The sequence below is a fragment of the Carettochelys insculpta genome, chromosome 2 (genome assembly GCF_033958435.1).
Source record: "Carettochelys insculpta isolate YL-2023 chromosome 2, ASM3395843v1, whole genome shotgun sequence".
NCBI classification, from domain to species: domain Eukaryota; kingdom Metazoa; phylum Chordata; order Testudines; family Carettochelyidae; genus Carettochelys; species Carettochelys insculpta.
The window spans coordinates 189,025,869-189,602,584 of record NC_134138.1 but is presented as its reverse complement, the minus strand read 5'-3'; the positions used below and the strand labels follow the sequence as shown (position 1 = coordinate 189,602,584).

General features: G+C 44.0%; 3 protein-coding genes across 8 annotated transcripts; 2 read left to right on the top strand and 1 right to left on the bottom strand.

Moving 5' to 3' along the window:
• Nucleotides 1-2,568: 2,568 nt before the first annotated feature.
• Nucleotides 2,569-67,584, top strand: ITPRID1 (ITPR interacting domain containing 1). Its single transcript, XM_074986064.1, has 14 exons — nt 2,569-2,737; nt 4,930-4,978; nt 6,422-6,465; nt 9,470-9,521; nt 10,352-10,438; nt 11,991-12,193; nt 20,475-21,064; nt 23,064-23,118; nt 47,230-47,312; nt 49,419-50,885; nt 56,897-57,024; nt 58,578-58,689; nt 64,891-65,229; nt 67,537-67,584. The coding sequence occupies exons 1-14, from the start codon at nt 2,584-2,586 to the stop codon at nt 67,582-67,584; spliced, it is 3,411 nt and encodes a 1,136-aa protein (XP_074842165.1). The 5' UTR covers nt 2,569-2,583.
• Nucleotides 67,585-107,083: 39,499 nt separating this feature from the next.
• PPP1R17 (protein phosphatase 1 regulatory subunit 17) lies at nt 107,084-128,924 on the top strand. Its single transcript, XM_074986063.1, has 6 exons — nt 107,084-107,233; nt 107,503-107,650; nt 115,852-115,954; nt 117,839-117,991; nt 118,445-118,606; nt 128,803-128,924. The coding sequence occupies exons 3-6, from the start codon at nt 115,873-115,875 to the stop codon at nt 128,880-128,882; spliced, it is 477 nt and encodes a 158-aa protein (XP_074842164.1). The 5' UTR covers nt 107,084-107,233; nt 107,503-107,650; nt 115,852-115,872; the 3' UTR covers nt 128,883-128,924.
• A 14,946-nt stretch (nt 128,925-143,870) lies between these two features.
• PDE1C (phosphodiesterase 1C) lies at nt 143,871-473,127 on the bottom strand. Of its 6 annotated transcripts, XM_074988155.1 has the most exons (19): nt 472,910-473,127; nt 472,502-472,604; nt 444,509-444,535; nt 277,327-277,440; nt 276,522-276,704; nt 269,508-269,574; nt 265,027-265,143; nt 256,392-256,532; nt 236,289-236,389; nt 234,924-235,052; nt 226,451-226,552; nt 224,780-224,900; nt 220,919-221,000; nt 209,226-209,346; nt 206,791-206,966; nt 201,658-201,951; nt 191,005-191,082; nt 157,890-157,955; nt 143,871-145,680 (listed from the first exon to the last, which is right to left on the bottom strand). In XM_074988155.1, the coding sequence occupies exons 2-19, from the start codon at nt 472,600-472,602 to the stop codon at nt 145,511-145,513; spliced, it is 2,190 nt and encodes a 729-aa protein (XP_074844256.1). In that variant the 5' UTR covers nt 472,603-472,604; nt 472,910-473,127; the 3' UTR covers nt 143,871-145,510. The 6 variants fall into 6 exon arrangements, 5 of the variants coding, with proteins under 5 accessions (XP_074844256.1, XP_074844255.1, XP_074844259.1 ...); XM_074988154.1 differs by lacking the exon at nt 472,910-473,127 and having other exon boundaries at nt 472,502-472,903; XR_012644546.1 differs by lacking the exons at nt 157,890-157,955; nt 472,910-473,127 and adding an exon at nt 164,000-164,521 and having other exon boundaries at nt 145,665-145,680; nt 472,502-472,902.
• Between the last annotated feature and the right edge of the window lie 103,589 nt (nt 473,128-576,716).

The following is a 576,716-nucleotide window of genomic DNA, read 5'->3' as shown; positions in this document are numbered from 1 at the left end:
GTTGGCTGACAGGTTTGTGAATCAGGAGTGTTTTTATGTCTGTTTTATGACCATTAATTCTTTGTCTAAGAGAGTTTGAAGTCTGTCCAATATACAACGCACCTGGGCATTTTTGGCACATGATGGCATATATGATGTTAGTTGAGGAACTTGAGAATGTGCCCGTGATTCTGTGAATAACATGGTTAGGTCTGGTGATGGAATCTCCAGAATAGATATGTGGACAAAGTTGGCAATGGGCCTCGTTTCAAGGAAAAGTTCCAGGATTGGTGTTCCTGAGGTATAGACTGTGATTGCTGGTGAGAATCCTCATAAGGTTGGGAGGTTGTCTGTAGGAGAGAACAGGCCAGTCACCTAGGGCCTTCTGGAGTGTGGCATCTTGATTAAGGATAGGCAACCTTGATTACTATTTTTGGTTCTCTGTGCCTTAAATATTGAGTCTGTTCTGGTATGGGTATGGGCTGAAGAAGTGGGTCTGTCCCACGAAAGCCCATCACCTAATAAATTGTTTTGTTAGTCTTTAAAGTGAAACTGGTGGACTGCTTTTCTGTTTTTACAGCATTGTTTTTCTGTCAGACATAGGATTCCATTTCCTTGAGGGCAGTGCTTCCTGTAGTCCCACATTTTCACTGTGAGCTCAGTAGAGAGGGAGGCTGTGCACTTAGCTTGAGTGTAAGGAGAAGTTAGATCTCCTCACCTTGTACACTAGCATCGCCTCTACAGATATTGGGCCTGTAGGCACAGGACAGAGGGGGCACTGTATGTGTTGCCTCCCACACCCCAAGCAGGCAAGCAGAGATAGAAAGGCATAGCTGTCTCCTTCACTCTTGTCTTCCTGCATTGTATTGGTCAAGACTACTCACACAGAGAAGACTTCACACGTAGTCCCCCAGACACTGCTATGTGTCCAAGGAAAGAGAGGGAGATCATTCTGTAAACATTTTTGCCGTGAGGAATTTTTGATTTTATTCCATTCCAGAGTGCCAAGGCTAGGGTGTGTGTGTGTGGGAGATATGCTTCCTTTGTTCTCTTCTTCTCTCTCTACATTCCTTACCCCTCCCACCACCAACACGACCACCACACACTGTGTCCTTCCCCATTACCATAATCTGGAGAAAAGGCATTTAAAGGAACTAGACTCCCTCCAAGAAAATGTTGGAGGTCACTGGCAGCACAGCATGGAGAAGCTCATGCTGGCATTATCTGTGCTATGACTGTTCTCTGCATGAGTAGAGGACTTTGCACTCTAGTTACTTTGAAAGCACCAGCTCACCTCAGAGAGGAAAGCAGAACTCAATAGGTAGAATAGGTTGTATGAGCCAAAGTGCCACAGATAAGGTACATCCAACAAGAAGTGTTTTCAACAGATGCTGAGAATCCCAGATGATTTACTTTGAGAATATCCATAACAAACAAATTACAGAGAGATTTTCTATTACATCCCCGTTACAGACAGTATTTATCTTGGTAGGCTCCTGCCTTTTCAGTTTGGTTCTGTTCCAGGCCGATTAACTTCTTAGCTGCAACAGAACAAACTTTGAAAGGGATCTTTGAGCTTTGAAACTGCTAGCCTCGCTAACCCACCCCACTGTTTCCTAGAATGCCACTTGATGACAGATTCTCTGCACCAAAAGCAGTTGGATTCCACGGGGGATACTGTAGGTAGAAACGACATGCCTTAGTAAAGTGAGGCAGGGAGACTTTCCCAATGCTTGTTCAACAGCATTTGTCAAGTCTGTTGTCGTTGATGAAGAAAAGAAAAGCTCTAAATGAATTTAAAAAATGAGAGAGAGAGAGAGAGAGAGAGCCTACCCCAGAGTCCCCTTCCTCTCCTTTTCTGTCACTTTTGATAAAGAAAAGCTCTTAAAAGCTGCTCTTATGGGGCTTAATGCTCTCTCCCCTTGTAAAATCTTTGATGCAGTCTGGCCTCCATCTGTCATTGCACTCACACCGAAAAAACAGTCTTGTTGAAAATGTGATTCATGACTGCAGTGATCTTGGTTAGAATGTTGCCTCACAGCTTTATTGGAGCGCCGTGGGCAGGTGGGATGGCAGCACTCAAAAGGTCCAGCCAGTGACATGAGGTCGTGGCACTTATTTATTGCAGGCATAATGGGCGAATTGCTAGACTGACATGGGGGAAATTAGTAACTGGTAGAGAGTGAGATATGCCTGCAATGCCCATGGGAGAGAGACTTAAAATTTATATCACAGTAGCACCCTACATGACCAGTTTAGACGAGAGACACACTGTGCTGGACACCGTACCAACACGTAGTAAGGAACAGTTCAAACATATGCACCTTACAGATAAGGAGCTGAGGATGCAGAGAGGTGAAGTGACTTGCTCAAGGTCATATAGGAAGTGGCAGAGCCAGGAATTGAAGTCAGGTATCCTGTGTTTCACTCCAGTGCCTTAGTCCTGAAACCGTTCTGTGTAGAAATGCAGACCTCTCCCACTTGAGCTATAGGATGATTTCCATCCATAGATTGCTATCATGTGAAACAGCCAGGATTTATAAAATGTATTAAACATGGTATGCTTTGTATCTGTTTTCTTAGCTCACAAATTTGCGCTGTGGGATGGCTTCTGAGTCTTACTGTCATGGGACCAGCAGTAGCATTGGAATGAACAAGAGAGAGATCTTGTTATCTGCCAAAGCATCATGGGCTCACCTGGATGAAGATTCTCTGACTCCAGCTGGAGTAGACAGCCCTCTTCCTGATTCACAGCTTGGTTGGTGAGACCTGGGAATGGCATTCCTGGGATTCTTAAAAGCCTATTATGGCAGATAATAATGGCATTTTTACTTGCACGGTAGCAACTGCTCTAATGACACAAGTACTAAGGCACAGACTACGCTAGACATAAGATCAGGCTTATATTCACTTGGCTACCTTGAAATGATCGTGTAATTTTGCAATAATTTTTACAATAATAATTACAGTAATTACATACAATAATTGCAATAGTTCCTTGGTAGACAATATGCACACTCCAGTGGAAACAATTACATGGTAATAAGCATTAATACTATGTGTTGTCTCCTAATAACTCCAGTGATACAAGCTATAAACAAGAATGTCATATAATTTTTTCAGTACCAAAGACCCTTATGTGTGGAGTATATAAAGGTACAATAAAAGCATTAATTTTACACTTGTGGAGTTTGCCAGACTGATGTATCTGCCAGGTGCTCCCATTAGGTCACTCTCCAGTTTTGTCCCTTCTCATTTCTATATTTCACCTCTATTTATGTTAAGGTTTTATTGGTTTCACACTGGCACCAATCACCATAGGGTATGAACCCTTTTCCCATAGAACTGAGAGCAATAGCAAAGTCCATAGGGGATTGCATGGTGTCTCTGTCCCTTTTCCTTTTTCAGTGTGTAAACTCTACTTGCAGTAGACTTTTGTTTTGTGGCATTTTAGATTTTATTAGTTTGCTTTCTAAGGCTGATTTTGTTTCAGGTTATAGCTGGTTGATTGGTTGGTTGATGCTTATTGGCTAAATGGGGTATCAGTGTTTTGTCTACAACTTTCAACATATGTTAACTCCAAATATATTGTGGAAGTGCAGACCTCTTCCACTTGAGCTCATGGTTGAGCTCTGTCTATAGGTTATTATATTCTAAAACAACCAGGATTTGTAAGATGCATAAAACACTAGTTTCTTTGTGTCTGTTTTTTGTATTGTTTTTCATTTTAGACCCTAATCCACTAATGTGCCTGCGTAGTGGAAAAAGTTGAAAAAACAGACCAAGGCCTCCTTTATTTTCAGAAGTTGTACTGATTGATTTGAATAGGCTTTAAACCTGTCCAGTCTGCATTGGGAAATTGGGTTCAGTATAACTATTTGCTCAGGGGAGTGAAAAGTTCACATTTCAAAGGTTGTTTTTGTCAAAGTTGTACTATTTTTGCATTTTTCTGACTATCGTTCATATTTATATTTTGGTGAATGTGGTGTCTAACATCAGACAGAGCACACAGTTCCAGAGCATACCATTCCTATGAACTTTCACCTGAATACCCTAAGTCAGTGTTTCCCAAACTTAAATCATTCGCATACCCCTTTTAGGACTTCAGCCTTATCGACATAACCCCATGCCCAGTGCCATCCCAGTGCTTATCTCCTGCACTTTGGGAAACACTACCCTTATTAATTAAAGACTCAGTGGTGATTGCAAGGCCATAGATTCATAGACTCATAAAATACTAGAACAGGAAGGGACCTTAAAATGTCATCAAGTCCAGTCCCTTGTCCTCACAGCAGGATCAAGCACCATCTATATCATGCCTGTTAGACATTTATCCAACCTGTTCTTAAATATCTCCAATGATGGAGATTCTACAACCATGTTAGGCAATTCATTCCAGTACTTAAAATCTTTTCAAACAAAGATTTATCTGAACATCAAGAAGCAAAAAAGCATAACTACATATCAGAATCACTCTCACTTTTTAATGACTGATTAAATAATTTTGAATTTTTCGGTGAGAGGGGATCTTCTTTAACCTTATGGCTGACGACTGTCATTCAGGAAATCTTAATTCCATTCATGACCCTGCAACAGACTTCCTGTGTGTGCAATGTTTCTGTGTGCTCTAGCTTTTACAAATGGGGATAATAATCCTTCTTTTCTCCAACCTTTTATCCATGTTCACTATATAGATTGTACCATCTTTGGGGCAGGAACTGCCTAGCACAATTGAATTTTGTTTAGAAAGAATTCTAGTTATTGAAATGCAATTACTGTCTGTCTTTCCTCATAGGTTGCTTTTGTTGTTGGTGTGGCTTTTTTATTTCCTCTTTCAATTTCTGGGATTAACGGTACTGGGAAATGAAGCAATTCAGTCATGTGATAAATTGCAATAAATTGATCAGTAGCTATAGCCAGTGATCCTAGTTCTATTTTTATTATTTGTAGAAGATTCTAAAGAAGAAAATATTCGGCACTGGCTGGATTCTGGGGTCTTGTAAGTATTGTTCATGTTATTGAATATGTATTTGCTGCATTATCAAATTATTCCTATACACTTACTATTATCAACAGTAGAGCTGGTCTGGACTTTTCCATTGGATGTTTTCCTGATGGACAATACAGTTTCTGGAAAACTGAAATTTTTTGAAATTTTCCACAGGAAAAATCAAATCTAAATATTTCATTTTGGGTGTGTTCAAAATGTTTTTGTTGAGTCAGTTCAACATTAAACTATATTTCCCTGTTATTGTGCATTGTCCTATATTCCTTCATATGGGTTGGGGGGCACACTGCCACTAATGCAGTATGGATAACCTTGGACCAAGCTCTGTGATGCATCATGGTAGTCCCATGATTTAGGTGGATCACGGGGAAATGTTCTCAGTGGAGGGAGTCTGGCTTATAAAATAGAATAGGTGCATCATATTCTATAATTACATCTCTCATGGAACAATGCATCACAATGGGTACAATGCTAAATTGTCTTAAATTGAAGCTCTTAGATGAGTTCAACAATTCCAAACTCAACATTTCAGTTTCAGAATTTCTCAGCGTATTTCATTCTGTGTGGGGAAACAAATAAAATTTCAATCTGTGATAAAAACAAATATTAGAATTTCCCATCAGATAGAAATGCTGAGTTTTGCTCACTTGTAGCCAATAGCACTGTGCAGACAGTGCTTCAATAACTAGAACTAAATTCTATTTCATAGGCAGCATTGCACCATGGAGGAGGAGGAGTGGCACAGCCTTAGCGATATGTCTCTAGTGCCGAGTATAAAAGGATGTAAGAAGCATTCATCCTGTGCGGACATGCCAGCACCTTCTCGGCTGAGGGTGGATGGGACCATCACCCTGTACCACCCAGCCATACCCCACTTGGTCAGCTGGTATTGCTAGCTAGTGACCATCCCACCACACACATTGGACCTAGTGGAGCCAGATTATGTCTGCCACCTATGTGAGTGTGCTAAAAAGAGCAAGATTTCTTTCAACTCCTTGCATCACTAGTGCCGGTGAACAGAAGAAGCTTGCTACGGACAAAGCTTCTGTTTATGTCCATGAAAATTTTGCTTGAATAAAGGCTGCAGTTTAGATATAGGGCAATAAACTGCAGCCTTTACTCAAGCAAAATTTTCATGCGCATAAGCAGAAGCTTTGTCTGTAGCAAGGATTTTGCAAGACTGGCCACCGAAGTGCTCAGTTAAGGTGTGTGGTGGAAAGGAGGTGGCATGTACTGGTAGGTATTAAGTTGGGCATGGGAAGTATTTTCCTCAACAACAAACATACGTAGCATTGAATGCCTAGTGCTATGCTTTTCCATGAAATGACATCCCCCTGACTTATCTATTTAATGAAAGAACAATTGAATGTCATGTTTTTATAATGATTCAATTCCTTCTTTTAAAAAAAAAAACACGACATCTTATATTTACAGCTTATCTATAAGTGAAGATTTACAACACGACAGAGAAAAAGCAGGTAAGAGAGAAAAAGCAGGTAAAACAATGAAAACTGTAAGGTATCTGCTTTCTGGGCAAAAGATTAACATTTATTAGTTACGGTAGCTATTGCAAGCATATCAGACAGCACGTCTCCAATTTATAAATAATCAGTAGACATTTCACCATTTATCTTTTTCCTCTGAAGCCTTGTCTATTTGTACAATACTAAAAGGCACAGTTCTCCATTTTTCTTTTCATCTGCTGTGTAGAGCTTTTTAATCCATAGGTAAACTCTCTGTTTCTTCTCCCACTTGAGTCTCAATCAGTACTCAGCAGAGACCTGTTTAATCTCCAGATGCTCTGCAGATATAAATTAGTATGTCTGCACTCCAGTCAGTAGAGCTACCTATGCCGATGTCTACCAGTGTCTGATTTGAATTGCTTCAATTCTTGCTTTGATTGTGACATTGCTCCTAATGTACTTGTTGACTGAAGGTAACAAATCCCAGAGTTATGTCAGTGATGGGGTGGGATATCAGAGGGAGCCAAAAAAATCCAATGCCTTGTTCCCTGTCAGATATGCAAGTCTGACAAAGCTTGAGTTTATGCTGTGGATCCAGATTAGTTTACCATGTTCACTTTCTAACAGGTATTCTCAGCTCCCTATTTTTTCAAATTTAAGAGGTATAGAACTGCAAAATGAAATTTCTTCTTATCTTCTCTTAATATTGAACCATCTTCTGTACTGCTACAATTTCCAGAACCTCCCAAGTATCAAAAACTACATTTAACCTTACCAAATATGTTCTTTCTTGCACATATGTAAGTATATCTTTGCCTGTGAACAAGTGCCAATTAGCACTGTTTTTGGCTTAGAAAATCAATTTTGTTTTTTGTTGTCATAAGCTTTTTCGACTGATTTTTAAAGGGTGTTATTTCCCCAAAAGTGTATTCCAGCTCAGTAATCAGATTAAAAATTTATTCAGAGTTTAGAATAAACACATTTTTAGAGATCAGAAAGTGTAGCTACTTAACTGTAACACTACTTTTACGGCCTCTTAGTTTGTGTATATATTTTCTTTTCATGTACCTCCTAAAAACACACTGCTTGCAGTTTGAGGATCTTCTGATTAAGGCTCAAGACAGGAAAGGAAGTAGAGAGTTTACCTGTCTACTTCACAGATATCCTCAAGTGCAAAGATAAATTCTTCTATGGTGTGGCTATGCCTGTTGCTGACAGATGAATTATATGCCAGGTATACTCACGACACTGAAAGCTACAATCATTTCAAATTAGCACACAGGAACAACTTCCACAGTGTTGTATTTTTGCTTCGGTGAAGCATGTGTTCATTTCAATCCCGGAAACACACACTACTGAGGAGTAACAGAGAGAAAGCCGTGCTAGCTACTGAGGAGTTTACTATAACTGTAAATTTCTGTTGGCAGGGCATCAAGTTCTTTTAGAAGGAAATGTTGGCAAGCTCAATCAAGGAAGAATTCTAATAACTTCCCACATTTTTTTTCTTTTGCCTTTGACAGGCCCCCAGCATTTTTATAAGCATCTAGAGCTTTTGATTTCATGAAGCCGGAAGAGTATACACTGTGTCATGAGACAAGTAGCAGATTCTTGTGCAAATTATGCACAGAGCTTGCTATAAAGGTTCTGTTTTTTGTTACCATAGCAATTACAGAATGCCAACATCCTTTATGTTCATAATTTAGATGGTTGTCCTTTAAGTAAGTAAACCACAAGAATTTGTGTCGGGATTTATGAGCTGGAAAGTAATCTAAAAGAGAACAAGAAAAGATGCTTTTTCCAAACTTTGTAGACAAAGTTTTGTTAATAGAAAGCAAATTCCACCTCTCAAATATAGTACTCTCTCATCTGGCAACATTCTTCCAGACCACAGATGTTCCAGAACCACAGAGTCATGTGGCTGGGGATAACCGGCAAGTGCGGGTCCATGGGGCAGCTTGGCTGGAGCTGGAGCCGGAGCCAAAGCCCCTGCCTGATCTGCAGCAGACCCTGAAGGTGCAGGATGGGACTGGCACCTCAGGGCAGCCCCAGGAAGCCTGAGGCCAGTGTCCCTAGAGCAGTGCAAGGCTGGGGCTGGGGCAGCCCCTGGAAAACACAGGCTGCCTGGGGGCAGAAGCCCTGTACCTCTCTTGGGCCATCAAATTCTCTTGTTAGGGCCCTGTTAGGTCCTGACCATGTTGGGCTAGGGAGGTGCAACTGGTATTTAAAAGTGACACAAAAGAAAGCTTCTGTTAATCTCACAAAAATATTCTGCCCCAGTGTCCAAGCAGCGAGCAAGATTTGGAATCCACAAATGCTATTGTTGAGAGGAACAATAAATTGTACTGATGCAGCATATTGTATCCTAATCTGACTTTATTTACAGCAGTGAGCAAATTTATTAATGACATAAGCAAAACATAGCTCATAGCTCTAGCCTTCCTGGATCTCTAGTAGTCAATATACAATGCTTCTGGCTACTAGTCAAACTGTTTCTCAAACAATAACTATTTCAGATGCTGTGAATGTATTAACTCCTCCCCAAACACAGGAAAGATTGGATCCAAAACCTAGTGGAGTCGATGGAAAGACTTCCATTGACTTCACAGGGCACTGGATTTGACTTTAAAAGTTTTATCCGAACTGGAAAGTTATACCAGTACAAAATAACAGGTGAATTTAAACTAATGTGATTATACTATTATAACCCCCTGTGGTACTCTTACTCTTAAGAAGAATTAGCCCTGCCGATTTAGGTGACAGTCAAAACTACTACAAAGCATGGTGCTCAGAAATCTCAGTTAACTGTCAGCTGGGACAGCTGTGCCTTTGGAATGAGTTTGCTGTTGATAGTTCATCACCTCCAAAACCATCTATTTTCACCTCTTTACTGCTTTTATTTTTTGCTAAAATAATATGGTAGTGCAATAAAATAAACTTTATGTATGTTCAAATTTGACAACATTTCTGTCCTGAGAGGCATAAGGAAGCATAAATATAGGTATATTTTTCTTATTTGCAGTTTCCTTGGCTCACCCAGGAATGGTGCAAATGACTGTGCAAGATTATATGAGGTAGGCTTCAGACAATGCATAGCTATGTTAGATATTCATTTTTATAAAGGAATTAATTTTATATTTAATATGTTGAAAAAGCAGCAAAGCTCTTTTTGCCTGTGGATATCTCTTTTGCTTTTTAAACATTAGTTCCTTCATTCAGGACCTAAGCACTACGTAAGTCTTTTGTTTCAGCTGTATCTTGTGCTGCATCTTGGAAAGGGAGCAAATAGATCGCCTTTTTATCCATAACTTTATTAATGCCCCTAACCTTCTCAGTTAAATGTGGGTAAAGCGAAGTCCATCTATTACAGAAGCATGAAATTTGTATGCTAGAAAAAGGCTACCAGATTACAGAATGTTCATTCTGCAATGAATAAACCCTTAAAACCAGTCATTGTTGTTCAGATTTATTCCGAATACAGTCAGAAATCTTAACTATGTAAAGAACTGAGATGAAATGTAGCTCTTGCTGTTGCTACTTAGTGAGCCTATTCTTTGTTAACAGTAATTATATCCTTCAGAAGTAGGTGGCTAGAGAAACTGTGCTCCCTAAAGATTCCCCAGAGATTCACCATCTGTCAGAAGCGAGACATTCTGCCACCTTTATAATTAGCATTTACTGGTACCTCACACCTACATTCTAACACCTACTGTAACATACTGTTCTTGAGAATAAGTTGTACTGCCACAGTATCATATATGCTCTTCTTCTTTGGCCTTGATATTATGTATCATTATAAACTAAGAATAAATGCAAATGTTTACTCTGGAATAAAGTCATTATGACATCCCGCAGGACCACAAAAGTAAACACACTTCATTGTTGCTTTTTCAAACTCCTGTAGATCTTTGCATCGGTTTTCAGAAACTCCTGTTATGTCAAGGTGGAACAGTTTCAACTCATCCCATTCTCTTGCTAGTGCACCAAAAAGGTTAGTAGTTTCTAGATATTTTAAATTCTTTGTGGTAGCACTTAGTCCTCTTTAGAGACTGACAAATACCTGAGAGTTAAAAATCCAATACATTGATAGCAACGAAGGGTCCTGTGGCACCTTATAGACTAACAGAAAAGTTTTGAGCATGAGCTTTCGTGCTCTGATGCATGCATCTGATGAAGTGAGTCTGTGCTCACGAAAGCTCATGCTCAAAACTTTTCTGTTAGTCTATAAGGTGCCACAGGACCCTTCATTGCTGTTACAGATCCAGACTAACATGGCTACCCCTCCGTTACTTAATACATTGACAGTAAAGGATAAAGATACCAGGACACTCAGTCCTGCTCCCAGTGAAGTTCATGAGAATTTTTTCATTCACTTCAATGAGAACAAAATGGCCCTCTGCTGATGTATAAGGACCTGAAACAATGCTCACAGATAAGCTTTCCATTTCCATCAGAGGGCTGTGGGTCAGTCCCCGGTGAGTATTGAGGCATGTTTATGAGGCACTCTGTGAAAGGCTAAATTGCTGTAGCACATGCCTTGTCTAGAATGTGGGCGGAAATCCTTTATCTTTTTTATAACTTTTTTATATGTTCTCTTTTACTAAGTACTCTACATCTCCCTTATCTTTTTAGTGTAATGCATCCCTGAGAGAAAAAATCATGTGCCTCTGTACTGCAAACATGTACCTGTCACTAAGGCTACGTCTACACGTGCACGCTACATCGAAATAGCTTATTTCGATGTAGCAACATCGAAATAGTCTATTTCGATGAATAACGTCTACACGTCTTCCAGGGCTGGCAACGTCGACATTCAACTTCGACGTTGGGCAGCACCACATTGAAATAGGTGCTGCAAGGGAACGTCTACACGCCAAAGTAGCACACATCGAAATAAGGGTGCCAGGAACAGCTGCAGACAGGGTCACAGGACGGACTCAACAGCAAGCTGCTCACTTAAAGGGCCCCTCCCAGACACAGTTGCACTAAACAACACAAGATCCACAGAGCCGACAACTGGTTGCAGACCGTGTGCATGCAGCATGGATCCCCAGCTGCAGCAGCAGCAGCCAGAAGCCCTGGGCTAAGGGCTGCTGCACACGGTGACCATAGAGCCCCTCAGGGGCTGGAGAGAGAGCGTCTCTCAACCCCTCAGCTGATGGCTGCCGTGGTGGACCCCGCTATTTCGATGTTGCGGGACGCGGATCGTCTACACGTGCCCTACTTCGACGTTCAACTTCGAAGTAGGGCGCTATTCCCATCCCCTCATGGGGTTAGCGGCTTCGACATCTCACCACCTAACGTCGATTTCAACTTCGAAATAGCGCCCAACACGTGTAGCCGTGACGGGCGCTATTTCGAAGTTGGCGCCGCTACTTCGAAGTAGCGTGCACGTGTAGACGCGGCCTAAGAGATCAGTGTTGGGAGAGTGAGATGGATGAAGGAAACAGAATTTTTGAACAAAAGCAAAACCATGTAATAGCTAACCCAAAAGAAGAGTGATGCTGGGACAGTGATATGCATTGCGTTTGTTTTCTCCACAGTATCACTGAATGGCTGCAGTTCTGGGAAGAGGATCCAGTTGAGATTCTACTAGATTTGGGGTTTGGGACAGAAGAACCTGATATTTGCAGTAAAATCCCTTCTCGATTCATCAGTAATGCATCTGTAGCAAAAGGAATCAACATCCGAGTCTTTCTGGATGCTCAAAAGCAGCGTATGGACATTGAGAATCCCAATTTATATGGTAAGTAGGGAAGCATTTCATCAGGGAAAATAAAGGGGGGTGGGTGCTGTGCGGATAGGGAGAGAAGGACCCGGCAAGGAAAATTAATAGGGTCCAGGGCCATATTCAGGAAACATAAACACAGTTCTGCAACCTTACAACATAACTGCTTCCTGCCATTATAAATACATTTATGACCTTTTAACTGTATCCATAACCAGGTTGTCAAACGTAACTGTTTTTAAAGGGTAAACAAACCCTAAGATGTTTTAAGATGTAACCAAGCTCAAATTTTTGCTGTCTGTGTTATTACTTTAAAAATTACATTTATTACTTACCAGAAGATTTACACAGTAGTGCTTAGGTTCTTAACTCAAATAATATTTGGGTATTTTTCATGTAAATTATTGCTCTGGGGTGGTGCTGGAGATGAGGGATTCAGTCTGTAGACTCCCCCAAGGAGAGAGGACAACACTAGCCCTCTCTCACCAAATCACCTTGGGGCCAGGTGAAAGGCACCTGCCCATGACAGATCTGGCTAGGGTGCATGCCTGGGGGACAGACAGACGCACAAACTATCTGAAATATATAGTAGATAGCTGTCCCTTTCTTCAGCTGTGCCTCCCACTGCCCCAATGGAATTATAGTTATCCTGGCCCCTTGTTGCTCCCTGTGTTCATTATCCAGTATAACTGTCCCTTTCCATTTTATAAGAAACAGTTGCATTTCAGGCATAACCCATTGTCCTGGCAGAACCAAACGCTTACCTTGCTGTAAGCTATGGTAAAAGGAAGGTGCATACCAAATTTGGTGATCCTAGTTCTTAACATTTAGGAGGAGTGCTTGCACAAGCAGACAGATGGACAGACAGACTCACAGACAACTCTGCCAAATATATAGTAGATATAGAAACTAAAAATGCACCATGCACTTCATAGGTAATGTTTCTATGCTAAAGGAAAAACATGATACAGGCATACTAGAGTTCTTGTTTTTAAGCACAAGTCTGGGAGACATATGGTTGGATAATCAGTTTTGTAGCATATTTGCTCCTAGAGTTGTTCCATGTTCCAAAGTAACAGAGAGGTAGCCGTGTTAGCCGTCTGTACTCCAACAAAAAAGCAGCAGAAATGTAGCATTTTAAAGACTAACAAAATGATTTCTTTGGTGATGAGCTTTCATGGGACTCACCCACTTCTTCAGATCAAGAGAGCTCATCACCAAAGAAATCATTTTGTTAGTCTTAAAAGTACTACATTTCTGCTGCTATGTTTCAAAGATATTGAAAATGTGAAAGGATTCAGAAAAAAACATTAAGACTAATTTGAGGACTGGAAAACCTGGTTGACAGTGTTAAAATCAATCCACACTAATCAAAGAACAAGCCAAGAAGTGACTTGATCACAGTCTAAAGGCACATATGTGGAAATGAGATGTTATCAATCTACCTACCAATGTGGTATTCTGAAAACTTTAAATTAAGATTGAAGACCTTTCTAAAAGATATGTTCTAGATTTACATGAAGTTATGGTCTTGATGTAATTCACAGCCTTTCAAATTATTTGGTGAAATTCACATGCTTGTGTTTTGCAGGAGGTCCTCTTCTGTCTTTATAATCTGCTGATCATCAGTGTAGACAAGATTTTAGGATTATGGCCATGCTTTATAACCTCTAGGTCTGATTTCTAATTCAAATTATTAAAATTCACCTACATTTATACTGAAGACTACCTAACTAGGGTTACCATATTTGAACTTTCAAAAAAAGACAGCCCGGAAAGGGCATGTATCTGTATCATGATCTACCAATGCACACTGTATTAATGTACTAGATATACTATAATGTATCAATACAATGTGAGTTGGTAATACTCAGAAAGATACACTCCTTCTCAGGGGTGTCCTTTTTATTATATGATGATCTTAACCTAACTCAGCTCATAGTCCTGCTAAAACTAATGGATCTATGTATGAAGAAGTGTTGAAGTATCTAACATGAGTAAAACTACCAAAATCTGGACCCCAGGCTTTTTAGTATAGACCAAGTAACTGTGGTGTCTTGTGCCTCATAAGTACCAAATGTAGGTAGATCACCTCACTACATCACCTATCTTTACTCATGCCTGTCTTGTTGCCTCCTGTCATGCAATTGGGTGCTCCCTATGATGTCAAAGTGGTACAATCCATCTTCCAGTGTCTTTCCAGTCTCGGCACTACTCCAAGCCACCAGCAAAGCAATGAGAATCTGTTCCTCAGTCTCAGAATTACAGCTGGTTGACTCATTTTTTTTAAATTACAGATTTTGACTTTTCCAAAGGAAAAGGGATTTTTTTTTTCAGAGGCCTCCTTTTTCTACTGTCTTTGTTCAGTCCATATTGCCACACACTGCCCCCTTCCTTCTCCTGTTGGTCAGACATCCCTTCCATTTTTTTATTTATTTTTTTTTTTAATCTGGACTTTTGAAATTTGTCTGACTAGGCAGATTGGTCTCCATGGGGTGGGAGGGAGTTGTTGTTTTTTAAATCTCCCAGCTATTAATTTCTGGAGGCACTCAGACCTCAAACTCCCTTAGACAAAGAATTAATAGGCACAAAACAGACATAAAACACTCCAGATCCACAAACTGGTTAGTCAACATTTTAATGAGGTGGGCCATTCTGTTAATGACTTAAAAGTCTGCATGTTACTGATGAAAAAATTTCACAGCACTCTTGAAAGTGAGACTGACGAACTGTCTTTTATATTCAAATTCGGCACATTAAGGTGTGGTTTGAACCAGGATGGGAATTTTCTGAGTCACTGTAGGGGCTCGTTTGCATACTCGGCTTAATCTAATTCTTGACCTTCCCCCCTTCTATCCCTCTGCTCTCTGATTTGCTCACCTTGATCACATTTTCCCACAAAAGCTCACCTTATAAATTATTTTGTTAGCTTTTAAAGTGCTACTTGACTGCTTCTTTTCTATTTGGGTTTGCTGGTTGGGTGACTGCAGTTGGAGAATAAACTGTGGTTTTGGCTTCCACAGTAAGGCCAGATTTATTATTTTCCTGGGTTTCTAGAGCTGTTTAATTGCTGGTCTGACCTTTTCAAATGCATTTGCTGCTTGTTGGTGTATTATTTGTTGGTGCTTCTGTTTGATTGGTGGTAATTGATTCCTCTGTATAGTTACTGAGCCAGATTCTCAAAAGAGCTCAGCATCCACAACTGAAGCCAGATTTTTCAAGAGCTCAGCTGTCCTTTGGGCACCTAAATAAAAACCAGAGGTGAAATCCTGGCTCCATCTAAATCAATGGCCAAACTCCCATTTGTTTCAATAGAGCCAAGGTTTCAGCTCTGATTTTTCATAAGTGCTCAGCAGCCAGCAGCTCCCTTTGTGACACAGATGGCCAGATTTTTGTGAGCTAAGCACCCCAAAGGCTGAGCTCTTTTGAAAATCTAGTCATTTACTGTGTTGTCTAAATGGGAGCAGAACTCCGTAGAAAATCTAGCCAGTTCAAGTCATCCTCAGGTTGGAAAGGAGTTTGCTGGGAATAAATGGCCAGAAAATACCAGCCTTGAGAAGAAGAAAACATTTGTCAGTCTCCATTTTCACTCACTCTCTTCCCCTTCTGTCTTCCTCCTCTTTGATTTTCTGTGCATGTCTGATTTCAGAAACTTTATTGTTGATATTCCTGGCTCTTCAGTGTGGAGGTTCCCCCAAATGTTCTGTATCTACATGCATTAAATGTTGCATTCTGAATCTCTTTTACATATTTCTGAAAGATAACAATGTTTTGACTATAAAATCCAGAGTGCTATATTTATTGTGTGACTCACTGGAAGGAAGATTGCTTAAAGAGAAAGAAGGTGTATGTTTGAAGATCCATAATTAGTTCCCATTTTGTGTTAAATTCCTAGAGCTGTTCAAATATTAGAACTTCTGTCCCATGGCGATACATTGTGTCAAAATATGCTAATGTTGAAATTTTTGAGGTGGTACAGTCAAAAATTGATTTCACATGGGTCAAAACTTTTCATTTCAACATAATTGCTCCAAAGAAAACATTTAAAAATTCCCTAATCTAAAACATTTCCTTTCATTATGTGGTTCCTATGTTGTCTCCCTGAACTTCTCTGGTGCCTCATGGGAGTTGCAGTTTGGGTGCCTCATGCACCCATTCTTGTTTTTAAGTTCTCAGCCAGGTGACATTTCTAATGACGCACTATTGTCTTATGATGTCCATGGCCCATCACAGAAGTTCATTCAGAGGATAGGCTGCAGCACATCATTCTTCAGCTGCTCTGAAATGCAGTATTTCAGGACCACAGACCAAGATGACGAGAACCAAAATTAATCATTTCATTTTGGTTTCTCTCAGTGGCAAATTTAAAATAAGCAAAATTTAAATTTTTGATGCAAATATGTTTACAAAAACTGCATTTTCCAGTTAAAAACATTTTGTGGGAAAATTTCCAGTCACCACTCAAAGGATGTCCACTTATCAGATTCTAAATCTTTATAGCACAGTCTTCTAGACAATTTAGCATGGAACTTAGGTAAAGAAAAACCAAAATGAGTTGCTTTTTTTGTTCAGGTATTGAAGACCGGACCTTACAAAACCATAGACACTAACCAAAGTATATATGGTATATAACTGAGTCATATACAGAGCATTACACATGTGATAGAACTAAGCCACTGATCAAATTACACATGCTATATAACTGTAAAAAGGCTTATTTACAAAGTTGTTATCCTGAGACAATTACCACACAACTGCAAATTCTAGTGTCTCAACTCTATTCCTTAAGACAGAGGTAGTCCATCATTTTTTGTCAAGCTTCAAATTTCTTGGTCAAAATATAGTCAAAGTCCAGATTCTGGAAAAAATAATAATTAAAAATAACAACAATGATAATAAGTAGTAAATACAAATATTTTGGAGTTCATTGAAAAATGGCTGGTGGGCTGGATTTGGCCCAGGATCTGCCTAATGACTACCTTGCCCTTAAAGCCTCATCTTCACCACAAATTTCAGCTGTGGTGTAAATGGCTGTGTGGATAACTGTACTGTAATCAGGGTCTTGCAGTTGTAATATGAAAAGACCTTGATGCATAAGAGTAGTTTAATTGAATTCAGTGAGATTTCCTGCATGGGCAAGTATTTGTTAGAGTGAGTAAAGATTTGGACAGATGGCTCCTTAGTATGTAGAAAAACAACTAGAAGTTCTGTAAGTAATGTGGGCTAAATTCAGACCTGCTCATCTTACTCGTGTGTAAACATTACTGATGGGACAGCTCCACTGAAATCAGTGGGACTACCCACATAGGGAGCAATATTGATTGAAGCAATGTTAGCCTGATGTGGTTATTCCAGTGATGTAACTGAAATCACTGTAGTTACACAAGGCATGAATCTGGCCTGGTGCATCAATTACACGCACAATTAGTGAATTATTGTTTGCATCTTTTTCCTCCTCATTTGACTCATTCATTAGCTGTCATAAACTGAGGGAGTAGTTTTTGACATTTTGCTCTGCTTTTGCCATCTACTTCAAACTATAAAAAGGTAAGGACAATGTACGTCAGAAATGTTCAACAATTCTGTCATTAATAATTCAACAGAGATTAGTAGCTGGCCTTTTAACATCCTGATATTGTAATAGCCTTTTAATGTGTAATACTGAAGATGTATCTTGTAGTCAGGAAATATGTTACAGCATCACTGATATGCAAAATCGTAAGTGAGTCAGGCCATCATCCCAAACTCAAGTCAATAAAAACTTTACTTCACAAAACACCACTGTGTACTCTGTATGCTGGTTGATCCAACGACTAGTTTTTAACCATAACTAGTGAGAGCTTTGTCATTGTCCATAAAGACTTTAGGGTGGCAAAATCCTACTCTGAAGTTAAAAATCAGGCAGTGCTTGGAAAAAATGTAAGTCTCCAAGAGAAATGGTAACAATCAATATTATGATAGTGGTCCCTGATGCTTAGGGTCACCATCCATCCCATACTGGGTGGGACGGTCCCGTATTTGGAACGCCAAAAAGGTGTCGTCCCAACTTATTTTTAAAAGTGGACTAATTGTCCTGTACTCAGGTGTTCCCCCTGCTGACCTTCTCTGCCAGCAGCTGTGCAGGCATAGCTGCTGGTGGGAGTCACTTCCCCGAGCCTCAGGGAAGCAGGGGGAGCATGGGCAGCTGCCACGTCCCTGCTGCTTCCATGGGGTTCCCCAGGTTTCCTGAGGAGGTCTGGTGGCTGCCGCTTCCCTGGGGCTTCTGGGGTTTGCGGGCGGCTTCCACTTCCCCAGGGCTTCCAGGGAGTGCCCAGCTCTGCCACTTCCCCTGGGCTCCCCGGGAGCTTTGGTGGCTGCCGCCTCCTTCTCAGCTCCCTGGGGCTTGAGGGAGCTGGGAGAAGCCGCCCCTCCCGCACATATCTCCCTGTCCTGTATTTGGGACGGGGAGATATGGTCACCCTACTAATGCCCAGACCCAGCTCAGATCCATGTTAAATAGTCCCAGGTTTTCTAATCATCAGTGAAGTGGCTTTCAGCATCTGCATGTCAGTACGTGCAATAAATTTGGCTGCTCACTATGAGGAATGGAAGCCAAGAAGATTAGAACTTTTCCATCTATTCTCCTCAGTGAATTTCTCAAGGAATCTGGAGCCCTTTTAACATAATCATTGCCGCAGGAAGGGAGCAGGACACAATGCGCAGCCACTGTGTTTCAGCAATTTTTGCCAAGAGCCTGGCAACATTTCACACTGATGGAAATCTCCAAAATTCTTTAGTTAATTATTTATTTTTTTATGAAACAGATGAAAAATTAAATAATTTCCTGTTAGCTCTTATGCTGTGAAATAATATTTGCCAACAAAATACAGAGACTTGATAACTTATGCTGTGGGAACCATGTGAAACTTCTAAAACAACAAGAAGTCCTGTGGCACCTTATAGACTAACAGATATTTTGGAACATGAGCTTTCGTGGGCAAAGACCCGCTTCATCAGATGGGTCTTTGCCCATGAAAGCTTATGCTCCGAAATATCTGTTAGTCAAAAAGGTGCCACAGGACTTCTTGCTGTTTTTGAAGATACAGACTAACTTGGCTACCCGTCTGATACATGTGAAACTTGTGTGTGTGCAAATTCTGCCGTGGTCTGTGTAGGACAATATACTTAGGATCCTAAAATCCTAGGGCTTGAAGAACCTTTGGAGGTCATCGATTCCAGTCCCCTGCCTAAAGCTTTCCTGCTTTCTGTTTTTCTGAAAACAAAAATGGGGCCTTTGGGGTTGTAGTGAACTATGTATTGAAATAAATTACAGTACTTAATTGCTATCAGGTAAAGGATTTATGCGTTTTACAGGGGGTTTCAATGACAGACAGCAGTACATATTTGAGATCTGATTCTGACACCTTTATTCACAGTGAAGAGCACTTTGAACAAACCTATTGAGTTCAGTGGGTTGACACATAATATGAGTCACTACGTTGTTAATACTGGAATCGGATCTCTCTTATTGTATTTGAGAACTTGAAGCTTGTTTCTGCAGCCATAACTTATGTTGAGTAATATTAAAACAAGTGGATCTAATGAGCTCAGTGCAACTTTTTGTTAAGACTACCTGATTTAAGAGTAACGCAATCATGCTGTTATAAGCCTGACCCAAAACCCTTTTGAAGTCAATGGAAAGACTCCAGATGACTTCATTGAACTTCTGATCAGGCCCTTAATGTGTTTATTAACCATGAAAGTTTTTTAAATTAATTTAACAAAGCACTTAAGCATGTGATTATCTTTAAGCACCCAAATCCACCCCTATTTACTAAAACATTTAGGGAGTGATTCTGATTTACACTAAGAGCCCTTTAAGTCCCATTTTAACTGCCAGCATGGTGTCTAGGGCCCAGAGTGTAGCTGAGAAAAACACTCTTAGGAATGAAGCTTAAGCAGAAGTTTAAATTCTTTGCAGAAACTTTGATTTCTAAAGTAAGCTCCTAAATCCATATTCCTGAACCATTGTACTTATGCCCTGCAGGTTTTGGTTGCAGAACACTGAAAAACACTCTTCAAAAACACTTTAAAATATGGATAAAAAAAGAATCCATAATAAAGAGATCTGTAGAAGCCCTAGCATTCCTTTCCCAAAGCAGCCCATTATTTGAATAACTCACAGTCTCTCTGAAGAAATGCAGAGGGGCTGAACCACCTTGACAATGTGTGTAACCTGAAGGTATTATTTTAGGTCATGGACACATTATTCTCTCCTGTTTTAAGAATTTACCATTTCATTCTTTCCTTCCAACTTAAGGGCGTTTTCGACAACTGGAAGTATTGGATCACGTGACTAGTGCCCTGTCCTCTTTGCTGAATGGCATTAACACCCAGCAACAGAAACCAGAGGAGAATCACGGGGAACAAAAGAGCGTGATGAACATTCAGAGGGACAAAACTGAGGCTGCACAAGGCAGACAGAGAAGGCTGTGTCAGTTCCTGAGAAAAGCTTCTAAGCAGGCAACAGTACTGCAAAGGAGCCCTCAGGCTTCTGGAATCTCAGAGTCATTCAAGAACAGAGGAGAGCAGTCCCTCACTTCTGCTGAGATAGACCAGCATGTAGCAATCAGGACACGCTGTTCAGAAAAGAATACTTCGGTGAGTCTGACCCAGGAACAGTTTTCCACTGAGGATGGTGCACAAACATTATCTCAGCTGCCACAGACTCCCCTAGGGAAACCTCACATTTTGTCACATGGAGTTGTAAAGCAGCCACAGTTTTCTTCTGCCTCAGAGATGACCATCAAAGACAAATCAAGGAAGGAGTCCAATTTGCTCTTAACCAACACACTCAGAAGAGTGTCAGGTTTAAAGAGGAAGTCTCCAGATTCATTTGAAATGGAAGAGGTAAGGCAGATTACAAAGTGCTGCACAGGGGCAATGTGCATGGACAAATGGTAAATACAAGCATGGATCCGGCTTCTTTTTTTCTAAGATGAAAATAGAATATTTCAAATGTCACATCCTTGCCCCATGGAGAGAAACAAGAGCCCTTTGGCCATTTAAGGTTTTCAATTTAGTTTAAACTGCTGTCAGAAAATTTGGCACAAGGGTTACTCGAAAAGCACGATTATACCAACAAGTGCATGATGCAGAAGTTGTTTTTTTAAGCTCTGTGTCTTCAACCAAGATCATTCAGAGCGATAACTTGTCTTTCGATCCACATTCCATTGAGTGGCTCTAGTTCCCCATCTGCTGACAGTGCCTGTTAGGAACAGTGCAAAACTGATAGGTTCAGTGTGGTGCAGCCCAGCCTGGAGTGTTTCTTAGTCCTAATCTTACATAAAAATTGCAATTGTAACACTGGGATCAACTGGAGTGTGTCTGGTCCCATTGCTGCAGAAAGAAGCTCAGTAAGACTATTGCCCCCACACTGGTAGTTCTTATGGGATGCCCAGAGGAGCAGGCTTATCTCGCCAGGCACCCAAAGACTGAAGGTAGGGAGGGAGGCCAATATTTGGGGTCTTCTGGAAGAACCAAGAGAACAGGGAGAGGGAATACCTGCTATGGACATTTGGAACTTGAGAGGGAAGTGGCATGTCTCCTCCCTAGAAGATGGCAGCAGATTAAGAAGTCTTTCCACTTTAAAGAGATGTTTAAAAAAGGTCATTATAGTGAGGCAGGATCCTGGACCCATGGAGAGGAGACTGGTCCTGGTCATCTAAGTCTTATTTCAAGTTTTTATTTTGCTACGACAATTTTTTATCCCAGCCAACATCCACCTATGTGCCCTGCAGAAGCTAAGAAAAATCCTAAGCTCTGGCTGCAAGGTTGGGGTAATGGCTCCACCCACTCACCCCCACGCTTCCACACATCCCAGCTCACAGAGAAGCATACGAAACACTCTCTGAGGCATAAGCTTTCGTGGGCAAAGTCCCGCTTCATCAGAGGCATCTGATGAAGTGGGTCTTTGCCCACAAAAGCTTATGCTCCAAAATATCTGTTAGTCTATAAGGTGCCCCAGGACTTCTTGTTGTTCTTGAAGATACAGACTAACACGGCTACCTCTCTGATACTTGTCTCTGAGGCAGTGTGTCTCAGCACAGTGGATTAGAAGGGCCAAATGAGGTGTGTACATATTGAAGAGCACCTCGCATAATAGGGGCACTGATCCATATATGGGAGGTTTTGAGTGCTTCTCTAAATACAAATTATGAATAATAATAATAATAGCTAGAGGTTCAACTGAAAGAGTAGCTATGGTTGTTTGGTTATCTCATTGACTAGAGTTTCTTTGAAGGACTAGTACATGGTTTTATCAGATTGCACAATTCTTGGTTCAGGCACTGTCTCTGTTCTACGTTTGCACAGTGGGGCACTGATCTATGATTGTTGTCCATAGCCACTATCTCAATGTAAGTAATAATATGCTGGGGACATAGTAAGCTACCATAGACAACAATTTTTTTTTCAAATAATGGTTTCTAAAGAAACCATTAGAATACCCTAGCAGAATATCTCCCTTGTTACCTTGGAAAAGAAACATGACCCAGCATTCTCTGAGCAATATCCTGCCCTTTCTTACGCATCATTGCAAGGATTTGGCCCCAAAGGTCAGATTTATACTACTATAGTCACATTTTTGAAGGGCATTTGTTTAAGCCAGTTCAGTGTCAGGAGCTTGAATATATAGTAGCAGGGTAGGAGTCATTTTGCATTGACAGTTAAATGTGGGAGTCAGAGAGTGACCAGGACTAGAACCTGCCTTAAAAGGCTAAAAAGCAATACAAACGGGATCCATGGGAAGATTTGACAGAATTTCTGTTGAAATTTCTCAATTCTAAAAGGGGAAATAGACTTACAATAATAAATAAGCTGTTTTTGTTTTGTTTATTTTCTGTCTCAGATCCAAAGCTTTGAGGATGAAATTCCATGGGGAAATCCTCATGACAGCACTTCAGGTGGGTATTGACAAATAAAATGCAACTTTAAAAAAATCCCAAATTTTTTGGCTGTGTCTACACTAAGACAAAACTTCGAAATAGCCACACTAACGACCATATCGAAGAATACTAATGAGGTGCTGAATTGAATATTCAGTGCCTCATTAGCATTAGGATGCTTCCGGCCACAGCCTGCCCAATGCTCTTCTAGATGAGGGACAGAAGCCCAAACCCTGGCGAGGACAAGCAGAACCCATACCGTGTACCCATATCTTGTGTGGGACTGTGAACTGAACAAAAGTCTGGGGCTCAGGAGTGGGACTGACCTTGTCACACCATCTATTGCACAATGCCTTCTCTAAGTACTCTTACCTTCTATGCAGTTTGGATGCACAACTATGAATGTGCCAACCAAATGAGCATTCTGCATAGTAAAATGATGTGGCTTTCATGTATGCCCACAAGGTAAAAGGAGCTCTGTCTGTGTGCCTGGAAGTCTGCTCACATGCCATTCACTGCCAGGCTGGAGCCTGTGTTAAGTGCTTAAAGGGTTAATGCACAAATGACTGGACTGACAGTAAAGTGGCAGTGTGCCTTATATCAGGTAGGTGGACCTGCATTTGGGTGCTGAGTTCTTTGTGCTAGAAAAATGGATGAGAAATGTTGGAGCAGCAGGCTTCTCAGCCTCCTGAACAGGGCATGTCTGGCAGAGTTCTCGAGTTCCTCTCTCTAACTGAGGGTGAGCAATAATTTTTGATGAGAGGATACACCAAGATTTTGCTAAGTGGTCAAGGGACGCACTTTTCTATGGCGGTTGGGTGCAGAAGGGATAGGGGACTGGGGTACAGGAGAGGGTGTGGGAGTTGAGAGTGAGTTTGAGCAAAGGAGGGGGTTGTGACCCGGGGCAGGGTATTGAGGTGCAGGGCCTGGGTGGGGGTGTGGATGCAGGACAGGATTCTGGCCTAGGAGAGGTGTGTAGGAGGGGGTGGCGTGCCAGAGGTGGACTATGGCTGGGAGGCACTTATCTAAGCAGCTCCCAATCAGCTGCCTGAGCATGCTGGCTTCCCTGCCTGCCAGCAGACCCAGATTCAAAGCCAGGAGCTGTTCCATGTTGCTCTCTGTGATGGGTGAGAAGGCTTGGTGCACTGCCCCTGCCCCTCAGCAAAATCTTAGTGCCTATTGTCTGTAAACTAACCAACAGCAGCTGAGATATTGCTTGGTGCAGGGCAACATGCGAACACTCCCCCACCCGCAGTGCAGAGAACCACAGAGAGCAGCCAGTTGGCAGGCTGGATCTTGCCTGCCCCAGATCTAGCTAGAACTCAGAGCAGCCATGAGAAATTCCCGAGCTGGGGTGTATCATTTTGTCATTAAACCTGAGATTGGTAGGGAACAGGCAGTAAGGGATAAAGGGAGAAACCCTGGTGAGCCTTACCATATCCTAATGATATGATGTTAATATTTTAAAATGCACAGCACGCTCCTGAAATAACTAGCCAAAATCCATACTTAGTCACATAAATAAGTGGTCTGATATCCATTGATCCTAATCATCCATATACTCCATTGACTTAAACAAGACTTGACATCTCCCAAGGTGACATTATGGTGGCAGCATAGCCAATAGGACAAGTTGCATTGATTGCAGTAAGGCCAGGAATTTACCCTGGTGCATGTGTTTCACTTAGTAAATGCTAGAACTGATCAAGCTATTTGCAGTGAACAATTTATCCAGCAGCCTTTCCTTTGGTTTCCAAACGATCAGTGAGCAGGTGTTTGTTTTTAATGATTGTGGTAGTTTATATGTAATCATTCAGTAAATGGATCGATGTGATTGTTCATTTTGGTCACGACTTTGGCTAGTCACTATGGGCCTGATCCAAAGTCCATTGATATTACTGGAAAGAATGTTTACACTGCAAAAAAGCACCTGTGATGACCCAAGTCAGCTGACAAGAGCTTGTGGGGTTATAAATTGCCAGGCAATGTTGAAGCTCAGGATGGAGCCTGGACTCTGGCACTCTTAGGCTCAGGCTGGCTACTGGAATGTCCACCCAACAACTAAACAACCCCACAGGCCAAGGCCTATGATCCCTAGCCGGCTGCCACAGCCCAGTCATGTGTATGCTACTGCAGTATAGTCATAACCTCATTAACTTTACTGGGCTTGGAATCAGGTCCTCTTTTTTCTGGGGTAGGTAATAATTTTGATGGAGGATGAGGGAGTGTCACTCCAATAATTTAGTAAGTGGTCAAGAACCACAACCTTAGTGATACTAATGGAGGCCATATGGGGTCTGGGATGGAGGTTGAGTGCAGAAGAGAACTTATGGTGGGGGAGTGGGGTGCAGGAGGCAGATATGGGGTCTGGGGCTTGGGTGAAGGAGGTGGTTGTGACCTGAGGCAATGGATTAGGGTTCAGGGTCTGGGAAGGGTGTGGGGGAGAATTCTGACCTAGAAGGTTGGTGCAGGGGTTTGGATTGTGATCTGAACAGTGATTAGGGTGCAGGGTTTGGGTGTGGGTCTGGGTACAGGAGTGTGGGTGCAGGAAAGTTAGAATTGCGATCTGGGGCAGAGTGCAGGGGGGGACAGAGAAGGGCTGGCGTACCAGGTACAGGCTTTGTCTGGGAGGGGCTCCCAGACAGCAGCCCAGCATGTCTCTCAGGCAGGCTCCCTGCCTTCTCCACTGCTGTGCATGACTCAAAGCAGCCAGCTGCCAGGGCCATGTACTTCTCAGAGCAGTGCAAACTCAATGGGGTATGCAGGGAAGAGGCTTTTCATGCTGTCATCCAATAAGAGCAGCGAGATTGTGCTGGGGATGGGGTCAGCATGGAAAGCCTCTTCCAACCCACCTAGGCTCATAGCAGCACTCAGAGAAGCACATGACCCCCACATCCCACTGCTTTAAACAGCATGTTGGGGATGTCTGAGGCTCCTGCTGGGCTGCAGGCCAGATCTAGTGGCTTGGTGGGCTTTATCCAACCCGTGGGCCCCATTTTGCCCACCTCTGTTCTATTTGCTATTCATGGTGTGTTAGTCACCTCACTTACATAATATTGTTGTCTCTGCTTCCTGAATGACAGCTGAATCTTTATAAATAGACACCGGTTCCAACACCCCTGTGCTAATTTTCATATTCGAACAATCATTCCCCATCATGTGTGTGAAGAAAACCGCAGTGTTTGTACTTAGTTGCTGCATGTTACATAATTATATTGTTCTCAGTATAAGTAAAGGAAAAACTAGGTGTCCTGCATTCTAGTGCAAAACACAGAAATAAATGTATGCTCAGTTGTAATTGCATGGTAGAGTATGTAGAATGTGATTAATTTGCTTCTACTGATGGCAATGCTTTGCCATCCAATTAAATGGACAACCCATATCATATAAATAAATAGCGTGTGTATTATATTAATGTCTATGACATAAGAGCTGCGTCTACACGTGCACGCTACTTCGAAGTAGCGGCAGTAACTTCGAAATAGCGCCCGTCACGTCTACACGTGTTGGGCGCTATTTCGAAGTTGAAATCGACGTTAGGCGGCAAGACGTCGAAGTCGCTAACCCCATGAGGGGATGGGAATAGCGCCCTACTTCGACGTTCAACATCGAAGTAGGGACGTGTAGACGATCCGCGTCCCGCAACATCGAAATAGTGGGGTCCTCCATGGCGGCCATCAGCTGGGGGGTTGAGAGATACTCTCTCTCCAGCCCTTGCGGGGCTCTGTGGTCACCGTGGGCAGCAGCCCTTAGCCCAGGGCTTCTGGCTGCTGCTGCTGCAGCTGGGGGTCCGTGCTGCATATACAGGGTCTGCAACTAGTTGTTGGCTCTGCATATCTTGCACTGTTTAATGAAAGTGTGTCTGGGAGGGGCCCTTTAAGGGAGCGACTTGCTGTTGAGTCCGCCCCGTGACCCTGTCTGCAGCTGTGCCTGGCTCCCTTATTTCGATGTGTGCTACTTTGGCGTGTAGACGTTCCCTCGCTGTGCCTATTTCGATGTTGGGCTGAGCAACGTCGAAGTTGAACATTGACGTTGCCAGCCCTGGAGGACGTGTAGACGTTATTCATCGAAATAGTCTATTTCGATGTCGCAACATCGAAATAAGCTATTTCGAAGTTGGGTGCACGTGTAGACGTAGCCAAGGTGTGGCTCCAAAGTGTTATTCCTGCATGTGATTTAAATTGGGATCTCTTTCTCTGACTAGTGACATTTGTGTTATTGATACTTTTCGTGATTTCAAAGAAGATAAGGTAGGGCCAGATCTTCTAATGTATTTTAGGCAGGGCGGTGCTTAGGAATAACGGGGCCCTATACAGTACTATTAAAGTAGTGCCCCTATGTCCAATAGGGGAAATAATGATTTTTTTTAAGAGAAGTGTTTTTTATAATCTTCAGCAACCCATTTTAAAACAAATTTTAAGCCAAGGTCCTGTGGACAACACAGTAAGTTCAGAAACTGGCAGTACATATCTGGGGCTGGCAGATGCCTGTAAATGGCTTCATTGCCATTTGAATGGCTATTTCACATGTTCAGTGTTCTGCTAATACTTCTGGCTGGCATTTTCACTTTGAAGTTAACTAGATCATCTCCAGGGGAAACAGAGCCACAGAACAGGGCTAGGAAGAGGTGGATGGGTGGACATTAAGACCCAGAGGTGCTCTGAATTTTCTGGTGCCCTGTGTAGCTGCATATAGGTAAAGACAGCTCAGTATTTAGATACCTGACTCAGAACTGTGGATTCCACTGAGGGCAAGATACTTAAACACTGTATCACTAAGTCTAAAGCCCCCTTGTGGATCCAGGTGTTAGGACACAATTAATCAAATCATTTAAGCATGTGCTTGACTTAAATTGAATAGTAATGGACTTACACACATATTTAAAATTAAGTCCTTAAATGAGTTCCAGGACAGGGGTATATTTATGCACATGGTTAATGCCACATGTTGAAACGCTTTGCCAAAAATGACCACAATTGTGGCAGCTCAAAAAATTCATGGTACCGTTCCTGTTCTTGATCACAATGGACTGGATTATGAGCAGGACAACACAGAGCCATCAATAGAGCATTCAGTGACCACTTTTCAAACATCTAGAGGGCATTGATTTTGCTGACGATGTCGCCCTTCTTTCACTCCGGCATGGAAGCATGGAGGAAAAGTTTGCAGCCCAAGACAAAACTGCCTCAATGGCTGGACTGAACGTTAACAAGGGAAAGACCAAGACAATGAGGATCAACCAGTTCAACAACAACACCATGACACTGGGAGGGGATGACCTGGAAGATGTGGAGCAGTTCACCTACCTGGGGAGTATTATGGGCAGAGATGGAGGAACAGACAAGGATATCAGTCTAGGATAGGGTAAGCAACAGCTGCATTCCAGACTGTTCATCCCATATGGAGCTCACAAATAATATCTGCAAAGATGAAATTGTGTATCTTCAACAGAAATGTGAAGAGTGTGCTCTTGTATGGATGTGACACCTGAGCTGTGTCTACACGTGCACGCTACTTCGAAGTAGCGGCACTAACTTCGAAATAGCGCCCATCGCGGCTACACGCGTCGGGCGCTATTTCGAAGTTAACTTCGACGTTAGGCAGCGAGACGTCGAAGTCGCTAACCTCATGAGGGGATCGGAATAGCGCCCTACTTCGACGTTCAACGTCGAAGTAGGGACCATGTAGACGATCCGCGTCCCGCAACGTCGAAATTGCTGGGTCCTCCATGGCGGCCATCAGCTGCGGGGTTGAGAGATGCTCTCTCTCCAGCCCCTGCGGGGTTCTATGGTCACCGTGGGCAGCAGCCCTTAGCCCAGGGCTTCTGGCTGCTTCTGCGGCAGCTGGGGATCCATGCTGCAGGCACAGGGTCTGCAACCAGTTGTCAGCTCTGTGTATCTTGTGTTGTTTAGTGCAACTGTGTCTGGGAGGGGCCCTTTAAGGGAGCGGCTTGCTGTTGAGTCCGCCCTGTGACCCTGTCTGCAGCTGTGCCTGGCACCCTTATTTCGATGTGTGCTACTTTGGCGTGTAGACGTACCCTCGCAGCACCTATTTCGATGTGGTGCCGTGCAACGTCGAAGTTGAACATCGACGTTGCCAGCCCTGGAGGACGTGTAGACGTTATACATCGAAATAAGCTATTTCGATGTTGGCTTCACGTGTAGACGTAGCCCTGGTGTACTAAAGTCTTCATATCACAAGCTACTCATATTCATAAACAGATGCCTGAGGTGCGTCCTTCACATCAAATGGCAAGACTTTCAAATAGAGCAGGACAAGAACCACTTGACGTTCAAATCCAGAGAAGAAAATGGGGATGGCTAGGCCACACTGTCAGAAAACCATCATCCAGCATAGTCTGTCTAGCTCTCAAATGGTACTTGCAAGGAAAACACAAAAGAGGAAGACCTCAGACAACATGGAGAAGATCTATTGAGACTGAAGGACAACAATTGGGGTACTCCTGGAGTCAGTTAGAAATTTTGTCCCCAGACAGAGTGAAGTGGAGGAGACTTGTAGATGACCTATGATCCATTTGGAGTACAAGGGCTTAAGAAGAAAATAACCAAACAAAATATAAATTGTAATCTCTTTGGAGGGCAGGGAGTGTCAGTCATATTCATCCAGCAACTAGAACAATGAGATCCTTTTTCAGCCATCAAGAAGTATTGTAAGAAACATGAGTTACAAGCATCAGAAACTGGGGATGGAATGGAAGCTGTTCTGCACTGTTATCTCTAGGTGTAGTGGTAGGTGCTGAAGAAGCAGGCTAAATAGCAACAGAGTGTTTTGCATAAACAGAGCATATTAGAAATGGGTGACTTATTGATGTATTTGCCCTAATGGTCTTTTCCCTTGGCTCTGTAGCCTGGCCTAAATTTTAGTCCAATTGCTTAATTTCCTACACTCCCCATGGAAGCCAATTCCCTGTCTGCTGTATCTCTTCTTTATATTTCTCCATAATGTAGATTTTTGGCTGTTTAAATGCAGCTGGCTTTATGATAAAGCTTTCTTCTTCCTCTTCTTCTTCTTTTTTTTTTCTTTTTGGCAGAATGCTGAGGCTTAATTTTAAAATACACTCAAACCCCCCAAACATCCCTGAGTGACTTACATGAAAAGCAGTGTTTTCAAGCTCTATTTTTAAAAAAATTACAGTTTTTATTAGGCAATTTTATCATTGTTATAAATAAGTAATTGTACTGGGGAGAAGGGATAATCCTTATTTAATTAAATTCATCTATACTCCCAGGTTGGCAGCAACCAGACATATGTGAGACTAATACCCACAGCCTGCCTGTATGCATGTGCAATTAAAAATTCGCTCTACAGTAGCACTGGCAGTTTAGTGTTGCTTTTGGCATTTACAAATTCTTTTATTTTGTGACTTTTTTTTTTTACCATACACATATGCTGGAGCAGATGTTGCTTATTTGTTGTTTATTCAAATCTGTAGGCTCTGGCAGCTAACTCCATTGTTCTGTAATGAAGCTTTATTCACTGTCCTGTATTAGGACCCAGCAAATGCATGACAGGCAGAGTTAGCTCCCAGCAGGAAGCTATAGTTATTGCTCTTACTTATTGGCTGTTTATATTCTAAAGCTCACAGTTGAGAGAGCTGGCTGGGCAGGGCAAGGGACCAGTGCTATTGTGTTCTAAGGGAAATAACTCCACTGTATCTTTCCCCGGATGAGACGCAGGCTTGCATGTAAACTCATCTGTTGCAGGGATTTCATATTCGATACTTGGAAACAGAGCTGTTCTCCCTCTCCACACACCCCCCCTCATTCCTTCCATTTTCAATTAGCATTTGTAACGTACTGAGTTTAACTATGGAATGTTTCCTTGCTGTTCATGTCTGTTAACTCAGCACGTGCCTGAAGATTCATTTGCAGCAACATCTATTAGGGATGCAAGGGAACCGATGTTTATTTTTGTACAAAATTGTATTCATTCACTCCCACTACTTTCTTCTTTACTTGTCAATGTCTTTCCCCATTAGGAGAGCAACACTATTGAGATACAAGGTTACAATGTGGTATTGACCAAAGAAGGACCTGCTGATCCCTAAAGGTTGCGTGCCAACGTAAAGGCATTAGCCTGCTGGAAAACCTCTTTGTGGCACAAGAGGCAATCAATCAGAGAAGTAACCACCTCCATCTGGCACTCTGTGACATGGAAACTCACTATTAGAGCATTTGTGATTTATCTTGTCCCAACTAATGGTGCCAGGGATCAAACTACACTCCATCTTCACAGCAGCTGGGAACATTCTAGCTTCCCTGCGTGCTAAGCTAACACATTAGCTCCTGTGACTTATGAAGTAGCAATTCTTTTAATTATCACACCTTTGCTCCTCCTATCCACCAATTCCGCATATAGCCATGGCACAATGGGAATATTTCCAGAATGCAGTCAGTATTTTTCTTAATTGGCTGTGTTCCAACAGTGTGAATCCTGTTTATTCTCCATTGCAATGTGAATGGTATTGAGTACTCCATGCCACCACAACTATGGCAAAGCAATCCACATGTGTTTCCATGTTTCAGCTAGCAACATGATATTCCTGTTGCTTCTCATTATTTTTAATATTTAGCAAAAAAGTAACAACTAGGGTAAGCTACCATAAGAAAGATTCCTTCTCACTAGTGTAAGGATGGAAAAAGGTAACTCATAGCACTGATTACCACTGGAACTGTCACATTTTGACTATCTTTTACTCTCCCCATTTTCTGAACAGTCCTGATGCATCAGCATGGTGTTATAATGGTCTCCATCAGATGGGGCGAGAGAGAAGGAAATTAGAACATTTCTGGTGGAAATTCAGTGATGGATAATGCTGGTAACATAAAGGAGGCTGATTTTCCACTTTTACATAGGTTTTACATTGGTCTGGCTCCCTTAAATTCAATAAACTTGGCCTGATGGAGTAAATCAGGCCAAAATGCTTTCTATATTACTGTTACTTTGCAGTCGCTGTTGTGGGAGATAGGTGGGCTTTCCTGTCTACTGGGGAAATGCTGAAAAGTGGAACTCTTCTGAGTGGCTTCTTTTTGCTCTGATGAACTTAAGTTCTTCACAGACAATTTCTGTGAAATTCACAATAACCTTTACTAGTTACTGAGTCAAGGAGCAAGGGTTTGCTGTGCTACACCCTCACCCCATGAGTGTTGTGCAGTATTCTGATAAGAGGTTTCTAAGATATTGTGATTTAGATCTCAGCCTGAGAGAGGGCAAGTTGCTGGGAAGTTTCAAACAACTTGTGGTCAAACATTCTAAAAAAAAAAAAAAGTCACAGATACTGTTACTTATAGCTAGTGTAGTAATGCCTATGAACCCCTCTGTATCTTAGGACCTCTTTGTGCTAAGCATCATACAAACAGGACAAAACATGTGTCCGAGCCCCAAAAGAATTAACATAACTTTTGTCCACTGTGGGCTGATACTGAACCTTTTTTTTCTGGCTGAGGTCATTAAGAAGGCCATGATGGGTCTAATCCAACATCTGATATTTTGAAATCCTTAACTCCCTGTCCAGTCAGGCTTCTGGCTGGCCATCAGCATGGAAACAGCTGAATCTTCACCTCAAGACCTTTCAGAGATTTTTAATACCATTAGCAGAGAGGGTTACTAGACCTGGTAGAGGAGGAGGGAATTTTTGTGCATTCTTGTTTGGGGTGATTCTGTAAGATGGTATTGAGTGGCTCCTCATTCATGAAGGTTTTTTAATCCAACAGGAGTTCAGTCCTGTCATTTCTTTTCATTGGTGTCTCTATGCAGTTGCCACTTAGGGAGATTGTGAAAAAAATATGAACTGCAATGTCATCCGTATGCTGATGACACTTAGCTCTACATCTCATTTTCATCAGAACCAGACATAGCCATCACCAGGCTCTCCCAAAGTTTGGCAGGGATTGGAAGCTGGCTTAAAGACAATTGGCAGAAGCTCAATCACTAATAAGATGAAGATGATGCTGGCTGGCAAAGAAAAATATTGGGAGGACATGGCAAAGTCTGAAGCTGTTCCATCAATTGAAGGAGGATAAAAGACCATTGTCAAAGTGGTCTGTAATTCTAGGGTATGGCTAGATTAATCACTTGTCTTAGAGTCCTTAATTGTATGGGTAGCTAGAAATAATTCTGATCATGTATAACTGGCTAAAATATTATGTCCTTGTCTTAAATAGGCAGAGCACAGATTGCCTATTCTCACCTCTATTTCTATTCTTGCCAATGCAATCTGTTTATGACTAAGCAAGAAAGCCACTGAGAAGCTAACTGGAAAACAGCTGCCTGTCCTCTGAGTGAGGTGGGTTGTGAGAGAAAATCACACCTGTGGCCTGTACTGTTTCCAGGGAAAATGTGAGAAATTCAAAGTGTTGGGTAGTACAATCAAGCCTCAGATGACAGCCAACCCCAGATACCTTAAAGAAAATATTCTCTCATGTTAACTCTGACCCAGTTGTCCTCAGGGTGTGGTTGTTGGAGCCAAAGATAGGAAACTGCAGCCTCTGGAGTTCTCAGAACTCACTTCTGGCTATTTCTAATGAATTGTAACATTTTATTCACTAGACAATGTTTGGGAAGTATTTTTCCTCATCATTTTTTTCCATATTCTGCTAATTTTTTCCTCTATAAGTCTGAGGTCTTGGAAAACACACACAGCAATATATTCACTGGTGTTCTAAAGAAAAAAAGGACTTTCTTCATGAAAAAAATGTTCTAGAGAAATTTTTCAATCTGTTCTTCTCCTCATCCAGGCTTCCTACTAGCTGTGAGTTATGAAAGCATGTGCTCATAAAGAGAGTGTGTGTCCTAGCCATTTCACTATTTTCTAAAACAAAGGGCTCATGAGGAATATGATTCAAAGCTATTAACTTCTCAGGTGTTTTGGGTGGGAATAGGTTGAAGACTGAGGGCTATGGTGATGTTAATTATTATGGAGCTTATTATGTCATTTATGTGGTTAGTCTAGAAGATATTTTACATAGTTTATATTTATTCTGTAAGATTTAATCTTGTGAAATAATTAGAGTGTGGGATAATCACCTTTAAATCAAAATAAGGAACAAAATTTATTTATTTATGTGTGGACTATATAGTCCTTTATCCAGTTATGCAAAGTGTGACCCTATACCACAATGATGCATGACTTATGAAAAAGTGATTTTACATTATATATATATATATATATATATATATATATATATATATATAGTGTAAGGCAGAAAACACAAGAAAAAATTGCACAATTGTGTGTAATATAAGCCTCATAGTACTGAAAATTTACATGACATCTTATCTGTATCAGTGTTATCTGTGATTACAGAAAGAAAAACAGATCATGCTGTTCAAGGGGGAACGTAAGCATTGTTCAGTTCGGTAGTAAAATTAGAATAATTATATAGCAAAATCTCTCGGGGTCCTGGATGCCTTAAAGTTTCCTGGTTTTGTTATTAGTTCTTTGGGGCAGAAACTATCTTTTTGCTCTGTGTTTGTACAGCACCTATCTCAACAACATTTTTGCCCAGGACTGAGATTCCTATGTATTACTAAAATGTAAAGTTGTGTTTAGTACAGAATTTTGTATTTTACCGATAATATGTGGTGGAGCACACCTTCAATATGATTTAGCAATATGAAGAAGTTGCAAAAAAAGAAAATACAATTTTAAATTGCATTACCTTGTATAAGATACAAGTCCCAAGAAGTGACAGTACCATTCTGTGTAGAGCTAGGTAGGCTTGAGCCGGAGTACTGGGTCCAATTTTGGTCATCAAGGTATAAAAAGAATATAGAGAAAATGGAAAGGATCCACAGGTGAGTGACAGAGATGATCAGAGGGATGGCATGTGAGCCAGATGAGCAAACACTGAAGGAACGGAGTATGTTTTGCTTGGAAAAGAGATTGGCATAACATTATTCACATACTTGAAAATCTGCAATAAGAAAGATGGAAAAGAGTTCTTTATTGCCACAGAGGGCAGGACAAGAGGTACTAGATTCAAACCAAGCGTAGCAAATTTAGATTAAATCTCAAGCATAATGTCCTAAATGGAACACCAGTAGGACAATGGAACAGACTGCCTAGGGAGGTTCTCGAGGCACCTACATTGGGGGTTTTCAGAAGGAGGCTGGATGGCCATCTGTCTTGGGTACTACAAATACTACATCTTGGCAAGGAATTAGACTAAATGACCCTTGTGGCCCCCTTTAATCCTCTGGTTCTGTAATATCATATGTGCTGATTTAAAAAATCCAACAATTCCAGGTGGAACAGAAGACATGGATTTTATTTAGCTAACCTAAATTTTGAAAAAAATGTAACTGATGCATTGTGGGGCACATGTTACCTTTCCTATCATGGAGGTTTCAGATAAGAGGATTTATCTAACTTCTACTATAGTTTCATTTAAAATGAAGATCAGTGGAAGGTCATGAATGGAAGCTGCAGTTTATTCCAGCACTGGTAACTGAAGTGATAGTTTGTCTGCTGCTGCCACCTGGTGAGCATTCTGCTATGCTACTGGGCAGCACTTAGTCCAATGAGAAATTCCATTAAAATGACAACAAGAAGTCCTGTGGCACCTTATAGGCTAACAGATATTTTGGAGCATAAGCTTTCGTGGCAAAGACCTGCTTCCTCAGATGCATTAAAATGGGCACTTCTAGGAGGTGGTAGACTATAAGCATGAGAGAGGGTTGTAGTTATTGGGCCTCATACTGTCTCTGTTGAAAAAGTTAGTGTAAACAAAGATGTGTTAGTACAATCAAGTCAGCAAATTTTTATTTTAGAGGTGAGAAAATAAAGTTTTAAAATGCTTCAGAAAATATGTATGATTAATAAACTTGCTGTTTTGTATTTCAGTGACACTGAGTGTGTAGGGCATGAGTATTGGTTGTCAGCAGCAGTCTGAAAGAGAAAAACAACCCTTAGTACAGAGTAGGCAATAATGTTTGATGGGGGGCCCCACTGTGAGTGGTCAAGGGCTACATTCTTCCATAACACTTCATGGAGGATGTGTGAGGTCTGCGATGAAGGCTGAGTGCAGAAGGGAGCTTGGGGTAGGGGAATGGGGATACAGGAGGTGGGTGTGGGATGTGGGAGGGACTTTGGGTGGACTTTGGGTGAAAGAGGGCATTGTTACCTAGAACAGGGTTTGAGGTTCAGGGTCCAGAAGAAGATTCTGACATGGCAAAGGATGAAGCAAAGAGTTCAGGGTCTGGGAGGGCGTTGTGACCTGGGGCAGGGGTGGATGAGGTGGGGCAGGGGTTTGGGTTGTGACTCAGGGCAGGGGCCTGGAAGTTCAGGGTCTGCGAGAGGTATGGGTGCAGGAGAGAATTCTGACCTGGAAGAGAGGTGCAGGAAGGAATGCAGGCTCTGGGCGGGGGTTGTGACCGAAGGCAGGAATGCAGGAGAGGGTGCAGGGATTTGGGATTTTGGGTTGTGATTGGAGGTAGGGGACCAGGGTGCAAGGCCAGGGAGGGGCATGGGGTTGTGACCTGGAGGAGGGGGGTACAGGGTCTGGGAAGGGGGCATGGGTACAGGAGCAGGGAGGCAGAGGGTTTCAGGGAGAGGGATAGTTCAGTGATTTGTTCATTGGCCTGATAAACCCAAGGTAGTAAGTTCAATTCTCAAGGGGGCCATTTAGGGATCAGGGCAAATAGCTGTCAGGGATGGTGCTTGGTCCTGCCAAGAGAGCAGGGGACTGGACTAGCTGACCTCCTGAGGTCCCTTCCAGCTCTATGAGATATGATGTGTATTACCTAGGGTAGGGGGGCAGAGGGTGGAAGGCACTGGAGTACCAGAGGTAGGCTATGGCTGGGAGGCAGGTACCTGGGTGGATCTTAGCCACGGTCCCTGCCTTCCACATGCTCAGAGCAGCAGCGGGGGCCTTGTGTACTGTTCTGAACTGAACACTGGGAGTCAAGGGAGAAGGGTAGTTCAAATGTTGCCTTTCCTGCATCAGGCAGCTCCTATCAGCTGGAAACCAGCTAATGGGAGCTGCAAGGTTTTGCTGAGTGTGAGAAGCCTCTGCCTCCACCCCCTGGACTTGCAGTGTTCACAGACCCCTTCAGCCAGCTTTTCTGGGCACCACAGGGGGGCGGGGCAGGTGGGGAGCTGGTTAGCTTGGCAGACCAGGTCTAGCCCGTGGGCTGTCTTTTGCTCAGCCCAGCATTAGGCTAAAGGGCATAATGTGCAACTGTGGCAGTCTTGCACTCTCCCATTTTGACAGTGAAGTGGAGCTGCCGTGCAGATGTGCAGCACAGCTTAGAACAAGATGTTTTTGACTCAGACCTGAGGACCTATATGGTCATTTGTAAGCTGTTTATACTTGTTTTACATCCATATGCTTATGTGAATTTTCTTTTAGTGTGCAAAAACCCAATGGACTGGAAAGAGTTCTTGGTTCAAAGTATTGTTGTAAGAACTCTGCATATCTGAGCATGGAATAATTTCACTAGATTTGATGGGCAAGTTGTAGCAGTTTGATACTCCACATACTTCTGTTCGCCAGTCAGTCCAGATAACAGATGATTCTTTATTCTCATTCTAGTTACTTGAACTGTCTCTGAATGAAGTGCGGACAACATTTAGGTAGAAATGTTCTGAACTTCTGGCCTATCATCCTGAGCAATATTATCCCCTAGTTTCCTTGAGGTTCCCTGTGTGTGTCCATCTGTTATATCTTATCTCATACTTCCATTGTAAAGTCTTTGGGGCAGGAACTGTCTTTTTGTTCTGTGTATGGTGCTTAGCGCCTGGCCTTTGACTTGGGGCTCCTAGGCACTATGGCAAAGCAAATGACTAACAGGAATAATTAGATCTTACTCAGCCCTGATTTAGCAAATTGGTTCAGAGATAATGGAAGATAATTGGATAGGAATTTCCTGTTGATTCATGCTGTAGATAAGGTTATGCTGTTGAGAAAATGTGACAGAACACAGATGAGGAGACACACCATCAGAAACTGCAATGCCTGATGTTGCAGATAAGGTTGCGGGGCATAAGTGAGGCATACTTAGCACCTGTTCCAAAATTAATACAGCTCTAAACAGAAACCTGAATTTTAAGTGCCACCATGTTGTGGCTTCATGTCATGACACGCATTCCAGCAGATAAAAGTTAAGACTGACATTTTCGAACTTTGCATGTTGAATAGTAACAGAGAGGAAGCCGTGCTAGTCTATACACTAGCAAAACAAAAAGCAGTCAAATAGCACTTTAAAGACGAGCAAAATAGTTTATTAGGTGAGCTTTCGTGGGACAGACCCACTTCTTCAGACCATAGCCAGGCCAGAACAGACTCAATATTTAAGGCACAGAGAACCAAAAACAGTAAGCAAGGAGGACAAATCAGAAAAAGATAATCACCTTGATTAAAAATTATCTTTTTCTGATTTGTCCTCCTTGCTTACTGTTTTTGGTTCTCTGTGCCTTAAATATTGAGTCTGTTCTGGCCTGGCTATGGTCTGAAGAAGTGGGTCTGTCCCACGAAAGCTCACCTAATAAACTATTTTGCTAGTCTTTAAAGTGCTACTTGACTGCTTTTTATTTTCAAACTTTGTGCCTCAAGTCAGAAACCTTAAGGCTCCATCTACACAACATTCCTCTCGCAAGATAGGAATGCAAATGAGGGAACGCAACATAGCAAATGAAGCGCTGATTTACAAATCTCGTGCTTCATTTGCATAATCTCACACAGTCATGCTGTTGGAAGAGATTTTGGTGGGAAATAAAACAGCTGTGTAGGTGGGGTTCTGTCAGCGAATCCCCCCTTTGTCGACAGACCCTTATACCTCACTATTTTCAGGGATAAAGGTCTATTGATGAAGGGGGTTTTCACTGACAGAACCCCATCTACAGAGCTGTTTGTTTGTTTTTCCAGAACCTCTCCCAACAGCGCAGTCACACAAGGATTATGCAAATGAAGAGTAAGATTTATAAATCAGCGCTTCATTTGCAATGTCTGTTTCCCTCATTTGCATTCCACTCTCACAAGAGGAATGACATGTAGACATAGCCAAAGTGTCTTGCTTTAAGGAAAATGGGGGAAGGAGGGTTACTAAATGTGTATGGATCTCCAAAGGTGCCAAACTATCAGAGTTGTTATGTTTGGCATTTTTTTGAAGAAAGGACACTTTTATATGGATGCCTATATATGGATTTAAGGTCTACCAAGTTTAAAAGCAGAGCTCTAAATTAGTATAAATCATTCTCATGTGTTTGCCTGCTTCTTTGGTTTGTTACATATAGCTTTTTAGAAGTAAGAACATTCAATCTATAATCAAATGTTGCCCTTCAGGATCTACCACCGTCATGTAATAGCTGCAAGATGCCTGACTCTCAGCACATTGTCATCTTACCAGAGTCATTCTGGGACTACTCACTGCTTAGACTTAAGCATATATAGGATTAAGTATCCTGCTCAGTTGGACCTAGAAGAGGAGAAGATCATGATTTATAATTATGCTAATACTTTTGTGTGAAAGACTGAAAAGTGCCTTATAAATACATCTAATGTGTGTAATTCAGAACGACTCTTTTAGCCTACTCCTTACAAAATATGCATGATCTCTGATTCTTTGAGTTTATTATTCACATATATGTCCTGGATATATTTTAGAGAAATGTATGCTGTTGATTACAGATATTTAAAATGTGAGCCACATGGCTTACTTGTGGTTGGGCAGATAAATTGCATTATTTTCTGTGATTGGACGAGTTGGCAAGCACTTTGGTGTGCTTTTTTAATTGTGAAAATTTAAAATTCAGTTTCTGCACCTCATCATTTGTCCAACTTTGAAAATTCTGAATATTAGTGCCAACAAATCTTAAGTACTTAAATGCTCCTCAAGGACAAAGTGTGATTGCAGGCCAAGAAAATATATTTTAAAATTCATGTGAATATTATTAAATATTTTTGCTGCATATCTCCAGCAATATTTACATTATTACACCCAACACCTTCTGAGGTAATTAAATATTAATTCAATGATTTCAGATTAGAAAACAGGCCACAAAGAGATTAACTGTCTTGCACAAGGTCAACAGAAAACAAGTGGCAGAACTTGCAGTAGAATTCAGACCTGGAGCCCAAGTGTATATTTGAACTGCAAAGCAGTACCCTATGAGGAGTAAACACACAGGTGCCAGAATTTCAAGCTCTCTATTTGCCCTAATTTTATGATCTGGAGATTGCTGCAATTGGAGGACACTATATCCACTACACCCAAAAAATGGGGAGATCACAAGCCTTTTTATAAAACTATGGGACTGAATGAAACTGATTAAGAAGGCTCTGAGCGGCTAGTGAGCTTTGGGACCTGGAAAGCACAGTCTTTCTTGGGAAGACCAAATAGTTGCAGAGGAGTCACAGGATTAATAAATTATCCTAATCTACTTTTATTTACAACTCATGCAGAACAGCAGTGGGATTTAATAGCAAAACCCGCCCAATCCAAGCTAGCACAGCAAGGCTGAGAGCCAAAGCTTTCTTCACTAACATCTCTGGGGAAATTCTCACAGTTCTTCTTTCTGGCCTGGCCAGATGTGTTCTCTGCACAATTCCCCAAGTTGTAATTGTTAACTCATAGCTTAGAAAAGGTCTGAATCTAAAGCTCCTCTGCAAACACGCATTAGATCCCCTGTATGCTATGCTCTGCATACATGATGAAAATCTCTGCAGGTTTGGGAGCCTCCATATGCTAGGAGAATGACCTATTGCAGACAGCAACTTGTGCCCCTTTGAGTGACTTCCAGTGCTGAGCATAGCTGAGCTATTACTGTGGAGAGGGCCACCCTCTCTTGAATACTGTCCATATGTTTGACTGAAACCTGGTATACTGAGTTAAGGAGCTATCAGAGATTTATTATGGAAACCCATTTTTGCCAATGCCCTAGTGTAGCCCAACATTATTATGCAGCACAGAGGGGAATTTACTGAAATGCTCACTACGTGTTTAGAGTGATAATCATTAAATACTTCACCATTATCACTGGTAAGAAACAGAGGGGTAGCCATGTTAGTCTGTAAAGGTTGAACTTTTCTAAATTGGGACTCTCTGAGCTGGTGACAGGATGGCTGTTGGCTGGGAGCCCTGCTGGGGCTGTGATCCCAGGTGAGCCAGTGGCAAAGGGTCAGCAGTGCTGGCCGGCAACAGCAGGGCTAGTGGCTCTGGAGGGGCCAGGAGCCCTGTCAACCTGGCATCACCAGAGCCAGCATCTAGAAACCCACCTAGGCTGGCAGCATGGCAGGGCTGGGAACAATCTCTTCTAGTCCAATTAACTCCCTTGTTTGGGACCAGTCAGCCTGAAGAGTGAGGGACCAGGGTGATTCAACCTGTATCTGCAAAACCAATGAGGAATCTTGTGGTTCCTTAAAGCCTAACAAATTTATTTGGGCATAAGCTTTCATGGATAAAAAAACACCTCGTCAGATGCATGCAATGAAGTGTTTTTTACCCACAAAAGCTTATTCCCAAATAAATCTCTTAGGCTATGTCTACACTAGCCAAAAACTTCGAAATGGCCATGCAAATGGCCATTTCGAAGTTTACTAATGAAGCGCTGAAATACATATTCAGCACCTCATTAGCATGCAGGTGGCCACGGCACTTCAAAATTGATGCGGCTTCCCACCGCGCGGCTCGTCCAGACGGGGCTCCTTTTCGAAAGGACCCCGGCTACTTCGAAGTCCCCTTATTCCCATTTGCTCGTAGGAATAAGGGGACTTTGAAGTAGGTGGGGTCCTTTCGAAAAGGAGCCCTGTCTGGACGAGCCACACGGCGGCGAGCCGTGTCTATTTCAAAGTGCCGTGGCCACCCGCATGCTAATGAGGCGCTAAATATGTATTTCAGCGCTTCATTAGTAAACTTCAAAATGGCCATTTGCATGGCCATTTCAAAGTTTTTGGCTAGTGTAGACACAGCCTTAGGGGAGGTGTACACAACAAAGCTGTTTTGAAATAACAGATGTTATTCTGAAATAACTTTACTAGCATCTAGGCAAATCAATTGCTATTTTGAAATAACTTTGAGATAGAGATTGGCATATTTTGAAATAGATTAATAGATTTTTTGAAAGAAGGGGGCTCTTTCGAAAGAGCCCATGGAGCGTCTACACACAAAAAGCGTTCTTTCAAAAGTTAATCAAAAGAATGTGGTTTTCCTTTCAAAATCACTCTTTGTTTCCCATTTCAGGAAGAATTTCGTCTCTCAAAAGAAAATGCGTGTAGACGCTCTGCAGGGCCCTTCTTTCAAAAGAACAGTCTTCATTTTTGATCCCTGGTCTGTTCTTTCAAAAGAGTGGGGGGCCGTGTGGATGCTCTTTCAAAAGAGCAGATCACTCTTTTGATCTGCTTTTGTGTGTCTGGAGGCACTCTTTCGAAAGAAGCTCTTTTGGAAGAGATCATCTGGAAGAGCTTCTTTTGAAAGATCTCTGTAGTGTAGACATAGCCTTCCAGAATAGCTTACTTTGAAATAGGCTGCAGTATAAACAAAGCTGTACTCTTTAAGATGCCATACAGCTGTTCATTGTATTGACAAGAAATTTAGTTACCATAGTATTTATAGGACATGAAATACACTGCTGTTCACAGGGCCAGCATGAGACATATCTTCATTTTAGGGCTCATTATCAGCCGTCTTTTGAAGGTTGAAGAGGAATTGAAGTGGTGCATAGACCTAGAGCGAGCAAATGGCACGGGAACCACCCCAGCTGTTCTGGCAATTGAAAAGATTTACGGTTAAGTGGTGAGTGCTGTTTCAAATGGAGTCATCTTATATTAGTTACATAAAAGCAAAGCAATTTTAGGTTGCTGTAGGCTTAGCATTGAAGGCATTGGAGGTGATAGTACTGTTTGTTCTTCTTGCTGCTGGTTACAACATGAGCAAATGTAACGCTGACAGACCCTCCCTCCTCCAGTTGTCTGGGGGCAGAACTGAATCTTGGCTCTTTGGAGCTTAGTGCATAAGCCTATAGCACATGTCCTAAAAGCCAGCTGGCTGTTAGTTAAGGCTGTGGAGAAAACTCATTATTCTCTCTGTTAATAGTCTTGGTACCATTAGATGGGATAGTGCACCATGCCCAGAAGGTATATAGGTTACACAAAGGAAAACGGAAGTGAGTAGGCTTAGTTTGGAAAAGAGACTAAGGAAGACATGATGGCAGTCTTCAAATACTTGAAAGGCTGCCAAAATAATGATGGAGAAAAGTTGTTCTCTCTTGACGCAGAGGGTAGGACAAGAGACAATGGGTTCAAACTACAACATAGCATATTTAGATTAAATCTCAGGAAAACTTCCTCACTGTAAGTATAGTAGGACAATGTAAGGCATGCCATGAATGTTCCTTCACTGATTTCAGATGGAGGTCAAATAGTCATCTATGCTGGAAGGTTTTTAGATACAACAAATCCTTCATCTTAATGGGGGCGGGGGTGTAAGACTAAATGAGCCTTATAGTCCCTTCTAAGCCTCTGACTTTACAGTTCTTCCTTTTTTCCTCTAGTTTTGGCAAGCCACAGACTGCAAAGCAACCCCCTCTTCCCCAAAATAAAAATGTGTCCCTGTTCTTCCAAATGCATGATGTTAAAAGTAAAATTGTCAGGAGATGGGCCAGGAATAACTTTAAAAATCCTTGAGCCCACACCCTGAGTTTAATATTCAGATGTTACATTGTCTTATAGGCAGACTCCCACTGAAGACAAAGAGATTTTGGCTTGAATAAAAACAAAGGACAAAGCTGAGAAGCTGACCAACAAGCGAGAAAGTTTCATCATTGCAAAACGATCTGTTTTTTGTTGTAGGACTTCTGCAATAAGTCTCTCATTTCAATAAGTGGATATATCTTGATCTGAAGATGCAGTTCTTTTCTGCTTGCTTTCAAACTGCAATCCTAAAGGGTTTTTATTTAAATAAATTATGAAAGAGTAGCAGATTGAATTTGGACATGACATGGACATTATGACCCAGCGTATATCACAGTTTGCAACCAATTAATGATGTGATTGGTTCTGCCTCCACCTCCAAAATGATTAATAGCTCTAAGTCATAGCAACTAGGTGTAACCCTTGCTTACAGTCTAGGCAGTTACATGGTAGTCTTCCCATAGCTAGGTTGTAATACTGTATGTGCTTTGATCTGTGGACAGCTCAGTCAGTCTTTTATCCTCCTTCTGTGCATTAAGGTTACTTACTGTACAATGCGTTGCTTCATGTCTGGATGGTATGTCTTGTATGTAAACCTTTTAGGGAGTCGTTGATTTTTGATGGATACAAACAAGGGTAGTAAGGGCTGACATGCAAATATGATTTTTGATGACTTTACTGTGGGAAAAGGTTCTGTGTGGGTGCAACTCAATCCAATTTGTAGTAAATTGGATCATACCAGATTGTTATGATAAATTTGGTGGGTGTAGGGCTAAAATGTCTAGTCTTCTATTAATATTTGGAAGATTTCTCTATGTAATTACCAATAGTGTTAATGTGCTTTGCCTATGAACTCTTCATCAAACAGCAGGAGACTAATTCTCTTAATCTCTTCCATGCCCAAACAAAAGAGAAGAGCAACAAAAATGATTAAAAGTCTGATAACAGGACCAATGAAGGAACTTTGAAATATGCAGGTTTTGTTAGTCTGGAAAAGAAAGACTGAGTGGGAATGACAATAGCTTTCAAGTTCCTAGAAAGAGAAGGGAGAAAAATATTCCCTTTGCTTCTGATGGTAGGACAAGAAGCAGCAACAGAGATTTCGGTCGGACATTAGGAGAAATGTCCTAACTCTCAGGGTGGGTAAGCACTGGAATAAATTGCCTAGCGAGACTGTGGAATTTTCATCATTGCTCTTCAGAATTTCCAGATTAGACAAATTTCTGTCAGGGATGGTCTAGATGGTGCTTGGTGTTGTCATGAGTGCAGGGCATTGGACTTGATAACCTCTATAGTTTTATGATTCTATGAATCACAGGTAGCGTGAAATGGTGTTCTTCTAACAGCAGGGTGAATTTCCAGATTTACAGTGGAATGACCCTATCTGGGATGGACTTTTTTTCATATAGGGCATAAGTTTGAGTCTAATGCAGATGGGAATACCTCAACTGAAAAAAATGACATTTAAAATGATGCTTTGCTTTTGTTTATTCATAAATGTGAATGCATATAGGACAGGATGATACATTATCAACTGCAGCTAGTTAAGGTGAAAAAGGTAACTGAAACATCATGTTAAAAAGTTGAGAAGTAGTGGAATATTTTTCTCATGGGAGAAGCTGGCCTGTGATTTGGAGACCACCCATAAAACAAGGTTTGCAGCAGGCTTGATGCAAATTGTGATTGTGCAGGATACAAGCTGGTAATTCCCATGTGAAATGATGCAACGCCTACTAAATCGATGGTTTATCTGCTGGTGATAAGAAGATGGATACCTCAGTTTATGAATATTTACCTAATAGTGTGGTCTTGATTTTACAATTGCCTTCATTTACAAATGATTTCCACTCTATTAGTTCATACATCAAAATGGAATATATTTAATGCATTTCATTGTAGTCTACTGGGTGAAATCATCTTTTTGTAATGCTGCTTTTCATGTATCTTAGTGTACCCAAAAGAGTGTTGACTATTCATATCCTGGAATTAGTGGTGTTTGGGAGGGTGAGTTACCCCTCAGATAACTAGCTGCATGTGGATTCAGGATGAAAATGGTTGATTGCCACAGGTTGTGGGAAATGTGTTAAACAGAAGTGAAGAGTTTATAGTGGCTGGGAGCTTGGGCGGCATCAGAAGTCCAGAAGGACTCCACCCCTTGGGAATGCCATTCTGCCCTGATATGCAATCCTACTCTGACGTCCCTCCATTATGGTGGTTTCGTGACTGCTCTCTCAGTCAGGAGCCAGTCAGGAAGAAGGCTGCATCAGGACAGGAGCTGAGATTAGGATAGTGATGAATCGAAAGGGCAAACAGAACTGCTTCTTGCAGAGAAGTGGCACAGGACCTGCAGTGGAAAATGTGTAGCTCTCCCCATCCTACTGGGCATCTATCAGCACTTTTCATTGGAAGAAAGGGTAACAGGGGTTAACATCTTCTTCTACCTGACAAGGAAGTGTTTCCAAGGAAGTGAGGGAGTGAAAACAGGGTGAGTAAGGGCTTCTGCCCTTTTGGAGAAGAGTGCTTCTGCCCAAGTAAGGATAGCAAAAAACTTAGAAAATCATTGTCCTTTAGTCCCTTAATTTTCAAAAGTAGCCACTCATTTTGATTGCGTCCGTTTTTTTAGTGCCTGCATTGGCACATATAAGATGAGTCACTCAGAAGTGATGAACCCAAATCACTTTTAAAAATTTGGCCTCACACTGTATGCATCAAAAAGAAAACTATATGGTGCTTTAATCTCCTCCTGATTCATGGGAGAGGGAAATTGTGCTGGTAAGGCAACAAGTAACATGTTCTAAGGTATCTCAGTCTCAACTTATGTAACTTACAGTTTTAAATGCCAACTCCCATGCACCTTAACCTCGCAAGTTGTCCCTTGGAATTAATGGACTGCTTATGTGAGTAGAATGAATAGGATTTGACCCATGGTGCCTTGCCTATAGTGATCAAGAAACAGTCAAAAGTCATCAAATTCAGCAAACGAAATGACAGTCAGCAGGTCCTCAGGTGGAAGGGGCAGAGTGTTGCCCCCCCAGGCCTCAGTTCTGTCTGGAGCACACAGCACAGTGCTCTGACAGTGATTTATAGGGCCTTGGGGCAGCTGCCACCCCTGCCTCTGACCCCCGGTCAGTGGGCCTGAATGAAGTAGAAGGACAGGTGGTTTATTGACTATTTACATTTGTTTATGTTGAGTGTTCCAATCTTTGTTTTCCAAATATGTAAAAGGGAACTGCAGTTGGTGATCAGACCCGTTGCTAAACCAATGCCTGCCCAGCTATGATGGGCATACTTTGTAGTGAATTCTGGTTGTAGAGATGTGACCATTTCAGAGTAATGCTGCTAGGACCAGGAATTTACTTGGTACAGGAAAGAACATTTAAAGTGCACTAACACTGTAGGCTCTAATGAAAAGCATCTCCTCATTTTTATCCTGACTTGTTGTTTGACTCTTTCTTCTCTTCCCCCATTTTTCTTCCTGCAGAAATGCTAGTGACAAGAATGAACAGCTGCCAGTCTGACAGCAGTGGATTTCTGGAGGAACCACCAGAACCATTACCTTTACAAGTAAAGAACTGTTGGTAATCTTGAATGGGATTAGTGTGAGGAAAACTAATGCCCAGAAGTGATCAGGTTTATGAAAAATCAAAGTAATACAGGATGATAGATAGTGACAGAGAGAGAGGCATGTTAGCCTGTATTCTATCAAAACAAAAAAGCAGTCACGTAGCACTTTAAAGACTAACAAAATAATTTATTTGGTGATGAGCTTTCGTGGGACAGACCCACTTCTTGACAGGGTGATAGAATCTTTCTGAGATTTCCTGTGGGTAAAATAGAGAAATTTTCATAGGCCAAAAGATATCTATTTCTATTGCAGTGGAATACTGTGCAAGGCCCAAAATCTTACCTTGTCAAACTATTCCACCTTGGCCACCTATATCCTATCTTACAGTATGACATTCTTGCCCTGTTGGCTCAAGTGGGCAGCCAACATTTTAGGGCTTTGCTGAGCTGAATGTGTTAGGAAGAGGTGTTGTGAGTCAGGCATATTCTTTTGGTGTCATCTAACTTACTTACAAAAGAGCTACAGAAAGTTAGATCAACTGCTGGTAGTAAGCCTCACCCTTGCTGACGGAGCTAACCTTGTTATCCCCACCCTTGCTCTGGCTTATTTATACCTGGCCCTGCAGATTTCCAAGACCAGCATCTGATGAAGTGAGTCTGTGCTCACGAAAGCTCATGCTCAAAACTTTTCTGTTAGTCTATAAGGTGCCACAGGATCCTTTGTTGCTGTTACAGAAAGTTTAGTTTCCCTGAACACAGTAGAAACAGCAGGCCCCTCTCCTTGCCCAGAAACAGCTCAGTGTGAAACCCCACCAAGCTCTGAGCCCCAAAGCTTCGTCTCTCTGCAGCCGGTTAGGGCCATATTTGCAACAGCTGCTCTTGCTCTCTGCCACCAACCTAGACTCAGCTGCAGTCAATATTCCAGCTCCTCTGTTTGTATCCAAGAAAGCCTCACTATACATACAACTTAGCTCTGACCTGCCACCTGGCCTAGTGCATGGGACAATAGCACCCACTCCTTGCAGATAAAGGAGCTATTGAGCCTGAAAACAAGTGCTTGGCACACCTGTTAGCTTTCACAAGTTTGTCTTTGGATCAAAGAGCTCCTTAATGGCAGCAATTAGCATCTTTCCACATAACATTACCTAGGCAGTAGCATGGTCTTCCTTTTCCAAATCCCTCCTATTCAGATATTTGCAGGAAAATACAACTAGAGAGGATTCAAAGTAGAGGGCTGGAATGTGACAATACTGTTGGAGCCAAAGCTCAGTGAGGTCAACAAGAGTCTTTTTATTTACTTCAAAGAGCTGTGAATCAGGCCCATAAAGTGCAGACCTGAGTAGTTGTGAGGTGCAAGGGTTGAAAGCCTGATTGGCCCAGTTGGCCTTGTCTTCACAATGAAGTGTCTAGTCTTTTGATCTCCCTGCTAACTCATACATAAACTACAGACTGCCTTTTTTTCATGAGAATATTTACTTGAACTCTGAGCACTCCTTTTCCTCACAGTGGAAATAAGGCCTTTGTGTAGAATTAGTGCAAAATTCAGATGGAGAAACTCATTCTGTTCTCCTGACACATCGGCTATGTCTACACTAGCCCCATACTTCGAAATGGCCATGGAAATGGCCATTTCGAAGTTTACTAGTGAAGCGCTGAAATACATGTTCAGCCCCTCATTAGCATGTGAGCAGATGAGAATAAGGGGACTTCGAAGTAGGCAAGGTCCTTTTGAAAAGGAGCCCTGTCGGGACGAGCCGCGCGGCAGCAAGCCGCATCAATTTCGAAGTGCCGCGGCCGCCCGCATGCTAATAAGGCGCTGAATATGTATTAGTATATGCATATGTATATATTAGTATAGTATATGTATTAGTAAACTTCGAAATGGCCATTTACATGGCCATTTTGAAGTTTGGGGCTAGTGTAGACATGGCCAGTGTGTCTACCCAGTGACCAAATTCCCACAATTGGCCCTTAACAACATGCCCAGCAGTAGAATTCCTTTTATATTTAAAAACTGTTCAAGATCAAGTCCCATAATCCATCTCATCAAACTAGTTAATGGCTTCACCATATTTTATTCTTAGCGTCATCTCATTTTCCTTGCAGGATCCACCTTTTCCAGGAAACCTGAGCCTTAGCTTGGATACCCCTGACCTAAAAGCAGCTCTGCCACGTAGAACAGCTTTTATATCACACCAAGATTTTCATCAAAAAACAAAGGGCCTTGTTGCTAAGGCTTCCACTGCAGATTGCGAGAAAAGTTCAAGGATATCTACTCTAGACAGAGGACACAAGGACCAGCGGGAAGAGACCATCCTCCCACTACCTGTGGAAGATGGTCCACATCAAGCCATCAGTGATCAATCAGAAGGTGTCATCAAAGAAATTGCGTATTATGCAAGTAATAAGCAGGAGATTAAAAGTGAAAAAGATCAATTAGAAAAAGAGAAGATCTGCACTCAACAGCATACCCCATGCTTTCAGGCTGATGATCAGGATGTGGGACATATTATCACCCCTGAGCTTGACTGTCATTTATACTTGAGTTCAATACCTGAAAGTCCAGATCCAGCTCACACTGAACATCACAGCACAACTCCGATTGACTTTGCTGACCATGGAGGCTGGGTCAAACAAGTGGAAAGTGAAGGATCTTCGACTGATGAGGAAACTAGGAGGGTACTTATGGATAATATCCAGAAGGGTGTTACAGAATGTGTAAGAAGAAAGCGATGGGATATGGAGACTTTCAGTAAAGTTGATACCCTGATTCCAGTCACCAAGGCCGCAAGTGTTCAACAGTTTTGCAAATTTGATATTGATATCAACGGTATAAGCCACTCCTGTGAAACAGGGACCCCAGAAATCCAGTGTCAGGGCTCACAGGTTGAAAATGAAAGCAAGATTGTTTTGAGCCATTATTTACAAGCATCTAACCTTGCTGCTCACTGCTCAGAGGACAGATCTGAAGGTAGTTCCCAGGAAAGCACAGAGACTTGTTGTTTGGGTAAAATAACAGGAGATACCAAATTAGAAAAGAATGACTGTGCCCAAAACACTGAAATAAAAGCCAATGCCTCTAAATCTGTTACTGTTCAGATGTCTTCAAGGCTGGTGTCCACTGTGCAGAAAGTTTCCCTGAGTAAAGGCCTTGAAAAAGACCGGTTTTTAGAAATCAAATCCCGAATGTCTCAGCGTTCAGAGGGTGAGCCAGTAATTACTTCAGAAGTGGGTATTTTGATGAAAGGTCCAAAGAAGACAAAAGAAGCTTCCATGCAAACTGATACAATTGAAATGGAAACAAGAATTGGGAGGCCGGACCCAAACTTTCTCCCTCCATTCTATAGACATGGTCTTCTCACAAAATCAGTTTCCCTAGACACAGGGCTTTATGAGAAATACAGCTCATCCTACTGTGAAACTCTCAGTGCCTGGTCTGCGCAGTGTGGTCACAGCTGTCACTGTTTCTGCTGCCATCATTGCTGCCACTGTTCAAAGCACGGCGCCATGAAGTTACAGCTTTTGAAAATGTTACAGCTCCTCCACGATACAGCAGTGAGGAACATTTTTCCAGTAAGTATAGTTTAGAAAGAACAATATGTAGAATGTGGATTATGGAGAGTAAACTCAGGAAGAGCTGGTTATTTCAAGCTCCATTCTTTATTTAAGAGAAAGTGTCAAGAATGTAGCTTAGGAAACAGATGGGAAGACAGGGCAGTTTGCCCTGAACCAATTGGGGGAATGTCAGAAAACTACTTTTACCCCAATTAAGTTGTGTTAGACTACATCCCTTTAACACTGAGAGTGCTGAAATGGTAACTGCTACTTTAACAACTGATCAAAGTGAGCTGGAGCTGAGATCAAATTCTTAGATGAACCTGAGCTGTGATTTGCTGCTGTTTCCACTCTCTTCATGGTATAAATTCTACTAATCTGGGATTCCTTGGAGCATCTCTACTGACAAAATAAGTACTGCTTTTAATAGCGTAAACCAGGAGTCAGCAACCAAGAGTGGCACATGAATTGATTTTCATTGGCATGTGAGGCAGGAGCTCAGCCCCACCTTGCCTTCTCCCATGCAGCTGGGCACATGCTCAAAGCCATGCCGCCCACAGATTAACAAAAGACCAGCTAATGCTACCAACCATCACCAAAATGGTAAAGCTCTGCATCTTTATTTATTTATTAATGAAGCTGTGGTAAGTGGAACTATCAGTGACTTTATAAAGTATCACCAGCAGTCGGACCATACATAGAGGTCAAACGGTCAAAGTTTGGCACGCGGCCTTGGAAAGGTTACTGACCCCCAGTTTAAAGCAGTATGTCTCCCCCTCCCCAGTATGGCTGCATTTGTACAGAGCTTACGTTGATAGAGCTTATTCTCAAAAAGGCAGGGGAATAAACTGTACTGGTAAAAGGTACTAATGTAAGGTTATGTCTAGACTGCACGCTTCTGTTGGGAGACTGGAGGTCTCTTGTCAGAAGTCTGCCGCTTTGGGAGCTTTCTGCCAACATCCCTGTATTCCTCGTTCTCCGAGGCAGAAGGGATGTCTCGGCAGAGATGGTGTTCCCAACATTTGAGCCAAATATCAGGAAAGTCTCTCCCGACAGAACTGTTCGCAAGAGATACACAAATGTGGTGTGCAATTTGTGTATTTTTTGCCAACATTTCTCAGCATTCTAGACACAGTGTAAGTGATCCATGCTAAGTGCTATTCTAGTATAAGGTTTTCAGTTTAAAAAGCCTAGCCCCTACAAGAAAGTGTTTGTACCAGTAAAAACCTGCCAATCAGGCTGTAAATGCTCTGACACTCCATCAACCTTGCTTACTCACACTTACCAGTATGCAAATTACATCCTCTTTCGCATCACTCTGAATTTAGCCAAATGAGTTTTGTCCAAAAAAAGTGCTTCAGTTGTAACTTCTATCCTGGAGGGACCAGCACCTGGAGGAAATTACACTTGTTCAAACTCACCTTACTTTGGCCCTATACCTTTGTTTTATCAGAGGCCTCATTGCTGGTGCACCAAAAACAAACAAACAAACAAAAAAAAACTACTGCTCGTAGAAATGGCTATAAATCTAAAAAGAGGGAAAGAATTGTGGGGCAAAATAAGTCAGACGTATTTGGTGATACAAGGTCGTCCAGTATTTTGAAACCAAAGGGGAACTTTGTGGTTTTCTATGAATGTATGCTATTTAACCACTTTCTGTCTGATGCAGAATGCCCTCCTGTTGGTCTTTATCCATGCTGCTATATAGTGAATAAATAAGGGTGAAATCACATGCAACCCAGTCTTCCCATGAATAGACTCATTGATTTCAATAAAATTGATATGATGCTTTGGAGCCCTGGTTTTCAGAAGACCCGAGCAGGCAAAACGCCCACTAAAGTCCACAGATGAATGATCAATACCTCAGCAAATCTGACCTAGGTAGATAAGGGAACATTTCAGGGTATGTCTAAACTATAAGTAAACATCTGCAGGTGGCCCAGGTCTGCTGAGTCAGAGTCCCAGAGCCTGGGTCTGAACATCTATAGCATTTTTAGCAGCCCAAGCCCCATGAACCCATCACCTGATGTGGCCAGCAGCAGGTATAGAGATACCCTTAGCCAACCTAAGGCTGTGCTCACCACCAGAACCACATGAAATGCTTTGACTTTGTTATAAACTCAGAATTCAGCATGCAGTGTCACCCGGGGGCTTGAGGGAGCTCACCTGTGTAAGAGGCACCCTGAACCAATGGAACAACATGATGGGAGGCAGCTAAGACAAACTGTAGGGCATGTCATTGCAACCTGACACACAGGGTCACAGCTCTGCGTAGGTTTGGCCCAGCTGCCCTGGGCCATGACAGAGGATGAGGGACAGCAGGTGAAAACTGAGTGAATGTTGCTAAGACATCGTGCACAGTGTCACAGAATCTCTATGGCTAAAGCAGCCCCTGCATGCAATGTGCCACATGCCAGGCCCTCTCCTGCTGGCTATCAAAACCATGTCTAGCTTGTTCAGCAGTGGAGACTGGCAGGGAAGCAGGTTGAACCCATCACCGGCAGGCAAGACTCAACAATTTAGAAGGTTAAGGTAAAGAGTGGGGTCAGGGAGATGGCAGGAAAGCGCTCTTGAGGGGTCAGACTCCTGGGAGAGGGGCGAGTGTGTGTGTGTGTGGCTTTTTAGAAAACCAGAGGGGTCTCCATTTCAGATTTTGTACTAGGTCTCCATAAGCCGGCCCTGCCAGTATTATTGAAAAGTTCAAAAGATTTGGAGGATACCTGTGCTGATGGATATTTCTGCACCATGAGAAATGTGAGTTTCTCCTAGTTTTGTATTAAAGCAATACAAACGTGGAGGTTTCAAATGAGTTTCTTTCTTTCTTTGTTTAGTGTATTTGAACCTGAAACTCAAAGTGAAACTTGGGATACTGTAAGCACAAGTGCATCAGATGGGGAAAAAACAGGTTATGTGAAACTCATGAATTTCATGTCCCTGTCAATAGCAATTCTGCCCTGGCTTTTCTTTGTTCTGTTTGCTGGAGTGCTACGAATGTTGTGAGATGACTCTCAAGTGCCACAAGATGTCAGTGTTTCAGTGCATTACAGCTGAGTTTATACTATTAGTTTATCACTCTTGTGATGAGAGTAAAGGATTAACAGTGATGCTTTTTCAACAATTTGACGCTGCAGGCCCTGACTGCACACTACGACATTGGTATTCAAGCTCTGTTCTTTGAGCAAAGATGTGTCTGATGTAAACTATATGGTGACGTGTGTTGGCCAAAAGGAAATGCCATGGAGGGAGTCAGTGAACACTCCCGTTTATGAACAGTGGAACTCTATAGCCATCTCAAGTAGGAAGCCTTAGTATGCGGGTGTGCAGTCAGTGGATCTGCCACTCTACTGGCCTAAAAGCTTGGGGAGGTTCAAAAGGAGCAGCAGCAGGTTGCAACTGCTGCTGCGTTCTGTGACTTAGACTTGTGGCTGTGCTTCACTCCACCGCATGAGGAGCCTGACCAGTCAAAGCTGAAGACTCTGTTCCTCACCTTTTCATATGAAGCAAAACCTGTGTACAGGGGCTTTGTTCCACGTTTATAGGATCTAGTTCATCATCTTTAGAGTTCGGAAGTAATCGTAGATTGCCAAGGGATTTTAGCATCACGGGATTCAGGCTGGCAGCTTGTGAGGCTCAGGCTGGTGGGAAGGGAGCTGGCCCCAGCAGTGTGGGGCTCAGGCAGGTGGCTCAGGTGGCTGGCCCATGGCTCAGGAAGGCGTCTGGGGCATCTGGTGGGCGGGCGTCTGGCCCTGGCAGTGTGGCGCCCCAGCGTCTGGTGGGTGGGTGGGCAGGAGTTTGAACCCAGCAGTGTGGGGCTTGGTCGGCTCGGGCAGATGGCTCTGGAAGCTCAGGGATTGGGTGGGCGGGTGGGGAGAGAGCTGGCGCAGGCAGGTCCGGTGGCTGGCACAAGGCTCAGGCAGCTGGCCAGCTGTGGTTACACCAGTCACCCACAAGGGACCAAGAAAAATTATTTGTGCTTATCTTTAATTTTAAATTATATCAATTTATCAATTAAAATATATCAATTAATCAATTAAAATATATCAATTATATCAATTAAATTTTAATTTTAATTTTTATATCAAGTTTTTGTGTTTTATTTTAAATTACAAATTTAAACATGAACCTCCTGCCCAAGCCCCTCCCATCCCCCAAAGCCAGGCAATCTCAGACTCCCACTCTTACCCTATCCTTTCTCTTACTGCATGGTGAAAGTTAGTCACTAGGGCTATGTCTACAGGGCAGGTGCTATTTGGGCATACAAAGGTACCCCGAAATATCTGCCCATGTCTATGCAACAGGTCTGTTGTCTCAAAACAGTTTTCAAGGGAACGGGCATGCTATTCTGGCGCCCCGTAAGTCTTATTGCATGAGGAGTACAGGGATGCCTCAAAATGGCACTTTATTTCGGCATATGACACTGTTTAGACAGTGCCACATCCTAAAATAGCCTATTTTGAAATCTACTCAAAATAAGCCACGCAAATTGCATACCTTATTTCGGGTCAGGGAGCCATCTATACATAGCCTAACTGACAGAAGTCAGAAATTTCTATGGGCAGATTATTCCATAATCTCCCACTATATGTTCACTCTTGCACAAGGTATTGCTCTGAATGAACTGGCTTTATCCAGTAGGGCAATTCCTATGTTTATATCCTTGACAATTAAAAAGAAAAAAAGGAAAAAAAGCCTACATTTTTTCATGTCTACAACGTACATGCACTGATCGTTGATTGTTATTAGGAACTAGTGCAGTTACAGTTGCTATTTTTATGCTCATCGATATCTGATCCTCTTCAAATTTACTAATTTCCATCCTATAGTGATATTAAAATCAGCTAAACTGAATGTCTACAAATGGTGGGTCAACAAAGCATGATGATGGCTCCAAAGTTACAGTGCTCAAACTGTCTTTCAAATCAGAAACATGAAGCAAACTTCTTCACTGGGGCTACGTCTCCACGTGCACGCTACATCGAAATAGCTTATTTCGATGTAGCGACATCGAAATAAGCTATTTCGATGAATAGTGTCTACACGTCCTCCAGGGCTGGCAACGTCGACATTCAACATCAACATTGGGCAGCACCACATCGAAATAGGCGCTGTGAGGGAACGTCTACATGCCAAAGTAGCACACATCGAAATAAGGGTGCCAGGAACAGCTGCGGACAGGGTCACAGGGCGGACTCAACAGCAAGCCGCTCCCATAAAGGGCCCCTCCCAGACACACTTGCACTAAACAACACAAGATCCACAGAGCCAACAACTAGTTGCAGACCCTGTGCATGCAGCATGGATCCCCAGCTGCAACAGCAGCAGCCAGAAGCCCTGGGCTAAGGGCTGCTGCACACGGTGACCCTAGAGCCCCGCAGGGGCTGGAGAGAGAGCGTCTCTCAACCCCTCAGCTGATGGCCGCCATGGAGGACCCCGCTATTTCAATGTTGCTGGACGCGGATTGTCTACACGTTCCCTACTTCGACGTTGAACGTCGAAGTAGGGCGCTATTCCCATCCCCTCATAGGGTTAGCGACTTCAACGTCTCGCCGCCTAACGCCGAAGTTAACTTCGAAATAGCGCCCAACACGTGTAGCTGTGACGGGCGCTATTTCGAAGTTGGCGCCGCTACTTCGAAGTAGCGTGCACGTGTAGACGTGGCTTGGGTGATGCAGATGTAAATCTGGGGCAACTCTGTTCCATGCTAATGAGTTCACTACATGTAAATAAGCTCACAGTTTTACACTTTGTAACAAAACTATGGGCAAAATCCCCTCTCCCCTGAAAACAAGAGCAAAATTCCCATTGAGTTCCAGGGGAGGACTTTGTGACTTAAGAGCTGATTGCTAAATAGGCTATTTATGTTGTTAAGAAGTCATCTCACTTGTTACCTGGGAGCTTATTTCTATAAAAGTCTGACAAGCCTGCTCATGATGTTCTGTTCTGTGGATTAGAGTAGCGACTGCTGCCTTCTGGGCTGTCAGCCTGACAAAAATTAAAGGGGAAGTAACTCTTCTTGTTCTTCTCTACAGTGCACAATCCAGGACATTGAAGCTATGAAAAGTTCCTGCCAGAGTTTCCGAGAGAAGCTAGATGAGCTTGAGCAGTACCTCGCAGAGCAACAGGATCTTTTTCCCAGCACTATGTCAGAGGAAGGAAGGTAATTACTTCACTAGAGAAACAGACCTTGAATGGCCATTAAAAAAACATTTAGGACCAGCTAAATCTTCAGGATGTTTGCAGAGCGTCTTGATGTATGTGCAAACACTCAGACTTCACATTTTTACTGTATACACAGAAATCAGTGTTCATCACTTTATTACTATCCATTTATCCAAACAATATTTTCTTGTTTATATAGACTTGATTATATATCTAGAAGATAAGATAATAAACAGCAATCAGCATGGATTTGTAAAGAACAAATCATGATAAACCAACCTGATAGCTTTCTTTCATAGGATAACAGGCCTTGTGGATAAACCTGTATATGTGATATGCCTAGACTTTAATAAAGCCTTTGATACAGTTGTGGCAAGACTTTCTCATTCATAAACTAGGGAAATGCAATCTAGACAGGGCTATTGGTATAAATTACCTGAGGAGGTTGTAGAATCTCCATCACTGGAGATTTTTAAGACCAGGTTAGACTAACACCTGTCCAGGATGGTTTAGTTGGTGTCAGAGCCTGGACATGATGACCTCATGAGGTTTCTTCCACTTCTAAGATTCTATGTCAATGTATGTTATAAGAAGTTTGTTGCATTTAGGTTATGTATACATCAGTGATTTATAATACGTGCCAACAAACATACACTGTTTCTGATACACCTCAGACTCAGTTCCTGGGATTCACGAGTATGATATCCCCAATCAGAAAGTTGCTGTCATGAGTACTGTGTATTTATTATAACCATTCTGCAAGTAAAAAGGATTTTTGAGTCCATAGAAAAGTAGGATGCATCTCCATTAATTTCAAAGTTCAGTATCATTAGAAGTTTTTTTAAAAAGTCACATTTAGAACTATGGTCCATTTTAGTTTTACATTACTTATTTTATTTTACATTACTTAAAATAGAATGGAAATACAGGCCTAATTTGGAATAGAGCTCATTTACATCAACTTCAGCTTTACAGATGAAGATATGTGAGGTTTTGTGGGGAGTGGGGGTTGGTGTTATACAGATGAAGCCATAATCAACGGCTTAACCCCATCATTAAGATTGTAAAACAGCCACCATTTATGCACCTAATTTTAAATAATAAATCTTTCCTCTATTGAAACTTGTTTCTGGCTAAAATTTTTCATATGCAGTCCCTTGGCAGTGGAGAGTAGTTTGGGAAAAGTAGGCAGTTAGTCAAATGAGGAGTTTTTTCACTTTTTTCATTGTTTTGAAGTGTCTTTGTTTTATTGTAAGATCGTAATTCAAAATGGCTGTCTCCGAAGTTATTTAGTTGGGTTGTCCGCAGTACGAATGAATGCCCATGATTTCTTTGTATGACACACACATGAATTCACAGTCCTGTGTCCTTCATAGTGCAAAGCAGCAAAAGAATGGCATGGTGCTTGTACTGTTAGGTTAATAATTAGACTGTAGAGCACAGTGTGGTAGAGCATATGAAACAACGTGGCTGACTGGCCTGAGTGAGAAATGAATGCTTTGCTAAATGTCACTATTCACATAATCGTTGTTTTTTTGCTTTCTACTATAGGGAGGAAGAAAGACAACTGCAGGTCTTACGTCAAGCGGTTCGTCATGAGGTTTCTGAACTGGAACATCAGCTGAATGATCGCTCTCGCCAGGTTAGGGAGGGAATTCTAATGGTAAGTTGGGCAAGCAGCTATTCTTGTGAAACTTGAGGGAAAAGGAATCTAATATAAAGACTTTTTTATTCTATTGCCTTTACCAGTGCAATGTCATAGAGAATGGTGCATGGTGCCAGGTGTGGTTTTCACATAAATTTGCTGAGTTTAACATATGACCAAACCTACACGGTTAAATTGTGTCCTCTGATTCAGGCTTGGGACAAAATTTTCAAAAAGTGACTAGGGATACTGGGTACTTCAGTTTTTGGGGTGCTCAGACGCTAACTGCTTAAAGGTCTTTGCTTTCAGAAAGTGCAGCTGTCCAGCCTTCTGAAAATCAACCCCCACAAGGTGTTTCAAACCCCCAGGCTCTCAAAATCACTGGTCATGTTGGCTACGCAACTACTGTTTCAAAATCTAAAAAGTTTTAAATTCAGCAGTGATTTTATTAATAATCTGCTATCAGATGCAGAGCAAATGTTTTCTTTTTGGAAGAGAGGATTTTATATGTTGTCAGATCGACAAATGATTACTAGTTTCTTTCTATTTTTGATTTTTACACCCAAAAATGTCATTGCCTTGCCTCCAACTCAATCACCGTAGTTTTCGAATTCATGTGTGACTTGCAGTCATGCAAGAATATGCTCAAAACAATCATTTCTATAGGAATGTCACAGTGCAGAAATTTTCTATCACTGAAGGCTGATAAGAGCCTGCAAAAAATGAATACGCCTGGTAGGTGCAGTTAGGATTCACTTGGCATTGATACACATCAGCTGTGTCTACACGTGCACGCTACTTCGAAGTAGCGGCACTAACTTCGAAATAGTGCCCGTCGCGGCTACACGCGTCGGGCGCTATTTTGCAGTTAACTTCGACGTTAGGCGGCGAGACGTCGAAGTCGCTAACCTCATGAGGGGATCGGAATAGCGCCCTACTTCGACGTTCAACGTCGAAGTAGGGACCGTGTAGACGATCCGCGTCCCGCACCGTCGAAATTGCCGGGTCCTCCATGGCGGCCATCAGCTGGGGGGTTGAGAGATGCTCTCTCTCCAGCCCCTGCAGGGCTCTATGGTCACCGTGGGCAGCAGCCCTTAGCCCAGGGCTTCTGGCTGCTGCTGCGGCAGCTGGGGATCCATGCTGCAGGCACAGGGTCTGCAACCAGTTGTCGGCTCTGTGTATCTTGTGTTGTTTAGTGCAACTGTGTCTGGGAGGGGCCCTTTAAGGGAGCGGCTTGCTGTTGAGTCCGCCCTGTGACCCTGTCTGCAGCTGTGCCTGGCACCCTTATTTCGATGTGTGCTACTTTGGCGTGTAGACGTACCCTCGCAGCGCCTATTTCGATGTGGTGCCGCGCAACGTCAAAGTTGAACATCGACGTTGCCAGCCCTGGAGGATGTGTAGACGTTATTCATCGAAATAGCCTATTTCGATGTTGCTACATCGAAATAAGCTATTTCGATGTTGGCTTCACGTGTAGACGTAGCCATCATCTGCAGCTACTATGAAGAAAATAAAACAGCCATGACCAGTCAGTAATGAAAGTGTTGATGTACACAGAAAATGCTTCATAGGTATGAAGCCACTGAAAGCTGTTGTTTGAGCAATAGAGCCAGCATGAGATTAAAACCAACCCAAGATTTAAGTGTTCGGTTATTTGAAGAGTATTCCCATTAAGCATAATTCATAAATCCCCAGTAAACAACAGCTGCTGTTTTGAAGCATTGACTCAACCAACCTCCCTTTCTCTGGGCAGGGCACAGGTACCGGTAGAGGTCCAAAGGTAGCACGTCTGCAACTTTTTCTCTTCAAGTTGGGTGTAGACTTGTTTTGCTTATGTGGCTCTGGACGGCCTTGGAACAAAAACACCCAATGGCACACAGAGTTCTGAGACCATTTAATTAAGCCAGGGGAGAGTCCAAAAGAGGGTGAGGGACTGAAGGATTTCAACAACAGTGCACTACTAGCACCACTCATTCCCCCACTTCTGCAGGGACAACACAACCTCGACCCTATACCCATGCACTCAAGCCCTTAACTCCTACCAGGCTGTCCATAAAGCTGGGATGCACTAGCCTGAAGACGTCTCTGCTCCATCCGGGCCTCTGGCCTGGTGGAATTTTCTGCTTCTTGGCTACTTCGCTTTCACCTACCCCAGGATAGGCGCATCCCTAAGTCTCCAGTGCTCACCACCAGTCTCAGTCTAGCCACTCCCACTGCCCTGTCCCTGGGCTCACTCTCACCTGCACCCCAGGGCAACATTACCCTTCTTCCTTCCCCAGAATCCCCCACGTCCTCAACTCCCTCCACTGTCATAGAATTCTCCCACTTCTTGTCCTTCTAGGTCATTGATTCATGACTAAGCTGTTCATACATGAGTACCGTCTACTGGCTTATTACATTACCCCTCCTAAAATGATGTGCTTCCGTGTCCTGCTGAAGATAACTTTAAATAGTCCTTAAGCCAGTCTGTGCATGCACTGCAGCCTGATTCTTGCTCCCCTGCTGAGCCCTGTCACTATCTTGAGTGTTTGCTCACCCCCAGGAATCCCCATCTTCCTCGCACCAGGGTACCCATTTGAGCTTTGGTGACTCAGGAACGTTCCTTGTATGTAGGAAGGGGAAGGAATCTGTAATACAGGACTCCTGGGAGTATCTTGGCCGAGGGTGGCTGGTCACCCAGAGCTCCTGTGTTGGCTCGGTGTCCCAGCCCTGAATTCAGAGAGGGCTTCGACCAGTTGTAATGAACCACAAAGGTTTGTCCACCATGGACAGCTTATGGAACATTCCCGTTTCCTGATAACTATAAAAGGGACTTTCTGAAGCTTTCTGAATCATTTTGGACCCTGCCCCTTCCTTCAAGTCTCATATCTACACCAACTTTCTTAGCTCATCTACTCCTCTGGTGATCCAGACATCATAATACAGTAAAATTCCTTTAATCCAGCCTCTGATGGTCTGGAAATCCTGATGGTCCAGCATCCCCTGAGATACACATACCTCAAAATTTGCATAAGTTGAGGGTCTTTGGTGGTGGGTTGAGGCCGTGGGAGGGGGCAAGGGGGTTAAGCCTGGGATGGGTTAGGGCTGCAGGGGGGCTCAGGGGGTAGAGTTGAGCTGGGGCATGAGGGGGATGGAGCCGAGGCACGTGGGGGAGGTGAAGCTGCAGGAGTGCGGGGGTGTAGAAGCTGGGGATGTTGGGGGCTGATGGAGAAGCTGCAGGAGTGGTGAATCTGGAGATGCACGGGGCGTGGTGGAGAAGCTGCAGGAGCACGGGGTAGAGAAGAAGCTGGGACACACAGGAGTCATGAGCTACAGCTGGGCATGGGGGTGGTGAGCCACGACAGGGGATTTGAACTAGAGCGTGCAGGGGTATGGTGACATCCAATAGTCTGGAAAATTTGGTAATCCTGCACCTGTCCGGTCCCAGACATGTCGGGTTAACGGAATTTTACTGTATTACTTCTTTGTGTGGTCGTAGCCTGAGTCCTTTTATCAGCCTGACTCATCACCCTGCTAGTCATGTGACATACTCAGAAGCATTGCTAAGCTTGTGGCTCATTTTCTAAAAACTTCAGGATAATGTGCAGCAGTGGTCACAAGGGCTAACAAGGTTAAGAACTATTAGGCAAGAGGTAGAAAATATGACAGAAAATATCATAATACCACATACAAATCCATGGTGCTTCCACACCCTGTGTTCAGTTCCAGTATCCTCATCTCAGAAAGAATATAGTGGGACTGGAAAAGAAAGGCCACAAAAGCAGTCAAGGGTATGGAACAGCTGCTGTACAAGGAAAGATTAAAAAGATTAGAACCGTTCAACTTAGAAAAGATATGACTAAGGAGAGGAATGACTGGCATCTATACAGCCATATGGGAAAATTGAATAGAAACAATACAAAAACCCTTTCCAGCAATACAAAAACAAGCAATCACCTGGTCACTTTAGCAACCAGAAAATTTAATACAAACAAAAAGATTTTTTTTTACACAATGCACAGTTAACATGTGGAAGTCATTGCTGTGGGATGTTGTGAAGGCCAAAAGTAGGAACTAGATAGGACATGGAGGATAGGTCCATCAATATTAGCCAAGATGGTGATGACTGTAACACCATATTTGAGGTGACCCAAAACTTCTACCTGCCAAAAGTCAGGAAGGGAACCCAAGTAGATCTCCCCTGTTCTGTACACGCCCCCTGATTCTTGGAGACAGGACACTGGGCTATGTAGACCATTGGTCTGACCTAGAATACCAGTTCTTTATGTTCTAACACTTCCGGCACACTTACACCAGATATATGTTCAACTGGCATGCAGATCTTCCACCAAATAATACTTTCTAAAGTATATATCCTGTAGATGACTGGACAGTGCTTCACAAGGCCAATCCAACATAATGTACAACCTCCTCCCACTCTTTGCGAGTTTGACTCAGAGAGGGCACCAGGGGTTGAATCACTGAACCAACCTTTCAGAGTGGGGATGTAGTTCATTTTTGTGAATCTTTCAAAGGTCACACACCTCTTGAAACCATGGGAATTCAACATTTCTTCCCTGTTCAGTATGCAGGGGGTGAGCAGTGTCTTCCTTGGTAGCACACATATATCTTAACAAATGCTACTGCCTGAGCTTCCTGATTAGGACAGGAGTATGATTCTACCCATCTTGAAAAATAGACAGCCACTGCGAGCACATCTTTATTGCCTTGGGGTGTAACAGGGAAAAACCCCAAAAATATCCAACACCATCCTTTCAACGGGGGCCCTGCCTGACCCTTCAATCCCAGGATTTACTTCCTGTTTCTTTTCAAGCCCTACTCACTCTACACGACCCATACCAATCTCTCAGCCTTCTTCCACCCCAACCAGTAACACTAGCCCTAGAATTTGAGTGACTTTTTTCCATACCTAAATGTCTCCCTGTATTTGCATCATGAAGGGACCTCACAATCTCCACCACTTTTTTCTTTGGCACTACTCCTTGAATAAGTTTAGACGTTTTCCAGATCCTGGCCATTTCTGCACCAGCATTTCCAGTCTAACCCTCTGCTCGGGCCATGAAGTCCAACAACTCTTCAGGCGTGGATGCTGAACTTCGTCTGGGAATGTCCCATGACCATCTCTCTTTCTGCCTTTATTGGAAAACTGAGGCACAGAGGCTGGGGATAAAATTCACAGAAGTACCAGGCATCTAATGCTCAGTGACTTCAGTGGACGTTAGCACTTAAATACGTTGGGTCTGGCTCTTATGCAATTTACCCAAGGTAACACAAGAAGCCTAGCAGATGTGAAAACTCCCAAGTCTGCAGGTAGTGCCCCAGCCACTGAAGCATCCTTCCTTCTTACCTTATGCTGCCTCTCTAAGCATTCGCCTCTGCAGGGAAATTGGTTGGCATACCAAGAGCCCAGTAATGATAAAAGTGACTTTATTTTGGAATATTTCTTCTGACAGTCACTTTCATTCTGGAGCGCAGTATTCACACAGGGACTTACTCAGGCTGCAGCACAGCTGTAGTGGTTTGCTTATTGTGCTTCAGCTGTCCTTGTTGTTTTCCCCTGCAAGGTGAAGCCCTGAGAAAAAAAACTCAAATGGGGCTTCCTTCTCCCCTGTCCCAGATCTCCATTTGGTGCAGAGCAGGGAGATGGCTACCAGGGTTCTCTTCTTCCTAGCACTGCTCTGCCTGGCATGAGAGTTACCCACAGCCCCTGAGGGAGAACAGCTGCATTGACAAAGTAGTGCTCTGCTCCTGCCCCAACATCGCCAACAGCTTTCTCTTCCACAACAGGGGCTCACCATTTCCATATTGACTCCCTTCCCTTTTGCAGTGCCTGCCTGACACACAATGCCTAAAACACAGTGATGAATTGAGGGCAGTACATTTTTAGGGGACCCCATTTTCAATCCAGGACTCCCACACACATCCACAGAGGTCTCTTTGCGAGATTGTACTAAGCCTTACTAAGGCAAACTAGGGCAAACTTGTCAACCACACTAAAATGGGATTGAAATATATGTTACTGAAACCTGAAAATGGGATTGAAATGTGTTACTGAAATCCTTTTCACAGCAGCATCTCAACTGCCAAATTATACTTCTCTTCTCTGAACCAAGACTAAGAAGTGGGCATGCTTCATAACCTCATGTGTATCACTGCCTGATATATTTTATCATTTTTTTTATTATTACAGTATGCATGTCTTCCATATTTTCTCTGCAGCAGCTGGACCAGTTACTAGGAGAACAAGCCCATCTGTTTTCTGAGCTTGGACTCCCTGATTGGGGGGAAGAAAGAGCTGCCCAGAATAAACAAGTTGTTCCAGATGCAGCTGACGCTACAAATCCTAGAGTGGGGAGCTTGAAAATGGTACTTCCAAGACTCCTGAGGAGAAATGAAATGTTCCCATCAACTCCATCAGCTTCAGAGCCAGGAATACCTGAGAGGCAGTCTCTTTCTATGGTAACAGTGGAGCCAGACCCACAGGAAAGCCTCATCAGTAAAGAAGAAATAAAAGATCCTCTCCAGCCAAAAGTTAACCTAAAGGCTTTGCTACAGAGTGTAAGAATTCATTCTATTCTGGTTGCTTGAGTATTCTAATGTCAGAACATGCTGACATGAGATTACTATTGCATTTATTACAGTAGTGGCTAGAGGCCTAACCGAGGGTAGGGCCCCTTTGTACTAGATGTACATACTCCTAGCCAACTGTAGTCTGTGCTCTAAAGAGCTTACCATGTAAGCAGACAGGACAAAGGGTGGGAATGGCATTCCCAAAGTTAACAGCAGTGTTTGCTCATGGTAAGGAACACCGTACAGGTTGAACCTCACTAGTCTGGCACCCTCAGGACCTGACTGGTGATGAATGAGATAATTTTGCTGAATGATGGGAGGTCAATATTATCTAGCGGCATTACCGACACTTCCACTGCTTACTGGGCTCTTAGAAGTCATTTAGGGGTAAGTTACAGCTAAATAACAGCACAGAACACTTGGAGCCAGGACTGGTGGCTGTAAATAAACTTTATGGAACTCAGGGAAACTTGACCATACCCATGATAAGTGGTCATCTGGCTAACTAAAGTCATGCTGGACTATGGGGCTGCGTCTACACGTGCACGCTACTTCGAAGTAGCGGCACCAACTTCGAAATAGCGCCCGTCACGTCTACACGCGTCGGGCGCTATTTCGAAGTTAACTTCGACGTTAGGCGGCAAGACGTCGAAGTCGCTAACCTCATGAGGAGATAGGAATAGCGCCCTACTTCGACGTTCAACGTCGAAGTAGGGACAGTGTAGACGATCCGCGTCCCGCAACGTCGAAATTGCTGGGTCCTCCATGGCGGCCATCAGCTGGGGGGTTGAGAGATGCTCTCTCTCCAGCCCCTGCGGGGCTCTATGGTCACTGTGGGCAGCAGCCCTTAGCCCAGGGCTTCTGGCTGCTTCTGTGGCAGCTGGGGATCTATGCTGCAGGCACAGGGTCTGCAACCAGTTGTCAGCTCTGTGTATCTTGTGTTGTTTAGTGCAACTGTGTCTGGGAGGGGCCCTTTAAGGGAGCGGCTTGCTGTTGAGTCCGCCCTGTGACCCTGTCTGCAGCTGTGCCTGGCATCCCTATTTCGATGTGTGCTACTTTGACGTGTAGACGTTCCCTCGCTGTGCCTATTTCGATGTTGGGCTGAGCAACGTCGAAGTTGAACATCGACGTTGCCGGCCCTGGAGGACGTGTAGACGTTATTCATCGAAATAGCCTATTTCGATGTCGCAACATCGAAATAAGCTATTTCGATGTTGGCTGCACGTGTAGACGTAGCCTGGATGTTGCAGGATTAGAGAGGTTCAAACTGTATTACTATGTGGCCGGTGGTATCAGCAATGCCTTGCCATTCTAGAACGCAGAATGTGATTGGCTGAGATCTATACCAACCCATGTGAAATTAGCAAGTAGCAATAGATTGAAAAACAACTTGAGCTATTTTACATGGGCAGCAAAGGTAAGTGAATTTAGTGCTTCACTGTTTTATGTAAAAGTGAAAAAAATCACTTTTTTACTGATCTCCTCTTACTGACTCACCATCACTGAGACAGTGTTTTTCTTTATTGTTCAAGGCTTAGTAAAAGAGATTAACTAGAAAGTGGTTTAGCTAAAAGAGTCAGATGGGTAATCATCATGGTCTTTCACTTTCCGACTTAAGTGTGTGCAACCAAATTGTTGGGGTTAGACTTTCTCTTAAGCAAACAGCTAGAGCTAAATTCTGCACTACCTTCATGTACGACTCATTCAAGTCAGCCGATTTCTTTCTGTCACACCAGTTTAGCAAACGGAAGTTACCCTGATCTATAGTAATAAAGCAGACTCACAAGATCATTTCTGAGAATGAAATCACAGGCCATGTCTGCACTAGCCCAAATTCGAAGTTTACTAATGAAGTGCTGAAATACATATTCAGCGCCTCATTAGAATGCCGGCAGCTGCAGCACTTCGAAATTGACGTGGCTCGCCGCCATGCAGCTCGTCCAGAAGGGACTCCTTTTCGAAAGGACCCAGGCAAGTTCGAAATCCCTTTATTTATAGGATAGAGAGATAGCCGTGTTAGTCTGTATTCTATCAAACCAAAAAAGCAGTCATGTAGTACTTTAAAGACTAACAAAATAACAAAATAAAACATCTAATCCTGACAATTATGTTGTTAGTCTTTTTTTGGTTTGAAAGAATGAAGTCCCTAGCTTACAAAACCAAGCAAGCAATTGAAGATTTCATTTAATGTATTGTTTTTCTTTATAGCAGATGTGTAAAGACAAAGACTGTTTAGTTATTTAGAAGCTAGATTTTGATTATTTGAAGACTAAGGCATATTTTTCTTTTTGCCAGCTAAAGAAATATTTCCGAAACTCTTTCAGTAATGACACAACGGAATGAAAAGTTTGACAGAAGAAAGACAACTTGTGGATTTCTTTTATAGTTGTAATTTCTCCCTCCAACAAACATTTTAAAGCACATGAGGCTTTACAGAGATAGAATGAAACAGCTGCCACTTGCATTAAATATTCTTGCAGTGCGTGGACTGCCCTGAAACGTAAGCCATTTAAGGGGTGAAGTAGATGAGGATATCATATATCATGCTGTTCTGTGGTCATAGGATTTATCACAGGCCTTTTGCCCTTCATTTGGCAAAGTATTAGACTCTACATAGTAAACTGACATTTCAAAAATCAGTTGAACCCTCATAGTTGTAAAGAAAAACTTGGAAACATGAACCAAGTCAACTGATGCTATGGAGTCTTTTTGCACCATGCCCAAAAAATATTTCAGAAAGGTATTAATTGTGCCAAGACTCAACTTTGTAATGGAAGGATCCAGCTAACATTAATCATCAGCTACAAACTGCCTCCTACCCTTTCCATAACCAGCCACTAAAATCTCCAGCTTCCCCCTGACCACATCAATGATGGATATATCTGTCGTCACTATAGAAATGAGCTGCACATTTACAATGTGTGGACAGCATATAATATAGATGAAATTGAATTCCAAAATATGTAATACTGGGAATATTATACTGATTGTATTTGTCACTTTAATATTTAATTCCTGTAAATCTAAGTTTAAAATAATATAAAGGAAACCACAGCAAGAATCCTGCAGAACCCAAGAAGGTTGTATTGTATTGTCCATAATCTCGTTCATGTTGGTGTGGATTACACAAGAGCATTGGTTTAGACTGAACATCTATGGGCTTTGAGAGCATGTATAACCTCCCAGGCAGCTCTGGTTCTACCAGCTGTGTATGGGATGGCAATACACAAAATGGTCAGTAGAAGAGACAGAGTATTGTGTATGGACCAATGAGCCGCAGCCCCTTTTTTAGGGTGGGGGGGTGGAGACAAGCAGCAAACTCCTCCAGGTGCTGTTACCATTCAGTACAACTGTATGTAAAAACCCACACACAGCTAAGTTGCATGAATGGTCCCAGAGCCACGCATGAATCACACAGAGCAAGGCACCAGACAAATCCCCACCCCAGCTCCCAGCCTTATACTGCTAGAGTATACCATCTTGCCCTTCGCAAATCCCTTTGAGGAATGCAGATTTATTCATTGGTTCACCACTTTGTCAGTGGAAAACGGACATGCATCAGTCGTTGGAAGTGAGCAGATCTACCAAGCATGTCAGTCAAACTCACCGGTAAGGACAACCATTAGAATAAGTTTGACTGTGAAAGATGGACTTAAAGGTGTTATAAGTGATGGGCCAAAGTCAGCATAGTTACCAAAGGAAAATAAAAGATAAGCAGACAGTTTAATTTGCAACCTTATCAAACTAGGCACTCTCTGGGCTAAGCAGTTTTTCTCACACCATTGGATGCTGCAGTTTGGGTGCAATCTTTCATATCTGGCTCTTCCTGTTAGTCTTCTCAGCGCCAGCATTTTCATTGCCTTCAGTGTGGTCAGAGAAGAACTGGGCAGACTATCTAGTTTCTGTTGTCTGTATTATATCCTCATTCCACCTGCTTGGGAAACAAGTCCAGGCATGTCTGGTGGGTGCTGATGAGTCACCTGCAGGACTGCCGATGAGAGAGGGGCAAGGGGCCAACAGCAAAGTGTAGTACCCAGAGGCACTGAGACCTCATACTAGGGTGAGTGAAGTCTCTGCTCTGCAACCTTGGCTGAGAGCCAGCTGGCCTTTACCTCATGTGCTAGAGCACAGGGCTTTAGCCCCTATCATTGCCAGTTCAGTCCCTGGTGCTGGCAACCTGGGATTGAACCTGCAATTATAAGGGCTAAAGCCCTGTGTGATACGCATGAGCTATAAGCCAGCTGGCTCTCAGCCCAGGCTGGAGAACAGAGACTTCACTCACCCTAGTATGAGGTCTCAGTGCCTCTGGGTACCCCAAAAGCATCACTCCACCACGCCACACTCCTGCTGAGGGTTGGGTGTGGGGGAACGACAGTGTTCCAGACAGCGCTAAGAGCTGACTGTCCCCAGCTCCTCCCCTTCCACATGAGGCTCCGACTCTTCTGGGGGTGTGAAGACAGAGTGTTAGCCCCGCTGGTCACCAGGCAAGGTTGAGCAATTCCCAGGGTGTGGCTTTGGGTATGGGATTTATTGAATTATAATTCCCTTGCTGGACAATGGCTGTTGATAGTGCAACATGTGCCCAGGCATTTGTTAGCTCCCTTGTTGTCACTCTGGATAGCTCATATGTGGGCAGTTCCCCAAATCACAACCTATTTGTGTGATAATCATTTAACACAATCATTCTATAACTAGAAGGACCTCAAGAGGTTATCAAGTCCAGTCCCCTTTCCTCATAGCAGGACCAAGCATCATCTAGATCATGGGTCTGCAACCTGTGGCTCAGGAGCCACATGTGGCTCTTTTAAGGACTTCTTTGTGGCTCTTTATGCTATAATTGCAAAGTAAGAAAACATCTCTGCTTCTTATTTTCAATAAACTGTGAATGTCTAAAAGCCCAACAATGAACAACTCACATCTAAATAGCAATCGCTATGTGATTTCAAAACTTTGGATAAGTCGTCCTTTACTAAGTGCAGTGCATTGTGGGACATGATACTGTATCTGTGTTTTGATCTTGCTGATGATAAAGTCTTGATTTTGAAAAGGAAAAGGAAACGTATGGCATTCCTGCTGTAAAGGCAACATGTACTTTAAGAAAGAAAACTGAAATTAAACATGAAGTAAAATTGGCATAATTAAAGTGGGGCTGAAATGACTTCTAAAAAAAGAGGAAACTCAGAGAAGAAAACAGAATTTTTAAACTGAATGGACCCATTTGCAATGAGAAATTTGCCAACAACAACAAAAAATTCAACCTCCAGACACATTTTCTCAAAAAACTCATTATTTCTGCTGAACAGTATCCAGTTGGAGATGCATGAAAAAAAAGTCTTGGAGGCACTGCTCTACAAAGCAGAGCAATGTAAGAACACATTCACTAACTGGGTGATATCATGAAGTAGCAGAACTGTGGCTAGTGTTCTGGAAATGCAAAAGATCTTGAAACGAGGAAAGCCTTTGTGGGGTGATTTCAGGACTTTAGAAAGGAAAAGGCAACTTTGTCATTTCTGTTGGAACCTCTTGAAACTGATACCTCTGCACTCAACTTTTCAACATTTACAGGAGTGGACCCAGCAGAACTGGAATTGACTGATTTGCAGAACAAGGACATGTGGACTTCTAAATTCAAAGGCTTGGTGACTGAACTCAAAGATCTAGAAAGGCGGAAATCCACTCTGGCTCTTCAGCACATACGGACTGAAATAAAAAGGCCAAGTCATGCTTGAAATTTGGAATTTTTTAACCAGATGACTATAATAACATGAAGAGATACGCATTTGGTACCTTGTCCATATTTGGCTCTACTTACCAGTGCGAGCAAGTGTTTTCAAATGCAAATTTCATAAAAAAGCATAATGAGAAGCCAACTGAATGATGAAAGTATACAGTTCTGCTTGAAAATGAAAACAACAGCCTACTCTCCAAACATTCAACATTCAAAGAAACTCAGCAGCAGAAATTAGTAACCTGAAAACTGTAGCGGTATACTTAGGATGCTAAAAATAATTAAATGTCCCTTTTCATTGACATGAATTCCCATTAACAGTGTATTTGTCTGAAACAACATTAAGTGTTGTCTTTATACACTAACGGTATTTGACAGGCAGCAGTAGATGACACCTAGTATCCTCCAGAGAGGGAGTTGGTTCTGGATTGAAATTAGGAAGACAGTGGTACAAACACACAAATCTAAAGTGTGAGGAAATAGAATATGTAAAAGTTTGTGAACACCTTGCAGTGAACATGTATGACATTACAAATCATTGTGTGCGCACTGTTCTTAAAATAGAGGTTACAAAAAGTATAGTTTAATGTTAATTATTTAGGAAGGACTGTCCCCTATTCATGTGCATTACAGCTTTGGAATTATTGAGGTTTTTACTGAATTCAAAAAAAAATGGCTCTTCTTGCTGTTTTGATTGCCAACCTCTGATCTAGATCATCCCCTCATATACATTAAGGATATATTTAGAGAGAACAATGACTTTATACAGATCAGATCAGTGGCCATGCATTCTTTGTATGAAATATCACCACTATATAAAAAAGTATAAATACAGGGGTTGCAGGGTACTCCCCCCATGTTATACAGTGTCACACAGGCTGATCTATGAACGAATACATGGCATAAACATTAGGTCATATAAATATCTGGTATAAATCCTCTGACATGAAGGGTGAGTTTAGCTCAGCATTCCTCTAGGCTCCCAATGCAAGAGTGAATGAAAGAACAGTTGCAATAAGACTGAAGGCTGTACACATAGGTATTATGCCACTGTGTATAGCGGAAGCATATGCAAAATGGATAAGAAGCATAACTGATGCCTGTCTGGACCACAGAAAGAGCCATTAGCTTTGCAAAATGCCTTTATCTAGCATGTGCAAAGGCTGTGGACCAGGGTTCCCTCTATTTTTTCCAGCCATGTGTGGAATGCATTTTGTTGTGTGCACCAGGGCATGTGTGCATGTGCATCACCAATAGAAACTCATGGGGCCCGCGGTGGGTGCTCTGCTAATCAGCTGCGCAGCACCTAAATCTCTCCTGGGCAGCTGGAGACCCTGCTGTGGACCCTCCCACAGAACTGTAAATGGCTCCTGTTCAGCAGAAGGGAAAATTAATTCAATAGAAGAGGCAAGATCCATGGCAACTTCTATACTGTGTTACTAAGCTACAGCCAAATCTCCAGGGGTTGAATAAGGACCTCCAGCTTTGGCGCAAAAGATGAAATTTACCCGCTGATGAAAGAGACCACACATGACCTGTGCGCCATTTACATTCCACCACTTAAATCCTAATCTAATGGTGAATTTCATTGCTAGTCAGTACACACTGTCATTTTAACCGTCTTTGAATTTTAGGGCCAGTGCATGGTGCGAAACACTATTCAACATTTTAATTTAACAGGGGACTATAATGAAAAGTGGTTTGCTTTCTCACATGATGCTTATAATTCCCAACAGTAATAAATATCACCCTGAACTTGTACAGAACTTTCGTGCATTTAGGGCAATTCCACTAACTCGATTATTTTAATAGTAAAAATGATTGTTTTAGTAATAAAAGCATCTTCAGCAACAAGAATCAGAATCAGTTGTCTTCACTTTCTTATGTACAATAATAATAATACTTTGTTCTACACTGCAACTCAGAGCATTGTGGCAGACCACAGCCTGCAGGCTGAAAGAGCCTAATAAAAGGCAGGCACACAGGGAACTGGCTCAATGTATTCCTGTTCCCTAACTAGGCTCACAGATGAGGCTGATTAAGGACCAGCCTGCGGCACTAGGTCAATCAGGCACCTGCTGCCGAGGTAAGCCTGCTGGCTCACTATAAAAGGCTTCCCCTCCAGGCAAGAGGGGGAAGGAGTTGGGGTAGGCACAAGGAGGTGAGGTGAGGTGAGGTGAGGTGAGGTGAGGTGAGGTGAGGTGAGGTGAGGTGAACCGGACCGGACCGGACCGGACCGGACCAGGGAGAAATTGCCAAGTTAAATCAGGGGTAAGAGCCCCACTAGTTCCTTCTGGCTATGTCTACATGGGGATGCTACATCAAAATAACTTATTTTGATGTAGTGAAATCGAAATAAGCTATTTCAATGAATAGCGTCTACATGTCCTCCAGGGCTCGTGCCATCGACGTTCAACATCGACGTTGGGCAGCACTACATCAAAGTGGGCGCTGCAAGGGAGCGTCTACACACCACAGCGGCCCAAATCGAAATAAGGGTGCCAGGAACAGCTGCAGACAGGGTCACAGGGCAGACTAGCACTTCCGGGGCAACAGGTAGCCGCTCCCTTAAAGGGCCCCTCCCAGACACACTGAGCCTGCACAGCACGCGGTCTGCAGAGCCACAGGCACACACACCCCGTGGAAGCAGCATGGACCCCCAGCAGCAGCAGCAGCAGCAGCAGCAGCCAGAGGTCCACACACCTGCCCCTGGAGGAGCAGTGGTTGCCCTGCTCAGTGCCATGCAGGAGGCAGCAGACCATCTTTTATTTGAGGAAGATGAGCTGCTCCCAGGGGAGGAGGAAGCAGCCCCAGACCTTGCTGCCCTCCCAGCCCCACCCCCCGGCCGCACATGCTGCTGGCTGTGGAGCTGCCCCATGAGCACGGACTGGTGGGAGCAGCTGGTGCTCAGCGAGTGGGACAACAACCGCTGGCTCCGGAATTTCTGGATGAGCTGGCAGACATTCCTGGAGCTCTGCCAGTGGCTCACCCCCGCACTGAGGCACCAGGACACCTCCATGCGACGTGCCCTCACCGTCAAGAAATGGGTCGGCATCGCTGTCTGGAAGCTGGCCACTCCAGACAGCTACCGAGCCGTAGGGCAGCAGTTCGGCGTGGGCAAGGCCACCGTCAGGGCTGTCCTCATGGAGGTAAGAGGACCCGGGGAAGCCTGGGGGGGAGTCTGGGGGGGGAGCCCAAGGGGGGAGCCCAAGGGGTGGAGGGCCAGACACACCCTGCACACCCCTCACTGGTGCTCTCTCATGTCCTTCCCCTGCAGGTTGTCCACGCAATCAATGCCCTGCTCCTCCACAGGCTCATGCGGCTTGGGGACCTGGATGCTGCCATCGCGGGGTTTGCCAGCCTGGGCTTCCCAAATTGCTTTGGGGCTCTGGATGGGACCCATATCCCCATCCGTGCCCCGGAGCACAGCGGAGGACGCTTCCTCAATAGGAAGGGATACCACTCCGTGGTCCTCCAGGCCTTGGTGGACAGCCGGGGCCACTTCCAGGACATTTATGTTGGCTGGCCTGGCAGCACCCATGACGCCCAGGTCTTCAGAAATTTGGGCCTGTGCCGCTGGCTGGAGGCGGGGACCTACATCCCCCAGCAGGAGATCCCTGTGGGGGACACCACCATGCCCCTCTGTGTAGTCGCAGACATGGCATATCTCCTCCGGCCCTAGCTCATGCACCCTTACACAGGCCATGTCACAGCCAGCCAGGAGCGGTTCAACACACGCTTGAACCATGCGCGCCAGGTGGTCGAGCGCACCTTCAGCCGCCACAAAGGGCGCTGGAGGTGTCTCCTCACCTGCCTGGATGCAGGCCTCACCAACATCCCCCAGGTTGTGGGCGTGTGCAGCGCACTCCACAACCTGGTGGAGAGCAAGGGAGAGGCCTTCTTCCAGGGCTGGGCTGTGGAGGCTGGCAGGGCCGACGTCCAGCCACCCGCTGCCCCCAGTCGCCAGGTTGACCCTGAGGGGATCTGGGTCCAGGAGGCCCTGCGGGCCCATTTTGACCAGGCTGCGGGGTGAACGCAGGCAGGGCCAGCTGCAGGTGAGCCACCCACTGCACCCCCCCCATCCCCCACAACACTCCCTGCCCCCATGCCCACACCAGAGAGAAACCGAGAGCACACCCCCCGACCCACTTTTCTTTGAAATAAATGGAAATGTTGTTTCAAACAAAACAGTTTAACCATATTATTATAACAGAAGAAAAGGGGGGAACTATTTACATGGGGGGGCAGCTACTAAAACAGGGGTCCAACAAAAACTATTTACAACATGGGGGAATATGTACAAAGGACGGGGCGGCCACGTCCTTGGCCCCGCACCCTAATGTCCAGCGTCTGGTGTTGGTGGCCGCGACCCACGCTTCGGCTGGAGCCCTGGTCGAGGCTGGGTGGGGGACGGGAGAACCAGCAAATACGGCTGGCCGGTGTCCGCAGGCCCATGGTCCCCCTTGGCAGCAGGCCCCAGGGTGGCAGACGGTGGAGAGATGGTAGGTGGAGCGGCGGGTGGCGCAGTGGGCAGAGCGGCAGGCGGTGCGGCAAGGGGGGGGGGGGCCAGGTGCTGCACAATGTGCTCAAAAGTGCGCATGAAGGCCCCCCAAGCCTCCTGGCGCCAGGCCAGTGCTCGCTCCTGGACCTCTAGCCGCTGCTCCTCCACCCGCAGGCACCACTCTGACACCTCCAACTGATGCCAGAGGGTCGCGAGCAGCTGGGGGTCCGTGGCCGTCCCCGGGTGGCTCCTCCGTCGGCCTCGTCCTGGGGCTGGTTGGTGCTCCACCGAGGGGCTGGCCTGCTGGGATGGCCCCAGTGGGCTCTCCGGGACCATGGACACCTCGCTGGCACTCTCTGGGCCCTCCGATGGTGCAGCTGCAGAACACAGGGGGGAAGAAGAGTGGAGACAGCCGTTAGTGTGGCCCCTGACCCATGGCCCTTGTCCCCCCACCCCTCTGCTGCTGGTTCCCCATCCCCTTCCCCCAGAGATGCTGCTGCTGATTATGGGTGTGTCCCCCCCCGGGGAACCCTAGGTTCCGCTCCCCCCATCCCCAGGGATGGGGCATGGCGCTGCCCTTCAGGGGGGCAGGGGCTGATGCACTCTTCTGAGGGACGTGCCACTGCTGTCCTTGGGGCCAGGGTCATCTGGGCGTGTGGAGGGCCCTGGTCATGTCTCTTGTCCCCGCCCCTTAACCCCGGGGGTGTGCACCAGGTGGGGTACATACCTGATGCTCCGCTCCCACATTCGGGGGACACACATTAGGCGGATGCCCTGCTGGAGCTGCAGGACGGGAGGGTGATGCGGAGCTCCCCCGTCGCTGGAGGAACCCCCATCTTCCTCCTCCGGTGTCCCAGGGGTGGGCTCCTGGGGGGGCCCCTGGGGTGCAGGGCTTGCCTCTGGGGCGGACTCCATCTCTGGGGCCTGCTGGGGCTCGTTGGCCAAGGTGTCAAGACTGGCCAGGGGGGAGGAGGAGGTGCACCGGGGGCCCAGGATTGCCCTGAGCTCCCTGTAAAAGCGGCAAGTGGCGGGGGCGGCCCCAGATCGGCTGGCCGCGTCCCGGGCCCGGGCGTAACCCTGCCGCAGCTCCTTGACTTTACTCCTGACATGGTCAGGAGTGCGGGCAGGGTGACCCTGGGCAGCCAGGCCCTCGGCCAGCTGAGTGAACGCATCCACGTTCTGCCTCTTGCTCCCCATTACCTGGAGCACCTCCTCCTCGCCCCAGAGCCCCAGCTGGTCCTGGATCTCGGCCTCCATCCAGGAGAGGCCGCACTGCCTCTTCCCCGGGTGGCTGCCAGCCTCGGAGCCCTGGGTCCCTTGAGGGGGGGTGCCCTGTGGGCGCTTGGGGGGCTGGCTGGCTGCCATGGTGTGCAGGGTTTGGCCTTCGGGCTGCAGAGGTCCGTGCAGGCTCTACACGTGGCAGTGCTGCTGCCTGCATGGGCTCTCAGCTTCCTGCACAGGAAATAAGGGAGCGGGGAGCTTTAAGGGGCTGCTGCACGTGGCCACCTTAGAGCTCAGGGGCTGGAGGGAGCGTCTCTCAACCCCTCAGCTGATGGCCGCCATGGAGGAGCCCGCTATTTCGATGTTGTGGGACACGGATCACCTACACGTGCCCTACTTCAACGTTCAACGTCGAAGTAGGGTGCTATTCCCATCTCCTGATGGGGATAGCGACTTCAATGTCTCGCTGCCTTATGTTGATTTCAACTTCGAAATAGCGCTCGCCACGTATAGACGCGGCAGGCGCTATTTCGAAGTTGGCACGGCTACTTCGAAGTAGCCGGCTTGTGTAGATGCGGCTTCTGTGTCCTAGGGATCCTGGGCTCGAATCCAGTGTAGTTGGTGGGTCTGGACTCCCCCACCCTTCCCTTGGAGGTTTGCCCTGCTGGGTAAACAGGGGGAACCTGAACCCTGCCATGGGATTCTGCTCCTGCTCACTGCAGACTTGCCTGTGATGCGAGTGACTCAGTAAGCAGAGACCATTGCCCTTGGAGGGATTCCGGCAGCTCAGGACACTGTGAGTCTCTGAGGCACACACAAAACCACTGAGAAGTGCAGAAACCCCTAGAAGACTGATAGGAACCTTATTATAGCATTTATAACTATCATCAACAGCTACAAACTCAGGCGCTCACTTGGGTATTGGAGCTGGGTCAAACAACCTATCAGTTATACAACAAATTAAATTATTGCATTCAAATTAACAGTAGAGTGAACCTGATTGATTGTTACCTTTCCTATCACAGCGATAGGATTCTGGGTATGGTATATATACACTCCTTGCTGTGCTGTAACACTGGGATAACTCTAATTCAAAAGGGCTAAAAATTGAACAGTTTATGAATCCCAGATCCGATAGAACCTAATGATAATCTAAACATAAAGTGCTCTCAGCCATACTGGTGGTTGTGTTTGTGGCTTCAGGTTCATGGTTACGTGAAGTCAGTGAAACATCACATGTTAATAGATCTAATCTAGCTACCGTACGCCATCTCTTCAGGCCCATTGATCGGGGGTGGGAAGGCAATGCCCTAGGCCCTCCCCTTCCACCCTTGACTCCTCCCCTTTCAGGGCAGGGAGCTGTGTCCCCCACATCACACCATACCCTAGGGCCCAGCATGGCTGTTCCTCCTGATTCATAGCTTGCAGCAGGAGCCATGGTGAATTGTTATATAGATGCTATGGTACCATGCTAGGGTCTCCCACTGGTGGCTCCTCCAAGTGTCTATTTGGTATGCCCCACAGAGTAATGGATGAAAAAACATCTGTGCTTCTATGTATATACTGTGTGACTGCAAGTGTCTCCTACAGAATCCAAAGGCAAGGAAGCTTGGAATTAATCCGACTTCCACTGAGGTCAATGATGGTTTTGTCATTGATTTGAAGAGTCGGAGAATACTTGGACTTAAAGTGGTGTTGTTGGAATTAACACTTGACTAATGACACTTTACCCCAGAGTTACTGGCATGAAGTGGCTATAAAGAAGCTTGATGATTTTCAGGGAACAGCTGTACACAGGAGTTTCCCTAGGAAGTACAGAGCTGACAGAGCATGTTCCATTCCCTTCCTCCCTCCTCCACCTAACTCCCCCACCACCCACATGTAGCCGGGCAGATGGAATAACCTGGCTAAGCCCCTAACACGCCTTCTACTCCCTGGCAACAAAATAAACTATGTGTGATTGCAGCAGAGTGCAATTTTGAACAAAGAAGAACCACACTGACGAAAGGTTAGAAATATTATTGAACTACTGTGTGTGTGATAAAGACTACAATACCTTCCCCCAAGGTCACCAAGCATTCTGCACACTTGAGTGAATTGCATCTCATAACACTCGTCAGAAAGGCTATGTCTATGCTAGAGAGTTTTGTTGACAAAACCTGCAGAGGGTCCGCATTCCCCAGGCGTTCCATTGACAGTAAATTGACAGAACATGGCTCTTTTGTTGACAGCATTCTGCAACTCCTCCTTGAGGCAAAATGCCTCTGTCAACAAAGCCAGTCTGGATGTTCTAGGGGGGACCTTCTGTCAACAGACAGAGATTCTACGACTCCAGGAAACCCTGTCTGCTTTGCTTCTGGTTGGCCACTCTCTGTCGACAAAGCAGATTGCTCTTTCTATCCGCTTTACAGTCTGGCTGCAATCTGTCAACAGAAGCTTGGTTAGAAGATATCTTCGGACAATAACTTCCGTCAGCGATCACTCTTCTGTAGACATAGCCAAAGACAAGATAGGTGAGATCAAAACTTTTATCGGAACTATTTGACGTATCATATGTGGGCAAATACTTTTCACAAAACAGTCACTGCACTGCAGACCTGTGTGTCCTCATATTCAAATGAACCCAACATAACACTTTCAAAAGATGAGCCAGGAAACTTAAATTCATACCTTTGCTAAATACTAAGCATCATGGACCCAGTAAAGACTCTGGATTATATCTTATTATAATAATCTGTGACTCATTAGCTCTCCTTCCTCCTACAACTGCAAAGGTGTTAACCATTCATTTCACCTTCAATGCTCTCTTGCAACATGTGGCAACTCCTTTTGCTGAACAACTGGTTTCACTTTATGTTTAGCTGTAACATTCAACCCTTTCCACATCTGAAGAAGGGCTCTGGGTAAGCTCAAAAGCTTGTCTCTCACCAACGGAAGGCTCTTGAGCTGTCTAATATCATGGTCCACAATGGTTACAAAAATTGCTGCAAACATTCTGCTGGGGATAAAACTTATCTACCTTTTATTATATATAAGGAACAGTGGGCTGGAGTGCTGAAGCAGCGTAAGCAAATTTACACACAAGATCTGTGGCACAGCAAGGTATGTGACCTTCCTGAGTCCTGACTATCAAGTTGTACCTTAGCCAATAGTTTGTATTCTCACATGAGGATCAGTTGCCACAAGAGAGAAATCTCACATGCATTTGCAGCAGGAGATTTGCCCTGCAAATACCAGGTATTTTTCAGTGGGTGTCACCATAAAAACCAAATTCTCTGGTGGTGTAAATGGCTGCAATAGCTAAATGGCTAAATATCACTTTGACAGGTCAAGCAAAACCTCAAGGGCATGCATAGTAGCAAGTAAAATTCTGGCCTCACAGCCATACAGAAGCATTTGCCCCCACCGCTGGCAATTTATACTGCTAGACCAGCCCAAAGTCACCTAAAAGGGTTTAGCATCTGATTCCCCTCAACAACCTCTCTACATCCCACACCACAGATGCAAGGAGAAGCATGTCAAGAGAGGAGGAAGTAGATAAGACGGAGGTCTCCACTGATCCCTGGCAAGTTAGAGCAGGCCTGTTTCAGTGGGAATAAAGGTCAACTGGACATTATGCCCTGAATGAATTAGATTTGAGATGTATCTACCATCTTCCTGAGCTGACATGAATATGCCTGCATTGACAAAGGGTAGATAGTGTATTTTCCAGTTCTAATTTCTACTATTACTTTTTGTGTAATGGCTGGGATCAGAGCTTAAATGGCCAGCTTTCTCATGCGCTGTTTTTCACCCTCCTCTTTTCATATCTCTAGCCAATTATTGTAGCAGTGCTCTCCCATCACCCTATAATTACTTTTAGGTGGAAAACCTGAGCTGAGCTAAGGATTTTAGGAAGTTAGACACTATGGCTGTGTCTACACTACATAGAAATCTCGAAAGGGGGGAACATCAAAAATCCATATCGAAACAAGAGATTTCAACACAGCACATCCACACACACAAAGCAGGTCTCTGTACTGGTCCACTACTTCAAAAAAGGCCCCCAGTCTTTTGGAAGGGAACGGCCACACAGCAATGCAAGTCCTTTTGATAGAACAAGCTAGGAAACACCACGCATGGGGTCACATGGCCAAAAAGCCCTTCCGTGTACCGCAACCAGCCATTCCCTTAAAGGTCCCCTCCCAAACACACCCACCCTGCACACACACCGCACTGCAGAGCAGCAGACAGCACTGCAGACACTGTGCTCTGAGGAAAGGCCACAGCGCGTGGGGGACCAGCAGCTGCCCAAGGCTGTCACCCCCACCGACACCGGGATCCAGATCGCCGTGGTCATCCTGGCCATGGTGGAAGCCGTGCACCCCACAACATCCTCCCCCCGCAACACACACACACTCCACCGAGGTCCTGCAGGCCCTGGCCACGGGGCAACCCCCACTCCCTGTTCCCTGTCACCTACGGCATATCTGGAGCCACGGCCGCAGCAGGGAGTGGTGGGAGAGGCTGGTACTGGCCCAGTGGGACAACGAAAGGTGGCTCCAGAACTTTAGGATGACAAAGCAGACATTCATGGAGCTGTGTCAGTGGCTCACACCCGCCCTGCAGCACATGGACACCCACATGCGGCCTGCACTCCCAGTCGAGAAACGCATGGGGAGTGCACTGTGGAAGCTGGCCACCTTGGACAGCCACCGGTTGGTGGGACACCAATTTGGGGCGGGCAAGGCCACCGTTGGAGCCAGCCTCCTGGAGGTAAGCCAGGCCGGGGCCCCACAGCCACCCCAGGAATGGGGGAGGGGGGTGGGAGGGCCTGCAGGGGGTGGGGGCCCCACAGGGCAGGGGCATCAGGGGGCCATATTGCTCCCCAATGTGCAGGCCCACATGTCAATGCCCCCTTCAGCCATGTGCTCCTGTGAAGGGCTGTCTGCCTCAGGGACCTGGGCGATGCCACAGTAGGATTCACATCCATCGGGTTCCCCAACTGCTTTCGAGCCCTCAGTGGCACCCACATAGCGATCTGTGCCCCAGACTACAGCTCGGGCTGCTACATAAACTGCAAGAGGTACCACTCAGTGGTGCTGCAAGCCCTCATCAACGCCCAGGGACAGTTCAGCAACATCTGTGTGGGATGGTCCAGGTGAGCCCATGACACCCAGGTATTCAGGAATTCCTGGCTGGGGCACCGCATGGATGTGGGCACATACGTCCCTGCCTGGAAGCTCCCCGTGGGGACACCATGATGCCACCATGCAGCCATGGCTGATGCACCCCTACACAGGGCACACCACCGCCAGCCAGGACGTTTTTAATCACTGCCTCAACCATGCCCGCAATACTGTGGAGTGGGCCTTTGGACACCTGAAGGGGTGCTTCCGATGCCTCACTGAGGAGCTGGACATCAGCCTGACCAATGCTCCTGGGGTGGTCACAGCCTGTTGTGCTCTGTACAACATCATGGAGGGCAAGCACGAGCATTTCATGCAGGGGTGGGCTGTGGATCGCGGCCCCGTGAACGAGCAGCCACTCAGGGCTCCATGCCACCAGAGGCATAGGGATGGAGTTAGGGTCTGAGAAGCACTCCAGGAGGCCTTCAACTGGGAGCCTCACTGACCATCCCCCTGGCACCCCCTGGCCCACCTGCACCCACCCTGCATAACAGCCCCCCACACACACATACCACGCACCACAGCCTGTCATGCACACACAGGGGACACTGGGGTGCACGACAGAACGATTTACTGCACTGAACAGAAACAACACGTAAATAAACTGTACATTAGAAGAAAACTCGTGTGGGGATTGTTGCAACTGGGAAATGGATACGGGGCGAATGGGGAAGAACTATGTACAAAGGGGAGAGGGCATGCCCTGTAGATGGGGGCCACAGACACGGGAGGGCCTAGTCCTCCACAGGGGTGGAGGGGCAGGATCCTCAGTGGATGTGGGGGCCCCTGCCCCTGCAGGTGCAGGCTGAGATGGGGCCGGGCAATGGGGAGGTAGGCGTGGGCGGGGGCAGCAGGCACCACCCCAGCAGGGGGCCAGGTGGGCTGAGGGGAGCAGAGGGTGCTGGGGTGCTGGGGGGTTGATGAGGTGCTAGGAGGGGCGGGGAGGCAGGCTCCCCCTGACCCACACTGGCAATGAGCCAGCAGCCCAGTGGAAGCCGGGCGCATGGGGTGAGGATGGCCGGGATAAGGGTGGTGAGTTCAGGGGCAGCAGGGGTGTGGACAGGGCTGGATGGGGTAGCAGAGGGTGGGGCAGCAGGTGGAGCAGCAGGGGGTATGTCAGAGGGGCTGGGCAGGAGAACAAGATGCTGGAGGGCCGTGGATGCCTCGCTCCAGACCTCCCTCCGCCAGGCCCTGTAATCCTGCCCGGAGGCCCTGCCGGAAAGGTATATCAAGTGGGGTTCTGTAGGGGGTCTGTGTTGGGACCGGTTCTGTTCAATGTCTTCATCAATGATTTAAATATTGGCATAGACAGTACGCTTATTATGTTTGCAGATGATACCAAGCTAGGAGGGGTTGCAACTGCTTTGATGGATCGGGTCAAAATTCCAAATGATCTGGATAAATTGGAGAAATGGTCTGAATTAAATAGGATGAAGTTTAATAAAGAAAATGCAAAGTGCTCCACCTAGGAAGGAACAATCAAGTTCACACATACAGAATGAGAAGCAACTGTCTAGGAAGGAGTACGGCGGAAAGGGATCTAGGGATTATAGTGGATCACAAGCTAAATATGAGTCAACAGTGTGATGCTGTTGCAAAAAAAGCAAACATGATTCTGGGATGCATTAACATGTATGTTGTGAACAAGACATGAGGTCATTCTTCTACTCTGCGCTGGTTAGGCCTCAATTGGAGTATTGTGTTCAGTTCTGGGAGCCGCCTTTCAAGAAAGATGTGGCGATATTGGAAAGTGTCCAGAAAAAAGCAACAACAATCATAGAATCATAGAACACTAGGACTGGAAGGGACCTCGAGAGGCTATCAAGTCCAGCCCCCTGCCCCAATGGCAGGACCAAGTACTGTCTAAACCATCCCTGATAGACAGATATCTATCTAACCTGCTCTTAAATATCTTCAGCGATGGAGATTCCACAACCTCCCTAGGCAATTTATTCCACTGTTTGACTACCCTGACAGTAAGGAACTTTTTCCTAATATCCAACCTAAACCTCCCTCGCTGCAGTTTAAGTCCATTGCCTCTTGTTCTATACTCAGAGGCCAAGAATAACAAGTTTTCTCCCTCCTCCTTACGACACCCTTTTAGATACCTGAAAACCGCTATCATGTCTTCCTTCAATCTTCTCTTTTCCAAACTAAACAAGCCCATTTCTTTCAGCCTTTCTTCATAGGTCACATTCTCTAGACCTTTAATCATTCTTGTCACTTTTTTGGACCGTCTCTAATTTCTCCACATCTTTCTTGAACTGCAGTGCCCAGAACTGGACACAATACTCCAGCTGAGGCCTAACCAGCACAGAGTAGAGTGGAAGACACTTCTCATGTCTTGTTCACAACACACCTGTTAATGCATCCCAGAATCATGTTTGCTTTTTTTGCAACAGCATCACACTGTTGACTCATATTTAGCTTGTGGTCCACTATAACCCCTAGATCCCTTTCTGCTGTAGTTGTTCCTAGACACTCGCTCCCCATTCTGTATGTGTGAAACTGATTGTTCCTTCCCAAGTGGAGCACTTTGCATATGTCCTTATTAAACTTCATCCTGTTTACCTCAGACCATTTCTCCACTATATCCAGATCATTTTGAATTATGACGCTATCCTCCAAACCAGTTGCAACCACTCCCAACTTGGTATCATCTGCAAACTTAATAAGCGTACTTTCTATGCCAATAGCTAAATCATTGATGAAGATATTGAACAGAACGGCCCTAACACAGAGCCCTGCGGAATCCCACTTGTTATACTTTTCCAGAAGGATTGATACCCATTAAGAACTACTCTGAGTACGGCTATCCAGCCAGTTATGCACCCACCTTATCGTAGCCTCATCTAAATTGTATTTGCCTAGTTTTTTTATAAGAATATCATGCAAGACCGTATCAAATGCTTTAATAAAGTCTAGGTATACCACATCTACCGCTTCTCCCCTAGCCACAAGGCTCATTATCCTATCAAAGAAAGCTATCAGATTAGCTTGACATGCTGGCTGTTTTCTATCACCTTACCACCTTCCAAGTGCTTGCAGATGATTTCTTTAATTACCTGCTCCATTATCTTTCCTGGCACTGAAGTTAAGCTGACTGGCCTGTAGTCTCCTGGGTTATTCTTATTCCCCTTTTTATAGATGGGCACTATATTTGCCCTTTTCCAGTCTTCTGGAATCTCTCCTGTCTCCCATGATTTTCCAGAGATGATAGATAAAGGCTCAGATACGTCCTCTATCAGCTCCTTGAGTATTCTAGGGTGCATTTCATCAGGCCCTGGTGACTTGCAGACATCTAATTTTCCTAAGTGATTTTTAACTTGTTCTTTTTTTAGTTCAACTTCTAACCCTACCCCTTTCCCACTAGCATTCACTCTGTTGGGCATTCCTTCATCAGACTTCTCAGTGAAGACCAAAACAAAGAAGTCATTAAGCATCTCTGCCATTTCCAAGTTCCCTGTTACTGTTTCTCCCTCCTCACTGAGCAGTTGCCCTACCCTGTCCCTGGTCTTCCTCTTGTTTCTAATATACTTATAAAAAGTGTTCTTGTTTCCCTTTATGCCTGTAGCTAGTTTGAGCTCATTTTGTGCCTTAGCCCTTCCAACCTTGCTCCTGCATTCTTGTGTGGAATGATCAAAGAGCTAGAGAATGTGACCTATGAAGAAAGACTGAAAGAACTGGGCTTGTTTAGTTTGGAAAAAAGAAGATTAAGGGGGGACGTGATAGCGGTTTTCAGATATCTAAAAGGATATCATAAGGAGGAGGGAGAAAACTTGTTCTTCTTAGCCTCTGAGGATAGAACAAGAAGCAATGGGCTTAAACTGCAGCAAAGGTGGTTTAGGTTGGACATTAGGAAAAAGTTCCTAACGCTCAGGGTGGTCAAACACTGGAATAAATTGCCTAGGGAGGTTGTGGAATCTCCATCTCTGGAGATATTTAAGAACAGGCTAGATAAGTGTCTATCAGGGATGGTCTAGACAGTACTTGGTCTTGCCATGAGGGCAGGGGGCTGGACACAATGACCTCTCAAGGTCCCTTCCAGTCCTAACATTCTATGATTCTATGACCCCCGCAATTCCCTGACCATCCCCCAATGCGGCATCTGCTTGCCCAACCCCCCCAGGGGGTCCCGATTAGGTGCTGTGGCCACATCCATGGGGCACGTGCTGGCTGAGATCTGGCCCCCACATCCCTTCCCACTTGGTGGCAGGTTGGGGTGCTGTCCATGGCTGTGCCTGGGTCTGGGATGCGGTTGGGGGGATGCAGGATGAGGTGCCCAGCCCCCCAGGGCTGCCCGATCAACCTTTTACCTACCTGGGACTCTGGAGAACAGATCGGAAGACACCACTGTCGAGGGGTCCTGGCTGGAGGTGCCAAAGCTGACAGTGATGACAAGGGGGACTTCCTTCTCTGAGCCACTGCCTAGCTCCACTGCTCTGGGCTGGACTGATGGTCCCAGCTGGTCTTGAGGGTCTGCGTCCATGTAGGTCCTGGGCTGGCTGTGTCAACCACCGCTACTAGCTCGGGGGCATCCTTTGGGCTGAGGAGCTGTTCCAGTGTCCAGTAATGTGGGCACATCAGGGAGGCCCCTGATCGCCTGCAGGCATCCCTGGCCCGGCTATAGGCCTGCCTCAGCGTGTTCATCTTCGATTGGACCTGATCGGCTGTATGTTGGGGGTGGCCCCGCTTCCGCAGCTCCATTGACAGCCATTCGAATGCTGCTGCATTACAGGGCCACCTGGTCCTGTGCAGCAGCACCTCCTCCTCTGCCCAGAGGCTGAGGAGATCTTTAACCTCGGCCTCTGTCCGGGAGGGACTCCTTCTCTTCTGGCCCTGGCTTTCCTCTGGTGACCTCTTGGGCTGGGAGGTGGGAGCCTCCTGGGGGTTCCTGGGGTGCGGGGAGCTCACCATCCATCTGGTGGCTATGTGGCACCTCTGTCTGGGCTGCTGGGACATTTGCTGGGCAGAGCTTGTGCTCCTGAGGCTCTGGGCACGCTCTCAGCTTCCTGCATGGGGTTTCCGGGGCTGTGTGGCTTTAAGAGGCTGGTCCCGGGAACCATAGAGCCCCACTGGGGCTTGCTAGGGCCTCTCCACGCTCCTTGAGGCCATTGCCATGGCAGACCCACTATTTCAAATAGTGGCCCCACAGAGTCTACACATGCCCTATATCAAAATTTGATTTTGAAAGGGGCAGCTCTTCCTGAAATCAGATCGGAAGAGCGGTTTTGAAATTCGTGCCCCTTTCCACCAAAAGCTATTCTGAAAGAGGCTGTCGTGCGTGTGGATGTTCCGTGGCCTCTTTCGAAATTGGACCTCCTTTTGAAATTGATTTCGAAACACGGGGCTAGTGTAGATGATAGATGTGTTCACTCCATCAACAGGAATATTCTTACAAATGGGCCCCAACTGGGAAAAGACTGCATGCACATCCAAAGGCAAGACAGACAGCGATAGACCACAACCAAGGAAATTCTAACATCTGTTCCCACAATGTCAACACCTTTGTGGTAGAGCAGAGCATCTATTTAGCAGTATATAACAATACAGTCAGCCTAGAATTTAGCACACCATGTTAGGCTAAGAACACAGTGGGAGAAATTGTGCCTGAGTGCCTGGGATGGACCACACTGAGACTGTCACATGCAATGCAGCCTGCAAGAAACAGGGTAGAACATTCCCCAGAACTGGTGGTTTGTTCTATAATGAAATTAATCAAGCCAGTAACAAAAAGTGCTTTGCAGTACTGCAGTAGTTAAACAGAAGCCAAACACAGTCCACTTTAGGCCTGCCAACTCCTGACTCCCATCCAGACAAATAAATCTAGTATATTGAGAGGTTATTGAAAACTCAATTAGACATATGTGAGGTTTTGCCAATTCCAAAGAATGAGACACTTACTTCAGGGTCAATATGTCAGCATTCTAGTGACACCCTTATAGACAGAGGTCTATTATCATTCATCCTGGAAGCCATCTGTCCATTAATCTTTTTTCCTTCCCTGTAGCTGACTTCAGAGGTTTTGAAAGTGAGTGGCATGAACATCTCTCATACTTTCAAAGGGTAAATTTAATATTTTCAGCTTGTATTTTAATAGTGTCATGTTTTGATTAGGCAATTTAAAAACATGGTATGCATGAGAAGGGCTAACTTTAAATATTGTTTTATCTTTGTTATGCTGACAATGTTTGGGTTCAGAAAATGGAGACAGGAGTGTGACAGTTGATTCAGTTAAACATTGTAGGAAATGAAATGCGCATGCTGATCAATACCTATTTTCAGGGAGCAATATTGAAAGCACCAATTAAGTGCTTGGAAATCAATAACCGTAAAACGCTATTCTCTATCACCAATGATACGAAGTATAGAACATAAAATTCACCCTCACGTTGCATCCTGACACTATTTATTCCCCACTGAGATGAAATGTACACATTTTCCTTACTAAAACTTACTATAATTTTATATGGGAGCCAACAACTGGAGTTTACCAGGTTGGTGTGAACACACAAACTCTGTTATCAGGTTGAAGAAGTGAAAATAAGCAAAATGTGCTCTACAGGACCCTCCGGAATTAAAAATAATGGTTTGTGCTGGTTCAGCACTCCTCTCAGATTAAGGCTAGTAGATTCCAAAAATTTACCAGGATGGAATATTTTTCAGGATGATGAATTAAAACCTCACCACCTTCCATACATCTGTAATCTGAAATGAAGGCCTCTAAGTGGAATAATTGGTGGTCAGCATCTTTCTCACTTCTTTAGACCAGAAGTGGGTCTGTCCCACGCAAGCTCACCTAATAAACTATTTTGCTAGTCTTTAAAGTGCTACTTGACTGCTTTTTGTTTTGCTAGTGTATTGGCTAGCACGGCTTCCTCTCTATAACCTACACCGTGCCTACACTTCCAGAAGATTGCATCTACATGTAAAAAGCAGTCTGAAAGAGCCAGCCGCTCTTCTGGAAGAGTGTGTCCACACAGCCATGGGCACTCTTTCAAAAGAAAGGGCAAGGAAACACTGTGGATGGGGCCACACGGCTGGAAAGCCCTTTTGGGAGCCCTGGCCACGATCTGCCAAACAGCCGCCTCCCTGCACATGCTGCTGAGATCTGCCAAGCTGTTTACAGTGAAGTTGAGCCTGTGCCCAGTGCTGACCCTGACCTTTGAGAGGCACGGACCCACAGCAGCTGTGGACCTGCAGGATCACCCTGGGATGCCTGCTGGCTACCATCCTGGTAGTCCTCTCCTGCGTCCTGCAGTGCTGGAGACCCAGCGCCATGGGCCCCAACCCTTCAAGGCCCCTGCTGCAATCTCCCAGTGCCATCCAGCAGGTCTGGGCCCACCCTGCCAGCACCAACTGGTGGGACCAGGTGGTCCTGACAGTGTGGGCTGACGTGCTGGATGCAGAACTTCAGGATGAGGACGACACCTTCATGGAACTCTGCAGCTGGCTTGCCCCCGTCCTCCAACGCTAGGACATCGGGATGCTGCCACCCATCTCTGTGGAGGTGCATGCGGCCATCACCTGTGGAAGTTTGCCACCCTGGACAGCTCCATTGGGCAGCAGTTCGGGGTGGGCAAATCCATTGCTGGAGCTGTCGTCCTCCAGATATGGCATGCTCTGCCCTCTGGCCCAGCATGGGGAGGGGGTGCTGGACAATGGGGGCCAAAAGGGGGGCCAAGGGTGCGAGGAGTGGTGCTGAGGGAAGGGGAGACCCAGCCCCAGGGGAACCATGATGACCCACCCTCACATTGGCCCCCTGCCAGAGGAGCAGCCCTGCAGGGAGTGTGCCCAGAGGCCCCAGGATGGAGGAGGTAGGTGGAGTGGGAAGGGGCAGGTGGAGAGGGCCAGGGGATAGGGCAGGGGGAAGGGCACGCTTGTTCGCACCCATCAGCCTGCCTGCTTTCTGTTCCCTGCAGATTGTCTGAGCCATTAACCGCATGCTACTCCGGAGACTCATACATGTGGGAGACCTGGATGTGACTGTTGCGGGGTTCACCAACCTTGGCTTTCCCCACTGCTTCAGAGCGATTGATAGGCCCCATATCATCCTCTGTGCCCCAGCCCACAGCAGCAGCTGCCATGGCAACAGAAAGGAGTACCACTCTTTTGTGTTCCAGGCACTGGTGGACCATCGCAGCTGCCTCATGGACATTTATGTGGGCTGGCTGGTATGGGCGCATGATGTGCACGTCTAACACAACTCCGCCCACTCCCAGATGATGGAGGTCAGGGCCTAGATGCCACAGTGGGCACGTGCCTTCAGGGACATCACCATGACCCTCTGCATACTGGGCAACCTGGCATACCCTCTGCTGCTGTGGCTCATGCAGCCCTACACAAGCCACCTCACCCTGTCCCAGGATGCCTTCAATGACCAGCTTGCACGGTCACACTACCCCGTCCAGCCTGAAGTCTACACCACAATTCAATAGCTCCTTAGCCTGACTCCTGTGAACATGCGTCAGCTTCCAAGAGCAGCTGTAGGGATTTATTTCCAATGTACACAGCAGGGCCTATTGGGTGGTGGGGTTGGGACACAGGTGCTGTTTGGCCTGGGCACCAGGAGTTAACGGGGCCTCAAATTTTAACATTTCTCTACCAAGTACCAAGTAGCTGTTTAATTGTGGTGTAGACTCCAGGCTTGATCTGGAGCCAGGGCTTCCAAGAGCTGCCATGGGCCCTAGGATTAGGTGGGAATGGAGCCCAGCTCTGCATCCCAGAAGGGGCAGGGCCAATGGTGGAAGAAGTGGGGCCAAGGACATTTGGCCCTCAGTGCCACTGGGAGCACAGTGCTTCCCCTGCCCCCTCCCAATCACATGCAGCCAGAGCAGAGCTGCTGCAGCTACTTAGAGAAGCCAAGAGTTTCAGCCAGCACCACTGCTACTTTGGGAGCTCTGAGTCCCTTTGACTGGCTGGTCCTGAGAGTAACCGCACTCCGCCTGCCCCGCCCCCAGCCCCAGGCCCCACTGGTGGACCTGGCTGGAGGGTCACGGTATTTTTATAGTAGAGCAAAAGAAAAATTCCGGTAGGTCATTGTTTCATAGTTAAAATTAAATTGGAGTAAACATTCGCAAACGTATTTTACATAGTCTGGATAAACTTTGTATTTCTGTAACAAAATGAACGAACCTTTATCATTTATGCATATAAAAAGGATGATAATTTTCCTTATTCATCACGTAAAAAAAATTACGGAGCCTCACTTGCTTTCCTGTGAGAACGCAAGGTTCTCTGGGTACATATTCAAAGTCCTTTCTGTGAAAATTATAAATTCATTTTGTATGGTATAAAGCATCTTACATTTGACATGGCTTAGGGCCTCAGACTGTCAAAACCCAACCCTGCCTGCATTTTGACAACTTCAGTTTGAATCAGCATGAAAGCACATGGGACACATGCTGTATACCATTGGCAAAACTCCCACATTTTTTTACACGAGTAAGTCAAACAGGATTGGGCATTGTGACTACATTCGCAGCATGTATATTTTCTTCTGATTTAAAAGAGTTTCCTTCCATCGTGGTTCTTGAAACAGAAGGGTGAGACTAAATAAAACTTGTGTGGCTTTGCTAGATTATAAATTATGTAATGCAAACAGAATTCTATTCAACTCATTTCTCAATAGCCACTTGCCAGAGGGGCTGAATTGCATTTTCTTATCTTTGATGTTAATTTCATGGCACTGAAGGATAAAAAGGGAACTCTACAGTCTTTGGGGTGTTCAATATTACAAAAGAAAGGTTGCTTTCACATGTATCTGCAAAACTTCCAGGTATTAACATTCATTGTTCTGCAGTTTCATTATTGATGGGCAGAAAATATAGCAATGAATGGACATTTAATTAATCTGCAGGGAAAGAAGGAGCTATTTCATGCAGCCACGCTTGTTAGGAGATTGCTTGGAATGGAGCAGCCATTGTCATGGAAATTCAATAGGAATTTATCATTGAATTTCAGGTTCACAAGTACTTTTTTCCCTCTGTACATTTTATCCTTGCATTGTTCATGTCACATGCCTTAAGCCATAACCTTTGTCTGTATGGCTGTAACTGTAACAGGAGACATTTCCCTACAAAGGGCACAATTATTTAACAAAAAGCAGTTGTGTAACCCTCTTAGATAACATCTGAATCACTGCTATTCAGGCTTTACCCTGTAGATGTCTTTTTTGACCCCTCGTGGTATGGTAGGTAGTCCATTGTGTCCGATAATGACGTCAATGTGCAAAGAACCTGTGCGGGAGAATGTTTAAAGTGGAAATCAGCCTCAGAAGCAGCGTGGTTCCAGTGGTACGAAAAGTCATCAGGGCTGGGACTTCCTAGGCTGCAATGGATGGCCGTGCCTTCTTTGGTGCCGTGTCATGCCCTTCGCTCTCCACAGAGCGTTGCAAAACCGCTTTGCTGGTAGTTGGATCTTCCTGTTGATCTCATCCACCCAGTCCACCGGGGCCGACTTTGCATGCTGGGATAGGCTATTCCCTATCTCACCGCAGGTTTCAGGCCTGCCAGCTACCCTCACCTGGTTCAGCCCGTCTGTCAAAGCGGTTTATTGAGGTGTGACCGCTGTATGCTACAGCTTCTTGGAGCCACAGGTGAGAGCTGGGTGCCAGGTGGGGACCAAAGGTGCACGAACTGTCCCAAAGAGACACAACAGGTCCCTCCACGAGAGGTGCTACCCCTCCCTGGAACCCTTCACACGCACCTGAAATGTGAAGAGATAGCATTAGTTATATTGAGCATGAGCCAGTTGTGTACTCGGGCAAAGTTCTCGTTCTAATAAATCAAGTATCCGAGGGGCAGCCGTGTGAGTCTGGATCTGTAACAGCAACGAAGGGTCCTGTGGCACCTTATAGACGAACAGAAAAGTTTTGAGCATGAGCTTTCGTGAGCACAGACTCACTCCACCAGATGCTTCATCAGCATCTGATGAAGTGAGTCTGTGCTCACGAAAGCTCACGCTCAAAACTTTTCTGTTGGTCTATAAGGTGCCACAGGACCCTTCGTTGCTATTCTAATAAATGACACTTCTGCAGACATGCTGTCCTAGCAGAGCTGCTTGAAATGATTTTACCTAGGCAGGATACCCACAGCAAAGCCAATATATGCTGAATGGGAATTTTGTCTTTGGCTTCAGCGTGAGAAAGATTTCACCTACAGTGACATCTCACCAATAGAGGGCTGTGCCATTCCTGTCCTGGGGTGCTTGGCAATGCCTTGCTGCTGTAGCCTCCAAACTGGACTGCTAACAAATGGCTACCAGCAAACAAGTTACTCCCAGATGTGTTTGTGTAACTGCAGCTGCCAGTTGCACTCAGGCTCTTACCATCCTTGGTTATACTGCAGAGGGACCCCAGCTATTTTTTAATCCACTTCTGATTGATCTTCTCTTCTTCCAGAACCATCTGCTCAACTGCCTCTTCTATTACAGTGTCTATCCCTTTCACTCTCTCTAGGTGCTTCTCTGTGCCCGCATTCCTGATCTTCTCTTCGAGCACTGCTCTGTACATATTCCCTATTTCTACCTCGACTAGCCTCACCACATCTCTTCTTTTCTTAAACTGTGTCTTATACTTTCTCTTGAGTTTCATCTCGATGTTCATGACCACTAGACTGTGGTCCTAGCCTATATGCACTCCTTGCAAAGTTCAGCACTGCTGTACTGATGTTACCCATCACCTTATCAAGATCATATCTATTACTTTCTGCGACTTCCTGTCATCCAATCACCATGTTCACTTCCTATGGTCATTTTGTTGGAATCTTATGTTGCAGATCACCATCTCATGCTCTGTAACAAGCTCTCGTAACTTCTCGTTTCTTTCTCCATATCCAAACCTTCCCATGTCTCTCTCCCAGTCTTCGTTTTCTGTTCCGACATTTGTGGTCCAATCTCCTCCAATGATGGTTTGTACTCTAACAATGCTCCTTAGCTCTTTTGCTAAGAAGGAATATGACTCCTGCCTCAAGTGAAATGCCTGAACTCTGTGGGCAAGTGGAAAGGCCGAACTGCTTTGAAAGGAGATGGAGAGATGATGATGCTACATACATGGACTGGTGGAGGTGCATTCAATGTAATTTGTTAAATTAGGCATTTGTAAGTGTGTTTTTCTTTATTTTTCTTGTAGCCATTTTTGATGGACTCCTCCATGAAGCCTGGATGAAGGAGGAGTTCTGGTCAGATGAGTGAAAATGTGCTGATCATAAAACAATACAAATGAATTCTGATGCCAGTACAATTAACTGGACATCGACCAGATAAACAAGGTACACAATACCAATTGAGCAATTGGGGCTGGGCCGATAAGTTTGTTACTGAAAGAAGATTACAACACATATACTATCAGTTGGAATGTGAAATGCCTGAACTCTGTGGGCAAGTGGAAAGGCAGAACTGCTTTGAACGGAGATGGAGAGATAATGATGCTATATACATGGACTGGTGGAGGTGCATTCAATGGCATTGGGAGAGATGTGTGGTTGCAAAGTCATTTGGTCAGGGAATGAAACAAAGCATGTGTTTGTATTGTTAACAAATTACATTAGAGTCGAACAAAATTTCTCAACGCATTTCCAGAAAGTTGACTGCCAAACTGTTCACATCAGGACTCCCCTCCCCTGTGTCCAATGGTGGTTTCCTTTTGTCTTCTTACGTGCAGAGAATGCAATAAGCAGAGAGAGTAAGACAGGTATCTTGGGGTGTTTGCACCTCTTTTATATAGATTCAGTCCCCTTACTGAAGAACATTTCCAGATGAGAATAAGGAAATAGAGAGTCTGTGAGGAAGGATGTCCCACAGATGTTTTCTTTTTTTTCACCTATTTGAGCTTCCTTTCTATGGGATGACTGGTTTGCTTCTTATTGAGCAAATACAGACAAGCACACATTCTTGTGCTTAGGACAGACCTGTTTGCCAACTTTAGCCTGGTCAGGGCTGTAGAATTTGGAACATGTGTTACTATCATCATACAGGGGGTTCTTATAATTTCATATACAGTGTCATCACACCTAGTTTATTAGGACAATACATATCAGTAGATTTTCAAATGATAACTTACAAGCTATGCCTTGTATAAAATTATTATAATAGTGTGTAGGATGTGTCTACATACGCATATTTTGTCACAATTGCTACACAATAACTATAATGGAAACCACAGCATGTCCATTGTACTTCTCTGCCACTACTGATAATGAGGTCGGCAGCTCAGTGAGTGTAAGACCCTGTGAAAATCTTTTCATTGGTTCTTCAGCCACATATTTGTTGTGTAGCAAAGTATTGAATAATATAGAGAGGGATTATAATAAACTGCAATGTGCTTGCACTGGGACAGGTGTCTAATGGGTTACCTTCAAACTGGACAGAACTGTACTGAAATGAGTCTAAAGATGATAAGACTGGGTAAAAAATGAAGAAAGGAGCAGCTCTGTTGTAAGGCAGTGTGGGAAGAATTTTCAAAGTTATTCAGCTTTTTGCCTCACCACGCCCACTGAAATGAGCATTTTACTATTGACTTCAGTGGGACCAGCAATACATCAGGGTTCATTGCTCTTGAGAAAGCTGACCCCATAGATTATCTTTGAACCTTCTTATGCCATGTTGTTTTTCTAAGGCCTCTATACAGCCAGAAGTGATGGAGAGGTGGCCTCCAGAGGCATTCCGGTTTCTGAGCCTATTCCCAGCAAACAGAGCAGGAATTATGCAAGAGCTATTGCAACAGCTCCTCCTCCAGTCAAATGTCCCTTCAGCTCACACATAGAGCAGACCTGTGGAAATCATCAGCTCTGAGGAGAATAGAACTAGTGAGACTGTGAGGTTAAAAACTGTGCAGAAATTAGCACACGGCACCTACTGGCCATTGTTTGCCTTTTGGCAGCATGAGACCTCATTGCAAATGCCTTCAAATATTGTATTTCATCTAAAATAATGTAAGGCCCAATATGAAGATCGGCCACAAAGAGTGCAACAGTTGGAACTTGGTATCATCTGGCATGTGGCATCTGTTCCTCTGAGGGAGTTCTCAGACAGAGGTTGTTTATTTTATGTTTGTGGTAAATCTTGACATGGCTATTAACTTGACAACATTTCCCTTCCAGGCTCCCCACCCCATTCCCCATGTTCCATACTCCATGGTTTCGTCTCATGACTTTTAAAATTTCTGGAATTCCATTTAAAGTCTGTGGGTAAGTTTTTGTGTTGCACCTCCCGGTAGCTGCACAGAAAGAGAGACATGCCAAGGAGCAAGAGGGCGTAGGTGCTCTTCTACCATCTTTGCAGCCTCCACATTCTGGGCCAGACAAAGGTATTGCTCAGACCCTGCCACACTTTAAAGCTCCTTAGGGTGCAATGTTCTGCAGTATCACAAAATAGAGCAAGTGAGCCCAATCCAGCCAGTTACAGAGAGCTGGGCTGTACCTGAGCTTATAAAGGGCTGCTAGCTAGCCTATGGGAGTATAGGTGATTCATTATAGCACTTTGGAGGAGCACCCCTCATATGCTCTCCAAAAATTTAATTGCCAAATGCGTGTCCTCACATGCCCCCTTCCTCCTGCAGGCAGAGCTAGCTGGGAGGGTGCTTGAGACAGGCTGTGCCTTGGGAAGGAAAGACACAAACGAGAGTGGAGCTAGTTTTAGATGGGGGAGAGTTGCTGAAGCAAAGGGCTCAGAGACACAGCCCTGTGGCTGTTGCTCTGAGGAGAGTGCTGACCAGACTGAGAGTGGAAAGCTGCCAGAAGTTGGAGTACCAGAGACTCCAGGGAGAGGTGGCCTTGAGGCCTGGTCAGAGGATTGATTTAAGATGGTGTTCTGTTTGTTTGCCAACCTCTGTTAAAGAAGTAAGCCTCTGCGCAAAAGACTGAGCATGGCAGTGCATCCTTTGGTGCTGGGGTGGGCAGAGGGCAGCTGGTGACAGTGCAGCTATACTGAACCTACTTTGAGGCTATGTCTTCACCACCTGGAAGATCAACACGGTCAGGTCAATTTTCTGGGTTCGATTTCATGTATCTAGTGGGGACATGTGAAACTGAGCTATCGGGGTTGACGGTTGGTCTCTGTACTCATCAATCTCACAAGGAGAAAAGGAGGTGGATGGGATAGTTTCCCCTGTCAACCTCACTCAGTGAGGATGGGCAGGTAAGTGGATTGTCGGTAACTCGATTCCAGATACGCAAGTGCCATCCGCAATTACCATCTAATTGTGTACCTACAATTGATTTTGAGGTCTCATGTAGATCTGGCCTGAGACTGCCCCTTCCACTTGTAGACAGATGCCTAGCATGCCCCATGCCACAGGCTAGTGAAGTGTGGCCCTACCAATCCTACTCTGAGCAGGCTTTTCCCCAAGAGTCGCTCCAAATAACAGTGCTTTTCAGGGCTACCAATGGGCTGCGTTGCACCCACGGGCAGTAGGGCAGCGTGCTCCTGCAATATCCCTCTCCTCTCATGCCCTCTGAGATACTCTTACACCAGAGGCTGTGGAGGGGAGCAACGCAGCCTTCTTTGCCAGCCTTCCAACAACAAATGAATCCCTTTCCTCAACAGGTAGCTCCAGAGGGCCACTCTGCTCCCTTCATGGCACCTTTTCTCAGCCAGGGAAATATAAGTCCACAGGCGAGGACAGAATTATGCCTTTACTTCCCAAGGACCATTCAGCAATCAGTGCAGAAACTCAAGCGAACATGCATATCCCATTCATTAAAACATGCTGAGGGAAGGTGTCTGACTTGATTATGATATATAAGTCAGCATATTTTAGGTCTATTTTTCACCTTTCTTATACCTACTTAAGTATTTAAAATGCCTCAGTTAAAGATCCCCAGTGCTAACAAATTAATATTCACCTACAGTTTTAAATTAGCAATGACCATATGGCTTGCACTTCTGCTATACTGCCCTGCCAGATGTCCAGTTTAAAGAAACTAGGACTTGGTACTAGTAGAGGCGCTAAAACCAGCATGACTAAAGAGAAAATAATAATAGCATAGCGGGGAGGGGGAAGCTTTCACTAAGAATTTAGACACAGCAGAATAGAAACTATGGCCCAAACCCCCCTCCTATTGAAGTCAATAGCAACATTGACAATTGCTTAACCACTAGGTCAGGCAAGGTGGAAACCAGAAGTAAAAATGGCAATGAAATAACTTGGAGTAAATAGCCAAAGGTCTCATGAAGAACAGTGCAATTATTCAAACTATCATACACTGCTATTATAACTGAGCCAAGAAACCTGTGTTTGCAATGTGCAAAAACCTTATAATCCAGATTTGCTAAACTAGAACCAGAGGTAAGTTGGTTCAAGATTCCTCTAGGTTTTTTTCCCCCATAACCACCAACGGTACTGGAGAGGGAATGAAAAATGTGCTTTTGCCCCATCTTTAATTCCCATTTTTATATTTTTCTACAGCACCACAGGGAGGCATCACACTCTGCATCGATATTTATTCGTGATGTAACTACATTAGCATCAGTGGAATAGCATGACTCTGGTCTGAGCTCATTAGCCTCATGAGCTTACAGCCTAAGGCTCCAAGTGAGAAAGCTGCTCCCCCATTAATGGACACTCCCCTAGGCTCACCTCCCACTTAAGCCATTGGTGCTCTTTCCACATTGCCCTGCAGACCAGCTCACAGATCAATGTTAGTGAATAGGGACAGCAGAAGAAATAGCACAAAGATGGCATGTGTGACTGCATGTTTGCTAGATCAGTGCATCTCAGACATTTCCAGGCTCCATTAACCTATTGCGGTTTCTTACCATAACCTAATTAACTTTGTGGGATAGTTCCTGACTTGTTCAGGCTCCTTGAAACCCCCAGAACTTGTGTTCCTTTGCAAAATCAAAGGCAGCTGGGTTTTTGTCTCCGTCATTTCTTGTGTTATGCAAAATTAAGACTCTCACCTCTCCCTCCAGAAAGGATGCGGGATCTGGACGGCAACTGACCAGGGACTCAGGACATTGGGGTTCAATGCCCAGCTAGACTGCACATGATATCATTTGACCTTAGGCAAATCAATCTCTCTGTGGGTATGTCTACACATGGACAAGCAAGCTATAGGTGGTTCAGGTCAGCTGATTCAGACACATAAAGCCTGGGCTCCAGGATGGAAAACTGCAGTGTAGACCTTTGGCCTCAGGCTGGTGCACAAGCTTCAGGACCCTTCCCCTGCTTTATAGCATCCCAGAAGTCAGGTTTCAGGCTGAGCCCAAAATGTCTGCACAGCAATTTTCCATCATAGCATTTCAACTTTACAGCCTGAGTCAGCTGACTTGGGCCAGCTGTGGCCTCTTTTTCACTGTGTAAATGTAACCATTGCCTCAGTTTCCCACCCATAAAATGGGTATAACATTTTTTCTTGTCTGTTTAGATTGAACATTCTTTAGCACTGAGTTGATCTCTTGCTAGATGCTTGTGCAATGACGAGCACCAGGGGGCACTGAGTTCAATGGGAGCCTTTGAATACTACCACAATATGAAGCCTAAGCAAAAAAAACTGAAAAAAAGTCCCATTCAGTCTTAGCGGAATTTAGTTTGTAATTTCCTGCCTTAGGCTGCTTTGAAAATCTCATCCTCTTCCTATCTGTTTCATGCCTCATTAGTTTATGGTCCAGTGTCAGTCCATTCGGGGTTCGCTAATATTTCCAGCATTATATTCTCTCCGTAACACATATATTCAAGTACTCTTTGATGAGATTCTCCACAGATGCATGGGCTACAGCCACTCCCTCTCCTTTTTATTGTCTTGGTCATAGGCAAAGGGAAACCCAGGAAAAAGCTGGAGCGTGTAAGGAAGCTTTGACTCTAGTCTGAAAGAGAAGCATATTTGGTATTCAGAGCAGTTTCCCACTTTCATGTGTGTAAGTTTATTCGGTAAGCACTACACTTCCTAGGCTTGCCCGCCAGTGAAACAAAGCAGACCAGATATTAGAATACATCAGAGTTCTGTAAATATGTTGAATGAGAAATGAATAAAGTCTATAAATGTATTTAGAAATATAGCACTCAGTGACTGGAACCAGAAAACCTTGCAATAAATCTTAACTGGAATGTGTTACAAAAAGAACCCAGCATACCATAATAAAACAACTCTGTGCCTAATACCATCATGGTAACTTTTTTAGGGAGAGGGAGCAAAAAGGAAAAGAGGAGGTGAAGATAAAAAAAGAAAAAGAAAGGCTCTCAGGGAAACTGCACCAGGAAGAGAAAGAAAGGGGAAGGAGGGAAACCAGAATTGTGAATATAACCACTTCAAAGGGAGCTGTGGGTGGGAAGGGGCTCCAGATAAAAAGATGGGGAAGGTAGCAAAATGGGCCTAGACCAGATTAGAACTCCCCTTTGACTCTGTGTCATACAGATCTCTGCATTTGAGGTAGAATATACCCTGCAGGGGCCAGAGGGCTTTTGCTTCGGCTTTTTAAAGAGCCATTATCTCAATCTCTCTGGAGAACAGATTTCCATTACCATCTGCTGTTTAGTGGATTTTGACATCTGTCCTCCCCTAAGTGTAGGCAGAATAAAAACTGACCCATGGAAATATAAATGGGGATGGAAGGAAATCGTAGCCTTCAAGGCTTTCTGAATCCCCAAGCTCATTTGAGAATCTTTTCCTGTAAATTTGGAGTCATGTATTTTCAAGGGTGATTGCTCCAGGAGTTAAAGGGAAGCCTGTGTTTTGTGTCAGGGACAGGAGAATCCCCTCAAAATGTGAGGCTGGTACAAAATCATGGCTAGGACACAAAATATATCCTGGGCAAAATCCTCCTTGGTGACGTTTTTCTGTCCCCATTCATGATGAGTGGGATACCTGGGTGTAAAACAGGAGACTTTCGCCCTCTCTGTCTACATTTTCCTTCGCCCTAGATGTGGCTTCTAAAAGCAGCATGACTCAAAAACATTCCTCTCAGACACAATTCCCTCCCTGCTTTTGCTTTGTTCTGGGAGGCAGGAGGAAATGATGCATTTGAGGCTGGCCTCACAGCATCCACTGTAATGGTCCACACTACGGAGCTCGGTCAACAGAAAGCAGGTTACCTGACTCCGTAAGCATCTATGCTAAAGCAACTTGCCCATTACACTGATGCACCTCCACCACCTTGAGAGGCATAGCACACCCGGGCCGCGTCTACACGTTCACGCTACTTTGAAGTAGCGGCGCCAACTTCGAAATAGCACCCGTCACGGCTACACGTGTTGGGCGCTATTTCGAAGTTGAAATTGACGTTAGGCGGCGAGACGTCGAAGTCGCTAACCCCATGAGGGGATGGGAATAGCGCCCTACTTCGAAGTTGAACGTCAAAGTAGGGCATGCGTAGACGATCCGAGTCCCGCAACATCGAAATAGCGGGGTCCTCCATGGCGGCCATCAGCTGAGGGGTTGAGAGACGCTCTCTCTCCAGCCCCTGCGGGGCTCTATGGTCACCGTGGGCAGCAGCCCTTAGCCCAGGGCTTCTGGCTGCTGCTGCCGCAGCTGGGGATCCATGCTGCATGCACAGGGTCTGCAACCAGTTGTCGGCTCTGTGGATCTTGTGTTGTTTAGTGCAACTGTGTCTGGGAGGGGCCCTTTAAGGGAGCGGCTTGCTGTTGAGTCTGCCCTGTGACCCTGTCTGCAGCTGTTCCTGGCACCCTTATTTCGATGTGTGCTACTTTGGCGTGTAGACATTCCCTCGCAGAGCCTATTTCAATGTGGTGCTGCCCAACGTCGAAGTTGAACGTCGACGTTGCCAGCCCTGGAGGATGTGTAGTCGTTATTCATCGAAATAGACTATTTCGATGTAGCGTGCACGTGTAGATGTAGCCAAGATGATGTAGTTAGATTGACACAGGGTGAATGTAAACCCTACGTCTATCATCTGCCATACTGGGCCTCACAGGGTATGTCTACTCTGCAGTCAAACCCCCATTGCTGGTCCGGGCCAGCTAGGGTTATCCTATTCAAACTTTCAAGTATAGACACACTGTAACACATTAATACAACGTGAGCTGGAAAATACAGATATAGATACACTCAATCTCAGCAGTGTCCTCTTTCTTATATGTATCAGAGAGGTAGCCGTGTTAGTCTGTATGGTCGAGAACAACAAGAAGTCTTGTGGCATGTTATAGACTAACAGATTTTTTGGAGCATAAGCTTTCATGGGCAAAGACCCTCTTCATCAGATGCATGAGTCATCCTAGTGCCAGCTGACTTGGTAGGGTTGCCAGGTGTCTGGTATTGAACCAGACAGACCAGTATTTGAGCTCTCTTGCCATATAAAAAAAAAAAAGAGTACCGGACACTAAATGTCTGGTATTTTTGTGGAAGACACCTGGCAACCCTAGCGGCTTGGGCCCCGGTGTACAGCACGGCATGGCTCCTCCACCGGCCGCCACCACCACTACTGCTGCTGCTACATCCCGTACCCGCCTGCTCTGGGACACCACCCAAAACCAGCCAGTGGCATCCTCCCACCTCTAGTGATGGTCTCCAAGCAGCACCGGTCAGGCACCTCCACAGCAGGGCATGCTACACAGCCATTAAACAGTCCCTTAGCCCGAGCCTCACTAGCCCGAGTCAGCTGCTATGGGCCAGCGGTGGGATTTTAATCGCAAAGTAAACATACCCAGAAACTACTCCAGCCTCAGTGGTTTCACTCAGCATTACAACAGACACAGATGGTCTGTCTGCTGGACAAGTGCATTTTGTTTCAGAACATGGCAGAGATTTGCCTGAAGTCAGGCTCCGATTTTTGAAAATCTGTATGTATATGCCTTGCTTCACTGACAAAGTCAATTCACGGTCTTACCAAAACGCGAAGAAAAATGGAGGAGAAAAATCATAATTTCTGTGAAAGTTAGATGTATCAGGCATGGCATTTAGTCTATCACATCCCGAATGTAGATGAATTACAAAGAAGCTATGACGTTTAAAACAAAATAGAAACAAAACACATCACTTCTATCTGATGAAAGGCCTCGCTCTATTCATTAATGTAGCTGGTGCTAATTGTCTTTTAATACCACGTCAAACCATACCGACAGTAGTGACCTAAACTATAAGATGAATCATACATTATTACCTAGAGGTAAGTGCCCAAGTGGCTTAGAAACCTAAGTTTCACTAAAGTCAATGGATTTACGCTTCTCAATACCCAAGTCACTCCTAAGTCCCATAGGCACTGTTGAAAATGTTCCTCCCCATGCTCTTAATCAATAAAGTTTCTGTCTGCAATTAAACTTGTTCTACCATGGCCTCTGATCCTATTTCAGCAGAGTGTCACTCTGTGGATGGAAGACCATGATGGGAAACATTGTGTCTGAAGTTAAAGTGTTTGGTTTTATTTTACATAAACTCATGGGTCCACACTCAGAATAAAATGAAAGACAACTCTCTTGTCACCACTCACATTCCGAGCTCACCTCTCTGCTTAATACTGTCGTGCTGCCTAGAAAAGCTCACAACGATGAGTGCCTACCTCAGGGCAGACTGTCAAAAACAGAGCAGACACCGCAGACTGGTGGTGCATTCTAGAATTAGTTTTCACCAAGTCAAACAAACCTAAAGTCGTGGATAGTCCCCTTAGGCTCTCCAGTCTATGATGTCACCCAGACAAAGTGGACTGGATGATAAGTGGTCACTTGTACCCAAAATCACACAATATTCAGGTTGCTTCCACTCCCAAGAGATCACTCACCTCAGATCAGTCGGTGCCATGGATCGTACAGCAAAGACAACCCCAGTAGCCTATCTAAAGGTTTATTGACTGGAAAGAAAGAAGCGAGTTATTTAAAAGTTAAAGCAAACATACGTAGCCAAATGAGTTAGCATCTAAATTTGAACAGTGACAGAGTTGTCTGATCTGTCAATTCAAAGCGCCCTTCAGGACAGCCCCAGTAAAATCTCTGATTTCAATCTAGAGTCTCTGAGCCTGTCAGAATTCAAACTTCATAGAGAGATGGAAAATTGTCCTGTGGCTTTGTTTTATTTCCTACATTTGGCCTCCAAGTCCACAGGACGAGTTTCCTCACACGCAGCATTTCCCAGATGTGATAGGACCATTAACCAATTTGTCTTATTGGGATATTTTCCTTGATGACTCACCTGATTTTGGTGGGGGGTGGAGGGGAGAGATTCCTGTGCTGGTTCCACAAATTCACAGTAAACATTTTCCAAGTTATAAAGCAAAACTTATTTTCTTATGGCAGGGAATATCCACCTCACAAGTGAGATTAATGCTTGCAGCAATTTACAAGCGTTCTGTGGTGTCTAAACACAACATACATTTAAGGCCATCTGTGGGGCCCAGGTCAACCCCCACGCTGCCACAGGCCATGCCCCTTCCTTGCCTCCTCCCCCCTCTGCTCTGTCCCCACTCTGCTCCCACTTCACCCCTTCCCCTGAACCCCACTCTGCTCCACCCTGACCCACCTCTTTCCAGCTCTGCTCTGCCCTTACTTGCCCTCGTTGCAGTCTTTGCCTGAAGCCCACTTCCAAGAGACATGAGCCTAGGGATTAGCAGGAGCCCTGACTTGGGGTGGGAGCAGGAGCAGGACCCCCCCCCACACACACACTCACTGCAGCAGCAGTAGCCACAGGAAGTGGAGCAGCCCAACAGCCTGCTCTACTCTGCTCCCATCTTCCAGCTGGGTCGCTCTGCTTCATTGCGATGGTAGGAAGTGGAGTGACCTGGTGCCAGCCTGCTGCACTCCACTCTCCCTGCCTAATACCAGACTAATAACTGTTCTGAGCAAAACTACCATAAGGGTGAGCTAGTCTATAAGTCCAGCTATAAGTTTGTCTGTCCTTAGCTCATGCCTTCAGCCTAGGCAAGAGCTGCCATTTGGCCTGCCAACATCATAAGTGCCACCCCTCTCCTCCTACTATCTGAACGCTTACTCAAACCAGCAAACTATCGGGCCAAACAGACATAGTGTATTGAAACATTTTGCTTCCTTTTTTTTCCAGGAATTATGGGGTAACTGCTGAAATATTACTTTAAAAATGGATCTATTTTGTGCATCATGGCAGCTATGCTCTCAATTATCCTCATCTCTTTGGAGACGACATTCCACAATAATGATTTCTATGGACACATACACCATGCCCTGAAACTTATCTTTAACTCTCCATAAGGTATTGCCCCCTCATGCCCATGCACGTCACCTTGTTCCTTCCCCCCAATAGACTGCTCCTGATGTTTCCTGTGCATGCTGTCCTCTCAACGATGCTCATATTCACTGTCCTTTCCTCCCAAGCAAGCACCATAGCCACCTATGGATTCATAACATTCTTTCCAGACCACCAGGTCAATAAAAGAGATGTCATATTTAAAACATGAACTTGCACAGCAATCCAGGCTCAGCAAAATTATTTCAGGAATTAATTTGTGACCCATGGAGAATAAGAAAACAGGGACCACCCCATTTTACAAGGCCTCCCGGAATCTGAGGTTTTTCGCTGCCCTCATAAGCTATGTCTAGCATTTGCAGGACCCCTCATCTCGAGGTTAAACTGAATCTTTCTTACTTGCTAATCTGAAGCGTTCCCCTCCCCCCACACCCTAGATGTAATTCAGTTTAATGTAAGGGTAACTCTAGCCAAAAACAAGCATAATTTTCCCTGTATACACTCCTTCCCATATATATTCATTCTACCACAGACGCTACAGTGGCAAATATATGGGTACCATATGTATCACATGCATTAGCTGGCACAAACTCTATCATTCACAACAGCACAATCGCATTTAAATCAAGTGTGATTGCACATTTTGAATCACATTTCTGGTTTTTTTTCAATACAAGTATTCTTTCTTCTCCACATTCTCCTGATTTCTTTATCCCCAACCTCTCCTTAGCAAACATGAGGCTACAAGCCTTTAAGAAGCAGCTTTTTGTTCCACTCGTACATATCCAGTGGCTTCAGAGGAGTTTCTCCGGATTAGCACTGGTGTCAATGAGATCAGAATCTCACCCTGAGCTGGAGCAGATTCAAAAGTAAGCAAAATGCATTCATTGCAAACAAAGTTATAGTCAAGAAAGTTATTACAATGTTTCACTATCAGTGGCAATAGATTTAATATGCATGTATGACAGACCTGTCTGACAGAGAGCTGTAGCTACATTACAGAGTGCATAGCTACTAAGACAACAAACTTCTACTGGCACCAGGATGCCTCTATAAATCAGCCTATGTATTACTGTTTGGTTTTGGCAACAGTTGCAGGACATCAGTATTCCTTTAGAAAGGAGATTTATTTCCTAGGACATAGGGCAAGTAGGTGTCCGATTCCTTTGGAAGTAAATAGGAGTCAGAATCCTAACTACCCTTCATGTGTTAGAAAATATCACCTTTAATTTCAAGTCAAGCTGAAACCCAATAGCAAATGTACTACAGATATTTATTATACACAGGGGATCCAACAGTTTCACCATGCCCCTGGACAAGGTGTCAGGAGCGCAGTCTACCTAAGACATTATGCCCCATTTTCATAAGTGACTTGGGCATTTCCATTCCATTAACTTTCAGTCAAACTTAAGCTCCCAAGTGCCTAAGCCACTTCAGAAAATGGGACTCAGAGTCCTAAGTCACTTAAGTATTTTTTTAAAATGTTCAGCCTTCGTCCTAGGATAAAAGCCCTTCTCCCCAACTGAAGTCACTAGGCAATCTCATTTCAATAACTGCAGAAAAGAGTCCCTTAGGGAATTAAAAGTGTTCAACACCTTACAAGACTGGACCAAATTTCACAGCTGAGTGTGGTCAGCTCATCGCAGGACTGGGGGCAAGCTTTAACTTTTGGGTCCTTGGCACACATTCTCCCTACTGTATGAAAGAAAACAAGACTAAGTTAAGCAATGTGTTGCAATGTGATAGTGACAGCCTGGGAATGGCAATCTGAATGTGACTACCCAACTGTCAGAAGTCATGGGTTTACAAAACGTTTTACTGTAAGGACCCAGGAGAAGAAGAGATTTTCATATGAGGATGAATACTAAAATAGGTGTGATTCATAACAACATCAACTGAACAGAGTGCTTCATCTTGATTTTGCAAAGATCTAGCATGTTTATACATTTTTCCCCCTTCCAAATAGCAGTCCTGTCTAAAGCAATAGGCTAAAATAGCAGAGACCATACACTGCTGGCAAGAATACAGCAGCCACAGAAGACTCCCAGGCTGGCTCCATAAATGACATCAGTGTGCCAAGCTTGTGTAATGAGTCAAGGCCACATACACACACATACAAACACCGCAGTCCTCAGTTAAACCTTGCTGCTGGAGACTTGTAAAGTTTGTGGGCCTGCCTCCTTGCACTGTTTTTCATCTGCTGCCTCTTTCACCCCAAAACAACCTCGCGCTCTCGTGTCTGGTTCCTTATTGATGCTTGGCCATAGCAGCTGTATGTCTGATTTTTGTCTCCAGTTGGCTCACTTTAAGATTTACCATCCGCTGTTTAATTCCTTTCATTCCTCCATCAAAATGTTTGGATCATTGTCTTTGCTCTCCAGTATAAGAGGTTGTTTAACCCTTTTTTTCCTCACCAGAAAAAAAAAAATCTATAGAATTTATTTCCTTAATTCCAATAAAAACAGTAGGAATCAGCACTTCATCAAAAATCTATTAAGTATGCAGGCTAAAGGTTATTCTTTTTCTTTTTTTCCTCCCCAGAGTACTTTTGAAACAAAGCATTACCATAGTAACCGCTACAGCGGCTCCCTTGATAAGGAGTGCAGAAGGACACAGCAGCAGCAAAGAAAGTTCAGGCTTCAGTGAACGCTGACCCTATCACACCCTGCCAAGAACCTTTCAGCAGTCGGTAAGTACATCTGCACACATGCACTTTACCTTTGCTTAACATTTTTTTTTATTTTGTAGTCACCAGGACCAAGTTGTTTACAGTTATCTGATGATTTCTAGTTGCCTGTCTATTGACAGTATTATCTAGATCATGCTGAGCATGTAGTAAAGTTCGGGACTCAAAGTACTCCACAAGATGAAATTAGACATAGTAAATGTATGGTACCATATGGTGAAATTTGGAGGTGGACTGAGCTGTGAATGGGAAAGATGGGATGGAGGATGAAGTGGTATAGAGACAAATATGTCAATTTATTTTAATTGCAGCCTTATTTCATGAACAAATTGTGCAACTTGACAGAATATGAAAGATTATTAGGATTTTAGCCAACTAAAAGGAGAGACATGTGAATGTTTTTCTCAGAGGGGAATTAATTAGGCAAGGTTTTGCATATTTAGTCATCTCCAAGTACAGCAACTTTTTTTTGGTCAGAAACTCAGAAATTTTATTCTGCTTTTGACCCATTGATTCAAGTTGAGCTGCTGCTGCTATAGGGTCTGATTCAAATCCCACTGAAGTCAGTGGGAATTTCTCCATAGACTTGGAAGACTGTTCAAAATCAGTTTTGTGGGATAGATGCGAGACAGGGAGTTGGTACTGGTCAGAGGTTTGGGTGGACAAAGAAAGCAGTCAGGATTTTAAACACATGCACTATTATGTATCAGAGAGAGGATACAGTTTAAGTCAAACTATGTTGGTGGAAATTTCTGGAAACAAAAATTGAATGTTAAAATGAAACTTCAAATTCTGGAATATAAACTTTGTATAACGTTATCAGGGCTCAAGTATAGGTGAGTTCCTTTGATGAGGTGGTATAATATCGAAGTGGTAAAACTGCCCACAAAGAATTTCACTTTGAACCCTCTTGTAAAGAAAAGTCAGTTTCCTTGTGTATGGCACACATTTCCTAATCTAAATGTGTTTAATTCTAACAATTACCTGAGGATGTATTTGTGCAGGGGCAGAATATAATTAGGGTGCGGGAAATAAGAGCATATACTCTAGTAACAAAAATCAAACACTGATGTCTGATCACAAGTGAATGGGCCATTTTCCATGGGCTTTCTCCTGAAATAGTCCTTTCCGTTGCCCTGTGTGAGTGTGTAGTACCCATACAGCAGTGATACCATTTTAAACCCACTGTGCACAGAGGTAAATGGCCACATGTGGTGCAGGGCAGGGATGAACTGAGCTTCAGGCTTTCTTTTGGGATTCAATCATAAGGCCTCTTGCTTTCTCACAGAGAGAACTAAGGCAATTCCCCACTCTCCCTTGTGGGTTATCCATATTGCAAGAGCCTCCAAAGGACGGGGTGGCAGTGGGGAGAAGCTGCCAACAGGCAAGCAGGGCTTGGAAGTCTGCCTCCCCCTTCCCTTCATACAGATGCCAGCATCCCGGTGTTGAAAGAGAGAGGGAAGTGCTAGCAAAAAGGCTGGCATGGCTTATTTCCCTCTTGGTGTGAAGAAGTACCAGATTGTGATGCTCGAAGTCACAGGCCAGATCTACACTACTGACATATATCAGTATGTACTTCATTTGGGGTGTGAAAAAGTGTGAAAATCCCCCCAGCAACACAGTTATATGGCTCTATCCTCCACCCCACCCCATGCAGACTGCGGGAAGGGTTTTCCTGTTGGCATAGCCACTGCCTCTCTGGGAGATGGAGTAAGGGTTTGCATGCACCAACACTTCATACAGTACAACTTAAGATGCTTAGGGGTGTGAAAAAAGTGATGTAAATTACACCCCCCATGTGCCAGTATGGATTGTACTGCGTTCACAGGGATGTAGAATAAATTATACTGGCAGGCAAGCCTGCCGACAGGGCTTGGTGATTTAAAACGGCCTGGGCTCCCAGCTGCTGCCCCAGGAGCAAAAGTAGCATGTAGAGCCCCAGGGCCTTTAAATTGCTGCCAGAGCTGCAGGCGGTGCTGAAAGGCTAGCTGCAGGAGCCTAGGCCCACCGGTCTCCCTTATGCATAAGGACCGCCCTTTCCAGGCTCTGGGAAACAGCTCCCCCCCTCCCCAAACACACACACCTTGTGCAGGGCCTGGTGGAGTCTGTTGGCTGCCTACTGACAAGAGAACTTTCTCCCACAACCGTAGACTGTCTGCACTGGCAGTACTGCAGCAGCATAGCTACGTTGGTACAGCTGCGCCAGTGTAGACTTTCTAGCATAGACCAGCCCTCAGCTCACCAGAGGGAGAAGCTCTCCCATCAGCGTAAGAGCACCGTCACTGATGCGGTACAGTGCAGCTGCGCTGAGGCAGCGTTTTTAAGTGGAGACTTGCCCATGGTCTGATTCAGCCCTCCCACAGGGGCAGTGCAGCCCCTTCACTTGTGTGTCTACGGGGCCACAAACCATCAAATATTCATAGTCACCATTTGCAGCTCCATTGCACATCAGTGGCTGAGAAGCAAGCACTGCTCACTCACACGCATGTAAATACATTCTCGAGCACTTACAAGCCAACCTCTAAACATAAGGCCCTAGCTGGCAGCCCTCACTCACACATACAGTCTGGTCAAAATAAGGGGAGCTGATTCTGCTCTCAAGGAAGCCAGTGAAGATTTCCTCTTGCTTTAGTGGAAGCGGGATTAAATCCAAGGGAACAATTCCCCCAACAAGGGGTAAGGCCTTTCATCTCGCTTACTAGGCTTTTGTTTTCATCAAAATTTGATTGGCAGTAAGGGAAAAGAAACAAGAAAATCATACACACACAGTTTTCTCAAGAAGCAGCCCCCGTCTTCGCCTCAGATAAAACCAGAAGAAAAATATTTTGGTTTATTATCAACAGCATTTTCTTTCTAAAACACTATTCAAAAGTTTACAGCAATTATTGCCAAGTCTATATTTTTAATTAAGTGCATGCGATCCAGGGGAAATGTAAGCACCTTGCATTGTAGCTGTTTCTATGGTAACTTTTTTATTAACTAGCAGAATAAATATTCATATTAAACCTGAATAACTTATCACCATATAACAAAAGCGTCTTCTCGACAGCTGTTATTTATGCACCGTGCATGATAATGCTTCCAAGGTCATCTTAGGCTATGTCTAGACTAGAGGGATTTGTCGACTAAATGGGTGTTTTGTGGACAAAACCTGCAGAGCGTCCAGATTCCCAAGGGTGTTCTGTCAACAGTAAGTCGACAGACCACAACGCTTTTGTCAACAGCTGTATCCAGCTCGCCAAGAGCAAGAATGCCCGCCGTCGACAGAGATCTGTTGACAAAACACCAGTCTGGATGTTCCAGGGGCCTTCTATCAACAGAAAAGTATTCCGGGGCACCACACAACCCTGTCTGCGGTGCTTCCGGTTGGCCATTTTACCAATAGAGTGGGCAAGCAGTCCAGCCACTCTCTGTTGACAGAGCAGATCACTCTTTCAATCTGCTTTTGCCTTCTGGCTGCAATTCGTCGAGAGATGTTTTTTCGCAAGATATCTTCCAACGCAAACTTCTGCCAACAAATCCCTGCAATCTAAACATAACCTTAATGATTATTCATGTAATGCATGCTGTAGTGTTGCTCTTATTTTTCTTGGCGACCACATTGCTTTATGGGATCAGGTAATCCCCTGGATGAACAGAACACCCAGGTGCTTTTGTGTGGAGAAGTGCATTACACCAAACCGTGAGACGGAACACCTTTGAAGAATCCTTCAACTGTGCAATATATATTTTATAAAACTGTACTATTCAGGGAAAACTTGCAATAAAAATTATAATAACTCATCTCCTCAGTGCAAAACACTAATGCCTATTCTCAACTACAATTTCAGCAGGAGTTACAAAATTAGCCTCTGTTAATATTAATAGGCATTGCAACTGCAATCTGATAGCTAAGAATACATCTCTTGGTGTATCATCTGGCACATAATCATTTATTTATTATCTATGCAACTTCTTAATCTTCATGCAGTCAAAGTAAAAGAAAGTTTCAACCATTTTCAGGCATATAGAATTTAGATAGAACTTAAGGGCACGATTTTCAAAGATGAGTCTGTGCAATTAAGCGTAAAAATAGGAGAATTCAGCATGCAAAATGGCCACTTTAGATGGGCAACTTGGTGCACAAACATTTTATATGTACAGCCCGGGAGATGGGTAAAGCCACTGGGCACAAGCAGTCATACATGACACATGTTAAAACTAGGTGCCACATGACCTAGTTACACTTGTTTTGCAAGACAAAAAAAGCCATCTTGTCGCACTTTAAAGACAAGACCGCTTTTTTTGATTTGTGAACATACAGACTAACATGCCTTTCGCTCTGTGATTATTCTGCAATGTTACTGCTGTTACCGTGCCTTGGTCTCAGTTACTGATGAAGTCATGCGGGTGTGCTTTTTGCTTTCTTTATGTGGTGGCACTAATAACGTTCGTAAAAGCAGCAATAGGCTAGTCATAACATCTCGACTCCCCAAACCTTCCCATTTCATTTGACAAGCCATTCATTTTTCTCGCTGTGTCTCACACACTCACTCTCTCTCTCTCTCTCTTCATGACTCCAAAGCTAAAGTTTTAGTCTGACTTCAGAATCAAAACATGACCAAGGCCTATTTTTTTCAATTTTGTTTCAAATATCACAAAAAGAGCTCTTTCTCATAAGATTTAGCCCAGGATCATTAAACTTTCACAGTATCAGTTGATTTCACAATATTTGCATCATTTTGGACAGACGTCGTCAACCTAACCCTAAACCATAGCCTTTGAATGATCACAAATTAACACCTAAGCTAAACCAATTCAGTTTTATAAACTGCTTTCTCTTTGCCCATGTACAATAGGGTCCAGTTTAACCGAAGAGTGGATTAAACTGCCTTCCATGGAAGGTGATTTTCAATATAGCATTAAAATCTGTCAACCTTAGCAATTAAGGTAATCATTTACTGCCAGGAGAGTGAAGGGGTTTATGTATACTGTGTAGATGTTTGCTTTGTGGTAAAAAGATGCATCTGGAACATCTGTGCATATACTTGAAGGAGTTTTAATGAAGTAGTCCAGTGAGCTCTCCATATGCTTCTCCTGCTCTTGTTCATATGAAGGCGCAAAGCGCTCTTAACTGTCACATGACCATGACTGAGCACGTAAGCTGATCCTAAGAGGAAACAGATGACTTTTACTGAGCTTCTCAAAGTCATTGATTTTTTTTCCATCCATCCTTGCATTACCCATTCTTCCCTATCCACAAGGACAGCCATTAAAATGCTATGCCATGATCTTTCCCATTTGGCAACAACCAGCCAACCTGCTCTTTACCAGCTAAAAAAGAGCATTTGTAAACCTTCTGCTCAACCCCAGCCAGTCTCAGTACATCTACGTTAGCCAGGAGACTGACCCAGTCAGGGTTGAGCTTCTGGGGTTTGATTTCACACTTCCAGTGGGGACGTGTGAAAAATCTAACTATCAGGGGTCAACGGTTATCCCCATACTCCTTATTCTCACAAGAAACAAGGGAAGTCAGTGGTTGAATTTCTCTCATTGACCTCCCTCAGTGAGGGGCAGCTAGACAAGTTTACTGTAGATACATTGATTCCAGCTACACAATTGCCATGGCTGGAAATGTATCTACAATCAATTTTGATACCTAGTGTGGATCTGGTCTCAGCTTTTGCCGGTCCAAGAAGTGTGAAGCTAGACAATCCTTCCAGCCCAAAAGAGGCAATCTAAACTCTGGTACAATCCTAATTCTGATGCAAACATTTGCATTCATTAAGAAAATGTCTCACACTGGTCTAAATTAATCTCACCTACAACCCTGCTGTAATCACTGGAATTGCACATAGGATGAAAATGATCCATTATCTCTACATGCTTATCTATCACAAGCCTTCATGGACAACAATTTCCTTAAAAGGTGATAGATTTTGACCAGAGACTCTAGAACGTCTCAGCACATAGTCCAGCTGAAAAGTAGTTCCATTTAAGGTACTACAATATGGGCTCAAGAAAGTATATGCTTCTATTTCAAAGAGGAAACTAATGATTCATATTAATCATCTTCATAGTTTTGTCTTCTAGAATGTTTGAAGATTTCCTTGGGTAATTCACTTCCTGGATATCAGGATTTTATTTCATTGCTTTATGAAAGCATGCTTAGTATGGAAAGTCATGCACAGTTTATCTGCGTGCATCTGAAGAATTCCGAATCTCTTTGCACAAAGATGCTTTAAAATATAACTATACTGTTAGACGAACCTATTCATCTGGGATGCCACAAAATAACCCACAAAGGTATCGCAGCTTCCTAAATTTGAGACTGTCAGTGAGCAAGCTTCAAAGGCTACAGGGTCAACGTAAGAACATAAGAATGGCAATACTGGGCAAGACCAAAGCCCATCTAGCCCAGTATCCTGTTTTCTGACAGTGGCCAAAGTCAGATGTCCCGAAGGAATGAACAGAACAGATAATCTGCAAGTGATCCCCTCCCAGTCACCCTTGTCCGGCTTTTGACAGAGGCTGGGGACACCATTCTTACCCATCCTAGCTAATAGCCATTGATGCACCTAACCTCCATGAATTTATCTAGGTTTTTTTAAAACCCTATTAAAGTCCTGGTCCTTCAGAACATCCTCTGGCAAAAAGCTCCACACATTGACTGTGAGTTGCATGAAGAAATATTCGTTTTGTTTTAAATCTGCTACCTATTAATTTAATTTGGTGACTCTCAGTTCTTATGTTACGTGAACAAGTAGATAACTTTTCTTTATTTACCTTCTCAACATCAGTCATGATTTTCGAGATCTCTATCATTCTCCCACCAACCCCTGTTTCCTCTTTTGTAAACTGAAAAATCCCAGTGCCATTTTTTTGAACTTTTTCCAATGCCAAAGATATCTCTTTTGAGATGAGGCCACCACATCTGTATTCAAGAATTGGGCATATCATGGATTTAAGCAGAGGCAGTCAGATATTCTCTGTCTTATTCTCTATCCATTTTTTAATGATCCCTAACATTGCTGGGTTTTTTGACTGCCACTGCACGTTGAGAATAGCAGAACCTCATCACTAGCAGCCACGCAACCCTTATCAAGATATCATCAAAAGTATCACAGGGACTTTCCAGGAAGCGTGAAGTTTGCCTAGCTCATACTTGGCATTTTTGGTTTCCAATTTTTTAATGATGTCTTAGAAAAAGTTAATGGCTCACCATTGATTTGATAAAGTTACACTTATTTCTCCATTTTATTGCTGTTACAAGCAACACCTTAGATGATTATAGCAGAAAGGGAACAGAGAAGAAAAAAATATTCTTTATTTTTCCAGTGTGCTTTATGGTGCATTTGATCACAGAGACTAGCTTTTATTGTCCCGGGGGGTGTCCCCTTCCTGCTCTGTCCCAAAGGCCTGCCCCCACTCTACTCCTCCCTCAAGGTCTCTGCCCAACCCCTAAACATTCATCTCTGTCCTCCCCCAAACATCTCCTCCAGCTACAAAACAGCTGATCAGAGATACTGCTGAACAACTGTGGTAGGTAGATGCTCAGCACCCACTATTTTTTCCCATGAATGCCTGAGCCACAAATCACCTATACTGTCTGCCTATGTATTTGCAAGTGCTTCCTGTACGGTCACTTTCACTGGTTCCCCTGTGCAGGCCATTTGTTAGTTTTCCCTGTCAGTGTGGACCTGTTGCAACAAAGTGAATGAAACCAATGTCTTGTAAAAATGGGAAAATGTTATTGTAAAACCACCAAAACCCCTTCCCTTAAAAACAATGTGTATTTACTGTGCCCAGCAAAGTGGGGCTTGGATCCTTAAGCGAGAGCGCTAAATGAATCGCACTAACAGCATAACACATGGCACAAGGCCTCAGAGCCTGGAACTACTTTTAGTGTACTTTAGATTTTCAGTGTAGTGTGTCCCTTTAAATAGGTTCCTTCTGTACTAATGGTTACAACCCCTTCCATCTGGCCTGCTGTTCTCTAGGTGGGCAGATTTTTCTTAGAATCTGCAGTTTTGCATTCTTCAGTGGAAGGGGCGGGTCAGAGGGCAATAAGCCCATACAGTTCACAAGCACTCAAGATCAGCCAGACTATCAGTGGTTGTATGGCAAAAAATCATTCTGAAAACAGGAATGGCCCAGGGCTGGCTGGGTGAAGACCATTGGTACAGACTATCTGTTTCATGGGACGCTTCTTTTTGCTATTACAGCTTCAAGAGCAAACCTTTCCAATGATGTCAACAGACTGCGTGCAGCCACTTGATATCCCAGAAGACAGATTGGACAAGCGAGACTCACACTGCAGCCGCTTAGGTTAGTGTTGTTATGGTGATGTCAGTGGCTGGTAATTAGAGAGATGTCTTCGTTACATCAAGTACTGTCCATTGGTAGTTCGTTCATAAGAAGTACAACTGAGCCCTCATGAAACCCGATAGACTATGCCTTCTGCTAACACATCTGATGCCAGATGGACAGGAAAAGGGTGTTTTTCTTGCACAAACATGCTGGCTGAAGCTTTTTAAAGAAAGGAAAGGGGAAAGAATCATTGTTCTTTTCCCTGATAAAGAGAAGCTCTTTCATTGATTATACGCTAATAGAATAAATCTATTATATAGAAACTAAAATATATCTGAGACTTCCTTACATCCACTTTCTATGTACTATTTCAGTAAATGATTTCAAATATTCCTTGTGCTTATATTTCCTCTTTATTGTCAATCCATGCCCTTCTTAGAGCTGACTTTTTACATAACTTTTCTGCTTGGCATACTAGAGGTACGGCTCTGCTCAGACACACTTCTAAATATGAGGCTTTCAAGACTTTGATAGGGTGCCTTTTGCATAGTCACATTCCTTGCCTCTGGTTCACATTATTACTTCACTCCAACCTTCTAAATTTGTCAGGAAGATTTGCTAACCCAGGCACGCAAATCTACTTGCCTACCCTTACACTGGTGATCACAATGAAATACAAATATTTTATTTGGCCCAAGCAAGGAGAATTTTGCAAACCTGCTTTGCTCACACACAGTCAAGATATCTGTGTCCCAAGTGTGAATTCACACTGGCATTATCTGAGTTCCCAGACAACGTCAAGGTTCTTTTATGCTGGGACTGTATAAACACAAAATAAAAAATGTCGCTCTTCTGACAAATTTACATTCCAGGTAGACAAGACCAACAAAAGATGGGAGAAAGGAAGCGCCATTATCCCCATTTACAGGTGTGGAACTGAGGCATACAGGAATAAATTATTTTACCCAAGCCAAGGCTATGTCTACGTTAGGGAAAGTAAGCCAATTACAGACATGCAATTCTATCTATGGCAATTGCGTAGCTAGAATTGAAGTATCTGCAATCAGTTTACCTAGTCGTCCTCACTGAAGAGTGTCAATGGGAGAAATTCTCCCATCAACCTCCCTTACTTTTTGCATATAACAAGGAGTACAGGGGTCAATGCTGACCCAATAGGTTGATTTTGTATGTCTCTACCAGACGCACGAAATCAAGCCGCAAAGATCAATCCTTCACAGGTCAATCTTCCAGGCTAGTGTAGCCTCAGACTGTAAGCCTGTGGCACAGTTGTGCCATGGAAGTATGATGGTATGAAATCTAGGAACAGAAAAGAAAAGTTAACAAATTTAAAAACCATAACTCTGCATTATATATGACTTGTAATGGGTCAGTCTCAAAAGACTCAACTTGCTCAGGTTGGCCAAGCATCCAGAAATTTGGATAATTGCCTAACATATATGCAGGCTATCTGAGGTGTCAAGCCAGAATAACCCCACCAAAATAAATGGGAGATGGGGGTACTGACGGACTCTTAAAATTAATCTTATTAATTTAGGTATCTAAATATGGCATGTGAGGTTGAAATTATTAGCTTTAGCATCTGTGTCACTGTAGCTGTAAAATGGGCACATTTTCTTCTTCTTCACAGAAACTGTGAGGTTTAATTTTCTGAGGCCAGCACAAGCCATTTAAGTCTCGCTTATCTCCTATTTCAGTGGTATTAAGGCCCTTGTGATGAGCTCCTGTCCAGAGGTCAATTTGCATAATCTTTTGAGCAACTAGGGTGGAAATGCAATTATTAAAGTGAGCCCTTTTCTGAGTTCTGTAATTCATTATTTTCCCTCAGCATTAACTTTTTTCTTTATTGTTTTCATTTTTTTATTCTCTATTTTTTCCATGCAGATGATCTTTCAGAACAGCTGATTAAGAATTGTGATCTCAAAAAGAAATCAAGAATGGGCAAAAATATCCAGGCTTCCCAGAACGATGAACTGGAGCAGAAAAAACCAAGGAGAAAAGATACTCCTGCCTTACACACCCCACCGCCTATACCAGGTAATGGAACATAATAGTAGAGAAATCTGCCAAACTTCTGATGATTCATGGTTTACTTGTATTCCCTGGGAATTAAATAAAAGTATTTCTCTTCTAAATTCTTCTAAATCTCTGTTTGCCTTATGGCAAGGTGGGAGAACATGATTCTCAGAAGCACTCAGTGTTCAAAGGTTAAAAAAAAATCACATCCCTGACACACGTAGTTAAGTCTCCTAAGGCCCCATGTAGACACTGCTAGGTTGACAGAAGAATTTGTCCATCAACGTAACGATCGCATCTTCAGGAGGTGCATTAACGACATTGATGGAAAACTCTCTCCCTCACTGTGCCACTACCAGCTCCAAGACTCTAGTTGTGCCACTACAGTGTAAGCATACCTTGAGTATATTAAATTCAAAGGGTGCAATTTTTATCAGTGTAGATGAGGTTTTCATTGTGTGTTGTTCCCTGCAGGCCTCCTCTCGGACTTTTCAGAACATTTCGTCAAAAGCCATGACATTGCAGAAAAAACACAGAAGAGTAAAGTAACGTCAGTCTCTCAGATCACTGGGCAGGAACAGAAAAAACCCAGGAGAAAGGATACACCTGCAATACACATCCCACCCCTTATCCCAGGTAAGAGCATTAACACAGCTTTGAAAGGACGAAAAATAAAGTCAAGTAAGGTAGAAGTGTAAGGGATGCCCACGCCATTTAACTCATCCTTTCCTACCTACTTTGAGCTACGGATTTTTCTTATTCCCAATTGGCATTTTTATTTGTACTGGAGGAGTGACCAAAACGTGTTAGGTTCTATACAAATATAGGGTTCAGTCCCTGTTCTGAAGAACTTACAGCCTGAAAGAAATGGGGTAAAGAAGCTTTCTTTTGGCCTTATCCCTACTGTGAACTTGGCATGAGTTCAGCGGTCCCAAATCTTTGCCCAAAATTTGACTTGAATTTGTTTAAAATTTCAGATTTGGGCCATGACCCTGCAGGTCAGTCAACACCTGATTTTAATGGGGTTGTACAGACGCTATGGTCTGGTTGTGCAGAGCAATTTGAAGGACATTGGTGGATATTCTCCCTACACCACAAAGGTGTTGTTAGCTTCATAGCGCTCATGGTTGCACAGTGTTCTGAAGAAGAAACGTGCCATATCTGAGTCAAATATTACTACTGTGTAGGGAGGAATGAGCTACTGCCGCTTAGAAGACTCAGTGCAGCAGCTGTTTCCAAACCACTGGGGAGGGAAGGACAGCTCCAAATCTAGTGTTAAATGGTTCATAAAGTAAGATACCACTGGAGAGGAACACTTGTTAGATTGGCTGCTTCTGTTCTGTTGCTCCTTACTAAGAACCTGATTCAGCAAAGCATTTAAGCACACGCTTACATTTAGGAATAATTAGCAGGGAGAGAGGGAGGGAGACAGAAAAAAGCCAATGGAAGAAAATTAGAGAGGGGAAGAATGATAAGAATTACGCTCAGCAGACTGAGTGGGGATCCCACCCCCACCCCCCTGCCACCACCAAGTCTTTGGGGCAGATTTTCAATGGTATCCAAAGTTGCAGTTAGGCACTTACTGGAATTTACAGGATTGCCCAAACAGGTTAGGCACCTAAACCTGTGGTGCTTGCCAGGAGCACCCAAGTTTGTAAGACACCTGGCCACTCACAAGGTCTTTGGGTGAGGAAAGACACAGTCTTGTCTGAGCCTGTGTGAGTCAGCTCCCTGAGACTACCAGGCTTGGGCAGCACAGATGCTGCTTTCCAGGCCTCTGCAGAAGTCACTTTCTCTATAGGCAGTGGCGCTGAGGGGCACTGCCGGCCCAGGGGCAAGGTGGGAGGGGGTCCCAGCTCTTTGCCCTGGGAGAAGCCGGACCAAGGGGGAAGAGGCAAGGCTTGGGGCACTCAGCCTGGTCCTCTCATGCTCCCTCTGAGCTGCCTGCGGAGCAGCACACAGCTCCGCGTGGCATTTCAAAGGGCCCAGAGTTTTGACCACAGTAGCGGCCATAGCTCTGGGACCCTTTGAAATGCCAGGCCTGTGGGCAATTGCCCCTTTTGCCCCCCAGCCCATCGGCAGGTCTTTCCACAGGCAGGGAAAGGAACACACCAATCCCTGAGATTTCCAAGCATCCCTCTAGGGCTCTGAGCCCCCATTCCTTTGGACACGCACAGAACTAGATCTGCTGTTCCCAAAGGGAGAGCACACCTCATCTTGTAGCATCATCCCCAAGTCCCTGCTTTGCCTAACACACAGAATTTAGACAGACTAACAGGAACAACAATAATTTTATTATCAAAGACCAGAGATTCAAGAGATAGAGGATGGGAAACAAATGGCTTAACAAATTCTTTCTCTGTCTCCTAAAGACAGTTTACTCCAGGTTCTTTCCCCAGCTTTTTCTTCACTTTCGCCAAGACTTCTTCTCATCCATTGAACCCCCTGGCATGCTGTGATTACAGACTGGAGGTGTATAGCTCAGCATCCTTTTGTTATATCCCCAACATTTAGTTGACCATACTTGGAAACAGGGCTCTCCCCTGCTAGTTCCCTTCTTGGTGTAAATTTCCTCTTTCTGAAAATTTTTCAATCTTTCATAGCATTCAGCTCAGACTATAAATGGGGACCCATTGTGTACCATACAATACATTATTTACATTTACACAGATAAACATTTCTTTCCTGAAAGAAAACATGGTTGTCTCCCTTTCTGGTAACCAGTCCTTAGTCACATACCTTAATAAAGTAATTTTGAGTATAATACACGTAACTGTTTACTCGTTATCCAAATGTATGTATGATTAAGATGACCATTGTGATAAAAGCTTTCATAGAAACCTTGAATGACATTTTTTTGGTAAACCCAGGGAATCCCTGTGCCCCTATATGCCCCAGTATGCTCTTCTAGTTCCCATCTAGATCAGTGTTTCTCAACCTTTTTCTAAGAAGTACTCCATCAAAAAATTATAAGTACTCCTAGATTTCTTTTGCCTACCCATAAGGCAGTGGTTCCCAACCTTTTCAGTAACATGGCACACTTCAGTGAGACAAGCAATTCCATGGCACACCCACTTTTTTCAGCTGAATCCATTGCTCATAAATGTCACATTTACTTATATTTACTATGGTTACATTTCATAAGAGAGGTTTGCAACATAGTAGTGTGTACAACCAGCTAAACAAGGATCAGATGCATTAACGTTTCAAATCCACCACAGAATACACTGTCTTAGACAGCGAGTACAGACCCATTTTCAAAATCTGCTCAGTGCCGGGCTTGGGATGTTGAGTAAACGTGTAACCACTGACATCAGGCTCCTCTCCCTGCCAGCTCTTTGAAGCCAAGATATGGCATTTAAATCATGCCCCAGCTCCAACAGGCTCTGCCCCCCACTCCATGGGGGGCAGGCTCCCTTCAGCTTATTCAGGCCTGGAAGGAGCATATCAGCGGCCTCCCAATGCAAACATGGTCCTGCAGGGTGGTCATTTCCCTTCACAGTGGCTCTGCGAAGTTGACAAAATTTCATGGCATACGTGGACAGTTCTCATGGTACACTAGTTGAAACCCACTGCCTTAAGGGTACGAGTACCAACAGTTGAGAAACATGGTCCTCAGGTAATCTGAGGTCTTGAAACAAGTGCCATTCAACCTTTCCAGATAACTGTACCCTTTTCAGGAGTCGGATTTGTTTTGCATACCAACAAGTTGCACCTCACTTAAAAAATACTTATTTGCAAAAACACCACAGAAGACTGCTCCTGAAAACTTGCTGACTTTCTACCATCTTATTTTCAAATAAATGAATTGGAATAGAAATACTGTATTTACATTTTAGCATAAGGCATATGAAGCAGTAGAAACAAGTCATTGTCTGAATGACCTTTTAGATCATACTGAGTTCACTAACATTTTTTTTTATGTAGCCTGTTGTAAAACTAGGCAAATACCTAGATGCGCTGATGTACCCCCTGGAAGACCTCAGTATACCCACACCTCTGGTTGAAAAACACACTGTTCTAGATGTTCTTGGGTCACAAATGAATGGGGCTTATGTTACTTTTGAACATCCATCTAGGCAAATGCCTGCCTCTTTAAGTACCTAAGTAAATCTTTGTAAATCTGTCTCTCTTGGAGGCCCAGATCTTACAAACATTTACGTACGCAGATGGCTTGACTCCTGTAAGCGTCCCTGGTAAATGAATGCATCTGGTCCTGTGGGTAGGGTTGAGTATGGGTATGTTTGGAGGCTCAGGTCAGAGTTGGGCAATTATTGGAAAAAACTAACCGATCAATATCCTACAAATTACTCTGGACATTCAAACTCAGGCCCACCAGTGTAGGGAGTGCAAAAGGGAGAGTTGTCCCAGGACCCCTCTAAATCGCTAGAGAAGTGCAGCTCTGGCTGTTCGTGGCTGGAAGGGACCGGGGAGAGGGAGTAGTGCCATGGTCCCGGTGGTACCCTTCCGTCATTGGCCCTGCCTCTTCCAAGGTGCAGAATTGGGCCCCCATCGCACCTTGTCCCACGTCCCACTGAAGCTCTCAACAAAGGTGATCAGACTTTAGCACCTGCGCAACCCTATGAAAATCACACATTAACCAACTTGCAGGCTCAAGACCTAAACTTGAATTTTTAAACCATTCTGCTTATACTGGGTCTGCAAGCACTGCTGTGTTCCTTTCATTCAAATATTTTAGTAAACATCCCCGGCAGGGGGAAATGAAACCAAGCTTAAGAAATCATTAGAAGACAGGCACCTAAATATCTTGGAGAATCTGGGCCCAGGTAATATATCTCTAATTGCAGCTGCTTTGTTTGCAAATGTTGACTATCAAACACTTGTAATGAGCTATTCATAGGCAACAGGTACAGACCAAGAATTACTGGGACAAATTATTTAGCCAAAAATGTCATACAAATAATAAGCTGGAGAAAAGCTATCTATTTGCAGTTAATTAGGGAGCAGAAAGAGAGGCACAGTTTGTCAAATCATTTGTAATAAATTACTAACGTGTCACTATCCTAGTTTGAAAATACAGCATCTCACACTGTTCCGTGCTTTCAGCTCTACCCTCTCTGCCATGCCTTGGAAGAGGGTTGTACGTGTAAAGCCAACACACCCAGGTCAGTGGTAGGAGGAAAGGAACCTGTGACATTAGTGGCTAAAGCCCTCAGGCTTTATCATATGAGCTAAGCACCTCTCAGCCAAGGCTGTAGAACAGAGACTTCACTCTCTTCTGTCAGCAGTCTCAGTGCCTCTTGGGTTACGTATGGAACCAATTTTGCCAGCTCCATACTGTTCCAATGCCAGGGAATTCTCCCCTGACCACTTGCCGAAACTTTGAAAATCCTTTATGTTTCTGGGACCGCATAGGGAGACCATGCTGTGTGGGGCAGCAAAAATCAACCCCATACGTTGTTATTTAAGTAGCAGGTATTTGGTGGTGTCATAATATCCACAGAGCCTGGCACAATGAAGGTGTTAAAGTGAAACTGAATATATTTTGTTTTTGTTTCTAGTAAACAAGAATGTATTTCTTTGTAGGAGCATTATATTCAATATAATCTCTGGTATGTCGCAGGGGTGCAGCTAGGCCTGATTTATGGTTTGTCATCCAAATTCATTCTGGATCAGTTTTGTTTGTTTAACCTTTACCTCTTTAGTGAGCATTTAAGTCAGAAATAGAGCCCCTAGTGCAGGTTTAAAGATCTTTACCCATCTCTACCTCTAGAAGACTACCTTTTCCTTCTGCTAAAATGCACAAATGATAGCACAGGCTAATGAAGGTTACATAGTAGTAGAGACATTTCATTATAATGTCCAGAGGATTTGCCTGACAAGAAATATAAACAGGGATGAAGGGAAAAGAAAAATGCAGTGATTTTCACATGCATAAGCAGAAGCAGCATATGCATTCAACTTCTGCAGCATGTGGCAGTTGATAGAAAATTAAACCCGCCCTAGGCTCCATTTATCACTGCAGTCACTAAAGTGTTATGCTAGCATGACTCATCTGATTTTCATTTCATTACATTGGACTAACCAAGTGGTGAATGAGGAAGTCACTTTGTCCCCCTCTGAATTCACTCTCACAGCCTGCCCCTTACTGCCTTCTCTTCGCTTACAGCAACAGTGCCAGCTGCCTTTCCATGGGCTTAGTTCTCCTGGCCGTGTCTACACGTGCCCCAAACTTCGAAATGGCCACGCAAATGGCCATTTCGAAGTTTACTAATGAAGCGCTGAAATGCATATTCAGCGCTTCCTTAGCATGCGGGCGGCAGCGGCGCTTCGAAATTGACGCGGCTTGCCGCCGCGCATCTCGTCCAGACGGGGCTCCCAGCTCATGGGAATAAGGGGACTTCGAAGTAGGCGGGGTCCTTTCGAAAAGGAGCCCCGTCTGGACGAGATGCGCGGCGGCAAGCCGCGTCAATTTCGAAGCGCCGCTGCTGCCCGCATGCTAATGAAGCGCTGAATATGCATTTCAGCACTTCATTAGTAAACTTCGAAATGGCCATTTGCATGGCCATTTCGAAGTTTGGGGCATGTGTAGACATAGCCCTGCAGAGCACATCTCCCATCTAATGATCCCCAGGGCATATTCTGTGCTTGTGACACAGGTAGTGTGCCTTGTGTTCCCAGGTTTGAATCCCTCGTGTTTTGAAGCAGCCTATCTTCTTTTCAGGTTGGATATGAGAGTACAGAAAGCAGATAGTTAGACACAAAGTGCCACGCTGCATGCCTCGCAGTGAAAGGGTAACTCACAGCAGCTGTGGATAAGTCTAGTACGTAAAACTTATTTACTTGTAGGGTTAGCCAGTAAGGCAGCAAGGAGAGACGATATAAAATGAGGTTTTGTGGACCAGCTGTGCAAAACAAAATCTCAATTATAGACTCAAACCCCAGATGCCCTAGCAGGGTTACTCGCAAAACAAACAAACATGAAAGGGCCTTTCTGTCCCTAGTCCTCTATTATTACTGTTGTTGGATGTGCGGCTTCCATAGCGCACACAGTGCCCAGTGCTCTCTCAATAACTTGCACTGTTGAGCGTTCCAGGTTGAGTTTTTATTTTTCTCCCCACTTGCTGCTAAAGGCCAAACACTCCAAGCATTACCAAAAGTACAAACTAAAACTACCTATTTTAACAGCTGCCGTCACAAACATTTCTCCCGTACACAGAACTAAAAATCATGCTGCTTCCCTGTCCCTTCCATTTTTGATTAATGTCCTTGATTACTTGATATTAGTCCTTTCCACTTTTGGATGGACGGAGACTCTCTGGGGACTGGCTCTGTCCCACACTGTCTGAAATCAGTAGGGCTGCTTATGGAATAAAGGGCACAGAATCAAGCCCATGCTACTTTACATCTTCCAAACACTGAACACACATGTACTGTGTGTTTTTAGAACACCCCATAAGACACATAAGTATTTAAAGATAGAAACTGAGGCACACAGAGGTTAAGTGTCTTACCTGAGGTTACAGCGAGTCCCCGAAAGAGAACAGGACTCCTGGCTGGCTCTCTAATGCTCAGTCTAGAGAAAAACTATCAGTGCCAGCAAGCTATGTAAAAACATAATAATGTCCAGAATTGTAATTTCTAATTCACCTAAACATCCCAGTGAAGATCAGGGTCCCATCCTCCTAGGTTCCATGCTTACACATAAGAGAGAGTCCCTGCCTCAAAGAGTTTTCAAGTAACATGAACAAAACAAGTAAATGTGAAGGGAAGGGTGTTGGGGGGGGGGAAGGAAATATTATTACCTCCGCATTACAGATGAGTAATTTGAATCAGACAAAGAGATTAAATGACTCACCCAAGGTCACATATGAAATAAGTGGCAGAGCGGAGAATTCAACTCAGGTCTCTATCTCATGCTTGAAGAATAAGCCCATCCTTCCTCTCCTGAGCAGGAGATACATTAAAATGAATTCTGAGTTCTGATAAATTTGCTCTTCCTTCTCATTTTACCTTAGTCTTGTAGCTAGAGATATACCTACAACCAATCTCTTCACAAATAGGGGGGCTGTATGTGTTGCAGTAAGCAGCCCAAAGTATTTGATAAATTACTGTGGCATTCAAGTTGCAAATCTTGCTGGAGCAATGCATTCATTTAACATCACTATTTTCCCTAGTGTACTAGGGATACATGTAAGTTCATCATTAGTAAGTGACATTAAAATAACTAACAGGTTAAAAACAGGCCACATTAGGGTTGTTTTTTTTTTAATGAGAGCATGTGACAGATATAAAAATGAATCACTCTGGAAAAATGAAAGCTATTTGAATGCCAAGTAAATTAAATCAGCCCACATCTTGGGCTTCTGATGGAGGGTAAATGGCCTTGATCTCTGTCAACGAGCGTTTGGCACGTCAATACTTTTAAGGATTCGGGCCAATGTCACCACAAATCTAATGAGGCTTCCCCACCCACACCCTCCCACATGGCCATAAATGATTTGCATCAGATCTGAAACACTTTTTATTGCTATCTTCACTTAGCAGCATAGTCAATTCAAGCAAGTATTTCTGAAGAATCTCTGCAAAGGTAGTTTTTGACAAGAATGTAAATATTCATGTGAACATGGCAAAGCTATGCCTGACTAATAGATAGTTGAGATCATTATAAAAGCCGCACTCTTCCCCTTTGCTGCACTGCTTTGTAAAGCCAATTTTACTGACTCCCTCAGGATTGCCCTGACAAGGAGCCGGTCCCTGCATGCTGTACTACCACTAGAGCAGCTGTATGACATCTCCTCACTGGCCACAGTTTAGGGGACATGGCTGAAGCTCCTGAATGCTCTAGCAGTGTCCAGTCGACAGGAATTGTTCCATGACTGATAGACAGTCAGATATAAATGAGAATCAACCAGAGGAAGCTCTACAAGGCACCAGGGACCAGACAAGTACCTGATGCTCTACCTCCACTCGCTAACTCTATTACCACAGCTCTCGCATGAACCTTAGAGCCTCAAGCCAGATAGTCTGATGTTGGGCCACAGATTTCTCATCAGTACCCGGTTCCACTGTAAACTACTACTTCATATTTATTTATACGCTGCTTTATAATTCAAAGCGGCTGGCAGACATCAATGTTGTTTAATGTATTAATCCTTAAAATATCTCTATGAAATGATATGGAATGTTATTATGCCAATTTTGCAGATGGGAAAGCTGAGGCCGAGAGGCTCAGTGACCACCCAGGCACTAAATCAGTAAACAGAGTCAGGACTGGTACATAGGTATTGACAAATCCCACCACGCTATCCTTAAACTCCTCGCCTCTTGAAGAGGATCCAGACTTGAAGATAGCCTTCCTGTGTGGCAAAGCTTCCTTCGTTCTATTTTCAGACTTCATGATGAGAGGGCTTACAACACAGAAAGCAAGAAAGGGGGTTGGTTTGACAGAATAAGTTGGCAGGTTGGCATGCACTGACAGTAAACAGTAGGAAACTGGCTCAAAGCATTTTGGTTGGCTTCATGTCCTGGTTTCCCTCACCCTGTTTATACAATATTTTAGCCACCATACCAAAGCAACAGAAATAAAAGATACTGTGGAGGCTATTCATTGGGTTGAGTGTTTTTTTTTTTTTAAATAGGAATAGGCAAAACAAACCAGTTCAGCTAAAATAAGGATGCAGTAGAACCTTTGCCTGCTGGATCCCATGGGATGTGGTGACCATACCGTTTTAGGGACACCATTTTTAATGCTCTGTATCACTGTAGTGCATAGAGGCCCCCGTCAGTAGCAGGGCCTCATTGTTCTAGGCGTTAGGTACTTACATTCTATATACAGCAGACAAATAAAAGATAAGGGCTCACAAGCAGAGACAAAGATATATTAAATGATAGGTGACATAGGACCTCACTCAGCCGCCAAACTTCTATCTCTTGAATTAGTCCTATGCTTTAATCACAAGACCATTGTTCTTTATATTATGCTGTACAATTTTCCAATGCCGTAGTGACAGGCATGTGGTTTTCAGTAATTATCCTTATTATTCATTTACAGGTAGGTCTTCTTTGATGCTTGTTGAATTCACTGCGCTCAGTGTTGCCCGTAGTGGTACAATGTCTCTAATAATGCATGTGAGCCTGTTCAGCATTGCTCTGAGTTCATATTTTGTTTACCACTGCAACACATTGCCATTAGATGAGTTCCAGTGGGGTGATACTGGATATGGGGGATATGAAGTCTTACCATGTTTGCCTATTTTCAGGAATAAGCATTTGCAAAATCTAAGCAAAAGAGAGAGAGAGAGAGAGAGAGCACTTGCGCACATGCATGCTTATAACATTAATTTGCTAGTACTGTAGAGTACTGTATGGACTGTTAGTAAACTGAAGAGTTGACACTGTTTTACCAATTAAATCTTTTACAAACAGTCCAGTAGACTTCGGAGAGTAAACCACAACGTGCTAGTTATTTAGTTATCACGAGTGTGTGAGAATGCCCAATAGTTGAATTACAAAGGGCACAGTTACACATGAGTTTCAGGTTTACTACTGGTCCTACTAATAACAGGTAACGTCCTTTTTTTCTTTTTCTTTTTTGTTTTGGCTGCTATATATACCCTGGTCTCTGTAGTTTTCACTCTAACCCATTTAAAGAAGAGGATTTTTGCCCATGAGAGCTCATGACCTAAAAATCTGTTAGTCTCTAAGGTGCTACAGGACTCCTTATTACTAGGGACATAATTAGACACATCTCATCAGAATCAGCAGCGCTATAGCAGTAGTATCAAACGACTGGAAGGGATAGGAAAATTGGACCCCCTTAAAGCAAAAGTGTTAACCCAAGTGTTTTTTTTTTTCCTTTGAATTTTAAGGTACTCACCTGCTGAAAGAAGAAAAGCAGACAGTGATTGTGGAAGATGATGAAAAGGATGGCGAAAAAGCTCTTATTTAAGATTGTGATATCTCCAAATTACTGTAAATAATTCCAGAGCTTTCAAAATCATAGCCTATAACAAAGCCCTTCTCTTTTTATAAATATTTTTTGTAAGCATGGGCTACATTTAAACTAGTATCAAATGCTTATATGTAACTCATGGGCTGTATCTACACTGGCACAAATCTTCAAATATTCGGCACCTCATTAGCATTAGGACACTTCTGGCCGTGCCGCTTTGAAAGCACCGCTTTCGAACGCCCATGGCTCGGCATAGCTACACGGGAGTCCTTTTCGAAAGGACCCCGCACATTTTGAAATCCCCTTATTCCCCTCAGCTGAATGCCTCATTAGTAATCTTTGAAATGGTAATTCACATGGCTATTTCAAAGGTTTATGCCAGTGTAGACACAGCAAGTTCATGGCTAGCATAGGAAAAAGAGGAAAGTAAATAGAGTCGTGGTTAGGGTTGAAAGAAATATCTTGTATTATCTAGACCTATCACGCAGAATTTGCTACAGTGATTCCTTCTGAAGTCAAACTTTTTTTTTTGCACATATCTAATAGCAGGAGCCACAAGAGGTGCCAGCTACTCATTACAGTTAGCAAACCAGTGCTGACTTCAGATGGCTCAGCGTGGGATTCCCACTAAGCGTACATCTACACTTACCTGGAGATTGACTTGCTTGGGGTTGATCCAGGGTTCGATTTTGCGTGCCTAGTGGGAACCTGTGAAATCACACAGCTAATCCCAGTACTCCTTATTATCAGGAGTAGTAAGGGAGGTCAATGGGAGAGTTTCTCCTGTCAACCTCCCTCAGTCAGCATGATCAGATAAGTCAGTCCTAGATAACTTGATTCCAGCTACACAGTTGTTGTCACTGGAATTGCATATCTGTGATCAACTAGAAGGTCTAGTGTAGACCTGCTCTTAGTAGTAGGCTTCTTTATTGAAGAGAGCTATTAAAAGTCTATCCCACAAAAGGACACACTGGGCAGAAGCAGGCCAGCTCCTGCTCCAGCCCCATTTACAGTGACAGTGAAATTTTGGCTAAAGATTTAGTATGTATTTGCATTCTGATTCTGTGCTTCACCACACCAGCTTTAATCTGATGGAATACCATTGATTGAGATGAAGTTACATTAGCCTAAGAGTGAACAATCAAATCCACAGGTCCTAACATTGAGCCCAGATGTATCTTGGATGTGCAGCTTAAGTTCAGTGTTCATAGTTGTAATTTTCTCCTGTGTTATAACCTGTGCGTTTGCTGTAATACCAAAAATTAGAACCTCGCAGGAGCCATCAACTCTGAGATCTTAAACATTAAAAAGCACAGGGCTGTCAGAAGAGAAGCTTCCTAGAAGTGCAACATTTGTAATTTACACTAGTACATATTACTGAATTGTTAATGTCAAAGTTCTTTTGCCAAAATTTATGAAATATGAACTAGTTGGGTAGCTGATCTTCTTTTAAGCTATACATTTTCTTTGGCAAGTGCTTTTAATTCAACCCTTGCCTGTTAGGAGATTTGTATAAAATTAAAAATCCTTGGAGAATTCAGAGCTGAATTAACCACAATACATTAAATAATGTTTTCACTATATTTGTGGCAACATAGTGATTTACAACTTGTTTGTGCAGCTTAATTCATGCAAAATGTCTCAGTGAGTCACAAGCAATTATGATCGATATAGTTCAAACAAATACCCAAAACAGATGGCCTGTATATAAAAACCTGGGTGTTCTCATGGCTGTTCAGACTTCTCAGGTATCCACCCCTGTGTACAAAGTCCAGTGCTATTAACATCAATCTGTTCTTTATTCAATCCTTGGCAGCAGAGAGGCCAAAGACTGTCTAGTCTGGAAGATTGAATTCAATTATCCTTTTAATGCCCAGCATGCTCACCTCTTTAAGACATCTGAAAAATAAATACTGGTTGTAAGGAATGTTTCCAGAGCTATTAGTCCAGAATCATTCACAAGCATTAATATGTAAATGCAATATAGATATGGTACAGTAAATCAACTTGAATACCCTAAAGCTCACACAGCAAAACTTGGACCGCGAACCTGAAATGAATTAGCTATTTCCCATTTTTTTACTGAATGTTAATTTATAGAGATGATGAAATATTAACAGAAACCAACAACAATGAGCTGTGAATATGTTATAGGTTATGCTGTGCAGTTCAAGTTACAATCAACTTCCTGTTATGTTCTATCTACACAGCTAATGCATTATTGTTTTTAAGCTATTGTTATATAGGGCATGGCTGAGGGTCTGCTGAAGGAGCAGGTGGAGGAAGGGTGCAACTGCCTCAAGGCCTGATGATTCAAAGGTGTGGGGGGTTCCTGTCTGCTGCCACTGATTCTGCAGCAGTGGTGGCTGGAGTCTCAGATCCTTTAAATTGGCTCTAGAGCCCCATGCAGGCCTCTACAGTGCTCCAAGTGGCATTGTCTGGGCAGTGCTGAGGGCTCTTTGCATTGGCCGCGCTCCTTCTGAGCAAGGCCCTGCCCCTTCCAGGAGCACGGAGCTGGATCTCCCACCTTGCCAAGGGCCCAGTGAGTCTCTTAGGTTGTACGGATGTTTCTTTATTCACATAGTTTCCTTTTAACTAGTGATGGCCAGCAACTTTTAGTCCCCATCTGTACTTATGTCTTCATGTTACAGGCCCGTTCCACTGAAAGAATTTCCCACACCCTTACTCAGTTGTCACAGGCAGTGGGGAAATTGTGTATTCAATTCTAGAACATGAGCAGTTCAAGCCACTCGAGCAGTGCATGTGAATGAGTTGTCATGGCCTACTGGGTAGGTCACAGGACTTGGACCATGTTCTATTCCTGGCTTTGCCATTATCCTGCTGGGTGACCCTTAGGCAAGTCACTTCACCTCCCTGCGAATCAGTTTCCCCATCTGTAAAATGGTCATAGCAATACCTCCTCTGTAAAGCACCTGGAGATCTACTGAGGGAAGCATGAGATAAGAGTTAGGTATTATCAGAAGCAGGAGGAAGAAATTCTCCCTATGACAAGGAATGGAAGCACAGCTACTCAGTGACTAGCTCTGGCAGTTCAAGTCTAGACAGAGGGATTTATGTGATGAATCAAGATGGATGGATAGCCACAAAGAAGGCCCTTTCCTCTTCTCTTCCTCCACCACCACCACGAGGGCCATGAGCTCCAGTAAGATGCATGGTCTGGTAAGCCATTCCTGCAGGGTATTTATGGCCAACAAGGCACACCAGAAAGACACAGGAGGAGCATAACATGGGGCTGCTGGGCACCAGCCCTTCCAGGCTGGATCTCTTCTGCCTCTACTGTAGAGCAGCCCCACCAAAGGACAGAGGCGGCACAGCCACATTGGGGGAGCTGCCGGGGGGGGTGGGGCCCATGTTGACTGTCCCGGAAACAGCAGTGGAGAAAAGAGCAGAGTGGCAGCAGCCCCTCCAGCATGGCTGTGCTGCCCCAGCGCCGCACTGTCCTCCTGTGGGACAGCTCTTCAGAACCCACAAGCAGCTGGGTGGGAGGGTTAGGGCAGCAGAGCTGCTGGCATTCCAATCCTTTCCCCACCATGGTTCCAAAGTCGCTGGCCCAGCAGGAAGAGAGCAGAGCCTCCCTCCACTGGAAGGCAATGCAGAGAGCAGAGAGGCCCTAGACTGGGCTCTGGGGCAAAGAGGCCCAGGGTCCCAGGAGTGCCACAGAGCTCTGAGGCATAGGCGCCAAGTGGGTGTTGAGCACCCACTGGCAGGCCCCTCCCCACCCAACACCTCCTGACAATGGTGCCCTCCTCCCCCCGCCTCCCCAGCAGTGGCAAGCCCCAGGCATCATATTGTCCCTGTCTTCCCCAATGCCTCCAGTCTCCGCCGTTCTTAAAAGGCAAGTGGAACAGGCTTTGTAACTAAACATTTAAGATCCTAACTAGAGTAATACGTTCTGCAGCCAAGCCATAAAGCTGTAAACACCTTCACACAACACGAGTCACATCTGGGAACATGGCCTGTGTGAAAGTCTATTTCGCTTGTCCCCATTTATACAAAGCAACTCTAGAAACCCCTTTTTATCCCCCCTGCCTGAGCCAACAATTATGTCAGCAGGTAAATGGTCCTGGTATTGTGGGGCCTTTTCCTGGCTTCTAGGCCCCCTGTGGAAATGGGCTAGTGAAAGGATCTGAGTTGCTTCCACTTCCTTTACCCAGAGGGAGGAAACTGGAAAGGAAAACATAGCCCTGCTCTGTGGCAGGGACAAGGAAAACAGCCGGCTCTGAAAAGTAAGGGCAGTTCCCAGTCTGGTTTTCATGTGTCCCAGGCCTCCTCCGGCAGCGGCTGTGCTGCAGGTCAGAGACTTGCTCTGGTAGTGGCTGTGCACCTTCAGGTTCTACTTAGCAGGGCCCTTCTTCCCAGCCTCAGCCCCTACCCCTGTTGGGGTTATGTCTCCCCCTCCCATGTCCAGCCTGCAACACCTCCTGGGTGGTGGCATCTCTCTCCACTAGGCCCTCTACATAGCGGCCCCCGTCTGTCTTTCCAGCTGCTCATCACACCCAGCTTCAGCCTGTTCCAGCCCCAGCTCTGCTCTACCTCAGTACTGATGCTGCTCCACCTCCAGCTCCCTGGACTGCTTCACTGGCTTTGCTTGCTGCAGTACTCTTCCCAGCACAGCATCTCAGCAGCTACTTCCTGGGCTGTGTCTCTGGCTGGCAGTCTTTGCTCCCCAGCTCAGCTTGGGCTCCTGCTTTCTCCTTAGCCAGGCCCCACGTTGTCTGACCCAAGCAATTCCAGCTCACATAGAGGACAAGACCCACCCTCACCTCCTGACTCCCTTATTCACCTGCTTGCAGTGAGCTGGAGGCTGGCCTGGACCATTGGCCTCTCCCCATTGCTCCTGGAGATTGTCAGTCTCAGAGTCCTGATTTCTCATCAACTCTTCCCCTTCCCTTTGGTATGGGGAGCTAACCAACCAAAACCCCCCACTGATTTCAGTGGAGGTCCCAGAGGCTTGGAAAACGGAACATGTAGCACCCACCTTCAAACAGGGAAAGAGGAGGATATGGGGGAACCAATTCCTACAGATGCTGCCTGTTTGCAGTTCCCCTTCAGTCACGCTCAGGCAGTGAGAGGACAGTGCACAGCATGGGTCACTCACTCACTCACGCTGCCCCCCCCACCACTGGCTGGGAGGGCCGGGAATGCAGGTGAGCTGAGTGCTTTCCTCTCCCTCCCTGAGAGTGCTGGAAGTGGAACAGCAAGCAACAAGTAGCGCTGGTAAGAGTTGCGGGGGGCGGGGCTTCATCCCCCCCACTCCTTCTTTAAAAGGTGCCCGGGGGTGGGGGGGCTGAGGCAATCCTGGATTGTTGGGGGAGCATGCCCCCCCCCACCAGCCCCTTTATACCCTTCTTCTGCTCAGCACCACCGCCCAGCAGCCTGGCTCGGAGCACGCCATGCCACCTCCTGCAGCAGAGCACCCAAGCCGGCTCTGACCAGATTGGGTGGGTGCTGGAAGGCTATTGAGCAGGGCTGAAAGAAGTGCAGAGAGCCACCAATGTCCCACAGAGGAGCTCTGCTTCCACACTGACGTGGGCACTGATAAGGAGGAGGCCAAGTCAGCCCATGGCCAGGCCACAGGAACCTCAGTGCATTAGTATGGTGAATGCAAATGCCACCAGGAATAGCACTGCCCAAGATTTGCTGCTCCTCCTGCTGCCAGTCAGGCGTATTTCCTGGCCTGAGAGCACTTCAGAACAGCCTCAGGGCCAGCCCCTGATGGAAGGAAACATCTAGGCCTGCAGTGTCCAAGACGTTCAACACCTGTGGCAAATAGGACTCTGCCTTGCGGCGCATGCTGGCATAGCTAATGGGGGAGGCCAACCTGTGGCTCTTGAGCCGCATGCTGCTCATGGAGCCTTTAAATGCAGCTCCTCCTGAGAGCCATATGCGGGGTGCATCGTCCGCCCGCTCTGTGCGTGCGCCCCACTGCTTGGTCTCTGCAGGAGGGCATTTATTTAGCTACCAATATTCATAATCAATATTCTCATTGGTAGCTAAATAAATGCTCCCCCCCAAGAATCAGGCACCCCCAGCCCCAGCCACTTGTTCTAAGTGAGTGCCCTCCCCCATAGTCAGGCACACCCAGCTCCGCCCCGCTCATTCTAATTCAATGCTGACAACTCACCAAAGCTGCTGCAGCCACGTGCTTCTTCCATCAAGTGGTGGGGCACGTGCATGGGGCGGGCAGACGGCACTGCCTGCATTCGTATGTTGTTTAATAAAGTTCTGTGTAATGTAATGTGGCGAACATGGAACAACGACAACCACAAGCCTGGCGAGCTTTGACTTCCTATTGGACACCTCTGCTCTAGGCATTCACCATGAAAAATATTTCTTCCCATCAGCTGCTGAATGCCACATGGCAATTGTTGGACACACCAGGGCTGACCCTTCTGTACTTGATCCTGTCAATTTTCCATCATGAGTCTGAAGAGCTGCTTAGCAGCCTCGGGGTAACACAGAAGTGCTGTCTCAACCCTCAGCGGTGTCACTGAAGACCTGACCCCTTGTCTCCAGGAAAGTGAAAGCTCCAATACCATTGCTGAACCCCAACGTGTTAAGTTCAGTGGTCGCCATGTGGACCCCAAGGAACCTCATCGGACCGAGAACAAACCTGCTTCAACGGCATCAACTCTGCAGTGAAACAGCCTTTCAGTGAGACTCAAACCAGACTCTCCTGTTCAATGCTGGAGGAACATTTTCAACGTTGTGGCCTTTTCTGAGTGTGGTGTGTGCCTTCAGGGAGGTGTCCTTGTGTAACCGCAATGGAGCAGCCATGGAGAAGAGGAAGATATAGGCAATTAGAGGGGTAACCCAACACCTCAGAGCAGCAGGGCAAATGGGAACAAACTGGCTTCTGAAGGGAATCTTGGTTCCAAAAGCTTGGAAGTGTTGACCTGGTTTGTCAGTCAAGCACTGTACATTGTTTAAGCAGTAACTGTATCGCCAGTGATACCTCTTGCTGCATCACATCTAAATTTATCAGCCGTGCATGGGTCAATGCAAAAGCCAGCAATAAAAATACCCCCAAACAAACTGGTAGGTGTAATTCATTTTTAAAAAGGTGCAGCTTCGTAACTTGTCAAATGTGTATTTACTATTTTCCACATATTTTCTACCTGGGGCACTGGAACGTTGTACTCCAGTTGGGCAATCAGTAAACAGTAGGTTTTTGCTATGTTCATGGGCAGAACCAATATGTAGTTAACCTTTTTGACAGGTGGTGTCAGTAGCAACATGGGCCAGGTTCAATATTGAGGGGACTGGCTTGAGCCCTCTCTCTATAATTAAGGAAAATTAACCACCAACCCTGGGCTTCTCAGAGAGGCTCTGCTTCCCCCTATTGCAAGCACTGAGTCTGCACAACAAAAGAAAAGGAACGAGAAAGCAGCATTAGTTTGGGAAGACACCACAACCAAGATTCAAAAGCTTGTAACCATAAACACCCATGCCACTGTACATCAGGCAGTGCCCTTTGCCTCAGTTTCCCACTTGTAATGAGCAAACGTGCCTTTAACACACCACCCACTTGCCCCTTCACTGTACGCAACTCGCAGTCGGCTATCCTTGGTCAGCAAACACATGGAAATCAGCTCTGCCTTCACCTACGTGCAACTTGTACCTTTGAAAATGTGGGGTGGTGTCAAGTAAACAGCAGCTGAAGCATCTCTCTGCCCACGTTTGGCTCTATCATTGGCCATGGGCAGTGTTCCCTCTAATTTTCCATCCTTGAGCAGAATAATTTTTGTTACGTGCACCCAGGTGTGTGTGAATGGGCACCACCAGTAGATACACATGATGCCCAGGGTGGGTGCTCTGCTAATCGGCAGGGTGGCATCTCTCCTGGGTGGCCACCCAACTGCTCAGCTTACTGGGAACAATGGCCATGGGCATGCTGCTTTCTCTGCCATCGCTGGCCACTCACTACCATGTCTGTTATGCGGCATTCTCAGGTTCCACGAATTACCCACATCTTAGTGCTTTCAGCCCCTAGAGATTTCACTAGGCAAAGGGGAACACAACACGGTTCAGACCAGTTGTGTTGACTTTTCCTGCAACACTGCCTCCACACTAGGTGTAAGGTTTCGCCCCAAAGCCAGCTCATCAGCAATTTTAGCTCTGGTAACCACTGAACAGAAACAAGGCCTCTCAATTAAGTCTAATCAACTCAGTCTTTAAACACTGGGGGTGGAGCTGCGAGGGGTTGTCAAAAGACCTCTAGGATTCTAAAATCAGAGTTCTCACCCTCAGGTCAGAATGCCTGTCCTCTCACAGTCTGGTGTTTCTCACAGGAAGTCGGCACCCCTGCTCAGTAAGCGAGGGTGGGTTCAGGCTGACCCCTCAAGGAGGGCATGCTAAGTACAGTCCTTCTGCCATTCACTCATACAATAAGGATAATGCCCTGGCACTGAGTAATGAAGTGACTTGTAGCCCCAAACCAGCCACAACTGAACATTTTGACAAAAGCAGGTCTGTCTGCTGAAGGCTTTGGAAGGGTAGGTGTAGCTAGACCACTCCTTTCCGCTCCTGATGTTTTTCCCTGTGGTTCGTCACTAGGTATCACAGGAAAGCTCATGCAGATCTGCTTAATTTCTCCCTGTGTTCGACTGCTCCGCTACATGACTTCAATATGATTTCCTTTGCGCATATGTACAAGGGAAAATCAGCGGTGAACATCAGGTCAAGGTCCTTTAGAAACTGTGGCTTGGTTAACTGCATCCAAGTTGTATTCAACCAGGACTTTCATTCTACTCCCCAAAACTCAGACTGTTTTCAGTAATGTCAAGCCCACCAGCACACATGAGATTTTGGAAATGTAAGGTTTCTAGTCAAATGAATGCAAGGAGTGAAACCTACTAGCCTGCTGGATTTTTACTCTCTGTAAATATTTCCTTGACCTTAATTTTCCAGCAGCGGAATTGGGGTCCCGCCCTCATTTTGTTAGTCTGCTAAACTGAGGAAGCGCAGCAAGCCATCAAGGAATCTTGCACCGCAAGTCTTACTGGAACAGACAACAGGACAAGAATGGAAGAGAAGCAGAGGGAAGAAAATGAGAAAACTGGGCACCTCTGGGGATGTAAATATTCTAACAATGGGTTGTATTGTCCATGTCTGTTCTTTCAGGTGCAATAAGCAAGAGACTAGCCCAGGCTGACTAACTGCTGTACCAAGAAGTTAAAACTAGACTGTATGGCCACCATGGACAGACCCTGTCACAAGCTCTAGAACCCATCAAGCCGCCCATTCATTTGTGTCTTGGAAACCACTTCAGGACCTTTAGGGCCTGGTCCAAAATCAACAGGGGTTGATGGAAAGAGTTCTAGCATCTGCAGTAGGCTGTGGATCAGGTCCCTAATGTATTTAAAAAAAAGTCATTTAGTATTGCATTCTTCTCAGTATTATCTGGGTTTCCTCTTCTCTCGCTGTGTTCCTTATTGGAATTCTCTGTTCTGGGAACCAATCTTGTCTCTCCAGCACAGTAGATTTCCAACTGTTCAAAAGTCTCCTCTACCTTTTTCCCTGTCTTGCAATCTTATTTTACAAGACAATGGACAGAGCGACTAGTAAGAGTTAAATGGAAGAGTGTGGCCAGAACTTTTCTTCCAGGTGTTGCCAGCTTCTCCCAGATAGTGGAGAAATCTGGGACTGGGGCCCCAGTCAGTGTAAATCTGCATAATTTCATTGAGTGCAGTGTGCCAACACTAAATTACACCTACATCGGGCAACTATCCTAAGTTTAGCAGAGCATAGTTGTGGTCCTATGGTTAGTAGACTTGTTACACCTTGACTCTCAGGCTGGAAGCTTGCCGGGTCTGTGGGAGGCTAGGGGAAGAGCAATGGCTGGAGGGATAAATAAAGGCCTATGGTGAGATTCAGTGGGACCAGCCTGGAGGCAAAATAGCAAGCTGGCTGCTCAGCTGAGCAGCAGGTCTTGGGAAAGAGGTTGAGGGAGTGGACCCAGAGAGACAGGTTGTGCAGGGACTGAAGAACAAGGCTCTTCACTGCCTAGTTAACCTTACCAGCTCTACTGCTTCCCCTGTCTCACTGCATACTCACACCCTCATCCCATGGACTGTGAGAGCTCCATCTCTGCTACTCTCTCTCTCTCTCTCTCTTTCTCTCACTCTCTCTCTCTCTCTCTCCTGCTGAGGAGTCAACTTCCTAGGGGATACAGAAGTCACGCAAGCTGTTTCATGGATACACACCTATAAAGTGTGGAAAGAAAACTTAAAGAACACCCCCTGCCCCCGGGTATAGCTAAGAAGTCATAATGGATGCAATATTTTGACGTTTAATGAACAGATCCTTAACATGCATTGCCTTGCCAGAAGTAATGCATCTAGTGGTTAGAAGAATGGATGTTTTCACAAATGAACCACAAAGTGAAGAAAATTTTACGTGTACAATGGAGAGTTGCAACAAACAATTCAGGCACCACTGAATGGTACCAAGCTTGCTGTCTCCAAACCCCTGAGTGTTATGTTATCCAGACTCCCACTACTTGAGGATCTAAGCAAAACTTTCCTTACAATGCTAGGTATCCCTTAAACAGCATATGCTGCTCTTAAAAATCATTGCTTGGAAAACTTCTATAGGTCCGCTAGATGGCAGTGTTGTCCTGCTAGGGTTTCGACACATGCAGCCCTGTAGAGTTGAACGGAGCTGAATTATTTCATTCTCGTATGTTCTCCCCACCCCTTCTGTCCAGGAATGATTTGCTCCAGTGCCCAGTATGTGCATGGTAGAGTCCACAGAAGCCTAAGAAGTTTTTAGAGGGATAATAACAGTACATCAATATATAAAGTCCAAGAATCACAGCAATAGAAGGTGACTCTTCTACATCTAAGTTACATGAAGAGACAAAACGAGTGAGGTAATCTCTTTTATTGGACCAAAATTTGTGGGTAAAATAGGCCGATTTTGAAGGTGCAGAGCTCTTCAGAATAGCAGATTTCTTTCAACAACAGAAGTTGGGCCAAAAAACAAAACAAAAACACAACCTTATAGCCTCATCTGCCTCATCTGTTTACTATCCTGGAACCAGTACAGCTACGATAATGCAAGCAATGTAGTGTTAAATGGGGCATTTGGTGACATCACTCACTCTTAGCCAAAAGCAGCATTCTCCAGGGGATACAACACTGGGCTGGGACTTGTATGATGTAGAATCTCTTTCCCTGGCCTTCTGGGTAACCCTAGGAAAGTCATGTGGGCTGTGTGCCCCTCACCAGTAAAATGGGGATAGTTACACTCACCTCAAAGTATAAAATGCTTTTAGACTTTTGGATGAAAGACTGTACAAGAGCTGATTTTTAGTTAAGTTGACAGGGCTCTCAACCAAGAGTTTACAGTGGGTATTAAGAATCTCTATTCCTAGACTTAGGACAGAGGTCAAATTAATGACTTTTATTTTTTTTCAATACACACACACTAATGGTTCAATATAAAATATATAGTTTGTGATCAACTTCTTGGTTTTTATTTATGCAGATTTGGTCACAATGTTTTCCCTGAGTGCTACGTACATCCCAGCAGTTATTAAAAAACAAAAGCAAATAATTTAAATCAGGCCCATACTGACAGATTACAATAAAGGGAGAGAATCTGCTATAGCTTTTTGACCTCCACCCCCCAAAAATATCCTAGCCCAGCCTCTGTCTACTTCCCCATGCCCAGAAAAAAAGCTTGGGAGACTAAACTCTCTGCAGAGGTGCGGGGGGATAGGGTTTGAGGGGGAGGAGCCCCAAAGGAAATTGCCCTGAGATGGTGTATCAGTTGCTGGGTAGCACCTCTTTCTGCCACCAGCTCTGCCCAGTTCAGAGCCCTTTCTCCTCGTCTACTCTTGCATGCTTGTTCCACTCACAAAGTCACAGTCCAGTGACTTTGTGATGTGACCCACTAGCCAGTCCAGATTGCGATTTCCCCTGCTGGTTGAAATCTTTCAACAGCATCAGCATCAGGCAAGTCTCATGCCCATTGCTCTGGCTATGGGAATCCCACAGTATGTCACAAAAGCTTCCCAGGCACTGCTCCTAGCAATGCCATGCTGCAATGGAACTCGGGGCCCTGGGCTCCCCATAGCAAGCAAGCAGTTCAGATCCCCTGGCTACTCGCCGAGGCAGCATCTACACTACAAGATACATTTGATTTTAAGGCAGTTTGCTCGATAGTACCATGTGACTGTCTTCACTGTGAATACCATTAGCTCCATTTAGGGAGCACTAATATTGAGATCACAAAACTGCAGTTACCTAATGGGTGTAGCATCAAGCTCGAATTCAGAAGTTCGATTAAAGGCCAGTGTGGAAGCGCCACATCTTCAAATGGAATTCCTTAGCCTCCAGAGGTGTCATGTGTGCAACCCACAATGCTCCTCAGTGCTCTGCTCTGGCTGCTGCTCTGCAGCAACAGGAAGACTGTGAATTTCAAAGCAGGACCAGGAAGCCTGTGGCTATGGGCTCCTGTTTGTATGAGAGCCTGAGAAATGTCTGTCTGTCTTTGCTATTAGCGCTGTGAGCGCATCTACCCATTACAAATCGTCCCTGCAGGGAGTTCATGGTTCTGTCTCTACACTTGGTATTTTTTCCTTTGCTGCCTGGCACCAGCTGCCGCCCTCCCGCACCACAGCTGTTCTGGGGGTTGTGGCTGCATAAGAGGCCAAGAAACTTCTTCTCAGCAGTTTACATTTGTGTGCAACCCCCCTTTCCCTCCCCCACAGGTGCCACACAGTCGGGGTCTTTCCCACACTCAGCCACATCACGGGGGTAGCCCCCAACCCAATAAAAGGACGTGCCTGCCGTTCGGTGCTGACCACACTGCCGGGCAGCACCATGTCATAGATTGCACACGTTTAGGGCTCCAAGGGCAAGAACAGTATTTGGGGGCTTGCAGCCACCATGGGGCCGTCTCCCCCAGTGGCTCGCATACTGGAGGTTTTGCTGCCACCGGGGCAAAGTCACCCCTAGCAGCTAAGATAGCCGGGTAACTACTTCAGCAGCCACAGACCACAGCATCCCCCCACACATCCCGCTCAAAATATTTCCGGGAGGTTGCTGTCCATTGCAGATGCCTGCAGGTTTATATTTCGGTTATAAAATCTTCTTGCTAATATCTGCTATCTGTCTTCATGCGTTGACCCCCTCAGAAACCTGGTGGCAGGGGGAGGGTAGGTCTAGTTGAAATTCCTGTTTGCGTTATAGGTTCCGTGTATAACATTTCGCTGCCCCCCACCCAGGCTGGCAATATCCGTGCAGTGTAGGGAAAGTCACAAATTCTTTTTTCCTAGACTTTTCTTTCCTCTTCTTTCTAACTTGAGAGTACAGTCGGGGCCCCTACATTATTTTCAGGGATCACTTGCAATGATGGGAGGTGGGACACTCAGTGGGTGGCCAGTTGAGAACACAGTCATTGCACAGAAGCCTTATAGTGCACCAGAAAGCCAAAGACTCTCCCCAAAGCAGCGTAAAGAATGGGAAAACCAACAATTCTTTTGTCTCGCACTTTTGTATCTTCTTCCTTCTAAGTTTAGAATACAGTCTGGGTCCCTGGATTATTTTCAGGGATCGGAAGTGATCATGGGAGGGGGGGCCACTCAGTGGATGGCCAGTTGAGAATTCAGCTACAGAATAGAGACATTTCTGTAAACTTTTTTGCCACCTGTGTGGATGCCCTAATTTTCCTTCCTTTCAATGGGGACGATGGATGTTTACTGAGCACAGGAGGGGAATGAGGAAAATGCAATGTGGGAAGATGATGTCAAAGACCAGCGAGCATACCCAGAATGCTACAGGGATGAGGGAACTGTGGGATAGCTTCCCACAATGCACTGCTGCAATTGTAAATGTTTTCCAACTTGCGTGTGGCAGCAATGAGTCGATTTTGTGAGGAGCACGTAGGAAGTGAGGATGGTCAAATTTGAACTTATACATTACAGAATTACAAAATTGTTATTAATAGATTTGAATTGATCTCCTAGTGTAGATGCAGCCTGAGATACTTACTATCCCCAGCCATCAGTATCCTCTCACAAAAAGCTTCCATTCTCTCCCGCTTCTCTTTGCCTTAGAGGCAGAAATGGTGAGCTTCTAGCAGTGCTGCCAGCCTCCTGGCTTTATTGAAGCCTTTTTCCTCACAGGTGAACTATTTTTTCATTTGTAATTAGAAGGCTTCCTGCAGCTTAAATCTCCCCCTTGCTGCTTAATTGGCTGATTGGGCCCACCTGGCCTAACTCAGCTCTCTCAGGACAAATGTGGTGGAGCACATCCTGCACCGGGGGCAGGGAGGGGAGCCAACAAGGCTTGAAAAGAGGCTGGTGCTGGCTGGGAAATGGCCTGGGTAGGTGGAAGATAATATACTAACTCACCACATCAGCCTACAAAAGCCAGGCTCCTAGAGAACACTCAACAGATTTTAGAGCAGTCCCTGTCAGCCATAAATGCCAAGGGAGGTCAAGAAGCTTCACTACACTGTTTTCTCTTGAGGTAAATTGCCTTTCATCAGAAGGAGCCAGGCTGGACAAAGAATATCTTGTGATAAAGATGATGGATTGGATCTTGACAGAACCAGGTTCAATTATTGGCTTTCCCATTTACCTCCTGTGTGACTGCAAGCCAATCATTTGGTTTCCCTGTGCCTAGTTGCCCATCTGTAACAATAAGATGTCAATACTCTTCTACATGGCAGGAGGAGGAGACGTTGTGAGGCTATCACCACTCTGCTTGTGAAGTGCACAGACTCTATGGTGATGCAATGTAAATAACAAAAAGGAAGTGTATATTAAACTAAATCCAGGGAGCAGGAAGGTGAATCTGGCTCCGTAAGGCTAAACCGGTACTATTTGATTCCAAGGATGTAGACAGAAAGGGGAAAAGGTCGAAAAAAAAATCTGTGGCAAATCAAAGGCTGTTTGCAAGAAAGAAATGACACAGAAAATCCATTTTAAAGAACAATATATTGCATTTCTATACAACCCAGTCATGTAAAACATTTCAGGGAACTTTACAAGCAATATAGAGTCAAAATATATGGTCTTCATCATTCTGAGAATTCCCAGATATAAATCAGGTTTTCAACATTTCAGTAACAGAAGACTTTTTAAATAGCTACTATATTTTATTGCACTTATGTAGCTGGGAAGCACAGTAACCAAAGACTGTAGAGATACAAATTGTGATAGTGTTTGGGGAAAATGGAACATAGAAACCAAATGCATAGAGAGGTGACAGAGCCAATAGGCTGGGATTAATTAACTGGCAGTGACATTAGTGGTGCTGCCTATGTGCTACTTAAGAGGAAGACTATTAAGAAACTAAAAGTAGGAGCAATATGCTGAGGACACCTATTTTACGGTGCTCACTGACAGCAGTTGTCTGTGAAATGCTACACGACCTGTGCTAGTGTTCAAAGCACCAAAAGGTAATTTCCAATGAAGAACTGCAGTGCCTATAACATTCCCCAATTTTTTCCTGTGCAATGCTCAGCCTTTATTATACTATCAATGTGGCACGACAGTGTTAGCACTTGAAATGTAGCCCTTCTCTTCACTGCAGTCTATAGCCAAATGAAACAAGGCATTGGATGGGTAACACTGCTATCCTACCCTGCACGCCTGTGGGACCAAACAGACCTGTCACCGTGTGAAGTTGACCCTTGAACTTCACTACTTCATGTATTATTGAAATGGGGCTAATTAATAGGGACAATGTCACAGCTTCAACCCATGAGTTTTCATTACCTAACATCATTTGTAGCAATGCCTTTCAGAGACAGCATTTCCAGGAAATGCTAAAGAAGAGTGTGGACCTGTTTGGTGCTCTTTACTGAGAGACTGAATTTGAGTGCATGCGTGATGAGCCTGCAGCCCTTTCTTCTTCTTCTTACCACCTTACTCCTGTATTAGGTATTTATTTAATACCAGCTTATCTAAATCTATGGTTCCTTCTTCTCTAGAAAGTTTGGAGGGACATGGCTCAAAGACTTGGATTCCAGACTTTGTATCGACCAATGGGCCAAAGGTCAGACACATACACTAATAGCTGAACACAGCTAAATAAGCCTCATGCATTTTAATGTGGTGTTATGCCTTTTTTTTCTGTGTGTATGTGAAATTAGGTGGGAGGTGTTCATCTCACATTCCCTCTAGTTATGTGATTCTCATGGTCAAGTCTCCTCACAACATGATCAGTTTAAAGGTAGCTTAGGCACACGATATTGGGTTCAATGCAGAAATTACTGCGTTAAATCCTATATACCCTGTGTTATATAGAAGATTAAACTAGATGGTCATAATGGTCTCTTACAGTCCAAGAATCTATACTCTTCTTGGTTTGATAGTATCTCTATGTATGCAGATTTACTTTGGAAAATTAAAAGTAACAGCTCAATATTTTAGTTTAAGGAGGAAAATATGCCAGTAATGAGGAAGACTATTGAGAATGGGTCTACTGAAAGCTTCCATGGGATTATTTGGCTAAATCATACACTTGTTTGCATCCTGGATTCTTCCCACTTGGCGCAGCATTAAAATGGTCCATGTGATCATTACAGAATGTCCTTCACCATCCTGTAAATACCAGTGTGAAGAAAAGGCGCTTTTCTCTCTTCTCCTATTTCCTGGTCCAGTTCTGAGAAATGTGTTGAATCTTTTTCATCCTGCCCCTCTGGTCAAGCAGCTTGTATTTCACCAACTGGTCCTCGGATTTCTTGTGAAAGGGTGGGAAGTCGGCTCCTGAGTGGGAACTGGGTCTCTTGGAATGGCACAGTTGAGGTTTGATTGCTAGAGGTTATAAAATAAAACAGAAAACAAAGGTCACTCATTTACAAATCTACTGTCAGAATATTGGAAACCATTCCTTGGATTTATTTGCACTCCAGTCCACCTCAACCGTTATGCCTGTCTATACAGAGGGAAGGAAAAACATATTGTCTGATTAGTGAAAGATGGCCTAAACTTAAAGATCAGGTCTGTAATTATCTAATTAGGTATCTGCGTACCACGTCTTCTTTCTAAATATACAATAGCTACTGTATCACAGAAACAGGGATGAGTTTCCAGCTCTATTCTGGGGAAATACAGATCTGAAGAACAAGCATCCAGGGATGGTTGGATCTGGGACTTTGTATTTCCCATTAATGAGATAGTTTGGTTAGCTGTGAAATTCATGCATGGATCCATACTTGGCTCTGAATCTTCTCAATGTTCAAATTGTGGGTGTTTGGAGTCAAGATTTGCTTTGGGATCATTTTATACACCCCAGGAGAAATGCAAGAGATAACCAGCAGAGGGTGTGATTGAGATTTGGTTATCAAATGTAAATGAAGTCACCAGAATAGTAGCAGCAGTAGCAGCAGCAGCAGCTGAGTATTCTATAGAAAATGTCACCTTTAGCATCAAAGAAACTAAAGAGCTGTCTAAATGTGAGCTACTTAACAATAGTTTTGGATGTACACTTCACTCTCTCATGTTGATAAATCCCAGAAAAAAAATGTACAGGTTGAACCTCTCTAGTCCGGCACCCTTTGGACCTGACTGGTGCCAAATGAGAGTATTTGCTGGATCACAGGAGGTCAATACTGTCAAGCAGCATTACCAATATTTCCAGTCCTTACTTGGCTCTTAGAAGACATTTAGGGTAAATAGTGCTACATAACACCACAGAATACTAAGAGTCAGGACTGGTGGCTGTAAACAAACTTTATGGGACCACGAGACACTTGGCCACACCCATGATAACTGGTCACCTGGCTAACTGAAGTTAAGTTAATTGGAGATACACACAACTCACGCTGGAACATGGATGTTGCCAGATGAGAGTGTGCCAGATTAGAGAAGTTCAACCTGTACTATAAAACATTCTATTAAACAAAATACTTTATTCCTCCCATCCCCAATAACATCCATTCTGATTCTTCCCTGTTTTCAAGGAGACTAGTGTCAGAGAGGTTGCCATGTTAGTCTGTAGCTTCAGGAACAACAAGAAGGCTTGTGGCATGTTATAGACTAACAGATATTTTGGAGCATTAGCTTTCGTGAACAAAGACCTGCTTCGTCAGATGCATCTGATGAAGTGAGTCTTTGCCAACAAAAGCTTATGCTCTAAAATATCGGTTAGTCTATAAGGTGCCACAAGGCTTCTTGTTGTTCAAGGAGACTGTCATTCAAGCATGTAGAATTAAACTGTGTCCATTAGATGATTTATAGCTTGTCAAGAGCATTCACTCTTCATCTTCACTCCCTTTTCATTACTCAGCATGGACTCAGCCAAACTTTTGTTGGATTTCTCCCTGCTCGGCTGGGAGAAAAGTTTATTGCTAACTGGAATTCTACCAGAGTACCTGCAAACGAAGATGAGTTGGCTGATAAGGATAAGGGGTATTGCCAGAATAGTGACAGGTCATTTCTCATCCTAATTCAATAGCTAAGCATAGGAAAACACAATACATTCAATTTCCTTAATCATTATTGGCTCCTGCTATGTGTATGGGGGATGGCTATAAAAAAAGACTGGGCATTAGGATTTCCAGCTTCCATTCCTGACTGTGACACTGTGTGACCTGGAGGAAGCTGCTTACTTCTGTGCTTTAGTGCCCCCATCTGTAAAACAGGGATACTTATAATTATTCAACGCAGCATTTCCGAGAGGCCTAGATAATTATTGTTGTCAAGGACATTAGATGAATGAGTATCATCACTGCTGTCTAGGCTTCGTGCTTGTGAGAGCTGATCTTACAGCCCTGGTGGGAAGTGGGGAATTAGAAGGATGTCTAAGACAATATTGCATGGCACCCTGTTCCTGCGTTGGGATGTACAGTCATCATTAATGAGAGGGACTTGAGGACAGCCAGTGCTGCTGTTTTGAAGCCCCCTTTTGGACTGTGTGCATGTGCGTTATATAGTGTGGTATAAACTAGAAAATGTTCTACATGGATTCTTCATCTGACAGATCAAAAGCCACTGTGCAAAATATAAAACTGAGCACAGTGCAGAGAATCAGGGTGCAAACAACATTGATTTATTTTGTTCTTTTTCTGAGAAGGGCAATGCCTCAAGTGGACCAGAAGGTAGAACTTCCACTGACAAAGCTTCCATGTTGGGGAGCACAATGGCCACAATACACTGGGTGGGGCAGGGAATTGCCAATTGAGAATAGAGCTGAGTAGCCCTAAGTCTGCTCTAATGTATGCTGAGAGTCACACCAGCTCCTGGCTGGCCCAAGGAAGAATGAGTTGAAAACGGACTGTCTCACCCTGAGTTGCACTGCATGGATGATGGACACAGCAGAGACTTGAAATCCTAATGTACATCTGTGGGGTGGGTGTCACATTACAATACAGGCAAATGAATGCAAAGGAGGTGATGAAGGCTGAATAAAAATGACTGAAGTTGACAATGGAAACAGTGTTACCATTCTTGTGTTCTCAGCTCTGCCCAGGGCTGTAATAACTAAAAATGTCAAATCTGTGCACCAGAGAGATGAAAGCAAGGCTGGGGACATATTTTTAAAAAAATTAACCCTGAGGCCTGGTGAGTAAAACTTGAGTACGATTATAAATTCTCCCAATGACTGATATCAATATTTTTTGAAAAAAGAAAGTCATTCCCTGAACCTGTAAGCATATTGTGTGTTTTTCAGCTTTGCTACTCTTGTAACTCATGTAACTTGTAGTCATATAACTACTCATAACAGGTATTCAGCAGAGCTGAAAAAGTACAGAAGGAAAAAAAAAACTATTCATGGAAAACCATTTGATTAAAGCTGTGAATTTGAGACCTTTTGTTCACTTCCTTACATTTGTGAGGGACATTTGGTTCACAGGAGAGCGTACTGTGAACATGCCTCTGAATATGAAAAGATTCGTGCAGCCATCTGGAAATGGAAATATGCTTTAGGTTGATCAAAGATAAAAAGTATTATTTATTTGAATTGAAGTGGCATTCAGAAGCCCAAGAGGAGATCAGGGTTCCATTGTGCTAAACACTCTGCATAAAAACACAGAGAGACTCTTCTTTGAAGAGCATGTAATCTAGGCAGATAGACAAAGAGTTGGAAAATATGAGGTATTTGTAATCTCCATTCTACACTGATAGAAGGATGGCACAGGGAGTCTAAGGTCACAGACAGTCATGAGCACAGCAGCGTATCAAACTTAGATTTTCAAGGTCTTAGTTGACTGCCTTAACCTTCCTCTCTCAGTAGCTGACAGCTCACGTGTACCCACTCAAACAACTCAAAGCAATAGCTGCAGGAAACAGTTTGGCTACATCTACACTACAGTCATCTGTTGCATAAGTTACTGTTGGAAGATATCTTCCCACAAAACTTCTGTCAACAGATTGCAGCCACACACGAAGGCGGATCACTCTGCCAATCTGCTCTGTTGAGGGAGCAGCCGGACTGCCCAGCTGCTCTCTTGATAAATGTCCAACCAGAAGCACAGCAGACAGGGCTGTCCGGTGACCCAGAAGCCCTGTCTGTTGACAGAGGCCTCCCTGGAGCATCTACACAGATGTTTTCTCGACAGATTCTGTTGAGAAATATTCTCCCTTATGGGGGGAGAGGCAGAAGGCGGTTGACAAAAGTGAGGCATTCTGCGATTTACTGTTGACAGAATGCATTTTTAGTGTGGGAGCTCCACAGGTTTTGCCAACAAAACTCTATAGTGCAGATGTAGCTTTAGTGGACAATCTCTAAACTGGGATGGTTTTCTATCTTCATTTCTTGAATAATTTTGAAGGAACGAGTTGGTTTGGGGTGTGGGCTACTAGGAAATAATTTATAAAAACCTAATTTCATCAAACAAATTGTTTGCTGTGACCAATTGCACAGATCTGGCATGCAAGTTCTGTTTTCAGCACCTCAGAGCCATGGATAAGTCTCCTTCTTCTACCTGGTTTTCTTTTGGACTAGATCTAAGAGTTCAGATGCTTATCTTTGTTCCTATCAAACAAGAACAGAGTATCTGTTGTGCATCTTTTTACTTACCTGTACTTGCTTCTAAGATTTTGATACAAAACCTGAAATTTTCATCAGGTCCAACTAAGTTTTAACCAAGATGCCTGAATTTTGAGCAAACCTGGGGAACAGACTTTGAGAATACCTGTATAGCATCCTTGTCAAATTTACAGACAACCAGGCTTGAGATGGAAACTGTGTGAAATGTGATCACACAAATAAAGAACTCAGAAAAAAATACAGTTGCAAACTCACCACAATAAAATGAAGGGGGGGAAGCAAATAAAAATGTAAAAAAAAAAGTAAAAAGTAAATGTAAAAAAAGTAAAAAAAAGCAAATAAAAAAATTTCATCTAGCCATGTCCTGCCAAACACATTCAACTGCAGATAGCTCTAGTAAAGAGGCATATGCTGAGACAAAAACTCTAACTCCTAACTCTAACTAAAGAGTCTTGCACGAACTGGCAACAGATTTCAGAACACTTGCCTTTCCCACCAAATATAACTTAACTCCTGTCTAGTTGATCTTAATCTCTTCAGTGTCATCTAAATAAAAGTGAAGACATTTCTAAATATTCAGCATGGCCGCTTGACAACCTGAGGTTTTGATAGTTAATGTTCTGTAGGTCCTGATGTGATCAAAGATCAACTGCATGGGATGAAATTCTCTCCCTGGTACATGTGTGTAAGTTTTATTAGCACTCAACAGGAGAGGGGAAAAAAAAGAGGTGCATTGATGGTAATTGTGTGACATGAAAGTGATGAGGTAAAATAGCACAGTAGCTCTGGGAAATGTGTCCTTATAGAAATAATATAATCAACAGCAGGTGCTAGACCCAATGTTGATGGGTGTGGCATAAAAACAGAACCAAACAGTTTAATTTAAAAAAAAACCCTTTGCTAAATGTGTTTGGTTATAGGAATAAGGGGATTTTGACATCTGTGGGGTCGTTTCGAAAAGGACCCTGTGTAGATGATCTGCGCGTGATCGAAAGCAGCACTTTCAAAGTGCCGCGGTCACCATTATGCTAATCAGGTGCTGCATATTCATTGCAGTGCCTCATTAGCATATCATGATGTGTCTCAGCATCCCCCTTTCGACGGGGGGGTTACTAGTGTAGACATAGCCTTTGTGTGTTTAATGTAAAAAAGTAATACTCCGCTTTTGCAGCCTACCACAGGCAGTATCCTCCACCCAATGTTTTCATACCTTGGGATAGGGGTACACTGGTACCAGGGCCTCTGGGCTGAAACAGCTTATGCAGGGCTGACTTTCACCCTTGACAGAAGTACTTTTTCATCTCCTCTACAGAGAGGCAGCACACAATAGGATACAACATGCTGAGTGTACTTTTCAGGCATGCACTGCAGCTCTCTGCCTGTGTGCACTAGGGTCAACCACATGTGACCACGTCTCCCTCGCGATGCCATGCCTGAGTGAACCATCCATGACATATACACTTCCAGCACTCACGGATCCCGTGATGGAGGACAACTTCAGCAAGCCTCTATGTGTATGTGATGGCTTTTGCCTATGCTGTGTAGTAGTTGAAAGCACACAGGGCTCTCAAAACTGGGCTTCATGAAGGATGCAAGAATCACACCTTGAGAGAGTAGTATAAGGTTATATCATTACAAAGATACATGCAATGAACTGAAAACAGATTATGTGCCATAAGGAAAAACCTTCATAGCCCATTTTCATGGGTGGCTACTTGGGAAAATTGCTGTCATTTTCTAAGCTGGGATTTAACTGTTAAATGAAGTGAGAGATTTCAGCAGTGTTTCTTCTTTGCCTTCCTTTGCCACTGAAGAGGTCTCACACAGTAATTTAGAGCAGCCCTCTCAAGAAGAGTGGAGGAGGAGAATCAAGATTGTTCAGTCATTAAGAATATTGCCACACTCAAGAAATGTTCTAAGCCTGGGGGTTGGGAACTAGTCTCCAAGCAGGTTTTAAAACATCTGTCAGCCTGTACAAAACTCAGTGTCCCCAGCTGCGTCTTTCAATGGAAAAACTCGCAGGGAGGCTAGAGAAAAAGAGTGCCCCCATACACAAATAGTTCCCCCAGCACAGCATGAGGACCTAGCTGCTGTGAGGTTGGTCATCCAGGATACAAACTGCTGTGGGCCTCAGTTGCTAGCTATGAAATTCCTCCATCCTGGTAAAATATACAGTTCCATGGCTAGTGTGTTATATTACTCTCTGCACTTAATCACACGCTATTAGCTTGACAGCCTGGCTCTTAAGCTCACACTGTGGTGGCAGGGACTTTCAGCTCAGGATTTCACCAGTTGCAACAGCCAGTATGGTGGACCTCACACTTGCAACCTGCACCCCTTGGAAACCAGGTGTGTGCAACCCTGGCCATCTCCCAAACCACACAATTTGAGGTGCTGGGCATTACCACCACAGTCCTCTTGCATTCCACAGGTGGGTTGTGACTGCCAGCTCAGCAGAGGAGCTTGTGGGAAGCAGGAATGGCTCATAAATCTTTCCTTCTCAAAGAAGTAGCCACAGTTTGGCCCAATATTTGTAAAGTGGAAATGGACAAAACTACTTGGAAAAGCTGTTTTGTTGCCAAGCTTCTGAACCTGTATTACAGTAATGAAACTAGAAATATCACAGAGAATTATCCATCTCTCTCCCTTTCCCTTGTGTGCCCATCTAGCCAGCCAGACATTTCTAAGGTTCTTACATTCCGTGGGGTGAAGGATCAGATTGTACAGCTATTTAGGGGATGAAATGCATAGCTGACTTAAGGACCCAGGTTTCTTGTTGAAAAGATATAAGCCCATGGCTGTGTTTACACTACCACCCTCCTTTGAAGGAAGGATGGTACGTAGGGTGTTGGGAGTTCACTAATGAAGTGCTGCAGTGCATATGCAGCAATTCATTAAGCAAATTTCCCTCCCGCCCCACCCCCTGCGGCAACTTCAAGGTTTTAAACTTCGAAGTACTGGCACGCGTCTAGCCGCAGCTCACCCACCGGTACTTTGAAGTGCCGGGGCAACTTCAAAGTCCCTTTACTCCTCCAAATTACTCCACATTTTTGAGGAGTAAGAGAACTTTGAAGTTGCCTCGGCACTTCGAAATACCAGCGGGTGCACTGCGACTAGACGCCTGCTGGTACTTCGAAGTTTAAAACCTTGAAGTTGCTGTGGGGGGTGGAATTTGCTTAATGAAGTGCTGTATACAGCACAGCACTTCATTAGTAAACTCCCAACACCCTACTTACCATCCTTACTTCGAAGGAGGGTGGTAGTGTAGACAAGCCCCAAATATCTTTAAAAATCTGTGCCTAAGCATCAAAAGTTATAGCTAAGCTACAAAAACAAAACTCCCCAAAGCATAAAACTTCATATTCTCTTCAGTGCTGTAAAACTAGAAAGAAATAACATTGACAAGTCAGTCTTCTATTAGAAAGTTACACAGAATAACCACCAACTCATGTGCCTACCTTTCCCTTGAAGCTTCTGTGATACATCAAATTTTAATGGACTTTTCTCCATCTCTGTAGCAACATGCATGCATCAAAGAGGCAATTAACAATTATTTTCTTTTGCCTGGGTTTTGCCTCTATCATAAACATATTTTTAAAATCTACAGTCCTGGAGAAGATTGCCATCTGAAGAAGTGGGTTTTACCCATGGAAGCTCATGACCTCATAAATTTGTTAGTGCCTTAAGTGCTAAAGGACTGCTTGTTATTTGTGAAGTTACAGACTAACATGGTTACCCCTCCCACCTCCCGTGACTGTATTCCAAATAAAATTCTGTTTGGGGAGGTTTGTAGGGAAGAGGGGGATAATGTCAACCTTCAAATAGCTATTTAGTATCCTGTATGCATCACCTTTTGCTCTGGCACAGAAGCAGAAGAAATGTCCCTTCAACAAAGGGTGAATTGTACTCAAATAACACACCTAATTATTACCATTATTATCCTTGCTGCTATATACAGAATCTATGTAGGTTTAGATATGCTTGACCTCCCCTGGGAAGTTCACAAACTATGTCCCATCAGTAGAAGCGATAACACAACCTTTTGGCTCCACCATTGGATTTATGCTTTCTGTCTATTTAAATTGTTTTCATGACGGATCTTATCCGGCCCCAAGTAGGTTGCTGGCACTTAATAAAAACAATAATAATAAAGCCAGCCATCTTTTTATTTTGATTGGTCTCTTGTTGATTGACAACTGATTCAAACCTTTGCCAAACATTTCAGTGCAACTTTTTGGGCAGTTCAAAGGGTCCAGTTAATGTCTTTAAGTTATTTTTCATTTTTACTCACCTTTGCATTTCTGGTTCTGATTCAGACCAAAGGCATAAATGCAATAATTTCACGAGAAAGACTGTAAATAGCATAAAAACACTGTAGCTGGAAGCAGGAAATACCAGAAATCTATCACAAGAAACCATTTTTTCATGACCCAAAGTCATCCAGAAAGACCAGACAAGATTTGGATAGTAACCCAGAGTGTTCATCTGGACTGAATATCCAGAGTGTTCAAAATTCACCTGTATCTTTTTTGTATAGGTTTGCATACCATGTGCTCTGCAACAGTGGAATGCTGGGAATAGAATCGGTAAAGAACCTTGGGATTCTTCCAAGAGAATGGTGCTGTGGTGTCTGTAGCTTTGTAATTTAAGATTGCATTTTCTGAAAACTACCATCTTTAAATTTCAATGAGTCTCCTCTTTGCTGAAAACGCCTGGCATTGTGCGGAGGCTTTTGGAAAACACTCAGCACTGATGAAACTCTACTCTGACTGAAGTCAACGAAAGTTTTATCATTGACTTCACTGGGAACAGAAATAGGGGTCAGTGCTGAGCATTACTGACAACCACGGCCTTCAAGTTCAGTTCACATGCATCCTGCCACTGATGCTCTCTGATGGAGACTTCACTTTTGTTCTTTTTCATTTCACTGCTTCACCTTAACCTACAATAAACATCACTTGAAATCAAAGGGGATAATTGCTCTTTATGTATCAAAAAAAAAAGCGCTGATGAGAATTGTGCAATGAAAAAATAGCTCAGAGAAAGTGAGGCAGTCTCCTAGCTAAATAGGGCAAACAACAAAACCAAAGTTCTCCGCTAGAGAACACAATGCGTGTGTGGAGATGGGGGTCCCCTTCTGTTTCTTAATGGAGCACAGCCGCCTCCAGCAAAGAGCAGACGCCTAATAACTTAATGGCTGAGGACATCAACAACAAATCAGTATTGTTACCAAGCTATAAGCCCCATAGGGTTATACATATTACACTTAATGTTTCCTGTCAATAGATCATAAGTCTGTGGGCATGAATAACTGATTCATGCCCTGTACCAAGCTAAATATTTCTGTGTGACCTACAAGGGAGTGTACAGGTACAGTGGTACATTATTACACATGCACATACAGAAAAATCTATTCAGTCAATTGCCAAAACGTACACTGATGTGGGAAAGCTTTAATAAACACAACAAGTTATGTAGGTAGGTGCCATTCAGTGTGTTTCTTTGGGCAATTCACTTAGAGATGATTATCAATATACAGCCTGAAATACCAAAGACTGAATAGGCACCAGCTTTACACTGTAGTGATCAGCAAAACAGTAAGGCAGACTGGGGTGGTCTCCGGGAGTTCTGGTGTGAGGTACATAGAGCCACGGCTGCCCTTGCTCCTTAAGGGGAAATGCTCAAGATTGCTGACATTCATGTCAGGTGACCTAACAATAGTAAAAACAATGTAAGTGTGTGTTAGTAAGGACACTCAAAATAACCATGCAATTTTCTCAATAAGCACAGGGGTAGGCAGAGGAGGGGGAAGATAGATTACTGTTGCAATAGACACATTTTTGCTGTTATGTGTACTATCTGCACCAACAGTATAAGAGATAAATACAGCAATATACGCTGTGCTGAAGGCATACTAAAGTATCCCCTCAAGTGTTTGTGTGTTTGAATTCCGTCACTGCTGTTTAACATAGCACCTTTCACCAAGAGCTTGAAAAGCATTTAACTTTGAGTAAGCATCCTTATCCTCCTCTGTACGCAGGAGGAAACTGAGGCATGAGGCATGGAGTGGTGACGTGATTTGCCCATGGGCACCAGAGAGATGATCGCAGTGAAAGGAACAGCAATTCTATCGCATGTAACACACTCCGGAGCCCTATTCTCTGCACAACTTGTAACTCCTCTATTGTAATTAGCTATATTCTGAGAGCAGAGATTACAAGCAAGTAGGTAAGCACTACTGGCAAGGGCTCAGTCGCATGAACAACATGGATGAAAGTCAGTTGGTAAGTGCTGCTTGTTTAAAAAAGTGTAGTATCAGGGAAGGAGTGCAACAGTGCAAATAACATATTAAAATCTAGGGTCAGCCTTCCTGTGCTGTCCATGAATGTTTAATTTATACATTAACTCACCCATTTTTAAAAAAAAGTTACTAGCCTTTCTAAAAAATGTCTCCATGTACCAGATCTAATAGGTATTATGATAGTCCTCTTCAAGGGAGTCCTATCCACAGTCCTTTGAAACAGGATTAGAGATGTATAACAATGTCAATATAAATGTACGCATGTGAACAAAATTATAGCCATAGAGGCAAGGGTGTTAAAGAAATGGTAGCAGGATAAAATCTACAACTAATGCTACAAAACATATTAAGTACTTCAGTCAATAATGAGACATTCAGTACATTAAGAGAATGATCAGATGGTGTTTACAATACTGTACCTTCTATTCAGGGCTTCCTTTGAGCAATGTACATGACAGAGGTCCACAGACGAGTGATGTGACCAATTTCTTACATTCTACTTTCACTGATGGTCTATATTTACTAGAGGACACAGTTGTGAATGAGGCCTCAAAGACTATGCTGCTTCATCTGGGAAAAGTAACATTTTCAAGTACCTCTTCACCGTTTTACTTAGTTCCAGCCAGTGATCCAGACTGCTTATACTGGGTTGTACCTTGAAGAACAGTCTGCCGAATCTCTTATTAACATGTGAATTTATGGCATGCCAGGCCCAGCATGAAGGTGTCAGTCATACAGTGATGTGCCGTTTCATGGTGATGTCCACATGCAGCACTGTATTGTACCTTGAATACCTGCATTTCCACAATGAGATGGCTTCAAATATGAATTTTTAGTGCCTTTCCAAATTGGAAGTGAACTGTTTCCCATTTCCTTTTTTTAATTTTCTTTCTTTTTTTTTTTTTGAGCCAAACCTTCCAGGTGTTTTGATAGGAACTTACCCTTGCATGCACCCAATGTCATTCAAAGACGTATGTCCTTACTATCCCTGCAGGATGACTCATTCTGAGCCACCCTTTCATATTGCTTTCCCTTATTGACTTCCCTCCTCTTGTAGGGAAAGATAGAGATAAAGGGCCTCTGGAGGATGATATTGCTGACATATCAAAGGGATTTGGAGGCAGACCCACTGACGGGGTGGAGAAGGAGATAACTGCATAGGGGTCCAGTGTTTCAGAGGGTCCTGGAGCTCCTGGCCACTGCAGCAATGGCCAAGAATTCCAGGCCCCTTTGCAACACTATGAAAGCATCACTCCACTACTCTGTGTGGTTTCCGAGGGCTGGGGGAGGGGCCCAGTGGTACTAAAGGCTGGCTACCCTTGGCCATATCCCTTCTACCTAAGGCTCTGCCCCCCATACATTGGCCCCGAGCCCCTGATGGCTGTTGGCCGCAATGGTCAGGGAGGTGGGAGAACTGAGAAACAGCTCCCCTGCAATTCAGAGAACATTACTTCTACTCCTGTGTGTGTGGGCAACAAGAACCAAGCTTGTTTTTCTTACCACATTCAGCTGACTAAAATAATTTGTGCAAAACCATCCACCACATATAAGCTTTTCTTTTACAGTCAACACATAGTCCACCCAATCCAAGCCCCAAAACAGGAGTGGGTTTTTGATCTAATTATGGCCCCAGTGGGGAGAATTATGGTTTGAAAAGATAAGCACTCTGCTGATTACCCGATTGTGTGGCAGTGCATACAAAGACATTCCAACACGGAGATACCTACTGACCTGGCAATGTAAGGCGGCTTGTCACGGAACCCGAGTCTGGGGCCTCATTTGAATGCTGCTTTGAACCTTTAAAAAGAAAGAATGGTTTCAGCAGTGATGGGTGAGCTGCAGTCCTACCTCTGCACAAATGCTTTTTATAGCACCAACATTTTGGTGGGTTCTGCAGGATTCTGATGTGCTGTTTCTGGTGTAGGTCTCTTTGTGGATTGTTATTGACATAATCTGTCCAGACAGATTACCCCGAGATGGGGTTTTGTGTGTTCAAATGCAATACAATTTAATACAACCAGTGCAGAGGTAACACAACGTGTGCAAATGTTTTAACAAGATCTCACCAACGCTTCCCCTTAGTCTTCAGTAAACCTCATGCATAACAGATACATCTGCTTACATTGAGGAGAGCGAATGACTGTGGGTTTTATTCCTTTATCTTCCCATTTAAACATAGACTAGTTGTTATTAGGTTGCCAATGTTCTAACTGTACAACATCAAACACCCGTGCCCCAACCTTGCGCTTTTCTGAGGCCCTGCCCTGTCTCACTCCGTCCCCCTTCCATCCATTGCTTGCTCTCCCATGCCTTCGTTCACTTTCACTGGGCTGGAGTAGCGGAGTGAGATGAGTCAGGAGTGAGGGCTCCAACTGGGTCTGCAGGCTCTGAGATGGGACCAGAAATGAGGGGTTCAGAGTGCTGGTGGAAGCTCTGGCCTGGAGCAGTAGTTGAAGTGTGGGAGGGGGATGAGGGCTCAGCCTGGAACCCCCAGAAGTGACTGGAATGTCCAGCAATGGGCACTTTGACACTGGCACTTGGGAAGGAAGCAGAGCAAAGAGCTCCCCAGGCCAACCCTTGAGCCAAAGAGTTGGACATGCCAGCAGCTTCTGGAAGTCATGTGGAGCCAGGGCAGGAAGGAAGTCTGCCTTAGCCTGCTGTGCTGCCGGTTGGACGTTTAGCAGCTTGGTCAATGGTGCTGACTGGAAACATCTGGGTCCCCTTTCAAATGGGCATGCCAAGCCACAACCAAACACTTGGCAACCCTACATGTAACCCAGGATGACGACAGTCCATGACTATCACTTAGTGACCAGAATGGTTATTTGACACAAAAGGATGTGTTATGGAAAAGCAAACATAAGTAGAGAAAATGGCAGGAAGGTGTGTGGGAAACCTTGGATATAAATCTGGATTTCCCTTGAGCCTGCTTTTGTGGATTAAGCCCAGTCATAAAATTTTGCTTGGGGTTGTGATCCAAATGTCTCAAAAATTGAGGGAGGCCAACTGTGATAATCCAGAGTTCAGGCCCATCTCTAATATAGTGTATATTACATAAACACAATACATAGGTGGACATACAAATCCATAGTTCTGAGGTTTAGTCATAAAATATTGTTTAAAAATGTCGAGAAATACCCACACCCCCATTTCTGAAAGACGGTATTGCCTGATGGAATGGGAGGGATTTAGCTGTCTAAAAGTCCTAAATTCTAATTCCAAATCTGACACCATCTCCCCTACGTGGCCTTCGCAGATATGGTGACATTCTGTCTCAGTTTCTTAAGCTGTAAAATGGGGCCCTGCTACCTACACGCTTTTCTCAGAGGGGTTCTGATGCATAATTAATGTCCATACAGTGCTTTCAGCATAAACAGCAGTATCCCAATATTGATTTTTGTTATTTTGCAAAGAGACAGGCAGTACAGAACTTCATGTTTGCAACAAATATAAAAAATGACTCAACAAACCAACCCTTCCCCCATTCAAATTCAAATGGAGTGGAGACCTCATTGACTTTATTTGGTAATAGAATGGACATACATGTATTCATTTACAGAAAAAAACTGGAATGCTGGAAAAGTATTTTGTACATTTAGAGACTACAAGCCTCTTCTTTCAAATAAGGAACATTCTCATAAATACATATTTTTTTAATTCTTCTCAGCAGAGTTGAGAACACTTGCCATTACATGGGCACAATTCGTTTCAGTTTTTTGCTAAGTCTGAACAAAGCAAAGAGGTTTTTCTCCAATAAATTTGTGTTTAATTTTTGCTTTTAAATGGATTTTGATTTGTTTTCTAATTGCCTGATGCACAATATACACAGTAACCTGGCTCGTGCCTGCTTGAAAAAGGCTGTGGATTACCAGTATATTCTACTTATATTACTTCTGTTCAACAAGACATCTCCATTACAATTTCTGCTAATACAAAGATAGTCTAAAAGTGTATGTTCAACTTTATATATAGAACTCCCTGCACAATGTCAGCTGAGAAAAGATTTTACAATCTTGAATCCTTGCATTTTGGTACATGTTGCCTTTTCCCCGCTTTGAAACAGGTTGAATGTTCTCTAGATTAATCAGGACCCATTGCTACAAGTGTAACTTGAGAGCAGTGAAATCTAGTGTCTCAGGTAAGCAGGTAATTTATAGATGCCCTTCTTGCTGAAGGTACTCGGTGTGCTATTTTTGTGCCTTCGCTGTAGCTTCCTATTGATCTAAGCTGCTGCACAAGTAACATCATAGGAACAATGACTACATTTTTTTCATTATTATTTAAATCCATTGCAGAGGAAGCAACTCCCACCACACTGAAGGAGAACATCACTACTATTGTATATGGGGGCTTCAGACTGAATCACTCAATGTTTAGTGTGCTGTATACATGTTCCATTTACACTTTGATGCCCGTTCCCAATGGGGATGATAGTGAAACCAAACGGCACTTGTGTGCAACTTCAGTCAGTTTCAGAGCAACTGATGACATGGTTGGGCCGAAGGTTTTTATCTTTTGCTCTAAGCTGATGTTGCAAATGCAATGGCTTTTGTCTGGGGGATCAGGGGGTGGGAGGTAATAAGAGTGAAAAATCTTAGTGGGAGAATCTGGGCCTGCAGACAACCAGATGTTCTGGTAAAACCCAATCAGAATCCTACAAATAAAAATAGCAAATATTTAAAAAAATTGTATATAAAATTGTATAAAAATATCATCAGCCTGAAGAAAAGGAAAATGCTCACGCTGCCACTAGGATTTATCACTACACAACACCTATGGCCATAAATTGATTGTGTTTCATATACACACTCCTACAATCACCCAGCAAAGATAAGATTACATATATACTTCCTCCTACCACAGGATGGCTTCTAGAACTGAGCATAGGGTGAGTACACAACAGGCCTTCTACATACACGTTGACAAAATAAAAGGAATACAGAATATCAAGTGTGTTGTGGAGCCTGTACATGTGTACTCGCATGTGTTTGTGTGCCTGTGTGTGAGACAGAGGATTGAGAGAGACTCACAGCTCTGCTTGGTTGTCAGTGAGAAATCTCACACTGTATTTGCTCAGAAAAAGAAAAAAAAACATGCAGGAAAGGAAGAGTCAAAAATCTGAGGAACTAGAAACAAAGTGCCCACTTTCCTGTTTTAATGGCATATAATGGGACCATCCGTAGTCAAATGATTTGCTTGCAGACATGAGCAGAGTGATCTCCGATGGACAAGACCTATCTGATCACCAAACCTACCTCCTTGTGAGATCAGGATAAGCATCCCCTGAGAGAAGATATATCTGATGTTAGATTGACACTGTGCATGGTTTGAGCCCATGATTGTTAATTTTAATTGAAATAAAAAAATACCATTGGCATCAAGGGAAGCAGGCTTGGAGCATTAGAAGACTAAAATGTGAAAATATTTTAAATTCTAATATACTGCTGTGGTGTATTCATAGATTATAAGGCCAGATGGGATCATGAGATCATCTCGTTTATCGCAGGTCATTCAATTTCACCCAGTTATCTATATATTCAGCACAGTAACTTGTGTATGAGAAAAGCAAATCTTTCAGAAAGGAATCCAGGTTTATCTCAACATCCCAGGAGATACAGAATACTTCACTCACACCCTTAAACCTCCAGACTGATTTGCACCAAATTGCTAGGGCACGAAAACAAAGAAATGGTTGACTATAGTCTCGTTTTTCTTTTGACAACACACTCCGCTTGGATGGTGAATCACAAATATCATATGCACTAGCTCAGACTGTGTCCAAGTTAAATCCAAGAGGCAGTAAGGACTGGGTGAGCAATGCAGTATTATTTATATTTTCTCAATGTCCCTTTAAAGAATTTGATAATGACAAAGACTCAGTTACACAAAAGAATTTAGGCTGCTCACGTCCATTGATTTTAACAAAAATTAGGAGCTTTAGTGCCTTTGTGGATCTTGGTCTAATGGCCAAATTCTAGAGCTGCTCTATGTGTGGAACTGCCGTTGACGCCGATGGGGGTTCTAAGCGTGGAGCAGCTACAGAGCAGTTCTGAGGAATTAGAATAGTGTGTGTTCCTTTAATTTCCGTAAAGGAACCAAGATAGAGAAGACAGCTGGAGAATTTACAATAAACTCGATAACAACAGCAGCAATTATTTTTATATTTTACTAAGTATGAGATGACCTCCAGCTGAATCCCTTGATCTGAACAAATTCAAACTTTGGTGTCTGAAGTAAAACTTAGACACAAATTGGAATTGTTCAGAGTGGGATGAACCATAACCCTGGGATACAAACCTTCCTGAGCTGGGGAACAAAAATGAACTTGGATTAGCCCCATTGCTGCTAGTGTTAGCTGAGGGTGATACAAACATGGCAATATTTCCTACTGCCACCTTAAACATGCTCATCCCTGCTCATATGCATTTTGAACAGGAACTGTGGGGCTTCTATCTAATATAGGCTGGCGGTAGAACAAAGTTTTGTGCTTTGAACATGGAAATGGAATACGTATTGTGTGTATTGTCCTCCTGAGGCCAAGGTTTTCCAGATTCTCTAAAGTAGCATGAAAGCAGCCTGACTCACAGACTATACCTAGATTACAATGATTACAGACATAGCCATACTGAAAATATATGTGAACAGGGAAAAACTACACATTGAGTAAAATGAAATATGAAAAAACAACTGCGTGGATGTCAGATTTTATAGACTGTAGGACCATGGCTACATTCGCTCCCACCTTTCGAAAGGGGTATGCTAATGAGCCATTTCGGCAAATGCTAATGAGGCCTCCATGAATATACAGTGCCTCATTAGCAGAATAGCAGCCATGTGAGTTTCAAAAGTGCTGCTTTCAAAACACACGCTGCTTGTGTAGACAGGGGCCTTTTGGAAGGACCCACGGACTTCAAAAGCCCCTTCTTCCCATTTGGTTTTTGGAACAAGGGGCTTTCGAAATCCAGGGGGTCCTTTCGAAAAGCCCCTGTCCACAATGGCAGCATGTGTTTCGAAAGCGGCACTTTGAAAAACGCGTGGCTGCCATTATGCTAATGAGGCACTGCATACTCATAGCATTACAATTACCTCATTACCATTTGCTGAAGTGGCTCATTAGTATACCCCTTTTGAAAGGCAGGGGCTAGTGTAGCCACGGCCTAGGTGAAACCAAGATATATTGAACTAGATCCATTGTGAGGTTCTACTCCAGGATAGCATTCAATCACACGTTTAATGCTTTCATGAACAGCAACACTTTGCAAAACCAAGGCCTGAGTTAGTTAATTTTGCACATTTCAACTTTACATTTTATGAGCCAAATTCTCTGCTGGTGTCAATATATACTAGTCCACTCCAGTGGTGTACCTAGACCACAGTGGTTTTTTTTTCTCCTCCATCTTTCTTTAACTGCCTATATTTTGCCAACTATCTCTCCTTTTATCCATCCATTCAATTGATGATAAAAGAAATGTCACACTAAGATGAAAGGAAGAATTGATCCATCTGACTTCCTAATGCTCTCCTTCCCTCAGTACTTCTGGGCCAGGTAAAGAAACAGATGTGAGAAACAGATCATTATTGGAAATGACTAGTTATGGAAAACAACGTAAAACATATGTTCCTCAGAGTTTGAACGGACAACTGCCCTGAAAAAACACCCTATTTGTGAGTCATTACTCAAACAAAATAAGAAAAGTGCACAACATTAATCAAGGACCAAATGAATTTGCTTACAAGATAAATTTAAAAAGAAACAAACAAAAATCATTATCATAGAATGCTGGAAAGCTGTGTAACAGCACTAAATCCTAGCAAGAAATTTACAAATTTAACAAACCAACCTTCATAAACAAATTCCTCTGAATTGATGGTATCTAGTTCTCTGCCTAGCAGGTGGCAACAATAGTACAAATGTCGTAATTTCAAGCCCCTTCCTGTACATTCCAATTTTTTAATTTACCACCTTAGCATGTTTTTCACTAGCTAGGGCTTCAATGGCTTCAGAAGAAGATCCTCACTTATTTGCCCATCCAGAAAGTGGAATTATTTTGTTAACAAGACCAACAAAAACAAAAAAGCAAAAAGCAAAAAGCAAAAAGCAAAAAGCGGAGACTTTTCTAAAAGAAACCACACACACAGAGTGGGGGGAAGTGAAAAAAATAACACTCAAACCCCAGAGTCATGAACTGTGAAGTAGCCAGTGGGAGGAGGGTTGTTTTGAAAGCTGTGTAACGCCTTCCCCAGATACTGGTCTTTGCGGAAGAAGGAGGAGGAGGAGGAGAGGAATGAAGAAGCTCAGCTAAAATGATGAAAGAAATTTTGCAGTCTCTTTTTTTTAAATTATTTTTTTTACTCTTCTGCATCTGGAAAAGAAAAAGACAAAGAAAAGCGTCAATGCTGCCTTTCCCCCCCACCCCACCCCACCCCACCCCACCCCACAGTATCAAGAGGATGGGAAAGCTGGGAAAGGAGGGAAAAAGAGGTATCAGTTTAGACATCCCAGTGCCTTCAAGTATCAGCACTTTGATTAATGTCACAAAGATCATAACATGAACAACTTTAAGCGAAATTCTCCCGCTTGTTTGTTTTGGAAGTAACACTCTTACACAAGCTGACCCATTTGTCTTCCTTCTGAACCCATGGAAGTTTAAACAGTGATTTCGACGGGATCAGCTCAAGAACTCAGTTTGGACACAGAGGTCATATTAGTCTTTTTAGTAAAGGGGATTCCACTCACCCTTGCTTCCCAGCCATTTCAGCATCTCTAACACTAAAATGGGGCAATACCATACTTGTATTTTCAGTAAAGAAAAAAAAAAGAAATCATTCCCCAAACTAAAACCAGATCCTCTCTTCTAAACGGCTCTGTCACAAAGAAACAATGGGTGGTAGTGAGGCAGCTCAGTGTACAACCACACAAAGTTCTTCTGAATTCACACAAAATAGAAAGCCATTCTGACACAGTGGATTTAAAATACTAGCTTAGATCAGATCACAGGTGAGAGTGAGTTTGGTGGTCATGATCAAATCTCTAGGTGATATTTGCTGACAGCACCACACAATACAGTATATTCACAGTCTCTGATCAAGATACACAGACCAGGAAAAACAATGCTGAGGCATATAAAGATTATTGGATGTTGGCAGAATTGGGTGGTTAAGCTTGTTTGATCTCGTTATAATGTGAGTGAGGACAAACCAGAGTGTACCAGCATGACATTTATGCCTAAATTAAGGTAAACCTAAAGGAGATGTGTTACTGAAATCAATTTGCAGATGGAAGAGAAATGAAATCTTCCAGTACCAAGATCCAGTTAACATTGAGTTCATTTGTGACAACAGCAGTGGCACCTACTGTGCAGTGAACTTGTGGTAAGCAAAACACATACAAACCAGTCCTTTAAGCCTTATTTTTCAAGGCAAAGATAGAACATGTATTCGTACATCAGGGTGTTTTGCTATAAGCAAAGAGTCATTTAAAATTTGAATTGTATATTTGTCTTCAATAGTAATATCTCTAGCTGTGCGTGTTCTTGCGAGCTCTAAGGTGACCATCCATCCCATATTTGGCAGGAGGGTCCCGTATTTGGGATGCCAAAAAGGTATCCCTACTTATTTTTTAAAAGTGACTCATTGTCCCGTATTTGGACCCTCCCTGCCGCTAAACTTTTCCACCAGCAGCTGCAGGGGCACAACTGCTGGCTGGAGAGCACATAGGTAACTTCCCTGAGCCTAGGGGAAGTGGGGGAGCATGGGCAGCTGCCATGTCCCTGCTGCTTCCCCGGGGCTCCTGGGGATGGCTGGTGGCTGCTGCTTCCCAGGGACTTGCCGAGCACTGGGGGTTGTCATTTCCCTGCTGCTCCTGGAGAATGCTGGCAGCTGCTGCCTCCTTGTCAGCTCCCCAGGTTTGATGGAGCCAGGACGAACCACCACTCCCCCACCATATTTCCCTGTCCCGTATTTGGGACAGGGAAATATGGTCACCCTAGCGATCTCAGGGATCCCAGATCATCAGTTAAAAGTAACAGAATAGCTAGCTCGGCAAACAACTACCTCCACGTTTTAAAACTAAAATGTATTGGACTACATTCATCCTGGACATCGTAACTCCATTGACTTCACTACATCCGCAGACAAATCTGCACACCAAAAATATCTCCATGAGGAAGAACCATTACTAGATCATGAGGTATTTTTTTCTCTTTCCAGGACAAAGAAAACACTGTATCCAGAGCCAACAATCCCTACTCACAATTCTCTTGAAAAACTAGCAAACTTGATAAGAGGGGGACCAAACCAGTTCTGAAACAGGCTCCTGTGAATATCTTTGGCACCTGTGTTTAACCACCTGTGCTCTAGCACCTACCCATATCAACTAGCCACAATTAAGGAGTTGGATATGCAAGAAAACCCATCTGAAGTAGCATCTGATTTATGCCTCAGAAGTGACTTTAGATCACAAATCACTTTCTGCCATTTTCCAAAACCAATCTGATTTGTCTCTATAAAGAAGAGAGCTTTCATTTGGGTAAGGAGAATGGGGTTTGCCGACTTCAAGCATAGGTATGTTTTCTAAAGTATATCTAAGCTGAGTAGCAATTGCAGAATACATAAAACACAGCAGTGATTGCACAGCTATTTGCTCACAGATTTGCCTCATTCTTTTTTTATTGTACACTCAGCGAGGGATTTTTCATTATATGATGTTCATCTATAAATCACTGCAACGATTCCAAAAATATTGAACGTGGTATCCTATCTACCAAAATAATTATAACATTGGAGTGCTGGACTCCTCGGATTTTTCTGGTTTTATTTTAATTTTAATACATTCTCAGCTCCAATGAGAACAAAATCTAACATCAAGAATTTTACACTCCCTTTATTCTTCCATCTAAGCTCCTCCTGATTTGCTAACATTCACATAATACTAGCCCAATTAGTCCAAGAGGGGATACTGAATCACAAGGAGTTAATGATATCCTTTTGCAGAAATGCTGAGCACTCATAATTGCAAGTAAATGACAGTTTTGGGTACTCAACACGACAATAAAATATTAGGCCCCATATGAGTTGGCTACGGTCATACAGTGAGTTCTGTAACATAGCTGGATGTAAAGCCAAGTGTTCCATCTCTCATTCTGATGCCATACCTTAATCACAAAAGCATCCTTCCTTTCCTGATAATGGCAAATAAAGGAATAGATTTCTCCTGGACTTTAAAAGGCCTCAGTGAGCAAATGGAGCACAGATTGGTTTTCACTCTCATCCATCACATTACCAGCTGCGCCAACAAGAAAATTCTAGCTCTGTACTTGCTTAAAATGAAGTTAAAAACCTCTAATTGTTCAATTGTTTTGCTTTCAGATGGATGATCTTTGGTGCAGGAAAAAGTGTTTTCTTTTTAGCTGGATTTTTCTTTGGGTACAAAAAGGTTCCATACCATAATATGGACATTTTAATACCCCTTTTGCCCTGCGTATGATTAAGACTCATTTTCATTTTACTGCAATATTCCAAAACTGTCTTTGACGTAGAACATACACATATTAACGGAAATAATTTTAAAAGAAAGGTATACTACTATAAAACTTTAAGTATTATCTAGACAAGTATTTAATTTAATGTACTCAAATAAATATATTTATATGCGTATCCTTCCAGTGTTGTCATGTTTATATTTTGTTATGTCCAACATTAGACTTGCCTAGGGATCATTACTACAAATATTCAAATACATGGCTCCTAACAATGACTCCTGTTGTACTCCATTTTATAACGGTACCCACTTGGCAATTTTAGATTGCAAATTGGTCCAGAATATGTAATTATTAACCATTTATACTATGGTATTTTCAATGCCAGGTTGAACTCCTCTAATCTGGAATTATCTCATCCAACAAATCTGTAAACTGGCATGATTTTAGTTAGCTGGATGACCACTTATCATGGGTGTGGCCAAGTTTCCCACGGTCACATAAAGTTTGTTTCCAGCCACTGGCCCTGGCTCTCAGCATTCTGTGCTGTTCCTTAGCTCTCATTTACCCCTAAATGACTTCTAAGAGCCCAGTAAGGAGTGGCGGTTGGTAATGCAGCTAGACAATATTGACCTCCCCGGTGGTCTGGCAAATTCTCTCGTCTGGCACTGGTCAAGTCCCTGTAATGCCAGATTAGAGAGGTTCCACCTCTAGTGTTCACTCAGTGGGTTATTCAGAAGTTTATTATGGAACTATTTTGGATACCTTATTGAAATCCACATATACTGTGATACATCAATACTAGTGTGCACTCTATGGCTATGGCTACACTTGCATTCCTCTTTCGAAAGAGGAATGCAAATGAGGGAAATCAAAATGCAAATGATGCCCTGATTTACATATCTTGCACTTCATTTGCATAATCTCTTTTTGTAAGAGATTCTTTCGAAAGGAAAAAACACTGTAGACAGAGTTCTGTCAAAAAGAAACCCCATCTTTGAAAGTACCCTTCTTCCTGAAACAAAATAGGAGGAACGATTCTTTTGAAGATGGGGCTTATTTTCGAAAGAGCTCCATCCACACTGCTTTTTTACTTCCGAAAGAGGAACGCAAGTGTAGACAGGGCCTATATATCTACACCACTGTAGGACTGGCTGCTGGTCACAGAAAACCAGTGATTAGTCTTCCCTATTTGCCTACTTCTTTCTGACTAAACAAGTGTATTTAAGTTCTTGAACTCACAAGAATTAGAATGTGTAATTAGCAGTTGGTAGTAATTATGCCCGTCTAATTCAAACTTTAGCAATCTGCCACCCAGTAGGACACAGGAACAGAATCTCAGAGTCATTCAGAGTTGGGGGGAGAGTTTAAACTGATTTAAAAAATAAGTGCTATGTGTGACTCACTGAGTCAGGCCCTGAGTGGGGGGTAGCACAAATGAAGTCACTGGAGCTATGCAGATTTATACCATTTGAGGATCTGACCCACAGTAATTAATGTCTGTGAAGATCTGACAGCTCTGCCTTTCTCTGTACCAGCTGGGTGGCTGCTCCCCAGAACGTTGGAAGATATTATGCTTGTCCATGAACAGCGTCTCCCAGAGAGACTACTGGGTTGATGCAATTCCGCACTTCCTCCAAAGCAGTGCTGTGTCTTCATGACACAGTGGGGCCTGACACTTTAAAAACTCTCTAAAATATCCCCCACCTCCCTACAAATACAGAATACATGGCAGATCAGTGTGGAACAGATGCTTTGTTGGCAGCGTTACAGGGCACATTCAGCTCTTGTGAGCGCCATATTGGCCAAGTGCATATGCCTGCATCATCTCCCTCTGCGGTGTGTCTTTGGTGATTCAGCCCTCCTGCCAAGTCACACACAATTTGTGTGGTGAAAGAAAAGCAAAACCTCTTCTGGTGCACACTTTCAACAGGGATCTCAGTCAGAATCCCGTGTAAAGTCTCTCTCAAGTTATGCTGCTCTAAGATAGAGCAGTGCCCCACGGTTCCTTCTCTAGTGACAAAGTTTTCTTACTCTTAGGCTTTTCCGGCCATAACTACCCTGCTGGGCCACTGCAGTCCTCACTCTGGGGCATCTTGCTGCCCAGGCCATTTCCCACAGTGCTTAATGGGGAGGTGAGGTTGATCTGGGCCCTTCCGCTACTATGGATCCCAGTCCAGGGAGCCTGTAGATAGTAGCTATCTGCTGTGTCCCTCTGAGTCACACTGCTGCTCTAAATCCCTAGGCCACTGTTCCACAGCCACGCGCAGCAGGTGTAAGAGGCAAAAGCAGGCAATGCCTCTTCTGGGTCTTAGTGCTCCACCTCCCCATTCTTCCTATGCTTATTCTGACCCTTTCTGAAGGCTCCCACTGCAGGCTTTTGAAGTTTGCAGATGCAAGACCCTGCCCCCAAAGTGGATTTGTTAATTTAAAAGTGAAAAGGTTTTCATCTTGTCAGACCTATTAACATAACCTACAACCTGTGAAAGAGCCATTAACTGGGTAATGAAACTGTTTAATAAGCATTGGAGGGGTAGCCGTGTTAGTCTGGAGCTGTAACAGCAACGAAGGCTCCTGTAGCACCTTACAGACTAACAGAAAAGTTTTGAGCATGAGCTTTCGTGAGCACAGACTCTGATGAAGTGAGTCTGTGCTCACGAAAGCTCATGCTCAAAACTTTTCTGTTAGTCTATAAGGTGCCACAGGACCCTTCGTTGCTGTTTAACAAGCATGTATCATCCCTGAATTTACTGACAAAAACAGCTGTGTATTACTGGGCTTGCCTACACTGTGGTGGTGGTGTTTTTGTTTGCTTGCTTGCTTGTTTTGGAAAAAATCCTTTAAAACACACACTCACAAAGCATCCACACAGCCAAGCAGGATAATTTGAGATAGGAGGGCTTTTCCCTGAACATAATTACTCCAGTTCTCTGAACAACTTTTGTTGACCTTTTCAAAGTCAAAAAGGAATGCGTGTGAACAAAGTCCAGCTATTATCTTCACATGTGAAGGCTCCTTTTGCAATGCTGTGGCTGTGAACTCTGGCTGTAAGTGAGAAAGCTCCATTTTGCACTGCTGTAGCTGTGCGAAGGCAATTTTCCAACATTACTTATTTAGACATTAGAACATCGAAATAAGTAACATGGAAATAAACCTTCAATGTAGCCATAATCACTTTGCCTACAGAACCTTAGTTTAAAATTTGCTTTAAATAATTCAGCATTTTGTGGCTGAAGCTTATAAAATTACATCTCTAAATAATCCTTGCACAGATATTTAGATCCACAATATAAGTACTCAGCCTTAAAACCTTGGATCTGCAGACAGTTTTTTTTTTTAAATAAATTCTTTAAAAGACCATACTGATCTAAAATAAATATTTTTAATTTTAATTACTACAGTACAAAAACTTTCTTCCAAAGTCTTCCTGTCCTTTCCATACAACCTTCCTGCCCTTTGACCCTCCCTGTTGAAGAGAGCCCTGGGACAGACAAAATTCCTTTTCTTCCAGAGAGCTGGAAAAATTAGTTTCTTTTTTACTTCTATTTGATGAAATAGTTTGAAGAGAAGCCTCCACCAAAATCAGTCTTACTAAAATTAAAAAAACTCCATGGATGTGCCTAAAATCTTCGGAAACATATTTTAACAAACATATAGTGAAATGTCCTGTACATGTCTTGTAAGGAAAATCACACAAAATTAACAGTTTCCATTTTCTAAAAGCAATGAACTTTGTTATGAACACACTAAATTGCTCTGACTGATGAATTTAAATAACGTCTTTCTTTCAGTGAGTTTAAATATGTAATAATCTGAAATGATTTCTTTATAATGAATTTAAGAACATATTTAAAATACAAAATCAGCTTAGAATTACTGATGAAGAAAATGTAAAACAGAAGGGCTGCATCATGTATTCCATAATATTTAATACAGGTTGAAGCTCTTTAGTCCGGCTCCCTCGGGACCTGACTGGTGCTGAATCAGAGAATTTGCCAGACCACAGGAAGTCAATATAGTCTAGCAGCATGACCAACACTTCCTCTGCTTACTGGGTTCTTAGAAGACAGCAGAGGTAAATTACAGTTGAACAACAGCACATAACACTGAGAGCCAGGATTGGTGGTTGTAAACAAACTTTACGGAACTACGAGAAACTTGGCCAGACCTCTGATAAGAGGTTCTCCAACGAGCTAAAATCATGCCAGATTACGGATGTTGCCAGACAAGAGAATGCCGGACTAGAAGTTCAACCTGTATTGTATTCAGCTGGACTTGCCCTTAGTACAGAGCCTTTGCACATAAATCTTAGACTAACTCCCGGCTCTATGAAAAAAACCTGTGACTGACTTTTGTATTCCCAAATTTAGTGCTTTAATTAACTATCTTCTGCATGATCAGTTTTCACAATCTGTCATGCAGTAGAAAACATGCTTCATTTTCTTCAGAAAAAAAATTAGAAGAGTTTTTATTTTTTTTCTAAACACCATTTCCTACATTTGGGTTCAGGGGTTTGGCTGGAATGGGTGAGCAGAGAGAATAGGGAGACAGTGGGAAGGGGTGAAGAAAGGGCGGGGTCTGGACAGCCCAGGGGTGGAGTATGGGCAGGGCCACAGGCTAGGAAGCTTGCCTCTCTAAGCAGCAGTTTCACCCACTGCCCATGCCCACAGCCCTGCACCATCTTCACCCTTACCTCTGGGCCTTGTTCTCACAACCAGCATAAGGGTCCTTCTCACTCTCCCTAGCATCTGGCAACACTTCTTCATCTGAGGTCCTGCAGCTCCCTCAGCCAACTACACATCATCCATCCTTCTCCAGTTCTAGAAAGGAACTGGAATTTACCCTGGCCCTGGAGCTCTTCATATACTGATCTGCTGGCCACTGACTTGCTGTATCCTATAAAGCCATTCTAGGCAGCTTGGGGGATCCCCTCTGCTGCCCTTTTCTAGGGTTGGGTGGAGTGGCAGGGTTATGAGGCCTCCAGCACTGGGCATCAGAGGGTCTTGTACCCCATCACAGGCAATTTTTGAGGTGAACTGCTTTGCTGTTTTGGAGGAACAATCTGACTATTTCTTTTGATAAAATCAATATATGATATATTCCAACATGTGTTCTTCACTTTCTCTGTGATTTTGCATATAAATCACATTCCATCTATTTGATAATTGTCACTCCTAAGCCGTGTCTACACGTGCACGCTACTTCGAAGTAGCAGCACTAACTTCGAAATAGCGCCCGTCACGGCTACACGTTTTAGGCACTATTTCGATGTTAACATCGACGTTAGGCAGCGAGACGTTGAAGCCGCTAACCCCATGAGGGGATGGGAATAGCGCCCTACTTCGAAGTTGAACATCGAAGTAGGGCACGTGTAGACCATCCACGTCCCGCAACATCAAAATAGCGGGGTCCGCCATGGTGGCCATCAGCTGAGGGGTTGAGAGACGCGCTCTCTCCAGCCCCTGCAGGGCTCTATGGTCACCATGTGCAGCAGCCCTTAGCCCAGGGCTTCTGGCTGCTGCTGCCGCAGCTGGGGATCCATGCTGCATGCACAGGGTCTGCAACCAGTTGTCGGCTCTGTGGATCTTGTGTTGTTTAGTGCAAGTGTGTCTGGGAGGGGCCCTTTAAGGGAGCGGCTTGCTGTTGAGTCCGCCCTGTGACCCTGTCTGCAGCTGTGCCTGGCACCCTTATTTCGATGTGTGCTACTTTGGCGTGTAGACGTTCCCTCGCAGCGCCTATTTCGATGTTGAACGTCGACGTTGCCAGCCCTGGAGGATGTGTAGACATTATTCATCGAAATAGCCTATTTCGATGTTGCTACATCAAAATAAGCTACTTTGATGTAGGCTTCACGTGTAGATGTAGCTCTAGACTTTTTAGTAATTATGAGAAACACAGAGGGACTCTGTGGTGGGTTACTCCAAGATTTTCCTTTCAAAGTGACTCTGGCAGTCTTTTAGTTCAGTTCTGGAAAATATTACATACAATGTAAAAATATTATCCCCTCACTCTCATGCCATAAAATGCTTCTGAGGAGCATTATGTCACCACGACAGAGAGAAGCATTTGCTATGCTATCAATCTAATATTTCGTGTCACGACAAGGAAGTTATTACTATCTTGCATTTCAGCTATTAATATACGTCCAACATATCCTTCATTCACTCTCTCAGTTATGATGTAAGTGTACCTGGAGCACCAAAAGTCCTCCTCTCTTGACATATCCTTTTTCTCGCTCCTGTCTCCCTAAGTACGCATATCATAGAAACCCTTGCTACAGCAGTATACCCATGGCTCTCTCCAGGGCACTCAATGCCTTTTCTTATGCCAGCCAGGCGCTGAGGATGCTAGGGAATAATGCTAAACATCCACAGCTCCTCTGGCAACACACACCATGACAAACCACTTAAGCAAACAAGTTCTGAATAACCTTTAATCTGAAAATTCTTCATCAAAAACATGTTGGGACTATTTACACCCAGTGGAAACATTTGCAATTAACAGGACTGGTTGGTAAATGACTCACAACATCCCTCCTCCACAAAAGCCCTCAGGTTTGGTGAATTTTTCATGTGATAGATACTGTTTGACCAGCTCTAGTAATGTGCTACCACTATCCAAAGGGATCAAAGAGAACTTGGAGTCAAAGGCTGGGTCTACACTTGGCCCCAACTTCGAAGGGGGCATGGTAATCAGGTCCATGGGAGATTACTAATGAAGTGCTGTGGTGAATACATAGCACTTCATTAGGTTAATTTTCCCCTGCGGCAACTTCAAAGCCTCAAACTTTGAAGTGCCAGCTTGCGTGAGGAGTAAAGGGCCTTCAAAGTAGCGCGGGCACTGAGAAGTGCCCATGGCTTCACACAAACCGACACTTTGAAGTTTGACACTTCAAAGTTGCCGTGGGGGAAAATTAGCTTAATGAAGTACTGTGTGTTCACCACAGCACTTCATTAACAACCTCCCATGGCCCTGATTACCATGTCCCCTTCGAAGCTGGGGCCAAGTGGAGATAAGCCCATAGAGATGCAGCAGAGGAAAAGGAAGCAGCTGGAGAGAAAGTTGGCCTTTTGATTCTTTAGGTGGGGATGAAATTAAATGCCTCAAAAGCAGCTTAGAAACTGTACAGCACTGTTTCTAAACCAGGGATTGTTCTATTTAAGGAGTTTTCATGTCCTGACTTCCCTTGGACACTTCAGTGTCAGGCTGGCATGATCTGGAGCTGTAGCATTTGCAATATATCTGAAGGGAGTAAATATCAAGGAAAACAAGTTCAGAGGATGTAATTTGTATTAAGGGGATGATATGACAAATAGATCATTTAGGCTGTTTTTCAGAAAAATTTCCTGATCTGTTAGGTTGTGGAATTGTCTACCTGGGGAAGTCTTATTGTGCGGACATTTAAAATTATACTGGGGACAATACAACTAAGGGAAAGTGATGGGTTACATGGCTTACTTAGACTTTCTCTTGTCTTTCATTTCTGTTATTTTGGAACATCATTTACTTTTTCTACTGTGTTAGCAATTTGAGTTTTATTCCATTATTTGAATGAAATATTTGTGTGTTTCATATATACTGGTGTGATCCTTATCTGATGCACAGATGTCAGCTGAAGGCTGCGTCTACACGTGCACGCTACTTCGAAGTAGCGGCAGTAACTTCGAAATAGCGCCCGTCACGTCTACACGTGTTGGGCGCTATTTCGAAGTTGAAATCGACGTTAGGCGGCGAGACGTCGAAGTCGCTAACCCCATGAGCGGATGGGAATAGCGCCCTACTTCGACGTTCAACATCGAAGTAGGGACGTGTAGACGATCCGCGTCCCGCAACATCGAAATAGTGGGGTCCTCCATGGCGGCCATCAGCTGGGGGGTTGAGAGATACTCTCTCTCCAGCCCTTGCGGGGTCCGTGCTGCATATACAGGGTCTGCAACTAGTTGTTGGCTTTGTGTATCTTGCACTGTTTAATGAAAGTGTGTCTGGGAGGGGCCCTTTAAGGGAGCGACTTGCTGTTGAGTCCGCCCCGTGACCCTGTCTGCAGCTGTGCCTGGCTCCCTTATTTCGATGTGTGCTACTTTGGCGTGTAGACGTTCCCTCGCTGTGCCTATTTCGATGTTGGGCTGAGCAACGTCGAAGTTGAACATCGACGTTGCCAGCCCTGGAGGACGTGTAGACGTTATTCATCGAAATAGCCTATTTCGATGTCGCAACATCGAAATAAGCTATTTCGAAGTTGGGTGCACGTGTAGACGTAGCCGAACTAGCCGCATGGTTACAGTTAAGCACATATTTAACTCTTCTATCTAAGCAGAGTAAAACTGTTCAACATCTTAAAGACTAACAAAATAAATCTGATCTGAAAAAGTGGGTCTGTCCCATGAAAGCTCACCACCAAATAATGTATTGTTTTGTTAGTCTTTAAAGTGCTACTGGACTGCTTTTTTTGTTTTGATAGTATATAGCCTAGCACGGCTATCTCCCTGTTACTGTTCAACATCTTGCAGGACTGAGTCCCTAAATGAGTGGCCTCATTTTAAAAGGTACAGAAGTACCTCTTCCCATTGGGTGCCTAAACATACAGTTACACATGGGGCCAAACTTTAGGCATGAAAATTTGAGCTAAATTTAGGTGGTCAAAGTTTCATAGCTGGGACTAAAACTCACAGATCCTGAGCCCCAGTGACCAACTTCAACCACTAAATGACACTGAAGTTTTAACATTCAGATTTCATTTGACAGCTTTAGTTGCAATAGAAAAACTTTTTAAAGAACATTTAGACCATGAATGAATAAGTCCCATATTTGCATGTCTCTCTTGTTTCTGTTGTGTCAGAAGAGAGAGTAAGGGAGAGGCCTGAGAGATACCACTCAGTAAATCAAACAGAAAACGAGGAACTGCAACACAATATATTATCTCCATTAGCTATTTAAAAAGGATCAGAAATTTCAGAGTGAAAATTCTTGCAAGAGGAAACAGAACATAACTTCAAGATGACAGAGTCCTGTTAAGCTGGAAAAAAAGAATAAACCCTGAGGAAAAGAAAATCTGTAATACTTTTTCGGTATGTTGTTTTAATATCACTTTGATTTAGCTGATGACTGGAGTCTTTAACGTTGATTTCACTAAGGGGAAAAACGAAATTAGAACAGAAAAGATTCTGAATTTCTGGCTTTGGCACATAATTATCCCTAAGTGGTTTATGGGTTCAAATAATTTCATGTCCTGTTCACAATGATCTTAAGATTTGTATTTGTGTCACAGCTTCTATAACATTTGACCTAAAATCACTTAGTATGTAGAGGAAAAAGAGATTAGTTTATACATATATATGTTCATGATTACAAACACATTTTGGAAATGCAAAGCACAGGATAAAAATAAGGAGTATGTTAGCAGTGTCTGACATTGCAATGGATAGTGAATGCACCATACTTGTTCCTAACCTCCTTAGATTTGCTTGGCAATCTACCAAAACCAGTGCAGAAACATTTCCATAATCAAATAACTTATAGGAATATGCTGTTGTTAATAAAGACGTAATAAAGTGCATCTCAAGTGTTGCTCTTCACAGGTGGGCATCAGAACACTGGTGATGTCTGTGCAAAAGAAGGATGAATAATCATTTGGTATCTAACTACTCGCAGCATCAGTTTGACGCACTGGTACAGTCAAAGCGAAGCAAATGTCAACATAAGATTCTGGAGCTGGATCCCTTGAATAGGAAATGGCACATTACAGTCTTGTAAGCCTATAAAGTGACTTTATAGTCTGTGCTGACTATGGGATAGCAAATAGCTGCAGCACTCTAATAGACACTCCGGTCAGCTCCTCCCCTACTTTCCCCATGCAACGGGGATGCAACAAGAACTTCCCTTCTAAATGCAGTACTAAAGCACCAGGCACAGAAAGCTAACTTGTAGAAGTGCATTTATTTGAAACGCTTAGCTGCCTATCTCCTATTTATTTACTAAGTGGAAGCCAGTCTTAGTGCGAACAAGACAAATAAGTTAAAACATCTTGGTGGTTGCCCACAAGAGCAAAGACATCTGGTAGCACAGCAGATGATGCCATGAGTGTGCATGTGAAAACAAAGCAAAACACAACTGACGGTCTGGATAGTGTCACTTAAAACTGTATTACAGCATGCTTCCCGGTTACAGTGTTTCTTCTCTCTAGGTTTCACGTTTTCACATAGCCATTTCAGCTCTGCAGCACCAGAAGCCCAGATACTAGTCAGGCCCCTAACTCCAAATGAAAACAATGGGAATTAGGTGCAAATCACCTTTGAAGTTTGGGAGCCAAAGGCAGACCGCCCTGCACAGGACAGCCCACTGAATCTCACCCAGCCACTACAGTAAGGCTGTGTCTACACTACAAAAAAAAAAAACAACTTCAAAGTTGCTTACTTTGAAGTACAACTTCTAAGTAAGAAATTTCAAAGCTGAGCATCTACACACACCCTGTTTTGAAGTTAAACTTCGAAGTAGGGCACTACTCCATTCCCAGGAATGGAGGAAGGAATTTGAAATTGGGCTCCCTACTTCTAAGTTAACTTTGAAGAAAGGGAAAAATGTGTGTAGACTCTCTGCTGGCTACTTTGATGTAGTGCCTAACTTCGAAGTTAACTTTGTTCCTAGTGTAGACACATAAGAGAACTATAACCTCTAGCTGAGTTACTGAAGTCTTGAAATCACAATCAAAAGTCTTCAAGTTACAGATAATTCACTGTTTACTATACAGTAGATCCTCAACTTATGTGAAGGTTGCATTCCTGGCAACCCCACTTAAGTTCAATTTTCAGGTAACTTGGGGAGTTTCCTGAGTCCCACTAGCAAAGGGGAGCCAGGCTGCCACCTGGTTCCCAGCTCTGTGTTGCTCCCAGGGACTGGGAAACTGTTCCTGTCAGGGACAGCAGCCAAGAGTCTGCATCTTCCATAATTTCCTGGCTCCTGTCAGGGATAGCAGCCTCACTCTGAGCAGACAGGCTTCTAAGCATGCATCGGACAAACCGGGTCTCTGCCCACGAAAGCTTATGCTCCAAAATATCTGTTAGTCTAAAAAGGTCCACAGGACTTCTTGTTGTTCTCGAGGCTTCTAAGCAGTTTCCCCACTCCTGTCGGGACAGCAGTTACGTTAACCTGAGACACACGCAACTCAGTTGCATGTATCTCGGGAGTTTACTGTAGTTTAAACCAGCAAGTGACCTGAGCCCCAAGTTGCAACCTCCTCCCCCTCACACATCCCTTGGTCACTGCCTAGCTGACCTAGTGGGAAAGTTCTTCCCAATTCCAAATATAGTGCAATTTAGATCCTGAGCATGTGGGCAAGACATATCAGCTAGGCACTGGGGAAAGAAAGCTCTGTAGTAACTCAAGCCGTGTCTACATGTGCACGCTACTTCGAAGTAGCGGCACTAACTTCGAAATAGAGCCCATCACGGCTACATGTCTTGGGCGCTATTTCGATGTTAACATCGACGTTAGGCGGCGAGATGTCGAAGCTGCTAACCCCATGAGGGGATGGGAATAGCGCCCTACTTCGAAGTTGAACATCGAAGTAGGGCACGTGTAGCCGATTCGCGTCCCGCAACATCGAAATAGCGGGGTCCGCCATGGCGGCCATCAGCTGAGGGGTTGAGAGACGCTCTCTCTCCAGCCCCTGCGGGGCTCTATGGTCACCATGTGCAGCAGCCCTTAGCCCAGGGCTTCTGGCTGCTGCTGCCGCAGCTGGGGATCCATGCTGCATGCACAGGGTCTGCAACCAGTTGTCGGCTCTGTGGATCTTGTGTTGTTAAGTGCAACTGTGTCTGGGAGGGGCCCTTTAAGGGAGCGGCTTGCTGTTGAGTCCGCCCTGTGACCCTGTCTGCAGCTGTGCCTGGCACCCTTATTTCGATGTGTGCTACTTTGTCATGTAGACGTTCCCTTGCAGCGCCTATTTCGATGTGGTGCTGCGCAACGTCGATGTTGAACGTCGACGTTGCCAGCCCTGGAGGACGTGTAGACGTTATTCATCGAAATAGCCTATTTCGATGTCGCTACATCGAAATAAGCTACTTCGATGTAGGCTTCATGTGTAGACGTAGCCTCAGTGTCCTCCACATCTTGTGACTCATCATCAGCCATTGGAGACACTTACAGTTAGCAGTTGCAGATTAGTGGCGTGTTGTTGTAGGCCATCACATCATACTGTCACTTACATAAATTTATTAAGATCCGTCTTGAAACAATTTAGATATTTTGCCCTCACAGCTCCCCTGGGACAGCTGTTACAGAACTTTCCTGCTCTGATGGTTAGAAACAGTCCTCTAATTTCAAATATTAACTTGTTGATGGCCAGTTTATATCCATTTGTTCTTATGTCAGCATAAGCATTTAATATAAATAACTACTCTCACTCCCTCCCTCCCTCCCGTGTATTTATCCCTCTGATGTACTTGGAGAGAGCAATCATATTTCCCCTTAGCTCATTTTGGCTAAAAAACCAAAGCTGCTTAAAGTCTACTTTTGAAGGGTAGGTTTTCCATTCCTCGGATCATCTTAGAAGCTTGTCTCTGCATCTGTTCCAGTTTGAATTCATCTTTCTTAGACATGGGAGACCAGAAAGCATACAGAATTCCATGTGAAAACAAAAAGCAGTCAAGTAGCACTTTAAAGACTAGCAAAATAGTTTATTAGACTATCTTGCTAGTCTTTAAAGTGCTACTTGACTGCTTTTTGTTTTGATAGTGTATAGACTAGCACGGCTTCCTCTCTGCTGGAATTCCATGTGGTGCCTCACTAGTGCCTTCTATAATAGCAATAACACTATCCTATCACTACTGGAAATACTCATGAGATATATCCTATGACTGCATTAGGTTTTTTTTTTTTTTTCATGGCCGCATCATGTTGGCAGTCACAGTCATCTTCTGATCCTCCATAGCTTTCAAAATAGCCAGGATCTGAGGGGTAGTGCAAACTTGAGACAGACTACTCACAGAGAAAGGCAGACAAGATGTGTGGCTACTCATTATTAATATCTCTCCAGGAAATATCCAATATTCTTCCTTCTCTCTTGAGAAGCTTTTCTGTATGCTTTATATTCAGTAATTTACCTCATCTGTGATCAGGTTTCTCTCAAAAAAGCACAATCTTGCTTGGGAATATGATTGTTTGGGCATGTCAGAGTAGGCCTGATTGTCCCTGGACTTAGTGTAGGCAAGATGCAAGGAGCAATTTCCCTTCACAGTGAAAAGAAGGAAGTACTCCATAGATGCATCTCGTGGGGTACAAACTGTCTTAAAAGGAGTAGACTATAAGTGGGACCATGGCCCTCTCTTTCCAACCAGTGTGCAAAGTTGGATACCTGTGTTGGGAGTAGGAGGAACTGTCACAAGGGATTTTGCAGTTTCACACCTCTATGTTTCAAGGATTAGGGAAAAAAGCTTTTTGTGTCTCCTGAGCTCTTCTTTGTGTATTTCAGATCAGCATCACTTCCAAAGCAGAACTTTGGCCAAATGCCAACATCTAGACTGAGTATGCAGCTTGTAAAAACTCCACACATAAACATTGACAGCTAATTTGTCAAGACATGCAACTGGGATAAGTGAACCAGTTAACGTACAATAACAACTGCACTATATCTTCACTCAAAGCTGAAATCAAAACATGCTGCACTTGATAATTCCAGGGTTTGTACTCCATCTTCAACTGAGTTGGAAGTAAAAATAACTAAATATCATAAAAAAGACTGTGCTTCCTGTTCTTCCAGAAGGGATTCCTGGAAACTGGGCATAAGATACCTGCATTCCATCAAAAAGAAGAATGAAAAATTATGATAGGTTTTTAACTCCTATCCAAATTTAAATTTCCAAACTTATTTGTTTTCTTGTCATCTAAGACAGTGTTCCTCAACCAGGGGTATGTGTACCCTTGGTGGTGCACTGAGGTTTTCCAGGGTGTACATCATCTCATCTAGATATTTGCCTACTTTTACAACAGGCTACATAAAAAAACACAAGTGAAGTCAGTACAGTCTAAAAGTTCATTCAGACAGTGACTTGTTTCAACTGTTTCATATACCTTATGCTGAAATGTAAATACAATTTTTCTATTCCAGTTCATTAATTGAATAAGATAGTAGAAATCAGCTAGCTTTCAGTAGCAGTCTTCCAAGATATTTGTGCATGTTTTTGTAACTAAGTAGTTTTTCAGTGAGGTATAACTTGGTGGCATGTAAAACAAATCTGACTCCTGAAAAGGGTACAGTAGTCTAGAAGGTAGAGTGGCACTTGTTTCAATACCTCAGGTTGAGAAACACTGATCTAAGTTGTGGCACAATTAAATGATATGCCCAAGATCAGGATTGAACATGAAGGTTGGGTTCCTCTAACTGACTTTAGTGATCATATTTATATTTTGCTTATTATCTATTTGATATGAAAGTAGAATTATAAACAGAGTACAGATCTTTGTCTATCCAAATAACCTGCCTTCGGTGTCGCATTTTATTAATTAGCCACGGCTATGTTCCAGTCCAGACTATTGAATAATAACTACTTATGTGCATAGTTATGTAGCTAGTGAGCTATTATTTGATATTGGTACAGAAATTATCCATCCATGTAGTAACAAGCAAAGGTGTGTTTGGACAGCAAAATGCTAGCATGTCTTCAAGGGAGCTTTTTGGGTCATGGCTTGTCTTCTTGTAACATATGCATAGAGCCTAGCATTCTGAGCACCATTTCCTAGACTGGGACTGCTAAGTGCTACTGAAATGAATGGAAGGAAGGAAGGAAGGAAGGAAGGAAGGAACTTGAACTCAGCCAATCTTTACCCAGTTTTGCTTTGAAGTTGGGTGTGATGTGTACCATGTAGTATAGAAACTGTGAGGATCAGAGGAAAGGAGATAGCTTTGTATCTGCCTCATGAATTTTGCTGAGAATAGAATAGAATTATGTTTCTATCAATAAAGAAGAACTCAACCTAATTTTTGGAGCTTGGAGCACCTCTTTTTATATTGGCTCAAATTTACCCTCTTTACAATTGCCATGCTCCTAGGAAGTAAGCTCAAATCTTGCTCATTTACACACTTGAATGGTCTCATTGAGAAGTCTACTCATGTGAGTAAGGTGAGCAGGATTTTGCCCAGGATAGAGATTTCTTACTACAATGGCTCACTCCATCGTTGGATGTGGGTTTTGGCTGGATAGATATATAACTGTACAACAACACTGAAAATCGTGCTAGCGCTCACTCTAGTAAGAGGCTTCAAAGATATCTGTACCTTATAATTCAGTGACATGTTTTAACAAAAGCTCCACTGCTCACAGTGACACCAGGAAAAGACATTTGATAACACAGTTTGCCCTACAAAAACATGACACCATTGGCATGAACTGATGCATTCTACTGGAAATTCAAGTCAGCACACTAATTAATTTGCCACCACAGGTATTTTAACCCCTCCTGAAGGATATTTGGGAACGTTTAAAAAATTAAAAACTTTGGCCCATGGCTACTGTATATTTGTGGACTAGGTATATTTTAATGATTGCCAAATAGAATCAGAAGCAAATGACAGCAAGTAGTGCTTGTAAGTACAACATACATAACACATCTGAACAGGCGGTGTAACAATATTAACCTGCTCATGTCATAAAACCAACTAACACCCTGAGTTTTTTTTAAGTCTGGTGTGCACAAAAACGTAAATTTGGTTTCTAAAACAATAAAACATATCTCTATGCTCTCTGCATTCTAAGATAAACATTTTGAATAGGAGGTATGTGGTATATTTGACATTTCTACCGCTAAAACATGTTGGCTACGTCTACACGTGCCCCAAACTTCGAAATGGCCACACAAATGGCCATTTTGAAGTTTACTAATGAAGCGCTGAAATGCATATTCAGCGCTTCATTAGCATGCGGGCGGCAGCAGCGCTTCGAAATTGACGCGACTTGCCGCCGCGCGGCGCATCCAGACGGGGCTCCTTTTCGAAAGGGCCCCGCCTATTTCAAAGTCCCCTTATTCCCATGAGCTCATGGGAATAAGGGGACTTCGAAGTAGGTGGCTTCCTTTCAAAAAGGAGCCCCGTCTGGACGCACCGCGCGGCGGCAAGGCGCGTCAATTTCGAAGCGCTGCTGCCGCCCGCATGCTAATGAAGCGCTGAATATGCATTTCAGCGCTTCATTAGTAAACTTCAAAATGGCTATTTGCATGGCCATTTCGAAGTTTGGGGCACATGTAGACATGGCCGTTACCTGTTAAAACAATGCCCAGATGCTTTATATATTTGACAGACTTCAAACTCTCTTAGACAAAGAGTTAATGGGCACAAAACAGACATAAAAACACTCCTGATTCACAAACCGGTCAGCCAACATTTTAATGGAGTGGGCCATTCTGTTAATGACTTAAAAGTTTGCATCTTACTGAAGAGGAATTTTCACAATAGTCTTGGAAGAGAGGCTGCTGAACTCTCTTTTATATCCAAATTCAATACATTAACACGTGGTTTGAACCGGGATGCGAATTTTCTGGGTCATTATAGGGACTCTTTTGCATACTTGGCTTAATGTAATTCTTGACTCCCCCCTCCCCCACCCCTCTACTCTCTGATTTGCTCACCTTGATAATTTTTTTTCTAATTTGTCAACCTTGATTACTATTTTTGGTTCTCTGTGCCTTAAATATCGAGTCTGTTCTGGTATGGCTATGGTCTGAAGAAGTGGGTCTATCCCACGAAAGCTCACCCAATAAATTATTTTGTTAGTCGTCTTTAAAGTGCTACTTTACTGCTTTTTTGTTCTGTTAAAACAAAGGTTTACAATTTATCCACTAGGTGGGAGCATTGCTTACAAAATGCTTATCCTTTCCATGTTTTCCTCTTTCTGAGTGGCAGTTTTTTTCCAGCTAAGAATGCACATAGATCACAGTGTTGATGCCTATGATTAGATGCATAATATAATGCTTCTAATTGTCTGTTGTTCCTATCTTAATAGAAATCAGAACAAAATGTGCTTCAATCCCAAGAGCAACAAATTTCAGTAACAAGAAAACTAACAATGCAGACTCCCCAGAAATTAGTGGAAATATGAACATGGATCCTCTCCCTACCTGCTCTACTTCCTATTTTTTTGTATCTTTGGGAATGCAATTATTGTTTTGTATCCTTGGGAATGCAATTATTCAATGGGTAAAAATATGCTTTCCAACCTTGTCTAATAATATTCTACCCAAATGGGACCATTTGACACACTATTTGAGCTGGTGCTGTTTCTGATGAGTCTATGCTCTGCCAAAAAAAATACACTCTGCTGCTATGCTATACTTTTTTTCTCAGTCCTGAAGATAAGGTATACATTACTGAATAGGGTTCCCCATCCAAAAGCAAGGATAGTCACAAATCAACTACTGACTAAAACCAACCACAATATATTAAACAGCATGAAGAGAGTGGAAAGATTATCCACCATGCTAACTTAGGATGCAGGAGAGAGAGGTTCATATCTTTGCTCCACCACAGACTACGTGTGTGATCTTGGATGAATTAGTTAGCCCCTGTGTGTGGTACGACCCCATCTGTAAAACAGGGATAATATTTCCCTATCTCACATGCTGTTACGCCATTAAAGATTTCAAGACACTCAGATACTATAGTAACGGGGATTACAGAAATACCTAATTTCTGCTTGTAAATCATGCTCTTCTATCACATTCTCAGCTTCTTTGAAGTCAACTGGAATTATTCTTGAATAAAGGCCTCAGGACCTGACCTCTGACACACAGGAACTGTGGTCTGTATAACACACACAACACAGAGCTTCTAAATAGTTGGCTCCTACTCTGCTACTTCAAAGTTCCTATTTTATGGAGAAGGGGAAAACTGTGCAAAGTCTCTTAGACTCTCTAGCCGTGTCTACACATGCACGCTACTTCGAAGTAGCGGCACTAACTTCGAAATAGCGCCCATCACGGCTACACGTGTTGGGCGCTATTTCAATGTTAACATCGACGTTAGGCGGCGAGACGTTGAAGCTGCTAACCCCATGAGGGGATGGGAATAGCGCCCTACTTCGAAGTTGAACGTCGAAGTAGGGACCATGTAGATGATCTGCGTCCCGCAACATTGAAATAGCGGGGTCCGCCATGGCGGCCATCAGCTGAGGGGCTGAGAGACGTGCTCTCTCCAGCCCCTGCAGGGCTCTATGGTCATCGTGTGCAGCAGCCCTTAGCCCAGGGCTTCTGGCTGCTGCTGCCGCAGCTGGGGATCCATGCTGCATACACAGGGTCGGCAACCAGTTGTCAGCTCTGTGGATCTTGTGTTGTTTAGTGCAACTGTGTCTGGGAGGGGCCCTTTAAGTGAGCAGCTTGCTGTTGAGTCCGTCCTGTGACCCTGTCTGCAGCTGTTCCTGGCACCCTTATTTCGATGTGTGCTACTTTGGCGTGTAGACGTTCCCTTGCAGCACCTATTTCAATGTGGTGCTGCCTAACGTCGAAGTTGAACGTCGACATTGCCAGCCCTGGAGGACGTGTAGACGTTATTCATCGAAATAAGCTATTTCAATGTAGCGTGCACATGTAGACGTAGCCTCTGTGTGCAAATACCATATTCTGGAAGGGTAGACTTACACAGTAAAGTTATTTCTGGCAATCCCACCTCAACTATCCTAGTGTCTACACAATGCAACTGCTATTTTGAAATAATTTTGAAAGAGCAGTGGCTTATTTCAAAATTGATAAATCTCATTATACAAGGAATAGCACCTATTTTAAAATAGCTGTTTCAAAATAGGGGTTGTGTAGAAATAAGCCAATGGAGCTGTTTCAAAATAGGCCCTATATGTATAAATGCTGTATTTCAAAATAGCCAAGTACTATTTCAAAATGCATTTTTCTGTGTAGCAGCATTATTTTGAAATAAAATATTTCCGAATAGCTCTTCCAGAATAGCTTATTACAGAATAAGGCTGCTTTGTAGACATACCTTAAGGCCGCATCTACACTAGCCCCCTCCAACTGGAAGGGGCATGGTAATGACGGATTTCGGCCAATGCTAATGAGTCACTGCCACGAATATGCAGCACCTCATTAGCATAATGGTGGCCACATGTAATTCAAAAGTGCTGCTTTCAAAACACACACCGCCTGTGTAGATGGGGGCCTTTTGAAAGGACACTCTGATTTCGAATGCCCTTCTTCCCAAAATCAAATGGGAAGAAAGGGCTTTCAAAATCAGGGTGTCCTTTCAAAAGGCCCCTTCTACACAGGTGGTGTGCATTTCAAAAGCAGCACTTTCGAATCGCGCATGGCCACCATTATGCTAATAAGGTGCTGCATATTCATGGCAGTGCCTCATTAGCATCAGCTGAAATCCCTTATTACCATGCCCCTTCCGAAGGGAGGGGGTTAGTGTAGACACAGCCTAAGCAGCTTAGTCCTTGCTCTATGCTTAACTTCATACATTGTGAGTTCATTCGGAGGACTCCTGATAGTGGAGGACATGAAGCACAGGAAAGCTTTTGCAAGACCGGGGTCTTGTACTCTATTTTGGATGACCATACCTCACATTTAGGCTGGGACAGATCCTTTCTTAAGCCTTGTCCTGGCCAACCTGACTTGGAAAGTTGGCAAGAGCAAACCGGACAAACAACAACTTTTGTAAACAAAATAGGGTGAAGTGCAGAGGAACATACTGGGGGAAAAATTGGGAAAGCCAGTCCCACACTTGTCTGGTGGCAAGACTCCGGGGTGCAAGCAAGGTTTGAGCAGCCAGTGGTAGCCTCATCTGGGGTGTAGCCCAGGGTCAGGTGAGCAGGGACTCCAGCCTCACACAGGGAGTGGAGGTAGGAGGCAGGACTTGGGTGAGCAACTCGGGCCAGCCTTGCTGAGGAAAAGAGAGCTGTCTTGGGCCAATGTCCTGTTTTCTGTGCGAGAAATATCACCAACTCTGTTTCATGCTGGTGTGACTCTGTCTCCTTACAGTCTCTGGCTATACCACAGCCCAAACTGACACTCTGAGATAGAGCCATTGGTGGCTGATTCGCTGTGTCTAGTTAACACCCACCAAATTGACTCTTCCACCACCCTGTTACTCTACACTGGACAAGCAGCATAAGGGAAGTTGGTGGGAGACTCATCATTTAACTCCCTGTGATGTAGACTCCACAATAACTCAAGTTAAGGTATCTCATCTCTAGCTACAAACAAGGAATCCAGTGGCACCTTAAAGACTAACAAATATATTTGGGCATAAGCTTTCATAAGATACAATTCAGTTCCTCAGACTCTTGAAGTGAAGGAAAGGCAGGAATGCTTGAAGCAAAGGAAAAGCAGGAATACAGAAGGGGGATGTAAAATCTGTGCTACTTAAATCAGGGTAGATGAAGCTGAATCTCCAACAGTGTTGAGAAGGTAAGACTATCTGAAGGGGAAATTCCATGCTTCTATTCAGGCCACTATCATATCACAGAGCCAGAAGGGACCTTGAGAGGTCATGGAGTCTAGTTCCCCACCCTCACAGCAGGACCTACCACCATCCCTGACAGATTTTTTTTTAAACCTAACCTGCCCCAGGCCCTTGAAAAGTCCCCTCAGGAACTAAACTCACAGCCCTGAGTTTACAAAGCTAATGCTCTAACCACTGAGCTATTGCTTCCCTAGGCCCCATGTGACACTGTTAAGTTCACACATGAATTCCAGCTCAGCAGTTTTTGATTTTGGGGTTTTTTTGTTTTGTTTTATTTTGCTTTGCTTAAGAATGGCAACTTGCAAGTCAGTAACAGTGCATCCAGAGAGATTAAATTGCTCCCAAGCTGGTTTCTGTATGTTGCCATTCTTGATGTCTGATTTGTGTCCATTTATTCTTTTGCATAGATATAGTCCAGTTTGTCCAATGTACATGGCACAGGAGCATTGCTGGCACATGATGGCATATATCACATTAGTATTGTGCAGGTGAACAAGCCTTTGATAATATAGTTGATATGGTTAGGTCCTTTGATGGTGTCACGAGGGGGAAATGTGGCCAGAGCTGGCAACAGGATTTGTTGCAGGGATTGGTTCCTGAGTTAGTGTTACAGTTGTGGGGTGTGAAGTTGGCAGTGAGTATTTGTTTCAGGTTAGGGAGCTGATGGATTGTCATCTAGGATAGGTTGTAGATCCCTGAGCATGCATAGGAGAGGTTTTAGCTGTGGACTGTAAGTAATGGCTAGTGGCATTCGGCTGATTTCTTCATTGGGTCTGTCCTGTAGTAGGTGACATCTGGCTTTGCTAATCTGTTTCTTCGCTTCCCCAGGTGGGTGTTGAAAAGTTTTAAGAATACTTGACATGAGTTCTCTCTCACAAAAGTTTATGCCCTAATACATGTTTAGCCTTTAAGGTGCCACTAGCCTCTTTGTTGGTTTTGCTGAAACAGACTAAAATGGCTACCTCACTGAAACCTCTGACTCTAGCTATATTATTCACATAGCTATAGTAGTGTAGCTTAAATCAACTTTCTGTTGTAGGGTAGATGTAGCCTTTCTCTCCTTTTCCCTCCAGCTTACATGCAGTTGCCTGTGTAAATATTTCATTCTTCTGCATGTAATGATGTGTGTCAAATTAGTATTTCTTTTTCTGATCCCCACTCTGATAGTAAAAGCCTTTGTTCCACAGCTGGTAGCAGCTAGCGCTGACTGAGAAGTATTTGTCAAAACAAGGGTATCACATACACATCTTTTCTTTGTTTTGCAAATCGTTCACAAACTTTTTCTGATTTCTGCCAAGGAGGTGAGAGCTGTCTGAAGTGTCTGAATGAATAATATTCAGCCTCAGGATTGCTCGTGAATTGCTTCATTTGCTGTTTACTATATGACTGATCATCTGCTCCCTGAATGGATCTCTAACACTTTAACAGGGAGAGTCGCAAATGTTTACACTTAACAGTGCATAACAAGTAGCACATAATGAAAAGCAAATAACATTTATGAAGATTTTGGGATTTGCAAATTCTTTCATGACCACACAGTGGTCATCTGAATATTCTTGATTAATTAAAAGCATGGCTTTGCAAAGAGAAGTGAAATGAGCCTAATCATTTATTCCTTAATATCACTGCCTTCCAGTTCTTTTAATTATTTGACCATAGGGTTTTTGCTGGTCGATATTTATCTCAAGTGTTTAAAGAATATAGCTTTTTAACAAAATAAGCATATCCGAACTGACATTCTTTCTTTAAAAGACCATTTTATAGAAAACATATTATTTCTGGGAGAATTAATATATTGTCCTGTGTTATATTCTTCATATTGTTAGTCACCTTTTTAATTATAAAATTATCAAGGCAATGCTTCTTGAATAATTAATTTACACATATCCAATGAAGGGGAGATATTTTATTTCAATGAATTAGAAGATGTAATTATTGCCGTTCTCAACTTTTGCTGCAATAGTTACAATAGTATCAAAACCCACCACTCTGTTGTGAAATGGTGAAAACTGTATCTTCTCAGTGGAGTTAACTGAGACATATTCAGATGAGTAAAAGGTAAGAGTGAGTTATGTATCCATTTATAAATGTTACTTAACTTCTATTAAACCATTCACATTAGCAATAGACTCCAATCCTCAACTATATCACAGCTCTTTTGGTACACCTGAGGAGAGAGAGAAGAGTAAAAATAGACTATATTTGGTTTTACACTTCCATGATTCCTGGGGATGCTGGAAAACCACCTGACTTCCAGCATAATTTAGACCAGCCTCAGAGCTGCTCTAAAATGTTTCCATTTGCAGTGACTCCCAACAGGCTGTTTCACAGCTGAGTTGTTGGAGTACATCAGTATTCCAGCCATTTCCCTTCTCTAGGATGTCCTTAATGCATATCCTACACTGGATGGGGAAGGAGATAGCATGAGGTCATCTGTGCCTGCTGTATCTCACATAGGATTCCAATAGTCCAGAGGACTTCCCACATAATCACTTAAACTAGGAAAATCTTACTTCTGAATTGGCACACAGCAATATACATTATAGATAAAATTTTGCAAATCCCGAAGTCAATGGAGTTAATCTGCATTTACAGTAATGTAACTCAGTGCAATGTTTGACTAAATAAAAGTAAAACAGATGGGACTAAATGTAACCACCTAATCTTTTAAGAAGTTTAAGTGTTTGAAGATTTTTCTTACAAAAATGTTGCAACTTGATGTGCAAGGAACTTGGTATACCCACACAACAATTAAGTGCTATGAAGCACTATTTGGGAAAGGGATGATTTTATTTGAAGATACCCTGAAGAGTTTCACCAAATGCTGCAGAGTACTTTCTTATACTGTAATTTTAGGACAAACTATTGCACTGCATACTTTTGTGGAAAAAAGTGATAGAAATTAGCTCCTTACCATCTGTTTTCTTTGATTCATTTCCCACACTAGACTGATCTTTCTTGTCTGACTTGTTATTGTCGTTCTTTAACTCACCTGGAAATAAGAAGTGAAACATAGTATAAGCATTTTTAGTATAGGGTGTAGCTGAACACTGTCTCTAACCCAATCATATTAAATTGCTTGAGAAAGATGTCTCTTCATGGGAAACAGCACACATAGGCTGGGTCTACACTTGCCCCCACCTTCGAAGGGGACATGTTAATCAGGATGACAGGAGATTACTAATGAAGTGATGCAGCAAATATGCAGCACTTCATTAGGCTAATTCTCCCCCGCAGCAACTTTGACATTTGACACTTTGAAGTTCCTGCGGGGGGGGAGAATTAGCCTAATGAAGTGCTGCTTATTTACCGCAGCCCTTCATTAGCAATCTCCTGTCACCCAGGTTAACATGCCCCCTTTGAAGTTGGGGGCAAGTGTAAACAAATTCAAATTAACCATCATGATGAATCACCAGACAAGATTTACACAACTCTAAGGCAATGTCTAGACTACAGGATTTGGTCAACAAATAGCCCCTTTGTTGACAAAACCTGTGGAGCATCCAGATTCCCAGGGGTGTTCTGTCAACAGTAAATTGACTGAGTGCAACTCTTTTGTCGACAGCTGCACCCTGCTCGCCAGGAAGAAGATCGCCTCTGTTGACAAAAAGCTGGTCTGGATATTCCAGGGGCCCTTCTGTTGACAAAAAGGGCTTCTGGGACACTGGGCAACCATGTCTGCTGTGCTTCTGGTTGGCTGTTTTGCTGATAGAGCTGCCAGGAAGTTTGGCCACTGTCTGTCAACAAAGTGGATTGCTCTTTCGATCCGCTTTGCTCTCTCGACGTGATCACAAATTATCTTCCAACAAAAACTTCTGTCAACAAATCCCTCTAATCTAGACATAGCCTCAGAGAAAATGCAAACCTTACAAATAGCCTGCCTATTTTAACTAATTGATGGTGTCTGTTTATGTACAGAAAGGAAGTACAAATGCGAATCTATATGCATAACTCCTTCTGGCAATAACAGCTGTGTCTCACCATAAAATGTAGCATTGTCCTTGTTCCAAACTCAAGACCTTTGATATTTTCACTTTCAAAAGGGCAGTAGTTTGAGAATGGTCACAGGACATGGTTTATACATGACAATCTCCCACAGGCAAAACCCTGTCTAACGGCACCACCTTAAAATATACCGAAGTATCCAATACAATTTTATTTGACTTTTAGTTGCTAGCCATGTCATCTTCACCATTTTTTCTCCTCTGGATGATGCACGGCAGTGAGTGGCTGGGTCCCTGAAATAGCTCCATTCCTGGACTCTCTCAAACAACCCAAGAAAGCAAGGGCTTAGATGATATAGAATAAAAATAGCATTTGGTCCTCAGAAGTGCACTCCTACTCTATGAAGCCTAGGAATGTACACTGGGACCATCCTCAGTCTTCACTGCCAATTATCAGTTACTTTAATTACAAAGGTTATGTCTACACATGCCCCTCCCTTTCATAAGCACTAATATGACTAGTAAGCACCTCATTTGCACAATGGCAGCCACACAGAGCATCAAAAGTGCTGCTTTCAGATTGGAAACTAGCTGTATAGATGGGGTTATTTCAAATCCCAGTTTTCAAAGCACTCTTCTTCCTAATTTTTTTTGGCACTTTCAAAATCAGAGTTTCCTTTCGAAGGAAGCCCGTCTACATTCATATTGGCTTCTCTATACTCGCTCCAATAAGACTAAGTTGAACTCTGCAAGCCTATAGTACATTAACATAACAAGAGTTGGTACATACTGATATAGATACACTCCCTCTCAGGGGTGTCCTCTTTTTTGAAATTTCAAATATGAGTACCCTAAAAAAACAGAGATTCCAACTTCTGGCAGCTGAAAGCACTGTGGCTGAGCCCAGACAAGCCTGGGAGGAAGACATTTTTGGGTCAGGAAGCAGGCTAAAAAAGTATGTTCCTAGTGCAGTTAAAAAAGAAGTTGTTTCGTGCTATTTGATTCTGTCTGCATTCAGAGACAGAACTTTGTATATTTTTCTAAATAAATAAAACTGCATCAAAGAAATACCTGACTATCGCCAATGTATACTCCCAGCTAGAGCATCCCCTGGGCTCTAAATCTGGCTGCTACTCAGGTTGGAGAGTGGAAACAAAGTTTTGCCACTCCACATTTGCCTGACTAAGGTTACGCCTTTTGGACCTGTTTGAGTGGCTTGTAGTTACTGGGAAGCTGATGCACTATGCCCCTTTGTGTTGGGGGAAGTAAGGTGTGATTTCCCCCCATTTTGTCTATGAACGTACTGCCTCACTGGGCAACTAGGCAGATAGATTTCTGTTCATTGCTGTTTTGACATTGGAGCTGAACAAGCCCTGGTAAAGTCTGACTCTTTTTAAATATTGATTTTCTGCAGAGTTCAACAACGAACATAGTCTAGTTTGGACAGAAGGAGGAGGAATTTAGTCTGGGTAGTTCTGCCACGCTCTCCAATTTGGCTACGTCTACATGTGACCCTCCCTTTTGGAAGGGGCATGTAAATGAAGTGGGTCAAAAATGCTAAAGAGGCACTGATATGGATATTCAGCTCCTCACTTGCATAATGGTGGCCACCCAGCATGTCAAAAGTGACTTAAATGGTGATATGATCAGGTGGTCAATTTACAGAAAGAAGTGGACCACTGGAGGACCAAAACAGCCTTTGGAAGGGGATGCCAGATGGGAATACAGTTGCTATGACACCAGGATATAGGGAGGTGTGAGGCCAGCCTTCTACATGATGACACAATTAACTACTATGTATACATGAAGAGGATATTGACAGTATCTACTGTACACTGTACTAATGAATAGGAAGGCATTACTGCTTTGGGCAATGTAGAAGTGGAAAGTGGAAAAAAATTCTCCAATACTTCTGAAAATCATGCTTCTCAGCTCAGAAACTCCCAATAATATGAGGCCAATTCCTGAAAGATGTTAACCATCCTTACAAGATCCCAATGACTGAAGGCTCAGGACCATAATTCTTTATTTCAGGTTATCGCTGCCCCCCAAAAAAAGTATCAAATTTGATTTCTTAGTTCATAGCATTCTTGAACATGATCCTTTTAACCAACAACCCTTTAATCTTTATCTCTTCACATCTTTAGGACCTCGGTTCAACAAAGCATTTAAGCAAGTGCTCAAGTCCATCCCTATTCAGCAAAGCACGGGAACACATGCTTGCTTCTTTAAAATGAATGGACCTAAGCTCATCCCTAAAGTTGAATGTTTTCATTAAGAGGGTTGGACTGCTGAACTGACACCCCAGAGATGAAACTTTACAACTTTTACAAACATTACCCATAGGGGTGAAGCAGGGTGGCGATGAGGAGAGAGACTAGAATGTGGGAATTGGGTTTGGAATGTGGAAGTCAAACACCGGCTCAGCTATGTTAAGCATGATACAATTTATAGTCTTTACAGCAAGCGCCACATGGGCATAAGGGTCTGCCTATGTGAAGCTCAGTGAAGGGCTGGGATCTTCTCAGTGCAAGACTAGAACCTGTCGTCAAAGAACTCCCAGGTTCAATGTATATGCGCCCCTCCCTCACAAAAATGGCGTGAAAATTTACTGGCCAAAACACAAATGTCTGTTCACTTGCCTTTAATCATGGTGGTTAATAATGAGAAACTAATGATACTTTACTTGCCCACTGAAAACTAAAAATGACTTGCCCCAGCTGTGCGTACACAAGGATGATGAATGCACACATTAATATTCTTTCATAATGCACTTAGTGCTCCCTCTGAGAAGCCACCAAGGATCTGACGGAGACAGATTTCAAACTAATGTGAGGAGACAATTTTTGAACTTTTGCTGAATATAATTTATTACGACAAGGAGAAGTTATGAATATTATATTAGCTGGTCTACCAGACTCGGGAAGAATGGTAAGGATAATGATCATCTTCAAGGACATTACAAAACAACTGAGAATCAGGAGAATATTTTACAATAAGGTATTACCTTATAGACATAGCATAAAGGAAGCAATATTGAACGCAAAGAGGTGAATGTTTGTTTCCTGAGTCTGAAAACAAGAAGAAGTCCTGTGGCACTTTATAGATTAACAGATGTTTTGAAGCATAAGTATTTGTGGGCAAAGACCTGCTTCATCAGATACATGAGTGAATGGTTCCAGAGGAGGGTTTAAATACATGGGCTTATGAGAAGGAGTGAGTCCCAGTCAAGGGGATGGCCAGAGTTGAGGAGGTCTGTTCAGTCACAGAGGATGTGGCCCATTATCAGTGGTTAATATGGAGTTGTAAACATTAAGAGAAGAGAAATCAGGTCAATTGAGTCAGGGAGGATGTGGCCCATTATCAGTAGCTAATGTGGAGGCATGAACATCAAGAACGAAAGAACTGCTTTTGTAATTGACCAGCCACTCCCTGTCTCTGTCCAATCCTTGGTTGATGGTGTCAAATTTGCAAATGAATTGCAGCTCTGCAGCTTCTCTTTGGAGTTTGTCTTTAAAAAATTTTTGTTGCAGGATGGCTACTTTTAAATCTGCTACTGAATGTCCACGGAGACTGAAGTGTTCTACAGGCTTTTGTATGTATGAATCAGGAATGGTAACAGAGGTGGGAGAAGGAGGAAAACATCACTAGTTATCCCCTGAAGTCCTATTTGCATTCTGTCCTGGCAAATTGAGATCTGCTGGGTTACCTGAGCTGGCAGTCCCTAGGTTTGTACGCCTTATGCTGGGCTTTCTCAATGGAAAGCCCTTAGCTAGAATTTGTTTGCTTACCCTGCCCTGAGTTTTGATTCCATGGCACACTGCAAGCCTATCTATTCACACAGGGCATGTTGACACTGCATCTGCAAATATGCATCTCGGCTTAGGCACACAGATACACACTAGCTTTGCCTGAGCAAGTGTGCTAAAAATAGCCGTGTGCAGTGCCAACAATGTGGGCTAGCCACCTGCGTTCAGATGCAGGCTTGCTCCCAGCTGAAATGTGAATGTACCCTGGGGCTTTTCTTGAGAGGGTTGTTGAGCATGATTTGTGAGTCCCTAGATATCTGACACTGGTGGGATGCAGCTTTATTGTCTTTTTTGTTATTTCTGTATATAAAATGAAAAAGTAATATGCTTAGAACACTTTTAAGATCTCCTCCCATTTCACAAACTACATTTTGGGTTACAGCAATTCAGGGATTTGTTTGCCCCTTACTTCAAACTAACTTGCTGAATATGTCTTCTCATGTCCATGCTAAAGCCTTGGTCCCATCTGAAATTCTCACGCTGGTCCTTTAAGAGAAATGGCAATTGAAAATAGCTTTATGTAGGTAATATGTGGCTATATGTAGATAATAATTTCAAAAATGCACAAAGCAATGGGATGTAATTTTCACAAAAGCTTTCTTATCTTATCTTTCTTATCTTATTGTTCATCAATGATCTAGAAAATGAGGTAAGCAGTGAGGTGGCAAAGTTTGCAGATGACACCAAGTTGTTCAGGACAGTCAAAACCAAAAGGGTTGTGAAGAACTACAAAAAGATCTCAGCAAACTGAGTGATTGGGCAGCAAAATGGCAAATGAAATTTAATGTGGGTAAGTGTAAGGTAATGCACATTGGAAAAAATAACCCAAATTACACGTACAACATGATGGGGTCAAATTTAGCTACAACAGATCAGGAAAGGGATCTTGGAGTTATAGTGGATAGTTCTCTGAAGACATCCATGCAGTGTGCAGCGGCAGTTAGTAAAGCAAATAGGATGTTAGGAATTATTAAAAAAGGGATAGATAATAAGACAAAAGATATCATACTTCCCCTATATAAAACTATGGTACGCCCACATCTTGAGTACTGTGTGCAGATGTGGTCTCTTCACCTCAAAAAAGATATATTGGCATTAGAAAAGGTACAGAAAAGGGCGACTAAGATGATTAGGGGTTTGGAACGGGTCCCATATGGGGAGAGGCTAGTGAGACTGGGACTTTTCAGTCTGGAAAAGAGGCGATTGAGGGGTGATATGATAGAGGCATATAAAATCATGAATGGTGTGGAGAAAGTGAACATAGATAAATTTTTTACCTTTTCCCATAATACAAGAACTAGGGGACACCAAATGAAATTGATGGGTAGTAGGTTCAAAACTAATAAAAGGAAATTTTTCTTCACACAGCGCACAGTCAACCTGTGGAACTCCTTGCCGGAGGAGGCTGTGAAGGCCAGGACTCTATTAGGGTTTAAAAAAGAGCTCGATAAATTTTTGCAGGTTAGGTCCATAAATGGCTATTAGCCAGGGGTAAAGTATGGTGCCCTAGCCTTAAGTACAAGGGCAGGAGATGGATGGCAGGAGATAAATCACTTGATCATTGTCTTCTGTTCTCCTTTTCTGGGGCACCTGGCATTGGCCACTGTTGGCAGACGGGATACTGGGCTGGATGGACCTTTGGTCTGACCCAGTATGGCCATTCTTATGTTCTTATGTTCTTATGTTCTTAGTGGGAAGTGGGGAAAGGAAGGTTTCAAAATTGTATTTTTTTTACCAGGTGTGTAGCTGGTTTACAAAAATGTTATGGAACACAGCCACAAAAAGTAATATTTTTAAAAACGCAATTGAAGTTTTCTTCCAAAAAATGCTGCCAAAAGATTGAATTTCAGAGAATTTTGACTAGCTCTAGCTGTTATTATGATGTTATGCTCCTTTTCTTTTCCCTGTTCTTTCTATACTTGTCTTCCTAGGTTGTAAGTTCTGGAGCAGGGACCATGCCTTCCTTTCTGTTTGTACAGGGCCTAGGACTGAACCAATGATAGGATACGCACCCTAGACTTCAGGAAATACAAAAAATACCCTGGACTTCAGAAAAGCAGACTTTGACTCCCTCATAGAACTGACAGGAAGCATCCCCTGGGATGCTAACATGATGGGGAAAGGAGTCCAGGAGAGCTGGCTGTCTTTTAACGAAACTATTGAAGGCGCAGGAACAAAGCATCCCAATGAGCAGTAAGAAAAGCAAATATGGTGGGAGACTGACTTGAGGCAGTGAGGACCTTGGTGAGCTTAAACACAAGAGGGAAGCGTACGTGAAATGGAAACTTGGACACATGACTAAGGAGGAATATAAATATATTACCTGAGAATGCAGGGTTGCAATCAGGAAGGCCAAAGCACAACTGGAATTGCAGCTAGCAAGGAATGTGAAGGGTAACAAGAAAGGCTTCTACAGGCATGTTGGAAATAAAAGGGTGATCAGGAAGGGTGTGGGCCCCTTACTGGATGAGGGACACAGTGCTTTTTTTGTGCCAGTTCTGATTACCAACACCTCAGCAATCTCCTGCCATGGGATTGGCACAGGGCGGGGGGGTGGGGGGAGTGGGGGTGGAGCAGGGAGCCAGCTGAGTACCAGATCCTCTATTTTTTTTACAAAAAAGGCACTGGAGGAAGGTAACCTAGTGACGGATGATATGGGAAAAGCTGAAAAACTCAAAGCTTTTTTCCCCTCTGTCTTCATGGACAAGGTCAGCTCCCAGACTACTGCACTAGGCAATGCAGTACGGTAAGGAGGTGGGCAGCCCTCTGTGGAGAATGAACAAGTTAAGATCTATTTAAAAAAGCTGGACATACACAAATCCATGGGACCAAATGTAGTGCATCGAAGGGTACTGAGGGAATTGGCAGATGGCATTGCAAAACCTTTGGCCGTTATCTCTGAAAACTTGTGGGCATTAGGGGAAGTTGTTGGTGATTGGAGAAAGGCAAATATAGTGCCCATTTTTTTAAAGGGAAGGAGGACAATCCAGGGAATGACAGACCAATCAGCCTTACCTCAGGTCCCCAGAAAAATCATGGACAGGATCCTCACGGAATTCATTTTGAACCACTTGGGAGAAAGGAAAGTGATCGGGAAAAGTCAACATGGATTCACCAAAGGCAAGTCATGCCTGACCAACCTGATTGCCTTCTATAACAAGGTAAATGGCTCTGTGGTCATAGGGAAATCAGTGGATGTGATATAACTTGACTTTAGCAAAGTTTTTGATATAGTCTCCCACATAATTCTTGTCAGCAAGTTAAGGAAGTGTGGTTTGGATAAATGGACTGTCAGGTGGACAGACAGATGGCCACATGGTCAGGCTCAAAGGGTAGTGATAAACAGTTCAAAGTCTGTTTGGTGGTTCTTTACAAGCAGAGTGCTCCAAGGATTGGTTCTAAGGCCAGTTTTGTTCAACATCTTTTTTAATGACCTGGATGAGGGGATGGACTGCACCCTCAGCAAGTCTGTGTATGACAGTAAGCTGGGAAGAGAGATAGACATGTTGGAAGGTAGGGATAGGGTCCAGAGAGTCCCAGACAAATTGGAGGACTGGGCCAAAAGAAATTTGATGAGGTTCAACAAGGAGAAGTGCAGAGTCCTGTTTTTGGGACAGAAGAAACCCAAGCACTGTTACAGACTGTGGACCAACAGGCTAAGCAGCAGCTCAGCAGAAAAGGACCTAGGGATTATAGAGGATGAGTCAACAATGCGCCCTTGTAGACAAGAAAATTACTGGTATGTCAGGGTGCATCAGGAGATGCAGCGGATCTAGAGAAATGATTATTCCCATTTATTTGGCACTGATGAAGCCACATCCGGAGCACTGCATCCAGTTCTGGGCCATCCCACTGCAAAAAGGGTGTGGATGTGTTGGAGAGAGTCCAGCGGAGGACAACAAAAATGATAGGGGATTGGGGCACATGACTTACGAGGAGGGGCTGAGCAAACTGGACATATGTAGTCTGCAGAGGAGAAGATGAGGGGGGATTTCATAGCAGTCTTCAGTTACCTGAAGAAGGGTTCAAAGAGGATGGAGCTAAGCTATGCCCAGTGTTGGCAGATGACAGAACAAGAAGCAAAGGTCTCAGGTTGCAGTGGGGGAGGGCTAGGCTGGATGTTAGGAAAAACTATTTCACTAGGAGCGTGGTGAAGCACTGGAATGTGTTACCTAGGAAGGTGGTAGAATTTAAATCCCTAGAGACTTTTACGTTCTGGCTTGACAAAGTTCTGGCTGGGATGATTTAGTTAGGGTTAGTCCTGCTTTGGGCAGGGGGATGGATTTGATGACCTTCTGAGGTCTTTATGATAAAGGAAACAAGGCCTGTATGGCTACGTCTACACGTGAAGCCTACATCGAAGTAGCCTATTTCAATGTGGCGACATTGAAATAGGCTATTTCGATGAATAACGTCTACACGTGCTCTAGGGCTGGCAACGTCGATGTTGAACATCGACGTTGCGCAGCACCACATCGAAATAGGCGCAGCGAGGGAACGTCTACACGCCACAGTAGCACACATCGAAATAAGGGTGCCAGGCACAGCTGCAGACAGGGTCACAGGGCGGACTCAACAGCCAGCCGCTCCCTTAAAGGGCCCCTCCCAGACACACTTGCACTAAACAGCACAAGATACACAGAGCCGACAACGAGTTGCAGACCCTGTGCATGCAGCATGAATCCCCCGCTGCAGCAGCAGCAGCCAGAAACCCTGGGCTAAGGGCTGCTGCACACGGTGACCATAGAGCCCCGCACGGGCTGGAGAGACAGCGTCTCTCAACCCCCCAGCTGATGGCTGCCATGGAGGACCCCACAATTTCAACGTTGCGGGACGCGGATCGTCTACACGGTCCCTACTTCGACGTTGAATGTCGAAGTAGGGCGCTATTCCGATCCCCTCATGAGGTTAGCGACTTCGACGTCTCGCCGCCTGACATCGAAGTTAACTTCGAAATAGCGCCCGACGCGTGTAGCCGCAACGGGCGCTATTTCGATGTTAGTGCCGCTACTTCGAAGTAGCGTGCACGTGTAGACACAGCTTATATGTCATAAGAAGCAGCATAAAAAGGGACAAAAGAGGCATGTATAAATTAAAAACTCATAAAGATCCTCTGGTTCTTTTGAAATCTGTCTGAATCACCGAAGCAGTGGAAAAGGATTTTAAGCCCGCTCTAAAGCAGCTCATGAGCTCTCTTTCTTCCCCTCTTCCTTGGTGCAATAAACATGTACTCCGTGAAGCTGAGGGTTCCGTCCAGGCCAACTATTTCAGCTTCCAGTGTGCACAGTGTACCTAATAGTTACATTTTGATGTGGAGGCAAACTCACCTTTTTATCCACAGGTGCCAGGAAGTGAAGGTAGAGTAGAGGCTCTCAACCTTTTATTTCTGAGGCCTCTTAACATGCTATATAAAAAGTCCCTGGCCCACCTGTGCCACACTCAATATAAAAGCCATGGCTTGCATGAGGGGGTAGCAAGCAGGGCACTTGCCTGTGGCCCCATGCCAATGAGACCCCCAGGAAACTAATGGCCCTGGACCACTGGTTGAGAACCACTGAGTTAGAGCATACATGGGACTGGATAATCTTTGATGCAGGACCTTACAGAATCCAGCTCCACAGAGTTCCAAGAATGCTTCACAAGTGGGACATTATGTAGGCCGGCAGAGGCTACTTCAACTGCTAAACTGGAGTAGTCTGCTTGGAAACGCTCCAGAACCCTTTTCCATCCTTCACAGGTCTCCCAAATACCTAACTGAGATCTCTGGATTTGGGACTTGATTTAACCCTGAAATGAACCAATGAAAGGACTTACCATTTTGCTGCTTCTCCTCTCCTGTCGCTTGGTGAGACTCAGTGCCCTTGTCTGCTCTAGACTGGTTTTTCCCTTGAGAGGTTTCCAGTTTGTTCACACCACTTTTCCGAGTCCCATGTACACGGCTCTTCCTAGGTTCTGTGCTCTTATTTTCCCCGGGATTTGGTTCTTTGCTGTTTTCTGACTTGGCTGTTGTGATATCCTCAGCTGGCTTTTTCTCTTCTTTTTCTTCTGTTCTCTTTTCATCTGTTCCCTGATGAGCATTTTCCTCTGCTTCTCTCTTAGCTTTTTCTTCTGCATCCTCAGGAAAGGGGAAAACAAAATGAAGGCAGGGTCGGGGGGAAGGAAATCAACACCATCAGCAGATTTGCCAGAGCAATACCATACACACACTTTAAATCCAATTTCAGCCATGTCCTCTCAAATGATACTAACTTAGGCTATCTCTAGACTACAGGGATTTGTCGGCAGACGTTTGTGCCAGTAGATATCTTGCGACAAAACTTCTGTCAACAGATCACATCCAGATGGTAAGGCAGGTAGAGAGAGCAATCCGCTCTGTCGACAGAGAGCGACCAGACTGCAAAACGGCCAACCGGAATCACAGCAGACAGGGTTGCACAGCATCCTGGAGGCCTCCTCTGTTGTCTGAATGCCGCCTGGAACATCAGACCTGAATTTCATTGACAGATCTCTGTCAACAGCAGTGTTCTTCCTCATGGCCAGTGCAGCACAGATGTCGACAAAAGTGCTGCATTCTGTCCACTTCTTGTTGACAGAACGCACTTTCCATTCTGGATGCTCTGTGGGTTTTGTCAACAAAACAGCTGTTCTGTTAACAAAGCCCTGTAGTCTAGACATAGCCTTAGATAAATGTGGGAAATTAACATGACAAGAAAAAGATACCAAAAGCAATAAAGCATTTAGGGTGAGATCTTCAAAGTGCTCAGCACTGGCCTGGCTGTATTCGCGTTAAAGTCAATTATTTGTGGTCATTTTTGAAAATCCCCCACTAACATAATTGCAAATATGGAGCCCAAACATTTTATACTAACGTGTTTTAAAAAGCAAATTAAGGGGAGAACAGTTCAACATCTGTGTAAAATTGAAGGGGAGGGCCTCATTTCACCCCTGGCATATGCATGTGAAAAATCAATCAAATTCAATTCGTTTCACATTATATCCAAACCCAGCCCCATCTGGAAAAGTGTGGCCCTTGGAACAGTTCAGCATTCTTCCTCAATTTCAGTCTGTCTCTGCTGGCTTCCTACTCCCTTTCTTTCCTCTCACTCTTCCCTAAATTTTCTTTCCTTCCTTCTGGTCTCATGCTTTGGCTATGGATGTTTAGAAGTATGCAGTGACCTTCTATCACAAATGATCCAAAAGAGCTTCACAAAAGTGCAATGACACACAGTCTACACAAGTACCACAGTCTTGCAGCTGCTTGTGGGGTGGAATTTGTGTCGGAACACCATAGGTCAGTCAGAAAGAGAACAGCTGATGCAACTGGAAGTGAAAGGCAGGTAAATTCAACCCCTTTATGCCTCTTCTCTCAATCTGTCTTTTGGGGAGTGTCACATCAGAAACATGGCTGGACTCTTCGCACCAAGTCACTAGTGGTATTTTATTTCCCAGGGACAGGAGGCCTGTCAGCAGAACTGAGTACCCCTATCATTGGGCCACCTGTCTATGAGTTGTAAATCAATGGAAGCACAAGAAGGGCAGCTAAGCATGGAAACAATCAGCCCTTAGAAATAAGAACATTTCAAATTTCATACAAGAAAATTAATAAAGAACAGTAACTTCCCTCTTTAAAAGTAATCTATTTGCATGTCCAGCAATCTGAACATGGGTTCTGCTGAGACAGCAGACACTTAGAACCAATGATTTAATTCTTCCTGTCTCTTAGGACTTTCTCAACTTAACTGTGACTTGTACCACTAAAATACAGTTTTTTGGCTCCTGAGGGCCCAATCATTTGGACTGCTGAACAACATCTACCAAGTGCTGAGCACCCTCAATTTAAATCCAAATGGAGTCAAAGGAAGTTGACAATTTTCTACATCTCTGATAACAGTACTCTATATCTTGCAGGATCAGGCCCCCACGCAAGGGAGTAAGAAGTGTTTACTAAACATCTCCTCACATGCAGCCAAAAATTTTTGATAACTGAATCAGAGCAATTTTCTTCAGAAAATTGACCAAAAAATGGAAGAAAACAGAAGGGGGAAGGGAAATGTCGTTGTATAAGAAGCATCAATCTGTATTTCCTTGCCAGCAGCTGACAAAAGTTAATTAATTTTTAAATTAATAAATTATGGATCACATGAAAATATAATTAAATTAGATATGAGCCTCCCACACTTTATTAATCATTTCTGAAATAATCTGTTTCCATAGATGGCTCAGTATGCACATAGATCTTATCCTTACCAGCAATGATGCAGTGAAAGCTTTCCAGAGCCCTCCCTTCATTTTGAACTCTTTGAAAAAATTTGCTAACATTTTGCAACCCTAATCACGAGAAATAGCTGAATCTCATGAAAAAACTGCAGGAAACATTAATCTACACAGAGATTTAGATAGAAAGTTGCCTGTTATTAAAATTAGTGTCACAACATGGTTACTCTGTACAGTGCTTTTATACCTTGGGGCAGATGTTTATTCTAGTTCTTAATTTATAAATATTTAGTAATGATCTTTTAAGCAGTAGAAGATGAGCAGCAAGCCCACTTATTTTGCCTGTATAGTCCAAGACATTTTCCAAGAATAGCATACTCAATATAAAAACAAATTTTTATTCCTAATATCCTCACTAAAGATACTACTGTATTCTATGGAAATAGTATAAGTCATTGCTTCTGGTCCTAAATTGTTGGGCTATACAGCTATGCACTAATAAATAGCTGCACACTCTCCTATTAATGATGATGATGTATTTGGAGTGTACTTGTGCCTGTATAACGGAGATTATAGTTCCATTGTGCTAGGCCCTCTGCAAACACACTGAGCAATGGTCTCCATCCAAAGAGCTTGTAAGACAAACAGGTAAAGCAGATAAAGTGGCAGGAAACAGGCACTTAGAGGTGAAATGATGTGTCCAAGGTCTCAAAACAGGCCAATGGCAGAACTAGGAATAGAACCCAGATCTCCTAAATTCTAGACTCCATTGCTCAGCCAATCCAGCAACAAGTCCTGAATTTATAAAGATCTTTAGAATGAAAAGTTTTGTATAAACATGTCTATTAATGAACACACCCAGAAACGTACAAAGATTTAAAAACTGACAAGTAGAGGCAAACCAGAATCTAACAAATGTTATACATGTCCATTTCAATCATGTGACTTCTGATGCCTATTTTAACAAAAATCCTTATTCAGAGCACTCACTGCAGATGGGTAGAAGACAAATTTAAATACACAGGCCCCATTAACATCTGACTTAGGCATTTGTCTGTAGGCAATCAGTAAAGTATGTATTCAGTTCCCTGATGGCCTCTTCTGCATACAGGATTTAGATAGTGCAGGTGTGCACTTTAGACAAATAAACAGTATTCGCTGTCATGAAAACCTTATGAATAGCAATGATATGTTAAAGTACAATAGATTGGCCACATACATTCAACTGTTATATACTAAAAACCATCTGGCCATGTTGATGACTATAGTCATTTGGTAAACTTTAATTTGTTTTCATCAGATCTTTTTGATCCAAAAAGAACAGATGAAACGAATAAATACAATTTTAAAAAGTAAGAGCAAGCTGAAATCAATTGGCTAATTAACTGACTTCTATTTTTTGTCAGGAGAAGAAGCATAAAAAGGGTTGTTACTTCGTAAGGTGTGTTTTAACCTCAAGGAAAATTTTATTTGGTTAATAAACTTTTCCCCCTTTGTCATCCAAAGAGGTTTTATAATTGAGAATGAGCAATCTGCTTCAGTTAATACAAAAATGGAACCAAGTCTTCCACTATGCCTTAAGCCAAGTCCAGATCAGTTTGGTTAAAAAACTTTCACCTTTGCCTTTCACCTTCCTTTCTCGTTTCCACAAAAGTATTACAGGTTGAAATTCTCTAGTCCAACACTCTCTCCTCCATCAACATGTGTAATCCAGCATGATTTTAGTTAGCCAGAAAACCACTTATCATAGCTGTGACCAAGTTTCTTATGGCTCCATAAAGTTTGTTTACAGCCACCAGTCCTGGCTCTCAATGGTCTGTGCTGTTATTTAGCTGTAATTTACCCCTACATGTCTTCCAAGAGTCCAGTAAGCAGTAGAAGTATTGGCCATACTGCTAGACAATATTGACCTTCCGTGGGCTGGCAAATTCTCTCATTTGACACCTGTCAGGTCCTGCAAGAGCTGGACTAGAGAAGTTCAATCTGCACAATTACTAATAATGAACATCAATGTAGCTCCTACAGGTCACAATCAGGATTCAGGCTTCATTTTGCTGGGCACTATTCAGACATACAGAAGAAATCGTCCCTGCCACAGAGAAAAGTATCTCACCCTATAGCAAGGTAGAGTTTGATCCTGCAAATATTTACTGAATGGGTTTATGTTGGTTACTGGGTGTATGAATAGGTCTGAATGGGAGTGTTTATAGTATTAAGTCCCATGGCTATCAATTATTTGTAGGATAAGGCCCATAGGTAGAACTGTACAATGTTACCACCATACAATAAAAACAGTATTAAAATCAAACTGTCCAAGTCAAACTATTTAAATATATTGACTCAGTTAATCGAAGATCTGAGCAACAGGAATCCCACTCTGAGGAGATTTCACAAGCAGTCATAAAGACAGCTCCAGCTTTTCATGTGGGTATACTCCAAAGCCCACTGACTTCCCTTTACATTTTCTTTCTATCACCTTTTCTACTTCTGTCTTCACCACCCTCAACTGAAATACTCATCCCAACCCTCATGCACACAGTATATAAAAAGTATAAGGCTTTCAGCTGAGTTACATGGCACTCCTGACTTAAACTGTGGTGAGTACTGCTGGTCACTGGAGCAGATGGTTTCAAAAGTCACAGCTTACTTCAGAGCTAAGCGGGTGGGGAAAAAGACTGAAGGGAAGGAGGAAAAAAGAGCTTTCAGCCTTTCATTGTGAAGCTTGTCTGTTACCTTTGGTTGCTTTTGCTTTCCACTTCTCCCGGTTCTGCTGCACCACCTCCATCCAGGTGGCTTTAAAACACTTGAAGTCCACAGTGAGTATGGAACAGTTGAGTGAGGCACTTCCTTCTGACCCAGTGCTTTTGACACTTGATCTTTTAACTTCTGAGGGGCTAATGCTATTCAAACTAGGAGACAGAAGGTCAAACAGTGTAAAAGGAATTAGCACTCCATACACTTATATACAGCTAAGGGTGAAACAGACCACAGCCTTAAAATACCATACAGTCAGCCAACAAAAGTTACTATCCAAAACTTAAATTTCCTCTCTCTGTTCCCAAGCATGTGTTGGAAGAACTATTTCATGAGCTCATTCAGGATCTAATTTAGAATTCATGACACAATCTGGACCATTATAAGGAGCAGTGAGTCTAATTCCAATATAATTTCCGCTAGTGCAATTGTGTCAACACACAGTGATCTTGTTCCCAATTCACACCAGCGTGAGATGGAAAGTTTGCTGTAATTCCTTAGATATCTTAACCCTCTTATAGTGTGAACTTCAAGGAGGTCAGCACTTTTAATGCACATCTATGTTGCATAACGCTAGTAAAGTTGTGTGAAAGTTTCCATTCTCACTTTGCAGATTTTTCATTATTAAAATGTGTGTGAAACTGCACACCAAAACTTTCTTGCATAATTAAATTCCAGTCACTAAAAATGTAACTCAAACACATTTTGCCTTTGCATAAATAGGAAATAGTGTCCTGCAACTCTTTTTCCTTTCGAAATAGATGCAAACACTATTCAAGACAGTACTTTATAACTTTTTTGTGTCAACACCTGAAAAATTACTAAATGTCTCCTGAAACTTCCCTGAAGTGCATCAGGCACTATTCATGCCCTATCTCACGTTTCTATAGGTTCCTGACTCAGAAATGGGCTAATGGATTGTCCACATCATGATCTCTGGACATCGATCTCTACTAGCTCTTAGTTCTATGGCACTGAACTACAACCTCATTTAGATTTTAGCACTACCAGCAGCTTCAGTGAATTTTACATGTGCTTAAAATCAAGTTCAGATGCAGACAAATTTGAAAGGAATCCAAAAAGCAACAAAATAATAACCAATCTAGAAGATCTAATGATGTAGAAAACTCAAGTGCCTATACAATTGTTGACAACAGTGACTAAGGGCTGAGGGTAGAAGAAAGATGACTGACTGGTACAAGGCGTTTTTAGCTTGTCTGCTGCAAAATTTAAGTTTCAATTCCAACCCTCTTCCTTGAAGTTCAAGGGCTTTTAGGACTCAGGGTCTGATGGTTTAGGTTATGGAAACAGAGCATCATGGGATCCAGTTTCAGATTCTGAACTGCCCCAGGTGTCAGAGACAGACGGATATTGAATTTTGGTTACAACCAATGTCTGTCTCTAAATATCTGCTGAGTATAAGCATCAAAGGTGGAAACAAACTATTTAGTGTGCTATAAAGGGTGACAAATAGAAGGAAAGGAAGATAATGAAAATTCAGTTTGATAACTAGGAAATACTCCTTTGCAGTGAGACTAGTAGACTTCTGAATCATTCCTTAAGGGAAGAGATTTAAGCTCCATTGGAGAAGACATGTACAAGTCAATGGAGAATATACAGTGTCTGGAACACTGGCAAAGGGACTGGCTAAATGACCAAATAATTCTTTTTTCTCTCTCAAATTTCTACTTCAGATTGAAACTATCTAATACGTCACTCTCTCATCCAGCAACATCCGTAATCTGGCATGATTTTAGTTAGCCAGATGACTACTCATCATAAGTCTGAACGAGTTTCACGTGGTCCCATAAAGTTTGTTTACAGCCACCAGTCCTAGCTTTCAGTGTCCTCTGCTATTGTTTAGCTGTAATTTACCCTTAAATGTCTTCTAACAGTCAGTAAGCAGTGGAAGTGTTGGTATTGCTGCTAGACAATATTGACCTCCCAGGGTCCAGCAAATTCTCTCATTCAGCACCAGGGAGGTCCTGAGGGTGCCAGAAGAGAGAAGCTGTATTCTGACTAATCAGATAAAGGTGAATAGCATATGAATTATCACATTAGTCTCCCATTCAAGGCTTTTGAATACTCACCCTGTAATGGTGGGCCAGCACAGGAGAAACCCTATACTTCAAGATGGTAACATCATAGCACTTATGACAGACGATCAGATTAAATTAAAATGAGACTCTACATTCAATTCCAATGACTTCTGATCTTGGATAGATGTATAAATTAAGCAATAATCAACCATTTCCGATTATCCTTCATGGTCTCTCCATTTCTACTGCACTCCCTAACCCTATTTTGCTTCTGGTAGAAATCAATACAGAACAAATGGGAGGTCTGCACTTATACCCAACCAGTCCTAAGAGCACAGGCAGTGCTCGTGTACCAAAGCAAACATAGGTACTCACCTGGAACGTCTAAATCCAGTCATGCCAGAGCGGGAGGCTTCATCAATGAGCGGTGTTACAATCTTCTCTGTCATGTCTGTCAGCACAGTAAAAGTGGGCTCCACAATGAAATCAATAAAACCTGAACCAAAACAGAATGAGGATATACACAGAAGGGGTCAATATTTATGTTTTGCCATTGCCTGGCAATTATTTATTGTAATAGCACAGTGGATGAAAAGAATTACATGTTGAAAGAGGAACTGAAAAAGGACAAGGAAAAATGATACCGTGTATCAATCCCTACCATTAACTGATATTTTTGGTGCAATAATAGCTTCTTACATGTTGGAAAGAAAGTGTAAAAATTCAGAATATAAACAGATGCAATGGAACTTGTTTTGCACGAGTTTTTTGTTTGTTTGTTTTGAGTACCAAAGCCAAATTCTTGGAAGAAAGCAAATTTGGAGAAAGAAATTTCTAGAATCAGAAAAATAAAAGAATAGCAATAATGACAGTCTTCTTTGAATATCTAGTCAAAGTTTTGGGAAGTTAAACAAACAATCCCACTATGAAATATCAGTGGGGTTTTGTGAATATGCTGATCTGAAAGTTTGAACAGCTTGTAGTCATCAAGGGTCAAACATAATTCAGATTCTACTACATTAATTTTTAACAAATTAATATTTTATTTTTAATTCAGTAGGAGAGAGAAAAACACAGACCTAAATCTTTCCTCTATGGGCTCATGCACAAGGCTGTAGGGCTGAGAGGAAAGAACATAGGAAGTCTTCCTGCAAGTCAGCTTTTTATGCAAGCAGTAGGAATGGATTTATCCCAAGTTCAAAAAAGCACTAAGTTTTGGCCCATCTGAGGTGTTTACTTATACACCAGCCTTCAACCTCCTGTAGCTGTGCCCTGTACTGACATCATACAAAAACCATATAAGTATCAGAGGGGTAGCTGTGTTAGTCTGTCTGCAACAACAACAAGAAGTCCCGTGGCACCTTACAGACTAATGGATTTATAATCATATGGTAAGTAGAGCACTTTGGAGTTCGTGGTCACTAGATATGCTAATTAGATAAACTAATTTTTAAGACACAGATTTTTCAATTTTATTTTTCCCGCATGGTACCACTGTTGGGCACAGTTAGGTTATTTGGAGCCTTTGCTGTACATTCCCATACTGTAACACATCTGAATTTATTTTAAAATTTAACCTGAACTGTGGATTTCTTGGGTTTATAATGCCCTGTTTAGAGATACTTTACAACATCCTATAATGTATTTTACTCTAAATTATTGATATATATACTCCACCTTAACATAGCTTTTGTCTGGTATCTTATGCCTTGTCTTTACACTTTGAGATGGTGGTCCCAAGGCCAACTGCCTAGAGCAGTAGTTTTCAACCTATGGTCTTTGGGCCCCTGGTGGTCTGCTGATTATATACGAGAGGACCACAATAGGTTCTCATTACCAGAGTACAAAGGTTATCAACCTTTGGTCCACATAATATATCTAAGATTTCCAAAGAGGTCTACATCTCCTATTTGAAATTTTTAGGGATCTATAATTGAAAAAAGTCAAAAACTACTGGCCTAGAGCTTATTTTCATTCCATGTTAAAAAGGACACCAAGGTGATGCTAGTTAGGGAAAAATTTCTTGAGAGATGGCCATTCAGCAGCAACACTGTTTGATCATCAGCTTCAGGGGCCATAATTTTCTTTGCAGCCAGCCAAAGGACAAAAATAAAAGGATGTTGCTACATTAATCAGCTGTAAGAAACAGCGATGACAAGAAAGGCTGATTTTTAGTCAAAAGCAAAGCTTCCCTCTGCCTTGACTAAAAAGAAAGAGGCTTTAAATAGTTTAATTCTCCTGTTGAGAAACAAAAATGTCGGCCTAGTAATTCTTTGCAATTGACTGAGTTCTGCCTCTCACTGTCCTCCTCCCCTTCCCAGACTGTACCTTTGACCAAAGGTCTCACTAAGTATGTTAATTGCCTCTGATTAGACTTGTTCTCGGCATTTTCTTTACAAAACAAACTGGAAGGTGAAAGAATGTGTCATTTTTTTCCTTCCTTTTAAACACATTTTCTTGTTAAATTGCTTAATTTCTGTAGAAATGATATATGCTAAGAAACACTCTCTTTGTTGCTCTCAGCAAGCCATGCTCATCTGCCTTGGGTCTTTGAACCCACAATGACTAGAGCATGCTGAAAACAATTCTGGCAAAGCATTTTTTCATTGGACACCGCCAATTTGTTGAAATTAAATCATTTCATGGTGATTTTTACAATGTCTGGTGGAATCCTACCTGGTTTCCACCCATCTGGATCATCAGCAGACTACCACCACCAGAATTAGGGACCTCAGGGCTTATGGAGTCTGTGGTTGTCTGTAAATTAGGGCTTCATTCCTTTTCGCAGCAGATTTTAATATTTTTGCATTTCATTCTGAATTGCAACAAACCTAGATATCTGCCCAGCTCTGACAATGACGTTTCATAAAGCTGCAAAATATAACACAGTCTTAATTCCAATGAGGCGGGAACCTCTAGAGGTGATTTAGTACAGTCTCCTCTGATCTATAAACAAGCTGCTGAGATAGCCCAGAAATTCCAGGTCACCAACAAGAAAGTGGTCTGGGAACCTAAACTTATCTCATAAAGGGCATTTCCTTTTCTCTCTTGAGTCGAGGGCTACACAGCTGTAGGCAGCAGAAGAATTTGGAATTCATGACGAAATTAACTTCTGCAAAGTTGCAGAGGGATAGCCACATTAGTCTGTAGCTTCACAAACAACAAGCAGTCCTGTAGCACCTTAAAGACTGACAAATTGATTAGGTTATGAGCTTTCGTGGGTAAGATCCAATTCTTCCTCGAGTGCCCCCATAGGTGCTCCACGATAGGTGTCGGGCTTGCCCCAGCACCGCAGATCGGATCTTTCCAGCAGTTTCTGCCGGACCGCGCATGCGCCGGCGCACACCGCTCCCTTGCACGCTCCCAGCCACGTGTGCGATCCAGTCCCCGCCAGTTCCTTCTTAACCGCCATCGGCTGCAGATGGAATCCGCTCAGGCTGCGGCCAGAGTCAGCGTATTTAGAGTTTTTAGAGTTGTTAGAGTTTCAGAGGTCTTAGTTAGATTGTTTGATTCTTTATTGCAAAAAAAAATAAATAAATAAAGATATATGTAGAAAGTTCTTAGTCAGAGAGAAGGAGGAGCGGAGGCAACACGGGGACGTGAAGGCCAGTAGGCCTCCTGCCGCGGCAGGCTGTGGTCCATGGGAGGGGAACAGGCACAGAGAAGGTGCTAAGTACCCTATTAACACCTCAAAGACTCACCGCGATGTCCTCTTCAGGATTCAAAAAGTGTGAGTCGTGCCGCGAAGCTATGCCGGCCTCTGATGGGCATAGTCAATGCATTAGGTGCCTGGGGGAATCACACGTTACCCAGAAATGCTCCTTTTGTGCAAAGCTCACAGCTAGAGCCAGAAAGGATAGAGAAATGCGGCTGAAAATGCTGCTGTTTGATAAGGCCCTCCAGCCAGACGTGCCAGAAAGGCCTCAATTAGAGGGACCTACAGGGCTCCATAAAAGGAAGGCGGCATCCCTCACCCCCTCGGTGCAGAAACAGAGGAAGCTCTCTCCAGCCCGATCCCTGCCGGCGGCCACAGCGAGTGGGACGGGCGTAGCACACAGCCCCCAGCTGCAGTCACAAACAAGCAGCAGCGCGGCCGCGCACATGGCACAGGCTGAGCCTCCAATTACCAAGCAGCCGGCACGCACAGCCTTCAGAGAGGCAGCCAGGCAAGCACCAGAACCAGCGGCACCGCCGCAAGCGGCACAAACCCCCGCGGCGCCAACGGTGCAGGGCCAACAGGCACGCAGCCTGCAGGCACCAGAGGAGGCCATCCGCGTGGCACCGCAGATAAGCATGCCGAGCGCGGCGCCGAGATCCCTGGCACGTGAAGGGGCGGAGCCAGCCCCGCAGGGGAGGGGAAAGGCAGCAGCAAAAACCTGGCACCGCAGCCCTTCTCTGGGCAGGGCTGCAGGGCTGCTCTCAACAAGCCCTCCCCTTATGCTGCAAACACCAACCAGGAGACATGGGTCTCCCCCAGCCTACCCAGAGCCTCCTTCTCCATTCCTCCAACCAGCGTCACCATGGCTCGGGCCACCCTCGCCCTTTCTGGGATTTGACCCCCTGGAGTACTATCACAAACCAGTTTCACCATTGTCTCAGTCATCCAGACGATCTCGCTCTCCCAGACATTGGGGGTATGCACCTCGAGAGTGGTCCAGGTCTCCATCCCAGGAACCGTGCCCGTGCTGCCACGGTCGTCCTTATCACGCTGGGCATAGACACCACAGGCATACACCCAGGGGCAGGTCCCCCTCGACCGTCCAGTATCCCCACGGACACTCACGGACGGGGACAGAAACACAGTTGTCTCAGGGGGAGTTGATTTTGGAACCCCGAGATTTTCCCTCGCAAGCCTCCAGTGAGAGGGGGTACCACCGACAGCAGGACCCTGAGAGTTCAAGGGAGGCCTACCCTAGTAGTTCCCCCTTGTCCTCCCCCGACGAGGCTACGGCCCCCGGGGATGTTGCCCCCCCGGACGACCTCAAACAGTTTCAGGAGCTATTTAAAAGGGTGGCTTTCACGCAAGGCATCCAAACAGCAGAGGTGCAGGAGAAGCACCACAAGCTCCTCAAAAACCTGAGGCCCCCGGCCTCGTCCAAAATCACTATCCCGCTCGACGAAGCAATCATGGAGTCTGCTACCACCATATGGCAGACCCCGGCTTCCGCTCCACCTATAAACAAGAGAGCGGATAAGAAATACTTTATCCCAGAGAAGGGCATGGAGTTCCTGTTTAGTCACCCACAACCATATTCACTGGTGGTAGAATCGTCTCAGCAGAGATCGAAGACTTCCCAGTACAAAGCGGGGGGAACAGACAGAGATGCCAAGAAGCTAGAGCTATTCGGCAGAAAGGCATACTCCTCCTCCACCCTGCTGCTGAGAATGGCAAATTATGCAGCACATCTAGCAAACCACAATTTCGACAATTACTCCAGGCTTACTTCTCTCATGGATTCACTTCCAGAAGATAAGAAGCCGGTGCTGAAGGCCATCGTGCAAGAGGGCTATGCAGCTTCGAGGATAGGAGTCCAGATCGCCCTGGACGTAGCGGACACGGCGGCACGCTCAATGGCTACGGCAGTGGTCATGCGCAGGGAATCCTGGCTTCAGACATCGGGTATCCCGAGGGATCTGCAGGCAAAAATTGTTGATCTCCCTTTCGACACACAGAAGTTGTTTGCAGAGTCAACTGATTCTGTCCTTCATTCCAGTAAAGACTCAAGAGCTACACTCAGAACCCTCGGTATTTATACCCCTCCATACAGAAAGAAAATGTATTACCCTCAACAAAGGCGATATCCGCACCAACCTCAGCGTGCTCAGTACCAACAGGGCTACGACCAAGGGCGGCATCAACAGCAACAACAGTATAGAACTCCTAGGCGACGTTCCCAACAGAGCCGTGCATCCTCGGGGCAGGCCCAAAGGCAACAAGTTTGACGGACAGGTCGAGGGCTGCACTATTACTACCATCGCGCAATGTCATCCACAATTAATGTTCCATCATCACCTCCGATCGTTCTACTGACAATGGCAAAAGATCACCACAGACAAATGGGTACTGGAGATCATAGCCACGGGTTACGTGATCCCCTTTCAGTCGCTCCCACCGCCAAGACCTCCGCCCAGGCCTCATCTCAGGGATGCCTCCCACGAGGCGAAACTCAAGCACGAGGTGGACCACCTTATGCTCATAGGGGCAGTGGAAAGAGTGCCGGAGCGACTCCAGGGGAAAGGGTTTTATTCACGATACTTCCTCACAGAGAAGAAAACAGGAGGCTGGAGGCCCATCTTAGATCTTCGAGGCCTCAACCAGTACTTGCGCAAACAACGTTTTCGGATGATCACAGTTGCGTCTATACTCCCGGCACTGGACGATGGAGATTCGTTTGCAGCCCTCGACTTACAAGATGCGTATTTTCATATAATGATCCACCCGGCACACAGATGTTTTCTCCGGTTTATGGTTGGCAAAGAACATTTCCGATACAAGGTTCTGCCGTTCGGCCTCTCCTCGGCCCCCAGAGTCTTTACCAAGACCCTGGCAGTGGTGTCAGCCTACCTGCACAGACAGGGGGTATTTATATTCCCATATCTGGACGACTGCCTACTGAAAGGGGCCTCGAAGGCAGAGGTACTACGCATGATACGCGTAACAGCAAACACGTTTTCTTCGCTGGGCCTGGTCATCAACCTTGCGAAGTCAAAGATCGACCCCACACAAGACATAGAGTTCATAGGGGCACGCATAAACTCTATCACAGCAAGGGTTTATCTACCTGATGCTCGCTTTCGCGCCATCGGCTCCCTAGTGCAAGTCATTACATACAGCCCCACGGTGCCGGTTTTAATGTGCTTGCAGCTGCTAGGCCACATGGCAGCGGCAACGTTCGTGGTACAGAACGCCAGATTGCATATGCGCAACCTGCAACATTGGCTGGCGAGCGTCTACAAGCCGGCACCCCACACTGTCCACAGGGTGGTGTCGCTCACGACAGAGGTGTGCAGATCCCTACAATGGTGGGTAAACCCCAAGAACATGCTAACAGGGGTACCCTTTCACCAACCACAAATCTCTATTTTTCTCACTACCGACGCCTCCCACATAGGGTGGGGAGCACACATTGGCGAAAAAGTGATGCAAGGACTGTGGTCCCCTACGGAACAGTCACTGCATATAAATATACTGGAGCTCAGAGCAGTGTTCAATGTCTGCAAACACTTTCGAGACCACATACAAGGCAAAGTAGTCGGGATCAATACAGACAATACCTCCACCACGTTTTATATAAATCGACAAGGAGGAGCTCGATCCCGTGCCTTATGTGCGGAAGCAGTCCGGCTGTGGAACTGGTGTAGCACCAACAATATAACGTTGAAAGCCTCGTACTTTCCAGGCGCTCACAACGTGAAGGCAGACCAGCTGAGCAGGCGCTTCACACTCACACACGAGTGGCAGATCCGCTCCGATCTGCTACGACCGATCTTTCATGCATGGGAGTTTCCCCAGATAGATCTGTTTGCCACTCAACACAACAAGAAGTGCCCCCAATACCGCTCCAGGGCAGGACTGGGGCGGAGCTCCTTGGGGGACGCATTCGCGATTTCGTGGAAGGGCCCCCTGCTTTACGTGTTTTCCCCCACAGTGCTCATCCACAAGGTCTTGCAGAAAGCCAGGAGGGAGAGAGCCCGCATGCTCCTAGTAGTCCCAACATGGGATCGACAGCAATGGTTCCCCTTGCTTCTGTGCATGTCGGACCACCCACCGCTTCCCCTTCCGGTGGTGCTGGACCTACTCACGCAGGCCCAGGGGTCCATAGTGCACCCACACCCCCGAGGCCTGCGCCTGCAAGCATGGTTAATCCATGGCTCAGCTTCCTAGAGAGTACATGTACGGAGGGAGTACAACAAGTCCTGGAGAGTAGCCGAAGGACCTCCACCAGGAAGACCTACAAGCAGAAATGGACTCAATTCACTGCATGGTGTTCTACCAAGCAATTAGCTCCCCTCGATGTGCCTATACCTGTAATACTAGAATACTTACTGGACCTCAAGAGAGGAGGGCTCTCCCTATCCTCGTTGAAGGTCCACCTCGCCGCTATATCGGCTTTTCAGCATGAAGAGGAAGGGCCCACGGTGTTTGCCCATCCTATTGTTACCAGGTTCCTGAAGGGGCTGGTAAACCTGTATCCCCCTTGGAAACCGCTTCCACCATCGTGTAGCTTGGACCTGGTGCTCAGCATGCTAACGGGACCACCGTTTGAACCCTTAGCCACAGTTTCCCTCCGTCTCCTTACGATAAAGACAACCTTCCTTCTTGCAATCATGTCAGCTCGCAGGGTGAGTGAGCTCGCAGCAGTTATGGCAACGCCGCCCTGCACAGTATTCTCAAAGAAGGCGGTAACCTTACAGCTGCACCCAGCCTTCGTTCCGAAAGTTTCTTCAGAGTTCCACCTTAATGAGCCTATAGTTTTACCCTTGTTTTACCCGAAGCCTCACAGCTCCAGCAAGAAGGCACGCCTGCATCTCCTGGACATGAGGAGGGCGTTGGCCTTCTACATAGACAGGACTAAGTCCTTCCGGAAAACGGACAGACTCCTAGTCTCTCTCGCTCCCAGGTCAAAAGGAGAGGGTCTCTCTTCACAGAGAATCTCGAAGCACATTGTGTCCTGCATAAAGATGTGCTACGAATTTCGGAAAACCCCTTTACTGGCCCCGCTTAGGGCTCACTCCACCAGGGCGGTGGCGGCATCAACAGCCTTTTTCAAGGGCATCGCGCTAAAAGACATCTGCAGAGCGGCGATCTGGTCATCCTATGACACCTTCGCCAAGCATTATGCCCTACACCGGGTATTCCAAGAAGATACCCGCCTCTCGACAGCGGTCCTTTCGGGGCAAGCTGCACATAACCCGATTACCCACCTCCTTTCTTGGGTTACTGCTGGGTAGTCACCTATCGTGGAGCACCCACGGGGACACTCGAGGAAGAAAGAGAAGTTACTCACCATAGTAACGATGGTTCTTCGAGATGTGTCCCCGTGGGTGCTCCACCACCTGCCCATCCTCCCCGCTTCGGATCTCTGTTTAGTGTTTTTCAGGAGCATCTGAGGCGGTTGGTCAATGAACTGGCGGGGACCGGATCGCGCACGTGGCCGGGAGCGCACAAGGGAGCGGCGCGCGCCGGCACATGCGCAGTCCGGCAGAAACTGCTGGAAAGATCCAATCTGCGGCGCCGGGGCGAGCCCGACACCTATCGTGGAGCACCCACAGGGACACATCTCGAAGAACCATCATTACTACGGAGAGTAACGTCTCTTTCCTTAAATGACTGGCTGAGGAAGTGGATCTTACCCATGAAAGCTCAAGACCTAAAAAATTTCTTAGTCTTAAAGGTGCTACAGGAGTGCTTGTTACTTCTACATAGAAACTCAGTAATTACCATTCAGTGGAACTATTTGTTAAAATCTATAAAAGTGGATAAACAAATGAATAGGAGCTGAATATTTCTCTGAGAATGCACCCCTGCACATTGAGAGGAGTCTTAACTCAATATACATTGGTTACAAAGGTAGGAGCTTTTCATTTACTGAGGGAAACAGTAAAGACATCGGGCTATCACCTACGTGTTGAGCAGACTGCAATGAAAATTTAACAATGTTAGAGGGCAAGCTTTCTAGATAAAATGTGCCTCATAATGCCATTTGGATGCAATTAAGTGCACACATTAAATATAATGTAAACAGCACAGAACTAAATAAATCTTTCTTTGTTATCGATTAAGTGCCTATTTCTGAAGTGGTAATTGTTCGGTCAACAGCTTAATTCACCATTAATTTTGCAATGATTTGCACACTGGAAGCGATCATAAGGGTCTTTTTATTTAGAGCCAAATTCTGGCTCGTCTGTGCATCGAATACAAAGAGGAGAAAAGTACACGCAGCTTCTCCACTCATTCTGTGCCCTGCACAGGAGTAGGGAAGAATTCCATGGAGTGGAAAGTCTGAAGAAGCAAAGGGCCTGAAATGGGGCGTGCCACAGGCCAGGCCTTAGCACCACTCTTCCCTCCACACCAGCCAGTAAAGCTCGTGGAAATGGGGAATTATGTCGTACTGTCTTCTAGAACAGTACAGTAGACATGGACTGCCTGGGAGTCCCCAGCAAAGATTCTAGTCAAGCTGCACTTTCCCTGTGTTTTCCAGTCCCTGTATAGTCCCCATCCAGCATGTCTGAGGTGCCTATGCAGCAATGTTGCTCTTGCATTATAGTATTTACTGCATGTAGCTACTTTCCCCAGGTAAAACTCTGTGTTGCAGGTAGGGAGAGCTGAATAGTAAAAGTTTAGGTAACCAGATATGACTCAAATATGAGCTTATTGGTACAAATAGTTAACTGAACCAGCTGAACATCTGGAAACTGTAAAAACAGGAATGGAAGCACTCTGAGATTTCTGGCTCTGCAACTCTGTGTGACAATCTGAAAGGGAATGTAAGAAAACATCTGAACTAGGGATGGATGTGAATCACAGATATGGATCTGAACTTCTCCAAAGTTCAGGAATGTTTGGATCTAGGTTTCCATTCATCCCAGGACAATGCTGGGGGCAGCTGTGAAATTTCATCCTTTTACATTTCTTCAGCTTTATTATAAAATGTTTGCAGGGAAAACATAACTGTTGCAGCCCTTTTCCCCTCCCCTCATATTTTCCCCTCCCCTCCTCTGTCACATTTTTAGTGTCAATGGGTGTGTCTATGGTGGAGCTCAAGTTAGCAGACCTGGGTTTGTCAGCCCAGGGCTTCAGTGTCTACACTCTCCTGTAACCCAAGGCTAGAAAATGTTGAACTCTGACTCCCACTGCATTATGCAGGCCACACTCCAACCACCCATATACCAGACTTTTTACCTTCCCCAGATGTGGCCATTATAGCTCTTTTTTGTGGTGCAATGAGGGAAAACGGGACTGTTTTCTTAACTTGGCTGTCCAGAGATCAAAGAAGGTCAGGCCATGGAATTGTGCGGTACATTTGGTAACTTCCCAGAGCAGAATACCAGTGGTGTTGCATCTACATCAGCAAATCCATCAGGCTTGACTCCTGGGTCCAGCTTGACTTAGGCTTGGGATCCTCTACCCCCGTGGACTTGTGGGATTCTAGATCCAAGCCCAGCATTAGCATGATTTGCATGTAGATGGAACTGGGGTTAGGCTAGAGTCTGAGTTCAAACCAGGGCTCACAACACAATGTAAACATACTCAGTGTTTCCCCAGTTACTCCTGCAGTCCAATTCCACACACCAGTCCCTCTCTCATTCCATTTCTCCTGCCCCTTGTTCATTTACCTCCTTAATTTCCTCATGTAGCCCCAGGAGCCCATCTACACAACTTCTGGTAGCTTCTCTTGCCCCTAAATTCCAGCGCACCTCTAAGATTATGCTTCCCTCTTCCTTGCCCCTCCATAGTTACAGATTTATTGGCCCTTCCCTGTTTCCATGCCCCTTGACAACCTCGGGTCTCCACTGCCTGCCTGTTGAACATTCTCCCTAGACACCATTCACAGTTCCTCTTGCATGAGTGCAAGTGGAGAAGGAAGCACCATTTTGGTTCAGTGCAGGCTCCCCCCTACCCTACTGAAGTAGGGAGATAGGGGCAAGAAGCTCTCTGTACCTAGGGGTGTTGCTTGTTGAATGGGGAAATCAGAACACTGCTGGATTAGAAGGTAAGGAAATCAATTAAATGAGCAAAACAAGATCCTCAGACATAGTGCAGGTGTCTTCTGTGGTGCTCAGAAATGAAGGGACAGACACCATGCAGCCATGCATAGAGGTTGGTCCAGCAATAGCATTTGTGTTAACTCACTTCCCCTTTAATAGAACTTTTGTAAATCAACTTTACGTGATGGGGTTCAGCTAAGAATCATCCATTTAGGGGCAACAACACTATGGGAATTTCTTTTGTTCTTTCGATTTCAAAGTGATGAGAGCTCAGAGTGATCTTGCTCCTGTTGGGGGAAAATTTGTTTCCCTTACACTCCTGCTTTCAGTCCTAAGTGGAGTACATTGAAATGACATACCTATCTGAGACTGAGGAACCATAGTAGACTTGCGGTCACACAGTGGGGAGAAAGGAAGCCCTAGTTCTGCTTCTTTGTCACCCTGGAGAAACAAAGTTGAGAGCAGATTAGAATACAGCAAGAGTTGCTTAATATTTGTAATAGCTCTGGGCACTGGCAGGGCCCTCCTCCCTTTTTATTTTTTTAATTGAAGCTCATGTTACGCCCTTAATTGATAGATTCAGATGTTTAAAGAAGAACTTGGTTTATTCTGGGCACTCAAACCGTATTCTTTACAAGCTTCTTTTAGACATCTACAACCTCGCAGTCCAACTACTGGCCAACCTCCTCTTGCAGCAATAGCATCCACTCTGTTCTGCACTCTCTCTCATTCTATTCTGAATAGGACAGCTTTCATTTTTCTTACACAATTTACAGCACTATTAAATACAAACAAATACACTGAACATAAACAAGATAGACCTATTCTTAAACATCCATTCTGAGGACATCACACATTCATATTTTAACAGATAAATCAATTTGAAGGAGATCTAGAGATTGAAGCCATCAGAGATTGAATCCCAGCATTTGCTTGTGTTTCCTATGCTTACAAATATATCCTGATTGAAAGCACTCTTTGCCTATTGGGTTTTAATATGGAGTACCCTGAAAATAAAAGAGGGTTCTTTACAGTACTTCTCACGTGAAACCAACAGCTAATGGAACTTTATTATTAGAGTAAGGCCCCCAAGATAACATGTCCCCGTCAGGACTTCTCCAGGCTTTGATTCTATTTGTATTTTTTACTATGCATTTGTAGCTCTATAAAGTGGCTCACACCTGCTTCAGAATTTTCTCTGAGCAAAATACTGAAACCCTCAGTGTGCTATAGCTGGTAGAGCTGTTGCCCAAAAGAAATGCTGATGCTCAGAAGCCTGGACACATTTTCCAGGACCAGAATTGCATGCCCTCCTCTGTCATGACACTTATGCAAAAGATCAAGTGTTAAAATCCCTTCTGGGCCAACCCATTTCACTTGTCAGAATGCCCTTTAATTTGTTTCACTCTGACACAGAAAACAATGAGCAGAGAGGACAATAATTTACATGAACTAACATATATGACCACTCAGATTTAAAATAGCTTGTGAAATATGCCAGTATCAACACACTAAATAAACAGCCCACTCCAACTTCATTGAACACGGTGACAGTGTTCCACATGGTTGTGACTGGGAGCCAAAATAAACTGCAACAATTTTAAATTATTACAGAAATCAACTGTCGGCGTGAGAAGTCCTGGAAGTTTCTTTTCTGTGTTTGTTCACACCCAAGTAATTGCTGCGACCTGACCTGGTGTCCAACAAGCTAAAAGCTGACTGACCTGGCTCCCAACAAGCAAAACAAACTAAAAAAAAAAAAACAAAAACAAAACTCACTGACTTGCCTCCCAATAAGCTTGGGCCTTACCTCCCCAGTAGCAGTGCAAGGCAGCACTCGCTGTCTAACCATGCAGGGAGAGGGGGAAGGTGCTGATGCCTGCAGACTTACCACAAAGTCATAGGGTGAGTGCTGGCTCACCCTGCTGCATTGGGAAGCCCCAAGCTTCACCGTCGGCTGGATCAAAGTCAGGGGCTGGATTTGGCCCATGATCCACAAGTTCCCCCTCTCTGCCTTACTGTATTCCTTTGGGTCCTATGTATTTTTGGGCTTGCATAGTCATCAGTTTTTCAGTGATCTAATGTCTACTTAATAGGTGACTATTCTGCAAAGTGTACTGTCCTTCTGACTTGGAAAAGCGTAATGATGTTTGTATGGTGAGATTTTTACTAGCATATACAGATCACCATCTCTTGAAAAGTAAATGACTTTAATGCTTCCAGTCGAAGGCTGGTAGTGTCTTTGTTAAATCAGGATTACTGCAGTATCTTTACATTTCAGGATTTTTATACAACTGACTGAAAAGAGCTACAAAGGGATCTCACTGAAGAGGGTGACTGAGCAACAAAATGGGAGATGAAATTTAGCACTGATAAGTGCATACTAATACACCTTGGAAAAATAATCACAACTATACAGACATTGTGCCTAAATTTGCAGTTACCACTCGAGAAGGAGATGTTGGACTTGTTGCGGATAGCTCTCTGAAACCATCCCCCAGTGTGCACTGAGCAGTCAAAAATCTAATAGACTGTTAGGAACCACTAGAATATGTATAGAAAATAAAATAAAGTATCACAATGCTGCTATATAAATCTATGGTACACCCACATCTTGAACAATGTGTAGCATTCTTTTGCCCCATCTCATATATAAATACATAAAAAATGAAAAACGTGTAGAGAAGGGCAACAAAAATGATTAGGAACATAAGACAGTTCCACATGAGGACAGATTTACAGGACTGGAATGTTTCATCTTAGAAAAGAGAGGACCAAGTGGGAACACGATAGTGATCCATAAAATTTGAATGGAGAGGAGAAAGTGAATAGGCAATATTTATCCCTTCACATAACACAAGAACCAGGGGGCTTTCAATGAAATTAATAAGCAGAAAATGTAAAAATAAACTAAAGGAAGCCTGTTGTCACGCAGTGCACAGTCTGTAGAAATCATTGCAAGGGGACTTTGTGATGTCCCATATTATAAGTGGGTTCAAAAAAGAATTAGATAAGTTCATATAGATTGGTCCCTCAATAGCCATAAGCCAAGCTGGTCAGGGACACAACCCCATGCTGGAGTGCGGAGGATGTCCCTAAACCTTCAACTTTCAGAAACATCTGACACTGGACACTGTCAGAAGACAACATACTAGGCTATATGGACCATTAGTTTGACCCAGTATGGACATTCCTATAGTCTTGTGGTAGAAAAATTTTGAATTTCTAAATATTGTCTGTATTTTGAAAACAAAATAAATAAACTGAATAATAATATGAATGTTATTAACAATTTTAATAATAAACTTCACTGCAGTTTTCACTGCCTCTTCCCCCTATGTTTCAACTATCTGTGGAGCTTGTCAACATTTCTTTATTTTGGAAATAATACAAAATTTTGAAGTTGGAGAGTGAAAAAGATCAATAAAATTGTTCTGATTTTTTTGACCAGCACTACTTTTTTCACTATTAAACAGCAATTTTTGAAAAAAAATTACTTTTACTGTACCTAAAGAGAAAAAACCCTAAGGTCTGAGTTTGATGATTGTATGGGTATCACACAGGAATCAATCATGTGTCTGAATTGTGGTTCTGGTAACAGGGAGCCCTGCAAGATCTAAAGGTTAGACCACAAGTCAACAGAAAGGGTAACAACATTTTGATTATATATGTCCACTTCTGTAATCTACAATGTATTGGGTTTTATTAGTTTTCAAGACTTCATAGGAAAGTAGAAATCAAGTAGAGTTTAAACTGGCATAAAACTGGCAGCAGAATCAGGCCAGAGAGAAATAGGAGGAGCCTCGTCATTGAAGGAAATGACAGTCTGGATCTAATGCTGAGTGTTCCCCCTGAGTTGCACTCAGTTCCTGAAGGTCTTAAATGGTTGACAAGCTGGGTACTCAGACATTTTGCCTTTTGGTGTTTAGAAATATGCATTCCTAAACTGGCCACAGTTCTGCTGGATGTCTGAAAGACTGAGAATTTCAAATATGTTAATAAAGGCAGCATACAAGACGCTAACAGTCAGAAATAGCAATACAGTTTCAATGAAGTCAGATGAAAAAAGGTATCTACTTTGCTGCTATAAGAGGTACTTTTGCTATGAAAAATGTACGTGAAAGAAGATGTTGACCTATAGGATTAATTCTCCCTTTCCCATTCCATCCCTCATTCTGTCAGCAAAACTACAAAATAATGTTGTAAAATCCCCAGGTTACCTGTCTGAAGAACTCCTCTAGCAAGGACATGGTCCAGCGATGATGAAGCTCCCAGGCCTTGGCTGGATGACTGATGTCTGCTGTATGCAACAACAGTGATAAGGCTTTCGGCTTGTCGATTCTGCAAACCCAAATGACAGAACAAATTAATTGTCTGCACCAGTATGGAAACAGAAAGAACAAAAACCCAGCTAAGCAAGTAAATGAGGCCACCGTAACCTTTGACTGGGCTACTTAGAGATTGATTTGTGCATTTACGAAATTGACAACTCTGAAAGATTAATCTAGCTTTCCAAAATAAACCTTTCCTTTGCTAATGAAGTCATTCAGAAGTGTAAAAGGAAACAGGGAGCATTAGCTTCCCTTATTTTCTTTAAAGCATTTTTGTGTGTGCATGAGTGAGCTTTGCACATTGACACTATTCTCAGGATGGGCTGGGTTACATTTTATGAAACTCCAGTCAGTAAACAGTTCCAGATTATTTTAGTTTGTTGACTTGCTGAAACAATTAGGGCTTGATTCTGATCTCACAGTGATAAGCATCAACAATAATTCCATTTAAACCAAGTGAATTCCACCAGTAAAAAGCTGGTGCATGTAAGAGATCAGAGAAGAAACTCTTTGGAGATTGTAAGAGGCTGAAATTTTCTTAAAACCACGCTACTGACAGGACAGCCCAGGAGCCTAGTGAATTATGATCTAAACTAGGGCTATCTTATTTGATCTTTCAAAAAAGAGGACACCCCTGAGGGAGCGTGTATCTGTATCAGTATCCATCAACTCACATTGTATTAATGTACCTTATACACTGTAACACATTAATATAATGTCAGTCGGTAGATACTGATGCAGACATACCATATCTCAGGGGTGCCCTCTTTTTTGAAAGTTCAAATGTGGTAACCCTAATCTATATCCCCAGGCACTAATCCCAATCTCTTATTCTCCCAGACTGGCAGGAGTGCTGCAGAAGCAATACAACTAGCACCTCAGAGGAAAGAGCAGCCAGCTAGTGTCAGCCTTGTCTGATGTAGGTACAGATTTGCCAGGATCTGGGAAGCCATGCACCAAGCCCTTCTAGGGTGGAAGGATACTATCCACAATGCAGAGGTTTGAGGGTGTGGATAATTGGTGTGCGAGTTGGGAGGGGTAAGTAGGGGAGGAGTGAAGAGACCTGGGGCTCTAAGTTGCTCACAGAATACCTTGGGAGAGGAAAAGCCCTTCTTCCAATTATTCTGCCTCCTCCGTAGCACACACGTGCCCTCTGTGGCTTTCCGATTGTCTCAAACTTCAGAGCTGGCTCCCCGCAGTGGAGGCACAAGCTGCACTCTGTAGAACATTGCTGCAGGCAGTGTTGCCCTCAAGGCCTCTGACTTTCAGTCATACTCCCCATCTGGATGACACGGGCTCTTTAGCCCGTATTGTTACAAAACAGAAAAAGATTGGGAAAGTTCATCCCAAAGCTTTGCTGTTTAGAAGTTGTGATCCTCCACGGTATCATATGGCATGCGCCTGAGGGCTCACATGTGAATTCATTCAAAAATCCAACAAATGAAACAGACGGGTGTGGACATCAGAGGGTCCTCTGGAGACTTCAGAAGTTTAATACAATGGCAAAGGACCAGCTGAAGTGCAGCCCTTCACTGCACACAGTGTCAGGAGGTGACTCACCCTTCTGGCTGTTGCAAAGCATTCTTCATGGCTTTGATTTGCTGGAAGTGACAGGACATATCAGTGGCCAACACCATCTCTACCACAAGAGCCCTGAATTCCCTTTGGGGGCAGATATTGAGCCAAGAGAAAAGAGGAAAGAGAAAGAGAACAAGTTTAAAGAAGCTGTTTCTTTTGTTGGGTAGCTGCAAATCACTCCTGATATTTCCCCCACTTAAACTCTTCATGTTATCAGGAGAAGAGAGGAAGAGGAATCTCATGTTGTACATTCCAACCAGAGAGTGAGCAATTTAGTCAGACAATTACCTCTGACTAAAAGAATTCCCAGCGGTTTCTGACAAGTCCATTACAGTCCACTGTTTCCAATTAAACACAAAGCTCCCAAATCAATTTCTTCTATAGGAGCCTCTTAAAAGGAAGCAAGCAGGCTGTTCAAATAGTGTGCATGCCCTGGGTAGGAGTGAGTGAACTTTGGAAAACAACTGTATATTGACTTACCTCCTGAGCCAGTTTTTTAAATAGATTTCTTAGAAAAACTAAGTGGCTAGTGTCCATGTCTTAGTACTCGTCTGAAAAGTTCATATATTTTAACTTCATAGCTTGTGCAAACTGAACTTATTGCACCCGCCAGCCTCTTTGCACCTCTCCCCCCAGCTTCCTCCACAGGGTCTCTGTGCACCCGCCGCAATTCACCCATCCTAATTTTAGGCCCTTTCACTCTCCCCTCCAAACAGTAACACCGTGCATCGCCATTCCCACTTCTCCCATACTTTTTATTTTCCTCCATGGCAAGGGCCGCTATTCCTCCCCAAGGCAGGGGCTCTGCGCACCTCCTATTTCCATGCTCCCTGCTATGGGGTCTCTGATTCTCCCCACTCCCACGGGTTCTGTGTGCTCCTGCTCCCTACACCCATGCCAGGGGGCTGGTGTGAATCCTCACTGCCTTTCCTTAATTCCCATGCTCGGGTTCTGTGTGCTCCCCTTCCTACTCCTCCACTCTCCCCACTCCAAGGGATCCCATGATTCCCCTTCTCCCCACCTCTATACCCTTATGCCCTTTTCTTTCTGTCTGGGGGATAAGTCATTCTGAGAGTCAACATGTTAAATTCCATAGGCAGGATGAGCAGAAAAACTGCCATACTGTGCCACCCTTACTTCTGCAATGCTGCTGGTAACAGCAGTGCCTTCAGAGCTAGGCATCCAGCCAGCAGCTGCCACTCTCTGGCTGTCCAACTTGAGCCATGGAACCTCCTTCATTACAAATGAAGCACCATTGGATTTAGACAGGATAGCAGAGATGCTTTCGCCTGTGGCTATACTAAAGAGCTGGAAGTGGCAGGGGGTGCTCCCCTTTTAGTTTCAGATTTGTCAGCCCAAATCAATATGGTTTTGGCCCTTTGATGCTGCGCTCATTCTTCAAAATTCCGGGAATGGTGCAGAGTTATCATGTTAGACAGACAGAGAAGTGTCATTAAGTTGTGGTTGTTCACTCCTACCTAGTCCATAGCACTTTTTTTCAAAACTACTTTCCTGTTCAAGTGTGTAACATTTTCTTTCTGATATTGCTAATTCAAAATACTTCACAACTAATAAATGAATGGTTTTAAAATGATATATCCCTATGATCTTCATAAAAGGGATGTGGTTCTGTCATGAATTCTAATCTAATCTTTACTTTGGGGGACCTATTCATCCTGTTGCACTTTGCAAAACCTCCTTCTCCTCCACGGAGTTGTTAGGGGTCTGTATTCCAGAGGAGGGCACATAGTACTTGCATCAATGCTCTTGTTGGAAAAAGCAGCTCTAACAGGGAGCTGGCTTTCTACGGGAGTCCCACCAACAGACCTTGTGTACATACTGTATTAGCACATCTCATGTGTGCCCTGCCCACACAGTCTGCCCACTTTTCTAGCTGCTGTGGTAGGCATTTGAAGATGCCTCCCAGCATCTTCAGATGGATTTCCCAGCAGCAGGAGATTACATTTGCACTTTCTGGTGTCATCAACTAGGGCGTAACTAAAGCAATGGGATAAAAATCCTATATATATTGTAAGTGATACAGTAATACTTCTATGGTATCTTTATCACTGTTTATGGCAGACTTGAAATAATTAATTATGCATGCTTGAGTCACAGGCGTGCATTGTCGTTACATCACTAGGCTGTTCTTTGACCTCTGGTCTGATTTAATTTACACACATAAATTCTTTCAACTCTCATTAGTCCATCTGGAACCCACAATAACATGCTCATTAGGACAACTGCCCTGAGGACGTTCACTTCATGAAATGTTTCATAATATTTTCTGATGTTGTGGTCCATGTGGTTTTTCTCCTTAACTCCATCCAATTTATCCTGCGGTCTATTGAAAAAAATTATGTCTACGTAAAGTCACAGACACTGGAGAAGAAAAGGCCTATTGAGCTCATCTATCCGTGTCCTGGGGCCCACAAGCAGGATTGTTGGCGCTTTGTCCATTCCACTTCAGTCAAATTCATGCATTTTTGTGCATGGCAGAAAATCATGTATATCTGTGTACTGTGGGGTTCACATTTTTTATTCTCATGGAAAATAATAATAGAACAACAATGCCTTAAGGGCAATATTTTGAGAGGCTGATATCTAAGTGATGTGCATACACACACACTCCACACATAGAAATACCAGATTTGGACAAGAACAATATAGAATTGCTTGTGCAAATGTCTCTCTGTTATATGTACAAATGAGGATTATGGGCAGGTAAATTTTTCAACCTGAATATTTGTAAATGCATCTCTAAAAGTTTCAAACATCCTACAAAAGGCATAATTGACCTGCAATACCAACACATCAGTAACACACACACACAGCATGATATGGTATGAGAGATCACATACCCAACTGTTGGATCACGACTTCAAGTCTGTAAACAATGGTTTTTGAAACCTTTCATTAGACACTATTTCCTGAGTTGTACACTGACAGGAGCTCAAGAGTCAATATTTTCTAGATCCTTTTTTACTTCTGTACTTGTCAGTAAGGGCTTGTACTAAACATACTCTTATTTCAAAAAACTTCATCGTATTTTTTAGCAGAGGAATACAGTGCCATAAAAGATCCATAACTGTACCTCGGAAAGCATCTGTTTTCTTTGCAATTTATTTTCTTAATTCAGTCTGATTTATTTTAGTTTCAGTTTTATAATGTATTTGTTAACTGCTTCAGAAATGAGGTTTGTCAGATGAAGTAACCTATCAAATTTTCTTATAGTTCACAAGTAGCAGGGTCCTTTAATATGAAAGGAAAAAAGGTGCAGAAAATTAAACTAAGGACTGAGCTCTTTTCTCCATGATTTCTCCCCACGCCCCCTCAGTAGACCTCTTGTAGGCTCCGCTGCTCTCCCTGCACACGCAAAAGTCACAAGATCTGCTGTACTGATTGGATAGCAGAACCTTCCCTGAAAACATTATGGCTGTGGCCACACTAGCCCCTCCTTTTGGAGGGACTATGGTAATGTTGCGCTTTGGCAGTTGCTAATGAGGCACTGCCCAGAATATGCAGCGCCTCAGAAGCATAATGGTGGCTGCACGCATTTGGAAAGTGCTGCTTTCAAAACGCACACCGACGATGTAGCCAGGAGCCTTTTGAAAAGACCCCCTGATTTCGAAAGCCCCTTATTCCCATTTGGTTTTGGGAAGAAGGGGGTTTTGAAATCAGAGGGTCGCTTCGAAAGGCTCCCAGCTACAGAGGCAGCGTACATTTCAAAAACAGCACCTTCAAAACACATGCGGCCACCGTTATGCTAATGAGGTGCTGCATATTCATGGCAGCACCTCATTAGCATCTGCCAAAGTGTCACATTACCATAGCCCTCCAAAAGGAGGAGCTAGTGTGGCCACACCCTACTAGACTAGAAAGACTAAACACCCAAATTATGTTTACACTGGGTCATTGTTTTGAAATAATTTATGCAATTTGCAGAAAGCAAACTGCGTAAATTATTTCAAAATACCTTATTCTGAAATTGCTGCTGTCCAAATGTTACCGAAGTTTGGAATAAGCAGGTCTTCCAAAAATCCCTTTACTCCTCCCACGATGAGGGGTAGCAGAACTGGAATAGCCCACCAAAAAAGCAGAGCTATTTTGGCCTCTGCAAATGAAGTACTGCATGGACTTCAAAAAGAAATTAACAGGATGAGAAAAAGTGTTTTGGAAAGGGGAAAAAAGAAAATCCCATCTGGGAATGTTTATTAAATGTTTGCTTCACTATATTTGGGTGGAAAATATGACACCCAGACACTTTCCACAAAGGAAGTAAAAGGACAGCAATTTTGAATTATGAAAAAGAGGTCTTAGGCTTGGTGGAACATACTAGAGAGAAATGTGGGTGTAATTATTTTCTTTCAACAGGAGGTTAATCTGTTACTCAAGTTTACTCTCTAGATTCTTATAATTTTGTTTTATATGTAACCATTTCCAGTATTCTTACTCACTCCAGTGTACTTTAATTCGTTTGTTCACCATAAACACATCAGTGCTGTTGGTTTAAACAAAGTGAAGGTCCTGAGCTGACTCTTACAAGTTTAGGGGTGCGTCTACACTAGCCCCCTTCTTTGAATGGGGCATGCTAAGCAGGCAGGTCAGAGGAGGCTAATGAGGTGCTAAGATGCATATACAGCACCTCATTAGCATAATTGCTGCTATGGGAACTCTAACATTTCTAACTTGGAAGCACTGACAGGCAAAGTAGCTGCGGATATTTCAAAGTGTACGCCGAACTCTGATGTTCCCTTACTCCCTTTGGGAGTTTGGCACGTACTTCAAAGTGCCCGCAGCTGCACTGCCTGTCAGGGCTTCCAAGTTAGTAGCTTTCAAGTTCCCGCAGTGGCCGTTATGCTCATGAGGTGCTGCATATGCATCACAACCCCTCATTAGCCTCCTCTGACATGCCTGTTAGTACGAATGGGGCTAGTGTATATGCATCCTATGTGTACTGATCCTTTGGGCACAGCAGGAATGGTAACTCAGTGAAGAAGGGGTTGGACACTTCAAGAAATGCTCCAAGGATTCGGGAGTGGATACATGTTTTTTGGCACCTACAGAGAGCATGAGGCCTACACACCTGCCTGCAAGGTGAGGCCTGTGCTACCAGAGGCTTTTATTTTCAGGGATGTGATGCACAGTAAGCTTGGATAAGACTCCTTCATGCTAAAGACAAGTGGCAGTGAGGTGTCCCATAATACTGGACACCCTTTGGAAGCATCATGCTGGGACAAACAAAACATGTTTGACCTGAAATATTTTACTTTCAGGGACTTTTTAAATCCTTGATTCACAAAGCAGGAGGTTTAGGTGACTCTTGATAGCACTCGGGAGGTGCACTGGCCCCCTGTACCTCATGCCAAAATGTTAACTATCAACTGCGGTTCCCTTACATGCCCGCTGCCTGCCCCTCTGAATGGTCCTCTCTACACCCCATCCTTCCGCTGGCACCAGTTGCCCCTGGAAGGAGGTGCTGGTGGTATCTCTCTTACAACTTTTAGCCCAGTGCTCAGGCTGTGATAGGTGCTAATTTTTGCAGCAGGGAGGCCACTGGATGAATTTTGGTAAGTCATTGCTAGCTGCACATTTCTAAAATATTAATGGAGAATGAATAGGCTCTGGGAGAGCGCTTGGGTGCAGGAAGAAGCTACAGGCTGTTGCAGAGCATTGGGGTGCAGTAGAGGGTGATAGGTGTGTGCCTTGGGATGGTGCTCCATGCTGGGGCAGGGTATTGGATGTGGCAGGGGGCAGGAATTTGGGTGCAGGGGGGGGACTCTGATCTAGACCAGGGGGCTGAGATACAGGAGGGAGTGTGAAGTGCAGATTCTGACCTGGAAACATTAGCACAGAGGGATCAGAGCTAGTGGCACAACAGGGCTCAGGCAGGTTCCTTCACAGCAGTGACCTCAAGCCACCCCTGGAAGTAGCTGTCTGCTGGCATGTCTCTGTGCGCTTCTTGCAGCAAGGGAGGCAGCAGGACTCTGTGCGCTGCCTGTGCCCACAAACACTGTCAACTCCCCACCACCACTACTGGAGCTACAGGCCAATGGGAGCTGTGAGGACAGTGCTGGAGATGGGGCAATGCTTGGATATGCATTTTCCCCTCTGCCAGGGGCATGCAAAGACTTGTCAGCCCTAACTGCTTCTGTGAGCCATGGAGGCACAGGCAGCTTGCCTGAGCGCCCCACTATGCTGTAGGAATTTTAATGGCCCAGAGATCATGAGGAGGCAGCCAAAGAGCTGCTCTGCTAAAGATCATGCTGGGCAGACAGACATGTTAGATGGGCTGTATTCAGCTCTCAGGACATATTTTGCACCTCCCACTGCAGGGTTAGGTGAATTTCTGCCAAAGTGTGAATAATTTCAGGCCAACCAAATAGTTTCATTTTTCCTGGCGAATAAACTGTTTGCTTAATTTTTTTTGCCCAGTTCTAATTGTGACCGGGGGCTGCAGCCGGGGGTGGAGGGGATTGTGCTCAGTCTCCTAAGAATATGGCCAAAAGCAGCTTCTAACAATGTACTTGGTAGCCAATGACATGCATTCGTACTGCAGCTCAGAATGAATTATTGTTTTTCATTGAACGGACAAAGCAATGCACCCCCCATCCAAGTTAAGTGCGCAGAGGGTGGTGGCTGGCACATCACAGTGTTTTGATTTAGTTTTCTTGGTCAATTTTTTATTTATTCATTTTCACAAAGAGTTTAGAGACCAAATTATTTCCCAGGGTTGACTCATCTTTCTAAGACAGATAAACCCAGTTTCCATGTTTTTTATACTGTTGTGGCCTTTCCATGATACTCCACTTACGACAAAACTACCTCACTCACAAGTGCAGAACCATACAATTTGCCGTTTGTGTGGTTAGCTGAAGGCTCCCATGTAAGAGGTTATAGCATTTCAACACCTACATGTTATGAACTGTGTTGGGATGAAAGACGTTATTCCTAAAATGATATTATAAGGAAGAAGCGAGGTGGGAATTAAGATGCTAAGAGAAAGAGGAAAGTGGAAGAAATGAAAGAGAATCAAGGAAGCTGTCAAGTACCATTGGCCCACATTTAAATTTGTGGACAATGTAGTTACAGTAGGGATGAATTTGTCCCATTGTGCTTTGTATATCCCTCACTCAACTTTTTGGGGGTGGAAGTGGGAGATTTAAGACAAAATTGAAATTTTGGCCCCAATCTGATCAGACTACTTCCTCTATTTTCCCAACATTTTCTTTTCCACCTTCATCATTAACTTTCAACAAGATACTTAAGCATCTGCTTAATTCTGAATACCGAGCAATCCCACTAACTTCAGTGTAGATATGTTGCTGAACTAGAACTGTAATTTCTCTTTTGCTCAAAATATCATCATAGGTGTAGAAATTCTGTGTCAAATTACTTCACAACCAGCATGAATCCAAGATGGCTACCCTGCTATGACCACTTGGGATGTGCCAAAGAAAAATTAGGTGGTTCTGGAATTTAGGCTGGCTGCTCAGGTAGGGTTACCTTGTTACGATCCCTGGTTCCACCTGTCATAAGAGTTTCTGTGCTGGGAAGACTGGGTGAATATGGACCACAGACTCAATGGAGAAGGAAAAGGGTGAGCCGTCCTTTCCCTTTCTCCTCCCTGACCCAGCTTACCAGGCCCTGGAGAAGTATGGCTGAGTGGCCTCCATTTCCATTGAACTCAATAAGCACTGTGTGCGCTCAAGAGTTTGTTCAGTTTGAATGCATACATGAGCCAGTATATGTTTGTCTGGAATAACCTGATCGGATGCTTTCTCTCCAGTGAGAAAGAATACTGACCAATTTATTACAATTAATTTAAGATTCTTCCTGTCTGGTCCCGGTAACTCTATATGTTTTATGCATAATTGTTATTTCGAAGGCATCAGTTATTTCAAGTTAAAAAAAGAGGTACAATTTTTCTTCCAGTTTAAATAATCTTCTATTTAAAAAGTATTGATTTTTGGAAATAAATCATTTCCATCATGAATGTCTGTTTTAAATTACACCTTTTGAGTTCTTGGCAAGTCTATTACACCCATTTATAGTCTCTGGGCCTGACTCTCATTTACACTACATCTTATTTATAATGTTCTGGCAGTATAAAGCGCTCTCAGAATGGGCATAAATGTTATTTATGTCTTAGTGTAAATGAAAGTCAGGCCACCAGTAGATTCACCTACATAATGTTAAGTGGATGCAGGGAGATCTATGAGAGATTAATGAACAGATTCTATTATAAAAGCTAAATAACTTCACACATCACTTCTGAATTTAGTCCTAAGAGTACAAGAGATAAAAGTGAGAGGGGAAAAACAAGATTTTAAGCATCATTTTTCTTGGTGTTACAAAATATAGATGTTGATGGATATGGTTACTCAAAGAACTGTAGTAAATGAAAATGGCCCAGTTATAACTTCCCCATATGGCCTTGCAAACTGGTTCTTACCTCCAATCATCCTTTGAGAGGTTAGCTAAAATGTTCATCTCCTCGTCATCTTGCAAAAGGCGATAGGCTGCACTAACATGGTGATTTTCAAGAACAGATCGGTCATTGTACAGAATTGCTGAATCTGACCTAGTTGTTAAACGAATGTAGAAAAGTTATGCTTCCTTCTATTGTGTGTCAGTCTCACATTCAAATAATACTACTATGATTCACAATTACAGACTATATGTTGGCATCTTTACAGTGAGTGTAATGCTGTAGTCTCTACTGTGTTCAGAAAACATTAAGATCAATAGTTGAAATTCACCTCAGGGATAAAACCTTGTGCAAACCCCTGTTCATGGCTTAAGACCCACCCAAACTCTGAGTTAAAGATTTAAAAGGATTGCTATGAGATACCTGGCTGCTAGCTACCACATAGATATCAGTCATTGGGTGAAACAATGAGGCTTTTGCTCAATTCTTACTTAGGTAAAACTTTTACTTTGTGTGAGTTAGGGATTGCAAGGTTGGTTCCGTATTATTATCTGAACTAATTTTTTATACAAGGAATTCATGGTGCAACCATTGCCACCAGTGGGCCTCCTGCTGAGAGTAGCTGCCCTTTGACCTAAAGGGTACATTTCCAAAAGCACAATGAGAAGTTAGGTGCCCAACTGTCACTGAAAGTCAACAGAAGTTAGTTTGGTCACTTGAAAAATCTCCTTCAAAAGAGCTGGGTACATCCAAAATGTCACTGGTCTAGTCAAGTTCTTGCCCACCTAATAGTTCTGAAGTGCTCTCCAGTGTTTTCAAATATGGCTGCCACAACTGCTGAAGCACTGTAAACACATTTTATTGCTTCAGGCACAGCATTTGGTAGGAAGATGCACTGGTAAAAGCTGATGATATGTACTTTCTAGTTCTTTCTGATGTATTGATGAATATCTGTTTTCTGTTTCAGTCTTTCAATGAAATGGTGTCTTCTTCAAGTTGAAACAAACAACCAGAAGAAGAAGAAACATAACCAGAACAACCCCCAAATTATTCCAGCATGGCTCACCATTTGTTTAGAAACTATCAGCTTTATGAAGTAAGAATTATTGGCCCAAATTCTCTCCTCAATGGCAACTGAGGTTAATTATTTGAAACCATTGGAGTTACTCCGTTACTGATGTAACAGTGGAATTTTTTTCCCAATGAATGGGAGACATTCAGGATCACCAAATATAGTCTGTCTCAAATTTTACCATTTACAATTCTTTAACCCTTCTATCCACGTAGAGAGTAGCAGAAAACACAAAACAAAAGAATCCCAGAAGAGCCAGGTATAGATAAAATAAGCATTCTACCCTTCCTTCCCTAAATAACTTACAAAGACCTCACCGTGTCTGAATGTGAAAGTTGTTGGTGGTTCCTGTGTGTTCATAGTCATGGACGGCAGCTGCAAAGATCATAGCAAAGATCTCCAGCTCTGTCAGCCAGTGCTGAAAAAGAGATTAGAGAGCAATCAGATAAGCTGTTGTTTCTCAGGAATTAAGGCTTTTGTCTGTTAAGACCAACTCTCTCTTTCTGACAATACACATTGCACTTAACTGAACGTTTCCCTACAGCCTGTCAGCTGTTCCACAGAAAATGTCTCCAGCTCATATGTGAAAGTGAAACGACTGTTTTTCTCGAATGGGAATCTAAATAAATTAAACCCTGGCAAAATATTTTTTTTTTAAATTTTGACACTAAAAAAGCTGAAGCAAGAGGAAGAACAGATAAACATTCTTTAAAAGGAATATGACAAAAAAGCAAGTCCAGGAAAGGAACAGTTTGCTTTTCCAATAGAAATATACAACCTATTGGCACATGTGTAATATACTCACGGTATAAAATGTACATGCAATCAGCTATGCATGCCTTGAATAGTGATGTTACAAGCCTCAGACATACTAGAACTTCATTAATTCCCAATAACTCAAAGACCGTTCATGAATTACTGAATTGTGTGTACCGTATTGACAAAACAGCAAACACATGTAATATTAAATAAGAATACAGCCTCTCAAAAATGTAATTCTAATTGTGTTTTTATAATTTAATGAAAAATATTCAGAAAGTCATGGAGCAACATTTTCAAAAAGCACCTGATTGACATAGAAGCCCAACTCCCCTTCTCATAAATGCTTAAATCAATTAACCATTCTGTGTCTCAGTTTCCCCATCTATAAAATGCACCTATCTTCAGGGTTGCCATTAGGATTAAAGTAATTAATGTTTGCGTAGTATACTGAGAACAAAGCACTAGATACTATCACTGTTAGTGGTCATGTCACCCTTCTATTTGTGAGCCTGTTGATGGTTGATCAGCCTGATTCTGGAGCAGATGATCTTAACTCAGAAGGTGCAGGTGTTGGTAGCTGTTGGAGTGGTGAGGGAAGATTCTGACGTTCTTTTCTTCTTCTCCACCTCTCCTTGTCTGCACCGCAGCGGGACTTCTCAAACTGCTCCACCCCCTCACAGATTACCATTCTCCACTGGGGAGGGACTCGGGCAAAGTTCTCCCAAGTGTTAACAATGATGCTGCACTTTTTCATGTGTGCCTTCAGCGTGTCCTTATGTCACTCCTCTGGCCCCCAGTGCTCCTCTGTCCTTCCTCCAACTTGGAAAACAGAATCTGTTTTGGGAGGCACTGATCAGACATCCAAACCAAGTGACCACTCCAACTAAGTTGTTGATTAATGATAATGGCTTCAATGCTGGTCATGTTTGACTCTTCCAGGGTGCTAGTGTTTGTGCACCTATCCTCCCAATAGATATTTAGGACTCTCCTAAGGCAGCATTGATGATATTGTTCAAGTGCCTTCAGATGCCGATTGTATGTTGTCGAGGTTTCACATGCATACAGTAGCATGGGAACAACCACTGAATGGTACACAAGGACCTTGTCTTGGGATAAACACACCAGTTCTCGAAGACACTTTATCTCAGGCAAGTGAAAGTAGAGCTTGCATGGCTCAGATTATGCTGGACTTCTGCATCAACATTGACTTTAGAGGAAAGATGACTTCCAAGGTATGGGAAGTGCTCCACATTTTCCAGCATTTCTCCATTGATTTCAATAGAAGGTACATAAGATTGCCCCATCGGCAAGGGTTGGAGGAGGCACCTGGGTCTTTTTGATGTTCGGTGTGAGGCCAAGATTCTCATATGCTTCAGCAAAGGCACTTAAGATGGTCTGAAGGGCTGCTGGAGAAACAGCAGGAACCATATTGTTGTCCAGATACTGGAACTCCATGATTGAGATCGTGAAGGTCTTGCTTTTAGCCTTCAGTCTCCTGAGACTGAAAAGCTTCCCCTTCATTTTACAGATAATCTTCACACCATCTGGAAGCTTGCCATCAATGAGGTGAAAAGTCATGGTGATGAAGATGCAGAACAGTGATGGGACAAGGATGCAGCCTTGTTTGACTCCCGTTTTGACCTCAAAGGTGTCACTTTGGGATCCACTGTTGCTCAATATTTTGGCAGTCATGTTGTCATGAAGCAGCCACAAGATGCTAATGATTTTTTTGGGACAGATGACCTTTGAGAGGATGGTTCACAAGGTGCTACAATTGACTGAGTCAAATCCTTTGATCAGGTCAATGAAACTCATATATGGAGGGCGTCGTTCGCCGGCAGAACCATGTTTACACAGCTTCTTTTGTGCTGGTGAGTAAATATGCAAACGAGCGGTCGTTTGCATTTTTGAGACCATCCATTTGCATACTGCTGCTGGCCATTCACATCAGTGTCACCATAGACTTCAGGAACAGGGAAAACACTGTCAGCAGAACAGCTGACTTCTGTTGACAAACACTCAACAGAGCAATTTAGCTGTGTAGATGCTCTGGAGTTTTGTCGACAGAAGCCCTATTCTGTCGACAGACCTTGCCCGTGTAGACACAAGCTGCATCGACACGTAAGCACCCTTTCGAAAGGGCAAAAATCGAAGTTCGGCTTTCAAAAAAGCAGCCATCAAAAGAGAGCCCCCACCGCCATTTTTCAGATCGGCGTTCCGATCCGCTCTTTCCAAGTGCCGCCCTGGTCTTTCGAAAGAGAGAGTCCACAGAGCTCCAAGCTCTTTGGAAAGAAGGGAGGCAGGAAACACCGTGGACAGGGTCCCATGTCCGACAAGCCCTTCTGGGGCCGCAGCCAGCCGCCTCCTTCAAAGGGCCTCTCCCTCCGCCCTCCCCTCTGCATGAGCCGAGTGCTGCCCAGGCTGTTCGTGCCCAGCAGACCCACTCGTGCCCATGGAAGCCCAGCGACAGCTCCTGCAGGCAGATGCCATCATTATGGACGCCTTCCTGGCAGTGCTGTGCACACTCGCCGCAGCTGCACCCGAGCTCATCGGGTGGATATAAGGTTCCCCGAGGGCCATGGGGCTCCCCGCCCGGGTGCCCCAATGCCTCTGGAGCCACCCCAGCAGCACTGACTGGTGGGAGCGCGTGGTGCTGGGGGAGTGGGGCGAGGAAAGGCGGCTGCGGAACTTCTGCATGTCGAAGCAGAACTTTGAGTAGATCTGCCACTGGCCCACCCCCGCACTCCGGCACCAGGACACCTGCATGAGGCCAGCCCTCACCCTGGAGAAAAGGGTCACAGTCGCCATCTGGAAGCTGCCCACCCCGGACTCCTATTGCTCTGTGGCACAGCAGTTCGGGGTGGGCAAGGCCACCATCGGGGTTGTCCTTATGGCGGTAAAAGAGGGCCTGGGGGCGGGGGGGGCTGGGGCAAGGGGAACCCTCCCCTGCAAGGGGCTGGATGGGGCAGGGGTTGGACAGGAGGGGGCAGAATGGGCCCGAGGTGGAGGGCCACGGCTGCCACACCCACATTAGAACACGTGTCCCCCTCCCCCTCTGCAGGTCATCAGGGCCATCAACGTGATGCTGCTCCATAGGGTCATCTGCCTGGGGGATGTGGACAACACCGTCGCTGGCTTCCAGGACCTGGGCTTCTCAAACTGCATCAGCGCTTTGGACAGCATGCACATCCCCATCTGTGCCCCACCACACAGCGCTGGCCAGTACATCAACCGGAAGAGCTACCATTTGGTGGTGCTGCAGGCCCTAGTGGACATAAGGGGCTGGTTCACTGACCTCTACGTGGGCTGGGCCAGCTGCACCCACGATGCCCGGGTCTTCCAGAACTCCGGCCTCTGCCGCTGCATGTGGGCCAGCACCTTCGTCCCCCAGAGGGAGATCCCCATGGCAGAAGACATCACCATGCTGCTCTGCATGGTGGCAGATGCGGTGTACCCCCTGCAGCCATGGCTCATGAGGCCCTACACGGGACACCTTGACCCCACCTGGGAGGCGTTCAATGAGTGCCTTGACCACACCTGCAATGTGGTGGAGCGGGCCTTCGGGCATCTAAAGGAGCACTGGAGGTGTCTCCTCACCCGGCTGGAGGTCGGGGTCCCCAGTGTGCCCCAGGTGGTGGGCACCTGTTGTGTCCTCCACAACATTGTGGAGGGAAAGGGGAACACCTATGTCCCCAGTGGGGACCCTCCGGCTGGCGCTGTCTATGAGCAGCCAGGCGCTGCCCTCATCTGCCAGGCCCACCGGGATGGCCACCATATCCAGGAGGCCCTCAGACAGGCCTTTGCTGATGGCCACCTCTGACCCGCACGCATGCCCACATCCCCTGCACATCCATCACCCACCATTCCTGCCACCACCACCCCCACCACCACCAGCACCACACCCATACATCCACCATCCACCATCCACCAAGGAGAACAGCACAGAGTGGTGAATAATAAAGAAATGTTTATATAACTTAGGTGTTTGGAATAATATGTGCAGGGGGAAACCTAACTTGGAGAGGGGCGGGGGGAATCTAACTCGGAGGGGAGTGGGGAGAACCAACTTGGAGGAGGGCGGAGGGAACCAACTTGGAGGGGGGCAAAGTGCTCATTGCGGGGCAGGGGTGGTGGGCCATGAACCCCATCGGCCCCTGGAGCCCCTGCCCACCCCGATGTGGGGTCCCCGGTGGGTGGGGGAGGGTGCCAGTACCATCGGCAAATATTGCTGGTGGGTGGGCCTGGTGGGGGCAGGCTTGGTGTGGGTGGTGGGGGCAGGCTCAGTGGGGGTGGCGGAGGCAGGGCCAGCAGGAGGAGTCTCCAGGGGGGCCAGGAGGCGGGCCATCGTGGCTGTGTGCTCCCGCACAACCTGGCCAATGCCCTGGCGTGTGTCCAGCAGACTGTCCCAGGCTGCCCTCCTCCACTCCATATCCGCCTGGGCGAGCTGGATGTGCTCCTCAGCCACCTTGGCCTGATGCTGGCTGGCCTGGTCTTCCTCGGCCCGGCGTAGGGCCCTCCGGCCACAGCCCCGATGGCACCCTGCCTGGGGTGGCATCCAGATGGCTGCAGCTGGTGGGCTCTCCAGCACAAGGGATGGTGCGGGGCTCTCCCAGCCCCTGGATGGTGTGGCTGTGTGGAGAGGAGAGCATGTCAGTAGTGTGCCCTGGACGGAGGGGACCCGGCTGTGGCCTACCCACTTGAGCCCACCCTATGGGGCTCCCGCCCCCACAAGGGACACTGACGCCCCAGGGAGCACCAACCCGCTCTCCATCCCCGGGACCGGGCCTCCCAGCCTGGGTGTGATTCCAGGGGTCTCGCCCGCAGGTGGCCCTTCCCAGACTGTGGTATGCGGGCGCCATCTGGCACCAAGCAGCCACCACCCCTGCACGGCTTATGGCTCTGTCCACTGAGGGCAGGTGCTGGGTGTCGCATCCCATGTGGTGGCTGGCCTGTGTACGGTCCAGGACCACTGGTCCCATGTGCGGGCGCCTATCCGTTGCATCGCCCCCACCCTTGGAGTAGGTGTGTGCCCCTCCCTGTACGTACCAGAGGGTCCCTCGGTGATGTCTGGGGATGGCTGGCCCTCGGTCGCCCGGCTGGAGGAGCGGGAGGGGATGAGGATGGTCAGCTCCCCCTCCTTGCTTGACCAGTCCGTGGTCCCCTCGCCCTCCTGGGTCCCCAGTGTGGGCTGCTCCTCCACCTCCTCCACCTGCAGCTCCTCCCCCGAGGTGTCCAGGAAGGCCACGTGGGGGGAGGGAGCTCTCCTGGGGCTCCAGGAGGCTCTGGAGCTCCCAGTAGAAGGGGCAGGTCGCTGGACCTGCCCTGGAGTGTCCAGCCTGGTCCCTGGCCTAGGCATATCCGTGCCGCAGCTCCTTCACCTTGAAGCGTACCTGGTCTGGGGTGGCCCCTGCTGCAGAGGCCTGTTGCCAGGTGGCCAAAGGCTGCAGCATTCCGCCGCTTGACCCCTATGTGGCGGAGGACCTCCTCGTCCTGCCAAAGGCTGAGGAGGTCCTGGAGCTCCCGCTCCATCCAGGAGGGGGCTCATTTTTTTTTCTCCCCCTGAGAGCCCTGGGAGGCTGGAGAGGGCTCGGGGGGGGCATGGGGCTCACGGGGGGTCTGGCTGCTGGCCATGGATGGAGCGTGCAGCTGGAGCTCGTGCGCACACTGCTCATTGCATGCTCTCAGCTTTCTGCCACCAGTTTTCCATGTGCGTGCGGCTTTAAGGCAGTCGAATGCAGGGACCATAGAGTCCCGCTGCTGCCAGCTGGAGTGGCCCCATGCTCCAGCTGATCAGCACCATGGCGGACCTGTATTTTGAAAGAGTGGGCTGTGGAGCGTATACACGTGTATTCTTTTGATTTATTATTTCGAAAGGGAGAGATCTTACTGATATGGGATCGGGGTTCGGATTTCGATTTCCAAGCCCTGTACTTTTGATTTTCTTTCAAAAGACGGGTTTATGCGTGTAGATGCTCCTCCCGCTCTTTCGAAAAAGGGCCTCTTGTTTTGAAGTTTTTGCACATGTTGATGCACCTACAGCCTCAATGGCTATTCACCAGGGTGGGCCAGGATGGTGTCTCTAGCCTCTGTTTGCCAGAAGCTGGCAATGGACAACAGAATCATAGTATCATAGGGCTAGAAGGGATCTCAAGAGGTCATCTAGTCCAGCCCCCTGCTTCAAGCAGGTCTTCTAGTCCAACCTCATCTAAGTCATCCCAGCCAGGATATTGTCAAACCAGGACTTAAAAACCTCTGTGGATGGAGAATCCACCAACTCTCTAGGCAACACATTACATTGCTTCACCATCCTCCTGGTAAAGTAGTTTTTCCTAATATCCAACCTACTTCTCTCATTCTGTAACTTCAGAGCATTGCTCCTTGTTCTGCTATCTGACACCGAGAATGATTTCTCTCCATCCTCTTTAAAGCACTCCTTCCGGAAGTTGAAGGCTGCTCTTAAGTCACCCCTAAGTCTTCTCTTCTGTAAATTAAATAAGGCCAAATCCCTAAGCCTCTCCTCACAGGTCATGTGCTCCAGCCCCTTAATCATTTTTGTTGCCTTCCACTGAACCTGCTGCAGTACATCCACATTCTTTTTATAGTGGGGGGCCCAAAACAGGACACAATATTCCAGATGTGCTCTCACCAATGCCAAATAAAGGGGAATAACCACTTCTCTAGATCTGCTCTCAATGCTCCTCATAATGCACCCTAATATGCCGTTAGTCTTCTTGGCTACAAGGGCACACTCTTTACTCATATCCAGCCTTTCATCCACCATAACACTTAGGCCCCTTTCCACTGTTCTGCTGCTAAGCCAGTTGGTCCCCAGCCTTTAACAACGCTTGGGATTCTTCCATCCCAAGTGCAGGACTCTACACACTTCTCCTTGTTGAAATGCATCAGATTTCTTTTGGCTCAGTCCTCCAATTTATCCAGGTCACTCTGGATCCTTTCTCTACCCTCCAACGTATCCAACTCTCCCCTAAGCTTAGTGGCATCTGCAAACTTGCTGAGGGTGCAATCCAGTCCTTCATCCAGGTCATTAATAAAGATGTTGAACAACACCAGCCCCAGAACTGAGCCTTGGGGCACTCCGCTTGAAACCAGCTGCCAGATATTGAGCCATTGACCACTACCCCTTGGGCCCAACCATTAAGCCAGCTTTCTATCCATCTCATAGTCCATGGATCCAATCCATACTTCCTCAACTTATGGGCAAGAATGTTGTGGCAGACTGTATCAAAAGCTTTGCTGAAGTCAAGGTATATCACATCCATTGACTTCCCCATGTCCACAAAGCCTGTTACCTAGTCATAGGGGATGGTTCACTTGATGACTAGTTTTTCTGTGGCACTTGGCATTGGCCACTCTTGGAAGACAGGATACTGGGCTACCTGGACTCTTCAACTGACCCAGTATGGCCAATATGATTATTCTTAACAACGTTCTGAGAATGGGAAGCTAGATCATGGATTACCACGCTGCTGGTTCTTTGGGAATTGGCATGCAATAGACCCCACTCCAATTCTCATAGATCAGAGACCATCCCTGATAAACATTTATCTGACCTGTTCATAAATATCTCCACAGATGGAGATTCCACAACCTCCCCAGGCAATTTATTCCAGTGTTTGACCACCCTGACAGTTAGGAACTTTTTCCTAATGTACATCCTAAACCTCCCTTGCTGCAGTTTAAGCACATTGCTTCTTGTTGTCCTCAGAGGCCAAGAAGAACAAGTTTTCTATCTCCTCCTTATGACACCCTTTTAGATACCTGAAAACCACTATCATGTCCCCCCCTCAATATTCTCTTTTCCAAACTAAACAAGCCCATTTATTTCAGACTTCCATCATAGGTCACATTCTCTAGACCTTTGATCATTCTTGTTGCTCCTTTCTGGACCCTCTCCAATTTCTCCACATCTTCCTTGAACTGCGGTGCCCAGAACGGGACACAATACTCCAGCTGAGGCCTAACCAGCGCAGAGTAGAGCAGAAGAATGACTTCGTGTGTCTTGTTGACAACACACCTGTTAATGCATCCCAGAATCATGTTTGCTTTTTTTTGCAACAGCATCACACTGTTTACTAGTATTTAGCTTGTGGTCCGCTATAACTCCTAGATCCTTTTCTGCCATACTCTCTCCTAGACAGTCGCTTCCCACTCTGTATGTGCCAAACTGATTGTTCCTTCCTAAGTGGAGCACTTTCACTTGTCTTTATTAAACTTCATCCTGTTTATCTTAGACCATTTCTCCAATTTGTCCAGATCATTTTGAATCTTGACCCTTTCCTCCAAAGCAGTTGCAACCCTTCCTAGCTTGGTGTAATCTGCAAACTTAATAAGTGTACTTTCTATGCCAATATCTAAATCGTTGATGAAGATATTGAGCACAACCAGTCCCAAAACAGACCCCTGAGGAACCCCACTTGTTATACCTTTCCAGCAAGATTGAGAACCATTAATAATCACTACCCTAACCAGGTCTTTCATTTCTCAAATGGAGGCAGTGTGCTCAGCTCCTGGAGTTCCTTCTCTCAGCTGTGTGACTGCTGTGATACAGCTGGAGACCCATTAAACAGGCTTGAAGTCCCATCAAGGCATCCAGGGTCAAATAACGTCAGTGCAATGAAGTGTCTTGAAATGAAGAGGAAGGCGACTGAGGAATAAAAGGTCTTTTATTGAGAACACCACAGGAAACCCAGACTAGGGTTACTGGAGAAGAAGAGTGGATAACAAATACTATTCAGTGTAAATAATGCATAGTTAAAATAGCTCTGAGAAAAGAGGAAAAATGAAACCTCTGGTAAATCATCAGAAGTCCCACTTCACCTAGAACCATCATAAAGAAAATAAAGAAAATACTAGGCCGCCTGCACTAAACAGATGCAATCTCCATGCAAGTGGGGATATTACTTTTTACTAGGCTGTGATGGAGTTCGTCTCGCAGAATGAGGTTAGCTTTAGAGAACAAAGCCCTTAAGAATGATTGAGAAAGAAGCTCTCTTATGGCAGGTGGAGGAGTGGGAGGAAAGTAAGAGCAAGGAAATGTGATTTTTTTTTCATTTTTGGGATGACAAAAATGATCCTTTTGCACTTTCAAGACCACTAAACCTAACCCAGAACAAACTCTTCAAGGACGACTGAAAGCCAGATATGAATCAAAGAATGAACATTGGATCAACAAAGAAAAGGGAATGAGGCATGGCTGTTGTGCACAAAGGCATAATAAACATGAAGAATTAATGACTAAGAAGAGCCACTAGAGGCTAAACAAAAGACTCACTGTGTGTGCATAGGGAGTAAGAACAGGAAACAACTAGATGAGTTTCCCAATGCAAATTGAGTGGAATGCATTGCCAGTAAACACAGGAAAATAGCACGAAGAACGAGATGGAGATAATTAACTTATTCCTTTTCTTAGGGTTTATGTTCATTCATTTCAAAGAAGTCAGTTTCAGATCTCGTATAATCATGATGAGCTGCTTACTACCCATAAAAGACAGCAGGGTTTTCCCTCCATTTAGTTCAAACACAAGTGTCTGAGAAATCCTATGCTTCAGCAGTTTTACAGCTCTGCTCTATGAAATGTGCCATTATCATGAATTATGCTACAGAAAGCACTCTCGTCATTCACAGATAGCACGTAAGAGATCACACAGTAATTCCCAATAATTATCAAGATTAAACAGATAATATTCATACAAGAGAAAAAACAAATTCAGTCACATTTGAACAACAATCAAAGAAAGAAAGGGGAGAGAAAAATGTCTCACGGATATCTTTGCAATGCAACTCTTACAAAGGATTCTAAGTTGTGTGATTGACTATTTATTCACCAGAAATACAAAAATAAAAAATTCCAGTACATCAAATGTAGGATAATACTGAAAATGTTGTAGTGTCATTATATATTATATCTATATACAGTATCTATATAGAGCTATGGCACCTCTTCTCTTGTAATACTGTAATAAACAGTAATGAACTGTGTTCATTTCTGGCTACCCTATGGGCTGTGGCAGGTTGGAGCCAGAGGGCTCCAGCAGAGTGGGGAAAAAAGACCTGCTAAACACCAGCAGAGGGCAGCAGGGCAATTACAAGCAGCTGGAAGGGAGGCGGCTCGGGCGGATAGAGGCCAGCTGACTCCACTGCTGGCTTGATGAAGGCCTTGCAAACCCTCCACAGTTGGACGGTGGGAGGGAGAGTGAGTGGGTGGGAGGAGAGGTGTAGGAGAGACAGAGAGCAAGTAGAGCCAAGGGACAGAAGCCTGAGAGGGAGTCAGAGCAACTACAGCTCAGAAATAGCAAGGAAGGGAGTCCCAGGAGGAGTGGCTGGGCTCCTTACCCCAGAGCCACTTTGCAAAACCCCTGCCCCCCGGGGAAAGGAGTGAGAGAGTGATAGAGCAGTGGCTTGGCACACTACCTAAGACCTGTAAAAGTTCTACTGCAGGACCAGGAAAACAATTACAAGTAGGAAAAGATTTTTGTCTGTGGGGAGATGGAAGAGTGGGGACTTCATAGTTTAAAGCAAAAATAAATGAGGGGGAGAACATGATGAATGTCTATGAAATAGTGAATGTGATGGAGAAGATGAGTCAAGAGCTCTCTTTGTACTCCCCCCACCATAATGTCAGAACAAGAAGCCACCAGATGTAAACAAAGGCTCACATTTAAAACTGATAATACTTTTTATGCAATGAATGCTAATTCCTCAGGCTATTACTAAGGCAAAGACCTTAGTCAGATCCAAAAAAAAAAAAAAAAAGGTTTAGATACTAATGTGAACAACAAGAATATTCTCAGTCAGAGGCAACCGGTGCAGGGATTGCAGTGGGGGACACATGCAGGGGGGCACCAGCCATGTACCTTTGCCCCATCCCCTCTCTGCCCCTCCCATGACCCACACTGCCTCTTCCTTCACCCATGTCCCTCCCCTTCCAGCCCCTGCTTGCCTATGCCTCACCCACCACCCACTGTTACCAGTGCATGCAGGGCAATCCCCCTATTCCCCTGGAATGGCACAGCATAGAAGTAGCACTGCAAACTTCCTAGCTTGTGCTCTCATGCCGTACCACCCTGGGGGAGGCCCTCACGCTCATCAGGGTTGGTGCGACACTGATGGTGAGTGTGGAGGAGGAGAGGGGGAGGTGACACCAGGGGATGCATGTGGATCACTGTGTAGTTCCCCAGGCATCACCTATGTTCTCAGTAGAACTACTCAGGATAAACATTAAGGGATGTAACCCTTCACACCAAGCATTAAGCATCTGGTTGAAGCACAAGCTTCCACTTTGCTTATGCTTAATTCTTTACCACAGAAACTCCCATATTCCTCTTTAGCAACTGGTGCTCACCTCTTGCGGAGACAGGAAACTAGACTAGATGGACTATTGATCTACCCAGCATGGCAGTTCCTATGACCCTACCATTTTATCTGGATTACATTAGTGAAGAATCAGTCCTTACTCACTAGGAACAAGCCTGACCTTGTACTCTTTGCATGTCAGAAAGCCCTACACACTTTGCTTGGAGTTCCTTGGTGTGTACAAAATTGAGAATTGGGCCCACTGGCACTCAGACACGTTCAGCCCAGAGTATTGCACATTTCAGTAAGTAAACGTACTGGTTAGTTTTCTCAGACATGAATAGCTCGGAAAACAAATTAACAATCAACTTTACCCAAAGGAGCCAGATTACCTAAAAGAGGCCTTCCGTCAACAAAACTAGGGAGCATTCACACTACAAATGTGTTCTGTCTAGAATCTGCTGAGAGAACACAGCAGTTTTGTCGGCAGAGCTCTGTCTTGAAATTTGGAGGCAGAGCACCTCTGTAGACAGATTCTGTCAAAAGAATAGTAGTGTAGATGCTCTTCTGTCAACAGAGGGCTCCTCTGTGGCACGGGCCATCTGGGGCCAGGAGACGCTCTATCCACCGCAAACAGAGCTCTATGCTCTGCTCCTCCAGCCAGCCTTAAAGAGATATAAAAACGTAGTGTTGAAAGAGAAATTAAGAGGTTATCCAGTATAGGTCCCTATGCTGGGCAGGACCAAGTAAACCTAGACCCTAGACCAAACCAGAGAGGTGTCTATCTAGCCTGTCCTTACATACAGCCAATGACAGGGATTATAAAACCTCTACTGGAATCCTATTCCCCTTCTTAATTATACTTATGATTAGAAAGCTTTTCCTGATGTCTATCCTAAATCTCCCTTGCTGCAGACTAAGCCTATTATTTCTTGCTTTACCTTCAGTAGATATGGAAAACAATCAATCACTATCATCGTTCTAACAGCCCTTGATAAATTTGAAGACTTATTAGGTTCCCCTCCACAGACTTCTTTTCTCAAGGTGAAACATGTCCAATTTTTTAACCTGTGCTCAGATGGCAGGTTTTCTAGAACTTTTATCATTTTGGTATTTGTCATCTGAAATGCTATCTAGTTTGTCCACAGCTTCCCTAGAGTGTGGGACCTAGAACTGGGGACACTACACCAGTTGAGGCCTCACCAGGGCAGACTGAAGTGGAACAATTATCTTCCATAGTTTACAAATAACTCATATTAAAACACTCCAGAATTGATATTAGACTTCTTTGCAGCTCTATCACTTTGTTATGTCATATTCATTTTGTGATCCACTATGACCCAGATACTTTTCACTAGGAGGAAATGAGAAGTAATTATCTAGAAAGTAATAGCTGTGCATCTGATTTTTCCTTCCGAAGTGTAGCACTCTGCACTTGTCTTTAGTGAATCTGATCTTGTTGACTGCATGCCAGATTTCCATTTCTTTTGGTCACTTTGATGTATAATCCTATCCTCCAAAGCACATGCAACTACTCCCAACCTGCTGTCATCTACAAATGTTATAAATACACTCTACACTCCATTATCCAGGTCATTAAAATATTGATTAGTAATTATCCTAATCCACACCCCTGTAGGAACCCTCTGATAGGTCCTTACTGTTTGACAGGGAACCATTATTAAGAGCTCTTTGTGCGTAGTCTTCAACAAGTTGTGCACCCACCCTATAGTAAGTTCTTCTACACCATGTTCCCTTAGTTTGCTTACGAGAATGTCAATTTGCCCTCTGTCAAAGGCCTAATGAAAAAGCAAGAGAGCTCATATCTACAGCTTTCCCCTTAATCACCAGAGAAAGAATCCTTCAGGAGAAAGAAATTAGATTGGTTTGACATGATTTGTTCATGATAAATTCACACTAGCTATTACCCTATTGTCGTCTAGGTGCTTACCAAATGGTTGTTTAATAATTTGTTCCCGCATTTTTCCAGTTATCCAAGTTTTTGTTCCTTTTCTCAAGATAGGTAAAAGTTGAACCTCTCTAGTTCAACACCCTCGGGACCTGCTGACTAGTTCCAAATGAGAGGATCTGCTGCACCACGGGAAGCCAATGTTGTCTAGCCAAGAGAATTTGGCTAACAACAAAAAACTGAACAAAAGTTGGCTGGATTTGGCACTGCTACATATTGTTAGCAGCCATCAGAATAAATAATGCCAAATTCTGCCCTTGGGTGCCCACATCGGACTCCCATTGAAACGAACAATGTCAGCATTTGGCACTAATGTGTTATCATCCTAATTTGTAATCACTAACGCTCTCTCAAAAATTATTGTTTAGATTTTGAGCAGGATGCTATCATGGGGAAGGAAACAGATCCTATATATATTTTATTGGGTCATTTATAGATCCTGTACAGATATTAGTGGGTCATCTGTTTTGTATGTCTCTTGCCCTTCAGCCTGCCCCCAGAGGACTGCCTTGCAACTTTACAATTACTCAAAGGCAATGAACAACCTTAGAGATGTTGAATATGCTCAGGCAAAAAATTTCAAATCATCTGGACATTGAAAAATCACCTGTAAAACAAACACACAAAAATCTGTAAACCAAAAACAAAGGCACCAAAATATTGAAATTAAATTCAGGAGTTCAATATAAATCTCCACAAATAAGGTGAAGATGTTGTCATGGGTTTTTTTGGTTTTTTTTTTAGTAAAAATCACAGACTGGTCATGGACAATAATCAAAAATTCATGGGAGCCAGCAAGATGTCCCCCAACTTTTATTAAAAATACCATGGGTGGAAACAAAGAGTGGAACAAAGGGAACACTGCTGGGGTTTGCAACTGCTCCAGCCGCACCGCTGCTCCTGTGGCAGGGCTGACCCAACTGTAGATGCTCCTCCCCAGCTGTTCCAGCAGCCTTGGGGACCGGCAACCAGCCAGGCAGCTGTTCCAGCTGCCCCAGGACTGGCTAGTAGGTGATCAGCTGTTCCAGCAGCCACTGCTCCAGCAGTCCTAGGACTGACAGCTGCTCCAATCCTGTCCCTGAGGTAGTCATAAAGATCCTGGAAAGTTTCTGGCATGTCAGAATTGCAGCCTTACATATTCACCATTAATTTAATAGCAGACACCGCAAATTCATTCTCTGTCCCTCTAAGTAGCACAAGAATTTCCTCTGAAAACAAAAGATGACTAGGAGAGTCAGCAAACAATGCTGAAGTTAACAGACTATATCAGGTGCTGATAAAAATCAATCAAACAAAATCTATTTACTGACTAATGACCTACTCTCAGTAGAGCAAAAACTGTAAGGCCTGATCTTAATTCCATCAAAGTCTATGGAAGTTTTCCCACTAATGCCCCTGAAGCAAAATCAAGCCATAATTTAATATTTGAGAGAATAGATTTTTAACTTAGCAGTATCAATAATAAACTGTTAAAGTGGAATTATGCTCTGAAAACTGCTTCTGGAAAAATGTCATTGTGGGTTTTTTCCCCCCTCAGTAGACTTCACATCCAATTTGTTCAGTTCAAAAATAAAAAGATACTTTTTTCCTCATCCTGGGAATTGAAATCCAAGTTGTGTTGTATCTCACTCCTGTAGTAACCTTAGTAGTACAGATGCTAAAGGCCAGATTCTATAGTTGCACCATTTCTTTCAAATTCTGCCTTTTGCCACACCTGCTTAGCACTGCAATCTTTAACGAGGTCAAACAGCTATAACAGAGAGAAGAATATGGAATTTACAAAGTTCTGCTAATGATCCATGAACTACAAATGAATGCATCTCCCTCTCCTACAACTGTAGTGGTAAGGCACTGCTAACATGCCAGAAAGAGTAAAGTAACATATATGACCCTGAAAACACACAGGCAGGTCTGTTGACTAAGTGGGAGCCATTTGTACACAGTCACTTTTCAGAACAGAACTGCACCATAGGAAGCAGGAAGAATGCCATGTTTATGCTGTCTGAGGTAAGGAAAGGAAAGGAACCAGTTTGTTCATCCTCATAACACAATGTACATTATACATGGCTTTAATAACGTTCATAATTATGACCTTCAGTGGGTTTTTTTTACCTAAATTCTAACGATTTACTGCAAAGAGTTAAGAATATTAGATTGGTTTCTTGTCTAATAGATGCTGTAGATCTGAACCTTACCTTCCTTAAGTGAAATCAGAAGTATTTCACGGGAGTGAGACTGGAATCAGGAATATCTTTACTGAAACTTCTATTGCAAGTCAGTCAGCCCAAGACAGTTGTACTTCTTTAGGTCTCTCTGGTGCAGTCTCAGGGTATGTCTACACAGCAGCCTTATTTTGAAATAAGCTATTCTGGAAGGGCTATTCCAAAATAGCTTATTTTGAAATAACACTGCTACACACAAAATTGTATTTTGAAATAGCGCTTAGCTATTTTGAAATACAGTGTCTATATGCATAGGTTATGTCTACACTTGCATTCCTCTTTCGAAAGAGGAATGTAAATGAGGGAAATCAAAATGCAAATGAAGTACTGATTTACATATCTCAAACTTCATTTACATAATCTTTCAAAAAGAGATTCTTTTGAAATAAAAAAAGTAGTGTAGATGGGGCTCTTTCAAAAATAAACCCTGTTTTCAAAAGGACCCTTCTTCCTGAAAGAACAAGGTTTGTTTAGTTTAGAAAAGAGATGACTTAGAGGGGACATGATGGCGGTTTTCAAGTACTTCAAAGAGGGTCACAAGGAGGAGAGAGAAAAATTGTTCTGCTTGGCTTCTGAGGACAGGACAAGAAACAGTGAGCTTAAACTGCAGCAAGGGAGGTTTAGGTTGAACATTAGGAAAAACTTCTTAACTGTCAGGGCAATTAAACACTGGAGTAAATTACGTAGGGAGGTTGTGGACTCTCCATCACTGGAAATATTCAAGAACAGGTTACAAAGACACCTATCAGAGATGGTCTAGATGGTGCTTAGACCTGCTGAGAGGGCAGGAAACTGGACTCATTGACCTCTGGATGTGCCTTCCAGTTCTAGTGTTCTATGAAGATGTGTTCTGCTAATCCACTGCCATGGAGCATAAGGGCAGCATATATTTTATACTTCTCCCCCCCGCAGATGATAAATATGAGACTGTACTCACTGCCTTAAAGAACTTTTTTGTGCCAAAAGTGAATGTAGTAGCTAATCATATTCATGGCAGCGCCTCATCAGCAGCTTTTGAACCTGCTCGTTAACATGCCCCTTCCGAAAGGAAGGGGCTCGTGTAGACCCAGCCCTTACTGAGCCCAAAATCCACTTGGTGCGCTATTTGAAAAACCAAATTCCAGTACATGGCTGCCTGCCAGCAACAGTGACTTTTGGTGACTTCTGTGTAACTGCAGAGTTCTATAGTGTCCATAAAGGTACTCCTATCCTTGGCAGAAGATTTATTTGCTGCTTTAAACCTCATGGTATTTAATGGACAAAATGATCTTCCTCAGCAAAGCCCTCTTGCAGTATACACTCCAGTTTCAGCTGGGAACCAAGACCACGTGGAGGAGAAACTTGGCTGTGCTTATGGGTTTGGACACAAAGTTAAAATGTGACATAATGTGATGCCTGTATGACAGAAGTTATGGTGCTTACCATTTTCAGTGAGGGAAGCTGTTTCAGAGGAACTGAACAAACTTGTACAAAAGGACATTATTGAAGAGACTGACTCATCTGAATGGGTTTCACCTATAATGGTGACTTAGAAGGACAGAGGCATTCACCTTTGTGTGGATTTAAGGGAGCCAAATAAAGCTATTGTGATTGACAGCCACCCGCTGCCTCACATACAAGAAGTATTTGCAGAACTGCATGGAGAAAAGACATTTTCTGCTCTTGATTTGCAGAGCACCTATCAGCAGGCTATGTTGCATGAAGACAGAAGAGACCTCACAGCATTTATTACACCTGATGGACCATTTTGTTTTAAATGTGTTCCATACGGTCTTGCATCTGCCCCAAGTGACTTCCAAAAATGATGCCATTGATTCTGAGGAATCAACATGGAGCTCAGTGCTATTGCGATGATAATACTGTGTTTGGAAGCATTTCTGAGGAACATGAAAATAACCTGCAGTTTGTACTAAACTGCATCAGTGCAGCAGGCCTCAAGCTCAACTTGTCTAAATGCAGATTTAGACAAACAGAACTCTCCTTTCTGTGGCAAACAATTTCTCTGGCTGGACTAACACCTGATACAGATCATTTCCTGGAAATTTCAAAGGCTCGTCCTCCACATGTGCACCATTGTAGGCCATTCCCTACAACAGTCCATTGAAAGAAGACCTTTTGGAAGATCTCTTTCAAAAAATTTCTTTAGAAAGGTCATGCTCATGCTCAAAAAAGCTCCTTTGAAAGAACAGGACAAGAAACTCCATGGATCAAAACATCCAGTGCCACGGAGGACTGCTTATTCAAAACCAGGGCCCCCTGGGCATCTACACACTTTTTTTTTTCCAGAAAGAATCTTTCAGAAAAAGGCACTCTTCCCTCATCCGGGAGCAGAAGAGGACTGCTGGAAAAAGTGGCGCTTTCTTTTGATTTAGTATTGAAAGAACACATTTTGTGTGCAGATGCTCTCAGGGATTTTTCAAAAGAGCTCTAGCTTTTTTGAAAAAACTCACTAGTTTAGATGTAGCCAGAGAGTTTAAAACCAGAGAAGTACATCATGATTGCTTAGTCTGACCTTCTGTGTATTGCAGGTCATAGAATCTCATTCACCAATTCCTGTAATAGCCCCTACCTCATGCTCAGGTACTGAAATCATTTTCCCTCAGATTCCTGCCTTTCTTCTCGCTGGTATGAAAGTCAAAGACAACTACATTCCCTGCACTTAAAGAAATTCATCCATCAGAAAGGACCATTATAATCACCTAGTCTGATCTCCTACATAATACGAAGCATGGAATTTTGCGAAGCCCCTAAGTTCTGGTTGAGCTAGAGCAGCTCTTTTAGAAAGATTTCCATTATTTATTTAATCATACCAAGCAATGGAGAATTCACCATGCACATTACTAAGCACATTATTCCAATGGTTATTTACCTTCACTTTTGCACACTTGAACTTTATTTCTAATTTGAATTTGTTTTGCTTTAATTTCCAGTCACTTAATTTTGTTATGAATTTGTCTAGTACTTGAAAAAGCCCAGAGGTCTGCAACCTGTGGCTCTTTAAGGACTTCTTTGTGGCTCCCAATGCTACAGTTGCAGAGTTTAAAGAAAGAAAGAAAGAAAGAAAAACCCTCCTGATTATTTTTGATAAACAGTGAATGTCTAAAAGCCCAAAAAATTAACTCCTATCTAAATAGCAAATGGTATGTGATCTTAAAACATTGGATAACTCCCACTAGTGTCCTCCAAAGAAAGAGAGAAGGTTCGGGAGTGAAAGTCAGGAAGACAGTGGTACAAACACACATAAAGCATGAGGAAATAGGACATGTAAAAGGTTTGTAAACATCCTGCAGTAAACATGTATTTCATTACAAATAATTGTGGGCATGCTATTCTTAACATAGAGGTTTTTGTAAGTATGGTTTCATGTTATTTATTAAGGACAGTCTCATATTCAAATGCATCGTGGCTCGTCAATTATTTTTATCAAATTGGAAAAAATGGCTCCTCTTCCTATTTTAGTTGCCAACCCCTGGCCATGAGCAAATCACTTTTTAGCCTTTCCTTTGTTAATTTAAACAGATTCTTTAGTTTCTCTAACTATAGATTCTCCTGACTTCAAATAATTGTTAAATGCAAGATCTGTACCCTGACCAGGTACGCCAGGGGCATGAATCCCCTCAAAGGAGGAATGGTCAGCATTCACTCTATTCAGGAGGGACTGTGCCATTCTACTTCACTAGTGTTTCAGCATAACCAATCTATCATAGATACTTGTACTATCACATTACCATCTGAACATCTCACAGTCTTTAATGTATTTATATTCATGGCACTGAATTATTCCCATTTTAAAGAAGGAAAACTGAGACACAGTGAAATTAACTGACTTGCCCAATGTCACACAGTGGGCCTGTCACTGAGCAAGGTATTGACTGCAGGTCTCCCAAGATTAGACCCCACCTCCAGCCGTAAGACCCTCCTTCCATTCCAAGATCATTATAAACAGATTTTTACTATACCCTAGATCACTATAAAAGGAATTTAAATACACCCGAGTTCTCCACTAATATTGAGCACCTATAGAACACTTTTCATTTTCATACCACTTTAGAAACACCAAATTCCGTGTACATTAGGAATATGTTCCACATTATACAATCGCTTTAATCAGAAAAAATACTTCAGCCTCATTGTTCTCGTATTCGCATACTTACCGCTACACCTGTCTTAAAGAGGAGATAATGTACAGTCTGTGTAACATCTGCTGCATGCATTAGATTGTGATAAGGATTTTTATGTTTGCTGTATCCAACTTCCAGTGCTTCCACAAAGGAGACAAGAGCTGAAATGGGAATCTAAAAAAGAGCAGCATGAAGTTAAATGCTCTGAGGACACAATTATCTTTAATTATTTTCTTTTTTAGGGGTAACTTTCATTTAGTCTCCAGTAATATGGTTTATGTTTCATAAATAAGTAATAGCCTAAAATGCCTTAGCAAATACTTCAGAAACTGTTAGTGAATCAAGATGTTTACCATTCTTAATCACATCAGGGCTGAATCACACACACATATACATAAACAAGACAGTTCAGTACTACGTGCCTGTTTGAAGACATAATGAGAATGAAAAATAACAGACAGCCTTTCATTGATTGCCCCCATGGAAATGTTTCAATCTAGATCACAAAAGCTGCGTCTACACGTGCACGCTACTTCGAAGTAGCGGCACCAACTTCGAAATAGCGCCCGTCACGTCTACACGCGTCGGGCGCTATTTCGAAGTTGAAATCGACGTTAGGCGGCGAGACGTCGAAGTCGCTAACCCCATGAGCGGATGGGAATAGCGCCCTACTTCGACGTTCAACGTCGAAGTAGGGACAGTGTAGACGATCCGCGTCCCGCAACGTCGAAATTGACGGGTCCTCCATGGCGCCCATCAGCTGGGGGGTTGAGAGACGCTCTCTCCAGCCCCGCAGCTCACTGGTGGCCGCGTGGAGCGGCCCCTTAAAGGGCCCCTCCCCTGCCCTGACTGCAGGAGGCTGAGGGAACGTGCAGGCTCCTGTCTGCACACGCGGTGCAGAGCCTGCCCAGCCCTCAGCCCCTGCAGCAGCCATGGCTGCCCAGCAGCCCCCCCAGCGCCCCCAGGGGACCCCCCCCAAGGGCAGCCAGGGCAGCCAGCAGAGCCAGAGGACCAAGCAGTCTGGGAAGCGGCAGCGGGGCCCCTCCTGGACGGAGGCCGAGCTGCGGGACCTGCTGGGGCTCTGGAGCGAGGAGGAGGTGCTCCAGGTAGTGGGGAGCAAGAGACGGAACGCGGATGCGTTCGCTCGGCTGGCCGAGGGCCTGGCTGCCCGGGGTCACCCTGCCCGCACTCCTGACCATGTCCGCAGCAAGGTGAAGGAGCTGCGGCAGGGTTACTCCCGGGCCCGGGATGCGGCCAGCCGATCTGGGGCCGCCCCAGTCACTTGCCCCTTTTACAGGGAGCTCAGGGACATCCTGGGCTCCCGGCACACCTCCCCCCCTCTGGCCACCCTTGACACTTCGGCTGACGAGCCCCAGCAGGCCCTGCAGCCGGGCTCCAGCCCGGAGGTAAGCCCCGCACCCCGGGGGTCCCCCCCGGAGGCCATCCCCGGGACATCACGGCAGGGGGAGGAGGAGGAGGAGGAGGGGGGCTCCTCCTCCACTGATTCCAGCCTGCAGATCCTCCTCCTGCCATCCCGGAGCAGCAGCAGGGCCTCCGACCCCCGGGGATCTCCGGACCATGGGAGCGGACCCACAGGTAGGTACCCCTCTCTGGTGGATACCCCGGGGCTGGAGGGGCGGGGGGAACAGAGATGTGTCCAGGGCCCCCCACACGCTCACATGGCCATGGCCCCAAGGACACCAGGGACAGGGCCCTCACAGCACTGCAGCCAGCAGCCCCTGCCCCCCGCCACCCTGCATGACAGTGCCTTGCCCCATCCCCAGGCCAGGGGGGAGCGGAACCTCGAGGGGCCCCCGGGCGGAGGGGGTGGGACACCCCGCAGCACCAGCAGGCGATGGAGTGGGGGGAGTGCCAAAGGGAGACCCAGGCTACAGATGAGCCACCCGAGCCGAGGAGCTCCCAGGGCCAAAGGAGGATCCTGGCGCTACAGCTGGCAGGTGACACCTGTGCCCTGAACAAACAGGAGGGAGGAGCCGAGCTGGCTTGGAATTGGGGGGCGAGGGCGGGGGCCACAGGTAGAGGCTAGGGGAAGGGAGAGCTGGTAGGCAGCCAGCCAGAGGAGGGGGAAAGCTGCATCGCAGAGGGGCCCCCCCTTGGGGTCTTCTCCCCACGACGAGTTGGAAGGACTGTCTCTTCCGACAGCTGGTGCTGTCACTCCTGCCAGAAACTGGCCAGCTGTGGCCTAAGAAACCTCTCCTGCTCTCAGACCCTGCGGGCTGAAGTGAGAGTCGCTCCCACCAGGGGACGGGCTGCAGGGCAGGGGGACCCCTGAACCCCATCCATCACAGCAGCATCTCCCGGGGACGGGGATGGGGAACCTGCAGCACAGGGCGGGGGGGGACAAAGGCCACGGCTCGGGGACGACACTAACGCCTGTCTCCATTCTTCTTTCCCCCCTCCTCTCCTGTGTCCTGCACCTGCACCGGCACCATCCGAAGGACCGGAAGAGAGCGCCGGCGAGGCGTCGGTCGTCCCGGAGAGTCCTCCGGGACCCTCGCTCCAGGGAAGCCCCCCGGCCGAGGAACCACCGGCCCCGCGGAGGGCAAGACGGCGGACCCCGCGCCTACTGCCGGCGGTGGCCACAGACCCCCAGCTGCTGGCCATCCATCGCCAGCAGCTGGAGGTGTCGGAGCGGCAGCTGGAGGTGTCGGAGCGGCAGCTGGAGGTGTCGCAGCAGTACATCCGGCTGCAGGAGCAGGCGCTGGCCTGGCGCCGCGAGTCATGGGGGGCCCTGGTGGACACTGTCAACCGCCTGGTTGATTTCCTGGCCCCCCATGCCGCGCCAGCCGCGCCACCACCCGCCATGGCCGCTCCTGCAGCCCCACCACCAGCTGCTGCAGCCGCCGCCGGCCCATCCGCCGTCGCCCCACCACCTCCCCGCGAGGGCCACCGCACCGAGGGACCCCTGGAGCCACCCGAGACTCGCCGGCGCCGATATCTTCTGGTGGAGCCCGCTCCCACCCAGCCGCGGACCAGACTGCAGGCCCGCCGGAGCTCCCGGCCGGGAACGCCCACTGGGGGCCTGTAGGGGGTGAGGGGCCCGGGACGTGGCCCCCCCCCCCCGATGGACAGACTTTGGGGACTGGGTGGGTGGGTGCTGCCCCTGCTTGCCCCGTCCCCCCTGTAAATAGTTCTCCCCGTTCTCCTCCCTGCTTTTTGGTTTCCTTTTGTGGATGGCGCACCCTGCTTGGAGTTTATTGTTGTACATAGTTTTATTTGTGCCCATCTTGCTTTTGTTACATGTTTGTCCCTCCTTTTTGCTTTCCCTTTCACATGTGTATATTTTTCTATTTCAAAAAAAAAAAAGGTTCAGCCAAAGAAAACATTTACGTTCACCCACAAGTTCGATCTGTCGTTTCTCCTGGACAAGGCGGGGGGGCGGTGGGGTGCCCCATGGTGGTGTGGGCGTTGAGGCAGGAGTGTGGGGGAGGAAGGGGCGGGCAGTCGGGGGCCTGGGCAGAGTTCACCCCGCGGCCTGGTTGTCGAAGTGGGCCCGCAGGGCCTCCCGGACCCGGGTCCCCTCTGGGTCCACCTGCCGACTGGGGGCAGCAGGTGGCTGGAGGTGTGCCCTGCCGGCCTCGGCGGCCCAGCCCTGAAGGAAGGTCTCCCCCTTGCTCTCGACAAGGTTGTGCAGGGCGCAGCAGGCACCCACAATCTGGGGGATGTTGTTGGGGCTGGCATCCAGGCGGGTGAGGAGACATCTCCATCGTCCCTTGAGGCGGCCGAAGGAGCGCTCCACCACCTGGCGCGCACGGTTCAGGCGCGCGTTGAAGCGCTCCTGGCTGGCGGAGAGGTGGCCCGTGTAGGGGCGCATAAGCCACGGCCGGAGGGGGTAGGCCGCATCCGCAATCATGCAGAAGGGCATGGTGGTGTCCCCCAGAGGGATCTCCCGCTGGGGGATGTAGGTCCCCGCCTCCAGCCGGCGGCACAGGCCCGAGTTGCGGAAAACCCGGGCGTCGTGGGTGCTGCCAGGCCAGCCCACGTAAATGTCCTGGAACCGTCCCCGGCTGTCCACCAAGGCCTGCAGGACGACTGAATGGTAGCCCTTCCGGTTCACGTATCGGCCTCCGCTGTGGTCCGGGGCGCGGATGGGGATGTGGGTCCCATCCAGAGCCCCGAAGCAGTTGGGGAAGCCCAGGGTGGCAAAGGCGGCAATGGTGGCATCTGGGTCCCCCAGCCTCACGAGTCTGTGCAGGAGCATGGAGTTGATGGCACGCATGACCTGCAGGGAAAGCACATGGGACAGCCCCAATGAGGGGTGAGCAGGGTGTGCATGGCCCTGCCCTGGCCCCCCTGGCCCCCCTGGCCTGCCCTGCTCTGCCCTGGCCCCCCTGCTCTGCCTTGGCCCCCCTGGCCTGCCCTGCTCTGCCCTGGCCCCCCTGGCCTGCCCTGCTCTGCCCTGGCTCCCCTGCTCTGCCCTGCTCTGCCCTGGCCCCCCTGGCCCCCCTGCTCTGCCCTGGCCCCCCTGGCCTGCCCTGCTCTGCCCTGGCCCCCCTGCTCTGCCCTGGCCTCCCCCTGTGGGTTCTCTTACCTCCATGAAGACGGCCCCGACAGTGGCCTTTCCGACGCCAAACTGCTGCCCCACGGATCGGTAGCTGTCCGGAGTGGCCAGCTTCCAGACAGCGATGCCGACCCGTTTCTCCACGCTGAGGGCACGCCGCATGGCAGTGTCCCGGTGCCAGAGTGCGGGGCTGAGCCACTGGCACAGCTCCAGGAATGTCTGTCGGGTCATCCTGAAGTTGCGGACCCAGTGCTCGTCGTCCCACTCCCCAAGCACCAGGCGCTCCCACCAGTCGGTGCTGGTGGGGTGGCTCCACAGCCGCCGGCGTGTGAGGCGGGGGGTGGGGCGGGGTGCTGCAGGGGTAGGGGCTAAGCCCTGCTGCCCCGGGGGCATCTCCTCCCCTGGGGCAGGAAGGTGCTCAGCTGCCCCCAACATGACAAGAGCCAGGGCAAGCCCTGCTCCTGCCAGGAGGGCTGGCTGGACCTCTAGCTGCTGCTGCTGCGGCTGCTGCTGCTGCTGCTGCTGCTGGGGGTCCATAACTGCGGCGCTCGGGGTCTGTGTGCCTATCTGGCTCGTCAGACCGCGTGCTGTGCAGGCTGAGTGTATGTGGGAGGGGCCCTTTAAGGGAGCGGCTAGCTGTTGCCCCGGAAGCGCTAGTCCGCCCTGTGACCCTGTGTGCAGCTGTGCCTGGCATCCCTATTTCAATGTGTGGTACTTTGACGTGTAGACGTTCCCTCGCTGCGCCTATTTCGATGTCGGGCTGCGCAACGTCGAAGTTGAACATCGACGTTGCCGGCCCTGGAGGACGTGTAGACGTTATTCGTCGAAATAGCCTATTTCGATGTCGCAACATCGAAATAAGCTATTTCGAAGTAGCGTGCACGTGTAGACGTAGCCAAAGTGTGCCTGTTCTGTCATGACCCATTCATATACATCGTTGCTTCACATTCATGGCCACGATTTGTAATGTCCACATATTACAGCTAGACTGAAACATTCTGTAAGAGAAGCATTATTTACCCAAGTCTCTGCTTAGTACCTGTTCACCAGATTCTGCTGTCAGATGCAGTACGTCTGCAACATTCACTCACTGCAGTAGAAGTACTATGCATATATGTGAGGGTAGAATTTAGTGGTTTCCAGGAAAGGAGAGTTTCAAGTAGTCCAACCACAAATTCATGGGAATGGAAACATCTCCTCAGTGCTCGTACTACATGCACAAACTACACTTTTGGAAGTTCTTGTGTGGCAGCTATACTTTTAGTGGCATTACTAAACAGAAGCAAACTGTTCACCACTCTCTTCTTCCCTGTTCATGCCAAGGAGGAAGACAGAACCTAGTCAATTACCACCCCAGGAACAGCCTCTTTAGATATAGAACAGTGCCTAAAGAAGCAGCAGAACAAAGCCTGGGAGACAGTTGCCAGCAGGCACGGATCAGAGAATAATTTGGCCAAGACAAATTGATGAAAATCTCATGAAAATGTTTTTTTTCTTTTGAGATTTCTACCTTTTTTGTTCAGGTCTCCAAATTAATTTAGGGTACATCAAGGTTGATCTGCTGGGGTTTGATTTAGTGCGCCTAGTGGGGATGTGCTAAATAGAACCAACAGGGCTCAACAGTTGACCCTGTACACCTCATTCTTGCGAGGAGTTTCTCCTGTCAACCTCCCTATGAGAGGATAGTCTGACAAGTCAATCTTAGATACACTATTGTTGTAGCTGGAATTGCGTATTTAAGATTAACTTTCAGGTCTAGTGTAGACCTGCCCTGAGAAGACTATCCAAGATTGGAGTATAAAACCTAGGTTTGGCAGCATGTGGACCTGGACAACAATAGGCCATCAATCTAATTTTCTTTTACAGCTGAGTGTTTCATTACTTTCCCAAGCTTTGAAGCTCAAGACTCTGGAGAATGATGTCAGTGGTAACATTCAGCATGAATGATGCACTGGAAGGGTCAGGTCTTTTCAGAAGTATGAGACACAATAAGGGTGTGTGAATTTAGAAATATTTCCAGTGGTGCGTCTACTACTTCCGTCATTGCTAGGGCCTTCAGACCTCAACACATCTGAAGTCTTGAAATGATTCTTGCCCTACATACAGCAGAGAATTAATGTAAAGCTTGAGTTTCTGCAGGATAAAGAAGGTAAGAAAGACGAGGGCAAAGTATCTGCCTGCATGAAAAACGCCAGAAAACTTGGTAAGTGGACCTCCATATGTGCAGTATATTTCTATTACTATCTTGTAATGTCCCTGGTCAGTAGTCTCTGGTCAATAGTACACTACTGTGCAGAAATGGGATTTGAACAGCACAGATCTGAAAGGCTAAACTACACTGGTAGTTGGCTCTGGCTACATCTATACTACAGAGATGTTTCAAAAGAAGCCCTTCCAGAAGATCTCTTCCACAAGAACTTCTTTTGAAAGAGTGTGTCCACACACAAAAGTGGATCAAAAGAGTGACCTGCTTTTTTGAAAGAGAGTGTCCACACAGGCCCCGCTCTTTCGAAAGACTGGGCTAAGGATTGAAAAAATCAGGCCCTATGAGGACTGCTCTTGAAAAAAGGGCCTACCGAGTGTCAACACATTTTCTTTCTAAGGAAGCTTCCAAAAGGGGGCGCTCTTCCTGAAATGGAATAGGAACAGTGATTTTGAAAGGAGTGCCACAGTGTTTCGATTTACTTTCAAAAGCATAATTTTTGTGTGTAGATGCTCCACTGGATCTTTCGAAAGAGCCCCCTTCTTTCAAAAAATCTTTCGAAAGAGCTTGCTAGTGTAGACACAACTTCTATGAATGAAATTTATACGGTGAAAGTGAATTATGTGCTAGTGCAGGGACTTGATCACAGTGCTTTCCAAACTAGAGTTTGGGAAAAGACTAATCCTTAATAGAGCTTCTTTCTGAAAAGTACATACTCTAATCAGAACTGCTGTATCATGACAAACAAAAAAGAAGTCATGTAGCACTTTAAAGACTAAATTATTTTGTTAGTCTTTAAAGTGCTACATGGCTTCTTTTTTGTTTTGCTAGGATACAGACTAGCACGGTTACCTCTCTGATGTATCGTGAGCATGGCATGCTTGATTGGAAGACAGAGAAATATTAATATTGAATTTTGAGGTAAGACAAGAAGGACCCAGAGTTACTATTTAGACTGTCAGAAAACAAGCAGTCCTTTTGCACCTTAAAGACTAACAATTTTATTTTTAGGTCATCAACTCTCGTGGGTAAGACCCACTTCATGAAGGGGGCCTTACCCTCAAAAGTTCATGACCTAATACATTTGTTAATCTCTAAGATGCCACTGGATGGCTAATCATTTTGTGAAGTTACAGACTAACATGGCTACCCCTCTGAGACTGTTTAGATTGTGGAAGCCTCCATACTGAAGATGAGACAGTCCCAGCTGCGAAGAGTGTCCAGGATCAAATGTATCCTGAGATTTTAAATGCCCTGCACCTCCCCACCACTGAAAAAAACCTTTAAAATGCTTTCACTTTAGGATGCATCAGTATTTTAATATCACTAAACATGAACAACTTGCACTGGCTGCATATTCGTTGAACTCTCAGTAGAACACCACTAATGCTTGTTTGCACAGTGTCTAAGCCTGCAGCTTTCACAGCACACAGATGTAGAGTTGGGCATTCTTTATATCCCAAATACTGTTTAGACAGCATCTCTCTTTAAAATTATGGTTATTTAATGATGGACATATCTACTCCGTAATTTCTACAATGACAAGGGACTCAAGCACAATGTGCCAATCTCCTGAAATGGAGAAAACACAGTTAATTCCTGAAGTGTAAAATGTGACTGAATTATATTCCAGGACTGTGATGCAAAAAGTCTGAAGGCTTGAACCAGGTCTCAATGAAGTCTACTGAATTTTTCTTGTTGACTCTGAAAGGAATAGATTTCGGCCCCAATGTACCATAGGATTGTAATGCAATTAAATGCACAATAACAACAGACATTTTCTGCAGACAGAGAAGTCTTCTAACCATGCCATAACCATTGCTCCAAACAGGTCCTCCAATGCATTAAGAGTTACAGTGTGGATGAAACATAAAATTGAATGAAGTTTGAATCTATTTCTTTCAACTTCTGTGGATTTGCAAAGAAAACTCCATTTTACTAACCTTGAAACGGCTAATCAGATCATAACGCGTGAGAAGTTCATAGAAAATGAATTTCAGTGCATGATCCCCGCTAGCATCATTTAGTGCAAATACATCAAAGGACCACTTGTCTACATTCTGCAAGGTATGGAAAAAAATTGTTAATACAGTCATTTCTTTTATAATTATGACACAATTGCTAACACTCTCAATCCATACAAATCTGAAAAAAACATCACTTTGAGGGATATGACAACAATCCATCACTGCTTCTATATTATTCTAATTTCATGTAATGTTCTATTTGCACTACAGTGGGTTATGATGATGGCAGATCTGGCAGGAGTTTGACAATGAATATACATTCACAAGTATTTTAATTATGATCACTCAAGATATCTACATACAATCAGCAAAGTCTGACTGTCAAAAGATATAGAAACATGATTTTGAGAAGCTAATGTTGAGATGCCTGTAAAAATCTATGGCTGGCACTGTTAACATATTTACTGTCAGTTGAATTAGTTGATGTCCTGTAGTCTAGGAAAATATTGTGGGTGCTGGACCAACATACAATAGTGGGTACTGGACTAACATAGAGTAGTGGGTGTTGAGATTTTGAAGGCACCTCTTCTGTCTGAACTTCCTCAGCTTGCAGCTCTCTGCAGTTCTCTGCAGTTCTCACAAGAAGAGACTCTGTCATGAGACGTGTTCCATGCTTCAGTCAGAAACACAACAAGAGCAGTCTCTTTTGTGACAAAATAATGGTTAAGATGCCTGATGCCTGAAGTCCAATTTCTACTAGCTGTGACTCAGTTTTTGCTAATTCATTAGGAAAATGCTCACTGGAGGATTTAACCAGTGAATCCAAGTGAAAATTGAGATTTCAAACTAGATAGATTCCAAATTTCCAAACAGCCATCACATAGGGCCAGTTATGCGCCCCCCCTCCCCCGCCCGATGATATGAAGGCATTCCTGGAAGATGAACCATTACATTTCCAATTTTTGAGGGAGGGAATGGATACAGAGGTGACCTTAGAATCATCATATCTGTAAAACTGTAAAATGTGAGTGAAAATCCATAAAATGTCATAATATATATGTCAAACAAATGGGAAAAGATGCAAAATGAAGACACAAAGAATGAATTAGCCCAAAAATCAACTGTATTACAACAGTGTTAAGGTCATGTCTAATTAAAAAAACGCAAAAGAACAAAACGAGAGAGAGAGAGAGACAGAGAGAGAGAGAGAGAAGTGTAGGATCAAAAATCAATGGACTGAAACTGGTGTGCCAGAAATTAATCCTAACTGATTAACAAATTTATGAGGAGACAGTCATTCCATCCATTTCTCCTTTTTAGTACTCTCTAAAAGAAAAATACTTTGTTGGGGCAAATTAGAAGAAAAACCTGATTATAAAAAACCAGAGAAAGCAGAACAGGCTGCCTCCCCACAACTGCGTCTTGTGACCCTGAATGTACCACAACACTACTGGTTCTCCATCATTTGCATCCTGAGAGATATCTTGACAGACAGGCCTGAGCAGGATCTAGATGATCCATCAACTCAATCCCATCTGGGATGTAAGACTGACTCTCTCTCCCAAACTCACACCTGTATCTTTAATGAGAGGTTACATGGACTTTTAATGGCATGTCTGACAAGGAATTAAGCAGGCAGAGGTCTCTCTATATCAAACCACAAACCTTGGTGAAAATCATTTAATATTGGAAAGCAATTATGTCACATTAATGCTGTTGGCTCTTTGGATCCATGTATTCCATCTAAATTAATACAGCAAACCAAGTCCAATAAGCACCCCAACTGTTTACTGACAAATGTGTATATATTCATTAGGTATAATACTCAAATACACCTGGAGTGTTAAGATGTATGTGGATCTTTAAGCAATATGTAGCCCTGCAACATCTCCAAAATCATCTCTCCCCTGCCTGGTATTTTACACTGTCCTATTACCAAAGCTAATTTCAAATGCAGCAGGGATGGAATCTGCAGCACAGAGGTCTCCACCTCAACACAAAAGTATCTGAACAGTATCAAAAGTCAAATACTCAAATTTGTTACCTGTATATTTAATGATATGTGTCTCACTAAACTAAGTGATTGGGCAACAAAGTGTCAAACGACTTTTAATACTAATAAATGCAAAGTAATGTACACTGGAAAAAATAATCACAACTATACATACAAAGGATGAGAGCTAATTTAGCCTTAACCACTCAAGAGAGATCTTGGCGTCACTGTGGATAGTGCTCTGAAAACATCCACTCACTGTGCTGCAGCACTCAAAAAGGCACACAGAATGTTAGGAATAATTTAAAAAAGGATAGAGAATAAGACAAAGAGTATCTTATTTCTGCTATATAAATCCATGGCAGGCCAACATCTTAAATATGCCATACTTTTCATCATAGAAAAGAGGAAGTTAAGAGGGGATATGATAGAGGTCTATAAAATAATGACAGGTATAGAGAAAGTAAATAAAGAAAAGTTATTTACTTATTCCCATAATATAAGAAGAAGGTGTCACCAAATAAAATTAATTGGCAGCAGGTTTTAAATAAACAAAAGGATGTTATTCTTCACACAGTGCACAGTCAACCTGTGGAGCTCCTTACCAGAGGATGTTGTGAGGATCAGGACTTTATCAGAGTTCAGAAAAGAACTAGATAAATTCATGGAAGTTCAGCCTATCAATACTTACTTGCTAGGATGGGTATGAATGGTGTCCCTGGCCTCTCTTTGTCAGAGGCTGGAAACACATGACAAGAGAGGGATCACTCAATGATTATCTCTTCTATTAATTCACTCTTCAACACCTGACATTGGTCACTGTCAGGGGATAGGATACTGCGCTAGATGGACCTTTGGCCTTACTCAGTATGGCCATTCTTATGCTGAATGCCTATCATTTTGCTCATCCAATTTTAATGTCAGGGAGCCTACAGCTTCTTAAAGGGGGGGGGGAGTTTTATTTCAACTGCAATTTTAATACATAAAATAAATGCAAAAATATAAAGACGTAAGAAATAGCAGAGAAACAATCAGACCACCTCTCCACACAGTAATGGTGGAAACCAGAGCAAAGCAGTGTTCAGTTCATGCTTGTTTTATTATCACTGCTATTTCAGACCTGTTCTTGACTAGCCAAGAAATAGCATGACCCTAATTTTCTTCAGCTTCTTTTCCACTAAATGTATACCCTCAGGCTCTTCACAAAACTACAGAAGAGCAGAAAAAAATCACAGTAGTGTTACCAACACCAGTAAGAGGAGTAAATACTCCCATTCAGTTGGGAGCATTTTCCCCTGTGCCTTCTGTTGAATTATAAAATGTTTAGCAAAGCTGAAGGTGTAGAGATGGTGGCATACACAGTGGTCTACACTGTGCACCACTGTCATGTTTGAAGTCAGGGGGAACTGAGAGCTCTCAGCCCCTTGTGGGACAGAGTCTATTTTTGTGCAAGAGTAAGATATTTTTGAAATGTCACGTGCCTGTTCCTCCTCTCCTTAGCAAACTGAAAAAAGGTGCAACAGGAATTATAGCTGGTAGAATGATACACAGATCGGCAGTGCTGCCATGTACGGCTTGGGACCAGCATTCCAGATTTCTGAGAACTTTGTGGTGCAGCCAATATGAGCGTATTGATACATAACTGAATTACATTCCTTTAACTGCACTTAAAAATTTACATCTTTAAATTGGAAGCTATTCTCCATACTCAAACTCTGTTGCAGATTGGCTCCCAATTCTCCAAGGCACTTTAACTGAAAAAAAAAGATGATTGCATTTTATTTATGCATGCATACAAATGGGTTTGGCGCCACGTCCCAGGGACGAGGAAAAGAATCAGCTAGACATAACATTATAATGAGTGTTGTTAAACAACAGACAGTGCGTGGCATAGTCCTTCACTTTTAGCAAGACTCAAATTTCTTTGGAAATTGCATTTGTAGCTAATGGCGCAAGGATGAACAACCAAGGATAAGGAGTGGGCTGCATGACTGGCTCTCTATCTCAGTGGGCCACAGCAGCCTGTGGCCTTCTGAGATTCTACCTTTGGCCAAATCTGCCGGATTGAAACAGGAAAAAAGCATGCTCCATATTTCATCACCACCTAGAGATAACTGGAAAATCTTTGACGCATTCTTGAAGAAAAAACGTTTTGTTTCAATCATCTGTGTTATCCTGAGCCAGACAATCAGATTCACATTCTCAAAAAAAATTTTTTTACAAATACAAACTGCATTTCATCAGAGTACCTGGTTGCTAAATGGATCTATTTTACTCAGAGCCAACACAATTAGTTAATATATTTGTTATTGATTATATGTCTTATTTTGGCTGGATTAATTATGTTTGCATCCATTAAATAAACATTCCCAGCACGTTTGTGAGAGGGAGAGTACAATGACCCACAGCAAAATATCCCAGTGCTTTACCAACATTTGTTATATGACACTTTCATCAGCATTACCTTCAGCACTCCAATCACAGCTGGTGGGTAGCTCAGGCCAACCATATTTGATGTCCGTCTGTACATTCTACCAGGATAAATGAACAGAGAACAAAACAGAAAAAAATTATTATTCAGAGTTCTTCCAACAAGAAATTATTTATTCAAGAAAAAACAGATTGAAATTCTTTAATCTTTCTCTTCACATACCCTCCCTATCTTTATTAGAGTACTTAGGATTAGAGTAAACGCGCAAGATACATGCAATCAACTTGAGCAAGTCTCAGGTTAACGCTGCTGGCCCTGGCAGGAGTGGGAAACCAGGGGCAGCCTGGCTCCCAGCCCGTCTCTGCTTGCAGAGCTGAGAAACTGACCCGGGCACCAGCCTTGGTCAGTTTCCTGGCTCCAAGGAGTGGAGGGGAGCCAGGAGCCAGGCTGTCCCAGTTCCCAGCTCCCATCCACTGGCTGGAGCCAGGAAACTGACCCAGGCTGCTGTCCAGGTCAGTTTCCCAGGTCCCACAACTGGTGGGGATATGGGAACCAGTTTGCCCCCTGGTTCCTGGCTCCCCTGCCACTCTGGGCTGCCCCCATGGCTCCTGCAAGCAGCAGCTGGTTCCCATCTCCCCTCGACTTGCATGAAAATTTGTGTTACACAAGAGTGGCAAGAATGCAACCCCCGTGTAACTCAAGTATCAGAGGGGTAGCCGTGTTAGTCTGGATCTGCAAAAGCAACGAGGGGTCCTGTGGCACCTTATAGACTAACAGAAATGTCTGAGCATAAGCTTTCGTGGGCAAAGATCCACTTCTTCAGATGCAGGTCTGCAGGTGAAGAAGTGGATCTTTGCCCATGAAAGCTTATGTTCAGACATTTCTGTTAGTCTATAAGGTGCCACAGGACCCCTCGTTGCTTTTGCGTGTAACTCAAGGGTTTATTGTACCTCAATTTTCCTCATTTTACAACCTTCTCACTCCACGACACATATTAGGGCCACAGTCCTCCTGGATAAAACAAACAAACAATCATGCAGTCCTATAAAGACTAAAAGAATAATTTATTCAGTGATGAGCTTTTTGTGGAACAGACCCACTTCTTCAGATCCCAGGAAAGCTCATCACCTAATAAATCATTTTTGTTAGTCTTTAAAATGCTACATGACTGCTTGTTTGTTTTATTAGAATACGGAGTAACACAGCTACCTTCCTGGATACTAAAGACTAGATGGGATTTCCCTCGGGCATCTGCCAATGCTTCATCTAGATTAAGCAGAGGGACTGCTCTTCAGCTATGCAAGAGTTTTCTGTTCTTCCATAGCAACTGACCATACTGCATTTCTCAGTCCTTTCTGACCCAGGGTAGAATGAATTTCAAAACAGAGCTTCAGTAAATATATCAAGTCTGTTGACTGGACTTACTCAGCCCCTGTCTGATACAGCTTTTCCTGACGATTACTTATTTTTTACAACAGCTCCCTACAGTCTTGTGTTGTTTGTGTGTATAGGTGTGTGCAATGGGTTTAATCAGAAAAGCCGGGTAAATAATAGATTTTTGGGGTGGGAGAGGTTACTGTCAATCTAAAACTGCTGTGTCCAATATGGTCTCCACTCACCACATGTGGCACACAGGAGACTATATTGTGACAAATGGGGCCCCTTCCAGAGCATGGCACTGGGACCGGAATCCAAGCCCCCTGCTGTGGGGCCCCTGCAGGCAGCCCAAGCTCTTGCCAAGGGGTCCCCCAGAGAGCAGGGCTGGAGCCTGAACCTCTGCCACAGGGCTGCCGTCAGAATGCAGCACCAGGGGCCAGAGCCCAAACTCCTGCCACGGGGCCCCATTGGGCTGCCGGGGCCAGGGTAGAAGCCCCCTCCTGGTAATGGTGGATGCAGGGCAGAGGGGTGGGGAGGCTTACGCAGGCACTCTGCTTCAGAAAGATTGCTGAGCCCTGGGCTAGGGGGTGCCTGGCTCTGGGGGAGGGACAGGCCATTTATTGGGGGAGGGGGCACAAATGTGGTAATATTTAAACAACTTGGTGAAACTAACACCAATTCATAATACATTTCAGTGTTTTTAAAGCTACATTTTTCACTGAAAAAAAATTAGGACAAAGATTTTGCCCAGCTCTAGTAATTAGCACTTATAATGTGATTCAGCAAAGCACTTGAGTATGAAACTGAAGCATATGTTTGAGTCCCATTGACTCTAATAGGTTCATACATATGCTAAAAGTTAGACACATGCTTAAATGTTTTCCTGAACAAGATATGGGGGCTGAAAGCACCATTTTCTACATGCTAACAATATAAGACTACTGGAGATACATTTATACAATTATTATCAGTGACAGGATTTCCCAGGTCTTTGGTAAATTAAATATTTCAATATCCAGTATTACTTTAACACAAACTTTAAAAAAGTAATTGGAAAAAAAATCACAAAGTGTTGAAAAAAACAAATGAGTTAGTTTTAGGACCTTTGAAATTAAAACAACTTTGAAATTTTGATTTTTCCCTCACAAATGTAGATTTTAATTGTTCAACCATCTCTGACCATGTGATTTAGGTAACTACCTATGAATTCTGCACAACAGATGGTAGAACATGCAATAATCCACTGACTATTTTTATGAGCTGTTCAAGAACAACACACGGACTCAAATATGTTCATAAAAATTACTGAACAATTTCAAATACTGAATAAATCTGTAAAAAGATAATTCGAAAACAGAAGAAAATGCCAAATGAATTGAATAAATGGTTTTCAACAAATATCTGATTGGCGTACATAGCAGAGCTTGTTGAAATGTTGTCCAAACTAAAGCAATTACTAGTGCACCCACATATCTCATGGACATCTGCTAGTGCTCTTAACACATATGCAACACATTTCTGAATATTCAGATACACTGACAGAAAACATGCTACAAATATGCATGAAGAAACTATTATGCTTCTATGTGGCCAGTGGCATAATGGCTACCAAAGCTGTCTAGCGGACTTCTTAAGACTGTGAAGCTGGATAGACCATCAGTGAAATTCTGATAAACACTACTACTAATGTGACTGAAGTGAACAATTTCTACTAAAATGTATTACATAAAACAAAATATCATGAAATATTACAGTGTTCAGCTAAAAGTACCTCTTCAATACACTGAAAGCTCAATTCTGCACTAGCATAAGCGTGTTTAATATCATTGCAGATAAATAGATATGCTTGCTTATGCCATGTCTAAATCTGGCCCTGAATATATATTTCATAGGCATTACTACATATTCTGTTTTGAAGAAACAGAATGTCAGGGAAGGGAGATTCCCCACTAAAGACAGGTGCAATACTGAAGGCTGGATACAGGGCTATTTTAATTCGAACGGCAAAAAGTTTTCAAACTTTCAGATGTTTGAACTTGGGTTTGATCCAGCTCTAAATGCATGAATTGGTTCAAACTGCAAGAATCAGCAATGGAGAAGATCGAGGCTATGTCTACACTACAAAACAAAGTCAAATTTATTAAAGTCAAATTTGTAACACTGGGTTTTATTAAGTCAAAGCTGCGTTTCCCCATCTCCCCATAAAGTCAACTTAGAACATCCCCTCTAAGTAGTCAAAGTTCGACTATTACAGCAGTGCATTGAGGGAACCTATCCCATAGTTCCCTCAGCTGCATAGCATTCTGGGTTTTTTTGCTGGTGCATTATGGGAAAAAAATGCCCTGCAAGTGGTTGTGGGACTCTAACATCATCTTCCCCCACTGCATTGACCTCATTTCTCTCCTGCCAAAAACAAACGGCCATTTTTCAGAAGTCTCTTTCCCCAATGAGAGAAATTGTTTGAGTCGTCCGCATTACAGACTTTTTAACAAAATGTGCCCTGAGAACACCCAGCTGACTAAACCATGTCAACAAGTTGCTCAACTAGTTTTTCCCTGGTGAAAGAACACCAAACAGTGGAAGAATTTGGATCCATGTGAATAGGGGAAGACAATATTATTCACAAAGAAGAAAAGTAAGGAATCCCAAGAGAAAGAAAGTCAAATAGGTGGTAGGCTTCAGAAGCTGAAGCACCCAGCTGACTGTGCCATGTCAACAGGTTCCTCAACTAGTTTTCCGCTGATGAAAGAACACCTTTCATTTTAAGGCAGCCTGTTTGGGAAGTGTCAATCCCATGTACTACAATGTTGTTTATAATAACAGTGGGTTAAAACCAGATCACATGCAGAAAAGTAGGGAGGCAATCACAAGGTGAAGCATCCAAACAAGCAGTGGGAGCACCCAACTCACTGCACCATGTACACATGATGCCAAGTGGAACGAAATGGCTCCATGCGACTAGGAAAAGAGCTGTGGGAGCACCCACCTGACTGTGCTGTGTCAGTGGGTCACTCAACTCATCCCTAAGTAAAGAAAAACAGTGACTTCTAAAAATAACTTTAGGGAGCGCCCAGCTGCTTGTGCCACGTACATGATGCCCATACAACTTGGGAAAGACTTCATGTAATTCTCAAGCAAAGCAGGAAAGAAGGAAAAGCAGGGAATCCCAGGGAAAAGTAAAGCAGTCACTTTGAAAATTAAGGGAGCACCCAACTGACGGTGCCATGTCAACAGGTTGCTTGGCTACTTTTCCCCCAGTAAAAATACGGCAAGCAAGCCACTGCAGATACTGTGGCTGCCCTGAGCCACCCACTTTGGGAAGGGAGAGTACTGGCGCAGGGCCTGCGGGACCGGCCCCACAACGATACTCTGGCAGGGGCCAGCTGAGGAACCAGTTGACGTGGTGTGGTCAGCAGGTTTCTTGGACAGTGGAGGAAGGAGGCATAGCCCAGAAAATAGGTGCCACCAGGGGGAGTCACCACCCTCCACACACAGAGCATCTGTTGCCTCTCAGGAGCCAGCCAGCCCCTGAAAACATTTGCTGCCAGGGAGGCCAGCCCCCTGGCACTTAGTGAGACCCTGGAAAATGTGAAGCACAGAAACCCTCACCCGGCACAGGCCAGGACATGCTGCTGTCTGGAAGCATGGTCCGCACTGCTCAGCCAGCGTGTAGTGTGGTGGGGCTGGGGCTAGCCCGCCAGCCGCATGGTGCCTGGGGGAAGGACGGACTGCCCCATAAAAATGTGAAGGGCAGAAAAGAAGTTTCTCCGCCTCTCCTGCTAAATCCTGTGCAGGGAGGAAGCCTTCACCCCATGCAGGGCAGGACATGCCGCTGTCTGATGTGCTGTTGTCCGGTTCCCACAGCAGAGGCACCACATGGTGTGGTGGATCGGGGGCTAGCTCAGCAACCAAAATGAGATCCCTGGCTGATGGCTGAATGCTGAGCCTCTCTTTCATGGCTAGATGCAATTGCCACGCTGAGGACTGAGAAATTAATTCTAATTGTTGGGATTCCTGTTTTCTACTTCCTGCACACCTGAGCTGCGTCTACACGTGCACGCTACTTCGAAGTAGCGGCACCAACTTCGACGTTAGGCGGCGAGACGTTGAAGTCGCTAACCTCATGAGAAGATAGGAATAGCGCCCTACTTCGACGTTCAACGTCGAAGTAGGGACCGTGTAGATGATCCGCGTCCCGCAACGTCGAAATTGCTGGGTCCTCCATGGCGGCCATCAGCTGGGGGGTTGAGAGATGCTCTCTCTCCAGCCCCTGCGGGGCTCTATGGTCACCGTGGGCAGCAGCCCTTAGCCCAGGGCTTCTGGCTGCTGCTGCGGCAGCTGGGGATCTATGCTGCAGGCACAGGGTCTGCAACCAGTTGTCAGCTCTGTGGATCTTGTGTTGTTTAGTGCAACTGTGTCTGGGAGGGGCCCTTTAAGGGAGCGGCTGGCTGTTGAGTCCGCCCTGTGACCCTGTCTGCAGCTGTGCCTGGCATCCCTATTTCGATGTGTGCTACTTTGACGTGTAGACGTTCCCTCGCTGCGCCTATTTCGATGTTGGGCTGAGCAACGTCGAAGTTGAACATCGACGTTGCTGGCCCTGGAGGACGTGTAGACGTTATTCATCGAAATAGACTATTTCGATGTTGGCTGCACGTGTAGACGTAGCCCTGGAGAGCAGCAGAGATGAAAGCAGCCAGAATGTACACATTCTGGGCATTGTGGGATACCTCTGGAGGCCAATAAAATTGATTTAAAGAAATGCTGTTTCCGTGCTAGTGTTAATTTAACCATTTAAATTTGAACTTGGCGGTACACTGCATCATATGGTTGATGCAAGTATGTCAGACTTAGTGTGTCTTAAAATCAACCGAGTGATATTCGCAATGAAGACAGTCACATTGTAAACACTGAGCTAACTGCTTTAATATCAGCTTTATGCTGTAGAGTAGACATAGCCTGAGAGAGTTCCTGTGCAGGGAGGAAGCCTTTACTCCACGTAGGGCAGGACATGCCACTGTCTGCAAGCATGAACTCACATAGCCTACCTGCCACGTGTTGTAGTGGGGTGGAGGCTGTCCCACCAGCTGCCTGGTACCTGGGGGCGGCTAGCCACATAGTCCAGTGGGGTCTAGACCGCTGATCACATGGCGCTTCCGGGGTGAGGAGTGAGGGGAGCTGCTCTGTACAAAAGTGAAGTGCAGAAAAGAAGTCCACTGGTTTAGTGGACTCCTCTGAGATCTGAATCTTTAAGATGACTGTAGTGCAGATCTTCTCAGTGACTCATGTAATTCAAGTTGGGGATGATGAGATGTATGTTCGGTTCAGCTTACATCAGTTAAATGTTCAACCTTTGTAAGTGTTACTGGACCACAAAAATACGGGTACACCAGAAACTGAATTGGCAGATATTGCTTAACCTCTTATTCCTACCATGAAAATATTTGAAGCTATAGTCTTCCCTTTGGCCCCTAAAGAGGAGATCGGTAGCACCCTAATAATGAATAAATACATGAAGATTCCTTTCATGATCATTTAGCCCCAGTTTTCCAGTCCTTGCTCACCTCCAAATAATACTAAAAGCAAAATAAAAATTGTCTTCATCTAATATCAAAAATACAATCTCTGGTGCTTGCCCAGCCACTGGATCAGAATAATGAAATCTTCCTTTACCTCTCCACGAATATCCCAGCTTGCACTGCATGGACAATGCTCCTGAACCGGGGCTTTTCCTCACTCCTTTTAAGCATCATCCCCATCTGCCGTGTGAAGGTGGAGGCCAACCAGTCTCGGACTTCAGAGGGCACAGAGTCTGACTGAATATCACTGAGTTCATCTTCTGTGTCCAATAAACGCCTGGAGAGGAGTAGAAAAATTGGTAAAGAGAGGGCTCTTAATGCAGCTCCATAACAGCTCAGAAACACTCTAATTAAAGCCAATGTGAGAAATTCCTTTTTTGTAAACCTACAGGAGCACGTTTTTGACAATACATAACAGCTTATTTATTTTCATGAATAGCCACATGCCAGATTGGGAAGCTCACTCCCAGGCAGATAAACATTAGTCTTCCATGATTTCTCATCTTCTATCTTTGCAATGTTCATGATCCTCATTTTTTCACACATTTTAACCGATAGAGAGTCATAACATTTCTAAATGAGAATCCTACTAAGTTTTGGAAATTTTTGCCCAAGATGATTCTGTTCAGGTAAATTTAATGCTGGTGAAATGGGTTGGCATGATCGCATTGGCAGAAGTCACCTATGTATGCATGTCAATGGATAGAACCAGTTTGCTTCAATCCTCACGTGGATGGCTATCTTAAGAAGATAGTTCAGATCTTGGGATCTCATATGAGAATGACAGCAACTATGCCTATCATGGAAGCCATTAGACTTCCAGCTTCCCACCTGATATGTAAATTACCAACTTCATTTGAATGGAACAACGTACCAATACACACGAGTAGTTAACTCACCTAGTTTCATCGATGTACACTGATTCAAGTACAGTAGCTGCATATTCCAAATTCTTTTTTAGATCTACAACTGAAGCCTCTCCTCTCTCTAGCTGCTTTACCAAAGACCGCAACCTAAGAGGAAAACAAGAACCAGATTAGCACTGAGATAAATGGGTTTGAGCTTGAATAGCGGTTCATAATACAAACCAAGATAAAGCATATAACCTACATATAACCTACATATAGACTACAGTGACAGCAAAGCTCCTGGTACTATGTTCACGAGAAAACAAATAAATGTTTGGGAGAGTCCTGAGGACAACTGTCCATATTCAGGTGACAAAATACCTTCTTTCTTGAGAAACCTGTCATCTACTCTGAAAGTTCAGATCAAGAAAGCCATAGAGTGAGGGATGTGAGTGCCATTAGAGATGCTCACATAAACTCCTAGCATAAATTCAGCTCGGCCAACAGAAGACTGCTTCTATCAAGTGAGGTGATGTTCGACAGGGACGGAAGAACACCCTCTGTGGCATCTGGCTGCATCTGCACGATAGAGTTATGCCCGAATACTTAATGCTACCATAGTTACATCACTACAAACCTTGTAAGATAGACTTAGCCTAAGGCACAAAGGCCTAAATCTGTAAGATACCAGCAATCTCCAACCCACATTGAAATCAATAGCATACTCAGCACCTCCCACTAGCATCCAAGATCAAGAAGTTTCACATTTTTCACAGAAAGGGCACTGACTGAATCTATTGACAAACACTGTCATTTTGCTGAGGAACAGTGTAGTATTAAGGAGTATGTATCTTGGAAATATCATGTAACAGAGTAGTTTAAGATTTCCAAACATATATAATGGTCTTATTAGAACAGAAACTTATCCCCAGTTTACATACTCAGCATTAAATGTAGCCAACTCAAATTTTTCAAATGAAAAACACTACACTGAAAAATGGCTTTTTTCAAAAATAAGCTTTGTAAAGTTTTTACATTTTCAATTTTTCATTCAACACAAAACCAAAAATATTTTAATGCTATATTTCAGTTTTTCCCTGTCTCCTTTGTCCTCTTTCATTCTTTTCAGGGCAAAAATGGAAAAATATTTTAAAAGGGAGGGGTAGAGAAGATAGAAAATAAATTTAAATAAGAGTGAGAAATGGGAAGGGGGATATGGAAAAAAATTTAATGTCAAAACTTTTCAGTAAAAGAATTCAAGTTTCAAACAACTGACAAACTATTCTTTTTCAAAACTTGCGAGAAAATATTTAAATTACTTTGTAAAAAGTATGTATTCATTTTAAACAAGCTCCAACATTAAAATATTACAGTTTAACAGTCTAAGGCTAGATCATGAGTTATAATCTAGCTGGGCAAGTTATGAAGCTATTTAGAAACCTATGTATCCCTCCTGGTTTTTCCAATACTCTGTGGAAGGGAGTCAACTCAACTCACCCTGTATTGATTGTCAGGTCTCAGAAACAGACAGTACAAGTGTATATACCCTACTGTACATCTCTAGAGCTCCTGCATGGTTCTCCAGAATCTCAAATTTCATTTCAAACACATTCGGAAAGCCTCTAGATTTTTATGGTTGAAAAGTAAACCTCTAGATGAATGCAAAACATAACCGATGTGGAGATGTCCAAGTAAACGTGTAGCAAGCTTGGAACAGTAATAGCTCTGAGAACTGTGAACTCAGGAGACATGTAATTCAGCTGCCCAGAGGTTATTTAAATGTCAGCTTTGTTTAATATTTCACTCCTCATATAAGAAGGAAGCTAAAGGATCATTCAGTTTCCCAACCCCCCAGGATTCTCCGGGAGTCTTCAGGAATTAAAGATAAATATTTAATTAAACATCGTGCTACATGATGAAGCCCTCAGGAATACATCCAACCAAAAACGGCAACCTAAAAGGGTCATTAATCTGCACAATTCACTGTCAGTGCTGGTAACAGAAGTGGGCAGTATTTTTGGGTGCACAAATCCTCCGGTTCCCCCTTAATTAGGAAGGTACCTTTAGCTCTCTTCAGCTAAAGGGAAAAGGAAAAAACCCAAGCTGTTCACATGAAAACCTTACTTAATTAATACTTTGCGTTCCAAATGCTTTAGCTGTTATGCTTTCCTTCCTGCATCTGTAGCAGATGATTACAAGATTTTTAATGATGTCTTTGCCACAGAGGTATTAAGCAGGCTGAGGTCTCCACACCAGAAAATGAACCTTGTTAAAACTATTTAATATTGGACAGTCGCAGGGTTATATTAATGCCTTGACTCTTTGGGACCATTAGTCCATCTAAATTAATGCAACAGCCAAACAGTGCCCACAGCCCCACTGAAGAAGAACAAAGTTTAAGGAGCGAGCACCCCACAGGATTACATTTTGAACAGCTGTGAACACCACAGCTGACAGCCACCATGGACCCCAGGGCAAGGTGGGAGGAAGGGCCCGGTTCTGAGTCCTGGAAGTGGTGGGGCCAAAGACAGAAGGGGTGTGGCGTAGACTAGTCAGCTCTTAGCACTGCTCAGACCACGGCGCTGCCCCTACCCCCACCCCTCCAGAGCCATGTGGAATGGAGGAGCAGTGCTACCACAGTATTTCAAAAGGGCCCAGAGCTCCAGCTGATGTAGCAGCAGACCAGAGCTCAAGGCCCCTTTGAAACAGTAGGGCCCTGTGCAACTGCCCTCCTTGCCCCACCCCCATTGGCAGGCCTGTGAATGTCAGCTCATGTGAGCAGAGCTTGGAAGAGTGTCACCACCTCTTCCACTCCCCCCCACCCCCCACTGATTCATCTCCTGTCTAGAGCAATGCATATTTCCCAATGCACCTGCACAGCTACACGGATCAATGTAATGGGTGTGGAGACCAGGCAAAGCATCCCCTAAATTCCTCATTAGTTCCTGCCCCTTCTTGTTTACTAAAGGAAGTGAGGAGAAATGTTTCAATATATGATTCCCTTCTCAGGATGTTCAGGAGGTCTCTCACAGGTCTCAGTTTCCAGACTAGGCAGACTGCCTGTCTGGAAGGGAGATGAGCTAATACTGAAAAACATTTGTGTTTGTCCTTGCAGGTCTTGCCAGGTCAAAGCCTTACCATCTGTTTATTCTCTTGGAACCAGTACTATGACCAGAGAGAGCAATACTATCCCCATTCTGGGCCCAGATGCCTTTTACAACATAAGCTCAGAAATCAGAATATTTGCTGTGTAGTGAAAATAGTTCAGTTACATGAGTTGTCTCCCTGTTCGCCTGGTCACCCATAAAAATAACGGAAAATACATGAAAGCAATGCTTTTTTCTTCTTTTTTTTTTTTTTTGTGGTACTGGGTACCGGCACCTTTGCAGCCCCAGCCAGTGGCTTGGATGAGGGCAGAGAGTGGGGGAAGGAGGATGTGAGTACCGGCTTCTCTTTTTCTAAAAAACACCACTGTGTAAAAGAGAGGCTACTTTGGACCTAAATGAAACAGTGTACTCCTACTATTTTTAATCAGATTTAATGTTTCAGGGGTGAGCAAACTCTTATATGTTGGGCCCCAGTTTTTGTCGCTGCAGTTAGCAGGTGCCCCACCCAACCTGTCTAACGCAATCCAAACCATTGGAAATTTTGGTTACGTTCATATGAAAGAAAACCCTTTTGGCATGTGTAAGAAAGTAAGTTTGTAGAATGTAAAAGCTTCATCAATCAGCATATAAATGTGAATACACATACATAAAAACAGTCACATATTTCAACATTTTTAAGGATATGGATGAGCCTGAGACCCCTCAGTCGATCGTTCTGCACCCCCCATAAGAAATTTCACACCCACTGGAGGGCGCCTGCCCACACTTTGTGAACCTGTGCACCCCTTATCTATTTCATGTTAAGGATGTTGACTGTCAAGGTGTAGGGAGGGATAAACGTGTTGCTAATTTGTTTTTTAAGGTGTTTATATTTTTGCAGTAGCACCAATGTATTTTATTGTATTGTAATTGCCTGTAGTTAAGAATCTATATTAATGAACTAAACTACAGCTTCCCTTCCCATACATTATCTTGCCTCCTTGTGTCAGCTTGGTCAATGTGGCTCTTAACTTGTGATCAGAAGTAACACCTACATGTAGGGTAGATCATTGAACCTTGCAACGGGGACATGAAGTATGCATTTATTGATTCTTATTTCATTGGCTGAAGCACACAGCAAGTCTAATCCATGGGACCTTCAAAATGTGTACTCAGTCCTAGTACAATGAGTAGCTATTAGTTTATGGCATCCACATCCATCATACAAGAAAATTAGAGTACGCTGTGCCTTAATCATCTAGCAAACCACAAGTAAAGTTGCTATAATGGAATGGTGTCACACAATCCATTTTTCTTGAGTGCAAAAAATTACATTGTCTTGCCTCACCATTCGTTATATATAAATACCTCTGACTTATCAAGCACCCATTGCTGCTGCCTGTTACCTATATTAAAGAAGTCCAGTGGCATTATACTTAGTGTGTTACATATATCTATATTTGGTTGAAACTGTTTGGAATAATTCATAAATTAGGGCCAGAATGAACTACCCTCACTCCCACTGAATGACATCTGACACCACCACAGTCCCACAGAAGTCACTTTGGGTGCGTCTACACTAGTTGGTTACTTCGAAGTAGCTGGCACACACGCCGTGAGCTATTTCGATGTTGAAATGAACGATAGGCGGCGAGACGTCGAAATCACTATTCCTATATGAAGATGGGAATAGCGCCCTACTTTGATGTTCAACATCGAAGTAGGGTGTGTGTAGATGATCCGCGTCCTGCTATGTCGAAATAGCGGGATCCTCCATGGTGGCCTTCAGCTGAGGGGTTGAGAGACGCTCTGCTCAGCCCCTGTGGGGCTCTATGGTTGCCACATGCAGCAGCCCTTATCCCAGGGCTTCTGGCTGCTGCTGCTGCTGCTGCTGCTGCAGCAGCAGGGGGTCCATGCTGCGTGCATGGGGTCTGCAACCGGTTGTCAGCTCTGTGGATTTCGTGCTGTGCAGGGCAAGTGTGTCTGGGAGGGGCCCTTTAAGGGAGCATCTTGGGGCTTTGCTGGCCCCTTATTTCGACGGGGAGCGCTTGTGTGGGCAGATGCTCCACATTTCCTTCCAGGGCAGCTCCTTTCGATGTTCCCCGTTGCTACATCAACGTTGAATGTTGACGGCACCAGCCCTGGAGGACATGTAGATGATACGCGTTGAAGTAGCCTATTTCGATGTCCTTACTTCGAAACAGGCTACTTCGACGTAGTGTGCTAGTGTAGACGCAGCCTTTGTGGAAGATGGTTCTATCTGTTGTTAGAAAGGTGATCAGATGTGACCAGTGGGTAATGACAATTGTAACTGCATTTCATCAAAGGATCATGTCACACACCATTTCTGACATCATAACTGTGAAGCTAGATTGTAGCTCTGAGTAAGGCTGTCCGTGGAGCACTTGGTGGTGATCTGCAGAGAGCTGGCTGGTAACATGATACAGTACAATCTTTCATATCTGGCATCTCTGGGACCAGGAGGTTACCAGATATTTAAATATTCTAGATAATAGAGAGACGTACCTAGCAATGAATAACACTAAAGAAAAGCAAGAAGATTAGATATTAAGGAAGAAACAAAAATGTATGCAGAGTACTTTATTTACCAACAACAGGAATATTGTACACTGTAAACATACTGTATTTGCTGTATTTATTTGTATTTACTTTCACTATACGGTACTTATGGAAAATGTAACTAAGATTTGCTTATGGTTACAATGCCGGTTTTTTCAGAGTTCTGGATAATAGAGTGACCAGCTATGAAAGAGTTTACTGTACCAGCTCCTCTTCCTTATTCCACCTGCTAAATTGCATTAAATGATAGCTAAAACACATGCAATAATTTGCTAACACTTTTCTGTTGTTAAAAAAAAGCAAACCAAAAAACACCATGAAGGGGTTGGCAATTTGTCTGTTGGGAAATGTTTGCTAACCCCTCTTCTAAATGGCTTATTACCACACAAGGGCCGTGTCTACACATGCCCCAAACTTTGAAATGGCCACGCAAATGGACATTTTGAAGTTTACTAATGAAGCGCTGAAATGCATATTCAGCGCTTCATTAGCATGCGGGCCGCCGCGGCGCTTCGAAATTGACGCGCCTTGCCGCTGCGCGGCGCGTCCAGACGGGGCTCCTTTTCGAAAGGACCCCTCCTACTTCGAAGTCCCCTTATTCCCATGAGCAGATGGCCATTTGCGTGGCCATTTCAAAGTTTGGGGCATGTGTAGACGTAGCCAAGGTCTCTGTCTAGATTAGCCCCCCAACTTCAAAGGGGGCATGGTAATTAGGGTGTTGGGAGATTACTAATGAAGTGCTGAGTGCATATGCAGCACTTCATTAGGCTAAATCTCCCCCGCGGCAACTTCAAAGTGCTGGCCTGCGTGTAGCTGCGGGTCAGCCACGGGTACTTCAAAGTGCCTGCGCTACTCCAAAGTCCCTTTACTTCTCAAAAGCTGACCCGCAGCTACACACAAGCTGGCACTTCAAAGTTTCATGCTTTAAAGTTGCCACGGGGGAGATTTAGCCTAATGAAGTGCTGCACATGCACCACAGCACTTCATTAATACTCTCCCAACACCCTAATTACCATGCCCCCTTCGAAGTTGGGGGCTAGTCTAGACACAGCCAAAGGGTTATTTCACCTTTCAGACCAAAGACTAATAAAATAAAACATACAAAGAGCCCGGTCCAATGCAGTGCTGAGCACTCTCGACTCCCACTGAGTGCACCAGTAGCTAAAGCTTTGCAGAAGATGCTCAGCAACTTGCAGGATCAGACCCCCCATTACTTCCAATACGAAGAAAGAATATCCATGATCTAACCACTTCTACAGAGCTATGGATCAAAATGGGAATAGTGCTATTCCATAAGACCACTGGCCAGTATAAAGTCTGCAGGATTTGGTGCTTTGGGAAAGTCAGATGTCACCAAAAATCTCACACAGGCTCTAAAGCATCATTATCATGCTGGTCTCCATTTCATTAGCATGTTGTCTTGGAGATTAAAACTTCTGGACAAAAGCTAAATTCATCATGGAAGTGACACAACTTAACAAACAAATCTAATCTGCCCATTTACACAAAGTGAAGGTGTTACTATTTATGTACAACAATATTCCAAGCATTCTCTCCTCCTGTTGTCATAAAGTGATAGCTATATAAAATATTTATATCCTTAGCTAGAAGGCCTGCTTTTGTGGTGGTAGGGTTTTGTATTTTTTTTAAATCATTACATGTCACTGGAGAACAGACAAATATTGCCGAAATGTGGATAACCGTCAACTGTAATTACAGCGCAAAGCGCAAGCACTGCCTCAATACACAGACCAGGCTCTTCAGATGGTGTAAATCTGCTTAGCTCTATTTCTGATCCTCAGTTTTAGCTTAAATGCAACATCTCTGATTAACCACATTTCCAGGCATATAATGCCACATCTCCATCTGAAATTCAGAATGGGTCTGTTTTGGTAGTTGGGATGTTCCTTCTGGCAAACACTTTGATCACGTCTACATGAAGCCCTTCTTCAGTGCTGCTGCCGGTAGTGCTATGCTAAGCTTTTGCATTTGCATAATCACATGGCTAATTAGCATAGCGACACAAAATATCCCTGCCAGCAGAGGCTGCTGCCGGCAGTAAAGAGGCTGTGTATACATGCCTCTGCCAGCAAAAAAACCCCTTTGTCACTAGCCCCTTATCCCTGAAAAAAATCCGCTATTTTGAATTTACACCATCATACGCAAGCTCAGAATCTGGCTCCTTACCATTTAAACACAACATTAATATGCTGATTCACTAACCATTCATGCAACCACATGGAAATACAAAAGGCTCTTCTGGACCTTACTTTTATTGAGAACACAACAGATCTTCAGTAATTCTCATTTTGCTAATTCATATGAAAAAACTTGTGTGGTTTCAACCCTCTTCTCAGCAAAGGCTTAGCCATGGTGGGCAGGTCATACATTATCTCTGTTTTCCTGTTTATAAAATAAAGTAAGTGTTATGCCTAGATGCTTCTCATTCAAAGGTCTCAATGTGTTTTACAAAGGAGGAGGGTATTACTATCTCCATTATACAAATGGGGAAACTGAGGCACAGAGTTGTGCTACGACTTGCCCAAGGTCACCCAACAGGCCAATTCAAAGGCAAGAAAAAAATGAAAACTCTTAACTCCCAGTCCAGTGCTCTGCCATGTATGCCACGTTGCATCTCATGGAGAAATGAAGAAATCTACTTTGTGATTCACCATCATTGATATTTTTATTATTTGATTCTTGGACTATATTCAGAATTGTGTTTAGTCATTAAGTATTCTTTCCCAGAGATGTGCATTGCACTTTCCAAATCATAGTCCCTAATTCAAAGCGCTAGTACTGTACTGTAAGATTAAATGTTCTGCTAACAATGACAAATCACCAGTAACACAACTGGACCAGCCAATGGCGTCTTTCTACACACAATTAAGCATAACAGATATGCATTATGTCCACCCTTTATTGCAAATAAGCATTTTGCTGGATAATAAAACAAATGCATAAAACATTTCAGCCCCATGTAGTAGCTCTTTAGCAAATAAACCTGAGTGAACCGGACTGAGGACTAGTCGGGTTAGTCTATAGCTTCACAAACAACAAGCAGTCACGTACACCTTAAAGACTAACCAATTTATTTACTAGGTAATAAGCTTCCGTAGGTAAGACCCACTTCCTCAGATCTTGTGGATCTTACCCACGAGACCTCATTACCTAATAAATAAATTTGTTAGTCACACATGTGTACACACAGCGGCTGTCTCATTCAATTGTTTTGAATGTGACAGCAGTAGCAGTACAGAAGTAGCGCACTGTTAACAAGCCCTGAGCTGTATCTTGATTCAACCTGGAATGTGCATTGTAGCATCCCAAGCATAATACTCTTAGTTAAAAAAAAAAAAAAAAGGAGGGGAGTTCTTAGAAGTTGAAACTACACAGCTAGGACTAATGGAATAAGGCAGCTCCCATCCTATTTGCTTTCAAACTCTTGCAATTTTATCATGAGATTTGGTATTTTTCTTATGGCCCCAGCTCCTGAGGCCCTACTACAGTATTGGAATTTCAGCGTTCCCTTAAAAATGTTTCTACCATTGCAGAGAAAAACCTGAAAACAGGACCTCTGCAGGTTCAAAACCCAGAAAGCAAACAACAAGAAAACTAGTATTTTTAAAATCTCGTGCTATTTTGGGGACTGACTCATGACTTATGACCCATTAAGGAAAGCAATAGTTCTTTCATGTTCCAAAAGATGATAACTGTTGGAGAGTCGAAGTGTTACACTCTGGCTTTGCTAAGCACACCTATCTGTGCTGATGTAATCTATCAAGTAATCATCAACAGGAATCTAAGGCAACATTTTGCTTCCCTTAACCACAGTAATTTCTCAGGCAGGTATGACTGAAGGGTAACAGTAATGAGATACAGTAAAAGCTTGATTATCCGACATAATAGTGATTGACCAATGGTCGGATAAATTAAAATACTGGATAATTGGGAGTAGGGCAGAGGGTCATGGAGAGAGAAGTTGGAGGGGGCAGTGCCTGGGTACCTTCTGCAGTGCCAGCACCCAGCTTCCCTGGGGTGGCCTGCAGGCTGCAGGGCTGCTTCTGAGCTGCCAGCTGCTGTGGAGCCAGCCTGCCTGAATGAGCAGATGCTTCCGGCCCTGGAGGGGCTGCCACCTGCCTGGGGAGATTATCCAATCCCCCAGTTATCCAACCTTCCATTTCATCCCACACTGCCTCAGGCGGGGTCAGATGTATCTCATAGAATTTGAAAGAAACTTGAGAGGTCATCGAGTCCAGTTCCCTGCACTCACAGCAGGACCTACCACCATCCCTGACTGATTTTGCTTTTTAAATCTAACCTGTCCCTGCACCCTTGAAAGATCTCCTCAAGGACTGAGCTCACAACCCAGGGTTTACAATGTCAATGCGCTAACCACTGAGCTATCACAAATAAACCAGAGGGTTGGATAACCGGGGGTCAGATAACCAGGGTTTTACTGTAGTCCCAAACTGGATTTCATGTTCCTATTCCAAACTTCTTTAGTTCACACAATTATTATTCCAATGATTCTAAATATCACCAATGAGATTGTGGAAAGATCTTTATGATTGTACCTGTTTCTCGTTACCCACAGCAAATCTGATCCAGTAAATCAATTACATTTTTCTCATCTGCTGACATATGTCTGCATTATTTTCCTGCTCCCCACAATTTTAAACATTACAGATTTTTTTTGAGAAAAAACAACAGAATTGAAACAGACTATATCTTCAGCCTAGAACCAAAACATGCACTACTATGCAGAAAATGTAAAAAGCATAGTGGAGATGGGCACTGGTACCCAATGAGATCATGAAATCAATGAGACCACATATAGAATTTAGTGGGTCCCCGAACCAAAATTAAGGTTCTACACCAGTATTTCCCAGATGGCGTTCCACAGGACCCTGGGGGTTCCACGAAGTGAAAAGAAGGGTTCCACAAGAAAATTCTTCAGCTCCCTGCCCTCCTTCTGCTGAATCAAAAGAACTCAAGTTAACTGGTTCATTGGCCAGCAGGGTGCTGGGAGGGATCCAGCTATTAAACCAACTGAATTTAGTTCTGCTATTTCAGCAGTGGCATGGCAGGGAGCCACAGAGAGCCCCTCACTTGCCCCACTACTCAAGTGGCCACCCTCTCTGGTGGGTGTGGTTTGGCTCACCACTGCCAGCGGAACACCTCCACACTAGCCTGCCTTCTGCTGGGGGCACACGGCCACCCAGTGTAGGCTCTGCAGCCAGCACTACAGACGGGTCAGTCCTGGGGACTAGTTTGGGGCTGAGAGAAGTTAAGCCAAGGGCTGATGGAGGGAAGGTTTGTGGGATGCGGGGAGGGTAAAGCTTGGGGGTGGAATGGCAGATTTGGGGGCTGAGGCAGGTAAAGCCTGGAAGGATGAGCATTCCTAGTTGTAGAAGATAATACACTTTAGGAATTACAGTTTCCAGATCTTACAAGGAAGTGTTTGAGAAAGAATAAGTTTCCTCCTGGTGAGGCTGGTACTGAAGACAAATGTCAGAGTGCAAATTGGGATGTTAGTGTTACTTAATTGATTTAAGTTCCACTGAGGACAAAAACTTATTTTTAGAGTAGGGAGCCTGATTCCCAGGGTATGGTGACAGAATTTAGAGAATGGCCCAGAGCAGATACAGTGGCTGACTCTACGACAGTGAAAAGCGAAGGCCCACTCCAGAGGCCTTATCCTGTTTGATCAATTGAAAGCTTTTGAATTTCTGGATAAAAGGGGTGGGGGCAGGTATGGCTGCTAATTGCACTAAACATGGTTGGGAGGAGAGCACATGCTCTCAGGGAGGCTGGCGGAAGTTGGGTGAAATCAGACAGCAGCTGGAACTATGGGAGTGGCACTCCATACCTTTTGCTTTGAAGCAGGTTCCAGTACTTGCTAAGAGATACCAAAGTTCTGTAACAATAAGGGCTAATTGGTTCTTCATCCTGTAAAGGATTTCCTGATGCCTGATTTCTCCAGCTTCCATTCCACTCATCAAATCTTTGGTCAGAGTCCTTTCCTGCACCTGGTGTCCCAAGCCCTTCGCAAATACACCAGGTCTATCTGCTGCTGTTGTTTTGATATAGTAACAGACAGAGGCTATGTTTACACTGTGCCTGTAACTCGAAATAGGATATGCAATTTGCATTATGAATTTAATTGTTATTGAATTTCAAAATGGGCTATTTCAGCATTTGGTGCTGTCCACACAGTGCCAAATGTCAAAATATTGCACTATTTTGAGGCATCTCTTACTCCTCCTGCAACAAGGCCTTTGCTAGTTCTGCATCTTCCCAGTCCCCACCCATTGTTCCTGCTCTCTCTGCTGTTATTGAGGTGCTGCAGATCTAGGATGGTCTCTGTACTCTGCTGCCTTCGCTGTGGACCTTCTACACCATGGATGGGTGAAAGGAGAAGGCCTGAGCTACAACTAAGCTCCCATGTGTCCCTGCCCTGTGAGGGCATCACCAGCACCTGTGGCTGGCTTGAGAGCCAACAAGCCGGTGGTAGTGGCAGCCACAGCATCTGGGCTCAGGGTTCTGCTTCTGGGGAAGTGAAGGCAGGACAGTGAAAGCTTCTCAGTTACTGAGAGTTGGGGCAGAATTGGTGCCTCAAGGGAGGCAGGAGTGGAGAAGCTGCCTCAGAATGGTGTTTATTCTGCCTCAAATTTGCCCCTTCCCTCCCCAGCTTGACAGTCCTGTGGTTGCTGTGAAACCTTCTCCTGCTTAGTACCTAGCCAGAACTGCACGCATAAGAATCAGCAGCTTTGTCTGGCTCTAAGGCAACAAGGCAATGAGCTGACGAGGACAAGGCAGAGGAGGTGGCAGCTTTCAGCTGCACTGAGATGTTCAGAGGTGAAAGCATGGCCTCCTCTCATTTGCTATTTCATACTTCCATGGCAATGTTTTGAATGTCCTGGTTTTTATGCCTTGGAGGTGGCACCCCTATTTACAAGGAGCAATCACAGAAAACACTGTGTTGCTACACTGACATTCATTCCTCAACAGAAATGAGAAGCATCCTTTCATCTCCTTGCATCCTGAAACTTATTTGGAAATACAACAATAAAAACTGTGATGAACTCAGTGGCCCTGGCATAGTGGAGTTTGGTTTTCTATGGACCCAACTGAACCTCAGATCTTGTATGCAAATCTCAGCTGAAGTCTCTATCCCACAGTTTGCATCTTCCAGGTCACAGTAATAAGTCCCTTGCTGACACCTGCAGGAAGGGATGGGCTATGCCTGAAATTATTAATAAACTTTGGTGGAATGCGGTGTTTATAATAGGGCAAGCAAGTCCTAATTGTTTTTGTATTGTGAAATGTATGCACAGGTCTCAGTGGAAATCAATTTCTGAACTATAACGACTATTTTGGTCTTAACTGCATATGTACCCTCTGGTGCCACCGAGAATGACAATAAAATACCACAGGATACATCCTTCCTCCACACGTGTGCAAGCAGACACTCATGTTTCCTTTAGTTACACAGGAACAAACACAAGGAACCAAACAAGCAAAGGCTTAGCTCTATTAAATGCATGGAAAATTACCACGTAATAGAGAGACAAACATCTTTTGCTAAGCATTTACAGCTGCTGTCCATGGGCCCTTTTCAATTTATATTGAAGGCAATAGGAGACATTTCTCTGACTTCATGGGTGTGGGGTGAGAACAAGGTTTTGTTGCAGGAAAGGGAGACACCATCAAGATAACAGCGTGCAATTGCTAGTCAAACGCAATCACTCACTTTGGTTGGCTCAAATTATAGGGCTCTAGCTGAGCTTCTCTGGGCTCAGCATCTCCCCCCACACCCCAGTTGGAACAGACAAGGATTGTGATTTCAAAAGCTAGCTGGGAATATTTCAACAAAATGTTTGTTGGGAAAATGCCAATTCATCAGGAAGCTTTTAGGGGAAGGGGTGGAAGGCACATGCATGCATGTGTCAATAGCCTTGTAGCTGGAGCACTCAGCTGGGATGTAGCAGAACCTTGCTTCTCCCCATTCCAGGCAAGTGACCTAGCCACTGGGCCTGTTGCCCATCTGGGGAGAGACTTGGTTGCTCTACCTCTGTGTCCAAAATTTAATAGGGTTCATATTCTTGTTTTTCAGCCAGCCGTGCCCAGAATCTCTGAAAAATAAGCCCAAAATGCTTCAATCTGGGAAACCCAAAATGGAGGTACCCCAACTAAATAGCCCCTCTGCTGCTTCAGTTTAGATTAAAAGGGTAACACTGATTCCAGGACAGGATGGCCATTGCCAGTGATTTCACAGATGAGTGGCTAAAAGTAGGCACTGACAGGTAAGCCTCTAAACCCATTTTATTCTCTCATAATTGAGATTTTTGGCTTCAGTCCCATTTGGAAATTAGCACATATTTACTCAGGTGAGTGTTGGTGTATCAGAGAAAGTTAAACCTTTTGTTCTGTAAAGACTGATTTTATTTCTTTGGATCCATAATTATCACATTTCTGAGCCCTTCAGTAAGATCACTCATCCGCACGATTCCAGCAGATTGCTTAGTGCAGCTCTGAAAGTCAGGGCTATGTACGGGCTCTTCATTTAACGCTCGCTGCAAAGATCAGGGAGAAGTCAAACACAATTGTAAAGAAAAAAAAACACTGTAACCTTAGTTCCCTCCCCCATCTGTTACTGTTTAAATTTCCGCTGGCAGAAAGTCTGCAATTATCTTCTCCTTTCTAGCTTCTAAAATCAATTACTTTCCAGACCAGCTTTTTGGAACCCACAGGCTGTTTAGGTAAATGCAACTGTGCGTACACACAAAGTGTGAAATTCAAACAAGAACATTTTTCCTGCTGGGACCCAAATTCCTGCTCCCAAGCAAATTTCTGCCCCCAAGCACCAGAGATTGAGTGTTCCCCAAATCTCATTCTTCACAGGTGGCCCTCCAATCCAATGTAACTTGAGGCCATGGCTCCTTGTTCTGCCATCCATCGGTGCTGAGAACAGCCTCTCTCCATCCTCTTTAGAAACCTCCCCCCCTGCACCTTTCAGGAAGTTGAAGACTACTATCAAATCCCCCCTCGCTCTTCTATTATGCAAACTAAATAAGACAAAATCCCTCAGCCTCAGTCTTTCCTTGTAGGTCATGTACTCCAACCCCCTAATCATTTTCATTGCCTTCCACTGGACCTTCTTTAATGCATCCACATCCTTTCTCTACTGAGGGGCCAGGGGCAGAACTGGATGCAATACTCCAGATGGAGCCCCACCAGTGCCGAATAAAAGGGAACAATCACCTCCTAGATCTGCTGAAAATGCTTCTCCTAATGCATCCCAATATGCCATCAGCCTTCTTGGCTACAAGGGCATACTGACTCAAATCCACTTCCACTGTAATACGCAGGTCCTTTTCTGCTGCAATGGAGCTGGGCTGATTTATCCCAACTGAGTATGAGGCTCTAGACTTAAAAGTTTTATATTTTCTTATCATGCAGATTTAAATGGTAGATGACTGGTGGTGGATGATGGAGGCAGCTTTTGCTTTACTCAGCCACTCTACTCCCAGATTGGAGGTCAAAAGATTCAACCACTTTCCTGAAATGTAATTGCATGTTCCACTACCTGATAAAGATTTTGGAGGTGATCGATATTGTCTTGTATTTCGTAGAGCTTACGTATCTTAGTACCCGACAACAAAAGGGCCAAAGTATTCCTCTGGATACAAACAGGCAATGAGCTTAGTAGGAGTTGTTCGTATTATAACAAACTTCTGTGATAAATAAACTCTTCTTGGTTTTGTTCGCTATTTGTTTCATATCAACAAATGAGAGCTAGAAAAGTAAGAGTCATCCAATGAGTTTTATGCATTCTGTTTCTGATTGCCCTCATTATGGTAATGCATTTTAGATAGCTTTATAGCTTTTTAATGTTTGTTGCCTTGAAAAGTTGTCTGATATTTATTTATGTGCTTTGAAACAAAGCTGAGGGGCATAGACTATCAAAAAGAAAAAAACAGATATAAAGGCAGGCATCTTCAAGAAAAATCTCAGACATCACGGATTCAGCTTCTGAAAGTTTTGTGGTATACTTAAAGATTTCTTGCCGAACTGGACAATCACACTCTACAAACCTCTAGAAATTACCAGCCCCTGGAGGCAGATCTTTGGCTGAAGTAAACTGTTAGAGCTCTCTTCACTTTAATGCAGCTATGATAACGTACACTAACTGAAGAGCTGCTGCTCCCTGATTTCTATTCCTGGCTTTCATTCCCTTACAGTAGTGTTTCCCAAAGTGTTGTACACCAGTTTCAAGGGGCACGTGGCAGAAAATAATTTACTAAAAATCAGTAGATAAGCAGTGGGACAGCACTGGGCGTGGGGGTATGCTGATACGGCCAAAGTCCCAAAAGGGGTACGCAAATGTTTTAAATTTGGGAAACACTGCCTTAACGCCTTGGTTGGAGTATTTACACCTACACTGTCAAAAGCATCCACTAGCTTTGGGACCCTGAGTGCCCACCCCAAGACACTTCAGACCTGATTTCAGAGCGACAACTGCAATGGAAGTAAGTGGAAGCTACAGCTACTAAGTGTATTTGAAAGGGAAGATGAGTCTCTTGTAGGGCTCTCAAAAAATTGGAGCAGTCACATTAGTGGATCTGCTTAAAATTAGGTCTTACTTGCTGAGCTTCAGTTTTCCAATGTACGTAACAATGGCCTATACCTCAGAAATGTTCTGAGAGTAATTAAGCAGTAATAATAAAACATTTGGAAAATAAGTTAACTATATCGATGTCCAATCTGGTAATATAGTTTAAGCTTTGCTGAGCACCTTTTAGAGACTGACAAACAACTCCCAGCTGTTCACATGTGTTCACTACACTTACCTGTTAACCTCAGCAGCAGCACTTGATAGCTAAGGCACTTGTGGACCACTTTTCAATATATGATTTTAATTTCCCTCTCATTAGTAATATGTATACAATCCTATTTCTATACAACCTCTCCCTGCAATCTGCAGACTTGGTGCTATCATTCAATAGCATTAAATTCCCAAAGTGGGCTTGTGACTTGGCCAATTGGTGTTTCTCCAAAACAAACCCACTGGCTGTGGCCTTAATCTTTATTTTCAAGGGATACATTCTAAAAATCACCAGCAGATATTCTACCTTCAGTCACTATGGACTGGAAATCAAAGTGCTATCTATGTCTCAAATGCATACACTGCAGACATAGAAATCACATGTTTGCTGTTAAGTCATCACAGGAGGAATTTCTGACCACCTAGACAACTAGCACCAGAATCATACGCTCAGAAAAGCAACAGCAACAATAGGCAATTTAAAAAAAAAGCATGATGGGAATTGCCAAGGCATAAAATGGCAACAAATACACTTTGATTACAGCTTTAATAATCTTTGTAGACTGCAAATGAAACAAATTTACAAAAATTTTTGTTCATCCAGTGGTGTGGGCATTCATACTGGCTGGTGTTTTGCTCTCAATGCCTGATTACTAAGACGTGAACTGTCATTGGCCACTAACCATTCAAACTTACAGGCTATGATGTATGCAGGAATTGGAGCTGTTCCAAACCCAACCTCTGGACCCAGCCCATGCTCCACTCATGATGACAGCAAGTTCAGTTGAAAGTGGGCTGGTTGGCAGTGGCTGAAACAGCCAGTTTGTCTGACTCTGCAAAGCCCTCCTTTGGCCCAATACGCTGTACTTTCTCTCCGACTTTTGCTTTCATTCCAGAAGTAAATATAATGAGGCAGGAACAATAGAAGTCCCTGAACTACTGTGTACCATTCTCTTCCCTGTGAAGTCAATAGGACTAAACATGTCAGCAAAAAAGCAAGGATTTTCAGAGTTTGAAACTTGTAAAACTGCCTGGAAAGCATAAGAAACCCTGGATTTCTGATGTTACAAATGGGTGGCTGTACACAGGCCCATATCTATGATTCTTTAGTCAGTTTCAATCTGTCTCATAGAACTGGAAGGAAACTTGAAAGGTCATTGAGTCCAATCCCCTGCCCTCACAGCAGGACCTGTCACAATCCCTGACAGAATTTTTTTTTAACTTTTAAAATCTATTTGCCCTGACTGGCCCCCTCAAAGATTGAGCTCACAACCCTGAGTTTAGCAGACCAATATTCAAACCACTGAGCTGTCCCTCCCCACAAAGGTGCTTCTTCAGTGTCCCATTGAATCTAGCAGAGGGTCTGCCTGAGTAAACTCTGAGTGAAGGCCTCAGATTTGAGCCTACAGTAAGAAAAGCCTCTTGCACTTACATAGTCCTTTAACTCATAGGATCTCACAACACTTCACATATATTAATTAAGAGAAATAACATTACACCCATTTTACAGATAGGAAACTGAGGCATGGAGAGATCAAATGAATTGTCCAAGAACATACAGCAATTCAGACCATTAGCAGAGGCCTAACTCCCAGTTCTTTGCTTTAATTAGAAAACCAATCTCTTTCCCATTTGCCCCACAATAAACCTACTGGGGTCAGATTATCAATCAAAACTGGTATGGAAAAACAACAATTCTAAGGCATTTTACTCTCAAATATTCATTGGGCTCAAAACTAGATCTGAGCTAATCAATACTGGAATGTATGTTTTAAAATACCTTTTCTGGGGGGAAAGAAGCTGTTGAAATTAATAGGAACTATGAGGTACCTATATTACAAGTCATTAGCACAGAACAAAGCCAATAAGGCTCTAGTTATACAACAAGCAGAGAAAGAATATTTCTATCCAACTGAAAGGTAAGTTACAGGAGAGACTTTTCATTTCTAGTTGTTTACACAAGAAAAAAAGATTGCCTGTGATTTCCAACACACTCAGTGCAATACAAACAAGACACTTCAAAAACATCTGTTTGAAATAACCCACAGTTAAACAGAGGAGCAACACTAGAAGTGTTACTGAATAGGGGTAATCAGAAAAAGATATGACAAGACAAAGAGAGAAAACTTGTAAAGATTATTTATGAAAATAAACCTCTCTTGACACAGTCTATTATTTTGTTTACCTACAGATATATCTCCCCTTTCCCTTCTCTGCACACACAATTAGATTCTAAATGCCATTCAGTAGTATCATCAGTTGCAGACATTTGTAAACCAATTATAAATTACTGTTTCTGTTACTTAGATAAATGCTTCACTAGCAGTGCAACACTATAAATGTTAACTCCCAGGTGACCCTTTTATAAATTAATGTTTTCATAGCCTCCTGGTTTTGTTTTCATTCCTGAAACACATACTACCAGGACAGCACAATAAGAATCACTGAAAGACTCTGGCCTGTTCTCCTGTTTGCTTGAAATTCTGGCACCAGCACCATTCCCCTTCCTCTTCCAGTGCCTGGCTGCAATTTTGTTAGCAGAATCTCATACATTTACTTTGCTTGACCTCACTGGCTACGTCTACACGTGCCCCAAACTTCGAAATGGCCACGCACATGGCCATTTCGAAGTTACCAATGAAACGTGGAAATGCATATTCAGCGCTTCATTAGCATGCGGGCGGCAGCGGCGCTTCGAAATTGATGCTCCTTGCTGCCGCGTGGCGTGTCCAGACGGGGCTCCTTTTCGAAAGGACCCCGCCTACTTCGAAGTCCCCTTATTCCCATGAGCTGATGCGAATAAGGGGACTTCGAAGTAGGTGGGGTCCTTTCGAAAAGGAGCCCCGTTTGGACGTGCCGCGCGGCGGCAAGGAGCATCAATTTCGAAGTGCCGCTGCCGCCCGCATGCTAATGAAGCGCTGAATATGCATTTCAGCGCTTCATTAGTAAACTTCGAAATGGCCACTTGCATGGCCATTTCGAAGTTTGGGGCACGTGTAGACATGGCCACTATGGCCTAGTTTCTCTGTCGTGTCAATAATATTGCATAACAGCATCACTAATGCAAAACAGAGAGCAAATGCACACAGTAGCCAAGATAGGGGCATTTTTTCCAGCTTCCTCCTCCCCAAATAAAGATTATATGGAAACATAGAAATAGTGTGGCTAAACAAACCAAATCAAACTAAAACCTTTTGAGACTCCCACACCCAGTAACAGAAAGTGGAGACATTACTTTCCACTCATACATATTCTCCAAATGGAAATAGATTAGATAGAATGCATGTGGTAGAACAGGGATGAGCAATTTTTCACATCAGGCTCCATTTTTCATCCCTGCAATTAGCAGGGCCTGCCAACTTGTCTAATATAATCGAAACTGATGGAAATTTTGGTTATGTTCATCTGAAAAAAAAATTGTGTGTGTTAGAAAATAAGTCTGTAGAATGTAAAAACTTTATTAAACGGTACATAAATGTCCCACATGGATAAAAACGGTAACATATTTCGACACGTTAGTGAGATGAATAAGTTTGAGACCCAGCAGCCAATCATTCTGTGCTCCCCCCTTATAAAATATCGTGCCCCCCTGAAAAACCACACTCCACTCCACCCCACTTTGTACACTCCTGTGGTAGAAGAATAGTAAGGGGATAAAGTTAAAAGAGGCAGCAACTGACAAGCCCATGAACAGACTTACAACAAACACAGAATTTGTATGGTTATTGAATTAACAGGGTCAGTTTAATTTTTCACCTAACTCAGCAAAACTTTTCACAACACATATACACACAGTTCCGAACTCTACCAAAATGGTAACAAGCAACACACCATCCAAAGCTCTTATGAAACCTTGTGAGACGTTGAAAAGAAAAAATTCCATTAAAGTGATTGCCTTTGAGAGTTCACCATTGTTGCCAGTTGCCACAGAGTGGCTTATGATTCAACATGGTTCCCTATATTTAAAGCAGAATAGGACATAACTATCATTTTTTAATGCACATCACTGTAACCAGTCTAGTCCTGCTCAGTTAACTTTTTCTTCCTTGTGTAGACTTCTGACTTTCCTGATTTGAGCTGGAACCAAAAGTATCAAAATGCTGCAAGGAAGATTGTTATTGTGAGCTTTGAATAAGTTTTAAATGAGCATCTGAAATAAAACGTGTATGTGTAACAGGATTTAGCCACTGAACGTCTAGATGTCCTGAGAGGGTGTGTTGTGTTGTAAAGAGCACAAAGCTAGAACTCACAGTTGGTCTGTGCTTGTATTTCACAATTATTTCATGTAATAAATGCTTCCTGTTTAAGATGAACAGAGACTCCACATGTTGCCTGAATTCTGGGTGCTTATCTGAACTAAATCTCAATAAATCCTAATTAATTACCAGGTTACCTCAGTAAAGAAAATTATTTATTATTCCAACCCTAAGCAAATGAAAGAATGTTAGTTCCTGTCACTTCTAGATCACCCAAGAATGCATAAATTATTTTAAACTGTCGGAACAATTAAAAATTGCATGGGAGTGGATAGTAGGTCCTGGATAGCCAAGAGAGAAACATTTTTACCTACCCAAATTAAAGGTTCAATTCTGTTCACTTTTCTATGAGTAGAACTACAGTAGTGTCACAAGTTACACAACACTTCTATTCACACTCACCCTGGTGTAACTTGAATTTCGCATAAGTCAGGGGTGGCTTTCTTCCCTAGCAGAATGCATGTTCCGAAGCAGAGGAAGCAGCAGGAGCACCTGGAGCTCCCTTTGAAAGGTAAGTCCTGGGTTGGGGGCGTAGTTGGGGAGAGTTTAGCCTGGTGGTGGGTTGGGGCCGTGGAATGGAGACAGGGGGTGAAGTTAAGCCAGAGCCTTGCGGGGCGGGAAGGTGGTTGAATCAGGGCAAGGGGGTTGAGCTAGAGCCACGTGTGGGGGTGGTGAGCCAGGCCACAGGGGATTTGAACCAGGGCCGGGCACGGGGATTGGGGGGGTGAGCCACAGCCACATGTGGCTCGTGAGCAGGGCTGGGTGGGGTGGTTCAAGCGGGTCTGTGTGGGGCTGGCGAGAGTGAACCAGTGCCGGGGGAAATGAGATTTTGAGTTGCTCTTGACTCACATTAACGCAAGTTGAGCATAACTCGAGATCACGCATTTCAAGGGTTTACCATAGATAGAATTAATTACAACAACAGTGAAGTGGAAAAGGATATAAACTCACATTTAGGTCTATACTCTGAGCTACACAGGCCATCTAAGCAAAGCTACTCTAAATTCTGGACAAGAAATATATGTGAACAATAGTGATACATTTTTCTGGTTTCAAATGTACAAAAAGGGAACTCAAAAGACAACAAGAAAGGATTCCCAAGTAATGGATTCATTTCTGAATTTCTATAGCAAAATCACATTAATTTCCAAGTAGTTTTGCATTTTACTGAGTACTTTTCGCATGAGTTTAGCAGTAATAGAAAAAAGGTGTTCCAGAAAGTAGGGGTAGTAATAGAGTAAGGAGAACATGAAGATCTTTGTCAGGAACAAGCAGACAGAGCAGTGTAGTGCACAACAACGAAACTCTGGTCTGTCTAAGGGGACTGCACAGTTCCCCTTGAAACATAAATTACAGTAATCTAGGCTTTGGCATATGAAATACTGTAAAAATAAAGGCTATGTCATTTGTAATAACTGAAGGAAGTCCTGATTCTCTTCTTGGCCTCAGCCAGAAATACACAGACATAATACACTTCGGATCTGATTTTATTTGTATGACAGTCAGATGTAATGGAGTAAAAATAGTTTTAGATTTGGGAGTTCAACTCTGGCAGAGAGTAAAGGGAAAAATTCCACTGGTTTCTACTAGTATGTGATGGTTTCTACTGAAGGACCCGTAGCCCAGGGGAGCCAATAATTCAGAACAGCCACTGCTTTGTTTCAAAACCAAAGGGAAGATTTTCAAAGGAACAATTGCCATGTAGTGACAGCAAGGAATCTAACTCTTCCTGCCCTTTGCCAGCTGCATCCAACTGAAAATGTGCCATTAACAGGGGGAGTTATAGCAAAAGTCAAAAGCACTAGGCCTTTCCTGGAAGATTCACAAAGACCACGGGAGTTCAAACCTCATTGGATCATAAGCCCATCCTGACAACCAAAGCTACTATAGGAGGGGCACTGAAGCGTACGCTTGCCCAAGTCTAGTTGTCTGGGGTGGGGTGCAGTGCCAACAATATTCTTGTAATTCCCTCTCTGTCATTAATTGGTTTTTGGGTGACATTTGCATACAGCTGACTTTTCTACCCTTGAAAGGGAGGTGGTGGTTCTTCTAATCAAAGAGAGGTCTTACCACAACACTGATTCTACAACAGTGCATGCCTTTCCACACACCATTTGTAAGGGGATTTTATTTACACCTTACTACAATGATTCTATAGATATGTCTGCACTTCCCATAAGATCAACCCATTCAGGGAGATCTTCCTGAGTTTGATTTTGCACGTCTGTTAAGGGTGCACAAAATCAATCTCTGTGGGTTCTGCAGTTGACCCCTGTATTCCTCCTCTTGTGAGGAGCAAGGGTGGTCAATGGGAGAAATGTTTCCATCAACCTCCCTCAGTGAGCACAGACCTTACAGTCAACTGTAGGTATGTTGATTCTAGCTACACAATTGTCATAGATAGAATTGTGTATCTGCAGTCGTCTGTAACGTTCAGTGTCGACCGAGTCTAAGGCATCAAAATGCTTAACAAACATAAAGCAAAGAAGACAGGCCAGCTGATTCCCTAACGGCGGGTTGGGAGTAGTGATCATTTTGGGAGTGTACTAGTTTTAGGTCTGTCAACTAAGACACATACTTTTTTTAGAGCAACGAAGGGTCCTGTGGCACCTTATAGACTAACAGAAAAGTTTAGAGCATGAGCTTTCATGAGTTAACTCACTTCTTCAGATGTCCAGCATCTGAAGAAGTGAGTTAACTCATGAAAGCTCATGCTCTAAACTTTTCTGTTAGTCTATAAGGTGCCACAGGACCCTTCGTTGCTCTACAGATCCAGACTAACACGGCTACCCCTCTGATACTTTTTTTAATGAGTGTGACGTATTGATGTACAGGGCTAAAGATGGGATAAGCCCTGTACAAACCCCAGGGTAAAGTTGGAAGCTATAGGGCATACAAGGGCACTTGAGGTGATTCAGAAATACTCCTTTTGTGAGGTGCACTGTGAATGAAGGGATAGCCCAGACAAGAAGAGACTCCAAGTAAAGCTGAAGATTCTGCTTAGTTAGTCTAGGTGGCAGGGGTTCTAAAGCCAGCCATTGACCCACACTATAACCCCTGTATTCGCTGGAATCCATTTCAAGCCAGAGCTAGGCTCACTGATGAGGGGAGGGGAGAGCAACTGCCCAAGGACCAGGGCAACTTAAAAGGGCCCAGGGGCCTTTGGCCATCACCACCAGCAATGCAGTGGGGTTAATGCAGACTTTCTCCAGGCCCTTGCTCTGCACCACTCCTGGAAGTGGTTGACATTGTGCCTGGGGTCCATGGGGGGGGTCCCCATGCAATGTCCACACCCCAATCACTGACTCAGCAACTCCCATTGGCAAGAAACTGTGGTCAATGGGAGCTGTGAGGCAGGTATTTGCAGGCCCCCCCCATCTAGAAGCTGCTGCCAGAAGGGTGTGTCAGCTGCTTTTGGAATCTGCCTGACATAACCAAACCCCACCAACCCCTTGACTTCCTCCTGTACCCCAACTCCCTGCCCCAGCGTAGAGCCTACACCCCAACTCCCCCCCAAAGCTTGCATCCTGTGCCCCATCACATACCCAGAATCTGACCTCTCCCACCCAGAATCTGACCCGAGTCCCCTCCTACATCGAATGCCCTGCCCCAGCCTGGTGAGAGTGAGTGAGGGTGGGGGACAGTGAGCGATGGAGGGAGGAGAGGTGACATGAATGGGGGTGGGCCTTAGAGAAGGGGTGAGATGGGGGAATGGTTACCAGGAAGGGGTGGAGCAGAACAAGTGTCTTTGGATTTGCACAATTAGACAGTTGGCAGTCCTACTGGGAGGGCATGTAAAAACCCAGCCAGTGCTGGATAAGCATGATGAGCCATACCGCTGGCAGTTTTCTGGGCACCAGCTTGCACAGATACAACCCTGCCCAAATGTCAGGTGGACCATTTCCACACGGGTGAAGCTTGTGCCTGAGTGGGGACCCCTTGATTGTTCTGCCCTGGGACCTGGAATGGCAATTGGGAGGTCGGCCAGGGGGTGCCTCAGTACACCTGCATCCCTAGGTCCAGTAGCTCTGCGAGGTAGTAGTGACGAGGAAATTCTAATGCCCAAGGAAATATAAACCCATTCCCTTTTTCTACCTTAGATCAAATGAGCCTCTGAGGAACTTCTGGTAAACAAGAGAACTACACTCTAAACCGAAAAAGATGTTGGGCTTTATGTCTTTTGTCACACACAAGTCTAACATTCAGGCTCTAGCAGGTTGAGAGGCGCATTTCTCAAAATTCTGCCATACAACTGCACTCAAGCATATCGGTGATGAACACGGTATAAAAATCTATGCAGAATAAAACACAGTCAACAAGAACCCAGTTGAGAAAACATTCACTTTAAAAACCCTCACATACTGTAGAAATAAATAAATCTTTCCTTAAATGGGGATCCACTGAAGACATTCATTCAGTGTGATATTGCTGTAGCAGAATCCAAAGATAAAGATCGGGCACTATGAAGTTTAAAATTCAGCCACCACCAAAAAATAAAAAGACGCTTATTTAACAGGCTGTAGACATAAGTGGCTTCCTTTACAACACAGTTTAAGTAGCAGCAGTAGAGATGGCCAATGAAATTTTTACATTTTACAAAAGTGTAATTAGTCTTGCTTTTTTTTTAATTTCCAAAAAGAAATGTATATGAATAAAAACTTACATTGATCTAGTCTTGCTATGTTAACTTTTAGTGCTACTCTGCTCTATGACTATGCAATATAATTGCTAGAATATGCAATGTGATTGATTAGATAACTATTTCAGAAATAAAGAAAAGATTTGGTATATTTTTCCCTCTCTTTATATGGAAAATGTAATAATGCCTGAAAAACCTCCTCCTCTGACAATCAGTGAATGTATTTTACAACAAGAAGCTGATAAAGCATAACTTTCTCTAGTGACTAGGTGTTGGAGCCAGGGACATGTTTAAGGTCCCTGAACATTTTCTGTAACGCTCATTAAGCAATATAGTGTTCACAGATCAACTGGTACACTCTGCAAAGTGAGTGCCAGAAACTTATGTAAATATAGTAAAGAGATCCAGCAGCGAGAGAACAGTCGAACTCTCAATCTATCAAGTGGCTGTGTCTTCAAAGGGGGTGTGGTAATCGGTCCAAATGTGGAATAGCAATGAGGCAATGCATATGCAGCACCTGATCAGGCTAATTCTCACCACCGGCAGTTCAAAGTTAGCAGTGAGCAGCTTCAAAGCACCGGCAAGCCATGTAGCCGTGGGCACTTCAAAGTACCCACACAACTTTTGGGAGTACTTTTGGGAGTAAGCGCACTTCGAAGTCGTGCACGTACTTCAATGGGCCCACAGCTACATGATTTGCCAATGCTTCAAATTTGCTAACTTGGAAGTGCCTGCGGCGAGAATGAGCCTAATAAGGTGCTACACATGCATCGCAGCACCTCATTGCTACTCCCCGCTCGGACAGCTTACCATGCCCCCTTCAAAGAAAGGAGCTAGGGTAGACACAGCCTTGGGTTTAGCTGCATACACTATGCTGTGCCTAAGAAAGTGAAAGACTTGATTTACCATATTCAGTATGACAAGTAGGTGCCTCCATCTGAAAATCTTCCTGATAAATTATTTTCTGATTTTAAACAGACTCCTCTGTTACTGTCAACTGGAAACTTTACTCAAAGATTCTAAATGTTTCAAGCTTGCAACATTGCCAATTTTCTTGGGAGATGAAAGAGAGAGAATAGGGAAATATGAAGGACAGAAGTCGAGACTTAGACTCAATAAAGAGGTTTGTGTCTGCAGGAGAGAGGGAGATATCAAAATTAGATGCACAACTGGACTTTGGGACAAAGAAGGTTCCATAGAAATTATAGCAATTGATCAAGTAGAGATTTTGACAGCACAATATTTTCCAATGAAAGCGTTCTAATTGTAACTAACTCAGACTTCAGAAAGACAAACTCATTGACTAGCTGGAATACACAGAATGTAAGGATATATCTAGGCAAGAGAAAAGGGTCATGGTTATCCAAAAAAGAGTTTAACCAAACTCTATCTTTTACTAGGGAATATCTTTTAAATCAATTTAACTGTTCAAGTTAATCTCTAATGGGGAAACCAGGCTTCAATTCCACTTGCTTAGCATGTGCTAAAGTCTACATTGCCTGTCTATACTAAAGTTTTAGAATGTGTTCATTAGAAGGTGCTAGTTAACATACAAGACCACAGAGCTTCCTCTGAGTGCTGAAGATGACAACCTTTAGACTTCACCATCTGTCTCAAAGACCCCGTGTAGTGGGAACTATGCCCAAAGCAATAGACCATAGGGATATTCAGAGGATGATGTGAGGCACTTGTTCCCCCTTGCCTTCTGGGTAAGACTGTACTATTTTTACAGTGCTTGCAGCCTTTGCTGGCTGGGGAGCTAGACTGCACTTCCACTAGTTTACTCTGGCAACTTGGGTTTGAATCCCAGAGAGCAACAGTGTTCTCCATTGTGCCATACAATTCCCAGATCTCATCCAGCACCCTTCTGATGAGGGAGCTGTGGCCCTGTATGGTACAATGCATGCATTTGATAGAGATTAGTAACAGAGAGAAAGCTGTCCTACTCTATATACTATCAAAACAAAAAAGCAGTCCAGTAGCACTTTAAAGACTAACAAAATAATGTATTAGGTTATGAGCTTTTGTGGGACAGAACCACTTCTTCAGACAATAGCCATACCAGAACAGACTCAATATTTAAGGCACAGAGAACCAAAAATAGCAATCAAGGTTGACAAATCAGAAAAATATTATCAAGGTGAGCAAATCAGAGAGTAGAGGGGCAAAAGGGAGGGGTTGTCAAGAATTAGATTAAGCCAAGTAGGCAAAAGAGCCCCAATAATGACCTAAAAAATTCCCATCCTGGTTCAAACCACATATTAATGTGTCGAATTTGAATATAAAAGAGAGTTCAGCAGCCTCCCTTTCCAAAGTGTTGTGAAAATTCCTCTTCAGTAAGACACAAACTTTCAGGTCATTAACAGAATGGCCCACTCCATTAATGGGGTGACTGACCAGTTTGTGAATCAGGAGTGTTTTGGGGCCCTTAGGTCAAGGTGATACAAAAACATACACAGCCAACAGACAGAATTTACCAGGAGTTTTAGGGCAAATATCCTTCCAAAGTTTAAGTAATAACTGTGTTGGTGTAATTTTCAAACTATTGTCAAAATGTGGATTTAAGTAGTTTACTCGGAATATTAAAAAAAGACTCCACAGACAACAAATTAAATCCAACATTTTTAAAAGCAGTGAATAAATAGACATTTGACCAATTACAGGGGTTTGTTCTCTAATAGTCCTAGAAGGGGAGAGTCTTGTGATGCTTTGTGTACAATAAGAATACATAGCAGTCCCAGTGAGCTTTTACCTTGAGAATGAAATACTAATAGGATGGATATATAGTTTCATTAACTTTTGTGGAAGTTTGCAGGCAGTATTCATTAAGGAAAGGATAAATGTGCCCTTCAGTTATTGAACAAAAGCAAAACCAGCTCATATCTGCTGTTTATATACTTTCTCCATTGCCCCCTTCCTTTATCTTTAGATGACAAGTCCTTTCTAAAGGGAAACAGAACAAAGACCACACTCAGCTTTGACCACACCTCTTCTACATACTGACTTAGCACCTGCCTATTTCAAATCCTAAATCATTATGAAAATTAGAAACACGCAGTATCGTTTGTGCCTAATTTCTCCCTATGCTTAATTGTGCAAACAATGACTGCTGAAATATTTTCATGGAAGGACTTGCTTCTTTACTTTTATTATTTTAAAGAAGTGAGTGAGAGAAGCTGTCTAAGCTGCTTGGGGATTTGTATTATCACCAGAATCTTTCTACTTCTTGTTTTACTCCCTTCACAACAATGGCAAAATGTTACTTTGAAGTCTAACTGCATCATTTCATGCTGGGCTTCACATCTCAAGCGCTGGGGTCCTCAACTCATGCTGATTTTTTTTTTTAATTGGGAGTTGAAAGAGCTCAGCATCTCAGGGCTGACAAGGATCCTGAGTGGGAGGAAAAGGAAGTGAGGGAAGAAAGGACAATTGTACTATGGCTCTGATATAAAGGGCCCTTAAACGATCTGTAATGTCTGTATAAATATAGTGAAATGGGAGTCAATAGGATCCCGAAAAAGCAATGGCCCAGAGCCCCAAATTTCACTCCACAGGCCTGCACCTCATATATAAAGTCCATTGAAAACAAAAACCTCACGCATCTTATTATGAATGAATTGTGCTTACAGAAAAATTGTTTAGGCTGTAAATGGGGAACTACCTTAATCAATGATATTTTAAATCCCTTAGCATCGTGCTTCTCTTGCTTCTTATTACCTTCTGTACATTGTAATACTAATTTTAATTAATTTTTAAACTGGGTGGTACAGACAGGGCCAGACTGGAGTGTGATATAAGTTATAAGAAGTGCTGAGTGCCATCAATTCCCATTGATTTTATTAGGAGTTAAGGATGCTCAGCATTTTGCAGGACACGGCCTTCCATCAAAACTTTTACTGTTCTTATCCTGATCTGTTTCACCAATTCTTTTCTAAACCTGGTTGTTAATTACCTGTCTCCAGGTTCAGCTAGCAGACACAGAGAAGTCCTCCACTAACATATTTGTTAGATTAGGACACAGTCACCAGGATTGTTCCATTCACCTTCCATCAACAGCTAGTGCCAATGAAAGATGACAATTTAGCATTGATAGATTAAATTAATCTCAAAAACATTCCAGTTTACATTTTGATAAGGCCTCATTACTTCTACTGGTTGCCAGAAGGCTGTCCGCCCCACTTGACTTTCTAAAACTAGGCTGAAGATTTGGATCCGGACATTCAGGACATAGGTTACCAAAGGAAGTACAGAAGTCCAGAGACACAGAAATAAGTGTGTTATGTCACTAAATTCGTACCCTTGTGACCTTTTCGTTGACTGTTGTGGGCTATGGATCAGACCAATGGCAATCAAGGGATTATGGTTATGCCACTTGTGACAAATTCAGGTCATACTCAAAATCATACTGATAAACTCTTTATCCCGTGGCATAACATCTGATATTTTGCATAGTGTACATATATTACCCAAGAGCTGTTTCAAATAAGAAAGTTTTAAAACAATTTATTGGAACTGTTTCTTATATACATTCCTTCATGCTTTAATCATTTTCACATTAATTGTAAGGGACGATTAAACCCCCTAAAATAACTTATCTACACCTAGAAATGTCACAATTTGAAGTCCAGTATTGCAGGATCAGAAATAAGTAATGGATACTAATACACAGGGAATCTTTCCTTTCGGGCAGCAAAAAAAGGTTAAAACTCAAAAGTGCCATGAAAAAAGCAGATTTTAACATGGTTCCATTTTCATGCATTATACAGATGAAAACTGACCATCTTGGGCCTTGTTAAATGGTAATTTTGGGGAATAAAAGTTGGACACAAATTTGGCTACGTCTACACTAGAGAGTTTTACAGACAAAACTTGTGAAACATCTACACACAAAATGCATTTTGTCAACAGAAACTGTAAACAAAAAAGGTAGGTAGATACTCCAGGGGGCCCTTTTGTTGACAGAGCAGATCAAAGGATTGAACCGCTTTTATGTGTACATGCAATCTGTCAACAGAAGTTTTGCTGAACCATCTTTTCTGACAGTAACTTCTGTAGATGGATGCATCTGGTGTAGACGTAGCCAAAGTGTATAGGTCATTTCAGGGTGGTGCATTTTCCCTTAACAAAGATCTTCATTTCATACTTTTCATAGAGTTGAGCTTCATATTTCCCTGGCAGCCTTGAAAGATAAACATTCACCTTTCCCATAATTGAACAAGAACTGGATGAAATAATAAATGAGACCCCCACCCAAAAAAAAAACCACTAAAGGGTAATTGAACAAACACTCTCATGTTTAAAGATTTTAAGAGGTAAAGTTACAAGCTCTGCAATGTAAACAATCTTTCCATTAAATTTTGTATAGCTTTTTATAACATTGTTATGCAGCTTAAAGGCACCTCATCAGTGAATGATCCAAACCCATCCATTATGGACTCAGAATATACAGTTTTACAAACAGACATGAGGTGGGTGAGCTAATGTTTTATTTGGACCAACTTCTGCACATAAAAGAGCCTTGTGTAAACTCAAAAACTTGCGTCTTTCACCCACTAAAGTTTGTCCATAAACTCACTTCCTCTCTCTGATACCCTGAAATCAACACAGCTACAGAAATACTGTAAACATCAATTTTGTGAAGAAATTTTGAAGAAATATATGATTGTGAGGAGAAATCTTTCTTGTTTTGATAAAAAGTTTTAAAAATACAGTATATTTTATGTGCAGATGTGAACAATCTAAATTTCTGCATCACCTTTGATAATTAATATTTAATTTAAAAATATTCAAACCAGAAGTCAGTCTCTTACTTTTATAGCAAAATACAAAACAGAATAAAATATGTCAAGGCACTCACAATAAAACTTATTTCCCTTGGGGATATAACTAGGATTAAAAAGTAATTAGCTTAATTATAAACTGTTGTTCAGGTAGCACTGGATTTAAAGAATAATTTAGCAGATTTAAGATCACAAGAACACTTAAGTTTAGAACAATGTTAATCGACATAACATAACACAAAATACAGAAGCTAGAAATGCTAGGAAATGAAAAGTTAAGGCTAACAAAAATACATATCTAATACTTCCACACCCAGAATCTCATACTTTACTAACACAAATATAATAAACCACAGAGAACATACCACAGCCTTCCCCCTATTCTGCCTAGTTACCTTCACCACTAACACCACAGATAAATACCTGCCCCCCTCGTACCAGTCGTCTACACAGTTCTGTAATGTTTTACACAGACTGTATGTGCAGGGAAGGCAGTGCTTGAAAATTATTAAAACTATCCCATTCTTGATTGATAAATAAAAGTTTGAACAGTCTCTTTGTACAAAGGCAAGTCAGTTAATTTAATTTAAACAAATATATCAGTATAACTAACCTCCCAGACAGGAACAGGAGAGGTTCAACCTATAGAAACTGCATATTAACTCATACAATTTTATAGCAGAGTGGACAAGTCAACAATAGCGAAATGAATCTCTGTGTTGGGGGGGGGGAGGTGTCATTGGCACGGGAAGACACAGGAGACCATCTCTCTTGTGACCCCCTTGGACATGCCTCCTGACTGCCCTTACCCTATGAAGTGGTCAATCATATCAATAATGTGTGTTGCTGGCAGACCAGGTGCCAGCTCAAGCTAAGGGCCCTCGAGGCCTTACTGAACACTGGGCATTAACTGGGAACCACCCTGGCTCACCTATGTCTTAGTATTGTTAAAGCAGGTGTTAAGTTGATAAGAATGCACTTAGTGCTTAGCCTTGATTAAATGTTTGCAGGAAACTGCATATATTGATCTCACTTATAACATTGACATCCCATGATATAAAGTTACTTTGTCTGCTTGGTAAATGTCTGTAATTCTGTATCTCACCAAAAAAGAATGGCAAGCATTGATTTATGTAAAGTGCTGGTCCTACGCACAAGACAGCACATTGAAACTACATGAACTACAGTAAACCCTCGATTTAATGGACTAATGGGGGGGAAAGGGGTGCCCGTTAATGCCACAAGTCTGTTATATCTGAGTGGTTATACTGTATGACGACGCACTGTCCTTCCCAGCCCACCACCCATTCCTGTCCTTGCCCCCTCCTTACATTGCCCCCTCCTGCCCCATTCTTCCCCTCACACCTCCATCCCTATCTCCCATGCTGGCCTGGCTCCTTCCACATACTCCCCAAGCAGTCCTCCACTTCCAACAGCCCCAGCCACAGTGGCTGCTGCTCCAGCCCCAGAAGCTGCTCCGACAGCTCTAGTGAGTTGCTAGCATTTATGGGGGGTTGGGATAGGAAGGCTGGCAGACAGCATCTGTTATTTTCAAAGTCTGTTAAAGCAGGGTCCCTTAAATTCAGGGTTTACTGTATTGTGGAACATCAAAGGACAAAGATTTTGTTGATTTCCCCTCCCTCCAACTCATGAAAAGGACATACGGCACCGACACTTGTTTTATCAGTTTAAACACTGGGTATGGAAATAAAAAATCCTGACCAGAAGGAATTGTATCACTATGTTGCTTGGAATTTAAAGAGGGCAAGATTTCTAAGCTTAAGCAGGGATCCCCAAGCTGCTTAGTTTGGCTTAGCCCTAAAGCATGTACAGAATTCATACATTACAGCAGCTTCCACCAGGTTTTGAAACCTAAGACTAAATTGTGTATTTGTATGTTCACTCGCTTTAACCTTGTAAATAATTTTCTCATGTCTTTTTCTTAATAAATCTTTGGTTAGTTTATTACAGGATTGGCTAAGATCCTCTCTTTGTTTAGATATCTTAGGTATAATTGGCCTAGGGTAAGTGCCTGGTTTTTAGAACTGGCAGTAACCTAAATGTTGCAATTTTTGGTGTAAGAAACCATCTATCACAAAGGCAAGATTGATGGAGAGGCAGCACAGACTGGAGTTCCCAAGGGGACTGTCTGTGACTCAACTGTTAAGTCAGCCTCAGTGCTTGAGGAGTTCATAGTTGACATTTGGTTGATGTAGTTTAAATACAGAACACAACCAGTTTGGGGTTCATACCCTTTTTCTAAGCAGAGTGCTGAGGTTAGTACTCCTGATCACTGACAGTCTGACATAAAGAAATGTGGCCTTTGAAATCTTTAGCAATAACAGGGCAAATATTTTTGCAGTTCAAGAGCTAAAAACTTCTAGTCATGTGTCCTTGTTCCTTTAGACTATCTCCAAAGAATTCTATTTATAAGTCAGCAGAGCTGACCATTCTCAGATGTTAACTGCACTAACTTACTGCTCCCCCTTCTCCTGAAGAAGACTTGCTTTTCTTCTCATACTGGGCTTGAGGTCACCTTAACAACCCTCCCCTTTTGATCACAAGTGTCAGCTCCTGTACTTCCATTTATAACTACTGCTGAAGGATGAGACTGATACTGTGCCTTAGTGCTAAGTGACACTGAGTTGTAGGGGAAGGAAGTCCTTAATGATAGACCAAAAATTCTTCAGACAGATACTGTGTCTAAAAAAGGGTGATAAGATTTAAATATAAGTCTGAATAGTTCTCTTTTTTCAGTCATTACAGTCTTCAAAATATAGGGACAGAAATCATCATAATGCCTTTGTATAGCTCCTACATAATGGAATCTTGATCCTGATTGGAGACTCAAGGTTGCACTTTCCTCAATGAATAAAAATAAAGATAATTTAGTACCCAGAAAAATATTACAAGAGAGGAGTTTGCACCTCAGAGAATCTGAGACTGTCTGAATTGAGCATTGAGCAGTACAGTCATAAAATATGTAGCGTCGAAGACAATTAGCTTCCTGTCGGTGTATAGTCATATCATGAAGGTCTGATCCTGCAACCCTTATGCAAGTGAGTAATCCTGTGACAGAAGTCATTGACTTCAGTTAAACACCCAGGTGTCTCAGGGATGTGTTGGCCTTTCTGGGGAGTGACATGGAGCTGCAGCAGACAGGAAGCCAGCCTTAACTCTGCCGCAGTATAGCAACCTAAAAATCTCTTGGTTTGGCTTTGGTAGCCACTGAGAAATACAGCCTGATTCCGGGAGACTCCCGGAGAAGCCCAGAGATTTAGCAAACCTACATACACACCATGCACCTCCTACAAATGACCAACCCCTCTCAGCCTGTTCAAATGCAAGCCAGGTAGGCCAGGGCAGGGATCTATGGCTCTCCCACTTTTTACTTGCAGTAATAGGCAGCAATGGGGAGGGGTCAGAGAGGAGTGAGCAGGGTCCTTGGGGAGCAAGGCAGGGGGAGAGGCTTGGGGCGGTCTGACATGAGGGGGGTAGGGCCACAGTTTGAGCAGCTGTGGCCCCCACCACTTTTAAGGTGCTTCTGCCAGGTCTTACTCAGGTTTTGCATGAATTGCTCTCCCCTCCTCCCGCTGGCAGGGGAATCGTGCTGGTGCCTCAGTTGCTGAATAAAGGGCCCATTAGGGACTAGGATAATGTATTACATTGGCCTCTAGGGGCTGTAGAACAGGCCCTGGAGTGCTAGGTGCTGTACAAATGCCAACAAGCTGCATGCTGGAGTTGAAAAGGGTGGTTCAAAGCACTGGGATAAACCTTTTATCCTGGGCCTTGCTTAAAAACAACCCTGCACCAACGTAGCACTAGTGCACATGAAGCAGTGGGGGAAAATACCCAGAAAAGTGAAGCATTCCACCTGAGACCATGACTGAAAGCAATTCTACAGAAGAGAGCAACATGCAGGGCTAAATATCATGCCTGTGCATTTGAAGCCACACCGGAATACTGTGTCCCGTTCTGGGCACCCCCATTACACAAAGGATGTGGACATATTGAGAGAGTCCAGCAGAGGGCGACAAAAATAATTTCAGAGCTGGAGCACATCACTTATAAAGACAGACTGAGGGATTTAGGTTTATTTAGTTTACAGAAGAGTGAGGGGGGATTTGGTAGCCGTCTTCAAACACCTGAAGGGGGATTACAAAGAGGATGGAGAGAGGCTGTTTTCAGTGGGGACGGAATGAGGAACAATGGTCTTAAGTTGCAGGGATTGAGGTCTAGGTTGGATATTAGGGAAAACTATTTCACTAGGAGGGTGGTGAAGCACTGCAACATATTACTTATGCTGTGGCCACGCTTGGCCAAAACTTCAAAACTGCCATGCTAATGGCCAAATCGAAGAATATTAATGAAGCACTGACCTGAATAGTCAGCCGTGGCCGAAAGCTTGCAAATGCTAATGAGGCACTGAATATTCAATTCAGCACCTCATTAGTAGTCTTCAATTTGTTCATTAGCATGGCCATTTCAAAGTTTTGGCCAATTGTGGCCACAGCCTTAGAGAGGTGGTGGAATCTCCATATATACAGGTTTTAAGTCTGAGCTTGACAAAGCCCTGACTGGGATGGTTTGAACAGGGGTTTGGACTTGATGACCTCCTGGGGTCTCTTCCAACCCTAGGATTCTACGATTCTACTCTCATGAGTAAGGGTTGAAGGATTAATGCCTTTTATTTTTCTGGAAATCTTTTCCTGGAGGTAGTGCCAGGGCTAATAGTTTTCATTTTTAGTCAGGATTTTAGACACACAAGCAAAGGCTGCCTATGGGATCTGGTGAATCAGTAGAAACATAGACACAACCGCTTTTGCGTCACTCCTTTTTGCAGCTGCGCAACTAATTTCACTCCCTCTATTCAAGAACTGCAAAAATGAGCAATGATTACAGGTGCTTCATACTGTTCCAAGTTTCCTCCCAGTAGGCTTCCTGCCACGACCACCACCACCCCCACTGAATTGAGCCCCGACTTTAAAATTTAGTTTTGATCTTTAATTTTTAATTTCTTCATGACTCTGTATCAATCTTAAATTATTCCTACTTAAAGGTCAACAGTCAAAACACAAGACACAGAAGGCTTATTTGACTTCTTACAGATAAATTATTCCCCTCCCACCCATGCCCAAGCACTAGTTTTTTTTTTTCTTAATTAAAAGTTATCTGAAAAGGAAAAATTGGTTAGACATTTTTCCTTGTTAGAATTTTAAGACTCTACTGCTGTCTTTCCAAGAAGGAATAATCACAAAAGGGTCTATCTCGCTCTTGCTCTCTTTCAAGCAAATTAATGTCAATGTAAGAGCAAGTGAGTCAGACCCATGAGTCTATAAGCATTATGTTTCATATTAACCAACAAAAGGAGCTTTCTTATAATATACTGCTATGTTCTGGCTCCATGAATGAAAATGCTGAAGGGATATTATACAGAACACTGTCTTGGAACACAGTATATTTGAATTATTTTCTGACCTTATAACTAAATTAAAATGAAGGAAAAAAAATCCAAAAGGCACTCACTAGATCACACTTCTCTCCTTTAAACTTCTGAAATATAAAACTTACGAAAGTGAAGCCATGGCAAACTTAGGCTACGTCTACACGTGAAGCCAACATCGAAATAGGCTATTTCAATGAATAACGTCTACACGTCCTCCAGGGCTGGCAATGTCGATGTTCAACTTCGACGTTGCGCGGCACCACATCGAAATAGGCGCTGCGAGGGTACGTCTACACGCCAAAGTAGCACACATCGAAATAAGGGTGCCAGGCACAGCTGCAGACAGGGTCACAGGGCAGACTCAACAGCAAGCCGCTCCCTTAAAGGGCCCCTCCCAGACACAGTTGCACTAAACAACACAAGATACACAGAGCCGACAACTGGTTGCAGACCCTGTGCCTGCAGCATGGATCCCCAGCTGCCGCAGCAGCAGCCAGAAGCCCTGGGCTAAGGGCTGCTGCCCACGGTGACCACAGAGCCCCGCAGGGGCTGGAGAGAGAGCATCTCTCAACCCCCCAGCTGATGGCCGCCATGGAGGACCCGGCAATTTCGACGTTGCGGGACGCGGATCGTCTACACGGTCCCTACTTCGACGTTGAACGTCGAAGTAGGGCGCTATTCCGATCCCCTCATGAGGTTAGCGACTTCGATGTCTCGCCACCTAACGTCGAAGTTAACTTCGAAATAGCGCCCGACGCGTGTAGCCGCGACGGGCGCTATTTCGAAGTTAGTGCCGCTACTTCGAAGTAGCGTGCACGTGTAGACACAGCTTTAATGATCTAACCTTAAAGATTTTCACTGGGCCAAGTATATCTGTTGAATTCAATAAAGTTACATAGGAGATAAACTGAACCCATCGTTTCTTCTCAAGGAACCCATATCTGAATAAAGTGGAAACTGCAGACAAGAACATTCCAGATTTGCTACATTCAGCAGCAAGATAGTTTCACTAAAGCAAGAAAACATTTTATTGTGGAGGTAAAAGTGTCTATGGTACAGCATCTTAGTTAACGAGGATGGACTCTTAAAAACTTGTCAATTGCCACACATAGGCTACACCTACACGGGCAGCCTCTGTTGACAAAACTGGGCTTTTGTCGACAAAACTCGCCGAGCATCTACCCAGTCAAAGCCCTCTGTCAAGAGTTTGTCGACAAAACTCAGCTCTTCAGTTGGCTGCACTATCCCTGCTCCCGATCAGGTATAACACCTCTGTCGACAGTGTTTTGTCGACAGAGTGCTCATGTAGACAGTTCTGTCAAGAGAGAGGGATCCCAATTCCCCAGGCAGCCCTGGTTGAAGAGCTTTTTCATAACAGAAGAAGAAAGGTGGCATTTTATATCTGTTTCACATGAGGTGTCGGAACATGAGATTATTAAATCTTCTTTATTACTATCGTTTATATCACAGTAACATCTAGCTGCTCCAATTGTGATCGGGGCCCGATTGTGCTAGGAGCTGTACTAACAAGTAAGACAATCTGATAAGTTTACACATTAAAAATACAAAAGAGACAAAAGCTGAAAGGAAAACCAGAGACACAGAAAAGTGAAGATACTGTCCTAACAGCACACAGAGCCTCAGGGAAAAAAAATGGGAATCAGAAACCAGGTGAAATTCTGGCCCCATTGACTAAGTCTCTTGACCTCCAGTTCTGTGCCCTATCCACAGGCCATGCTTTTTCTCACCATAGCAAGGGTTATCACACATAAGACGATATGGTAGCTTTTCTGTAAATCAAGAAGCCAAAAAAAAAAAGAACCAGCCAGTGTGACTTCCTGAAATGGAACTCAAAGAACTAAAGAGCTACGTCTACACTGGGATGCTACATCAAAATAGCTTATTTTGATGTAGCAACATTGAAATAAGCTATTTCGATGAATAGCGTCTACACATCCTCCAGGGCTGGTGCCATCAATGTTCAACGTCCATGTTGGACAGCACTACATCGAAGTAGGCGCTGCAGGGGAGCGTCTACACACCACAGCAGCCCAAATCGAAATAAGGGTGCCAGGAACAGCTGCAGACAGGGTCACAGGGCGGACTAGAACTTCCGGGGCAACAGCTAGCCGCTGCCTTAAAAGGCCCCTCCCAGACACACTCAGCCTGCACAGCACGCAGTCTGCAGAGCCACAAGCACGCACACCCCGTGGAAGCAGTATGGAACCCCAGCAGCAGCAGCAGCCAGAGGCCCACACACCCGCCCCTGAAGGAGCAGTGGTTGCCCTGCTCAGTGCCATGCAGGAGGCAGCTGACTATCTTTTATTTCAGGAAGATGAGCTGTCCTCGGAGGATGAGGAAGCTGCCCCAGACCTTCCTGCCCTCCCAGCCTTCCCCCACCCCCCCGGCTGCACACGCTGCCGGCTGTGGAGATACCCCACGAGCACGGACTGGTGGGAGCGGCTGGTGCTCGGCGAGTGAGACAATGACCGCTGGCTCCAGAACTTCCGAATGAGCCGGCAGACATTCCTGGAGCTCTGCCAGTGGCTCATCCCTGCCTTACAGCACCAGGACACCCCCATGCGACGTGCCCTCACCATTGAGAAACGGGTTGGCATTGCTGTCTGGAAGCTGGCCACTCCAGACAGCTACCAATCCATAGGGCAGCAGTTCGGCGTGGGCAACGCCACCGTCGGGGCTGTCCTCATGGAGGTAAGAGGACCCAGGGGGAGTGGGGGCAGCCCGGGGGAGAGCCCAGAGGGGAAGGCCAGACACACCCTGCACACCCTTCACCGGTGCTCTCTCATGTCCTTCCCCTGCAGGTTGTCCGCGCAATCAATGCCCTGCTCCTCCACAGGCTCGTGCGGCTTGGGGACCCGGATGCTGCCATCGCGGGGTTTGCCAGCCTGGGCTTCCCAAATTGCTTTGGGGCTCTGGATGGGACCCATATCCCCATCCGTGCCCCGGAGCACAGCGGAGGACGCTTCCTCAATAGGAAGGGATACCACTCCGTGGTCCTCCAGGCCTTGGTGGACAGCCGGGGCCGCTTCCTGGACATTTATGTTGGCTGGCCTGGCAGCACCCACGATGCCCGGGTGTTCAGAAATTCGGGCCTGTGCCGCCGGCTGGAGGCGGGGACCTACATCCCCCAGCAGGAGATCCCTGTGGGGGACACCACCATGCCCCTCCGCCTCGTCGCAGACGCAGCGTACCCCCTCCAGCCCTGGCTCATGCACCCTTACACGGGCCATGTCACAGCCACACAGGAGCGGTTCAACACATGTTTGAACCATGCACGCCAGGTGGTCGAGCACACTTTCGGCCGCCTCAAAGGGCGCTGGAGGTGTCTCCTCACCCGCCTGGATGCAGGCCTCACCAACATCCCCCAGGTTGTGGGTGCATGCAGCACACTCCACAACCTGGTGGAGAGCAAGGGAGAGGCCTTCTTCCAGCGCTGGGGTGTGGAGGCTGGCAGGGCTGACGTCCAGCCACCCGCTGCCCCCAGTCGCCAGGTCGACCCTGAGGGGATCCGGGTCCAGGAGGCCTTGCGGGCCCATTTTGACCAGGCTGCGGGGTGAACGCTGGCAGGGCCAGCTGCGGGTGAGCCACCCACTGCACCCCCCCATCCTCCACAACACTCCCTGCCCCCACACCCACACCACAGAGAACCCGAGAGCACACCGCCCCCACACTTCTGTGTAATAAAATGGATTTTTTTTTAAAGAAAACCCTGCAACCTTGTATTATTAATTATTAAAACAGAAGAAGGGGGAACTATGTACATGGGGGGGCAGGTACAAAACAGGGGTAGAACAAAAACTATTTACAAAGATGGGGGGAATAAGTCCAAAGGAGGGGGCCTTGTGGGGGCAACGTCCTCGGCCACGCACCCCTGTGGTCCTGTGCCTGGTGTTGGGGGGCGCGACCCACATCTCGGCCGGAGGCCCGGTCGAGGCTGCATAGGGCCCAGGAGAACCAGCAGATAGGGCTGGACGAAGTCCAGAGGTCCATGGTCCCCCTCGGTGGCAGGCCCAAGGACGGCCGATGGTGGAGGGACAGCAGGCGGAGCAGCGGGCGGAGTGGCAGGGGGGGGCCAAGTGCCGCACAACGGCATCGAACGTGCACATGAAGGCCCCCCAAGCCTCCTGGCGCCAGGCCAGCACTCGCTCCTGGAGATGGAGCCGCCACTCCTCCACCTGCAGGCGCCACTTGGACACCTCCAGCTGATGCCGGAGGGTGGCGAGCAGCTGGGGGTCCATGGACGCCCGCAGATGGCTCCGCTGCTTTCGGGCTCGTCCTGGGGCTGATCTGTGCTCCGCCGAGGGGCTGGCTTGGTGGGATGGCCCCGGTGGGCTCTCCGGGGCCACTAATGCCGTGCCAGTGCAGCTGCGAAACAGAGGGGGGAAGAAGAGTGGAGACAGCCGTTAGTCTGGGCCCTGACCAGTGGCCCTTGTCCCCCCACCCCTCTGCTGCTGGTTCCCCATCCCCGTCTCCTGGAGATGCTGATGCTGATGATGATGGGTGTCCAACCCTCCCCCCCGGGGGGACCCTAGGTTCCGCTCCCCACTATCCCCAGGGATGAGGCATGGAACTGTCCTGCTGGGGGGCAGGGGCTGATGGACTCTTCTGAGGGACATGCCACTGCTGTCCTCGGGGCCATGGTCATCTGGGTGTGTGGAGGGCCCTGGTCATGTCTCTTGTCTGCTCCCCTTAACCCCAGGGGTGTGCACCAGGGGGGTACATACCTGACACTCCGCTCCCACGGTCGGGGGACACCCATCGGGTGGATGCCCTGCTCAAGCTGTGGGAGGGGAGGGCGATCTGGAGCCCCCAGTCGCTGGAGGCCCCCTCCTCCTCCTCCGGTGTCACAGGGGTGGGCTCCTGGGGGCACCCCTGGGGTGCAGGGCTGGCCTCCGGGGCGGACTCCATCTCCGGGGCCTGCTGGGGCTCATCGGCCGATGTGTCAAGGGTGGCCAGGGGGAGGAGGTGTACCGGGGGCCCAGGATGGCCCTGAGCTTCTGTAAAAGGGGAAAGTGGCGGGGGCGGACCCAGATCGGCTGGCCATGTCCTGGGCCCGGGCGTAACCCTGCCGCAGCTCCTTTACCATACTCCTGACGTGGTCAGGAGTGCGGGCAGGGTGACCCCGGGCAGCCAGGCCCTCGGCCAGCTGAGTGAACGCATCCGCGTTCCGCCTTTTGCTCCCCATTACCTGGAGCACCTCCTCCTCGCCCCAGAGCCCCAGCAGGTCCCGGATCTCGGCCTCCGTCCAGGAGGGGCCCCAGTGGCTGGCAGGCTGCGAGCCCTGGGTCCCCTCGGGGGGGTGCCCTGTGGGCACTTGGGGGGCTGGCTGGATGCCATGGGGTGCAGGGTGGTGGCTTGGGGCTGCTGAGGGACGTGCAGGCTGGGCACGTGGCAGTGCTGCTGCCTGCATGGGCTCTCAGCTTCCTGCACAGGAAATAAGGGGGCGGGGAGCTTTAAGGGGCTGCTGCACGCGGCGACCATAGAGCTCAGGGGCTGGAGAGAGTGTCTCTCAACCCTTCAGCTGATGGCCACCATGGAGGACCCCGCTATTTCGATGTTGCGGGACGCAGATCTTCTACACATGCCCTACTTCGACGTTCAACATCGAAGTAGGGCGCTATTCCCATCTCCTGATGAGGATAGCGACTTTGACATCTTGCCGCCTTACGTCGATTTCAACTTCGAAATAGTGCTCGGCGCATGTAGACGTGGCGGTCACTATTTCGAAGTTGGCACGGCTACTTCGAAATAGCTGGCTAGTGTAGACGCGGCTAAGTAAAAACAAACCCGTTGGTTCTTTCTAGGTGTCTATGAGGACCTTTAAAAGTGACAAAGTAGGTGAGGTAAAATATTTTACTGGCTCAACTTCCCTCCAATATCCAGGATTCAACATGCTACAAAAACCCAGCCTACATACATAATACATATAAGTAGAATGTGAGCACCCGTGAAAATAGAAAAGAGGGAACTTAACTAAACAAAACTGTAAGGTCATAATGGTCATTAAAATCACCATGAGGAATAAGAAAGGAAAGTACATTGAGGTGAGGGGGGCAGAACTAATGAAGTAGTTCTATCAATAAATGAGGAACAGGATCAAATTAATAAAGACATTAAAATGGTGAATACATTGACTCTATTTTAATAAGTCTGAACAACTAGTTAAGCAGGAAGACAATGTAAACACAACTGCTTAAAGAGCAGGAAAGGGAATAACTGGAAAATATGAACATATACAAATTAGCTGGCTCAGACACAACAGTATGTCTCAAAGGATATCAAGGAATTGTCAACTAAAAAGGCAAAATTAGTCAGGCAAATCTATAAGGTTCTGATTCTGTAAGGTCCCTCAATCAGCACTTTATTCAGTAGAGGATGGGAGCTCTCAATGCCTCACATGATCAGGTCTGAACATTTAAGGTGATAAGAACTAGGGGGAAAAAATCAAACTATTAAGTAGCACCATACCATGCTCTCACTAAGGTGCACTTAACTAAAACTACTTTCTATTATACACTGTCCAACAACCCTTATTCTTCCTCCTACTGTTAATCCCACCTAGTCATGTCATGCCTAAATTAGGACCTGACCTTGAAAACACTTAAGCAATTAGACAGCTTTTACTCACATGAGTAAAGCCAGACACACACTTAAATGTTTGCAGGGTCAGGACTTGGGATGGTGAGATCTTTGGGATAGAGTCTGGCTACGTCTACACTAGCCAAAAACTTCAAAATGGCCATGCAAATGGCCATTTCGAAGTTTACTAATGAAGAGCTGAAATACATATTCAGCACCTCATTAGCATGCAGGTGGCCACGGCACTTTAAAATTGACGCGGCTTGCCGCCGCGTGGCTCGTCCAGACAGGCTCCTTTTCGAAAGGACCCCAGCTACTTCGAAATCCCCTTATTCCTATGAGCAGATCGGCATAAGGGGACTTTGAAGTTGCCAAGGTCCATTCGAAAAGGAGCCCCGTCTGCACGAGCCATGCAGCGGCAAGCCACGTCAATTTCGAAGTGCTGCGGCTGCCCGCATGCTAATGAGGCATTGAATATGTATTTCAGGGCTTCATTAGTAAACTTCAAAATGGCCATTTGCATGGCCATTTTGAAGTTTTTGACTAGTGCAGACACGGCCTCTGTGTCTTTCTATGAAGCTGAAAGTACCTACTATGACAAAGTCCCTTGTCAGCCCCTGTAGGTCCCTGCGCTTCCTGGCGGTCCTCTGTTGCCTCAGAGACTCACGGAGGCCCCTTACCTGCCCAGGCCTTTCTAAAGGCAGGAGTCTCCGCTTAGCGAGCCATCCTCATCACAGGCAAGTCCAGAATGGGGACAATAAAGCCAGTCCCCTTGCAGGCCCACACCTGCTCCAGAGGAGTAATCCCTCTGGAGAAGGGTAGGAGAGTCCAGACCCACCCTCTACCCTGGAGTCCGGCCCAGGGTCCCTACGAGGACAAGAGGCAACTGGCAGGGCCTTCACCCCTGCCCCAAAGTAGCAACCTCACCCTGGGCCACTTCACCCACCGCTTCCCTGTGGTATCTTCTCGCTCACTCACTTGCTTGCTTGCTCTGCTCTCTCTCAGCTCCTCCAGTGCGCCTTCCAAAACCTTCCCCCCGCTACCAGATGGGGGAGCCTTTTATAGGGAGTGCAGGGCCCCGCTGACCAATGAGGGCTTGGGCCTAGTCAGGGAACAAAAAAGCATTGGCCCACCATCCAGTATACCGTCCTTCTAGAAGGTTCCTGAAGCTTCCGGGTAGGGGTCTGCCACACTACCCATACCTCAATAGCACACTCTTTTTATTACAAAAATATAAAAAATGTGCAATACATACTAGAATGATATTTGCAAAATCAATACAGCATAATTTGCATGAATACTTTTAAATTTATCATCATGGACCTCAAGTGAAAATTGCTGAAAAGTAATTAGCATACAAGATCACAGATCTATTTAGCAATCTTAAAACACACAATGAACCACTTTCATCTTGACCTCTGGCTATTTCAGCACAAAAGTCATAACAACATAGGAGCATGATTTATAGAAAGTCTATAAAATATACTCTGTCCCCTACATATTTTATGTGGGTGTACTATTAAAAGTTTAAGCAGAAATGATGCATGAATAATTATGAAAGGTAATCGACTGATCCTGCAGTTATACCAACAGAGTATGGCGTGGTCCACCAAAACATATTGAATTATTGGCTTCAACCATCTGGATAATCAATGACTTTTGATAATTTTTTATAAATTGATTGCAGAAAACAAAACACAAAGTAATTATGAATCAGACAAAGGTTCAATTTGCACTCATCCAAATCCAGGTAAGTGTATGCACAGTAAGATTGGGTGAAACTGTACTTTTAAAAATCTGACTGCATAGTTTTCCCTTTAAAACGAGTGTTATAAAAATAGGTGGAATTTTCAAAAATGCTCAGAGCAGACTGAATTCTTCTCTCTCTCCCTCCCCAACCCTCCAGTGAAGTCACCCAGAGTTTTACAGTACCCGTTAGTGGGAGCAGATACAGCCTAATGCCAAACTCATATGGAAATCCCACTGAACATGTTCAGTAGCCCTTCAGCCCATGGAGGAAACAGTGGAACACTCAGTATATAATATTTTTTGTTCCAACTAACTGGTATACCAGGGGTCAGCAACCCCTGGCACAGGTGCCAAGAGTGGCATGTGAGCTGATTTTCGTAGGCACGTGAGGCAGGAGCTCATTCCTGCCCCGTCTCCCTCATGCAACTGAGAGCTTGCTCAAAGCCAGGCCTCCTGTGGATTATCAGAAGACCAGCTAAGGCTACCAACCACCACCTAAATGGTAAAGTTCTGCATCTTCATTTATTTACTAATGCAGCTGTTGTAAGCAGAGCTATTAGTGAGTTTAAAAAGTATCACCAGCACTCAGACGGTACAAAAAAGTCAATATGTCAAATTTTGGCACTCCACCATATTCTACACTGTGTGGAACTGATTCAGCCACCATGATTCTGACTGACTTCAGAAGTCTCTATTGCAGAACTTAGATATAGACTAATCCTTACTTGACATCTTTCTTTCTTTCTTTGAATTTATCAAGAAAGAATAGTAACAAAGCAAAAGGAGGGTATCAGTTCACAAAAGACAGTAAAAAGTAATGGAAAAACAACTTAATCTATTAAAAATAGTTAATTATGGCTCTGTTTTCACATTACCTTTTACTCTTTACACAGACAAAATTTTCAAGGTCTATTGGTTGAAACTTTATTATAATAATATATTAAATGGCATATTTTCAGTGGTGGTCAATTAACTACAAATTTTTTGCTTGGAATTCAGATTCAGGCACAGAATTTAATAGTTGAGTTCTTATCAATCTGAACATGGGTGTAAATCAAGTAGACATGGACTCAATTCATCAATTATAGGACCAACAATTTATTTTGTGGTCAAAAAACCTGACTGCATATTTTGCAAGAAATAAAAGTCATTTCTCTTCCTGGATGAAATACGCCCCCAAGTCTGAATACTCATGAGCTGCCTGGTCCATGTGTGGTGGATCATTTCATTCCTCTCAAACGGACAGAAACTGATAAGAAAGTTCCTTCGGCCTAATTTCCTTCAGACTCCAGCCAGTGTGAGTGCAAAGACCTTTCATTTTGAATATTTTGACCAAGATGATGCCTCTAGGCTTTATAGCAGACATCAGTAGACTCCTGGCTTAACATATTTCAAAAGTGACTTTGACAACGAAAATCAACGTATGCTAAAGGCAGGATGGCTTCTATGAAAAAACTCATAAACAAGGTTTTCCTGTCCTCTTGTACCCCAGTTGAGATGTGTTGCCCCCTCGATGACTCATTAATTTCATTAAAATTTGACATTGCTAACATTTCCCCTATAAAAACCTACTCATTGAATCAATGTGTGTTTGGCCTTAAGGACACCTTGAAAAATTACAGTCTTTTTTTTCAGAGAAGTGTTACGCCATTTGAATAAATCAATATGAGTAAAGTTGTTTGAGGGAAGTTAGTGCTGGAGACATCAAGAAAGATGGAGACCACAGAAAAAGAACAGCCTATGAGGCATGAATGGAAACAGATATTCTATCAGACAAACGGCCCTATTCCAGGCAGGTACTTAAGCAGATGGCAAAGCAGGTATTTGCCCACGAAAGCTTATGTTCCAGAATATCTGTTGGTTTATAAGGTGCCACAGGACTTCTTGTTGTTTTTGAAGATACAGACTAACTCAGCTATCAATCTGCTATTACACACAAGCTTAACTTTCAGGTAGGCATGTATTAAAGTGCCTTCCTGAATCTAACGCACACATTAACTGAACCAAAAGACAAGACAGTATTGACCGAAACATATTTTGAGATTGCTGTAAAAGAGTAGTAACCTTTAAACATGTGAAATAAGGCAGATTCTCTTTGAGAACTGGAGCGGCAGCACAAGTAAGAGAGCATAAGACAGCAAGGAGGTATAATGAAAGTCTACAGAAGAAAAATCAAGCCTGTTACTGTAGAACACTTCTGAAATGGATTTTTTTTTAAATCTCTACTCCACAGTATTAAAAAAGATCAGAAACAAGTTAGGAGAACAAGTGGTAGATGTCAAATGTGCATAGTAAAAGGAGCGGAGCACTCATGATAAAATATTTGTACTTGATGATGACGATGACGACGATGATGATGATGACATTGAATAGTAAATCAACAACAAAGAGCTACATAGCAACAGTCACAGATTCTCAGTAAGCAACAACTCATGACAGCAAAAAGAAACAAGTGTAGCTCAGGGGTGTAAAGCTAACTCAGCATAATTTGTAAAGTTCCATATTTAATTAGGCCATATTTCCTTTTTGCATTTTAACCCTGCTGACCTGGCTCTGTTATACTTATTTTAAAAGTATGTCTTCTACTTTCCACGTTTTGGTTTGTTTTTTAACCCCAGCTATTACTCCATTTGTTTTGTTGGTAGTGGTGGTTACTGGGTTTTTTGTTTCACCATTTTCTCCCAAACATCAAGCTTCTGTCCTCTGTTTCTTCCCAGTGCCTTTTACTCCTGAGGGCATTGTGCACCAAAAATTAAAAATTCTGTGCTCAAAATTTTAAAATTCTGCGAAATTCCATAAATTTTATTTGTCAAATAAATGTGGAAGCACTAGCATGGGGCGCACAGGCCCCTGGCTGCACACTGGAGGCAGATCACTCTGCAGCTTACCTGTGACATGGACTCAGTGGTGAGGCTGACCTGACCGTGATACAGCACAAGGAACCACAAGGACCTTCCCCTCTGTGCCAGGTGCGGGTGGGCAGGCTCAGCCCATCATGGTCCAAGTGAGGAGGGGCTTAGTGTTGGGGAGATCCAGGTGTGGGTTAAGAGAATTCTGTCGGGGACAATCACAGTGTGGGCATTCAGTGAGAGGTCTGGTTGGGGGCAGGGGTGGCAGGGGTCTTGCTGGGTGTTTCTAGGCGCAGTGGTAATAAGACACTGCAGTGTGGTCCAGGTGACACAGGTAGGGCTCAGCAGCAGGGGACGGTCTGAATGCTGAGAGAACAGAGTTTAGTAAGGGGTATCTGGGTGTGAGGCACACTCATTGACAGGGTCCCAATGCTCAAGGAGGAGACTCAGTTGGGCAGGGATCCAGGTGCAGCTGGTTAAGGCTCAGTGGAGGGGGGACCCAGGTGCAGGTGACTAATTGGAGTGGTCAGGTAGAGGGAGAGTGGAGCTCATTGGGGAAGGTCTTGCTACAGGGGATTGAAGTTCTGTGGGAGAGTCTTGGTAAGAGTGAGTCTAGATACCCAGGGGATAAGTGGATGTGGGAGTAGTCATCCCTCCCCCTGCAGCTCAGGAACAAGAGGAGCAAGAAGGTGGGGAAGCGTGTTTGCAGAGCTTCCTGCTGCTGAGGGAGAAATCTGGAGGTGGGTCTAACCCAGCCCCAGATGCCCTGCAGGGGAAGAGGAAGTTTTGTCCTCCCCAGTACAATGGGGACTAGGATCAGAGACTGACACAGGGTAGGGGCCACCAACTGGGTCTTCCCCAGTCCTGCCTTGTGCCCCACAGTCATTAAACTTCTGCCAGCTGACATGAGTAACCCGAAATATACAGCTTGCGAGGGTTGCATGACCATTCTTGAGGCTTCCCTTTGCTTCCCCTTCAGAAAGTCATTTCTCTGCAGGGGATGTAAATTTTGCATATGCACAGCATCACAAAATTATGCCAGGAGTGACCTCTCTCTCTGTTGCAATTCCTTCACCTTTCCAGTGCTTTGAATCTTCACTCACACATATTGTAACAAGCCACTGGAGGTTGCTCATGTGGTTCCAGAAGACAAACAGAAAACAAGTCAATAGTGAGACACAGTCAGAGAAATATTCACTCAAAAATTATGTAACAACTCCCCCCACCACAATACAATAATTTTGACTGAAAAGAAGTACCAGTAGTCCAGATTTTGAGCATCATTGACCAGTTCCAGTGAATAACACCTCATGTGCTGCCCAGACCCTTTAAGGCTCCTGCTCCCCATGAAACTGATGGGATTATATGCGCATCACAGATGCCAGAATTTGTCCAAAAATATTTGGGCTGACAGAGCTTCACCACAGAAAATTGGTTGCATGCCTTTTACATCTACCTTCCTAATATTTGAAGCCTAGGTTTATGGTTAATTATTGCTAATGAGAAACACTGAACAAGAAACAATTATATGCCAAACCAACCCTCGGAAAACTTCCAGTAACAAGGAATGCTTATGATTACAGTTGGTCTCCAGCCCTCTGTCTTGGTGAGAAGGCTTGTGAGTTGAAGCAGTAATAAACCCATGGCCTTTAATTAACTTCCTTTCAACTAAGACTTCCCGCCCACCAAGGGATACCATTTCCCTTCCACTTCAAATAACAACACTGGTGATTTTAGTGGAAAGGATTCAAACTAACAGAACAATGATGACCAGGCTGAATGAAAGAGAGTTTCAGCATCCTCAGAATTGCTACCAGATGGGATAATAAAAATCATTCTGCTTACCCAGAAACAGAGGGGAAAGGAATCAAATTAAAGTGATTTCAAATTTTCCATAGAAAGTGGACCGAGCCATGTATTTAAAGATTTCCTCTAAACAATCTTCTTGCTATTCCTGCTATTCTTTTTGCCTTTTCTGTGAAACCCATCAAACCTACAGAAAACTTCTCTACCTCACCCCTCACACCCACACACTCTTTCCCTCTCTCCCCACTCCCACCTTAATTATAATGAGACCTGGGCAACTTGCCTAATGTTCAATTAGACTCAAGAACCTCTTTACAGTCAGCAGTGTTTACTGTATACTAAACAACAGCAACAACACTTATTGGCTACGTCTACACGTGCCCCAAACTTCGAAATGGCCATGCAAATGGCCATTTCAAAGTTTACTAATGAAGCGCTGAAATGCATATTCAGTGCTTCATTAGCATGCGGGCGGCAGCAGCGCTTCGAAATTGATGCACTTTGCCGCCGCGCGGCGCGTCCAGACAAGGCTCCTTTTCGAAAGGGCCCCGCCTATTTCGAAGTCCCCTTATTCCCATGAGCTCATGGGAATAAGGGGACTTCGAAGAAGGTGGCTTCCTTTCGAAAAGGAGCCCCATCTGGACGCGCCGCGCGGCGGCAAGCCACGTCAATTTCAAAGCGCCGCTGCCACCCGCATGCTAATGAAGCGCTGAATATGCATTTCAGCGCTTCATTAGTAAACTTCGAAATGGCCATTTGCATGGCCATTTCGAAGTTTGGGGCACGTGTAGACACGGCCATTATGTGTGGCCCTCATCTTGCGACTGATAGCACATGGGAAGAGGGCTGCCTTTGCCTTCAGGATCATTGTTATTATTACCATTATTGTAACAGATATCATGTCATTAAACATGTAGCTGGAAGGCATTCACAAACTATGGTAATGAGGGCCACATAAGAGCCCAGGCAGAACAAATGATAAAAAATAGAGGCCGGAAGTTAAGATACCCAGAGCCATATTTGGGCTCTTAAATAAGTGGCCTGAATTTCTGAAGTATTTACCATTCAGCAGCTCCACTTAAATTCAAAAGGGAACTTCTGAGGGCTTCACCCTTTTGAAAACCACACTACTTTTGTCCATGAACTCTAAGTTTCTATTCTTGAAATTCTTGACAATATTTTTTGAAAACCTCTTACCCACTCAACTGGAATTAATTGTCTTGGTAAGTGATTTTCTCAAATGCATTACTCATTTAGAGATAATAAAATGTATATTAAATAGAAATCCCATTGGTTATTGAACATATTTCTGAGGTGTAATTCCCTTTAGCACAACTATGGTATAAACAGCTTGCATCTTTATTCTGACATAACTTAGTGGCACCACCTCAATAGAGGGGAACACAGTTGATCTCTGTGATTAGTCAATTCCCTGATTTTGCTTCAGAAAATCCATGGAGAAAGAATTCATATTTCTATAAAGAATCAGCAACAGAAACATGTCAGTCAAGTAGCACATGAAGTTTACAATTTCATACAAACTCTAAACAGTAACAAGACAGTGGAAAGGAAACTGGCAGAGGTGTCAATATCAGGCACAAGTGGTAAATTAGTCAGCCACTCTAAGCAGAAGTAACAAGGTTTCTAATTTAAAATGATTCATAGAACAAATCATAAAACCGTTCGGGTCCTCACTGCCATGAAAGCATTCCCTTATTACAGCCGCCTCTGCCATTGCATTAGTCGTTAACTATCTTTATGGAGATGCCAAAGTTTAATGTAACCATCAGAACTATGAATATGTTGTGGGTTTGGAGAACTTTTAAAACAAAAAACAAAAAATCACAATTCTCTTCTTCCTCCTACCCCGCCCCCAACACCCTCCTCTCAGCTGTACTTTCAGATTTTGGTTTTACTCATAAGTACAAATCTCAATTTATAAAAAAATCCTATTGGACAGAATAGAAACAATAGCATTTCCTGTAGTATTCTTGAATCATTCTGTGGAATATGAAAGAAATATATGATGATTCCTTGTATAGCTGTGTGGACAGAGTTGGCAACAGGCTTGTTGCAGGGATAGGTTCCTGGGTCAGTGCTTCTGTGGTGTGGGGTGTGGCAGCTGGTGAGTATTTGCTTACGGTTGCATAGCTGTCTGTATGCTCAGCCTGGTCTGTCTCCCAACATCTGTGACATTGAGGGAACATTTTCCAAAATAGGTTGTAGATTGTCAGTGATTCACCTGAGGGGTTTAAGCTATAGGTGGCTATAGATGGTGTTCCATTGATTTCCCTGTTGGGCCTATCATGACACAGATGACTTCTTGCTACTTCTCTGGCTCTGTCACTCTTTTATTTGCTTCCCTGCAACAAACCCCGTTTCCAACTCTGTCTACATAGCTACACAAGACACGTCACAGGACCTAACCCCTTAAGCTTGAACAAAGATCTTAACTGGCTAACACATTACAAAGGCAATTATCCCACCTTCGATATTTGCACTTCTACATTGCATGCTATGAATGACACACATCCAACTTAATTTGCTAGATTAACTGGTCCTACTAATGAAAGGTATCTTCCCGTTCCCTTTTTTTTCTGCTATATTACACAGAATTCTGTTATTTCTACTCCAACTCATCTGATGAAGTGGGTTTTACACACGAAAACTCAAGACCTAATAGATTCGTTAAGTCTTCAAGGTGCGATAGGACTGCTTGTTTGTTTTTGAAGTTACAGACTAAGGCTACGTTTACACGTGCCCCAAACTTCGAAATGGCCATGCAAATGGCCATTTCGAAGTTTACTAATGAAGCGCTGAAATGCATATTCAGCGCTTCATTAGCATGCGGGCGGCAGCAGCGCTTCGAAATTGACGCGCCTTGCCGCCGCGTGGCGCGTCCAGACGGGGCTCCTTTTCGAAAGGGCCCCGCCTATTTCGAAGTCCCCTTATTCCCATGAGCTCATGGGAATAAGGGGACTTCGAAGTAGGTGGCTTCCTTTCGAAAAGGAGCCCCGTCTGGACGCGCCGCACGGCGGCAAGGCGCGTCAATTTCGAAGAGCTGCTGCCGCCCGCATGCTAATGAAGCGCTGAATATGCATTTCAGCGCTTCATTAGTAAACTTCGAAATGGCCATTTGCATGGCCATTTCGAAGTTTGGGGCACGTGTAGACACGGCCTAAGACAGCTCCCCACTGAGACTATTTACCTATGTTAACTGTCCATACTACAGGACTACGGGCATTAGATCTTTTGTATTATAAATGCTGTTGATAAAAATAATGTTTTTACAGTGTTTGGAAGATAAGAAGTACTTATTTGCTCCTGGGCTCATGGATATTATTACTGAATCATGATGGATTTCGGCTGAATTAATCTTTTGAATTAAGCAGAGTCATTTTGGGTCATTCAGAAATCTTTGCAAGCAATTTCTCGAGGGGAAAAAAGCAGAAGGACTTAGACATGAACACTACAAGGATTCTGAGGGCAAAGTACATTAACACATCAACATACAAGATACCGTATAAGCACGGGAAAGGTACCCGTGACTTCGTGTCAAGGGGAATCCTCTCTTAATCTCCATATTTGTCAGGCTACGGCCACACGGCCATGTTATTTCGAGATAACAAGAGTTATTTCCAAATAACTTTGCTGTTGTCTACACTATGCACATGCTATTTTGAAATAAATTTGAACTAGTGGGTGTGTCCTTCCAAAATCTGTAACTCTTGCTACAGGAGGAACTATCAAAGGAACTATTTCAAAATAGGTGCTGTTAAGATGTACAATAGTGCTCATTTGGAAATAGCAGTTTCAAAGTAAGCTCTCTTCCCTGCCTTAACAGCACCTATTTCAAAATAACTATCTATGTCTACACTAGCAATCCTCTTTCAAAAGAGGCATGCAGATAAAGGAAATCAAAAATGCAAATGAGGCACAGATTTACATATCTGGCACCTCCTTTGCATAGTCTTCTTTTGAAAGAAGAAAAGCCGTACAGACCCAGCTTTTTCAAAAGTAATTCCCATCTTAGACAGAACCCTTCTTCCTTGGAAAAAAAAATAGAAGGGGCTTTCGAAGTCAGGGGGTCCTTTTGAAAGGCCCCCCTGTCTACACAGGCGGCGTACATTCCAAAAGCAGCACTTTCAAATCGTATGTGGTTGCCATTATGCTAATGATGCATTGCATATCCATGTCAGTTCCTCATTAGCATCTTCTGAACTATCTCATTAACGCAACCCTTCCGAAAGGAAAGGATAGTGTGGCCACAGCCTATATGTATAATCTAATTCTGTGGGAGTAAGGGAATGTTGAAGTGGGACACTTATTTCAAAGTTGCCCACATCTGTACTGTCAATCTGAAATTTGAAGGCTGCCCTTTGAAATTCGCACTGCCACTATTATGCTAATGAGGTGCTGAATATGCATGTTAGCCCTTCATTAGCCTGCTTCAAATTGCCTCATTACCATCCCCCCTTTGACAGGAAGGGGCAAGTGTAGAAGCAGCCTCAGAGTCCTTGAGGACTGACCCTATGAAATGATATTAAGAGCTAGGAAAAAACAAGTTCTCTCGTGTCACCCAGGTCTCTTAAAGAATAATGTCACCCAGGTAAAGTTATTCTGTGCAATCCACTTTTCTGTATATACCCACGTATTCCCAACTGTTTTACAGAGCCCTCTCCAGTAAACATTCATTCTCAATCTTTCTTCCATAAATTTTAGCACAGTGAGGAAAACACATGTGAGGTCTTTGCATGTGTTTTCCTGGCATGCTCTTCCTCATCAATCTCATTCAGAATGAATTTCTCTGGTACAAAACTAGCTGCTTTTCTGCTTCCCAGCCAAGTGTTTCAGGCTACTCTGCTCTATGGTAACTATACAGTATCCCCCATACGGGGCACTTCTTGTAGAGTAAAACTAAGGCTGAGGAAGATGCCTATGGGCACAATCACAAAAACAAGCTGTTATTCTTTTGTTTTGGATGTAATGTGTTAATATACTGCCACTACACATGTAATAGTCATGTTATAAATAGACTGTCACTTGGTCCCTAATTAACGTTCATAAAAACCAGCCATTTAAAAATGATTTATCATATTGTGATAGCTTCTGTGACACAAGAAGGGATCATACGATACCTTTAGCAGCATATTTAAAAGATCCAAACAAGACAAAGATTTCAAGTAAGCTCAAGTGGTGGCCCTTACAAAGGATAATTTCAGTGGTAACATTAAGGCACACAGCTGTATGCAGTTGATGCAGTCACTAACACCTCTGCAAAGTCTGTGTAAAGTGTTACTATTCCAATATTATCTGTGTAAAGCTATACATGGCTATGTACAATACAAGCCCTGGCATGCCAAGCCCAGAAGTCAGAAGAAACTGGTAGAGCACATTATTACAATAAAGTTTGGATAGATGTTATTTTCAGAGTTCCTGAAGGAATCTCACAGATGGCTACAAATTAACTATCAAGCAGGGGACACTGACTAAAACACTGCTGCTGTTGTATTTTCCTTGGATCCTGATTGAGTCATTATTAGGATGTGACCAATGCCATCTCTTTTGCCTAGATATTTAGCAGACCATGGAAAACTGCTTCCATGTTACAGTGTCCAGTTATTAATCTAAGTGTATGTCTTCAGTACAGTTAACAGAGGTAGATGTGTTAGTCTGTATTCTACCAGAACAAAACAGCAGTCATGTAGCACTTTAAAGCTTAACAAAATGATAATTCACGTAGCTGATGAATAAAGTGCTACGTGACTGCTGTATTGTGTTATCCTCACTACAGAGAAGTTCACTATGCCATGGTCGATCTTCCGAAGTTCGATTTAGTGCACTAAAGGGGACACACTAAATCTAACTTAGAGGGAACCTGTGTTAGCAGTGGTATTTTGCCAGCCCTCCACATTAGGAGTAAGGGAAGTTGATGGGAGCACAGGAAGCTTGAATTAAGGTGAGTTGACTCTAGCTATGCAATTAGCGTCACTGGAATTGCATAATTTAACTCGATCTTTCCCTGTAAAATAGGCCTGCTGATATTCAAATGGTAGATACTGTCATTTATGAAAATTAGGCCTTTCTAAGGTTCCTCAAAATAGGCACCTAGAAAGTAAAATTAATCACTCTGAAAAATCATTAGTGACTTACACTAACATAAGCCTAAAATCTGTGCTTAATTTGCCATTTTTGCCAAAAATTCATTTTCACAGTGGCAAACTCTCATTAGTACTGCAGTTAAAAGACATGTTTACAGCAGCAGAAAACTGCCTTTCACTTTATCTTTTCCAATTTCCAGTTACTTCACTGCTGATTAATTAAGGGCAATATTTCATTTGTAGACATACAACATAGATAGCTGGCTTTGCCAAAGGAATAACAGCAACACAAAGGTAGCCGTGTTAGTCTGTATTCTAATAAAACAAAACAAAACAGCAGTCATGTAGCACTTTAAAGACTAATAAAATGATTTATTAGGTGATGAGCTTTCGTGGGACAGACCCACTTCTTCAAATCTGAAGAAGTGGGTCTGTCCCACGAAAGCTCATCACCTAATAAATCATGTTGTTAGTCTTTAAAGTGCTACAAGACTGCTGTTTTGTTTTGCCAGATGAAGTGAGATACGTGATTCTTGCAAGAGACAAGAAACAGACTGCCTGGACTTATGATTATGTCCATTCTAAACTGTCATGAGTTTGTTACATTCTCTTTTAGGTTGTTTGCATTAAGTGCTTGAAAAAGGTGCCAGCCTGGTAGTCCTGAGAAGTGATGTCATAGTTATCCTCAGAACAAAATTGTAAGGGCAGTACAAGCGAAAGCGGCCTTCCAACACCTATGATGCCTCAGAATGAAGAACTATTCTGTGAGTGAAGTCATCATGTGTCATTCCCCTCTGACAAGATTGCTTACTAAAGTGACAATACCAGCTGGGTGGTGGTGTTTGTGGTCATTAATTAGTCTTCTAGGAACTGGATTTAGATCACCACATCCATTTCATTTAGACCACTGACTAATAATCAAATGGCAAAAATTTTTAGTATGTGAACACTCTTACTGAGGATATTATTAGGCTGCTGAATTTTTACATCTTCAGTCTCACAACTGCACATGAAAAATCCCTTTGTAAAAAGGCAGTGTGTTCCTAACAGTCCAGAGATAGAAAACATGCATCTCTATTAGGTTTAATTCGCATCAACTAGGAATAGGCTTTTCCTTATGTCCAAACAGATTCTTTAACATACACCAAAACTTGACTTAATTTTCACTCTCCCGTGGTCTCACTGGTTTCACATGGAACAGGAGGGCTATGTCTACACTAGCCCCTTTCAATAATGAGCAACTTGGGAAGATGCTAATGAGATGCTGCCATGGATATACAGCACCTCTTTAGCATAATGACAGACACATGCAATTCAAAAGTGCCACTTTTGAATTGTTTGCTGCCTGTGTAGATGGAGGCCTTTAGAAAGGACCCTCCAGACTTCAAAAGCCCCTTCTTCCTAAAACCAAACAGGAACAAGGGGCTTTCAAAGTCCGGGGGGTCTTTTCAAAAGGCCCCCGTCTACACGGGCAGTGCGGCTGCCATTATGCTAACTGGGTGCTACATATTCATGGTAGCACCTCATTAGCATCTTCTCAACTTACTCATTACCATGCCCCTTTCAAAAGAAAGGGGCTAAGGTAGATGTAGCCGAGGTGCAAAATACTAAACCTCCATGAGAAAATGAGGCTGTAGCAGGAGTCTCACCAGAAGGCCTGGGCACGTGAGATTCCAGCCTGATTTTTAGATTAAAGATGACAGGATAAGCACTTGAGAAAAAATTTAGCCAAGTCAAAATTTACACTGGCTTTTTCAAGGTTTATCCAAGGTTACTTCTGTGATGCTGGCAGACCAGGTACCAACTCTTACTAAAGCTGTAGACATTAACTGAGTGCTGATAGATTCATAGCTGGAAATCAGACCAGCTCATCTGTATGTAAGCATTAGACTTGTAAGGTGTGTTAGTATTTAATATATAATTCTTGTGAATTACTGCATGCATTAATCTTACTTGTAATGTCTGTATCCCAAACAACAAAGTAATACGGTAGGCAACATTCATGAGGGTTCCATGTTGAGAACCCTCGCGAATGTTACATTTCACGAACATAGCAGCTGCCAGTGTTCCCTGCCCCAGGGAAGCGGTGGCTGTCGGCGCTCCCTGCTTGGAGCCCCGGGAACGCGGCAGTTGCCAGTGCTCCTGCCCGGGGCCCTGGGGAAGCAGCAGCTGCCAGCGCTCCCTGCCCCAGACCATCAGGAAGCGTCAGCTACCAGTGCTCTCTGCCGTGGACCCGGGAGAAGTAGCCGCTCACAAATAACTGACTTTATGAAACTTAAGTTCGCAAATGCGGAGTCCTTGTTGTACGTAATTTTTACCTGATAACTGTAAAAATACCAGCTCAATGTGTGAATGCAGGCAGGATGAATGGTTCCCCCTATCGACTCACCAAGAAAGACTATCAAAACTAAGTGGGCAAGTCAGTATAAAGACTGAGTTGATCACCAGGAAGGTGCTATGTTCAAAGAAGCACATCCCATCACCTTGAAATTTGGAAGAAGTAAAAAAATGAAGATAGCCAGACAGACCTCTTTATAAGACTTGATATTTTCGACAAAACTGAGCATCTGGCAGCACCACAAAGCACAAATGCCCAAAAAAAAAAATAAATTGGAGCATGGAACCCTAGGTAAGTGAGGAGGTTCATTCAGGGAGGTGAACAGCTATGCCAGTGAGCTCCGGCAATCCTGCATAGTCAGGGGAGAGAGACTGATCAGCTCCATGCAGTGTTCCATTTTCACTTTGGGAAATATGCTCACCCCTCTACTTGGACTAACAGGACTGGAGCTAGGTAACAAAAGTAGAAATCCTCAGGACCAATGTGGGTTAGCCCCATAAGACATTCAGTGCTGACAGATTATAACATCTCTGCCACTCTTTAGAACTGTAGACGATGACTCGTTTTTGTACACATGTTGCCTGCTTTAACATGTAAATAACTCACTCACTGCTTTCCCCTAGTTAAGAAATCCTTAGTTTACTACGGGATTAGCCACAGGCATTGTCTGTGGTGTAAAATCGAAAGTACAAACTGTCTTGGGGTAAATGATTGGTCTTTTGAAACTGGGAAGTGTGTGAAGTCAAATAAAGCTTCTTTTATGTTTGTAGACTGACCCCATATGATACCTAAATCATTGAGACGCATATTTGGAAATTACAATAGCATTTTTAGAGATACGAAGTAGAACACAATCAAAAGTAAGTTTCTGAGAGTCGTACAGCAAGACATCAGCAAAACCCCGCAATAGAATCCAGAATTTTCCATGTTAGTTCCCCTGCTCCAAATGCTAATGTGTACTACGTCACACTTCAGAAACTCATTTGACAGTGATTGATCTTAATTTTTAAAAAATGCGTGAAGTCTCTCTACTGAAGTGAATACTCGATATCTGATTTTCTGACCAACCTGTCTCAGACTGTTTCCATAAACAAGGCCATGAATTCCTAACAGATCTGATTAGATTAGTAACCACAACAAGTTTTTGATAATGATTAAGTCTAATAGAAACAAAGAGGTAGCTGTGTTTGTCTGTATTCTAACAAAACAAAACAGCAGTCATGTAGCACTTTAAAGACTAACAAAATGATTATAGTGAGAAACATTTTGTTAGTCTTTAAAGTGCTACATGACTGCAGTTTTGTTAAGTTTAACAGACCACACACCATGTAATATCTTATTTGCACAGCTTAATGGAACAGCCATTAATGCACTTTCTAATCAGGCCAATACCACTGCCAGCAAAGATGAAAATATAAGCTCAAAGGTGCTACTGGCAAACAGGGGAGAATCCTTATATGAAGGGAAAAGAGATATTTTAGTACATTTGGAAAATGAATTTTAATCTGGCTTCTTCAAATATTTGAATCTCAGTAGTTAATAAGTACATCATCCAATTACCTAAAATTTTCAAGTAACACAATTCTGTATTGCTCCTTTAACCTGTATAGTAAGCTCTTCCACATCCGGCAGCCCTGGGACCAGGAAGTTGCTGGATATTCAAATATTCTGGATAAAAGAGAGTTCTGGATGATAGAATGCCAGATATGAAAGAGTTTACTGTACTATGTGGCATTATGCTGGGTTATGCCTATTCACCAGGCTCCATCTTCTCTGAGCCCATCACATGTTGCCTCCATGTTCTAAAGGGACCAGCATTTCAAAAAAATGGCTAGCCATTTGCAATGACTACAGTGTTGGCTTGTGTGAGCAAGAGTACATGTCAATGGGAGCTGAGAGATTTTGCTGGGGGCGGGGGGACAGTGCAGCACAATTTCTCAGCTCCCACTGGCTGTTTTCTGTTCCCAGCAAAATCTCCCAGCTCCTATTGTCCACATCTGATTGATTTTGCTGTGGAAGAGAGCAATACCAGAAACTTTACCTACTATGCAGCAGTAGGGGGTGATGCTGGCCAGATTAAAAGGTTTAGAAGACCCGGGAACTGTGTCTTGCCCAGCTTTGGTAAAGTCACTAGGTGGCCACAGATTTGTCTGGATACATACTACCTTACTCTAAAGGCATAAACATAACTACTTACGTGTATATGAACTTTACTAGCAGAGGCCCATGTTTACATTTTTGGAGTTGAAGTTCGAGTTGCCCATGCATTCCTAATACAACTGGGAATAATATGCACTTTTGCCAGTATGCCACCTTTAAATTGTACACACTTTCTAAAACGAAACATGTTTTCAAATGGTACTGCACTGTATCCCCAGCTTAAAATTTAACTTCAGTCCTCAACCCTGATACAGAGGCAGGGTCCCATTTAGGCTGCAGGTACTCAGCAGGCTTTAGTTGAAGTATGCAAGATTTCCTCTGGTGTAACTGAAGTTTAAATCTACCTTGGTGCCTCAAAGACATTTTCTTTGTGTTTCTGGAAGTAAATGGGGGGACTCTTTTCTTAAGGTGTAGTAGGTAGATAACTACCCTGGCAAGTTTGAAAAATGTGTATTGGTCATTAGAAAAGTTTGCCTTGGAATTTACAATATTTCTCTTCAGTTATAGAAAATCCCCAATATCTGCAAAAACAACAAAGGAGTCCTGTGGCTTCTAACAATGTGTTAGTGTTGTTACACAATTTCTCTGTAATAGCACAAAAAATAAGTAGACAAAGAATTAAAAATGTGCTTACGCTAGGGTTATCATATCTGAGCTTCAAAAGAAAGGACACCCCTGAGAGGGAGTGTATGTGATTAGTATCTATCAACTCATGTTGTATTAAGGTACTATATATACTATAACACATCAATATAACGTGGGTTGGTAGATACTGATACAAGCACTCCCTCTCTGGGGCGTCCTCTTTTTTGAAAGTTCAAATATGGTAACCCTACTTACGCTTAGTAGCATTACCAGTACTTCCACTGCTTGCTGGTGTCTTAGAAGACATTTCTAGGTGATTTGGAGCTAAATAGTACATTGAGAGCCAGGACTGATGGCTCTAAACAAACTTAAGAGTGCTTCAGGAAACTTGGCCACACCCATGAGAAGTGGACATCTGGCTAACTAAAATTATGCTGGAGCAGAGCTCTGGACTAGAGAGGTTCAACCTGTTCAAGACAACGAAATGTAAAGAATGAAATATTTCCTACTTTTAAAAATCAAAATACACATACGTCACTAACACTATCAATGCTCAGTGTGATTAAATATTTGCAAATATGACATTTTTCTAGATCTTTTTTGTCTTCTGAGTTTGTTAAGGGTGTTTTCTTGTTTGAGCTCATGTATCTGTTGCTATCAATTAGTGTTCCAATAGACCAGGTTTATACATCCTCGTCAATGATTTAGCATAACATCCCTTGAGGTTTCCTTTCACCAACAATTCGCACTGTTTAAGACAAACACTATTTCAGCTTCCTTAATAAAGTCAACAATTAAGGGTCTGGATTTCTCTTGCAATTTACTGCAAGAGGAGTGGGGACTGGTATGTTGGCTAGCAAATGACTCAGTTGTCCTAAACTATACAGTCAGCTGCATGCCACCAATGATTATTAATGGTTCTATTCTATGTATATGATGAGGAACCGCAGGCAACGTTATCACCATTTTTCATTCTGCATTAATAATCTGATACAAAACCCTGCCTGCCTTTACCAACCTAAATGCCTCAGCAGTTCATTCCCCAGCTGTAGCTTTAAATTATGCTACAGGGGAAAAGCTTCTCTTATAGTCTCTGAGCAACTCACAGGATTAGTTCTGCTTTATGTTTTTAACAAGTTTCTTTCCAGATGCTAAATGGCTCTTAGGATTAAATGCATTTTATTAAAATGTTTCCAGCCTCTGAGCTGGAACATGAAATGCTGTCTATTCCACACGTCATCGGAGGCCAAAATAATGCCACTGAAATCACCGGGGTGAAACTAGGGAGAACACAGAATTTTCCCCATAATTTCTTTTACAGCCATTGGAGATTTCTAAAAAGCGTTTATTGTACATAAGGTGGCCAGGCATCTGGTATTTGGCTGAAATGTCACATCAGAAAGGGACCCTGAAGGCACCACTGATGGGGCGGTTAAAAGTACAACCCTGGTGGAGACTGTACTGCTTATTGCTAACCAGAGTTATCTAGCTCTTCAATTCAAACACAGCATGGGGCTGGTTTTGATTAGCAGTTAATCAAGTTGACTAACACAAGGAGAGAGGATTTCAAGTGAGTTCAAGTATAAAGGAAAGAGCTAGAAACGGCTACAATCAAATAAAAATTCAGAACACTTTCTAGAGACTACGACATTATAAAACTACAGTACTAGTTCAAGGTAAGATTGTCATTATGCTCTCCTCCAGTGATTTGGCTGATCACACCGCCTTGGTCAGGATCCCTTACAAAGTCCAAAGTGCGTGATTCCTTTTCTCTTCTTAGGTAAAGGGCCACTTAAGTTTCTACGTCTCTCCTCTAGGCTACGTCTACACGTGCACGCTACATCGAAATAGCTAATTTCGAAGTAGCGACATCGAAATAGCCTATTTCGATGAATAACGTCTACACGTCCTCCAGGGCCGGCAACGTCGATGTTCAACTTCAACGTTGCTCAGCCCAACATCGAAATAGGCGCAGCGAGGGAACGTCTACACGCCAAAGTAGCACACATCGAAATAAGGGAGCCAGGCACAGCTGCAGACAGGGTCACGGGGCGGACTCAACAGCAAGTCGCTCCCTTAAAGGGCCCCTCCCAGACACACTTTCATTAAACAGTGCAAGATACACAGAGCCAACAACTAGTTGCAGACCCTGTATATGCAGCACGGACCCCCAGCTGCAGCAGCAGCAGCCAGAAGCCCTGGGCTAAGGGCTGCTGCACACGGTGACCACAGAGCCCCGCAAGGGCTGGAGAGAGAGTATCTCTCAACCCCCCAGCTGATGGCCGCCATGGAGGACCCCGCTATTTCGATGTTGCGGGACGCGGATCGTCTACACGTCCCTACTTCGATGTTGAACGTCGAAGTAGGGCGCTATTCCCATCCCCTCATGGGGTTAGCGACTTCGACGTCTCGCCGCCTAACGTCGATTTCAACTTCGAAATAGCGCCCAACACGTGTAGCCGCGACGGGCGCTATTTCGAAGTTACTGCCGCTACTTCGAAGTAGCGTGCACGTGTAGACGCAGCTCTAGAGTCCAGTGAACTTTTGAAATGGAGTCTTCCGAAGAACACCCCACAAAATAAAGTTTATTCAGGCTGAGAAAGGAGATGGAGTCTAGTTGTTAAGGAAGTTGCATGCTGGTTTATTTCCCCCAATTAGTATTTGTTAAAATGTAAATTGATCTGTTCCTGCAAACTCCTGCCATGGTGGTGAATAATCATCTCCTTCTCTTGTCAGCTTGATGGTTTTGTTTAAGCTTTTTGTAAATGCACTCTGATTGCATCCACATATTGTGGAAGTGTTTTCAAAGTGATAGAACCACATTCCTTTGTCTAAGGCAGTGTTTCTCAAAGTGTGGCATGTATACCACTAGCGGTACATGAAAGGATTTCAAGGGGTACGTGGCAGAAAATAAATTACTAAAAATCAAGTGATAAGCACAGGGACAGCACTGGGAGAGTGGGTACACCAATAAGGCCAACCTCTCAAAAGGAGAACGCCAAACTTTTAAGTTTGGGAAACACTGGTCTAAGGAGTTAACGACAACACTATCTAGCAGACACACTTTAAGAGCATAATTTCCAGTAAGTTTGTAATTTTGCATTTGTCCTTTGTACACACACCACACAATAATCTTAGCAATCAGTGTCGTTAGCTTTCTATTGATCTCTTATATGACCTCTTCTCGAGACACAACCACACCCCAGTGAGCCTCTGGCCCTCTTAATGTTACCTGTCCATTAGGATGCTGTTAGGGTCACAGTGATGCTCTGGGAATTGTAGTAAGTGTTTATTGGGTTTTGTAAAAGCTGCAGCTTCGAGCAGGATTAAGAGTTGCAGACTGGCTTGATATTCTTGCTTTGTAAAACATGAATTTTACCACTTTCACTCCACCAGATTCACTCCAAGCTGTGAATGCAGACCACTTTCTAGCATCCCGCCAGACACAGGCTAACCCCTTTGCAACCTTTCTGTGCATTTGTATTAGCTAGACACAAAAAGAGCTCAAGTTCAGACCATGCTAACCTGCTGAGCTAGAAAATAAATCTTTGAACCAGGGAATTTGGGGACCAGGTTTTACTCAGAGAGAGCAATGACTCACTTTGGTTCATGGAAGAACCCATCCCTTAGGAGCTGAGGGAGGGATAGTAGGGAGAGAGAAGAAAGGGAAATTCAGAACTGTACCCGAAACAGCAAGCATGAAATGTCTGCAGCAGACATCTTTGGTTAATTGCATGGGCAGGGTGGGGCAGAAATAAGACGTGTTTTCAAAGCTCACATACTAGAATGAGGTGACTATAGCTACCATATAGCTAATGAGCATGTCATAGAATAAAATATTTACATTAGGGTTTATAAACCATTATATGCTCATGTCCCATTATTTTTATAGTCTCCCCACAAAAAGTCAACAGGTAAAATATTTCATTTTATGGCATTTCCATAGTTTCATAAACTGTCACAATCTACAAAGATATGCAAAAAGCACTGTGGAATATACAGACTTTTATACAAAAATTATTCACTGTTGTCACCTTTCTTTATTCCTGTTTACACATTGAGGCTACGTCTACACTAGCCCAAAACTTCGAAATGGCCATGCAAAAGGCCATTTCGAAGCTTACTAATGAAGCGCTGAGATACATATTCAGCGCCTCATTAGAATGCCGGCCACCACGGCACTTCGAAATTGACGCAGCTTGCAGCCACGCGGCTCATCCAGATGGGGCTCCTTTTCGAAAAGACCCCACCAACTTCGAAATCCCCTTATTCCTTTCTGCTGTTAGGAATAAGAGGATTTCGAAGTCAGGGGGGTCCTTTCAAAAAGGAGCCCCATCTGGACAAGCCACGCAGTGGTGAGCCACGTCCATTTCGAAGTGCTGCAGCTGCCGGCATTCTAATGAGGCGCTGAATGTGTATTTCAGCACTTCATTAGTAAACTTCGAAATGGCCTTTTGCATGGCCATTTCAAAGTTTTGGGCTAGTGTAGACACAGCCTTAAAGTCCTAAGTAGAAACACTTATTCCTAAGAATCACATAGCAAGAGGGCTGTTTCAGACACTGTGGCCCAAATCCTCAAAGTAGGGTGAGCACCCATCCTGAATTGGGTAGAACAGTCTCAAAAGGCAGAGATCAATCCCAGTCCTGGGCTCACTATTTCTGGGCTGGTATTTGTCCCAGATTCCCTGCCTGAGGTTCAAGGTGGCGCCAGGCTCATACTGGTGTGTGGCAGGGAGGCTGAGGTGGGCCTTAGCCCCCATGGCACAAGACACCACCTCCTGCTCCTTCTCTCACCTGGAGCCCCATTTCTGGCAAGGCACCAGCGTTGGGCCATCGTAAGAGCTGCCCAGGAAGCTCAAGTCGCTGTGAGGAGCTCCAATTTCCCAGACCCTTCACCTACACCCTAGGCTTGGAGACCAAAGCTGGCCACTCCGGGGCCCCCTAGCCCTTCACCAAGGATAGGTGGAGGGTCAGGAGCTCCTCACAGTTGCCCAGGCTCCCTGGGTGGCTCTTAAAACAGCTCAGATCTAGCTTTTATGACAGCTCAGGTCTACCTTCCAGCCAAGAAGTGAGGCCTGGAGCAGGACTAGGAGGGAGAGGGAGGAAAGGCAGGGAGCAGGACCTTATGGCTGCGTCTACACGTGCACGCTACTTCGAAGTAGCGGCAGTAACTTCGAAATAGTGCCCGTCGCGGCTACACGTGTTGGGCGCTATTTCGAAGTTGAAATCGACGTTAGGCGGCGAGACGTCGAAGTCGCTAACCCCATGAGGGGATGGGAATAGCGCCCTACTTCAACGTTCAACATCGAAGTAGGGACGTGTAGACGATCCGCGTCCCGCAACATCGAAATAGCGGGGTCCTCCATGGCGGCCATCAGCTGGGGGGTTGAGAGATACTCTCTCTCCAGCCCTTGCGGGGCTCTGTGGTCACCGTGGGCAGCAGCCCTTAGCCCAGGGCTTCTGGCTGCTGCTGCTGCAGCTGGGGGTCCGTGCTGCATATACAGGGTCTGCAACTAGTTGTTGGCTCTGTGTATCTTGCACTGTTTAATGAAAGTGTGTCTGGGAGGGGCCCTTTAAGGGAGCGACTTGCTGTTGAGTCCGCCCCGTGACCCTGTCTGCAGCTGTGCCTGGCTCCCTTATTTCGATGTGTGCTACTTTGGCGTGTAGACGTTCCCTCGCTGCGCCTATTTCGATGTTGGGCTGAGCAACGTCGAAGTTGAACATCGACGTTGCCGGCCCTGAAGGACGTGTAGACGTTATTCATCGAAATAGGCTATTTCGATGTCGCTACTTCGAAATTAGCTATTTCGATGTTGCGACATCGAAATAGTCTATTTCGATGAATAACGTCTACACGTCCTCCAGGGCCGGCAACGTCGATGTTCAACTTCGACGTTGCTCAGCCCAACATCGAAATAGGCGCAGCGAGGGAACGTCTACACGTCAAAGTAGCACACATCGAAATAGGGATGCCAGGCACAGCTGCAGACAGGGTCACAGGGCGGACTCAACAGCCAGCCGCTCCCTTAAAGGGCCCCTCCCAGACACAGTTGCACTAAACAACACAAGATACACAGAGCTGACAACTGGTTGCAGACCCTGTGCCTGCAGCATAGATCCCCAGCTGCCGCAGAAGCAGCCAGAAGCCCTGGGCTAAGGGCTGCTGCCCACGGTGACCATAGAGCCCCGCAGGGGCTGGAGAGAGAGCATCTCTCAACCACGCAGCTGATGGCCGCCATGGAGGACCCAGCAATTTCGACGTTGCGGGACGCAGATCGTCTACACGGTCCCTACTTCGACGTTGAACGTCGAAGTAGGGCGCTATTCCTATCTCCTCATGAGGTTAGCGACTTCGACGTCTCGCCGCCTAACGTCGAAGTTGGTGCTGCTACTTCGAAGTAGCGTGCACGTGTAGACGCAGCTTATGTGTCCAGGTAAGCCATGGAGGGGGCATGGCTCCTGTATGTGTCCCACGTCTGACTTTTGAAAAGATCGTTACCCCATCTCAAAGATGTTTAGGTATTGATTTCAACAGAAGTCAGCAACCTAAACACCTTTGAGGATCCAGGCAAAGGTGACCATATTTCCCTATGCTAAATAAAAGTCACCTGGAAAAATTACTTGTATTCAGGTAAGTTCAAGAGCAGTCAGCACTATGCAGTACAAATGTTCAAATTACTATCAAGATGTATCAAGCTGTAGAAGTCTCTGTTAAAAAGGAGTAATGCATAGGTGGACTCTTTCTGGTGGGTGTGTGGGTGGGATCTGGCCATCTCCAGGCCCCACCAGTACTGACAGGGAGGAAACAGAAAATGTGAACAATTTGCCTGCTTTTTTAAGGAAATTTCAGGATGCCTTCAGGAGGTCTTAACTGTGAGACTGTCCATTTAAAATTGGGACTTCTCTTTACCCTAATCTATGGCATGCAATGAAATGGTGCTTTTAGGAAACTGCTAGTGGGGAGTCCTCTTGACAAGTAGCATTCTAACATAGTCACCAGCAGAAGTTATCCCTTAATGCTCTACTGGTTGAAACCCATGCTGTCAAACACACACATAGTCCCAGTTTTATGCCCTAATGACCATGCAAATGGACGACATGGGCCATAATACTTTAGTCATAATAATATTTAGTATTTTTAAACAGCTAAGGCTGTGTCTACACTAGCACAAATCTTCAAAATGGCCATGCAAATAGCCATTTTGAAGATTACTAATGAGGTGCTGAAATGCATATTCAGCACCTCATTAGCATGTTGGTGGCCACAGTTCTTCAAAATTGCTGCTTATTGCTGCTGCGCAGCTTGTCCAGACGGGAGTCCTTTTTGAAAGGACCCCACCAACTTCGATATCCCCTTTTTCCTATAAGCAGATAGGAATAAGGAGATTTCGAAGTTGGCGGGGTCCTTTCAAAAAGGACCCCATCTGGGCAAGCCACGCAGCAGCAAAAACAGGCAATTTCGAAGAGCCACAGCCACTGACATGCTAATGAGGTGCTGAATATGCATTTCAGCACCTCAATGGTAATCTTCAAAATGGCCATTTGCATGGCCTCTTTCTCCTTCATAAGAATCAGGAATAACTTAATTGATATATGTAAAACTGATGCAAATGAGAGGATTCATTAATAAGCTTTGACCAACTTGGGAAAAAAGAAGAAAAGTTATCTTCCTCTGTGTTCAATCACCAGAGGAATACGAATTAGAAACGGACTCCTCAGAAAATCCGCAGGAATTTCCTTGAGAGCCCATGAGGGTTTGGGGGGCAAAAAAGTACGCTAGCCTTCAATATACTTGTTCAAAACAACAAGGAAATTACAGAGAAAAATCTTAGTAACAAGCTCGGGCACAAATTCATCAGGGCCACAGCATTTATTTACATTTTTTATTTACTAAATTGCCCTGTAGATCCAGATGTAGTTTTTCCCTTCTCAATTTATTTTAGCCTCATAATGAAAACTAAAAATGTTTTAATACTCTTCCATCCCCCATCTGCAAGGCAGTGGTCTGTAAATAACTTGTTACATCCACTCATATGCTATCTTGTAACAGCTTAGCAAAGCTAGGCAAATATTGCAAAATCCAAAAAGGATTCATTAACATCTTTTGAACTCTTTTATTCCATTTTAGTGAATGTTTAGGTGAGGAATAATATTGTTCTCTCAGGTGTTTGAAGAAAGGATAAGGACTGCTACCATTGAGGTGAATATGTAGGTACACTCATCCCTCGTTTAACGAGTACTCTACTTACGAGTACTCGCTAAAACGAGGGATGCATATATTTACCACTGTTCACTATCTGAGTGAACTTCCCCCACTCATACGAGCCTGCCACAGGGCGGGCTGACCCACAGCCCCATGGCTGGAGCCGAGCCGGCCATGGGCTCCCTGGCCAGGGGGGTGGGGAGACCCGCAGCCCTGCAGCTGGATCCGAGCCCACCACAGGGTCCCTGTCCAGGGCGCTGAGAGATCCTCAGCCCCTCACAGCCCACTCCCAACACTCCCCCTGCAGCAACTCCCTGCGCATTCCCCCACCACACCCCACCCGCTCCAAACATTCTCCCAGCCCACAGCGCCCCGTGCATCCCCCCACCCCACCAGCCCTCTTCCAACACCCACCTGGTCCCCCTCCAAACCTCCCTGCCCGCTGCACGCCCCCCCCATACCTCTGCTGCAGCCGGGAGGAACAAGACTTCCTCCTCCACCGGAGCCGCCTGCAGGTTTTCCCCGTCCCTCAAACTCCTGGCCCCAAACTGCCCCCAGCCTTTAACCCTCTCCAACCCCCTCCCCTCAACCCAAGGTTCACTTACTTTTCCCAAGCAGCACCACCTGCTGCCACTCCTTCGCTGAGTTTGGAGCATTAAGAACCAATCAGACACTTTTTCATGTATTTTAATGACAATTTAATGTCCCTCTTACAAGTTTTCGCCTACGAGCAGGAAGTTGGGAACCAATTGTGCTCGTATAGCGAGGGATGAGAGTACCCGAATAACTGAACCAGAGAGGGTTTTGTGGCCACCTGGAAAGTTCTTTTTGGTTGTCATCCAGATGTGGAGTAAATATATCCCTAGGTGACTTAGGTGATCCAATCGCAAATTACAACTAGCAAAGACTCAAAGCTCTATTATGGTGAGTAATTCCCAACCCAATTCATACAGTAAAACAGATTCACATAAACCTTTCAGCAAACAATTGTGAATAATGATCATATTGGCAAAAAATCTAAACCACACTTTACCCTCTTCCACTTCCTACACCTCCTCAGTCCTTGCTGAGAAATCTTTCTCCATTCTTGTTACAGCAACAATACACCAGTATCTTTTTTGTTCTTCATTGCTGCGAGCACACCTATATGCCAAAATACTGTAGCTCAATAGCACTCCATTGACTCCGCAACATACTTGTCCTGTTCTGGGATCTGCCTTAGACCACTAGCTGAGCAAAACTAAACAAAAAACTGCAAACCAGTCAGATCTTCTGCTATGGAAGTGAGTCATTGGTATCTTGCAGTTTGATCTCCCAATAAGGCACCAGGACCGGAAGAAAGAACAGTAAAATTCTTTCTCCTGCTCATTACCTTAAAAGATGTTTGAGGTGCTGGCTGGCACATACATAACAGATCTGAAAATAGAGGTGACTCTTTCACTGTGATCTTATTGCTGTTCTTCTTCCTATTGAAAGAGCAATACCATGGGGACTGGCATCTTCCATTCACCACTAGACTTCCCCTGCCTTTGACTGGAGAAAGAGAATCACACTGGTTACACTGACATGAAGTAACTTAAGCAGGCCTGCCGACAGACGTGGTAGGCGTGGCAAAGTGCCCCTGGATCCCTTTGAAATGCCACAGCAGCACTGCTCTGCCTGCACAGGGTTGTCAGGGAGTTGTGGGGCAGTGACATGCTCTGGGTGGCACTAAGAGCTAACTTCTCTTGGCCCCACCCCTTCTGTGGCACAGTGTCAGCCCCCCATCATGTGACTGGATTTTTATATTGAATATGGAAGCCATTTTATGTGCCCAGTGTATATATTGCCCCAAATATCGTGCCAAGGAGGCCTTATGAGGTGTCTCATGAAAGCTTATGATGCCCAGAGTCTATGTATGTTCCTTATATGTCCATATCATGTTGGTAGGCAAAGTTATAGATTTTAGCTATGTAGCTGTGTTAGAAAATGTTTGAGTGCTAAGCTCCACAACAGGAGGTCTGAACTCAGCCCAGCCAGAATGAATAGACTGTGAATAAAGGCTCAGACAGCTGAATCCACATCCCACGTTTGGAACTTGTAAATGGAATGCAGCCCACTGGTCAGCTGACCTGGCCTGAGCAAATGAACTGAAATGAGATGCCCAGACATGATCCCACCTGCAATGTAAATTACTAGGGTGTGCTGGCCAAACTGGTGACCAATGCTAGTTGGCCATAGCCACACACCTGGGTCAGGTGACTTTGACTCTCAAGGGCCTGATGGGAAGAAGGAAGGGCTTTGTCCATGGACATGAGAGAGAAAACCATGATGTGGACTTATCAGTGTCCATCTTGGATCTTTTGTCTTTTGATACCTGTGCCTGACTCGAAGGGTCCATATCCCAGCAGGCCAGGTCTATAATTCTCCAGTTACTGAAACTATGTAGCTTGAAATGGACTTTCAGAGACTTTGAAGTATCAGCAAACACCACTGGCCTACATCAGTAAATAAAATTGGTGTATGTAAAGTATTGCTTTAACAGTGTGACTCTCTAACCTCATTCTTTCATTTTTATTAATAAATCTTTAGATATTTAGATCTAAAGGACTGGTGAGCATGGTCATTTGGGTAAGATCCAATTATATATTGACCAGGGCTTGTGGCTGGACCCTTTGGAGCCCAGAAGAATCTGTGTGGGCTTGGGGAAACAGGTTTAACAACCTCTCCCCTAAGTTTGGGGTTGTAGGTCTGGGCTAGGATAGCGGTTAGGAATTCTGTAGGTTTGTTTGTGTGGCTTCTGGCTGGCAGAGGTATTTTATGGCTGATTGGATTTGCCTTAGTGAGAAGAAAATTCCAGCCTGGGGCCATAAGGAGCCCAAATTTTAAGCAGTTACCCTGGATTGGTTTCTCTAGCTGTGCCCAGAAACCCCATCCTATTATACCACCTCCCACCATGCCCCAGGACTCACAGAGCTGTCAGCACCGCTGTTTTTAAGCCTCTATTCCACATCTAGATACTAGAATGACAGCTCCTAGGCAGACAAGTTTGACAGAGGTAACTAACAAACCAGTCTATTTAGTTGGCTTCTCCAAGATTACCTAAGAGAGATCCCTATAAATTACTTTGAAGTACAAGTTTGATTTCTTTTCTTATTACAGGCTGTGCCGATAAAACAGTACAGCACAAGTTTTAAATAATGTAGTAATGTCTCACAGGCCTGGTGGAAGGCCTGTGGCCTGGGCAAAAATGGTCAAAACTTTGCCAATATAAAGCAAAGTTGAGCTATGAGCAAGAGACAGGCCCTGATCACATATTCTGGAACAAAACCACTCATACCTAAAAAGCACTAGGTACCTATAAATCCTGTCCAGAGGGATGGTAAGAGAACACTTCATTAGGAGACATCTTGTTACCAACACACTAGACGGAAGGGACATACCAACCCATATTCAGAATAGGGTCTAGAATCATTGCCTGATGGATAGTGATGTTTTAATCAAACCACCACGTACAATGTAATGGGTGGTAACTAGGTGTGCCAAAGGATGGGCCCCTAATACGTCAAGAGTGCTACATAACCTGTTTGTTGTGACTAGGTTTGGTCACAGAAATCACCTTGGGATTGTTCCACAGTGTGCTGATCATGTCACAGATGCCCACCTTGTGGCTCTCTGGCACTACCCCAACAGCCAGTCAAGCTGAGCCAGATCCTCTAGTCTCCCCAGACAAGGCACAGATATGGGGTTACCACCTCTGCAGAACAATGCAGACACTGAACCACTTCATCTCTGGGAGGATGCAGTCCTAGGGCACAACACCCAGGAAACCCCAAAAGGTATCAAGACCCCAAATAAATCTGTCTCCCCACATGCACCAAAGTAAGATATACAATGGGGTTCTCTCCAAGTCTTCTGTGCTGGCTATCTGTGCAGAACCAAGGCAATACACAGAGGGAACACAAACTCACACCTGAATGGTTATCATCTTTTGACAGAGCAAGATACCTGTCAGGACACCACATTGGTGACTTCTGACCACAAATACATTTCTAAATGGGCACTTGCCCATATTGCCCTTGCTTCCTTTCAACTTTGTTGGCTTAATTTATAGGGAGTTGACCTGAATAATAATGCATTCAACAATCCTTACTCAGAGGTCAATCTGAGCATTGCAAAGTGGGTTCAGTTGGAGTTCATTACCTTGGACAAAATAGATTGTACTCTGTTCAATATTTGGGGGTAAATGGTTTGTTACAAATTACCATGAATAAACACCAATTTTTCAGCTTAAACATATGGGCTGTTTGTTACTCAGACACACATGGGGAGGGAGAGAGGTCTCCTTAGGTTGACAATGTGAACTCATGTTGGCATGTGACAGGTAATGTATAAACTTAGCAACATTCTGTAATGAAAGCAAGGAATTGGCTTTAAATTTATGATACTTTTAAGTGTTGTTAATACTGAAAGGGCTCATCCTTCCATCTAAAAAGTAAAATAAAAATGAATCAGCTCATAGCAACCTTTCCAAAAGCTTCTTGTGCCATTATTTTATTTTGTTAGACATCATTTCTGCAACTCCTCCCTTAAAAAAAAAAACAATGCAAATTATCTTAAAGAAACTAGACAGATCTTCACACACAGGCTGTGTCTACAGTACCACCTTCCTTTGAAGGAACGATGGTAATTAGGGTGTTGGGAGTTTACTAATGAAGTGCTGCTGTGCACAGACAGCACTTCATTAAGCAATTCCTCCCCCCCGCACACACCCGCCCCATGGCAACTTCAAAGTTCCGCTAGACACATGCCAGGACAACTTTGAAGTCCCCTTACTCCTTTTGAGGAGTAAGGCGACGTCAAAGTTGCCTCATCACTTTGAAGAACCGGCGGGTGTGCTGTGGCTAGACACGTGCTGGTACTTCGAAGTTTAAAACGTCAAAGTTGCTGCAGGGGGGAATTTGCTTAATGAAGTGCTGCCTACGCACGGCAGCACTTCATTAGTAAACTCTCAACACCCTAATTACCATCCTTCCTTCAAAGGAAGGTGGTAGTGTAGACAAGCCCTTAATGAAAAGAATCATTAAAATCAATGCACTTTCAGATTTGAAGCCTGTGGAGGTGAATTAAAATTAGGCTTCAAAGATTCTATGAAACTGAAAAGGTTCCTCTACTCTAGTACCTACTAACTAAAGCTTAAGAAGCAAGCCTGTCTTCAATTCAAAAGTATAACTGTTAGACATCAGGTATCATTCCAATAGCCCTTTCAGGAAAAAAAAATGGATAATATCTTTCAGCATGGTAAAAATCTATTTTTATTAAAATACAGCAGCAGACTCTCTGGCAAATCATGTTCTATGATGTTCTGTTTAAAAGGCCCATCCAATCATCATCATCCACAAGTGTAATTGCCAATCTATGAGTAGATCACAAAGAACAAGCAAGTCAGCTCAAGAGTCGTTGCAGGGGTATTTATTTGTGCCTTCTAAGCACAAATGATTTTGGAAGTAACACTTAGAGGAGGAGGAAGAGCCTATTGTGTGATTTGTAAGACTCCTATTTGTACTTCTGTCTCCCTCGACTGATTTGGCTATTACTCTACTCAGACTCGTTCTGTATACTGTAAAGGTTTCTTCTTTTTCAAGTATCAATGTGTTAAATGAAACATACTGAGTAATGCACCACACTAAAAGGATATGTTCTCTTTATTTTAAGCTACAACATACACTAGCTGGACTTTCTCATAGATTCATTCTCAATTACTGTGCTGCAGGTGAGCTGGAAAACTTAACTACAGATCATTTCCAGCTATGAAAAATCTATATCACTAGTTGTAAGAATTCTGCTGCCTATCTAAAAATCAATCCTGCACTGCTAAACAATTGTTCCACTCCGCTTCTCAGGTAGCTGCATAATTTCAGTGAAGGTGGAAATAATTTCATATACACATTAGACCTATGGGTCTGCTGTCCTTTATAATTAAAATTATTTATAAATTCAAGTTATTCATATATCTTAAATTGTTGATAGTTTGGTAAACAGGGATCTCTTTCCAATTTAATTTTTGTTCAGTCTTTTTCTTCTGCCCTCCAAAATAACTTGAGTTAGCATCTTATTCAAGCAATAAATCTAAGACCATTTGTGCAAAGTTGAGTTAGACCAATTTACAGGTAAAAAGATGTTTTGTTTAATTCCCAGACTTACAAATTCAGCCTGGAAGGTGAATACACTACCTGAGAAGTCCAGCTCCACACCTTCATCACTTCTTAACTTCATTTCTAATATACCCCAATTGGATCATAGTGAAATGGAAGAATGCAGTCTGAACACATTCATCAACCAACCCCACCTACTGTATCTATACTCATTGGAGAGAAAGAGGATTGTCCAGTAGTTGGGAAAGGCAGACTGTGTCTACTCTAGAGACTTTTGTCGATAGAAGGGGACTTCTGTTGACATAACTCAGGGAGTGTCTACACACATTGGCTGTTTCTACACAGGCCACTTCCTTTGGAAGTGGCATGCTAATACACGTAGCAAAAAATGCTAATGAGGCACAGATGCAAATTCCCCTTGCCTCATTAGCATAACACCACGTGATTTGGAGTCCGAAAGACTGTTCTTCCAGACTCCAAAACACCGTGTAGAAGCGCAGCCCGGGGAGCTTCCAGAAATTTTCAGGAAGAAGGGGCCTCCAGAAGAAGCATGTCCTTCTGGAAGCCCCCCTGGGGGCCGCGCTTCTACATGGCGTTTTGGAGTCCGGAAGAACGATCTTCTGGACTCCAAATCATGTGACATTATGCTAATGAGGCATGAGGAATTTGCATCCGTACATCACTGGCATCTTTCACTCCGTGTATTAGAATGCCACTTCCAAAGGAAGTGGCCTGTGTAGAAACAGCCATAAAGTGTTCTGTCGACAGAGTCTCAACAGAACTCTGCATTTGTCTCGATAGTGTTATCCCTCAAAAAATTGAGGAATGCTACTTCTGTTGACAGAGTGTTGTCGACAGGAGTGCAGTGTAGACACTTCTGTCAACAGAGAGGGCTTCTGGTTCCTCGAGCAGCCCCATTTGCAGAGCTTCTGATCAGCTGTTGTGTCAACAGAGGGCAGGGCATTCTGGCTACTCTCTGTCAACAGAGCATAATGGCTCTGTTGACCTGCCTCTGTGTGTAGATGCAGTCTTCCAACAGAGTTTCTGTTGACAGAGGCTTCTAGTGTAGATATAGCCCCAGAGATCTAAGTTCAAGTCCCATCTCTACCAGAGCCTTCCTGTGTGACTTTCAGCTAGTCTCTTGGAACTAGATTTTCCTAGATATTTATAGATTCCATAAAGATGCAGATAGGCACATTGTAGGATTATCAAGAGTGCCTCGGTATATAACTCCCATTGAGAGTTATACTGCTTTCAATGCCACTAAGCACCTAGCTACTTAAGTAGCTATAGCTTCCCTATGCCTCAATTCTCCACCTGTAAAATGGGGATAATCACACTTTCCTATTCATAGCAATGTTGGGAGGATAAATATAGTCAGAACAGTGAAGCACTGAGATACTTTGGTAGCTGATAGCATGTCAGCACCCTAGATGCCATCTAACTATCATACTTCTACACAACTCCACACACTTTTAAAAGCCTTTTAGTTTTTAATTCCATTTGCAGCAATTGCTCCAACTCTCTTGAAAGTGTAAATACACAACTCAAACAAACATACTTTAGAAAAAAATATTTAATTATTTTCATTGAGAAGCATAAACATTGCATAACAGCCATCAATCATTTACGTTCATTACATTAATAAGTGGTGTCTCTTTGCATACAAAAGTATTTCCAATGTACAACTTGGGAGAAACAAAGACTGACAATTAATAAGCTGGCAATAACAATTAACAATTATAACGATACAAAAGAAGTGGGGAGGTATCAGATCATCTATGGGGAAGAGGTTTTGGAAAGATTAAAAAAAAACACCTTTAGGCTACGTCTACACGTGCACCCAACTTCGAAATAGCTTATTTCGATGTTGCGACATCGAAATAGGCTATTTCGATGAATAACGTCTACACGTCCTCCAGGGCTGGCAACGTCGATGTTCAACTTCGACGTTGCTCAGCCCAACATCGAAATAGGCACAGCGAGGGAACGTCTACACGGCAAAGTAGCACACATCGAAATAAGGGAGCCAGGCACAGCTGCAGACAGGGTCACGGGGCGGACTCAACAGCAAGTCGCTCCCTTAAAGGGCCCCTCCCAGACACACTTTCATTAAACAGTGCAAGATACACAGAGCCAAGAACTAGTTGCAGACCCTGTATATGCAGCACGGACCCCCAGCTGCAGCAGCAGCAGCCAGAAGCCCTGGGCTAAGGGCTGCTGCCCACGGTGACCACAGAGCCCCGCAAGGGCTGGAGAGAGAGTATCTCTCAACCCCCCAGCTGATGGCCGCCATGGAGGACCCCGCTATTTCGATGTTGCGGGACGCGGATCGTCTACACGTCCCTACTTCGATGTTGAACGTCGAAGTAGGGCGCTATTCCCATCCCCTCATGGGGTTAGCGACTTCGACGTCTCGCCGCCTAACGTCGATTTCAACTTCGAAATAGCGCCCAACACGTGTAGACGTGACGGGCGCTATTTCGAAGTTACTGCCGCTACTTCGAAGTAGCGTGCACGTGTAGACGCAGCCTTAGAGAGTTAAAAGAGCACTCACTCCTCTCCCTTTGGCTGAAGGGTTTAAACGGCACCCACATCTCTCTGGGAGAGTTGGTCAGTCTTTTCTCCCAAGCCATGGTCCAGACTTTCAATCTTGCCAGGGGAGAAGAGAGGTGGGGAGCCCAGGCATTCTTCCCTCCTGCTACTCTCTCTAACCCCAGCCAACCCATTTTCCAAACACTGCTGGTCTCCTTAGCTGTGTCTACACGTGCACGCTACTTCGAAGTAGCGGCACTAACATCGAAATAGCGCCCGTCGCGGCTACACGCGTCGGGCGCTATTTCAAAGTTAACTTCGACATTAGGCGGCGAGATGTCGAAGTCGCTAACCTCATGAGGGGATCGGAATAGCGCCCTACTTCGACATTCAACGTCGAAGTAGGGACCGTGTAGACAATCCGCGTCCCGCAACGTCGAAATTGTGGGGTCCTCCATGGCAGCCATCAGCTGGGGGGTTGAGAGACGCTGTCTCTCCAGCCCGTGCGGGGCTCTATGGTCACCATGTGCAGCAGCCCTTAGCCCAGGGCTTCTGGCTGCTGCTGCTGCTGCAGCGGGGGATTCATGCTGCATGCACAGGGTCTGCAACTCGTTGTCGGCTCTGTGGATCTTGTGCTGTTTAGTGCAAGTGTGTCTGGGAGGGGCCCTTTAAGGGAGCGGCTGGCTGTTGAGTCCGCCCTGTGACCCTGTCTGCAGCTGTGCCTGGCACCCTTATTTCGATGTGTGCTACTGTGGCGTGTAGACGTTCCCTCGCTGCGCCTATTTCGATGTGGTGCTGCGCAACGTCGATGTTGAACATCGACGTTGCCAGCCCTGGAGGACGTGTAGACGTTATTCATCGAAATAGCGTATTTCGATGTCACCACATCGAAATAGGCTACTTCGATGTAGGCTTCACGTGTAGACGTAGCCCTTATCAGTCTTGTCTCTTCTTACTTCACTCTCCACTGCTTTCCTGCCTTGTTGGCCCTGAGATCAGCTGCCTCTCATTACTTAATTGCAGCCCCTCTCTGTTGCTTTCACCTAGTGCTTAAACAGCTATTTCCTTTCCTCCCCTAGACCTGGCTGCATCTACTTCCTAACGGGGTGTGCTGGCTCGACCCTATTACAGTGGTCCATATTCAGAAGTACTGAAAACCTGCATGTCTTTATAAGCAAATGGGATATTTAGATGCTCAGTATCTCTGAAAAACAGATTGCTTATTTACATACCAAACTATGAATTCAGCTGCTGAAATTTTAAGCAGGTAAGTTTTACAAGTGTGGGAGCTATCCTGTTCTCCCTAGCTTTTGTCCATCATTGCCAACGAACATAAGGAAATTGTGAATGTGTATATTTGGAACTCTTCAGAATCTCACATGAAATCTTTTGTTAAATGGTATCTATTTGGAAAGTAAAATATTCATGTGTTTGACATGTAAATCTGCTCTATGGATTGCCCTAATCCCCAAACGTAAACCAAGTGTTCTTTTGTTAAAACAGGAATGGGATATGCATAGTCTTTGCTCTGTGATTATATAATGGGAATCAGGACCAGCATACATGAGATCTTTTTTGTTTTATGAATACAGCCCTAACAGAAGCCTGAAATTTCAAGTACTCAATGTAATTATACTGAATAAATGTGATAAAGAGAAGACATCTGTGTTATTGTTTAAGTATCACAAAGTAATGAGCATTTTTTGCTTATTCTTTTTCATTAAACTCCACTGTTGATGCATCCTTTCCAAATTATATTCAAAAGAAGTATCCATAGAGACAGCAACCTATGTGAGGAATGCAGGCATCTATTTAATATTCCATTAATCAAAACGAAATTACATGGCATTGCAATGCAGACAATTAACAATTAAAATATTTTGACAAATAGAAAACATCAGAGAGCCCAAGACTGGTCTTTTGACAGCATTAACATCCGAACTATCAACTAATATTTTCTCCACATTACATACTCATGGCTGATTCATTTGCAAAACAGGCAGATTTCCTTTATTAACACAGTACCTTATTGCTGAGACCAGTTAAAAAGGTCAGCTGAATGTTGCCAAGACTTTGGCAAGGAGTGTCAACACTAGATCTAAATGGGGGTGGGAGAAGGGTACAGATTGGCCAAAATGGAACAGTTGGCAGTTGTAGTCTGTAATCTTGGCCTGGAAATTGAATGGGAAAAGGTTTTCTTCTGATTTCAGATGAGCAAAAAATACCAAAGCTGAACAAGCTGTTTTATGGTCTTTTTGCCTTTTCCATTTCTGCTCCAGCTGGAAGTAAACCATGCAAGAGTGAACAAAAATGAAAAACATGTATTTAAAGGCGAAAACAAAATTTTAGAACTGAAAAGTTTTGGTTCAGTTCACTCATTTAAACCAGCTGTTTCACCCATTCATATGTTGTAGGGGATTCCCTCTGTCCAGACCTGAAATGCGTATTTAGGCACATCTGCCAAATCTCGCCAATTTACCAGGACACTGACAATATACAGTAGACTCTCAATTTATGAGAAGTTTGCATTCCCAAATTTCACATAACCCAAATTTTGCATAAGTTGGGGGCAGCTTTTTTTCCCTTGTAGAACACATGTTCTGCAGCCAGGGAAGCAGCAGAAGCACCTGGAGCACCTTTGGAAAGGTAAGTCCTAGGGTTGGGGGGGCAACTGGGGAGGGTTAAGCCTGGCGGTGGGCTGGAGCTGTGGGAGAGGGGCAGGGGGGTTAAGCCGGGGTTGGGTTAGGGCTGCAGAGGGTGGAGTTGAGCCAAAGCTGTGCACAGGTCGTGGGCAGGGCTGAACCAGGGCAGGAGGATGGAACTGGAGCCACGCTCTGGGGAGGTTGAACTGGGCCAGAGGGATGGAACCGGAGCTGTGCGTGGGGGGGGAGCTGTGCATGGGTGGTGAGCAGAGTTCGGGAGGGGGCTGAGCCAGAGCCGCACTAGGCTGGGAGGTTAAGCCAGGGCCAGCAGGATTTTGAGTTGCGCTTAACTCGCGTTAATGCAAGTTAAGTGCAACTCAAAATCACACATTTTGAGGGTTTACGGGATTTCTTGTCATGGAGGATATAATCTTTCTGTATAAATGTACCAAAGCCACAGGATTTAAAGAAAATTTGTTCGTCTTCAAGGTGCTAACTTGAAGCTACAGACTAACACAGCTACCCCTCTGAGACCATAGGATTTAGAGGTCTTCTTCCATCTAGTATTATGATGTATCTTATAAAAGCATTTACTCCTAATGGTCTCACAATATATGAACATCTAGCAAAGCTCATAAAACTCAACTGGAATATTTATGTACATACTAGCTTCTCAGTCAAGCTAATCACAAGCATTTGAAAATCATGTGTGAGGCCCCCAGAAATCAAGAAAGAGGCTAAGATAAACCTGGAAATTAGGAAAAAAAAAGTGAGGTGCTTCTTTTAGCTAGTGGGATTTGAGTTTTTAGATCTCCCATTTTCAAGCTTTTCTTCACAGTCACAAGGGCTATACACTTACTCTGTTTTTTAAATGAAAGCCGGAATTCGAATATAATTACAGAACTCCAGGAGTTGCGGCATTAAGAAAAAATGTTAATATGAAACTCATGAGAAGATAACCATATAATGTGTCTCCTTGCTGAAAGCAGGGGCTGAGGTGTAAAAGGCATTGCATGTGCTGTGTTTAAAAAAATGAAATGAGAAAAGTCATATAATAACATTAAATAATGTCAGTGTATTATGGTAATCTGAGCAAGCATGAGAGTTCTGTGGCCCGTAAATGAGAACCAATTAATCTATTAAGAAACATCACGAGACTCAATTTATATTGTAAACATTGAATACAATTAGATTGGGTTTATGAGGTCTTTTCCCTCCTTAGCAGGGACAAAAAAGGAGGTGCTATAAATGCAACCAAGGTCCATGTCTAAAAACAAAAACTAAATTCTATTGTAGTCCCCTCTGTATGTGGAAACCTATAGCTGTTGCTGTGTGCAGGAACCTGGCTCTAGACACTACAACTCCCATGAGGTTTTGGGAAAGAGGGGCTTTTTGGCCAGGCGGTAATAAAGAAGATAGTGGTCTCCTGTTGTTGGACAGAGAATGCTGTTTGAACAGACTGCTTCCAGGCAAGGGTGAAGTTTTCTCCCAGCTAGGAACTGCACGGGAGAGCTGCAGCCTGCTGATGAGACCCCGCAGAAAAGGAACTTGATCTTTGTGTGTTAGAGAGCTGCAGAAGCCTGGAGCCAGCTCCAGGTCAGAGGCCCTGTTCAGTTGGTTGATTTGCCTGGACTGACATATAGAACCCTGACCAAGCTGTCTGCAAGCCAGTGCATACCACCGCAAGCAAGTAACCAGAACTTTGATAATTAAAGAGCATACACTCTTGGGTGGGAGAACTGAGGGCAGTGTACTTGCCAGTTATGTTTCATTTATTTCTGTGTATACTGTTAATTGATTTAATTCATTCATGTCTGTAACTCTGTCTCCATAAATTAAGTAAAGGTGTGTGCTGATTCTTACGTGGTCTATTAGACATATACTATTTACAATGTTTGGGAGTTAAATCCAGATTATAACTGAAATAAGTTTCCTGGAGGCTCCCAAGGTGCACCATTAAGTGTGTACAGGGGCCAGCCAGGTGGAGGCACTGCCATTTTACAGAGCTTTAGAAATCAGGGGTGGGAAGGGGATTCACAACTATCCAATATCACCACTGGGACACTCAGGATCATCTTTAATACTGAACCTCTCAGGCACCCCAACACTCAACAGAGCGCTGCCTGCTCCCAAGTAACCCAAGGAGGAGAGAAAAGGGGTTACACTATCAACAATATATAGGAGCAGATACATTATTCTTTTTTGTGTGTTAACTAGTACAGACTGGACTACTCAGAGGAGTAAAAGGACTTTGAAGTTGCCAAGGCACTTCAAAGTACTGGCTGATTGGCCACGGCTACACACGAGCTGACACTTCGAACTTTAACACTTTGAAGTTGCCGCAGGTGAAAATTAGCTTAATGAAGTGCTGCATATGCAGCACAGCACTTCATTAATAATCTCCCGACACCCTACTTACCATGCTCCCTTCGAAGTAGGGAGCTAGCATAGACACAGCCAGGGCGTAGTCACTATGCCTCATGAGTAAGTGTGACAGAATCTGGCAGATGTGTTTTTTCCCGACTTGCAAACAGCTAATCACCATCCTGTGGATAACTACCTTCTCCAGTGTCGTCACATATGAGATTGGTTAGCTCCATAACCAGTACTGCATATGCAATCTTGCCTTTCAGTGCAGGGCTCACAATTGTCATGTAACTCACATGACCAGCAGTCTTGTCATTCATTCCTACAGCTCAGCTGGATTTTAATGGTCAGGCAGAGCTTTGGGGATTACTGGAACACCACCTCCTAATTACCAAGACGGATGGGGTATCAAATTGAGGAACAGTCTCCCAGCCATGCCCACTATTCCTCCCACTGCAGGATCTCAGCTGCAATCAGGAGGAGACTGCTGCTGTAATGACAAACGGTGAGACCAATATTGGCCTTGGCTCCTTCACCTACTTTCCTCAGATGTTCCCTACCCAGATTTCCCTCATCAACAAACCCAGATATGACCCATAAGCCGCGTCTACACGTGCCGGCTACTTCGAAGTAGCCGCGCCAACTTTGAAATAGCGCCTGCCACGTCTACACGTGGCGAGCGCTATTTAGAAGTAGACATCGACGTAAGGCAGCGAGACGTCAAAGTCGCTATCCCCATCAGGAGGTGGGAACAGCGCCCTACTTCAACGTTGAACGTCAAAGTAGGGCACGTGCAGCCAATCCGCGTCCCGCAACGTCAAAATAGTGGGGTCCGCCATGGCGGCCATCAGCTGAGGGGTTGAGAGACGCTCTCTCCAGCCCCTGAGCTCTATGGTCGCCGCATGCAGCAGCCCCTTAAAGTTCCCCGCCCCCTGCCTACCTGTGCAGGAAGCTGAGAGCGCGTGCAGGCAGCAGCAGTAACACGCGGCCAGCCTGCATGCCTCCCTGCAGCCCAAAGACACCCCCCGCCGCTGCGATGGCCGCCCACCAGCCCCCCAAGCACCCCCAGGGCACCCCCCACCAAGGGGAGCCAGGGCTCCCAACCTGGCAGACAGCCCTGGAAGAGGCAGCGGGGCCCCTCCTGGACAGAGACCGAGATCTGGGACCTGCTGGGGCTCTGGGGCGAGGAGGAGGTGCTCCAGGTAATGAGGAGCAAGAGGTGGAACGCGGATGCGTTCGCTCGGGTGGCCGAGGGCCCGGCCACCCGGGGTCACCCTGCCCGCACTCCTGACCATGTCAGGAGTAAGGTCAAGGAGCTGCGGCAGGGTTACGCCCGGGCCCGGGATGCGGCCAGCTGATCTGGGGCCACCCCCACCACTTGCCCCTTTTACAGGGAGCTCAGGGAAATCCTGGGCCCCCGGCACATCTCCTCCCCGCCAGCCACTCTTGACACCTCGGCCAACGAGCCTCAGCTGGCCCCGGAGGCGGAGTCCGCCCCGGAGGCAAGCCCCGCACCCCAGGGGCCCCCCCAGGAGCCCACCCCTGGGATGCTGAAGGAGGAGGGGGAATCCTCCTCCAGCGATGCGGGGGGTCCACATCGCGCTGCCGTCCCAGAGCTCCAGCAGGGTGTCCGCCCAGAGGGTGTCCCCCGACCATGGGAGCAGACCGTCAGGTATGTACCCCCTGGTGCACACCCCCGGGGTTGAGGGACGGGGACAACAGACATGACGAGGGCCCTCCACATGCCCAGATGACCATGGCCCCAAGGACAGCAGTCGCATGTCCCTCAGAAGAGTGCATCAGCCCCTGCCCCCCCAGAAGGACAGTGCCATGCCCCATCCCTGGGGATGGGGGGAGCGGAACCTAGGGTCCCCCGGGGGGAGGGGGTGGGACACCCATCAGCAGCAGCAGCATCACCCGGGGACGGGGATGGGAAACCAGCAGCAGAGTGGTGGGGGGACAAGGGCCACGGCTCGGGGGCCACACTAACGGCTGTCTCCACTCTTCTTCCCCCCCTGTGTTCCGCAGCTGCACCATCAGAGGGCCTGGAGAGCGCCAGCGAGGTGTCAGTGGTCCCAGAGAGCCCACCGGGGCCATCGCTGCAGGCCAGCCCCTCGGCGGAGCATCAACCAGCCCCAGGACAGGGCCGACGGCAGACCCAGCACCACCACCGGACGGCGACGGACCCCCAGCAGCTGGCGACCCTCTGGCGACAGCTGGAGGTACCGGAGCAGCGCCTGCAGGTGGACGAGCGGCACCTGCAACTGCAGGAGCGGGCGCTGGCCTGGCACCAGGAGGCATGGGGGGCCTTTATGTGCACTTTTGAGCACACTGCAGACTACCTGGCCCCCCATGCCGCGCCGGCCGCTGCTCTGCCCACCCTGCCCGCTCCACCCGCCGCTCCACCCGCCGTCCCACCGCCATCCGCCACCGAGGGGCTTTCCGCCGAGGGGGACCTGGGGCCTGCTGACACCCGCCAGCCGTATCTGCTGGTTCGCCCGGCCCCCAGCCAGCCTTGGCCAGGGCTGAGGCCGAGGCGAGGGTCGTGCCCGCCAACCCCAAGCACTGGACAGTAGGGGGTGCGGGGCCCAGGACGTGGCCCCCCTTCCCCTTTGTACATATCCCCATTTTTTTGTATATAGTTTGTATTAGACCCCTGTTATTTTATGATACCTGCTCCCCCATGTAAATAGTTCTCCCCTTCCTTGTGTTCCAGTATTTATCATATAATATATATAAATTTGTAGTAATAAGAGAATTCACCGTTTTGTGGTTTCAAGAACAACAGGCCTATTTTTATTTGCAAGAAAAGTTGGGGGGGTGCTCTTGGGAGCTCTGTGGTGTGGGCGTCGGGGCAGGGAGTGTTGTGGAGGATGGAGGGGTGCAGTGGGGGGCCTGCCAGAGTTCACCCCGCGGCCTGGTCAAAATGGGCCCACAGGGTCTCCTGGACCCGGCTCCCCTCGGGGTCCACCTGGCGACTGGCGGCAGCAGGCGGCTCCACGTCAGCCCTGCCAGCCTCCACAGCCCAGCCCTGAAAGAATGCCTCCCCCTTGCTCTCCACCAGGTTGTGGAGTGCACTGCACGCGCCCACAATCTGGGGGATGTTGGTGGGGCCCACATCAAGGTGGGTGAGGAGACACCTCCAGCGCCCTTTGAGGCGGCCAAAAGTGCACTCAACCACCTGGCGCGCATGGTTCAGGCGCGTGTTGAAGCGCTCCTGGCTGGCTGTGAGATGGCCCGTGTAAGGCTGCATGAGCCAGGGCCGGAGGGGGTACGCCACGTCTGCGACGACGCAGAGGGGCATCGTGGTGTCCCCCACAGGAATCTTCCGCTGGGGGATGTAGGTCCCCGCCTCCAGCCGGCGGCACAGGCCCGAATTCCTGAATACCCGGGCGTCGTGGGTGCTGCCAGGCCAGCCAACATAAATGTCCAGGAAGCGGCCCCGGCTGTCCACCAAGGCCTGGAGGACCACCGAATGGTAGCCCTTCCTGTTCAGGAAGCGTCCTCCGCTGTGCTCCAGAGCTCAGATGGGGATATGGGTCCCATCCAGAGCCCCAAAGCAATTTGGGAAGCCCAGGTTGGCAAACCCCGCGATGGCAGCATCCAGGTCCCCAGGCCACACGAGCCTGTGGAGGAGCAGGGCGTTGATGGCACGGACAACCTGCAGGGGAAGGACACGGGAGAGCACCAATGAGGGGTGTGCAGGGTGTGTCTGGCCCTCCCCCCCCAGGGCTGCTTCCCCCTCCCCGTGGTCCTCTTACCTCCATGAGGACAGCCCCGATGGTGGCCTTGCCGATGCCAAGCTGCTGGCCCATAGATCGGTAGCTGTCTGGAGTGGCCAGCTTCCAGACAGAGATGCTGACCCGTTTCTCCACACTGAGGGCACGCCGCATGGTGGTGTCCTGGTGCCTCAGTGCAGGGGTGAGCCACTGGCAGAGCTCCAGGAATGTCTGCCGGCTCATACGAAAGTTCTGGAGCCAGTGGTCGTCATCCCACTCGCCGAGCACCAGCCGCTCCCACCAGTCCGAGCTCGTGGGGTAGCTCCACAGCCGGCGGCGTGTGTGGTGGTGGGGGCGGAGGACAGCAGACTCTGGGGTTGCTTCCTCCTCCCCTGGGGGCAGCTTCTCTTCCACGAATAAAAGGTGATCAGCTGCCTCCTGCATGGCATTGAACAGGGCGAGCACTGCTCCTGCAGGTGCGGCTGGGTGGACCTCTGGCTGCTGCTGCTGCTGCTGCTGCTGCTGCTGGGGGTCCATAACTGCTTCGCCGAGGTGTGCGTGCCTATGGCTCTGCAGACCGCGTGCTGTGCAGGCTGAGTGTGTCTGGGAGAGGCCCTTTAAGGGAGCGGCTAGCTGTTGCCCCGGAAGTGCTAGTCTGCCCTGTGACCCTGTCTGCAGCTGTTCCTGGCACCCTTATTTCGATGTGTGCCGCTTTGGTGTGTAGACGCTCCCCTGCAGCGCCTACTTCGATGTGGTGCTGCCCAACGTAGACGTTGAACGTCAACGGCACCAGCCCTGGAGGACGTGTAGATGCTATTCATCGAAATAGCTTATTTCGATGTAGCATTCATGTGTAGACGTAGCTTTAAGCATCTAGCTACTTTTCCAGAATGCACTGCTCAGCCTTCTTCCTCCAACACACAAGTATTCATCCATCCCAGCACCTTCCCACCACCTCTGACCTGAGCAATCCCCCAGACATCCTGCAATATCTTTCCCCCTAGCTAGCATCTCCAGAAACAATCTCCCCATATCCACAACACTCATCTACAGTCACCTGGACCACAGGGTGTAGTTTCATGTCTTAACCTCATCACTGCATTGATCGTGGTGGGTAGATCAGGGATTCTCCCTTGTCTACAGTAACCTCACACATGTACCTGTACAAGAACTCTGAGGCACTACATTAGTGATGACCATTTTATTAAAGGATTTCTCATCCTCGTAAAAAATAAATGCAATTACTATGAGTTATTATAAATACTACTCTCCTTCAAATGGAGAGGCTTTTCAGGAGAATCCAGATTTCTCTATTTTCTCTCAAGGATAAAACAGACCTCCTCATTCATACAGCAATTCCGTCACATCCAGCTAGCGAGATTACAAAGGGATTAATGGATGGAAGTATTCCAATTCTGAAAACTGGGTTTTAATGTTCCCTACTCAAAGTATTTTTAAAGAAATGAAATGCCTGTAAGTGCCTGCTATTTATATTTTTCAATCACTGCGAAATCACAATCTATAGCCTCGGGGAGACGATGACAGGCATGTGGGAACAACCTCTCGACTTCAGGTTAAAATTTATCAGGAATGCACATTGCTCACAAAAACTGTACATTACCAAGTGAGGCCAGTTCCAACAACAAAAATATATCACCAAAAGACCTTTATCTGCTGCACAATTTACTCTCACTTGATGTATTTTTTTATACGGTGAACTAAAGGATCCATTCTTTTTCTTCATTCACTGGCTTAATGCCACAGTTGTGGTAACAGGGTTATGGAGGCAAAGCCATGGTCAAAAGACATGCTGTTATTTTGTAGATATTTAACAGGTGGTGGCCCCCAGCATACAATCTGAGTTTTGCAGAGAGACTCATCTGCCCCATCAAAGTTAATGGGGCTCCACATGGGCACAGAGATCCTGCACGGATCTAGCTGAAGGACTGGCACCTGTGTTAAAACCACAGAGCTAATTGATAGTATTTGCATATTTAGCCAAACATCAGCAAATCGTGCCTGTGTTCCTTTCCTACTGAAGTTCTCTCAAATGATTCCAGAACCTCTCACTGAGGGTACGTCTACCCAGCAAAAGCTGGGCTTGAGATAGCCTATCTGAAGTAGCTCTAATCCAGCTAGTGCTGCTAACAAAAGTAGTGGAAACAGCACTGCACAGCCATTAGTGCAGATGGCCCACGTGCCTGGGACAGATCCTGAGCAGGCACTTTGCTCACCAGTCCATTCTAAAGTCCATACTATACCGTCTTCACTGCTGTTATTACCCACTGTAGTGAGCCGGTGTGGCCTCCTGCAGATTCAGAGGCAGAGGAGGCTGCGCAGAGGCCCTGGTGGGCGGGCCCAGAGCCGGAACACCAGTGGCCCGCCCCTGAGAGGGCAGGGCCTAGGGCTAGAAGGGCCAAGGGCAGGGCTCGGGACCCATTAAAGCCTGGGCCTCCGGGCAGGGAGGAAGGGCCTCTGTGAGTCCCCGGCGTCAGGGGCAGAGGGCCTGCCGCCGCTCGGCCAGGCTGAAGGAGCAAGCCCCCAACAGCCCAGAGCCACCACAGATCCAGATGCCCCAGGGGGACTACCCAGACTTCCCAGACCTGCCAGGACCCTCACGCTGGTGGAGACCCTCCGCCTTGGAGGAAACCCCGGACGCTGCCCAACCGGCGAGGGTGAGCGACCACGAGGGCCCAGGAGCAGCCTGCTCCAGAGCTCCGGTGGACCACTGCAGCCCTCAGGCCCAGGATTGCCCCGGGCCCACCGCGCTACTGCCGCCAGACTACCCCAATGACGTGGACATGACTGACTGGCCAGAACCCCCAAAGGTGGACGATCTGGAGGAGGCCGACCCCGCAGGACCCCCTGACCAGATGGACTGGAACCTTCCCCTGGTGGAGGTAGAGGTAGGAAGTGGCCCGGGGAACGACGCTCCCGAACCCATGGCGGTGTGTTGCGGCCTGGATCCCCACTGCCGTGGTTGTGTGTGAGCGACCCCCAGGGCCCCAGGCCGGGTCGCAGTGGAGTGGGAGGGCCTGCGACCCCCTACCCCCTCCTTGACAGGGCAAGCCCGTGCTGGGCCTGCACTCCAAACCCTTATGCTGCTGCCCTGCCCCAAACTGAGGGCTGGGCCTGTGCTCAAACCCTTGTGCTGCTGCCCCACCCTGGACTGAGGGCTGGGCCGGGATTGTGTTACAACTGTGAACTGCTGCCCCGCCCTGAACTGAGGGCTGGGCCCATACTCTAACTGTGAACGGCTGCCCCAGCCCGAACTGGGGGGGCTGGGCTGGTGCTATAACCCTTTTTTTTTTTTTTTTTTGGTTGCCGCCCGCCCTAGGCCAAGGGCTGGGCGTCCCAGGACTCCTACACCCACAATGGCTGGATTCAGGGAACTTAGGTTGGCTAGTACATGCACAGCTTTTTATGCCTAGGTATACCCTAGGGCCGTGTCTACACTTGCCAAAAACTTCGAAATAGCCATGCAAATGGCCATTTTGAAGTTTACTAATGAAGCGCTGAAATACATATTCAGCGCCTCATTAGCATGCGGGCAGCCGCAGCACTTCGAAATTGACACGGCTCGCCGCTGCATGACTCATCCAGACGGGGCTCCTTTTCTAAAGGACCCCAGCTACTTCGAAGTCCCCTTATTACCATCTGCTCATAGGAATAAGGGGACTTCGAAGTAGCTAGGGTCCTTTCGAAAAGGAGCTCCGTCGGGACGAGCTGCGCGGTGGCGAGTCGCGTCAATTTTGAAGTGCCGCAGCCACCCACATGCTAATGAGGCACTGAATATGTATTTCAGCACTTCATTAGTAAACTTCGAAATGGCCATTTGCATGGCCATTTCGAAGTTTTTGGCTAGTGTAGATGTAGCCTAGGAGTATATATGTCAGTTTCACAAAACTGTGCCCAGGATAACTGTGTCCTTTTCAATAGTATTTATGCATATTGGAGTTCGCATATTGTAGTACAATTTGGTTGCATTCCAATTTCTATTATAACTTTTCTATTTCAGTTGCTCATAACTTTGCTAAACTAGTGCCTTGAGGTGGGTTTGGGAATTTTAAGAAAAAATGGCTGAGTTGCTTCTGAGTTACGATTGCATTGGGGAGAAGATGCCCTCTTCTCCATATGTTCTGATCACACATACTGCCTGCGAATGACTCATCTGTGGCTGACATCAGAAACCTCAATCCTGCTTTATTTTGTAATGCTCAATGAGGTTTGAAATTTACCCTCCCTTTAAAGTAACTCACTCCTGTAATTTTAAAGTTACGAACACTAAATATAAGATGGTTTCAACTCCTGAAAAGTAGCTCAGGCATTAAAAGCATTTTGAATACTTAGTTCGGCCAGAATTTGTCACACGTAATTCCTTAGGGACGAATGTTAATGTAATTTAAGAGAGAACAGACCATGACGTGCATTTTGCATGTTTTATAGTCAAGGCACATCAAAAGGCCCTTCAAAAGAAGTAGTGAAACATTGCCACTAACATGACTTTTTTTGGCAAATGCAACAATGGCAATTATTCTATATGCTCCCAATTAGCTCACACAGGGTGCAATCCTGCTATAACTTAAGTTGAAAAGAGTCTTACTATTAACTTGAATGGGTACGGGTTCAGGTCCATACAGCCTTGAGTATTTGAATTTCTTCTGTTCAGAGAGGATACATTGGCCAAGATACAAAGGTTCTACCAAGTCTTTCTAAAACAGGCCAGTCTGTCAAAAGAAAAACAGCACTTCCCTCTAAAGTACTATGCTGCTCGTGTACTTTCTGGTTATTCGTGAGACGCACTTAGTTTTCTTTGTCATCATTCCAATAAAACAACACGTGCACAAGGTGAAATCAGAAAAAAGATGACACTACATTTAAAACCATAAGATATATCACTTGCCTGAGGCAAGATTCTTTTGCAGCCCCAGACCTCAGGGATAATAAGCTCTCTTTCATGGAAAACAGTGCACGCATTTACAGGACACCATCCACAATCCAACATTACTATCGAGTTGAATCATTCAGCAGAAAACAAAACCACAAAACAAAAACCACAGCAGGTCATTTCCTCAAGGGACAAACCTGATTACAGAAAGAAAATACACTAGACCCCTGACTTACGTGGAGGTTGCATTCTTAACGCAATCCCATGTAAGTCAAATTTTGCATGACTTGGTTTCCCTCCTCCTGTCAGGGTCAGCAAGAGTCAGGCTGCTGCCCCAACAGGAGAAAGCTTCCAGGCTCCCCTGAGTAGTGGGCAGCCTGGAGCCAGGCGCCAGCTCCCCACCACTCAGGGTTGTGTTAACCTGAGATATGCACAACTTGAGCGTGTGTATCTCAGGGTTCTACCATACCTACATTGCCATTGTGGGGTAACTGAAAAGAAAAAAAGTTGACCCTGATGGTGACTGCTGTATAAACTCACATAAGTAATTAGCTACACCCATGGCTTCATTATTGTATTTAAATTCTATAAATTGAATGTTTTAAATAAAAATCGCAAATATTGTACCATGTCATTGTTTTGGCAGAGCGTGGTACAATCGACTACTGCACAGCATTATCAAAACAATAGCTATTGGCATTTAGGTGGTTTTCCTAATGAAATTTCAACTTGTAAACAGCATGGAGAAGAAAGCTAATCTTTGGAGACGCCTTGTAACTTCTCTTCCTTACACGCCTGTCTTGCACGTAGTTTTGTCAATGTCACACTTCTCTACAGCTGTTATTTGCTGTGAATAAAGGAGATTTTTCTCTCCAATAACAAGTGAAGGTTCCATAGCTTCAGTTGCCTGTCTCTGAATGTGTAGGTTGAATCTTCAAACACCCCTGAAAACCCTGTGACAGCCCAGGGACTGGAGCCAGGGCCACAGCAGCCCCCTGGCTGCGCAGGACTGGAGCCCTGCATGGGGCCAGAGCCCCACAGCAGCTCTGAGACTGCCAGGCTAAAGCAGTGCTGGGCTGCAGCAGCCCAGGGCTGGGGACAGAGCCTGTGGCAGCCTCATGGCTGTGCAGGGTTGGGGCTGGTGCTGGAGCCTGTGTGATGCCTGGACCAGAGTCTCTCAACAGCGCAGGGTCAGGGCACAGCTGGAGCCCCCAGGCAAGAAGCCAGAGCCTGGGATAACCAGGACACCAGCAGCAGCTGGGCAAGGAGCCCAGACAGGCCATTGGAGGAACCAAAATAAGACAGCTATAAGAAGGCAGTTGGGTGCTGGTGGCAGGGAACCTCCCCTGGTCCAGCAAATTTCTCTCGTTTGGGACCGGTCAGGTCCCAGCAGTGCTGGACCAGGGAGGTACAATCCATAATGTAGTAGAGAGACAAGATGGGTGAGGTAACATCTTTTATTAGATCACTTTCTGTGAATAAGAAAGGCAAGCTTTCAAGCACCTAAATAACCTAGCAGCCTTTGCTAAGGTGGCAGTAACGCCATTCAACCGCTCCAAATGACAGCACCTTCCACCGATCACATTTAATGCCTGTCTAAATAAATAAAGTGTTGGTTCACATCTGAAAGCTTCCACATTCTAAGATGGCCTCCCATTCAAAACTCAGGTTCCTATCAACTATCTGTAAAGATGTGACGGCTACTTTTACTTTGGTGGGTGTACCTGGGAGATGGAGGCAATGACAAAAGTATATGCAATTCTTCAGAGTCTTTGTTTTGTTCTCCTGCCTTTTTATAGTTCTACTTTGTGCCTTTCAGTAATTACCTACGGCTCCTGTTACAAATGAATTTTTAGCCAGAAATAGATCTATTGACTGTGTAACAGTTTTCTGAGCCATTAAGCTTCGTAATATCAAAGAAATGTAGAGCTGAAAGGAACCTTGAGCAGTCATCAATCCTGCCCCCTGAGCTGAGGCAAGACCAGGTAAAGCTAGACCACCATGACAGATGTTTGTCAAACCTGTTTGTAAAAAATCCTCCAATGATGGGGATTTCATAACCTCCATTGAAAGCCTGTTCCAGCACTTAACCCTACTTTAAAAAGATTTCCCTAAAATCTAACCTTAATCTCCATTGCTGCAGATTAAGCTCATATCTTCTTGTCATATCTTCAGTGGACATAGAAAACAATTCATCTTAGTCTTCTTCATAACAGCCTTTAACATAACTGAGACTTATTAGGTCACTCTCAGTTTTTTCCCAAGACTAAACATGCCCAGTTCTTTTAACCATTCTGCACAGGTCAGGTCTTCATCATAATGGCTTTCTTCTGTATTCTCTCTAATTTCTTCATATCGTAATGTATGGCACCCAGAATTGGACACAGTACTCCAGCTCAAGCATCACCAACACCAAATTACAGTAGAACACACTTCTATTAATATGCCCCAAAATAACATTAGGGTTTAATTTTTGGGTTTTTTTGCAGTTGTACCACTATGTTGACACATATTCAATTTGTGACCCCTATAACATCCCAGATCCTTTTGAGCGCTGTCACCAGATCAGTTATTCCAAATTTTGTAGTTGTGCATTTGATTTTTCCTTTTAAGTTACGTTCTTGGCACTTGTTTTATTTAACTTCTTGCTGGATTCAGAGCAATTCTCCAATTTGTCAATATCATTTTGCATTATAGTCCTGTCCCTCCCACCCAAAGTGCTTGCAAGCCCTCCCTGCACAGTGTCATCCACAAGTTGTATAAACATACCCTCTACTTCCTTTCCCAACCCATTAATAAAAACATTAGATAGTATCAAACCCAAGACTGACTGCTGCAGGACCTCACTAGCTATACCTTTTTATTTGACAGTGCACCGTTGATAACTACTTTGAGCCTGGTTGCAAGAGGGTGAAAGGAAGACCAAGCAGGGCAGGGTCTAAACAGAGCCTATTTACCCAATTAGCCCCACCCTGGTTCACCTGCAGCCAGCGTCAGGCTAGAAGGCTGCATGAGAGAGAAGCTAGACCAGTTCAGGGCTGAACCAGCCAAGAGGTGAGAGCCGGCCCTGACACATGCAGGGCCTGAGCCAGAGCTGCCACCTGGTTGGCCTCCAGAGGATGTAGCCTCCAAACCCACCCCCAGGCAACAAGGGGGAGAATCCACCTCCCGCTTTAGGAGGGGAAAACTAGACTCTCACGGCCACTCCCCAAACTAATACTGCTGTCTCTACAGTTTTGGCTGAAGAGCTACACCTCGGCCCTCTAGGCACGCCACTAGGCCACTCTGCTATCAGTGGGAACCATGTACAATGGTCTTTCAGCCAGTTGTGCATCCCACCTTATAGTAATTTCATCCAGACCATTTTCCCCTAATTTGATTAAGAGAATCTCATACGCAACTGTGTCAGAGATATTACTAAAATCAAAAATGTCATATCTCCTTCTCCCTCACTCTCCACTAGGCCAGTAACCCTGAAAGGAGGGAAATTAGTTTGGTTTGGCCTGAGCTGTCCTTGAGAAATACCTGCTGGATATTCCTTATAACCCTTTGAAACAGATCTTGGAATTTGTATACATCAGAGTTAGCAATTTGCAATAAGGAATGTGTTTGCAAAATGCATTAGGACAAGGCTGAGACCTACACTTCTTTCTGAGGCCAGAATGAAGAAGATTAAACATGTTTTTGGAAGCAGTAGCATGTCAGAGTCATATAATGATGGCAAAAGCAAAATTTTCTATACTATTACCATGTGCTGACACATTAATGAAGAAAGCAGAAGTTGTTTCAAAACACAATCTTGCTCCAAATAAATTTCAAACATTTTCATTCATTTCCTCCTATTCCTGAAAATATTTCCATCAACCTGGAAAAGTCAAACAACATTTCCTCTTTCTCTTTAATCATTTATATTTTTGCTCATCATTTAATAAAGAGATAGGACTTTATGCAAAACCACTTGTGGCTTTAATTCATCCTACCACTTGTGAACTATGAAATCATCCCTAAGTTGGGAAAATACTTTTCTTAAAAACAGCAATATGCGTACACGCCCCTTCTCTTGCTAAGGCACTTCCTATTTAAGGGCACACTGTCATGCAGGTGAGAGTGTTAAAATTCTGTTTCCGAGGCGTTCATTTAGTTGTGCATTCCCCACCCCCATTTCTGAGGTTCAGCAACAGAGTTCTCAATATGTGCATTTTGGAAACCACTGGCCCTGAGGATATAGAATTAAAACGAAACTATATTTCTTGTCCTTTTGGGGAGAAAAAAAAGTACACTCAGAAACTATATCATAAGGGCAGTAGGGCCAACAGGCTTTCCAGGTCCCTGGGCAGCAATGTAAAGGGCCAGGGATCTAGCCACCACTGCTCCTTTTGAAGCAGCAGGCCCTGGGACACCTGCCTCCATTCCCTCCCTCCCACCCTCCCACCCCCATCACCACTCCTGCGTAAGGGCCTGATTCAGATCTCACAACAGTGGAACACTAGTGCGACCTTCCCCTCTGATTTCAGTGGAATTACTCGCAGTTACTCCAGAAAAATCATGCCTTCGGGCCTTAATCCATCTGTTTTGGGCAGACTAGTAGCAATACCTGACGTTAAAGTGCTGCCTAACACTTTCTCTTATGAGAGTGTTTTCAGGGACTTATAATGTTGTTACACTTTAACCACTGAGACTGGAATTCTCCCAGATGAGTGTCTTATTCAGGCTGAATTTATTTAAGTTTCAACCAAACCAGTTCAGCCATCTCCAAGAACATCATCAGAAACAACAACTGGTTTGCCCATATAAACAAATTCTCACAATGATTTCATTGAGAACCTCTTACACTGACATGCCTTGGTGGCAGGAAGCCCACTGGTGTCAGGGTGCCCCTTTTGTTGTTATGAAAATTCACCCAAATTTGACCAACTTTTGAAAAAAAAAAGTCAGTTTGCATATGTGCAGGGGGAGATTTGTCAGAATCCTGCAGCTAAATTCTCTGAAGATTCTATCTGTACTAGGCATCTTCCATGCTCACAGAGCACCTCATGTCTCCACAGAACAGTGGGCTACTCCACCCGAAAGGTTTCATGGCCTGAGGACAAGCCTTTCCCTTTCCCAGTTACTGATTCTGGAAGCTGGTGGTCCCTATAAGCCTTGAGTGTCTCTCTTGTGGTCTCAGTGCCCCACAACCACTGATGCCCAGGCAACGTGAAGAATGGGGAAGCAATCTGATTCCAATACAGAGAACTGAGGAATGGAGGGTGGAGGAGGAAACAGAGACATAGAGGACAGAGACAGAAGCTAAGGTGGGGAGATGATAAAGGCTACGAATGGTGGAAAACCCAGGGACTGAAGTCAGGGACAGGTATGAGAGCAGCAGGGTAACAGCAATAGAAGCTGGGATAGAACATATGTGGTGGATTAGACAGAGAGAACAACTGGGAATGGAGTTGTATGTGAGCAGTGCAGATAGAGATGGAGCAGGGTGTATGTGAATGGACAGCATAGGAGGGGAATAAAGTCAGATTGGGAGAAGACAGGGTAGAAGGGATGATAACTATTAGCAGTGCTTTTCTGTGCCAGAAATGGCCTGATACTCTGTACTGGCACCTTGGCAAGACCAGCTGGGGAAGGGCAGGGGTCACTGGCAGCCCTGAGGCATTGAGCCAGCCAAAGCAGAGAGCTCCACTGGCAGCCCCAGCAGTGGGAACACCGACAGGGGCTGGGGAAACCCCAGCAGCTTCAGAGGTGGGAGCCTCGTCATCAGCTCCAGCCCCAAAGACCCGGCTGGAGCTGGAGGAACCCTGGCAGCCCCAGGGCACAGAGTCCCACCAGCAGCTACAGCTACAGCTCCAGGAACCCAGCTGGGGTGCAGGGTCCTCCATGGCCCCGCAGCAGGTAGCCAGCTGGAATGCATAGCCCCACCAGTAGCCCTGGCTGTGAGGTGGGGAAAAGAAGGGGTGAGGAGCTGGCTAAGTACCAGCTCCTCCTTTTTTTTTTTTAAACAGAAAAACACTGACTTTAGTATATTCACACTGCAGAGCCTAGAACTGAATCCAGAATTCCTAAGTCACATCATTCCTCTGCTGTCCGTTGTGAAATCCATGGGATGATTGCTTCTCTCATCCTGTTCTATTGGATGGTCCACCTAGTGGATAACAGCACATTACCACAAGCTCAACATTAGCTCAAGAGGCTAAAATCTATGCTGTGGATCTGAATATCCTACCTCTGCTGATGACCCAATGAGTTGACACAAGATGGAATTTCTGATTTTTTGGTTACTTTTTAAGAACAGCCCAGGAAAATGTATCCAAAAGACAACATTAGAAGAACATCAAGATCACTGAGTTAAGTACTCAGAAGTTAGGAAAGGCCAGAATTAAGGTTATATTTGGATAAGTTCATAAGGAAAGATTTCATTTGTATGCATGGGCAACCTTATTTCTGGCATTTCCTAATTTGCAACATTAACATTCTTGTAACCCAGAATTTTGTTTGCATGTAGTAACTATTTAACTTGTTTGCATGCATGTATAGCTCAACGGCTCAGAGATTATCAAATGGATAGCACTTCAACATCTCTCATATATATTAGTAATGATTTTTTTCAAAAGAACCTGCTCATTTTGCGTCAAGCTTCAGCCTAGAGTAAACAACTTTGGTGAAGATATAACTTCCTGAATACTTAGATTTATCTATGGTAAGTAGATTTTCAAGTCAATGGGAACTGGCTACTCAACTCCCTTTCTTAGTACTGAAAAATCTAATGTATATTCCCTCTATAATGCGAGTCTCCAAAAAGCAAGAAACAGGATAAGAGACAAATCAGCAAACTGTTACTAGAGAAGATAAATGGCCAACAACCTGCACTGCAGTCTAAAACCCTATTGTATTATCCACTTACACAGGTACATAGCTTTACTCAAATAAGCCCACTGATATAAGTAAAGCTATGCCTGCATTTAAGTGTTTGTATGATAGGGGTTCATCTCCAGCGTAGCTGTGCATTGGGGCTCAAACTTCCATGGAACCTTAATAATAACTAACACATGTCATATGTCTACAGTTTAATTGAGTGTACCAGGAGCTCTAGCGGTAATACAAGTCATCAAACCCACTGACAGAGGCTACATCTACACTCCGAGATAAATTTAAATTTAAGGCGGTTAGCTTGTTATTACAACCCGACTGTCTTCATTGTAAATACCATTAGCTCGATTTAGGGAGCACTAATAGTGATATCATAATGTTGTCGGAACCAGCTGGGTGTAGCATCAAGTTTGAATGTAAGAGTTTCAATAAAGGCCAGTGTGTAAGCACCATATGTTAAAGTTGAATTATTAGCCTCCAGAGGTGTCCTGTATGTAACCCACAATGCCCCACAGGGCTGTGCTCTGACCACTGCTCTCCAGGTGCACAGGAATTAGGTAACAGAAAGAATTTCAATTTGGACCAGGAAGTTTGTGGCTGTAGAGTCATGCTTATATGTGAGGCTCAGAAACGTTGACAGTATACAGACTAGCACGGCTCCCTCTCTCTTTCTTTCTTTGTTATTAGTGCTGTGTGTGCACCTACCCATTACAAATAGCCCCAACATGGAGATCGTGCCAGCCGCTGCCGCACCACACCACATTGCAGCTAGGCTGTTGTGGGGGTCGTGCTTGTATGAGAGGCTGAGAAACTTCTCCTCAGTGGGTTACATTTGTGCATGCCCCCTGACAGGTGCCACACAGTCAGGGTCTTTCGCACACTCAGCCACATGATGTGGGTAGTCCCCAACCCAATAAAAGGGCATGCCTGCTGTTCGGTGTGGACCATGCTGTCAGGCAGCACCATGTGCTGGTTTGCATGCAGGGAGAGCTCCAAGGGTAGGAAAGATTTCTGGGGGCTTGCAGCCATCGTGGGGGGACTGCTTCAACCTGGCCCCACACCAAAAATATTTTTGGGGCCTTTCTGCTGCTGGAGGCAAGTTTCTCCCAGTGGCTAAGATTTTCAGGGGCTTGCAGCACTCCAGGGGGACTGCCTCAACTGCCCCCCCATTCAACCCCCTCCATCCCACTCTGCCACAATGAGGATCCACATAGCTGGCTGTCATCGGACAGAAGTCTCTCCCAGCAACTATGAGTTGCAATGTCTGGCTGCCACCTGGTGGGAACAGTTCAAGTGGCCCTAGAGCCACAGACTCTGCACTCCACCACCAAAAAGGATTTTCAGGGACTATGTCAACTGGCCATTCGACCTACATATACCAAACTGTCCCACAATGGCAATGAGATTTGGCAAGCCCCATCCCCTATCCCTCATGTTGGCAATGTCTGTGTACTGAAGAGGGAAGCCAAAAATCTTTTTTTCCCAGCCTTTCCTATTACCTTTCTTCTCACTTTGGACCCCTTCACACAGGGAAGAGTGGGTGGAGGGCCACTTGAGAATATAGACTGTGCACAGTTGTACAGTGAACTGGGAACCCAAAAACCCTCCACTCAGCAATTCTTTTTTTTTTCAAACACTCTACTATCTACTCGTTCTTCTTACTTTTCATTGGTCCTATGTTATTTTCAGGGATCAGCTACAATCAAGGGAAGGGGAACAGTCAGTGGAGGGCCAGCTGAGAAGACACACACCTGATGATTTTTATAAAACCTTTCATAATTCAGTTACAGCTACAGTTTTAAGAAGCAATCTGATGAAGCGGGTCTTTGCTCATGAAAGCTTATGCTCCAAAATATCTGTTAGTCTATAAGGTACCACAGGACTTCTTGTTGTTTTTCAAAAAGCAATTGATGTGTGTGCATTTGGCAATCTTTGTTTCTGCACTAGTTGTCCTTCCTTCCACCTGGCAAAATGGATGTTTGCTTACAATGGGAGGGGAATGAGAGCAAGGCAATGTGGGAAGATGATGTCAAATACCAGTGAAAAGACCCAGAATGCTACAGTGATGAGGGAACTGTGGGACACGTTCCCACAATGCACTACTGCAGCAGTCAATGTTTGCACACTGCGTGTGGCAGCAGTAAGTCGATCTGTGAGGAGCACATGGGGAGGTGAAGATAGTTAAATCTGACTTTATAACATCCAGCATTACAAAAATCAATATTAATAAATTCAAATTTATCTCAGAGTGTAAATGTACCCTGAGCTCCAGTTTTCCCTAGATTGTACAGAATACAAATAAAAGCTGTTTTTTCATTGTGAAATTACACAGGTTTCCTTTCTTCATCTAAACTGCAACTGTAACTCCACCACCCATTTGAAATACAATTAAAATATTTTTCCACATGCAACCACACTCTGGCAGCATCAATAAGGCAGCATGTAAATTATGCCGCTGATGAGTAATGACAGCACCTCTAGTGATTGAAACTGGTGACAGGGATGTCAAGATAGCTGAAATGTGCATTCTAATGTGGCACACTTTGGTACATTAAGCACTTCCAGGATTATTAATGACGGCATGATTTTTATGATGGTTGCTAAATAATAAATGGGGAAGGGGGTTGGATAATATTTTCCATTAGGAAAAAAAAATTATCAATTGCAGTTGCAAAGGGAATATGGGTGGGGATTAATACATTTAACACACCATTTATTATATAATGTCATATACGCATAAAATATTTCTGTAGCATTAACAATATAATGAGTGGGGGGTTTTCAGCAAATACATATTTTTAAAGCCTTTGAATTTTTTGAAAAAGAAATAAGCACCAATTTTGGACAAAGTTGTGTAAAAAGAAGCAGACTGCAATACAGATCAACTCAAGAAAAAAGTCTAAACAATCCTTTGTAAGTTTCACTTACTTTTATCAACAACTGTGAGCCAGACTGTGACCGTAAAGCCAGGTGCCCATAGCAAGGAGCACTGCTCCAGCAGAACTATACCTAACACAGTCACAGTGCTTCCAGGAGCCACTGGATGGGCAGCAAGCCACAACACACCCTTTGCTACTTCCTTCGAAAAGGAGCAGCAAACACAACTCACCCTTGCCTCCGACAGCTCCACTAACTAGTGTGAAAGAGGAGCTAAGCCTCGGCATACCTCACCTTGTTTGGGTAAGCTATCACCAACACCAACACTACCACCAGCCCCTGCGCTCAGCAAGCGCAAAGAGTGAAAGTGTGACTTGCCTCCCTGTCCAACAGCACAGAGGGGAGAATCCAGACCTTCTCACACCCACACACTGTGTCACAATCTGAGCTGAATCTAGTAGTACCTTTGCGGTGGGGATGCTCAGACTATTAGGGCTTTGTAAATCATTTTACATACAAGCACTTGAGGGAAGTTCTAGCTCATTAACAAACCCCCAGACTCTTGATTTGTCTAGACTCCAGCCACAACCAAACAAAAGACTGTGATGACAAACACTTTTGCACTAAATTATCTTTAAAGACTAATGGCCGTCATAGCACAGTTGTATAGATGGGGCAAGCAAGGATGATTATAATACCGACAAGAGTATTATATTTACTAAAATGGGTAACAGGAGATATATAAACAGATTAGTGGAAATACACTGTTTCATAAACCACAGATTCTGCAGTCCTGGGTAAATACTTGTTCAGGATGTATGTATTTAAGAATATACTGGTGTTAACAAATATAAGGCATTCTAGCTTCTTATCATTTGAACTGTTTTGTATTTATACACTGGATGCTGCTTATTAGCAATTCCCAGGTTGTTAAAGGCAAATTTGTATGGCTGCAACCAAGCAAGGGAGAGGTGGGATGTGCTCAGCTCAAGCCTTCAGTTCCAGAATAAGGCACAGACTCAAGAGTGCAGGAAAAGCTCCTGTGAAACCCTTCAGGGCCCCAGTGCCTCCCCTTTCCCTCTGCAAGCTATCCTGCCTGGAGCCTTCCCTCCCTGCCAGCCACAATGGGATTCAGGCAGCATCCTCATCACTAGACATGACTGAGTGCACCAGTGCATTAGCTCTTCTGTAGGTGGCAAATTTCTGGTTTCAGGCAGCCTTGACGGTTCCAGCCATGGCAGTGCTTCCCAGCAATTCCTTCCCTGGCTACAGCCCTGAAATCCTGCTTGTGACCAGGGCCTTTCATACAAAGGAGTTTCTCAATAAGCCATGTGCTGTTGCCAGTATCCAAAGATCATTAACATTAGAGTCAATCGGACGGGACTGGTTCCCAGCAAAAATGTTGCTATTAACCCAAAGTTGTTAATATTGGGATTGCTCAGATTCATCATCCACTACATATATGTACTAGTTAAAATGACACATTACACATCTGTAGTTTCATTTACGCTACCTTGGGGAAGATGTGGGTGACCCAAGTTCACAATGGATTGGTAGCAGCATCCCTGGCATCTCTACTCCCAGAACCTATGGCAAAGCATTTAAGCAGACGCTTAAGAGGATTTGAGCCAATGCTTACAATTAGACTTGCTTACATGCTTTGCTGAAGAGAGATGGACTTAACCACACACTTATTTCACAAAGCACTTAAATTTAACTGAACTGAGGCTTGAAATGTGTTATGCTCTTTGATTAATTGATTCTGTGTGCCCTTAGGTCATATATGTTCAGTGCTTCCAGCACACCAGAGGCAATATAGCTCTAGAAAAGTTGTTTACACAGTACTGTGCCTCAAGTCTCAATAGCCACATTTCCAGCTGAGTTCTGGGTCCAGTTTTTTGGTTTTGGTTTTGGGGGGTTTTCATCATTTTTTTTTTGGTTGGTTGGTTTTTTTGTTTTTTTGGTTTTTTTGAATTTTGATTATAGCTAGTCAGATTGTAGAGGGCTTACATAAAGCTTGATTTGCATATATTAGTCTGATCTAACAGAGCAGGAAGTCCAAATAACCCTCTTTTGACTGATAAACTGACAACTTGGATATGAGAGACATCGATGAGAATAATATTCATGGAAAAAACATGATATAAATTTATGATTATTTTTTCTGACCATGGCCACTCATTAAAATTGCCCCTCTAATGCCTTGTATTGTTTACTCAAACAAATTGAAAAAAAAGATAGAAAAGTTTCTGGAAAATTAGAAAAGGGTATAATTAAACTAGGGAAAATATATATGTATATATACCTGAACGATACCAAGAAACTGCTAACAAGCTACCAATATGAGGAAGACAAATCTTTTGTTTCAAACCAAATAGTGAAATTTCTGTGAGTAGGGTGATGGAATAAGCTAGCTAATGACTTGGTTAAAGGGAGGGGAAAAGGCAGCACTAAATCAATAACTAAGAGTTACAGGCACTATTACTACATGCTCCCATAATGCTAGGAAGATTTATGATTTTTTTTCAGCAAAATACCCACAACTCGTAAAGAGACATCTGGGCAGTAATGCTGGCTAATAAGTTACAGGAAGAAAGCTAAGTGCAAGAAATGAAAATATTAAAAAGGAAGAAAACACTTTAGACAATTAAACATCTTAATGGGGAAAAATATTAGGTCTTAATGGCACAGCCACTGAAATTTATGCACACTATGAGCGTAATTCTGCCAGCCCTCTACGTACAGAGACCTCGGTGATTTCAGTAGAATTTCAGCACATAGTGGTTAGGAAAAGGGCTGATCTGATGAGATGGGAAAGAAAGTAAGGAGCAGAAGCTTTAATGGATAAAGCACTCATTTGTCACCTCAGAACCCATGGCATCAAGCTCAGAGTAAGCTCCTAAGTAAAACAGATTTGATGATCTCAGCCTAGCCCCAGTAGCCAGGAATTCTCTTCACAGAAAATCCCCACCGTAACATAGGTAGTGTAGCATGACTGGCAGTCTTTGCCCAGGATTGAAGTGAAGAGAGGCTGAACTAAGAGGCTCAAATCAGGGTTGAGATCAATTGCGGGGCAGCACAGTGAAATTTGCTCTGGAGATGTCTGGTTCTACTTAGCCGAGGCAACAAAAAAAAGGAAGATAAAATTCAGTTTCCATTTCAGCTTGTCCGCTTATATTAAAAATAAATGAATAAATAACTCACCAAAATTCACTAAAAAAGAAGTGGGGGAGCTGTGATAAAAATGGAGACCAGAGGAGATCCACAGGGGTCATCTGGAGACACTCTGAATAAAGTAGCTGATTAAGGTCACTCCTTCACTTTTCATTTATTTTGCTTATTAGTGACCTGCTCTCTTCTATGGAAGGAGTAGATCATATATCAAAGAGGGACGTGGTGGCACATATACCTTGCAACTGAAGCTGGGAGCTTGTAAACAGGGGAAGTAAAGAGAGAGAAAACCTGGCTGAAGAGAAGGATTTAGTATGTATATCTCCCTCACACTGACATATTTTTATGTATTATGCCTTTGTCTCATTAGATATCATGTGCATTAGGTTATGGTTTGCATTTTATTTTACTTGGGAAGCACATAATACAGAATGTGTGCAACTTAAATCCCATAATAATAAAGATGACTGTGAGCAAAATTCAGAAAACTGAATTTGGAGAGCCTGTCTCAATCTTTTAATTGTTCCTTTACATAAGGATTCATCTCACAGTACGCATGATCACTGTGAATCTCTTTCTGTAAACCTAGATAAAGGTCTTTTAGAATGTAATTTGACACTAAAAGTCTCATAAAACATATACGTTTAGAGAACCAGCCAAGTTTAATTCTGTCCTGATGTTTCATACTTCCTGTCTGGCAACCTACTTCACAGACACGGTGTGGCCTGACAAGACCATGCAAAGTAAGTCTTTAGAAACTGCCCATCATCTTATAATAGGGGAAGTCTTGCTTTATCCACAGTTAAACTATATTTTCTGACACCTGTGTTAAAATATATACACTGGAGTGATTCCTTGATGAGCCTGAATCAAATCCTTATAAGTGAATGAGCACTAATGAATTCTGTTCCCTAACAAACTGTATGATTAAAGCAATGGGAAACGAGATTAAAATTGTAAAAAAGTAAGCTTTCCCTTAATACATATATATACAGAGAGAGAGAGAGAGAGAGGGAGCGAAAGACTGAATTACATAAAAAAATAATCTCTTCTTCCAATAAGGGTGCATCCAAACCTGTCAAGTGATACTAAAGGGAGAGAGAGAATTAAGCTCTGGATAAGAAATACACACACAGCTTAATGGTATCTTCAAATTATTGGCCTGAACCTCGCTTAGAAAAATAATGCTATTGACATCATTGAGAGCACTCCTGTAAGTGATCAATCAATGAAATATTATCATATATTAGGAAAGATCACATCCAGTCATCAGAGAGATGTGACTTATAGCTGTGACATTAAAAAGGGATGAAGGGAAATAGCAGAAGGTTGCTGAGATTACCAGCAGGAGCAATTATTTGGTGTCATATGTATAAACATACATACCACATCATGTTACATTTACAAACAGAACAGTTTATTCATGCACCCCGGCACAATTTACATGCACAACTGCAAAGATCATGTAGCATTTGCAAAAAAATTTTAGAGGCATATCTGTAGTATTTACCTTTGAAAAATTCACCTACAATGCAAAATAATGAATCACGGGTATAGAAAAGTGGCATGAATTTAAGCAATCTCAGACACTCCTTGGACTGTGGGAAAAAGGCTTGCAGTAAACAACAACAATACAGATGCACATTTGTAGGATGCCTTATCCCCAATATTTACCTAACAGTCTAAGTAGACACAAGTAACTTCCACACAAGCAAAAGCAAAATAACTAATCCAATGCAGAAATGGAGAGAACCCAACTCAGCTACCAACATAATAACTCTATAATGAATGTAGTTTTTGAATTTCCATTATGTGTTTCATTTATAAAGCTGATTTGAAGTCCCCTCGAAAATCTACTGGGTAAGACAGGCTGGTCTTACATTGGGAAGTGGCATCTGAGACTAAGGTTAAATTTTAATATGAAGTTTGAAGTGAATCTTACAAATGGTTCCTGAATTCGTAGCAATGTTCAGCAGAGCTGAAAAAATACTTTCTAATCTTCTTGTTACAAAACAAACAAAAAATTTAATAAGAGAAATCTTACTTGACTGGGCTCCCATAGCTGAGATCTAGGGTCCAGGATCTAAATTTAGCTCACTGAAGAGCATCAGTAAGGTACTCTCCATCTCTCCCCATTTCTCGCACCCTGAGCAGCTCTAAAGTACCCCTTCCAGTCTGGACCATTCTACCACACCGCTGAAGGCAGCTCCCCCAAAATCCCACAGTATAACATCCTCATGGCCTCCGCTGCACCTCTCTCTCCCATTATCTTTACAGTGGTTCACATGCTCCCAGACCAAAGGATTTGGCTCGCAGGGAACTTCCAAGGGCAGGTCCCGGCGGGGAAGGAGACTTAGGACAGCTCAGGACTGTAGGACAAGACCCAACACTTTTTCTGAGGTTTGTCAAAGGTCAATTCCATTGCTGTAAACCACTGGAGGCTCTTCGGGGGTGGAGGGGAGGAAAGGCCTGCAGGAGGGGGAAGGCAAGAAGGTACTAGCTGCTGCTTTCCCAAGGAGTGTGAATTCCCACACTCATCCCTCTTTCTTTCTTGCAGTGGTGCTGCATAACCCTCTTAAGATAATGCTTGTACTCTAATTTTATGAACTGGGCATTTGGGAAGTACTGATCCTGTGACTAAAGACACTCAGATAATCAGCTGGCATATGGAATCATAAAGCCTGAACTTGCGAATACCCGGCACTTAGCAAAGCGTGGCATAGATTGCCTTAGGCAGGTAATTTATCTAATCAGGAATTCGTACACCTCTTCTGTGCGTCACAGCAAAGAAAGTGCAAAGCAGTGCATATCCTACAGTATTAGGGCATTTTAAGTTTTCCTGATTGCTAATATAAACTTTTTAAGCTCTGGGTAGGCAATATGAACTACTGCCACATTTGTGAAAGGTCCTGATATGGGCCTGAAGCATTAATAAAGTTTTGATTTAGGTTGTTTGGTCTGTTTGTTTGTTTTTTGTTCTAGGAGCTGACTGGAGGGCTCATTTTTATTTTAAGGCTTTCCAGAGTGCCAGTCGGTAATACAGTACCTTTCCATAGCTTCAGAGTTGAGCCCCACACATTATAACTCAGCTACAACAGTATCGGTCTCTTTGATATACAGTATATATGCAACAGTGATTTCTTCCCTCAGGATATATTTAATGCTGGGAATTATACAAAATGAAGTAATTTAATAGCAGCTAATTTCCTCAGTGATGATGGGATACACCAAGATGCTGTGTACAAGGAATGGTGTGACTCACTGTTTGGCTAAGCAATTATACACAGTCCATCTATGGTAAGCAAATGTTAATTTCCAGCCTTTGTCTGCTTGTATGCTGCACTGTATAGCGCTTACAAACAATTTGTCAAACTACCAATTTCCTTCTGCTGCACATGTTCCAAGAGCTGTGAATAGATGTGCAGTTGCACTTCAGAGAGAGTGATATTAGCATCTTACAAAGGACAAAAGGCATGAATTCAATGCTGCCTAGGGCAAACATCTAAAGCTGAAAGAAACATTGTCAATGAAATGTCATTTGGTCGAAGCTGAATGTTTCTTGGAGACCCATCAGTTTTGAAAAAAGATTTCATCAGGAAGTTTTGCAAGAGAGAGATGCTATTAGTGTGATCCAAGGTTGAAAATTCTGCTCCGAATCAAGCCGAGCAGAAACTTGAATCCTGGGTCAGTCTGGGTGGTGTCCAACCCACCAGACCCTTGTACACACAAACCTTCTTCCAAACCAAAAAGCTACAGTTTCAACCCCAAAATGGGTATTTTGACAGACCTTTATTTTTGCAAAAATATTCAAATGATTTTGAGTTTGTTCCCATGCAGAACCCAAACAAATTTCAAACATCCTTGCAAGTGGCCATCCTCTGGTCAGCTCTAGAAAATTCCTATATCAATATGTAAAGGATATACACTTTGAACATATTAGGTGGCTGATTTTTCAGAAACAATAAAGTTCAAGGAAACAGTGACACATGATAAAAGCAGGCACAGAATGACACTGCAAATTTCTTTGCAAAACATGTCCACTTCACATAAACAGAACACAGCAAAATGCTTCCTTAGCTGGTTTTGAAAGCTATTCTCTCTCTTTTCATTTAAATCCTTCCTGAAGATCCACTTGTTCTACAAAGACAATAAGCAACAGGATACTACGTCACCTACTTATCCATATCAATCTATTTTCTGAGTGGTGAACCATTCTGTTAGGGGAGGGAGGAAGGGAGAAGGAAGAGGATAACAGCAGAGTAAGCACATGGGACTTGAAGACAAAGGTGGTTGATTTGTGGAGGGAAAATTGTGGACAGCTGAAGAATTAACTGGCAGTGTAACTAATTTAATGTAAACCTGTCATCACTTGTCCCCCTTTGCTTGTTTGCTTCTTCTCTGAGTTCGTCCTTGTTTTTGTAGGTTTTTAAGTCTTCTGAAGAGGAATTGTGTTTGCAAAAGTACCCAGCACCATTTGGGTATGCCCATTATCTGAATAATAATACAGGCTGACCTCTGTAGTCCTGCACCCTCAGGTCCTGACTGGTGCTGAACAAGAGAATTTGCAAGACTACAGGTAGTCAATATTATCTGGCAGCACTACCAACACTTCCATTCCTTAGTGGGCTCTTAGAAGACATTTAAGTGTAAATTATAGCTAAACAACAGCACAGAACACTGACAGCCAGGGCTGGTGCCTGCAAACAAATTTTATGGGACTGCAGGAAACCTGACCACACCAATGGTAAGTGGTCATCCAGCTAACTAAAATCATACCAGATGAGAGTGTGCTACACAAGAGAGGCTCAACCTGTATCTCCACAGATGTGCACTATAAAATGTAAACATATATATGGCAACACATTAGAAAGGAAGTCCGGAGAACTAGGTTCTACTTCTGCCATTGACCTGCTGTCTGATCTTCGGCAAGTCACTTCACCTCTCTGTGCTCCAGTTTCCACAACTATAAAATAGCAGAAAGAATATCTTTGTGAAGCTGATGAGAGCCCAGCTTTATTATTAGATTACCTCATAGGCCTTTTCCAATTATTCTTCATATTGTATATACAGTATTTAAAATATGATTCTGATATGTGCCTGCAGCATTTATAGTGTTTTTAGTGTGGAAATGCAGAAGACACAGTAACCACATACATATATAGGGTTTCAAATGTGAAAATTTCAAGTGGCTACAGGTATTTTTACAGTCCAAATTATGTTCACTGATGTTACAAAAGTGAACTACTCAGTTCCCTTTGAGGTTCTGATGGTACTGGACATAAAACAGAGCTAATGTGTCATTTCATACTCGTGTAACATTCTTCTGCACTTTTACATAAGTGCCTGTATCTAGTAAGCAAGTTGCAATTTACAACAGCGTAGACATTACTTTGAGAATAAAATAGCACTCTATTTAGTGTTCTGAATTTTCCCTCCAGAGGAAATCCTCTGGGTTTGTTTAAGCAAGAGGAGGAGCTAAAAGGAAATTAATTTCACAAACTAATATTCAAAATACTCACCAACTTGCCAGCAAGTGCAAATTTCCTCTGATGATTAATGCATGTTTACCAAGCCAACATGACCGAGTCAGAGCAACAGTATAATTTTAGAAACACTCCATGCAACAGCCAGCAGCAAGGAAGAAGGTCACAGCCAAGGTTACTGTGCCATTTCTTCAGCAAAGGTCTCTTAAATAAACCAGGAGAGTCCTGTGAAATTGTTTTTAACATTTAATATTCTATTCTATTCAACTTGAACAAACCTGCTCCTTGGGTGAAAGAAGGCAGTGTGGGAAACAAAAGGCATTAATAACACGACTGGAATTGTTGGCAACAGACTCGTTAAAAATATTTTAGCCCTTACACAGCATTTTTGCTTTCCCCTACTATTGTTCTAACACAGGGGTGCACAAAGTGAGGAGGGGTCCTTCAGGGGGTGAAATTTCATCAGCTGGGGGGGCAGCACAATCAGCTGCTTGGTCTCAGGTTCATCCATCTCATTACAAAGGTTGAAATATGTATGTGTACTGTTTTTATGTATGTGTATTCACATTTATTTACCAGTTAATAAAGTTTTTACATTCTACATACTTATTTTCCTACGGATGCCAAAATAGGTTGTTGGTTTTTTTTTTCATATGAACATAACCAAAATTTCCATCAGTTTGGATTACATTTGACAGGTTGGGGGGGGGAGGGCCGCTAATTGCAGAGACAAAAAATGGGGCTTGACATAAAATGTTTGCTCATCCTTGTTCTAGCACATACATGGAATGAAATAGTAACAGTATTTCTGTGATGCAGTTCAATGGCAAGTTTCACTCCATACACCCTGGAAGGGGTCATTAAGAATGGAAAGCTATCAAGGTAGGAGACTGCAGCTGTGACAGCTGCCCTCCTGGCCAGCCCATCAGGGACTTCTAGACTTTGAAGCACAAGCCTCTACAGCTTGAGCTAAGGACCTGTAGCTAGGCTCTTTAGAAACTCATACTCTGTGCATTGGCATGAGGGGAACCTATAACATACATACACCCAGGGCTTTTTTTCTGGTGGAATGCACCTGAATGGAGTTCCAGCACCTTTTTCCTGCTAGAAAACCAGAAAAATTTTCACCACTGGTGTTGCAGCAGTATGACGACCGGGGCAGGAGCCTCCACCACCCCAGACAGGAGCCCCTGCTGGTCCCACGGCAGCACCGGGACTGGGGAAGGGGCCCTTACTGGCCCCACAGCAGCATAGGAACCAACACATTAAAATTGAACACTCTAACTCCTCTGAGGAATGATCAGATTTGAGTTCCGGGACCCTTTTTTCAGGAAAGAAGCACTGCATACACCAATGAGTTAAACAACGTAAACAACCTCCCTTACTATGGTAATAGGCTAAAGCAGTCAATGCAGCCTGACAAGTGGGTAACACTGACCAAGAATGGGGAAAGCCAAGGCAGCCACAGAGAGAGCTGCCTTCTCGCACAACTTATGCGAGTTGCCCCTTGGTGGTGACAGCTGCAGGATGACATTCTTGCCCACCAAAGGAAAATCTCAGGGAGGAAGGCAGCAAAACACTGGCTGTCCATTCCCAGCATGAATCCTTTGTCTCACCCAGGGACACAGTGAGCCACAAGGAGGCATCGGTTTTTCTGAACTCGGCTTCCCACAAGATCGGTATTTTCCATTTTACTGTGCCTTCCATCTAAAATCAAATTGCATATACTAGGTGCAAAACTGTAGTGTTCAACATCCCCAAGGTGAAGTCAATAATAGATAAAAAATCAAATATCAGAAGTCAAGTCCCCCAAAATCATGTGGTCTTTTAAAAACATTACTTTTCAATTAGCCTCCTGAGTTCTGAGCCTTTAGGGTTTACATGCTCAAGCTTTTCTTCACAAGTGAGAGCTATAAAGTGTTTTCAGATGAAAGCTGAGATTCTCACAAAGCAACATCACTGCAGTAGCTGGAGTTATTAGAAGAATGTCAACTATTGTGAGACTCAAAATCACAAGAGTTGGCAACACAGTCACAAAACGTCAAATGTGTACAACAAGTAGCTTGTGAACAATTCACCCAAGAATTATTTATATACATTTGCATACTTTTACATGTTCACTTCAAGCAATGAATAAATGTAGGAAAATCATAAAAGACTCATAAACAATCATGTATAGTCATTGAATAAATTATTCACTACAATTAGGCATTCAGAGCTACAAATTTTACAGGTTTTACTTATTCCACAACTAAAGTACAGCTATCCCCGAGAGAAATTTGGTGGAATTTTTTTTTTCCAGCAGCCAGTCACACAGTATTTTGAAGGGGATTGGCTAAAATTACCCATATTAATGACTGAAAAAATAAGAATTTTTAGCTCTTCAAAAATACATTTTTCTGCTACATTTTTATGGCCCATTTTTGAAGAGTCATTTAGTATTATCCCAGGTTACAGTGTTTTCTTTGTTCTTGGTCTTGGGAGTGCATGCAGCAGTCCATTCCATAATTGCTGAGGATAAGGCAGGATTTAGGGACAGACTAGAAGGTCACATATGAAAGAACAGTCTGCACTAGTCAATTTGGAAGCTAGAGAGAACTAAAGGGTATCTCTATATCTAGCATCTACAAAAAAAGAAACCACCTTTATACATTATTACCCAGGGCAACAGTGATCACAGGGCACAACAGGCACATCACAATAAGCCATCTGTTCCAATGAGCCATACACCATGAGGAGAAAAAAAAATGTAACAAACTAGCGAGCAAAGGACTGGAGAGCTAAATTTCCTTCCTCAGTGAATTTCTCTCTAAGAAATTTATCACTATGCGGCTCATTCCAATTTCCTCTGAGGTCAACAAAATGACGTCGTCTGACTTTGACAGAACTTGCAGCAGGCAGTATAAAAGAATATATGCATCTAATATAAGCAGTGCTTTTTTTGTGCCGGTACTTGTTGGTACTGAGCACTGGCATCTCAGCAGCCCCAGCCATGGGATGGGCTGAGGTGGAGGGCCGGGGAATTGGCTGATTACCAGCACCTCTTTTCTAAAGAAAACAAAAACAAAAAAGGCACTCAATATAAGAAACAGAAATTGGTTTCCCTTGTATGGATGAGTCCTTCAGGTATTTAAATATAGCATTATGTAACAAGTTGAGATGATAAATATTGGTATTACTCTTTTTTTTGCTCATGCCACAATAAAATCCATTTACAGGGATTTTATCAATAAAAAGGCAGGCATATTGAAAAGATTGTTTCTTTTATGTAAGTAAGCTATTTCCATTTTGTGAAAAGCAGAACACATTATTCCCTCTTGGGTATTATTTGTTTTCTTGGGTTTTTGTTAGCTTTATTTATAAAAAAGTCCTTTCCCTTTACACTGAAAAACCTCACAAACAGCTATCTAAAACCCACAAAGGGGCAGTTGCTATGGATTTGTCAGTATATTAAAAATAATCCAGTGCTATTTACTTACACTTAAGACAGTTTCTATTAACTGCTTATATCTAGATTAAACTACACTAAAGAACAAGCAAAGTGAATATACCTAGTGCTTAAATCAGGAGAATGGAAGCCCACACTCTTGTATTCTATTCCTATTTTTATCACTAACTTGCTGTGTGTGTGACCTTGACAAAGTCACTTAGCTTTTCTGTGCTTTAGGGCAAAAGTTCTCAGGACAAAATTTTTGATGGCCTTAAAGTGCAGCCACCAACTCTTGCTGGTGGCTGCTCTCTCGTGCTTTTTCTGATACCACTTAATTAGCTTTAGGGAAAAAATATGTATGCATCGATACATGTCCAAAGGATTGTAATTTATTAATTGCTAACTAGTAAGATGGTTGTTAAAAGTGACATTAACAAATATACAAACAACAAATTTTCACAGCAGACTTACTCAGCCCTGGAAAAAAATCTGAGGACAAATTGGCTACGTCTACACATGAAGCCTACATCGAAGTAGCCTATTTCGATGTGGCGACATCGATGAATAGCGTCTACACGTCCTCCAGGGCCGGCAACGTCGATGTTCAACTTCGACGTTGCTCAGCCCAACATCGAAATAGGCGCAGCGAGGGAACGTCTACACGGCCAAGTAGCACACATCGAAATAGGGATGCCAGGCACAGCTGCAGACAGGGTCACAGGGTGGACTAGCGCTTCCGGGGCAACAGCTAGCTGCTCCCTTAAAGGGCCCCTCCCAGACACACTCAGCCTGCACACCACGCGGTCTGCAGAGCCATAGGCACACAGACCCCGGGCGCCGCAGTCATGGACCCCCAGCAGCAGCAGCAGCAGCAGCAGCTAGAGGTCCACCCAGCCCTCCCGGCAGGAGCAGGGCTTGCCCTGCTCCGTGCCATGCGGGAGGCAGCTGAGCACCTCCTTGCCCCAGGGGAGGAGATGCCCCCAGGACAGCAGGGCTCAACCCCTACCCCTGCAGCACCCCGCCCCACCACCCGCCTCACACGCCGGCGGCTGTGGAGCTACCCCACCAGCACCGACTGGTGGGAGCGGCTGGTGCTTGGGGAGTGGGATGACGACCACTGGCTCAGGAATTTCAGGATGACCCGGCAGACATTCCTGGAGCTGTGCCAGTGGCTCACCCCCGCACTCAGGCACCAGGACACTGCCATGCGGCGTGCCCTCACAGTGCAGAAACAGGTCGGCATCGCTGTCTGGAAGCTGGCCACTCCAGACAGGTACCGATCCGTGGGCCAGCAGTTTGGTGTCGGCAAGGCCACCGTCGGGGCTGTCTTCATGGAGGTAAGCGAACCCACGGGGGGAGGGCAGGGCAGGGCAGGGGGGCCAGAGCAGGGCAGGGCAGGGGAGGGCAGGGCCACGCACACCTTGCTCACCCCTCAGTGGGGCTGTCCCATGTGCTTTCTCTGCAGGTTGTGCGTGCCATCAACGCCATGCTCCTGCACAGGCTCGTGAGGCTGGGGGACCCAGATGCCACCATCACCGCCTTTGCCACCCTGGGCTTCCCCAACTGCTTCGGGGCTCTGGATGGGACTCACATCCCCATCCATGCCCCGCATCACAGTGGAGGACGATACCTCAATCGAAAGGGCTACTATTCTGTCGTCCTCCAGGCCTTGGTGGACAGCCAGGGATGTTTCCAGGACATTTATGTGGGCTGGCCTGGCAGCACCCACGACGCCCGGGTTTTCCGGAACTCGGGCCTGTGCCGCCGGCTGGAGGCGGGGACCTACATCCCCCAGCGGGAGATCCCTCTGGGGGACACCACCATGCCCTTCTGCGTCATCGCAGATGCGGCATACCCCCTCCGGCCGTGGCTCATGCACCCCTACACGGGCCATCTCTCCGGTAGCCAGGAGCGCTTCAACGAGCGCCTGAACCACGCGCGCCAGGTGGTGGAGCGCTCATTTGGCCGCCTGAAGGGACGCTGGAGATGTCTCCTGACCCGCCTGGATGCGGGCCCCAACAACATCCCCCAGATTGTGGGTGCCTGCTGCGCCCTGCACAATTTGGTCGAGAGCAAGGGGGAGACCTTTTTCCAGGGCTGGGCTGCGGAGGCCGGCAGGGCACACGTCCAGCCACCTGCTGCCCCAGTCAGCAGGTGGACCCCGAGGGGACCCGGGTCCGGGAGGCCCTGCGGGCCCACTTCGATGAACAGGCTGCGGGGTGAACTCTGCCCAGGCCCCCTACTGCCCGCCCCTTCCTCCCCCACACTCCTGCCCCAACGCCCACACCATGGAGCACCCCACCGCCCCCCGCTCCCACTTGTCCTGGACAAATGACAGCACGCACTTGTGGCTGAACGTAAACTTTTTTTTTTCTTTCCGAAACTTTTTTTTTTTTACGTAAATAAATATGTGAACCACAAACAGAAAACTCAGTACAAACGTTCAACAAAAGCAATATGTACAAAAATAAAACAATACAAAGAAAAAACTGTCTGCCATAATAAAAAGAAAACCAGGGAGGATAAAGGGGAGAACTATTTACATGGGGGGACGGGGCAAACAGGGGGCCAAAAAAAAAAGGGTCCAACTATATACAAGGGGGGGGCCACGTCCCAGGCCCCTCGCCCCTATAGCCCGGCACTGGGCGTGGCCAGCCGGGAGCCCCGCCGCGCTCGCAGCCTGGTCCGTGGCTGGGTGGGAGCGGGCTGGACCGGAAGGTATGGTGGCCGGCGAGTGTCAGGTGGCTCCAGGGGTCCCTCGGCACGCCGGCCCTCGCCGGTGGGTGGCGGGGCGACGGCGGACGGGACGGCGACGGGCAGAGCAGCTGGTGGTGGGGCTGCAGGAGCAGGCAGGGCAGGCGATGTTTCGGCCGGCGCGGCATGGGGGGCCAGGTAGTCCACCAGGCGATTAAATGTGTCCATGTAGGCCCCCCATGCCTCCTGGCACCAGGCCAGCGCCCGCTCCTGCAGCTGGAGGTGCTGCTCCGCGACCTCCAGCTGCCGATGGTGGATGGCCAGCAGCTGGGGGTCCGTCGCCGTCGGCAGTTGGAAGCGCGGGGTCCGCCGTCTAGCCCGCCGTGGGGCCGGTCGGTCCTCAGCCGAGGGGCTGCCCTGGAGCGATGGTCCCGGAGGGCTCTCCGGGACGACTGACGCCTCGCCAGCGCTCTCTTCCGGTCCTTCTGATGGTGCGGGGGCAGGACACAGGAGAGGAGGGGGGGAAGAAGAATGGAGACAGGCGTTAGTGTGGGCCCCGAGCCGTGGCCTTTGTCCCCCCAGCCCTGTGCTGCAGGTTCCCCATCCCCGTCCCCGGGAGATGCTGCTGTGATGGATGGGGTTCAGGGGTCCCCCTGCACTGCACCCCGTCCCCTGGTGGGAGCGACTCTCACTTCACCCCGCAGGGTCTGAGAGCAGGAGAGGTTTCTTAGGCCACAGATGCCCAGTTTCTGCCAGGAGTGACAGCACCAGCTGTCGGAAGAGACAGTCCTTCCAACCCGTCGTGGGGAGAAGACCCCTAGGGGTGCCCCTCGGGGATGCAGCTTTCCCACTCCTCAGGCTGGCTGCCTTCCAGCTCTCCCTTCCCCTAGCCTCTACCTGTGGCCCCCGCCCTTGCCCCCCAATTCCAAGCCAGCTCGGCTCCTCCCTCCTGTTTGTTCAGGGCAGAGGTGTCACCTGCCAGCTGTAGCCCCAGGATCCTCCTTTGCCCCGGGAGCTATTCAGCTCTTGTTGCTCATATGTAGCCTGAGTCTCCCTTTGGCACTCCCCCACTCCATCACATGCTGCTGCTGCGGGGTGTCCCACCCCCTCCTCCCGGGGGCCCCTCGAGGTTCCGCTCCCCCCTGGCCCGGGGATGGGGCATGGCACTGTCATGCGGGGTGGGGGGGGGCAGGGGCTGATGGATGCAGTGCTGTGAGGGCCATGGCCCTGATGTCCTTGGGGCCATGGCCATGTGAGCATGTAGGGGGGCCCTGGACACATATCTCTTACCCCCGCCCCTCAAGCCCAGGGGTGTCCACCAGAGGGGGGTACCTACCTGTCGATCCGCTCCCACGGTCCGGAGATCCCCGGGGGGCGGAGGCCCTGCTGCTGCTCCGGGATGGCAGGAGGAGGATCTGCAGCCCGGATTCTGCGGAGGAGGAGCCCCCCTCCTCCTCCTCCTCCTCCTCCTGCCGCGATGTCCCAGGGGTGGCCTCCGGGGGGGGGCCCCCGGGGTGCGGGGCTTGCCTCCGGGGCGGACTCCGTCTGCAGGGCCTGCTGGGGCTCGTCAGCCGAGGTGTCAAGGGTGGCCGGAGGGGAGGAGGTGTGCCGGGAGCCCAGGATGTCCCTGAGCTCCCTGTAAAAGGGGCAAGTGACGGGGGCGGCCCCAGATCGGCTGGCCGCATCCCGGGCCTGGGAGTAACCCTGCCGCAGCTCCTTGACCTTACTCCTGACGTGGTCAGGAGTGCGGGCAGGGTGACCCCGGGCAGCCAGGCCGTCGGCCAGCCGAGCGAACGCATCTGCGTTCCGCCTCTTGCTCCCCATTACCTGGAGCACCTCCTCCTCGCTCCAGAGCCCCAGCAGGTCCCGCAGCTCGGCCTCCGTCCAGGAGGGGCCCCGCTGCCGCTTCCCAGCCTGGCTGCCCTTCTGGCTGGGCTGGCTGCCCTGGCTCCCCTTGGGGGGGGTCCCCTGGGGGCGCTGGGGGGGCTGCCGGGCAGCCATCGCAGGTCTGTGGGGCTGAGGGTGGTGCAGGCTGTCCGCGTGTGCAGGCTGCAGCCTGCACGTTCCCTCAGCTTCCTGCAGAGGAAGGGAGGGGGAGGGGACCTTTAAGGGGCCGCTCCACGCGGCCACCAGTGAGCTGAGGGGCTGGAGAGAGCGTCTCTCAACGTCCCAGCTGATGGCCGCCATGGAGGACCCGGCAATTTCGACGTTGCGGGATGCGGATCGTCTACACGGTCCCTACTTCGACGTTAAACGTCGAAGTAGGGCGCTATTCCGATCCCCTCATGAGGTTAGGGACTTCGACGTCTCGCCGCCTAACGTCGAAGTTAACTTCGAAATAGCGCCCGACGCGTGTAGCCGCGACAGGCGCTATTTCGAAGTTAGTGCCGCTACTTCGAAGTAGCGTGCACGTGTAGACACAGCTATTAAGCCCGGAATGGCAGGTGGAAGGTCAAGAGGGCTGACTGAGCTGGGTTGGGAGCACACAGGGGCAGACAGTCAGGGCCAGAGCCTGATGTCCTACAGATAGAACCCAAAGCCCCTTGGCCAGGGGATGGAGCTCAAAGCTGAATGGTGAGAGCCTGGGGCCTGCTATCCTGCAGCCAGAGTCTAGGCTGAATCCCAAACCTCATGGCCAGACTCTGCCCTTGCCCTGGGGTGAAGCTCTTAGCCTGAGGTTCCCCACCACCCACCCTCATCTGTGGGAAGGTGGAGAACTCACCATGAGCCTGCTCATTCAGTGTTGTGCCACAGATGTTTCCATAAGGGGCAGGGCCTGACCAGGCAACGCCAAGGCAGCTCATCTGGGACCAACAGAGAGATGAGGCTGCTTTGGCCCCACCCCCTCAACCACAGCCCATTAGGCTGTGGCATTAAGATAAGCTCCAGGTGCTTCCACGTGGCCATATTTGAGAAATGCTGCTTTAGGGTCTGGCTACACGGGGATAAAAGGCTAAGACAAAATGTCCATAAAACAGTTGGTCAGCCCCAAAGCCCAAGTTCTGCAAGCCTGAGGCAGATGACCAGGGTCACTGTGGTTTTTTCTTCCCTGTGTAGACATATGCACCTTGCAAAAGGGCCTGCAGTTTGGTGCTTGCATTTATATTCATTATTAAAGGCACTCTCCTAAAAAAAAAAATCAAAGCACTTTTACTTAGTTCCCCAAGTGCAGATTTAGATGCCCAGTGTTGGCCATCCATGTTTAAAAATATTGATCCTACAGACTTGGCTCAAGAGCACACAGCATACCTGTGTCACCTGTAGGCTCCATCTATACTACAGTGATCTGTTGACAGAAACAGAGAGAAAGACGTGTGTCTATATACTATCAAAACAAAAAAGCAGTCCAGTAGCACTTTAAAGACTAACAAAATAATTTATTAGGTGATGAGCTTTCATGGGACAGATCCACTTCTTCTGTTCTGGTATGGCTATGATCTGAAGAAGTGGGTCTGTCCCACGAAAGCTCACCACCTAATAAATTATTTTGTTAGTCTTTAAAGTGTTACTGGACTGCTTTTTTGTTCTGTTGACAGAAGTTACTGTTGGAAGAGGTCTTCTGGCAAAACTTCTGTTGCCAGATCACATCCACGCACTAAAGCAGATCGAAAGAGCAATCCACTCTGTCAACAGAGAGTGACCAGACTGCCCTGCCGCTCTCTCAACAGAACACCCAGCTAGAAGCTCAGTAAACAGGGCTGCCTGAAGAACCGAAGTCTTGTCTGTCGACGGAGGGCCCTCCAAAGCTTCTACATGGCCTTTTCTGTCAACAGAAACTGTTGACAAAGGTGTTATTCCTCAGCGGGGAGAGGCAGAACGCTGTTGGTGGAAGTGCCGAGTTCTGTCAGCAGACTGTTGACAAACCCATTTTGTGTGTAGGCACTCTGCAAGTTTTGTCAACAAAATCCCGGTTTTGTTGACAAAACTCTCTACTGTAGTTGTAAGCTGTAGAGTGAAACTTGTATCTCATAGTCCCCCCGATTTATCCTCTAGACCACACCACCTCCAAGAAAATTATTATAATATTGTTTGGTACAATATTATATAAAATATCAAAATACAAGTAAAGGACATAAATATAGTTTATCTCAATGCAAGTCTGTCCTGAAGAAAATGCAACTGCCTTCAGTGTTTGTGTATATTCTACAGTACCTATTGCAAGGTGGTTTGTTTTTTGCAGAATGTAAAGGAGGAAATAATATCACAAATGAACCAACCTATTCAGCATCTAGCAATGCCAACCTCATTTCATTTTTCCAAAGTTATGCATATTCCCAAATGAAATAGGAGAAGTGAGTGAGTATAGTGTCCTATGAACATGATCTTGGCAGAGATTTATATCCAGAATAAGACAATATTATGCAAATTGTGGACCATTGTTGTTAGCCTCTTAATCTTTTCTTTTTCCTGAAACAATTCTGTAGTTAAAGCCAAGAGCAAATTCCAATATGCTTTATCATAGTAGTCCATTCAACTTTATAAGTATCATTCATCACTGAGCTAGTTGCTTTCCTATTATGCCTGAAGCAAGTTCCAGTCAAGTACATTAAGTAATTAGTCTTTTAGTAATTAATTTATGTTGCTGATAACTACATATTTGTTGGGCTGTTTATCAGTCACACCTGTATTGTTTCATGTATCTATTCATCCAATAAAAGCAAAAGGAAAATATGGGAAAATATAAGTAATTTGAATCTAATGCAAATTAAATTTTAACTCCCTGTGCAAATATTCTTGTTTACCTTGCACAGAGTTTCAAGCTTTTAAAAATAACTTGTCTCAAAAGCCCTGTGCTTTGCATGGGTGGAGGAAAGAAGCTCCAAGTGTGACTTTCTGATAGATTATAAATTAAGAGTATGGACCATATCTCTGTACTCATTTTACAGCTACTTGCACAGCATAGCCATGACTGTAATTGGCACGTTCAGAAACTACGTAGTAATGATATTAATCATTGCAATTGAGCCCCAATTTTTTTTCCCTCTGGGAAATTTTTGATTTTTCAGCTCAAAGCTTGGAAACCAAAATCTTTCAGCAGATGCCACTTGTGAAAAAAATTCTTTATTCCTTAATATCACAATTTTCTACGAAAAATTTTTTCTGCTGGAAAATATTTGATGAGCCTTAATAATAAAACAAAGATAATGAAAGAAGGATAAAATATGAAAGGGTGGCTTTGCAATACAAGTTGCAGAGAAACATATTCCTAAAACATCAAGGTCAAACCCTGGCTCAAAGCTCTGGAGCAGGGGTCAACAATCTCGGCACGCATGCCATGTGAGCCACTATTCAGTGGCACAAAGCGGCAGCTCAGCCCTCCCCTCCTTCCCCATACAGTTGGGGAGCAGAGAGGGATGGGTGAGCACCACCCATGAACTAGCGCATGAGCCAGCCCCACCCCCAACCCACTCCACAGGCTCTGGGGAGCCTGCGAGAGGTGACTCCCGGGCTGCTGCCCAGGGCAAGGGCAAGGCCACATTTACAGCAATCCAGGGCTACTGGAGGGGTGAGAAGCCCCCAGCCAGAGTGGGGCATGCCTCTCTCTGCATCCTGCACCTCAGGTGCTCTGCCTGCCCTAGGCCACGGCCTCCCCAGAGCCTGGGGCTCACCTGCACTGTGCATCCTCAGCAGAGGAGACAGGACAGCACCAGAGGCAGAGGCCCACTGCCTTCACCAGCGCCGGCAGGAAGAGAAGTAGCTGCTCTAAGCCATGAACCAGCTGCCACTTCCTGCTCTTCAGCTGGGGTGGAGGAGGAGGGCGACTCTAGCTGTTGCTAAGGCCACCAAAGCAGGGCCAGGGCCTGGCAGTGGCAGCTCCCCCCAGCTCCTCCCCTCGCATGTGGCTGATGCAGCAGCAGCAGCAGCAGCTCCTTCCCACTGGAGCTGCCCACCAACCTCAGGGAGCTGCCCCAGAGAGCCATGGGCATGGGAAGCCTGTCAGACATTTCACCACCACCGCCATGGTGCAACACATACAGCAATGGGTGCAGGAAGTGGTCATGGCACCTTCCCCCCTCCCCAAGCACACGTACTGGGGCTTGATTTACAAGCTGGGCAACTGCTGCCCAACAGAGAGGACGGGTGTGGGGTGTGGGGGGCACCAGGCTGCCCAGCTGCCCAAGAACCAGGGCTGGCTGGGGACCACAGGCCTGGCTGCCCAGTTGTTTAAGCACCAGGATTGGAGCCTGGTTGTTCTGTAGCCCTGCAGCACAGGGTACCAGCAACATCCAGAGCCCCCAGATGGCCAGTCCACTTTTGGTGCACTGCACCAGGATGCACTGGCTTTCTTCTACCTTTGGAGAAGAGGGAGACCCATGCATACAAAATCCATTAAATGCACAGAGCTACTTGTGCAAATTAAGGAAGTATGTCTGCAAACAGCTGTTTAGGTATCTAACTAGCCACCTACTAACAGAGCTACCCAATTTACTTCTCAAATTGGGGCAAACATGCATATGAATATTGGTATAACTTTCGTACACAAATCTGGCCTCCATTGTGAAAATTCTGACTGCTGCCTATGGCGAATGGGAAAAAACAAGTGTGCATTCTGTAGTAATGGTGAGCCTACATGCTGAACAGTAAAGCTCTGCATCTTAATTTGCTAATAAAGCAGTTTTAAGTAGGAGTATTAGTGCCTTTAAAAAGTATCACCCGCACTTGGACTGTACCTAGAGGTCAAAAGGTCAAAGGTTGCTGACCCCTGCTCTAGAGGAAAATTTCAGCACAAGACTGGTAATGCCTTATAACATGTCAGTTTTGCAAAACATAACATGGTACAGCTACAGCAGTAGCTTTGGTATTCCCTTTGAAGTCCCTAAACTTAAAATTGGAATTATATTATACTGAATGTGTCTAACATCAAAAAATTATGCAGTTATCCAAAGCAAAAGTGGCGAACAACCTGTGGCCCATCGGGGCTGTGTGTGTGGCCTCCAAGACATTTTATTTACTCTTACCCATATGCAGGCTTGCTAGATTCGGCTGGTTTCCATCTGCATAGGTTTTTTCCTACCAGTATTACAAAAGTGATATGGATAGAGCCACGCACTCCCTCTGCATACAGTCAGAACTCTGCCAAGGTTCAGTCGGCACACCCCACAAATCCTAGACCTGCAAGGACAGTTAGCAAAACTACCCTATCATGGGAGACTGTCTTGGCTGTGACAACCTTGCAACCCACGGAAATAAAGGAGGGCCAACCATGTGGCCCACTCACTAGCCTTGGTACCTCGTTGTTGGCTAACCACACAAGAAAGCCACAGAGAAGTGTTTGAGGCTGGGGAATTCCTGCCCCTTAAAAAAAGGGCTGGAATGTTACAACTTTCAGTACATTAGGTCCCCATCTGTTATCATATACTGTACATCAAATGTGCTCTAAAAGACTTAGGCACAAAAGGACATGACAGACTCAAGTGGGTGAAATGAATAAAGAATGACATTTGGAATGTTAATAGCTTTGCTGTTGAGATTAATCAGCAACTCCCCAATCCCTACTGTTTTATCCAGTAACTATTTGCATGCCAAATGAGATTCTTCAAATTACCCTTTTTTACTGCATATATCAGTTACTAATGGCACTCTTACTAAGTAATGTGGGAGAAGAACAAAAACATCACTTGATTACTTGACTCTAGTTCAGCGATCATCTCTCTCCCTTCTCTTTTGGACTATTTCTCAGGTAATGTCTGTTTGTGTTGTTAATTCCAAAACAGGAAGTTAACTGGGGAACAGTCTAAAACTCCATATGCACATTTCAATAGGCAAAACTTCTTTCTTCAGCCATATTCAGTATCAGGAGGCTCTAATCCAAGTCAGTTGACCTGCATATCTAGATCTAATGACAGTTTGCTTCTAAAATTGAACAACTTTTTGCTACATTATATAACATTTGGAACATGCAGGAACAGCAAGAGCAAAATGAAATTAAAAACAGAAAAACGATTGAAAATCCCTAATGGGCATGAACTGGTGTTTTAACAAAAAGATCACAGGTTAGGTTCTGCCATCCTTGCTGAAGCTGAATACTTGTCCTGTGGGAAGTCACAATGATTTAAACGGGACTTCTTGAGGAGTAAGGGTCAGCCTGAGAAAGAGGAGTAGAGTCTGACTCAAAGATAAGTGCACTAAAAAGGTAACAAATGAATATACCAGTCATTTTCTACAAAGAATAAATAGTTTGGAATGTTCTGAATGTTTTATAATGGAGTTCTATCAGCCCAAATGGGAATTTAATAGTAGAGCTTCCAGAAGCTTTCACTGTCCAGCAAAAATAATAAGTTGAACATCATAACACATTCATTTTCTCTTTCATCCTGCCTGAAATCTATTTTTCTTTCCCTTTCTGCACTGCTTCAACAATTTGCTGTACGGTATTAGTTAACATAGTACAAAATACATTCAGCTCTTTCAGCCAGAAGTTCTTTTTTTAAATAAATACTATAATGGAAAAAAGGAGTTTAGAGGCATCAGGGTAAAATGCAGCTCATGAGGGTTCACTTGTAATTTTCAACATGCTGTCAACTGCTTCCAATTCTTTTTGCCCCTTTGCCTTGCTGCAATAAAAATAAAGGAAAAATTGTAATCTGTCTCAGGAAATTTATTTCTGATCTTTTATTTTGAAATTCATACACAAGCGCTTTATGAAATGCTAACTTGAATCAAGCTCCCTTCTGAATGTCAAAGGAAGATTGTACACTTATTGAAGAGGAGTTAATGTTCTCTAATCATCTTGCAGGTTAAAAGAAGACATACATAATCTTTTTTTTTCCAAGTTAAAAGAGAGAGCCTTTATGGCATCTATTCTGAAAAAAAATATCAGGAATTTCTCATGGAATCTCCAACTATTTGTACAAAATGTTTTAATGACCCCCAGGTTTGAACTCTTACCATACATTAATATTAACATTAATACATCACAGTCTTTCTAATTCTTATTTACTAGTCCATGGGTGTAATAAATTTTGTTACGTGCACCAAGGCATGTGTGGATGTGCATCAACAATAGAAAAACATGCTGCCAGGTGCTGACAGCTGTGAGGGTTCTGCTGACCACCTAGTGGCACCTGAATCTCTCCTGGGTGGCCCCCCCAAGTGCTCAGCTTACGGGGAGCATTGGTCTTACCCCACCTACCAGATATAAGAGAAACAGAGTTCCATATTGGATCGGTCCAATGGTCTACATAGTCTGGTATCGTGCCCCTGGCAAGGACCCTTAGAGGCTGGTACAAGCTACGTTGTAAAAGAAAAACCTGTTTATGTGGAAGTAGCTTCCTAGCCCTTATTAATAAGTGTTTGGCTTGTGGTCTGAAATATAAAGGTGGGTATCCCTTTTAAATAATTCTCAGAGCTAACACAACTATGGATGTTCTTGTTAACAAGAGCAATATTTAAACCTGTTCTGCATCATATTCAACTCCCTGCTTCTAATTATGTACAGAATCATGATTGCCGAAAGGTGTAAACACACATTTCCATTTATCAAATTTAATTAGTTGCCTTTCAAATTCATTAAGTGTCCCTTTATTACTGAATTATGAGAAAGGACATATAGGAGCCCCTAATATTTCTTTATATTGTTTATTTGCTTTACCTCTAGTGTGTCCACTCTTGTCTGTCTCACCTCTAAATAAACCAACCCTAACCTTTTCAGTCTCTGCTCAGATGGAAGGCATGTCTCTATTCATTTGCATCACTACTTTTGTGGGACCCATTCTATTTCCACTACATTTTTGCAGATGGGGTGATTATAAATTAACACAATATTTAAGGTCAGGATGTGACATCATTTTACACAATGGCTTCATTACTTTTTCAGTGTTATTTTCTATTCTTTTTGATTTTGTGGCCAACGCTGTCCACTCAGCGCAACTCAGATGTTGCACATTCAGGAATAGTTGCAAGAAACAGAGTGTCCACATACAAAAGTAGACTAGAGATCTCACATATGGACCCTTTCGTCTCGAGATACGGTGGTTAGCAGAGGCAGTGAGAATATATGGGCAGTGTTTGAGTCTGCAGCTTCTCTCCTGGCTTATCCCTCCAATATTGGATTTTGCACAGCTGACTGCAATAACCTCATGTCAGTCAATTCCGAATTTTTGAGTCTGAGAGTTTTTTCTTCTAAGATAAAGTTCTTTTGTGTGGCTTGCACATGTACTATGGAAGGATGATGTGCCCTGTCGTAGCAATCGTCACCAGGTATTTCGCTCTGATGATGTAGATTCCCAAGATTTTGGATCAATGTTGAATTTTTTTAGGGTGTCTTTGCATACATCCTTGAATCTTAACTTTAGTCTTCCACTTGTTCTCAACCCACATGACAGTTCATCTAAGATTTCTTTGGGAAGAATTTCATCACCCATTCTTCTCACATGACTAAGCCATCGTAGTCTTCTATTGTTGAAGATCACTATGAAGCTGGGTATGCCAGATCTTGACAGGACATCTGCATTTGAAACTTTATCTTGCCATTTGATATCCATAATTCTGTGGAGGCAGCGAAGATGGAAGCTGTTCATTTTTTTCTCCTTTTTTAAGTAGGTGGTCCATGCCTCCGAACCATATAGCAGGATACTCAATACACATTTAAAAATTTTAAAAAGGTTTGCCAGATTTAAAACCTTTAATTGAAGATGTTTCATTACTGAACAGAGTAACATCATCAGTGCCTCCGTTCAGTAACGAAACTCTGCAATTAAAGATTTTAAATCTGGCGAACCTTTTTAAAATTTTTAAATGGATCCTTCTGCGTTACCTGTTTTTATTTTTATTTTAAAACTCAATACACATGCCTGGTAGATGAGTTTCTTTGTTTTCATTGTCAGTTTAGTATTGTTCCATGCTCATTTCGTAAGTCTGCCAAAAATAGTAGCTGCCTTCCCGATTCTGATGTTCAGTTGTTTGTCCATGGATAGGTTTGTGGTGACAGTAGAGCCAAGGTAACAGAATTGTTGAACCACATCTAATGGGCTGTTATCCAGAATGACATTGGGTCACTGAGGTATACCTTGAGTGAATACAACAGTTTTCTTTGTGCTTATGTCAAAGGAAAACAATTTGCAGACTCTGGATAGAGAATTCATCAGTCACTGTAGTGTGTCTTCATTATGAGCGATAAAAACTGCATAAATCTGTGAAGAGGAGTTCCCTAATGAGGATTTTCTTGACCTTAATTTGGCCTTGAGTCTTGCCAGGTGGTAGACAGAGCCATCTAATCTTGTGTGGAGAAATACATCACTGCATAAGTTTTGAAATGAGAAATTTAGTAGAACTGAGAAGAATATTCCTTAGTGGGTAGGGGCAAGAACAAACCCTTGTTTGACTCTACTGTTCACTGCAAACGGTTGTGATGTAGATCCATCAAACCTGCTTTCTAGCATCTCCTTGCAGTCACCTCAGTTCCAAATGTACTGACTTCAGTCTTTCCTTTGGATTCAACTGGGACAACCAAGAGCGGGATAGTGCCACTTGGGCAATGTACTCACTCCAAACACTATCCCAAACAATGCAGCATGTAAGAGGGTGCCAAACAGAGAGGACACTCAAGCCTTGCTGATAGCATGGAAACAATAAGGGAAGTGGCAGTTATGGGTTAGAAGCCCTCCTCAACTGGCCAAGAGGAGGACTTCATGGGTCACTTTCATCAATGGGAGGAGTTATCACACTCCACTAGTCAGCTACTGCCCACCTCAAGCCGGGCAGCCCCCAGTCAATAAGGTGCTGACCTGCCACATCTGCCTTCCTCATTGGGTGCATGGGGATAGACCAAAAAAATCAAAAAGTAGATGTAAATGACATATCTGCCAAAAAACTAAATAATAAATCTACTTGCCTCCAGCTCAGTAGCTGGAATGTGCAGACCATGTGTCTCAAACTTGAATGACTCAATATGCAAAACCTCAGTCCTAGATCAACAGCTACACAAACAGAACATTAATGTTGCTGCTCTCTGGGAAATTAGGCTGGCAGATGCTCTGTCAGTGAAAGAAATCAACTACACTTTCTTTGGGAAGGCCTTCAGTTCAGAGGAACACCGCCGCTACAGAGTTGGATTTGCTGTTTGGAACAATCTGCTGAAATCTATCATTATGCCCACAGCTGAGTCAGAATGTATTACATCCCTGAAACTCTGCACCAAGTCAGGATATGTCAACATCATCAGTGCTTACGCACCCACGTTGGCATCATATGCCGAAAACAAGGATCGCTTTTATTATAATCTTCAGAAAGTTATCGACTCCTTTCCAATGGGCATACAACTGTACATCCTTGGCGACTTCAAAGCAAGATTTGGACATGACCATCAGTCCTGACCTGTCTACCTCAGTCAACAAGGTATTGGGAAAATGAATGACAATTGTTAAAGGCTTCTCGAATTCAGCTCTCAGAATCAGCTCTGCATGACTAATACTTTCTTTACCTTGAAAGATTGTCTCAAGGCTTCATGGTGCCACCTCAGATCCGGTCACTGGCATCACAACTTGACCTTGCACTGGTACACAGGAAACATCTCAATACCATCAAAATTACATGCACATATCACAGCACAGATCGTGACACTGATCACTCCTTGATTAGCAGTAGAGTGAAAATCATCCCAAAGAAACTCTATATGACAAAGGAATGTAATAAGCCAAAACTCAATACCCTCAATACCAGAGATGTGCTGAAATGCTCTGTCTTCACAGATGATCTCACTCGCAAAATGGAGCGCAAACCTGACCAACAAACATTGATGAAACATGGTCCATGCTGAGAGATGCAATATATGAATGTGCCATATCTGCCTTTGGAACATGTAAATTCTCTGAAAAAGAGTGGATAGTAGATAGTACAGGTTGAACCTTTCTTGACCAGGATTCTCTGGTCCAGCAACATACTAGGTCCAGCAGAAATGAGGGTGTTGCTGAAGCCAGATAGCCCAAGCCACAGAGGTTGGGCTCAGCTAGTCTGGCAGGCAGCACCACCAACTGGGAGTACAGCTGCCACTGGCCATTGGCAGAGAACCTTAACAGCCCAGAGCATGGAGCCCTGAAAGCCTGAAGCGAAGAGCCACTTCTGGCCCCAGGCAGCCAGGGTCATAAAGCAGCCACTGGTTCTGGGCAGGGAGCCCCTGTAGCTGGGAGCATGGACCAGCCACCAGCATTGGAAGCTGGGAGCATGCAGTTACAGCCACCTCTGAGCAGGGAGCTGTTGGGGTCAAGGAGCCCCACTGGCTGAAGCATGGGGTACAGAGTGGCCTGATCTCTCCTGGTTTGGCAAACTACCTTGTATGGAAAGGCTCAGGTCCCAAGGCTGCCAGACCAGTGAGGTCCAACCTGTATGAAATTCCATAAGGATAAATGCAAACTTCTCTACTTAGGCAGAAACATTTAAGTGCACACATACAAAATGGGATTCGCCAAGGGGGAGGGGAGAGCAGCCGGATGAGTAGGAGTACACAGAAGAGGATCAGGGAGTCATAGTGGATCACAAGCTAACTATGAGTCAAGAGTTTAACACTGTTACAAAAAAAATACAATCCTCATTCTGGGCTGTATTACCAAGAGTGTTGTAAGCAAGATACAGGAAGTAACTCTTCTACTGTAATCTGCACTGATTAAACTTCAGTTGGAGTATTGTGTCCAGTTCTGGACACCACATTTCAGGAAAGATGTGGTCAAACTGGAAAATGTCCAGAGAAGAGCAAAAAAGAATTAATGTTATAAAAAAACCTTGAAAATAGAGAAAACCTGCAAAAACAGGGCTTGTTTGGCCTGTAGAAGAGAAGACTGAGGAGGGACGTGATAACAGTTTTGAAGTATGTAAACTTTTATTACAGGGAGGAAGAAAAAACTCTTCTCATTAACCTCTCAGAGCTTAAACTGAAACAAAAGAGGTTTAGGCTGGTCGTCAGCACAAACTTCCTGTCAGGTTAGTTAGGGAATACATTGACTAGGGAGGTTGCAGGGTCTTCATCACTGGAATTTTTTAAGAGCAGGTTTGACACACATCTGACAGGAATGGTCTCAATAATACTTAATCCTGCCTGGAATGCAGTGCATGTCAGTAACAGGCTCTGGCAGGAGGGAAGCAGTGAGGAAAGTCTCCTTCAACTGCCTGATGAAGGAACCTTCCACTATGGCAAGGAAAGGTGGTCAGTTCACTCCCTCTGGAGCACCTGGCATTGGCCACTGTCGGCAGACAGGATACTGGGCTAGATGGACTTTTGGTCTGACCCAGTATGGCCATTCTTATGTTAAGATGCTGGCAGGTGGGAGACAATGGGCTGAGCCTCTCCTTGCTGTGGGAAGCAGCTCTGGCAGTAGGAAAGCAGCCAAGGTAAGTTTCCACCAGCTGGGAGGTAACAGGACTCTACATGGCTAGAAGAAGCACTATAGATGGAAAGGCATGCCTTGGATGGGTAGAGAGTTGTACAGGGTAAGAACTTGAACTTCAGGTGTGTCTGTACTCCACTCATATAAGCAGTGCCTCATCATCTATGTATCCACTTAAATGCTGTGAGGAGAGCTATTCAAGTCCCATAGTCAACAAAACAACAAAAAAGCATGCAGGGTAGAAGTAGCCCAGATGATACTGAACCTCACTATCACCTGAAGCATGCCACTCTATCGATGTGACTGTACATCAAGATGGAACTACACTGCCCACACGAGAAGAATATATATAAGCTCATGTCTCATGTCAATAGAGTACAAGGAACTGGCTAGAACTGCTTAGTTGTGTGTCATAGGCCCTATGCTACAGATAGAGAAAAAAATTTCTCCTTTAGTTGAAATGTTAGATTTTGAAATAGGGGACTCTATACTGGCCCTGCTGCCTCTCAGATGTTCTGACTGGCCACAAGATACAACACAAGGACACCTGTGAAAGACAAAGGTTGCCAGAGATTTGTTCCATTAGTCAAAGGACAGCAGTACCATCTGCAGAAGAGGAGTAGAGCTAAGATATGCTGTCTCAAAAGTACACTCCAGTCCCAACAGGAAGTTTTGCACCGCCCCACAAGCAATATTTCCAGGAGCAGTACTGCAGCATCAATCAAAATTGGTTAGCCAGTGCGCTCCCTACTCAATTTGCCATCTTTTGGAAGAAGTGGTTCATGATAAGTTCTATTAGCAGGTCAGCAATTCATGTTCAACGTATTATTAAATGAGGTAGATGAGGAGTACTGCACATACAGGGTGCGTCTACACTAGCCAGCTGCTTCGAAGTAGCCAGCACAACATCGAAATAGCACACGTCGTGTCTACATGCACTGTGCACTATTTCGACCTGGAAATTGATGTTAGGCGGTGAGAAGTCGAAATCGCTATTCCTATCCGAAGATGGAAATAGGCCCTACTTTGATGTTCAACGTCGAAGTCAGACGTGTGTAGACAATCCATGTCCCACTACTTCAAAATAGCAGAGTCCTCCCTGGAGGCAATCAGCTGAGGGGTTGAGACGCTCTGTCCAGCCCCTGTGGGGCTCCATGCGCAGCAGCCCTTAAAGCACCACGGACCCGGATTTCCTGTGGCAAGAAGTTGAGAGTGTGCAAGCAGCAGCACACACACGTGCTAGCCCTGCACACCCTCCAGAGGCCCCGAACGTCCCAACCAGCACCATGGCATCCAGCCAGCCCCCAGAGCGCCCCCAGGGCTCCCCCCCCCAAGGGAACCCAGGCAACCCCGGCAGCCAAATGGGGGGCCAAAAAGAGGCAGGGCCTCTCCTGGTCAGAGGCCAAGCTCTGAGACCTGTGGGGGCTCTGGGGTGAGGAGGAGGTGTTCCACGTGATAGGGAGCAAGAGGTGGAACACGGAAGCATTCGCCCGACTGGCCGAGGGCCTGGCCACCCGGGGCGACCCTGCCCGAACTCCGGATCACGTCTGGAGCAAGGTGAAGGAGTTGCGGTAGGGTTACGCCCAGGCCTTGGCCAACCAGTCTGGGGCCGCCCCCGCCACTTGCCCCTATTACAGGGAGCTCAGGGATATCCTGGGCCCCCGGGACACCTCCTCCCTGCCCTGCCAGCCACCCTTGACACCACAGCAGATGAGCCCCAGCAGGCCTTGGAGCTGGAGTCTGGCCCGGAGGCCAGCCTGGCACCCCGGGGCCTGCCCAAGGAGCCTCCCCCTCAGGACAGAGGAGGAGGGGTCCAGCAGTGAGGACCAGGGGCTCCTCCTACACCTCCCCAGAGCACCGACAGGGTGTCCACCCACCGGGGTTCCCCCCGACCGTGGCAATGGACAGTCAGGTACATACCCCACAGGGCACACACACCCAGGCCATGGGGCGGAGAAACCAGACACGACTGGGAGCCTCACACACCCCCAGCAGACCCCGATCTGCAACTGCCCAGCCACAGCACAGTCTCAGGACGGTGGCGGCCATCAGCACCCATCAGCACCCACACCCATGGACAGCACTGAGCCCTAACCCCGGGGGCAGGGGGACCATGCAATGGGGACAACCAACAGGGACATCACACCCACCGACAGGGACAGAGACCCAGCACCCAAGGAGGGGGTGGGGGGAATGGGCCATGGGTCAGGGCACAATACTAACAGCCTTCCCCTCCCTCTCTCCCTCTCTCCCTCTCTGTAGCTGCACCATCTGAGGCCCCAGGCAGCCAGGCACCCTCTATGGTCCCCGAGAGCCCACCAGAGGTCAGCCACCGCCAGCACCTGAAGACACCCCCAAGGCCAGCGGGACTGTCATGCCACTGATGGACCCAGGAGATGGCCCCATGGACCCCAGCTTTTGGCGGTTCTCTGGCAGCAGACGGAAGTGGCCAAGGAGAAACTCCAGTTCAACCGGAAGGAGACCACCTGGCGCTGGGTGGTGTGGCAGGAATTCATGGGGGCATTCTGGGACATAGCCAGGTCAATCCAGGAGGCTGTTGCCCGGCTCCCACCCCCCCGCTGCTCCCCATGCCGCCCTCCTCGCCACTCCACCCGATGCCCCCCTCGCCACCCCACATGCCTTGCCCCCTGCCTCGCTGCCTGCCACCCCACCTGCTGCACCACCTACTGTGCCGCCTCCCGCCCCACATGCTGCGCCGTCTGCTGTGCCGTCTGCCAGCCCCCCAAGTCTGGAGCCCACTGGGGCTGAAGACTGGCTGGTGGAGGCACCCCAGCCGTACCTGCTGGTCCTCCCAGACCCCAGCCAGCCACGCTGGGGACCAAAGACAAGGAGGGGGTCGCGACCCATACCCACCGTGGGTCGCGCCCCTCGACACCCACCCCAAGCTGATGGGCCGACGGCCAAGCCATCTGCTGGGCCCCCATTTGTATATAGTTGTCCTCCTTGTGTATAGTTGTTCCCCTTGTATATAGTTGTCCTCCTTTGTATATTGGTTGCAGTTTTGCTTGTGCACATAACACAGTTACTAGTTTTCACTAATTCACAGTTTTATTTCCCAAAGAATCTGAGACGTGCTTGTCGGGGGGATGCGCTGGGGTAGTATGCGGGCAGTGTGGACGGTGTGGGGGGGGGCCCCCGTGGAAGGCCAGAGAGGTGCTCAGGGGTCTCCCTGATCAAAATGGACCCACAGGTACTCACAGACCCATACTCTCTTGCAGTGGGCCTGGCGACTGGGTGCAGTGGCTGGCTGGGGGAAGCCCATGCCGGCGTCGACTGCCCACCCCTGGACGAAGGCCTCCCCCTTCCTCTCAACAATGTTGTGGAGGGTGCAGCACATGCCCACAACCTGGGGGATGTTCTGGAGACCGATGTCCAGGAGGGCAAGGAGGCACTGCCAGTGGCCTTTCAGGCGGCCAAAGGTCCTCTCCACCACCTGACGGGCATGGTTCAGGTGGGCGTTGAACCGCTCCTGGCTGGCATTGAGGTGGCCAGTGTATGGGCGCGTTTGCCAGGGCTGGAGGGGGTAGGCTGCATCCGCCACGAGGCAGAGGGGCACAGTAGTGTCCCCCAGAGGGAGATCCCTCTGGGGGATGTAGGTCCCTCCCTCCAGCTGGCGGCACAGGCCCGAGTTCCGGAAGACGCGGGTGTCATGTGTGCAGCCAGGCCAGCCCACACAGACATCCTGGAAGTGGCCCCGGCGGTCCACCATGGCTTGCAGAAGCACAGAGTGGTAGGCCCTGCAGTTCATGTATCTTCCCCAGCTGTGGTATGGGGTGCGGATGGGGATGTGGGTCCCATCCAGGGCCCCGAAGCAGTTCGGGAACCCCATGGTGGCAAATCCCACGACGGCTGTGTCCAGGTCCCCAAGTTGGACAACCCTCTGCAGCAGCATGGCATTGAGCACACGGACCACCTGTGGGATGGGAACACAAGCACCCATGAGGGTATGCAGGGTGCCCCAGGCCCCTCCCCCCTAGCCCCCCTCCCAGGCACCTACCCAGGGCCCACCCGCCCAGCCCCTCCATCTCCAGCACACCTCCCTCCCCGGCCCCACACCCAGCCCCCTCCCTCCCCGGCACCCCTCCCTCCCCAGTCCCACACCCAGGCCCCCATCCCTGGCCCCCCACCCCCCCCAGTGGGTGCGTGCCCAGGCCACCTTACCTCCATGACAACGGCCCCGACCGTGGCCTTTCCCACTCCAAACTGGTGTCCCACGGAGCGGTAGCTGCCTGGAGTGGCCAGCTTCCAGATGGCTATTGCGACCCTCTTCTCGACAGGGAGGGTGCGCCGCATCCGGGTGTCCTGGTGCCTCAGTGCGGGGGTGAGCCACTGGCAGAGCTCTAGGAAGGTCTGCTGGCACATGTGGAAGTTCCACAGCCACTGGTCATCATCCCACTCTCCCATGACCAGCTGCTCCCACCACTCGGAGCTGGTGGTGTAGCTCCAGAGGTGGTGGAGCACCCAGCGGGGGAGGAAGACGGGAGCCCGGTGGTCAGGGGCGTCCCCTTCTGCCCCCGGGAGGGCTCCTCTGCCAGAAGCTGCTGGGCAGACTCCCGTGCAGCACCTAGCAGGGCACTTGCTCCCTGGGCTTCCAGCTGCTGTTGCTGCTGCTGCTGCTGCTGCTGCTGGGGGTCCATGGCTGCTGTGCGTCGGTCTGCGAGAGTGTGGCTAGCTCTCTGCAGACTTCGTGCTGTGCAAGCCGGGTGTGTCTGGGAGGGGCCCTTTAAAGGAGTGGCTTGCTGTTGCCCCTGAAGGGCTAGTCCAGCCTGTGACCCTGTCCACAGACTTTCCTGGCACCTTATTTCAATGGGGAGCACTTGTGTGTGTTCACGCTCCGCATTTCCTTCCGGTGCGGCTCCTTTCGACATTCTTCGTTGCTACTTCGACATTGAAAGTCCACAGCACCAGCCCTGGAGTATGTGTAGATGATACGCATCAAAGTAACCTGTTTTGATTTTCTTACTTCGAAATAGGCTACTTCGACATAGTGTGGTAGTGTAGACATAGCCATATAGTCAAGTGATCAATAGCTGTTAAGTTCTGTAACAACACAAGAACAATCTATGGCCACCACTAAGTAAATAAATTAGACCAGGGAGCAAACACAGCAAGAGATGTAATGGGTCAAGTCTGAAACATTAAAAGATAAATTTTTATCAGGGTCCTAAGGATTTAGTTGAATGGATAAGATCCAAAGCCTAGGACTCTGCTTTGGAGCACAAGAATAAATTCCCCCCCTTCCAACATCTCTCAAAGGTGGGAAGACAGCAAATAGCAACCAAGTATAAAGAGAACATTTAAAAAAGAACTCTTGAACCATATGACACACATGCATTGCCAAATTGAGACTTACTTCAAAAACAGACACAATAGGCCAATTTTTGAACAGCTAATTTAACCAATATTTGTGCGCACATTTGTCTGTATATGCAAATATGAATAAGCAAAGTTCAAGACATTTATCCATTTTCATGCACTAACGCCTATTTGTATCTCAGGTTTTTATGTGCCACCAGATGCACTCACAAATACTGTAAGTGACTAAAGGAGGCCCTTCAGGATTTGGCCCAAGTATTTGGAAACCACCAAAATTTAAATAAACTACTATTAAAATAAACCTTAGCTCATTTATAATGAAATATTGTGACACAATCTAAGGGCTTTTGCCTTTGCATAAATTATTCTAGAATAGCTATTCCAGAATTACATTGTCTGTGACAAGTCTTATTTAAATTTAAGAGATTTAAATTAAGAAAAAAATATAACAATACTGGAAATATTTATTCGAAAATGTCCTCTGCATTTAGTAAATTGTAAATCTTATTTTCAAATTAGAATTCCTGCACTCTTTGAATATGAAAATTGATGAGCAACTGAGAATTTTAAATTATATTTGAAGCTGATTCACCTTCTTTCTAGTTAATACAAAACTAACAGCTAAGAGGATTGTAATGTGTGTATGAATCAAACGAAACAGATGGGGAAAACATGGCATTTTACATTTCTATGCAAGGTCAAATTTTAAAAACAAATTTCTTGGCAGATGTCTGTTTCAGACTAAGTTATTACTCCACTCTACACACTCAGTGACTTTTACTACTAATTATCAATGACATTCTACAGCACACTAAAATCCGTGCAGTTTGAGAGTAAATAGTAATTTTCATTTAGAATGGTCTCAGTTCAAGTTGACAAGCCCTCTGGATACTTTGAAGACATAAATTGTTATTGTTTTTTTGCTATTAATCTGCCTAGTTAGATAGGTTGTTTATCCATTCTATTATTATGGCATACGCAGACAGGGTCAGTCCAGAGGCAGATCTAAAAAGGCAGAAACACTACCAGCTATATCAGGCAGAATGGGAGCAGTGGGGAAGAGGCTGCTATAGACCAATTAAGGGACAACTGTCCACACTTGAGGCTGCCATGGGCCTTTTAAAAGGCCTCCCCCACACCCTCAGCAGGGAGGTGGGGAGAAAGTCAGGGAGAAGGCTGGACAGAAGTGAGGAGAGTAGAGCAGACAAGACAAGGAGAGTGTTAGAGAGTGACCAAGAGTACCAGGGACAGAAGAGGAGGTAAGGCGCTCCTGCAGAGAGTGTTTGGCTCCCTGCCCCTGGTAAACCCCAGGGCATAGGTAGAGGCTGGGAGGGACTGGTCACTCATCCCAGTCAGACTAGGGGGCTTCTACCTGCTGCCCTTTGAGCCAAGGGACCAAAGCCTGAACCCCACAGAGGGCAAGCAGGCCCCATACTGCAGGACTGTGGACTGAGCTGAGGTCTGGGGCCTAGGAGTGACACGGACTTTGCCATACATAGTTTATAGGGGAAGATTGTGATTCCACTGAAGTCCACCACAAAGTCACTCAGAATGATCAGATCCACAGCATATGACAGTTTCTTTCTAGACTTTAAAAGCAAATATACAAACCATTACTGGAACCATCCTACAGCAGTGCCAAAGCTTCAAACCTCGGCTTTAAAACAGAAAGGCTTGGGAAGTGTTGATAAGTCGCAGGCAGTAAACAGATGCTGAATTATTTTCACAGGAATGACAACTCTAAGTGACAACTCAAGCTAATTTACCACAATGTGATTGCTTTATCTCTCTGTACTGCAACAAATAACACGTCACTGCTGTTATTACTAAATGACAGAATGAGGTGCTGTAGTCACATGCAATAGAAACTTGTTCACTGAGTAAAAATTAATGCATAGAATATACTCTTTGCACATTTTTCCTCCACTTGAAGTACATTTTCATAGAAGTAAGGCCACCTTTCAAAACAGGCTGTGTATTGATTTGTATACCCAAATTTTCTGCAAGGGACAGTTCACTGGGGTTGGGCAACTGACAGTACAAAGCAAGACAGTGTTGCACCAAATAGAGAATAAGAAGCAATTCAAGGCATTTTTATCATAGATAGCACATGCTGTTAATTGTTGTAAAGAAATGTAATGAGGAGATTTCTAAGAAAGAGAATTTTCAGTGGTTTTCACATGATACATATGCTTGCCATCCTGACGTGAGGAATCATACAACAAGTCCCATGTCAAGATGAGACTATAAAATGAATAGCTACTGCATATTAAGAGTTTCATTCAGTTTGGCACTATTAACCACTTGTATAGCATTAGTCTTGTCTGCAACTTAAGCACAAGGTATTGTGAGCTGTTAAATTCCTTTTCACAGGAACTCTTCTGGTGAGAATTTAGTTCTTGTGCAATATGCTTCCCCACAATGTCTCACCCATGTGTCTTCACCTTGACCTGGAGAAACTACTTCCCATGACTGTGTAATGGAAGTATTTTAGGCTGTATTTTAACAGCATGTGGAAATAGACAAGCTGTGTGGATTTAAACAGAAAACCACATTGTGTGTTAAGTCCTTTGACTCCAAGAGGGTCATAGGTCATCTACAAGTCTCCTCCACTTCACTCTGTCTTGGGACAAAACTTATAGCTGACTCCAGGAGTCCCCCAGTTGTTGTTCTTCAGTCTCAGTATATCTTCCCCACATTATCCGAGGTCTTCCTTTTTAGCATTGTCCTTGTGGGTTTCATGTGAGAGCTTGACGGACTATGCTGGATGTTGATTTTCTGAGAGTGTGGCCCATCCATACCCACCTTCTTCTCTTGAGTTTAACGTCAAGTGGTTCTTGTCCTGCTCTGTTCCAAAGCACCTCATTTGTGACAAAGTCTTGCCATTTGATGTAAAGGATGTACCTCAGACATCTGTTTATGAATGTCTGTGGCTTGTGATTTGAAGACTTTGTAATATGCCAGCTCTCACATCCATACAAGAGCACACCTCTTTCACATTTGTGTTGGAGATCCGCAGTTTCATCCTCACAAATATTATTTGTGAATTCCATATAGAACAAAGAGTCTTGAATGCAGCTGTTGCTTTCCCTATCCTGGCACTGATATCCTTATCTGTTCCTTTGTCTCTGCCCATAATACTCCCTAAGTAGGTGAACTGCTCCACATCTTCCAGGTCATCCCCTTCCAGCGTGATGGTGGTCTGGTTGGACTGGTTGATCCTCGTGGCCTTGGTCTTTCCCTTGTTAATACTCAGTCTAGTCACTGAGGCAGTTTTGTCTAGTGTTGTGACCTTTTCATCCATGCCTTCATGTTGGTGTGAAAGGAGGGCGACATCATCAGCAAAATCAATGTCCTCTAGCTGTTTGAAGAGTGTCCACTGAATGCCTCATTGATGGCCATCTGTTGTCCTGTTCATAATCCAGTCCATTGTGATCAAGACCAGGAAAGGTGACAATTGACACCCTTGTCGCACTCCTGAGAATATGTCGAAGGATTCTATCAAGACACCAATGTGAACAACTTGGCATGTTGAGGGTTCTTATGGTGAACAGATAAAGTTAATAATTTTGGATGGGATGCCACAGTGTCACAGCAGTTTCCACAAAAAGTGTCTATCAGTGCTGTCAGAGGCTTTTTTCAAAGTCTATGAAGGTTATGTACAGGGCGGGCGGGGTGGGGGCGGGAGTTCCAGTCAAGCAACTGTTCTGTGATCTCTCTGAGAGTTGCTATTTGGTCAGTATAAGATTGCTCCCTTTGGAAGCTGGCCTGTTCTTCCCTGAGCTGTCTATTGATTTCTGTCTTCATTCTCTCCATGAGAATCCTATTGAACAGTTTTCCTGGAATAGACAGTAATGTGATGCTCCTCCAGTTCTGCATTCCTTCAGTTGCCCTTCTTTGAAAGCTTGATAACGTAGCCATGTTTCCAGTCTGGTGGGATCTCCTCAGTTTCCCAAATAGATTAGACGTGATGTTGACTGATGTTTGACTACATGCCTTGGTTGCTTCTGCAGGGATGTTGTCTAAACCATGTGTTTTTTCCACTTTTCAGATGAGCAATGGCTTTTCTGATTTCTTCTTTTGTAGGTCTGCTGCTGTTAATCTGCAGCGGTATATTTGCAGGTGGTAACTCTGGAGGTTCCATGTGGGCAGGGCAGTTCAGTAGCTCTTCAAAGTGTTCTTTCCATCTGCTGAGCTCCTCACTTGGGTTTGTTAGTACACTTATCCTGTACTGGCTGATCCATTGTACGCCGTGACCCAGCTAGCTTCTGTGTGATGTATACAGCTCTTTCAAAGTTTCTCTGTCCTGCAGCTTGTTTGGTTTGTTGTGCAAGGTTTCCGAGAAAGTTGTTCTTGTCCCATTTTACAGCCTTTTTAATTTCTTTGTTGGCTTCTGAAGCCTCTGAGCTTCCAGCTTGGCTGCTTTTGTTTTGCTGTTGTTGACTGTTGCTTTTCTGTCCTTTCGCTCCTTCACTTTTCTCAGAGTTTCTGCTGTGATCCATTTTGTGGGATGCCTCGTACTCTTCCCCAATGTTTTCTCGCAGACTGTTTTGGGCCGTGTCTACACGTGCCCCAAACTTCGAAATGGCCACGCAAATGGCCATTTCGAAGTTTACTAATGAAGCGCTGAAATGCATATTCAGCGCTTCATTAGCATGCGGGCGGCCGCGGCACTTCGAAATTGACGCGCCTCGCCGCCGCGCATCTCATCCAGACGGGGCTCCTTTTCGAAAGGACCCCGCCTACTTTGAAGTCCCCTTATTCCCATGAGCCATGAGCTAATGGCAATAAGGGGACTTCGAAGTAGGTGGGGTCCTTTCGAAAAGGAGCCCCATCTGGACGAGACGCGCGGCAGCGAGGCGCGTCAATTTCGAAGTGCCGTGGCTGCCCGCATGCTAATGAAGCACTGAATATGCATTTCAGCGCTTCATTAGTAAACTTTGAAATGGCCATTTGCGTGGCCATTTCGAAGTTTGGGGCACGTGTAGACGTAGCCTTGGTGTGTTCCCAAATTTGTTCCACAGTAGCATCTTTTGGGATGAGGTTTGTTAAAAGGGCACATCTGTTGGACAGTTCCACTTGGAAACCAGCACTTGTCTCTATATCCTTCAGCTGCCCCATGTTGAATCTCAGTCCTGGTTTGGTCACTTTTGTGGTGTCCTGCTGGAACTTAAGTTTTATCATGACCAAATGGTGGTCTGAACCTACATCTGCTTCTCTTCTAGTGCAGACATCCTGCATTGTTCTTCTGAAAGAATCTGGTTTTCTGACTGGTGGTCTGGTGAAATCCAAGTGACCTTAGGGATCCTTCTGTGCAGAAAAACATGTCCACTTATCACCAGTCTTTTCAAAGAAAAAAGTCACTGAAGCCCTCTCCATTTTCATTCATGTTGCCTAGTCCACCTTTCTGCCATGGTCTGTTCTCTGCCTGTATTTATGCTTCCAAGTTTTGCACTGAAGTCATCTATCAAAATGAACATATCCTTCTTTGCTTTCTGGTTCCTAGCACCGTAGTTTCTCACAGAAGTCTGTTTTACATTCCTTAGGTGCTTCGTCAGTTGGTGCATAACATTGATGATACTGCTGTCTACTCCATTAAAGCACCTGATGCCTCTCTTGATAACATCAAGCCCATGCCTTCTGTGTGCGGCACACCCTCTTTTTCATGCCTGGAGTAGATAAAGGCTTCACCTGTGGCCAAGCACAGCTGCCCACATTGTGTCCATCTTGTCTCACACAAGCCCCGAACTGCAAGCTTGTACTGTTTCATCTCTGCTGCAGTCTGTGCTGTCTTCCCCACTAGATACATGGTCTGAACATTCCACATTAGCTAATGCATTTTAATCAACATGTTTTAAAATCCTACTTGAGACAGAACAAGCTGTTTTTAACATGACATTTGGTCAAGATGAATCCTAGTTTTCTCCCTCACACTGGCTATGCTAGAATTTTAAAATATGTTAGGTGAAACAAGCTAGATAACATATTAACCCATGTTTTCCAGTCCACACAGGGCATAACATGAGGATTTAGGGCTGTCTGTGCTAACATGTATGATGTGAACATCTGTTCACTGAGAAAAAGCACTTAAATCAGCAAATCCATTTCATACAAATCACTACACATCCTTCACTACAACCTGGGCTGGATATGAACAACTGAAGACCCGACAATCCTCTTCCCTCTAGTTGGTGCTGTCCAATCCTTCTTTTTGCCCTGTCCTCTCTTAGATACATGCACCACGTTTTCTTTCAGTATTACTCTTCCAGTATTCTATTACTTTCACACTCAGACTTAGATGTTACTATAACTTACAATAAAGAATATTCCCTTTACTCTTATACTTGTCTATGCTACATCTCTGAACATCTAACACCAATGAGTTTGGAGGCTCAAGGCAGCTTCATCTTCAATTTCGTTGAAGATTTATTTTGTGTGGGTTTTAGTGCATAATTTGAGCTTGAAGTTAAGTGCTCTGACAATGTTATTTATTCTTCTGATTTGTTACATACCATGCTGAATTTATTATCTAGAGCTGGGCCTTAATCCCGCATCAGTGGAATTCTTGATATGAATTAAGGAAATATTCCAAATCTTTTAAAAAGCTCTTTTCCTATTCCAATTTTTCCCCTTATCCACTTTTCTTTATCTGCTCGTTATATCTGACCCTATACACTGGCTGATGTACATTACAGCAGCAGTATCCAATAGGAATTCAAAGCTCACGACACTTGTGGTGGTCATGCTTCCACAAATCTTTATTAAATAATATTAGAAAAATAAATACCTTCTGGCCTTTGAATTTGCATGAAACTGTGAGGTGACATAATAATCACAGACACAAGTATGGCAACACAACTCATTGCAACAAAGAAAGGCTAACTACAGAAAGACTTTGAACCCTGCGTAGCCTGTAACAATCACCCCCCTGGTGTGGCTGGGCATGGTGCAGCTCCAGATGTTCCCTGTAAGTAGCGCACAGACAGCAGTGATGCCCCCCCACGCATTAGAGGACATGATACCAAACCCCCATCCTTGCCACGCCCTGCGGTGCTCCCTTTCCGCGCAGGTAGGATCAGTGCCTGCATGGGTTCCCTGTGGCTGGCCGGCTGTCTCACCTGTCTGAGCACCTGTGCTAATCATCTTGAGCGTGTGTGATGAATTCGAAGAATTATTACTTATGAGTTAGGTATGCATGTATTTGCCACAAAGCAGTGTCCTATTCACCACACGTGGAGAGTAGCAAACTCATTGGACACCGCAGCATAACAGACTTTTGAAATCTGAGATCTAGGCAGTGATAAGTATGCTTAAAGGTCTTGTTTTTGCCTTTTTATAGCTCCAGTTGAGCAAAACCCTTAAACGTATCCTATTGACTTCAGCGCGATTCAAACTCATGCTTAAAAGTAAAAGAGTTTAAGTTCTGCTTAATAGGGGTTTATGTGATTTTCCTCTAAATCAGGTAACTGGGCTTTGAGAAAGTGAGGGTGGGGTAAGTTCAGCTGCAGGTAGCTTCCACAGATTTTTTAAAATTTCTATCTTTACCACTTTATGGCTGAACAAGTACAGACATTGCAATGGTAATAATGTCTTCTAAAGCTAGGCATGGGTGAGGTGTCCATGCTGATTGTACCAGGTCTATCACTAACTTTTAGTACCACTGACAAAAACATTGCCTGCAGCAATTTGCAGGAAAAAGAAAGAAAGAAAGAGGGAAGGAAAGAGATGGTTCTGAACATTTGGTGTCTGAAGCATTCCATATAATGTCTCCTGTTCATTGTGTACGTAAGGCCACTTAAGAGGGCTGTAAGTCATTTTGGCCGCGCTGCTATCATTGATGAAATGCTGCTATAATTCTCTTTTTCTTCAAACTCAGAGACAATTATTTTTCTCATTGTCTGGTTACGACTAAGGACTAAATTAAAGTCAGCTGACTCTGACTCAATTCAGACACAATGGAAGCATGTTCACCAGAAGAAAGGGACAGGCCAGGAGTCTTCACTGTCAGTTGAGGACATTTGCCTGCTTTTCACCAAAATATCTCACAGCCTCTGGGTCTTATAACATTCATCATTGTTCCCAGATTCTCGTGTAGTCCCAGTGACCATCATTACCTTTTATCACCTCTGTTCACCAAGCATCTATAGTTTATCTCTGAAATGGAGCTAGCAGCATTTATCCATGCCTCGGTTACTTCAGGGTTAGACATCAACTGTGCTATCTACCGAGGGCTATTTTCAGAATTCCAGTAGGTCAAAAAGAGCAGTGTCTTTCTTTTTGAGTGTCACAGGCCACATTCAGCATGTCACCTGTGTCCAAATCTCTGCTCTGGCTCTTACTACTAGTGTAATTCATGATGGCCGTGACAATCTTTAAAAATTATGTGTGCTGCTTACCTGCCAGTCTGCTTTCTTTCCTAAACTCTTTTATGGCAGGTTAAAATCAATTGAGATACTCTCATTATCTATATCTAGGGTTAAACACTTCAGGACCAGTGGCATAGCTCACTCAACCTAAAGCTCTCTCTTTTGGACTGCTCTCTGAAGACACACTAATTCAGCTGAAGTTTTAAAAGCTTTTTTCCTGACAGTAATGGCTACCAATATGGTATGGCTGGAGGCACAAGAGAAATTTTGATTAATGCTACTTACTCTGGCTTCATGGTAAAAAGTCTCAGAGGGGTAGCCGTGTTAGTCTGTAGCTGTTAATAAGCAGTCCTGTGACACCTTAGAGGTTAATAAAATTCATAATTTCATGATCTTTTGTGGGTAAAACCCACTTCATCATGTGGAAATGGAGTGGAAAACCTGAATCCAGAGTTTACATAGCAGTAGCAGAGGAAGATACCTGTCACTGGTAGGACCAGTTAATGAAGTAAATTAAATTGGATGTGTGTCATTCCCGTGAATATCAAAGGTGGCGGGGGGCGGAAATTGTCCTTTCAATTTTTAAGGCAATTAAGATTTTTATTTAGGCCAAGATTAAAAGGTATTCAATTTGTAAATTAATTCTGATTCGACGTTTCCCTTTGTAATGTTGTGGTAAAATACTTTTGTAGAAGAATGGCTACTTTTAAATCCATCATTGAATGTCCAGGGAGGTTAAAGTGATCACTTACAGGTTTATGCATGTAACCATTCGTGGATGTCAGATTTACATCCATGAATCTTTGCATGCAGAGACAGTCTGGTTTGTCCAATATACACTTTAAACTTTGTCATTAGGCCTACAATAACTGACAGAGCTGTACAGGTGAACTCTGAATCACTACAATTAAATCTGCAAAGTGAAATAGATCAAGTCATCATCTCCATTGTTTAGAAGTTGACAGAATCCCACCAGAAACATATGTCATCACAAACTGAAAATAGCATATTAAACCTATCAGCTTCTTAGTCACACTGAAGAAAAAGTAACATCAAGTTAATTGCTTTTCAGAGAATTACAGAATCAGAACAGGCAGGGGCCTTAAGAAATCATCAAGTCCAGTTCCCTGCAAGCATGGCAAGACTAAGTATCATTTAGATCATTCCTGACAGGTATTTGTCTGAACTACTCTTAAAAATCTTCAATGATGGTATCATATATTTTTAAAATAGTCTTAGATTTGTTTGAAGTTGCCTATTTATTTACAAACCCCATACATTTAAAACGAGTATGATTCCCTATATCACTTAGTATGCCTTAATCTTCACTGATGCTTGACCCTTCAGTGGACAGCCAAGTCATAATATAGCTCACAATATAGGCCCATAACTATAGGGGGTCCCCTTTATACATCATGGTTAGGGACTGTGAAGTTACAATGTAAAGCGAAATGGCATATAAAGGGGAATTTTCCCCCATAAGAACACATGTAAATACAGGAGGATAGGGACCTCACATTCAGTAATGGCACCCAGACGACTTACAAAGGGGAATTTTCTATTAAAAAAATATGTAAATACATTGGGATAGGGACCGAGTCCTTTAAGTTTTCTTGTTTTAATATCTGTTAGCAACGAACCACAAACAGCATATAGTAAAACATTTTTAATGTAAAGAATCAAATTCAGACATACATTTTAAAGCATTTTAACCTTAAAATACAGAAGGTCCTGCTTCATCGGGGAGTGATTGCTTCATTTTTTTTTAAAGAAAGAATCAAGGGTTGGCTGCTTTCCTGCATATTGTTTTCTTTTAATATTTCTCAGTAGCGAGCCATAAATTTTCTAATGCTCCTAGCCACCATTGATGAGCAGTCAAAAAGACTGTGGTCCTTTGAAAAACAACTTAAGTGCAGATCTGTAAAATGTATAATGAATTTAGTTTCCTTACTTGACAACTTATATGCGAAATGACTTATAATGAGGCAACTTATAACGGGGACTCCCTGTACTACAGAGTTAACGCCACCAGCTCAATTTGCATAGGCCAACAAACAACCTCAGATATTAATTACTCTGACTCACTGCTCATCTGGGGAGCAGGATTCTGTGTTCTGCTACGTGATAACTAATATTCAGTCACAACTGTATTAATCACAAAAGTAGGTATATCCCTGATCAACAACTGTACCAAACATTGCTGTTGCAATTTCTTGAAATGTTGAAAAGTGAGACACGGAAAAGGCTGAGATATATGAACAGTTTTTGTGCCGCTCAGTTTGGGTATTATCTGATTTGATCTGAACTGGGGAAAGTCTGGAATTTAAAATTGTCTTTTAACCAGCAAAGAAATTAGTGCAAGAGGATTCTAAGCACAGCAAGGTCAGGTGCCATCTGCAGGGAAAGATGTCCCACTGACAATAGCATAGTCCTAACCAAACACTGCATTTATCCAATCTTTGCCAGTATGGGTCTACACTCTGAAAAGCAGTGAGATAAGCTTATGGACAATAAGTTTGGAAGAATTTTCTATCTTAAAGAATACGCATCTCTCATACAGACCTATTTGTACTACACAGTGCATGCCTCTTTATAATGGACAAGATGAAGCTAACTTTAAAAAATGGAATTCTTTTTTAGTTATCACTTACCAATCAAGAAAGTAATTCAAAGCATATTGAAAAGGCATTCATGTAAATATTAGTCAAGGAGTTTATCAAAGCAATGAACCTTAATTACATGCACCAGTAAATCTGACTGCATTGCACAGGAGCCCAGAGATAAAGTATTTGTGCACATTTAGGCTCATGTCTTCAGAAAGTGATCTTGATTTATCTATAACACTTTAATTACATTCAACCAATTATTTTTTCCCTTCTGTGATACCAGTGTTGTACCCAGATGGGATTATATGCCTTGAATCTGCATTAAGGTAAGCAACTAGTATCTCTATTGAAAACATTTGATACATAGTAGAGCTGGGCAGTTAGACATTTTACTGGGCAGGGCAATGCTGAAATACAACACACACACACACACACACTCTCTCTCTCTCTCTCTCTCTCTCTCTCTCTCTCTCTCTTCAGATATTTACCTAAAGTAATTGCAAAAGTCAGGCACACGCAGGAAGGTACAAGCAAGCAACTGCACACATCTACCTGAAAATCTGACCATTGAATTGTACAGAAGCAGAGAACAAACACTCTTCTACACAAGACAGGTAAGTCAGTTGGAAAACGTCAACCCCAAGAAACATCAGTTCAGAAACCAAGTATTCCTGGTATTCCACAATGATGATCCTGTCTCTTCTGATTCCCCCATATATGAAAGAGATTAGGAGGAAGGGAGGAGACACCAGCCATAAAATATAAGAAATTACATCTTGATCTTCATGCTGCAATTCACTGAGTCATTTTAATGAACTTAATAATCTAGAAGCAAAGTAGATAACACACAAAATATATTAACGAGTACCAGCATGAAAGAACTTAAAATTTCTCACAGGTTCTGTCCTACTGCAACCCAGGTTCCTGTCTGCTCATTAAATAGCTCCCTGTTGGTTTTTGCCATAGTTCAGTCAGCATTTGCTGGAGCTGCACACCAGGGCTCACCAGCTTACGTCTCTGATGGGCACCTTTTTACACCAATGCATTCCCAAGCAAGGCCCAATCCCATTAGTCATTTATAGTTTATTTTACATTTTTAACATTAGTACTATGATATTGACCTGTCCAAAAAAAAAAAGTTGCTCTTACAGCTTTCCTTTGCCAGCTCTCCACAACAGCAAATTGAGCGGCACCAGTATGTTAACAAGGGACTTCACAACCATTTCTTCCTTGACAAGTGAGAATCCTGTGCCACAAAGGACATAATGCTCACAAACAAAAGGCAGTGAGGAGTGATGAATCTGTTAATTTGTCTTCCTATCTAAAGTCAAATGTTACTTCCTAATTATAACTGAGGAAAAGAGCAGCCCTACAAGGCAAATCAAACATACTTCACAGGAAAGATTTCTACTTTCTTCATAGACAATACAACCTGAATTTTGCTATGGACCTCTCTCTACATAACCTAAAATAAGACGGGATGGAGATCACCTTGTAATGAAGAGGGGGAAGGGAGAGACTTTCTTCACATCTTCAGGACGTTGATTAACTAAAGCCTGCCATGTGCTCCAATCTACCTTGTCCCAAAAGTGCAAAATGTTCTCGTCAAATTCTCTTACACGCTGCAAGGGATAATTCACCACGAAATAGAGTCAGATCACCCAGAGACTGGAAATCATTCCAGATCTTATTTCCACTTAGTGGGAGCAATTTAACAACATATTTTAACAAACTGCTCACAGGAGGTCACTTGAGAGCTCTCTTCAGCATATGTCTTACTTTCAAGTTGTACCCCTCTAACATATTTAAAACTAGGAGTTTAAGCAGGATTACATTTATTTCCTCCATTCAAAGAGGAGTTTCCAAAGTGAAAGTTCATTGACCCAATAGCCACAGGTGTCATGTCAATCACCAGCTTATTTTCCCTTTCCTTCTCTGTCTTCCTCTCCCAAAAGACTTACGTCTTTCAGATGGACTGCTGAATTAGCGAGGGACTAAAACAATTTATTAGCAATTCAAATCAAAATTGAGACAGAGCAAAGACACTGGGGGTTTGAGCTTATCTCAGAATTGCTGGGTTTTAGGCTAATTACAAAAAACTGATTATTTAAATTAACTAATGCTTCAAAACTTGCCAAGAAGTTGCTCCAGCTCACACATTACAAAGCTAATCCATTAACTCCCTAGTATTATAAGAACCAGAACTTGGTTGTGTGATTATTGGCTTAAGAATCCAATCTAATTTATCATTCAGTGAACTTCATCTTGAGTTATTTTTGTTTTTGTTCTTCTTTGTTTTATTTCCCAGTAACTGCAGGATGCTCAAAAAACAATGCATGGTGTAACACGACATAAGAACAGTCAGTTTTCCTTACTGAGATCCCAGATCCAACCATTTCCCATTTACTTTTTGCTGCCTTTTTTCTTTCAGAAGACTGGGTGGCGAGAGACATGAGGAAGTAAACAGTAGGGTTTTTCTTCCTTGTAAAGTAAAAAAGAAGAAAGGCCAGTTGAGGTTCACCCTTCAAGGCTGGAGACAAGAATTGCGGGGGCAGGGAAGAGAACTGCCATTATGAAAGGAGTAGGAAACACTGCTTGAGCGAGAGAGGATGCTGGGGGTGTAAATGGAGAAAGAAATAATGTCACTAAAATAAAATAATAAATTTGTTATTGTTCATTCTGAACAACATTTTATTTCAGACATCACTGCACACATATTGCAAACAGTGCCAGGATATAAAGAAAATGCACCAAAAAGAAAAGTGAACCTTAGACGCAAAATTATCTTTGCTGAGCCTCTGCCAATACTTGTACCACGTTGTGAGAAATAAGGCTGCTGAACTGTGATCCCAAGTAGTTATTCAGTGCCAGAGACTAAACCCTGTACTTCACCACAGAACACTACATGAGTACATGGTGTGCAAGCTTCCTGAATACCAACCTATTAATGTGTCTTGTGCCCTCCTTGTCACGTATATATTTATGCTGTGACAAGGGGTAGGTTAGCATCTCCTCGGTTCTTTTAGAGTTAGATCTGAATTCAAGTGAAGCAACAGAAAAAAGGAAGAAATACTTTACAAGTTTAGCGAAGTTCATTATTTAAAGGATGGAACAGGCCATCATGGCTACGTCTACACATGAAGCCTACATCGAAATAGGCTATTTCGATGAATAACGTCTACACGTCCTCCAGGGCTGGCAACATCGATGTTCAACTTCGACGTTGCGCAGCACAACATCAAAATAGGCGCTGCGAGGGAACGTCTACACGCCAAAGTAGCACACATCGAAATAAGGGTGCCAGGCACAGCTGCAGACAGGGTCACAGGGCGGACTCAACAGCAAGCTGCTCCCTTAAAGGGCCCCTCCCAGACACAGTTGCACTAAACAACACAAGATCCACAGAGCCGACAACTGGTTGCAGACCCTGTGCATGCAGCATGGATCCCCAGCTGCCGCAGCAGCAGCCAGAAGCCCTGGGCTAAGGGCTGCTGCCCACGGTGACCACAGAGCCCCGCAGGGGCTTGAGAGAGAGCGTCTCTCAACCCCTCAGCTGATGGCCGCCATGGCAGACCCCGCTATTTCGAAGTTGCGGGACGCGCAACGACTACACGGCCCCTACTTCAACGTTGAATGTCGAAGTAGGGCGCTATTCCTATCCCCTCATGGGGTTAGCGGCTTCGACGTCTCGCCGCCTAACGTCAAAGTTAACTTCGAAATAGCGCCCGACGCGTGTAGCTGTGACGGGCGCTATTTCGAAGTTAGTGCCGCAACTTCGAAGTAGCATGCACGTGTAGACACGGCTCATAAGTGGCATTTGCCAGTAATACATTTCAAAAATATCAGCATGATATTGAATTAGTCTTGGCACGTGGCATTTTGTTTCATTTGACAATATACCTGTTCAATATTACTTAGTTGTGACATTATTTCGTTTCTATACCTTATCTACTGACCTTGCAAAGTTAATTACAAATTTTTAAAAAATCCTTAATTCCTTAGGTGCTGCAAGTAATTATAAATGACGCTCACCTCATATTAAGTCATTGTAAAAAAGTGTATTTAATGAGCTGAAAAAAATCAGCAGTCTATCTGATCGTTTTGGGTTCATTAGAGAATTACAGTTTGATAAATAAGAGAAAAAGCATTTATCTCTTTAAAAACCTGACCTGGCAATGTGCTGGTCATCCCCAATGCGCACTGGCTTCAACAGGAGATGAAAGCACTCAGTACCTCAGGGGATCAGGCCCTAAAACTACCAGTTGACTAGTCAAGCTGCAGATCAAGTAATTCATTGTGTCAGTTCATATAATGACAAAGGATAACGGCAGGGAAAGAGAGTAAACATTAGTTTACAGCTTCATAAGACACATCACATATGGGATGTAGGAGACCAAGTTCACATCCCTTGGGCCAATAACTAAGTAATTAGTTATTAACTGTTGAACAGCTTAAACCTGAGAGATTCCCAGCCCAAAATAGCCTATAGCCTAAACTACACCCCTCCAGTGCATAACACCAAAGTTCAAATCCCTTCTCCATATACCAGGCAGAGGCTGGAACTAAACCCAGGCTTCCCCTATCCCTGACGAGTGCTCTAACTACTGAGGTAAAGGTTACAGTGGAGCTATTTCTCTCCTGCCTGCCCCGTTTTGTGAATTGAGTCCTCCTTTGCCTGTTTCATGTCTGAAATCTAAATGACAAAAAACTCAGATTCAATCAAAACAAAATGTTGTGTTTTGACATTACTGAAAAGTTGTAATTATTTTGGTTTGGTGGAAAAAACTCTTTGGCAAACTCAATGTGAATCTGTGAACAGTTTCAGGTCAACCAAAATCAGTATTTTTAATGAATAAACCATTAGCTGAAAAATACTCACCTAGCTTCAACATAAAGAACCCCCAGAAAATCAGGTTCTAGGTGCCACAATTTGGTCATCCAAAATTAGTGGACATTTGTTGATCATAAACACTCTGTGCCTCAGTTCTCCATGTACCGTGTGTAAGCCTGAGAAAACACCACAGCTTCAACACCCTTTCCTGAGTCCTGCACTTTCCATTCCATGCTCTGACTCCTGCATCCCCCAACCCTTGCCCTCCCTTAACCCCAACCCCTTCCTTAAGCCCTCCCCACCACACCTCCTAACCTGGCTCTGGAATATTATGCTTGTTATCTGAAGTAACTGATAAAATTGCTATTTGTACAATGTTGGTTTAGTATTTATAATTACAACGGAAAGGGTTTAAAAATGGACCAATTCCTTGGAGAAACAGAGAATGAAACTGCAGATTTGGAAGAAGGTAGTGCACAGGAAACCGTATCAGAAACATTGATTTAATTGTGGCCCTCAGAAGTTTAAAACCTAGGTTTGAACATATGGTTTCATCCAAACAAACTAAAATTTTGCATTACATTAATTATAATTTTCTTGTAATTTCATTGCTCATTGTTTATTGATGTTTGATTAAAATACATACATATGAATAAAAAATTGGACTAATTTTATGTTCTTAATTTTTTTTTATCCTGTTTGCACAATGAGTACAATAGCAAGTGTATTGCCTATAGGCAATTTCTTCCAACCACCCAGTTACAATTTAGTTTTATAAACAAATGTGTTGCAGTGGTAGAAAAAAACGTTGCATGTCTGAAAATTGTGGATACTTGGGGGCAATTTTTTTGTGAAAAGGGGGAAACACCGGGATAGAGAAATCTGATAATGGTGGGGATGGAGAGATGAAGCAGTCTCATGAGACTCCCAATACTCCCAATACTGTCTGCTTCTGTCTTCATTCTTGAATTGTTGCCGAGAGGTCTGAAAAGCAGCAATTGGAGAGTTGATTTTCACCACTTACATACAATAGTGACTGACACTGTAAATAGCTGAATTAGATTAGATGAAGAATAGCCTTTGTTTGTGGTATTTTGGCACTTCAGAGTCTGCCAGCTGGTCTCAGGAAATATGAAGTTTGATAATGGAAAGTAATGCAGAAAAAAGCTAACTAAACCTTATTATGTCTTGAAATAAATTCAAAATGGCTTGAGTTTTGGGGCTGAATTCAGTTTGGTATTTGTTTTATTGGACTGGTTTGTCTCATTCTTGGATTGTGCAGTTTTCTTCCTTTACACATGTCGAACATCAATCTACCTTAGGCAGAATGCATATTAAATGTTCCATTGTAATTCTAGCCATTTGAGAATTGGATTATGAGGAATTTGTATGCACCTGAAAAAATGAGTGGCTCTCACAGTATGTAATTTATACATAATTTCTGTGAGGTAGATAATGGAAACAATATGAAGAGCCAGTTTTAAAATATTACAAACATTCCAACAAGACCTGTGATTTTTCAGAGATAATTTTAGACATTTATATTTTACCTTTTTATTTTATTTTATTTTTATTTAAGAAACAAAATGCTTAGAAACAGTTTTGTTAGAAATTAAGTCAGCAAAATCTATTTAATAAAAATGTAGTAAAATGTGTTGGTCTCATTTTCCAGAAAAAAATACACTAGATAGAAAGGTAAAAATTCAGTTTGTTTTCTTTGACTTTTGACTCTGTATGGCCGCGTCTACACGTGCACGCTACTTCGAAGTAGCGGCGCCAACTTCGAAATAGCACCCGTCACGGCTACACGTGTTGGGCGCTATTTCGAAGTTGAAATCGACGTTAGGTGGCGAGATGTCGAAGTCGCTAACCCCATAAGGGGATGGGAATAGCGCCCTACTTCGAAGTTGAACGTCGAAGTAGGGCACGTGTAGACAATCTGCGTCCCGCACCATCGAAATAGCAGGGTCCGCCATGGCGGCCATCAGCTGAGGGGTTGAGAGACGCTCTCTCTCCAGCCCCTGCGGGGCTCTATGGTCACCGTGGGCAGCAGCCCTTAGCCCAGGGCTTCTGGCTGCTGCTGCGGCAGCTGGGGATCCATGCTGCATGCACAGGGTCTGCAACCAGTTGTCGGCTCTGTGGATCTTGTGTTGTTTAGTGCAACTGTGTCTGGGAGGGGCCCTTTAAGGGAGCGGCTTGCTGTTGAGTCCGCCCTGTGACTCTGTCTGCAGCTGTTCCTGCCACCCTTATTTCGATGTGTGCTACTTTGGCGTGTAGACGTTCCCTCGCAGCGCCTATTTCGATGTGGTGCTGCCCAACGTCGAAGTTGAACGTCGATGTTGCCAGCCCTGGAGGACGTGTAGACGTTATTCGTCGCTATATCGAAATAAGCTCTTTCGATGTAGCGTGCACGTGTAGACGTAGCCTATATGGCCAGTGTGATCGTTCTGTTTGTGATAAAGACAGCTCAGTAGTGACACAAAAAATGGCATCCATAAAATTATTATGGCATATCTTATTGTATTAGGTATTTACAAACTTGTTTATGCCTTTACTGAATATTAAGATCACCCTGAATATGGTAAAGTCACAGTATTTGAAAACAGTACTATATTATCTGGCTACGTCTACACAAGAGGGTTTTTCCAGCAAAACTGGACAAACAACTGTCAGTACGATAACCACCCCCTCTTCAGCTACAAAATGTAGTTTCTTTGATTGCCTTTACTTTGATTTAACGTTATACTATTTTGTTTTGTACTATGTCATTTCCAAATACAGTTACAAATGCAGAACGTTACCAGTGAGGATCTATACAGGAAGATACAGCTGAAAGAGAACCTACTGCAGAAGGTTATACAATGCAAGTTAGGGCTATTCGGGCATATTTGCAGAATGAACAACAAACAAAAAAATCAAGACCCTGGTATTTGGCATAATGGACAGTTTGAATAGGAGAGGCAGACCCCACAGAGAATAGGTAGATGATATAGTAGATTGGTGCAGAGCTAGTCTACAAAAACTCAGCCACTCTGCAGCAGACAGGGAAGGGTGGAAGGAAATAGCGAGAGAGGCATCAGACACCAACGGGAGCTGAGCTCATGGTTGTTATTGATGATCATGATGATGAAGACATCTCCCTTTGTATAAGATATCAATGTGTACTCCTTATCTCAAGAAATCATCATAAAATATTCATGTTTTAGGAAGAGACCAGATTGTGGAAGGGAATGACTGCACCACAACTAAGTGTGGGAGGGGCTGTCTGAACTCAGTGGAGAAGGACTGATCTGCTTTGTGGCTGAAGGTGTGGGGATGGTGGGGCAGGAAGGGACAAGGTCAGAGACTGCTGCAAAGAGGTGGACAGCCTGCAATTTGCAGTACTGACTCACCGCCTCAGGAATGTGAGATCTGAAAGCTATAAAGGTACAAACACTGGGTGGGGGAAAGCCTCCTTGTTATACAGTAAGCAAAGCCAGCACCCATAGTGGAAGAAAGTATCAGGCTGGGTCAGGACCTGCTGTGTGCATCATGCTAGTGGTGTATTTTTAAGGAGAGCTGGGAAGGATTTTTTCCTACACCACCATAGTGACTTTAATGGAGTGAGGTTTTTTTCACCTCCCTTACAACAAGGGTCAAGAAGGACCTTTTTAGCATAGAAAGAAAAGGCAGTAAGCCGTACATCACAACTTATTTCATAAGGTTGGGTGGAGGTTCAGTGCAAGTACTCCATAGGAAAGGCACACAGGGACCAGATAAATGGCCCAGTAAAGGACTTAAAAAGAGGTAGTGGAAAAGGGAAATGAACGGGAAGAGAGGACTCCTCTGACTGGGACAGTGGGGAATTCTCTTCCTGCCATACCATTCTCATTGCCCACCTTAACGCTACTATGAGGTGGTGAATAGAAAGGTCCAAGCCATGGGTTAGCTGGGGACATGGATGGAAAAATCAAAGGGGGCCAGATGAGCACCAGGTTATGATTTAAAGTAACGTGGATTGACCTACGCTGTACATTTTATTTGCCAGACAGTCCCAGGCATCTGTATAATAAAGTTGCAGACTGATTCAAATCCATATCAAATGTTTCCTCTCCTTCCTTTGTTGTATCTAGACAACATAGGGTTGGGTTATCAGAGCAATATATCTAGGAATAAACTAAGCCTATACTAACTTCCTTTTCTTTTCTGCTTGTGAGTGTAGAACTCCAGTGACATTTTTGAACCTTTTGCTTATTTCTTAAATGTGGATATGGCAAACCGTTGTGAAATGCATACTTGAAAATTTGTTAACTGTAAGCTCCTAATATCATTGCTATGTCAATGGTGAAATACTTGATGTACCAACTTGGAATCAAATGACCTTGATAAACTAATTGCTAATGTAAGAGACCATTTAAGTAAAGAATATTTCTACTAATGGAAAATTAACTAACAACTGGCAATACTGTGGCCATAAAGTTGTAACTTTATCAGTCCCAGGATACAGGAGAGACAAGGTGGGTGATATCTCCCAAAATCATGGAGACAATGTATGAATGACAACCACCAATTTAAATTTAAACAATTCAGAAAGAAGTATGTTTTTCTAATATCATGGAGATAGGAAGGAAAAGGATGCTGAAACGGCTCTGAAGTGAGCACCTCTCACACACATTCACCCTCTGCCACCCAGATTAAACAGCAAGTACTCACCCTGTCCAGCTCTACAAGAGAACTGCCACAGACACCTAAGAAAACCAAAAAAGACTCCAAAAAGAAACCAACCCAAGGTAGCTTCACCCTCTGCAGGGATAGGCGTGGGTGGGCGTGGGAGGGGAGTTGACGAGGGAATCAAAGTTCCACAAGTTGTAAGGCCTTAGCCAGACCAGCTGCACTGCTTGAGCATGGGACCAGCAGTGGTCCTTAACTCTATCCGTAGGATGGCTGTAGGAGCAGTACAGAGTGCCATTCCTGTTGCATGATCCAAACATCAATGAAATTTGATGTAGCACATAATTTGAGGGGCAGGTATTCCACATGTCAATGAGTGACATAGCTACCTGAAGCATAGGGTCAAGAAGCCTCTGAAATGTCTCAGTTTCCCCTCCGTCCTGATGGGCAAATGGCATTTCAGCTCCTGGTTGCAACAGTTCTTGCACTGTGAGTAACACAGATGGGAACCTTCTCCACCAAGGGCAACACAGGGGAGAGGAGTGGGATGAGAGATGGGACAGGGACCACAATTTTCCTCTCGCATTCCTCAGAATTCCTCCTCAATTGGCACTGCTATCTGAAGAAACCCCTACAAGACATGATAATGGATAGCTGAGAGGAAATTACCTAAGGAATTAGATTTTAAAACCTGTAATGATTTTATTGGAATACTGAAATGCAATTTTAACTTAAAACAATAACTTTCTCTTGTTAATCACCAGATAGTTAGACCATGTATTCTTGAAGTGGGGGCAGGAACTACAGAGATAAACATGGATTTAACTGGAGTTAATATACTTCATACTGATAAACCGACCTGTCTAAAGACAGCTCCTTAGAAAAATCCATTTAAGTAACTGATTGAAGAAAATATTTCAGTCTCAAAGGATTTTGTTAAGATTGCTAAATTGCCCATCTTTAAATTGACTGGTTATTAATAACAAACAAGATTCACCTGTCCTAAAACAAACCTATCTTGATCATTTATAGTTAAAGTGACCATCCGTCCCGTATTAGTCTCGTACTTGGGACACCAAAAGGCGTCCCTGCTTATTTTTAAAAAGGGACGAATTGTCCCATTTTTGGGCTGTCCCCTGCTGAACTTTTCTGCCAGCAGCTTTGCAAGCACAGCTGCTGGCAGGAGTCACTTCCCTGACCCTCAGGGAAGCAGGGGGAGTGTGGGCAGCTGCCACGTCCCTGCCGCTTCCCCAGAGCTCTGGAGCACTGGGAGCTGCTGCTTCTCCCCGGGCTCTGGGACAGGGCCAGCAGCTGCAGCCCCCCCTGGGCTCTGGGGCAGGGCCAGCGGCTGCCACTTTGCCGGGGCTCCTGGGGATCGTGGGCAGCTGCCACTTCCCTGGGGCTCCTGGGGAGGGCTGGTGGCTGCCACCTCCTTCCCAGCTCCCTGGGTCTTGGTGGAGCTGGTAGGAACTGCACCCTCCCCTTCCCATATCTCCCTGTCCTGTATTTTGGACAGGGAGATATGGCCACCCTATTTAAAGCCCTCTTTAGTTACCTCAGGATATCCTAAGATTGACTCTGTGCCATTTTGGTAAATTGGACCCACAAAAGGCAGGGCCTACTTTCTGAGGTAAAATCTCCCCTAAAAGCTCTCCACAGAGGGGTCATACAGAAGAGATTGTAACTGAAGTTATCAGTTTATCATTTGTGTCATGTTGTTGTAAGTTTCATTTTCCCTTCTTTAATAATAATATTGCCATTAATTAATTATTACCTTTGGTAGGCCTTAAACATGGTGTCATCTAAGTTATGTAAATAAACCTTATTAAAAAAGTGGGACTCACAGTTAGTAAAAGCTAGCCCATCATTGGTTGTTTCTCCAAATTAAATATTTTAAAAATAAAATTACATGGAACCCAGCCCTATAAAATTACCCTACATGATCATAGACAGCATTACTTCCTTTTTCATGTGTTTGCACACTTACGTGGGGGATGGTTCATATAGGTGTTTATTCCCAGAGCTTGCAATAGTATGTTACCGATAACAGCAGCAGCAAAAGTGAAAAAGAAAGGATTTGCCTAGAGAGGAGAGATGAAAGAAAAGGTGGGCTATGCATAATTTGTATTGCTGCTTTCATATCTGCCAAAGACACCCTTCTAAACATCAAGAGGGGGATGGAAAAAAATCCTTGTAATTTTTTTAAAGATGTTGTTTGTTTAACTTCCAGGGCATACAATTTAAAGGACACAATCAGAAACCTGAAGATTTTTTTTTAATCAAATTTTTTTTCACCTCACAGCCACATTTTTATACAGCTTAGTAACATCTGCCTTACACTGTAATTTATATGTAGTACTAGCGGCTATTTTAAATACAAGCTGATGGAGAAAAGGTCACACATTTTGCTACTATTAGTATAGTAGAAACAGTTAACTGTGAAAGAGTGGCATTTCCATCTCAGCACTGCATACAGAAAGTCAAATTAGACATTTATACAACATGCAACATAATCAAAATGACAATGCAAATATTCTAAATAGACCATGTTTACATTATTCTTGTGGGTAAACTATGGAAATATGCAACCTGTGCACAGGGCCAATACAAGGACTATGCACCATTTATGTCTCATTTTCAGAGCTTAAGTGGAGTTAAGAGCTTAAGTAACCCTCATGGTGGTTCCAATAAACAGGGGTGAATTTTACCTAACAAATGATTAAATCCAATCAGGCAGGTACCCATTCAGTGCTTAATGAAAAGTGCTAGGTGCCCTAAATCTCGATAGCCTTCTACACTACCCAAGGGTGCCAAGTCACAGATAGGTAGCTGTGTAAGTCTGTATCTTCACAAAACAAAAAAGCAGTCTTGTAGCACTTTAAAGACTAACGAAATTATTTATTAGGTGATGAGCTTTCGTGGGACATAAGAAGTGGATCTGTACCATGAAAGCTCATCAACTAATAAAACATTCTGTTAGTCTTTAAAGTGCTACAAGACTGCTTTTTTGTTTTGTGAGGGTGCTGAGCAGCTCTAAAGAGCTAATGAGCACTTCAAAAGATTAGGCTTCACACAGTTGGTTTATCTGAGTGTCATTCTGTCTCAATAATGGAACAGAACAGTCCTGTCACTTGTTTTTTAAAACTATACAGAAACAAAAAACAACTTAGGATCTGACAATTCTAGAGAGTTTCTGCCTCTGTGCTGATTTAGCTAGCCTGTAAAATATATTAGGTAATTATCTAAATATATATCTAGTCTTCACTAAATCCAGGTTAACTAGATGTGAAGATGATAGATGGTTTATGTATTTATTACTGGTACTGTAGTGATCAATTTGCATCACTGTTTACTAGTTCAGGTACTAATTTGGGATTACTGAATTTAGGATTGCTTAGATATCTGTGGAACCTCCTAGTTTATGAAGAAAAATGCATCAATCTGCAGTAGGTTTTTAAAGAATTTGAGTTACTGCAGTTATTGCAAGAGCCATACTAATTACAATTCTAGTATGGCAAAGATAATAAAGTGATGAAGGCCATATAATAACCCACAAAGACAGACCCAAATAGGATTTCAGATGATTATATTTGAAAAAACAATCATCCAAAAGATCAATTCAAGCTGTTGCTCATTGGATGGCAAATATGTCATTGACTGAAACATGAAACTGTCATTAAGGTAATTTAGCAGATTTCACTTGCAGGATAATTGATTTTCTAATAAAATCATAAAATGTAATGCAAAATCCAAAACCAATTAACATTATGATGAGTACAATCTTTTATTTATAAGAATATGTTTATTTCATCTGAATTGAACTTCTCAAACATCCTGATCAGTGAATAAACAATTTTTGACAGGGCTTAAGACTTTATAAGAATTGTAAAGCAGTATATGATGAAGACAAAATACAATATATTAGAATGAAAAGATGCATAACAGTTTCCGTCTTGAATGCTTGCTGTGCATACAACAGTTTAATAACACTTGAAGATTTCCATGCTGTAATGTTATTAGGAATCCCTGAAAAAAATATTTCCATTTGGTAAAAAATGTCACGGTTTTGACATCCGGTTTGATTCAAAATCAGATTGAAATGGAGAGTGCTCAAAAATCTTTTACAGACAACCAGAGAGCGCTTTCTACAAATTGGCATTTTCTGATGAAAACATGCCTCATGAAAAATTCACAACCAAATGTAAATATTACTCGAATCCATCATGAATAAAAATGTAAGTTACAAAAGAATAAAATCTAATATGCACTTGCGTACATTGTAAGTCTGCCACAATGTTTCAATCAGCTAAGATAGGCGATCAGGATCCTGCTGCTCTGGACAAAACAGAAAACCGCCATTTTCTAATACTCCAGTATTGTGTTCCATTAATGGACTGTCTGTTCTGTTCATGGGACAGAGCTGGCCTCAATATAAAAGCATGGGTACTTCCATCCAATATTTTAACTACTGCAACCATCACTATAGAAATAATTAATATTTAACAATACTACTACCAATAAATAAGCTTGTGAAACTAGAGCCGTGTCTACACGTGCACGCTACTTCGAAGTAGCGGCACTAACTTCGAAATAGCGCCCGTCACGGCTACACGCGTTGGGCGCTATTTCGAAGTTAACTTCGACATTAGGCGGCGAGACGTCGAAGTCGCTAACCCCATGAGGGGATAGGAATAGTGCCCTACTTCGACGTTCAACGTCGAAGTAGGGACCGTGTAGTTGTTGCGCGTCCCGCAATGTCGAAATTGCGGTGTCCTCCATGGCGGCCATCAGCTGAAGGGTTGACAGACGCTCTCTCCAGCCCCTCAGCTCAATGGTGGCCGCGTGGAGCGGCCCCTTAAAGGTCCCCTCCCCCTCCCTTCCTGTGCAGGAAGCTGAGGGAACGTGCAGGCGGCAGCCCAGACACGCGGCCGGCCTGCACGTCCCTCAGCCACCCAGAACAGGGCCAGCACCTGCCATGGCTGCCCGGCAACCCCCCCCAGCGCCCCCAGGGGACCCCCCCCAAGGGGAGCCAGGGCAGCCAGCCCAGCCAGGCAGGCAGCCAGGCTGGCAAGCGGCAGCGGAGCCCCTCCTGGACGGGGGCTGAGCTGCGGGACCTGCTGGGGCTCTGGAGCGAGGAGGAGGTGCTCCAGGTAATGGGGAGCAAGAGGCGGAACGCGGATGCGTTCGCTCGGCTGGCCGACGGCCTGTCTGCCCGGGGTCACCCTGCCCGCACTCCGGACCACGTCAGGAGTAAGGTGAAGGAGCTGTGGCAGGGTTACTCCCAGGCCCGGGATGCGGCCAGCCAATCTGGGGCCGCCCCCGTCACTTGCCCCTTTTACAGGGAGCTCAGGGACATCGTGGGCCCCCGGCACACCTCCTCCCCTCCGGACACCCTTGATACTTCGGCCGACGAGCCCCAGCAGGCCCTGCAGCCGGAGTCCGCCCCGGAGGTAAGCCCCGCATCCCGGGGGCCCCCCCCCGGAGCCCACCCCTGGGACATCGCGGCAGGAGGAGGAGGAGGAGGGGGGGGGGGGGCTCCTCCTCCACAGAATCCGGGCTGCAGATCCTCCTCCTGCCATCCCGGAGCAGCAGCCGGGCCTCCGCCCCCCGGGGATCTCCAGACCGTGCGAGTGGACCAACAGGTATGTACCCCCCTCTAGTGTACACCCCTGGGCTTGAGGGGCGGGGGGTAATAGATATGTGTCCAGGGCCCCCCACATGCTCACATGGCCATGGCCCCAAGGACAGGAGGGCCATGTCCCTCACAGCAGTGCATCAGCCCCTGCCCCCCCCGACCCCGCACGACAGTGCCATGCCCCATCCCTGGGGCAGGAGGGAGTGGAACCTCGAGGGGCCCCCAGGAGGAGGGGGTGGGACACCCCGCAGCAGCAGCAGCAGCAGCAGCAACAGCAGCAGCAGCAGCATGTGATGGAGTGGGGGGAGTGCAAAAGGGAGTCTCAGGCTAGATATGAGCAACAAGAGCCGAATAGCTCCCGGGGCAAAGGATGATCCTGGGGCTACAGCTGGCAGGTGACACCTCTGCCCTGAACAAAGAGGAGGGAGGAGCCGAGCTGGCTTGGAATTGGGGGGGAGGGCGGGGGCCACAGGTAGAGGATAGGGGAAGGGAGAGCTGGAAGGCAGCCAGCCTGAGGAGGGGGAAAGCTGCATCCCAGAGGGGCACCCCTTGGGGTCTTCTCCCTACGACGGGTTGGAAGGACTGTCTCTTCTGACAGCTGGTGCTGTCACTCCTGGGAGAAACTAGGCATCTGTGGCCTAAGAAACCTCTCCTGTCAGACCCTGCAGAGTGAAGTGAGAGTCGCTCCCACCAGGGGACGGGGTGCAGTGCAGGGGGACCCCTGAACCCCATCCATCACAGCAGCATCTCCCGGGGACAGGGATGGGGAACCTGCAGCACAGGGCTGGGGGGACAAAGGCCACGGCTCGGGGCCCACACTAACGCCTGTCTCCATTCTTCTTCCCCCCCTCCTCTCCTGTGTCCTGCACCTGCACCATCAGAAGGACTGGAAGAGAGTGCCGGCGAGGCATCAGTGGTCCCGGAGAGCCCTCCGGGGCCATCGCTCCAGGCAAGCCCCTTGGCCGAGGACCGACCGGCCCCACGGCGGGCTAGACGGCGGACCCCGCGCCACCACCAGCCGACGGCGACAGACCCCCAGCTGCTGGCCATCCACCGTCGGCAGCTGGAGGTCGCGGAGCAGCACCTGCAGCTGCAGGAGCGGGCGCTGGCCTGGCGCCAAGAGGCATGGGGGGCCGACATAGAGACTTTCAACCGCCTCGTGGACTACCTGGCCCTTCATGCCGCACCGGCCGCCGCAGCGCCCGACGTGCCTGCTCCACCCGCCGCACCACCAGCTGCTCCGCCCGTCGCCGTCCCGTCCGCCATCGCCCCGCCACCCACCGCCGAGGGCCGGAGCGCCGAGGGACCCCTGGAGCCAGCTGAGACTCGCCGGGCATATCTTCCGGTCCGGCCCGCCCCCAGCCAGCCCCGGACAGGGCTGCGGCCGTGGCGGGGCTCCCGGCCGCCCACGCCCAGTGCCGGACTTTAGGGGCGAGGGGCCCGGGACGTGGCCCCCCCCTTGTATGTAGTTGGGACTTATTATTTTGTGCCCCCCGTTTGCCCCGTCCCCACCATGTAAATAGTTCTCCCCTTTATCCTCCCTGGTTTTCTTTTTATTACTGAGCACACTTTTTTATTACTATTGTTTTATTTGTACATATTACTTTGGTTCCACACATGTTGCATATAGTTTGTTCTTGTTTTATATTCATAGTTAAAAAAAAAAGTTCTAAAAGAAAAAGCAGTTTAAGTTCAGCCACAAGTGCGTGCTGTCATTTGTCCAGGAAAAGTGGGAGGGGGGTGCGGTTGGGTGCTCCATGGTGTGGGCGTTGGGGCAGGGAGTGTGGTGGAGGAAGGGGCGGGCAGTGGGGGGCCTGGCAGAGTTCACCCTGCGGCCTCATCATCGAAGTGGGCCCGCAGGGCCTCCTGGACCCGGGTCCTTTCGGGGTCCACCTGCCGACTGGGGGCAGCGGATGGCTGCACATCGGCCCTGCCGGCCTCCACAGCCCAGCCCTGGAAAAAGGCCTCCCCCTTGCTCTCCACCAAATTGTGCAGGGCGCAGCAGGCACCCACAATCAGGGGGATGTTGTTGGGGCCCGCATCCAGGCGGGTGAGGAGACATCTCCAGTGTCCCTTCAGGCGGCCAAATGAGCGCTCCACTACCTGGTGCGCGTGGTTCAGGCGCTGGATGAAGCGCTCCTGGGTAGCGGAGAGATGGCCCGTGTACGGGTGCATGAGCCAGGGCCGGAGGGGGTATGCCGCATCTGCGATGACGCAGAGGGGCATGGTGGTGTCCCCCAGAGGGATCTCCCGCTGGGGGATGTAGGTCCCCGCCTCCAGCCGGCGGCACAGGCCCGAGTTCCGGAAAACCCGGGCGTCGTGGGTGCTGCCAGGCCAGCCCACATAAATGTCCTGGAAACGGCCCCGGCTGTCCACCAAGGCCTGGAGGACCACAGAATGGTAGCCCTTGCGATTGATGTAGCATCCTCCACTGTCATGCGGGGCGTGGATGGGGATGTGAGTCCCATCCAGAGCCCCGAAGCAATTGGGGAAGCCCAGGGTGGCAAAGGCTGCAATGGTGGCATCTGGGTCCCCCAGCCTCACGAGCCTGTGCAGGAGCATGGCGTTGATGGCACGCACAACCTGCAGGGAAAGCACATGGGACAGCACCAATGAGGGGTGAGCAGGGTGTGCGTGGCCCTCCCCCGCCCTCCCCTCCCCTCCTCTGCCCTGCCCTGGCCTCCCCTCCCCTCCCCTGCCCTCCTCTGCCCGGGCCCCCCTCCCCTGCCCTGCCCTCCCCCCGTGGGTTCTCTTACCTCCATGAGGACAGCCCCGACGGTGGCCTTGCCAACACCAAACTGCTGCCCCATGGATCGGTAGCTGTCGGGAGTGGCCAGCTTCCAGACAGCGATGCTGACCCGTTTCTCCACTGTGAGGGCACGCCGCATGGCAGTGTCCTGGTGCCTGAGTGCGGGGGTGAGCCACTGGCACAGCTCCATAAATGTCTGCCGGCTCATCCTGAAGTTCCTGAGCCAGCGGTCGTCGTCCCACTCCCCAAGCACCAGCCGCTCCCACCAGTCGGTGCTGGTGTGGTAGCTCCACAGCTGCCGGCATGTGAGGCAGGGGTGGGGGCGGGGTGCTGCAGGGTTGGGGTTGAGCCCTGCTGCCCTGGGGGAAGCTCCTCCTCCGCTGTAGCAAGGAGGTGCTCAGCTGCCTCCCGCATGGCATGGAGCAGGGCAAGCCCTGCTCCTGCCGGGAGGGCTGGTTGGACCTCTGGCTGCTGGTGCTGCTGCTGCTGCTGCTGCTGGGGGTCCATGACTGCGGCGCCCGGGGTCTGTGTGCCTATGGCTCCTCAGACCGCGTGCTGTGCAGGCTGAGTGTGTCTGGGAGGGGCCCTTTAAGGGAGCGGCTAGCTGTTGCCCCAGAAGCGCTAGTCCGCCCTGTGACCCTGTCTGCAGCTGTGCCTGGCATCCCTATTTCGATGTGTGCTACTTTGGCGTGTAGACGTTCCCTCGCTGCGCCTATTTCGATGTTGTGCTGCGCAACGTCGAAGTTGAACATTGACGTTGCCAGCCCTGGAGGACGTGTAGACGTGTTGCTACATTGAAATAAGCTATTTCGATGTAGGTTTCACGTGTAGACGTAGCCTAGATGCCCTTCTGGGTTTGGTGACATTTAAAATCATGGACTTTTTTTCTTCTTTTTCTTGCACACAAAAGATTCTATGACGAATGAATAAAGGAAGGAAACCAAGGCTGAAGAATAGAATCAAATCATTTTCACATTTTTGAAAAACCCCATTCAACAGGTAGGTACCACTTTGGGGCATTGATTATATTTCTGTCTTGCAGCATCCTTTCCTGTGAGTACCAGAGCACAATAAACTTCTGCCTCAGATGGTCATACCTATTATTTCCTTTGCAGTGTGGTGCATTTGCCACCCAATGGATAACAAAGGTAAGACTGAAGCTTAAAGCCAGCCATTTTGCACTACAGGCAGACAGAACCTGGTTTCTAGACACAAAGAAGAACTTGCTGTAGTACAGGGTATTGGACAGACATCCATCACATGATAAGAAAGGCTATCAGTACTAGAGGTGACATAATTGCTATTCACAAGCTCCTGCAATGACATCCTACTTCCCGGGGGCCAGTAACAATTGTCTCATAACATAAGTCCACAGATCACATATATCCTGTTGCAGAAACCATGGATTTCATCAGCCAACAGACACTGATAACAAACACCAAGCATGCTGAGATAAATCAAACTAGTGGAACAAAAATCCCAAATGACATAAAACGTAACCCACATTAGCGGTGAGCAGGAGGAGTAGCCATAGGTGGATCATCTATAACACACAACCAGATCTGTCATAAACCTCTCTCACACATTTCAGTTAAGTTGATAAAGAAATGGATATTGTGCTAACTTCTATGATCTTATGTTATAATTCACCTCTCTTTTGATGCTTACCATGGTAGCTGAAGTACTCCTCCACCTGAGCATGCATGCACCCACACAAACAACCTGATGCCATATTAACATACAAAACACACACAAATTAGTTTTTGTACTCAGATCAATGCAAGCAATACAAAATATGTACATAGTGATCATTCAGCTTCTAGGAAATTATTTTCTGCTCCCCACAAATCATCTCACAGCAGCCAAACATCTCCCACTACAGACACATCCATAACTACCTAATTAGCGAGCATATCAAGCCAGTGAAACATGGGAGAAATACAGCTCTTCTGAAGACAAACAAACAGTGCAGATTCTACTACTGGGCATAGGCCCAGTCTGAAACATATGTTTACCTTCATTCCAATTCTCTACACCATTAAAGCTGTTTACATAACTCAATAGCTCTCCCAGATCTTAAGATCCATGCAGCACAGATCTCCAGTGTCCCACAATGTAGGATACAGGCTGATACAGAGCTCTCCAAAGCAGCAATGCTAGAACCTCACTGGAACAGCCACAAGACATCACTGAGAGGCACATTCAGAAGCAACTTCAGGGCTCAAACCTTCACAGTGCAAAGTACCCTCAACTCCCAATGGAGTCAATGAAAATGGAGGGTGCCCAGCAATTGGCCGGATTAAGCCCCTAATTAATAGCCTGATGCTAGTGCAAACTGCAGTGTCCCATGCTAAAACCTTAGAGTCACCACTGCAACGCACACAATCTGAAAGCAGAAACAAAAAAAGAAGACCCCAAAACAAAAAACAAACAAAACCCAGTGCTCTCCAGGGAACAACAAACCAGAAAACCACCCTTAGGCTTCCCTACTGCAAGGGCATAGTAAGATAACTAAAACTTTTATTAGGAATAAATTCTGTTTATCACTGGAATCCCAATCTTCTTTGCTCTCCTGCAAAGGCACATATCAACAGCAAGACTAAAAGCCAAAAAATCATATTTTTATTACTGAACGAGTAAGGATAAAAGTAAGAACAGGCAGATCTTGCAGAAGAAACTGAAAGAAAATTTGTTAGAGCTCACAAGCATGTCCTCCAGCCCTCACTCAGACAAAAACTCCCACTCACAACCCTGTGAGTTTTGAATAACAAGTACATGACTGTGCAACTGCCAGTGACATAGATTCAAAGGATGAACGACATCAGTATGTTAAAGACATTAACGACACATGAAAGGAAATTCTTTCTTCACCCTCTTTAACGGACAGGCAATTTACAAACCCCTTCGGAGCCTTCTGTGACTTACTCTTACCTCTGTGATGTTTTCTTGTATTTTCTCCTGCAGGGAAAACATAAAGAAAAGTAAGATAATGAAGGCCAGAGCCTTGAAAAAGCCCCAGGAAGAATGGACCCATAATGCCAAATGAGAAGCATTCAAGTATGAGAAGCTAAAGCAGAGTAACCTCTGCAGTGGGGAAGCTCCAAATCTAATAACCCTTTTTCTTACACCAGGATTGGTCTGCTGAAACAAATCTTACAAAGCTGTAATTTCATTGAGCAAGAAGGACCCAGTTCCACTTAAACTGATGCCAATGATGGTTTGGGATTTTTGTCATTAACTTCCGTTGAAGAAGAAAAAGCAGGCATGGCATGCACGTATGTGAATGCCCCTATTCATATTGCTTCTATTTTCTGTGACAGGCCCAGAATAACAAAGTGAAAAGGTATGATTTAAAACAGAAAAGAAAAGTCAGAAAATGTGTGGATGCATGGAATGTAATGCAATTTTACTTTTAATTGAAGATACGGACCCTGTCATGATTGCCAAGTAGTAAACCCTCTACTTTCTTTAGATTTATGAAGAACAATTCCTCTCCCATGCTTAACATCCTGTCAGATATTCTCAGACAATGAGCAATATTGGGCTGATTAAACTTCCGGGCATTTAATTTTAAAAGTTTGAAAATATACAGTTTAGGCTTTCCTGGGTGAAAATTAATTTGTTAGACTCCTCACACACAAGTAGAAGAACAAAATATTCACAAACAGAAACATCAAAACTTAATAGATTGCAGCCTCCCACTGATATTTACAGAACTGTGATATACAAACAAAAAAGCTCAGAGTAGCTGTTATCTAGTATTAGAGCACTAATTTTAATTAGAGCTGGGCAAAGAATGAAATTTCTGTTTCATGGACTATTTTGAGATTTCAATATTGTTTTCATTCCAAAACAGAAACCCAAAGTTTCCAAATTCTCTGTAAAAGAATTTTAAAAAAGATCACTTCAGAGCAGCTGAAATATTTAATACAATTTATTGTAAGTTACTTTTTAAAATTCGAATGAAAAGTCATTTTAAAAAGAAATAAAATCACAAGTATGTTCAGAAAATGTTGAGACATTCTACTTCAACGCTGTCAGAATCTCTCTGTCCCTCCAACGGAAAATTTAAACAAAACTACATGATTTCATAAAGCATTTTGAATTCAACTGCATTTTCCAACAAAAAAGGGTTCCTTCAAACTTTTCCAGCCAGCTCTAATTTTAATGTCTCTTTAACAGAGATCAAACTACATTAGCATGTTGTTCACATCTAACTCACATTTCACCCACCTAATCATTTGAAGATTTCGTTCATTTAAAAAAAATATTAATACATCACTCTTTTCATCTGAGATCAATCTACTGCATTAGAGCAGTTGTTTTCAACCTGGGGCCCATGAATCCCTGACGCTCTGCAAACTATGTCTAAGATTTCCAAAGAGGTGTGTACCTTCATTTGAAACTGCTTTGGGGCTACAAATGAAAAAATCTTTAAAACCACACCATTAGAAAATCTTTCAGTGTCAGAGGTCAGTATCAGGAAAAGGAAGGTGACCTGATCCTCAAAGAGCGTTATTCTTTATTGGTGTTGTAATTTCCACACCTGCACTCTCATTACAGTCACTTCACATATGCAAACCAAGAAAGTGACTTTGTTTATAGACATAGCATTTGCATATTATGGTTGAAAAGAATGTAGTTAAAGGAACAGCTGTTTACAGGCTCACTACCAGTAATGCATGCATGCCTGTGCTTTATAAGACAAACCAAAACAAAAAAAAAAAAACGCTGTATCACCAACAGCTGCATCCATATAAAAGTAAATTATGGCATGCCTGCATTTCCACCCACTGTTACAAAAACAAAGTTTGTAGCGTCTGATCATCAAAACTCCCAGGGGAAGGAATTGACACTTCAAAGCTAAGTTTTCAAAAACAGACTCTAATATGCAATCACAAATTAGAGCATTTAGCTATTCACCTGCTTGCACTAACCTCCCTCCCAAGATCAGGTAGTCAGGACACACAAAAGCACAAGTAATTAATTAGAGGCTGATTTAGGACTTCTTTGAAACCATTGTGAGAATCCATTATTGAATATAATTATCAATATTCATGTGAGCTTCTTACATACTGAAAGACTACCTCTGCAGCTGTCTCCTTTGCTCACATGTAGTTAAGGATGGGTGGGACATACTAAGGAAGTAATCTCATTACAGGAGGAATATGATTTGAAAGAAGAGTTTTGGAACTAAATTAAACTGTGGGGTTGAGATATCCCTTGTAACAGATAGCTGTTGAGTAGAAAGTCACAAACGTCCCTTTCTACAGAAATAGCCAGAATGACCACCGGCTACTAAAGGCAGTAACAACTGATGCTGTACTCATTCTTGTTGGCCATCCAATGCTGATGGCCTAAGACAAGATTCAGGGGCTCTGCCAGACCAAGGAGTTGGCTTGAATTCAGCTTCCCTTCTCCTGGCATGGGTGCTCTGGTGAAAAAATACAAGGATCCTCTTCAGTAGGTGTTATTAAGGTCTATCCATCTACCATGGAATGCATTGCTCCCATCAACTGCCCTTATCTTATGTGAAAGAACATCTTAGCAGAAACTGAGATTTTTTTCATACTGAATGAAATTAGTCTCACAAGGCCCTCTATTACTTTTATTTAAACCAGTGTGTAAGTTAGGAGTAACTCCGCCAATGTTGCTACAGAAGCTTCAGAGCAATGCAAGGGCAGACGCAGTCACAATACATGAAGTTGCCAAGGGAAAAGGGTGATTCATCTGCAGAAAGATTATATCAACACAGAATAAAATGCGGTATGCCTATGATAAGGCCTCTGAAGCAAGCGAAATAAAGTCAATGTATCAATTGAGCCACTTGCTTTACTATCCACATCTCTGAACAGATAAGGCAAATTCCACTCCCAGGCAATGCAGAAATAGAATGAAAGCTCAGTACAGACCTTTGCAAAATGACAGTCCAAGGTCAGAACAGGCAGTTTAGATGATTTACCCTCTCATAAGTGGGGACCACTCTTCCTGGGCAGATTTAGGCACATTGCAAATATTCCTACATTGCCGCTCTCTGTGCTATATCTGTCCTGCAGATAAAGATACTTCAGTCTCCAGCTACGGCAAACCAGCATCTTTATGTTGATGTATTATGTCACCTGTATAACTCTCACCACACAGGTATAAACCAAACATATTTGTCACTGGCTTGTACATCTCACCAAGCACTACGGATCAGCAGGGTCTTACGGTGTGTTATATTAAAAAACATACAAGGTGTTTCAGGCTTGGACCTGAGTGAAACTACATGACTACCTAAACTGTACTAAACCGTAACAGGGAGATATCCGTGTTAGTCTGTTTTCTATCAAAACAAAAAAAGCAGTCATGCAGCACTTTAAAGATGATGAGCTTTCATGGGACAAACCCACCTCTTCAGATCTAAATAGTCTCTGGGTGACAAGGAGACTGTTAGAACCCTAAAATCCACAGAACATTCATTTTAAATAGGATAATTATATTTCCCTATGGCTACGTCTACACGTGCAGCCAACATCGAAATAGCTTATTTCGATGTTGCGACATCAAAATAGTCTATTTCGATGAATAACGTCTACACGTCCTCCAGGGCCGGCAACGTCCATGTTCAACTTCGACGTTGCTCAGCCCAACATCAAAATAGGCGCAGCGAGGGAACGTCTACACGTCAAAGTAGCACACATCGAAATAGGGATGCCAGGCACAGCTGCAGACAGGGTCACAGGGCGGACTCAACAGCCAGCCGCTCCCTTAAAGGGCCCCTCCCAGACATAGTTGCACTAAACAACACAAGATACACAGAGCTGACAACTGGTTGCAGACCCTGTGCCTGCAGCATAGATCCCCAGCTGCCGCAGAAGCAGCCAGAAGCCCTGGGCTAAGGGCTGCTGCACACGGTGACCATAGAGCCCCGCAGGGGCTGGAGAGAGAGCATCTCTCAACCCCCCAGCTGATGGCCGCCATGGAGGACCCAGCAATTTCGACGTTGCGGGACGCGGATCGTCTACACGGTCCCTACTTCGACGTTCAACATCGAAGTAGGGCGCTATTCCTATCTCCTCATGAGGTTAGCGACTTCGACGTCTCACCGCCTAACGTCGAAGTTAACTTCGAAATAGCGCCCGACGCGTGTAGACGCGACGGGTGCTATTTCGAAGTTGGTGCCGCTACTTCGAAGTAGCGTGCACGTGTAGACGCAGCTTATGAGAAATATGGGACACTTGGTAAAATTGTTTGGAGTTAAGCGAGGTCAATCACAATCCATTAGAACTATTCAGAACAAACACTGAAAATAACAACATGTCCTTGCCCACAAAAGCTTACGCTCCAAAATATCTTTAGTCTATAAGGTGCCACAGGACTTCCTGTTGTTTATTCAAAATAACATTAAGTTGACTGAACACCCATTTAAATGATATACTATCTTATAACAAAAATAGGTAACCATTAAAAATATATATTTACATTAAGTGGTCATTGCTTTAAAGAAGTGCCCACCTTGTCCTCATCTTGCTGTCCTCCAGCATGTGGGCTGGTAGTGTGAGAGAGTGATGTGCAGGAGCCAGAGGAGGGGGCTGGGCATATGTGGGGGACAGCAGGGGTATGTGAGTGAGTGCTGGAAATCAGGGCTGGGTGTGTGTGCAGGAGTGAGGACAGGAGGCTGGGAGCAGGGAGGAACCCTGGGGCTGGGTTCTGGAACATTGGAATCAATATGATATTTTTGCAGCAGTATGAAAAGAGACTGAAACCTGCTAGGCCAATTTTACACTCCCTCTTTGAATTTCACTGGAGTCAGTGAATTTACAACAGATAAACTATGGTGCCTGTTTGTTTCCTAGCTGCTGCCTGTGGGCCACCCGTTCCTCCCCTCCATCTGCAGTCCTGGCCTAGCTAGCTCCCTCATTCCCTACAGCAGGGCCATATTACAATAAGGGCTGCAGACTAATGGTTTAAATGCTCCTTCTCTATTTCTGCCATCAGCTGTCGCCCCTTTCCCCTGAGTGACTGCCCCCACTCCCCACCATAGGACACTGCCCTCCCTATCAGTGTTGCAGGGGGATAGCTGAGACACAGCCCCCTCTGTCTTTCTCAGGCAGTGTGAGCAGAGTGCACAAGCAGCCACGCAGCCTGACCCCTTCCCCCTTCTCCACATGCCCCGCATCAGCCCTGGGGCTGCTGGCAACAGTGTGTTTAAACAATCTGTTTAATGAGTCCATCCATTTCCTCCAGCCTCTCCAGTTAGCTCTTTAAACAAACAGCCCCTGCTGCTAAAAGTGCTGTCTCTTTAAAATTAAGGTCCCTGCTTTGCAGCATATGGGATAATTAGCCTGTTTTGGGGGGTTTTTTTTTTCCTTTTCTTTTAAGTCGTGATACTCTCTACAGAGCTAAAAAAGGAACAGTCCCAGCTAAAATGGGATGGATGGTCACTTTAATTTTAAAGCTGTGATGCAGGCACAGCTGATAGAAAGTTTTGAAAACTAACAAATCTGTTTGGTCAAGTCTTACACTGGTAGCTACAAAGGCTACCATATCTCTGCAGTCTCAACAGAGAACTTCATGAAGTTCACCAAGATGGTTTCTCTGGGTACTGTTGTGAAGAAAGTAATACCAGTAGACAAATTTGAATCATTGAAGCGTTTATTTGTTGGGTTCCTAGATGCCCAAAACACTCTTTCTGCCAATAAAATCATGGATTATTTTCAGCTTGAGTACTGCCTATTGTAACATACTGTCATGTTGAAATGTGTCTCACCACTTTGACTTTGCTCCCTTATGATGGGCCTAATCGATGTAAGTCCTAACACTACTATAGTTAATGGTAGCTTTCTTTCCTTTAGTTCACGTTTTTGAGCCTGTGCTTCGGGAACACAGTCTGCAGTTCAGTTCCCTCTTGATGACTGTGAAGGCCTATGCAGCTGCATTCATTACATTACTTACCTGTGGTCTCCTGAGTCTAACTTTTCAGTAGGTGAACTTCCACTAAATCAACCCCTGCAGGACTGTTTTATATGCCTATAAACAATTTGATGCTTATTGTGCTAATCCTTAAAAAGTATTTAAGGTTTAAAATAAATGTAGTGATGCTGAAAGGAAAAGAATTCTGCAGCAGTGGGATAGCTAGGACAGGAAAAGTTGGTGGGCCTCAGCTTTTGGGTGGGTGGGCAATGATGGGGAGTGAGAGGAGGGATGGAGGGCCCCAGGGCCAAGACGAATCAAAGGCAGGAAGGATCAGATGTGCAGGAGGGATCCCGTGCCTTGTGGAGGTGAGAGAGGGAAGGAGGGATCCAGTGCCATGGGGAGGAGGCAGGAGGGAGCCAGTGCCATGGGAAGAGGGGCAGAAATGGGGGAGGGGTGTAGGAGGGATCAGGTGCCTTGGCAAGAGATAGCAGGAGGGATGCGAGACCTGTCTCCTCACACCCTCTGTTACTGCTCAGCAGGTACCCAGGCTGCAGGGTACAACCATGGAGAAAAAAGGGTGGGGCATGGGGGCCTGAGCTCTGCCCACCCTTCCCAATCCCAGCTCAGTATCTGCCAGCCCAGCTGCACTGCTCTCCCTCCAGCACCACACACTGCTACCCTGATTTCTGGCTCCAGTGCTCGCCCCCCTCAGACCAGTCCCAGGAGGCACACCCCCTATGGGGCTAGCACTGGTGCCAGAGACCAGAGCAGCAGCCCATGGCCATTGATGCAGCCAGGCTGATGAACAGCCAGCTGGGGTCAGGAGTGCCAGCTTGAGAAATCAGGGGGTTCTGGCACCCAACTTCCATGGGGCTGATGCTAGGTTAGTGAGCCACATTCCACTCAGGCCCACCCATAGCTATGCCCTTATTCCACAGAGAGAAAATCCCTGAAAAGTTATAGCACAGACGGTAGCATTAAAACATCAAATAAAGGATCCAAATAGTAATTCTCTATTAGTAACAAATAAAAAAGGAAGTATGGAAAACAGATTCATCTAAATGAATGAATATTAGTAGCAGAACTAGTGACTTTGTTAGGTAGAAACTCTACTGGAGATGAAATACTGTTCCTACACTATGGTTCATGAAGAGCAGGGGTTTGAGCACTGGCCTGCTAAACCCAGGGTTGTGAGTTCAGCCTTTGAGCAAACCATTTAGGGATCTGGGGCAAATAGATTAAAAAAAAAAGCTGTTAAGGATGGTGATAGGCCCTGCTGTAAGGGCAAGGGACTGGACTCGCTGACCTCTCAAGGTCCCTTCCAGTTCTATGAAACTTTTTTTAATCAGCACGCCTTTTTTACTTCTTCCTTCTCTCACCACCATCCACAGTTTGGTTTGCTTCTCTGTCTGCCACTCCTAAGATGGCTGTATTTTAGTGCTGCTTTGGAATCTTTTGAATGAAAGACATTCTATAAATTGAACTTAATCTTGAGTTCTCTCTTTTCTTTAGGAAATTTATTTAAAAAAAAAGCAATGTTTAAAAAGTTGGCAAAGATCAAGATCTACTGCAGGTTAAACCTCTCTAGCCCAGCACACTCAGTCCAGGAACATCCATAGTCTAGCATGATTTCAGTTAGCTGGATGTCCATTTATCATGGGTGTGGTCAAGTTTCCCATGATTCCATAAAGTTTGTTTACAGTAGGAAGTTCTTGCTCTCTGTGTTCTGTGCTGTTATTTAGCTGCAGTTTACCCCTACATGTCTTCTAAGGGCCCAGTAAGCAGTGGATGTAATGGTGATATTGCTAAACCATATTGGCCTCCTGTAGCCCGGCAAACTCTTGTTCAGTACTGGTTAGGTCCCAAGGGTGCCAGACTAGACAGGTTGAATCTGTAGTCCATGTGCACTTTGAAAGCTCTATCTCCTAGAGCTGGGAAACTTCCTAAAGAAAACATATATACCAGTAAGAAAGTTTCCTTGAATAACCCTCCGGTAACCCAGCAGGTAGGACATAGGTACTTGAGCAGTAACTAAAAGAAGGCCAAAAAACCCTGGGCAGAGACTCTGTCCTTTTCCTGGGACATCCTCTAAGAAATTAATAATCCATTCTAAGGCCAAGAGGGGTGTCTTGTTCTCAGTCCCACTGCCAGATCATAATGCCGTTCACCCAAATTTGATGTAGTGGGAGTGGGGTTCAGTCACAGGGCACAGTGTCCAGAAGGGAGACAAGAGCTAAAAGAGCTGCCACTGCAAGGTGAGTTTGTTATTTTTAATTGTTATTTTTCCATTTTATTTTATGTTATCACATTTACAAAAACTATTTCCGTAAGTGAAGTGGAGCAGAGCATCTGCTCCTCTGGTCAGCATCTCCCATTGGCTAGTTTAAGCTGCTTGTGTCTAGCATGCGGGCTTTTATGGACTGAAGACTAAAATGCCTAACTCAGGCTTTGTGAATCAGAGTGATTTTCTAGAAGCACCTAAAAGTTAGGCACCATCACAATAAATTCAAAATGCCTAACTGGCCCACGTGCTGGCAATACACACAAGGAATGCGCTTATCTCAAATAACCATATTTCCACGTGTGAGCCCACTGGGAAAAGTAGTTACATTGACTGAGTGGGGGAAAAATAAGGCAAAGTAGCTCTGCTAACTACACAGGTTTTTTTCCCCCAAAACCACACAACTCAAAATCTTAGTTAAACAAATTGCTCCTTCACTGCTACACAGTTTCTGAAGAATAATCTGAATAATGAAAGTGAAAATTCACTCTCAGCAGTGATTTCAAAATTGGCATTGTGGAGTTCACTATTTACTGAATCTCAATGACTGAATATATATAAAAGCTAAGAAAAATTTGCAATTAAAAGAATGTTTCTCTGACTGTGAACCCCGTAAACTCACCATAAGATTTAAAAGTCAAGCTGTGTTATTTCCTCCATGTGTGTCATTACCAATAATAAAGATCTTGCAGGCCCCAGTCCTGCATTCAGTTACACCTTTGCAGTCTCATTCTTCAGTGTAAGTGAGGTTAGAACTGGGCACTTGGCAAATTTTACCTTTGATAATAATGATGCATGAACCAGCAAATAATCCAACTGATTGTTTTCTCTCCACTGTGCTGGTTCTGCACAGCTAACAAGCCGGGAAGGCAGTGAAAACTTATTTTTGTTACTAGAGTCAGCAAATCTGTCTCTGCCCAGAGAAAGGAAGTGGGCTGTTGTTTGAGAAGATACCTTTTCATGAAGCCACTTTTCCCCCAGGAACAAAACTTTTCAGTGTCAGGTTTCTGTCTGGAAATAATTTAAATGGGTTATTCCATGGGTCAGAGTGCTCCTTTTCTTTTTCTAATGTTTAAAAATTTCTTAATTAACAAGTTTAAGTTATCAGTGCGAGTGTAATCAGCCATTAACAAAGGCACCCAACAATGTCTTTATATTAGAGTCCCATCATGGTCTCAGATCAGGCAGGTCTCAGATCTTTGCCTCTCTCTCTAGGCTCATCAGAACAGATCATTCTGTAACAGTGAGAGATAAAGAGGAGGTGCTATATTATAAATTCCACCCTGTAATAGGAAAAACTTGGTTGGATCTGACACTTTTCTGCACTGCAAGAATTGGGTTTCTAGTGTTACAATAGGCCGTATGATAAGGCTGTTATAAATAGGTTTAATATTTTAACGAGCTGAAACTGTGAGAGCAATTTATGTCTGGCAAAACAGATGGTTGAGTGTCAGAGACATCACCAACTCCCTCTATGTCCAATGACATAGTTACTTACATGTATTGTAAACTGGAGCTGGATTACAATTTTTGAACAGAGCTTATTCACCAAAAAATTCAAAGTGGAACAGCATCAACAGAAGAGCTTAAGAGAGACTGCAGAATATCCAGAGCCCAATGGTTTGGGCACTCTTCAGGAGAGGGGAGAAAAGTTCAAATCCCTGCTCCTTATCAGGCAAACAAAGGGAATTAAAGCCAAGTTGCCAACATTCTGGGTGAGTACCCTAACTATGGCCTAATAAAAGTATAAGAAGCCTCTTCTCTTATAAATATAGCCCCTTCAAAATGCCCAAAAACTCAAGTGTTACAGACCCAACAAAATGTTATTTTGATGTAAATCAGACTCCATTCACCAACAATTCCTGGATGGAGAAAAAGATTTGGTTCAACCCAAACCTGATTTTTTTTTTAAAATTCAGAACAACAACAAATCAAATAATCAGTTATCCACCCAGCTGTAAGGAATATACCAATCTTTACTATCAAATGTCCTGAATACTGAAAACATGAGGGAAAAGAGGAAGAAGGAGGAAGACTGGTGGGCCAAATAAAGTCCAGGTGTAATTCCAATTAAATTAAGGGAGCTAACACATATGCTAGAGGTAGCCGTAGCCCTAAAAGTGAAGATGGGACAGTATCAGAGTAGTACACATTTTCACTAGTAAACGATCACTACATATTGATCAGAAGTAGTAAAACCAGAAGGAAATCTCAAGAGAAAACTGCAAGGTGGATAAAAAAATAGATTATTATTTAAAAAAAAGTTCAGGGGAGTGATATATTTTTTTAACTTCACATTGGCCTATCTCTTGACATAATGCATGGATGTATACTTACAAAAATATGATTAAAGAAAAAAAAATCTCCTCTTCCAATCACTTCAATATGCTGAACCAATTGCATATCAATTCAAGTATCTTCACACTAGAATTAATGATGTTAGGGAACAGCAGCCCACCATCCCCATTGGCCAGTGTTCCATATTTTCCATAGGGCAATGTGGTCACTCTGTAACCAGGACTATAATTTGGTTTCCAGCATTCAAGTTTCAACTTAATACCTCTGAAGGACACTAAACCCATTTTACAATTCACTGAGGTCATCAGATTTTCCAAGAACAAGCTACTTTCATCCATGTGAGGTCTTGCCAGATCATGGAGCACTATGAGTTGCTGTATTACTGTACCAACAAAAGTGAGTTTTGCTACTGCTATCCTACATGTCCGTACACAAAGCACACCAGTCTGTCCTTCTTGCCCGCAAACTCTTCAGGACATTGTCAGTTCAAATATGCCTTGCAGGGAATAACGCTGGAGCCCAACTCCCAAGTTATCTTTCTGCAGAACCCAACCCTTTTCCATAGAGACATTCACAGAAGTTTAAATAGGCTGTCTCCAAACAGACAAAGCACACAAGAGCCTGTTACAAAAGCTGAAGACCTACACTTTAATGTAGCAGCATTGAGATGGCTTTGTAATTAAACAAGAATAAAGAATATGAGTTCAAGTGATTTTAAGTAAGGGTGAAAAAGATTTGCTTTCCAGTGACTGAAACTTCACTTCAGAAAGTTACAATTTTAGTCTGATCAGGTTTCTCACATACAGTCTGTTCCTAGATATTTCAACACACTTGGGTGAAAAATTCCCCTTTCTCAGATTTTGAGATTTCTAGCCCCTTCTCTTCCTCATGTGACAGATACCAGAAAGACGTTCTGTTTCTGCTTATCATTTCCAGTTTCCACTGTATATTTTGACAGCCAGGAAAGTTTCCCATCCCCCATCATGATCATGAAGTGGAAGTTCCCCCTGCCACTTGCTAGTTTGATGACTATCATCTGTGTAAATGATGTGCTTCCATTGTTTATGCTCTCACCTTGCTCAGTTTACACTGAAGCCACAGTTCAGCAGGTGAACAACTGTTAATTTGCCTATGTACTGCTCACCAAATATATTCTAGAAACATATTTCCAGTGTGTACCTATAAGTATATGCCATCTGTACCTACGCCAGGCAAGTGTTGTGACTGGCATGTTACCAGTTTGCATGAACCTCACATAGTCCTTCATTGACAGTCACTTCCTATTCTGTATGGCCGTGTCTACACTAGCCAAAAGCTTCGAAATAGCCATGCAAATGGCCATTTCAAAGTTTACTAATGAAGCGCCGAAATACATATTCAGCGCCTCATTAGCATGCGGGCAGCCGCGGCACTTCGAAATTGACGTGGCTCACTGCCGTGCAGCTCGTCCCGACAGGGCTCCTTTTCAAAAGGACCCCGCCTACTTCAAAGTCCTCTTATTCCCATCTGCTCATAGGAATAAGGGGACTTCGAAGTAGGCGGGGTCCTTTCGAAAAGGAGCCCCGTCTGGGCGTGCCACGCGGTGACGAGCCGCGTCAAGTTCGAAGTGCCGCAGCCGCCCACATGCTAATGAGGTGCTGAATATATATTTCAGCGCTTCATTAGTAAACTTCGAAATGGCCGTTTGAATGGCCATTTCGAAGTTTTTGGCAAGTGTAGACAGGGCCTATGTGTGAAACTGATTGTTCCTTCCTAAGTGGAGCACTTTGCATTTGTCTTTATTACACTTCATCCTGTTTACTTCATATCAGGCCCAACTCACCCATTTCTATGAATTCACTGTTGTCATAATCTGTATCTAAAACATATCCTGTGTGTAGTAACAAAGAAATAGCTGTGCTAGTCTATACAGTATGAAAACAAAAAAGCAGTCCAGTAGCACTTTAAAGACTAACAAAATAATTTATTAGGTGATGAGCTTTCGTCGGACAGACCCACTTCTTCAGACGATAGCCATACCAGAGCAGACTCAATATTTAAGGCACAAACAACCAAAAATAGTAATCAGGGGAAGGAGTGGGGGAGTCAAGAATTAGATAAAGCAAAGTATGTAAAAGAGCCCCTTTAATGAGCTAGAAAATTGTCATCCTGGTTCAAACCACGTGTTAATGTGTCAAATTTGAATATAAAATAGAGTTCAGCAGCCTCTCTTTCCAAATAGGGAGATTTTATGCTGCTAAAAGTCCAGCAGCACAGTGAAGAAAAGGCAGAATCCCTGCCTGCTCTGGCCACATGCTGCTCCCAGAAACACCTGGCATGTCCCTAAGGCCCCCAGGGATGGCATGGGGAACCAAGGGATCTCCATGTGCTTCCCATGCCTGCAGACCCTGCCCCCAGAGCTCCCATTAGCCAGAGTTCCCAGCCAATGACAGCTACAGAGTCAGTGCACAGGGAGGAGCAGAAAATGGAGACTGCAGGGCCAGCAGGTACAGGCACATGGTATCTGCAGGGTTCAGGACAGGCAGGAAGTCTGGCTCACCTCCACTGCTCCCGTGATCAGGAGCTACCAGAGATAAGAACAGCCCATCTAGAGCCAGAACCTTACACCCCCAACCCCCTGCCACAGCACTGGTACCACTCCTGCATCCTAACTCCCTCCCAGAGCCTGCACCTCACCCCAGGCTCAGCCCAGAGCCCCTCCCACATTCCAAACTCCTCAGTTCCAGCCCAGTGAAAGTCAGTCAGTACAAGTGGAGAGCAAGAGATGAAGAGAGGGGTAACTGAGTGGGGCATAGTCTCACAAAGTGGCAGGGGCCTCAGGAAATGGGCAGGGCAGGAGCTGAGGAAAGGGGCTTGGGGAATGTGTGACAAGACAGTTGGTAACCCTAGCAGGAAAGCCCTAGAAACACAGCTATGTTTAAGGAGCAAATTGAGGGTTACGTTATTGTTGTTACTGAACTATTCATAAGGCCAAAAGAAAAAGCAGACAAGTTTTTAGTGAATATAAAATGGACTTGCTTTTATTTAAAAAAAAAAAAGAACTGAGTGTCTATAAATCCAAGGAGACAACAGTTGAAGCTATGGGTGCTTCTGTAATCCACACACCTAACGGGTGTGGTTCACTGTCACATATACTGGTGCCTAAACCACTCATGCAGTGAAAGAATGAGTCTCCTCTGCAGCCTTAGAGGAGTGTCAGATGGATATTAACTCAAACTGCAGAGGCTCATACACTTAGCTCCACAGTTCCCAGCTTTGAGCCCATCCCTGGGCAGTTATACTTAACTTCTGACACCATGGCCCAGATTTTGTGCACATTAGAACTTTAAGAACTCTGCCTGCTTTGGGCTATGCTTAACATTATGTTATAACTACAGTTCCCTGAATGAACCAAATCCTGAAGTTCTAATTTTGATTTCACTTATAATTTTCACACAGTCCATACACAAGCATTGAATATAATGTGGATTTATCTGGAAAAGAATAAAGTAAAACCTACATAAAGGGATTTATTTCATTAGGATGTGTCCCTTTAAAATAACATAGGCTATTGATCTTTACATATGTTGGTGTACTAAGGCAAATATTCTCTTCCCTTACTGGAGAAAAAAGGATGAAATAAAGGTATCGTGTTTCTACACATATACACACACTGAAAAGAACCTACATTTTGCGGAAATAAAGGCCAAAAATATGAAAAGTATGGAACAGAACTTTAAAAATAAGGAATAATCCCCTATATGTTTTATTCATTTTGGACTGGGAGGGGGGATATCATTTTACCAAAGTGTTGGATCCTTTGCATGATTCCTGTCTGAAAACATACTTTAATCTGATTAAATGCCTGTTAGAAGCTGGCTATTGAATACCCTTGTGGAACATCTGGCACCAAACAAGAGATGACCCTCAAAATACAGGATGGGTGGCACCCTATCACACATAGACTGCAACCTCTCGTATTGAAACAATCTGTGAAACTTTTCTGTAGAATAAGCTCAGGGGTGGAGGTTACATTTCCCAGCATTCTGTGTACATCCTGATAAACGTGTTGCACATTGTGTTCACATGGCAACACGGATCTCCACTAGACAGAGGTTTATTCCTTGCTATTACAAGGTTTTAAATAACAGGACCATATACATAATCTTTCCTGTTCATTTGTTTTGTTGTATCCTGTTTACTTTCCTACTAAAAGAACAGTTATAAAAAAAAACGTATCCTATCAACAAGCAGTGTAAGAGGAAATGGTCTTCCTGAAAAGAAGATGAAAAAGAATCTTTGTGAAACAATGACAACATGCATGTATTGTATATGTTCAAAAAAAACAAGTCATGAATCTCGTTCCAACCATCAGGGCTACAATGTTAACATGTTTGAATTAAATGAAAGTGTATGGGTTATATTTCTCAATCAAAGCCACTATGTGACATGAGCACTTTGAAAATCCCATGGAGGCAAACAGGAAGCTGTCCAGTTTTGTTTCAGTCGGGGTGGCTTGGCGATTAGTTACAAAATGCAAGATGTTGGCAGAGAAAGAGTCATCATTCATAACCCGGATTAAAAGCACGACAGGAAACATGGATTGGAATTACATCCACCCAGTCCAGCACTGTGTGCAAAGTCACGAAACAAATCTGCATCTTGCCCTAAGCTCTAGGAAATCTATCAGACTGTTGCTTGTTATTGTTCCCCCATCATCACCACCCCCACTGTCTGCTGCTACTAGACAGCTGGTATGACGCAGAATTTTAAATCTCATCTTTGTGCCAGCCCCTCCCCTGACTCTGGTATACAAGCTGAAACAGTCGGATTACTGTTCAACATGCCTAAAGCTAAGGTGAAAAAACGGCTGTACAAAGATGCAGTGTTCCCTTTCCAAAACAAGGCTAACTTCTCCAAACCCCTTGCTCAGGGAGTTTACTAAGAGCTACAAATACATTATCCAACACTTTCAGTGGCCTTAGTTTGTGTAGTGAGCAGCTGCCTGGTGCTGCCCTTGCGGAGCTTCTAATTAACAAACTAAATATTAAATATCCTGCTCGTGAACAGATCTATAGGCATATTTCTCAAACATGGTGTTCGCTCTCGTTTTATGATCATGACCACATTATGTATGTAGAAGAACGTCAGACTGGACACAAACATGAGGCGGAAGACTGGACCTTTCAGACACTCAGCAGTGGACCCTTGCAGAAGAAAAGCAGCTCCTGAAGCGTCACTAATGTGTCTGACCTCACTAATTACACACACTTAAAACCAGGAGCATAGATACTATCTGTCAACGTGTCTTCACCATTTAAAGCATTAAAACAATTGTATTTTCTTTCTTTTCCCCACAGAAAAATAGGCTAAATTCTGCCCTCTTCTCATTAGAGGTGGAGGGATGACTGTCCTGGAAGAGAACAGTAAAAGTTCCAGTGAGTAGGAGAAAGGGCAAAATTAAGGAAACCAGGTAAAAGCTGCACTCCCCATCTCCATGCCCCTGCACTGCATATTTCCAGCTCAATATGGCTTTTCATACACTGTTATCCATGCGTGGAGAACTCACCACTATTTACAAAGGTTGTGAGATTAGGGAGAGTGATGTAGAAGGAACGAAAAAAGACGAATGAGTACAGGGGGGAAAAAAAAGCCTTCCAACAAGCATGCTGAGAACAGTGAGAATACTGCCATTTCAGGCATGTTAAGTGCTACCACTAATTGTTTTACAACCTCTTACAGATCTGAGCTCTGAAAACACCTCATTTTTGGTTCAATCACTGAAATGAGAAATTCAGAAGGGGAATCATTTGGGTAAATACAAATAAATTTTATTTGAATTTTCTGATTAACTGAAGGCTAAAAAACACAATCCACAAATTGAACTTTTTCAGAATTTGAGGAGTTTGTCTTGGTGTTTTGGACTGAAATAATTTGGCAACTTCAACATGAGCTCCCAAAATGCTTCAGTGAACTCAAATTGGCATTGTTTGGTGAAAAATGAAGTTCCATCCAAGAAATGTTTTGCCAGGATCTACTAGGTGCCACAGTGATAGGGGCTTTAAAAACTTAAGATAGAAAAAGAATTACTGAGATAGCGTTCCAAGATAGATTTCCAAGACCAGCATCTGATGAAGTGAGTCTGTGCTCACGAAAGCTCATGCTCAAAACTTTTCTGTTAGTCTATAAGGTGCCACAGGACCCTTTGTTGCTGTTACAGATCCAGACTAACACGGCTACCCCTCCGATACTTCAGATAGGCCGCGTCTACACGTGCACGCTACTTCAAAGTAGCGGCACCAACTTCGAAATAGCGCCCGTCATGGCTACACGTGCTGGGCGCTATTTCGAAGTTGAAATCAACGTTAGGTGGCGACATGTCGAAGTCGCTAACCCCATGAGGGGATGGGAATAGCGCCCTACTTCGAAGTTGAACGTCGAAGTAGGGCACGTGTAGACGATCCACGTCTCGCAACATCGAAATAGCGGGGTCCGCCGTGGTGGCCATCAGCTGAGGGGTTGAGAGACGCTATCTCTCCAGCCCCTGCGGGGCTCTATGGTCACCGTGGGCAGCAGCTCTTAGCCCAGGGCTTCTGGCTGCTGCTGCGGCAGCTGGGGATCCATGCTGCATGCACAGGGTCTGCAACCAGTTGTTGGCTCTGTGGATCTTGTGTTGTTTAGTGCAACTGTGTCTGGGAGGGGCCCTTTAAGGGAGCGGCTTGCTGTTGAATCTGCCCTGTGACCCTGTCTGCAGTTGTTCCCGGCACCCTTATTTCGATATGTGCTACTTTGGCGTGTAGACGTTCCCTCGCAGCGCCTATTTCGATGTGGTGCTGCCCAACGTCGAAGTTGAACGTCGACGTTGCCAGCCCTGGAGGACGTGTAGATGTTACTCATCGAAATAGAGTATTTCGATGTAGCATTCATGTGTAGACATAGCCATAGTGTTGCCCTTTTCCTGTATTAGGTGCTAGGGCTATGACAGTTAGGCTACATCTATGGAACTGTGGAAGATCAACCCCCTCAAGGTCAGTCTGGGTTTTGATTTCGCACATGCACAAAATTATGCCTTCAGGGGCCAAAGTTGACCCGTGCTCCTTGCGAGAGGCAAAGAATAAGGAAGGTTGAAGGGGGAAATGCTTTCGTCAACCTTTCCACCTGTAGACAGACACTGAAGTCAACCGCAGATAAATTGATTTTACTGACACAATTGGAGTAGCTAAAATTGTGTATCTGTGGTTGACTTCTATGTCTAGTATAGACATATCCTTACTCGAGTCTTTAGTTTTGCTGTTGTGCCATGGCCTTCAAGGGAGGATTCAAATTCAACAGCACTCAGCTGAGACTTGTGCTCCTACATCTCTCGAGCACTTTTGGAAATCCTACCGTGTGTGTGTAAATATACTGTGTGCCTCATAAAGTATCATATGATTAAACATACCTGGGAAACATTTAGATGGGGTCATAAGTGTAGTACCCAGAGGCACTGAGACCTCAGCCGGGGTGAGTGAAGCCTCTGTTCTACAGCCTCAGCTGAGAGGCAGCACACTTTTAGCTTATGTGGTAGAGTGCAGGGCTTTAGATCCTATGCTCACAGGTTCTATCCCTGGGGCTGGCAACCCAGGTCTGTCAGCCTTACATAAGGGAAAAACAAGCAATGTTGCTATACTTCTATATTGCTTGTTTTACAATGATTTTCTGTCTCACCCTCATCAACTTGTGAGAAACTATCTGCTCTGTTGTATCTGGTCTCCAGAGACCCTCTCCCCCAAATTAGCCTCCTTTCACTTTTCAAACCAACTCAAGACACCAGAGTTCTCTGGGCCACACTGCGTTCAGCCAGAGTGTGGGTTCGTGTGTAAGGGAAAGGCTGCCTCATTTGTTCTCCTGTGGATATAGGACCTGCATGAACTGCTATGTATTTTCACCAGGAAACCTGGATGGTTACCTGTTAGGGAACACTAGGGGAAAGGACCCCCCAGAGAAGGTGAGGCAGGAGATAGGATCTGAGCCTGTCTCACACCACCTATCTCAATTGGTCAGCCATGTGGAAGAGTTTATGCTGCTCCTCTTCTGCTTATTCCCTTCCTGCTACTCTCCAAGGCATGTTCTTCCTGCTCTGGTGAGGTCCCCTGCAAACCAGAGCTGCGTCTAAAGCCCACATTCAAATTCAAGTCCAGATTTTGTGCCAAGCAGAGGCCTTGGATACATGCCAGGTGGTTCTCTGACTCTAATGGGAGTTTTATTCAGATATAGTGTCTGGCCCCATGAGCGTAGTAGTAGTAGTTGGCACTTTACTATTGATGTGATGCCACAACAATACATTCGTGGTGTCATATTAATAGTGACTCAATGACACAGCAAGATAGGAAAAAGTGGCACTGTGCACATTCTAGGTCACTGTACTTGCCTTAATAACCCTATTCTTTGCTCTGCGTCTCTCTCTGAAAGGGATCATAACAAGGTCTAACATGGGTCCACTAGTGACAGGGTGCAAACATCCTCTTCCCCGCCTCCCATATACCAGTCACCACACTCATGATTACACAGGGACTTCTCTGCCCACCCAGGACCATGCCTCATCCCACAGAAAAGGAGTGGAGAAGAAGTAGGGTGCACTGGGCTGCTTGGGAAGAGCTCCCCCACTCCAAGGAGGTACACCAGCTAACTGCCCCTTATCTGGGCCAATGACTGAATTCGAGAGATTGACCTCTGCCAGGAGCAAGTTAAAAAGGTTATAACAAGCAACTTGTGCTGTTCTGTCATCTCTGAGAGCCATAACTTCACTTTTCTGCAATCTAGGTGAACTCTAGCCCCAGTGAAATGCAAGGGAGTTTAGCCAATGACATTGGCAAAGCCAGGATTTCACCTGTCTTTCACTATTTTAATTTTGCTTAAAAACAAGAATACATTCCAAATGAATCTGCTTTTCATGCATACATTTTTCTCTCATGAATGCAAAAGACTAATGGGCAAGCATCTGCTGATACCAGGAGTAGAGGGGACATAAAGAATTGCTTTCAGTAACCCCAGGATGATTCTTTCAGAGTTGAGGCACATTTTCAGGGTATCATGAGAAAAATGTTCTATTGCCACTGGTCAGGCTTTTTTCTTCCCTAAGACTATATGGCCTTCCACAAGCTCTATGTTACTTGAAAATAGATTTTGCACGGACACATACACACCTTCTCTCTCCAAAGGCTGAGACTCATACCAATTTTACCCCTATTAACTACACAGACTTCAATGAAGTTACTCCTTCTGATATTTATAGCAATGCTTCGTGAGATTAGGAACAGCCTTGTGAATCCCAACCCCTCTGAAGTATCTCTTTGATTTACCTAAATCCCCAGCATTTTGATGGAAATTCACATTTGTGCAGTCATATTAGTGTTTTACCAGGCAAGTCCTCATGTGAGGAGTTGGGGTCTCTGTTCACCAACCCCAGACACCATGCCGAAGTGGTGTTACACAAATAAGGATTGGTGTAAATTTTTGACAGGGCAAGGAAAACTGACTAGGAATAATCAATATGAATTTCAGAAAGAAGAAAAACCTTTAAAATCCTTTTAAAGGCTAAGTTGGTTTTAATACAGTGCTTGAATCCACCAAAAGCTGGCAGATTAGAGGATGAGCTGGCCTCATTGCCTTTAAAACTAATACAAAAACACTGGATTTTTCAGTGCTCTTCCCTCACCCACTTCTTCATTTCCCCCTTTCTTTTATTTCATTGTTCTCGGTGGCTACGGTCACACTACAGCACCCTGTTAACAGAAGTCACTGTTAGAGCAGATTTCCTCACAAAACTTCTGTTGACAGAATGCGACCACACACAAAAGCAAATCAGAAGAGGGCTCAGCTCTTTCAATGGTGCTCTCTTGACAAAACATGCACCCAGAAGCACAGCAGACAGGGCTGGCCATCATTGAGGAGTCCCTGTCTGTCAAGAGAGGCACTGTGGGGGCATTTACACAGCTTTTCTGTCAACAGAATCTGTCAACAGCAATGTTATGCCTCAAAGCTTTGAGGCAGAATGCTGCTGGCAAAAGTGCTGTGTTTTGTCCAGATACTGTCGACAACTCCCATTTTGTGTGTGCATGCTCCACAAGTTTTGTTGACAAAAACTAGGGTTTTGATGAGAAAACTTGCTAGTGTAACCACAGCCGGTATGTGCAGACTTCCATCTCTGCACAGTTGTGTTGGGTTATTTTTTTAAAGAGCATTCCATAAAGAGATGCTCTATATCCCCTTGAGCCAGGGGTTTAAATTCATCTTCCCAAAATACCTTTTTCATCTCCCTGTTTTCTGTGCAAGATTGTGATCTTTAGAACACTGATATGCAGTACAGCACTGATATTTAAAAAGCATTCAGTTCAGTGTTTGCAAAAAGGGCTTCTTTCTCATACTCCGTCGTACGCTTTTTTGTTGGTTTGTTTTTAAACTAAGCAAATAAACAATTACTTGTTAGAGTGTAAATACAATTAATTTTCAGCACTACCAGGAATCTTTTTTGATGATAGTGGGAAAAGCTCTGATGTTTCTTAGTCAACATTTCAGTGTGAAACAGTCTTCCACTCTTCTTGTTACTGACAGGAGTCATTTATTGATTTAAGATTCATATAAAAGACACAGAAGGGAATAAAACTGACTGAAGGACTGAGGCAAAATTTATCACATTCGACTGAACTACTATGCCTCCAAACACTTTTCTTTTTAATTAACTTCTCCCAAAGCTGCTGTGCTTTTACTTATACATTAAAACATTTTCCACTCTTTCCCTTTCTTCCATTCATCAGAGAAAACTGCTCTGAGAGCCTCTCACTTCCTCTTTTCCTGCAGAGGCAGAACGTTCCAGAAAACAGGAAGTAGACCTCTCACATTATGTGCTGTGGCCAGGTGATAATTTTTTGGGCCCTGTCCACTCCACCAACAGGATTGTGCCACCCAACTCCAGTTTTGAAAAAAGTCTCAACACCAGACCTCATTTTCTTCACACAAGTAATTGCAGCCAGCCTGCAGAGCAATTATAGATCTGATTATTATATCTGAGTGCCCAGTCCACTCAGGTGATTTGTCCTTATTCACACAAAGAGCTCAAGGAAGATCAGGCTCCGTGTGATGAGACCCCCAAATCATGTCTCAATACAGCTGTTTCTGACAAATGTGTCACATTTATTCACTAACCAAAGAGGACTTTTTTTTTCTTTTGAAGAATCACAAGTAATCAAACAATCCCAAGAGTTCAGTCCTCTGTTTCTTGTGTACCCCAAATTCCTATGTTCAATGGGAAACTGGGATAGAAAGGAAATCTGGAACAGGTATCAGAAGACAATAGTACGGTTTCATGACAAGATTTACAGACAGACCATCCCTGTCCATATTAATTAGGGAAGCCATACTAGAGCACTGGTATTTAAATATGTGTGGAGTTCTCAGAGTTCTGCTCTCAAGGTGAACAGGGCTTTAATTTAAACCCAGACCATCAGGAGGTTTAGGAAGACTGAAACCAAGACCCAAGACAGCAGGAATGCTTCTATCGTCTCCGGAAAGGAATTAGCATATTCACATTTTCCACTTGCAAATCTGACTAATTTAAACATTTGCTAACAAAGTGGTACTTTCTGATGGGCCTTTTAACCTCCTCAATCTGCTACCAGCTAAAATATCTGGGGATAAAGCCCACTGTGTAGGAACATTTAAGGAATTAAAGGGAGCTCTCTGTTTTCCAGCTTATTTGGACTGTGTAAATGAAAACAAGGGAAGCCAGAATACTGTCAGTAAGAGCAACTACTCTATATGTGGCACTTTTAAATGTGAAAAACTAAAAATACTATAAAACACATAGCTGTCTGTATACATAAGAAAAAAACTAGATACACAGAATGGTGCTACTTACTTGCCAACTTGCCCTCTGACTCATGCAATGTTCTCTGACTGAAGTCAGTGTCCCCATTTACTTCAATGAAAGCCAAATTAGACCCTGAATAAATATAGGCAATAAGACAGCCTCTCTATTGGCTGTACTCAAGGTGCTTCCTAGAGTAAGGTGAAGGAAGTCCTCTCCTAGTATCCTAAGTGCCACTGGTTAATTATTAAAGAATAACCAACATTTGTATGATGCATTTTTATTTTTTTCCCTTCGTATCCTAATTTCAGATTCAAAATTAGGTTATACAGCTAGGATCAAAGAAATGAGAGGAAGTGAAGCTAGAGCATCCCATTTGAATCCTAATTCAGGGCCAGCTACTCTATAATTTCTTCTTTAACAGTATGAGTATTGTGCATGGAGTTACAGACTTATGAATCTATCAGTTTCTCATTGTAATTCTGGCTGTGGAGAAGAAGATTAATGTCCATTTCCCCCCAACTCCTCTGCAATGCTGAGAGGCAAATATTGTTGATGTTGATAAAATTATGTTACCTAGAAATAAAGGTTTTATTGATTGGTTGCACAAATACAGCAAAAGCCACTGCTGAAAAATTCTTCAGGCTACATCCACTGCTGGTATAAATCAGCACAGATGTTCTAAATCTAATGGAGCTCTTCTGGATTTATACCAGCTGATGATATGCACCATCAAAACACTATAAGAAACAGGCACTCAAGTCCAATTTTTAAAAAGGCCTCAACTCCACTCCTCATTTTCTTCACATAAGTAATTGCAGCCAGCCTGTAGAGCAATTATAGATCTGATTATTAGATCTGAGTGCACAGTCCACTAATTAGATGTCTAAGTTTAAAAATGCACCCACAATTATTCACACCCACAGAAAGCTTGCAGGTGTAAAATCAAAATCAGGTTTTCAATTTTGTCATGTCCATTGTCCTCTATAAGCCCAATTTACTCTTGATGGACATCCTTTGTGAGAAGCACAAGTCTGTATTTACCAAGCCTATTATTGTTAGCTACTGGCCACAGAAGAGCATAGACGATGGAGTTAATTACAGATTCCCAATTGTATTGACTTCAAAGCAATTCATCTGTAAAAGATGTCAGAGCCCCTTGCTGGGCATGTCAGATTTGAATGAAGAAGAGTCTGGTAGATTAGGCATGTACTGCAAAGAGGCAAGTTCAAACCTCCCATTTCTGTTACAAGCAGCTGTTAGGAGCCCTGAACGCACACTCAGTACTTTCATCATAAACATAGCTTCCTGCAGTCTTTTAAACTTGTCAAACATGCTCAGAAAGAACAGCAGTTGTTCGAAGTGGACCACTTACAAGGAAACAAACAAACAGCTCTGGTGCCAAATGCCAGAGGAACCAGAGAGAACTCATGTATTAACTGGATGCTCTACAAGACAAGTGTTGAATATATGCCAGCTGCATGTGGGTGCCATTGCAAAGGCAAAACAGCTTGCTTACTATTTAACTACCTGTGGATGTTGAGAATGGTGTAGTGTGAGTACACATATATGATGGAATAAAACTGCATGGAAATAATGCTAGGCTTCTGGTTTTATGGTACAAAAGTCCCGAAATTCAGAGCTGAGAACTCTGTGCCTGACCTACTCTATTGCACTGACCTATTCCCTGTCCTCATGATATACTAACATACAGCCAAGTAAATACTTCATCAGATCAATGAGGTTCAGATGTCAAGGATAAACTACATGGTATGCCCAACTGAGGTTTGCAGCTGGCAATTCACCAAAGGCCTAATGGCCTCACCCAAGTTATATCAGTTGGAAATGATGGCAGGCAGCCCACAACTAGCACAGAGGAGCAGTGCACAAACAAGGCACGTTCATTGCTTTATTGTAGTCAGAGCACAAAGGGATGCAGATCAATACAGAGCAGCACGGGCAGGAACCTGAAGTTTCTATGGACTGTTCTGCCATAAAAAAGATGCCATTGCCTGAAGGCTCCTTTTTAGGGCTCCGTGTATACCAGAGGCCCACTATGTTCCCCTCATCAGCCACCCATAGCTTCAAAAAATGAACATTCCCTTAAGCTCCACCTGCTTTTCCAAGCATAGATCTCCAGACCTGTGAAGAGCTCTCTGTAGGCCCAGGAACTACAAAGATGCTGCTACAGTGGCAGCTGACTTGCTTCTCCATGGAGGAAGGAGAACAGACATGCGATGGGTAATCTCTACATGTGGATCTTGGGATGTATGGAACTGTACTGCAAGTCGTATTCATAAAGAAATCCCAAGCCGTTCACACTTCAGCTCACCTTCCTTCATTATGTCAGGGACTCAAAAATGGGTCTACTTCTGCGAAAAAACACTTGACTGGAACACTTGCTTTTTCTTTTGTGAAGCTCAGTCCATTTTCAAGTGATGATTGTTGCCACATCAGAAACACGGTAACAATTTTGCTGATGCAGGCTTTTAGAGGGGAAAATTTGAGATCTGGGAATTGACATTTTGAAAGTGGAAAACAAGATTAAAGGGCAAACTTCTCAGGTGTGAAAATCTAGCAAGACAAAAAGTGAATTTCTCACAGCTCTCACAGCACCTCATCACAGGTAATATCTTATTGCCAGATCCATTAACATATGTATTAAGAAACCAACACATAGGATTATATTCCAGCATGGATAAATCCACCAAATTAACAGGTAGTTAGGTAAGTTATAAACAGTCATTGTTCACAATGCAGATCTCTAAACAGAGGTACATTAACAATTTGCTAGATACAATTTATTGCCTCAGTGAGGTAATTTTGCCAGTCTTCTAGCTGACTGAGCATTATGGCTCTACTGACTCAACATTCCTTCACATGACAGAAATTTGCTATGAGAAACCATTAGAATATCCACATACCAATTAAATAACATTCAGAGATGTGTTACTGCATATTTCCATTTTTAAATGTTAATGGTAAAGGGATTTAGAGTATACATGGACCAAATTCTCATGCCATGGCCTAGCAGCTGAGACAAACACTTGGCAAATACTTTGGGATAAGGACAAGGAAACTTCTCTCACCCTACCAGGGGTAGTTCAACATGCTGATTACCTATTACTTGCCCTCTGCTCATAGGGCAGAAGACCAAATATTTCGCCCCCTAGTCTCAAACCCTCCTAACTTTCCCCCTAAATACAGCTTCAAAGTTCTCCACACCTCCTAGGCAATACGCACCCAGTGCACTACTCTCACAAAACCTGAACATCTTGCACAGTAGAACTGCACTGAATGCAGCCCACAGGGACCCTTAACAGGTTCAGGATTCGCCCCTTAAGTCATTTAAGCAGATAATATTGTGAGATACAGTGGTCTAAAACAATTAATTTAAGATACAGTGTGCCATCCCTTTGCCACTCTGGGCTTTGATCTTGTCAAGGCGGAGCATGCTCAGATATGGTTAATGTTTAGCCAGACCTCTCAGGGAAATCTAGGTGGTGATTCAGTATGCTGGTCTGCACACTGACTCACTACTGAGTAAAGACTCCATATGGTGTAGGGGAAATGTGTTTCTGCAGGTGCTGTCTTTCCAATGAGAATGAAATGTAAAACCAAACCCTTACCACCTGTGATCATGGCCATTTTCATACAAGTGTCATGATCAGATTCCCAATGCGGGTAATTACACTCTGCCATGCTAAAATTTCTATGCCAGTTTCAAGCAGTAGTAAAAGCTGCAGCATTATAAAGCTGTCCGCATTCCAGAAGTGAATGAATGGATTCCTACATTTATGACAGTGTATGGTTTATAAAGTGCTATTCGATCTCTTCAAATGAAGGCTCTTGTATAGTTGTCAAATATATTAAGTAGCCACATCTTTGCTTTGGAAAATACACACACATATGGAAAACCAAGAACACTTCTGATATGGAAATAGTGTGCGCCAAATCCCAGCTTGCAGCCAATTTTTTTTTTTTAAGCACTAAACTCTCAAACATAACAAACTGAAATGCAAACATGTCTGAAGTTTTACTCAGACCCACACAATTGGAAAACTCTAATGTAATGTCCTGTACTAAGGTATGTTACAGGAAATTAAGGAAGGCTACCTTACAATACATTGTTTTCTACAGGAAGGGTTATGGTGACATTCACAAGGTAAAAAGTAGTTATCAGTGGACTCACAGTGTATATTACTTATGCCGACACGAGGAGAGTACAGCCTGATTTTGACTATTGTACATCTGGGATAACTTCTTTGAAGTTGATACAGGTACTAAGTTTGCAAAGGTATAAAATGAGATTAGAATCTGTCTGTCACACTGCCATTAAACAACAATGCTATGAAAGATTTAGGGAGATCTGAACAGTCTGTATAGTCTGAATCAGAATATAGCTATATTACATTTAGACATACATTCATGGATTAGTAATTATACAACATGGTGCAGACACTTGAAAATGAGAGGTTTGGTTCTGCATAGCTGTTCTATTTGGAATGGTTATGAGACAGCTGTCATCTCATTTGATTAAACTTCTTCATAAAACAGGCTTTCTGGAGTGAAGTCTTGACAAAAATACATATTCATGTATGACTTTTACACCGTTAAAACTCTTACAGAAGTATTGGATGCTATTTATAAAATATGACATCATTGCTCATACAAATATTGGCAAAAAAACAACTCAAGTTTAACTTGGACTCAAGTTTTTGGTTGTTAGCCTATTTCCTATATGTTGCCCTTAGCCTTCTCAGAGGAAAGAAATTGTATAATTCCATCATGTGAGGGTGAAAAGAAAACCAATTCTGAACATCTTGACAGATGCCACTTATCATAGTAACTTTTTTAGGCATCATCAGAAACAGAGGAGCAAGTAAATAGTATGCACTTTAATACATACAAAGAAGATGAAAGGTCCTGTCTATATAACCACTTTGGACTGCTTACTTTTACTTCTCATATCCCTCATAGTACCTTTGTTTGGTGAATATACCTTTTTCTGTGAGGAGACATTAGTTCATCTCTATCTGGCAAAGCTGTGCTTAACACAGATGTTTAAATTAATAAACATAATCTGACACATGTACATTAATATTAATAAAAGAACAAGGATTTTCAGCCATTGCATTTGCTATAGGAACGTTTTCAAATTGTGCCTGTTCTCCCATTTGTTCATAGTAACCACTTGAATACTGGGACTTGTACAAAGAGAAGAAAGAAGGTCTTCTTAATCTCATTCAATGTGTGCTGCACGTAGCTATGTTTATCAACAATCTTAAAAATGCCTAGGCTTTGAATTAAGCGTCACTGTGTGTATACTGAAGCTATGCCACTACAGCATGCAAAATTAATATCCTGGTGACTCCTGGATTGCAATGCTTCTTCCCTCACTGAGAAACGTTAGTTCTGTAGCAAACAGGTTCACCACATTTAAGGAAGCAAACTGTTTTTTTGTGATAAGTGCAAGTCACTGTATTTACAGAGCGCAAGTGTGGAAACTCTGGGTTTTTTTTTAAAGGTTTATAAAATGAACAATAACGTATTACAATAATTATTTTACAACAATGGAAGGAAATAGACAGACGGAAGAAGGATAAGGAGAAATATTACTTACAGTCCTCGCAGTCGAAGCCAGATTTTCTCAATTTGTTCCGGCTGTAGATATTTCAGAGAGTTGCTCTCAAATTCTTCAATTTCTTTAGTTGGTGATTCCATAGCTGCAGGTTGTTATCACTTTGGTTAAAGCTCAGAGAGTATGAATATCACCCCCCACACATACACACGCTCCACCTTTAACACTGACCAGGAGCGGCAAACATTTTTACAAACACTCTCTCTCCCAAGCACACACACACAACCTCTCCCTTTGATTAGGGGAAGTATGTGTAGACAGCAAGGACTCCAGGTGTACACTGAGGATAGCTGTGGCAACATGCCATGGTCCTGAGTCTGATGGAGGGGATTAGAGGCTGATCTCCAGATTGAAAACCACCACAGATTTTTTACAATAAGCCAAGGATACAATCAGTAATACCAGCTGAACAGTCTTTATCGAGGAGGGGCGGGGGAGCCCTTGCTGACAATTGAGCTGTCTGATGAAAGACTGGGGAATATTGGCAGTTGTACAGTTCCCGATTCTCTGCTTCTTCATTCACTGGACCCTGTCAGTCCTCACTTCACAGCACTCTGAAAGGCAGCCCTCATTCCCTCCAGTGCTGGTCCTCCCTCCTCTCCTTCTCTTTCATTTCAGTCTCATCTACTCCCTTGTTTTCTTCCACTTACCAGCAGCTCTGCTGACAGACAAGAAAACTGACAACTGAGAAAAAAGTCGTCTGTCAGCATAGCCCAGGCAATGTTTCTCACTCTCTCTCACTCTCTCTCTCAGACACATGTGCGCACACACATGCAGAGTGAGAGAACAATCAGCTGGAGAAAGGTTGGCAGTAATGAAAAAGGAATGAAAATTAAAGAAAGTAAACCGCACAACTCACTTCTGAGGAACAGTCATGTGCCTGAGTGCAGTTTGTAGGCTTTCCTGAATGAGCAACGGTAAGAACACCCAGCAAGGCTTCACTCTGGGCAAAATTAATTTAAAATAAATAAATAAAGCCAATGACCAAGCACCAAAACCAGAGGAAAAGGGAAGTCCCTCACTGAAAATATATCAAGTCCAGTGTGAGCATTAATAATGAGCAACATCTGACCTCCAGTAATGTGAGCAAGAATAAATAGTAGGGTGTATTGATACATACAAAGCATTTTTATAATACATAAACACTAGATCAGGATCTACTGGACAAGTTTCAGAGAGTTATTTCTGAGAGATTAAGACCTCAATTCTGCAATCAGATTGGACTGGACCCATATGGGTGGAGAGGTCAGCTCAGTTGCAGAACTGGCCTATTTCTTGTTGCAGTTTGCCCCGATGTGTTTCTCTTCAGAACAAGAATGAACCAAAATAACATTATCATAATCCCAATATTAATTATCCCAATTTTGCAACAGGAGAAGCAAAATTAGCTGGTTCTGAAGTTCCACTGAGGTGTTTATGTTTTTAAAATTTTGTGCCATCGAACTTGGCATGTTCTGTCATATATTACAGCTGCTATCTGGTGTCCTTTGAGAAACCAACCCCGCAGTAGGTGGAAATACAACCTTTCAAAATCTGTTTGCAGATTATGCCTCTCTGTTACAGCTGTACAAATCTGTCAGTTTACACTAAGTAATTTGTGTCATGAAACCTGATCTATTCACTAATTAATCCAATTCTAAAAACTCTTATTCACATGAGTAGCCCTCCCTGTCATGCAGCTAGTTCCACTATCTTGCATCTAGCCTCATCTGAACAGCGTAACATGTGGCTTTCTTTCCTAGGCCCACACCCTGTTATCGAATTTGAAAGCACAGATTCTTACACTGATACGGAGTCCCACTGGAGTCAGTGAAATTCAGAATGTATAATTATGGTATGAATTTGGTATTATTTGCTATTGGTTTTGCAAATTACTTGCCCCCCCCCCTCCATATACTCAAGACTACTTTTCATATTTAGGAAAATTGAAATAGAACATCACAAAAGTTAAGTGCAGTTTTCACCAGTTAAAACAAAAGTCAGCAAATAAAAAGGCTTGAGATGAAACCACAAAATGTTTTGCTTTTTCCAGAATAGCAAAAATGTTATAGTGTCGTTTTAAACACACTGGCTACGTCTACACTAGAACATCGAAATAGGCTACTTCTACACGTATCATCTACACATCCTCCAGGGCTGCTGCCATCGACGTTCAACATCGAAGTAGCGACAGAGAATGTCGAAAGGAGCCGCTCCGGAAGGAAATGCAGCGCGTCCACACACACAAGCGCTCCCCGTCGAAATAAGGGGCCAGCAAAGCCCCAAGCCGCTCCCTTAAAGGGCCCCTCCCAGACACACTCGGCCTGCACAGCACGAGATCCACAGAGCCGACAACCTGTTGCAGACCCCATGCACGCAGCGTGGACCCCCAGCTGCAGCAGCAGCGAGACGCCCTGGGCTAAGGACTGCTGTACACAGCGGCCACAGAGCCCCGCAGGGGCTGGACAGAGCGTCTCTCAACCCCTCAGCTGATGGCCACCCTGGAGGACCCCGCTATTTGTACATAGCAGGATGCGGATTGTCTACACACACCCTACTTCAACGTTGAACGTAAAAGTAGGGCGCTAATCCCATCTTCATATAGGAATAGCAATTTCAATGTCTCGCCGCCTAACGTCGATTTCAACATAGAAATAGCTCATGGCACGTGTAGATGTGACACATACTATTTCGACGTTGTGCCAGCTACTTCGAAGTAGCCGGCTAGTGTATACGCACCCATTGAGTCTTCTTCCCCTTCCAAAACACAGCTCTGTTCTCTGGAAATAAATCCAACAAAAGACAAAAGCTTGCAATGAATTATTAGAGCTTTAACTACATAAAGGCAGCATGATCTAGTGGTCAGAACACAGAACTGGGGCTCAGACTTTCTTTCTATTCCCTGTTCTGCCACTCGCCCAATGGGTAAGTCACTGCTCCTCAGATGCTTCCATTTCCCCAGCTGTAAAATGGGCATCATGATGCTGGCTTCCCTTGTAAACATTACGATCTGTTGGTTAAAAGTAAAACATACTGTTCCCTTGTTTTACCACCATCTGCCCCACGTGTGTGCTGTACATGTTTGAAATTAAATCTACAAGGATACCAATTTTCAAAGTCCAGAGTGCATAGTTCAAGTCAATCATTTATACGTTCTGGTACTCAAATAGCAGCTAAGTGCCCAAATTCACATTTTGCTATAAGAAACCTAATTGAACAGGTCTCCTAGGTACTAGCTCCTGAGGCTTTGCAGACACAAAGGCAAATGCAGGCATAAAGATTTAAACTCACATAGACGGAAGTATCTGGGGACAGGTAGCCTACAGTATGGTTTCTTAAGATGGTTGGCAGATCAAAAGTCCCTGTCCCCACAGCCTTCTATACTTCATATTTTAAAAAATTATTTTTCATCTTACTGAAAGAGCTGTAGGGTTATATTTGCTCATTTCAGCTTCATATAAGAACCCTTTCTATTAAGTTCCATTTAATATAAAATACCACCACCTGAACAGTGAAGTATTACCATCATGTCATCAACCGCTCACCTCACATAGACATGTTTTTCTTTAAACAACTGGAATATTAGCTTCAGTTTAGGAATAATATATACATCAAAACTTACATAATAAGAGTAATAACATGGTACGATGAGGTGTGTAAGCTAATGAATCTTATACATCAGCCTCAGGCGCAAGAGATCAGACAAATGTCTAAAGAAACTTCTAGGGCTTCTAAAACACACTTAAACAACAGGGGAGAGGTAGGTTGAAGAAAAAGCAAAACAAAAAAAAATTCTACTGGATGAGATTTAAAATGACATGGAGAGAGGGAGACAGCAGAGAGGTTTATAGCAAGAAGGCAAGAGCTGCACCAAACATGGCCCGAGCATAAGGGCCACGATTTGAAGGTGAGACGCACAGAAGGAAGGTAAGGAAGATACTAACCAAATCAAGGACTGTGGAGTACCATTCAAAGTTGGAAGCCCCATAGATTTGCCCCACACACACACACACGTACGCTCCTGACCTTCTTTGCTTCCCAGGTGTTTCTTCACCACCACCACTAGTATGGCAAGTCCTCCTCGCCTGTAAGCCCCTCTACCTGTCCCCTCCAAATTCCAGTGAGTGGTGTTACAACCTGGCACAAGGTGACCCACTACTGCTCAGGTGATTCTCCAAAGGCCGCAACCACCCCATAGCCTGTGAGACAAATAGAGAAAGCCTGGAACCGTAGAAAGGCAGATGAGGCCTACGTAGCTGTCTGGGGCAGATTAAGAACTAGGGCAATTTTTAATATACTCCAACTGTGAATGGCAATATTAAGTTGCTTTGAATTTGCAACTGGCTTGCACCTCAGGGGCCAGAGTGCTGGATAATGGGGCCAACAGAGAATTTTTTGGTACATGTTTACCTACAGGGGGTCTTTAAAAGTATAAACTCTCTAGTACAGGCCCTGTGGCTTCCTACGACTGTAATGCACCAAACACATTTGGGCTCTTTCAGCAGGAAGAGAATTAATGCTTGGATTGACAGGGAGTTGCAAGAACTATGACTAGTAGAGACGGCAGAAATGAGCAATTTTGGTAGCGGTAGACTTAAAGCAAAGGTACCTAAGAGGCAATAGTACAGAGGAGGCAACAGGCAGATGGAGGATTATAAGATAATGTTGAGAACGATACCAACATTACAGGCGGTGGGGGGCAGTGGAAGATCTGAGACAAGAGACAAAGTGGAGCTGGGAATGTGGTTAAGGATGCTCTTCTTGCCAAAGAGAAACACTCCTGCATTTGAGACATGTAGCTGAAAGAAGCTGAGACAAAAGCCACAAGTTTATCTGCTTGACACAGGCAAAGCTGCAAAGCAAAGTAGACGTCACTGTAGATGCAATAGCTGGTAAGGAGGTTTCCTGCCCCATTTTATTTAGTGGAGTGGCCCATAGCTTGGGATCATCAGCAGGCCCCTTGTCTGACTGTTGAGAGCAGCACTACTCAGTTAACAAAATAAAGCTACCAGCAGGAGGGAGGATCTAGCACTCTCTGTTCATCTTACCCCTCCTTTGTTGGTGTTTTCTTTGTTTGTTTGCAGAAGTTCAAGTACGGAAGAATTCTAGGAAAAACAGACTCTACATAACTAGAAAACAAAGAATATTTCTCTGGGCTTATCTTTAAAAAAAATCACCTATCGTGGTAGCTTATCCTTTCTCCCCATATAACATGAAAGTATAAAGTTACTGAATTGCTGTGAGCTAAAAGTCAGAATTCTTGATAATTCTAGCAAACTTCCAATTCCATTAGTGTTTCAATGCATTCTATCTATGAAGCTATTTATATCTGATAGCAAATGATTAGCACTTCATGCAATCAGATCCTCTGTAAATTTGGTCATGTCACTTAGTCTGTGCACCTTGTCTTACACATATGGAATGAATAAGAATTAACCATTAAATACAAAGCTTGTACAAGAGAAAACACTTGTCCACAAAATGAGAGTAAATGAAGAAAGGAGAAAATAATTAAAGCAAACTCATGTTAGACATAAAAATGCTTGAGGGGATGGGAGAAGGAACCTTGTCTGCTATTAATGTAAAGCAGTTGTGCCCAAGTTGCAATCCCGATAACTGTAGGCCTAGAGCATTTGCTGGAGGGCTGAATAGGATGGCTTGTTAAATTATGCTGGCTCTTCACATTTCCCAGTGTTACATTATGTTAGCAGCACCTAATATACATTACATGCTTTTTTTTCAGCCACTGTTATAGTTGCCAAGGGGATATTATGCCATCATCAATGGGAGGCAAGGTTTCCACATGAAAAATTTTTCCTGTATCTGTGAGGCTTCTAACAGCTTAGTCTATAGTCTTAGTGTATAGCCTCAGTCGGCTCCTCTCATAGAAGGACTGTCATGATAATGAATATAGCATCACAAAGATGTTTTACGCAAGATGGGTTATGTCAGGTGTCACTGAACAGGTTGTAATTTACTGAATGGTTGTGTCTACACTGAGCCCTAGTGCCGACAGTTTGATGCAAATAAGCAGTCTTGAAAATGCAAAACTGTGGCTCGTTTGCAGATTTGTACAGTTAATATGCATATTCATATAACTAATTTGCATTTTCACAGCAGAAATCAAGCAGTGTAGACCTGGTTCTGCTGGCAAAAACCCCTTATGTCTGGAAAAAATCAGGCATTTTCAAGACTACTTATTTGCATCGAACTGTTGGCACTAGTGCTCAGTGTAGACCCAGTCAATGTGCTTATTCAATTTGTATGCATGTATCATTTCTGTATCTGAAGTTAGGAATACTAATTGTGTGTGTGTGTGTGGATTTGGGGGAATGCCCACCAGGCAGCAGGAAATCAGTCTGAATGAGCCATCTAAGAAAGACAGTAGAACACTGGAGATAATCTTCCCCAAACTGTGGGGATTCCTGGGATGTTGCTTTGATACTGCTGGGTCACCTGAAGTCGCAGGTACAGAGTACTGCCTCAGACATGGCAAGTAGCCTTCCACTGAAAACAAAGGAATTCTGCCTTATGTAAATTCTGTTTTAAGGCTGGAGAGGAAGGCAATCTTGGCTCTTCATTGCCTCCCCACCCAAGAAGAAAGCTATTGAAGACAGCTGAACGGAAAGATCAGGGGTGAGTCCATCCTGAAACAAGAGTCCAGTCTATAAAAAAGAAAAATAACTGAAACTCTTAATCTACAAAAACTCTGAAACCTGTGTAAACAACATTTAGGATGATAATTACATGTTGTACTCTCTTGAGTGCATTAAACTTAGTTTGTGTGTATGTTTTATTTCCTTACTAATCTGCTTTGTTCTTTTTGCTATCCCTCACAATCACTTAAAATTTACCTTTTGTAAATTTTAGTAAACTCACTTGTGTTTATTACAAATCCCAGTTTGTACAATTCATATCAGTATGGAGCAGGGGAGCTGTGTATCTCTCCCCCCACATTCAGGGTGAGGGCAAATTTTTATGAGTTTGTACTGTGTAGATCCCTCCGTACTGCACACGACAATCACACTCCAGATGGTGTATGCACTGAAGTGCTAGGTAAATCCCCTCACTGAACCCTCTCACACAGATTTGACTGCAGTCTATGTCTGCAGCTAGTGTAGCCTTGCCTGGGAGTGTGGTGGAAAGGGGCTTGAGGGCCTAGCACAGCAGTACAGTACAAGATAAACCCATATTGGCAGGACTGACTGTCTCAGGGAGACCCCAGTGCATCAGGGGGCACCCAAAAGTGGGGTCCAACCCATCACAACTCCAGACTAACACGGCTACGCCTCCAATACTTAACTCCAGTATAGGCTTTTGGGATATTATAAAAGTTACATAAGCAGAAAATCATGCCAAAATATTGGGTGAGTAGTGGTGCACAGAAACTCTTCTGAAGCGCTAACAGATGAAAGTGCAGTTTACATTGGACTTAAGAGAAGGAAAAACAGTGAAATGGAATGTGCAACTGCATTTATTTATTAATTTGTTTGTTCGTTTATTTATAGAGAGTCAGTTCTCAGGGGTCAAGCACGACTGAGAAGCGTTAGATACCTTCAGTTCTAATCTTTCTGCTTTTCAGCATTCATTCAGGTTTGAACAAGCTTTAAATGAACATTATCTTCATACTGACATACAATATGCAGAAGTACCGTCCAACTGCAGGACACTTACAGGCTGAGTGAGTGAACCGGTGCGGTAACCCACTCCAGCAGGGAGAGGGTTATATGGAAGCCAGAGGAGGCTTGCTTCGCCCTAGCCAATTAGGGAAGGGAGGAGTCGACCAATTAGGCCAGGCTGGGCCATATACAAGGATGCAAGGGCTGAGAGGAGCACACTTCTTCTCCAGCTGTACAGCAGCAGGAACCTGGCTGCCTAGGAAGCTAGTGAGGGTACCTGAGACAGACCAGTGCTGGGAAAGAGCAGGCAGAGCTGGAAAGCTCTAACCTAACCCAACTCCCAGGTTACAAGGCTGATACAGAAACCTGAGGGATACTTGGGCAGCAGTGAGGCACACAGGGCAGGAGAAGGCAGCAGGTTCAACCCCTTGCCAACGATGAGCAGCCATTTCAGACTGCAATTTGCCCCTGAGGTGGTGGCTAGGTAATGACTGGCAGTGGGTTACAGATGCAAGGTGGGTACAGCACGTTGGGGTTCCCTGAGAGGGGAATATCCCAGTGTGAGAGAACTGCTGTGGGACAGTAATGTGAGAAAAGGGCACAGGGGGCTGGAACAGGAACAGGGCCTGAAGTAGTGCAGAAGACATGTAACTGAAGGTGAGATACCAGTCAGCAGAAGATGCTTTCAGGCTGAAGAGCTAACTCCCAAGGAGACCAGCAGGAGGTGCTGTGCCAGTGAGTCCAACCCCATTACACCAAGCCCCAGGCTGTAAACATTATGAACCTTTTCTAAAAATATCCAACATTACCATATCATCTAACCTACTTTATCTTCATACTGATATATGATACACAGAACTAACATCCAACTGAAGGACATTTATGGGCTGAGTAAACAGGAAATTTTCCTTTGCTCGCTTAGACAAGATGGTGCATGAGAAGTAAGAGGGTCAATGTTCCAAGCCAGGATCCATGGCAGCATGTAAGTTACAAAAACATAGCTAGTTCAGCCAAAAACTGGGCAATTACACCCATGAGTTACGTTGACGTGCAGCGTCTGACCATTCCTACCTACTGTTGGTCCTCATTCAAAGGATTGTCTCAGTCAAGCCAAACCTCATGTGAACTCTGAAGTGCACCACCTGACAAACTGCCAGGTTTGGTTTTAGGAATACGGGGCTTTGAAGATTGGGAGGTCCTTTCAAAAGGCCCCCAACTACGCGCACGGCACGTGATTCAAAAGTGACACTTTCGAATCGCCGCAGCCGCCATTATGCTAACAAGGCACTGCATGTTCATGGCAGCTCCTCATTTGCATGTTGTGACCTCATACATTACCACGCCCCTTTCAAAAGGAAGGGGCTATTGTAGACGTAGCCTAGGACTCAGAGCAAGTCAATACGTTTGCTTCTGCCTCCAAACAATATACACGACACATGAACAGAATTACATGCATTTGCTTCACCCTCTATCACTGAGAAAAAATACCCTTCCCAGAAATTGTAAACACAATTGAAAGTAAAAAAATGAAAAGAGAGTGAGGATACATAAGGTACAATTTAATGAAGATGATGGTGGACAGCACATGTCTTAGGAACTGTCTCTCATGAAATGAGGGCTAGTTAAAGTTACCTGTTACAGCCCTGTGAATGGAAGCCATTGTCAGAGAATTTAAATAGGTACAATGCCGACCTATGGTCTCAACTCTGTATTATTATTCCAAATTCTAAGACTTTATTAAAACTAGATTGAATGTACCTAGATCATTCTTCATCTAATGCCGATGCTATCCTGTTAACTATCCTGGACTGACATCAGGACCCATGGGATTATAATCCCTGTGAAACCTGGGCTTTAAGAAAAGGTCAGTTCTATTCTGTCATGTAGGACAGACCAAAAGGCCCAAGCTACAGTACTATCATCTCTTTCATAGCCCATAAGATGTAAGTATTTGCAGCAAAACAAATTAAAGCAAACATAACGGCAGAGCTATTTGAAAAAGAAATTCTCCCTTGGCAAAATATTTCAGCTTTTGAGAAATAAACAAATAAATACATACATAAATTATAAAAGGCCAAAAAAAATGACCAAAACTGTCGTCCAAAAACTGTTGGTCTAAAGCTGAAAATTTTGATTCAGAAGTGCCGCAGTGAGGCCTCATGGGAGTTATAAATTCTAGTACCTCATACCTTCATTCTCCTTGGCCAGGCTCCATCTGCCATGTTGCACTCTGGTTTCCTCTCTATCTGGAACAAAAAGCAGTCAAGTAGCACTTTAAAGACTAGCAAAATAGTTTATTAGGTGAGCTTTTGTAGGACAGACCCACTTCTTCAGACCATAGCCAGACCAGAACAGACTGAATATTTAAGGCACAGAGAACCAAAAACAGTAAGCAAGGAGGACAAATCAGAAAAAGATAATCAAGGTGAGCAAATCAGAGAGTGGAGGGGTGGGGGGAAGGTCAAGAATTAGATTGAGCCAAGTATGCAGACGAGCCCCTATAGTGACTGAGAAAGTTCCCATCACGATTTAAACCATGTGTTACGGTGCCGAATTTGAATATAAAAGCCAGCTCGGCTGTTTCTCTTTCCAGAACGGTGCGATAATTCCTTTTCAGCTTTTTCTGATTTGTCCTCCTTGCTTACTGTTTTTGGTTCCCTGTGCCTTAAATATTGAGTCTGTTCTGGTCTGGCTATGGTCTGAAGAAGTGGGTCTGTCCCACGAAAGCTCACCTAATAAACTATTTTGCTAGTCTTTAAAGTGCTACTTGACTGCTTTTTGTTTTGATAGTGTATAGACTAGCACAGCTTCCTCTCTGTTACTCTCTATCTGGGATACTGTGATGCATCATGAGTGTTCCTAGTGAAGTCCAATCATGGGAAATGACAATTAGCCAGGGCACTTGCACATAGGAATGAGTGCACAAGCAACTGGAACTACAATATTTCTGAATCAAACTTTTCAGTTTTGCGGGGGGTGATTTTGTTTGTTTGTTTCTTTCTTTTTCTTTCTCAAATGGAAATTCCAAATCTTCAGCAGAAGACAGATGCTCGTGAAATATCAGTCGTCAGTTTGATGAAAATTTTCAACCAACCCTAGGAAGAGGTTGTCAGTCAAATACTACTGAGTAGTAGTTTCATCAAGGCTGACCTTCTTTGACATCTCACCTGTCTGAATCTCACACACACAGGGGCACAGAAACTAGATTTAGAAGAAGTCTGTTATTACAAGCCCATAACATCAGAGCATTGTGAGGAGAGCTTCATAAATGAAGATTCAGATTCATTCAGAGCAATGGCACTTTGATACATTACAAAAAGCACTATCAATCTGAAAAGCATTTTGAAAAAACTTATTTTAGAGAGTGAGAGGAGAGAAGAGCCTTATAGCACCAAGAAGGCTTAAGTGATCTTACTATGCATAGGAGTAAAAGAAAGGAGAGAGAGATGATAGAAAGCTAATGGCTAGGGCAAAGGAGCCTTATAAAATCTTCAGGCAATGAAAAATGAGAGGAGGCTGATAGTTGGAATTGGTCCTATGAAGCATCCTTGGAGTAAGTAGATGGAGGTAAACAAATGGAATTAATTCAATATACTTGTTAGAGAGGAGAGTTAAATAAAAAACTCCCTGAGATTTAGCCTATTTTTTTTCTTAGCAAACATGCTATGAAGTTCCAGACAAACTATTTTCTGAGGCTCTGAAATATTTGGACTACTTTCTTGCAGTATTTCCAGCTGGAAGCAGAAGAGCTAAAAATCCTCTTGTCTGTGAGAACAGGCTGTTCATGAGACTTTTCAGACACAAAAAAGCTAGATAAACATCTGAACTTATCCAAAATGAACTCCAGCTCAGGCTGTTCAAGGTACACTTACTACTAATTACCTTAATTGAGAACTGGGGGTGGATATGTCCTGTTACTAGGACATCCAAATCACACATCATTACACAGACTGATGCTGCCCCCTACACCAGAATGCAGTCTACTTGATAATACGTAATAGAAATAACAAACCATAATAATTGGAATTGTATATTAGAATACACCAATATGTGATATCAGCAGTAAGTAGGTGATATCTATTTATTCCACTGGTGTTAAAAATTAAACCCATGGATATTATGATATATACATTTATACACATATTGATTTGCACACACATAGATTTCATGGCCAGGAGGGATCATTGTTATCATCTGTTCAGACCCCTTATACAACATGGACTAGAGAACTTCCCAAAATTAATTCACATTTTAGAAAAGCATCCAATCTTGATTTAAAAATGACCACTGATGGGTACTTCACCACAAACCTTGATAAAATGCTCCAGGGTTTAATTAGGTGCACTGTTAAAAATTCACACCTTATTTCCCACAGTCTGAATTTATCTAATTTCAGCTTTCGGCCATTGGGTTGGCTTATACCACTCTCTGCTATGATGACGAGCCCATGATTAATATTTGTTTCCCATATAGGTACTTACAGATTGTAATCAAGTTATCACTTAACCTTCTCTGTTTTAACCTAAATAGATTGAGCCCCTTGAGTCTATCAGTATAAGGCATCTTTTCCAATCCTTTAATCATTCTTGTGGATCTTCTTTGGCTCTTCTCCAGTTTAACACTATCCATCTTGAACTGCCGATACTAGAACTAGACACATTATTGCTGCAGCAATTACATCATTGCCAAATACAAAGGTAAAATAACCTCATTATTCATACTCAAGATTTTCCAGTTTATGTATCCAAGGATCACAATAGCCCTTTTTGCCCACAACATTACACTAGGAGGTCGCAATCAGCTGATTATCCACCATGTCCTCCAAATCTTTTTCAGTCATTGATTCCCACCTCCACACACACGCACACAATGCATATTGTTTGTTTGTTTACATCCAGCAAGCCAAACAATCCTGATCATTGTGACTCAATGGGCATTCTTCTTCATTTTCACTGCAAAATTGGGCTATTCAGCAAAGTTATTTCAAAACAAAAGCTATTATTTCAAAATAACTATGTGAGCATCTACATTACACACACGCTATTTTGAAATAAATTCAAAATATTGGGTGTGTTATTTTGAATTTTGTAAATCTCACTGCAGGAGGAATATCTCCTATTTTGAAATAGGCACTGGTAAGACACGGCAAAGCACTATTTTGAAATAGTCACTGTGTGTCCAAACATGCTATTTTGAAATAGCTGGGTGCTATTTTGAAATTCATTCTTGTGTGTCACTGGCCATGTCTACACTAGCTAAAAACTTCGAAATGGCCATGCGGGCGGGTGCAGCACTTCAAAATTGACGCGGCTCGCCGCCGCACAGCTCACCCAGACGGGGCTCTTTTTCGAAAGGACCCCAGCTACTTCGAAGTCTCCTTATTCCTATCTGCTCATAGGAATAAGGGGACTTCGAAGTAGACAGGGTCTTTTCGAAAAGGAGCCTCATCTGGATGAGATGTGTGGCAGCGAGCTGCGTCAATTTCGAAGTGCCGTGGCCACCCGCATGCTAATGAGGCGCTGAATATGTATTTCAGCGCTTCATTAGTAAACTTCGAAATGGCCATTTGCATGGCCGTTTCAAAGTTTTTGGCTAGTGTAGACACGGCCACTCTGTTATTTCAAAATAAGCTATTTTGGAATAGCTATTTTGGACTGGATTACTTCAAATTAACACTTCAGTGTAGATGTAGCCTTTGTGTCCACTTCAAACTTTTTCAGCGATGATTTTGTGTTAAAGTGTAAGGGAAAGAATCAGTCCCTACTAGAAGAATCACTGTTGAATGATGATTCCACTTTTATAACTGCATTTTGAGAGATCTCATGTGGCCAGCTTTAATCCATTTTGATACATAGCACTTGCTGGTCATCTGTATATGCTAGAAAGAAATCATGAAAATCATTTCAAAACCAGACTTCAATTTGTCTTGCCTCATTCCCTATGCAGCAGAGAGCATCCTGCATAGGCCTATACCATTCCCAGATCACATTACACAAGGCATTGAGTAAGGCTCAGGAAAACCAAATTATGAGATGCACTTTATTATATTTCCCAAGAAATTTCATGTGGTCATGTAATTCAAAATTGTACACACATGCAAAGTCAAAATTAAGGTTGAGCATCCAGTGCTGTCATTTCCTGTCCACAGTGATTAACTGTGCAACTTTAACATTCTCTGATTTTATTGTTTTTCCTCATTATAAAAAAGTATTTTATTTATTTTTGTTCTACTCAGAAAGAAACCCAGCCATTAACCATGTAGTTTACTTAAGGCCCAAAATACAGCTTACAGAGGAAGTTACTTGTCTGTAACTAAGGGTTCTTTGAGCTGTGCGGTATCCATCTGTATTTCACACACACCTAGCAAATGGTCGCATTTGGCAAGAGGGCCAAGGAAGACAAGACAAATCCTGACTTGGTCTGAGTGAAACTATTTCATCAGATCACTCACAATGAAGAATCTTTCAGTGGAAAGATGGGCTCTTACTGTAGTCGAGTCCACCGTTGCTCATACAAAGTCTATGGACATTGTAAGTGCCAAAGTAAACTTTTCACAGCTGATGAAGTATCCCAGGAAAGACAGAGTCAGAAAGTTGTCATAACTGGGCATCTCCTGCTTGATAAGTCAGTAAAGAGCCAGTTGTCAACATAGGGATAGAGGGTGATATCACTTTGTCTTTCCAAGATGCCACGACTGAGAAGATTCTTGTGAAGACCCTGGATGCTGTAAATACCCTGACTGGGATTCTGACTTGGAAGTAGTCCTGTCCAGTGAAAATTCAAGGAACCACCTGTTGGTCTATATAAAAGTAAGCATCTTTGCTGTTGAGGGTTATGAACCAAGTGCTCCCTTCCAGAGAGATGATTATTGATGACACTGTGATACATTTTAATTTTTGGGTGAATACTTTCAGTAACCTTAGTTTAAGCCTCTTTCTCCATTCACCAGATTTCTTGGGGACAAAGAAATACAGGGTGTGGAAACTCTTCTTCTGTTGAGGAGGCACTGGCTCAATGGTGCCTTCTGAAGAAGAAAATTCTCTTGACAAAGAATCTCATGATCGTGAACCATGAACAGGGACCAGGAAGGGTATTTATGGTGGGGAAGTAAGAAACTCAATTACAGTGCTCTGAGGGATGATGTCTAATATCAACTCCTCTGTCATTGACAGCAAAGTGGAGAAGGTGGCCACCAATAGTTCAGGGGGGAAATGAGATATGGCATCGATATTGGTAAGTGGTCTGCATGCTTACTAATAAAGTACCCTTTGGAGGGTCGGACAATCTGGATTTTGATTGTGGAGGTAGGAATCATCATATATCTGGGTCATTGAGCCCTTTGCTTCTTACATGGGTGACACTGATGATAAAATACGTGAGGAGGAGGACTGGGCCTATAGGGTTGCTTATGATGTTTCCTCTTCGGACATGGTTGTAAATGCTGGGGGAACAAATAGTTGTCTTGGAGTCTTGTAAACTGAGTGGAAAATGAAAAAGGCTTTATCTTCTCATTAGATTCATGAAAGGAAGAATCCTTGGTCGTATTCTAGATCTCCCTTGGGGGCCCTCAATATTGCAGCCATGACTCACGTCTCATGGCTACAACTGGCTCCAGAGACAGTATTGGCTTTGTCTGTTGCTGCGTAAAGTGATATCATGGCTACTAGCCTGCCTTCCTCAAAAAGGTCTTGGAATTTGGCCTTGTCTTCCTGAGGAAGTGTGTCTTTAAAGGCAGCAAAATAAGATTTCCTGAATTGTTCCAAATTTGCAAACAGCTGCTGGCAGTTAGCAACTCTGAACTGGAGATTAGTGGATGAGAATACTGTCCTATCCAAAAGGTTGAGGTGTTTAGCACCCTTCTCTTGGAGTTCTGTACTGGGGATCTTTCTGTAGCAGGATGAAAAGGCATAGTGATAAGGAACCAGTAGTGTGTCCAAATGCAGGCAGCACTGATGTGCCACTGCTGAGTTGTGGTTGGGTGGGAAATGCTGGGATTCAGTCCCCTGCATTAGCCTCATACCAAGTATTTCTCCCACACAAAACCCATGAGATCACAATCTGATCTTAAATTAATCAAGCTGAAAACATTTTTCTGAACACCTAAAGTCCTAAAACGTACACCAAGTATGTCAGTGCCCGTGCAAATGGGTAACAGCACCGTACAGCAACAGTGCATGTTAGATATATATCATCACTGTTGTCCAAAGCACACCGCATTAGAAAACTGATGCTGCCATCAAGAACCTTTGGTGAACCAGTCTTGCTTCTCCTTTCTTAACATTCCACCTTACCCCCAACCCCAGGGCCCAGAACTTTCCCTAACTGCTCCTGAAGGGGAAAATAAGCAGTTGGTGTAATATCTGTTGTGAAGAGGACTCAGCTTGACACCTAAAGGGAATCAGAGCCAACAGGATTGGATCTCTGCCACTGGGGAGCCCATCTTTGTGTGGGAAGGATGGCAACAAAGCTCTGGCTCTTCAGCACAAGCTGCTATTTCCTCCTCCCCAGCAGCTGTTCCTGCTGTGTGTGTGGAGAGGGGGAGTACTCCAGAATCTGTTAATCAAAGATTATACTTCCTCAAGCCCTGAAATCTGTTCCTACCAAATAGGGGGAGAGGAACAGCCCCAAAAGTCTAAGCTAATATGTATTTGGGGGAAGACAAGAAGCCTTTATCAGCAATAAGACAACTACCAGCTAATTCTGAAAGCAAAGTAAAAATGGATGCAACTAAAACTGGTCATTTCACAGTGGAGTTATTGCTTCTCACAATCTAAGCAGCTCTCTTGTACAGTCTGGCTATATATACATATACACATCATGTAAAACTGTCCGACAAGGATCAGAGGGATAGGAAGAAGAGGTAGGGCAGAAAGGCAAGTGAAAAGTACAGTCTAGTGACCTTGTGCATCAGGACTTATGACCTGTGCATCATAGAAGAGCTTTTCGTCCTCTTGATCTCCAAGTATTTGACCCATTTCTCAAGACAGGCTGGCAGCACAAACACTGCAGAATGTAAAGGGAGAAGCTTTTAGGGCACCGTTAAGTAACAGTATCAGGAGCAGCTGACGGAACAGACTTTGTTGGCAACTCACTCCCTCTCCCTCCTTCTGCAATTAAATTAAATCATGTATACAAACAGACTCGGAATACTACTCCATTGACCAATATGTTTTACAGCAGGGTGTCGCTCTATAAAAACTTGTATAATGAGACAGGATGGTCACCACTTACTGAAATTTGTCAGTGGGTAGACTACCTGGATGTTTACAAATGGTCATTTTATTTTATTTTGAATACTATACAGAAAAAAAAACCTGTGTTACCATGCCAAAAAAAAATCACACACTGATGATTAATGTAAATTAAACTTTAAACCCGAATATGATATTCTTAGAAAAACTTCCCTATGGACAAGAGATTTCACAAACACCTATTTTCTTATTTACCATTCCTCTAAACCTCATTCCACATGCTGGTAAAATTCCCACTGACTTCAGGATAAATTCCTTGTGTTACTATTTAATGTGTGTTATATGTTAAGGCATTTGCATTATAGTTAATAATCAAGCAGTTCTCTCTCCAAAGGATCTCCTAAACTGCCCTTCAGGCACACTTCACTAAAATCACAAACAATTTATAAGTTGCTATACAGCTTTTAATGTTTGCCACTGCCTTCTGGCATTTTATTGGCAGGACTGGAAATTGCAAACAGCTGAAAATTAGCAAAGTGACACATCAGGCCAAAGCAAGCACTAGTAAAACATCGACTGCTCCGAAGTTCTCATCTGGAATATACCTGCCGCTTGTACAGCAAGGACAGTTCTCCTTTATCTCCATGTCCCAGTCTTACCATTTGGGTCTCTCCCTAACCATGTCACCATGTTTCATTTTGCACCCTATAGCAAAATGTTTCATTATGAAGAAACTATTTTGCACCCTACAGCATGTTGCACTGCTTAACAGAAACCTACCTACAAAGCTACTTTATATGATCATTGGGATGATGATGATTATTGTTGAAAAATGTCATAGGTTTGATCCTGCCAATTTCGCTGTGCCTACATACAGCCCCATTTACTTCAGTGGAGTTCCAGGCAGTCACAGCAATATACTTGTGAACTGCAGGTTTGAAGCAAAGCAACAAAAAGAAAATATGTAGTAGCTTCTCAACTAACCTATGCTCCTGCATACGCATATACACTATTGGAGACTAAACTTTGACACAAGCACCCTAAAAACATCTTGGTTTTGGCTTTACCATTTGTCAGCCCTATAAATATAAATATCCAACCAAAAACAGACAGAAAGCTTCATCTTTGATTATATATAAGAATTATCAGATTCGATAGGAAGGGGAGAGAGATCATTTATAAAATTGTTTAAAAATCCATTAGGTTTCAAGCAGAATTATTTCATGATGGGAACAAGTGACAGGGGATGGATCATTTGATGACTGCCTGTTCTGTTAATTTCCTCTGAGGCACCGGACTTTGGCATTGTGAAAAAACAGAATAACCAGGATACTGATCCAATATCACCATTCTGATGGTACCAAATGATTTACTGAACATTCTACAAGTGCCACGTGGAATTACATATCTAGGTCATCCCTGGGAAGTGTGTCTTCACTGTAATTTATCTCAACAAAAATTAACCTAGAAAAATTATATATATATAAAATTAATAATAATTATATATATAATTAATGATTTTATAATAATATATAATTATAATTATTATAATATATTATTAGATTATATTATATTATAATAATAATATAATAATTCCTAATTGGGAAAGTAAAATACTTTTCCAAATATACTGTTGTCCTGGAGGACAGAATCAGCTCTTAATCGAGACCCTGATTGTGTTGTGTAGCCCTTTCGTCAGGCAACTAGCAAAATGCAATAATAATTTTTAAAAAAATATCCTTGCCAAGACCATATGTATAATAAGACAGAAGTGCACTGACTTCTTGAGCTTTAATCAGTATTTTCTGCACCCCACTTCCTCTATTGCATAAAGATATGAGCTGTAGCAATCAGCTCTCTCTTTGGTAAATGTTTAAATGTATCAAACATCTGCCACAATAATATTTCAGTATTGAGGATTATTATTGCTTTTGAATTACCATGGCTTTAACTGTTGATCTAATCTGGAATGATCTATTTTCTATATGTCAGTTCAACCCTCCTGTGCAAGTATATATAACAGTTGGGTTTTTTTTGTTTGTCTAAAAAAATATAAATAAAAAGGAGGCAGTACTTAGCTGGCTCCCCCAGCCCAGCCTATCCCAGAGCTGGGGCACACAAAAGCACTGTACTTTATATATGGAATTATAAAGCTCTACTGGTTTAACTAAAGAGCCTGTCTGAGAGCTGTAACAGACTGACATCCATCATCTATGGATCGGGCAGAGAACTGTACACCTAATACGCATTGCACAAACTCACATGTGACATACTGCTCAAAGTCCAAGTGGCTATTGACAGTGAAGGAAGCAAAAGGTAAATGTTGCAAGGATAACCTTAATACTAAGATTTCTTCTCATCTGAGTGTTTAACTTTGCAAGTGGAATATGAGTTTTAATAATACATAAAATAGTAAATATGCTGCTACAAGGACACTTGGACAACTCTTCATTTGAAAATGCACCCCCTGAAAACATAAGAATAATTTGGACTCACTGTGTGCATTAAGTAGGTGTTTAGAATTGGGAATGGATAAAAGTTTACTACAAAAAACAAGCTGCCAATACTGCATTCTGTATCTTGGCAGCAATTTAACACTCCATAATTTCATGCTGTGTGAAATCACCATCTACGCATAAAAGCGGAATCAATCACACTCGCTATTTAAAATCCTAATTCAAATTTAAACTGCCTTAATCTGCTTGAATCACAATAAATACACTGAAGGAGCCATGAAGAGGCTCAAGAATGCACTTTATGTCAGCTGTTGTTAACCAATCAGGTTGAATCAATATTCTTTCTAATGACTGTTTTGTGGCATCAATGTATAGATATCCAGAGGCACCCTGAAACAGACTTTTTTAAGGTTCTTTTCTTTTAAAGGGGAATCAGGGGAGGAAACAAGGGGAGAAAAGAGGAAAACACCACTTTTTACCAGCTCTGACTTTATTTTATCCTCTACACAGTTCAGTATAATCTGCCCTGAAATGGTTTGGCTGAGCAATAATAACCAACACGACCTGACAAACTGTGACTCAGACTTTTAATCAGAGCTGAGAATAACATTTTACAGCAACATTTCATCTTCTAAGTGTGCTACAGTGGGGGGGGCGGGGGAAGAAGGAAACATCTTCTATTTGCAACAGAGAAGAGATTACATAATCCAAAATAAAACTGATTGATAATACACATAAATTGATTATATCTGATGCTCTGTTTTAATCTGTTGAGATCAGTGTCTAGGTAAACATTAACAGATATGGAGCAATCTCTTAAAACCATAAAGTTTGGTAGCTGCCACATTTCCAATTTTGGCAGATATGTAAGAGTGAGTTCTCTTTCAGTTTATTTGGCAGAATGCAAACATTCATGACTTTATTTACAAAAAAGAAATTACAGAAAGTTTAAATTCCTGAATCTCTTGTGCTCATTTCCAATGGATGTTGTGTTCTACTTATTCCCCATAGAGTCTCACCCTGGAAAAATTTATACTAGATATAACACAAAATACTAGAAAATAGTCTCCCTGAAGTCAGTTTGGATTGATCACAATATTGGGCCAACTGATTTAGCTCTTTCACAGCAAAGTGTGAGATTTTTGTTTTGCCCTTTTTCACCCACAAATACAAAAGTTGACTACAGGACAAGGTCTGAAACCAGAGCAAGGAACCATGTCTTATAAACTGCATGAAACTTAATGAAACACAAGCAGACAACTCCATTATTTTATCTTCTGCCTTGGAACAGCTCCCTGCTAAGCCACAGTTGCTAGATTAAGACATCACTCCAACTCCAACTGCCATGTATTAACTCCAAGACCCACCACTACATTAAACAGAAGACACTGTGTGCAGGTCCAAGGAGAACAGTGAAGCAAACCCAGCTCACTCACTCAAGCAGACATACCTGTCAGGAGTGTGATGTAAAGTTGCAGTGAATGTTGAGACACCAGAGAATAAGTGGAGGCCTTATCCTGCTGTCTCTGCCTTTCTTGGGAGGGGAAGGAACCACTTGCAACTCCAAAGCAGGAGGCAGGATCAAAGTGCAGGGGTTAGTCATGGCGTTGGAGCTACAGGCTGTGTTTTCCTATCACAACCATCTCTATACTTTGCTAACAAATCAGGGAAAAATGTAGCACAATATCTACTTGACTCCTTCAATGAACCCAAAGTGCCATTTCCCCAGCCTTTAATGTCCTCCCACTCTCCTAATCCTCTTCTCTTTTACAGAACAAAAGAAGAGAACCCCAGAAGACCTACCAAAATTAAAGAGGATGATAGGAACTATGATTAAACAATACAAAATCTAAAAATAGTAACTAAGCGGAAGCAGAAAGAAGCGGACTTATTTATAAACATAGATCTTGCCGAGTTCACTCACTTTTAGGTCTCAAAATCTGCCACTGCAGTTGAATTTTAGAAAAGATGGATTTCTCCTAAATTTATTTGGGTTCCAACATGGACACAGTCCAAGGACTATATATTACTCTCTGTCCACTGAGAGATTCCTTGTGATGTCAATGAGAGCTGAGCATGTGGCTGAGAGCAATACATGGGCCAAAGCAACTGTCAACTGTAAATTTTCACTCCAAAACAGTGCAGTACCCTATAGACAAGAAACTCATAGTATGTCTACTCTTCAAGCTGGAGGCCTGATTCCCAGATCAAGGTAACATACTCAGGCTAGCTTTGATTATCTAACATGCAAAAAATACTTACTTGAGGACACCTAGACCCTCATGCCAATCTTGAGGAATGAATTGCTCTTCATGGTGGTGAAGTTACTATGTGCATAATATATTATTATATCTTGGAGGCAAGGAATTTGTCTTTTTATATCACACTGTGGAGCACATAGAACATTTCTGCATATTTTAAATATAAATTAAAATATTTGTAACAATAGAAGAGTAATGCATCATGTGAACATACACAGAAGCTAAGAAGGAAGGAAGGAAGGAAAAAACAACTAAAAACTCAACCCAAGAAACACATCTACTGTGCATTTGATTATTTAGATGTCTTTGAAGACTAAGACTATGAAACCACAAATGAGTGTTCTTTAATAAGTAAAACATGCATTGGGGAATTAATTTTACTTTTCAAAATGTCAAATGGGTGTCATAAACAGCAGCTGCTCTTACAATGAAAGAACAATTGAAACTCTTGCTGCACATCATTCGCTGCTTTGCAGCAACACTAACATACAAACGAGTGATTTTAAAATATGCACAAAACATATATTTAATTACCATAAATCTTCAGTGTCATGATGCTTTGGGAAAGAATATTATTGTGCACTTCTGGCCAAAAATCAGTCACTGGAAACAGCAAATCATAGATAGGAAAGAATCAGCATGTCCTCAGTTTTCCAAATTACATCAGATGTTTCCCCTCAAGATGTAACTGTTGTTTTAAAACCAGTCCAACTCCTAATCTACATATTACAGAGCCCTCAAAAGGCCAGCTATAGAAATCAAGTCAAAACAAACATATTTTCCTTCATAAAGAGCCATTTACAGTTCCAGACAAGTTGAAGGTTAACAGTCATATACATAACAAAACTAAAACTATCTATCATTTGGGTTTCACATTTATCACATGATCAAGTACATGGGCACAGGAAGGATAAATGTCAAGATCTTTCTAAATGCAGGGATTAGAACACAGATTTTCCTCCATTGCTTTAAATATCAGAGCACATCTGTGCAGTTAAAACTTGTACTTGCCACCACGCATTTTCTAATTGTTGCTTCACAAGAGAGTGTTGCAGAATCTACAAACTTCAAACATGGGGAGCAACTCAGTGAATCACAGCCATTAATTTAGTGGCTGGAGAGAATATGTAGCAAAAATGTAGTGAAATAAGAAATTAAAGCTGGTGTTAATATGCATTGGAAATATATTTATTGCAAAATTAGGCTTGATCCCACAAACACATATGCACACGACTTCATTATTTTAAGTATGCAAGAACTCCCACTGAACTACTAACTTGCTCAACATTAAGCATATACAAGATAGTTTGCAGAATTAGGCATTGACCATCTCATAGGACTCCCATAACGCACTGCAGTAATGTAGTCAGAGGAAAGACCAGGGTGCATCATAGGAGATATAACCCAGCTAGAGAGCCTAGCCCATGAGGAGAAAGGTGTCATCAGACACCCAACCTGTAAGACACGGCTACGTCTACACCACAGCAAACTGTTGACAGAAGTTCCTGTTGGGAGATGTTTCCCGAGAAACCTTCTGTCAACATACTGAGGCCACACATGAAAGTGGATCACTCTGTTGGTCCGCTCTGTCAACAGAGACCAGCCAGACTGCCCAGCCACTCTCTTGACAAAACAGCCAGCGGGAAGCACAGCAAACAGGTCTGCCTGGTGATCTGGAATGCCTGTCTGTCAACAGAGAGGCCTCTGGAGCATCCACACAGCATTTTTTTGCTGACAGATTCTGTTAAGAAAGACATTCTGCCTCATGGGGGAGAGGCAGAAGGTTGTCAACAAAAGCACTGAGTTCTGTCGACAGCATGTTGAGAGAACATATTTTTAGTGTGGACACTCTACGAGTTTTGTTGACAAAACCCGGGGTTTATCAACAAAATTCTCTAGTATATACATAGCTTGTGAGAACATAGGCAGATGCATATTAGTGTCAAAATAACCCATAATAAAACATTTCAGTTAGCTTTGACAAACAGAAATGTTTCAGTTCATGTCAACCTAATCCAAGACAAAAATATTTTGTTTTGAATTTCTACTGGGAAAATCAAAACATCTAGGCAAAAGTCTACACTGTTCTTACTTTTTTCCTTTTAGAAGAATTTTGCAAAACTTATAATTTACCATAAACAATGTAGATGAAAATTCTTGATCAACTCTGTTACTTGCCTAGCCTAGGACAGTGGTTCCCAAACTTTTTGGCATCATGCCCCCTCTTTTGATTTTTGAGAAACCCTCACTCCCCCCACCTCTTTTTTTACCACAGGTCAGCCACCCCAACTGCCCGTGAACCACCTGCCTGATCGACTCCCCTCCCGCAAAGCCAGTCACCGCCAGCCCCTCTTCTAACACCGCCTTCCTCCTCCCCCCTCAACCCACACCTTTACCTTTGCTTAAGAAAGCTAGCTCCATGTGGGCCTTACCCGGCTGCCTGCTTTTTACAGTGGCTGCACCAGGTCACCCACATGAAATGGCAGGGGCTGAGAGCCGGAAGCAAGGGCCAGCTTTTTGTTCAGGTGGGAGGAATGACTGGGGGGGGGGCTGGGGTGCCTCATGCCCCACCCCCTGGAATTTATTCATGCCCCCCAGTTTGGTAAACCATGGTCTAGGAGAATTCATGCAAATAGACAGAGACCAGAGGCATCAGAGAGATAACAAGACCATTGCAACTGGACATAGATAAAGAGGAAGTTTGTTAACTAACATGAGACTAATGGCCCAGCTGCAGTTAGAAACACACGTGGTTGAGATATCTTTCACTGAACCGGCTTCTGTTGGCTTTTGAGCTTACATAGAACTTTTCTCCAGCTCTGTATAAGCTCAAAGGCTTGTATCACTCACCAACAGATGCTGGTCCAACACAAGACATTATCTCACCCACCTTGTCTCCCTAATACCCTGGGACTGATGTGGTTACAACAAAACTGCGTACAGCTGTAGTTAGATGGGCCATTTATCTGCTCTTAAAACAGGCACTCTTATTTTTCTATGATTTGTCCCTGTCTGGTAATCACATAAAACCAAACTTGGTTTTGTCTGGTATCATCACAGATGCAGGTGTAGCATGCTGCTGTGCACCCTCCAACATGGTCGCTTGTGCACTGAGTTTGCCAGGTCATGGTAGGGATTCCATGTGCTGCAAAATAGTGTTCTCCAGGCAGCCTTCACTTTGTATGTTCTGCGTCGTGGGCTCAGTAGCTGCCCTAACATGTAGATGTACTGTAATAATTGCATACAGGGATAGGGAAGAAGTTATTGAGATGTAAATATGAAGGACGGGCAACAAGATCTATTTCTCTGATACAAGGTGCAGCAAGATCCTGGAGAGTTTTAAAAGCAGGAAGGAAGCTTTATACTTGATCCTGGAATGAATCAAAAGATAGGATAGTTTGAGAAGTGGATGATGTCATCACGATTCTCATGGTTCTTTGCAATTATTAAACTAAGGCAAGTAGCAGCATTCTGATAAGACTCATGTCTGAAGGGTTGTGTCACGGGGATATTAGAAAGGAGATGAAATAATCAAGACACGAGAAGGTGATATGATGGCTGAGAATGTTAGTAAAAATGGTGAAAAGGAATGTTGCAGACATATTGATAACAGGCATATCGGAACATTTCTTTGTTCATAGTGGAAATGTTTTTCTCTTCAAAAGCTAACTGAGGTATACATGTTTGCATTTTATTTATACCATTTGCTTTTAATAAATTAAATAAAATGATGCCAAAGACTCAGTGCTAAATTCTGTAATGTTTTGGCACCACAGAATGTTTGCCTGGGTGGATATAATGTACAGGAAAAAAATTAAATCCTAACCTGAGAATTAAATTAGCACTGCCTGGAGACAGTGTTCATTGCAGATATATTCAACAGCATCTAACATGAAATGCATCACTGCTGAAATTCAGCATTTCTTTCCAGGACAAAATTGCTGACTATATTTATTTGAGGCTGAACTTATAGCACTGTTCAACACCAGACTTATTTGTGCCACCTGTGGCTTCCAATAATGTTAGGATTTCCATTTCAGATTTTCATATGCATCCTGTCTATTAACATCCATTGACTCCATGGTTTGCAAGCAATACACTAACTCAAGCAAAGGAAACAGGCAGTCATGTAGCACTTTAGAGACTAAAAAAAATGCATTAGGTGATTTGCGCTTTCAGTGTCTTGGGTATGATGTCCACCTTTTCGCACCTGGAGAGCAAGGTGTACTTGGAGAGAAACAAAATTTTAGTTTGATCATTAGAAGTGGTAGAGAGTATGTCCTTCATATAACTGCAGCAGTGAAGATGAATGGCCTGATAGTGTATTTTGTTAGTCTTTAAAGGGCTACATGACCGCTTGTTTCTAAGACGGCAGCTACCTTTCTGTTGCTATTCAGGCAAAGAAGCAAAACAGCAAGTTAATTAACGCATCAGTTTAACACCAGAGACCTGGGTTTAAATGATGTCTTCCTCCCTTTGGTGACAGTTGAATAGTGGTTTGGCTGCCTCGAGATGGTGTACAGAAATTACTATGCACTTTTGGCATGTTTAGCAATCTTTGCTTAAGAGTCACTTGGGATTGCAACCTGGGGAGTGGGGCCCAGACTAGAAGAGTGTTGGGAAGATTTCAGGGCAATTGCCTATCTCCAGGAAGTGCTAATTTAGTTCTCATTAATGCAAAGATTTATCTACCAAGATTCACATCTCACGTGGAATGTGCAAAGAATCATAACCAGACAGGTAGTGTCAATATTTCAAGACAATATTTTTCATATTGCTTCACTTTAAAGGACAAAGCTTGATTTTTAAAAGGCAACATTCCATAATTCTTGTGATACAAAAATCATTAATTGAAATACAGGACACAGTGCTGCCTAGAACTGCCCTGATAGGGGAAGTTGCCATATAAGAGACTTCCTTTAAAATAAGGGATGTGTGTCACATTACAAGAGCTGCAGCTTGTTCTTGCCTGTCAGGGATTTTTATCATCCCCTAGGCATAATCATCCCCGTGGGCCAGGGGATACAAGCCTTTGGCCACATAAAATCAGTGCAGGCACATGAGAAATCTAAATTGTCATAGGCTGCCATTTAGTTGCAGCACCAACAGTCCCTTTGGGTCAGTTGGTTTCCCCGGTAACCTGAATCCATGGATAATTCATAAGCACGTATTTCAATGAAGGCTCCTGATTGGGTGGAGTTCCAGTTTTCTGGAAGCTTCCAGACCCAGTCGGACCTAATTGAAAACTTTACCTGAGAATCATGAATATTTAAATTAGCTCATAAATAATACATGAGAACTGTCTATAAAAGCAGGGCCCGCAGAGCATTCTGTGGCCCTGGGAGCTAGCTGTCAGAACAGCTGCAACCATAGAGAGGAGTGTGGCCACCTTGCAGCATCTGCTGAACTCTCAGGTCAGCCCAATTGGGTGAAGAGCTCTGGAGAAGAATCATTAGCGGCGTCCACCTGCTGTTGCAGCGCCTACACCACCTGACGCCACCCACGGCCTCACTTACCCGAAGTGCAAGATTTCTCATCTCAGCGCTTGCTTCGAGGGAACAGCAAGAGGACCTTGTGGCCGAGCGTCCCGGTGGTGAACTGGCCCCGCCCTCAGGCGGGGTACTGCATGCCTGGCTGTAAAGCCCAGGGTCTGCTGCCTAGCGGCACCAACACTCCCACTGCCCCTGCGGCTGTGTACCTGATTTGACCATTCACCGATTGGGACTCAGCTCACTGGACGTGACTACTGCACAAATCTTCAAGACACGTAACAAACCAAGCCAGGCAAACACAGACGCTATTGTCTGGGTTTCGGGGCCCCCAGTGGGGGAGCAGGGGGTCGCGCCCCTTGCACTGCGGAGTGGCCTGACAAGGCCCCGCAGGACCCGAGGGCCTGACCCTTCCAGGCCGGGCCTTTGCCCAGGCAGTTAGCACATTTAATTATAATATAATTATATATAATTAATTATAATAATTATATGATAATGGTAGCAGTTAGTTATTAGTATCGTTAGTTTTTTGTTTAGTAGTTAGTAGTAGCAGGCCTGATATTAGGTTATTATAAACTATGCATAAGGAAACACTTCAGCAAAGTGAAGGCTAACACCTCCCTAGTACCTTCATCCCTCATCCCCTTATCCCTTCATTAAGAGGGAGCTCCTGTTGGGCCCTCACTTATTAACCCTCATTACCGAGGTGCCTCTCACTACGAGGTTTCCTCGCTGCTGTCGACTTGTGCAAAGACCACAAGCGGCGGCGCATATCCTCCCCATCCGGTAGTGCCGGCAAAAGATCCGGACACCGGGTGTTGGCTTTTCCCCTGCAGCCTCAGATTCCTTACCTAAGTATATTCAACTAATTAACCACTTTGCCTTACGGTAAAATAAAACATACATTCATTCAAGAGGAGTTTATAACGAAGCACCATGAGTACAAAATATGCAATTGTAAGTTGAACATAGATACAACGCTACATGTTATATAAGAAGTCTTTGTTTGTTTCCTTAACTGTGTTTTTATGTTTAATAAAGTTGCTAGGTAGTTCGTAACTTACTTGGGTTTCATTCTTCTCTGCTGGCTCCCTCCTGCCAGGTGGGTTCAGGGGGGTTATAGCCCCAATAGTACTCCCAGGGGTAAACACGCTCTCGACTCATTGGGCTTGGGGCAGTCTGCAACTGGGTCCTTGGGACTGGGGGGCGCTCGGCCCCTCCCTGGTGCGACACAGACCTTTGGATTGAGGCGGGGGAACCGGTCCTGTTGTCCTTAAACAACGACTTGTCGCAGCATTGCCGTCAAAACCGAAGAGAATTGGAATGCTCTGGAAGATCCTTCTTTGCCACTTCCTCTTATTCGTGACATCATGTCATTGTATTATTAAGAAAAGTTCCTGTGAATTGCATTAAAATCTCCCACAATATAAAGTAAGTTATTTTCCCTTCACCCATTACCATTACTCCCTGCCCTCACATTTTCCTAACTAGCACATTGAGAGAAAAACTAACAAGAGTGTGATTATCCAGCATAAAATATCTGCATTCAGTGATAGAGTGTATCATACTTGCAAAATCCTGGAAAGTAAGAACAACTTTTCTCACTATTTTTTATAATGAACGGTTGTGCATGAAGGGAGAACATATTTGCCCTTAGGATATTACAGTTCCTTCTCACTATTGCAGCAATAAATCCACGGTAATCATAAATAAGAGAACTTCTGGCAAAATAAAAAATGCTGGAATACATTGTTCCCCGATTCACCACAAATCAAACACTGACCCTAGTATAACACTCATCTGAGCGGTCCCCAAGCAGGTCTGACAATTGCCTCCATAGACCTATTTTTCTTCAATTACTGTAACTGTTCAGCTGGCTTTTTTCTTTCTCTTCACTCCGCCGAAGTACTCTGAAGAAAAGACAAAGTGTCTGAGACTTTAACTTCACTACAGAAAAGGTGGAGTGGGAGGAGAGGGCAGATTACAGTGGGACAACTAACTATCCAACTGGAGAATACTACTGAAGACAAGGCACTGCAGATGAGGGCACTGTGCTGATTTCACCTAAATACTTCACTGGAGCAGGATAGAGAGGGAGGCTCTGATACTTACCTCTACAATCACGTTTGTGCTGTAGAGCTTTCAGGGGCCTTTTGACACTATCTCTTTTCTCTCTGGATGCTTTAGTGGAGATAACGTTTTATCCTCTTTCCCACCACAACCACAATATCATTGCTTATTGCACTTGTGTCTTCTTTCCTCTGCCACTTATTTGCAATGAGAAAATGTTCAAAAGCACAAGGGGCAATAAGGTACCTAATTCTCATGGGTACCCAACTCCTGTTGAATTTCTAACTACCATTTATGCCTTTTAAAACCTCCCCCAATGAGTCTTGGGAGACTCCTAGAGGGTCATTAGCAACTGCAGAGTATTAGGATTTTTAAAGACTGATTTACCCATTGAGTTGTGCCCTCCAAATGTCTAACTGGTTACAGAAGATATGTTGTCAAATAGCAAAATACTGATAATTTCTTGGTGGAAAGGAAGAAAATCTTTTTACTGAAATACTGTTGCCATCACTAAAAACAATAAAGTGAATTTTGCCTCGTGTGAGATCCCATTTAGCATAATACTTCTTTATGCTTCAAATAACAAGTGTTACGATAACAACACTGGTGTGACAATTTGTGGATAATTTTGAAAGCAGTGATGCTGTACTTCCATAAAGTTATGAGAAAACCGTAACGCTCTCAGAAGGTCCCCTGTGTTGCAATGTCATGCGTCTGCTACCTTTTACATTTTTCAACCCTTTTTATGTTCTTCAAAGACATTTTCTAGGAAGGAAAGGTTCCTTTCTGTAGCAAACATCTCTGTATCCCCCTCACTAGAATCTGATTCTTAGAATACATTCTAATCATTTATGCTTTCACCAAGGGAGTAATATAAAATGCACTTAGGCATCTCCTAAGGTTGAGTCCTAGTTCAAACTCTGCTCAGCATGTAATTTCTATAAAATCAATACACAACTAAAAATGGATGCTTAGAATTGAAAAAAATGCATTTAATTTCTTTGCAGAGCTGAAAGTCATTTTAATAACAAAACACACAAGCAAAGGAAACTCAGCTTTTGCAAACCACTGGGACACAAAACAAAAATAAAGCATAGGAGGGCAAGAACAAACCCAGTGTACTTCAATGGAGTAGACTCAGGTTCATTGTTTGCAGGAACACTTTACAAACAAATAAAATAAACTCACACAGCTCTCATTATTTTTCTTGTTTCACTCACTTTGTTCACCTCATATATATAGTACTACAGTACATGCTGTTCTATACAAAAACCTGTAATAGTGTATCACTATTTTATCTTAGATTTCTCTTCTCTATATAAAGCTTTGCAATTTTTCAGTAAACACATCAACTTTAGTCAAATTGTAAAAATAAATGAAGAAAGAAGGGCCTAATGATAAAACAACCTGAAGCTAACAACATTAAATGTGCAATAAAAAAATAGTTCACACACACACCCACAAAAAAACACATTTCTGTATTTGACATGGTGAGGCTTCCAAACTTGGCAGCTGGACTGTAAAATCCTGGGTTTAACTAGCAAATGATTAGGATGTGCCAAGAAAGACAGCGGGGTACTCCTTAGGTTAAAAATTTGCATTTGACATATGACTTAACCAAGCATCAGTGCTCTGGTTTGCTGAATGAATTTCTATTCTAATTCCACTGAGACCCTGGCACATCAATCAAACACACCCTTAGATTTCTGCACATTCATCTTCATCTCTGTTTACCCATTGAAAGATGATACACTTTCAAACCAGGTAGTGTAAGACAACCACTAAAGATCACTTCCCACATTGCAGCATCTTTTGAAATAAAAGAAAAAATTTAATTCTTTTATCTCTTTATTTTTATTTAAAAAAATAAACCTCCCTTGCATCTTAAATATGAATCAGACTTTTTTAAGAAGATGAATGGCTGATTTTCCTCAGACAAAACAAATGTTGAACATAACACAGTTCTAGATCTTATGCTAATGTCAATGGAGCTATGCCAGCAGCTGAAGATCTGTCTATTGATTACAGTGTACCTATGCACAGGTATACCAGCTGGTTCACAGTTTTTATTTAAATCCAATAAAATGTCTTGTCTGTGATGCAGATAATACCTTCATGTTTTATAATAAATCTGAAAAAATCAGGAACAGTTTGAAAAACAAATATTGGTAAGTTCTTGGCCATCAGCCAGATTCCTTATCAAAATACCTCATATACCACCAGATCCTCATAATTCTAGTCCATTTCCTTCTAGACAGAGAAGATTTGTCAACACATAAAGTTTTCACTTCCTATAATTAAAAAAAAAAAACTCCTTTTTATTATTGAAGTATAGCTTAGAGAGTGGGAGGCGTTACCAGTATTGTAACTCTTACGAACTGAGGGTGAGGCTAGCATTAGTAAACAATAATGTGCATTCGTTTCCAACAGAATTATAGGCTGCCTGCTAAAGACTCTGATCCAAATTCAATCCAGAAGTAACTCCATTACCATGACCATGACTTGAGTTCTCAATTCATCCCGGGTAGAAAACGATTTACTTCTATTATTTTACACTACAGATCCATCTGAACCAAAGTGAAACAGTTTCATAGAATCATAGGGCTGGAAGGGACCTCAGGAAGTCATCAAGTCCAGCCCCTGACCTATAGCAGGACCAACCCTAACTAAATCATCCCGTCAGGACTTTGTCAAACTGGGACTTAAAAACCTCTAGAGATGGAGATTTTACCACCTTTCTAAGTAACGCATTCCAGTGCTTCACCACCCTCCTAGTGAAATAGTTTTTCTTAATATCCAACCTACACCTCCCACTCTGAAACTTGAGGCCATTGCTCCTTGTTATGCCATCCATCACTCCTGAGAACAGCCTCTCTCCAACCTCTTTAGAGACTCCCCTTCAGGAAGTTGAAGGCTGCTATCAAATCACCCCCTCACTTTTATCTTCTACAAACTAAATAAGCCCAAATCCCTCAGCTTCTCCTTGGTCATGGGCTCCAACGCCCTAATCATTTTCATTGCCCTCCGCTGGACCCTCTCCACTGTACCCACATCCTTTCTGCACTAGGGAGCCCGCAACTGGACATAATACTCCAGATGCGACCAAGCCAGTACTGAACAGAGGGGAATAATTTCTGTAGATCTGCTGGAAGTGCTTCTCCTAATGCACCCCAAAATGCCATTAGCAGAGCACACTGTTGACTCATATTCATTCTCTCATCCACTGTAATCCCCAGGTACTTTTCAGGTGCACTGCTACTTAGCCAGTCAGTCCCCAGCCTATAACAATGCTTGGGATTCTTTCGTCCCAAGTGCAGGACTCTGCACTTGTCCTTGTTGAACCTCATCAGATTGCTTTTGGCCAATCCTCCAATTTATCTAGGTCACTCTGGACCCTATCTCTACCCTCCAACATACCTACCTCTCCCACTAGCTTAGTGGCATCTGCAAGTTTCCTGAGGGTGCAATCCCTCTCCTCATCCAGGCCATTAATAAAGATGGTGAATAACGCAGGCCCTAGAATGTATCCTTGGGCCACTCCACTTGTAACTTACCACCAACCTGACAGAAAGCTATTAATCACTACCCTTTGGGCCTGACCAGCTAGCCAGTTTTATATCCATCTTACAGTCAGTTTATCCAATCTATACTGCCTTAATTTATGGGCAAGAATATTGTGGGAGATTGTATCAAGAGCTTTGCTAAAGTCAAGGCATATCATATCCATTGACTTCCCCATGTCCAGAGAACCTGTTACCTCATCATATAAGCTGACCAGATCGGTCAGGCATGACTTGTCCTTAGTGAATCCACGTCCACTATTCCTGATCACTTTCCCCTCTTCCAAGTGCTGCAAAATGGATCCTTGAGGATCCCCTCATGATTTTTCCAGGGCCTGAGTTATGGCTGACTGGTTTATAGTTCTGTGAATTGTCCTTCTTTCCTTTTATAAAGATGGGTACTTTATTTGCCTTTTTCCAGTCATCTGGGACCAAAGGCTCTGCAATCACATTTGCCAATCCCTCAGTACCCTTAGATGCATTAAATCCGGACCCATGGATTTGTGCATGTTTAGGTTTCCTAAATAGCTCTTAACCTGTTTGCTCCCACCGAGCTCTGCCCATGTCCTTCCCATACTGCACTGCCTAGTGCAGTGGTCTGGGAGCTGACCTTTTCTGTGAAGACAGAGGCAAAAAAGCACTGAGTACTTCAGCTTTTCCCACATCATCTGTCACAAGGTTACCTCCCTCATCCTACCAGCTCTCTGTTATTCCAATCACCTCAAACGTCTTTGGCTCTGCCAGGGCTTCTAATTACTCCTGTTTGCTTCCCAGGCTTCTTGCATTTGTGTATAAACACCTTAGATAATTAGATGATTTGCCTCCTTTTGAACCAGGGGTATTGTTATGAGGAAAAGATGCACAAAATGCACAAGATGCTTCACCTTCCTTGCTGAAGAAGCTGGCAAGAAGGAGAGCTGTCTTAACCCTCTTTGGCAAGTATTTCCATGTAAAGCTGCTTCTTCTTTTGGAGTGATTTTACGAATGCAACTTTCCTCCGTAACCTGTCTTCTCCTCTGCAGATCACATAAACCCAGCTTCCTCAGCCTCTCCTCGTAAGTCATGTGCCTGCCCCAGCCCCCAAATCATTTTCATTGCCTTCCACTGGACTCTCTCCAATTTGACCACATCTTCTCTATAAATGTCCCAAGATGCTCATGGCTGGAGCCTGATGTTTAAAAATAGTTTTTCTGCTTCCTGTTGACATTATGTTTTTACAACTAAGGAACACCAGCATGCTGGCTGGGATATTAGCTGCTTTTTGCATTACAGGACCATTCTATAAAATTCTGTACAGACCTTCACCTTCTTCTGGTGGAGAAGAGATTGAGGTGGACAGGAACAAAGAATCTTCCCCAAGACACAAAGAATTGGAGGATAGAACATCTGGGGTATGAATATACTTCAGAGAATAAGTGGGGTTTCTAATGTAAAATACACACAACGTGAGAAAGTTAATATTCCATTTGGCCTATCTTAATGAAAAGTTCCACTACAGAGCCTATTGTTTTCTAGCAATAATTGCAGAAAATCAAACAAAAATAGCTTTCACATGACAAACGTACAATTTCCCCTACAAAAATAGCCATTTTGTCAAATCTCCAAACAGAATAAATCTAACGTGTTTGAAATTGTTCAAAGCAGCAAAGAAAAAAAGTAATGAAGAATTTCATTAAAAGAAATTTTTAAAAAAGGAAATGTTGGATAATACTAATAATGGGAATTAATTATAGCTCACCCGGCTAATCATAACATATACAATGCACCTAACAATAATGGGGCATCTTTTCTGTTTGGGACCTGCAGGTGCTTCTGAAATACAATAAAAACAATAAAATGATGCACATTTGCCATTAGTGATCTCTAGAATTCAGGAACTGCTTTTGTTAGCAGCCACCAGCTTTCATGTTGACTATTCATCAGTATTTCAAATTGTTTGCACTTGGCTTAACATCTACCAGATAGTTTACATCCAGCCTAGGCACCACATTGTGAATGGACTATTCTAGTTGATGGCCCACTAAAGGATGCTTAGGTCACACAATAGACAATAGGAGGTCCTTCCCACCCAATGCACCTTCCTGTGGACATTTTTAGCCAGAGTGTAGGTAATGGCTGCTTCTGTGAATCATCAAAGCATGCAAGGGCATGTGACATGTGACCCTGAACTCCAATTTGTACCTGTAATTTTCCACAAACTAACACAAGGTGTTGTCCCCATACTTGAAAAAGATATTTAAAAACTCTGGAAAATCTCCATTTTGCCTCTTTCCTACTCTGATCTCAGGACTATATACTTAAACTAAAAGGAACATTCAAACTAATGGACTAAAACCCTTTCAATCATTTGGGAGTTACAAGAAACTTTACAAGGCAGCAATTTATTCCATCACTTCTACAAACCTGATTCAAGAACTTGGCATTAACTGTAGGTATTTGTTCTTTGTGACCATTATACCATTCTCCTCTTTCTTTTCTCCTATAAAAAAAACCTTTAAACATAGATGCCCAATAATCATGCTGTTGCAGCCTTGAGTATGAATGGAGTTATGTATTAGCTTGGCTGTGTGTCTGATCTCCTGGGATCAGAAGAAACTTTTGTTTGATTAAATTGGTATAAAATAGTGATTCATCATTAAATCTAGCATCTGGGTGGTTTAACAAGAACTGGGATACCAAAGGAGACTGTATTTCTGACATATTGTTAACCAGTGTTGTAAGACAGAAGTTTACTTTTGTTACTGGCTTGGTATATTTTATAGAAGAATAACCACAAGTTTGGCAATATGATGGCCAGGTACCCAATTTTTGATTGGAGAGTCCAGTTCAAAAAGAGACTTGACAAGCTAAATCTATGTTTGTGAGTTTCTTCAAACAAAAAAGCAGGGTTCTTTAGAAAAATCCCATGAAGCATCTACACACAAAATATGTTCTTTCAATATTAAATTAGAAGAATGCAGCACTTCTGGCGGCCCTCTTCCTTTCCCAGATGAGGAAGAATGCCTTTTGCCAAAAGATTCTTTCAGAAAAAAAAACATGTGTAGATGCCCCAGGGGACCTTCATTCAAAAGAGCAGTCCTCATGGTTCTGGATTTTTTTATCCTTGGCCTGGTCTTTTGAAAGAACAGGGGCTGTGTGGACATTCTCTATTGAAAGAGTGGATTGATTTTTTTGATCTGCTTTTTTGTGCGTGGATGCACTTTTTTGAAAGAAGGTTTTTTTGGAAGAGATCTTCAGGAAGAACTTCTTTTGAAGGATCGCTGTAGTGGAGATGTAGCCACTGTGTCCAGTCAGATCTACTGACCAGACACTCAAGCTATGTCTACACAGCAGCATTATTGCAGATTTTCTGAAACAGCTTATTTTGAAACAGTGCATCTATATACAAAATGCATATCGAAATAGCACTCAGCTATTTTGAAATAGAGCATGCACACACAATAGAACCTATTTCATATTAGAACTCCTGGAAGCATTATAGCTTATTTTGAAATACCCATATTGCCTGTCTATACAGACCCTATTCCAAAACATCTGTTTCAGAATAGGTGCTATTCCTCATAGGGTGCGTCTACACTAGCCAGCTACTTCGAAGTAGCCAGCGCTATGTCGAAATAGCACACGTCGTGTCTACGTGCGTCATGTGCTATTTCGACATTGAAATCGACGTTAGGCGGTGAGACGTCGAAATCACTATTCCCATCCAAAGATGGGAATAGTGCCCTACTTTGATGTTCAACGTTGAAGTTGGGCGTGTGTAGATGATCTGCGTCCCGCTACTTCGAAATAGTGGGGTCCTCCATGGTGGCCATCAGCTGAGGGGTTGAGAGACACTCTGTCCAGCCCCTGCGGGGCTCTATGGTTACTGAGTGCAGCAACCCTTAGCCCAGGGCTTCTGGTTGCTGATGCTGCAGCTGGGGGTCCATGCTGCGTGCACAGGGTCTGTAACTGGCTGTCGGCTCTGTGGATCTTGTGCTGTGCAGGGCAAGTGTGTCTGGGAGGGGCCCTTTAAGGGAGCAGCTTGGGGCTTTGCTGTCCCCTTATTTCGATGGGAAGTGCTTGTGTGTGCGGAAGCTCCACATTTCCTTCCAGGGCAGCTCCTTTTGATGTTCCCTGTCACTACTTCGATGTGAAACGTCGACAGCACCAGCCCTGGAGGACGTGTAGACGATACACGTCGAAGTAGCCTATTTTGATGTCCTTACTTCGAAATAGGCTACTTCGACATAGTGTGCTAGTGTAGACGTAGCCACAGAATGAGGTTTACAGAATTCAAAATAAGCCATCCTCTATTTTGAAATTATTTCAAAATAGCAATTTTGCTGTGTAGATGCTCACCAAGTTATTTCAGAATAGCATCCGTTATTCCAAAATAACTTTGCTGTGTAGACATACCCTCAATGTCCAATTACTGTGAGCAGAAGAGATGGGGAGTTGTTGGGTCACCAGTTACACCAACCCCTACTCAGCTCAGGACACATTCTATCTGTGGCTGCAGCTCCCAGCCCTGGCTCCACTATCAAGTCCCTCCTCACCAGGAGAAGGTTAGACGTGTGAGGAGAAAAGCAGAAAGTGACAGTGAGTGGATGGGGGCAAGGCCACAGGAGGAAAGGAGAGGAAGGGGTGATTCCTGAACTTCTGTGGGAGTGCCCAATTTTTCAATATTACCAAGTTAGCAACTGGGTCTGCTCCAGTTATCAGCAGTTTGTCCTGAATTTGGTATTATCAGCTGTGACCCACTTACGCATGGTGACACCTGTTCTAAAGGGTTTACACTCAGGGATGAGATCAACAGGATTCTACAGCATAGCAGATTGCTCTACCTTTAACATTCAGGGGAGTTTTCTTTGTGTGGCCGTGTCTACACTAGCCCCAAACTTCGAAATGGCCATGCATATGGCCATTTTGAAGTTTACTAATGAAGCACTGAAATGCACATTCAGCGCTTCATTAGCACGCGGGCAGCCGCGGCACTTCGAAATTGAGGCAGCTCGCCGCTGCGCGGCTCGTCCCGACGGGGCTCCTTTTCAAAAGGACCCCGCCTACTTCGAAGTCCCCTGATTCCCATGAGCAGATGGGAATAAGGGGACTTCGAAGTAGGAGGGGGTCCTTTCGAAAAGGAGCCCCGTCGGGACGAGCCGCGCGGTGGCGAGCCGCATCAATTTTGAAGTGCCGCGGCTGCCCGTGTGCTAATAAAGCGCTGAATGTGCATTTCAGTGCTTCATTAGTAAACTTCAAAATGGCCATGCAAAGTAAACTTCGAAATGGCCATTTGCGTGGCCATTTCGAAGTTTGGGGCTAGTGTAGACGTAGCCTGTGTGTTGTTCACAGGAATAGACCACAGAGCTGAGTTCACTCAACCTACTCTTCCAATTGCATATAACAAAATGATGCTTGTGTACAAGCAGCAACCCACCATTCTCCCTCTTTCCAGTTATTCCAGCAAAACAAGCTTGATGACATGTCTTGTTTTTATCATCAGCATAACTCCTTCCTACTTTCACTCCACTTGAAAATTTGTCAGTCATGCTGACTCTGATTAAGTTATGTACGCTGGTCAACCTGCAATATCTATGTAAAGTGATTGATAACCACACTCCTTCCATGATTATTTTTTTAATGAAAACAGTAATTCCCATTTGAATAATTTCATATACATTAAGCAGTGCAAGCTCTTTTTAATTGTGAATATACTGGAATCTATGTTAGTTGCTACAAAATCATTTTGTCTTTTTCTGTCTTGTGCCTGACGTTGAGCAAGGCACTTCATATCTCTGGGATATGAATCTAGCAAGCTTTACCCAGATTTGCAAATGGCTTTTAAGGTCCACAGGGAAGTGCTAAGTACTATTACTGTTATTAATTGGTTTCACATTCATGATAGGACCACTGATCACAGTCAGTTTCACCTACATTTGTACATCGCAAGCGTTTCAAAAAGAAATTCCAGTGTCAATCAACAAGAATGACAGTACCATTAAAAACAGTCTAAATCCAAACCAATAAATTGAGTCAATTTACATTTTGTCTCACCTATTACATCAGTGTCACATCTTCCCAAATCTGGCAATTTATTAAAAGCTTTTTTTTTCCTCTCCAGCATTGCTCTCTCTGTCATGCTCACAATACCAGACAAGCCTCTTCTGCACTTCATAGAATGAAGTCAATAAGAACCAGACCAACAGAAAAGAATCCAGACTCCAAATGTTTTGGTGATTATGTTCTAGACTGGGTAAAGTAGAAGAGATGACAAGGTTTCTTCATTTATTAATCCATGTTAGTCTATATTCGCAAAAACAGTGAGAAGTCCTATGGCATCTTATAGAATAACAGACTTACTATAAGCTTTTGTGGGCAAATACCCACTTCATCAGATGCAAGATTTCCTCAGCGTCTATAATCAAGGGGCATCAATTGTTCTTTTCATTTTGTTTGTCTTGTACAGTGATGTTGATTTCATTTTTCTTGGTCAATGTGTTCACAAAGGATGGCCTAATCTCAAGATCAGCAGAGTTCTCATGAGATCATTGAGACCTCAGAGTCTGCCTGGTCATACACAGAACAAACATAAACCCTGCCTTCAAAGAGCTCTTAAACAAAAGGTGCCTGGCAAATGCTTAGTCATGTGAACAATCCTAGGGAACTCAGTAGTGATACTTGTGTGACTAAGGATTACATACTCGAACAGAAGGGAGGGCATATGAACATATATCAAATGAACTAAAAGAAAACCCATGCCATTTTATCAAACAAAGAAGGCAGGTTTTTGCCAGAGGTGCACCTGTTAACAGCACCCTCCTGCTGAAATCAGGGACTGATACAGGGAATGACAAACTGTGAACAGTAAGGGATCTTTCAAGGAATAGTCAGATATGCGAGACCTTATGCGTCTTTTACCGGCATCCCTAAACGAGAACAATCAAAGCTATGCAGTGGCTGAAAAGGAGTTGACAAACACGACATGAACATATGGAGATATTAACTAGATTTCAGCTTTTTCTTTTTTCATTACACCTTGAACGTCTGACAAGAAGTAAAAAGACGCCAGATACAGGCACACCAGATGAAATGGTCTTACGGGAGTCACAGTAATCATAAACTGTCACCTTCTTGTGCTGCAGATTTGAGCAGCCCAACTATTTAATGTTTAATAGTAATGCATGCTGCAGTGGGGCACAAGATTACTGTGCAAGTGTGATTTTTCTTACCCAGAGCTACTTAAAACTGAAAGGCAATATGAATACAAATGAATCCTAGAGAAGTGGAGCAACAGTGGATTAGACTTGAGGTTGCCATCATCATCATCATGATAATCTGATGGCTTCTTTATAGTGATGAATCTGTCAAATAGCTAAGTGATTATGTATGAGGAGTTTTGCAGTCATTTTCAAATTGCAGAGACAGTTTTATTTTTAAGCACCTAGAATTTAAAGAAAAGCTTCATGAAAATTGAAATGAATAATACAATTAAAATGGTATGGCACCCATTTATAAAATGTGTAGGCTATGTCTACATGGAGCTCTGCCCAGTGCCGCTGCGGGCAGAACTATGCAAAGTGAGCTTCTCGGGATTGCAAATAGCTGTCCATTTGCATACTTCCTAATCTCATTACCATAGCCATGCGAGAGTTTGATACTGACAGAAGGGGGTGCCGGCACTCAAGGTTCAAGGCACAAGGGACGGGTGACAGAGGAGGGTTTAGCCAGCAGAGGCACATCCATGTAGCCTCTGCAGTGCCAGCACCCTCTTCTGCTGGTACCGAACTCTCGCGTGGCTATGGTAATGAGCTTCGGGAGTATGTAAATGGGCAGCCATTTGCAATCCCAAGAACCTCACTTTGCATAGCTCTGCCGGCAGTGGCGCTGGGCAGAGCTCCACGTAGACCCCGCCTTCGACAGCAACATCTGATCTGCCAACATTCAGGGACTGAACATGAACTAGTCTATTACAAAGTCGGCAAAAAATTATGGGAAGCCATAAAACAGAATGCATGCCCCTTAAAAACTGGATTGCAGCTTGTGCACATCAGAGTCATAGATAAATATTGTAGCAACAGAACATTTCAAACCAGAAATACAGAACAAAAATACGTAAGATTCTCTTTGAGAATGGAACTCAAAGTGATATTTTCCCTTTTGTAAATTTCTAAACATGGTTAATTTTAGCCTTCATAAGCCTTTGAGAATCGTTTTATACAATACTCAGTAAATGACAATGCCTCTTACGTATTCATTTGAAAGAAGGTTCAAAAGTGACGATTTTACTTCCACTATAGGTTGATCATATGTGTCTGAAAGTTGCAGTGAATTATTCCATACTTCAGTGTCACTTTCAAATGCTTTTAGGTCATGCTAACAAAAGGGCTCCATATAGCAAGTTTATTGCAATAGCACTGCTTCTAGTTTCTCTCTGACTCACATTAGCTATCCCAGGTCTAACCCTTCAAGAAAAATGAAGTGAATGCTAAAAGAAAGGGTAGGGGGTACTTTTATATGAAAGCAAGAAAAGTCTTTGAAGAGAACATGGACCATGTTGTCCACAAAGAAAACTCAGTTCACTCCATAACTCAGGCTGGGATTGGGAAATTACAGTAACTATATAAAATATCATTAGCACGTTGCAATATTAAAATATTTTCAACTACATTTGATACTTAGATATAGAAAATGAGGGTTCTTTCAAAGCTCTTGGCTAGTCCACAGCCCAGTATGTCCAAACTTGGGAAGAAATGTAATATAAATATCCATATGGAATAATATCCATAGCCTGTTCTGTATCACATACTAAATCTCAGAACAAGCTACCTCACTATTTAGTACAACCAAGTGAAAGCTACCTCAACAACCCAGTCTTTCCCCATTTTCCATGCTCTCTCTGTGTGTATGCAAAACAGCATAGGCCAGCTCTCTGTGATGCCTTTTTCAATAATCTGGCTTAAGTGACAGAAGAATATATGGAATGGAGTGCCCATTCAGCTTTATTTGTGATTTCTCTAGTTCTTACACTCATTAAGGCATGCAAAGGACAAGTGGATACCTTTCACTCTGAATATTCTTGGCTTTGAGATAGTTGTAACTAAGATCCTACTTGAATTGCAGGATGATTGTCAAGTAATTGTGGCTGAGTTGTGCATAAGACATGGAAGAGTAATAACAGACCTTTATTAATTGCAGCAATTTGGAAAACCTAAAGAAGATTTATTTGTGTAAGAAAAAATTGCTGGAAAAATAAAACCACTCGTATTATGGTTTAATTGCTAAAGTTTTGTTAACCAGACATCTTGCTACTATTAAATTACAGTAATTAGTGCAGGAGCTGAGTTAATAAGTGGAGTTGTACTGCACTAATGGGAAAAAGTGTGTTGCAAACCTCAAAATGTATGCAAAATTGTTAACTGTACACCTTTATTAGAGAAGAATGCCACTCATAACCACCTTATTAGCCTGAGCCAGCTCTAGATATTGACCATGTGGTATCTCATCTGTGTCTGATAGAGATTGGGAAAAGGAGGAATGGCAACAAGATCCTGCAGAAAGGAGGCTGAGGACAGATGAGACTTGGGGACTCCGTACCCTGAACACCTACATGATTTTTGTCCTTCTTTTAAAATCTACTAGAGTGTCCCAGTATGAAACAGAGGGAGCTTCCCCAGTGCTGCATGGTCAGATCTCATTGCCTTTATTACACAGTTACTTGTTGATCCAGGAGGTCATATACTGATAAAACTATATCATGTGGTAGGGGGAAGGGAGTGATGTGGTACTCCTACCCAGACTCCAATGGGAAGCTCTCTGCTACCCCATCTATTTTCCCAAATATTAAGCTCCAGCTGTGCCCTTATATTGCCGTGGTTGTATAACTGTAGTTCATGCTTTGCAACTACCTGAATGCTTTATTAATTGTCTCATTCTTAGACAGTGATCTAGTTTTACCTGGCAGCACTCTACCAGTTTATTTTGCACAGAATTTTAGGTAAACATTTCCAAAGTTATTCAACTAGATCCATATTTAAGCACTTGAATAAGTATCTTGACTTTCAGAAGTTCAGCTCTCACTGATATTAAACAACGAATATGAAAACTTTAGTCTAACTGCGTAAGCTTGAAAACTTGGCCAGAAGTGGAAACAGAACCTAGATCTGCTAATTTGGCCCAGGTCTTATAACGATTTTTCCTCTTATGATGCAAATTGTTATGCAGTCAGTTTGTATACCTGACATGACTGCACAGCTTTGATTATCAAACTTCTTGTGTGTACCACAGTAACAGTTTATGTGTTATTTCTACAGTTTCTTGAAAGGCAGAGGATTTCCTCCAGAAAATATTGATTTTTTTTATTTCTGTCTTCTATTTCTGACACTGCACAAAAAATTTGTCTAAAAACTGCAAACTGAAAATCAATATTTTTCCTCCAGAAATTGAACAAAAATTGACCGAATTTCATTCAAAATTTCATTTTCTGACAAATTATTAAAACTTTTAAGTAAAACAGATTATTTGAAGTTTTGGTTTTTTTTTGATTTGTCAAAACCCAATTTTCCACTGTGGAAAACTTTGGATGGAAAAGTTATAAACAGCTCTATTTATTTCCACATGAGTAACATATTTCCCTTAATTCTAATAGCCTACCACCCTCTGAAGTAAAACCTAATTTAATTAGAGTGGCAGGTGCTGAACATTTCTCAGGAACAGGTGCTAAGTGAACATGAATACAAAATTTGTCAGACAGCATCAGATGATATGGCTAATATGTAAGATACCCTTTCTGTGACAGTGGCCAGTGCCTGATGCTTCAGAAGGTCAAATGCTTACTCCATAATGCCCCTAGCCAATTGCACAGAATTGTATGCTGAGGAAGAGGTATTTCTTGTGGACTCTGGTGGTGCATAGCATGAGATGTGATAAAACTTCTTAGTATGCATAGCTCGGTCACAGAATTAGATTGTTGTCTTTAATATCCAGCCTCAGCATTTGACTCAATTACTTGCTATAGTGATAATTTTTCATGGGTTGAGTATAATGAATATCATTTAATATTTAGTTTTGTTTATGAAGATAAAATATTTAATTTCTTAATGCAGTGCTGATTTATAATTATTACTATTGACTGAATCTGCCTAATGTAATCTAATCTAATTTATAGTACACTCATCACCATGGTATCCAAGCACTTCATAAATGTAGAATTGAGCTATTATCTATGTTCTAAAGATACGGTTTTTTCATTTCAGTACTGAAGCTTGTAACTTCTATGTCACTAATAATTTGTTAGAGAGTTGTTGAATAATGTCTTAGTATGCTGTTATTTTTGTTAAAAGTCTGTCAAGGATAAATATATTTTCCTTTCTTCTTTCAGGAATTCAGTATATCTTCTGCAAGTTACATAGGAATATAAAGCTAAGTTGAATTGAACTACTATCTTGCAGCACGTCTGCTTTAAAATACAGAGAAATTTATGATAAAGACAAAGTTATTCTCGTGGAACAAATTTTTACAGACACATCCTGATCTTTGTTATACTCATGTAAAAATCTGGAGTAAATCTATTTAAGTCGGTGGCATATCTATAACTATTGATCATAATCTTGCAAAGGGATTCATATGGATGGAAACTTATAAAAGATGGAATACCAGTAATGTCAGTGAATCAGAATCTAGCCTATTCTGTAACTTCAAACTAAGCCTAGATATGCACTACAAATCTACATTTACAACATATCCCTAGTTTAGTACTCTTCATTTACATCATAAATTAGGTTTTTATTATAACATTATATTATTATTCTTTCAAATGGGTGAGTTGTATTTATGTGGCATATTTATAAGAACATGCAATTTCTTTTTTTTTGGCTGAGGAGTGGGTAGTAGACAAAGTGATAGACAATTTCTACTTTGGACAAAAGGAGAAAAATCCCCATTATGAAGATACAATTCTTGATTTCCCTGTCATTCCTCAGATCAGATGTGTGTATACATATGCACGCTTATGCAGTGCAATTTAGACTGGTACACACGTGTGCATTATATTCTACTTTCTAACTGTTGGTGCTTAAGAGAATAAACATTTGAAAAGGAAAACATGTTTAGGAAAGGTTGAAGAGGAAGAGAGGTCGGAAAAGCAGCATGCACTATTTACCTTTTCTATTTTCTTTATTTGAGAATTTCACTGCCTTTAATGTGAATCAGCCTCATGAGGGAATCCACCAGAGATGTCAAGGACTTTTCTACAGTAACAAAGGTAGCATTTGTGAGGAAAAAAGACTGAGATCTGTGCATAAAGGCCTGAGACATCATCAATTCAATGCATTTACATTTATCAAGCACTGTCGCTCACAAGACAAGTGACTTGAAGGACACCATGCTAACAAGACCATAATGATACGCAAATGGAGAGGGAATCAAACTGGACTTCTTTGCAAGATTAACTGATCTCAAAGGAAGGTGCATCACATTTCAAGCTTTTCATCTCCTGCATGTTCTTTCATGACATTTCCAAAAGTTATATGCTATATTTTTAGGTCATGCTCAGCTTCTTTTTCTTAGGCATCAACTCAGTCCATATAAATGTAAATGAAATGTAAAATAGGGTAGTGTTGTATCCATGCGTGGCAAGGTGTGCATGTCATCTCCAGGGAAATTAATGTGAACTTCTGTACAACATACATTTCTGTATATTGCTGTGGTAATGCATCAAGTTCCTTTCTTCATTTTGGCCTGAAACACAACAACGGAGGTGTTGAATTAGTTAATGTTACAAGCCCAAGCCATCTTTAACTGGCATACACTTGCTTAGCACTCGAAACCCAATTCTTGGCTTATTTCCATAACTCACTGTAGATCCTTTGGAAATGCTTTTCCAATCATGAGCAAAAACTGCATCTTGTTTTACTGATCTATACTGGCTCTTGTTGGGCTCTGTGAAACCCAGTATTCCCCAGCAGCCCTTGGTGACTCTGAGTATTATGTTGGCTCTCAGTAAAAGGGGTCAGAGTTGATGGGTGGAAGAGGTAACATTCTTTTCCTACTCTCTCTTGTATCCAAATCCCAGCCAAAGTCCCTTGAACTGCCTTCAGTCTTGGAATTAGCTGGATGTTTCTGCTAGAATAATTAGTGATGCAACAGTTAATAACATGGACATTTACATTTCTGTCAATAGCCCTGAACTGAGTTCAGGTTGGGATGTCTGAGGACAGTGTACACATTTCTTAGACAGATATCATATCCAAAGGTTAGCCACATTTCTGGTCGTATTTAGAAGGCTACCTTCACAACCATAAGAGGTAGAAACTTTGAGCTCTTAATTTTTAACTGCCAATAAAATATGCACAGAACTGCTGTTTAGATTACTGCCCGAAACCTATTCATTCTACCATTTGGTTTTAACCCATGCCTGCGAAGCAGTTTATCCCCAACAATTAAATTATGTGAAATGCCCTAAGTTCATGTTCAAGTCTTTAGTTTATTAGGAGACCATTGAAGAAGCTATCTTCATGCTTACGTTCAACATAAATGGAGCTCCTATAAGCTTTGCATGACTGGTTAGATAACTGTTCCCAGAGAATAGTTATCAATTGATAGCTTACAACAGCTTGCTTTTTTCAGGCTAGATTCCCAAGGCAGGGCTTAGGTGTCATTCACAAAACAACTGGAGTTGTTGCCCCATGGTGAATAGTGGATGGGGCATTCACCTGGGATTTGGGAAACCCAGCTTTCAATTGTCATTGCGAAGGAAGGACTTTAACGCAGCTCTCTCCCACCCCAGATAAGACCCCTAACTACCAGATTCTGCTAGAGTGGGGGGCTCTGTTTCTCCTGTAGAGGATTTATGCACTGTATAGCTAATTAAATAATCTTTGTAGTAGGGGCACGAACTCAGGCCTTGTACATCACAGCTGAGGAGCCTAATCATGGGGCTATGGAGTCATTCAGTTTCACTCTGGCCCAAACATTATTCAAGCATTTTACACAAAGTGAGTGACTGATTAAAATTTACTTCAAAGAACCTCCACAGCTTGGTGGTTAGAGCACTCCCCTGAAAGAAGGCAAACCTGGTTTCAAATATGACGATTTGAACTTGGCCACTGGGCATTCAAACATGAGGGCTACATCTACACTACAGCCACCTTTCAAAAGGAAATAAGGCAAATTGAAAATGCAAATGAAGCACTGATTTACGTATCTTGTGCTTCATTTGCATAACTGCATTTTCAAAAGAGTCTTTCAACAGAAAAACAGCAGTGTAGATGGGGTTCTTTTGAAATAAAACCCCATTTTCAAAAGCACCTTTCTTCCTAATTTTTTTTCAAGAAGAAGGGTGCTTTCAAAAACAGGGTTTTATTTCAAAATACCCCATCTACACTGCTGTTTTTCTTTCAAAAGACTGTCTTTCAAAACTTTGATCATGCAAATGAAGCACAAGATATGTAAATAGGCACTTCATTTGCATTCCCCTTTTAAAAGGGGACTGTAGTGTAGACGCAGCTGAGGACACTAGCACCTCCACATCTGTTTCTTTTTTTTTTCTGTGAGTTGAGCACTTTATTTCCGTTCTTTTCATTTAATTTTAAATAAGGTTAAAATGCCTGGAAATGAAATATTCTGAGTTGAATATTCTCAAAAATTCTGGTTGTTTGAGCCAGTATGATTTTTGGGGACTGCCAGCAAAGAGAAAAACCATTGATTTGACCAGCTCCACTCACAACTTCTCATTAAATAATATTAATCCCAGTGAAGGTTTCAGAGAGCAATTAATGCATCTGGATGTTGCAAGTAGCAACCTAATCTTCCAAAATAATGGTTAAGGAGTTAAGCTGAATAATAGAAAGTCAAATACTCTTGGTTTCTTGCTGAAACTGGGAGGAAAAAATCACTATAATTGTCTAGGTGCAAACAACTTACTTCCCTGCTTTAGCTCATAGTAGAAGTAACTTGCAGAAATAATAAGTTTATGTAGGAAACATAGGGATTCTTATTTTTAACATCAGGAACCAGAGATATATTGCAGCATCTGTCACCTAAGATTAGCAAAGAACATCAAACTGGACTTAAATTCAGAGGATGATATGATCATGATGAGAGCCAAGCCTGGGGGAAGGACAGGGTAGGAGAGCTAACTGGAACTGGTACAGTCTGCCATGATTTTTGAGAACCACAATAACACAGCTTTTATCAAGGTATTCCAGACAATTCAGATGAAGCCACATGAATGTGATGTTAAAGTGGCCTTGCATTATTTTTGATTATTTTTAAAAATAAATGTTGGTAACACATCAGCTTGTACACGCATGAAGGAATGCTCTCCAGCTACAGAATTTCAGTCCCCTTTTTCTTCAGAATCACTTTTAAACATGCACATTTGGTTTCTCCCTGACTCAAGGTCTTCTGCACCAGCCCATCTACACCCTGCAACTCTCACACTTCTTCTTAGCCTGCTCTTTGCAGAATTATACTCCATGGGTGCTCAACCTGAGAGTTGCATGCACAATGAGCTCTTCCCTTGATCTAGGGACATACTCAGCTGTTATTAGCAACTAAGCTGTTTGCTAGCTCTTACGAAGACCAAGTGGTGATCAAACTATCATCTGATCCATGGCCTCACTGTATCAGCTAGCAGGCAGCTAATTAATCACACCCTCCATAAAGGCCAGCACACTCTGTTACGGATAGACAAAGGCTGGGTCTACACTTGCCCCCAACTTCGAAGGGATCATGTTAATCAGGGTGATGGGAGATTACTAATGAAGTGCTGCGGTGAATATGCAGCACTTCATTAGGCTAATTCTCCCCCGCGGCAACTTCAAAGTGTTAAACTTCGAAATGCTGGCATGCGTGTAGCCACAGGCTTTTCAAAGTGCCCGCACTACTTCCAAGTGAATTTACTCCTCAAAATTTTGGGCAGTAAAGGCACTTGGAAGTAGCACAGGCACTACGAAGTGTCCACAGCTACATGCATGCCAGCACTTCAAAGTTTGACACTTCCAAGTTGCCGCGGGAGAGAATTAGCCCAATGAAACGCCGCATGTTCACCACAGCACTTCATTAGTAATCTCTTATTACCCTGATTAACATGCCCCCTTCAAAGTTGGGGACAAGTGTAGACAAGCCCAAAATGTTTTTAAAAAACAAACTATTCTGTTTCAAAGCCATATGACTGCAGAGGATGCCTGATGAAAGTTAACTAGAATAGTGTGACAGAAGATAGTACAGTTTCCCTTTCAAAGGTCTGTTGCACTGGAAAATGGGATTCTATAATGAAATCCTCCCTCCGTTGATAATCATTAGAAAGTCAGCAGTTAGCCATCATTGCCATATTGCAGTATTTAGAAATAACTGCAGTGTTCCAGGTAGCACTGTGCATGTAACTATGGTTAAACATGGTGTTTTCATTGGCTATAGGTTGATGTATGCATCTCAAAATAGAGTGTAAATGCTGAATGTCAAGAGTTATGAATTTTGGGGGTGGGATTACTTGTTGTTTACAGTGAGACAAAAAACCCAACAAGAGTGCTAAAGGACTTCTACTCTAACTCGGTTTTGTATAGATTCTTGGCACTGACTACAACCCATAGTACTCATATAGGAGAGAAAGCATACTCGCTATTGATCAGTAGAATGTGCAAGAGTCCCTCCAATGATATAACTGTAACCTATTTTAAATAAGCTGCCATACTGAAAGCACGTCTTATGAAATTAATAGCAGGCACACTGTGACCTTCGTGCATGTGTGACTTCTGCAGGTATATTTTGGAGACATTGCTGCTTTTATTAATTGAGCTGGGACACGATTTGATCCTTCATTAAAGACTCTCAGGCTACAGTTACATTTCAGAGATCTGTTAACAGAAGTCACTGTCAGAAGAGATTTCCCAACAAAACTTCTGTTGGTAGAGTGTGGCCCCATACAAAAGCCAATCGGAAGAGTGCTCTGCTCTATCGACAGAGTGGCTGGACTGCCCGGCAGCTCTCTTGACAAAACGGCACCTGGAAGCACAGCAGACAGGGCTCTCCATTGTTCTGGATGCCCTGTCTGTCGAGATAAGACCCCCCAGAGCATCCACATGGCTTTTTTGTCAAAAGGATCTGTTGACAAAAGGCACTCTTCCTCATTTAGGAGAGGCAGAAAGTTGTTGGCGAATGTGCGGGGTTTTGTCGAGATACTGTCAACAAATCCCATTTTGTGTGTGGATGCTCCAATAGTTTTGTTGACAAAACCAAGGTTTTGCTGGCAAAACTTTCTAATGTAACTGTGGCTCCAGTGATTTGAATGAGAAGTTGTTTGGGCTTTTAAAACAAAACAATTGTTGTTAGTAATCTTTTTTTTTAATCTCCTTATGTTGTCTGCTTTTTGCAAATAGGGAGGCGTAGGAGAAGAGACTGTACATGATTAAGCATTGGACTTGTTTTTGAGATTAGTATTCAAGTCTCAGCAATCATCCTCAGATGCAATATGGCTCCTTAACCTGGCAGGCATGGACAAAAAATTGGAGTTAAATTGCCATGGAGACTGCCTTTGCACTACATAGCATGTTCTGCATAATTATAAACTCACATGCCTCATTTGTGCATCAAAGTCCCTGCCATAGTTTTCTCTCTGAATGCCTTTTTGGCTCTCTTAGGCAGTAGATGGTCGATCTTTTGCAAAAGTGCCAGTATAATTTGTACTGAAGCCATAGCTATTAACCTTAAGAACAGAATTAGTGCTGAGGTTCGACTACCTTCTTGTCCCTGGCTACTTTCCTAACATACACAACCTCCACACCCCAGTAGCGCTCAGTGAATTTACACTACACCTTCCTTCACTTTGTTCAGCCCTATGGAACAAATTCTAGATATGGTGCTAATAGTAATATCATGAGAGAAATCGGTGAAATTTCAGATGGTTGTATCATGTCTGAATTTAGCCCTAAATGTTCAACACATATATGTATAATTTAAGAATCAGAATGATAACATTGAATAGGAGTCTTTAAAAAAATCCTCTGTATGCTGTGAAATGGTGTAATATTTGACCATCTCATATTTCTTGGAATGGATTAATATCATGAACCCGGTTTGAATAAGCATTCCAAAATTTATATTACAGGTTGAATTAATCAGACTTCTTGGAGCAGCTGAATCAGACTAGAAATCCCAGCATTTGAGAGTTGCTGAGTTTCCTAATTCTAATGACCCAAGGTCAGTGTTTTGTGGAATTTGCCTTTTGGAGACCCTGACTCCTTGGTGTACTATTTGTTTTTGTATACTTATGAAATTAGGGGGTGACTTGGAGCTAATTTCATGGAATCTCTTCATTGAGGTGGTGACCTATTCTAGGGAACTGGGGCAAGAGTGAACAAAATCAACATCTCTCAATTAAATGAGACCACAAAGTGAACATTAAACATATTTCTGTTGTCTTTTTTAGCTTTTTTGCTGCAATCTACTGTATGGCATTCTGATCAGTTGGACGATACATTGAGTGCCCCCTTGCCTATACTTCAAATTTCGTCTGTTTGCCACCCGTGACTAGCTAGCAAAAGGATGATTTACATAATTTTGAGTGAGAGAAGGGTGCAATGTTGGCTTTAGCTTACCATGTCAGGGTTAATACCTCAGTCAGTATAGTCATCCAATGAATTCCAACACCAAAGTCACTTTTCTACTGGAGTGAATGTAGATTTCTTTTGAGAACCTGTCAAAGCCAATTAATCCCTTTAAAAATCACACTGAAGTCATATATGGAACTTGTAGTGGAATGACGGCCCCTTCTCCTCCTGGGATGGCCTCAAGGCCTTACTGCCCTGCAGAGGAGACTTTGTGTAGCCTCTGGCTACTAGGACATGCTGCCCTGCAGAGAGAGGTTAATGCAGGCTGAAGGGAGCCTGTGCAGTACCCCAGCCAATGAGGGAAGGGCTCCTGGGGGAAGCCAATCAGAGGACAGTTTGCTGGGGCTGCCCTGCTTATAAGGAGCTGCTTAGCAGGGCTGAGTCTGTCGGGTCCTGACCAGTGAAGGTGCAGGAGCAGCTCCCACTATAAGCCTCCACATTAGAGTAGTGCTGGGAAGGCTAAGGGATGCTAGGAGGAGGCCCCAGCCTGATACCTGCCATACGGCCAACCCCATTGTAGATGGGAAGTGGCTCTGGCCCCGGGGAGGAGGGGAAGAGGGCCAGGATAAGGCTGCAGCCAGGGGAACCCTGGCCCAGGACTCAGAGAAGTGGATGGGCCTGATTCCTTCCCCTTCCTCCCTGTACTGCTCTTAGCCACATCTAGGAGTGGCATGTATGAAGCATGCCCAGCCTTGAGATGCGGGGCTAGATGAACACTGCAGCTGGCTGTACTAATGGGTGCACAGACAGGACTGCTGAATCCCCTGGAAGGGGGCGAGAGACTGTAGTGGGCACTGCTGGACAACAGTGTCCTGAAGGGGATGGCATGGTCCAGGCGTGACATGGGCCCCAAAACCAAAGCATGGAGAGATCAGGGAGGAAGTCACACCAGTTAGAAGTGGCTGCCCTGCTGAGGAGCAAACGAATTGCCTGAGCATTCGACAGGAGGCACTATGACAGTGGTTTTGCTCTGCGACAGAGCCCTGCTACACAGATGAATTTCACCCTAACTGATAGAAGATGGGGAATAACTTCCATTTGAACACTGGGACTATATGGATATTATTCCATGTGGAAAAATATAATTTCTCTTTTCCCTTTTTTATTTAACATTCTAGATATTAGCTTTTGACTACAAGGCATCTCCTTGCTGTTAGTAAATACAAAATATATTCCCTAATTGGCTTACCAAAGGCAAGTTGTATAACTGTTTGTAAAGTCAGTACAGAACTGGACCCAGCGAGCTTCGTGTACCTTTGTCCATTCACACTTCTAAAACCCAACTTCCCAAAGACAGAAAAGAGACATATTTCCTTGAATTAAAAAAAAATATAGTGACATTACTGTTAATGCAGTGGCTGACATAGAAGTGAAAAGGAAGGGAAGCTAACCTTGGCCTCCAGGCTAAATGTCAGTCTTGGCAACTACACTCTGACTATCTTAAACATTTGTTATGTAGTTTTGGTTGGATAAGGGGGGTTGTCGCTGAGTGTTGCCCTGTTCTAATACACAAATGCCATATTTAGGGACCAATACAATGTCTGATGAAGACAGTGGACTCTGGATTGAGCCATTGCAACTCCAGAGTTTGCTGCATTTAGTAAAGGGTGTATAGCTCATATTCTATATTATACACATATGATTTCTATATAAAGTTATTCTAATTTTATGGTAAGAAATGTTTATATATAGCATTATAAGTTTTATTTTAAAAATACTACATTTCTCTTCGTATATTATTTTAATGAGAACATTTCTTCAGCTAAAACAGGTGATGAATTGCAATCCTTGGTCGTGTCTACACTAGCCCCAAACTTCAAAATGCCCATGCAAATGGCCATTTCAAAGTTTACTAATGAAGCGCTGAAATACATATTCAGCGCCTCATTAGCACGTGGGCGGCCGCAGCACTTCAAAATTGACGTACCTCGCCACCACACAGCTCGTCCCGACGGGGCCCCTTTTCAAAAGGACCCTGCCTACTTCGAAGTCCCCTTATTCCTATGAGCAGATGGGAATAAGGGGACTTCGAAGTAGCCAGGATTTGCATGGCAATTTCAAAGTTTTTGGCTAGTGTAGACATAGCCCTTATAAAATAAATTCAGAGGGATAGCAGGCAGCTAAATATAATGTTAGAAATTTACTGATGTTTTATTGGCTTTTCCATTATTTAAATCTAATGATGACTTTCCCCTTTGCCCATTCTTCTGAGCTAGAATTCAGTACAACAGATGGTGACCACACAATCACATTCTCACAGTAAATTATCAGATTTCCGGGGCCACTGTTTGCATATGGATGTTAATCTATTTTTCACAGGGCAGCCTTCAGATCATTTTTAATAAATAAGTCTTACGTAGAAAGTATCTGACAAGAATAAACATGATTATGCTTCCATGAAAATGAAGTGCATGACTAAGAGTCCCAAAGGCTATGTCTATATGACAGCCTAAACACAAAATAAGCTTATTTTCAGTCAATTTTGAAATAGGCTATTTCAGCATGTGGTGCTGTCTAAACAGCACCACATGTCAAAGCAAAGCGCTGTTTCGAAGCATCCCTTACTTCTTCTGCATCAAAGAGTTCAGAGATGCCAAAATAAGGTGCCTGTTATTTCGAAAAATATTTTGGGTGGTGTTAGGGGTTGGTTACAAATCATTTTAGTATTGAATGTGGGGGTTATGAAATGTTATTATCCTGTATTTAGTATACCTTGATTGAGAGGGTCCCCTTAATGCTTAATTTTTTTTGTCAAAGCTGATCCCCTAGGTTTGGCAGTTCATAGACCCAGGACCTGTGAGGTTGCTGTGTTAATTATGAAAATATAAGACTCACTTGAACCCTAACACCTCTTTCAGCACAAATTAAGCACTGATCACTCCCTAAACAAGGGGTTTGGATGGAAGATCTCAGTGGAGGAGAGGATGGGACAGGGATTTTGCTTGGTGTGCCTAGGAATCACAGGCATTATTTGATGTGCCCCTCTCCTCTATTTAAAGATAAAACTTACTGGATTCCTGAGAGTCTTTTTTGGTCGCGTTTAGTTGTCACTCGAGCTGAAAATCACTAATAATCATGACTAGGTGCTCAGACCCACTGCAGGACAGCATTTCTATGGGAAAAGTCAGCCCAGCCTGCATTCGTTATGAGGTTCATCTACTGCAAGCTGAAAACACTGAGAGCTGGGTGGAACTTCAAGAGACTGACTCGCAGAAGTGACAGTGTGGGTGACAACAGAAGGTGACAGTGCAGGGTCATTGGCAATGGAGCACTAGAGTAAATGGCGGCACAACAAACAGCAAAAGCCAGAGCAAGTGACTAGAGTGAGTGGCGAGCAGATGGACAAACCAACAAGGTGCCCTCTCCCCTGGGTGGCTGAACTCATGTGAAAGCAACTCTGAACTCTGGATCTTCACTGACTAAGGACAACACCTATGAATGAGGTATCATAGAGGGAGAAGGACAGGGCATGATAAAGGAACACTTGTTTGTTGGACTATGTTTTAGTGACTTTGCTCCAGAATGCTAGATTTGTGACTTAAGAAACTTACATAAATATACATGTTCTAGTAGGCCAAGATTTTTTTTAAAAAAATGCATTCTCTCAAATTGTGTTACATAAGGGATGTAAGAAGAACCATATCAGATTAGACTAATGGTCCATCTATCCAAGTACCCTGTCTTATGACAATGGTCAATGGCAGGTGCTCCAAAGAGACTTAACAAAACAGGCAATGATCAAGTGATCCATTCTCTTTTGTCTAATCCCAACGTCTGGCAAGCAAATGATCTCAAAGCACTGTCTTGCATCCTCACCCCCCTAGATAATAGCCTTACATGAACTTATCTAGTTGTGAAGACCAAAACTATAAAAGAGTTAAAATTCCACAGGCTGTGTGTTGTGTGAAGCAGTGCTGCTTTTTGTTTGTTTTAAACCTGTTGCCTTTTCATTTCATTGCGTGACCCCTAGTTCCTGTGTTCTCTGAAGGAACTTATTCACTTTCTCCATACAGGCAAGATTTTATAGACCTGTCATTGCTTAGTCCTCTCTTTTCAAAGCTGAAAAGTTCCAGGCTCTTTAATTTCTCTGCATAAGAAAGCTGTTCCATTCTCCTAATCATTTTATGTTGCCCTTCTCTGTAACTGTTCCAACTCTAATACATAAAGGCTGTGTCTACACTATCCCAAAACTTCAAAATGGCCATGCAAATGATCATTTTGAAGTTTACTAATGAAGCACTGAAATACATATTCAGCGCCTCATTAGAATGCCAGCAGCCACGGCACTTCGAAATTGACGTGGCTCACCACCGCACGGCTCATCCAGACTCGGCTCCTTTTCAAAACAACCCTGGCAACTTCGAAATCCCCTTTTTCCTATCTGCTGTTAGGAATAAAGGGATTTCGAAGTTGCCAGGGTCCTTTCGAAAAGGAGCCCCGTCTGGATGAGCTGCACGGTGTCGAGCCACGTCAATTTCGAAGTGCCACGGCTGCCGGCATTCTAATGAGGTGCTGGCTATGTATTTCAGAGCTTCATTAGTAAACTTCAAAATGACCATTTGCATGGCCATTTCGAAGTTTTGGGCTAGTGTAGACACAGCCAAAGACTGAGAGAGAGAGAGAGAGAAATGGACACAAACCAAAACTGCAAGTGAGATGTGACCATACCATGCATTTATATAATAAAAGCGGAGGAGATTGGTTTGCCAGATCAGCAAAACCAATGCTGACAAACTATGTGAAAAGGCTGCAAAACACCAATCCTCCAGATTGCACTGACATGCAGAAAGCCTTATAAGGGACTGATATAGATATATGCCCAAATAAGTTTATTTGTCTTTAAGGGGCCACAGGACTCCTCAACATTAAGCATATTGTCATTTGGTAATCCTGAAGTTGGACACTGATGAAGACCAGCAAATGCTCACTATCCTTCTGAAAGCACAAAGTTTGCTCATGGAAAAGTAGAACTCTAAACTCTCTACATAGGTCAAATACCATCTTCCCTAACTAGCCCTTTTAAGAGCTGCAGAATCTTCAACAGTCAGTTAAAAAGCTATAAATTTAATGTCTTCATCATACTCTTTTTACAGCAAGTGTCCAAAAGGATTGAACATCTTGGGAAATATAGAAGATACACTGGGACTGAAGTTCAGATTAATCCAAACTAGAAAGAACACTGGTTTTCTTATGATTGATCCATAACTATTGACTTAAAATTGCTGCAACCATAATTAGTGGCTTTGGAAAATATCTGCTGGGATGGGATAGATCTAAGTAGTGAGACTAGTGGACTAGATTTGCTACTAAGTTCAGAGGAGACAATCACCACACTCTCTCTTAAAAGTCTATTGTTGAAACCACTTGGGTCATTAACAACGGCATTCAGGTATATGCTACAACAGCAGTAGATCTCTGTCCAGAAATGGAAACTACACTTGGATCAGAGAGAAAGACATTGAAAATGTACTGAAAAAAGGAAAATGTAACCCTAATCCTTCACTGTCCCATAGAGTGGCACCTAGACTGGTTACCCAGAGAAAGAATGAGTCTCCCTTACAGTCTGAGCTGAAAGCCAGCTGGCTTTTAGCTCAGACTGTAGAGGTTCCTGCGCTAAGCTCCAGAGGTCCCAGATTTGAGTCTGCCTCTGGGTAGTCACACACAGAATTCAGAAGCTGACTAATTAGGACATTTATATTGACTCCTTAAATGAAGAGAACATAAAGAGTTTGTTAAGCCAGATAACAAAAGTAAACTAATTTGATTGCTACATCTCTACAACACCAGCTTCTGGATCTATCAACCTCTGTGTAGCTTTTGGTGATACCTGTCTTATAAAACACTGACAGTTGAGTGAAGTGAGACACTACCTGCAATGGGGCTGCCATGTGATCAGGACAGAACAAAGATTTTGGACACAGAGTGGAATTTCATACATTTGATTTCGACACCTTTATCCTGACTAGAATTTTAACCCAATTTCTTGTGCTGTTTCTCCTGCAATGAAGGAAGTAAGAATTCATCTCTTTCTAGACCTAGTCACAACACCTACAGTTAGGCATTCTTTTTCCTCATTGAACAGAATTTTGTCTTCTGAAGGAAGTCATCATTTGCATGATTGTGAGCATACCCTGAAGAACTGGAAGTACTGGACATAAGAGAAGCCACCAGTATACCACGTTCAATAAGTTAATTAGCAGAGTTATACAAAATTAGAAGAAACCAAGAAAGAATGCAGATATAGTGCTCCGTAGTAGGCTTATAGAGACTATTTCAATTTTTGTGATGATTTAAAAATGTAAGTTACAACCAATAAAATGTCTGTGAATCATTTTTCAGTTTTTACTGTGGTGCCATACAGCCCATCTTTGCCCTAAGGTTCTCACCCCTTATTGGGTACACACACATCCAATTTCAATTCCTGGGGAAATCAGACTTTAAGACACTTACTCATCAAATCTTGACACACTGCTCCGGCTGCAAATGTTAGAAAAACACGATCTTTTTAAAGGAAGACATGATAGCTCTGCTAATCAGGTAACAGAACCACACTTCTAAATTAAAGTTATTGCAACAAATGTATTATTGATGTAGCTCCGCTGCATTTGGTTAAGCGACACAAAGGATGGTGCTAGCCCATTGTATTTGATTCAGTTAAAGAAAGATTTTTCCTTTGGCAGCTGCTCAGTTAATGTATAAATAAAATGCTTCACAGTCCATCAGTCTAATTTTCAGCCTTTTATGCTTCAGTATGTCTGCGTGTCTGAAGCTTATAAGTAAAATTATGTATTTTATTTTCCAATGCAACATTACTTACCATAAAAGTGAAACTAGAATACCAGTATATTCCATTCACTGATGAGCATGCTTCAGATGAGGACTGGCAAGCAAGTTTGGAAAAGTAAGATCAAATTATTGCCCAAATCTAACTAAATATTTGGAGATTGGGGCTTGAACAATTTATTTTATAATTTTATTAACTTCTTTTGTTGTGGAATTGTTCAGCTGGAAGTACCTCAACGCTTCTTGGTACCAAAAGAAGCACGACATACAAAGTTTACTGAAAGCTAAAGTCAATGAATATACATCTTGGTGGTGCTAGATGCCCATTCCAAGTGGCCAGAAGTCTCTGTAATGCTGTCCACTACTGCTGAGAGTGCTATCTAAAAACTGCGTGGAACCTTTAGTCACTTTGTTCTGCCAGAACAACTTGTGAGTGACAACAGTCTGCAGTTCATCTCTGAGAAGTTTGGAAATTTTTTGAAAGGAAATAGGATTCATCACATCATTTTGACACCATATTATCCATCTACCAAAGGACTGGTGGAAAGGTTTGTGAAGACAATGGAATAAGCTTTGTTTCACCATCAAGCATTCCTAGTTCCAGCACCTATGCTCAAGAGATTTGACTAAAGTTCAAATCAACTTCATCAAACCTTGTAAGCCATCACTATTTTATCACCAAATCTTCCTTGAAACAGTATGATCCTCCAGGGAAACTATTTACATGTACTTCCGCCTATAATCTGCCTTGCTTTTGTTGTGATTGGTCCTGCTGTTAGCAGGTGGTTGGACTTGATGACCTCTTGAGGTTTCTTCCAATCCTAGGATTCTATGATTCTATGTCAAGTTACCAAATATAGTGCAGGAGCTAAACTTTACTTAGGATCAGATTTTACTCATGTTAAATCAGTGTTTCCCACATGGTGTTCCACGGAACCCTTGTGATTCCACAAAGTGAAAATAAGGGTTCCACAAGAAAATTCCTCTGCAACTCTTCGCCTTGCTGCCACTAAAACAGTAGAACTAAATTTAATTGGTTTAATGGCTGGCAGGGCAGTAGGAGGAATCCAGCCATTAAACCAAATGAATTTATTTCCATTATTTCAGCAGCGAGAGGGCAGAGAGGCACAGAGAGCCCCTCACTTGCCTGGCTACCTAAGTGACCACACCCCTCCGGTGGGAATGGCTCAGCTCACCCCCCTCTCCCTCCATGGAACACCTCCATGCCAGCCTTCCTTCCACTGGGTGCACGTAGCTATCCAGCGTAGGCTCCCCAGCCAGTGCCACAGATGGGTTAGTCCTGGGGGCTAGTTTGAGGCTGAGGTGGATTAATCCTGGAGATGGAGGTGGGTGGTTTTGGGGCTGAGAGAGGTTATGCCTGGGAATGTTGGGGGGGGCGGGTTTGAGGCTGAGAGGGGTTAAGCCTGGGGATGGGAGGCAGGTTTGATGAATGGGGAGTAAAGCTTGAGGATAGAGGGTGGATTTGGGGCTGAGGCAAGTAAAGCCTGGAGATGGGGGGCATCTTTGAGGGGCAAGGGTGGTAGAGCCTGGGAATGGAGTTCCACAAAATTCTTTCAAGTTTAAAAGAGTTACATGGCCAAATAAAATCGGGAAACACTGTGTTAAATAATATCTGATTCTGCAAGTAAGTAGGCTCATGAAAACCAAGGGCTCCACGTGAACATGTGTAGCAAAATCTGTTCCCTTCTGAGTGATATTTCAAAAGTGTGCTCTCCTTTAGCTACACTCTGTTGACAGTGCAATATGTATTATAATCAGTATGCCTAAAGTTGTCCTGCTGATGTAAAACTGGTGTTAAGTCAGTTTGCAGTGCAGCTTAACAGCTGTGGCATCATTAAATTTGATGCAATAAAATCTCATGTAGAAAATAACTGAAGGTAAATAGTCATATGATTAAGCCTTGTTCTCTTTTGTTTGGTCATCTGTACAGTTCATCGATCATAGCTGCTAAAATTAATCAAGAACTTGGCAACTGCATCAACATGAAGTATATCTTAATTTTCTAGACAGACTAATAAATACAGTTTAACAATAATTGACTCTGGTAAAGTTATCAAGTAGTTGTCATGCTTTCTCTATATAAAAAGGTGCTTGTTATAATCTCTCTTATTTGTATTACTCATCAGGAATTACTTGTTCATTTCTGTGTGTCAATTTGGAGGGGATTTATCTTGTTCGGGCTATTTTTATTATAGCCTTCTTAGGAAACCTTGTCAAAATCAACTGCAATTACTGACTGCATATTTTACTTCATTTTACTGTATGGCCACTCTGGTTATCTGTATGTGTAATCTGATGACCTACTGCATAATAAAAAGGCCAAAAACATCAAACACTTAATCTAATCTAATACTAGATTTGATGGCTGCCCATATCTGTCCACACTGCATCAAAACTAAGACTCAGGAACAAGAGGAGGAACAAACCTGAGACTGGAAAATAAAGTGATAGGGAAGGAGGTGACTGACCACCTAAATCAATGAAAATACTTCCTTCTTCAAATTGTTTTGCTTATTTGGCAGCTGCCTGATTCATCTCTTCATTTATTCTTGAATACTTAAAAGGTTCTTATTTTCAGACACTTTTGGATAATAAATCATCATGCATTTCTGAATAAGACAAATTATCTGGTTTTCCCTCCTGAGGAATACACTACCCAGAAGCATATGAAAATTCACTGTCCTCTATACTTGCCTTGTGCTACAAAATAGAAGTCTATGATGGATCTTTAAGGAGGTACCCATGGAGGCATTGATAAATGCTAGGGTTATATCAATGGCAGTACGACTGAGAGGGATACTCTGCCACAAGAGGTCATGCCAGGTGGAAAACAGCCAGTCTGCTATCTATCACTTCACAGTACAATAGCTACCACTCAGCAACAATCCATTGGCAGTAGTTCGTCAGGGTTCAGATTTCAGTTCTCCTACTCTATGTACTCATTTCTTTGGGCTGAGCACTGCAGTTGATTCAGCATTTATAAATTCCTTAAGGAAGAAAATCAGATACACAGCAACGATATATAATTTGCTCCACATCATCAAGCCCAGAATCAAGTTAAGTCATGGCTTCACTTAAGACATTTTGGCATTTGTGAATTTTCATCAACATTGATTTTGTGTCTAATATCGGGAGTTCCAAGCCAAGTACTATGGCTAACTATGAAGAATACCTCTAATTTTTGTTTAAAATCAGATCTGAAAGCAAGCAAGAAAACAATTAGCACACAGAATTGCAGATAGACAGAAGACTTTGTATTACTACAAGATTAATGCATCTTTTACACTATGCAGCATTTTTAATTTCCATATCAACCTGTGAAGCAATAGCATGTAATCTGCATAAAAGAAGAATGTTGTTCAGTTTGGAATTCCCTTTTCCTAACTTTTGATCATCAGTGTATGTGATGATAACAGAGCAATACCCAGAAACCCACAAGCATATAGGAATTCTACTCCACTGTGTCTGAAAGATACCATGGGTCAGGTCTTGGCAGGAAAAAGAAAGAGGACTGAAATGTGTGTGTCCAAAAGTCTTGCACAACTTCACTCCTTATACTCGGAAGTGTTGGGCCCTATGTGTCACTAACAGGGAGCAATTCCTACATGCAGGAGAGCACAGGAACTGCAACGGTAGTTTGTTGCAATTGTGGCTGGCTTCCATGTTGGGGATGCATAAGACTGAAGGCCCCCTGCTCCCACCTCTATTACTTCCCCCCGTACCTTACCCATCCATAAGAACCAGTTACAGAATCTGATCCTGGGTGATACCTGATGAACAAGAAATTCCAATATAGCCCAAAGCAATATGTAAGTGAAGTGGATGATCCTTGCACATTCCTTGAGGGAGGAATTAACAGATTATAATTTCGTTTGGAAAATCACACTATTCCAGTATTAAAACTTTCCATCAGCTGTTCCCATAGCAGGTTAGCTATCAGTTAATCAGAAAAAAGAGAAGAAACAATGTTTCCATGTGTGATTTATGCCAATTTTTTCTCCACCATGTTCATTTGAACATTAGTTTCCATGACTTTTAGGAAGAAAAGAGAAAAGATGACTTCTTAGACTGAGTAACTAATAAATGTTATCTATAATTTACAAAGAACACAATACCAGTTTTTTCTCTCAAGGTTTTGCAGACATAGGCCTCGATTACACAAACACTTTAGCCCACACATAACTGTACATGTAACTGCAGTGTACTCAACAAATAAGTGTATTAAACATTTTAGGCATTCAAATCTCACTTCAGCAAACTAGGCCAGTGCATGCTTAGCGCCTTATCTACTCACAAAAGTTGTACACTTTCACTGTAGTAATATAAAGTAGTACAATTACCCCCTACCTATGGATGATGTTATACAGGAATAAAGGTACTTTATATTGGTATATACCTATAGGGAAAAGGAATAAGCTGTATTTCTATAATAAATCTTTATTTCATTATAACTTTGTCAGAACTAGGGCTTGTATCAATTTAACTACTTCAAAAGACCATTTGCACCCCATACCACAATAGGAAAATAATCATCACAATCTGCCTGTAGACAAATCTCATATTCAATGGGAAGTCACATTCTTAAAGATAGGCGTAAAAATTCCAGTTCAGGTTGAACCTCTCTAATCCAGCACCCTGGGGACCTAACTAATGCCAAACAAGAGAATTTGCCAACCCACAGGAGGTTAATATTGTCTAGCAGCATTACCAATACAGTAAACCCTCAAAATGCACGATTTTCAATTGCACCTAACTCGCATTTACAGAAGTTAAGTGCAACTCAAAATCCCGCTCCCCCCACCAGCCCTGGTTTAACCTCCCCCGGACCCCATGTGGACCCAGCTCAGCCCTGCTCCCAGCGCCGCTCCCCACCCACACATGGCTCTGGCTCACCCTCCTCCCGGCTGCACCAAGCCCCAGGGAATCGGAGCCCTGGGGAAGCAGCAGTCATGGGCGTTCCTGGCTCCAGTTCAAACCCTCCACACATGGCTTCTGTTCAAACCCACCATGCCCCTGCAGCCCTAACCCACCCCAGGCTTACCCCCCTCCCATGGCCCCAGACTACTGCCAGACTTAACCTACTCCAACTGCCTCCCCACCCCCAAACCCCAGGACTGACTGTTCAAGAAGAAGCTCCAGGTGCTCCTGCTGCTCCCTGGCTGCAGAACATTCATTCCACCCAGAAAAAAACTGCTCCTGACTTACGTGAAATTTGGGTTACGCAAGGATGTGTGGGAACATACCCCTCCAGGGTCTACTGTACTTCAACTGCTTAGAAGACATTTAGGGGTAAATAACAGCACAGAACACTGAGAGCCAGGACTGGTGGCTATAAACAAATTTTATAAGACCACAGGAGACTTGGCCATACCTATGGTAAGTGGAGATCCAGCTAAAATCATGCCATACGACAGATGTTGCCAGATGATAGAGTGCCGGATTAGAGAGGCTCAACCTGCAGCTTGTTTAAGTGGGGCCTCAGATAACTAGATTAAATTTCGAATGAAAAATCACTTTAATTTCTATTTCAGAAACAATTCAAACAACAGAAGGAAATACAAAATAACACACCTTATCTTTGAAAATATTTTATGTTACACTGATGTTTATTCTTTACTTCAGATAATACGAGTGAGTGGGAATAAGTTATCACCCTGTGATTAATACAAAGTTTATGATTTGAAAGGCCAGTCACTTTTTTCATTCACTCTAGGGACTGTGAATTTATATTCATGAGTAACTGAGAAATGTGAATCACATTTGGTGGTTCACAGTAATTTGTCTACTTCACACAAGCCACTATGTGCTAACAGGTTAATTTGCAATCTGTTTTATTTTTAATCTCTAAATTGCTTTCACTAGCAAAGCAAATTCTTGGTCAGATTCTTCACTTGGCTGAAATAACATCATTTTTATTGCTTCTGTAACTCAGATGATCAATACCCTTTATATTTAAGGATAATAAAATCAGGGCATGGAGAAGAGCTCTATGGAACTCAGAAGTTTCAGTCTTTCACCAGCAAAAGATGGCCTAATGTCAGCTATTACCCCATCCACCCTCTTTCCCTCTCACACCTTGGGATCAACAGGGCTACAGTAAGATTGCAGACAAAATCTACTGCAATTTATACTTGTGCATCCTCGGTGGTGTTGAACAAGTGAGTGGAAATAAGCCAGAGAATGCAAACTCATGGAAATCAAAGCCATAGAAGCATGCACAACTCCCAAGCCTGCCTGGAAAGAATGCAGAAGATATAGGCTATTTTCTCCATAAAGTGTTTAATTTTCCATTCACAATCCTTTACTCTAAAACTATGGCAAAGTCAGCTCAGATATTTATCAACATTTTTCCGCTTTCACTATTTTAAAATTTTCACTGATGCTGGTGCTTGCAATTGACAAAACAGAACATAGCACAAGTTTCAAATTACAGAAACATAAATAAGCCAAGATAATGAGACTGGAAGTCATGCAGTCCCACAACTTATTTTGAGGCGTGGAGAAACGACAAGCCTGATTCTGCTCCCACAAGGTACAATTTAATTTCCCATGGGATCTTTTGTAAATTGGAGTTGTCACCAGACCTTAATTACAGCCTAGATTTTCTCTATACTATTTTTTTCATGTAAAGTTAAAGCTTCTGGATATCCATTCGGAAGTGAGGCAATTCCAAGAAATCATCTTTACAGCTCTGTAAAGGTCTGTCACCCTTCAGCATAAGCTATGTATGTTACAAACAATGTCTATTAATATAAAAAAACAAGACAACTTAAGGAGTCTGTAAATTAGCATTCTATCTGCCCTAGCCTTAGCACATCTTCTAATCCAGTATTCCAAAATTTTAGTTGGCCATGGAACTCTTTTAAACTCAAAAGTATTTTACAGAACCCCATTCCCAGGATCTACCCTGCTCATCCCCCGAACCCGTCTCCTATTTCCAGGCTTTACCCACGTCAGCCCTCAGCCCCCAAATTTGCACACACACCCCCGATCCCCAAGCTTTATTCCCCATCCTGAAAAACCTGCCCCCTATACCAACGCTTAACTCCTCTCAACCCCAACCCCCAGGATTAACCCACCTCTGTCCCAAACTGGCCCCCCAGGACTAACCCCTCCAAGGCGCTAGCTGGGGAGCCTACACCCAGCAGAAAGAAGGCTGGCGTGGAAGTGTTCAATGGTGTGGGTGAACTGAGCCACATCCACTGAATGGTAGTGGGGCAAGCGAGGGGTTCTCTGCGCCTCCTTGCCTTGCCGCCACTGAAATAATGGAGCTAACTTCAGTTGGTTCACTCCGCAGTATAACTGTCCCCTGCACTTTCTGCTCCCCATGGTCATTGAGGAGTATAACTGTCCCTCCTATCAGACACCATTTTTTCCATAGTATAGAAAAAAAAATCAAATTCCAGGAATTCCATTTTCCTGGCACAACCAAATCCTGACCTTGCTTTAAGTTAGGGTGAGAGGACTGCTATCCAGCGCAAAAATGCAGCCAACTACAACTTCTCTGCAACTCATAGAACGTTATCTCCAGGAGAAACCAAAGCACCAGTGCCCTCTACATGGATATTACACATCTGAAATCAACAATTTATCAAGACCACACCCCTAACTGGAGCTGTATTACCTGTGCACTCTAAGGCTGACTCTATCCTACCTCTCCCTTTCAGAAGAAGCATGTAAATACAGCCAATCAAAAATGCAAATGAGGCACAGATTTAAATATCTCATGTCTCATTTGCATACTCCCATGGGATCTTGCTTTTGAAAACAGGGTTTCATGTTGAAGGAACCCCCCATCTACACATCTGTTTGTGTTTTGAAAGCAGCCTCTTTCGGAAGTGACATCCTATGTGAGTATGCAAATGAGGCACAACATATTTAAATCAGCACTTCATTTGCATTTTCGATCAGCTGTATTTACATGCCCCTCACAAAAGGGAGTGGTAGTGTAGAGGCAGCCTAAGGCAGTGGCTCTCAAACCTTTCAGGATATGCAAGACAAATCAGAATCCTATGTTTCACCTCTCTTAAAAGTGACTTGCTTATAAAATCAGACATAAAAGACAAAAATAAAGTGTCACAGCACACTACTGAGAAATTACTTACATTCTCATTTCTAACATATAATTACAAAATAAATCAACTGGAACAGAAATATTATCCTTACATTTCAGTTCAGTATATGAACAGCATAAACAAGTCATTGTCTACATGAAATATTAGTTTGTACTGACTAGGCTAGTGCTTTTCTTGTTGCTTGTTGTAAAATTAGGCAAATATCAAGATGAACTGATGTACTTCGGGGAAGACTTCTGAGTATTCCTTGTTGAGACCTGCTGCTCTAAGAGACTGAACTTCTGCCCAACCACAAAACTTGATGACATATTAACATGTGGATAACTAGAAGAATTTTTATGCTGACTCATCCCAAAGAATTCTGTCATGACAATGACAAAACTACTCACGATCACCAGGCCCCAACAACAATCTCAAGGGGAAAAAAAAGAATCATTGGACTGTGCACCATCAAGCAGACAAAAAAAAAAAATCACACTCTTAACATTACATTTATTGCCTCAAGAAAAAATTAACTGTCAAATCATTAATCACATCCACCCACAATCACTTTACCACCAAGGGGACAGATATACAATACCTGAAACCTAACCACAAGCCAGCAATCAAATTAGCAGATGGAGTGAGGCTGGGAGGGTGTCATCACACTCTTCACCCTTGGTAACTACATTAACAACGCTCACCAACAATCCTCCCACACCACTTACTATAAAGAATTCAAAGATGAGCTCATACCACAATCTACCCATGGATTTGAAGATATCAAATCCTTCCCCAAATGACTCCAAGACAAACTATACAAATTTATCCCCCAAGAATCCACCACAGGGACTTCCAACATGCTGGCCAAGATACACACACCTGAGGGAACCCAGGAAGGCTTCTCATATCAAACCACAAAACTCTTACCAATGGAATACCAGGACTCACAGAAACCACCCTCAAATCTCTGACCACATAAAAGGCCAGCCTCCTCCAGGATACAACCGACTTCCTCACAAACTGAAAGCCATTAACAACCTCCCTCAGAACATCTTTGCCATCATGGATGTAATTTCCTTACATGCCAACATCCCTCACAATACAACAAAGCTGCCTGCCTCAAAAATTTACAAGACAATGGAGAGCCCTCAGCTAGCCACTCCAGAGACATCCCTCAGTTCATCCTTTTCATTCTTACCCATAACAATTTTATATTCAACAACATTTTCATCAAATCATTGGAGGAACTGCAGTCCCAGAGTCATTCAACCCAGGAGCAAGACTTGAATTCTGCATTTCAGAATTCTGCTACCCAACTGAGGATGGGTAATCATCCTAGATAGAACAATGAATATGCCAACCTGTCAAGGTTGACCTTAGAGAAGAATTTCTGGACAAAAATCACCATGAAACCAATGACATATCTGAGATATGGCAATGATATATTCACCCTTGGGACAGGTGACAATTCCTCATATCTTTCCTCCACTTCAACAACCATCACCTACATGTTAAACGCTCTCTTGAACATTAAAAACAGATACAAAACTTGCAAACATCTCTCCACTGCTATAATTATCTCCTAAATGCATGTTTCATGACCCAATAATCCTATTCCTGCCTATCACATGTGGTGCAGCTCATCCAGTGCACTAAATGCCCCAATAGCAATGGAGCAGATGAAACCAGACAATCAATAATATCTTGTATGATTTCTCACAGGAAAAATGATAAAAGACAAAAATACCATAGCACTGAAGGGTGAACACTCTACATCAGACCTCTCAGTCCTCATCCTCAAAGGAAATCTGTATAACACTTTCAAAAGGTGAGGATGGCAGCTTAAAGTCACAATTTTGCTAGATAACTAAAAGTCATGGACTGCAGAGATCCACTGATTTTTGTTTTATCACCATAATCTATAACCCACTAACAATCCTGCCTGCACTCCTCATCTTCTTTCTCTCAATCCTTCCCTTTCCTTCCAATGACTGGAGGAGTGGTAACAGGCCACTTCACCTCAAATGGTCGCTCAGAATATGTATTAACTACTTATGCTAAACAATCTGCTCCAACTTGTACCTAGCTGTTAAACTTACTAGTTTTCTAAACCTGATGTATAGTCCTGTGAAGCTTGGAAGTCTGTCTCCATAACCTAGAGAAGTTGGTTCAGTAAAAGACATTAGCTTACCCACATTGTTTCCTTTAGATTACCCCCTTACTGCCTTATCACCAGTCAGACTGTATTTTCTCCAGAGAACGATTTAGTCCAATTGGGTTTTTGGCTCCAGAACTAATGACAGAATGATTTCCAACAACTGGCCACCCACAGGATCACTGCATGCACCAATGGGGGATGGACAGGGCGGGGACAGAGGCCCTTGGGGGGATGTGGGGTGGGCCACAGGTCAAGGCTGGGTACTCACGGCCTCCCTTCCCCCTTCCCCCCTATTTCTGCAGCCGCACCATCCGTCGTCCCCGACAGCCCTCCCAGACCACCGGAGCACCAGCTGTCGGGGACACTGCCTGCCCCAGTCCGGGTCCACTCCCGGGGATGACACCGCTGCACCACCACCACCTACAACCCAGAGGTGGCTACCGCCCTCCAGCACCAGGCGGACCTCATGGAGTGGAGGCTCCAATTCGAGGAGCCAGGAGGCCACCTGGTGCTGGGAGGCCTGGTGCAAGTTCATGGCCACCTTTAACTGGGTGGCCGATACCCTTGAGGAGCTGGTGGCCTGTCTGCCTCCCCCTGGTGTCCTCTGTCCTGCCCTCCCCACCACCCCGCCCGCTGATGTCCCGCCCACTGTCGTTTCGCCTGCTGTTGTCCCACCCGCTGCCCCACCCATCAGCTCCTCAGAGCAGGAGCCAGCTGGGGCCATGGACCCACCTCGGCCATACCTCCCCGTGCTCCCGGCCCCCAGCCAGCCTCGCCGGGGACCCCGGCTGAGAGGGGGACTGGCCAGCCGGACACAGTGGGGGTCGCGCCCTTCCACCCCTGCCACAGAATGATGGGTCGATGGGTGGCCTGCCCACATCTCCCCCCTCTAAATAGTTGTCTCCACCCTTGTATATAGTTATTTGTAGTTGACCCCCCAGTTGTTGTTTGTAGAGATGTCCCCACTTGTACATAGTTATTATTTTCATTAATCTGTTCTTTTTGCTAATATTATTATTTATTTGCCAAAAAGAGGTGACATTTTTGTTTTTCTTGTAAATAATGACAGCTTCATTTTTCCCAAAACCTGTGTCCTGTGTGCTTTTGCTGAGGGTGAGGTGTGGGTGCTGGGGCGGGGTGCAGGGATGACCAGGGGGGTCGCTCACTGGGCCCCCTGGTGAAAGTACTCCCTTAGGGCCTCCCGGACCCGGACCCGGTCCCCATCCTGGTGGGCCTGGCGGCTCGGGGCAGCGGCTGGCTGGGGGTAAGCTGTTGCAGCCTCCTGTGCCCAGCCCTGCATGAAGGCCTCCCCCTTGCTTTCCACCAGGTTGTGGAGTGTGCAGCAGGCCCCCACAACCTGGGGGATGTTTGGGAGGCCCAGATCTAGGCGTGCCAGGAGGCAACGCCAGCAGCCTTTCAGGCGCCCGAAGGCTCACTCAACCACTTGTCGGGCATGGTTGAGGAGGGCATTGTAGCGCTCCTGGCTGTCAGAGAGGTGGCCTATATAGGGCCGCATAAGCCAGGGCTGGAGGGGGTATGCCGCATCCGCCACAAGGCAGAGGGGTACGGTGGGAGTATCCCCCAGAGGGCTCTCCCTCTGGGGGATGTAGGTCCCCACTTGCAGTCGGCGGCATAGTCCCAAATTCCGGAAAACGCGGGCGTCATGGGTAGAGCCGGGCCAACCCACGTAGATGTCCTGGAAGTGGCCACGGCTGTCAACCATGGCCTGCAGGACCACAGAGTGGTAGCCCTTCCTGTTGACATAGCGGCCACCACTGTGATCTGGGGCGCGGATGGGGATGTGGGTCCCATCAAGGGCTCCGAAGCAGTTGGGGAATCCCATGGCGGCGAATCCCTTGACGGCCGTGTCCAGGTCCCCAACTCAGACGACCCTCTTCAGCAGCAGGGCATTGAGTGCACGCACCACCTGTGGGGAGGGAACACAGGTGCCTGTGAGGGTTTGCAGAGTGTGACCCCCTCACCAAAGCCCCCCACACCCAGGCCCCCCCTCCTAAGGCCCCCCTCACCCAAGCCCCCCTCCCCAGCAGGGAGTTCAGCCCCAGGCCTCCTTACCTCCATGAGGACAGCCCCAGCTGTGGCCTTTCCCACTCCAAGCTGCTGTCCCACGGAGCGGTAGCTGTCTGGAGTGGCCAGCTTCCAGACAGCTATTGCGACCCTCTTCTCAACAGGGAGGGCGCACCGCATGCAGGTGTCCTGGTGCCTGAGTGCAGGGGTGAGCCACTGGCAGAGCTCCATGAAGGTCTGCCGGCTCATGCGGAAGTTCCACAGCCACTGGTCATCATTCCATTCCCCCATAACCAGGTGCTCCCACCACTCAGTACTGGAGGGGTAGCTCCAGAGGCGGCAGGGCACCCAGCGGGGGAGGGTGAGGAGGGCCCGATGGTCAGGGGTGTCTCCTGGTGCTCCTGGGGAGGGCTCCCATTCCAGAAGCTGCTGGGCGGCTGCCCAGGCAGCATCTAGAAGGGCGCCTGCTCCGCGGGAGACAGTTTGTAGGGCTTCCAGCTGCTGTTGGAGTTCCATGTCTGTGGGCTCGAGGTCTGAGAGGCTTGTCTCACCAACGCAGGGCTGCTCGTGCAGTGCAGGCCAAGTGTGTGTCTGGGAGGGGCCCTCTCAGGGAGCAGCTTGCAGCTGCCCCGGAAGGGCTAGTGTGCTCTGTGACCCGGTTCGTGGGCTTTCCTGGCCCCTTATTTCGAAATAGGGGGCTTGTGTGTGTGGACACTCCGCGTTTCCCTCCGGGGCGGCTCTTTTCAATCTTCCCCACCGCTACTTCGACGTTGAATGTCGACGTTTGCCAGCCCTAGAGGATGTGTAGATGATAATCATCGAAGTAGCCTATTTCATAGTTCTTACTTCGAAATAGGCTACTTTGACGTTGTGTCCTAGTGTAGACATAGCCTAGATGTCAGTGGAGAGTTCATTCAGACACTCCTGACAAGAGTAACTACTTAATTGTACCTCCCACAAGGGAATGTGGTAGAAAGGGAGATGGCACAGACACATTACCAAATTAAGCTATGTCTTCAGAAGCTAGGTGTATGTCATTTAAATTTGTCCACAAACTTTTTCAAATCATTTCAAATGTTCTGTAAAGGGAAAGTCAGAGGCCTTGAGCCTGATTGGTTCCTATGTACACCTTTAGGCTTATTCTTTGCTCATTTACATGGAGGCAACTTCAATGACTTCAGAGGAACCACTTATAATTTACTTTTGTTCCAAGAGAAAGGAAAAATCAAGTCCATAGATCCCAGTCCCAAGACTGTCAGCAGCTCATCACAAAAGATGAACAGTGTTTGGTTTTTTCAGGTTTTATCTAACATTTGGCTACACTTTTGGTTGTTCAGCAGTCAGATAATTACTAAAATTAGAATATGTTCCCACTGTTGGTTTATCACAGCTATCATACCCCTGCCAATGTGTACTCTTACCTCCTGCTTCTTTAGTGCAATGGCAGAACAGTTTGTAACTATCTCCAGCTGCAAACAAATCACAATCACAGTCACTCATCAGTTATGCACCAATTTGTGACATGGCAAATATAACTTAGATATGACCTTCAGTGCCATCGTCACAGGCTTTCTTTCAGCAAACAGAAAGGAGCATCTTCATTTTCTCAATTAACAAAAGGAACCCTGTAAGCTGGTCTATAGAGACACTGCCTTTTGCTCCATGAGCTAGAGTGGTACCACAATCAAAAGCATTTGTTACCATAATTACATGCATAGTGTAAGTATTCTTCCTGGAGCTACGTGAACTACTCATAGGGCTTGTCTACACTACCACCTTCCTTTGAAGGAAGGATGGTAATTTGGGTGTTGAGAGTTTACTAATGAAGTGCTGCCATGCATAGGCAGCGCTTCATTAAGCAAATTCCCCCCCGCGGCAACTCCGAAGTTTTAAACTTTGAAGTACTGGCGTGTGTCTAGCCGCGGCGCACTCGCCGGTAGTTCGAAGTACCGCGGCAACTTCGAAGCCCCTTACTCCTCAAAATTTTGCTGCGCAGCACTTCATTAGTAATCTCCTGACACCCTACTTACCATGCTCCCTTCGAAGTTGGGAGCTAGTGTAGACACAGCCATACTGAAACAAAAAACACTTTAGAAATACGTTCCTTCCTTTCTATCTCAAAGAGCTTCTATAGAAATATGGTACTTCCTACAAGGTATTTTGAAACAGCAATTTTTTTCTCAAAGTTGGACATAATACAGTTATCTCCTGACCTGTCTAGGTATTGATGAAAATCCCAGTGCAGCTTCTTTTATGCATTTTCAAATTTCGGGCTGATTGTTTGGCTTTTCCTATTTGATATACTTTCAGCATGCCCAACTGACTGAGCTGTTATCCTGTAATCAAAAGGGTCAGTGAAAGCCATCTCACCACCATACATCCATGTGAAAAGAACAGGGAGCTCGACAACCAAAACATATGAGAGTGAGAATGAGGCCTGCAGTTTGCCAAGAAAGGACCACTAGTCTTCTCCCTGCAAAACAGTGCATAAGGTAGATATTGTGATTATGGAAAGAGGGGGCTCTTGCAGAACCCACAAAATATGGTAGAAAGATATTGGGGATGAGGAGGGAAGAGGAATGGAGTACTGTGGGCTCCGTATCGAGGGACAAAATTTGATGCTCTCTCACAAAATCTAATCCCTTTGAACCTCCTGCATTGTTATTTTTCTATGCATTTTTCCTAATTCAGTGGCTGGGTTATAGTGAGTATTTTTACCCTGCTGCTGCCAAATATTTCAGTACATTTTCATAGCTAATACTTAATTTTGGATGCATGTACAGCGTACAGGTATGCAAAAAAAATCAAATTTTGTAATGCTCTGGCTACTCATTCAATACAGCAGGAGGTGGTCTTGTTTGAATACAACAGGTGGTCTGTCTAGCTATCCTGCCACTGTCCATGTTTTACAGGCATGAACCTGCTTGCAACTGCACCAGAGCACGTCAGCAAATGATGGCAGAATGGCAACCAAGGTACAGGGCCAAGTATTTGACTTTGGTGACTCTCCGAGACATTGCCATACTGTTGTGCGCTCTATATATGACCCTAGAACGCAGATAACTTCCTCCCCATGCTATGTATTTGGCACCCCCATCATAAGCCTTTCCCTGAATCCAAAATAGCATTACAAAACTTTGTTGGCTATCTTCCTATCCTACACCACCATTACTTTTGTTCACAGTTTCCTCTATTCCATCACAACAGTTTGTGGGAGAAATCTTGGCCCCGTTTAAGTCAACGTGACTTTTGCCAGAAATTTCAATTGGGCCCAAATTTCTTCCCATATATGTGTCTATAAAAATAATAAATTTATAATCTGTTTCTCTCACTCCCTCGCCAACTTCTTTCTCCTCCCAATAAAACATTTTTCAGATGGCTGCTGTCAAACTGCTGATTTTACTTGAAAGTTTGCTTGATTGAAATCAAGTGAAACCAGCTTTCTGTTACTTTTACATGATTCTGAGTGATAGTATCAACTGTCAATATCTCACAATAAATAATATTTAAAGCATGAAATCACTCAAAATGAGACAGAAAAATTGTATATATATTTGAAAAAATATTCTCATTTTTCTCACTGCTCTAAATATGTGATATGAAGATAGCTGGCCAAATATTAGTCTCAGTGATTCTAGATTTATAATTGTTTCTTCCATTAACTCTAAATTTGTGCTGTTAAAACAAAGGGCAGATTTGGACCCATACATGAAGCTATCTCCAGGAACATGCACAGATTCCTGTAACCTCTGTGGCAATCAAATGCACAAAGAAATCATGCAATTTAACTCTACACTGGCCACAGAAAAGACCACCACTGGAATTCACATAAATATAATTACTGTATATGTGAGAAACCAAGTCATCAGATTTTGTACAATCCCATCATGCGACAAACTCTAAAGAGTCAAGCATGCTTACATTCTCTATCACTTTAACCGCTCATTCAGATAGCAGAGAGGTGTATTTGACAATTTTCCAAGCCATGGGACACAGAATTTTAAACAGCATTCTCCACTAAAATCAACATAAATGGGGATATCTTTTTCTGATAAAATATTAGTTAAATAAAATGTTTTTGAAATTACATGAGGTGTAGTGGGGTCTTCAGGAAATTGGTTTAGGCAGAAGCAACAAACAGTCACCCAAGTCAACAAGCTTTCAGGTAAGGTAGATAAGAGTGCCTGACATACAGGAAATGAACTCGGAATTACTCCTAGATTGTAAGGCTATACTGATTGTGCTAAGGCAGACAACCAAGTTGTGAAACTTAACAAATGAACGCCCATCTTAGCACATGCCCCAATGAAAAGTTCCTTCCTATTATTTATGTACTGGCTCATAACCACTCACCTCCCCACCCACACACATCCTAGAAATGGTTTGTTCAGATAGATTTAAATTAGATTCAGTAAAGTGCACTATTTCCATGCGATTCTTCTTTTTAATATTAATACAAGCTGTGAACTCCATGCCAATTTCTTTAGATGCCTGGGAGATGAAGCTTGCATTTTAATAGACTTCTCTATGGAAGATTCAATTCACAAAATATGCAATTTACATAGAATCACACGTTTAACTTTTCACTGGCTGTTCTGAAACACAGATGGTAATTTCTCTAGGGAAAAAATCCCACTCTTGGATCTGCAGTGCGGACCTCTACTGCATATTGACGTCAGTGGGAGTTCCATGCAGCATCTTAGTGAGGCTATGCCATAAAGAACTGCAGTGCAGATCAGAGACCAGGAGTTTGCTCTCAGGGTTGTGACTTAGCTACACAACTCCCATTGCTATATATGTTAGTTGTGTAAATCCTGGCATACCCTTCTGCAAGTGAACCCTTGAGAAACACATACAATCAGTTTATGCTATTAGAAACATCTAGCAATTTGTTTTGCTGCTGCTGCAAATTGCATTGAATACAGGGAGTGACAAATTTGAACTGGCATATACAACGATTCAGGAGAATAAAACAAAGGCTAGAAAAATTGCCTAGTACAGCCATTACCCAGTTCAGTTTAAAACTAAGAACTGTTTACTACACTGATGTCTATGAGAGCTCCATGCACGACATGAGAGTAGTTCTGTAATCTACTGCCCTTTTCCTGTTCTGGTGTGATAACGCAGTTACTCGGGATATATTGCGTAATACAAGAAAGGATGCTGAGAAGCACAATTGCCTCTCTGTGAGCTATCGAGGAGCTTTACAAAACTATACAAATCTTGAGTCGCATTAAAAAAAAATCAATGGAACTTAAGAGCCTAAATACCACTGAGGATCTGAGACAAAGTCTGCATTAAAATATATTGCTTTCCAACCCCAGCCTATAAAAAGAACTGCTCTTTTTTTTAGTTCTTCTGTATGGATATAGTTGGATCGACACTATGTTAATACAAAACACACAAGTAGTTGAAGCATTGGGTAATTACAGTCTCGGTTACGTAAGTCCTCCATGGATACAGCTTTCATGAAAGTCAATAGGCACGCCTCAGCTAGACAGCTTGCAGCATAAGACCCAATATATAAGAATTAACATTACAGTCACCAACATCGTTAATGATGTAGCAAGAAACTCAGGCATGTTTATCAGATTTTCTAATAAGAACATTAAACCAGGGACATAAACATTTCAGTTCTGAAGCTATACTTAGAAATGCTTGGCTAGAGCCTTAGCAGGAGTAAATCACTACAGTAATAACTCAACTGACTTCATTGGAACAGATTTATAATCAACTGAGTTTCTGGCCAGTCCATTTACATTAACATTTTCTCTAATCATTGCACTAAAGTATTGCTGACATTTTGGATAATCAAATTATTAGCAGTATTAAAAACAATCCAGGAAATGGAATAGTCTCAAAAGGGAAGTACAATAATAAAAATCCAATTTTATCAACTTTTCCATCATCAGATTGAGTTTGAACATTACTCTAGCAACCTTATTAGAAATTAGAGCAGAGTTAATTATAATTGGTACAAGGAATTGGATAGGATAAAAAACATCTTTTAGACTCAGGTTACAGATATTATTGGTGACAGTTATATGAAAAAAGTTACCTTTGTGTTTGAAAGTGCTTGAGAAACAGAAAGTGTTCATTTTTCTCTATCTTTGAAATCCCCATTGCAGCTGCTTGCACAGAACCACTCATTTAGCTAGGAAGAAAATAAACTTCCAATCAGCTGTTTTTTTATTTGAAAACTAACTTTAAGTAACATACATGTAACAAAGCCACTTGTTTGACTGACTGACTTTGAACTATGAAACTAAAGATATGATCCTTTATTATTTTCATGTAGGGATTAACCGCTGTAAGTGGCAGCTGGAGTACACTCTTATTCTCATATGTGTACCAGCTACTAGGAGGGGAGACAGAGATCCGCATTCCCTAGTGTGGGTTATATAAGTACTAAGTTCTAAAAGAGATACAAAGTTGGAACATTGGAATTTGGATCCAAATTCTGACCTAAAACACGTTTTTCAGGTCCATCTTCAAACCTAAAAGTATGAAGTCTTGAGACCAAAAGAAAGTCTATGGCTACGTCTACACTTGCCCCCTTCTTTGAAGGGGGCATGCTAATCAGACTGATGGGAGTAAAAGTACTTCAAAGTAGTGCGGGCACACTTCAAAGTTGCTACAGGGGAGAATTTACCTAATGAAGTGCTGCATATTCACCGCAGCCCTTCATTAGTAATCTCCCATCACCCTGATTACCATGCCCCCTTCTCAAGTGTAGACATCGTCTATGATAGATAGATAGATAGATAGATAGATAGATAGATAGATCCTTTGTCAATTTATGGTTTTTAGGTGGAAACTAAGTGAGAGGTGATTATTAAAATAATTTTACTGGGAGCATTTAAGATCATTCAAACTCCAAACTCTAGGCATGTGCCCACTTTGGAAATGACATCTAAATAAAAGTTTCTATGAACAAGTACAAACTAAATCCAGTAACTGCTCTGTATTTGACATCCACGTGACTTTCGCTTAGAAAGCCATCTTTCTCTGAACATATATGAACAGTTCAGCTACAGGACAGATATTATCAGATTATGTAGGCCCATTGCATTAGTGACTCCCAGCAACATTACTTACAGAAGCATTACTATAGGTCACAGAATTCATTAGAGTAAATTGGTTGGATCTAAATGCTCCCGCTTTTCAGTGATTTAGTACTCAATGACTGTCTCCACACTTCTCAAAGACTTCAAAATGGCCATGCTAATGGCCAGATCAAGGAATACTAATGAGGCGCTGAAATGCATATTCAGTGCCCTCATTAGCATGCCACCAGCTGCAGCACTTTGAAATTGCCATGTTTCACTCCCACGCAGCTCAGCTACACAGGGGTCCTTTTCGAAAGGACCCTCCAACATCAAAATCCTATGAGCTCATAGGAATAAGGGGATTTCAAGGTTTGTGGGGTCCTTTTGAAAAGGACCCCCACATAGCTGATCTGTGTGGGAGTGAAACGTGGAAATTTTGAAGTTCTGTGGCTGGCGGCATGCTAATGAGGCTCTGAATATGCATTTCAGCACCTCATCAGTATTCTTTGATCTGCCCATTAGCATGGCCATTTTGAAGTTTTTGGTAAGTGTAGACATAGCCTATATATTACTGAGATGGTGCTCATGTTTAGCATAAGCACATCCCATGGCTAATGTTTTGGATTTATTTTTGTTATTTGCACAGAAATGATTCTGTTTCTTGTCTGAGGCTTGGTAATTTCATATTCTACTCTTTACTAAATTCGATTTTACGTTATTCTCTATACATCCTTGGGGGAAAAAAAGGCAGCAGAAAATAGATATGCAAGGTCTGTTTTCCATTATTACTATCTGGACATTAAAATGGCAAATTATTTTTATATGGTTTTTATACAGGCTTTTATTTTCTGTTGCCTCTTTTGAATTCTTCCATTACTCAGATTTAAGAAATAAAGAAAAATCTACAATATTGCTCTATGACACTCTAGCCACTGTCAAAGTGTAAGAAAACTTACATTCTTAGTGGCTTCAAATATGAATGTTACAAAGGTTTTAATATTTAATAAGGTAAAATAGCTCCATAAGATCTGAATAAGATTTAGCTCTTCATTTACATCAATAGCACTCACAACACTTTAGAAGGGAGGTCAGGATCATTATTCCCCTTTTTAAAAAGAAACAGATCAGGAAACCAAGGCACTGAGCTGAAGTGACTTGCTGCCCGGCAGTCAGTGGCAGAGCTCAAGCAAGAACTCAGCTTGCCTGAGTCCCAGCCATGGGTTCTGTTCACTAGGCAACACTGCTACTCACTTCTTCTGAAAAGGAAAAAAAAAACATGGTTTTCTATATTTCCTGTGAGCACATTGGTTTGGCTCCATGGCAGTATATTACAATAAGACCAGAAACAGAGACGGCATCAAAACATGTACTGTTGTTGTAGATAGAAACCTCGGACACCTCATTTGCTGTCTTTTGTGTGGGTCTCACTTGACTCTGGTGAGTCACACTGGGCTCACTTCTAAACAACGTATATGTGGAATGGTGTGTGTATGAGATCAGCATAAAATATATGGCTAACAGGGACTGTGGGACAGCCCAGTTCTGCGTTAGTGAGACTGCTGCAACAAAGCTGCCAAGCTATAACTTGCCTGGTAGCAGGGATGATGACTAATAAGAGAGTGCATAGCTAAATGCCGCATTAGCTTCACACTTGGGATAAGGATCTCACATAAGCTCATGTCTGCTACATCCTCCCGCTCTCTCTGACTGACACACACGCCTTTTTATACTACAAATGGAAGTAGAAGAGTGGGTGTGCATCGTCCTGAGAAATAATACTCCGCTCAGGAGTGGTGCCTACGTTTTAATATTGTACCCATCCATTTGCTGCTCTTTCAGCCTTCATAATCAGAGCTTAACAGCTGAGTGATGTGCAAGGATTGGTGAATCAAAGCTGCTGTACATGTGAGCAAGACCCAATGCCCAGACTTAAAAGCATAATGGTATAGTGGCCTTTCTGATGCTTGGTGTGCCTATACCTGTGCTTAATTTGTCTTGACACTTGCCAGGGCTCAGCCCTGGCACTCTAGGGCTTGGCAGTTCACATCCCCAGCACATCAGCTATGACAATGAAAAATAGTTGGAGGCCCACCACCACTTTCTTTACAAATTAAGCAATGGGTGAGACTAACATATGCCTGACAGCCACCAAATACACTGGTAAATGGTCTCCCTGTAAGAGGATTCCTACCTTTCCAGATCTCCAGAAGGTGAACAGGCAGCTAGGCTGGAGTCAAGCAGTTAGGAATAAGGCCCACTAATCCCGTTTCAAGTGTCATGTCTGGAGAGGTTTGAGACCATACAAGGCATAGTTAAGTGAGAAACAAATGTGCCTGAGTTTTGGTACCCCACAGGTCCCAGGCAACTGTGGTTATAAAGAGGAAGAGGATCAGCAATAGGGTCTGCGAGAAATGCTTCGGCTGGCTCCTCAAGTAGGAAGGGATTTCCTCCCCCAAGGTCTGGATCTTGCTTCCCATCTGCAAGGAGGGGGAAGAAACAGAATTCCTGTTTCTCTTTTGAAGGTTAGGGTTACTCAATATGCTAGGGAAGGGCATCTTGGTATGAGACACCCCCACTCCATCTGAATTGATCCTCAACATAGGTCTGTTGATATGTTTATTCACAGTGGCAGCACTGGGCTTTCCTTATCATCAATAATTCATATAGAATACACAAGTGCACAATAACAAGGAAAAGAAGAACACACAATAAAAGCCACCCTCCTCATAGACTTTGAGGTGTGTGATAAGAACTAGGGTGGACCCTCTGAGTAGTAATTGCTATAAAATCCTCTCCTCTCAGCACTCCCACTCTGAAGCATTCATCTTCAATTTACCATGCAGCAAGAGCACAGCATTGAAAATGTGTAACAAGGAGGCAGAGTTAAAATGGCAGAGAAAGAAGCTGGGATAATTTGGGGGTCTCTTCTTAGGAACACAAAATTTTCCTTCTTAGTTCATCATAATGAACATCAAGAACTACATTGAATAATCATCAGGTTTGTGTAGAAGAGAGATAAAATTAGGTGTCATGCAAATAATACACCTCACAATCAGCCAGAGATGAAGGGGAGCCCATCACTGTGATTTTTAAGGATACTGTGGTTCGAAGAACTTTTAGGGAGACCTGAGTCTACTTTAAAAAGACGTAAAAACATTAAGAGAAAATGCTTGATTTCCATATTTAAAAGAAACAATGATTAAGCCAATTCAATACAATTCTCATCCATATGGCAACCCCTACAGTACATCAAAAACAAACTAATTTAAGAAAAACCCATAAATGGTTTGCTTAGCATTTCAAATTTTCTAATGTGACGCAGTGAAGCAGCAATGCAATTCACTGACAATTCACTACAGACTATAGTTCGAAAGCTCAGACAGCAGGTTCTATGTACAGCAAATACCCCATAAATTTTATGCAATATTGAATAGAAAATGCAGAGCAGTCTTCTGCGTTTTTCTTTGCACTCTCTAGTGGAATACCCATCATGTGTCACTAAAATGACCACTTTGGTAACCCATTAATGAAGCTATGCCTGTAACAGAACGCTAAACTATGTTGCGTGTCACAAGTTACTACTTGCTGTACTTGAAGTTGCTGACAATGGAAGCAGCAGATATTTTACAGATCTGAATGTAACACTTCAAATGATCACCAGCCCAAAACCACTTCACAAGTCACTCCCAGGAATGACTATTTCTAGGGGCACCAAAGTGATTAATATAGACCAGTGTGCGAATTGGAAAGATCTCAGCAGCACTGGGAAAAACACTATTATGGTGCAAATGGTATAGTTGTGCCAGGACCCACAAGATTATATACCCAGCAGATACTCATAGAAAGACAAGAATACCTGGCTACTGGCGAAGTATTTCCGCTCTTTCCTGGAAGAGCAGGAAGCAAGCCCCAGACTGTTGAACCAAGATCCTCTGAGGCCTTGTTATGCCATTGAAAAAAGTCTTATAACACTTGTCCAATGATCCTATGCATCAATATGCAGCCATTGTCCAATATATTTCATACACTGTTATACAAACATATCAGTGTTCCCTGTAAACTGGGTGCTTGGGCAGCAGCCTGGGAGAGATTCAGATGATGCCCAGTTGATTAGCAGTGTACCCACAGCGAGCAGCATGTGTTTCTACTCATAGTTCATATATGCATATGTTTTGGCACACAGAAGAAGATGTATTTTGCACACAGAAAAAAATTGAGGGAACACTCACACGTACACCCCAACAAATGTAAGCACAGAGTCAAGACAAAGGCACGGTGCATAAAACTGTATCAATATTAAGGTACGAAATAGCCAGTTCATAGCCAGTTCTGTACCACATTCAAGCCACAGCATCTGCTGATTTTCCATGGTATGTAACAAGCACTGCACACGAGACAACTCGGAATCAACTGCTAGAGGTGCAGTTGGAATTTTGGTCTGCTGTAGGTATTTATTTACAAGAAATATTGCAGCAATGAGACTCATCTGACACAGGAGAGACACTTTCTTATAACTGCACAAGAAAGGAATGGTATGGCCATGTATTGCTTGCTGGTCTCTGATATTGGCGGTAGGAAAAGGTACGAGAGTTAACATATGTTATTGTTGAATAGAGCAGTTGTGTTACATTAAAAGGCCAACTCCTGCTCTGTTGAAGTCAATGGGAAACTTGCCTTTGACTCCATTGGGGGTTGGAATCTTAATAGTAACATGACATTCTCTTCCATAAATATCTGTGTTACAGCCCCTAATCTTCTCATCAAGTGTGGATATACTACTTTTGTAGCACATTAACTCCCCTAAGTGGCAAGAGAGGTAGGATGACACCTTCTCTTCCCGGAAACCTCCACTAGGGGTGTGGTGGGCAACAAGACAAAAGGAAAAGAGTCTCATGCTTGCCAGGTATCCATTAGCCATCAGACACACTCATTAATGTAATTAGAGCTCCCTCCATAAAGAGAAACCTGAGGAATCACAAACAACAGTGAACCCCACAAGGTGCTAACGCCTACTGATAAGCTTTGAGCCCCTTGAAGGATTGATTTTAACCCACAAAATTAATTAAGCCACGACATTACTGAACATGTAACACGTCATAGTGAGTTGTGAAAGCTATATGCTTAACAAAAAATGCTGTATATACTACAAAACACAGCATTAATAAACACCAATGAATATAAAATATCAGAATACAGATTCTTTTAGGGCTTCTGTCACTTCCACTCTGTGTTGTCACCATAATATTTTCATAATACATTTGACATTTATCTTGTTTTCACATTGTTTTTCTGTAGCTCTGTTTTCACTGTGTCTTTGAAACAAGTCGATGGAAAATAAATAAAATATAGTAATTACCTGTCCCATGCCATCTAAGTGCAGGTTGGTAATGATTAAAATTTCCTGTCCATCTAATAAATTTAAGATATGAAGTCCTGGGTGCATTGAAGACAAATAGGAATTTGGCCACCAACTTCAATGAGACTAGGATTTTATCTGTTCTTTTAAATGTTTTCAACAGCCACAACATCACTCACTGGTATAGTTAGCACCAAACCTCCAATTCTACTTCAAAGAAAGCATGTATCATATGAACCTGGAAAGGTTGCATTGCCATTAATATTTCATGGAATATTTTCTCCTAATTTAAAAAATGTAAAAAAGAAAAAAGAATTTTAAAAAGTGTTAATATATTTCAATTGTCTTTATTTTCTGTCTTCTGGAGAATAGGAAGTGCAAATGGCTTCATTATTTTATTTTTACTCTCATGGATTTTAAAACTCCAAACTATACCAAAATGTGTAGGGCATTCACACTCTTTAGCTGGGTCTACACTATGAACTTCTGTCAACAGAAGAGGCTTTCTGTCAATAAAAGTTGGGAGCGTCCACGCTATAAATGTGTTCTGTTGAGAATCTGTCGACAGAATGCAGCAATTTTCCTGGCAGAGTTCTGTCTTGACCATACAAGGCATAGCACCTCTGTTGGCAGATTCTGTCGACAAAAAATTAGCATACACACTCCAGTGGGCCCTCTGTCGACTGTGAGGGATCCCTGTTCACCAGGCTGCCCTGTTTGCAGAGCTTCCAGATGGCTGTTCTGCTGACAGAGGGCTGGGCAGTCTGGCCGCTCTCCATTGACAGCTGATTTTTAAACATAAGAGAAAGACAAAATGAGGCTAATTTTGTTTAAAATATTTTTTTTAAATCACAACTCCATCATAAAAGGTGGCTCCAGATTCTGAAACATTCACCATGGATCACTACCTCACTATAAAACTCCACCACAGAATAACTGACAGAAAAGCACAGCAAGGGATTTTTAGAGATACCAGGCAATGCTCAAAAGCTGACTGAGAATAGTACCTAGGCAAGGGGCTTTTACAGGCAAACTAAAATACTGTATACCAAGACTGATGTCAGTATATACTCAAATATAACTAGATCCATTGGTTTTGCCACAGAGACATTGTTCAACACCAATAGAATTTACAGTTTGTACAACTGTGTAATAGTTGCAACTGAGTCAGAAAACACTTTAAAAACAAAGCTCCAGAAGAAAAATAAAACACTGATAGGTATTGCTGTGCACTTAGCAATCTGATTTTGAAATTTCTATCAAATATCTACCCACAGGTATCACTGTCCTATTTTAGTTCATTTGTTTGGGAAAACAGTAGTCAACAAAAGACGTTTCCAAGAAATGCTTGCCAAATGAACACTCACTTGAATAAGTAAGCTGGAAGGAAGTACAATAATGTAATTATCTCACATTTATACAGCATAAGTCACGGGCACACAATCCACTTTCCAGGAATCTTCTTCCTTGACAAAAATACATTAATGCCAAATAGGTCTCAAGATTTCAGATCAACAACCGAAGGCCCAGTTTGCCCATCTATTAGTACAGTATTTTATCTGTCTACAAAGTGCAGGGCTTCACCAGTACAATAGATCCATGTGAAACCAACCTTCAAAGATTATTTTATATAACAACCTCTCTCAACAATGTTGACTCTCTACTGTATTTTATCTGTCTAGCCTATAATCTTGTAATAAGGTCAATGGAGCCTGAGACATGAAAGTCAGCAATCCAAACAGCATTACATTATGACCCTCTTTCTTCAATCCTATTCAGTAAAAAGACACCCCACACAGCAGAAGGCACTGCTGTATCAACTTCTTTAATCAAACCCATAGAGCAGTCACCTAACTTAAAAGAAGCCTAATAAAAGGAAAAACAAAATATGTTCATAACCATCAAACCTGAATGATGTTTTCACCAATGCTTCTGGACTGTCCAGTGGTGGCAGCTCATCTGCTAAGATTTCCTCTGGAGTCCTAGGATCATCAACGATGGTTGGCTTCTGTTTTTCTTTGAGATTACCGGTAAGTCCATCAATAAGGGTGCTCCATAGGCAGTTTTGTGACTTTGATCCTAGAGAGAGAACAAGAAAAAATTAACATGCACTAACCTGTTTTCTCAGCAGAGTGGAGACAGAAACATTAAATTAAATCTTTACCATTTGATGTCTAGACCCATAGACTTAAGTCCAAAGTGGAGATAAACACTAACATTTTCAAATACTAACCTGCACTATTCTCTTTGATGGAGGATTTATTTATGAAACAAAACCAACTGTCAGTAGAAAGTATTCTTCCATTATTCTTCATACTATATAGTGAAGCTACAACTGATCATATGGTAGAAACATGCGCGCGTTCAAGTCAAACCACTAACAAGTTATGTACCATCAGTACAACACAAGATATTAGCATATAATTATCTTCATTACAGGTTGAACCTCTCTAATCTGGAACTCATTCTTCCACCAATGTTCATAATCTGGCATGATTATAGAGCCCAGTAAGCAGTGGCAGTGTTGGTGTTGGTAATGCTGCTAGACAATACTGATCTCCCGTCATCCAGCAAATTCCATCATTCAGCGGAGGTCAGGTCCCAAGGGTCCTGGACTAGAGAGGTTCAACCTGTACAATTAGGTATCATGTTTCAAATTTATTAAGATTAGATTATAGACCAAAAGTATGTCTGAGTGTCAAGACTGGTTAAAAAATGGATTTCTTTTCATGGGAATTTTGGATTTTTCCAGTGGCAATTCAAAGTGTGTAGGAAAAATTAAAATATTTGTTTTGGAAAAGCTGCTGTGATGTCCCATGAGAGCTGTAGGTCAGCTTTACTGTGATGCCACCCTTCTCTATAGGCAAGGACTTGTGATTTGACTATGTCTCACAGGATGCACTGTAGTCTTTACTGCCCACCGCCCCATCCTCTCCTTGGAGAAGGAAGCCAGTGAATCATGGCAGCCCCTCACCATTATGAAATTAGGAAGATATCATCTGGCTCAGCAGTACTGCCCATGAGGAGAACTAAGATATGAAGCTACCACACTTCAATGTACTTTTATTTCTAAGGGGTCAATTAAATTTCTGAGTTGAAAACCCACTTTTCTGTCAAAAAACATTTTGACCAACCCCTTCAGGGACATTTTTAATATGTATGTTTATCTTCAGGGTAAAAGAAAAAAATATATTATAGGTTGAACCTCTCTAATCTGGAACTCTCTCATCCAGCAAACTCCGCAACCTGGAATGATTTTAGTTAGCTGGACGACCACTTACCATGGGTGTGGCCAAGTTTCCCGTGGTCCCATAAAGTTTGCTTACAGCCACCAGTGCTGGCTCTCGGTGTTCTGTGCGGCTATTTGGCTGTAGTTTACTGCTAAATGTCTTCTAAAAGCCCAGTAAGTGGTGGCAGTGTTGTTAATGTACTGGAAAAAACTGAACCTCCTGTCATCTGGCAAATTCTCTCCTCTGATACTGGTCAGGTCTCAAGGGTGCTGCACAAGAGAGGTTCAACCTGTCCTAGATCAAGCTCTAATCAATCTTTGTGACCAGAATGTCTCTGAGATAAGAACACAAGCATTGCCTAGGATTCGGTGCCACTCAAACCCCTAAAACAAATAGCCATTTGCTTGGCTTAAAGGGCACATGATTGTTCTCACTGTATGTATGGAAGAGAGTTTCAGCCTTGCAGTTCTTATCAGTACCAAAGTACATGTGAAAAGCTCCAGGTTTCAAGAGAAAAATGTAGCTGAGCTACTTCAGTGTGTGCCATGTTTAGAGAAGTGTTCTCAGTTAAATTCATTATGATTAGAGCTGGGCAGAAAGTAGTTTTTTCACAGACGTTCAATGAAATATATTTGTCAGCATTTTTCTTTAATGAAAATTTTATAGTCAGCTCTTATGCTGACAAATAGCCAATGGCAACATTCCTACATCAATCATCTCCACAAAGCACAGAATGACATATAGGGAATGAAGCAGCTAATCACGTGACTTTTAGAACTTTTCATTTAAAAAAAGTGAAATTAATATGAAATTCTATCACCCTCCCAAACTCCCTTCCCCCCCAAAAAGTTTAGTAAGCTTTAGAGGGACATTTTTCAACAACAAAAACTTCTATATGAAAAATTTCTGGGAGCAATCTTAATTAAATATAGAGTCTGCTTTTTAAAACAATATAATTCATCATCTCTTCCACCTCCAGACTTGCAAGTTTTTCATCAAACAAGAAGTTCACATCAAGACATTTAAAAGAAGAAAAAGACTTCAAGGCACAGCATTCCCCTGAGTTAGATCTTACAACTTAAAAAATAATTAAAGTTAAAAAAAATGTGGACAAAATGATAGATGAAATCTTGCAAAATGCCTAAATCATCTTTATTACCATGCCACAAACCTGTTACTTGCCAAGTTTCAGGCAGCATAGAATGCTTGTGGTTTAGTTAGGATGCCCAAGTAGAGTAGTTTACAACTGAAATTAGCTGTAGCAGTGCCTACAAAGCATCACACTACAATGATGTGGCATTAGCCCTGCTGGATTTCATAACATAAAAAAACCAACCCTCTCTTTAGAGTACCCAGCCTGCTTCTGATCTTGCTCCAGATGCTTGTAACCAGATGCAAAAATTAATCTAAAAATAGGGTTCAAACTAAAGTTTGTGACTCACTTTTCTAAGGCACTGATTTTAGTTTCCAAGCATTCCTCCACCATTCAGAGGCAAATTGTCCAGCAAGTACTGACTAAAATGCATGAGAACTAACAGTTCTTAATTAGCCCTGTCTCTGTCACTATAATATAAAAAGTGGATAGTGAAAGACTGAATGAAGCACTCTTTCTGCCCTATCTCCCAAGAGAACGTCAGAGTGAAATACAGCATTAATATTAATGACATCTCTTCCTGTATACAGACATACTTTGTCACTATTTTCCTTATCAAAGATGTATGCTGTTTTCACCCTGGAAAAGTGATACACAGGCTCAGTTTGAGGATAACTAATTCAGAAGATAAGAGCCTGATAGGAAGAACAACCCTCCTCCCTCCCTTCTTTCCACCACCAGTCTTTCACTGAGATTTGTCAGCGTACCCAGCAGAGCTCTCTGACCCATGTGTTTCTCAGTCAGCAGCCCACACAAATTCCTAGGAAATAATCTAGCTAAGGCAGCAGTGTCCAATTGGAATTTAAAGATCACCACACTTGTGGTTGTCGTCCTTCCACATTCGCCACAGTGCCACCCCCCTCAGCTCTAAATAAATGCCCTCCCCCCAGAGCCAGGCACTCCCAGTCCCCATCCAAATAAATGCCCTCCCCTTCCTCCAGCCCCACCATTCGAATTTAATGCCAGCAAGTCACTGCCACCGCTAGATCTGCCTCCGGGGCCAAGGCCAGGGCCAAAATCACTGCTGGAGCTGGCGCCGGAGCCCCCGCCAGAGCCACTGCCACTGCCACTGGCAGCACGTTTCTCCCACCAAGCGGTGGGGCCCATGTGTGGAGTGGGTGGATGGCACTCCCTGCATGCGACTCCAGGAGAATCAGCATTTAAAGGCTTCAAGAGCCCCATGTGGCTCCAGAGTCAGATTCGCCACACCATGATGTTCTGTTTGCCACATGTGGCAGGTGGTGAACATATTGGATACTGCAGAGCTAAGGCTAGAGCAACTTTCTTCTGCACTTATGACTGCTTGGAGGTGCAAGGAGAAGAGAAGGGCACAGAATCAGGGGTGCGTGGCTGGCACCCTCTGAGAAAATAATTCTGGGGTTCCGAAAATTCCTCCTCAGCCAATTCTTCCTCTCACGCTATCATCTCAAGAGGAAAACAGATTACTTTGATCATAAGGTCTTCGGGGCAGAGACTGCCTTTTTGTTCCGAGCTTGTACAGCACCTAATGCAATGAGTTTCTGCATGGTTAGGCACCAGCCTATCTTGATTTTTAAAGGGTATTAAGTGTCTAATTACCACTAGTGCCTCAGGCCACATGCAGAGCCTGTCCCCTGAGTCCAGTGCTCTAACACACCACTCCTCAAACCTGCCTAGCTTACTATGTGCTCTCATTAAATCACTCATCTCTAGTACTGAACATTTTGGATTTCAAAGTCCAACTGTGTTTGCATGAACAAAGTTTGGGTCATATTATTCTTGGGCCTGCAGTTCTTTCTCTCCTACTTGAGCCTGCAGAAACTCAGTGTTAAATTTACAACATTACAAATCACTTTTATAGTGATCTCGTAGAACATGGAAAAATAACAGCTTCACTATCGGCTCCAAAAAGAAGGAAAAACTGAATTATGAAGAGGAAACTTACTAAAACCAGAAATATGTAAACAACAGCAGGGGAAATAGAAGTTGCTACAATTTAAATCATTTTGTACACTGATTCATCCCCAAGCCTTCCCCCCACCCCCCACGCCCCAGTAGTATGAGTCTCTCTCTTGGGCTACGTCTACACGTGCACCCAACTTCGAAATAGCTTATTTCGATGTTGTGACATCGAAATAGGCTATTTCGATGAATAACGTCTACACGTCCTCCAGGGCTGGCAACGTCGATGTTCAACTTCGACGTTGCTCAGCCCAACATCAAAATAGGCACAGCGAGGGAACGTCTACACGGCAAAGTAGCACACATCGAAATAAGGGAGCCAGGCACAGCTGCAGACAGGGTCACGGGGCGGACTCAACAGCAAGTCGCTCCCTTAAAGGGCCCCTCCCAGACACACTTTCATTAAACAGTGCAAGATACACAGAGCCAACAACTAGTTGCAGACCCTGTATATGCAGCACGGACCCCCAGCTGCCGCAGAAGCAGCCAGAAGCCCTGGGCTAAGGGCTGCTGCCCACGGTGACCACAGAGCCCCGCAAGGGCTGGAGAGAGAGTATCTCTCAACCCCCCAGCTGATGGCCGCCATGGAGGACCCCGCTATTTCGATGTTGCGGGACGCGGATCGTCTACACGTCCCTACTTCGATGTTGAACGTCGAAGTAGAGCGCTATTCCCATCCGCTCATGGGGTTAGCGACTTCGACGTCTCGCCGCCTAACGTCGATTTCAACTTCGAAATAGCGCCCAACACGTGTAGACGTGACGGGCGCTATTTCGAAGTTACTGCCGCTACTTCGAAGTAGCGTGCACGTGTAGACGCAGCCTTGCTGTTTAACTTTAGGATTAGAAACTCTACTGTCTGATGAATTTGTATCAATATCAATATGTTGCAGTAAGCCTACCATTACAACAAATTTAATCCACTTCACTAGAGTGATGAAAGGCCATGTCCATCCACCATAATTCACTGTTCAGGCTATTTATTATACATAAACAATTAGGCTTAGGTGAACTGCAGACAGCAAAGGATTGTTTTCCCCTATGGCTCTTTCTGGGCAGGCATCTGTCAGAATCTTTCAGCTTTTTGAAGGGCTGAATATTATGTCGTATGGATTTAACTCCCCATAGCCACAAACACAACTGTCCAAACCCTGATGGTGCAACACCACTTCATAACAGAGATGGCACAGTGAGATACCGACTATTGCAGCAGTAAGAGTTGTAGCAACTTTCAGAGTAGTAGCTGATTGGGCTGGAGCAAATGACCTATGAAGAAAGGTTGAGGGAAGTGGGACTGTTTAACCTGCAGAAGAGAAGACTGAGGGGGGACTTGATAACAGCCTTCAACTTACTGAAGGGAGGTTGCAAAGAGGCTGGGGAGAGGCTCTTCACAGTGGTCACGGATGGCAGAACACGGAGTAATGGTCTCAAGTTGCGATTGGGAAGGTCCAGGTCGAACATTAGGTAAAACTTTTTCACGAGGCGGGTGGTGAACCACTGGCATGGTCTACCCAAAGAAGAGGAGTCTCCATCCCTGGAGGTGTTTTAAGTCTCGCCTTGACAAAGCCCTGGCTGGGCTGATCTGATGGGTTTGGTCCTGCCTGGGGCAGGGAGCTGGACTTGATGGCTTTTTTAGGTCTCTCCTAGCTCTGTTGTTCTATGATTCTATGATTGTGAAATATCCTGGAAATGGATGACAGGAGAGGGATCACTCAATGACTACCTATTCTGTTCATTCCCTCTGGGGCATCTGGCATCGGCCACTGTCAGGAGACAGGATATTGGGCTAGAAGGACCTTCGGTCTGACCCACTATGGCTGTTCTTACGTTCTTATCTCTTCATTCAGTGAGAGTTGACATTTAAAAATACTTTTTAAAAGCACTTTTAGAACGTAACTCCTCTTATTTCAAAGTGTTCTCAAGTGTGTATTTTGCTTTAGAAAATCCTTTCCCTTCCTTGCCCTCATTGTACATCAGACAAGCATTGCACTGCTGTCAAAAGTCACACTGCAGAGAAGTTGCAAAAACAAATCAGATCTGCAAGTTGGTCTTTAGAAGAGCAACATCATCACAAAATAGGCCAGTCAGAAATCTGGACAGCAGGGAGTTCATATATTCTTCTAACATTGTTATATAGTATACTTCACTGTGGGGAAGGGACAGGTTAAGAGATATTTAGAAAAGCTAGGCAAACACAAATCCATGGGTCCAGATTTAATGCATACAGGGTACTGAGGGAATTGGCAAATGACATTGCAGAGCCTTTGGCCATTATCTTTGAAAACTTGTGGCAATTGGGAGAGGTCCCTGATGACTGGAAAAAAGCAAATGCAGTTCCCATCTTTAAAAAAAGAATCCAGTGAACTATAGACCAGTTAGCCTTACCTCAGTCCCCGGAAAAATCATGGAGAGGGTCCTCAAGGAATCCATTTTGCAGCACTTAGAAAAGGGGGAAGTGATCAGTAATAGTCAATATGGATTCGCCAAGGGCATGACCAATCTGATTAGCTTCTGTGATGAGTTAACTGACTCAGCGGACATGGAGAAATCAATGGATGTGATATACCTTGACTTTAGCAAAGCTTTTGATACAGTCTCCCACAGCATTCTTGCCCTTAAGTTAAGGAAGCATGGATTGGATACATGGCCTATAGGGAGGATAGAAAGCTGGCTAGACGGTCAGGCCCAATGGCAGTGATCAATCGTTCAAGGTCTGGCTGGCAGTCAGTTCAAACGGAGTGCCCCAAGGATCGGTTCTGGGGCCGGTATTGTTCAACATCTTTATTAATGACCTGGATGAGAGAATGGATTGCACCCTCAGCAAAGTTGCAGACAACACTAAGCTGGGGGACAAGTAGATACATTGAAGGGTAGTGACAGAGTCCAGAGTGACCTTCTGCATGGCTGTGGCCACACTAGGAAGTGACTTCAAAAGGGGTAATCCCTATCCATCACTTCGAAGTGAGCCCCGTCGAAAGGAAGTGACTACACACAAAACGCAGATTGACGTTGCGATCCACAACATCAAAGAGACGCCCCGTCATTTTGAAATGGAGCGGCTACACAGCCACAGCTTCATTTCAAAATAGCAGGGCAGGAAATGAGGAGGGCAGGGTTGAATGGCCAACAAGCCCCTCCTGGAGCATGGGCCAGCTGCCCTATAAAGAGGTCCCTCCTAAACACACACCCCCTTGCACATTCTGAGGACACCGGCTGCTTGCAGCATGCAACCTCCAGCACACCACAGCCTGCCACCACACCACAGCCTGCCATGGATCCGCAGCACTTCACTAACGGGGACACCCTGGACATCATGGCCAGCCTGATGGCCATCCTGACAGCATGCCATATCAGGCTACGTGCTGCCTGACAAGTGGCCAGCCTCCTGCAGGCCCCCTATATGGTGCATCCAGAGCAACCCCTGGTCCAGGCCCACCGTTGCGTCTGGCGGTACCCCACCAGCGGGGAATAGTGGGACGACATCATCCTCAAGGACTGGGACGATGACTAGTGGCTCTGCAACTTCTGTATGACTTGGGCTGTGTTCATGGAGCTGTGCCATTGGCTGGCACCAGCACTTTGCCATCAGGACACCCGCATGCAGCCCACGCTCCCCCTGGCATATTGGACAGCACCCACATCGCCATCTGGGCCCCACCACATAGCTGGGGACGGTACATCAACCAAAACACTCTGTCATCCTCCAAGCCTCGTGGATGCCCAAGGAAATTTTATGGACATTTGTGTGGGCTGGACGGGCAGGGCCCACGATGTCCATGTCCTGCAGAACTCATGGCTCAGCTGCAGGATGGCAGAGAGCAGCTACATCCCCACATGGGAGCTGCCGGTGGGGGATGTGACCATGCCCCTGTGCATCATTGCCAATGCTGCCTACCCTCTCCAGGCCTGGCTAATGCGCCCCTACATCTGACACACCAACGAGAGCCAGGACCTCTACAATGCCCGCCTCGACCAGGCCAGGAACACTGTGGAGCAGGCATTCGGCCATCTGAAGGAGCACTTCAGACGCTTCCTGATGCACCTGGAGGTAGGCCTGCCCAGCGTGCCCGCGGTCTTGGGCACCTGCTGTGCACTGCACAACCTCATGGAGAGCAAGCAGGAGCTCTTTGTGGCACACTGGGTGGCCAAGGACGTGCCACACTATGAGCAGCCAGGTGTGGGCCCGTGTTGCCAGATGCACCGGGATGGGTTGCACATGCGGGAGGCCCTCCAGAAGGCCTTTGCCCCTGGGGACCCCATGACCTGACCCGGCCTGCTCCACGCAACCCCCCACCAGCACCCCCGCTCATATGCACCCCCCTCACCATCCCCACCTGAGGCAAGACACATATCACCATTAAGTAAATTCAACTGCTGTTTTTGGAAAACAAAGAACTTGTGACTATTTACATGGGGCGGCAGGGGGCCTCAATCCTCTGTGGGAGTGGCTGGTCGGGAGCCACAACAGCCCCTGGAGCTATAACCGCCCCGGGTCTGGGGACCACAGCGGAGCCGGGATGAGGCAGGTGGAACAGGGAGGTAGGGCAGGACTGGGATATCTAGGGGTTCAGACTCACAGGGAGGAGGGGGGAGCCACGGATAGGCAGGACTCACCTGGCCACAGCCAGAGTGCTAGCTCCTGCCACTCAGCCCAGGACATGTGGGCTGGGAGCAGAGCTGCAGGGGCAGCGGGGTTGGGGAAGATGGGGGAGCTGAGGAAGAAGGAGCTGGGGGGATGGGGAAGAGGGGGAGGCTGGGGCAGAGGGGCCGTGACAGAGGAGGGGACCTGCGTGGGTGCTGGGGATGCTGTGGGAAAGGCCATCCATGGGGCAGGCAGCTGGGCCAGGCAGTTGGCAATGGCCTGGGTCAGGGTGTCAAGACACCCAGCCACCTGGTCCCAGGCTGCCCGCCCCATGGAGAGCAATTCCCGCAGCAAACAGTTCTGCTCCCACCATGCAGCCATGTGGGCTGCCACCAGATCATCTGTCCAGCTGCAGCGGCGGCTACTCCCACCACGGCGCCCAGTTGGTGGAGGTGTTGCCCCTTCTCTCTCCTCAGCTACTGCGTGGCTCCCGGGCATGTCCAGGGGGCTGAGGTGGCTGGCAGATGTTGGGGCTCTGAAGACATAAGGCGAGAGGGGGGTGCCCCATCAGTCACGAGACTGGGTACTGTGGGATAGTGGCCTTGTCCCCACTGCCATCCCTCCCTGCTTGTGGTGAGGGGCTCTGGGATGGCCCGTCTGCTGTGGGGTCCATCAACATGGGGCCGTTAGCATGGCTGCCCCAGCCCTCCCAGGCTTATGACCCTCATGGCAGCTCATGGCCCCATGTATGCCCCCCCCCAGCAGCGATGATGGCCATCCCCCAGTCCCTGGCCCATGGCACATGCCCAGGCCTGGGCCAGCTGTGTCGGGGACCACACACCCCCCGCATGACCAGAACACCCCACGCCCAGTCCTACCTGATGGTTCCTCAGGTGGTTTAGGGGAGGCTTGGGTGGAGGTAGCCCATCTTGGGCCCTCGGAGGGCTCAGTGATATACAGCGGTCCTTCGCTCCTGCTGTCACTGTCCCCGGTGCCAGAAGGTACTTCGGGGCCTGCAGTAGGGGAGGCCATTGAGGGTCCTGGCTGAGACTCCTTGCCTTGCCCCTCCGGCTCTGCTGTGTTCAGAGTCTCCTCGGGTGGTGCAGCCTCTCTGGGTCCCAGCAGCTGGTGGAGCTCCCTGAAGTAGGGGCAGATGGCTGGCGCTGCCCCTGACTGCTGGGCTGAGTCCCTTGCTCAGGCATAGCCCTGCTGCACCTCCTTTACTTTGGAGCAGACCTGGTTGGGGTTCCGGAGGGAGTGGCCCCTTGTGGCGAAGTTGCTGGTGAGATGGGCGAAGGCGTCGACATTTCTCTTCCACCCCTCCATCTTGAGCAGGATGTCCTCATCCCCCTAGATGGCCAGCAGGTCCCAGACTTCATCTTCCAGCCAGAGGGCCCCCCTCTTCTTTGGGGGCTGCCCAGAGCCCTGGGAGCCCTCCCACCCAGAAGCCTGGGCTCCATGGGAACCTTGGAGGTCTTGGCTGCTGGCCATCAGTCTGGGTGTTGCTTTCTGGGGGTGCTTCAGAGTGTTGCCCGCCCACCTCGTGCTCCTACATCTGCCAGCACACTCTCAGCTTCCTGCACTGGGTTTCTTTGTCTCTGCAGCTTTAAGGCACTCGTAGCTGACAGCCACAGAGCTCTGGCTGCTGGTCAGGGTGTCTCTGTGCTCTGGGGAGGGGCCGGCTCTGTGGAGAACTTTTCATTCAAAATGGCGGCAGGAGAGCAACTACACACACTTCCTTTCAAAATCAACATCGAAAGGAGACACTATTCCCAACAACAACTTCAAAATGAACGCCTTTTAACGTCCAAGTCGATTTCGAAACAAGCAATTTCTGTGTCGTCGCTCTCCTACTCGTTTCGAAATTGCCCCATTTCAAAATAACTTTAGAAATGAATGGCTATTGTGGCCACAGCCCATGAGTAGTAACAAAAATCCCATCCACTGTTCTGAGTGTGGAGAGATTAGAGATCAACTGTCTCTTACAGGAGTACATTCATTGCGTAGGTCCAGCTTCTGGGAAAGGTAATTTCTCTGCACTTGTTGTCAGCTTTGTAGTTGAATATGGCTGTCATAGGAGGTCCTGGCCATGGAGAGAGAGAAGCAGTATCTTTCAGATAGCTAGGGTCAGTCTCGTGAAGGTCTTCAAAAAAGGCACTCTATTTAACCAGCAGCCAGTGCAGAGAATCGGTGATGTGTTGCTAAGCAGTTTGATTTCTTTACTCTGTACAAGTTGAAGGAAGCTCAGTGCATGTGCAGCTTAATTTCTACATATGAATTTCAATGAGCAGCCTGAAAGCCGTGAATAGGTGCATCACTGGGGCCAGATCTTGTGTCTGAACAGGATCGGGAAAAATTTTCATGCCAGTTGCTGGTGGCCAATAGCCCTACTTGTTTTTCCTTCATTATGCTTAGCAATAAACCTAAACTCAAAGCTTAGATTTGAACATCCCCCAAATCCAAGATCCAGGTCTACACTTCAGAGCTGGTCTCCAGCTGTATAAAAATCTGAATCCAGACATGATTAAATTTTTTTTTGCTTTGAACCCATCTATAATAATCCTGCCCTATGTCAGGTGTTCCTCAATTACATAGACCTTGAACACTCTGCTTTCTGATACCACTCAGCTAAGATTTGGTTTTATATTGTACTGCTGTGTGTGTTCACTTAAATTATGGCACCAGTCAGGAAATGTGGAGTAAATTGTAGCGTTATTACTATATCCCTAAAACATTTGGGGTCATCTGATCCTGCATCAGACACTGACAATTCCTGCCTGATGGATTTCTCTATTTTTGTTAACACAGTTCTACCTGTAGGTTTTCCTCACATCCTTGTAGGAGTTACTGCCTTATATTACTCCTAATAAGGGTAAATATCACCAAACTGGTGGAGTCATTATAGCTGTGTCTACACTTGCATTCCTCTGTTCAAAGAGGCATGCAGATGAGGGAATTGAAAATGCAAACGAGGCACTGTTTTACATATCTCATGCCTTGTTTGCATATTATTTCAAAAGAGCTTCTTTTGAAAGAAAAAAAGCAGTGTAGACATGGCTCTTTCAAAAATAAACCCCATCTTCAAAAGAACCCTTCTTCTTCACTGCTTTTTTTTTCTTTTGAAAGAAGCACTTTTGAAATGAGAATATGCAAATGAGGCACCAGCTGTGTAAATCAGTGCCTTATTTGCATTTTTGATTACCCTCATTTGCATCCCTCTTTCAAAAGAGGAATGCAAGTGTAGACACAGCTTATAACTGTACACTGGCTACCAAGCAACAGGGTCAAACTCCTACCAAAAACAAGTCTTCCACCCTTTTAATTAAGGTACTTGAACCCCATCTCATGTCACTGGCCAGGTCTACACTAAAGGGAAAGATCAAATTAAGATATGCAAAATCAATTACATTAAATATGTAGCTGGAGTCGATATAACTTAACTCAAGCTTCTGAGCCATCTCTGCTGTGGGAGCTCAACAGGACCAACTCTTCCCCAGAGGCAGGAATACCAGCTCTGAGAGAGGTGCCCTGTGAGTTTGATTTAGCACATCCCTATCAGGCACGCCAAATCAAACTCTGGAAGATTGAATGCAGCAGCACTGATCTTCCCCAGTGTGACCTCACGCCCATTGCGATAATTGTCCCAAAGGGCTAACCTGAGTTTCTTTGTTTTGGTAACATTACTCCCCTAGAGCCAGCAGGTGGCCTTGGAAACTAAGAAATTACTTTACAAGGTCAAGAAACCAGTGATTGCCCCAGAGGTTGCTATGCACAGCACTTACTTGAAAGTCATGAATTGGCTAGTGGTATTAAATACATTAGGCATCATCTCAACACATGGCCTGATAGATTTTTCCAAAACTATGGCAGAACAGGCAGAGAATCCAAATATCATGAAGTTTAGGCCTATGATATCCCCTAGGCTTAATCCAAAAACTTGGATGGTATTTAGATAATAACCTACAATCCCAGAGCATGCTTTTTACCAATTACAGTGAACAAAAAAGTTTGAAAAAGAAGTTTAGAAAACTTTGACTTTTTCCATCAGCTTTGCTTTGCAATTTCTTTACCATTTGCTATGTTAGCTATGGACTACCAATGATTAAATCAATAGTGTCTGCTAACTGATGGCTCTGTTGTCCACAAATTGTGAAGAATACACCTCAGATCAGACTCATATGCCAGAACAATGTATTATTTTCTTTCTTTAGCTTCACCAGTGAGCTTTTCTGAATACGTCGCCATCCCTCTAACTCTTATTTTGTAAGGTTTAGTTACGTTTCACCTATACAGTGTACCGTATGCTTTGAGTGCCATCATGTGACTGTGTGGGAATATTGCACTGCACTGACTTCTCACTGAGCATCAAAAGAAAATACACTTTCCATCAACAGACATGTCAATGACCTTAAGTGTCAGATGTATTTCTTTTTTAAATGAGCACTTAAGCTTTTTGTTCTCTTTGCGAGTGCAAAGACAGGTGTGGCACATTTGGTGTGTGCACTGTATACCAGGACAGCCAAACTTAAAAAAAATATATTGCCTACAGTGAGAAACCAGGTTTCTGAAGGTGTTAGTCATACTAAGTCTTGTACCTACCCCTGAACTTTAAATGTTGGCAAATGATGAATCTTTCTAACAGTGACCACAGGCTTTCTTCCGTAAAGTAGATATAATTGGAGATATACATCTCCTAGAACTGGAAGGGACCTGGGGAGGTCATCTAGTCCAGTCCCCTGCCCTCTTGGCAGGACCAAGCACCATCCCTGACCTCTATTATCTCAATCCCTAAATGGCCTCCTCAAGCACTGAGCTCACAACCCCAGGTTTAGTAAGCCAATTCTCAAACCACTGAACTAGCCCTTATAAAGCAGCATAAAATTACATGTAGAAGAGATGGAATAGTCCCAATTAGGCCATCCAGTCCTCACCAGCACATGTTTTAGTGTTTTGTCCCATCAAATTTTAAATAGCCTATTGTAACTGGGTGCCTGGATGGTTCACACTGAGAATGCCATACTTAAACTGCAAGCAATAGGGCAGACATTCCCAAAACCGGTGATTTATTCTACAATTAGCTTCATTCAGCCAGTAACAAAACAGCTTCTGTAATACCACACTGATTAACAAAAGAAGTCAGTACACTCCCCTTTAAGCATTCCAGCCTCTGACTCCCATCTGGACAGAAAAATCTAATATATTGAGGGATTACTAAAAACCTGAATCACCATCAGCAAAGGACTGGACATGTAATACCATGTCCATATGAGTCTGAGGCCTTGCCCAATAATCACACAGATGCCAGTGCTTCAGTGACTAAAACTAAAGGCTTAATAATAAAAGGGGAAGAAGTTGCAAGTGGTTAAAAATATCGATGTATATACAAGTATGTGTAAAGGCCTGAGGTTAACTTCATAGTACAGATGATGAGGCTGCTGAGTTGCACAACTCCTTCTAGAATCAATTTAAAAGGTTAGAGTCCAAAAGGCAATCCAGGGGCAGAGTCTCTTTTAAAGATCTTCCATGAGAATTCCAGGACGAGCCCGCGAACAGTGGAGGGGCATAAAAGGGGCAGCTGCCCTGGTCCCCAGCACTTCAAAAGGTCTTGGGGCTCCCAACCACTGCCACCACTGCACAAGTGACAGCACCCAGAGCCCCAGGCCCTTTAAATCACCACCAGAATGCCACACCTTACACACCGAGCAGATTTGGGAGTGGGGATGGGGGCTGAGAGCAGCCTGGCTCACTCCAGGCAGCAGTGATGGCTGGCTGCCACCAGTTCAGCCCCTTCCTCCCAAGGCCACACCCCCCATCAACACACACCAGGGACTCAGCAAGTCTTCCAGTTCCCCTTTTCCAGGATGATCCAGAGTAAACCTGGAGACTTCAGTCTTATGCCTTAGATCTTTCCTGTTAAAGTTTAAGCAGACTTGAGAGGGCAGGATTAGACTCAGGGCTTTCCTTTATAACTCTTTCCTTTCTTTATAGCAAACTGAAGAAGCCGCTTATCACAGCAGGACCTTCCCCTGAGGAAGAACAGGCAATGATCTGTGGACCACTGCTTCGAAGCTAATCTTCTATTTCCTACGCATACGCAGGTAAACAAGTGCATTCATTCACATAAGGCAATTAGCCAGTACTTTATTATAGCATAAATAGTTAAACTGAAGACAGTGCAGACAATATTATTAGTCTGCTACAGTATCTTAAATATTTGATCTTAAGGTTAACTGAACCGACTACATGCATAATATATGGCAATTAAGACATGAAGGGGAATTAGCATCTGCAAGCTAATCTAGTTACATTGCTAAACTCCTAACAAGATATAGATAAAAACAGACAAATACCCTTTACTTCTACCTTTGATTTCTATTATTACAAACAAATGGATTAGTGACTGCTGGTCTACTGCATCTCCTTGAAATTCACAAGCAAGTATATTGTGATTGCTGGTCTACTGCATCTCCTTGAAATTCACAAGCAAGTATATTGTCTTGATTACATTTCAGTACATCTTGTTAAATTGTTATGGGTCATACATAGGGTGACTGGCTGTCAGTATCACAGCTGTGTAATTAGACTGTTCCTAGTACTCAAGGAAATTATTTCACCAGCTAACAGAGGTCCCTGTTTAGGATCCATATCTGACTGAAGTTTTGTTTGCTTGCTTAATTTGTACTCCCTCAATTATCACAGACTGAGTATATATATTAACAGAGAGGTAGCCTGTACTCCAACAAAACAAAACAGCAGAAATGTAGCACTTTAAAGACTAACAGAATGATTTATTCGGCTATGAGCTTTCGTGGGACAATCTCATTTCCAATACAGGCTGACATGAATAAGTACAGAGGACCAAAAAAAAATTTGCAGCAGACAGTGCTGGGGTTTTTTTTGGTCAAAAACAGAATCAGTACACAGACAGCTCCTCGCCTCTCTCTCATGGGTTCTGTGGGTGGAGCTGCCAGTGGGACTCTGCATTGCAGCTGGCTCCCAGTTCCAGGGCTGCAGGGGGTTCCTAAGCCACAGCTGGGTCCCAGGTGATGGAGCTGCTAGCAGAGCTCCCAGACCTGGGGCTGCTGGGGTTCCCCTGCCACTTGGCCGATGCTGGTCGGAAGGTCCCAGTGCAGCGTATCCTGCAGTACCATCACAATAGAAGTACTGACACCAGAGCTTTAAAAATCCACTTGCTGTGAAGAAGGAATTCTATTCAGTATCATTGCATTCTTGTCACAGACACTTCCTGTGAGGTCAGGAGGCATTTTAAGGCTTCAGAACTCTATTGTAATGTAAACTGTTGTGCCACGACAAAAAGGCAATATGAAGTGAATGAGACTTACTAGAGATGCATTTCAATGATACACAGTAGGTGTAGAAGTGAATGAGTTAAAAATTGTTTACTTACGAGAAAATCGTGAAAGTGGTCGCGCATTTTTGTCGCCTGTCTCATTTGCAACTGAAAAGAGAGAAATATTATATTAAAATGTATGCATTACCCTGGTATTTTTATTAATATGCGATAATGCCCACATGTAAAACCTAACAATATGGCCCTATCAATTTCACAGTTGTGAAAAATGCATCATAGACTGTGAAATAATCCCTTCCTCATGAAATCTAATCTCCCCGTGCCACTAGGAGCTCCCCAGTCAGGGACTCCTAGCCACTAGTTTGGGCCAATCCGGAAGGGATAGTAGTTGTACTTCCCTTTCATGGCTACTCTTGGTGAGGAGATGAGACTCACCTCCAGAGGCATGGCAGAAATGAGGATAGTGTGCAAGGAAGGATGTCTGTATATGTTCTTTGCTGTTTACAACCTGGCCTAGAAACACCCCAATGAAAAGAATCTTTCTTTTATAGTACCAAATACAATACAAACAAATTTGTACAAGAAAACAAGTTAATTTGTTTCCATGAAAATGCCACACTATGTTGAAACCAGATCTTTTCATAAAAAATACACCATTTCACCTCAGGTTTCCCCTCTTCTCAAGTCTTTCTTCATTTATCAAAACAAGGATAGCATTTGTTATCTCAGTGCTCAGAAAGATTACAATGGAGTCTCTGGGCAACTCTGAAATTCTCCTCAGATTAACCAGCAGATGGTGCTATTATGATGAATTATACAGTATAATTACTTCTCTTTAACTTTCCACTTCTCTTAGTAAAAGCACTTGTATAAAAGCTAGGTGAGGAGCACAAGAGAACTCAATGCAGCATTTCTATTGAGAACTTGGTTGAAAAGCTACCATTTATTCCTCCTTAACACCATTCATGTGAGGAGCAAAAGAGAGGGATATGTAGAAAAGATCTCCAGTCTTGTTTCCCACATTTTTACTGAAAGACACTCCAGAGAACTGAAGAACTAGAATATTTGAGCTAAATTTATGCAAACGAAACCTTTTTGACAGAGAAGGGATTGTTCTCTCCAGAGTGTTTTAAATGCTTTGGGTTTGTTTGTTTTATCAAGAGCTTATCTTCACTACCGCACTGCAGCAGCCTGGACGTAGCATGTCTGATGAAAAAATGCTATGCTGACAAGAAATCCTATCGTTATTTCGAGTCCACTTCAACGAGTGCTGGAAGTGATGTCAGCAGGAAATCCATACGGTGTAGTATGACACCGCTTTAAGTCAATGTAACTTGTATTGCTCTGAGGGGTTCACATCCCTCAACAATGAACGTTACCGTAAGTGGCGGCATGGACAATCTCCAAAAAATAACTCAAAAACCTGACCAACACTTGGAGAGAAAGTGTTCATGGTTTATTAACTGAATCGGAGGAGGGGAGAAGTTGAGGTTTAAAGGCCTGAGAAAGTAAATCACCACCCACATCCAAGGAATTTGCTTGCATTTTTATGGCAAGACACAACTACATCATCTTTAAGTCTATCTCTCTTTACACACATCCTTTCTTTAACTACATCCTACCGTTTTTATTTTGTGCTCTGGGCTTATTTTTAAACCAACTATAATCCTGAGGCAATTCAAAATAATGAGGGCCTGATTTTCTAATAGTGCGATCAATAACTGAAAATCACCCCTAAATCCTTGAATGCTAATTTGGACACCTGAAATAGGTAATTAAGCATCTAACTTAAAGCCATTTTTGAAAATTGGGCCATAATGTACCATAGGCTAGGAATAATGCTTGAATGTATAATTAAAAAGTCAACTCCTGCTTTAAAATAGATCAAATACTACATCTATGGCAATAAATTCCAAGCAAATTGGGGAAAAATCACAAAATAAAACTACTGAACTGCTACAGCTCACACAGAAAACAACAAAACATGGCATCTGGGGGTCTATGCTCCGTGCATGTCTAAGGGTATGTCTCTACTACCACATAAAGTTGATTTTAAGGCACTTAACTCAATTTTACAATGTTACTGTCTTCACTGAGAATACCGTTAGGTCTATTTTATGGAGCTCTAAGGTCGACATTCTTGTATCAACCATCCAGTGAGGCTAATGCCAAGTTCAAATTTAAAAGGCCGGATTAACACTAGTGTGGAGACAGCATTTCTTTAAATGGGTTTCACTAGCCTCCAGAGGTTTCCAACAGGTATCCCACAATGCCCCTCAGGTGTCCATTCTGGCCGCTTTCACCTCCGCTGCTCTGCAGGTACACACGATGCAGGTAACAGGAAGCCTAGGAATTTGAATTAGGTGAAAGGAATTTGGATTCATTTTCTTTCTGACCAGCATGGATAACACACCTTAGCCGTGTCTACACGTGCACGCTACTTCGAAGTAGCGGCACTAACTTCGAAATAGCGCCCGTCACGGCTACATGCGCCGGGCGCTATTTCGAAGTTAACTTCGACGTTAGGCAGCGAGACGTTGAAGTCGCTAACCCCATGAGGGGATAGGAATAGTGCCCTACTTCGACGTTCAACGTCGAAGTAGGGACCGTGTAGTCGTTGCGCGTCCCGCAACTTCGAAATAGCGGGGTCCGCCATGGCGACCATCAGCTGAGGGGTTGAGAGACGCTCTCTCTCGAGCCCCTGCGGGGCTCTATGGTCACCGTGGGCAGCAGCCCTTAGCCCAGGGCTTCTGGCTGCTGCTGCTGCAGCTGGGGATCCATGCTGCATGCACAGGGTCTGCAACCAGTTGTCAGCTCTGTGGATCTTGTGTTGTTTAGTGCAACTGTGTCTGGGAGGGGCCCTTTAAGGGAGCGGCTTGCTGTTGAGTCCGCCCTGTGACCCTGTCTGCAGCTGTGCCTGGCACCCTTATTTCGATGTGTGCTACTTTGGCATGTAGACGTTCCCTCGCAGCGCCTATTTCGATGTGGTGCCGCGCAACGTCGAAGTTGAACATCGACGTTGCCAGCCCTGGAGGATGTGTAGACGTTACTCATCGAAATGGCCTATTTCGATGTAGGCTTCACGTGTAGACGTAGCCCTTAGGAGCCATCCATCAGATCACATCTAGCTATTGCATCTAACCATAGCATCACATCTAGCTATCACATCTAACTAGCTTAGGGTTCTGATCTGAGTTCTCAGGGTCACAAGAAAGATCCAGCATGGAGCCATAACGAGATCCTGGATCTCATTTCTGTTTGGGGAGAGGAATCAGTGCTGAGCAAATTGCGAGTCAGCAAGGGGGCATTTAAGAAATTAGGG

Bases quoted from the DNA above. Each gene is read 5' to 3' on its own strand.
- PPP1R17 (XM_074986063.1), top strand. From the start codon at position 115,873: ATGATGTCAACAGACTGCGTGCAGCCACTTGATATCCCAGAAGACAGA. The intron at 115,955-117,838 runs GTTAGTGTTGTT...TTTTCCATGCAG, and splicing joins CTCACACTGCAGCCGCTTAG to ATGATCTTTCAGAACAGCTG. The intron at 117,992-118,444 runs GTAATGGAACAT...TGTTCCCTGCAG, and splicing joins CACCCCACCGCCTATACCAG to GCCTCCTCTCGGACTTTTCA.
- ITPRID1 (XM_074986064.1), top strand. From the start codon at position 2,584: ATGGCTTCTGAGTCTTACTGTCATGGGACCAGCAGTAGCATTGGAATG. The intron at 6,466-9,469 runs GTAAGAGAGAAA...TCTTATTTGCAG, and splicing joins ACACGACAGAGAAAAAGCAG to TTTCCTTGGCTCACCCAGGA. The intron at 21,065-23,063 runs GTAAGGCAGATT...TTTCTGTCTCAG, and splicing joins ATTCATTTGAAATGGAAGAG to ATCCAAAGCTTTGAGGATGA.
- PDE1C (XM_074988155.1), bottom strand. From the start codon at position 472,602: ATGGAATCACCAACTAAAGAAATTGAAGAATTTGAGAGCAACTCTCTG. The intron at 235,053-236,288 runs GTGAGGTCTTTG...TTTAACAACTAG, and splicing joins AACTTTCACATTCAGACACG to GTCAGATTCAGCAATTCTGT. The intron at 191,083-201,657 runs GTAAGTCCTTTC...TCTTATTTCCAG, and splicing joins AGAGGAGAAGCAGCAAAATG to GTGAGTTAAAGAACGACAAT.